Genomic DNA, 576011 nt, shown 5'->3' on the forward strand with positions numbered 1-576011 from the left:
TCAGTGTGTGGTCCAGGACTGTGAATCAGCTGTACACATTTTAACAGATTATTTTAGGTCTAGTTCATTTTTAGGTTGTTAGATAGTTGTGGTTATATTTTACAAGTTTCCTAAAGTAAAACTGTAAACTTGTCATTGTACAGCATTTTATCAGGGAGAATCAGAACTGCATTTTTGGCTATGCGCTTACAGTATCAACTATAATGTTAAACTGGAGGTTGCGTGATTAACAGCAGTGTCTTAGCTCTAGGGGAAGTCCCAGATTTTGCTGAAGCTGTTTATCATAACAGCTAATTTTCATTCAGGATAAATGAAAGCATAGTTAAATGGCCCTTTGGTTCAATGGTTTCCATTGTTTTGGCTGAGGCCCCCCTCCGGAGACGGATAAACACCACTGCCCAAAACTAGACTGAATGCAAATGTGGCAGCTGGGGATTAACTGGGTGGCGATATGTGTGTCTATATGTCAGTACCAGTCAGAGGCAGCTAGAAAGCAAGTGGCGAGGGCTAGAAAACAAACAAGACAGCAAGAGAAACATTAGTAGTTGCCGTAAGAGAAAGTCAAGAGTGCTTTTTGGGCAGCGTGCTGGCTAGATGGAAGCCTTGGAATTATAAGCAAGGAGACTACTTGTACAATCATCCAGTATTCAAGGAAACAGGACTTTGCATTCTTTGCAAATAAACAGGAGTAATTTCTCTTCCAAATGGAAACATTCCTCCAGGCCCCCTGGTCTATTGCCTAACTGCTCAGGCCAAAAAAGGGGTGACAATAAGTTACAGGAAAGTCATTACTTACTAGCTTTGCCAATATATTATTAAACACATAAATTGAGATATTGACTACAGGCCAGACAGGTCAGGAAGACATTGTGCCAAACACTGTACAAATGCATAAGTGACATCATCATCATCATTGACCCCATTAGTTGTATTGTAGTCACAATTGAGATCAGGGCCTCATTCTGCTAGGCACTGAGTCAGAGAGTCCTTCCAAAAGTGACAGAAAAAGAAGTACCAGGAAGAAGCTAGTATTACCTCTGTTTACAGATGACTTGCCCAAGGTCACTCAGGGAGTTTGTAGCAGATCAGTGAACGAAATCCAGATTTCCCGAGGCCAAATCAAGTGTCTTAACAAGACCATCTTGCCTCCCTTTGAAAATAAGCTTTATACATATCCATTACAGAAGATGCTGGATTTTTTGAGGGGGAAGAGGCATGAAACATTGTACAGGTAATGTGTGCTTTTGGGATTCATGAAATGCTCTTTTCCAGTCACTGAAGCTCTTTTTATACTCTCAGCATAATTATATTAAACGGAACCATGCAGGGACAGGCTCTTGTTTGCCAGTGTGCGGCTGGCGTTGCCACCTTGCTTATGAAGTTACTGGGCATGACAAATCTAGTCCAATTGTTCATTCTACACATTACACTTGTCTGTGAAGAGGTCATACACTTTTAAAACATCCCTCTTTAGCTGCCATGTCCCCGGGAGAAAAAATGGAGTGGGGATCACAGGGAGGGTAACAGCACACGGAGTGGAGCCTCCTGATTATTAACGTTGCTTGCCAATGCGGGGTTAAGGGGTCTCACAGCTGCTTGCGGGAGGCATTTAGCACGCAGGCTTGCACACCCCAACTCCGGCAACCAAAAGAGCACGGAGTTCGTTCAGCAGCCTTGACCATGGAGTGTCAGGAATGAGGAAAAAAAATTAAAAACAAAAACAAAAAAAGCCCAGCTCGCCAGTGATGTGCTGCTGTTTTAATGAGCGCATCCTTCTAAAAAACGTCCACTTCAGTGCTAATGTACGTGACGTCACCTGGATAAAAGTCTCTCCTCCTTCCTCCACAAGTCCCACCCAGCCCATCCACTACCCCATCAAAACCTATCAAGTCTTTATGTATGGCCCTGCCTTGGGGTCAATACCTCTCAAGCCACAAGGCTCTTTCTTTCCCAGCACCTCATGGAAGCTCCTTGAAATGGGTCTCTTAGTGGCAGCTGTTCCTCAGCAGCAGAGGTCAGATTGGAGAACTGGTCTGAACTCAACATGATGACATTGAACACAAACGAGACGTACGTCATTTACGAAGGAAAAAAAATCAAACACACAACTACAAAATGGGGACTAACTTGCTAGACAGTAGAACTGTTTGAAAAGGATCTGGGGGTTATAGGAGAGCACAAATTGAATAGGAGTCAACAATATGATGCAGGTGCAAAAAAGGCGAATATCATTCTGGAGTGTATTAACAGGAGTGTCGTATGTAAGACGTGGGAGCACAGCTGTCAACTTTCACGTGGTAAATAAGCACCCCCGACTTTCACAATAAGCCAAAAATAAAGCTAATCCTATTTCAAAACAAGGCCAAAACAAGCCAATCCCTAAGAACCCCAACAAGCTATGTGACTAGATCTCCCCCACCCCTGGCATGCAGTCTGGGATGGTGGTGGGCCCGCTGTGCACCCCTGACTCTCTCCCCTGCTTGCCAGGAGCTGATCAAAAAAAAGAAGCCACAAGCTACAACAAGCAAGAAGCTACAAGCCAGAAACTAGCCAACAGCAACTCACAAGCTAATTAAGCCAAAAACAAGCCAAATTTCTGTGGGTTTTTTTGTGGGGTTTATTTTTTGCAGGTTTGGCATGTCTGCATGGGGGGTAACTGCCCCTCTCTGCTCAGCACTGGTGAGGCCTCCGCTGGAGTACTGTCCCCAGACCTGGGCACCACACCTTAGAAAAGATGTGGCCAAATGGGAGAGACGGTCCAGAGGCGAGCAACAAAAATGATTTATTTCAGAGTAGCAGCCGTGTTAATCTGTATTCGCAAAAAGAAAAAGAGTACTTGTGGCACCTTAGAGACTAACCAATTTATTTGCGCATAAGCTTTCGTGAGCTACAGCTCACTTCATCGGATGCATTCAGTGGAAAACACAGTGAGGAGATTTATATACACAGAGAATCTGAAAAAATGGGTGTTATCATATACACTGTAAGGAGAGTGATCACTTAAGATGAGCTATTACCAGCAGGAGAGCTGGGGAGGGATAATCAAGGTGGGCCATTTACAGCAGTTAACAAGAACGTCTGAGGAACAGTGGGGCGGGGGGTCGGGGGGGGGGGAATAAACATGGGGAAATGATTTAGCAACCTTGACATGGGAGGCAAGATTTAAAAAGCTGGGCCTGTGATTTTTGAGAAAAGACAGAGGGGCAGACCTGATAATAGTCTTCAAATATGTTTAGGGCTGTTATAAAGAGGCTGGTAATCAATTGTTCTCCATGTCCACTGAAAGCAGGACAAGATGTAATGGGTTTAATCTGTAGCAAGGGAGATTTAGGTTAGATATTAGGAAAAAACCTGTCTAACTATAAGGGCAGTTAAGAGGTGGAATATACATCAAAAAGAGACTGTGGAATCCCATCACTGGAGGTATTTAAGAACAGGTTGGACAAACACCTGTCAGGGATGGTCTAGATATACCTGGTGCTGCCAGAGTGCAGGGGGCTGGACTCGATGATTCCAGCTGTACATTTCTATGATTCGGTCCTGCTGGGAGGGGGCTAGCCCTGCAGCCTCCAGACATGATCAACTGAGTGACTAGCATGCTCCAACAGTGGGCTGGGTGGCTGCTTGAAATATGGGGCAGGAGGGTTATTATGCTTCTAGAACCTGTAGAGCCTCTTCGGGAGCTGCTAAAAGCCTGTGGTTCCATGTCCTCTTCTGGACACTTGCTGCTCTTCACTGGCTTCCCAGAACCATGATAATGGAGCTTCAGCCCCTGAAACCCCTTTCAAACAGGGGCTCTACAGAAGAGGCTGAGGCTGTATAAGTTACCCTTAGGTTGTTGGGCTTGGTTTGCGGGGATTGAGGAAGACAAAAAGCAGATGACACCCATTCTCTCTCTCTCTCTCATACACACCCCTTGCAACATTTTGCGAGCGCTTCACAGACTGGGAGGTGGAATGGTGTCACATGGCAGCCATACTCCAGCATGTGCAATGAGCCATTTGCTGCTACATTTCAATGACCTGCCCCTTGAGCTTTGGACGCAGTTCATGTTTTATGGCAGCTGGAAGCTGCCACTCAAGCGCTTGCCAAGTCACTCTGCTCCCGCGCCAGGGACTGCCTCTACAGTGCGCCTATTGTCCTAGCTGAGGCAAATAGAAACCGGAACGCTATTCTCAGCCTCTCCCCACTAGCTGCATTGCTGCCCCAGATTGCTAGACAGCCATAGCGAGCGTGCCCTCACACTAAGCAGCATGTGTCATACACCATGATTCCAGGAGCTGCTTAGGCACCTGCAAACTGTAGGTTTCTCGCAGCTAATGCGGGGTGGAGGGGGGGAGACCAAAAACTGTAACACAAAGCGGGGGAGGGCTCAGCTCAAAGAGTTTGAAAACTGCCCAGGGTGCGGGGTAGCTAGGGGCTGTGGGCAGGGGACGCAGGGACCGTTCAGGGCCAGGCATGCCGTAGCCAGCGGCTGTGTACAGGGAGGGATGTAGCTCAGATACTGGCAGGTAGTAGCTGCGGGTTGTGTGCTGGGAGGGATGTAGCTCAGGGTGCAGAGAGGGGTGTAGAGAAAGGGGTAGCTAGGGGCTGTGTGCAGGCAGGGAGTAGCTAGGGGCTATGTGTTGACGGGGCGGCAGCTCAGGGTGTGCAGGCAGGCAGGGATAGCTAAGGGGGGTGTGCTGGGAGGTTGTGTTTCATACCACATTTGGGTGAAGGTTGCCCCAGGACAGGGATGGTGCCGCTCTGCCTCCCCACCCCCACCCCACTGCCACCATGCTGCCCCTCCCCACCAAGTTGATTGGGAGTGGGGCCCCCCCACCCCCTGCCCATCATGTAATCAGGCAGGCAGTATGCACCCCTTGCCCCAGCACCTGTCCAGTGAAGTTGCCTCCACTGTGCCAACTATGGACTGAGTGCCCGGCCGGCCCTGCAACAGCAGCACCCCTGGACCCTCGGCCACAGCTCCTTCATACACCCTAGCTCCACCCCTCCAAGCACACAGCCCCTACCTACACCGTGAGCGACACCCTGCCTGCACACAGCCCCTAGCTACCACCCTGCCTGCAACCTGCGCTACACCCCTGTCTGCACCCTGAGCTTCACCCCTCCTGGTGCACAGATCCTTGTTACCCCCTCACCTTCACCCTGAGATACACCACTCCCAGCACGCAGCCCCAGCTATCACCTGCCACCACCCTGTGCTGCCCCTCTCTCTGCACATAGCCCCTAGCTACGCCTGCCTGCCCCCTAAACTACATCCCTCTTTGTACCCAGAGCTACACCACTCCCCGCACACAGGCTCTAGCTACCCGCTACCTGCACCCTGAGCTGCAGCCCCTCGCTAGGGTTGGCAGGCAGCCAGTTTTCGAGCAGAACACGCAGCCAAAAAGGGACCCTGGCAGCTCCGGTCAGCACCGCTGACTGCCATTAGAAGTCCGGTTGGCGGCACAGTGGGACCAAGGCAGGCTCCCTGCCTGCCCTGCTCTGCACAGCTCACTGGAAACAGCCAGCATGTCCAGTCCCTAAGCACAGGGTGGTCAGGGAAGCTCAGCGTGCTGCCCCCTCATCCCCTGTGCCAGCTCCGCAGCTCCCATCGGCCGGGAACCACAGCCAATAGGAACTACCAGGGCGGCACCTGTGGGCACGGGCAGCATGCACCATGTAGAGTCGCCTGGCTGTGGCTCAGCCTACAGCCTGGACATGCCAGCTGCTTCTGGGAGCAGTGCGGAGCCAGGGTAGGCAGGGAGCACCCTGAAACCCCTCCCCCATGTCCTGCCTCTTGTGCCCTAACTCCCTCTCAGACCCCACACCCCAGCCCTGAACACCCTCTTGGAGCCTGAACCCCTCATTTCTGGCCCCACCTCGGAGTCTACACCCCCAGATGGAGCCCTCCCCTAGGTAGGTGTCAGTAACAGGCACACTAAAGCCCAAACACTTTGTTACTGTGTAAAGATATAGAGAAGGTACATGAAAGCGTTTTAGTTGGTAGCAGGGAGGTGGGCTAGCCCCACTCTCCTGACCAGTTGTTTTTAGGTAGCTGCATTCTGCCTCTCTCAAATACCCCTGCATTAAACAGGCCTAATGTAGTTTATTTTTTTAAAACTTTTTGGGGGTCACGTATATGGTAAATAGCTGTTGTGTTTTAGCCCAGTATTTTAAAAGCAGCTAACTTAATTCCGGTCAAACACATTATACGTATGTATTTAGCATTTGTTACACTACTGTATATAATAGCTGGCATGCTATCAACAGCTATACTTAAGACTACCTCAGAACTTCCATCATTAAACCCATTTCTCAGCGGCATAACTTTCGGACTCTTTCATTTTTGAGGCTGCAATTTTCTGGGCCCGCTCTCAGTCAAAGTGCGAATGTTTTCACTTTATTTTGTGTACAGGGTGGGTTCCCCCTCCCCACAATGCTGTGGATGTGAGAGTGAGGGCAAGGTGTGGAAATGATTTTTTGGTCTAACCTTGAAATGTCTGGGGACTAGAAAGTTGCACTTTAGTAGGGAGAGAATCCTTAAGGAGGTGCTTTCCAGGATCCTGGTGATTGGGCTGATTTAGGTTGTTTGAAATCATATCAGGGGTATAAATTTTAACAGCAGCTATTTCCATTTTAAAGCAAAGATGGCTTTAAAAAAAGATACTGGAATCCTGGATAGGTCCAGTGGCTGCTGCTCACTGATCTGTATACAGTCACTGTGTAGTGAGGGAGGGAGTCATCGATTGCTGCTCAGTATACCAGTCCAGCTCTTTTAGTTTTCTTTAATGTATACAAGGGTTGGGATGCAACAAAAACAAGCAAGACATTGAGCCATCATGCACACTCTTCTCAGGTCCATCCTTTCTGTTCAGCTTATTTGTCTGCGTCATCTTTTCTGTTAACAGTGTTCATTGAGAGGACTCAATTTCAGCCATCTTTTAAAAGAAATGTGTTCTAAAGAGGGATTTGAATAAGTAATACCACCTAACCCTGAAAATGCTTTTTATCCCACGATCTCAGTGCTTTGCAAAGGGTGGATAAGGATCCTTATTCCCATTTCACAGAGGACACAGACACAGAGTTGAATCCCTTGCAAACAGAGTCAGCTGTCAGAATGGAGAACAGAAACCACAGCTATGACTATTCAGCAGTTACCACTGGTACACACTACCCCTTGGAGGAAAAGTGGTCAATATCAGCAGGCTCTACCCAAAAAAGGGGCTGCAGGGAAGAAGCCAAGAAATTAGAGTGGGTGAAATACATGATGGGGAAGAACAGTTACTTACTCTAGTAACTGTGGTTCTTTGAGATATGTTGTCCATGTATGTTCCACTTCTGGTGGTGTGTATGCATCCCATACACGAGATCAAATTCTTTTGAAAAGCAGTATCCCTTGGGGCTGCACTTGTGCCCTGCCTGCCCTCTGTGTTCCACAGCCAAGTGCATAAAGGGCAGAGCAGCTGCCATTGCTGGACAGTGTTGGATGATATAGGGTGCCATAGCTGAGGGGAAGGAAGGTGGGTTGTGGAATACATGTGGACAACATATCTCAATGAACAACAGTTACGGCAGAGCAAGTAACTATTCTCTCTTTTTTGAGCAACTGTCCACTTGTATTCTACTCCTGGAGACCCACAAGCAGTGATTTCAGGTCCTGGAGGTGGTTACTCTAAGTCTTTTGAAACAATAACTGTAAAATAACTGCCAAAAGCGCACATTGGACCTGAAGTCCCCCCATCACGGAGTCACGTTGAGTGAAGGTGTGAACTGAAGTCCAGACAACTGCTCTACAAATCTCTGACACTGGAATGCCCCTTAGATAAGCTGCCGAGGCCGCTTGAGCTCTGGTGGGATAGGCCTTAATATGTGTATGTGGGTCCATCTATGCTCTTGTATGCAAGTTCTCCTGCAGTCTGAAACCCATTTCGACAGTCTTTGAGAGGATACAGACTGACTTTTCATTCTGGCAGCAGAGGCCAGAAATAGTCTAGGAGAATTTCTGAATGGTCTCATTCAAGACAAATAGTGGGTGAGAGTCCTGATAACATCCAAGGTTTGGAATTTGGCTTCCCCTTGGCTAGTATAAGGCTTGGGAAAAATAATTGGCAGGATGATCACTTGATTCAGGTGAAATCCAGAGACAGCTTTAGGTAAGAATTTTGAGTGAGGTCTTAATGTCACCTTGTCCTTATAAAATGCTGGATATAGGGGGCAGGGTCCTGCCATGAAGGCTTCAATCTCTCCTTTCTTAGGCACTAGGTCTATGTCTACACTACCACTTGCGTCAGCAAAACTTATGTCACTCAGGGGTGTGAATATTCCACCCTCACTGAGCAACAAATTATACCACCAGAAGCGCTAGTGTGCACAGCGTTATGTCGGTGTGAGACCTTCTGCAGGGGTGGGTTTTTTCATGCCAATGGGAGAATTCTTGATGTCTGATTTATGTCCATTTATTCTTTTAGGTAGAAACTGTCCAGTCTGACCAATGTACATGGCAGAGGGGCATTGCTGGCACATGATGGCATATATCACATTGGTAGACGTGCAGGTGAACGAGCCTCTGATAGTGTGGCTGATGTGATTAGGCCCTATGATGGTGTCCCCTGAATAGATATGTGGACACGGTTGGCAACGGGCTTTGTTGCAAGGATAGGTTCCTGGGTTAGTAGTTCTGTTGTGTGGTGTGTGGTTGCTGGTGTGTATTTGCTTCAGGTTGGGGTGCTGTCTGTAAGCAAGGACTGGCCTGTCTCCCAAGATCTGTGAGAGTGACGGGTCGTCCTTCAGGATAGGCTGTAGATCCTTGATGATGCGTTGGAGAAGTTTTAGTTGGGGGCTGAAGGTGATGGCTAGTGGCGTTCTGTTATTTTCTTTGTTGGGCCTGTCCTGTAGTAGGTGACTTCTGGGTACGCTTCTGGCTCTGTCAATCTGTTTCGTCACTTCAGCAGGTGGGTATTGCAGTTGTAAGAATGTTTGATAGAGATCTTGTAGGTGTTTGTCTCTGTCTGAGGGGTTGGAGCAAATGCGGTTGTATCGTAGAGCTTGACTGTAGACAATGGATCGTGGGGTATGGTCTGGATGAAAGCTGGAGGCATGTAGGTAGGAATAGCTCTCAGTATGTTTCCGGTATAGGGTGGTGTTTATGTGACCATCGCTTATTAGCACCATAGTGTCCGTTGCCAAATGTGTGCACATATCTATTCAGGGGACACCATCATAGGGCCTAATCACATCAGCCACACCATCAGAGGCTCGCTCATCTACCAATGTGATATATGCCATCATGTGCCAGCAATGCCCCTCTGCCATGTACATTGGTCAAACTGGACAATCTCTAGGTAAAAGAATAAATAGAGACAAATCAAACAAACATTCAAAAACCAGTTGGAGAACACTTCAATCTCTCTGGTCACTCGATTACACACCTAAAAGTTGCAATTCTTCAACAAAAAAACTTCAGAAACAGACTCCAACGAGAGACTGCTGAATTGGAATTAATTTGCAAACTGGATACAATTAACTTAAGCTTGAATAGAGACTGGGAGTGGATAGGTCATTACACAAAGTAAAACTATTTCCCCATGTTTATTCCCCACCCCCACCCCACTGTTCCTCAGACGTTCTTGTCAACTGCTGGAAATGGCCCACCTTGATTATCACTACAAAAGGTTCCCCCCCACCACCACCCCGCTCTCCTGCTAGTAATAGCTCACCTTAAGTGATCACTCTCTTTACAGTGTGTATGGTAACACCCATTGTTTCATGTTCTCTGTGTATATAAATCTCCCCCCTGTATTTTCCATTGCATGCATCCGATAAAGTGAGCTGTAGCTCACGAAAGCTTATGCTCAAATAAATTGGTTAGTCTCTAAGGTGCCACAAGTACTCTTTTTCTTTTTGCGAATACAGACTAACATGGCTGCTACTCTGAAACCTTCATTTTTTATCACTCTGAGCAGTGCTCTCCCCTCCCTCTCTCCTCAGAAGATTGCACTGAGAAAGGTTTGGGAGCTCTTGACAATTTCATAATCAACATGTAAAGTCTGGAGCTTGGGGTGGTCCTGGGGCTAACAGGAGCAGTAGCAGACACAATCTGGTCCAGTTTCCTCTTCATCTGGCACAGAAGATGCACTCACAGATCCTTCCACAAGGAAAAGTGGTTTTTTGGAAGGATTCCCTCACATTTTGTGTCCTTTTTAAAAAAAGGCAATAAACTGAGCACTTAAGTGGCTATATATACTTTACTGAGGCAGAAGCAGCATTTTGAGTCTCTATCATTAATATGAACAGCTGCCTTGCAGGAGGGACAGAGTCTAAATCCACAGGATTTAAATTGCCCTGTTTTGGGGATTGGGGGGTCCAATACCCATGCACTCCTGAAGCTGGAGATCTTGTCTTTTTATTTTTAATTTGCCAACACACAAAGAAACAAGGAATACCATACTAAGGAATGCTAAACTCAAAACTAGAGAACACTTGCAGAAAGACGTGGATGCTGAAAGGGTTCCGTCTCACTGCCACCGGGAGGCAAGAAGGAAATGATGGGCAGTTGTGGCCACTCTGCCCTTTATATCCTTGGCTACAAAACACCAGAGGGCATGTGGGGTGTAGGTGCAGTCCCCAATGGACAATATAATCCAATCTCACGTGCATGAGGTACATGTGCACTGCTAAAAGTGGAATACAAATGGACAATCACTTGAAGAAAAGTTAGTAATGTAGCTTGAATGGAAACAAGAGCAGAAAGGTAGGAGGAATTAAGTTATGCAGGACTTTGATGGCAAGAGCGAGGAGCTCGAGGTTGATTTAAACAAATCTATAGCTTGTAAACTACAAACATTTTAAGCACAGTAATTATGACAGAACTCAAAGGTGCCGATCAGGACACTGTACAAATTAAGGGATAGACATGGCTCCTATCACAAAGAGTTTACGGTATAAGGACTACTAAATGCAGTACTTAAAATAAAGAGACCACTGAATTCATTTTAAAAATCTTTATGTGAATATAAGAATATTTTCCAGAGAAAGAATAAAACCAGAGTTTAAAAATTAGTGCAATTTTTTCCCCAGTTCTATGTGATAACACAGTTTTTACATTTGTTTTAAAAACAGAAGATTTAGACATTGATACAGAAACCTCAAACCTGGTCGGACAAGTGGAAAGAAAAGTAAAAGATTTGGGAAAGTTACTTTATCATTCACCATTAACTAAGTAGCATTTGGGTTTTTTTTTTAAAAAAATTCCTAATCTATGACTGCTTAAAACATTAGTATTGCTTTTACTACTTGTCACAAAGTAAATGCTTATAATAGAAAACAGAATACTTTTGCATATTTCTTGTTAAGAAAAAATATTGGGTGAAATTTTCATTAATTTCACTGAATGTATCTTAATCTCTTAAAACACAGGTGTGTTAAAGCTGCCTGATACACCTAGGAATGACAGAAATCTACTAATCCAAAATTAGGATTATTAATGGAAACCACCCGAAAAACCATATTTCAACCAAAGGGGCAGAGTTAATCCCATACAAATATCTTACTACAAATTAAATTAAATTAAATGGTCTCACACCAGGTAGACTCTCTATCCCCAAAACCATCCATGAAACAATGCTCTAGTAATTTACAATGTAGGGTGCAAAGGGCATTTTCTCTTTCATCATTGGATCTATATTACCAGCTTTATTAGAAAGTTACTTCTTTCCAACTTTATTAGCTGTACTGGAGAAATACAGCAGGAGTCAATTATCTCACTTAATAATATGTGTGCATTTACAGCTGTGACATCTGGACACAATATAAATTAGATTTATCACAAGATGGCAAATAGCCCTAGTCTCTGGATCACCCCAATTGTCCACACTAAGTAAATCTGTGACACAATACCAATTGTACATAGCTCAGTAATTTGTAGCTAAATAATTCACCACTTTTCTAAAGAGCGTGCCATCAATAAAGATGCTCAAAACATGCTCAATATAAAGGTTAATCCTACTGCATCTTTTATTATACCACCTTAAAACAAGAGGAAATGAATAGTGCATTAATGGCTCGTGATCCAATACTGAGGTCTGTTGATCAATTCCTCACTCGCAGGTAGAGGTCCAAATTTAAGCAGACCTGTGAAAATAGTTCTTCTATAACTTCTGACTAGCCCTGAATAGATGCTAAAGAAGTGACATACTGCTTTACCAGTTCCAATAATTGTAAGTAAAATTTCAGCTGACAGCTAAATACATAGTGATGGCCATCCCATAAATCCCTCATACAGATAATCTTCCCTGAAAATCCAAGTTGTCCTTGAGTAACCACTAAAATGTTTACTGCTACTTAGCTGACATAGCCTCAGCGAAGTAAAAGGGATCATATTCCTTATTCAGGTTCTTTGGAATTGGTGTCTGCAGTTTTGAGAAGGGTTGGTGAAAGGGTTCTGTTCCTACTAGCATCTGATTTCTGATATTGACACTGCACCACTAATGTGATAAACATGACGGAATCCATTAGGACTATATTCTAGATGAGTGCTTTCAAAAGGAAGCTCAAGACTTACCATGTTTGTGAAATCGCATTTAGAGGGAAAAACACCTATTCAATGCTATTCGTGATTGTTCTGTTCCACATTTGACAAAGAACATACTAAAATACTAAACTTTTTAAACATAAGAGTCATGCTAAGACATCTGCAAAAGTTGCCTCCCCAGCCACCCACCCACCCACTTTTAATATTAGTAGGCAATCAAAGCTTAGAAACATACGAAAACACAATCCAGCAATATCAATGCATCAGTAAGAGACATCAACAAAAGCACAGAATTCTGCAGGACAGAACTTGAAAGACAAAATAATAATTCATTTAGAACATTTATTACAAATAAGTGTAGTATATGGTTAGATTTCAGCTTTCTCTATTGATAAACATTTTAGGAGGAAATCAAATTGAATGCCGATATTTATAATACTGTAAAGAGAGCAAAACACTTTTTAAAGAAACAAACTCAACAAGTGGACAGACTTTTCCTGTGGAATCATGCAGGAGGTCAAGTTCCAGAACTATCAGGACCTTCGGGCAGCAAGAGATCAAAAGATAAACCTTTTTTAGAGGGCTTGTGAAGTATCTAATGAAATGCAAAGCTACTCAAAATTCATATTTCATTACAAACTCAAAAAGACCTATTTTTGAATTTTGCAAGCAAAACTGAGTCCAGCTTTCAAATAAATATGGCTTTAATATTGAAAAGATACACGCATTCTTTTAATCCAAGCACGTGATTGTGTTTACTATACTGGGCTACAGATAGGTATGGTAGCCTCACATCTTTACCTTAGTTTGCTAGATTAGGTTTCTTTTAAATCTGTTGAGATTTTATTCACTGTGTTATTTTACTATTGATGTGACAAAACTGGTCTAGTCAGTTTATAAAGATCATGGAAAATTCAAGTCTTTTTTAAACGTGCTTTTTGATGTGAAAATAGCCATTTTTGTAAACAAATGTCAACTGAAGTGTTGTATAGTTAGGTGTGAAACAAATTTTTATTAAAGCTACTCTTAAAATGATCTAATAAACGGGTTTAAGGAAAGAGTGTCTAGACATCTGGATATAATCCTTAAATTATCCAAAAGTACAAAGTTTCGTTTAGAAGTCATAAAATACATATAGTACTTAATCTGCAACATCCCAAATTACAATTAATAAATTTCACACCAATCCATCTAGCTATGTTCATCTTCCGAGGTCTGGAATACCGGATGTCTTGTACCCTTATCTTTTCCATGCCAAACAATCGTTACTAACCATGCACAATGATATCTCCACTAGCCTGTCTGCTTGATGTGATTAGTTCACAGTAATTAAATAAAATATATAAAAACCTGAGGAATGAGAAAGAGTGATTTCTATGCGCAAAGCTGTCTAAGTGAACTGAATAAATATTAGGGATTTCCCCTCTCCCAAAGACTGTAATAAAAATTATATAATACAACTACATTTTAAAAGGGTTTTTTTTAAAAACATTATTGACTACTACATTAAATTCAAACCAACAGACTTTTTGGCTTTAGTGAATTCAGCACCTTAAAGACAGATTTTCCTTAAGAAGTATACACACAAATTTAAACAAACAAATTAAGTAGTTACCATTTTAAGTAGACTGAAACTTTCTGCCTCTTGATTGAGATAGTGATATATCTTCTGTCTTAAAAGTTAAGTCCTGAAGTCACTAAACAGTTTTGGAATGCCAAAATTCTCTTGATTCACAAATGCATCATTTTAAAACTATTGACTCTTCTAGCCAAAGGACTGATTTTTCTTTATGTTATAAAGAACCCAGTAAATATACCTAGTGTTATCAATTTTCTGATGTTTTCCATAAAATTGTTCTGTTAAAAAAAAAAGTCAATTCCAGACTAAAAATATTAAATATAATATATATTGTCAATTTTTTGTATTTATGTACAATATATTACGAAAACAAATATAAATCTTTAAAGCTGTGCTTGTAAACACATACTTCAGTTATTCAAATCTACTTCCATCTAAGTGCTGCTTTTTAGAAAAGGTCGCTGGGTGCAACAGTCTTTAGTAGACTACGTGTGCTGATGATTTTTAGAAACCATTCACCAAATTAATTTACCATTGTGTATTCAATCAGTGTTGATGTTAAAATAGCTGAAGCCTAGCATCACAACCTCTTCCTTGGCCAGGTAGTTACAATGGAAGCCACAAAATATTTTAAGGACACTTTAGTGTAAACATTTCCTTTGTGGTTTAATCCGATGTTGCATTAGGTACTGTAATAGAGAGATTCCGCCTGGCGTTGGTGACATATCGTTGCTGTGCTAGGAAAGAGCGTCCAGGAGGGCACGACTCAGGGTCTTTGCAGGCACTGCTAGCCACCAGTCTGGATTCCATACCAAGCTTCTGGAATGCCAGGCTCTGGGAAGAAATAAAATAAGTGAATGAGATATCTTTTTCACATCATCAAAAGCAGCAGAAGTTTTGAATTGCATGTCCCAGTCCCTTTTCCCAATCCTTCCCCCATCCCTGGCTTTCAGTCAAATTTCTTTCCCCTCACCACTCCCAGTCTTCTTGTCCCAATCTACTCCTTTCCTTTCCCTAGCCACATGGAAGAACTGTGAGGGTCTTGAGCATGCTCAATGAGGACAGAATCTTTAGAGTTCAGAGATTTTAGCTGCTGAAGTCTTCTCTATGAGTACGTGGGAACTGAAACATTTCAAAGGCTTATAACTTAACCAAATTTGAGTGCATTTTCACGGAAACAGCAAAAGGCATATTCCTTAACGCAAAGGCCAGCCCTGTGCCAAAGTTCAAGATCCTACTCCAAAGTATGGGCGTACTAGAGCTTCTGAGAGGAAAAAAGTCAGATTTTTTTTTTTTGGGGTAAACATTGCAAAACAGAATAATAGAAATGTAGGGCTGGAAAGGACCTTGAGAAGTTAATTATCAAGTTGAGCCCCCTGCGCTGAGGCAGGACCGACAATACCTAGACCATCCCTCACTGGTGTTTGTTCAACCTGTTCTTAAAAACCTCCAATGATGGGGATTCCACAACCTCCTTTGGAAGCCTACTCCAGTGTGTAACTACCCTTACAGTTAGATAGTTTTTTTTCCTAATATCTAACCTAAATCTCCCTTGCTGCAGATTAAGCCATTTAGGTTGGATATTAGGAAAAACTTTTTCACTAGGAGGGTGGTGAAACACTGGAACGTGTTACCTAGGGAGGTGGTAGAATCTCCTTCCTTAGAAATTTTTAAGGTCAGGCTTGACAAAGTCCTGGCTGGGATGATTTAATTGGGGATTGGTCCTGCTTTGAGCAGGGGGTTGGACTAGATGACCTCCTGAGGTCCCTTCCAACCCTGATATTCTATTCTATAAGCCCACTACTTCTTGTCCTGCCTTCAGTGGACATGGAAAACAATTGATCGCCATCCTCTTTACAACAGCCCTAAACATATCTGAAGACTTATCAGGTCCTCCTTCAGTCATCTTTTCTCAAGACTAACATGCCCAGCTTTTTTAACCTTTCTTCACAGATCAGGTTTTCTAAACTTTTTATCATCTTTTGTTGCTCTCCTGTGGACTCTCTCCAATTTGTCCACATCTTGCCTGAAGTGTGGTGCCCAGAACTGGACACAGTATTACTGCTGTGGCCTTACCAGTGCCAAATAGAAAGGGACAATTATCTCCAACATCTTACATATGACACTCTGGTTAATACACTTCAGAAAGTTATTAGCACTTCAGATTGATATTTTGCAACTGCATTGCACTGTTGACTCCTATTCAATTTGCGATCCACTGTAACACTCATATTTTTCAGTAGTTCTACTGCCTAGCAAGTTATTCTGCATTTTGTAGTTGTGCATTTGATTTTTCCTCCTGAAGTGTAGTTCTTTGCACTTGTCTTTACTGAATTTAATCTTGTAAATTTCAGACCAATTCTTGAATTTGTCAAGGTGGTTTTGAATTCTAATCCTGTCCTCCTAAGCGCTTGCAATCCCTCGCAGCTTGGTGTCATCTGCAGATTTTATAAGCATACTCTCCACTCAATTATCCAAGTCCTTAATGAAAATACTGACTAGTACCAGAGCCAGGACTGATCCCTGTGGAACCCCACTAGATGCACCCTCTCAGTTTGACAGCAAACCACTGATAACCACTTTGAGTACAGTCTCTCAACCACTTGTGCAACCTTACAGTAATTCATCTACACCATATTCCCTAGTTTGCTTATGAGAAGATCAAATGGGACTGTGACAAAAGCCTTGCTAAAAAATCAAGATATAGCACATCCTCTGCTTCTCCCCCCATCAACAAAGCCAGTAACCTTGCCAAAGAAGGAAATTCGGTAGGCGAGGCATGATTTGTTCTTGACAAAGTCATGTTGGCTATTCCTTATAATCCTATTTTCCTCTAAGTGCTTACAAAATGATTGCATAATAATTTGTTCCAAGATCTTTCCAGATATCAACTTACGGTGACTGGTCTATAATTTCCTGGGTCGCCTTTGTTCCCCTTTTTAAAAATAGCTACTATGTTTGCCCTTCTCCAGTCCTCTCTAAATCTCACTTGTTCTGCATGAATTTGCAAAGAGAATTGCTAACGCTTCAGAGATTGATTCAGCTAGTTCCTTAAGTACTCTAGGATTAATTTAATCAGGTCCAGCCGACTTGAATACTGATCTAAATATTCTTTAACCGGTTTCCCTATTTTGGCTTGCATTCCCTTTCCCCTTGTTAATATTGTTTGTGTTGAGTATTTGGATACCATTAACCCTTTTAGTGAAGACTGAAGCAAAATATTTTTCCCTAACTTTGTTCTTACAAATATCTGAATTGTTTTGGTTGAAAAAACTTTCCAAAAAAAATTCCGCGTGAGGCAGTCACTCGGCATGCAGAATTTGAGTCCCGAAGGATAAAGTTTGGCAGATAACAAAAAAAGCTTGTTAAGAAACTGAAAATACAAGTTTCTAATGGGAAGTGTCAGGCAACCTTAATACTAGGTGGTGTTAATAGCCCCGCCTATCATATAAGTTATTGTTTTAGGAAGAGGCTAAGCCTGTTTTAGCCTCCATCCTTGATGTCTGTACAAAGGTAACTGTACAGAATTGGGTTTTTCCTCCCATAGGTAATCAAATTTGTAACACACCTAAAAAGGTAATCCAGGTCTCAAAATCACCACAGTAGTAGTCAATGAAACAGGATGAAAGTATGGAACAGATCAAGACAGCAAGAAAATGATAGTTTCAAATTGTTTATAAGCTCATCCTGGGTACTTCTGACTTTTAAGTTACCATACTGACAGACAAGTGGATTGTTTTGACCCACCTTATTGTACCATGCAGATACAATTAGCTTTTCTTCATAATCACGCAACTTGGCAATCTTACATTCACTCTAGAGAGAAAGATTAAACAGATTTAGAAATAGACAAGGGAATCTTAACTACCCAAAAGTTCTGAAAAGTGTAGCTAATTATATAAAACTTTATCAGAGTCCACTCTCCTTAGAGGACTTGACTGAGATAAACACAAACAGTAGTGCAATATACAAATACCGCAACTAAAACAGCACAAACAATTATATGTATTTTCAAAAGTGACTATCAAAGTGATGAAATTGTTTATTATAATAGACTATTGCAAGAAAAGGAAATACCCTTACCAAGGCAGACCGATAAAATTTTTAAATGATGCATCACTGAAAACAGGAAACCTTTTTGTGGAAATATAATCAAGAGCATGTTCAGTGCAAATATTTCAGAAAGTCATAATTCCACTGCATTAGCAGCCATAAATGAGCAATTATCCCCACTGATTTAATAATCTAGGGTCCTAGTCTACTGTCAGTACACGGAAAAGTCAATGGGAATATTGAGTGCACAACAAATGCAGGATCAGAAACTTAAAGATTTAAAAACTGTGTTTAGAAATTTTATATTTACCCAAGTAGCTATCGCTCGGAACAGCATTTTTAGTATTACCCATGTAATATTTTAGTGTCTCTAATATTATTTTAATAACTATAGCAAAATACGTAACTCATGACATGTAACAGACTAAATTATACTTAAGAAGTCATACGTTTTGTTCGACAGTGCATGGTATTATACAGATTACCATTTACCATAGTGCACTGGTAGCACTATAATTAAACTACAGTTTAGTTTAAATCCCTCTGAGAAGTTTTAAATTCATACACATTACTTTTCATAAGGAATAAAAAACGTAACCTTAAAAATAAACACCTTTTATAATATGTATATATGTGAACAGTCTTGACAGATTCACATCAGGATAGAATGTCAGCAAATCAAGGTCAAATCTCTGTGCTTGATAGGTTGAGCAGTTTGAGTAACAGAAAAGCAACTGAATCAAAGAGACTCTTTGCAGTGTCTCACACACAAGTGAGATCTCCACTTAGGACACACAAAGGATTTTAAAAAGAAAAAACAAGAAGAGAAGTTTTACCTCCAGTGCTTCAATTTTTTTGTCTCTCTCTATTAGCTGCTTTCTCAGCAACATAATTTCTGCTGATGCTGGATTTAGCTTGGGGTCTAAGGTTTTTATCACCTGTATAAAGAAAATGAATATATTATGCTTGATGTTTCATCTGCAGCAACCTCACATCTCAGCTGGAAATAAAACATGCAACAGTGAAATCCAAATGAAGGACACAAATATGACAGAAGATGCCAATTAGTATGAAGTGTCAATAACAGCTCTTCATATTTGGAGTTATATTCTACACTATGCTGCATGCAAGTTACAGTAACCAAGGAATTTGGCCTAAAAATGTAAGATAAACCACTTTTAATACAGGATATTTGAGAAGCCTGTCAGCATCACTGATTCATAGATGTGGGGTGATGGGGAGGGGAGAGATGATAGACTTTATTTATATTGAAATATACCACTCACATTTCTTGCTTTCTCCAGGTACATTTTATATCTTTCTTCCATTGCTTTCATGTCTTCATCTTTTTTACGCAAAGCTGCCTCCAGCTCATCAATCTTTTGAGCTATTTAGAAAAATTTTTTTTAAAAAACACCAAAATGACAGAGACTAGGTATTTTTAAAGCTTCATCAATATTCTGCTTGTATGACTCCTGGGGGACTTCTGCACCACTGTGCAATGCAGAATTTTGCGGAAATTAATGTTTTTTGCGCAGAATTTTCTTTCTCCCACAGAAATGGGCTGCAGTGCTGCTGGTTGCCACTAGGGGCTGCTGAACCTGGCAGAGCCCAGCTCACACATTAAGGACACTGCTGGAGGGAGGGGGAGAGAGCTAGAGGGATCCCCCACAGCTGCAGTTCCCCACACGCCCTGAGGGAAGGAGAGGGTGGCACGCAGGAAACTCTGTGCAAGCCTGGGAAAGAGCATCAGGCTCTTTCTCCCTCTGGATCCCGGGGCTCTAAGGGGTAGGGCGATGGGTGTCTGGGCTCTGGGGGGGAGGTGGTGTGGGTATCTGGGCCGGGTGGGGGCCTGCAACTGGGCTCTGAGAGGAGAAGAGAGTGTCGGTGTTTAGGCTGCACTCTGGGAGTTAGGGGGTTTGGGTGTATTGACTCGGGGGTGGGGGGGCGCACAACTTGGCTCTGGGGGAAAAGGGTGTGTGAGTGGTGGGCTCTGGGGGAGATAGGGACAGAGAAGCAAGAACTGTATTGTCACAGAGGTTTCTTTAACTCTTCACTCCTGGGGGAAATTTTATGTGTGTCTGTATTGTTACAGACATATTTGCTGACAGGCACTTTGAAATAAATTACCAAAATAATTGAAACTGGCATGATTATGTAGTGTTATTTTAACAAATAAAATCTGCAGAATTTTAAAATAGTCTGCAGAGAATTTTTATTTTTTTGGCGCAGAATTCCCCCAGGAGCATTGTGTTTAGGATGTAATGCATTAGGCCCCTGAAGAGTTCTAGGCCGAATTAAATTTCAATTTCAGTATAATTTAGAGAGAGACAAATGATAGAGCAGGTGAGAAGTTATTTACAAGAAATTATTTATATTTCATTAGCACTAAAGGTCCCAATCAAGACTGAAGTCCCATTGTAATGGACAAATACACACACACACACACACACACACTTCTTTTTCTGTTTCAAGTTTACCTTAATTTTCCAAGTTAAACTGGTATAAAAATGGTACCTCGTGAATGGAGGCACTTATGACTACAGAGATACTTTCAGGAGCAAATATTATGTAACCTCATGAAGATACTTACAGTTCTGATTTGCATCTGGCTGGAGCTCTGCAAAAAGTGCCTCTTTTTTCTGTAACTCATCATGGACTTCATTCAATTTTTCCCTATGGATTCAGAGATTTGATCCAGAGGTTAGGCTAATGCTAGCATTTCACATTCTAGTAACTGAAAACTTGTGTGAACATTCTTCAGTTTGATGATAAATATATTGAAAAACGATACGGGTAAAAGATTTGTTGTTGTTGTTGAAACACCAACCTATTCTCTCAACTGAATTTTTTTTAAAAAAGTATTAAAAAAAAAAGTGAAAAAAGGCACCACCTCTAAGCTGAGAGACTTGGAAAAAGGCATATTTAACTCCAAACTTAAACAAGAGCACACTACCCTCCCCTGGACAGGGACTACATAGGTTGAAAGGAATTCTTTCAGGAAGCTGAGGGGGCTGTGGCAGTGACAAAAAAAAAAAAAGTAATGGTTATAAAAGAAAAATTGTCCTAGAAAAGTTTCAGAGTAGCAGCCGTGTTAGTCTGTATTCGCAAAAAGTAAAGGAGTACTTGTGGCACCTTAGAGACTAACAAAAACAAGACTAACTAAAAAAGACACACGAAAGCTTATGCTCAAATAAACGTGTTAGTCTCTAAGGTGCCACAAGTTCTCCTTTTCTTTTTGTCCTAGAAAAAAGGACACTTACCTGTACAGCACCTGTTGTACTTTGAAATGCATTGTGCACATATACATTCCACTGTAGGCGCTTGTGCCCAATGCACTCAAGTTAGAGACTTTTTGCTAGCAGTAACAGCAGGCAGCGCATGCAACCCTGTCATCCTCATGCCCGAAGCAGAGGATATAAAAGGGGCGTACTGCCATGGTGTGATGGGGTGTGCTCCCCACACCAGCGCAGCACGAGCTGAATTAGGCTAGGTGGGCCCAATCAGGTAATTGGTCTGTAAGCAGGGGAGCTTTAGGCTGGAGGCAGCTATTAAGGATAGGCTCACCTATGCAGGAATGGGGGAAGAGGCTATATAAAGCCAGGTATCTGCCCGCAGACGGGGGCAGCTGCTGCTGGGAAAGGCAGCAGGGAAGTAATCTGCAGTTGCTCACTGGAATGGAGGAAGTTGGAGACTGGCAAACCCAGAGACGGAGGAAGCTAGATATGTAGGAGGAAGCCCAGGGACAGGGACCAAGGCTGCTTGTTATAGGGTCCCTGGGCTGGAACCCAGTGTTGAGGGCAGACCTGAGTTCCCCTACCAGCCACCACTGGGAAGTGGCAAAGGCCTTGGAGATGCCAGCCAGACAGTAGGTCTGGAAAGACTGAGTTCCCCGGAAGGGGAGGACCTTAGTGGTCTGGCTGGAGGGCCAAGCCACAAAGAGGAGGCTGCAGATCTGGGAATAAGTGCAGCAGCAGAGTGAGACGAGACGGGAGAAGATGCCACCGGAGGGACAGTGCAAGCTGGCACAGCTAATTCCCAAGATGGCCAGCAGGAGGCGCTGCAAGCAGTGTGTGAATTCTGTGACATGTAATGAACATCAGAAGAAGCATGGAAAGCATGGGGGTCATGGACCGTATATGTTCATAACACGTGAAAGAACAAGAGTTACTAGATAGGTAAGTAACCATTTTTTTCTCTTTCAAGTTATTGTGCACATATATACATTCCACCTTGGGTGGAAATAGCAAATAGCAATAGTTTGCTTGAATGTGGTGGGACTTCAGCAAGTCAGTGCTGCAGTCTTTCCTCAAGCAGTTCAAAGTTTGCATCTGTTTGAGAAGCTTGCGTAATTGCACAGTGTCTGGAGAAGGTATATAAAGTTGTTTCTGCTTAACAAAATGTCCACTAATGGTACGTTGCTCAAAAAGGCTTAACGTACTGGGATATATGCTCAGCTGTAACAGGCTGACCTTTCATCCTTCTAACATAAGCCACAAAAAGTGTGGGAGATGATCTCAAAGTGTGACCCAGATAAAAGGATACAGCCCTTCAAATGTCAAGAACGTGAAGCTTTTCCTCAGTCTTGTAAAAGCGGGGCTTCAGAAATAATACTAGGAGATATATGATCTGGTTGAGGTAGAATGCCAAAACAACTTTAAGAATAAGATTAGGGTGTGTCCTGAGACCTTGTCTTTGTGGAATATCATATAAGAAGCTCCTGAAGCTCTGATACCCTCCTTGTGGGAGTAATTGCTACCAAAAATGCTGTTTTCATTAATAGCAATGGTAAAGAAGCTGTTGACAATGGTTCAAAGGGGGAACCCAATGAAGTGTGACCATCAATTTCTGGTCTCATGCTGGTATGGAGCAGACAGGAGGGCAAACACGAGTAAGTCCTTTTAAAAACCTGGTTACCAAAGTATACGAAGAGAGAAAATCCTTCCACCAGCGTATGTAATGCAGATATAGCTGCTAAACAGACTCTCACTGAACTGATGGAGAGACCAGAAGATTTCAGGTGAAATAGGCAAACCTTTGTATGTCTGATCTCTGTGTGACTCAGTGATAACTGATGAGATCTGGCCTAGGTTGAAAATCTCTTCACTTCACTGCAGTAGTGGCTCTAACAGAGTCCGTTCTGCTGCTTACCAAAATGGCCTGAACCTCCAGAGAACAGGCTTTTTCAACATTACTTAGCCAGAGATCATCCAGGTTATGAGGTGGAGAGACTGCAGATTGGAGTGCAGCTCTCTCCTACACAGTACAAATATATTAAGTCCATTATTCCTTTCAGGGAATAATATGTCATTTTATTACCTTAAATAGTTACCCAGACACTTCAACTTAAACACACTGGATTAGATAAAACCGTAAAACACATTTATTAATTACAAAGAGAGAGATTTTAAGTGGGTATAAGTAATGAGCCAGAAAAGCTTAGAAGAAAAATAAAGATATCTACTTAAGAATCTATCTTAGTTGCAAAGCAAACTGTCTTACCACACGCTCCAGCGGATTACAGAGCAAACTTTCAGCTCTGCTATGATCTAGCAAAGGTTTCTCCTCCTCCCCCAGAGTCCTATAGCTGCTTCCTTTTGTCTTCTAAAGTGTGGAGAATAAGGTGGGGGAGGGGCGGGTGCTTGGCGTCTTTGCCCCTGCTTTTTATAGTTCCAGTCCCTCTCTTGAAAAACATATCCAGCTGAGAACTGAGAGACAAAGTCCGTGTGGAAGGATGATCCCTGCTGTTGTTCTTCACCTATCTGAGCTTCCTTCGTTTCCCTTCCAGCTTGATGATTCTGTTTACTGCTTAGAAGCAAATTAAGGCAAATGTACACCCCTTTGTTTAAGACAGGTCTGTTTGACCAGTTTGGTGCTACATGAATCTGAACATGTATTTTTAACAACACAGAAGGGAACTGTGTTGCCACACATTTTATCAGGACAATACTGAGCAACAAATTATGAATTTTCAATTGATACTTTACAAGGCACACCTTGTACAAAGATTACTAGAAAAGTGTGTAAGGTGTGAGTGCAGGGGTGTATTCTATAACAATACTGTTCCAGACACATCCCTTTGAAGTTTCTTGGATTAACCAATGATCCAGGTAGAGAAATATTTCAACTCCGTTGAAATATTTGGTAAACCCTCTTGGGGTAGAGGGCTACCATTTGGTAAACCCTCTTGGGGTAGAGGGCAAGCCAGAGGGTAGTGTCCTGGCAGTGCCTGTTCCCAACTACAAATTGATGACACTCTCTGTGGTCCAGATGTGTTGCCACATCTGAGCAGCATACCAATCACTAGGGAAGGGATAACAGATGTGAGGGTGACCCTCCTGAATTTCATTTTCTTGATTAACTTGTTCTGTTTTCTCAAATCCAAAATGGGCCTTAGACCATCTCAATTTTTGGAAATCAGGATGTAACAGGAACACACACCTTTCCGTTTGTGTTGATAAGGAACTTCCCCCTATTGCTTCCAATTCCAAAAAGAAACTGTACTTCCTGAAGTAAAACCGCTTTGTGAGATGGGTTCCTGAGAAGGGATGGGGAAAGATAGTTGAGGGAAGGGAAGTAAAATGGATAACATATCCCTCATTCACAGTGCTGAGCTCTCACTTGTTTTATGTGATCTCAGACCATGCCTTGCAAAAGAGAGATGGACGCACTTTCCAAAAGGAGGTTTTGGCTCTAGGAGTGGAGATGTGGTTGGTGTGCTGTCCTTGATCAAAATATCAAAATGACTGTTCCAATGTGGAAGTCTGGTAAGAAGAGCCTGCTGGTGACGAAGCTGATGTCCAACATCTAGGTCGTTTAGATCTCCTCTCTGAAGCATCCTGAAGTCTGAGCAGGTAGAATGAAGATTGATAGTGTGTTGGAGGTTTGATCTGTTTTCTTTTTGTTGCTGGAATATAAACTCCTAGAGAAGAGAGAGTCGCTTGGGAGTCTGTAAGGTATACATGGCATTACCAGTCATTCGAGAAAACAATTTCAAATAATCAAATGGAAGGTCTTTGATTGTGTTATACAGCTCTCCAGGGCCTGTAACCAAGACTGCCTCATTGAACTGGCTGCAGCCATTGAGTACAAAGTGGTGTTTGATGCATTAATGGTCACTTGGAGATAGAGGCTTCTGAGATTACTGCCAGAAACTGGACCTCGTATTCTTCAGGCAATTTGCAAATTTTGCAAATACTAACCAAATAACACACATATCTGAACAACGTTTGAGAATTTGGCACACTTATTTGAAGGTTTGTGGTGGTATAAGTCGCTTACATTCTTTGTCCTTTGGGGTAGGTCTTCTTTGATTACTACCGTGAGTCTGGCACAGAATGGGTGGGAGGGGGGGGAATCAAATTCCTGCTGGGGAACTTGACAACCCCTGTCCATGTGTTTGGCAGTGGGTGGAACAGTAGCTGGGGTTTGCCAAAGGGTTTCAGCAGGATCGAATAGGGCTTCATTAATGGGAAGGACAACCCTTCCCAGGGCTGGAGCTTGTAAAATACCTAAAAACTTGTGTGGATTCTCATGCACAACTTTGACTACTCCTAACAACTGTACACCTTGTGAGGTCTTGAAAGACTTTGAAGTGTCCAGACAATGGTGAAGATGACTCAAGAGTTATGCACTCATCAGGGAAAGAAGAATGAGAAAAGAAAGATGTGTGGGTTCATCCCTAGATTTCTCTTCCTCTGCCAATTCCAAAATTGGATATGGCTGACGAACTGGAAGATGTTCCCTGATAGACAAGGCACTGGAAAAGGTCACTTGCTCCTAGACTGCATAGCAGATGGTGATCTGGAAGCTCTGGGAGCAGTTCAAGGGAGCCACTAGGGCCAGGACAGGTGGCCATGGAATGCAGAATGATGTACAGTGAAAATAAATTGTGCTGTTCATGCGAATGTAGTTGAAGCTACTGTAATCAGTACCAGATGGTGAGGAAAATGAGAGTCAAGAACAGGGAGGCACATGAGGTCTTTTGCTGCAGGGACACAGACAGTACACATATTGGAGATAAGTACTCCTCAGATAACACAAGTGGCACTGAAACCAATAGTACCAGTGCTGTAGATATCGCTGACAGAGAAGGTGAAACCACCAGTCTCGATGGCCCGGCTGGAGCTGGACTTGATGGTGCTGCCTCAGACAGTACTGGTGAATGTTGGTGTTTACGGCCAGACCTTGACTCCCATACTGGAGGAATTTTTAGCAGATCTGTCCCACTTTTGGGATGAAGAATGCAACCTGGACTGTGTCCACCTCAGAAAATGAAGACTGTTTTGAAGGCTTTGAGAAGGCCACAGGAGCAGAACATAATTTTTCTCCTGATTTTGGCTTTGAGACTGAAGCAGCCAGAAAGGCACTAAAGAACTCTCCGTCTTCTCATGGCTGCGGTCAGGCGCTGAAGGAGGACACTTTTCAAATATATGTCCCTTAAGGCAGAAGTCCCTTTGCTTCTTTGTCCTCACAGGAAAGGAGGTATAAACGGAACATCTGTCCTTAACATGTCCCTGGCCTAAACAAATTAGGCAACTTGTGTGGCTATCATTTACAGGGATCATGGCCCTGCAAGTAACACAGTTTAAACCCTGGGGATCTCTGCATGATGAAAGACACCCAGCACCAATGAATAAGTTACTAAACTACTCTCATAACTAATACTATGCTCTAATAGTAACTAATGCTAAAATCTCTAAAAACTATGTACACGAAGTTTTTTTTTTTTTAGTAAAGTTAGTTGAACAAACTGAAGCTTAAGAGCAATGGGAAGCTATAACTCTTGCCATGAGTGGTAAGAAAGAACTGAGGCAGAGGTAGTGGTCATGCCCCTTTTGCCCTCAGCTCTGTGTGCAAGGATGGCAGGGGTGCACGTACTACCTAGCACTGCCAGCAAGAGTCTCAGACTCAAATGCATTGGGCACAAATGGACCTACAATGGACCTTATACATGCACAATCATTCAAAGGACAACAATCACAATAGTTAAAGAGCCTGTGGTGCTGGGAAGGCAAGGAAGTTCGGTGCAAGCTTAAACAAAGGGGTAGAGCACTAAGCCTTCAGATCTGTTAGTGAGGATATGTCCAGCCCCTGATGCTGCTTTTTGGAAAGTTGAAACTTACATATGCGTGTTGCAAAAGTGGGGGATCAATATGGACAACACTTGGAGGAGGAGAATATGTATATTCACCCTGTTTGTCTAATACACTGTTTTCAAGGGATCTCAGAAGAGTGACTTGCAAAAACAAGGCTCATATCACTATGAAGCACAGCTGCCAAGTTTTGTGCAGATACTGTTTGCAAAGTTAGTGAGCTAATTTGCATATAATCATAAACTTGAGCTTGTGGTCAACACACGCTGCGCCAAGCAATGGTAGAGATAGGACATCGAGCTACGCAAAACCTGGCAGCTTTGGCTGGCATAGGTGAGTGCTGGGGTTTCTAAGGAGTAAGGGGCTCGCAGGGTATTGGGGCACAGAAGGCTGCTGTTCAGGAAGTGGGGCAAACTCGGTGCAGTTGGCTGCAGGAACACAAGAGGGAGAAGGAAGTTAGAGGGAGCCTTGTGGCCTCTCTTTGCGGGGATGAGAACCACCGCCCATCCTGGGAACTCCTTCCTGACTGAAATCCAGCAAGGTGAGGAAGGAGAGAAAAGATGCCTGCCTGGCTGACTACTCAACATTGCAGCAATGGCCCTGGGGAACAAAAGGCAGAGTTTCTGCAGCTCAACCAGACTGAGCTGTGACTACCACGCGATGTGTGTGACACCTGGGAGCCCTGATGAGGTGACTGAAGGACAGAGCAGCAGTTTTAACTGAATTTCCCATCTTTGGAAATAAGGCTGACCTTTAATAGTGCTTATACGTATTTACTGCTTATATCAAAAACTTAAATTAGAGGTCTGTTTCTTTTTTGGCTGTATATAAATATCAGTTAGCTTTACTTACATATGTGCTTCTAACTTCTGCTTCAGCTTGCTGGACTATAAAGGTAAGAGAATTAAAAACGAATTTAGACATTGTCCAGAAAATTAAAAATATAACTCTCGGTGCATAAACAAATGGGAGCTCCAACTTTTACAAATAGTTTTTTTAAAAAGTTTCATTTTTCAGATACACTTCTGAATTGTTCAGTAAAATACACATGGTAAAAGTAATAGTCTCTGTGCATTTAGATAATTTTATTCATATTCTTTGTATCACTCTGACATTCTGGATTTTATAGTATACTTCTTGCTATAGAATCATTTGGCAGCAAAAGTGGAAAGGCTGAGACAATTCAAAGAAGGAAGCAGAAAGAAGGAAACAAAGAAACATGATTACAAAAGCAGACTCCAAATATTTTTCATTCATTAACTTTATGTCTCAATTTAGACCATTAGAACATTTAGAAATTTAAAATAGGTTTATTTTAAAATACACAGTACGTATTGTAATATTTTCCTACATTTGAAATAATTCCCTCTGAAATTGTTAGAACAAAAACAAAAAAATTGAAAAAAAATTAACCTGCTCCCCCTACCAAAAAAACAGTGCAAATGAAGCCAATTCATAAGATTTCCATCTAAATTTTGAGTGCCTCTCTTTTTATGAGAACACTAATAACTTTGGCCTTCACTGTTTACTAGGAAGAATTGTAGCCTCAACTGGCATGACTTTCAGCTTCAAAATAGCAAGGCTAATGTGATTAACTTAAGAAAAAAAACACAGTAGTCAATTATATAATTTGCCAGGGTGATTTATAGGAAGTATCTGTCTTCCCAGATTCTGCAACTAATAGGATCTGGGGACAGAACTACTTGCCACTTCCACAGAAAGAAAATCTTCCCAATCCCAAAGGGAATTAAAATCCAGAGGTAATTCCGTGAGTACAAATTCAGAATCTGAAATCACATTATGAGGCTTATTCTGGTATAGTGAATTCCTTAGAATGATTAAAGCCTGTCACTCAAACACAAAATAAAAAATGTAAAAACTACACACCCCACAATTGCTGTGCTTTTTGTCATAATTTTCACTAGTTTTTCAAGACTTATCGATCCTAACCTGAATTTACCACTCCTGAAAGCAAGGATTCAAGTAAATAAAACGTAAACGTTTAAAAAATTGTAATCTTAAATAATTACAATTATATCACACAAACACGTTGTTGAAGGGGATTGGCAGACAGAAGACATTATAAAACACGTCTTACAGTGAAAAACTCTAAGGAGGTCAATCTGTTTTGTGATCAAATCTTCCCGCAACCTTCTCTTTGTTCAGACAGTCTACCAAAACCAACATGGCAAACATAAGTTTTATAATAAAAAGATCTTCAGCCTAGCAGACAAAAGGTATAACAAGATCCAATGGCTTGAAGCTGATGCTAGACAAACTCAGACTAGAAATAAGGCACAATTTTTAACTGTGAGGGTAATTAACCATTGGAACAACTTACCAAGGGTCATGGTAGGCTGAGAGTGTCACGGATTCCGGCTCGGGCAGCCCTTGGGCCAGCAGCAGCAGTTTGGGTGTGTGAGAGGGGGTTCAAGCTAGGGGGAGGGGGGGCGCTTACCTCGGGGTGGGGGGCTTCCACTGGCATGGCCCTGCAGCTCCCAAGCGGTGGAGGGGCTGTGGAGGGCTCTGCGCAGCATGCTGCCTGCCGGCCCCACCCCCGCAGTTCCCATTGGCTGCGGTTCCCGGCCAATGGGAGCTGCGGCAGCTGATGCTTGTCCCCCTCCGCTGCCTAGAAGCTGCAGGGACACTGAGCCAGTTAGGGAGCCCCTGCCAGTTCCTCCCCCACAGCACCATCCCCCCACACCAGTGGGGGTCCTGGGTCACCTGCCCCAGCATCCGGGGTGCCCCTGGACCACTTCTGCCCCCAGACTGCCCACGGTCCCCGCCCAAGTTTAAGTCACAGGTATTTTTAGTAAAAGTCATGGACCCCAGGTCACGGGCCGTGAATTTTTGTTTACTGCCTGTGACCTGTCCATGACTTTTACTAAAAATATCCGTGACTAAAACATAGCCTTAGTCATGGTGGATTCTCCTTCACCGGAAATTTTTAAATCAAGATTGGATTTTTTTCTAAAAAAGACACGCTCTATTTCAAGCAGGAATTAATTCATACAAAGTTCTATGGCCTGTGTTAAACAGGAAGTCAGACTACAATGGTCCTTTCTTTCCTTATGAATGAGCCCTCAGGGCACATCCCTCTCATAAGAGGGAGACCCCTAAGGATCCATCATGGCAGGAGCAGAATGGCAGGCAGTGCAGCTACTATCCCTGTGGTCACACTGTGAGAGTTAACTTGCAACACTTTGCTATCTGAGCGAGAAAAAGTTATTCAGAAGAGTAAGACTGGCTCCCACAGCTCTTCTGCTTTTCAACCTATGGAGCAAGAATTCCAAAGAAGGGTCTTCAGCAGAGTTGGGGAAATGTAGGGAGCACACTACAGACAACGCTTCCTCCTTCTGCATCCTGATACTTGGATTCTGGCTCTATTCTCTTCTCACAGAGTGGAGGGAAGCGTTTAAGTGTTAGGGTTAGAGAAGTTGCATTTCATTTTTAAGTTGCTTAAAAGTTTTTGAGCTGGGACTCTGCTGCTCTGAGGGGACTCATGGCTCCCCAGTTTGGAGAGACTGAGAATTTCCCTGTGTCTGGATGCTGCTGAACTATTCCTGTTAAGTTTGGCTTGCTCTAGACCTTCGACAGACTGATCAGACAGGAGAGTTTTATTCTCCCTGCTGCAAATTACTATCTCTTAGGCTAATAACCCCACCAAGCCACATCCTTGTTGTTGTTATAATAATTATCAGCACCAGCAAGACTGAAAAGGAGACGGGGCACCATTTTGATTACGTTTAAAGAAAGTCTGACACTAACTCACAAGAATTTTGAGACAATTGGTGAGAGGTCTCCACCTTCAAGAAGTTTGAGAACCTCTAGCTTTTACTTACTCCTTCTGTCTTGGATCCTTGCTCCTGCAAAGTCTTCTGGAGATCCTCAATCTGTTGCTGCAGCTCTCCAATACGCTCATTGCTTAGCCTGTTACAAAGTAAAAGAACTCAGTCACTCATCTGTCTTCTAGTAATCAGGATATGTAGAGTGAAGTTATTCCCCTATACATTTGGGTTATAATTCTTCAGTAGGGTTACACAAAATGCAAGTGTCCGAAGTCAACATATATTTTGTTTGTGTATAAGACCTAATTATAGTTGCTGTAGGCAGGTGCTTGGAACATTTACTGGACACTTAGTAGCCCGTGGGCTAAAACTTACTTTTTTTTTTTTGGGGGGGGGGGGGGGGGGAGGGCTGTGTAGGTGGTGGAGGAGAGTGCCTACCTGGAGAGAAGGGAAGTGTCTGCGGTACCTGAGAAAGTGCTGGGATTCCTGCCAGAGTGCTGCCCTTAGACTCTATTTCAGGGCTTCATCTTCAGTATCTGCTTTTGGTTAAAGGAGTCTGACAAATCTGAAGTCCCTCCTCCCAACCCTAACCCCTTCTGGCTGTAGGACAAGGGAAGTTACTTGCTCTTTTGCTACTACCTTGAGCACCCTGCCCCATACCACAAAGCCTCCTGGCTTCAAACAACGGGGAGGGTCTCTACTACTCTCTCTCTCCCATCTCCTTCTGGCTGTTACATAGGGTGTCTACTAATCTAGCCCCTCACAACCGCCACTGCCTCCAATGCTGGTCTGTATTTGGAGCTTAATCAAAGCAGCAGCAGTGAACTGGACATGCTTCTTGTCCAGGTAACTGGTGCCCTCCGCGTTCTGAACAACAAGAATGAAAACTAATGAGATTGATGATCTTTAAAAACATAAGGGCTAGTATTTTTTTTTATGAAGACTTAGGGCATGGCTACACTTGCAGATGTAGAGCGCTGTGAGTTAAACCCGCCTTCGTAGAGCGCAGTAGGGAAAGCACTGCAGTCTGTCCACACTGACAGCTGACAGCGCATTGGCGTGGCCACATTTGTGGCACTTGCAGCGGCATTGGGAGTGATGCATTATGGGCAGCTATCCCAGCATGCAAGTGACTGCAACGTGCTTTTCAAATGGGGGTGGGGTGGGGTGGGGTGGAGTGTGATAGGGAGTGTGTTGTGTGTATGGGGGGGAAGAGAGTGGGTTTTTCGGGTGCTGACAGTGCGGCAGCATGCTGTCTTGTAAGGTCAGACCCCCCCCCCAACTCACTCAAAGCAAACAGTAAATGTTTGCTTTTTCTTGGAGCTGATAAGCAGTTGGCTTCTCTGAAATGGAGCTTTCAACAGGCATTTCCGCATTTCTGCAGCCCATTTCACAATGACAAGAGTGGCCACTTGACTTAAGGGGATTACGGGACATTTCCGGAGGTCAATCAGATCGCAGTAATGCAACACCTCGTCCAGACTGGCGCCGCAGCGCTCCAGCGGGGGCGCAGCAACCGTTATTCCACTCGCCGAGGTGGAGTACCAGCAGCGCTGTAGCCGTGGAGTCAGATCGCTCTACGTGCCTTGGCAGTGTGGACGGGGAGCAAGCTAGGGTGCTCGGGGCTGCATTATTGCGCTGTAACTTGCAAGTGTAGCCAACCCTTAGACTTCAGATGTTGATGGCACTGGTCTCCCAGCTGAGCAGGGAAAGCTTCCTACTTGGAAGTGGTGGGTAGAAGATTGCATTTTTTTCCTTCCTGCTGCAGATGATTTATCTGATACTAAAATATTAAGTATTTGGATACTTTATTGGGGAATCTGGTAAGATTGTATGAGCTGATGTATTTTGTTTTGAAGAAACCTTAGCTTTTGGGCGGAGATAATGCAAATAAAGTTTTAATCCTATTTTAAAAAAACACCTTTGCACATGTACTGGAATGAAGAAAGGGGATAAGACTGGAACATTTTTAAGTGGCCTATATGTAGTCTCCTGTTTGGGGATCTCACAAGCATATTCTTAGGTTTTCCGCAAAAGTCTTTGCAGTACACTTAAAATTTTTAGCAATTTAAACTATTCCTAAATTGTTATAGCCTAAGATGAACTGCATTCAGCATTCCTTAACCAGTGGAGAAATTCACCCAGTGTCACAACTCTGGCTCCCCAGCCCAAAGGTCTACAGTTTGAGCAATGTAAAACTATAGTGACCGACTTTCTTCACCCACTCTAGGACTATCAAGAATCACCCAGAGATGAGTCCTAAAGAATATCCTCATCAAAGCATGGAGCAGCCACATCTGGCCTGCTGACGTCTTTTCTGCAGGTTTACACTTTCTATGTTCTTTGTAGCTTCCTTACCCCTTCCTCTTTGTCATGACTGCATCAATGCTTCCATTAGCCAAAGGACAGGACAAGTGGTTACCTTCAACTAGTGTTGGATCAGCAAGGCAAGTCACACTGCCTCCCTTCTAAGGTTGCAGCCCTGAGATTATTCTCTGCAGTGCGATTAGCTGCTGTTTTCTCTGACTGGTGCCTACTCCAAACTGTTCTCAGATTTTTAAAAGAAGATTAAAAAAAAAGAAAGCAAATCACCTTTTTTCTGTTTCCAGTTCATTCATCATCCGATGCTTTTGCTCTAGTTGTTCCTGGAGTTCTACAATACGTTCATTTTCTGAACCCTCTTGTTGCAAGAGAAGCATCTTGTTTTCATGCTGCAGTCGAATAAACATTTCTCTATGGGTCAAAAACAAAAAGTCTCCATTCTGTGAAGAGTTTATATAAATAGTTCTTGACTATCTAAAAAGACAGTAATTTTGCAGAAGAGGTGGCATTCCAGTTCACTAAAATGCCAGTGTACTGAATGTTCTTCAGTAAAAACAAGTGGCATAGTTTTCTGTTAGTTTCAGTAGAATACAAAAAGCAGTAGATTTCCTCAAAGAGAATACACACCAAACCAAATATGCTTATTTTAATTGGAGATAATTGACATAAAACTAACAAAAATCAATTTATTTGGATGTGATTAACATACTTTTGTTAAAAGAACATTATTAATATTGCAAAATCAAGCATTCAAAAGTTAGGAAATGCCAGAATTAAGATTGCCTGTGAAACCTTAACTCAGCCCCCTAACGTATATCCATTATAATGCAGTCTACTTAGACAATCACATACTATTTATACCCTGTATCATTCTGTTTGTAAAAACAGCAGCAGAAATTTCATCAGGTGGTGTCATACTGACACCTTCATAGGTCATCAGCAAAGTTGGAACTTCTGCAACACTCACACCTCTTCCACTTGAGCTAACAGAGTAACTGATAAGAATAGTCATCCTTTACGTGGGCTGGAGGGGGATGCGACATTCTTTGTCAGAGTTTCTCAGCTATTTGCTGATAGCAAAGGCATGATAATTCTCAGGAATCTTGAGTTTCATTCCAGGCTTGGAAGGGAGTGTTCTCTAGTGGGAAGACTTCTGCCAGTTTCCCCAAAACTTGACCCCTTCTGCTACACCCCCTCTAAACTGTCCCAGTCCTGTCTCTTCCCCACCCTTGCCTTCTTATCCCAGTCTTATCCCAGAAGAAAACACATTTACTGTAGATTTAGTAAGACATATAACACCACATTATTCAGGGCTGAACCTGCACTTTGCAAGTCTTCCGTGATTGCCTATCCTTGATTCTGCCAGACTTTCCATATAACCACAGCAAGTTCTTAACCACTCTGCTTCAGTTTCCTCATCTACAAAATGAGGGTACCTTCCTACCTTATACAGCGTGTTGCAAGGTTTAATTTAATGTCTGTAAAGCATTTTACTAGTGGCTTCCCTATAAGAACATCAAACTTCTAGTTTTTTTTATTGAAAAGTAGTAAATTGCCCAACAAGCTGTTTGAGACACTGAACTTTAGCAAGGGAAGGGTATTGCTCAAAGTGAGCTCTTTCCTTACCTGTATTCCACTGGTAGAATTTCAGCAGCAAGATTCTCATGACTTTTTACAGCAGATGCATCTGAAAAGGCATGAAAATTTGACAAATTCACTTCCAGATAACATACCAATCTATTTTAAAAAAACATCAAGAAAGTACCTGCTTGATTCAGATGATCCTGTTGCATCTGAGAACACCGGAGCTCTTCATTAGTTTCTTTCAGAGCATCCCGCTGCACTATAAGTCTCTAAGAAAAGGTCAAAGCATATTTAAGGTAGAAATAAGACAAAATTGTTTCATGTTGGCACATTCCATCAGGAATGAAAGATCCATCATTTATAACACTATTTTCAGGACATGAGTTAAATGCTGAAGGCTTTTGATAATGTTTATACCAAATGCTGACCTATCAATTTCCAAGTTACAAAGACCAGTATACTAAAGTGACTATATACATAACTTCTAATGCTAAATCTCATCCCTATGGCAGTACTACTGATGCCTAAGAGCACCTGAGATATTATTCTCAAGATGACCACAGTGAAAAATTCTGGCCAGGCCAGCACACAAAAAATCTGAGAGACTTTCTAGTGAATTTGAGTAAATACTCATGCATAAGACTTACCTCTTTTTCTTTGAATAAAGATTCATGCTTTTCTTCAAGTCGCTTCAATTCAAATGCTAACGTGTCAGCTCTTTTGGACTCCTCAGAAAGTCTGTTATGAAGCTCCTGGACCTTGAATGATAATGACATAGGTGTTATATTTAGTGTATGTTCTAAGATGTTATTAATATAATTTTTTTTAAACTCTGGCACTCTTATGGGTGGGGAAAAAGAGCTGGATTAAGAAGAGGAAGATCATGTTCAAGCAGTTCATTATTCACAGGGTCTCAGAAACCTAATAAAGTAGGTTTCTGTGGTTGTTGTAATCTAATCAGAACTAAAATGTCTATGTCTCTTTGCTGAATACAACCAACACATATGGTTCATCTTGGCCAGCAGCCTTTTTCCCCCTAAATAAAAGGCATATAGGAATTCTGATGACTAGCTTGGAACTTTCAGAAGCAAATTGTTGTGCACTTCCGAAAATGAAAACAAGATATTTTTAAAAAGGGTTTTTAAAATCAGTAAGACAGTATGTCATACCTAGAAGATGTCAGCTACACATTAAACAAAACAGGACACCTGATCACCACTGCACTCATTGAACTGATGAGTTGCACACTGTGCCGTGAACTGCAGGTCAAGAAATGACCTCAGGTAAGCCAGCTGGTGAGAGTTTGGAAGGGAAAAGGGGAGACAGAGTATATTGCAGAGCTGAAAGTTTCCCTATGAACAGTCTTGACACCAGCCCCAACAATCGTTACATCAAGCAGCTCAATTTTTTTCAGTCAACTGTGATTATTTTTAATAAAAATACACCTGAGAATAGTTAAGATGTTGAGTACAGTTGTTGCCTTACCTGCCTTTTGTATGTTTCCAGCTGAGCACGTGCTGCATTTGCCTTCTTTAGCTCTTCCTCTAGGCTGACTGTATTATGCATATACATCATGTTGGTGTCTTGCAGAGACTTTACCTGTCGGCGGAAGTCATTCAAGTCCTCCAGTTTTTTACGATACACTTCAACTGTTGACTCCAGTTTACTTGCCTTATCTGCAAAAGTTCTACAAGAATAAATATGAATTATGGAAACAGTAAGATGTATTTTTCACACAAACAAACTGCAACCAAGCAAATCAGTAAGTTCTGCTCTCATCTGCAAGCATGGCTCCAATTAGCTTAGACAGGTAGCTGCATGCATATATCCAAGGTTAGAGTTACGTCCTCTGTGTAAAACTAATGCATTATTTTAATTCTTTTTAGCTGTAGGGTTGATATAGACTCAAACACAAAGTTTAGTTTTAAAAGTAGTCATTGTGGAGATGCAGGCCCACAAAACCGTGTGTTGACATATGCCTTGTAGACGGAGACGGTATATTAAATGGCCCCACAGATTCATGATGGTGTTGGAGTTAATACAAGTGAACTATGCCCTAGGCTACAGATTGATCTTGCAGCTGAATAAGCCTGCAAAATACTGGTGCCTCTATCTAGCAGGAATAGGTACAAAGCTACAGTACATTACTACTACAGATATGTTTTGGAGATCATTATCCTATGGGTATCTTTGCCAGGAGGCGTGAACAAGGAAGACAAATTGATCAGTTCCTTTTAAAAAGGTATATAAGACAGAAAGTGTTCTGTCCAAATAATATCAAGGTATTTTGATACAGAAATGGATCTTCGTTTTACTGGCACAAAAGAATTAACAAACCTTTAAACTAAATACTGAGTCACTTTACTGTCTGGCATCTTACAAAATTAAAAATTAGCATAGGAGTAATTCCAAAATCCAACCTCTTATACTTAACCTGATGCTCTTCTATGAACCTTGATATAGTGTAAAATTGGAATATATTTTATTCTATATTAAATTATCTGCTATAACAATAAAAGAGTGACTTTACATGGTTATATTTCTAGAAATATGATAGCACCATATTTACTTTCTGTACTTTTTAGTAATCAGTTTAGTTTACATATGTTGAACTCAATGCAACACGATGAGTTCTGTGTTTTGCCCCTACTGAGTCTTGTAATTCTGAAAATACAATCTAACTAAAATACAGATGCAGATAGTTAAGTTTCATTTTCACTTGGTTTGAGACTTATATTTGGGCAATTAAATTTTTTCTGTATCAGAAAAGGTGGGCCTTTGCCAATAAAAATATCCTGTTGGTAATAAAATCCATTATGATTAGAACATTCTCATTTCCTAGGGTATTTTATGTTTTCTACATCAGGAGGAGAAAGGCTGTATCTTTTAGTCCTGCTTCATGTGGGAGTCTTTTGCAAAATAATGTCGACATGCAGAGTACTTATTGTGTTCATAAACTAACATTTCACCTTCCAATTTTATTTTTCACTCTGGTCCTTTTTTCCATTTAGTTTTAAGTTTGCTTGTGGTAAGACAAACTGTGTAATTTTATACAGAAATGTCTATCTTTAAATATGGAGCCTTGGCATTATCTTTCAGAACCTTCAGTCTGAATGGTAGCTATGTCCACTACATACCTAAGAACGTCAATTTCATCTTTTAGGGCCCTCGATTCTTCTGCCAAACAGGTCAACTCATCATTTCTATGTTGCAGCTCAATCAGTTGTTTCTCCAGATCTTCACAGTGAACACGATAATCATCCTTTGCAGCTTCAAGCCTTTTGTAAACAAGAAGCTGTTAAGAAAATATATTTTCCTATCTTTTGTTCATGTAACTAATATGATCCACTTTCTATTGAAACAGTAAAAAAATATTCAAAAATACATAAGCTTAGCAGACACAGAATAAAAAAAGGTAGTTAAAGCCTGGAAAAAACAACTAACGAAAGTATTGTCACAAGGGCTATTTACTACAAACACACCATATCATATGAACAGATCTGTTAGTTTACTGTGTTAATATTTTACTCAAAGGAGTTTCTGGTTCATTTATAACTGCCGTAAAAGAAAGTGTGAATCACTTAGACCCAGACAATGTTGGGGTTTTATTAGTACAAATCACCACATGAAACATTTGGTTTCATGTTCTTATCCTTGGTCCTGCCTTTCTCCCTCCCATTAGAGCCCACAATATTTTAGAAAATCGTGGAAGGAAAAGCATTAATGATCTCAATGATCATCCAAAATGGAAGAAGTTTAGGGGAAAACACTAAACTGTACCTTTAAAAATATAATTTATATTAATTCAATGAAAGAGATAAGCTTTTAGAATAGTGAATAAAAAAGTGAACTGAGAAGGAAAATCCTGCGTATTTAGAAGAAACTCCCATCACATACGACAACAACATTTTGAGAGAGGATTAAATAAAGCTGCAAGTTATTTTGTACCTGAAGTTTTCTTCCTGCAGTTGTTCTAGCTGCAACTGTGCATGGAAATACTTTTTTGCAACAACAGTATTTGGATCATCAAGAGAGCCATCTAACTGGTCTAATCGGTCATTCATGACCTCGTTTTCAGACATCAAACTGTTTTTTTCATCTTGAAGGGCAGCCACCTAGTGCACATAACACAACATCAAGTTTATAGGTCCCATCCAATTGCCAAGAAGAACCCAAAATAATAGATTATAAGATGCCACCAAATAATTTGTTACATAGAAGTTAAACATTTGAAAAATTTAGAAAGTGATTTATAAATACCCTTAAGCACCTAGCTGCTTTAGAGTATGAAAGTTGTCAAGCAAGGAAGTGTGTCTTTTTTGTTTTGTTTTATAAATGAAAACTGTAAATACGGGGGGCTACTGATATGTTCAGATTTTATGAAAACAAAAGGAAACAAATATGATTAGTTCAAAAAAACAATGCCCATAGAAACTGAATAGAAACAATAATAGTAGGATGAAGAGTATTTCCAATTTGGCTTGTGTACTAACAATAAAAAGCAGAATGGGACTGGCTAGCACACTAACACTGCACTGCCGTGCATTCAGTCATGGATGGTTGTGCAAAAAGCAGGTCCAAGAGCCATAAGCTAATAAGCAGACACACAAAAAATCCTAGACAGCATCATAGAGGGCATGCATTTTTGCAGTGATGGAACTGGTTTGATTTTGAAAGTGTTCACAGCTAAGCAAACGGGAACACAACATTACACTAAGTTTGTAAGTATATTAAAACAGCCATAAAATGGGCAAGGATTAAAAGACGGAACCCTTAAGCTCTTTCTAGTGAAAGATGGTGTGTTAATTTTAATACTTCATCAAACATCAGAGCATATAGCATGTGTTAGTTAACTGGCACTTAAACAGTAGAATGTGCTCTTTGGGTTATGTTTTCCTGAATCATAAAGGAAACCTACCTTTCTTATATTCTTGGAAAATATCAAGGAAGACTGAGACCTTACAAGTGAATTTATTAAGAATTAGTTTAAATGAGAAAGGTCAGCCATTATCATGACTTTCAATACATATGCAGCATACCATGGTGGCAATATTTAATAAGACATAAAGTTAGCATAATAATCTGATGCAATATTAAAATATTTTTTATTTATCCATGATTATATCACAATTTAAGTGTTTATAATTAATAGATGTAAAAGAAATCCAAAGCACTCTCCCACCTCTTCACTGAGTACTTACTGGCTTTAAGGTCCTATTCTCTGAATATCTGGTAAGCCAATTTACTGTATATTTGCAGACCTAGAGCAAATCTGTGCCTTAAGAGTCTTTTATTATTCCCTGTACAAGGCCTAATCAGTCTTCAGCCATGGAGACAGTACACACTTTTAGAAAGCAGGATGTTTATTAACTGAATGTCTCACTCATTTCCTTCACTCTCATTTCAGGTCCCTCAGAGTCACATTGGCTGTCTCCTACTTCATTTCAACACCATATACATTATGCTGAAACCATGGCGCACCACTGGATGATGAAATGAACAAATACGTATTGTGTAATTTCAAAAATATGGACACCTATTTTACAAAATATACTTTCCATTAGTACACACTAATATACTTTAGTTACCATTTGTACATTCATGCTCAACTATACATACTTTTAAGAACTACTCCCGGTCATGACATGCAAAGAGGACAGACCAACCAGATTTGTGTGAACTACCATCAAGTTAACTACTCCAAACAGAAGTCTGTAACAGCTCTGTGGTAGTTCTGACTTCTCAAAATGATGCATGATAGGTATCACAGCACAACCAGAAATGGCAATTTGGGACTGAAGCAGAAATGGCTGGCATAAAGTTACATGCTAAAAATCTTTCCTTAGCTTTGCTATTTGGTAAATTCAGCACAATCATACATTTACAGTGGGTGTAATTACCAGAAATCATTTACCATACCACCTCTGCAAAAGTAAGTTGATCAAGTTTTGAACACTGAGCAAAACACATTTTCAGGGTGAGGCCTCTTATATCAAGTTTCAGAATTACAGACCCCTGAAAGTTTGGTTTTAGAAAGAAAGCTGCATGTGGAACCTTAAATAACAGAAAGAGAATGGGAACACTATCATGCAGGGGAGAAGGATTACCTCACCTCAGCTCGACTTTACTGATTTGTGAGTTGAAGTTAATACCACCATATAGAAAACTGTTAAAATATGCCCCATATTGAAACAAGTGAGATGAAAAGTTACTTGATTACAGACTTTCTTCATCTGCTTCCTACTGAAAATGGCTTTATTTCACCTTCAGTGAATGCAATCAGTCCATTATAATGAATTGGTTCTTAATATATTTTTAAAAGGGCTAAAGCTATTGTTAGCTGAAAATAAACTATGGAACATTTTTATAATAATTTTTACTATTCATAGCTACATGATTGCAACGACTGCTTATTAACTGCAAGATATCAAGTTATTACGCCAAGAAATCTTTCCTACTATGGGTTAGCAATATATTTTCCAATAGTCACAGGGGAGCTGAGCATGGATTTATATTAAAGGATAATATTTCCAACAATAGCATATATGAAGCATTTCAGAGTGTGGAAGTTTTGTTTCAATACAAACTGAAAGAACAAAAAATTTATAGGTGAAATTTAACCTCTGAAGACATTGCATTTTGCAACTGTTTAACAGAGCTTCTATTTCTTGATGTCACATATTTGAAAAAGTAAGTGTGTGTCTCCTCACCTGCAGGTCTAGTTCTTGACATCTTTGCTTCAGTTCTTCTTTTTCTGCTAGTGCTTCTTGAAGGTGTTCCAGGGCTCTTTTCATCTTAAAAAAAAAAAAAAAAAAGATTTAATACAAGTTAGATGTATTGAAATTAAGATTATTTTATATGCTCCCTATCTGTACAAGGAGAGACATGTAAGACAGAGAGAGAGTAAGGCACATCTATACTGCGAAAACAGGCAGAAAAAACTGTAGAACCAGGTTCTGAGATTTGCTGCCACAGAGGTGTTTGTTTTCATTTGCTTGCTTTTTTTTTTTCCTTCCAGTGTAGACGTACTCGAAGTGACTTGCTTGCCTAAGGTCAGAGAGAATCTGCAGCAGGGCAGAGAACTGAACCCGAGACTCCAGCATACAAGACAAGCAACCAGGCTACTGACCATCCTTCCTCGGATAGCAATAGGAAGGTCAATGTCATCATAGGGGAAACATCTGAGCTCTTTCTTGGGGAGTGCTTTTAAATTAGTGATAATTATAACTTCAAGAACAGAACTCTGGGTTTGGGATCACATAGAACTCAAATATTTTCCAGGATCTCTCTGCAGTATCTGTACTCATCTGCACTTTCTAACCTAAATGGAGGTTGATAGCAGCCTTACTCCTTGCTCTTCCTGTCATATCCTCCCGCAGTCTCTACTCAGGCAACAGAGATGATAAGATCAGCCATTTCACGTCTTTTAAAAAAAAGCTAAGTTTATGTGCACTGCTTTACTCAGCCATTCACCTACCTCTTGCACTATGGGTGACAATGAAAGATAAGAGTTAAATTTACTCTAACTTCCTAGGGTAGCAACAGCATGTTGCTCTGCCTTTTGTGAAATACAAGTCTGGGCATTGATTTTGGTAAGCTGGTCTGAAGGAAAAAACCACTGGCTGTATAAAGCAAGAAGCAAGTTAATTTGTATAGATGAAGGACTGAAACGTCTTTCTTTGGAGATGATGGGAGAGGCACTTTTGGGTCTACTCTCTGAATTTTCAAGCATGATGTGAATAAATTATTTTTGAAACTCTTAACATTGCTTTGACTATTATAACAAACATAAAGCAATTACCTGTTGCTCCATTTCACCAGATGTATCATTTGTGACAGAACTCAGTATTTCCTTGCTCATGAGCTAAAAAAAACCAAAAATGCCACATACATTATATCTGTTTGCACTATTTTACTATAGAGCTAGTGACTTCTGTATCTGTCCACTAACAACTACTGAAGTTAAATGGGGGAGAGGTGGTAAATCCAAGTTTTTATTCAATAACAGAAGTTTCCTGCATATCCTTGGGAAACATTATTGAATTAAGGTTAAGTATCTTTGGGGGTGTCATAAATATAAAGGGAAGGGTAAACACCTTTAAAAGCCCTCCTGGCCAGAGGAAAAACCCTTTCACCTGTAAAGGGTTAAGAAGCTAGGATAACCTCGCTGGCACCTGACCAAAATGACCAATGAGGAGAGAAGATACTTTCAAAGCTGGAGGGGGGGGGAGAAACAAAGGTTTGCTCTGTCTGTGTGTTGTTTTTGCCAGGAACAGAAAAGGAATGGAGTCTTAGAACTTAGTAAGAAATCTAGCTAGATATGCATTAGATTCTGTTTTGTTTAAATGGCTGATAAAATAAGCTGTGTTGAATGGAATGGATATTCCTGTTTTTGTGTCTTTTTGCAACTTAAGGTTTTGCCTAGAGGGATTCTCTATGTTTTGAATCTGATTACCCTGTAAGGTATTTACCATCCTGATTTTACAGAGGTGATTCTTTTACTTTTTTCTTCAATTAAAATTCTTCTTTTAAGAACCTGATTGCTTTTTCATTGTTCTTAAGATCCGAGGGTTTGGGTCTGTGTTCACCAATGCAAATTGGTGAGGATTTTTATCAAACCTTCCCCAGGAAAGGGGATGTAGGGTTTGGGAAAGATGTTTCCAAGTGGGCTCTTTCCTGGTTATATATTTGTTAGATGCTTGGTGGCAGCATTCCAAGGGCAAACGGTAAAATAGTTTGTACCTTGGGGAAGTTTTAACCTAAGCTGGTAAAAATAAGCTTAGGGGGTTTTTCATGCAGGTCCCCACATCTGTACCCTAGAGTTCAGAGTGGGGAAGGAACCTTGACAGGGGTCCATTGTATTAAATGAATGGTTTACGTATTATTGTGAGCCAGGACTGCACGTAACTTTTCTAAGGGGGAAATGTGACGTGAGGCCTGGGAGTACAAAGGATTATATTGAAAATGTGCCAGACAAGAATGGACTTTTGGGACACCAAGTTTGAAGTGGATTTCCTGGGGAATACCTAGGAAGAGGTTAATGAAAATTCCCACCTCCACTTATGCAAAAACTCAGCCTTCTGAAACTATGCCCTAAGGAGTGTACCATGTCTGCTGATTATCTGTTCCCAGAGATAGGAGATGAAAGGACCGAAGTATACTAAGAAACGGTGAACTTCCCAACCAGGGTTCTGAATCTGAGAAAGCTATGAACTCTTAACCACAGAGAAAACCCAGTTGTGGGTTTTGAAGGACTGAAACCTATCAGAGCTTGAGTCTGGAGTTGGGGGTAACCACTGGTAAACTTTTTCATGCATGAAGGTTCTTTTATTGTTTAATATGTTTTCCCTGTAATGCTTTCACATTAAGACTAAAGAAAGAGCTGTGTGGTAACTTATGATTGCAAGCCATGCACTAGTCATAGCTTCTGGGAAAAAACGCGAAGTGCAGACCCTGTCTTTCTGGGGATAACAGTATAGGTAGGGAACCATGAAGCCTGAAAGAACCGCCAGTCAGGAGAGAGGGAGATGCAGGTCTTCATGCAAGAGAGGTGATGGCTGGGAGCCTGGAATGGATGCCCTTGGTGGACCACGGAGGGGGAATACAGATGCAGATGCCCTGAAACTGTGACAATTAGTATTTGAGTATTACACTGTTACACTTAACTGTTAATTCAAGATCTACAGTAGCCAGAGAAAGTACTCTGTTCTTTTAACAAAACAGATGTAGTAACTTTATGGGTTAAATTTTGGCTCCACTGAAATCAATGGCAAAACTCTCATCAATTTCAATGTGGACAGATGTCCACCCAATGAGTTTAATCAGCATTAGCAGCTGTCACACTCCAATATTTCTTCGATAAATTGTCATGCAGGGAACAACTGGAAGACTAGTATAGAGTACTGGATACTGTGTTTGCCAACTACCACAGCTAATAAGCTTTGCCTCTTACTCAAAAAAAAAAAAAAAAAAAAAAAAAGTCATAGCACTAGACCCAGACTTTAGCCAGAAGTTCAATAGGTCAAAATATGTAGCAAACAAAATTCTGATTAGCAGAATTATTACCTACACACAAAACCTTAGTACCCTTAAACACAACTGGTTTCTTAACTATCGAAACTAAAGTTGTATTAGGTTTTATTACTGGATATATTTTCAGTGCAGGATAGGTGTTAGTAGAATCATAGAAGATTAGGGTTGGAAGAGACCTCAGGAGGTCATCTCGTCCAACCCCCTGCTCAAAGCAGGACCAGGACCAACCCCAACTAAATCAGGACCAACCCCAATTAAATCAAAGAGCTCCAAGTAAAACAGACTTCAAAGAAGCAGACTTTACCAAACTCAGAGAACTGGTAGGTAAGGTCCCATGGGAAAAAGAAGTTCAGGAGAGCTGGTCCCGTGCAGAAGTCAGAGCAGTTTAAGGGCAGACCTAACTTCCATCTGCTTTTAACAGCCCTCTAAGGACCAACACTCAAGTGAGGATCCCCAGAACACAAAGTGTGCTCTGGCACAAGAGCTGAATTGAGAACAGATAGCATAGAGCTGTTTACAAGACACAAGGGGAATGTCCAACTGCCTTTAAGGAAGCTTTCTGGTTCCTTTTTGCTGGTGATCAATGCAAAACAGCTGGAAAGGGAAGAGGGGCAGGGTGTAAAGATCTGGCTCTATACATTTACATTCAAGATTTCCTGTTTATACATGAATTATTACTTACCTCTTGAATAGCAGCCATAACAACATGTTGAACAGATTCTTCTAGGGTCATTATATTTTGTATATGTTCTGTAATGGCGAAAAAGTATTTGCAATAATTTACTTATGACAACATTTACCGTAAAATGGCTTGAAGTGGCATATGTTCTGCCCTTTCCACAAAGCAGATATCAATGTAACAAAGAACATGATAATTCTATGACAAATCATTTCCAAAAAAGTTATTGCTCTTATTAAGAATAGTTTCAGTGATGCTGACATATTAGTAAATATGGAGTGAGGCCCTATATACATAGGCCCAATTCTCCCATACGTTTACTCACATAATTTCAATGGGTTGTATCATATGGAAGTTTGCAAGATTAGATTAAGGACAAATTTTTCCTTCCGAGGTAGGCATATAGCCAAGAGAGAATTTGGCCCTTTGAACATACTAGGACTAGAATATTACTGCAAAATGTTTTTGACTGCTAACTAAGAAAAAAGAAGACTGACCGACCAGATCTAAAGCTTTACAATGCAACTTTTTCCACAAAGGCACCTGTTGTTTTATAGCACAGATAACTTATGTTATGCATTGCAAAAGCTGTAGTTTCTATTTACACCATTTCACAACACAAAATTAAACTACTATTTAAGACAGAAGGGATTCATTTAAACTCACAGGAGACCAAAATTCAAACTAAGGCTTTTCATTCCAGTATGAAAGTTGTAAATTTTACAACACATGACATATTAGAACAATTTAACATCTTATTTACCATGAGTACTTCTAAAATTTACAGTATGTACAAAGGAGTGAAAAGCCTTTAAATATCTACATTTCCAAAGTTTTGCCAGTTTACATTTGACCCTACTGTGTCAGTTTTATTTGGTTTGTTTGAGTTTTCAAATTTTTTGGTGGAGAAACACTTGTCACTGAGATAGCACACGAACCGTGGTAGATGAAATGTCATCACTAAATGTTTTAATTCTCAATGCAGGATGATACCACTTTGCTAAATAATCACTGATGCAAAAGAGACTTTCAATAAAAAAAAGTCATTTAATTAATGATCAAAGCGTTTTCCTGCACAGTAATGGGTGCTTATGTGGGCATTAACAAACAAAAAGCAATCATCTTAGACCTTTACAGATAAATAAGAGATACATTTTTAAAACCAATAGTTTAAGTTATTCATTTGTAAATTTTATGCCTGGGCACATATTTTGTTATCAATCCAGGATTTTATAAAGTATAAGTAATAAATGTAAAAGTCACTTTCCAGTTCACTTTTAACAAAAAATATTTGACGCCAAGCTGACAACCTGTATGCAGACACTTTCTAAAGTTATTATTAGTTTTCACAAACTCCAATTTCAAAGAGTTTATGATAATAATACTGTACAACACATTAGCAGAGAGAGGCCAACACCTACTGTTTGATTCAGGAACAGAAAGTATTTTTTAAATGTGACATCAATTCCATCTTATTCTGTATGTGTGCTACTATTTGCTATTTCCTACAGTAAGGGTTGCCTCAGGAGGTTGTTCCTAGGTATAGCTTCAACAGGTGAAAACAGCATGTACCTTGTTTCTTTTCACAGTTGACTGCACAACCTAAAATAAGCTGCAGTAACCTGCCCAGCTCTGTAGGATCTGAATGTTCAGATATCTGATTTAAGTCAGGAACAAGTTCTTCTGAAATCTGCTGACCTAAAAACTGCAAAATATAAAAGATAAGTTTGGCATTTCAATTATATGCATGATGAAGATTTAGCATCCATATACATATTAATCTATCATGCAAAAAAAGATCTGGCCTAGGAAACACAGTCTGGACAAAAAAACTGGAGATATTACTGGAGGTAAATATGATCTTTGGAGACAGATGAGGAAAGACCCTAGACACCACTTTGGGTTACTATACACAGAAGAACTACTTAGTCTGTCACCCAGCCTTTTGCTAATGGTAACATACTCAGGTAGCAATACTGAATTAAGGAAATAAGACTATGAAGAAAAATAGTAAGAAATTTGAAAAGGCCTAGAAAAACAAAATAGCTGGAGGGATGTATAGCTTTAAAGCAGTATCTCCAGGAAAACCCCCTTAAAAAAAAAAAAATGCACCCAAAACACACATACACCACCCATGAAAATGTGCCATACTATATGTTAATACAAAAAGGCCACATTACACCTAGATTCTACGGTGATGAGTTCTTTAAAATGGATATGCAATAGCAATGCACTAACTGCACAAAATTCAGGGGTTTTATACCTGCTCAGCCCCTTGCACATAAGTATTATATGATCACTAGTTACATGCTCCTGGAACAGGTGAGCAGTAATACAAAATACTGTTTCTACATTTTACATCAATGGTCTCCAACCTTTTTACACCCAAGATCACTTTTTGAATTTAAGGACAACCCACGATCTACCCCGCCCCTTCCCTGAGGCCCTGTCCCTTCCCCAAAGTCCCACCCCACTCACTCCTTTCCCCCCACCCTCCCCCGTCACTCGCTCTCCCCCACTTTCACTCGCTTTCACCAGGCTGGGGTAGGGGGTTGGGGTTCGGGAGGGGATGCGGGCTCTGGGCTGGGGCCGAGAGTTTCACAATGTGGGAGGGGGCTCTAGGCTGAGCCTGGGGCAGAGGGTTGGGATGCAGGAGGGGGTAAGGAGTGCAAGCTCTGGGAGGGAGTTTGGGTGCAGGAGGGGGCTCCAGACTGGGACAGAGTGTTGGGGTGTAGGAGGGGATACAGAGTGCTGGCTATGGGAGGGGGGTCAGGGCTAGGATGCAGGAAGAGGTGGAGGTGCTCGTCCTGGGAGGAGGGTCAGGGCTGGGGCTTAGGGTGCAGGAGGGGGTTCAGGGTGCAAGAAGGGGCTCGGGGTGCTGGCTCCAGGAGGGGGCTCAGAGCTGGGGTGCAGCCTCCCGCCGGGCAGCACTTACCTCCAAAGGCTCCCGGTCAGTGGCGCAGCGTGGCTGCCACTAAGGCAGGCTCTCTGCCTACCTTGGCCCCATGCCACTCCTGGAAAGGGCCAATGCGCCCCTGCAGCCCCTGGGGGCGGGGAGCACGTGGCTGTGTGTGATGCCCCTCTCTGCAAGCACCGCCCCCACAGCTCCCCATTCCCAGCCAATGGGAGCTGTGGGGACAGTGCTTACAGACAGGAGCAGCGTGTGGCGGGAGACCCCTGACCCCCCGCCCCCAGGCTGCGCTGGCCGCTTCCAGGAGCGGCGTGGGGCCGGGGCAGCAGGGAGCCTATCTTGGCGGCAGCCCAGCTGCACACTGGAGATTGTGATCGACTGGGAGATCCTCCAGGATCGACCAGTCGATCACAATTGACCAGTTGGTGAAAGCTGTTTTAGATAAACACAACTGGCAATCTTAGTGGGAGAGAAGGACATAAAAAAGTTGTTTGTTTTCATTATTATACTGTGTATGTCAAATGGAAGCTGGTTATCTTGCACATAATCACAGAATGAAATATCTTTTTGTTTAAAAAAAAAAGAAGTGTTCAAGTAGGCAGAATTAGGGTTACTGTGGGAATCTTAACTTTAAACTGCCTCACTTTATAGCAATTCAAGGCTCAAGGTTGGGTGGTATATTAACAGTTGTCATTTAGTATCCTTTTCTTAACAATCTAACAGAAAAAGTACTGTGATCAAATTATTATTTTGTCAAAACCTGAATGTGCATTTATTTAAGTGTCTGATCAATTTATTCAAGTTTTTTTTTTTTGCCCCCTCCCTGCAAGTTTTCCAGAACAATTTGCGTTGAGTCTTAGAACAGAGATTTGAAATTTTAGCCCAAGAGATTGCTTTGGAAAGTGACAATAAGGAGCTTTGAATAGAAGTGACCATCTCTCAGTCATGAGTAAAGCAAAATTATCCAATGAGTAAGTAGATTCTGGCAAAAATAAATACTGATTTTGCAAGCGTACTGTGGAGAAAAGTAACTAAGTGAATAAATATCAAATAAGATTATCCTTGCTTATTTCAAAAAAAAAAAAAACATGCAAAAAATATATTCAGACTGCTGCATTAAAAGCTTTCAGGCTACCCATGAAGCTAAGAGAATCAGTTTTTTCTATTTGCAGAATCTAAGAGCAGCAGCACAAATTGTTTCACAGGATGTTCTCTCCTCCTCCCCCCCCCCCGGGGATTTCTCATCCAAATAGTTATAAGGCCTAGCTCTAGTTAGCTTTTAAAGCCAAATAAGGTCGCATACTTTTCCACAAAAGGATGCTTTTATAAATATGCAATATCAAAAGCCTCACTTTCTTCTTATATGGCAGCAAGCATGTTTCTGCAGGATGTGCAATTATTAATGTCGTAGTAAAGAGGCAGAACCAGGTTGTGGAGAATTTCATTTGCAGCTGGCTGAACACGTCTGCCGCTAAAAACATAATGGACTAGACAGTGTAAATTCACAGTGTTGAGTTCAACAGAGTTTCTATTACTTGGTCAAGTCATAGCATGCTTGAGAAATACCCATCACTCCACCCAAACAAGTTTTACACGCGGCCTCAGTATTTCTATATTGAGAGAATTTTCATTTATACCACGTGATAAACATACATTTCACAAAAAGAGTATCATTATAGGAACAATTTAGTATTATTCTAGAGTTAGGATTAACTTTAGCAAAAAAGACCAATCCTTATGTGTTATATGAACAAAAACAACAAAACTGCTGCTTTTTCCATACCTCATGATAGTAGTCCATAATTCCTTGCAGAACCTTTTTCAGATTACTGGCCTAACAGTGTATAAAAGATAACATTGGTTATATGCTACTATTAAGAATAGATACTTTTCTCAGATAAAAAACAAAAGTATAATCTGACTGCATTTTATTTTTCATTTAAGAAAATCTACACTGTAGTTTTATGACAAAAATATTTAATGAGGCTGGAACAAAATTAAGATGAGAAAGGAACTGCATCTGAAGCATAGATCATGGTAAAATATGTTCAAGTTGGTTACGTATAATTTGAATATATGTGTTAATTACTGCTCTTTTTGACACACAACCCCCCCCCAACACTACAACATAGTAATATTAGATAAACTCAGGAAACATCATCCTAAGCAACTGCAAATAGCTTTTGCCAACTTTCATTTTTGGTACCTTTATTCTCCAGTTGTCACCAACATCTTCTTTAATACGGCTTAGCCATGATTCATCAAACCAGGCAACATCTCTAGAATAAAAATAAAATGTATTTACTAAACATTAAAATGGCATAATTCAAATAAGACATCAGACCTCCAGCGTTAGTTTTATATTAGAAAATTCACTACAGTATCCGAAGAGGTACATTCTTGGAAATTTTCTGTCCTGGAGCGTGAATTCTACTGAACAAGACATCGAAGCTAGGTATCAGAGAATCATAGAATATCAGGGTTGGAAGGGACCTCAGGAGGTCATCTAGTCCAACCCCCTGCTCAAAGCAGGACCAATCCCCAACTAAATCATCCCAGCCAGGGCTTTGTCAAGCCTGACCTTAAAAACTTCGAAGGAATGAGATTCCTTAGAAGACACTCCACTCTGCAGGGCAGAAGAAATTTTGAGGCTTCAAGAATATAGTGAATTAAAACACAAATATCTAAAATATTTCTTTACTGCGCCTAGTTTTTGTGCTTTGTAACATCAGACAAAAAAAATCATGTTTATGTTTAGAATAAACAATTTAAAAAAAATCTGAACTGACAAAAACCAGCTAGAGCAATTACAGTTAAAGTAAACATATTTAAACACTTATCCTATAGCAATTTAATTAGTCAACGGAATTAGGAAAGAAAAAAAGTTATTTGTTCTAGATTATCATTTTACATAACTTTTTCTATTTCTTTTCAGAGCCACTAATATAAAGTTGTCCCACTGAATGGATCTTGCTCTCATTAAGAGACTTTGAGAGACTTTAAAGGCCAGTCCATATGCATGCTATTACTTTACCAATGGAACCATTTAACAATATTGAAATAAGTTATTAAACAATCAATTTGTAAGCACTTAGAGAATAACAGTGTTATAAGGAATAGCCAGCATGCCAAACCAACCTAATTTCTTTCTTTGACAGGGTCACTGGCCTACCGTGCTGGGGGAAACAGTATACATGATACATCTTGATTTTAGTAAGGCTCTTGTCCCAGTCCCACAAGATGTTCTCATAAACAAACTAGGGAAATGTGGTTGAGATGAAACTACTATAAAGTGGTTGAAGAACTGGCTGAGACACCGTACTCAAAGAGCAGTTATCAATGGTTCGTTGTCAAACTGAGGATGTAGTTACAGCAGGAAGACGCTAACTAATCTCTGCTGATTGTGGTAGGTGCAGTTTGTTAACCCAGCCAAGATACAGAAGTGGGTGCTGCCCCTTTGGTCAGAGGATCTAGGCTAACCAGTCCTCGGGGAGCAACCCTAAGAGCAGTCAAACCGAAGGAGTAATTTTGGGCTTAAAGTTGTGTAACTTCACTTCAAATCATTTTGTTAAAGCCAAACCCTAAGAAGGTGGTTATCTTTGCCCTTATATAACATGTGTGTACTATGTTTTGGAGCAGGTTGGGAAAGACACCTGCTTACACTTATCAAATTGCTAATCACCAAAACTGTGTTTTTAAACAGTATATGGCTCCGCATTAAACTGTTCTCTTCTTATCTGAGCCAGCAGTAAAGTCACAATGCTGCGTTGAGGCATAACATTATTTCAGCGACAGTATGATGTTATGATCTTGTGTCTGAGCTGACTGCAGTTTCAAACAGTGCGCATGCCACCAAAGTGACATGTCCACTAGTGTTTGACTCCACTCCGCCATTCTAATCCCAATTCACTGTTGTAATCTTAGCAGAAGGACAGAAAAATATTTTCAATATCCCTCCCATTTTTAAATAGGGGTTTTCCCATGACCGCTTCAGTACTTGAACTATAAAAGCTCCCAATTACCCTTAAAACATAAGGGTCAAGGAGTTGGGCAAACCCAATAGCAGTACTACACAAAGACATGTAGGCTGAATTTCCAGTTCCTCTCTCTAAAAGGAAAGTAGAGCAAGGACTCAAGCACTGATATCCATGAAAATGGTGTCAAGAGAAATTAATTATGATCTTGTACTCCTTGCACATTCTGACCTGCATCTAGTTCCATGAGTACTGCTATTGGGAATTTAGGGATAGTTTGTCCCAATTAATTAACTGAGAAAACAAAAACAATTTATGAAGACACAGACAGAAAAGAGAACAGTGATGATCCTAATGTTTGTATTCCATATCATTTTTTCCCACCATGAACAAGACACAAAGATTCAATGTATGCTCCCAAAACCTTTTCCCATTAGCCTATTCTGTAATAAGAGAGACAAGATGGGTGAGTTAATATCTTTTATTGGACCAACTTCTGTTGGTGAAAGAGACAAGCTTTCAAACTCCTGAAGAAGAGCTCTTTGGAGCTCAAAAGCTTCTCTATTTCACTAACAGAAATTGGGCCAATAAAAGATATTAACTCACCCATCTTGTCTCTCTCATATCCTGAGACCAACACAACTACAACAATACTGCAAACATATTCTGTAATAAATCCATTTTCCATCGCAAACTAGTTCTGAACAATCTATGGGACAGAAGGGAAAATCTGTGCTTCAGCTATGCTTATACTAAAAAAACCAAACTAAAAGCTCAGAGGAGAAGAGGGTGGAGAAATTACTCCAAACCATCCACTCTATCATGTTGTTGATATTCAGTCAGTATCAACCCCACTGTGACACCATAAAGGCATCTTTTTCGCTCAGTTACAACATCCATATCATACAAATTGAGATATGTAACATTTTCTAGGAAGATATACTTTGTTATTCTGAATATCTCGTACTATGGTAAAAGAGTAAATAAGAACATAGAGTAATTTGATATATACTTTTTGAACTTAACTGTCAACTTACATTTGATGAAGTACCTGTGCCATTGCAACACCATTTGTCAAGTCTTGAACATCTTTGCAGGGTCCAGAGGTATTAAACGTCTGCAACTAAAGAAAGGCAAATAATATGTTTCCAGTTCAACATAGAAAGAAACAGGAAATTAGATACACTTCTCTATTTTTCCTTAGTATGAACCTTTAGTAAGATGCCTCTTTATTTTAAGTTGTCTGGAACATGAAAATCCCTTCCACAAACTAAATAATGTGTAAACTAAGCCAATAAACTATTTCTGCTCAATACTTTGACAGAAAAGCAATTACCAATATTGGTTTAAAATAATCAAATATGCTGACCTAGTGTTTTTTCATAGTAGTGGTATTCCTATCTCTCATTGTAAACTAAACTTGTGAATTAACATCAGTTTGAGAGACTGGTGCAACATTTACTTGTTTCTTAAATTAGGTGACAAAGCTTTCATTCTGGATGTTTAAAAACCCTCATCAAAAATTTGCTTAAAAATAATAAAAAGGGAGGCATCGAGAGAAATATTCTAATTTCAAACAATCCCAATTCAATCCATCATAATGTATATGTTAAATATAAATGCTCACCTCCCTTAAGACCTCTAAGATTATTGCAAAAAAAGTTATATAAAAACAGATGAAGATGTGTGTTTTTGGGTGGGGAAAAAACGTATGGATACAGAACAGTTATCGCATTCTTCAATCATTCTTAGTTGTTTTTATATTCTTAGAGTGTGCAAGTGTTGCATACTGGAAACACACTTGCTTGGAACATAGGAGATTCCAAAATCATCCTTACATTTTGGACTCCATATCAAACATATAACTAAAATTCATGAAACCCTTCTTTAACATGTAACAGTATTTTGAAGCTCTTACAAAAGAGCTGGAATACAAGACCAGGAGAAAGGTACATAACAGACAATGAACATTTGAATTTCCTAATGGTTATATATAAAGAAGCTTTTCCCATTTAGTCTCTCGTACCTGGATAGGGGGAGATGGAAGTGTCAGGCAACCTAACACCTTCCATTATAAAAAATGTCTTGAAACCTTTGTTTAAGAAGCTCTAACACCTCCATTTTCAGTTTGCAACCTAATTATACATCTTTTAATGCATTTTTGTAGGAAATTACTATTTATATTACTGTAGTGCACTGTTTCTCAAACTATTGTACTGGTGACCCCTTTCACATAGCAAAACTCTGAGTGCGACCCCCCCCCACCCCTTATAAATGAAAACACTAGTTTACATATTCAACACCATTATAAATGCTGGAGGCAAAGCGGGGTTTGGGGTGGAGGCTGACAGTTTGCGAGCCCCCATGTAATAACCTCGCAACCCCCTGAGGGGTCCCAACCCCCATTTTGAGAACCTCTGCTGAAGTGCCAGAGGCTCCAATTAGAATAAAGGTCCCATTGTGCTAAATGCTACACACACACAGTGACAATCCCTGCCCCTAAGAGTTTATATCTAAGGGCTCAATCGTTGCTAAATTATGAGCCCAGTGAAGGGACAGTGTTCTGTTATGCTCCACCAGGAGCAGCACAAAACAGAAGAACATAAAAACGGCCATACTAGGTCAGACCAAAAGTCCATCTAGCCCCGTACCCTGTCTTCCGACAGTGGCCAATGCCAGGGGCTTTCAGAGGGAATGAACAGAACAAGTAATCACCAAGTGATCCATCCCGTTGCCCATTCCTAGCTTCTGGCAAGCAGAGGCTAGGGACACCATCCCTGCCCAGTCTGGCTAATAGCCACTGATGGACCTATCCTCCAAGAACTTATCTAGTTCTTTTTTGAACCTTGTTATAGTCTTCGCCTTCACAACATCCTCTGGCAAAGAATTCCACAAGTTACCTGCACTGTGTGAAGAAAAACTTCCTTTTGTTTGTTTGAAACCTGCTGCCTATTAATTTCATTTGGTGACCCCTAGTTCTTATTCCTGATTTACTTTCTCCACAACAGTCATGATTTTATAGACCTCTATCATTTCCCCCCTTACTCATCTTTTTTCCAAGCTGAAAAGTCCCAGTTTTATTAATCTCTTCTCATATGGAAACTGCTCCATGCCCCTAATAATTTGTTGCCCTTTTCTGTAACTTTTCTAATTCCAACATATGTTTTTTCTGGGACAGGGCAACCAGATCTGTACACAGTATTCAAGATGTGGGCATACCACGGATTTATATAGAGGCAATATGATATTTTCTGTCTTATTATCTATCCCTTTCTTCATGATTCCCAACATTCTGTTCGCTTTTTTAACTGCCGCTGCATATTGAGTGGATGATTTCAGAGAACTATCCACAATGACTCCAAGATCTCTTTCTTGAGTGGTAATAGCTAATTTAGATCCCATCATTTTATATGTATAGTTGGGATTATATTTTCCAATATAATATATGTTTTGCCTATATTAACACTGAATTTCATCTGCCATTTTGTTGCCCAGTCACCCAGTTTTGTGAGGTCCCTTTGTAACTCTTCGCAGTCTGCTTCGGAATTAACTTTCTTGAGCAGTTTTGTATCATCTGCAAATTTTGCCACCTCACTGTTTACCCCTTTTTCCAGATAATTTATGAATATGTTGAATAGGACTGGTCCCCGTACAAATCCCTGGGGGATACCACTATTTACCCCTCTCAAATCTGAAAACTGTCCATTTATTCCTACCCTTTGTTTCCTATCTTTTAACCAGTTGCTGATCCATGAAACTACCTTCCCTCTTATCCCATGACAACTTACTTTGCTTAAGAGCCTTTAGTGAGGGACCTTGTCAAAGGCTTTCTGAAAATCTAAGTACACTTTATACACTGCATTACTGTTGTCCACACGCTTGTTGGCCCTTTCAAAGAATTCTAGTCAATTAATGGGGCATGATTTCCCTTTACAAAAACCATGTTGACTCTTTCCCAACAAATCGTGTTCATCTATGTGTCTGACAATTCTGTTCTTTACTACAGTTTCAACCAATTTGCCTGGTACTGAAGTTAGGCTTACTGGCCTGTAATTGCCGGGATCGCCTCTGGGGCCTTTTAAAAAAAAATCCTAGAAGTCACATGCATACCTCCAACACTGACAGTGCTTCAATAGACATTTTTACATGCACAGTCTGGGATACACTGTGTCAAGTGTCTGATCATCTGCTTTGTGGATTCCTGTTATTGCTACAGATTTGCAGACAACACTTCTGCTCCATGCTCTGACTGGCCTCTAGTTAATTTCTGAGTACAGTTTTAACGTGTTGACTTCAATTTATAAAGCCGTAAAATATGCAGAGTCCTGGTTACCTTGGAGACCTCTCTACAAATGATAAAGCCGTTTCAGGAAAGGATTATCAATGGTGGAATTCTGCTTCTCCCATCCATTCGCCAAAGCTTGGATTTGCCGGCCTTTGGATAATATTGATTCATTCGTCTATTCTCCCATGATTTGGGTATGATTATTTAGGCAGGGGTGGTGGGAGACCCTGTTTCAAGCTGTGGAAGCTTGAGACGACTGTTATGCATTGTGTTTTATAAAGATTGTCCATGGGCCCAGAACATAAGATGTTGCGTTTAAGTTGAAATAAGCAGGCAGAAAATGGCTCAAGCAAAAAGAGAACATAATTGGAGTGTTTTATATTAAGATGTGGTTCTTATCCTACATTACACTAGGTAGGTAAGCACACAGTCAGTAGTCCCTGGTAGCATAAAAAGTAAGTTAGAGAAAACAGCCCTAGAACAGCTGTGGACGAGTCTCAACTTGTAACAGAGCAGCCCTCAACACACAGCAGCCCAATGTAAGGATGGGCTTAGAAGCCTAAGAGTCACGCTCGAGCAAATCTGAATTCAGACTTCCAGTGACATTATACTGGGAGAACATAATTTTCAGTTTATGGGCATTCATACCTAAAGATTGCGATGCACATCAATGTGCCATACCACTTTACTTCTATAAACATTTTCAACCCTTGTTTAAGTAAGTAAACAAGGTCTTAATGAACCTTCTGACATGTAGTGCTACTTTATACATGCTGGTATCTCCTGGAATAGAAGCTGCTAATTAGGATTAAAAGGAAAGAAGCACTCGCCAAAAAGAACTTGCTCTCTGTTCTCCTTTGTTGTACAGGGTCACTTTTTGATAGCTGTGAGCAACATAGGCAACCAAGATAATCGGTTTATGTTCTTATGAGGCTATGCTCACTTTTGCCTGAGAGTTTTTTTTTGTGTGCTTGCTAAGTATATCTTTGCCATTTAATTTGCTTCTAGGTATGCTAATATACATTTAGTTTGGTTTAAGAGCAGCCTAGTGAGGAGCCTACTTCTGTTAGTCTTTAAGGTGCCACCAGACTCCTCCTCGTTTTTGTGGATACAGACTAAGACGGCTACCCCTCTGATACTTGGTACTCCTGCAGTGTATTTTTAAACTCATCATTGCTGGTAATGGCAATATGAAAGTAAATAGCAAGGTTTTTTGTTTTTTTAATATTATATAGGTCTCAGTAATTTTCCACGATTTACAGGCTGATTTTGGACCTCTGAAGACAATGGAGGTTTGCAACTGACTTCAGTGGAAGCAGGATCCATTACTTGCAGTAGAATCATTTATAGAAAAATGACAGGAACTTTGCTAAACTGACACTGTGAAGAGAAATATATCCTAGGAAAATTCTATCCCCCACCCCATAGCCTACAGAAGTCAAAGGCACTGCAAAGGACCAGGGGGATGATTCTCCTAGTGCAGTGTAGGGCTCCCACAAGCACTGCAGTCCATAGGCAATCTCTGATAGGCTGCTGCAAGTTAGAGCATGCAGGAACAGCTCTCACTTGTGCTGGGGCCCATTTTTGCACCCAGTACAGCCCAGAATCCAACTTAAATCACCTTTGCTCCCCACTCCATTGGGTGGGGCAAAAACTTTATGGCGTAGAAGCACAACTATTAGGCTGATGATTGCATATGCTTTGAAGGATGTATTACACATCTTACGACATAATTCTTAATGTGATTTCTCCTAAGAAGTTGCATGTTCCATCATCAAATAGCTATACATTTTTATGTAGGACCATACTTATATCTAGTTATCAGATAGGTTTCTAGTTTTCTGTGCTTGGATGAAGGGGGGGAAAAACCGAATTTCCACCTGAGGATCTAATCTGGAGGCTCTCCAGCAGCTACCACAGCTAAATTAGTTATGAGGACAGGTTCTACAGGTTTAGCCTCCAAAGAGATTTTGAATAGAAATGTTTACAGATTTTTTACAAGTGGGAAGAAAGAAAAGATTAGGACTAAGAAAATGCCCCAAACTAACATTATGCAGCCACTCACGGAGAGGAAGTCAACACTAAGAATGTTTACCAGTGCCAATGGCTGATATAAGTACAGAATATCTTAAATAAGGATTTCTTCCCCAGAGGCAGCGATTCAACATTCTATAATGCAGAATCTCTCTGCATCTTCCCCTGGGTTTGTGGGTGATCAAATAAGATTTTAACACTGCAACTTCCATATATTCCAAATAAATCTCGACAATAACTTAAAAACCCCCCAGGTAGATGGCTTGAATATGGTGATCAATCTCATCTGCCGGAGTTATTCCTGACCTGCAATACCATCTGCTAGAACTTGAGAGGATGAAATAGCTCCTCTAGATATCCAAGACTTTTTTCCTCCTTTGCTTATAAAAAGGTAGTAGAAGCACTCAAAGGCTTGGCTAAGAGCTATTTCCTTAGGTACTTACTGTCTCAAGCACATAAACTTTGGAATCACAGGAGTTAAGTTTTATATGTTTTGCATGAGAACGCTGTCTAAAAGACATTATAAGAAGTGTACATACTGAACAGAGGGAGAAAAAAAGTTTCCTGTCAGCATAACTAAGAAAGTAGGTTACTGGCATGATCCTGAACACTTGACTTCAGTGTGAGGTAAACCACACTCATGCTTAACTTTAGGCACATGAGCAGGCTCACTGAGACAATGGAACCACACATGTGCCTGAAGTTAAGCATGTGTCTTTGCAGGACTGAGGCATAAGTAATGCTTGGACATCATAAAGGCAAGTCAGTGCACTGCATGTATGTATTTGTCATGTTACTAAAAAAAAAAAAAAGAAATTCTGTTCTGTTATTCTGGTGTAAATCTAAAGTAACTCTATGTAAAAGCATAATTTGGCCACATGCCTCCTCTGATATAAAGCACAATGCTAAAGGAAATTCAAGAGAAGCAATTACTTTTGCATGTTAAGAAACTGTCTAGACACTATTGTTCCAGGCACTTAAATATCTAAGACACTGTGACACAGGTGTCTATGACACAAGCCTTCTCTAAAGATAGCTTCCCCTGACTGTTGCTGCAGGTATTATTTCCATTCTTAACTCAGTGGAAAGCACTGTGGTTTCCCTAATAAGAAGGGAATAAAGGCTCTCTTTCCGGGGACACAATTCAGAAAATCTAAGTTTGAGGACTAGTGTGGAAGTAATAGTGTTAGACCAACAGAAGTTCAGTTTCTCCTGGGCACTTATAAAAATATTTTTCTTAATCTAAGCTAACTTTTTTATATTTGAAAATACAGTATTCCATGAGACAGCAGACTGAAGAACATACTAATTCTGTGATGCCTTTGAAATATTAAACAGGTATCCAATATGTACAAATATCAGTTAACACCTGTAATTCACATTTTCCCCTCCCCCAATGGAGGATATGTATTTATGCTACAGGGATTGCATCAGTAAAAATGCATAACCAAAAGGATGATGATGAATAAGGTGAACATCCCTCTGCAATACTAATGATAATACAAACCACTTGAGCTTCTCTTTCATGATTACCTAGAATAATTGAAACCACTTAATATTATAGATAATTATAGCTTACAGGTCTCTATTAACTATTCTTTCAAATACAAAGCATCTTCCCCCCACCCCACTGCTATTTTGGAAGTGAATTCTATATTAGATATAGTTATAGAAAATTAAAGTTGCATAGACTGTAGCAGCATATGGTTATTAATACCGTTAAGCATTCACTAACTTACGTGTTACATCAGTGAAATAAGATGTGAGATCAGAAAAACAGAACAAACATAAACACCACCCCACATATGGCAATACATACACCCTGTAATAGCAACACACAAACAATCTGAACATACAGGGCCTGATTCTCGTTTTCACTAAGGCCCCTTTACATTGCTCTATCAGTTTAAAGGGAACTTTATGTGGAAATAAATTATAATTACACTCACTTTATGGTCCCTTTCCATGATTAGAGCTGTATAAACAGCTGAGGTATAAATGAGAGTTAGGCCCATAATGTCTAAAGCTGTCCTAATAAAAATAAGTTAGACACACCCATTTCAGCACTAAGAAAAAATTCTGGAATCTGGATATATGCTCAAGTTGTTCTTATCTATGCTACAGCGAGCCTTAAGATTGGCTATTTTTATTTGTATATTAATGGAAAAAACTAAAAAAAACCCTGAAACAATGCTAAGATGAAGGAAAGGCAGACTGAAAAGAGATACAGAATTTAATTTTTGTACATGTTAAACATGTAACACTATGCATGTGTTAGCAGAAAAAAATGAAGTTATTTTTAAACTACTATTGAGAATCTGAATTCCATGACCCTGTAATAAAACATACCCATATATTTACAAATACTTTACTCCATATATGCTTGCACATAGTTTGAATTTGTTGGAGGAGTAAGAAATGGAGTTCCACTTCCTATAAGTCCTGCTAAACCATCTCTATCTTGGTTATTTTTTTATCCCTGCATTTCTAAATTACTTCTAAAGAGTGATTAATTCCCCTCCCCCATTCCCATGTGGCACCCACCAACTGGCTAGTATTTCCAAAGAAACATTCTGGACCAGATAGCCCTGGTATAACTTAACACTGGCTTTATATAATTCCTACTGCAAGTCTCTCAATATTTGGTACAATATAGTTCCACCAAAAATCTTTTGACAAAGCCACTTTGAACCTGCCAAGTCCTGAACTAGGGAGACAAGAAATCAGCCAAAATATGAGCAAAACTGAAGGGGAATGTTCAATTTTGATTAATCAAATTATTTGTTTCACATGAAGCCTTGCAAATTTTGAAGAGCTTGAGAACCACTGTACTAAATGTTTTAAGATCTTACATTTTTGCTTTTGTCAATTTAAGTCTGCACTTTAAGTGTTAATTGGGTGTAAGTTTCCTTTTATTGTTTTTGTAAATAATCTAACAGGCTTCCAAACCAAAGCTAATGCTGAATGCTAATGCTGAAAAGACAATGATCAGACTCACAGGATATTGGTATCTGAGAATGGTCAAACCTGCCCACTGCTCCAAAACCATTGTTATTGCAACAATAGCTTGTTGGTTACAAGAAATGTCACTTGATTCTTATGCAAATTATAACATAATAGCAATTTTTCTACATATAAAAAATTTCACTTCCAGTTAATTTGCTTCCTGATCTAGGAACAAACGGAACAAGCGGGGGGGGGGGGGGGGTTTAGACGTAGTATATCTTGACTTTTGTAAGGCTTCTTATACCGTCTCCTGTGACTTTCTCATAAACAAATTAAGGAAATACAACCCAGATGGAGCAACTATAAGGTGAGCACACAACAGGTTGGAAAACTGGTATTTCTCAGTCAAGCTGGAAGGGCATATCACATGGGGTTCTGCAGGGACCCGTTCTGGGTCTGGTTCTGTTCAACAACTTCATCAATGATTTAGATAATGGTATAGAGAGTACATATATAAAGTTTGCAGACGATACCAAGCTGGGAGGGGTTGCAAGTACTTTAGAGGGTAGGATTAAAATTTAAAATAACCTGGACAAACTGGAGAAGTGGTATGAAGTAAACAGGATGATATTCAACAAAGACAAATGCAAAGTACTCCACTTAGGAAGGAACAGTCAGTTGTACACATACAAAATGGGAAAAGACTGCCTAGGAAGGAGTACTGCAGAAAGTGATCTTGGGGCCCACAGTGGATCACAAGCTAAATATGAGTCAACAGTGTAACACTGTTGCAAAAAAAGCAAACATAATTTTGGGATGTATTAGCAGGAGTGTTGTAAGCAAGACACGAGATGTAATTCTTCCGCTCTACTCCGTGGTGATTAGGCCTCAACCACAGTATTCTGTCCAGTTCTGGGTGCCACATTTCAGGAAAGATGTGGACAAATCGGAGAAAGTCCAGAGAAGAGCAACAAAAATGATTAAAGGTCTAGAAAACATAACCTATGAGGGAAGACTGAAAAAACTGGGTTTGTTTAGTCTGGAGAAGAGAAGACTGAGAGGGGACATGATAACAGTTTTCAAGTACATAAAAGGTTGTTACAAGGAGAGGGAGGAAAAAATGTTCTCCTTAACCTCTGAGGATAGGACAAGAAGCAATGGCTTAAATTGCAGCAAGGGCAGTTTAGACTGGACATGAGGAAAAACTTCCTGTCATGGTAGTTAAGCACTGGAATAAATTGCCTTGGGAGGTTGTGGAATCTCCATCATTGAAGATTTTTAAGAGCAGGTTAGACGAACACCTGTCAGGGATGGTCTAGATAATACTTAGTTCTTCCATGAGTGCACAGGATTGGAGTAGATGACCTCTCAAGGTCCCTACCAGTCCTACAAGTCTATGATTCTAAGATTTCCCTTCCCAATCTCTTACAGCCTTGGTTATTAGGTCAGAGATGTAAGCATTAGCAGTATTTTCCCTTTGCATATTAAAAGGGCACAAAACCACTCCTGTTAACTATGACAGGTTTCAGAGTAGCAGCCGTGTTAGTCTGTATTCACAAAAAGAAAAGGAGTACTTGTGGCACCTTAGAGACTAACGAATTTATTTGAGCATAAGCTTTCGTAAGCTGATGCATAATTCAGTGGTCTGCAGCCTTCTACCATAATCGAGAAGCTGGTAAAAGAACATATCAAGTCTGATTCCTATTTCTTTTCACTTAATAGTTAGAAAAAATTAAAATTCTCTCTCTCTCACACACACATTATAAAATATAAATTACTATTTTTTAAAAATTAACATTACTCTGCACAGATATTATTTCAAGACAGTAGCCAAAGAGGTTTTTTGTGTTGTTTGTTTTTTAATGTCACACACAAAACCACTAGCATTTTAGACAAGATTGTTGCAGATGTCTGGTAACTTAAATGATGGGGCAGACTTTACATAGTCACACTCAGCTGTGGAGAGAAACTTTAAAAGAGAGGATTCAGAGTAGCAGCCGTGATAGTCTGTATTCGCAAAAAAAAAAAAAAAGAGTACTTGTGGCACCTTAGAGACTAACCAATTTATTTGAGCATAAGCTTTCATTAGCTACAGCTCGATGAAGTGAGCTGTAGCTCACGAAAGCTTATGCTCAAATAAATTGGTTAGTCTCTAAGGTGCCACAAGTACTTTTTTTTTTTTTTTTTTTTTTTATATAAAGACAGCAGTAGACTAAAAGGAGAGAAGGATAATTAATTTTAAACAGTCTCTCTCCTCAGCTGGGGTGCAAATTGTTTATGTGTTTAAGAGACATTTACAATCTCCATTTTTTAAACATAAAACTTCCTCCTGTGGGACTTTATTTTAGAAGCAGCTATAGCTATAAATGTTTAATCAAAGCACAGAACTGCACAGCCTATCATCAGAGGGCGAGGGATTGCATTAAAGGGAACCTGAGAATGAAGGTGTCATTCTTCTTGTGACAGAGACACACGGAGCAGGTCAGCCTCTTCAAACACACTCTCATAAGCCAGACTGTGATCTGCTGTTGTAAGAGGTGGAAAGGAAACCCCAAAAGAAAAAGCAAATACAAGATTCTGGATACCACAGATCAAGAGAGTCTGGAGTTAAAACCAAACCTCAAAGCAGGTTAAAGCATGAGAGAAAAGAGTTTAATGCTTCCAGAATGCTGGTAAAGGACAATCCTACTCTTTGTGGATTTAAAATTGCAGTGTGAAACTAACCCAATATTGAGTGATGATGGCAACACTAAGCAGGTAGGGGGGTTTTGCTTCAGATCTAAAGACTGGCCACTTAGTCAAAGCACCTAAACCTCTTTGGTCTACAAGAGAGCCTGGAAACTGCCTAAGAACTAGCTCTGTCCTGGTATTCCCAGCTTCTGCCACATTACAAAACGCACACCATCATAAGCAAGAACTCAACCAGTTGTTTGTGTGGGCGGCGTGGATGCACTGTATAGGGTGTGTAAGCTATGTAAGCTGAGAGGACATTACACAGGGCGTGAGGGGAAGGGGGGCACTGCATAGGAGGGAGAGATCTAATAAAGGGGGCATTTTAAAAAGACACCCTCCTGCAAACCCCCTGAGGAGAGGAAAGGGGACAAGACCCACCCGTGACAGATACAAGCCACGCTGCTAAGGCAGCGAACGCCACAGCGACGGGCAGGGAATTATAGCGGGCGGGGGGCATTATACAAGATATGAGCCCACGGGCGAGGGGCAATGATACAGCGCGGGGATCGCGGACCAGGGCCACTAAATGGGAGGCGGTGTTAACCGGGCGTGGGGATGAATACACGGGGCAGGTGCACAGGCTGGTGACGGTACCAAGGGGCACGTTATGCGGGGCGGAGGATACGGGCATCGCTTATGCAGGGCAGCTTGCTGACAGGCCAGAGCCCCCCGCCCGCCCCAAAAGGGGTCAGGCCGCCCGGCCCCAGGCTTACTCACCCACAGCATGAGGCTGTCGCAGAGCAGCTGCTCGCTGGGCTTCGCCTCCATGGCGGCGGCGGCGGCGGCCTCCTCCTCCTCCGTGCGCTGGCCGGCTCCTCTCTCAGGAGCGCTACGTAACCACCTCAATGCACTAACCTCACTTACGCCTAACACAATGCGCAGCTTACGTGACAACCCCTCCTCCCCCCGCGCTACAGCGCCACGGTCACCCAGCCACACCCGCCCACTGCCCTGGCCTTGACTGACATAGGAGCTCTCCAATCACTGGAAGGGAAGGCGGGGCTAGTGCCAAGAGCCTCGCCCACCACGCATTTGCACCAATCAGGGAATCCAGAGGCGGGGAGGGTTCGGCCGGGGAGCGAGCGCTGATCGGGGCCGCGCAAGGGAAGCCGGGAGAGCTGCTGGCTGGGGCTCTCAGAGCTGGCCAACGGCCAGTCCAAGCGGGAGATTCTCCTTCACCTGAAACAACCACCCCGTCGGACAGCCCCAGCGCGCGCACCACCCCGCCCCCCTCCTGCGGCCCAGCCCTGCGCCCGTCAGCCTGGCTCAGCCCTCCTCAGTCGCTGCCGCCACCACCGTCGCCACCAAAGCCCCGCAGCCCATTCCCCTGCCTCTCCGTCTCCGTCTCCCCAGCCGCCGTCCAGCCCCTCGGCCACTGTCACAGCCACCAGTCACCCACCACCATCAGCCTATGGCGACGGTCCCATCAGCCCCTGCTACTGGCCCCCATCACCACCACAGCCCCACCGTCCTGGCCCCCAACCCACCAGACGCCACTGCACCTCCAGCTTGGGTGGCCCGCTGTCCCGATTTTTGGGTCTTTTTCTTATATAGGCTCCTATTACTCCCCCCCACCACCACCACCCTGTCCTGATTTTTCACACTTGCTGTCTGGTCACCCTGCCTCCAACCCGTCGTCGCCACCACCCTGTGCACACAGGCCCCTCCACCTCCTCACCCACACCACGCCCACTGCCCCCTCATCCACATGTAAGCAGAGTCAGGATGGGCTCCACCCTGACATCTGGTGGTGAGGTGTGGCAAGTTGTGGAAAAGAACTTCAGGGGCTGATCTCAATTTGCATAGGCACACCCACCCCGCCTAGAATGAGGCCATAACTGCCCAAATGGTCACTTTGGCTGTTGTGGGATCCCCAGTGTCTTTGTTATTGGGGCGGGAAGAGTAAATTGTTATTACCCTGATTATGGGAACTGTGCTTGGAACTGTACTTGGCCTTTTGTTATGATGGAGGGACTCACCATCAACTGAGTAGCACTCGCTAGGCAAGGGACATGGGTTCCAAAACTCTGTGAATTGAGAGAGACTTGAGACAGGTATTAGTACCTGGTGGTCTGGGCCCCTTTGTGAGGGCCTGAAGCACCAATTGCACCTCTGTCCTTCTCCACTGTGGAATGTCAGAGCTAATTTTGGGTCTATTAAGAGTCTTGCTGCAGGTACTGTGCTGCATTCACTTTGGCCTTATGGTGCACCAGCACTAAGGCCCCCACTACTATGAGCTGAAATCGCTAAGAGCACTGTGTCAAGTAGTGGGGAGCCAGAAGATCTAGAGTGCAGTGGTGCTGTTCGTGAGACGGCGAGCTGTGCAGAGCGGAGCCGGTCGTGAGACGGCGAGCTGTGCAGAGTGGAGCCGGTCGTGGTGGAGTGGAGCCGTTCGTGAGAGAGCGGCGTGTTCGTGAGACGGCGAGCTGAGCAGAGCGGAGCCGTTCGTGAGACGGCGAGCTGTGCAGAGCGGAGCCGGTCGTGAGACGGCGAGCTGTGCAGAGCGGAGCCGGTCGTGAGACGGCGAGCTGTGCAGAGCGGAGCCGGTCGTGAGACGGCGAGCTGTGCAGAGCGGAGCCGGTCGTGAGACGGCGAGCTGTGCAGAGTGGAGCCGGTCGTGAGACGGCGAGCTGTGCAGAGTGGAGCCGGTCGTGGTGGAGTGGAGCCGTTCGTGAGACAGCGGCGTGTTCGTGAGACGGCGAGCTGTGCAGAATGGAGCCGGTCGTGGTGGAGTGGAGCCGTTCGTGAGAGAGCGGCGTGTTCGTGAGACGGCGAGCTGAGCAGAGCGGAGCTGTTCGTGAGACGGCGAGCTGAGCAGAGCGGAGCTGTTCGTGAGACGGCGAGCTGAGCAGAGCGGAGCTGTTCGTGAGACGGCGAGCTGTGCAGAGCGGAGCTGTTCGTGAGACGGCGAGCTGAGCAGAGCGGAGCCAGTCATGTGTGGAGCGGAGCCGTTCGTGAGACAGCGGTGTGTTCGTGAGACGGCGAGCTGAGCAGAGCTGTTCGTGAGACGGCGAGCTGTGCAGAGCGGAGCCGGTCGTGGTGGAGCAGAGCCGTTCGTGAGACAGCGTAGCAGAGCAGAGCCCTGTGGGGCAGTCAGCTTCAGGACACGTAAGGTACCACTTACCTCTTTCCCCCACACACAGGCACATTTTAGCCAGACTGGGGAGTAACACTCTGCAGATGAACTTTTGAACTCTGGGGCTGGACTTTTTTGGATTTTGGGTGATTTGAGGATTGCTGGACTCAAGAGACGTTTGGGTTCTGGGACTCAAGAACCCGAGGGAAAGGATGTGGCCCAATTTTCTGGGGTGGGTCTTTGCTCATGGTTTGGTTAATGAACATTAGTTGTGGTGTTTCCCCAATTTAACGCTGATGTCGTTTACCTCATGTTATTAAAGATTCTCTACTTCACCGAGACTCTGTGCTTGCGAGAGGGGAAGTATTGCCTCTTTGAGGCGCCCAGGGGGTGTGTAAGATTTTCCCAGGTCACTGGGTGGGGGCTCGAGCCAGTTTTGTATTTACTTTGATGAGAGGGAACCCCTGTGTACTGAACCTGGCCCTTGCTGCTATCAACTTGGCCTGGCAGAAGGGTTACACACATGCCCTCAGCCGACGCGACTTCGCCCTCCCATCTCCACCCACGCGGCCACTGCCCCCGCACAACCTCCCAGCACCTCAGGCACCGTTTTACGCTGAAAAGTGTTTCCCAGCATTAACGATAGTAATAATTGTGACAGCCTGGCCCAGTACCACTCTGTATGGTCTGTTGCGGGTGGAACCAGGTGTTTGGTCCCCCATGCTTCCAAGTCAACTTGATCTGTATATAGGCCCGTCACTATTTCTAGTTCTAGACTTCAGACATCTTCTTTGATGCTCTTTTGCTGAGATGTGTGGCGCTGCCACCCAGCCACTCTAGATCCCACAATCAGGGTCTAAGATCTGCACAGGCCCTCTTCCCCTGCAGTTTCTTATACATGCTTCCCCAGAGCTCCATCTAGGCTGTGGGCACTCTGGGATTCTAGTTGAACCCCTCTGATGGCAATATGGTAGGAAAGAAAGGAGCACAAGCTTAGCAAAGAAATATCTTAATCAGCAAAACTTTATTCTGAAAGCACTTAAAAGATCCAGGTCTTTGAAAACAAAAGTCCTAATGTGCACTGTTCCTAAGTCCCCAGTGTAGAAAAACCACTGTTTCTTGGGGGCCAGAAGTTAAGAAACATAATTGATGGCCCCAGATCGCAGTCTTGGTGGCTTCTCAGTGATAGTCTTTCAATAAGGTTTCAAGCACCTTTCCTGGGCAGGGCAGCTGTCTGGAATACATAATAGGCTGCTGTCAGGCAAGTTTGGATATGTGTTTAGCCCAAAATACAAAGTGGAGTTCATAATTTGATACAGAGATATCTCACTTTGTCTCAACCATAAATAATAATAATTAGCATTTATCTGGAGCTTTTCCTCTGTAGATCTTGATGAACTTTACAAAGACATTAAAAATCATTGTCTTAATAAAGATAGTGGATTTATGACTTATTACAACAATTTGTATCCACTAACCCCCTTTTTGTCCTATGACTACTGGGGTGTTAACAGGCTACTTTGTCTTGAATGATCCCTTACAATATGTGGAAACTAGTTATGATAATTTATTTTTTGACCTTAACTGTGACACTCTGAATACTTTTTCCAGACCTGAGGAAGAGCTCTGTGTAGCTCAAAAGCTTGTCTCTCTCACCAACACAAGTTGCTCCAATAAAAGATATTACTTTAGCGATCTCATCCCTCTAAAGGTTCATCAAACATTATTCCCAATTTACAGGTTGGGATAGGAAGTCACAGAGAAGCCAAGGCCCACATTCTCTAAAAGTAGCCACTGATTTTGGGTGCCAAATTGGAGACTGTTGGACATGATTTTCAGAAGCGCTAAGGTTCCTACAATTCCAGTTGATGTCAGTGGGAGCTGTGTATAGTTAGCATCTCTGAAAATGAGGTCGTAAGTGTCTCAAGTCGGGCAACCAAAAATCAGAGGCCAAACTTTATAACTGTCCAAAATGACTTGTCTAAGGTCATGCAGCAAGTGGCAGAACAGGGAAATAGAAACCACTTCTGTATCTTATCCACTGGACGACACTGCCTTCCACTATACTGTGAACAGAAAATTGGGATATACTTAATTAAAAGCAGAGTCAGGCTGAGATGGTTGGAATTTTTAAGAATGAGTGGTGTTACTGTCAGGACACATTTCAGAGTAGCGGCCGTGTTAGTCTGTATTCGCAAAAGAAAAGGAGTACTTGTGGCACCTTAGAGACGAACAAATTTATTTGATAAGCTTTCATGAGCTACAGCTCACTTCATCGGATGCATTTGATGAAGTGAGCCGTAGCTCATGAAAGCTTATGCTCAAATAAATTTGTTGGTCTCTAAGGTGCCACAAGTACTCCTTTTCTTCTGTCAGGACACAGCACCTTTAGGGTGTGGTACAGGCTGGGTGGTACAGTGCAAAAGCCTTGCCCATTGTAACTTGGTTGCAGCAAGGAATAGAATAGTAGTAGCCTGCAATAAGGTAATCTCATGTTGTGGCAACTTGATTAATTTTTTATGTTGCTGTTTCTTGTTCTAATGAAAGTATTTTTAGTTAATTGAAGTCATGATTGGCTTCTTTGGATCCGGACATAACAGACTAAAGACTGGATGTTATGTCTTAGTGGTACAACAATAGTTAAGGTTTTGTTCTGTTGGTATAATTGTTTTAGCAGCAAATAGAATGCTCAAAATGTAATACAAAATTTGCTTGTTAAGTATTGTTGGAAAAATTCCATACTTGAAGGAGTAAAATATAGATGAATTACTCTAGTTAAGTCTAATATTGCTTCTTATTTCCCCGAAACAGTGCAGGGAGGTCTGAGGATAGTTACAGAGCTCTCATCTCTTTTTCATTCTGGATTGTCATTTTTTCCTCTTACTTTTAAAACCTCTCCAAACGCATCATCAAGGATCTACAACCTATCCTGAAGGACGACCCATCTCTCTCACAGATCTTGGGAGATAGGCCAGTCCTTGCTTACAGACAGCCCCCCAACCTGAAGCAAATACTCACCAGCAACCACACACCACACAACAGAACCACTAACTCAGGAACCTATCCTTGCAACAAAGCCCGTTGCCAACTGTGTCCACATATCTATTCAGGGGACACCATCATAGGGCCTAATCACATCAGCCACACTATCAGAGGCTCATTCACCTGCACATCTACCAATGTGATCTATGCCATCATGTGCCAGCAATGCCCCTCTGCCATGTACATTGGTCAAACTGGACAGTCTCTACGTAAAAGAATAAATGGACAGAAATCAGACGTCAAGAATTATAACATTCAAAAACCAGTTGGAGAACACTTCAATCTCTCTGGTCACTCGATTACAGACCTAAAAGTTGCAATTCTTCAACAAAAAAACTTCAAAAACAGACTCCAACGAGAGACTGCTGAATTCGAATTAATTTGCAAACTGTATACAATTAACTTAGGCTTAAATAGAGACTGGGAGTGGATGGGTCATTACACAAAGTAAAACCCCCACCCCCCACTGTTCCTCAGACGTTCTTGTCAACTGCTGGAAATGCACCCCCCAACCCCCCCGCCTCTCCTGCTGGTAATAGCTCATCTTAAGTGATCACTCTCATTACAGTGTGTATGGTAACACCCATTGTTTCATGTTCTCTATGTATATAAATCTCCCCACTGTATTTTCCACTGAATGCATCCGAAGAAGTGAGCTGTAGCTCACGAAAACTTATGCTCAACTAAATTTGTTAGTCTCTAAGGTGCACAAGTACTCCTTTTCTTTTTATAATCAAGTACTCAGCATCACTGTATAGCCCAGAGGACAGATACCGTATCTTCTTCAGCGGCTGCTGTTAATGCTACTCCAAAGACTGTCAGTTTGTAAGGTCTCAAGGGTGACACAATCTGTTCACTCTCTCTTTGCCCACAGCAAGTGAGAATGTTCTCTGACAGAGTTTGGAGAGGAGAAGAATTGAATTTCTAGTCTTGAACTCAAGACTCCTCTCCACATGGTAATAGCTGGTGCAGCCAGCTATGTCACCACAGGTAGCTGTATAATAACTGCCCAAACAGATTTCAAAACAACCTGGGACAGATAGACAACACACTTTTTGTGCACACTTAGATATATAAAATTTAGGAGCTATTGATTTTTTGTTTCAATGAACAGGTATAAGGAGGATGTATTCACTCCCCATGACCTTAGCTATGATTTTTTTTCCATAGGAATATAGGCATTGCCATCTCTAACAGTCTCTTATACTGTTTGATTTTTACCATTTAATTATGTCAGTTGGTTCTAGTGTATTACACATAGGTTCTTATAGTGCCCTCATCATCATAGTATCTGAGTGCCTTCCAATAGCGCATTAAGGGTAAAACTACACTCCAACCTCCCACCCCATGGTAGCAAGTCTCAGAGCCCGGGTTAACTGACTCAGGCTCATGCTATGTGTTAGCAGCGTAGCCATTCCCGCGCAGGCTGGAGCCCGGGTTCTAAAACCCAGCAATGGAGGAGAATCTCAGAGTCTGGGCTTCAACCCGAGTGGGAATGTCCACACTGTTATTTTTAGCCCAGTAGAGTGAGCCCTGTGAGCCTGAGGCAATTGGCCTAGGCTCTGAGTCTCGCTTTTTTTTATGCAGTTTAGACATACCCTAAGTCAGGGTCTCAAACGCGCCGCCTGCGGGTCACATGCGGCCCGCGGGGTTATTTCCTGCCGCCCGCCAAGCTCCCCTCCCCCCTGCTCTCCATCCCCACAGCGCGCCGCGTCCCCGCTCCTCTGCCTAACTCCAGGTGCTTAGCGCTTTCCAGGAGGGAGAGGGGAGGAGCGGGGAGCCACGTGTTCAGGGGAGGAGGTGGAGAAGAAGGGGATGGGGATTTGGGGAAGAGGTTGGAATAGGGACAGGGAGGGGGCGGAGTTGGGGTGGGGACTTTGGGGAAGGGGTTGGAATGGGGGCGGGGAAGGGGTGGGAATAGGTGGGCAGGGGTGGGGCCTCATGGAAGCGGTATAGTGGGGTAGGGCCGGGGGCAGAGGGTGTCGGTGATGTGGCCCTCAGGCCAATGTACTAGTCCTCATGTGGCCCTCCTGGTGATTCAGGTTTGAGATCCCTGCCCTAAATGATGTGACTAAGAGCTGTCACATGTGGTTTGTTCTTTCTTTCATCAGCAGTCAGGGGAGAAGTGTGTGTAGTCCAGTGTTTTGGTTTTGTAATTTTTTAAGATGTATAAGCATCTATGTGTTTATATTAGAGAAGGCAAAGTTGAAGAAGAGTGCCTTGCACTTGTCGGTGATGTTTGTGATGGAAGTTTGTTGGGCAGTCTCTGCATGATCCCTGAGATAGCTTTATCTCCTGCCCAGACAAGCTTTACACTTATGATAGAACGTTCCATTGTACCTATAGAGCGGAGGTGTCAACGACAGTCCTAACCTTAGAGCTTTAGGCTACCAATTAGATATGCTAGACCTGGTCCATTGAGCACCTGGAAGATAAGGACTGAGACCTTAAACTTTACTCAGTATTCTGTAGGAAGCCAATCTAAGGAGGGGAGGACAGATCTCTTGTGCTCACTGTAGCGTGTGTTGCTGAGGAGATGTGCCGCAGCATTCTGTACTCGTTGAAGTTTCCTAAGGGTTGATGGCTTCATGCCGAGCTATATTGCATTGCTGTAGTCCAGATGGGAGGGTGATGAAAGCGTCTATAATCAAGGACAGGTCATTGTCTGCCAGGCTAAAACAGAAGGTATGCCTGTACTAGAACTGAAGGTGTAATTTCTAGTTCAGATAGACAAATCCACAGTAGGGCGGATCAAGCTAGTGTGCTAAAAATAGACATGTAGTAGAAGCATTAGGACAGGCTAGCTGCCCCACGTATGAGTCTTCATGAAACATTAAATATGTACATGGGAGGCTAGCCTGTCCCACTGCTCGCACCACCATGGCGACATGTCTATTTTTGGCATGCTAACTTTAACGGAGCTAGTGCAGGTATGTCTACCTGAGGTGGAAATTATTAGAGCCCTGCACGGCTACACTATTTATATCTGTGGATGTGGATATCCAGAGATATAAAGCGGATATCTGCGGATTTTCAGGGCTCTCGCAACAATGAGCAAGACCAGCTGGGCCATGGTCAGCGACCAGCACAGGAACCGCAGTGGCGAAAGCAGCAGCTTGTCAGGCTGCTGCTCGCAGGAGCCAGCATCCAACCTGAGCAGCTCCTCCAGCGTGGCTGTACTGCCCCAGCCCTGCACACTGGGGCAGACACCAGGCTCACCAGCAGCTATCCCTGGTCATCTGTATATTGCTCATTCTGCCTAGTTCACCTATTGGTTGTATGTGAATATTGAATAGGACTGGACAGAGAATAGATTCTTGTGGGACTCCCCACATAAGAGGTTTTGTGGTGGAGGTGCAGTTTCCCATCACTACTCTTTTGGCGTTTCCCTCCAGGAAGGACTCAAACACTTCAGCGCATTCCCTGGGATGCCTGTCATCTCTCACTGCCAGGACAGCAGTAGCTCATGGTCAACAGTGGTGACTGCTGCAGAGAGGTCCCGGAGGATGAGCATGGATGTCTGCCTTCCTTGCACTGACAGCAGGAAATCACCCATCAGAACCACTAAAACTGTTTCTGTCCAATATCTTGGCCTGACTCCAGATTGTGTTGGGTTTAGGATATTAATTTTTAATTAGATGACATGGTTCATAGTTGTGGAGTTCCCAGTAGTGTTTGGTACCTGGTAATTTCCCTTCTTGGCAAAAGAGGGGCATCAATGGTTGATATTATTAATTATTACTTTATAGAACACAAAGGAATGTCAGGCACTTTATAAAAGAAGACATAGTCCTTGCCCCAAATAACTTACATTTTAAACTATCCTTGATGCAATAACTGAGGAGGCCAGACTGTAGGCAGAGAATGGGATAGGGAAGGAAGACGGTTACCGCAATATAATTACAAGATTACTCAGTTTAAGGCACTTTGATAATTTAAAAAAGTATACAAATAAAAGTTAAAATAATTAACTCACTTAAGGGAAGCATTGCAAAAGAAGGGAGTTTTCAAGAGCTACTTTTCAATGAAGAAAAGGCAGTAGCTTGTCATACCAGAATAGGGAGGGCTTTCCATGCACAGTAAAGCAGCATGAAGAAAGACACAGAAGGGCTTGCGGTAGAAGGAGATGAATGGGGCCTTGCTGGTGGAACAGAGGAAAAGGGGGAATAATGTGATGAGACAAGATCAGTTATGTAGAAAGGAACCTAGTTATGTAGGGCTTTGAAGGTGAGGACAAGTTTAAATTTGATCTGATCAATCCTGGAAAGGGGGAAGAAGTACTAGAACGCAGTTCTCAATCTGTGGGTCAGGACCCCAAAGTGGGCCGCAACCCCATTTTAATGGGGTCGCCAGGGCTGGCTAAGACTTGCTGGGGTTCAGGGGCTGAAGCTGAAGCCCAAGCTCCACTGTCCAGGGCCAAAGCCAAAACCCAAGGGCTTCAGCCTTGGGTGGTGGGGCTCAGGTTATAGGCCCACTGCCTGGGGCTGAATCCCTAGGGCTTTGGTGCCCCCACCCAAGGTGGTGGGACTTGGGCAGGTTCAGGGTTTGGTCCCCCCTCCAGGGGTCGTGTAGTCATATTTGTTGTCAGAAGGGGGTCGCAGTGCAATGAAGTTTGAGAACCCCTGTACTAGAGCATAGAGGGAAAGCTGGAAATTACACCTCTTAACATTGTACCCAACCAGAGTGTCCTAGTGTGTATATCAGGAGAGGGGGAGCAAATATGGGAGGGGGGGGTGGCTGTTAGGAGGCGGGAGAAGCGGAAATGTGCAAATCATGAGACACAGCACTTTAACTTTTAAATGTACATAAAATGATTTTGCCTTTCATGAACTATATTGAAAATGATTAACAGTAAAAGTAATATTTAAATATGTTGGAACAGCTTAATCTCTCTCTGATTTTGTTGTCTTTTTTTCCTCCTCTTCCATTTTATACATACATTTTTCTTCAGTATTTTTTCTAAAATGCTTAGCTTTTCAATGTCTTTGTTTATTTTTCTTTAGTTCCCATCTTCTCTTCTCTTACTGATTATAGATTTGTTCTGTCTGTGATTCTGTTTTTCCCTTGTATTTATTCTGTTCCTCATCCTCCTCTGTCACAGTCCTTAAGTATTTTTCCTTTAGCTCTTTTAAGATTTGTTCTCCTTTATAATTCTGTTCAATCTTTTAGCTAATTTCTCCTCGTCCCCCTTTCAATATGCTCACCATTCTTTTCTTCTCTGTCATTCTATCTCCATTCATTTTCCCTTGCAATAAGTGTAACTTGCTGGTATCTGTGTTTTCTTAACCACTTTTACTCTTACTCAAACTTTCCTTCTACCCATCTCTCTCGCCAGCTTCCAGATTTTACCTTCCACTTTGCCCAGGTTCAGCCCCTAGTACACCTGCTTTCTCCAGCCAGCCAGGCCTGATGCCTCTACTGCTTCCTTGTGTTGTCTTCTCCTTCCTTGGGACTGTGCTGCATATGGGTCTTTCTGCAGGTCAGCTGTTCCCATGAATACAAAAGGCAGCCCTGCAGAGAGCTGTGTGGCATAGCAGAGCGTGTGAAGAAGGTTGGGGTTAATCAGAAACAGCTAAGCACCAATTCCCCTGCTAAAGTTGAGGCTGAGGAAATGTCTGAAAGTCAGGCAATTAGTTGATTGGCTGTGACAGGTGAGGGCTATGCTGGAAAGCTGTACTTTCCATGGGGAGACTGCGGGAGGCGCGTGGGACTGGAACTGAGTCAAAACGCTGTATAGGAGACAGGGCTGTATAGGACTGTCAGTCCTGTACTCCTAAGCCCCCATTAGCTCAGTCTCTCCTTCAGGATTATTAGGCACTCTGCACATATGATGCGTGAACTCGGTGGGTAGAAACAAGAGACAAAATTACAAATTCAAATGTTTTCCCTCTGCCTGGCAAACTATGCAGCTATGTTTTATCTCCCCAGTGGCTGTTACCCATGTATGTATGTATTTGGGAGACAGCAGTACTAGCAGGCTGTAGCTCATGAAGGAATAGGGCAGTGGGACAAAAGTGATGATGGTAAAGAAAGTACTCTAATCTCTAAGAGAAAAGATACCACCCATTTTTCCTTGGCCATAGACATTGCTAGTAACCTCAGGTGCAGCTCATGTGATAGTATATCAGCAGATTACGTTTTTTGTGCCAATCACGATTATAGGCACCTTGACCTACTTTAACATTCCAGATAGGGGGAAGAGTAGTTTGGCACTGTCAGCAGTTGCTGTGATTTAACCTTGTAATGTCTCACTTCTCGTGATACCACTTTTGAAGTCAGCTTTAAAACAAACTAGATATTTTTAGCTATACGCACTTACTTATTTTTAAAAATATTCTTTGCTAATAGATATTTGACTCCCTCAATCTGTATTTTTTCTTTCATTGTAGGGTTCAAGTCTGTTTTAACACCAGCAAACATCACTGACTTCAATGGGATTCTTGTCTGTGTAAGGATGCAAGATCAAGCTCTTCATGGATGTTTCACTTTTATCTAGTAAAACAGCCTGCATTGTTGCTCTTGATATTAGATTTGACTACAACTGTGCATTTTTTAGTTCATATTTTACCTGTTGGTTGATTGCACACTGACAAAAAACCTACATATTCCGACAGTGACAACTTGCCCCGAATCAGGGTGGTATACAAATACGTTTTGTTTTTTTAAATTTGAAGAATGTGTTTATTCTGTTTAGGATAGCTAATGTAGCTATACACAGGACTGGAGATATAATGAATTCGTCTATGTAGAAACAGAAAATGTAAAAGCCAAACAGTGACACTTGGTGGACAGTTATGTAATTTACAGCCTCCTCTTCCCCCACCCCCACCAGAATATATTTGAAAAGGTTTAAAGACTAGATGAAAAATTATCTATTTCCCAGCCTTGCTATCACATTTGGTAACTTGGTTGATGTTAATTACAATGCTATGCACTTCTCTGGCATTTTTCCAAAGACTGAAAGCCACACTACATATATAATTAAGCCTCACAACATCATGTGAGGTAGATGTCATGGATGCACATGCTAGAGATTAACGAGTTGATTTACCTAAATTCAAGTAGTGAATCATTGGTAGAGTTGTGAATAGGTTAAGAATCCTGATTCCCAATACCTGCTTTAACCACTAGACAACATTGTCCCTCCTGGTCTTCCATATGTTCTCTAAAGTTGCCCTGGCAGATAAAATCCAACTTCCCTCTGAACCAAATTCTGCCTAAATTGGAAGCTTTGATATTGTCACCATTAAAAAGGCAATGTCTTGTTTTGGCCCCAAATTTGACCTATTTTGAAGTTCTTATAATCAGATGAAGACTGTTCTGCATAGCTGAATTCTTTCTGTCTTTATTTCTACAAACTTATTCCACCACTGAAGACAAATATGTAATTATTCTGGTGTGAAGGCATGTCATTTGACTGGGGCCAGGAACTAATTTCCAGTCTTTTACCAGACATCCTACAGGGATCTCTTTCTTAGCTGTTTGGTGTGGCAGCAAGGGATCCCAGAATCTGCAGTCCATTTGTACTCAGCATTGCCTTGTGTGTGTGTTGGGTAGCATGAGGAGTGGTCTTGTGATTAGGACTCTGCTCACTTGACTAAGACCAGACTCAGTGAGAGAAGCACCAAACACATCCACAGCAGCTGCAGGAGTTGCATATGTTGTCTGCCACTTGTTGAGTATCACTGTTCTAAACAGGAGCTGGAGAGTGGTTCATTTTATTTTTGCTTTCAAGCCATAGCTTGGCACTTTTTTGCTATAATATAGCAGTTCCCAAACTCTGGGTTGCTGGAGGTTCATGAAACATTTGGTGGTGATCTGAAGATAGCAGTTGGTCATGTGGTGCTGGGTCTCCTACTTGCTTCCAGCTGAGAAAACAGATGGGAAAGATGAAATACAAATCAAGAGAAGATGGTCTAGATATCTTCACTTATGTGAACCCCACCTCCCCTCAACATAGTATAATACCATCTTTAATGTATGTAGCTTCACAACACCCCTGTGAGGTAGGGAAGTACAGTTGATACCATTTTACAGATGGGGGAATGAGATAAGACTGCGTGACTTGCCCGAGACAACAAAGGAAGTCTATGGCAGAGCAGGGAATTGAACACAAGCCTCTCAAGTCCTGGGCTAGTAGGCAAACCCGGAGACCATCCTTTCCCTCCCATTAACAACATCACAAACTTCTTTTTTTCAAAAAGAACACAACACATATTGCATTAAAGACAAGAATAAATGCATCAAATTCTTTCCCAATATTTCTCTCCCATGGGTAAGCACCCAAGGGTGTATGTGATTTTGAATGGGAGTAGAGGTGATTTGTGAAATTAGAATAGGAGGGACGGTAGATAGAGTTACCATTTCCTTACATGGGCATTCGTTGCAGATTGGGAAGGATAAATGTAGCAGACGAAACAGTTATCCCCTGCCCTCCTCCCTGTCTAATTCCCACAGGCCACTCATGAAGGGGCTTCTACAATGTTGGGGAAAGGAAGAGATAATGCCACAGAGCCAAAATTCCCCCCATCCCTCTAGACCCCTAAGACAGATGTGCCAAATTTGTGTTCCCTCCATGGAGAGAGGTAAAGGGGAACAATCTGTCTCAAACATAGGAACCTTACTAAATAAAAGGCTGCTTCCACCCAGAATGTTCCGACTACATCTTTGTGCTTGTACCTTTTTGGCCTGTGGGAGGTACAGCAGCAAAATAAATTATTAACTTTCTCAGGAAATGATCAACATGGATCAGCTGAATGAAGCATGGCCTGATCCAACCAAGTGTTAAGAGATCCATCTGGGAGCACTGCAGTAACTTTACAATTATAAAATATTTACACCTGTACCATATTTCAACATGCTATTTCCCCTTCCCCCCTTCCCCCCCACCTCAACCCCCAGCCTTCTGACTGTAGCCTTCCCTTCTGTTCCTTCCCCTCTTTTGGTCTGCTTGTTCCCCCCAAATGGCTTGTCAATGCTCATATCTACGCTTTTCTATTTCTGGCTTTTTATTTACTTTCTTGTTGATATCTCTGCTTCTATTTTGGTGCTCATTCCTTCCGTATCTTTTTTTCTGTGTCTGAGGTCACGAATGAAAAAGAGTTTGATAGTTTCAACATTGTCCCTAGCTGATGTTAGTTGACTTCACAGAACTGCTTACATAATGTAGGACTACAGTCCCTATTTTTAATCTTTCCTATGCACTAAAATTTGATCATTTGCGTCAGTGACAAAAACCCCATCCTCTGGGCACCAGCCTGGTCTGTGCAAGTGCTGGTAAATTATTCTGCATGACACACAATGGTCTTTTAGTGAGATTCAAAGGGGGCATAGAGACAAACAAACAAATCTAAGTTCCCAATTTCAAATCGAGACATGTTTATGTACCGGCAACAACATTCAGCACTTTGTCCCTGATCCTGCAAAAGTTTATGCACATTGTTAACTTTATGCACTGTGTAGAACCATTTTCCATTTAAATCAATGGGACTACTCAGTGCATAAAGTTAAGTCCAAGAGGGTTGATTCCAGTCTTTGGTGGAACAGAATAGATTCCAGAGCAACACACATTTCTTAAAAATGGTTTTTACTTTGGCTCTAGAAAGTTTGGAGATATTCCTATTGTTGTATACCACCTTCCTACTTACTGGAAAAGAATAACTCTAAAAGGACACTTCCTTTCAGGAAATGAAGTTTTGCAATGTTACCTTTTAACAAACTCATAGCTCATACTAGATTGGGACATAGAAGACGGCATCATTTACATAATGAATACATAAAATTGGCATATTTCTGCCAATTTGGGTTCAAGATTTCATCACTCTTGCACACCAATGTCTTCATCTTTTATTCTTTTTAAATATTGTGTCATGAATTTGCTCAAGCATTTTGACCATATTTTTATCAATGCTTGAAGGTTCCCTTGATATATCCTATTCCAGCGAGTGAAATAGCCAACTTACCAGCTGCAAGAGAGGTCGCTGTGGGGATCTATTCTAGTTATTTATTCTAAAATATTGTATCAATATTTCTAACAAAAAATGTTTGTGGACATGTATTATTTTCATGGCAAAGGCTCCAGTTGCTTAGATTTTACCAGCAGGCTGGTATGTTGCAAATTAAATGGATACTTTTCTTGCTTGCAACATCCACTTCCACTGACAGCTGGTACGTCATGTTTTGCTCTTGCGGAAACCAGGTTAATAGCTGCCCTAATAGCTAAGATTTTGCTTTCAAGCAAAATACTGTAAGGCCTGCCTGTGTACATAGCAGTCAGCACTCTCCACTCTCATTTCCCAGAATGGAACTAGGTCACATCTTAGACACATGAGAGGCTCTTTAATACAAAACTCCATCTCCAGCATAAAACCTGTTGGTTGCCATTGCGCTGACCTCGACCCAAAGAATTACCAGGACAAGTTATTCTACATTATTACACTTTTTGACCCTAGTTTTGTTACCTAGGATCTTATTTAAAAACCCTGATGTAGAAAAGTAGGAACTAAGGTCTTGATATTGCCTGTGAGTGACTTTACTCATGTGAGCAGTCCTGTTGGTTTCAAGTGCCTTGGTTTACTCAAGTGAGTAAAATAACTCAGGCACATAGGTTTCTGTAGGCTCAAACCATAAGGTAAAAAACAAGAAGTCCATCACTGTTATCACTAGTTTCTTTTGTTTGTATCTTGGTGGTGCTTAGAGGCCCTAATCAAGCATCATCAGGACCTTTTTGGGCTGGCTGCTGTACAAACCTGTAATGAAAAAGGTAGACTGTGCCCTAAAGAGCTCACCATCTAGATTTGTGCCAAGACACACCAGGTTAACAAAATAAATAGGAGGGCTGGGAAACTGGAGGATGAAGCAATAATAAAACAAGCATGTTTTTGCATAATGTCCCCGCTTGCCACCCACCTAGTGGTTATCAGCTGGCAGTCATGTTTTAACTGTTGATTTGTTTTTAATATACATACCACTTTACAGGGTTTTCCTGTCCCTAATCTATGTATTCAGAGTACATTCTGTAGTAATGAGAATGAAGGTTTGCTTGCCTCTAACTATACCCTAGTGGAAGGATGGTATTTTATTCTAAACCGGCAGCTAAGCAATGAAGTGAAAATGTAAGAGGGAAAATTGAAACCAGGAATTCCATTCTAATATTATCAATTCCAAGTGTCTGCTGGGATCAAAAAAGGGGGAAAAGCAAACCTTTGTGCCCAAAGAAACAATGAGGAATTTATCATTCCTGTTCCTAAGACTGTGAGGTGTTAGTTATGGCATTAGCAGTTACAAACCACTCACTCAGCCCTCGCAACTTTCAAGTTAATGTCGCTCGCAGAAAAGTCTGTTTTTTCTCACATACTCTCTTTTAAGATTTTTATTTTATTTTATTTTACGTTTTGTTTGTTTAACGAGAGGCAGCCTTTCTCCTTTACATTAAAACTAGTTCAGATCCAGCTCAGGTTACTGGCAATCAAATGTGACCACAGTTCGTGACCTAACTAAAATGGCTTTGATCGTTTTTGTCCAATTCCCATGTGGATAGGCATCCACATCTCAGAAACACGATCACAACCAGTAACAACTGACAGCCTTGCTGCCAATCTTAGCACAGAGCCCACTGCTTGAGCAGACATTTGGGGGGCTGGGAGCATGAACTACCTTCAGATTCCAACGGGTGATGGTATCTTTATGTCAGAGTTGAGGCATATTGGGAGAGGAGCAGGGGGGAAGCTTGCATAGCCATTGTCTGTGCAGTGTCTGTTCCATAGATAAACCGACTTCAGCCTCCACAGCTGTCAGTCTGGCACCTTTCAAAAATAATTAACTCACATTATATATCTTATACACACAGCTACGAATAACAAACTATAGATATATACATTATACACAGACTGACACAGGTATGTGTAGATGTGCACAGCCACACACAGGTATGTAATTTGTCATCATTATATTTATAATGTTCGAAGTGGAGGGCATTCCTAGAGATTAATAACTAACAAGGAGTGCTGCATATTGCACTAATCCCATCTGGTCATAGGGAAGTGCTTTGTTTGCCACATCAAAACTGTTCTAAGGAATGTCACTTACAAGAACAATTCAAAATACCATTTTTTCCTGTGAGTGCCATTATACTGTTACATTGCTGACATTTTTCCCTGTAAGTGTCAGGGGGGCTACTCAAGGGCTGAAAAATCAAGCATGTGTTTAAATGCTTTGCTGGATTAAGGCCAGAGGGCTCAGCACTATGCTGGATTGAGCCCTTAATAGAGCTTCTTATTAATTTTTCTGCTTTGCTCATTAAATTGTAAAAGAACCTTACAGGAATTAAAATGTACTCTTAGACTAGCTAGACCTTTTCCTGAGGGGCATATACGAGAAAAAGGGACAAATCCCCTATGAAGATTACAGGTCTATCAGTTAAAATTCTTCGGAGTAATTATTTCTTCTGCTGTAGACCAAAAAAACCCAAATCACATGATTAATTGGATTCTGTGCTGCACAATCCATTTAAATAGTTATGCAATATTAAGCTATCACAAGTGTCTGGCAAGTATTAAGTCTGTTTCACCACAGTACTCTAGCTAATCTCATATCTACACACTAGATAGGCTACTACTGTATCATATGATCACAATACTAGTGCATGACCTTGATCAAGTTAATATTTGAAGATAGTAATGCAATATTGCAGTTACATTCGTGTATCTTTTTAATCATGTTAAAAAAAAACGTTAAAATTCTAGGGGACCCTTGGGGGATTGAAAAAAAGAGCTAAGTTGCTTTATTTGAAAAGAGGTTTCTTTCCTTAGTGGAATTTAGACAACCTAACAAAACCTTGACATTAGGCAACCCAGTTAATAATTTACTAAGCTGAAGCCTGCCTTAATGAATTGTGTGTGATGACCCCACATCATAACACTTCTCTGTCAGCTGGCAGAAGAGAGAAGACGACTGACTAGCTATTAAAGCCCTTCACACAACTATAAAAGTAGGAATGCTAAGCCATACTTTATGCAGACCTTCAGAACCAAGGTAAGAAGAGTGCATAAGAATGATTATTGTGGTCTTTTATAGTAGAGTAAATGTTCCAGGTAAAAAAGATCCGTAGCATTTTAACTATCGGAAACCCAAACTTAAATCTGTTTTTGAAAAGGGGGAACTTTGGAACCAACCACTTCCTCCTTCCTTGCAGGATGTCGAATATTTTTAATTTGCTTGTGGCCAGGTGTAATATATACTGTGAAATAGTGATTGTGTCCAATTGCTGAAACTTATGGTCCTGTTTGCAGCACAGTACAATCAGCTTTTGCAGTGTATTATTTATGTGCATCCCTAGCAGCTGGTTTAAAAGCACTGTACTTTAAACACAGCCACAGCTCATGTATCACAGGGGTTTAACCCTGAGATAATGTGGTACCATAAATTTGAGCAAGTTTAAACTTCAGAGGTCTATGTTAATTCTGAATAATGTCAGATGCTCCTAACAAAAAGCACTAATAATAGTTAACACTTTTCATCTACACAGTGCTTGTCAAACTTTAATTAATGCCTTTAAAACACCCCGGTGAGTTGAACAAGTATTGCATGCTTCAAATTAAATAAAAATTGCATATGTGAAACTCAGAGGTTAAGTGACCTTCCCAAGAGCACTGAGGCAGAGAAAGGATTAGCTTTTTGGGCTCCCCATTCCATGCTCTAACAACTAGTTCACACAATTCCTGTGTGCACTCTTCTTAACCATATGCAAGGTGCAATAACAGCTAAACACTATGGGTCAGATTTTCAGAAATAGTTCAGCACACATAGTTAAGGCTAGTTTTTTTCCCCAAAGAGCTCTGCTTGCATTTAGACCCCAAAATATGTGGCCAGATTGTAAAATAGCTCAGCTCTCTCGAAAATCTGACCCTAAGTGTCCTATTGGGAGCTGCTGGGGACTGAACACCTTTGAAAATCTGGCCCTTATTTAGGTGCTTAAATGGGAGCAGAATTCGTTTGAAAATCTGGCCTTTAAGGACATGACTTTGCTCTCTGAGAAAAGTATATAAACATAAGGATCCGATTTCAGAAAGGGAGACCTTCCAAACAATTTTTGAAAAGGAACAACTAATATACACCTGTAGCAAATGTCAGATTTGACATGAAGCACTATATATCAACATCCAGTACAATTCTTGTATTTTTAATATAATAGTCTTCAAAGGCTGTCACAAGCACATGTAGCATAAAGAAGGAGTTCTAGCTCTTCTCCAGTTGGGAAAAGTTTTACTTAGATAGTCTCACTATCATCTCCTTTTCCCATTAAAAGGGACATGGTCTGGTTAAGAATCATGGCCCAAATTTTCTCACTTAGGTTTGTAAAGTTCAGCACTTAAGTCTGTAGGTAGGTACCTAAACAGCTGTGGTCTGATTTGCAGTAACACTGAGCACTCGCAATTCCCAGTGAAGTCAAGGTGAATTGCAGAACAACATGGAAAAATCAGACCATGCTTTTTAGGACCTAAATGCACATTCTCATGCCAAACTTTAGGCACATAGATTTGAAATTTTTGGCTGATATTTTTAAAGAATCAGATTTCATGTCCAGGCTGTAAATAACACTTGAAGTTAGTAAAACTAACATTTTAAACCTTCTAATTTATTGTCACACTGGTTATCTTGTTTCTGGTCAGATTATAGTCAATTTCGCTTTTAAATTCTACCATAAACTTGAAATACTTGGGCTGCAAACACTGCAGTGTAGGACAATATTTTAATTTAGTTAAAGCTGAATCTCTGATATAAAACTATGCTACCACCAAGAGGTGCTAAGAGTAGCACATCTTATTCTCTCTTCAGCAATAAGGATAAATTCTGCTCTCGGATCTTGACTCTAATAATCTCCTCTTTTACCATCCCCCTCTACCCCGCCCCACTAACGCAATGGAACTTCTGGAGTTATAAAGTGGGCAGAATATTTGAGTTACCACCTTTGAGTTACTATGTAGTCTTGAGAATAGAATGCTTTCAGTCCTAACCAGGTGGGGTAACATGAATCCTGAGAGCACTTTAGAACTTGGTTTCCATGTGTGACAGTTTGATACATTTAACCAGTGACAAGTCTAAGCCTTGAATATCTACAACCAAGGCAAATCCACAACTTCCTTTGCAAGCTTGTTCTCTTGCCAGACTATTCTTATAAAATGATTCCTAACCAACCTAAATTTTCCCATCTGCAGCTGGAAAATATAGATAGGAACCACGATAGTGTGAAAACTCACTTTACATAGCATCTGGACTAAGTAGGCTATCATTATGTGGTCTAAAATATCGGTTTTAAAATGCAGATACCTGTAATAAAGAGAACATTTTAAACAGGACACAAATAACTGAGAACACTTCAAGCCATTTAAAAATAATGGTGCTGACTATGGGATGTGATTAACTCTGTCAGAAATATTTTTCATCATGTAATGAGTCTAATTCTGATCTCATACCAGCATTATATCTGTTGACATCAATGGGGTTATTCCTGATTTATGACCGCATAAACGAGATCAGAATCAGGCCCAATGTATTAAATAAATGCACATATCGGATACATTTTCCCCACAGAATAATAAACTATAAGAAAATAGTTTACTGTAAGACAGATCCTCAGCGGGTACAAGCTGTCAAAGCTCTATTGATGCCCACATGGAGCTCTCCTATTCACACCAACTGAGGCTCTGTCACTGTATATCTGCCACTAATGGTCACTAAACAATTTACTGCTCTGCATCTTGTTCTACTGTGGTAGTTCTTCGCAGAAGGCCATACAAAATATCATGGGCCTGATTCTGATCTCAGATACACCAGTATAAATTAGGGAGTAATCCCTGCGAAGTTAATGAAGTTACACCAGAGTCAGAGGAGGATCAGGCCCTGTGTTTTGGCAATTTCTGGGAGAAGACTTAGCATTCATCTGCAACCCATATCAGAGGCCTTGGATTGTCTTGTTCTGCCTCTAATGTATACCCCCAAATGGGTGGCTGACTCTGGTTTCCTGATAATTTTCAGCAATGAAAAGACAATCATTACCAGTTTTTCACGTGTTAAAAATAAATTAATCTTAGATTAAGAATATAATTATCATTTCCCCTTGATTTTGTTTTTTTTCAATTAAACTTTCTAGTGGGATAGAAATAATTAAATAGAATAACCATTTCAAGACCAAATGTGTCAGCAGCAATATGGGGTTAGCAAATAGAAGAATTAACCTGCAAGGTTTGGGCATTAACTGTTAATAGGTATATTATGATTCAGTTTGTAGATTAGTTTGATAAACCTGGGGGACTGCAGTAACAAGGACATGCGCATCTCAGTGACAGACTATTTCCCTTGCGGCATTCCAACTCTTTTCCCTTTGCTGAGACCTATTTTAGATGTTGGATTTAGTTCAAGTTAAACAGATGGCAGCTGTGTTTCTTTTTTTAAACCAATGGTTTAAATTACAAATGGGAGACTCAGGTCAGAGATAAGGATGCCTCTTATCTCCACTCACTTTTTATGGGAGTAGTCTGGCCCCATTATCCATAGCCCTTTGCACTGCTGAAACCTACCCAATTCTGGGATCACATTTCCATTTTGAAGAGAGATCACTACAGCAATCCAACCAGCTTCTAGAAGATGCTTCTCTTTAACCTGCAAAAACACTTAGACTAGAATTAAACCTCCAAGCGCAGAGCTCTAGTTACAGTACAATAATGTATTACCTTTATGGTGCCCCAGGCACTTCTACCAGCACAGCAGCTTGCAGACTCCACCTTAGCCCATGGCTGGCATAATCGACCCCTTAGTGAGTGGTTTCAAATATCACCCTGCATAAAGCCAGCCCAGATCCTGCAAACACATATGAGGTGCTTTTCTCACGTGAGCAGAGCCACTTCAATGGGACAACTCACCTGAGTAAGGCTCTCCATGCCAGTCAGTGTTTCCAGGAACAGAGTCCAAACATCTCACAGGACCACTGAGGTGAGCAATAATAATCAACGTAAATTGACCTTTTTAAAATGACTTTTCACCTGGTTGCAGTTAATACCTCTACGATAAGGAAGCTATTTGATATTCTTGTATTGAACACTAATATTGAACCTTGCCTCTGCATCAAACATATTTTGCATCATTCACGGGGGCATAGTGGATTGTTGTGACATTAACGAAAAAGAGCACATCTTGAATATTAAATACTGACTAAAGTCATCTTTCCATGCACTGCACACAAGTGACTTATCAAGACTGTCACTGGTTTCCTTTGGGCTACAAAAGCAGCAGAAAATTATCTATTGATTAAAAAGGGTTCATTCTTAACTATGACAATGAAAGGTAACAAAAGAGGAAGAGCCGTGTTAGTCTGTATTCGTAAAAAGAAAAGGAGTACTTGTGGCACCTTAGAGACTAACCAGTTTATTTGAGCATGAGCTTTCGTGAGCTACAGCTCACTTCATCGGATGCATAGCATATCGTGGAAACTGCAGAAGACATTATATACACACAGAGACCATGAAACAAAACTTCCTCCCACCTCACTCCCCCATGGCTCTACTTGAGGATCACTTTAGATAAGCTGTTGCCAGCGGGGGAGTGAGGTGGGAGGAAGTTTTGTTTCATGGTCTCTGTGTGTATATAATGTCTTCTGCAGTTTCCACGATATGCTATGCATCCGATGAAGTGAGCTGTAGCTCACGAAAGCTCATGCTCAAATAAACTGGTTAGTCTCTAAGGTGCCACAAGTACTCCTTTTCTTTTTAAAAAGAGGAAGAGGAGCCACCGGAAGGCTGAGATGTGTTAAGTTACTGATTTCCTTTCCCAGTGATGATAGTTTATTTCTATATTAATGGGTAGTGCACTGGGCACAGATTCCTCCGTTTGGAAAGGGTGTGCTTTTAGTTGCCCTTGCATAAAGGCGGCGTACCTGAATGCTGCTCACATACTACACCATACCTGGGATATGTTCCTCCTTCCACTGAAGTCAACTGGAGTTTTGCTGACAGTTGACTTCAATGGGAGCAAGAACAGGCCCGTCCATTTTTCAAAAAGGCAATTTTGTTTCCCATTGGGGCAGATCAGTGAGCAGCCCATTGCTCAATGACAACAAAAATAGTTCTTCCTCCTTTCTCACAGTGATAGATATCCCCTTTGGTTTCTAAGATCCATTCTAGAAACCCCAGTCCATTTTTATATAAATAGAACTAGACTGAACATTGGAAGTTTGTAGAAATATCACCGCGAAAGGAACTGTGAAACGGCAGAAATCAGCCTCTTTGCTTACCTAGAATGTATTGTCTGAGGATGATCACAAGATCACAACGCTTAGAGGTAGATAAGTCTTATTAGATCACAGACTCCACTATTTTGAAAGGGAAGTATATAGTCTTACAATATCTCATGTAGACATATATGAGAAAATTCATATAGGAAAAAGTTCTTTTATACCCACGTATTAAATAGATTTTTTTTTAAAAAAAAACCCCACCTTTTGAATATAAGTGGTATTTTTCAGTCTGTCCCTGTCAGTATCTAGTCATCTTGTGTAAATAATTACGCCATGTCCAACTCTGGCAGTACAGAACCCCAGTGTGACAAGACAAAATTCATTACCTGCTTGGCAATCAGGCTGAGACCTTTTTTTCCCACCTGCCTTAGGGAGATGGGATGTCCAGCTCTCATTAATTGTAACGGGAACGAAGTGTCTAAATCTCTTACCTGGCTTTGGAACTCACCACTTTATCACTCAAAAATTACAAAATCTATCCCTCCTGGAGCACTTGTGGTACCTTAGAGAAAGCTTATGCTCAAATCAATTTGTTAGTCTCTGAGGTGCCACAAGTCCTCCTTTTCTTTTTGCGGATACAGATGAACACAGCTACTACTCTGAAACCTATCCCTCCTGGCTGACCCAAACACTTCTCTTTGTAGGCACTGAATAGGAGATTTCTCTTGTTTCACTCTCTAGAAAGCCCCCAGCCTTCTTTCCCAGGATGTAGGTGCAAACATTGCTGTGGAGGATCAGAAATGCACCCTGTGGGGATGGATTCTGACATCTTTACACCACTATAAACCTGGAGAAGTTCCACCGGCAGCTTCAGAACCTGGCCCTCAGTCTTTGACTCTGCCAGGGAAAAGTCAAAGCCGCTGTAGCTGTGGTCAGAGTGGTCCTCCTCTGGATAATTTTGTACAATCTGAAGAATTCCAAAAGGCAGGGCAGGGCAGGGAAGCAATGAAAGCTCTTTAGATGTACTTTTAGTTTATTTAAAATGTACTAATTTCTATGGACCTAGTCCCCAAGTCAAAAGACAAAGACAATCTAGGGGGTTGAATAAGCCACTCTAATAAGGATTACTAAAAACCTACACATACCCACTTTCACCCACCTCCCCAAAGGGCATGGCTGGCCTTTTCTAACATGCATATCCATGGAAAGATATTAGATTTTGTTTCTACTGCAGGAAAGCTGTTTTTATAGCTAATGGAGATTATTACAATATACGGCCAAATCTTGCAAGCCCTCCGCATTCTGAGTAACCAGAAATTTCAATTAGGACTTTTATCTCAGTAAAGCTACTGCCATTCTAGTCTGGCCTTTTCTTTTGATGTGAAATTTGTCATACTGGATGAAATACACAATGAAACAAAATAAGATCTTAATCTTGCAATTGTCCCAGTGTGGGTAGGTGCCTGAACCATATGGAGCCCCTTTGAAATCAAGAGGCCTGTATAGGTGCAGGGATGTGCCCGTGAAGAACAACTTGCAGGCTCAGGACCAAGAAAGTTAACACATTAATCTTATTGTGGTGAGATCAGATTGCAGGAGTTAGAGAATTTTCCATCTCACTTCATTCAATAGGTAAATATCACAAGAAGATAAAAAATTGTTTGCTTGGTCGCACTATATTTAAATTCCTTTGCTTTATTTACATATTCTTGGGGTGTCATAATGATGGAATCATTGTCAGATTGTCATCTGACTTTCTGATTTTTAAAAAATGTGATTCCCATGATGCCTTGAGTATAATGGCTAGTATTTTCAGTGTCTAAACATGATATTACACTTAATGGCAGCTCCTACTAGAAAAAAGCTTATCACTTGATGAGTTTATGCACCCATTTGTGCAATGACTCAACTCAGGAATCAGGACTAATATTGCATGACAACACAGTAATATCAATGTCGACCATTTTCTCAATGGCATAAACTCTGTTTTTCACAGGTTTGCTAATTTAAGTCAGCAGAAGATGAGTCATCTGGGAAAAGACTATAAACATTTGTCCCAGAGGAATCCTATCGTAAGTTCATTATTTTAAAACATATTTCAATATAAAATACCAAAGCAGTTTATACTTGTTGAGGTTCCAGAGGTCAGGTGAGCTTTTCAGAATTTCCATCAGTTACGGTCTGGGAATGCTGGGTTTCCCTTGACTCCATAGCTCAGTTACATAATTAGAAACACATTTACTCCCTGTTTTTGTATGAGACAAAGCTTAAAAAAGTGAGTGCCCTATTACTTTTCAAACTGAAGGCTGATACATAATCCAATTAGGTAAAATATGCAACACGTGTAAACAAAGGCTATGGTCTCTGGGGCAGATCCTCAGCTGTCATCGTTCCATCAATGGAGCTGTGACAATTTACGTCAGCTGAGGATCTGCCCCTTTATGTCAAACTTTGATGAAATAAGAGCTTACAAGTATCCCCCATGAACCACGTTGGGAGCTGGGATATGTTAATGTGCTGTGCCACGTGTTTTTTAAGTCACATTGTGTTAAAATCTGTTTACCATGAGGTCATTTTTCAGGGCTGCTGCAGTTGTTTGTAGTTCCATTTCCCCTACCTTGGGCTTCTGTGTTGTCAGTATCTCAGCAGCTAAGCAGGGTGCAACCTGGTCAGTGCTTCAATAGGAGATCTTTAAGGGAAACCCAGATTGCTCCATGAAGTGGGGATGGATTTTCATCAGGTGATAGTCTTCCTTCTAGATACTGCTGAACTAGCATCATTCCAGAACGTTAAGGTGGTCTATGCTTCTGGAGAGGTCTGCTCTGATGAGAGGTGAAACTGAGAGCCTCACCACTTAAAACACCCATAGTAATTTTTTTCAAGAGGACAGTTGTTCCCAGTGACTTGGACAAATTTCAGTGGGGTAATCAACATTCTATCTTAAATTATTTTGTCACTTAAACGGCTGTGGTACATGAGACTTCGTTATGTTGCTGTGTGCGGTTATCCCTCTCCAGAGGTGGCTGCATTTCAGTGGTGGGTGCAGCAATTCATATCTCACACACAGCATGTACAAGAAAGATGCTGTGCACATTTACAACAGCATGACTACAGAAGGAAGAAAATTTTGTCAATAGTTTTGTTATTTTATTTTTTTTTAAAATGTATTCTTCTTAGTTACAGATCTTTGTCATGCAAAGAAAAGAGTTAATTTAGAGGGTGCTGATTTCAAACATATTAACTCAATGAACTGATAATTTTAGACTGTGCCGTGGCATGAATACCTGGATTCATGCTCAGTTGTTTTGCAGAAATACATGTTGGGCCTGGCTCTTTTTTTCTTGGAAGAGATAAATTAATAAAAATTAACCCTATGCCTGATTTTTAAATGTAATTGAATCTTCATTAGTGCCTCTGGCTCTGCTGAGGTCTGACATTCTAAGGTCTATTTCTCTCTTTTCCCAAATCTTCCATAAACAGATCAAATATGTGTGAAAGTGGGTTCATTGATTAGTCAGGAAAGAGTATGCCAGCCTGGTTTTTGAAATATGAATCAGAGCAAATAAGAGAATGGGCACTGATGATCTTGTTGAGCGATCAGGAATGACAAGCGTATGAAGAGCTCATGAGATAATCAGATGTTTGCCTGATTTTCCCCCGTAGAAAAAAAAAATCCCATAGAATGTTGTCCGTCATCACAAGCCACAAACGCTTTACACCACTTTCTGATCAAAGTGCAAAATGAAATTGTGGAATTGACTCTACTCCTCCATCTGTACCCTTTGAAAGTACATAAGACATGAATGGCAAATGGCACTACCCACTTTCAGTACGTGCCTTAAAACAGACAAACTTCTGTGGAAGTTCAAATTCAGAAGACCCCAATACTTAATGGGAGTGACATGAAAAGTCGAATAACTGTATCTCCAAGATGCACTGTTATTAGACTAATTTCACTGGCTGATCTAAGAGTGGCTATGACAAGTGACGATTACCTAAGTGCAAGTTTTTCACTGATCTGTATAAATAATACAAGACGAGCACATTCTATCTCATGATCCATTACAGACCAGTTCATAAATCTGAATAAGTGAAGCTGGCAAAAACAGTCAGTGATAGCAAGGATTTGATATGCAGTAAGAAAAAGTGCACCTGAGTGGTTTCCTTGCCACTCCCTAAATCGGACATGGCAGAGATGAACATAATGCCAGGTAGACTGGCTTTTTAGCAATGGGAATGTGGGTAATCTAGAAACAAACATCTGGAAACCAAGGTAAGCCTTATGGCTTTCACGGATTAGAATTGTAGGAGAGGATACTCGAAAGATATTGTAATAAATGCATGGCCACTACAACCTCACAGTGCTCCTCTAGAGCGTCACAAGGGTAGAACTCGGATCATGCTGCTCTAAAACCATGCCCTCTGTTTGAGGTATTAGCTATAGAGGGCCTACGACACAAAGTTGACAGGTAATGATGCCATCCCACAGCAGGCAGTAGTATGCATACGCCCTAATCAGTTCATTCCAATATATTTAGGGCATTGCTGAGGAAGATGGAGGAGAATAATAGCGGCAGTGGAGGGCCAAAGAAATATTTGGACTACTGAGGCAGAATTTAGGGCTTTGAGTTCGTGGTAATGATGAGCTGGGCAATGTAATGGACTAAACCATTTACAGCCTCCAGGAAAGAGGCATGAGCTGCTGGTCTGATCACATGACTGGAGGCCAGGAACCCCCGAGTTCTAATTCTACTTCTGACACTGATCCCATCTGTGGCAGTGGACCAGTCACTTAACTTCTGCGTGCCTCATTTTCCCCATCTGTTGCGTGGAGATGATTCCTCACACGGCTTCTTGTGTAGTGAATGTTTATGAAGCTGTTTGAAGATGAAATGTGCTATTAATAATTATTAATAAACTGAATATGTCAATCAAAATATGCATCTACTAGAAATGTTTGATTTTTTTTCTCCTTTAGGAAGCTCTCACACATTGGCAACCTCCTTATCACAGTGATTTAAGCTGCCCAATCTGCCTCCAAACAGCTACTTTCCCAGTAGAAACCAATTGTGGACATATGTTTTGTGGTAAGTTTTCCAGATTAGCATGCACAGTGCTTGTGTAAATGAGTATGTACACCACACACATTACTGAAGTCTCAGGATGTGTGTACTTGTGGGCCCAAGCGTGAGCCCACTGAATCCATGGCAGTTCTGCCACTGGGAGTAGGATCATGCCCATCTTTGTTAATTTGAAATCACTAGAAAAATCAGCAATAACATTTGCCCACTGCCTTTACATGTATGAGGCGGTGAAAAGGTTTGAAATACCCAGAAAGTCTTGAGGCAATAAACAGGCAACAGATACCTCTGTAGTCAGTCTTATATTGATCAGTTCCAGTGGAGTCCATGGGATGCACAAAAGGGTAGTAAATACAGATTGTCATATTTATGCAAAAACAAAGAGTACAAATCCTGCATTCCTATAATGTTAAGGTTATGACTTTAAACATGAAGAAGCTAAGAAATGTAAAGTTCAATTGATAATGTTAATTTATAATGTCACATACATTGCACATATGGGGCCCAATTTTGATCTCAGATCCATCTATACAGCTCCCATGGAAGTCAGCTTGAATTACACCCATATAGCTAAGAGAACAATTGGTCTCTCTATAGGTATACTTTTAAAATCCACAAATCTCAATGGGATTGTTCTGGTCACATTTACACTGGTATAAAATTGGAGTAAGAGAGATCAGAATCCGGCCTAATATGTGCCGTGAGGTGAGTTAAGATTACTAGGAGAGCCTTAACTTCTGGATGTCTTGACTTAGGAGTGTGTAAAATGGTAACCTTAATGTTACATAACTACAAGCTTTTATATTTTCCTATTTTTTTTAAAGTAGAGGGGGAAAAAAGTTTAAATACCAGGGTAATTCCTCAGTGCTTAACTGAAGTTTTATGCTGATGTAATAATTGACTTCAAAGGAGTTATGCTGGTATAAACTGGAACCATCTATGAACTGATTTCATGATGTACTTCCACTTTTGCACAGGCAAAAAACATTGTGCAACTATTCTGCTCTGGCTGTGTAAAGGGGTCTTAAAGCAGATGCAAAGTACATTTAAATTACAAGATTTAAGCTCCTTTGACAGTACCAGAACAGTATAGAGAGACTTTAGTGTAAATGAGAATAAAAGCATCAGACACTAATGCTTTGGCAGGGGTTTGCAGGGAGGGAGGACACACCATAAGCATATGCTGAAGAGAGTTGTGGGACCATCTTCTCCTAGGACATCATCACATCCACTACTATGTGCTTAGGAAAGAAAACAGATCTCAGCAGTAGATGTGGGTAGGTGCATGGAAATGTGCTGGAAGATTTATTTTCTATTACAGAAATACATTTTTGGTTATAGAAGGTATCATTGTTCTATAGATCACCCTGCACAGCTTGTTCAAGAACACGACCTCCCTATTCACAATAAAAAGCACAGTGCAAAAAAATAATTTATAAAAATCAGGGAGCACTTCCTAGGAACCAGTCACTCTACATGGGAATACTTCAGGAGTCTCCTTTTGTGGGTTGGGCTGGTGTACATGCATTGCTTTATAAAACGCACATGCACACAGAAAAAGATCTTGAATTTAATCCAAGCCAGAATAAATGTGAAGAAAATATATGGCCCCAAACCATGTTTCAAATAATATCAGACAAGCTGCATTACATAGATTTTTCAAATGAGGAGAAAGACATAGCAATGAAGAATAATATTATCATCTTTTCCTCTTCCCCAGACTTATTTCCCTTTCTTTCCTTAGACTGTGTTTTCCTCCAACCGTATAATCGTTTATTCTTCAAAACCGTGATCCTACCCCAGTGTCATGCACATATGGTAAAATACCTGTATTTCTATAGAATCGGTCCCTGCACAATGTCTGCTTTTCATGTCTTAAATGAATACAACTTTAGGGTGGGACTATCAAAAAAGTGCAGCGTAGGCCTAAATCTGCCCTGACTGAAGTCAATGGTGAAATGCCTCGTGGTTTCCATCAGAACAGGATTACGTCAATGCTGGGCACCTTTGATGAATCCCACTCTTACACAAAGTTTTATTTTTTTTTAAATATGGCCATCCCCTGGCTTTTCAAGCAGATTAACTGGAGATTTACAGAAAAGTCTGAATTTATTAGTATTGGTAATTCATACAGTTCGTCCCCGAGTTTTCATTTTGAACCATATGTTCAGGAAGTCAGGAGGAAACCTGATCTTGAACCAATATTTTTTTTTCTAATTACCAATAACCACAGAGCATTTCAGTGAAGCCCCGTGAACTCCCTCAAAAAGCAGTGTAGCAAACTTGATTAAAACAGGATTTGCTCTAATTTATGAAAACACACGGACACACAAATACCTGAACTTCAGAGGGGTCTTTCCCTTCCTGCGATCCTTCACAAACGGTTCAACAGGTAACATTTTTAATGGCCATGGGTTGCTTTTTTAAAAGCCATTGGAAAGCTAAGGTTTGATCATGCACTGAGATCCGATTGTCTTCAGGGGGGCTTGGCGTGGGTAAAGCCATCTGCCCACCTGGATCCTAGTGCAGGGTAAGGGCTTAAATGGCCAAAGCAGCTTCTGCATCCAACATGAAGTTTTTTCTATCTGAGCTTTGCACACGCGAAAGCTTGGAGCTGGGTGCCGGGCTGCCTATATACGTACAACATGGGGATTTAGCTACAGATGCTGTCCGTTTTCAAAACTGAGCGTTTGCACAGGCCAACAAGAAATAAGGGCTGTAAGAAAACAAACTGCACTCAAACAAAAACAAATGTTAAACATTGCAGCCATTGTTTCAGAAATTGGGGTGAGGCTCCCTTACAAAAAACAAACAAACAAACCAACCCCAAAACTTTTGGGCCAAATTTAATATCCCTAATAGCATTTCTGTTATATAACATCCCTAATAGCTGTAGACTTGATTTCATATGCACCACTTAAAACATTATTTCTCAGATAGCCACCCTTCTGAAGCATGATCTAAAAAAGAAAGTATAATTATTGATTTTTCCTAAATTATGGGGTCCCAAAGACTTGATATTATAGGGTTGCTCATGAGTGCCCACCGGCTGGTACAGGTTATTTTTAAGAATAAAGAGAATTAAAGTGCAGTTCAGCTCTATAAAATGAGCATCAAAAATGGCATTTTGGGGTTCCACAGTTATTTTCACTGCTGTTCATATCAAATCTGATCAGTTTACAAGTTAAAAGATTTTTTTTCTTACGGTCAGGCTGGCAAGCAGAGCCTGGGATCTGAAAGTCAAGCTGGGCTCTTTCTGGGTTTCGGGCTGTTATATCAAATACTGCCCTCGGCAGCGCTTGTGCAATTGCTCTATCATCAAACTGTGGCCTGAGTTATACCTGTGCAACCCTTTGTCTTCAGTGAAGTTGTGCAGGTGAAACTGAGGATATAGTGTAAGGACAGAAGAGTTGCCTCGATGGGCATGCAATTGGAACTTACCCATTCTGTTGACGAAGAGGACAGAGACGAATCTGGCAGCTGTGGCAGTTCCACAGAGATGACAGCAATAAAGAGTAGTAAAAAAATTTTTAGTCACTAAGAGCCAGTTTCTCATCCCCTTATTCACGGTGGTGAGCACCTTATTCCAAAAGTGGCCCTGTGGAGGTCAATGGGGCTCCTTTTGGAGTCAGGTCCTATTCTACTTCAGAGTCTCACCTGAAAGAAGCAGATATGTCTCTGAATACACAGAAGGAGCAGTGCCATTTTTACACCATCACTTTTCAGAGTGGCGTCTAGGCAGATATAATGGGAGGAAAAGGGGCTATTAACTTAGATGGCCTCCCTGTAAATCTGCTTTACCTAAATATTCTCCAGATCATGCGCCTTAATATAACAATTTTGCTTTTTGTAGGTTCCTGTCTAATTACATACTGGAAACATGGCTCCTGGTTAGGAGCAATAAACTGTCCTCTCTGCAGACAAAAAGTAAGAGTAATTTCTATTCGATACATCTGCTTTTTGACAGTTAGTGAATTAAGAGCAGAGATATCAAGGATAATATTTGTACAGCCTCTTATTTTCTAGCATCTCAAAACCCATTTAGGCTGGAATGGCACTACAGTCATTTGCCTCTGTCATCTGAAGCCTGTCCTATCAGAGAACACTGTAAAATATTAAATGTGCCTCTCTCCTCCCCCCCCCCCCCGCATAGTTGTTGAATCTCTGGCATAAATATTTCATAAACCCAAGACAGAACTTCTTATCCTCATCTGACCCTTGCCAGAGGCTGCACATTATATTGAGAGAACATACCCTCCTTTCAGAAGGAGAGGGTTTGCATGTAGGAAATGGAGCCACTGACATGAAACTTGGAGCCAGGCAAAGGTCATTAGAGACTAACCAATTTATTTGAGCATGAGCTTTCGAGTGAGCTGTAGCTCACGAAAGCTCATGCTCAAATAAATTGGTTAGTCTCCAAGGTGCCACAAGTACTCCTTTTCTTTTTGCGAATACAGACTAACACGGCTGTTACTCTGAAACCTGGCAAAGGTCATTGTGACAGAAATATTGACAGGCATAATAAATTGCAGAAGAGTATTTTTCTTACTGCTCCAAGACCCGCATTGCTTTGCATTCAGCTGTATAGTTCTAACGCTCATTTTTGTTTTCCCTGGGAAGGTGATTCTTCTGTATAATGCCTCTGGTGAAAACCAACAAGATAACCCAAGCAAGCGCATTGTACGTGACATCAGAGATTACAACAAGCGTTTCTCTGGACAACCTCGACCTGTAAGTGCGGATATTTCTACATATGCTTAATTAGCCCCGTACCAAGCTGCAGTGGGTTGAAAGAGACTGAGCAATATAAACTAATTTGTCAGTATAGGAGTTCCATCTTTGGGTTTTCATGCTGTTTGTAGCTTTGTAAGGAAGTCGTGCCAGTTACAGCAAGGCTCAACAGTCCCATTAGCCAGGTGCCCTGCGGCAGGTGCTTTTGACCAGCGTGCTTAGGTCCCTGCTCAGTCATTCTGGAAGGGAGGGGAAAACAAGTGGGGAGATTAGGCAAGGGAGAGGAAACTGAACTAGAGATGGGCCAAACTGGAATATGTGGCTCAACTTTGAACCCCAAGATCTTAGCTTGCCTATAGGGGTTCATTTCTAAGTCAGATCCAAAACCAGAAAGGAGTTATCGTCTTTCTGTTTGGATGTGGCCAAACTCTCAGGGGTGAAGCCAGCATGGCTGTTCACATCGCCTAGGGTGTAAACTATCCACTGAGGCCAAAATCCCAGCAGGTCTGGAGGCTCAATGCGCAATGGGACGGCTGTATAAGATGAAGGCTAGACGTACATGTATTCCATAAGTCATGCTCATTTCTTGCTAGACAACATATGTTGCCTGCCCTAGGCAGCTCTTCCTTGCCTCCTGGTGGAGGGCCTGCTAAGGGCTACAGATCCTACTTTAGCCTCTGGGCTGGAGGTTATTTCTTCAGGTTAATAGTTTTCCTTACTTTGTTAAACCATTACAATGACCAAGGGAAAATCCAGATATTATATTTCCTCATGTATATTTACTCCAGGCATGGATCAGTACACAGTTTATCAATTTAATATATTAAAAGGGCAACAGAGTGGAGCAGGAGCTAGCGGTTGCCTGTACCGTATGGAAAAACTGGTTATCTTAAAGGGTCGCTGGGTATCTTGGTATCATAGTACCTGCTATTGCCAGTAGGGTCTCAGTCCTATGGTCCCTCTTTATATTTACCTCCCCATGCCTGGAGTTTTGCCGGAGAAAAGACTGCTGGATTGGGCTGCCAGGGCCAGATTTTCAAAACAGCATACAGTCACATGTTGAAGCACTTAGCACCCACATTTTCAAAAGAGATCAGCAGTCAATACAGCAGTTATGGTGGGATTTTCAAAGGGCACAATACCACACATAATGCATTGTTTTGAAAGTCTAGTCTTTTATTTTGGTATCTGAGTGGGAGCTGAGCTCTTCTGAAAAGATCTGTCTCTGAATCCTGGAAAATAAGTGAATAATGTAGCTGGACTTGGACATTAGAGGTAAATCTTGCAATTAAGAAATTTTAGACTAAAACCATTGATTAGAAGCTTATCTGGTAACCAAAAAAGCTCCATGTATTAGAGTTAGAGAAAATAATATCACTTCATAACCTAATGCAACTGAATATTTAGTTTGCAGATTACCTTTATGACATGCCGCTACTCCTAAATCTTGCCTTAAGAGGAATCTTCACCCTGGGCGGTCTCGTTTGGATCTTCTTCCTAAGAATTGTTGTTTGCTCCTTTGGGACCATCATGTGCTTAACTTCCCGATTTGACGTGATGCATGAACCTCTTTGTGGAATCCTTGCAGCAGCCGATGACCTAGTTGTCATTTTCCTCCTTTTAATTTGCATGTTTAACATTTGCCAGCAAATGGAATCAGAAGGTATAAATATGGCAAGTTCTACAACTCAGAGCATGCTGTCGGAATCCTGATAAACTCAAACTTCTATTTCTTCGTTAGCCTTCATCAGATTGCGTCAGGCTTCTCCATGACTCTGGGGGCAGCATGGGATGCATTGATTTTTGAAGAACATTCTAATGTTGACCTATAGTGGAGTAAGACTCAGTACACTTGCCATGGTCAAGTGATAAATTTGTGCAAATGCTCACAAGGCTACGTTTTTAATACAGCTATGTATTTACTAGGTTCCTGCAAGGTGAAGCAGCCTTTTATGTGACTTCCCTTAACATACAAGACCTGAAATGACAGAGTCTGGGAGCTATGTGTAACCCACACACCTCCTGGGTGTGGTGTTCTGTCCCATATAGTGACACCAAGACCACTTAGAGAGAGAATAATGAGTTTGCTCTACAGCCTTAGCTAAGAGGCATATGGCTTTTAGCTCATACACTAGTGGCTCATGCATTAAGCTCCAGAGGTCTCAGGTTCGAGCGAGCCCACTGACGACCAGGGTCTGTTGGCATTACATATGCACAAAGCCTAAAATTGCACAGCCGGTCACTTTATACCTGAACATTTTTTAGGAAACCACTTTACATCTAAGTAGTTACATCTCAGTTCTGGTTTACCAGATTTTATCTTGAGAACCAAGATAGTCTTATTACTATAGAACTTGCTAAGATACCATGAGTGTAGCATGGGGAATAAAATGTCAACTACGTGGTTACTCTAAGAGGTTGTCTGTAGGTGTTTTGTGCCACCAGAGTTTATTACAATGAGCTCATCCATCAGATTACAAACTTTCCCAGGTATCTGTTTAATTGTAATCTTGAAGTTAAAACAGACAATGTGAATAAGTTCATAATATTAGCTTGAGTCAAAATACAAAATGAAATAAAAGTACTCTGGGGAGAGTGAAATAAAAAGGGTTTGGAAGGCTTATGCAAGGAATCTGAATAAATCTTTATCCAACTCTCAAATATATGAACACAAGGTACAATTTTTAGCCGCTTCCTTAAGCTCTGTGCACCTGAGTTTTAACAAAGTCAGCATTGTTACTCGTTTCCTGTGAACTTTGTATGCTCCCTGGAGTTTCCTTGTAAATCCCTGTACTAGTTCAGCAAAAACTATCAAGGCCAAATTGATGATGATATAAATAGTAGGAAGCCCATGACAGACTTGTTGGGGGTTTTTTTTGTGCAAGTAGTTAAAATGATTGGGATACTGCAAGAAAACACTGCATTCTGTCCATAGATAATCTCTGATATGTATTGAAAGTAACAGAACTACACTTCACATGTTACTTGTAGATAAGTGTATATATAAAAATAAATATATGAATATTTATTGTTTACAATATACTGGTCTCGAACAGTCATGTTTGTGGGATTTTTTTGGGTGACATATTTTCAATTGACATAACTTTTAACATCCTCTTGAAGTTCATGCTATGATATACCAATATTGAACCCCACTTTTCCCCGTTATTTACTGTGTTATGTTCCCCCACTTTATACCCTTCAACTCTCATTGTTTTTAATTATGAACTCAGAAAGCATATATAGAGAAATCTTTCCTCAGACTAGGTACTACGGCGAGGGCAGCAATTGCTTTTCCATGAGCGCCACGGCAGGAAATATATTGTGTCTTTTCTTTAAAAAAAAAGTGGCCAGATGTTTTTGAGTACGGATTACGAACATTAATTTTTGTAAAGAAACTGGCTTTTATTTTTAAAGTACCCTGAGTTTAATTTTGTCATCAGGTAGCTCCTGTTTGCACTTAGCTTGGAGTTATGGTGTATGCTATCACTAAAGAATGGAATTTCTGCTAAGCCAAGGGCATAAAGTTGTACTCTCGTTATTGTGGTTGTATAGTAAGGGCTCAGTGTGAGAGTGGCCAAACAATAAGCTGGGAGTTTAGGCGTTGAAAATGTTGTCACTGGTGATCTAGAATAGAGTCACAATTAGTCTGCATGGTCTGTTGTGTGCTTTTTAAGGCTGCTAAGATACCTCTCTCTATAACTCCACCTTTGTTCCCCTTTCATGGTGAATGCTGTCACCTTTGCTTTTTAAACAGGGTTAAAGCCCTAACTTGCCGGGCACTGGTGTTCAAATAATAACAAATACACTAATCACGGATAAGTAACAGGAGGTTTCTCCTTTGAGACTCTTAGTAAAGCCATTGGGGGTGCTCAGATTCTTGCAGGATTGGGCCCTCATATCTCACAAGGGAGCCCTGTTTATCTTTGGTTTGCAATACACAGCATGGGAAGTCTTTTGTGCAGGCATAAATGCAGGACTGGGGGAAGCCGACCTGCACTTACGCTATATTGGAGCTCCACGCTCAACACTCTCAGTTTCATGCCTCCTGCGTCATCTGACACAGGCCCTGTCTGTGATGTGGGGATGGGCACAGATTCACCTGGACAGCTTCACTGGTGGCTATATGAGAAGCAGCCAGCAGGACGTTTTATTAGCATCCATGAGTCACAGAAAGGCACCTGCATTATATCTCACAGCCAAGTGTCTGACATGGCAAGGAGGGGGAAATCACCCAAATAAAAACGAAGGCCCATCATACTTTTTCCCCTGAAATTACTTTTGAAATTTGTGTTGTGTCAGAGAAAAAAAACACAAATTCCGGGTCACAAGCATGTTTCCAAAATATCAGCACCCAGGCAGAAATGCTATCATCAAATTTTACACCCCAGACAGTAGGAGTTGACCATGAAAATTCAATGTCAATCTTAACTGTACCAGGTGAGTGGTGCTAAAATGAAACGGAGCAGTAGGCCTGCATTGCTAGTCATCTTATGTAACAGTACAGCAGAATCCATGTTAAAAATGCATGCATTTCTATCCTAGCCACTAGCGGTTTGCCTTAGTGAGTTAATTAACTGATGCCTTCTGCTTTTCCAGCTCACGATCACTACCTGATTGTTGGCACTGGTGGCATGTCTGTTTTTTTAACTGGAGTCCATGATCAACTAGAGCAGTGGTTCTCAACCAGGGGCCCAGGGGTCCCTGGGGGGCCATGGGCAGGTTTCAGGGGGTCCGCCAAGCATAGCTGCTATTAGACTCGCTAGGGCCCAGGGCAGAAAGTCAAAGCCTCACCATGCAGGATTGCAGCCCAGGGCCCCAGGCCCCATCACCCGGGGCTGAAGCCAAAGATTGAACAACTTAGCTTCGCAGTACCCCTTTGTAGTGTGGGGCCCTGGACAATTGCCCTGCTTGTACCCTTTAATGCTGGCTCTGGCTTTTATATGCAGAAAAACAGTTGTGGCCCAGCTGGGCCATGGAGTTTTTATAGCATGTTAGGGGGGCCTCAGAACGAAAAAAGTTGAGAACCCCAATCTATAGTTCAATGGCGAGCAGTGGCTTGAAAGATTACTCAGTGCAGCAGCATGCAGTGAAAGTACTAGATTTTTAAATTAAAATTAGAAAGAACATTTTTGTTTTAAATTGAATGACACACTGAGACAAAATTCCTATGAATTTTTAATTGTAAACCTCTGGGAAATCTGCGATCCCTGTAGATCCCAGACTATATGACTGTTGGTTATACGCTTCGCATGATGGCTTTATACTCTCTCTGATGTTCAACAAGTTTCAAAAACACTTCATACTTCTTGTCATAAAATCTGTGTAAAAAAAATTAAACAAATTTAAAGTTCTGAGGCGGTTTAAATACCCCACAATAGGCATGTTTACTCTAGCCAGGGAAGCACCAGAAGTGGTTTTGACTCAGTTATAAATGACAATTTTATTGGCAGTAGAGTGCTGTGTTTTGCCAGAGCTGACTTTTTACCCAGACAAGTGATTTCAAGTTATAATTATACCTTTTGGTTACCCTAAACCTAGCTTTGATTTTCAGCCACCCTCTCCTATGCAGAATTCTCTGCTGGTGTAAAAGAAGACAAGTCCATTGACTTTAATGGCATATTGTCCATTTACACCCACCAACAGAGAGAACTTAGCCCCAAGGGCCTAATCCTTTTCAAATATGACTAATGCCTCCCCTACATTTAGTCAAATCCTCCCTGCTCTTTGTGCTGTCTCATGCTAAGAGATACTGGTAACTCCTTGTTCCCCAGCTGCCAATGAAGGTGAGAGAAAGTAAGATTTTCACCCTACAAGCCTGGAGAAAATGAAAGCAGTGGCTGCATAACATACAATAATTTATAATTTCCCTCTAGCTGAAAAATGTTTTGCTTTCTCTGACTGTTCTTAAAATCTTGATTTGTGCTGCATTTTACCACAAACCTTTTCAGTTTCCCCTCAGCAACAGAGGGACATACACTTATTTCACTTGCTAAGCTGTATGAAAAATCAAACTTTGGATAGTACATGGACCTGAGTAGCTCCGAAGTGGGACAGTCTCTTAATTTATTTGTAGATGTTCTCATAGGCCAGCAGGTGGTGCTCACACACTTCTACTGCACATTCATCACCTGCTCTACAGAAACTGCTGTCCAGTTTAAGGCTACTGCTACCACAGTTCAGATTTAACCAGAACACAGTTTTAAGGGTTAGGCATTTTTACTCAATGGAATAGGTCAGAGCCTTCATGCTATGGTGAGGGATGCCTTAGAAATACATAGCTGGAAAGGAGCTATTCCAGTATAACATATACAGCACCATAATGCAGGTCCTTAACTAATTCAGCATCTCCAAAATGTGAGTGTCCTTGTCTTTCACCTCAAGACGGTTGTAGTATATGGAGATTATAATGCTAGTTTGTTAATCATTGGTAAAATTTTCAAGGAGCCTACATCAGTTCTGAAAATGGGGCCTAGACTCCTGAATCATTTAGGCACTTTTGAAAATTTTACCCCACGCCTTTTTATGCTTCGTTTGTGACATTTCCCTGCTAACATACAATGTAAATAGGGACACAGATGTTATTGCACTCAAACAGGGCTAGAAGCAGACAGGCATTTACTTTGGTTGAAGTGATTGCTTCACTCTCATAAGTGGATACTTAAAAATCAAGATTACCTTTTATCCCTGTGGTTTGGAAGCACGATTTTCCCGATTTTTCCCATTCTCTCCATGGCCTCCTGTTAAAAGATAAATACAAGCTGGAAATGCCTCCTTTAATTTAAAATACTTTTTGACAAGAACAAAGTTTTTCAAAAAACCAATTAGAACATTATTAATGTATTTTGTTTCAGGTTAACAGACCAGATGTCTTAAAATATGTTCAATCCCATTATAAAGCAGTCATGCGAACAAAGTACAGTACTATAGACTCTTCAATGAGGCAAAAATCAGTTCTTTTTTCTTACTAAGAGTCTGGGGAAGAGTGGACTATCTTCTATTATTTATGGTAACTGGAGGAAATGATACACACATCTCTGGGAAGCTGATTTCTCTAATAAAGTGGTATTTTAGAAGAGATCTCTTAATCCCTTTTCCGAAGTATCAATTCTCTGAAGCAAGGCAGGCCAAAGTGTGCTCCAGAAGCCAAATGTAACTCATGAAGTTCTGCAATGTAGCTCGCGGCTGCCCTCATCTTCTCATACTGAGCGGCAGCAGGCAGAGCTCCATCCTGATCTGGGTGAGGTCAAAGCAAAGCCAGGTTTGGAGACTCCTGAGTTCCTGAAAAGGGATCCTTGTGGGCAGTCATGCTGCAGTCAATAGGACTCCCTGCAGGTGTCAGGGTATGCGTGGAAGGATCGCTTTGCAGGATTGAGGACTAATTTTGCGGGACTCAACAAGTAGTCCCATTGGAGTTGGATGGATTCATCACCTCATGACTGAGGGAAACAAAAATGGCAGGGGCTGTACTATTTCATAGCACAGCATTAGAGCTACAGCCTACAGACAGTTCAATGTCAAAGAGCCAAAGAATCATATAGATCTAATCAGAAATCTGCAGGCTTTTTAATTTCCCTAGCAGGAGCCTAAATCTGCCCTCTTATTAGTGCCAGTAGTACAGTGCTCAGAGGGCCAGGTGGCCTACTGGTTAGTGCACCCAGTTTCCAGTCTCTTGTTTCCCGGGCAGAAGGGGGGCAGAGATGTCTGGCCCGTACCCCTAGGCCAAAGGCATCACAGTCTTTGTCCACCCTGGGACCTTGCTCTCAACCAGGTGTGGAAGGGGGACCTGGGCTGGGCCCTTCCTCTCCACCTGGTCCTGGCTCAGGGCCCTTTTGGGGAGCTGTACCAGCAGAATATATTTAGATCAAAACTATTTAGGCTCATCTCTGAGCCTACATATGCACACACACAAAGCAAGGTCAGCTTAGGTAGATACTAAACTAACTGAATCCGTAGAGAACACCTCAGAGGTGCCATTTCTGAGGAGATAATGCATTCTCTTCACATAGACACATGAGGGCTCAGAAACCACCACACACCAGCCAGGCTATGATCCTATAGGGAAGGTTTGATGTCCTTATTTGGTTAAAAAAAAAATTAACTCCAGATTTTATGTAAAAAAGGGCTACTTTCTCCCCTTATTTTCTGTTCTATAATAGGGGATATTAACTCAACCATTGCTTGGGATTACATAGCCTATATCTTACAAACTCTTTCATCAGTTTATTACAGAGGTTGTGTGGAATTTATAGTCTGTATTTGACATGAATAAACAGTAAGAAGACACTAAATAAAGAACCTTCTCTCTCTTATAATTTAGAACACTTTCCCTCTTAAATTAGCCCCCTCTGCTGCACAGTACAAATACACCACCATGGCAAAATGTAAGAGATTATACATTTTGTATCAACCTTGTTTGGATTACTATACAGTTTTGCATGTCTATCTGATTTGCATCCACAGGTCAACTGCAGGTGAATACTGAACCTGGAAAAGGAGGCTGCACTTTTGAAAACTCAGCCCCCAAAAGAAAAGCACAAGCAATTAACTCAGTGGAGTGACACTAGTCAAGAATTTGCCCCATGACTGCTCTTCCAGCTATACTATGACAAATGAGCACTAGGGAAATAGAAGCACAAGAGAGAAGGAATGAGCTGTACCAGTCATTATAGTTTTCTAGTCTTGTCTGTTTTCGGTCACAAATATTACACACACACACGTTCTCTGAGCTGCTATAGCCCTTGATCCCAGTCAGTATTTAAAAAAAATATGGGTTGCTCCTCTGGAAATGATCCAAGCTTTACCGATAAATATTTATGTAGACGGGTTTTAGTTTTAAGCTGTTATTCACTTAGTTATGGAGCTTTTCTGGTTTATTGGAGAGAACACCCACCCACCCACAGAAACCATAGTGAATTAACAGGGTTTTTTAAACTTTGTACTGAGCTGCATCACCGCCTGCCACCTTCCTTTACTGTGTGGTGTTTGTTTGGGCCTAGACCCTACATGAGCATCCTTTCGTGTGACCCTCTTTTAAATGGGACTCGGCACTGGCGCCAGGATCATGCTTGCAGATCCCAACACAGGACAGAGCTTTAGACTGTAAGCACTTTGCAGCAGGCATGGGTTTTCCCACGTCTGTAAAGAGCCCACGCATACTCTGAGGCAACATGGGCTCATTCCAGCTCTCACTGAAGTCAGGGGGAGTCTTTCCATCGAGTTCACTATGAGCTGGATTGGGCCCTGTGTGAGAAAGTAACTCATACTAATGTGCAAATCTCAGACCGATTGGGATAAACACCCTAAAGTTACAATCCTTCTCCAAAGTTTGAGGTCTCCCTTTTTCCTCAGAGTTGAGTTTCCCTCTTCCCTTCCCATGACTTCCCCTATTTTTAAATAGGCCAGTTTCAGCCTGAGGAGCGCTGGAAGCTTCTCCAAGGGGGCTGGAACAATTTGTATAGTGGGGGTGCTGAGAGCCATTGAATTAAACTGTAAACCCGGCATATAATGGAAACCACTTCAAGCCAGGGGGTGCGGCAGCACCACCAGTTCCAGCACCCATGGGCATCTCTGCTGCTTTCTGAGCACAAGCAGCTTTAAATTGAACGTGTGGCTGTATGATCCCTTTGGGCTTGGGTGGGGAGTCAGAGAGCAGGATGGAGTCCTTATTGAAGAAACCTGAAAACAGGTTCTGGCTGCAGTTTAGTTTTCTGAACTGATTCACCCACCCTGACAATACATTTCTTATGTTTTGAAAAACACAAAGGAAGCTGGCACCCAAGCTATCTTTTGAGTCTATCAGGCAAATACTTTTGTATTTTTAAATACATCAGAGTCACATTAATCAATATTTAGGTTTGTTAGAGATTTATATATAGTGTGAACTGATCACGGTCATCGTGACAACAGAGCAAAGAGAGTTAAAAATGGGTCAGCAATTTTCAAATAACAATTCACCCATTTTAGGGTGCTCAAAATATCCCAAGTGATTACTTACTATAATTTCTTTTTCTCTCTCTCTTTTTGTATTTCAATGATTTTTTTGTTTAAAGTCAGCTTGGCCATTGTTAATTTGACCAAAAACCTTACTCCCAGAAGAGATGTTATTCAGCAATTTTGAAAAAAAAGAAAAAAAAAGAAAAAAAACACTGAAAATATGAATTTATAATGAAAACAGAAACAAAGGAAGATTAGAATTGCCCTACTGAATTAATTAAATGGTCAATCTAGTCCAGTATCCTGTCTCCAACACAGCCTTAAATATAGTAAATTCATAGTACTGCTGTTCAGAAATAGTTTATTTGAGGTTTACATCCAAATCCATAATGCCAGTCACCAAGAATTGTGCGTTCTTAATTTGAATGATGATATAACTTCTTTGTTTGCCAGTCTAGACTGTACAATGAATACAGTGATTTAAACACAATGAATTCTCTCTTAAAACAAAATATTTTGTAAAATTGCTTTTTAATCATTTCTTTCTTTCCATAAAAGCTACACTATAAATAAACCATGAAAGTTCACATTTGATCATTATTTCTAAAGGCTGGGCAAGAGGCAAGTGAAGGGTTTTTGCAGAAAAAAATAGAGGCACTGTGGTGCATAAATAAAAGAATGCATTCATGATTACTAACCTTTTGTTATAGTGTCAAAGCTGAGACAGATACAAGCCAGTAAACAACCTGCTTACCAATGAGAAATGTAGCAGAATGGGAATACCCACTTCTGTATGTGGATAGGAGATAAACAGGGCTAGTGAACACAATTCTCTAAACTCCAGTAATGTTTCACAGGAGGACACGGAACTACAGTTCTAACAGAGAACTGTTATTCCGAACACAGGCAGATTTAGGCACTGACTAGACAGCTGCCACCTAGGGCCCAACATTTCAGAGGGGGCCCCATGACCCTGGGAGAAGTTCTACTTCAAGAAGAAGTCATCTAGCTCAAAGATCCCAAACTCTGGGAGCTCATCCTCAGAGTACAAGATGCATAAGGAGGTTGTTGGGTAGGAAGACAAGTTTCCCTGTTCTGATGAGGGGAAGGGGAAAACAAGTTCCCCTTGGGGGAGGGATAGCTCAGTGGTTTGAGCATTGGCCTGCTAAATGCAGTGTTGTGAGTTCAATCCTTGAGGGGGCCATTTAGGGATCTGGGCAAAAATTGGGGATTGGTCCTGCTTTGAGCAGGGGGTGGACTAGATGATCTCCTGAAGTCCCTTCCAACCCTGATATTCTATGATCTACAGTGTTGTGCTGAATAATACCAGTAATGCCCATTTGTATTCAGAGGTCTAAAGTGTATCTAGCAATACTATTTCTAGAGCAAACTCATTCTGTAGTGACCAATGATTGAGCTGAATTTCTTCTCTAAGCATGGTCCATGGGCAGAGTTATACACTTAGGACTACATACTGCCCTCAATACACAGCAGATCACCCCATAATGTCAATGTGAGGTTTGCTGGGTGCATGAAACCAGTCTTCTTCCAAATTATTCATCAATGAAGTATCTAAATGATAAACCATTTGTAGAAGTGATTTACACAAACAAGGGCATATATTATTCAAACTGCTTATTTCGAACCTGGCCAAGGACTTGAAAACCTACAGGTGGAGCAGAATTGTCCATTGGTCCCATAACACCAATTTCCAGAGAAAACACTATTTTAATATAATAGATAAAACATGAAGCAAATTCCAAATTCTGCCCATTTAAAAATGGAAGGAAAGCGAAAAAAAAAAATCTTTTCAAATCTAAGATGTAATAGGATGTAACTCAGCAAGGCTCTATACACGTTGGGTAACATTTTGAAAAACACCTAAGTGAGTGAGGAGCCTAAGTCTAAATTTTCAAAGCTGACTTAGGTTACATCTAGACTGCGATAAAAGACATACTGGTTTGGACCAGCTGACTCAGGTCAGCCACGGGACTTTTGCTGGAGTGTAGACATACCCTTAGGCACTATGGGCTAGATCCACAGGGGGATTTAACTGCCACTTTAAATGCCTAAGTCCAAAATTTAAAATGCTTGCTCAGCTACTGCCTCACCTGTAGGCACCTAAATTCCCCTGGCATCTAACTTTTCACTAGTAAAGTCCCCTACATTTCTGCTACTGGGCATGCACAAGGCCACCTAAATCCTGATGCTGCCAACTTTCTCAAAGTCTAAGCACCAGCAGGATCCACAAAGGTGGATTTCCCCTGCCTCTCTTGCCCGCTGGACCAGATCTGTTAGGTGTTCTCAGGGTTGACCTAAGAGTATACCTATCAGATCAGACTCCACATAAAGCAAGAGTGGTGGGTCGGCCCCCTTACACCCTATAGTCCAGTGTTTAGAGTACTCAGCCAGGATGTGGGGATACATCAGAGCAGGGACTGGAACATGGGTCTCCCAGGGGAGTGCCCTAATTGTTGAGCCGGAGAGTCATAAGAACACAGCCATAATGGGTCTCCAACAGTGGCCTGTACCAGAGCTTCAGGGAGAGTGTACAGAACAGAGCAGTTTGAGGTACCCACCCCTGTCTTCTGGCAATTGGAGGTTTAGGGTCACCTCGAGAATGGGGTTGCATCTGTGACTATGTCGGCATCCGTGACTATGTTGGCTAACAGCCATTGGTGGACCTATCCTCCATGAACTTATCTAGCTCTTTTTTTAACTCAGTTATAATTTTGGCCTTCACAGCATGCCACAGCAATGAGTTCCACAGGTTGCCTGTGCATTGTGTGAATAAATACTTCCTGTTGTTTGTAATAAACCTGCACCATAGTCTCTGCACACACTCCCTGCAGAAACATTTATTGAGGGGAAAGAGTAATTTTGTAATGCTGATGGTTAGGAACTACTTTAAAATTGTCCTTGTAAGAATTCTAAGCAACCTGCTTTTGTTTAGGGATCAGTTTGTTTGACAGATTAGTGATCCAGACTGTGTATTATCTGTGCTTATAGGACTCAAATAAACATATTTATGTAACACTTCCTTATCTGAGCATTGCTTCCTGGTGGCATACATGAAGAAAGTATGTGATGGACTGTCCACTATATCAGCGCTAGTCTCCTTTTTTCTCAAAGTTGTTTGGGTTATAGGGCCAGATCTTGCAGAGTATATAAAGCCTAAAGTCCAGAACTCAATTCCCTGTGGCATTTGGATTGTAGCAAGCCAAGTTTCAAATCATGTTATGTATAAATATTAGAGCTACACCAAAATTTCAAACTTAAGACCAAAGTGTGAAATTTGGCTTTTTATTGGTTTAGTGGAAAGCTGGAAAGTTTCACACAGTCCCCTTGTTCTGTTGTGTGTTTGTAACCCTAAGACCTCAGGAATCTTTGGTTGTGAATGTGTGTGCTTGCAAGTAAGAGTCAGAGGAGGCAATGGGTAGGTAGGGGAATAGATCTAAAGGATGGGTAGTTAAGTGGTTAAGGAACTAGCCTTCAGAGACTTTTCATGTCTCTGCTCTGCCACAGATTTCCTGTGTGAACTTGGGCAAGTCACTTAGCCTCTTTGTGCCTTGGTTCCCCAACCTCCAATGTGGACAACAGCACTTCCTTACCTCAGAGGGATATTGGGAGGAGAAATGCATTGAAAACTGTGAGACAAGGTGGGTGAGGTAATATCTCTTATTGGACCAACTTCTGTTGGTGAGAAAGACAAGCTTTCGAGCTGCGCACAGCTCTTCTTCAGGTCTGGGAAAGGTATTCAGGGTGTCATAGCTAAATACGAGGTCGAACAGATACTTTGGTACAAGTAGTTAGCACATATTCTAAGGGACCATTCAAAGTGAAGTCCGGGACCGACACAGCTACAACAACGCTGCATACATCAATTAAAGATTGTGAGGCACTGTGGTGATGGGGGCCATATAATAGGTTAGATAGAGGAGGAAAAGGTTTTCTCAGCTGTTAGGAAAGAAGGAAACATGAGCCAAAAAGTATTATACCATTAAAAAAACCAACCAAGTTTGCTTGGGAAAGGTGATATTAGGAGTTAAGTGGGGCCTGGTTCATAGACCTCATATGGGCCTTCCATACCAAGGAAGGATGGTTTTGTGCTTAAGACACTGGACTGGGATACATGAGAACTGCCATGGACTCCTTGTGTGACCTTCGGTACGTAATTTAATCTTTCTGTGCCTTAGTTGCCCATCTGTAAAATAGACAGCCGGGGCACAGAACCTTTTCTTTCCCCCTAACCCTCGTTTGTCTTGTCTAGGGCAGTGGCTCTCAACCTTTCCAGACGAGTGTACCCCTTTCAGGAGTCTGATTTGTCTTGCGTACCCCCAAGTTTTACCTCACTTAAAAACTACTTGCTTACAAATCAGACATCAAAGTACAAAAGTGTTACAACACGCTCTTACTGAAAAATTGCTGACTTTCTCATTTTTACCTTATAATTATAAAATAAATCAACTGGAATATAAACAGTGTACTTACATTTCCTTGTGTAGTATACAGAGCAGTATAAGCAAGCCATTATCTGTATAAAATTTTAGTTTGTACTGACTTCACTGGTGCTTTTTATGTAGCCTGTTGTAAAACTAGCCAAATATCTAGATCAGTTGATGTACCCCTTGGAAGCCTTCTGCATACCCCCAGGCGTATGTGTACCCCTGATTGAGAATCACTAGTCTAATGTATGTCTACACTGCAATTAAAAACCTGCGGTTGGCCCTTGCCAGCTGACTCGGGCTAAGGGGCTTTAGTTGTGGTGCAGATATTTGGGCTTGGGCTGGAGCCCAAGCTCTAGTAACCTGCAGGGTGGGAGGGTCCCAGAGCTCAGGCTGCAACCCAAGATAGAATGTCTACACTGCAACTAAATGGCCCCATATCCATAGATGCCAACTCCATGGGTGCTCCAGGGCACCCACCGGTAGCCCCCTTATCAGCTTCCTCTCACCCCCCGGTAGCTCCCGCCCACCAGCAGGCCCGCGGATCAGCACCTCCTGCCCGCCGCAATCAGCTGTTTTGCGGCGTGCAGGAGGCTGGGAGGGAGGAGTGAGGATATGGCGCGCTCGGGGGAGGGGGCAGAACTGGGTAGGAAGAGGTGGAGTGGGGGTGGAGCAGGGGCGGGAAGAGGTGGGGGGTGGGGCCTTGGGGGAAGGAGTGGAATGGGAGTGGGGCCTGGGGCAGAGCTGGGGGTTGAGCACCCCTCCGCATATTGGAAAGTCGGCACCTGGGCCCATATCCTGAGCAACCACAAGCCCGAATCAGCTGGCATGGGCCAGCCGTGGATTTTTAATTGCGGTGTAGACGTACGCTTAGCCTGTAAACTCTTCAGGGCAGGGACTGTCTCTCCCTATGTGTCTGTACTAGGCCTGGCCCAATGAGGCCTCGATCTTAGCTGGAGCCTCAAAGCATTACAATAATACAAATAAATATTACACTATACGTGGGTGAATTTCACCCTAAACAAGAAGAGGCAAGAACAGATGCACAAATGGTACCGGGCAGCAGCAAAGGCAAATGCAGAAATGGCCATAGTACTAATCAACTCCTCTTCCTAAGCACTTCGCTACCCCCTGATTCAATGACTAGCACCAATGCGACCCACCCACCATTGCGCAGTCTCCCAAGGAACCTGCTCTTTCCCCAGACGGGGCGAGTAGATGGACAAAGCCAGAAGAGGAGCAGCCGTGGCAGTGCAGCTGCTGCCGAGGGTGACTGTCTGATTTCGTGCAGGCTCTGATGTTAATCAGTTATTCAGGAGGTCAAATTTAGAATGGGACTGAGGGTCGACGCTCATTGTCACATCATCTATCAGCTGGGAAATATGTTAGGGTCTAAGTACTGGCCACACTGTTACTAATTTTAGGTTGTTTTGTTGTTGATTCGACTCCGTGCATTTCTGTGACCCCCTAAGTTGCCTGTGACTAACAAATCATTAAGCAGCTGGCTTTGTGGGAGCTTTATAGCTGGCACCTCACCATGCCCACAGCAGGTCAGATGCCAGTTTGACCGTTTAGGGGTGGTTTCAGTTTACATAGGCAGTGGGAGCAGCCCAACAGTTAAACTCTTGTTTCAGTTTCAAGGATTGTTGGCATTGGGTGCAGTGACTCAGTTGTCTGTGAGCAGTGCATCAGCAGTCCTTACCCCTACGCTGGGGTTCAGCAGTCCTTGCCCTGGCATGAGTGTGTATAGCTATCCATATACACATGCGTATGGAGTAATTGTGTCACCCACTGCTGAAATGTAGCTGCTTCTGGGGTGGAACAAAGCAGCTATGTAACAGCACACAGCAGCACTACCGGAATATTTTAGGAGAGAAAGTGAAGAATACTGTATTTAACTGAAACTGCAGAGGAATATATGCGAACATGTCCCAGACTTGAATGTCTTGTGTTGTTTGGCAATATGGTCGAATGGCAAGGACACCAGCCTCAAAGTCAAGCAACCAAGTGCTAGTCCAGGCTCTGTCACTAACCAGTTGTGTGACCTTGGTCAATTCACTTAATCTCTGGGTTTCTCTCACCCAAAAAATGTAGGCCCTGTGGAGCAGGTGTGTTGGATTGGGACCTCTGGATTCTAGACTAACATTTTGTATATATATGAGGACCGAAGCTAAGGAAAGAGCAGCAGGCATCTTCTGGGGAAGACAGAATATGGGGTGGGAGAAAGAGATTAAGAAATTGGCACCTCCTCACTTGGCTATGGATTTGACACAGTATTTTGCCACTGCAGGGAAGGTGCAGGATGCAGGTTTATTCAACTGATTTCTTGTCACGTTCATGCTGCGCATACAGCTTTCCTCACCTTTAGTTCAAACTTTTATTTGCCATCTGGCAACTGTAGTTTTTAATTTTATTTTTGCATCTGTATGTGCTTTATGAGCAGGACAGGGTTTGGTCAATTCATTCCATATGTTCGTTTACTCTTATAACATTTTTTGGCTCTAACCAATCTACAGACATGCCTCCCTTAACCCAGTCCCCACACAGTGTCTTCCAACCACGGTCCTGGGGTATCCAGCTGGGATTTAGTCACGAGAACAATTTCTGAAGCCATTTTGCTTCACCATTATTGCATTAAGAAAACTGTCACATTTTCAATAGTTCCTAGTTCTCTGTGTAAATGCAGCCAATTATTCATTTACATCTTTCCAACACCAGCTCAGTGGACTTGACTTTACCTCCTCCCATTTCAAGTACATTCTTCACTATACTCCAGCGGCTACATGGAGGTTAATGTGTGAAATCCCAGTTGTAAGTTTTGATTTGTGATTTTTTCTTTTCTAGTTACAGTTGCTTGAGAAATGCCAGAAAGCACGTGAGAGTATCCAAGGAACAAGATCACCATCTATACAGACTGGGTTGTATTAAGGGAATTAAGCTGGATAGTTGCTCATATAAAAAATAGAGGCTTTTAAAATGTCTTCTGTTATTATAAATAAGGATAAGAGTGAGAGGTCAAAACTGAGAGAGTAGGCCTGCATGAAATTATCAACAGATCTCTGTGTGGCAATCCTACCGACATCTTTGTAAATGAAAAAAGTCAAAGCTCACTTAATATCAACTTTAGCTAGCATAGCGTCATCAGGTGAAGTATGCTGCTTTTTGAGGGTGCTAGAGGTAGAACCCCGAAGAGTTATAGTCTGGAAAATCAGTTAGTTTGGAATTTAGACCTGGGATGCAGGACTATCTTATCCTTGTGAAGCGCAGCAGAAGGAAGTCAACCATCCAGGTCTGTAGCTCACTCAATTTCCTTGCTGATGTTATAATCACGATAAAGACAATTCTTTGGGGATAGAAGGAGTACTCCCCCAGTTCTGTAAACACTGAATTCTGGTTCCCAGATGGAGCCTATTCTCAAAATGAGGAACATACATAAGTAAGATATTTTAGAAACATTTTGACTGCTGAATGACTGCTGAAGCTTCACCTGGCAGATGGAAGGGTGATACTGCTGCCAAATGCACTCTGATGGAGGCAACAGAGAATCCTGTCCTTTTAAAGGTAAGTACAGAGACCAGAACATTGTGATTCATGTTGACCAAGGTGACAAATAAGTAGCCAGAGAGCACACTGACCTCTTCCACACAGAGTAACACTGCCTCTTTGACACCATGCAAAACTGCTACAGCATGTCCTTTGGAGAAAGGCTGCCCTATGCCTCGTGACCAAATGAGCCAGTGAATGGAGCCCTTGTGCCTGTTCACAAACTAGGGTCAAATAGATTTTGATTTTTGACAAGTTTATTCATTATTTGTAATTATCCAAATATCTAATACAACTATATTCAGCATACGCCTGTTTCACAGACTATCTTGCTTTGACTGTTAGTGTTATTAGTTAGATTGCATTGTGCCCAAAATGTGCTAGGTTCTTTCCAAACACAGAAAAAAAAAAAAGAGCATACCATCTAACCTTACATTTAAGCTCATGTGTAGCCCCATTGACATAAGCACAAACTTAAATGCTTTGCTAACTTGGGGACTCATCCCGCAAGTGCAAGGGAGAGACTGTCTTCTCCAGCCCATCTCATTTGAGTGTCCTTACACCCCTCCCTGCTGGCATGCCACTCCCTCCCTTGACATAAATAGGTAGCTCACTCAGTAATTAAAGGTTTCAGAGTAACAGCCGTGTTAGTCTGTATTCGTAAAAAGAAAAGGAGTACTTGTGGCACCTTAGAGACTAACCAGTTTATTTGAGCATGAGCTTTCGTGAGCTACAGCTCACTTCATCGGATGCATAGCATATCGTGGAAACTGCAGAAGACATTATATACACACAGAGACCATGAAACAAAACTTCCTCCCACCCCACTCTCCTGCTGGTAACAGCTTATCTAAAGTGATCATCAAGTAGAGCCATTTCCAGCACAAATCCAGGTTTTCTCACCCTTCCCCCCCCCCCCCCCCACACACACACATACAAACTCACTCTCCTGCTGGTAATAGCCCATCCCTCTTTGAAACCTCTAATCAGTAATTAAACAAATAACTGAAGGCTAGATTGGGACTTAATGATCCGCCTGCAGTAGGGGGCAGAATACTGATGTGCTGCCTCTGAAGCAGTCCGGGAGGGAGACTGTGACTTGCAGTTGCAGTCTCCCTTCTGGTCTCCCTGCTGCTATAGGGAAGGAGTATACACTACACTAGGTCTGTACCTGGCACTGTGTGTGCTCTGTGATGCACTAGCACAGCTGTGTTGCTGGAGGGTTAGGCTGAAGCAAAGGCTGGGTGTGTGCACCACCCACTTGCCCAGGAAGGGACCATAGTGGCTTTGTGGAGCCTGTTCTCCCTCCTGTGTTGCTATGTAAAGTGGGCAGATGGAGCAGAGGTGTCGGGGGCATCCCCTTACGTCCCTGCACCAGCTAAGTCACAATTCGTTAGTTTCTTGTAGACTTACTGGAAGATATGGGTCTTCAGGAGGGAGGACATTGTCATAGCCAAGTGGACCACCTCAGGAAGGAGATTCCACTGCAGTGGGGGAGTCTGGGAAAAAAGCACATAATGCTTAAGGGAGATGCAGCCACAAAGCACCTCAAAGCTGGTGGTGCAAAGGGTAGCAAGTATGACACAGTCAGAGAGTTATGTAGAGCCTCTTCTGACCTCCTTCTCAGGCTTTTCTACTAAGGAAGCAGGTGTTCCTCAGTGGGATACACCCTTATTCCTACTGTTAGTTCTCTTGCCAGCTCCTTCCTCTTACTGACAAGGGCTCCTCGGAATCTGGAAGGCTGCAGGTTTGTGATGTGCCTTTGGGCTGTGACAAGGCTGTTGTGTCTCTGTTTCTGCATGTCACTGATCTGCTTCCCTTTCATCTTTGCTCACCCTGATTGTCTATTGGACAAGTTCCCCCTTGCTCACAGGGCAGCCCGCCGTGCTGACCCGTTTATGTTATTTACATGGGGAAAGGCTCGGCTTGTATTCAGAAATGCAGCACGAGGAGCTTTGCAGGTGCTGCTGGGGTAAGGAGAATACATCATGCACATTCCAAAGATTGTCGAACTGAATCCAGCCATTCTGAAACGAGAATAAAATTTAAGGAAACTCCTTATGGTCTACTGCTCTTTCAAGATGTGAACGTGTCCAGTTCTGCTCCCCTGACTATTATAAATGCTGGCTTGTATCTCTTAGAGAGAGCCTGCCAAAGGGAAATATAGCTCTCTCTGTTATTAAAACCTCTGTGTAGCTTACAGTGTCTTTTTGTATTTCAATAGTCTTTCATGCTGCAGAAAAAGAATGTGGCAAGTCAACTTTTTGGATCATATTTGGAAGAAGCTAGCCATCCTTCTCAAAAAATGTCAAAACCTCCCATGCCCTTTACCTTAGCTGTCAATCAGGCTTGACATTTTTTTATATATGAAACAAAACTGATGACTATTAATCTCCACCTGTCCTAGAGCCACAAAAGAATCTTTGATTTCGGTAATATTACATAACTTGTCTTACTAGCAAACTTAAACGTGCCGCATGGTTTTGCCCGTCGGAATTTTAAAAGGTATGAGGTATCTCTTTCCTAATGAGACCTTTAAGGGTATGTCTATATTGCAATAAAACAGCTGACCGCAGTGTGGGCCTGGGTCAGCTGACTAAGACTCACGGGGCTCGGGTTGCAGGGCTATAAAACTGCAGAGTAGATATTTGGGCTCAGGCTGAAGTGTGGCTGTGGGACCCTCCCCCTGCTTGTAGGGTCTCAGACCCAGGCTCCAGCCTAAGCCCAAATGTTTACACTGAAATTTTATAACCCCCCCAGCCTGAGCACCATGAGTCTGAGTCAGTCTAGCCTGGCCAGCCGTGGGTGTAGATATGCCCTGAGAGCGCATTAGTTTTAATTTGGTAAAGAGAGAAAGAGCAGATTTTGTAACGGACTGTGTCCAAAACAATACACAGTTCTGTCTGAAAACATACACGTCAGAATTAAAAGTGCAGTTAGCGTGTAAGTGAGTCATCAAGTGGTTGCAGGATTTGGCTGGCTTGCGGCTGAGATCTAATATAGCACCATCCTGGCTCAGGGGTTATCTTTAAAGTTTAAACCCTGCAGAAGGAAGATCAGTAGGCAGGACCCTTCGATTCGGGCTGGGTTTGTATTTTTTGAAGTTGTTCCCTTAACGCTGGGCAGAGGTGAACCATTTCCTATCTCTCCCCAACCCCCAGATCTGTCCATAGAGGTAATTTCCTTCACTGAAAACCCAGGCTACTCTCCTTTCCTCTTTTTATAAGGTCCTTTACTGTCCCAGCCACTTCCTGTTTTGCTAAGAGCACATAATTAGCCTGGTCTCCATGCTGGCAGCTAGAGTATTACTTATGGGCTGAAGCCTATTCCATTCTTTCAATCTAGTAAGGCATTTTAACCCTGTTCTGTCAAATCTCATGTCAGGTATATAAAGCTCTTCATAGAGCAGTTCTAGTGAACTAAGGATGGGAGCAGGTGACATCAACTCCTGAGTTCTAATCCTTCCTGTGCCAGTTACACCCTTTGTGGCCCTGGATAAATCATTTCAGCTGTCTGTGCCTCGGTTTCCCCTTGTGTAAAAGGGGAATTAAAACACTCACCTCACTTTGCTATTAAGGGGATTAATTCCTTGTAGGGAGATTTGATGCTCAGTGAGAGTCAGCACAAATACAGCATCAGGCATAAAGCACAAAGCTAGAGCGACTGAAGAAAAAACAGATCCTGCCTTAAACTTCAACTGATTCTAAGAGGGGAATTACACTGCAGCTGAGTATGTTGTTCCTGGTCTGTGGATAAACAGTGTAATTCAGGCCCCAATCCTGCAAAGACTTGCACACGTACTTAACCTTATATCTTAATGGACCATTGAAACCAAAAGAACTGCTCTTGGGAGTAAAGATAAACGTACGTGTAGATGATAGCAGGATCATAGTTCTCCTCTGTATGGAATTCACCTTTAGAAATGATTGAAAATGAACATCATCATCTTGCTGAGATATAAGCAGAGATTGGTGTAAAAATCCATATTGCTTACAGCAGTCCAAAGCGAGTGTTACTCAAAATGAGTCTAACAGGTGCCGAAGGTATGTCAATGCTTAGCACTTCAAGTACGAACATATTTACAGTTTTCAATCTCCTCCTTAATGCTTATTTGTCATTTCAGGATTAATACTTCTTTTATAAGACTAGTCAATTGAACAAATACTGCACTGGCTCTAAATCCCAGATTTGTTTCGATTTCCCATTAGCAGCTATTTTGTACTGTGGAAATTGTTTAATGCAGTGAATCTAAAAAATAGCTAGTTTTAATTTAAAGATATTTCTGAGGCTCTGCCAAGATTGGAATGGGGAAGGGAAATTTACACAGCCCTCTTTGAGGGAAGCTTTCCTGCTTGATAATTTTTCCAAAAATATGTTCCTCTTATTCTAACTTTGTTCTTTTTTCTTGGTCTTTGGGTTATTTTGAGTAGATTTATATAAAAATTTGGTTAGATTAATAATTATTGCAACTAAGCTGTTCCATCTTTTCCCTTGTATGTCAAAAACATGGTAGAACCGCCCCTTCTTCCCCCTCCAGACACACACACACCCCACAACTGGAACTACTAGGGACATGTAAACGTGAAAATTGTCAGTCGTTTCATTTTACAGGAGTAGAAGGAATGCAGGCCCTTCTACAGTCTAGTAATTTAATTTAAACACAAATACAACCCAGCCATGCAAGGGGAAGGATACAGTGAGAACAAGGCATTCTGGTCATCCAGCTGTATGTTTTATGGTTCTTTCATCTAGTTGCTGGGATGTCATAAAACAGCTTCAGATACGAACCCAAAAGGCTCAGTGCTTCTAGGTATAACTGCTGCGGCAGCACTGGTTGTTCTGACTGTGCCAAATACTGGACCCATTGTAGTCAGTGGGAGGTTCTGGTCTGATTTTCAGAGGTCACTTCTCAATGATGTCCAATGGAGTTCTGAGTGCTCAGCACTTTGGAAAAATGAGGCCTCTTATTTTAGTGCCTAAATGTGGCTTTAGGTGCCTAATCTTAGGTACCCAAGTTTGAAAATCTTGGCTTAGGCATGGCCTTTGGAGTTCTGGGGAATGGCCAGTGCAGCCATCAGCTGGACACTCTGCTTTAAAGCTAAGGTTTGATGTCTCTATACTCTCCCCTAATCAACAGGGACACTGCATATTGTGCAAATATTTCACTGTTACACTGTAGTCCACTTCACTGTAAATACATTCTGAAGTGTTTAAAAATGTTGTAAATATAAACATTAAAACATGCACAAACATCTGAGCCATGCTTGCACTGTTGACGTATGTGAGCCATCTTTCAGAGCTGCTTATAATGGAATCAAAATCAGCATGCACAGTAGATTATATACAGTTTTAAAATTTGCTTGTTTTCACATGTTGGAAAACTGAGACTGTTGATTTTCCAAATATGCATAACCAGACTGCCTGTGAGTTCAGCTTATTGCCCCTGACTTCACCAGACAAATGTAATAAATAATACCGTGCAATTACATAGCCCCTTTCATTTAATTGCCTTTAATTATTAGATCTGTTTTACAAATGAGTTGGGTGAGGAATAGAGCAGTTGAATGACTACTCAAAGCCACAAAGAGAGTCAGTAGTAGAGCCGGGAACAGATCCCGAGAGCTCTAATGCCCCAAGTCCCCCAGGTAGCATATATCTTCTCAATGGCAAAATCCTGCCCTGTTTTTCTGGAGTAAATTCAGAATAACCTCATGGCTTGCAGTGGATTTATGCTGGATGTATAGAAGTGCCTTGCCTACACTTATGAGAGTGAGTAGTGTACAAGCACTACACATGTAGCTACACGCCACAGTGAAAGGCAAGATGTGTTCACGCTTGTCACTGCAGTGTGTGGCTTTATGTGGCAGTGAAAGGCTCCAGTAGCGGAGAAAGCAGGGAGCTGCAGAAGCCTTTCCCGCTGCCTCCCTGTTGCAGAGCTTTTCCCTGGTGCTAGGTATATAGAGAGCCAAATAGGGTATATACTTTAGGGGTTCAGGCAGGTAGGGCACTCTACTCTGCTTGCCTAAGGCGTGCCTGCCTGTCTACACTGATATTTATATGTCTGTACTCAGCATGCTGCCATAAGTGTACACATACTTTACAACAATTGGGAGTAGAACCTGGTCCAGTATGTATGCACTATCTCCTATTACTATTCTGCTAGTCAGAGGAACACAGGCAAATATACCCCTATGTATCCTATCCCAGTGAAAGCTACCAATCCTTTGAACCACTACATTACAGTAGAGATTTTGTTTTTTTGTTCCTTAAAGCCAAAGTGCAAATCTGATCTCAGGGACATCCATGCAGCCTGACTGAGCAGAGGGCCCTTTCCATTCCGGGTGTTCATTTTTGTTCATATTTGATGAGAAGTTACAGTGAGAATGGAGACATTTATAAGCAAAATAAAACTTTGCTTTCTTACTGCTAAGGCCTCAGTAGAAATCAACTACACAGTTACAAAATATATGCAACTGTCTCTCCCATACCTGAAGTCCTGTTGCATTGTACTTATGTAATCTCATTACAAAAAAAAGTATATTCCTTAACAACTTTTTCTGCTTGTTGAAACTATAATCAAAACGATGGCAAATATCACAGGTTTAGAAGAAACTGAAAAAATACTGTTATGAGTTTGGATAGGGAAAAACTAGGCAGAAATGTTCAAATGCAGCCACATAAAATGTGCAGGTGAAATATGCACCTTGGAATTAACCACAAGGGGAGGACTAGAGTCATGCTGCATAATTAAGGGGAGATTGCTTTTAGCAGTGAGCTCTAAGACCCAATCACTCTCTAACAGCAGCATGGCTTAGTGGAGAGGGCACCAGCTTATGATTCATGAGTTTAGGGTTCTAGTCTCACTCCTAGCCTGCTGGGTGGCCTTTGACAAATAACTGCACCACTCTGTACCTCAGTTTCCCCATCTGAAAAATGGGGATCATGAGGTTGACCTCCATTGTAAAGCACACCAAAATCTACCAAAGAAAAGTGCTACTTAATAATAATATTATTATTATTAATGGAGCTGAATGCTAGACCTTTTGCTCTGTATGCTTTCAAATGGGATAATTTTTCTGACCCGTAGGCAGTTGCACTTTTGCTTCTCCAATTTTTATAGCCCGTGGCCACAAGTAGTTAATTGGATTTGCAAATTATGCCTTTGGGTTTCTCCATGTAGATTTTCCACATGCACGTACCCAGTTAGACCTTTAGGTGCCTGGTGAAAATCTGACAACTTTGAGGTGGGTGGACAGTAAGGAAAGGAAAATATAAATAGGCAGAAATTGTCTTACCTGTCAACAGCCATACAGGTCTGGATTGTGTCAGCCCCTACCTACGGCACAGTGGAGTAAGGCCCTTCACTCTTACTCGGACCTGCTGCAATTACAACTCCAGCTGCATGGGGGATATAGAGGCTGCTAGCCTGATATTCCCCTCTGCAAGTAGGGTGGGTAGGGAGGGGATGGAGAGGACCAGGGAGTGGAAGAAGCCCTAGCCACACCCACACTTACTGACCAAAGCAGCTGGCCGAGTGCTGCTCCCTGGAACAGGGTGAAGTAACTTCCTCCTCCCTTAGAGTAAGTGGGTAGGAATTGTGACTCCTTCTCTGCTCTGGAAAAATGCAGCTCTGTGCTGCCCCATATACAGAGCACTGCGTAAAGTTACAATTTAGCCCATGAGGAGCAGTTCTATCAACAAACATGAAACTTCCCTCCTTCTCCTGCTTCCTCACTCCATTCGGTTTTATGTTCTCCTTTTTCAAGGTGGCTGATGCTGCCTCAGCTGCTCAGAGGAATAATGGGTGCATAAAGTAGAGGTCTCTCACAGACCGGTCTCTCTGCTACTCATGGAGCTACTTGATGGCACGGCTGCGACTGAGTCACACACAAGCAGAATCCTTTCCATCATCATAAAAACAACAAATAAATAACAGCTACAGCCTGTAAACACAACTCTCAAATTAAAGGGAGGTTGTGAGTGGTACATTGTATAATCCACTCAAATTAACATCAACCAAGCTAAAGAGTATCAGATGTTCTTCTGGCCTTAGAAGTTCTGAGACATAAACTGTGCATGCAGGAGAAAGAAGTCAAATGACTCATGACAGAGTTTGTTTTAACATAAATTACTTTTCCTGGCTCCTTGCTTTAGCAGACTGGCCCTTTTTGGAGCTCTCACAGCCACCCCAGGCAGTTGGTCTTGCTAGCCAATGTCCTACATTTTGCTTACAAAATGTTGGCCTCTACAAGCTTGCATTCATTAGATTAAGGACAGCCAATTTATTTCAGCATTGTGATCAACGCAAACATAAATCGCTCCTCTTCCCTGTAATGAATCCAGCGTCCAGGCGCCCTGACAGTACCCAGGCAGCAGCACTGCGGTGTGAATGCTTCATAATAACAATGTCACATCTAAAAAGAAGTCTATATGAGCATTGACCAAAGTGCTACAGCCCAGGGACTAGACCTGGCCTGTTAACATGGGGCCTGTACAATGAAGGGGCCACAAACGGAACCTTCATCTCCCTCTGTGTTGAGCTAGAGTACCTGGGGAAGGACAAGAGATAGGGAAAGAACAGATACTGTTTTGGGTTGTGGTTCGAGATCTTCCAGGACCCAGACAGCAAGAAACACCAATGATCCTGATTCAACCATGAAGACTCATGGATTCCAACAAAGTCCAAAGCCTGCTAAAGAACAGCAGCACTGCACCCACAGAACAAGGAGTCGAGGACCTGGTGAATCATTATAATTGTACGTCAGCCCCTTCCTTCCCATCATGCACACAGATCTCCATAGTTTTCTGACACCCTGTGATGCATGAATAGAGAGGAGTGGAAACACAAGGGTGAATTGTGGAAAAAAGAGGCTGATACAGACAGGATGAAACGTAATGAATTCCCCCAAGCCTATGCAGAGAGTGTATTACAGGCCAAGAGGCCGTTCCTGTCAGCCCCCATTGAGGCTGTCAAATTCTCCCTATTTGCTAACCAGGGTAGTAAACAGCTTCATCAAGCCTGAAAGCCTAAACCGGCACCAGAGCAGAGCACCAAACACTGAGAAGAACTATCATCCTATTTTGCATATTCAGGATGCCTTCTCGAACAGCATGGATCTACTCTACCTGCAGCCACCAACCACCAACCCACCTGCATTCCCAGAGTTCAGTACATTCACTCACCAAGAAGCTCTGTACACCCTAAAGGAGTTCTGACCCAAGACATGTGACTCCAACCCTTGCCCTATCTGGCTGGTGAAAGAGAGTCATAAGCAACTGGTGCCACTCCTGAATGAAACAGCCAAAGCCTCATTCAGAGAGGGAATCTTCTTTTACTACTTCAACACATAGGGGTCTCACCAGCCATGAAGAAACTCATGCTAGATACTTTGTGGTAGTTTGGCTAAAACTGGTGTATCAAACCTCTTAATCCTGAGCAAGCTCACAGAATAGATAGCCAAAGGTCAACTATAAACTCATCTAACTGAAATGAACATTCAAGACCTGGCACAATTTGGATTCAGGCCAGGACACAGAACTGAAACAGCTTTAATGGCACTGATCTGTGATTTCATCCTGTTAATGCAAGGAGGGCAGACATCCATTTATATTCTTCTGGACCTCTCTGCAGCATTCAACACTGCTGATCATAAGATACTGTTGTCTCACCTAAGAGAGATGGCAAGGCTCCATGGTAATGTGCTCGGATGTTTTGACTCTTTTCTGAATAGCTGCACCTAATAAGTAATGATGGGAAACTGCACCTGCACCACAAAATCTCTCACTTAGGGAGTCCCACAGGGATCAATTCTCTCTCCAGTCCTTTTCAACATCGACATGCAGGCGCGAGGTGAACTGATCAGAAGACATGGACTCAAGTGCCAGCACTATGCAGATGATATGCAGCTCTACCTAACCTCCACCACATATTACCACACCTCTGTCACCAACACGGTCCAATGCTTAGACAAGGTCAGCTCAAGAACAACTGGCTGAAGCTGAAGTTGAACTTGAGCAAGACGGAGGAGACGCTGATGGGCAAAGAAAAGCATTTTGAAGCTTTGCAGCTGCATGGCAGCCTCCTTTGGCTGGAGGCGCACACCCACACGTGGCCAAGTCGCCACACAGTTTAGGAGTATTCTTGGGTTCCCCACTGACACTAAGTGCTCATGTAGCTGCATCTACAAGAAATGCTTTCTGTCATCTTCAGTTGTTTAGGAGACTTTATCCCACCCTGATGGTTGATGACCTGGACTCAGTTAATCTCACCTCTGTCACTTCTCAGTTCTCGGCAATGTGATATACATGGGCATAAAGCCTTCAGTACTTAGGAAACGCCAGCTAACACAAATGCTGCAGCGGGTCACCTCAGTAGCATAGGCTACCATGAGCACATCAGACCTGCCCTCCATTCTGTATACTGGTTTCCAACAGAATATCAAATCAAGTTCAGTGTCTCAGTCCTTATTTTCAAGGTGCTCCATGGCCCGGATACCTAGAGGACAGCCTAAAGTTCCAGGATGAAGACCTTGGTGGACAACTCTGTTCCTCTGGCACAATGAAACTTTCTGCAATAAGGGTAAAGCTTGTGCGGGAGACAGAACTTTGTCAGGAGCTGGTCTCAAACTGTGGAATGAACTCCTCCAGGAACGAAGAACCATCACAAACCTCACCTCTTTGAACTTGCCTTATCTAACAATAGGGTTGCCAACCATCCAGGATTGTCCTGGAGTCTCCAGGAATTAAAGGTTGACCTTTAATTAAAGATTATGTCATGCGATGAAACCTCCAGGAATACATCCAACCAAAATTGGCAACCCTAACAAATACATAGCGTCATAAAAACACCACCACCAACAAAAAGCAAAGCAAGACACTTCCCAGCACACAATTCTCCCTCTGCTGAGAAGATGACAGAACAGATGTTAGTCACAGTGGTTAATGCACTACTGGGAAGCACTCAGGTATTGATGATGATGAGTGCAGTATGAGAACCTATATAGATCAGCCCAGGAAAAGAAGAAAAGAGGAAGAGAAGGATCAAAGGGAGGGAGACAGAAAGGATAAATGAGACAGAAGAAAGGTGAGAGGAGGGTGATAGACTTAATGACAGAAGAAAATTAAAAAGGAAAAGTATATTAGAGAAATAGCCAGATGACACAGGGAAGGTATTAGTGTCTGGAGTGGCGTTTCATGAAAAAGAAAAAAGGGACATTCTGGACAGCCTCTGTCATCCCTTTCTTCTTTTGTCTCATGCCTCTTGTATGCTCTTTCCACCTCTTCTCTCTGTCTCTCTTCAGAGGGAAATAGGATATGACACCCGCCCCCCCCCCCAGGAAGCAAATCCAAAAAGCCAAAATTCTGACAATGTTTTGCCTCTTGTGGGAAAAGTCTTGGCTGTTCCAAAACCTCTGCCTCCAAGGACACACAGACAATAAAAGGAAGCAGAGAACATGAAAGCTAACTGAGAAGAGCTAGCTTAGCCTCCTCTTGTTCAGTGCAGTACAAGAAATACCCCCTAGGTGGGACTATTGCAAAATTAAACAGACTATGTTACTGCCATTACCAGCATATAATGAGTAATGGGCTGCTTCTACATACAAAGCTTTTATACAAAATATTAAAAAAGTGAGAACAGCTCATCCCCCAAAGACCCCATTTATTACAAGAGCTTCAAACAACTTAGCATCTTTAAGGCAATTATTCATCTCTTTCACCTAAGCTATGAACCAGCTCCCAAACCAGAGGCAAACACACAACTAATTTATCAGCTGTAAGATGTTCAAACACAGCTTCCCTCCAGTCCAAAGATACAGGGTTCAATGTCTAATCTATGCAAAATTAATAGAGATAACAAGGTATTTCATGCCAACATAAAGGAAGTAACTTGTCAGGGAAAACAAGTCCTGAAAGGTTAAATAAGAGCAAAGTGAGTGAAATGAGTTGGCTGGACACAGCAGCCACATGTTATAAATATCCTAGGTGCTTAGCTATGCACTGGGGAGGGGGTAGAAAGGTGGCCTGGGCAGGACAGAGGAAATGGGCATCATCCCCCAACCCCACACACATCCCAGTCTGACAGAAATCCCGCAGAGGAGACAATATGGCTCGGAACCGTTTCATCTTTTCTGACCCGTGGGGGTCAATTGGCGACAGTCTCTGGTAGTGAAGCTCCAATGGACCCCCGCTGCCTATTTGGTGGCGGGGAGGAGTGGATACCCTCCCCATAGCCTAGATGGGATGATGTGGAATGGAGGCCACACATCACCTCACAGGATTGCTCAGCATCTCGCAGATGGGTCAGTATGTATTATATATTGAAGGCTAATAACTGCAATAAATGCAGCCCATAAGAGGATTACACGTTAATTTCATACCATTCTCAACTGAAAACAGTGCTGGTGAAAGGTGCCAGGACAACTTGCATTCTCTATCTATCCACAAATCAGGAACTGCACAAGTTAAGAGCAGTCCAAGCTTCTCTACCAATATTCTCCCAGTGTGTCTCAATCCTGATCTAGAGGAACAACCCCAGGAATAAGGTAGTAGCTAACTCTCGATGCCCACTGAGTCACTGGCCTTTCTGCTGAGTCTCCCCACAACAGTACCAGTTACTGTAGTGCCAATCATCATAAGGTTACCTGTCCATGTGAAAATGAATTGAAACCATCAGCCAGTTTCACACAGGCTCTCTTTATCCACCACCGCCCTGCTTCTGAAGTCAAACCAGGCATCACAACGCCAGCTCATTACATAGGTAACAACTCACGCAAGAGCAGTAAGGGAGCCAAGGACTTGGAATTTTGCGCTCCTGGAATTTTGGGTGATGATGACATAGCTGTGTCTGACAATTAGATACCAAGGAAGTGAAATACATGAGGTAGATCAACAGGTAGGAGAGAGAGAGAAATGCATTTGAAGTCTGAGGATGAAGAAAATCAATATGCAAAATAAAATCAACTTCTTTAAAATGGTGATAAAAGTGTTAACGATTTTGGACTCTCCGTCCGTTATTTATAAAAGGTAACAAAGAAGTCTCCATTCATATTTAGCCAAGCAAGGGAAATCTAAAAAATGCCCAGGCACCATGGTGAATGGAGTTGTGTTAATTAGCCAGATATGGCAGAATTATCTTTGTTCCCATAAAATTAAATTCTATAGTTACCTTCGGGACAAAAGCCAAAAGGCGTACATGCGAGGTAGCAATACTTCTTAAGATCTAGGGTGATGAAAGTATGTCCTGGTGTTTCAAACCACTGGTGTCAAATCCCCAGACTAAGTAATCAGAATGTCCTTTGAGAAATGCATTTTAAAACCCCCAGGCATTTCAGACAGCTAGCACTGTGACTCTACATGCCTGTGCTTCCTTACAGAACAGTCTGATCCGCCGTACTGACACAGCAAGAGTTCAAATCCCAGATGGAAAATTAATCTCACAATGTGGTCTGATTGAGTTTCAGTTCTCTAGTGCATAGCTTGAAGGTTGTTCTGCTTGGCTATGGAAGAGGCGAGGGCAGGGAGACTTAATTTGTCCGACATCCTGTACATCATTAAGCAAGGCATACTCTGAAAAGGACACCACTGGCTATTACAGCTATAAAGAATCTATAGTACTCCCACATATTCATCTTTCCCTAAAAATATTATCATTACACTTTTTTCCTACATAGCCCAAAGAGTGGGTCCAAGGACCACATGACTTCAGTGGGAGTTGCACCTGTGTATCTGTGTGTAGAATTAGGTCCCAAAGTAGGAAGGATATAGATAGTTCTTAAAATGTATAGCTATCTCAAAGCTATAAAGGCACATTTACAGTTTCCTTACAAATATATCACGAGAAAACACTGCCATGGGTTATAATAAGCATAAGGTAGCCCTATTATTGCACAATTTATTGTAAAAGCTGGTATTGAATCTTAACCTGCTTACAAAAATCGATTTACTGCAGCATGGGATCTTCCTGACTGATTTAATATACTTTTCCGCATGTATCCATTTTTTTTTTACCAGTTGGCTGTATATGTCCCATTTGAACTCTACACTGGACAGTCAGACCTTTGGTTTGTCATGAAAAGACCCAGCAGTGGAGACTAAACTCTTCTAACCAGTGTATTTCCTCCTGCTTCCCACCTCTCAGACTTGCTGACAGATGACATAAATAGTCTCACTTGGTTGATCCAACACAAATTGTATTCTATGCCAAGGTGTCAGCTGATAGGAGGTTTCTAAAAGTTATTAGGTGGAAAATCACAGTCTCTTACTATAGATCACCAGGATCACAAACGTAGATATCAAACCTACTGACAACAGAGTTGTTACATGTTTACCGAAGGTTCCTTCTGAGAGTATCTATCTATGAAAGGGTCTGCTCAAAAGGCCACTAAAGGTAATGGGAATCTTTCCATTGCCTGCAATGAGCTTTGGATAAGGTCCATGAAGAGAATATTAAAGTTCTCAAAATACTGTGGGCCAAATCTTGAGTGAGTGTAAAATGGCAGAGCTCAATTGAAGTCAATTGATTTATACCAGCTAAGGATTTGGCCCTCTCTAACTGGCCACATCTTCTACATGAAGAAACAATAAAAGGGTAGGTTTCTTGGATCATTTTAGTGTTCCTGAAGGAATTGACTGCCTTTTCAATTCGCTCTCATAAATGTAAGTGATAAGTAATAAAATCTTTATCACTGCTCTCAGACAGATAATAAACAGATAAGTCAAGCTGATTTCCCAACAAACGGTAACACGTATCCTTTCACTGACATCTAAATAGAACATAATGTTTCATTTCATTTTATGAGTGTGGTATTTTATTAATCATTTACTTTGAAGAAAATAGTATGGCCATATTTTTAAGTATGGCTAAGACGGTGGCCTCCAGCTGTGAGAATTCTGGGCCAGACACCGAGGCATTGTATATCGGCATGACTCCCTGGCAGTCAATGGTGTTACACCAATTTATACCATCTGAGGATCTGGCTTTCTTTGTCTATTACATAGCTACAGAGAAATTACAAATTTGAATCCCAATCTCATGCTGGATGACATTTAAAACAGAGTGCACTTAATTTCTGGATAGCAACAATAATAAAGAAATGCTATACCTTTGTATCCTATCACATCCCACCACAGCTTGTTGAATGGGTATTATTGTGAGCCAACAGCAGAAGCCATAATAATTCTCATCACTTCAAGATGTATCATCTACAAGTGAATTAGGGGCCAGATCTTCAGCTGAGCCCTGATCCAGCAAAGCACTAATTTAGCATGTGGGTAGTCCCACTGTCTTTAATGGGACTTTTGTGCACTTAAAGTTAAGCATGTGCTTAAGTGTTTGGATAGATCAGGGCTCTGATGTAAACTGGTGTCACTCTAATGAAATCAATAGAGCTATGGTGATTTACACTCGTTGGAAATCTAGCCCTGTATTGCAGTCCAGGATCATCTGTCACTTTAATAGTTAGGAACAATCTCTGACATTCTCTGAAACAAGTTTTTACCTGTAACAATTTCTAGTGATATGAAATGACTACAAATCTTCTAACGTGACAATGAACGAAACATGACTGTACAACATGTACTGATCTGATAATACATCAAACAGATGACAGCATATAACATGAGACACAGCAAGGCTGGAAATATTTAAGAGTGGTGGGGTTCTTAGATAGTTTTCTTTCAATATTCAGCTCTAATGTAAAGATGTGTAGGCCAGATGATGATGCCAAGCCTAGCAAACGATGAGCGCTCTGCTTGTTATATAATGATTGTGGGGACTCTGAGGGGATTTTTGTGAATTTCCGCAGCATGGCAATGTGAAAATATTAAAGTGAGCAAAGCAAGCGCTCATCAAGCAAGAAGGTGTCAACCGGTATCACATATCAGTAAACAGTAATAGCGTAGGAGGCTACTGATCTTAGGGCTTTCATGAAAACATGCCGGTTATTGTTGACTGCCACATCCCAAGTGTTTGGATCTTTAAATGGTGGGGGTGGTGGTTCCCCTGGATTAAACTACCACCAGGGGATGCGATTCAACCATATGTAAACATTCATGTCACTTAAAATAAAAAGATAACGCTTCTGCAGACCTAGTGCGGTTTTAAAAAAGTGAATTCAATGCTCATGAAAAGTACCGGGCTGACGGAAAACTCAATCCCTCCATTAAGTGGTACAGCAAGCTCCCCACACCTGTGTGCCTCAGTCTTAATCTAGAGTGATCATCTTTAGGGGGGAGAGAGTAGTTGTGTCTCCATTCAGTCCTCGTCCTCTCTGCTGAGAGTGCTGATGGGGTGCCAATATATGCAATGTGAACCAACACCAGTCCACAAGGAACTGGACGGAGGCCACCAAATCTTTGCCTTTTAATTTTTCTCCCTCATCTTTATTTCTCTAAAGAAATTTGGTATGTACAAAGGCTGGAGCCATTGCCAGTCTTTTGGTGGTTTCATACATGCCAAAGGGAACACATACTGCAGCTAACTTCTTTATGAGCAATGGATTTTCACATAGGCAGAGATTCATTTTCATTTCAGAAATGGGGACTAAGAAACTGGTAACAGGATACAAACCCTTTCATCACTAAGTCATTGCTTTGGATCCGGTCCTGGCGAACGGTTACTACCATTTGTTACCATCTGATACTTTATTAGCCTAGGCTAAGAACCGATTCCTGCAGGACTCCACTGGAAACACACACCTCGATGACAAATTCCCCACGTGGAGTTACTTTTTGAGATCTAGCAGTTAGCCAGTTTTTAATCTATTTAATGTGTGCCATGTTAATTTTATACAATTCTAGCTTTTGAATCAAAATCTTGTGTGGTACCAAGTGGGTGGAAGAGTCCTCATCATAAACTATCCATGACTCTACATACTATCTTTGTTGGCAGTCAAAGCAGAGAGGTTAAGAATTGAATGCGTTATGGAAATTCAAGTGTTTTCTCCTCTAACATGGTGCACCCAGTGAAGGGTACACAATTTGCATACTGAAACTTGAACTAAATTTTTCCTATACCATATCGGTCCTGTGGATAAATGGATGACTTCCACTTGTGGGGAGGCATCTTTCACAAGAACTAAATTTACGTAAGTAATACAAATCAGAAGCAGACCCTTTAAGAAAAAGCAATCACCTGCCCCTGTCCAGGAACCACATCAGATGATCTTCACTGAACTGTGAACTCAAATTTCAAGCATAAGAATTTATCGCAAATCCTTTGGAGTTGTTGAAGAACAAAACCACAAGATCAGACCACCCAAGCCCATTTCCTCCTGTACTTCTTAGTGTCTCAGAATAGCCACCTGAGCCTTCTTTTGCCTATCAAAAATGCTTTGATTAAAGGAGTAGAGAATAAAAAACATCCCGACACCACAGGAAGCCCCTTAGTAAAAGGTACATTAATAGGGTAAAAGCAAGCCAAAAAATGATTAATTTGCTTCTCTGTTTCCATACTCTGTTTACACAAGTTGATTAGAGCACTTAATTACTAATTTACCCTGCTTAAAAACAAGAGTGCTTTTCATTTTTAATGAGATGAGGGAAGGAGACTTGCCTGACAACAGGGAGAAGTAATTTTATTTCCTCTGATGATTTTGTCTACCCAGTTATTAATGTTTCTAAAGGAAAGAATGATTGCTCCCCAATTTTCCCCTGTTTTTTCTCATTAAAGACATAGTCGCAGATACAGATTTCTTCTCACATCAGTCCTTCACCTAACTGGCAATGGTTGGAAGAGAAATATAGGATCAGATCTTCAGCTGGTGTAAATCAGTGTAGCTATACTGAAAAAAACAGAGCTATGCCAAATTATACCAGCTGAAGATCTGGTCCAAAAACTCAAACAACATGATCTGTAGCTATGGTCCTTTCTGGGTGAACTAGTATGAACCTCCCAAGTCCAGGTAATAATCATTGGTACTCTTACAATACATGTTACATGATTCCACTATATTTAGAAGATCCAAGCAGTGCATAAATAAAACAATTTAAAGTTCTTGTAACTGGGAGTTGTAAACTAATCATTTCAAACATGTCATCATTATTATCATCATTTCAAACCCTGGCATGCAGCACATCCCTTTAATACTTATGGACTTTACTCACATGTCCATCATTTTTAAAGGAATGTCAGGATGCCCTATGTCCATATGGCTAATGGTGCTGCTTCAGGGGATGTTCAATTGACGTCAACAGGTAGTTCAGCTGCTCGATTACACTGGCTGTTTAAATGAGGCAACCAATCCATCTTAGTTAATTATACAGTGCCAGTCACTGCAGTGTCTAGTTGTCTTTCTCCTTAGCTCTCATAGGCAATAGAGGGGGGAAAAATCCCAATGATTTCAGACATTATTTTCATACTTGGAAAATCTCACATTCATCCTAGTTAAAAATGAAATCTATTCACTTTTCATGTGTTGTTAATGGGTTGGGGTTTTTTCGGTTCCTTTCATACAAGTCAAAGATTTCTGCCCATATCTGTCTCATAATTGAACTGCAGACATCACAGTCATTTCCATGGCAACACACTGATGTCAAATACTAAACTATGATCTCACTACTGGATCAAACAGAATGTGAGGTTGAGAAGTGGGGGGCAAATGATCTCTGTCAGGCACACACAAAAAATGGATTGCAGATGTAAGCATAACTATGAGGGGAATGAGCAGGGGACTTTCTACCTCAAATTGAGTGTGTGGTGGAGGAGAGGTGAAGGGGGGAGGGAAGTGGAGGCCATTGCCAGACCCGAAAGTGCTGCTGTGGGGCAGCAGGCTCAATGCTTCCTCATCTGTAGGGACGCCCAATAGCTGATAAGTAGAGATGAGAGCTCGGCGCACCATCTACTGGACAGAGGCAACATCAGATTCAGTCTGCAGGAGGAGCTAGAAGCAAGAGTCCAGATTCACTCTAGTAGCCCAACTCAGAGGAAGCGGGAAGCACATTCCCCTCCCCACAGACTTGGAGCAGGTTCAGGACACTCCATGTCCTCTTTCAAGGTGGGAAGCAATGTACTACTGGGAGAGGGGACACTTAACTTATTGGGGGAGTCTGGCTCCAAGGGGTTGAGGACACAGAGGAAGTGGGGCACACAGAATACTGGGTGGAGGAGAGATGGAGATACAAAGCAAGGGAGAAATACAGGGAGAGAGAGAGAGAGAGAGAGACACACACACACACACACACACACACGGTCATGCACCCACATGTGTAGATGCACATGTAACCCACTGGTCAAACTTGCTGTGATATTTATATCTTATTATTTCTTTGCAGTCACTCTCACTATGTGCTAGATGCTTTCCAAGCACTCCTGAGAGTTACAATGGTATAAATGTTCAACATGGGTCTGTGGAGAGCCAAGCCCAAACCAAACTTTTATCGCCCCCTCAATATTTATGTCAAAACGACTCCACTGGTTACAGAAAATTACTGGTCAAACACATTGCATTGCTCTGTATAAAGTTTCTTTTCTTTAATCTTTTCCTCATGGAGAAGATCCCACTTTAATTTGCCAGGTCCAAACGAAAACTGGTAATTAAGTTTCCTAAAGGTAATTTTATTAATTGCTTTAATGTGCAATTAAGGAATGATCAGTGGGATTCCTGGTTTTTACAGGTCAATAATCCTGTTCCTGACTGTATGTGCTATGTCTGAATGAGTAGGCTATCCTGAAGAAAGAACTGGACAATTGCCCAATCAACAGCTCCCACACCCACTTCCAATTTTTACTTACATACAACTGAAGCCGAGTAACAATATATTTGAAACTTTGACATATATTTATTGAACACTTTTACCTAGGAGGAGTTGCTGATGTAAACTGGAAACGATCATAGAAACGATCACAAAGAAATGTGCATAGACAGTGAACCAGGATCCTGGTGCTCAATAGATACAGACTCTAAATCGACCCATCTTGGTCAGCAATGCTAAGGCTACTTCATTCACTGGCATATACATTTCAAAAATCCTTCACATCATGCAATTTTATATGGCAATGAACCACCACAGATAGTCTCCCGTATGTCAGTGCTGAGCCAGGTGGGCTGTTTTATAGCTTATAGCTACAGAAACATTAAAGAGACACAACTAACCAGCTAAAAGAAAACAGTGTATGGCTGGGGCAAATTAAAAGACAAAACTAAATAGCAAAAAGGAAAACAGAAGGTTTTTTCCCTCAGGAGATTCTAGAGACTAAATAATCAAGGATGAAATGGGAGATTATTCTGATCACCCTGAGCATTCTTTTATTGGGTAGACCAATTGTTTTAATTCCTCTTTACCACGGAGGAGAAAAAACGCAGAGGGGACACATGAAGAGGAAAATAAGGAACTCAACTTTCTTTGAAGGAACAACATATGGTGACCAGGCATCAGAGATGGATGTTATAAATCTTTTCTTGGTAGAATTATCTAAAGATGAAATTGTAGTTTTGAATAAAGGCTTGGGCTTTTAAACCCGCACTGGAATCTGGCAAATTAGATTGTAACATAGACTGTTACAAATTTTGCAGTAACCTTCATTTCAAACATTTCTTTGCAAGATGTGCAGGATACTGAGAACTCAGTTGTTAGCACAGATGTGGTCAATAAAGATAATGAATAAAAGGGGAATATGATATTTTAAAAGAAATCCCCTTTAATCCATGAGTCACTAATGCATGCCTTTTGACTTTCTCTTGACTGAAAGATAAGGATTTGGATACTTTATTTGGAATATTCTATCAAGAGCAAAAATCTGTAAGATTTAAAAGTTGGAATCTGACTGCTTTGGGAAAAAACTATGTATTATACTCCTTAAAGAGCAATTAGAGTATTGTTATATAAGAGAGAAGAAAGTAAGGCGATAAATTGATGCTTAGTGCCTTGTGAGAAGAAACATGCTTAGGGCTACAGTATGACTTCTTCAGGTAAGAAACCATTATTGTTGCAGTAAATATAAACAATGGGTCTGATCAAAACCCCAGGAAGGTCAACTGAGAGATTCCCATTCATTTAAACGGGCTTGTGGGTAAAATATATTGATATACAGATAATTCATCACCCCATACTAGGAGTGGTGTTCATTAGAGACTTTCTAAATCAGTGGTCACCAACCCGTCGATTGCAATTGACGGGTCAATTCCGGAGCCTCGGCCGGTCAATCGCGATCTCCGGAGCTAAAAGCTGCCTGCCTGCCATGGCCCCATGCTGTTCCCGGAAATGGCTGGCTGCTCGCACATCTCTGCAGCCCCTGGGGGAATGAAGAGGGGGGTGAGGTGGCTTCGCATGCTGCCCTCGCCCCCAGTACTGTCCCCATAGCTCACATTGGCTGGGAACAGGCCAATGGGTGCTGTGGGGTCGGCGCTTGCAGGCATGGGCAGCGCATGTAGAACTGCTGCCCCCCTCAGGGGCCGCACACAGAGATGTGCCAGCAGCCAGCCGCTTCCAAGAGCGGCATGGGGCTACGGCAGGCAGGGAGCCTGCCTGAGCCCGCTGTGCTGCCGACCAGGAGCCACCTGTGGTAAGTACCTCCCAGCCAGAGCCTGCACCTTGCACCCCCCACTGCACCCAAACCCCCAGCCCAAAGCTGAAGATTTTTACAATCATGTTGTTCATTCTATTTATCACATTCCTATGCGTGTATCTTATTTTCATGCTCGGACATGTCCAGTATTTTTAATTAGAATTTAACATTGAGTATAAACATTATATTTTGTAAGAAAAAAGGCAGAGAAATAGGCAAAAAAAAAAACCCAACCAAACAAAAAAAACCAGTAAATACACAGCTTTCATCTAATCCTGAAAACTGCACCCACCCTGCCAGTTTAACCCACAAAGCTTGCAGCTCATATGGAATTGCAACTTTTGTCATCTTCTCAAAAGCTGAAGTCCTCCAAATTAGCTTAAATATGCAGTAAATACATAACTTTTTAGACAATAATTTTAAATTGTGTTCCTTAGATTGCATTGTAGTCCGAGGTATGAGACACCTGTCCAATGCGGGGCTCTTTTGATCAGTCAAGAATAGTATTAGGAATACTAAGAATAGTAATAGTAGTAACTTCAGCCTCGTGCATGGAGGCAATGAGTTGTTTGTGTAACGCTGCTAAAACCTCCAGTAAGCTCCTGCCACTGACAAAACCCACCTTGAATCTGCTGATTCAGTGTTTAACTTTGTTCTCTGATCTCTGCTAGTCATCAGTGTACTACAACCTTACCCCTGTGGCTATTTAAGGCTCACCATGTGTCTGGAGATGGCAACTTTCAGCGGAATCCCAGCCCTCCCCTTTAAACGCATCTGAAGGACCTGCGCCAGAGCTCCCTCCCAGACCCTGCACCCCCTCCTGCACCCCAAATCCCCTGCACCAGACTTTTTCCCCAGAGCCCACACCCCTCACCCTCTCCTGCACCCCAACACTCTGCACCAGCCTGGAGCCACCTCCTGCACCCAAACTCCCTCCCAGGGCTTGCATCCCTCACTCCTGCACCCCAACCCCCTGCCCCAGGCTCAGCCAATGCACACCCCACAGTTGAGAATGTTACACCGATTTGTGACAATCCCTGAAGGATTTTGGAACTATAAACCACAAATGACACTAATAAAAAGTAAAACTGATGAAATGTCCAGTGGATTCTATAGATTAGGTGCAGTGTGACCATATGATGCCTGCACCCAAACTCCCTCCCAGAGCTTGCACCTCTCACTCCTGCACCCCAACCCCCTGCCTCAGGCTCAGCCCAGAGCCCCCTCCAACACTCCGAACCCCTCGGCCCCAGCCCAGAGCTTGCACCCCGTCCCGCACCCCGATCCCCTGCCCTAGCCCGGTGAAAATGAGTGAGGGTGGGGAGAGTGAGTGATGGAGGGAGGGGGGAATGGAGTGAGCAGGGCAGGGTCTTGGGAAAGGGGCAGGGTACTGGGTTGATCTTAAATTCAAGAAGTGATCTTGTGAATAAAAAGGCTGGAGACCACAGTTCTAAATGATATCACTACTGTACTTCTTTGTTCCCCCTCCCCTGGATCAAGGATCTCCCCAAGGCTGCGAGGTCTGTCTCTGCAGCACCATCCTCATGGAACGTGAAGAAGGTATGCCACATGACTGGGGATCTACACAGAGCAAGTTGTGGGCAAGAGAGGACGGCAAAGAGAGTCAAGTTCCAATGCCTCTCCCAGTCATGAATACAAATAGGCAAAGTTCAACTGTAATTACTATTGCTTATTACTATTATTTTATTTTAACTTTCTGCATTGCAATTTGCATCTTGGTTGGCAGAGCACTACAGATCGAGGCCAAGATTTTCAAAAGTGACTAGTGATTTTGGACGGCCCAGTTTGAGAGTGACTAACTTGAGACACTTGAGAGGCCTAATCTTCAGAGGATTGTGAGCAGCCAACCTCAGAAAGTCAGACCACTTTAAGGTACCTAACGGTGGGCATTCAGAAACCAAGACACCCAAAAATCACTTTTAAAAATGTTGCCAAACTTACTGGGACAAATCCAATCAAAACTCCCACTTAAATGAATGGGCGTTCTGACTAGGTAAGGGTTGAGTAAATATCAAGCAAAGGCCTTATAACATGTTCCCTTATTGTTATACTGGACAAACAAAGAGCTCTGAACGATGCTACGCTATATCACTAATAGAGTACAGTCAATAACAACATCTCCTATTGGCAAACATTATAATGAAGCTAACCATAATTTATGGGAGCAGCACTTAGAATGGTATTGGTTGGGAAGAGGCCCGCAAGACGGTGTGCTAGAGAAAGGAGATCAATATAATGAAAATGAGATTACAACACTGGATATAAGCTTTGCATGACGGCTTTAACAAAGAGTATGGGCTTTACATAGCTTCTTGTTTCTAATTCTACTACAGTCAGTAGATGGATTCCTTTTTAAAAATTATTTTTAATTATTTCAGTTGTCTATGGTGCTGTGCAACTGGTACCGCTGTATGTTGCGGGTAGCCTATTTTAACCAGCGGTGTGTTCTGAAAATGTATTCAGTGGAAACACTTATTGTGTGATTTTTCCAAAGCTGCAGGAATATAACTGTGTGCTGTGACAAGATTCAAGCGCATGACCTGCTCCCCAGTGAACAGGAAGCTCAGATACCATGGTAATGAGCATGATATAAATACCTAGAGAGACAGATCAGTTTCCCCCTCTCCCATGAAAAGAGGCAATAAAGAATGGCTATGGTGTTGATCCAAAGCTCACTAACGTCAATGGAAACAGTGCCATTGACTTGAACAGGCTCTGAATCAGACCCTATATGAGTGGCTGCTTGGAGGGAGGCTGCCTTTGGGAAGGTCAGGCCCCACAGCCAGGGGTCATAAGTCTGGGCTGAACTTCAGACCAGGAAGGTTTCCCTTCATTCTTTCTTCTGCTATGGTTACTTATTTTGATTTCTTATACTAAACTTTTTTTTATTTAAAGAGGGGTAAAAAGCATTGCCGAATGTGGTTGTCTTTGTTTTTTTCTGCTAAATCCTGCCACCCATTTATATGGGCCAAATCTGTGCACAGTTACTGTGATTATTCATTCAAATCACTTGTTTTTACACTCAAAATGCCAGATATGCGTCTAATTGGCCACTGGTGTGTGAAATTGCCAAGTTGCACATGCAAATGCATTAACAGCACATGTAAATTAGCAACATAATTGTGCCTAAGTGGTTTTGAACATCATATCTTTAAAGTTTAAATGAGAGCCATGCATCTTTGACTTTAAAAGCTAATTCTTTTTTGCATGTGTATTTTGATCATGACGAGGTCTCCCAGCCAAAAAGCATAGTTTCCAACTGATTGCTGGCCATGTGCCATCATGCAATGTCTTTATCAAAGGATCAAATGTATTATTTTGAATGTTATGCGGCAGTGAGCCACTGACTGATTCAGGAATGCAACAGCTGACTCAGATAGGCTGTCAAAATATATTGCATCAAATATTACAATACGGCACCTTCAGAAACATTTCTGAACACTTGAGGTTAATGGGAAATGTAGGTGTTCAGCACAACAGAAAAATCAGATCATTTTTATTTAGGTGCCTAAGAATGGATTAAGGTACCAAATATTTAGGTAGTCAACAATTTTAATCTCATATTCTACAGACACTGATGGGGACAGCCAAAAAGTGCTGGTGCCTTGCGTCAAAATGTACTGTTTGAATAGTACTACCTAGGTATTAGCTTGTATACAGTGCTTTTCATCAGTAGATCTCAAAGTGCTTTACAAAGAAGGCCAGTATCAGCATGTTATATTAAATGGGGAAACAGAGGCACAGAGAGGTTAAGTGACTTGTCCAAGGTCATCCATCAGGGATTAGTGGTTTCCTAATTTAAAAGTATGTACTTAAACTTCTAGAATGAAGTCCCACTGAATGACATCATCACAATCTTTTCCTTCAAGGAAGCACATATAATAGTTCTGTGATGTAATTGGCTGAAAGGGTCCGGTTGCAGTTTACATGAGAAAACTTTTTGAAGGAATTCGCTGCATTGTAGCATGAGACAGGGTATTTAGTCTGACTTTCTTGGATGGATTATACTTTTGAAACATTTTGGGTATGCCAGAGTGAGGAGACATATTTAAAATAAAAAACACATAAGAGAAAAGGCAGCTGAGTCTGAGCAACTTCACAGCGTACGATTTTACTAACATTCACAAAACCAAACATAGTACTGTGAGTTTTGAAATATTAATTTACCAAGTATCAGTGTGGACAACAATTTAAACTTTAAACTAAGCATCCATGTATTTGAGGCCAGGCGGTAATCTTCAAAAGATTAACGGAATAGCAAGAATTAAATATGAAGCCCTGTCACAAGAAGCTTTTACTGAAATCAACTGCATTTTTCAGAATGATCGAGTTCTAGCTGTAAGCACCACAATGATACAATACAGATACACTACATAACAAGATACTTAATTTGCTGCAATGGGATTCTCTATACTGAGAGAAGTCTCATGAAAGGAAACTGCTATTCCCAGGTAATGCATATAATTCAGCAGAACCTTCACTCTTCCATTTCACATTTGGAAAAATTTGAAACACCGCGCCAAAGGCTCAACTAGTGTAAATCTGCATATTGACTTCAATAGAACGATGGCAATTTATACCAGCTGAGGATCTGCCCCACTATTCCAAGGGACTGCTAGCTCAGTTTCAGTTCAAAATTTCATGTAACAATTTCTGTGCTTGCTTTAAAAAATGCAGGCCGAGGCTGTCCTGGTAAGAGAGTATGTGCACATGCATTCTAATACACAGTCCAGTGCCTATGTGTGCAACTGCAACATGAAACCAGGCAACCCCTATTTAAATGTTTGTGACTATGTCACTCTCTAACAGCCGATCTACAAAAGATACAAGTTCTAATACTACTTCTACTACAGTGAATGAAGTTAAGGAGCTAGAGTGTGCATTTTTTGGAGCAGACATTCCTAAATTCCATCCTTAATGGTGACCCTAGAGTCACTGTGGTGGATGACGGCAATACTTACGTGGGCACGGAAGTTTTACAGTGTGGCCCATGTTTAAGATTCCCCAGTGCCAGGAAGCGGAAGCAGGGCTAACCATGAACGTGATAACTTGGGATGAAAGAGTGGATGTACTAGCAGTGGTCACAGTCTTAGGGTCTGAGCCTGCATTGAACTCCATGTGGAGCTATATGCACCTGGAGCTCATTGCAGGATCAGGGCCTTACTGAACACCTTCCTTGTTCATCTGCCAAACTGCCTGGGTGAACTCTACAAGCAGTGTCTTGTGCTTGCCTCACCTCCTCACAGCGAAAAGACAAATTTCTCCAATACACAAGAGAAACACAGGTATAGCAATGGTAGGGCATGCTTCAATGAGGGGCGGGAGGAAGAACCAGTAAATACATTTGAGATTGGAATCTTCCTTGCTGAGCAGAACCTACATTTTAATTCCACCTTAATTATTACCTGTGTGTGATGCCAGATATAAAAGTGCATGAAAAGTGGAAACAGCAGGACTTGGGTTTTTCCATTAGTACATACCTGTACTGAAGCAAAATCTCCAGAAGCACAAGCTCCAAGAATAGCAGCACCAACTAAAACAGACTCCACCTCTTTGGACAGGACAATGGGCTTGCCTACACAAGAAAGTGACACACCCGTTAGGGAGAATGAAATGGTGCAGCGCTAAAGACAGAACAAATAATTAAAGTGGGGGTGGGGGGAAGAGGTTTATTCTATTAGCCAACTACACAAACCCCATACATGGCTAAGCCATGGCACTTCTACAGTACCTATCCCAGGCTCCAGGCAAAATACAGAATTTATATAAAAATTTCAGTAAAATAGTAACACACACAGTATAGAGGACATCAGAACAAAAACCCAGACCTCTTCCCAATTGCAAGCATCTTTAAAACCAGCCATCCACACCCTCTATATCAGTCCCCTGCTTAAAAGGTGACCTGTAGGGGGAAAATGAGATAGTAAAGAAGCAAAAATATGACACAATGTGTTTAATAAAACAATGCTTGAGTTCTTTCCCTCCTCCCCCACAAATATGTCAGATCTCCTCTTCCCTCTTTTGTTTTCCTGGAAGACCCTAAGTGATAAACTGGGAGTTTTCCCATTCTTCAGAGAAGAGACTAAGTCCTAACAGAGAGTTTTTCTTCCAACAGGTTTCAGAGTAACAGCCGTGTTAGTCTGTATTCGCAAAAAGAAAAGGAGTACTTGTGGCACCTTAGAGACTAACCAATTTATTTGAGCATAAGCTTTCGTGAGCTACAGCTCACTTCATCGGATGCAACATCGGATGCATCCGATGAAGTGAGCTGTAGCTCATGAAAGCTTATGCTCAAATAAATTGGTTAGTCTCTAAGGTGCCACAATACTCCTTTTCTTTCTTCCAACAGTTTGTAAGACATGTGAGTTGAACAGGAGATTTAAAACCCCCACATAATAAAATATAAAAACAAACAGCACCTTCCATCTACCTTCCTGGCACCTGTGATATCAGATACCTACTAGTTCTCTACCCTCTGCAGTCTTTTCCAGGGAAAACTGGGTAGAAAAGAGCTGAGTTTTTAGTGTTAAAAACAAGTAGAAAAAAAGTGAAAGAACAAACAAAATAAGAACCTTTCAGCCTTCCTCACACCTCATAAAAAAGCCAATCACCAGGTACAAATCCATGTCTTTTCCTAGCTGGAGGCTCTCTTAGTAACAGTCATTACCATTAGGCTAAACAATTATTTATTAGTCCTGCAGTACTTGGCATTGTTGTGAATTCCCTGATTATTATCATTGAGTTAGTTGCATTCTGTGGCTGGATTTACATATTAAAGGCCCATACCGCAAACAATACTGGGGGAAGTGCTTCCTGCTGTGAACAGTTGCATTTAAGTCAATACAATTACTCCGGATAAGCACTACTCCTGATACTAAAATGCAGAGTTGGGTTCTAATCGCAAGGTGTTAAAGTAATCTAGGCTCTTGAACCATTAGGTAACCTGTTACTCCTATGCAGGCCTTCCCTTGTAAGGGGCTAGGAAACTCTTTGTTAACATCAACTCGTGGAGTTTCCTTCATCGTCCAAAGTGGGAAGCACAAGGACAACTCATGATAACATTCTGGGAGCCAGATACTTAGTGGCCTTATGAGAGCTTTGCACCACTCCACCTGCTCAAAGCTACCTTACCCCAGCTCTCCAGGATAGTGGGATACTTGGGTGGCACAAAACTACTCTATTTGCTCCTATGTCTTCTCCAATCTCTCCAGATAGCCTCTCTGTACCCCAGCAATCCTTCACTGCTGGAATGGCCTCTTTGGGCCACAGGCAGCCAGTGTGACTCAGAACATCCCTCAAGCTTCTATAAATTGTACCTAGAGGGGATCAGCCCAGCATAGGTGGACGTAGGATTGGTAAGGTGATCCTATTTCCCAAAGGGAAAACGGGACACCACGTAGGGCTAGCCCTGGTCCCCCCCTTCACCACCACCCCCTGCGCAGGGCTGGTCTGAGCCACGTACCTGAGCCCTGCCCCCACTCACCATGTATGGCTGGGGGTCGCTGCTTGCCCACACTCTACCTGTCCCGCCGCGCGAGTCTGGGGCTGATGTTGCTCCTCACCCGAGCCCTGCCTGCCTCCCCATGGGAGGCTGGGTCTGGCATCGCTCCAGCCCTGCCTGAGCCCTGCCTTCCCCCACTACGCAGGGCTAGCATCACTGCCCTCCCACCCGCCACACATTCCTCCACACCTGACTTTTTTTGACAAAAGTTGATAACTGATCAAGTTGGCAAGAGCAAACAGGACAAATGCCCACTTTTGTCAAAAAGTCAGGGCAGCCAGAATAAGGCTTAAAAAAGGGACTGTTCTAGCCAAAACGGGACGTACGATCACTCGAAGAATTGGTCACTTTATATTCCCCCTCCTGAGCTGCACCCACAGCTCAGAATCTGGGCCTGGACCTTTGAATATTTCCAGATACGCTAGAAAGAAATGTTACTCCTAGTATCGGGGCTTGTAGAGCTTTGAAGCACTGGGCAACTTTCAGTGCGCTTTAAAACTTTACCGCATACTTTCTTAAAGTGCCCTCAGAATGAACATATTCATCTTACCAGCTGAACAACAAGAGTTTGACACTTTTTAAGCCGTCTATGAAATTATCAATTGGCAGTCTACAGGGCTGAGTAATGGCACTTGTCTCTAACAGTAACATATTCAGAATTTTTTCTTTTCCTGAAAGAAAGGGGGATTGATCCAGGAATGTTAGTTATTTTATCTGATAGGCTCTAATGAGTTCAACAGAAGCAAGAGCATTTCAGTCAGATGAACTTTGACATCCCTTGTTAGTCACACATTTTACAAATGGGGGTATTCCAAGAGTGGAAAAAGGCCTTTTTGTCCTTAATTGTACTTAGCCATTAGTTATGGTCAAAGGACTCCAGTTTAAATTTTAACAAGAATACCTATTAATAGATCTTTTATTTCAGATATCAGAAAGCAGCTTTCTAGTCAAAGTCTAGTTGCAACAAAATTGACCATATGTTTCTTTTGAACTAGATAAGGGAAGGTGTGGACTTGATAAAATCTTGTTTGACAAATAGAAAGCCAATGTGGCAATACCGCATATATCTAGACTAGGTCAACGACCATTGTGTCATCTGGTTCTCTGTTTCTGCTTTCATTTAATATAATTACATGATGCAGATTTTCATCTCTCTTCCTGCATCAAGGTAGGATGTCTGGTTTGATGTCAGAGTGATGCAAATCTATACACCAAATACCCCAAATCCGAGCTTTAAACTGGATCCAAAACATCTTGACCGTTCTTAATTTGAAATATGCCCTAAAACACACACAGTTCACAGATTTTCTGAAGTCTTAACTAAATGACGTTATTTTCCACATTTTTAAAGAAAACATATTGAACTAACTTACAGATGTTCAAAGACACCCAAACTATAAAGACGGAATGGGGATTACAAATAGACTGCAAGCGTGGACTCTGCTCCTGCAAATATATCTAAATATACAGGCCCTTACATCAATGTGAAACCTTACCAATGTCAATGACACTCTGTGCAGGAGTCAAGCTCTGCAGGATTGGGTCCTAAATTATTTTAATAACTTGAGATACTGAAGGATTTCTGATTATGCGGGCTTTGTATAATCAAGAAAATGTTCAACGTAAGCAACAGAGGCCAGGGGAAAATCGTGTAGAATTCAAATGGGATGAAACCAACAGGGGTTTTTATAGAAACTGAAAAGGTTTTATCTAAAACTTATTCTAAAAACTTACAGGGGTAGATTCTTAGCTGAGGATCTGGTCCATTTAATTTAACAGAAGAATAATTTCTATAGAACATGTAAACCAATTTATAGAATTTTATAATAAACAAAATCCCTGCTATACAATTCTATAGGCTGGTTTAAAAAAAAAATCTACAGAAAGGTTATACTTCTCCATATTCTATAACATTGTCCTACAAGGATTTCAGAGAACAAGGTCTATGAATGGGAAATCACATAGACAGTTTCTCTATGTTCTCTGTTTGCTAATAACATGGATAAGGGACCTTTGTTTACACCATGTCTTTGTGTTATTCCAGTGTCTTTAAATTTCAGGAAATCCAGTCTTTCAGGAAGTAACATTTCATTACACAGGTTTTGGCCAACCAGCAAAATAGAGTTCCATATAAAGGGCATATTTATTTTTCTAAACACCACGTTTTTAGCTACCTAAAATAATAAAATTAGTTTACTGTCTTCTTTTTCCCTGCTTCCTCTGTCTAACTTACCAGTAATGTCAGCATGCATCTCCACAAAGAGGGGGTTCTTGCTCAACCCTCCACACAGAAACAGAGTGCTGATGTGATGCCCGGCAGACTGCATAGTTTCCAAAATATGTCTTGTTCCCAACTTGAAAGACAGAAAAGGTCTGATGAACATGGAAAACTTATTCAGAAAGAAACCAGCACTAAGTGAAGGCAAGGGTTAGGCCTACTAGAGAAGGGACTTGGTTTATCATCAGGTCAGTAAGGTGCATTGTATGATCCATAGTGACCAGAAACATGAAAATTCATACTGCAAGCATTAGGGATGAGGAACTAGAAATGAAAGGAACATATGAGGCCAGCAGGCTGGAAACAGCACCTTGGGAGTTGGCTGTAGGAGGAGCAGGGCCTGATAGCTGTCTGTATGCACAGCTGGAGAGAGTAGGGGCTGGGAACCTAAAGGGCAAGGAAAGTGGTCCGAAGCTGGCACAGAACCAGGCTGCAAAGGATCAGGAGAAAGCAAGGGGAGACACTGAGGAGCGGCTGTTTGTGACCAACAGAGCAAGTGACAGGAGAAAGCAACTAAGTAGCAGCAAGGGCGCACAGGAGACACAAACAATGTCAGATGCAGCCCACCAGAGTTAAGACATCCCCACCATCCCCTCCCATTTGCTTAGCCCTCCTGCCTCTGACAAAGCCTCGCAGCACAGATGAGCCTTGCAGCATGACCCGAAGGTCAATAAAGTTGGGATCTGCCAAACTAAGGGGAAAGCAAGTCAAAGAACCATCACTTAAAATGTCTGGCTTTCAGCACCTTCCCTTTTAAACCAGGGGGCTGTTATCTCAAGTGCCAGCTTGAGTTTTGGGCTGCTTCTGAAAACCGAGACCAGTTGAGTAACACCAGATTTGGGATGTTTACTGTGAAACGTTGGCACAACTTTGGATAAGGCTTGAAATGTAGTTTAGTTAAAGGCAAAGTCGTTATGATGAACTAAAACGGCCACAAGGCCAGCTGATTAAATCGGTCACTTCCTATTGACACAGAGGGCTAACTTTCCAAATCATACAGTTAAGATTTTAAATGACAGAAAAATAAAACTACTCTAAAAAGAATCTCTCCCCTAAGAACTGGCTTTGATGACGACAGTTATATTTCTGATTATGTTCACAATAGTCTCACTGTTGGACTGAATTTTGCCACATGAGCAGCCAGAGGACAGATACTCTCTTTCACAGCTGCTGATATTCAAATTTATTAGCAAATTTCCCCAACACACACACACACACACACCAAATACTTTAAAAAAAGAACATGCTGTGAAAATTATTTTGTGTTGACCTGCCTGGAAAATTTTATTCAGGGACATTTACATTAAAACTAGACATTCCACTGATGGAGGTAAGGGTGGGGAGGGGTGGGAAGGACTAATGTAATCTTAAATTAGAGAATATGCAAATTGAGGGGCTTGAAATGCAAATTTTATTTTTTTAAAAAAAATCTCCCATTGTAAAGAAAACTAGAGATTAACATTCCGTGGGTATGACTTGGATTTTGACAAGGTTTGCACATTTGCTAACGTTGGGTTTAATGTCTGATGTTGCTCCGATTGAAGTCAATGAGTGGAACAGGACTCTGGCTCTAGGAAACAGGACATTTTTCCTTGTAAGGTTACATAATAAACACAAAGCTAAAATTGGGGGAAGGGGAATTTTGAAAACTAATTTTGTATTTAATAAAGATAATCAGGAAGGGCAGGCATAAATTTCCCTCAATCCATTTATTATGATTGCCTACTGTTTCAATGGAATTTTAAAAGCAAGTGTGCAGTAATTTACCATGAAAAGAAATTTAGTGCATACCTTATCTTGGTAGTCTGTATCACGGACAAAAAAAATCATTATAAAAAGATGCCTATTATAAAAAGATGCTGAACTTAATGTTAAAATGCAGTATATGAAACAAAGCAACCAGATAATAGGTGGCTTTCCCAGGATGTCCAACAGAGAATGCATTCACCTCATTAGCGTGAAACAACAACGGGGCACGTGTTTTTGAAATGTTTTTGTTTTCAGCCTCTTTCACGGAGCAATATCAGGAAAACACACACATTCTTATATTTAAATCATAGGATTGTATTAAAGCACCAAGTATACCACTATTATGTTCGGCTGAAAGGGGTCAAAAATCAGCACTAATGAATTCCAGGCTCAGATTAAATGATCAGGATTTGCTGAAGGAGTGTTAACACATCAGATATGTCATTCACAGTAAATTTCCCACATCTGCCCATGCTGCTATCCCAGACAGTGTGGTGTGACACTGGGATATTGGTCCATGTTATCCATAAACCCTTGTCCCCATTAGAAAACAATGACCAGTGTTAACCCCCAGGATGGCAATGGCAGAAAAACATGGCCATATTATCTCACAACAGCTGGAAAGAATTAATTTAATCACTGTACCAGTCCCAGTCTTATGCACAGTGTACCTGCAGGGATGTATGTTTACACTTACGCAGTATAGTTTTGTAATGAAATAGGCAGGAATCAGTAAAGAGTTTAGGTGTGAAGATACTACAGTAATAGGCACCAGTACAAAAGACAGACACACATATAGATAGGTGAACCACAGGGAGTATATATCTATAAATACAGGTTGACTGACCCACTCTTGCAAAGATTTTTTTGTTACTGTTTAATCAAACAAGTTACTTGGGAAAAGTGGGGCTAAACTCTAAATTTAGTCCAGTAAAATCACACCCACATACCCACACCTGCACCATATACATACATTAATGGACATCTGGGGCTTTTTGTTTAATGTAGAGGTATGACGGTCTCTCCATCTACTTTAACATAAACTGGGGTGAGGGTTGAGAGGGGAAATAAATCATCCACATGGGTCAACATCATGCCTTGCAACAGAAAAAAGGCAGGAGGAGTGAAATGCCAGGAGTTTCAGCGTGCAGAATAACTGTCTTCACACTACAGGGGTGAGGAAGGAGAGGTTTGTAGCCGCACAGGGCCCTGTCCCTACACAAGCTTCCTTTCCCACCCTAGCAGCACCACACCGTACAATCAACACCATCAGCACGGCCCCATGTTGCACAGTCTCTGACATGCACCTGGGGAAAGAATTTCCTCCACGACCCTGCAGGTTTGGTGGGGATAATATGGCATATGGCAACTATTCACACCCAGGCATATCTTCCGAACTGCACAGAGCTCCCCTTGCAGGTTTATGAAGAGTGTATCTCTAGGTTTGGGAGAGATTAAGGGCAAGTCTGCACTTAAAACGCTGCAGCTGCGCCACTGCAGCACTGCACTGAAGACGCTGCTATACTGACAAGAGAGCTTCTACCACGAGAGGAGCTAGCTATGCCGATGGGGGAAGCCCTCCTGTTTACATAGCACCGTCTACATCAGAGATTAGGTTGGTATAACTGCATCGCTCAGGGGCAGGATTCCTCTCTCCCGCCCCTTCAACCACGTAGTTATACTGATATAAATTTACAGTGTAGACCTTGCCTATGTCTCTCTCCTCCTTATAGACTTGCCATCTCCTTTTGGACTGTATTTACGCATCTTTCACCTCAGACAGAAGAAGAGGAGGCTCGATATTGGGCATACCCAGCATTCCTGCCTTGTCAGAACAATTTCAGGAAAACTCTTCTAGGGCATTTTCCTCCCTGCAAAGAGCATCCCTCAGGGTTTTTTTTCCATGGGAGGGGGCAATCCTCTCCATACATGTGATGTTTATCTTGCTCCTTTAAGAACTCATTTGGTGAGTTCATTTGTAATTAGAAATCTATTTTACAGGAGGGCATGATCAATCTGCAATGTGACACAGAGTGCAATTCCTTTAAGTAAGTCTTTCATGCTTTTATAAAAAGCAGACTCTTTAAAATGGCTTACAGCAATGGCTTGAATTGTGGCCAAGTAGATAAGAGCGAGTTCATCAAGGCCCTGATACAATGTCAATCCAACAACCTGCATGGAACACACAAAAAAAAAAAATGTTCAAATCTAGCAGAGGTGGAATTTCAGCATTTTCTGTGAAACACAAGGCATGTTTTCTTGTTGCTACATGTTTAAATGCAAATTCTAATCCTGTGAGCTGTACACGTACTGTTATGTTAAACATATTTCTCCCAGTCTGGGTAAGAACCACAGAAACTTTGATTTTGCCCTTGGAAAGAAACAGTGAACAAAATGAAAAGGAGTACTTGTGGCACCTTAGAGACTAACCAATTTATTTGAGCATGAGCTTTCGTGAGCTACAGCTCACTGCATCCGATGAAGTGAGCTGTAGCTCACGAAAGCTCATGCTCAAATAAATTGGTTAGTCTCTAAGGTGCCACAAGTACTCCTTTTCTTTTTGCGAATACAGACTAACACGGCTGTTACTCTGAAACCAGTGAACAAAATATCATTTTGTATGGGATTTACGTGTTATGTTTTCACCAATACAGTTTTCCTAGGAGACTTGCATATTCCTTGGGAGTATTTAGTCTAGTACTATGAAACGAAACACAGTAAAAAAAAAAAAAAAAAAAAATTCCCACATGCCCTTGCACTGAAAGACAATTAATAATTAGGGTTAGATTATGATTTCATTTACTCTGGCATAAATCCAAATTTCTTCTATTGAAGTCAGTGTAGTTACTCTGGACTTATATCAGAACAAGTGAGATCCTAATTTTGTCCCTAAATGTGGCAGAAAAGATGCACTATCATTGCTAGCATTTGCATAGGAGACTCAAACCAGGGGAATAAAGACCCTCCCGTAGAACATATTTCTTGTGGAAGGATCAAAATATTCATGGGTCACTCCCACAGCAAAAGATAATCAGGTGCACCTAAGAGCAGAATTTAGCCTTAATAGTTTTACTCAATTTGTGGTATAATTACAGCTCATAGCGATGCCCTTTAGAGGTATGACTTCTGAAAAACAATGTGAGTATTAGTGCCAGTTGAAATGAAGTGCATATCAATGTTCCTGGTACCAGTACTGAGGTGGGAACTTATTCTGTATATAACTTCACTTGCAATAAAGAAGTGTCTTAAAGTTTTTCACAGCTTTTGAAATAGGTAAATCCTTTTACGATAACAATATATTTCAGCATGTTGCTGCCTTCTCAGAACAGATGATTCAAGGTGGAATTCCTGTGTCATTAATCAGGATCAACAAATGCCATCCTTTTCAATTCAATAGTTGAAAAAGAAAAAAGTTTTGAAACCACTAGAAAAGAACACTCAAATATTTAACCATCGCCACATTTCTCTGGTTATAAGACTTTTCACTGATATGACTGATATGACATTTAGGGGTGCGTAATTATTAGAGATGGGCCTTACTCAACTTCCCCAGATCTTCATATCCCTGAATTTCAGGCAAGTTCGAACAGACATCCAAATTTCTGTGTCCTATTTCTAATTATTAGCTCCATCTTGCTGCGCAAGAATTTACACATCTATCCATTTGTCAGCCGAATGCTCCCCAATCTCTCCCCCCAGTATACTGCATGAACCCTCCCATTTTAGTAGCAGGTTTCAGAGTAACAGCCATGTTAGTCTGTATTCGCAAAAAGAAAAGGAGTACTTGTGGCACCTTAGAGACTAACCAATTTATTTGAGCATGAGCTTTCGTGAGCTACAGCTCACTTCAATGGATGCATACTGTGGAAACTGCAGAAGACATTATATACACAGAGACCATGAAACAATACCTCCTCCCACCCCACTCTCCAGTAATTATGGGTGAAGTCCCTCCCCAAATGTTTGAAGTTTCAGTTGCAGGGATACTGATGACTGAGATATCTGTTGGGGTTATTTGCCTTCTTTCAGGGACCATTTCAAGGTGTGTTATTACACAAACTACCTAGGACACAAATCAAAACTATACATCATTATGATTCACGAGATAACAGACCTTAAAGTTACAGGTAAATTATACCTTTATTCACCTGTTCAGTCATGGTTTTGTACAATAACATCCTGACATGGATCCAGCTAGCGCGCCTCCATCAGGTTCAGCTAGCAGAAGCATCCGAATGTGTGGATGTTTATGTAAGCCTCGTGAGTCCACATGTGCTGAAAATCTCATCAGGAGAGGTTCTCTCATGAGCTTCCTAATTCTGCTGCTTCAGACTCTAGATTGAAATAGTGTGAAAACTGCACTTCTCACAGTATTTCAGCCCTTCCAGAAGAAACATTTCACAACCTCAAATCAGGATCAGATTCAGCTCAGTTTTGGAAAATGAATAAAGATTCAGGAGCTATCTTGTTTATGTATTTATTTTTAAATCAGCGCTTGCATGCCCATGGCTAATAATTACACAGGAGCTTTCCAGCTTCTGTTGAAAGTGGCTAATAAGCAACTGAAATAGTGTAACGCGCTATTCAGCAAAATGATTGAAAATTGGAAAATCATTCCTTGAAATATTTTATATTATTCTTAGTTTCTGAATACACCCTACCAGTTTTCGATTGAGACTCACCAATTCCACAAGGGGAATGCAAGATTAAGCAGACTGGTGAGTGCACAAAAACAATGAGTGGCGCTATTCAGTTCTCCAAAATAAGACTGCCAGTAAAGATACCGGATGGAAGACATACCTCTTAGTATTTTCAGCAAGTAAATGAGGCACTAGTGATATTAGAAGTATCCTGATTGGTGGTGTGCTGCAAAAACACTTACTAATTTCAACAACAACAACAAATATCAGCAAGAAACCCAAATCCTGTGGGATCGTCTGAACGACTAGGGAGGAGTATGTTTAAAATAAAAATGCTCCTTCCAATTTTTTTTTTATTAATTTTACCCCTTTGCTCTGTATTGACCTTTTTGCAAAGACAGGCTGTTTCTTACCATGCCCTTCAGTGTCAGATCTGCTAAGGGAGATCGGTTACCATGGAAATCTGGCCAAACGTGTAAATCAACAGTGAGGAAACCCACAGGCAAAGATTTCTTAATCAGATCCAGGTGACTGTTCAAGTATGTATATATATTTTGAGCACTAGAAGAAAAACAAGTTGGGAAAGAACAGGGGAGGGAGGTTATTCGGTGAACGTAAAACATTTGCACTTCTAATGTCAAATACAAGAAAACCATCAAAAGGGGTCCAAACTTAAACTAAAGGGGAGAGAATCATTTCCTTGCCAGGCACATGGCAATGGAGAGTGGGGGTGGGGGTAATTAAAGCCCACAATCAGCCAGAAGAAGGTCTGAGTTCCTACACTGGGCAGGGAGGTGGGCAGACAGTGAAAGCTGAATGACCTTCAGAAGCATTAACAGCTGCACTCCTTGTGCAATGCCTCCAGCTGGTCTGTCCTGAAACTGCAGCTGACTGGCATTATGGCGGCTTGTCCGCAACACTGAGAGGCGGGAAAGCAATGGTGCAATGACGACCGAGAGAAATAAAAGCAGAAAGGGAGTGAAGAAATAAAAAAGACTCCCAAAGAGGAATGAAAATAAAATCCCTTTACAAATGTTAGTAATTTCTGTTGTTAATCAAGAGTTCCTCGTATTAAAGTTTTCAATTTTTGAGACCAATATTCAAATATACAGTATAATTAAAACAAAGCAGTAAGGGGAGAATGGGGACAGCGAGATGATGATATGCAGGGGAGGAGCTGACTAAGGTCCCTCAATTTAGTTTTCTCTAAGTTCTTATAATGCACCCATCTCCACATTTTCCAAGTGCCTTTTTCCTGGGCCAGCCATGGTTGTGGGATTAATGATAAACTCTTCAGTGTTCTGGCTTGCAATGGCCTTCGTGACATTCCAGTTAAAATATGTTGCAATTATGGTGAGAATCCTTCTTTAAAAAACTCTTGTATCATCATAAACAGATTTATAATTTTATTTTTGGTCTCAACTCCTAAGAAATCAGAGTAAGGCATTTAATTTCAGGCATCTTGATCAATAATACCATCTAGCCTTAATTACAATTGATTAGCCATTGTCTCACTTACTGTAGGTCCAAAACAGCGATATTCATTTAGCCTCTACATGTATATTCAATCGTGCACTAATGAGATCCCTAAGGGAATTTGGCACATGCTTTACCACGCTGACTTCTGACCTCCTAGCAGCTGTATATTTATACTTTACATTCAACTATTCAGCAGCATGTTTTTTCAATTATACCTTTCCATGTGTGTGCTATCAGAGAATATCATTCAAAACGAAGTACACTTGGAAGACATTAAAATAACTAATTCACATCATTATTCACATTCTTTTAAATGTGCTTTCTATGCCTTCCTGGAACTGAATTATGATAATTTTGAAAGTTACGATTCTTTTTTTCATATAGTGGCCTTATTTTCTGCCTCCCTAAAGATCATATTATAAACAGTACCTGCTTATAACCAGTCACTGCATTTCCAGTAGAAGCCCGGCTTTTATGGGGTGAGAAGGAAAAAGGAAGAGGGCAACTTCATTAAACATGAGGCCTATCCTACTACCCAGCTTCCATCTGGCCCTCTTGTTACTTGGATTCCCAGGGGGAGAAGCTAGTTCAGAGCACAAACCCTGTGTAGCAGAGGTTGACATTTAACCATGCCTTCTCAGGCAAGCAGATATCCCTAGCACTACATGTCTACATCCTCCTTTTCTTATAGAGCTAGGCCCTACAACTCTAGGTCTGGTTAGAATGAATGGCAGAGCTCCCTCAAACGCCTCCCAGTGCTACTTGTCAACCAAGCCCATTGGACAGTGTTGGGCTACCAATTTTCTGAGCCAATCCAATTTCTATTTAAGACAAGGGAAAGACATCCATTAACTTCAGCAGCAGTTGGATCGGGCATCATGTCCTGGGACCTAGGGCTTTACAAAGCCAAAGGTTATGGCTGTCATCTAGCCAGCTGTTCTTTGACCATTTCAAAATTATACAGGAGTTACGCAAATAATAATAATAATAGTTTATATTTGTAATGTGGGCCAGATTTCAGAAATCAATGGGAATTAGGTGCCTAGTGGGATTTTCAGAAGCGTCTATCTGCATTTTTAGGCCCCTAAATACCTCTGAAAATCTGGCCCTAAGATCCACAGATGGAAAGAACTGCCAAGTATTATTATTATACATTGCTTGAAAGATCCCAAAGCACTTTACAGATATACATCACTACTGAAAAGCAGTCATCTCTATGGTGGGGGAAGAGGAGACAAAACAGCGCACTGCTCACTAATGGAAGACAGGGAAATTCTGTCCAAAGACAACAGGGCAAAACCCTGCTCTTACAAAATCTGCCATAGGATCTTTGATGTCAAGCAGAGAGGGTCTTGTTTTTCAAGGTCTCATCACAGAGGGACCCAAACAATGTAAACTACATGGAACTTAGTACGTCCTCCATGGAAAAATGACGGGGTGACCCAACCCCAGTCAGGGTTAGAACCTGTGATTCTAGGAAGATAGGGTATTTCAGCTCTGATGCTTAGACCACAAAGTCATCTTGAGTCCACACTCTAGCCAGCATAGGTGGAGTTTTACTATCTCAATAATGTCTATATGATATTATCATACAAAACAGACCTGATTCTTCATGGCCTTGCACCCTGTATAGTCATTTACACCTATGTGAAGTGGGTTTAAAATGCCACTAGACATGTGAGTAGAGAATTCTGATGTGTTGGCATTTTATACCAATTTTATTTGCTCTGGACCAGTGTAATGACAACGCAAGGTGAAGAATGAGGCCCAGTATATCAGAATAGTCCCCCTAAAATACTTAAAGGAGATCTGTAGGCAAATAACTCCCCATCCCCTCCTCATCAACAACCCCCAAAACCAAAACAAAACCTTACGTTAATATTAAGAATCTGACTTAATTTGAGAAAAGACAGGAAATTCAGACCAAAACTCTGCACTAAATAATCCCCTTCCATTTGGCTGGTTCAGCTGATATAGTGCTCTGTGACGACGCCTCAGAACAGTGGGTGAAGTTTTAGGCCACATGTGCTGTAATAGCTAGGTACAAGGTGATGTCTGAAGGGTGGAATTTCAAACTGAACTGCAAAGTTCCTGGCTTCTGTCAGTTTAAGTTAGTCCCTTAATGCTACCTTTTTTCGGGGAAATGGGGAGGAAGGTGAATTTATAAGTGGCTTGTTTACTAAATTTATAGCTATGAAAACATATCATTAGAATGGCAGTGTCTGGAAAGCATTATAAAAATACCATTGGTATATTAACCATATAAAATATTATGACCCTCTTTATCAACACTCTCCTGCACAGTTTTACTAACTGCATGAGCCTCAAATAAGAATTAAAGATACAACACGGTATCACACAGGACAGTTATATCACCTTACATTCAGTATTCAAGGATTTTGCACTGTGTAAACTGTGTTTTCTCATTCAAGAAACTCTAGAATCTCAGACGCCTCCTGCAGACACGCTGCACGCATGCAAAACATGGCTGGTACTGGGGTGATCCATCTCTTAGTTTTAACTATCCCTTTATTCTGGGTTTGCATTCCTCTCTACACCACTGACCCAGTCTTTTTTTCATATACTAGCTATTCTTTCATAAAGCAGATTTCTCCTAATAGTGCAACGTAAGCTAAACCTCACCATCTCTGAGGTTTGAGACATGGCAAGCCCTAGGCACCCAGGTCTGCAGCATGGACAATATACTGTGCTACCAAGAGACATATTGGGATGGATACAAAGAAGACTTTGATGTGCAAAGCAGGCCAGCCATACCATTTGGGTAAGTATTTGAACCTAAGGGTGAATATTTTAGGTTTTTAAAGCTTTGAACCCTGAATTATCATTACAGACGCCTTTGCAAATACTTCCAATCAGTTCAGACTCAGGGGACTGAGTTCACAGCCAGCTTGGCTGATCCCCACATCCTGAAATGGGAAGGTTGCAGCATAGGGATGAAGGTACAATGTCATGTCAAAATGATCTTTGCAAGGTCGATGTTTTGATAAAGAAATAAGAGTGGTGACCTGGCTGCCGCTTTTGCTTGTAACTCTGGAAAGGCAACGTGGCCTCGGACTACATGATCTATCTGAAAAAGATTAAAAAGAAAAACAACCAGATTAAAATAAATTAAATTTTAAAATTAATTCCTGGTAAAATACATTGAAACTTTGTCATTCTACATTGACAAAAGAGCTTCCAGCTTACTCATGAAGTACTAAAACCTGGTCCTACTGAAACCAATAGCAAAACTCTCATTGATTTCAGTGGGATCAGGATTTGGCTTAAAAAGTTTAACAATGATATACCAAAAATGAGCAGAATGATAAGCTTATATCTTCTCAAATAATTGATTGCCCGTTAGCCTGAAGTAGCCAACACATTTGTAATGGCGAGTGTGGAGACTCCACAAGTGTTTATTCAAGGACAAGAACATTTGTTCTTCACCATGAAAATCAATTAACTCAAGGTTAAAAAAGACTTACCCTACACAGAATTGACATGTGAATTGGACCCTCTAGGGAAAGGTGTCTAGCGTTATACACAAACCAATGCCTTGTTTAGGACTGTGTGGAATTTCAAGATGGTAATTTAGCAGCTTTTGTGGCCAGTCCATAATACCTGTCAAAGGCATCCGTAAAGGTAATGAGGCAAAACTATGGCTACCCAGAGTAATGAATATATAGGTGAGTGATTTGGCAAGACCTGCTGGCAGCAAGTCAGGACAGGTGTTTAATTTTGATTAGTATTCATTAGTTTGGGTGCCAGGTGTTAACAGTATAATAACATTTATTTTAACTATGCACACACATCTGTATACAGGAAAAGAACTTAATACATCTTGATTCCCTCTGGAGTTTGCGTAGGAGATGAAAGAAAGCCGTTTATAAAAATATAAATGGTGTTAGAAACAAAGCTGTGGGCTGGACTGAGATTGAAATCTTAACATCAGAACAAGTCAACTCAGGGCTGACACTGGTCATTATGAACTGTGCAAGTCTGCCCAGAAAATGTTTGATGGGATCTAAATAAATAAAATGTGATTATGTGCTTTGTGTGTTGTGTGTAGGTGTATGAACACATTTTACTTACAAAAAATCTCTATTAATGCAATGATAAGGTTTGCACATTTAAAAGCTCAGAAATCAAGAAATGCCAAAGTTAAGGCTGGTTGTGTAAACTTACCTGTGCTCCCTTGTGGATATGCAAAATTATGTGATTGCATCTTATTTCTCGGTTAATGCAACAGAACATAATACAATATTTTCCCCTGTTTTTTCCCTATTTATTCTGAAAACGCAGTTCAAAGGCTTAGAAATTCCTTTCTAAAAACACATTTTTTCACCAGGACAAGCAGAGTCTCCAGGCCTATTTACAAATTTCAAACTTTGGCAGGTTTTATGGTAGCCTCATATAGAAAAGTGTTATTAGAACTTTTTAAAGGGAATGGGATCTTTATTTCACTTTGGCTTAACTCTCAGTGGGTTCAAGTGACTCTGTTCAAAGTTTGCAAAAAAAAAAAATTCTTCTTCATTCAGAGATCAACTAATAAAAACATAATCCCAAAATATGATTTTTTCCTCAGAAAGTGAGAAGTGTGTGAAAGCAGGATGTTATGATGGCTACTGCTTTGCATAATTATAATGGACACAACCAAGTATCCACCATTGTGTTTATTTTACATATACACTTCCTCTCCCTATATATACACAAAACACATGGACATATAATCTGAAAAAGACCACATGGAATATTTGATAAATATCTTGATAAAGATACGTGTTCCCCAATATACCAAAGGTTACTGCTAATGTTTGCTATAGGCCCTACCTAAAATATCTGTTTCCAAAGTCCTCCAAGGACCCAATCCTCTGAAGTAGCAAGTGCCTACTAGGAGCTGAGAAAACTTGGAACTTTGCAAGATCAAGCCTTTTATCTATTAACAAATTAAACTGATACCTATTGTGACAGACCCAGACCAGTGGAGTATAGGAGTCTGGTAGAAGGCACATATATTGGCCACTGGATAAATAGTTTTCTGTTCCCTGAGTGACCAAAGCAGGGGCTGTGCTAGAGCAATCAGGAACCTGCTAGAACCAATTAAGACAGGCAGGCTAATTAAGACACCTGGAGCCAATTAAGAACATACTAGAATCAATAATGGCAGGCAGACTAATCAGGACACCTCGTTTAAAAAGGACCTCCCATCAGTTAGTGGGGGTGTATGCAAGGAATGAGAAGGCATGCTGTAGGAGGACTGAAGAGTACAAGCTTGATCAGGCTTCAGGAGGAAGATCCTGTGGTGAGGATAAAGAAGGTACTGGGGGGAGGTCATGGGGGAGAAGCCCCGGAAGTTGTAGCTCTAGCTGTCATGCAGCTGTTACAGGAGATGTAGATAGCTGTTATCTGCTGGGCTGGAACCCAGTGTAGAGGATGGGTCTGGGTTCCCCCAAGTCCTGATCCAACACAGGAGGAGTTGACCTGGTCTGTGAGCAACACCAGAAGGGAAGGTCTAATTTGGAACGGGATCTGGCTTGTCCGCAACCCATATGGGACAGCAGAGACTAGAGCTTGTTCTCCATTTCTCCTATGTTAGCCAGCAATGAGGTTAGCTGAGTGTACGGCAGGTTTGAGTCTCTAGCACAAGAGTCTCAAACATGTGGCCCGTGGGGTTATTTTCTATGGCCTGCCAGCTCCCTGTGGCCCTCCTGCCCCCCCCCCGCATTTATCTAGAGTGTTTCTGGCCCGCTGCACACTGGGGCAGGGCAGGCTCCCCGCCTGCCCCTGCGCCGCTCTGGGAAGCAGCCAGGACCTGGGGAAGGAGGGGCATAGGGGGTCTGTGTGTTGCCCTGGCCATGCCTCCAGGTACCTCCCCCGAAGCTCCCATTGGCTGCTGTTCCCTGTTCACAGCCAATGAGAGCTGCGGGGGTGGTGTCTGGAGGCATGGCCAGGGAAACACACAGACCTCTGTGGCCCCCCCCCCACAAGGTTCCGGCCGCTTCCTGGAGCGGTGCGGGGGGGCAGGGCAGGCAGGTGGGGAGCCTGCCCTGTCCCTGGTGTGCGCTGGACCGGAGCCAGCCCCCCTGCACCCCAACCCCCTCCCACACCCTCCTGCGCCTGGATCCCCTGCCCTGAGCCCCCTCCTGCACCCTGACCCCCTGCTGCACCTCACACCCCTCCTGCACCCTGACCCCCTGCCCTGAGCCCCCTGCTGCACCCTGAACCCCTCCTGCAGCCCCTGGGGGCAGAGTTGGGGTGGAGATTTTGGGGAAGGGGTTGGAATGGGGGAAGGGGTGGAGTGGGGATGGGGCCAGGGCACCGGGGGAGGGGTCAGTGATGCGGCCCTCGGGCCAATGTACTAGTCCTCATGTGGCCCTCGTGGTCATTTGAGTTTAAGACCCCTGTTCTAGCAGAAGCGGCCAAACTGAGGGCTGCCATGAACCTCTGAGGTGAGCAAATCCGCCATAAAGTGCAGGACCCAACAAGGTAGAGGAGGAACTTTATCACACTATGTATCTGTATATCTAGCCATACTCCTTGCACTCAAGGGAGAGATTTATATGACAATATAGCAGGGACGGGCAAACTGTGGCTCGTGAGCAGCATGTGGCTCTTTTACAGTTAAAGCACATCTCTTTAAGTCCTCCATGCCCTCCCCATTCTCTTCCTATCAGACTGTTTGGGGGAGCTTGGGGCTTCTGCCCTGCAGTGGGGTGGTGGGGCTAGGAGCTTCTTAACGGACTTTAGTTACCATTCCCAAGCAGCCAAGCGTGTAGTGCTGTTTGCAGCACATTTGCTTCTATGATATTACAGTGTTTGGGACCCGCCTCTCAGGTGGTGTAAATTGGAAGAGGTCTGCTGATTTCAGTGGTGCTATGCTGATTGACACCAGCTGAGGAACTGTCACTATATTTTAGTAAGAAGCTATTTGTGCCTTTGCAGACTCACCAGTTTTCCTGTAGCACTTTGGCCTCCCTCGTTCAACCAGAATCCAGGCACCATGGCTGAGTAATAGGGACCCCAAACACCAGGCACAAAAATGGGAGCATCACTTATCTGAAAAGACAACAGTAAATCTAGTTAGTCTAGTTGCCTTCTGTTTGACACAGTATTTCAAGGGCTAACATTTAACAGCAATTAGGAGCTGATTCTAGAAACGCTCATGGAAGTCCTCTGAAATAGTGGTTAAAGCACGAAGGGACATAAGAATCTTTAGTGCATCTGGCACATAAATATCTTGCGACACCGGCTACAACAGTGCCATGCGAACACCTGTTACCACTTTCAGGCGATACTGTTAACAAGAAGCAGGCAGCATTATCTCCTGCAAATGTAAACACACTTGTTTGTCTGAGTGATTGGCTGAAATAGAACTGAGTGGACTTTGTTTTATTTTTGAATGCAGTTTTTTTACATAATTCTACATTTGTAAGTTCAACTTTCATGATAAAGAGATTGCACTACAAAACTTTTTTAGGCTTTTGAAAAATACCATTACTTTTGTTTTTTTACAGTGCAAATATTTATAATATAAAGTGAGCACTGTGCACTTTGTATTCTGTGTTGCAACTGAAATCAATATATTTGAAAATGTAGAAAATATCTATTTAAATGAATGGTATTCCATTATTTAACAGTGCAATTAATTTTTTTAATCATGCAATTAATCACGATTAATTTTTATTCGCTTGACAGCGCCCTAGTTTCAATGAACTTTTTAATTGGATGATGTTCCCTGTGCCAGATGGCAATCAAACACTAATCACTGATTAAGCCCACTCTAAATTTTAGTCCCCTATCTCACTGGCCCGTCCTAGCATGCGCATCCTGTAAATTTTCACAGTTGAGATTCAGCGTGGAACTTCATGGTCCATAGGGAATGACCCTCCACTACTTACATAGTTCATACACACAATAAATAAAAGTCCCAGTCCTGCTCCCAGTAAATGCAATGCAGAATTCCCATTGAATTCAATGGGAGCAGGCTCAAAACTTTAGTAGAAGATGATTTTGGTAAAGTTTAGGCAGCGCCCACTAGAGAAAGCTTATTGGCATATGCACATCACACATTTAGTAAATATACCAGCAGAAAGGTTTCTGCACAAACAATAGTCTGCTCAAGCTGTCATCTTAAATTACAGATGATTCTCAAGAGTAACATGAAATTAAGTAAGAAAAACAAAGAAGAGAAATTGGCTTCCCAAATATTTCTCAGCAATCCGCAACCCTGATTTCTCTGGGGAATAACACAACTGTTCGTGAGAGAATCTTACTCAAGTGTACCCCCACTATCCGCCTCGATGTTTTGAAATACTTTTGTTAAAGATCTTTTGTGCTGAATGACATTTTTGCACAACTAACTGCAGCCACATCTCATTAAAAAAAGCATGAAGAATGACTGCCCTGCCCCTGAATTCAACAAGCCATGCAGGACATCAAGCAGATGTGTCCACCAAAAAGATTGCGAAGGGTTGCTTTTTGTTTTTTTTTTAAATACTGCAACAGGCTTAAATTGCAGAAAGGGTGGTTTAGGCTGGACATTAGGAAAAACTTCCTATCAGTGTAGTTAAGCACTGGAGTCCTGACCCACAGTTCTCTACTCTAACTCAAGACATCACAGCATCTCTAAAGAGGAGAAGGACCATGCAGAGCAGACAGGACTTGGATTTTTAAAGTCTCATCCAAAATAGTCTCAACACACCGAACTTTGTGGTAGTCAATTTACCTATCTTGAAAGGATGAAGAAACTGCAGTTCTAGAAAGGATAGCTAATCTAAGTCAGAGGTTCAGACCACTGAGCTATACTCTCCTACACATTATGGATAAGAGATTGACTGCACAGACTAGGTACACTAAATTACAAGGCCCTCTGAAAATGAGACGTTTACAGACTTACAGGAAGGTTGGAACATGTTTTTGCTCCATTGTTCTTTTCCATATTTCCTAAAGTACTACCCCAGTATTCCGAAAACTGTCCCATATTCTGTCAGCAGTGACTAGAAGAAGCAGATTGATTAAAAGACTGAACTGCCCTTGGAGCTGGTACTGCTGGGAAGCAGGGGATTCTGAGTGGCAGCAGCCAGTCTCTGTATTTTGGAAAATACCCACAGGAATTTGCCAGGACAGGATGTTTCTGTGCTGGCTCATATCTAGTTGCACTGAGACTTTCCTATCATCTTCCTACCAAAATACCATCTGTATACATTCCAGCAAACTTTCAACACATGTATGGCACAAAATGAGAGAGTAACATATCTATGCATTAGTGAATAAAGCCAATGGGGCTTGACTCTTATTTCTTCTGCAGGGTAGGATGATCAGACAGCAAGTGTGAAAAATCGGGATGTGGGCAGGGTGGTAATAGGAGCCTATATAAGAAAGACCCCAAAATCGGGACCGTCCCTATAAAATCAGGACATCTGGTCGCCCTACTGCAGGGAGAAGCTTTCTCCTTCCTCTCCCTTTTAATTACTCTGGGACAAGGAATGTTGTGTTATCATACAGAGGATTATCTGCCCTGTTCCCGGCATCGTTAGATTTCTCTCTCCCTCCAGCTGCTTCCCCCACCTCAAACAACTTCATACACTTTCAGCTTTGGCAGGGTAGGCAGCTAAGGAGCATAACTGAAAATAGTGGTCTCTGTGGAAAAGGAGAGCTGAGAGGATTCCTCTCACCAGAACAGATACAGAAAGTCTTTGAAGAGCAGTGGCATGAATCATCTTCCACACCTGTATGTAGAATATAAATAAAATAGCTTGGCATTTCCCTTCCCTGAATTAGATTTGGAGGATGTGTGACGCCTGCAGCTGCCATCTGTATTTTCATAATAAAAAACCTAAACTCTGTCTCAATTTACGTCATATGCAATCCCACTGGAGTAAATGGGCCTACACAGTGGAAAGGGTGCAAAATTTGCTGCAGCTCCACCATATTTACAGTTTTTTATTTTCAAATAGAGAATTCCCCCCTCCCCCTGCACTAATGCCATATCCTTTCCAGATTAACCTGTGTATTGACTTTCAACACATCCATGTGCTGGCATGGATAGATCATTACTAGTGCCATTACTTGTCTTGCTGAAGCTTGGGAAAAACCATAGCCTTCACAGGGCAGAAACAGCCATTTTGGATTTATGAATAGGTGATTTTTATTTCTAATGTGAATAGGAGAGGTCACCATTCTGGTCTTAAAAGCTGAAATGGGTATGAGGAGGGAGACCCAGATTTTCTGCCTCATATCTAACCAAAATTGTTACTCAGTATAATGAGACTTAGCATTCAGATAGCGTTTTTTTTGTCTTTAAGGCACTTTACAAACATTATTTGATTTATTACTTATAACACTGTCACCACCTCCTTTGGCCAGTTTTACCTCCCTGATGAGATAGGTTAATATAATTAATTAACCTCATTTTAGTAACCAAATCGTGAGACTGACACACATGGAAGTTAAATGACTTGCCCACAGTTACAGAGAGAATCCCTGTCAGAGCCACGATTAACACCCATGTGGTTCCTGGCTCCCAGGCCACTGCATGATATTTACTGCCACAAGTACGTAGGGGGGGGTGTGAGACACATTTGGACCTATTCACATGGTGAATTCTAATATGAGGCAGCACAGCCCAAATCTATACTCATTTAAGTGGATTAAACATATTCAGAGAAAATATTGCCCTCTCTCTCTGATGGTTACTGACAGACGTTCTCTGCTGCTTTTAGAGAACAATTTCTGCCACATGGTATTTTAGTTGGGATAGCAGAATTTTTTTATGGAGGAAGCTGCTGCCTTTTCCATGTCTTCCCAAAAAGCACATACCCACCCATTTATCAAAAATGTTTTGGAAGATTTAAAATATCTCCTAGGTTTTGATCTGGACAAACTGAAGAAATTGTCTGAAATAAATAGGATGATATTCAATAAGGACAAATGCAAAATACCCCACTTAGGAAGGAACACTCAGTTGCATACCTACAAAATGGGAAATGTTTCAGAGTAACAGCCATGTTAGTCTGTATTCGCAAAAAGAAAAGGAGTACTTGTGGCACCTTAGAGACTAACCAATTTATTTGAGCATAAGCTTTCGTGAGCTACAGCTCACTTCATCGGATGCATACTGTGGAAAGTACAGAAGATCTTTTTATACACACAAACCATCAAAAAATGGGTGTTTACCACTACAAAAAGTTTTCTCTCCCCCCACCCCACTCTCCTGCTGGTAACAGCTTATCTAAAGTGATCACTCTCCTTACAATGTGTATGATAATCAAGTTGGGCCATTTCCAGCACAAATCCAGGGTTTAACAAGACCGTCGGGGTGGGGGGGTAGGAAAAAACAAGGGGAAATAGGTTACCTTGCATAATGACTTAGCCACTCCCAGTCTCTATTCAAGCCTAAGTTAATTGTATCCAATTTGCAAATGAATTCCAATTCAACAGTCTCTCGCTGGAGTCTGGTTTTGAAGTTTTTCTGTTGGAATATCGCAACTTTCATGTCTGTAATCGCGTGACCAGAGAGATTGAAGTGTTCTCCGACTGGTTTATAAATGTTATAATTCTTGACATCTGATTTGTGTCCATTTATTCTTTTACGTAGAGACTGTCCAGTTTGACCAATGTACATGGCAGAGGGGCATTGCTGGCACATGATGGCATAGATCACATTGGTGGATGTGCAGGTGAACGAGCCTCTGATAGTGTGGCTGATGTGATTAGGCCCTGTGATGGTGTCCCCTGAATATGGGAAATGACTGCCTAGGAAGGAGTACTGTAGAAAGGGATCGGTGGGGTTGGGGGGGGAGGTTGGTCATAGTGGATCACAAGCTAAATGAGCCAACAATATAACACTGTTACAAAAAACACCACCACCATTCTGGGAGTGTTGTAAGCAAGACACAAGAAGTAATTCTTCTGTTCTACTCCGCTCTGATTAGGCCTCAACTGAAGTATTGTGTCCAGTTCTAGGTGCCACATTTCAGGAAAGATTTGGAGAAAGTCCAGAGAAGAGCAACATAAATGATTAAAGGTCTAGAAAACATGATCTATGTGGGAAGACTTAAAAAATTGCATTTGTTTAGTCTGGACAAGAGAAGACTGAGAGGAAACATGATAACAATTTTCAAGTACATAAAAGGTTGTTACGAGGAGGGAGAAAAATTGTTTCTCTTAACCTCTGAGGATAGGACATGAAGCAATGGGCTTAAATTACAGCAAGGACAGTTTAGGTTGGACATGAGGAAAAACTTCCTGTCGGCATGGTTACGTACTGGAATAAATTGCCTAGGGATGTTGAGGAATCTCCGTCATTGAATATTTTTAAGAGCAGGTTAGACAAACACCTGTCGGGGACTGTCTAGTTAATACTTAGTCCTTCCATGAGTGCACAGGACTGGACTAGATGACCTCTAGTCCTACGCTTCTATGATTCTATATTTCTACTCTTCAGGTGAAAGAGAAGTTCTGCATTTTCTAGCAGAGAAGATAAAGAAAAAGAGTTCTGTCTGGGAAGGTTTAACCTCAGTGTGTACTCTATACAAGATTATACTAATATGTAAGATATGTAAACATTATAGAGAAATCAGAAACAACTGAAATGATGAATTCAGTTTAACAGTATTCAGCTGTGGTACAACTGCCAGAAGGCACTTTTTGTTATGAATAGATCATTTGGATGAGATACAGACCTGATTTCAACCCTGACGTGCACTAGGAAAATCAATGTCAAACTATCTGGGATCAGAAGGCGTGAGGAGCGTATCTGGCAATGCACAAAAATATAAAAAGGCTATAAAATATATGATGCTATGTAGAATTATGCTATGGTACCAAAGGACCAGTTTAAACAGCACTGGCATGAGATTTATAAAAAATATGGCTTAAAAAAATTCCAAAACTCAATTGCAAAAGTATATGTGGAAGAAACAAATTACTCACAATTATCGTTAAAAGCTAACTTGAAATAAATGTAAGTGAATCAGTGGAGTCATTGTCTTTAATCCAAATTAAGATCATGTAAGTTTTCAACACTGACATTTGGTACAGACAATGAATGGAGCAAAACACAGACCTCTAGAGCATAGAATCATTTTAGCCTATACCCCATCCATAAAATGAAGTCACAAGGTAAGCAATATAGATTGAGTTTAACTGGTATTGTTTTGCCAGAACAGCCATAATTGACCAGGCATGCACAGATGTTTCCTCCTCAGTTTTATGTAAATGTTACTGTAATTAGAGACATGATAAAATAAAACAGGTGAGAGCCGTTTTATAGAAGCATGAATTCCCGCAGAACTTTCCTTTTTAGTTGACTCCATGTGTTGATGGTGTAACCTTACATGAATTCCTTCCATGACTCTATCTGAGAAGTTGGCTATCAGCTGAGAAGTAAATCTTTGTATTAATAAGGTACACCGCAGTATGTGTATCCTTTTCCATTTTCACCACTCCATCCGAACGGGGCCTCTGTGACAAGCTGGCAGAGTTACAGTACCAGGATCGGATTCTCCTCTCGTTCACAATAGTTTTACAATGGTGTAATGTCATTGATTTCAGTGGAACTACTCTTGATTTACATCAGTGTACATGACAGCAGAACTGAGCCCGCAATATACTGTCAGAGCATTTGGCGACATGAACACTTGTTAATGAGGAGCTAGGTCATAAAGCCTGTTTGAAATTTTTTCATCTATCAGCTTTTACAGATGGTGGTACAGAATAATAGCTGCCTTGTTAGGGTAAGGTACATAAGGAACAAGATCCAAGATATTAAGTGAGAGTGGACAGAAAAAACAGTGCTGTATCAATCACCAAGTAATATATGCTGTCTATACTTCTGGTCTTTGATCTTTGACAAGTCAGCTACACGCATTAACTAGTGTGTCTTCTAACTTTCAAGTCTATGCCTTACTATAGGTTGAAAATATTAATATTCATTCAACCCAAGGCTTTAATACTGATGGGTATGATCTTATTTTAGTAATCATTCTATTGTTTTGCTGCTGCTAGCCAAGTGAACACACCTCCATAACAGAGAATGAATGAAGATCAGTTTAAAAAAAAAAAAAGTGTGAGAGAGAGAATTCAGAGGGAACACAGAGCCTTTCATCTCTAGGTCTCTGGTTTGAATCCCACTCATGTTATTAGCTATTGAATATTATGATTTGGTGACTTTTCAATGGCCTATATTAATTTTGGTGGACTCAGTGTAGTTCCCAGATGTCCACTCTGCAATTGCCAAAGACAGGCCAACAGCTAAATGGGCACAAAAACTGAACTACCCTTCAATCCTAGAGGCAATTCCCCGAGGCCAAGTTAAAGAAAACTAAACTAACCTTGTAAAAATTTTTTACATCACATCAATAATTTCTACAATAAAATGTAATGGAGTTCAAGTTGCAGCCTGATGCAAAAGATTAAAAAAAAATCAATTAACGTATGGCAGCTCAGACGTGTACTCGAAAGAAAGGGAAAACGTTCACTGCAATCTTTGTTACAGGTGTGTATATTTTCAATATGGCAAATCCTGTGATGTGTACAGCACTTATATTTTTGTTTGATTATATTCTCCATAAAGCATAGGCTCTGTGGCAATCGTTGGTTTGTTACATAGCTGTACAGTTTTTGTGATGTGAAATCACACACCATTCTATGGCTATCCACAGCAACTGAGCTGCATTGCAATGATACTGGAACCAAGCCTGCAAACATTTGTGCTTGTGAGTAACTATAAACGAGTAGCCCCACTCAGGTCAAGGAAGTCAATGGGAATTGCTTGGATTAGGAAAGAGTAAAAATAGAGTAAGGACCTCAGGATTTGGCCTAAAGACATTTGTATGAAAACAGGAACTTTGACTGTTCCTCTGATTCTGTTATTATTCCCCAAATCCTCTGAGACAACAAAACTTGTTGCTATGGCAATTATAAGAATTGGGGATAGACCGGCCTTGTGACACTTGGATCAGGAGTAAGATTGGAATCTAAAGATTCCCCACATCTGAGGCTTGGATCTAGTGTTCCAATTCAGACTCTCCTCTAATTATAATCTCACAGAGAGAGAACTGTCAAGCACAAGTAGATGAGCTCTTAAAGGTTCCTGTTTGTAAATATCCTGAATGCCAGCACTTACAGGAACAGAAACAAAAAATAAATGACATGTATGCAGAACTATTTCTAATTTTCTAAGTTTGCCATGAAGCATTAACTGCTCTTCCAGCAATAATCTTAAACAGGGTGTATGATTAATGCCTAAGAAAGTAACAACATTCTTGATTGTCTCAGCTCTGCATGTGTTTCAGGTGAGTTATTATGAAATGGCATAATGTGCTGTACAGTTTGGCCTTATATCTAACAAGAGTTAATGCAAAGAAAAGTTTATCAAAATTATTAAACATTTCCACTATGTTCATTAAAAACAAAATAAGGAAAGGTATTTTAACACTAATTTTATGATCATGATTAAAATATTAACAAAGCATAAGATTTACCTAATGGAAGATATGTCTATCTTTACTTAGACTGTATTTTTAAGTGGGGGAAGGGATGCAGAGGAAAATCAGTCTAGGCCAATATTTTCAAACTTGGGGGCCAGAGTTTCAGCTGGCGTGCACATAAACTGATTGAAACCTGCCATGGATCTGGGCAGACTGCAGATCTACACACTTAAGTGATTGGTCTGATTTTCAGAGATGCCAAGAACCCCTAGTTACCATTAACATCCAGGGTCAGCATTTCAGAACCCCAACCCAGCTACTCTGGAGCCCAAATATAGATTAAGGTGCCTAACTTTAGGAACCTGAGTCTGAAAATGTTGTCCCTACTGTTTGAGACTCTATAATTAGAAGTGCCACTGATTGTCTGTACAGCTGAAAAAGGCACCTTTTCAAGTCAGGAACAGACAGTGCCTGGACATGGAAAAAGGGTGGAATTTGTCTGCCTTGAATGCTTCTGTTCTTTACTTCCTGAATGCAGAGGAGCAAGAGAATACTGGAGGACATGACTCCTGCAGTAGGAGTTTTGCCTAAATGAAGAGTGCAGCACCAGCCATTTAATCTAGGCTTTCAAAAATTAGGAAATTGTTGTGAATCTACCAAAAGGATCCCTGAGTACACAGCTCCATGGTGCACAACCACAGCCACCCTGGGAACATTTCATTTAGCTGCAACCACAGTAAATATTTACTACATTAAATATGTAATCAAGGACTTAATAAGCCAGGTTTTGGGGTTTTTTTTTAAAGGGAACCTAGCTGTTGACATTTTAAAAACAGCTCAACTACATCTTCATGCTGAACATTTTGAATACAGAAAAATAAAAGGATAAAAAAGTTGAGCGGTAAAGCGCCCCCTTTATTTAATGTAAATTTAACTATATGATTCAATGCAAGATCTATCAGGCCTGGTATTCCCCTGTACCAATGGAGGGCAATGTGGGAGGTGACAGGCAGTGTTTGTGCAGCCATCCAGCCAGGAGTTCTGCCAGGGAAGGACAGCTTTCAGTTGCAGTCAGGGGAGCCCATGTGGCAGAGGCTGCTTTGGGGATATAGTACATCATTGTATGCCTTGGTGACATGGCCATGCCTCTCCTAGGCCAGCTCTGCCGACTTTTCAGACTACATTGGCCAACTCCAGTTTCTCCAGCAGAGTGTGAGGCGTGGGTGCCTGGTGCCGCACAATATCACTCCTGGAGAGAGATTTTCTGTCACCTGAGATGGACAGCCCTGCATTATACTGGTGACCAGCGTGTCTCAAGGGTGAATTACTTGCTAATAATCTACCCATTATTTAAAAACTACACACAGTAATTTAAACAAGTCAGTGTTATTTAATAGAGTAATATATATAAATACTTTAATTGTATTTGCTTATTTTTCATTGTTACTCTGTAATAATAGCTTCCTGACTATTGCATTTTCCAGCACTGACAGAGCCTACATGTGAGAGACTTGTCAGATATTTAAAATATTACAACCAACTAACTTTTGCCTGGTTCCATTATGCCTGTTTCCTACACTTCTACTCTGGCCTCTTTTCAACGTTGCCTGAATGTTAAATCCATCTTGAGCATGGGTGTGGGTAGGCATACACCAGGTACACCATGGCATATAATTTATTTTCTTTTTATTCCCAAAGGCCAAGGCTTCTTATGGCAATTGGCCAAAAAAAGAAAAAAGTTTTAATCTGTTAAATTGTTTTTTGAGTAAAAAAAACAGTAAATTCCTAATGGATTCAGAAGCTTTTTGCTAAGCACTTAAGCACCCGCAGTAGGGCATTGATTTATTTTATCGTTTTATTTAATGAAATGTCTGGATACAAATTAACCTTTTTTTTTTTTATCATATTTACTGTGTCGCCTGCCTTGAAATGGGAACTACGAGTGCTTTGATAAATGGACTGAAAGGTTGTCTGGTTACATGATAGCTTCTAAGAGCCTAGTGGTGTCCTCAGCTGAAATGCTATTTCGTACCATTCTAAAGCAATACTGCTTAGTGACTCACAAGAGATAACTCCCACCCCTGCCACTCATTGCAATAGCTCATTGGGGATATTGGGCCTCAACAGAACTACACACCAATTTGTATCACCCCATTATTTTTACTCCTTTTCCACTGTCACAAAAACACTGTTCTTTATGAAGATTGTAACCCTTTAACTTCAGGACACATTAGTGTCTGTCTAAGTATAATCTTAAAAACGGCACATTTCATGACTATGACCAGTTAAATTCCCGGGAGATCGTCATAAACATGGACGAATTCCTCTTAACATTTCCAACCAACTAAAGGCAAAAAATTCAAACCTGAAAATCAGGTAGGGAATCTGAGTATCAAAAAAAGAATGAAACTTACTATAATACTGACTTAAATTCAAATGCAGAACAACGGCAGTGTCTCAAAAGAACATTGGGGTATGTACTTTTAACTCTAAACTTTTTACCTCAGATTGTAACCCCTAGAACCACACACAGGTTATGTCTACATTGAAAAAAAATATGTATGTTCTTCATTCAGGTTAAAATAGCCATAACAACACGGTATCATGGCTTTTAAGTTGTTTGCAGCTCAAGTTAAAAGCTATACGGCATCCTGAGGTTGTATTTGAGCTGCTAACCCAAATTAAAAGCCATGATACTGTATCTTCACTGCTATTTTAAACAGAATTAACTAATGTAGTTTAGCTCAAGTGAGTTAAGATCACACTTTTTGTGTGTGCAATGTAGACACAACCAAAGAGCAGACTATCAGCAGCACCATACCCCTTCTAGACCTCATGGAAGCCTTTCTGTTGGTCTAGGGATAAGGGAGGAGTAGAGGCTGAATGGCTGGGCTTCAGTGTGTGCGTCTTGTACACATTCGGAAATCTGTGTGGCTGGAGTGAGGAACAAAGAAGTAAGCAGAACCCTAAGTTATCTCATTGTTTCCACAGACCCCTCTCTATCTAGGGTTCTGGTGCAGCCCCAAATGGGAACAGTCCTGGTCAGCATGGCTGCAATGGAGATGTGTTGCCTAAAAGCTGGGGTGCGATGCCAGGGGCCAGAGCCAACACAGAGCCTCCGTAGGTTCGTCTACCCAGCAAGTGGCAGCCTGCAGCTGCAAGAGTCAGAGCCCAGGTTGGCAGACTTGGGCTCACACAACAGCTGCGTAGACATTGCAGCTCAGGCTGGAGCTTGGCCTCTGAAGCCTAGGGGGCAGGATGGGCTTCAGAGCCCAAGCTCCAGCCTGAGCTGTAATGTCTATATCATTATTTCTAGTGCCACAGAGCAAGCCCTGTAAGCCCAAGTCTGTCAACGCAGGCTCTGAGCCTCGTTGGGCTATCCTGTTCCATATCCCTTCCTGAAGGTTATGCCATAGAAGCTGGCCTTCTGCTACCAAATGTCTTTATAGTTCCTCCAGTTAGGGCCAAAGCCTGAGGTCCTTACTCAGACAAATCGTCAGATCAGACAGACGCTCACAGAGTGGTGAAACTCCTGCATGAACTGGAGTTTAGCTGCTGAATAAAGTGCCCTGAGCATTTAGCTCCCAGAAGGAAAAAGAAATGCAAAAAGTTACAACAGTAAAATAAACACTTCCCCTGTGTCAACACTGTGACTCATGTGATTCTTTATAATGGCCTTATCCTGTGAGGGGCTGAGCACCCATAACTCTAACTGAAATCAATGGGAAACATATGAAGAAAATCTCTCAAAATTGGGGCTGGTTTATTTTCTTCAGCCTGCATGAACATCCCAGTACAGTGGAATACAGTTCAAAAGATTTATTTTCCCTTTTTACCAGTAGGAAAGGCGTCAGTGGTTTGAGCTGGAACTCCCTCTATCTGTAATGGGGAATGTCACTAGTACCAGCAATATCTCACCTACTGGTAACAGGAAACTTCAACTGCACTCCCTAGGTGTTACTGGAAGTGTATTTACAGTACATAGGATGTGCCATCTCACACTGTTTTAAACATGCTGTTATTTGAAAAATTAAATGGGCAAAATACCGAGTGCTTTATTCAGTGTTTACTTGCTCCTTACTTACTGATACAAACTCCTAGTGACTGCATAAACACAGAGAGGACCTCAGGCTTATAACCCACAGTTATAAACAATGAGCTCAGAGTAAACTCTGATTCTCAGGCACACGGAGAGAAGGGCAGCAGCTAATGCGTCACTGTACTTTGCTCACACAACTATTGTACATTCTCCCTAATTAATTCTGTCCCAACTGGTGCTTCCCTCCCCCCCACCCCCGACTCGTAGTTGTAGAGGGAAGAAGAAACTCAGATAAACAACTGTTGCTTCATCAAGGGCTGCGTGAGACAGGATGGAGAACGAAAGTTCTTTGTGGTAAACCTGCTGCCCATGTGTCAATGGAGTTTTCCTGAATTTAGTGGTTTGCTGCTGTTTATAGAAATTAAAAATGTATCATTTGTATAGTACTGTGGCCCAGACAGTCCTTAATATTTTGCACTTACTGCATATATAGTACCTTGCATTCCAGGATCTCAAACCACTTTGCAGACAATTAATTCAACTTCCCAGCATTCCTGAGACATCAGTATTGCCAGGGGGCTGGAACAATTTGTGTAGTGGGGGTGCTGAGAGCCATTGAACCAAACTGTAAACCCTGGATATGATGGAAACCACTTCAAGCCAGGGGGTGCGGTGGCAGCACCCCCAGCATCTCTAGTTCCAGCACCTCTAGTTCCAGCAGCTATGAGTATCGCTATACCTATTAGTGCTCAAATTGGAAATTATTTATTTGTATTACTGTCGCAAAGGCTGTCTTAAAATCCTCTTCAAATGCCTTCTCTTCACAACTCCAGAACCCTAATGGACTCCTCCCAAGCCTCTTATCTCCCCCTTTTCTGTTAGGAAAACAGGATTAGAGGGGCATTGATGCATTAAAGAAGATGCACTAATCTTACTGCTATGTATTCTCCTGCTTTTTGCTTTTTTCCATTTCTTTATTGTCATCACTCTTTCACCCCATATCTTACACTTCGATTCTTTATTTATCTCCATACCATTTTCAGTTATTCATCTACTCTTGTTCTCTTTCTGTCTTATTCCATTTCCCCCCCCACACACTCTTTGCCGTATCTCTTTCCATTCTCCTCTCCCCCTACCAATGTGCCTCCCCTCAGTGTTGTGGCTGTCCTCTTCTTAGTCTCCTTGGTCCTCGTCTTCACCAGGATGCTATGATTGCATACCCTGAGGGTGCAATCTGAGCAGTTGTTTCCATTTTCCAGGTGGGCAAACGGAGGTGCAGAAGAAGGATAAGTGATTTGACAAGATCATAGAGCAAGTTGGTGACATGGTCATAAACAAAACCCAGGAGTTCTGTCTGAAAGTTCTATATTGTAGCCACTATATCGTGCCACTTAGTTGAAAACATTGCAATTTTAAAGAGTTTAAATCCCACCAAACATTTTTATTTAATTGAAAATTAAAAAAAAAAATTTAAAAAGAATCCATTAGACTGTCTTGAGTCAAGAAGCCACCTTAGCAAAGCATGTTTCAGCTGCACACTAGCCACTCCATTACAGTTTAATTCAGGGTCAAAGGAGTTAATATTAGGGTCAGCATAACCTCTTCTCTTCTCTCCACCAGGAAGCCTAGCACATAGAAAAAAGTGAACTGTTTAATAATCTCCTGCCCAGTCACATGAACAGAGAAGGCCAGCAACGTGAAAGGACAGTCAAACACACACAAATCTGCTTGTGATCTGAAGGAAATCCTATACCTAGTTTTATTAGGGGCAGATCATTCTGTTAAGAAGCTGGGATTTTATCTACACCCTGGGTCTCAGGCTAATAGATTTTTCTAAAATCAGGAGAAGGGTAACAAAATTGGATACTTTGAGTTTAGATGAAATTTTGTACCTGTCAAATCTGATAGTTCAAAAATATATTAAAAAGGAAACAAAGGAAAATCACCTTAAAACATTGAAAAGGAAGCTAAAATTCTGGCTTGTATCTACTAAAGAAAGGAATTTCATAGTGAATGGTTAGATCTTCAGTATATCGAGTTACAATGGGATACACTCATTAATTATGTGCTTTGGTGAACCTAGACAGGAGAAGTTTGATGTTTAAAGTGTGAATGTTCATTCTTTCGCTTTGGATTTAGGCCAGACCTAATGTTATTTTTATGTAATTTCTATATGGGATAATACAGTGATGCTGCAAGAAAATGCCAACAGAAACAGATTCTCAAACCTCAAACACCCTTACAACACAGCCCAGCACATAGCAGCAATCTGATTTACATTCTCCTCTCATCTCCTCCCTTCTCAAACACCTCCCCTCCACCGTTTGCTCCAAACCTAAGGAAATCATAGTTACAAAATGATGTCTCAAGGTGCTATCCTCTAGACTCTCAGTGGTCTCACCTTGGGAGGATAAGAAGTGGAGTCTCTTTGTAAAGCAAGAGATGGGATATAGAGTGAGGGAGGAGTCTTGCAGGGGAAAACCCTAAGAACAGCTAGCTGGGTAGGAAGCTCAGCCTAAAGCATATGTTTGTAGCCCTGAAGTTAAAAAAGAAAGGAAACGCCCAGGAAAGAAATGAGTTTTGGACACAGAGTCAGAACTTGTCTGTATTTCATTGTGTGAGAAATGTAACACATGTGGTGTTCAATACAATTTGTCCTTAATGTGGACAAGGATTGTCATGTTTAAACACATGCTTGCTGGTCATGGTTAACGGTGGGGCATGGGGCGGAAGGCACATTTGTCATTTACATTTTATATAACCCTGGAGGGAAGGGTAGGTAGAATTTGTAAATCTAAAGAGACAAACATTTAAAAAGTCATTAAATTCTTCTGTGCCTCAGTTTCCCACCTATAAAATTGGAATAAATCTCACCTCTCTTACATAGAAGAGCTATGAGGCTTAATTCATTCATCACTATAAAGTTCCTTGAGATACCTCAGATAGATGGTATTGCAAAAGTACATAGTATTATATATCAAACATCCCAATATACAGCTTTATGTCACACAAGCGTAGCTTGCAGTCAATCAGAGAATGAAAACTACTGCATTGATGGAATCTTCAAAGCAAAGCATTTTCACTGATATAAATGACACAGCTGCAGATTATTAGTCTTAGTCCAGTTTTAGAGAGGATTATTTTCCAAAGCATTTTCTCTGTCCATAGCTGTACCATGACACTCGCTTTGAATTCTAATGGCCCGCTCACAAAAGGGAAGCAGAGTTGACAGCAGAGTTTTCTGGAAATGTTATTAGGCATTATCTACTTATATACAATACAGTTATTATACTGCTTTCAATTGTATTCTCATGCATAGGTGGAGTTCTGGCCAAGCGTTGAGGAGTAAAACCTGGATTTCAGTGACAAATGAGCTAAATAGGACCTTTCCATTCTCTCAGTCCAAGATGTACCTGAGTTGAATTATGCCTGGCCATGAGCAAAGGAACCTTACTCCTAACAAAAACTTTAACAACTAATTTACCCAGAGAGCCTTCCTTTCATCTCTGCCAGGCTGTAGGAAAGGCTGGGAGGCAAGCTGAAGTAAACATTACACAGGCTCGGCACTGCTGGCTCTAAAGTAAACTCTTCGACTTCCTATTTACATTTCAGGATCTTAAGCTTTGCGGTTTTCTAGCTCTGCAAGTAAGTGCTTGGGGTTTGGGAGGCAGCCTGCATATGATCTCCAAACATCACCCATATCTTACTAGCCTTTATTAATAAAATAAAGTGGGGTAAAAAAACACAACCATCTTTTTATACAACGTTCTAGTGAAAATATTTCACTTCTCACAAAAAATATCAGACAAATTAATGCCAACAATGGGGAAGTGGAGAGGGATCTTCTTGCCAAGAGAGAGGGGGAAAAAAGTTTCATGAAAGAAAATAAATAAAAGAAATATTTGAGGAGTTGTGCTCTCTCTCTCTCTCTCTCTCTTTTTAAAGTATGTAGAAATGTAACCCCTGTAAGACCATGTGCTGAACAGGAATAGTACCATGGCATCCAAATACGCTCTGTGACCTTTTCCAGCTGCAGCGCCTGAGTCATGGGTACAGAAAGGATGGGCAACCTCTAACAGGGTGGTAAAATAAATATGGTTTTCATTTCACACAGCCCTCCCTGAATGTAAAATGTCTTCATTAGCTGGGAAGTCAGCATTGTGACGGCTGCCAAATGCAATATATAAAGCAGCAGAACTGAACTGAACGAGGACAGATTAAGGGAGAAGTTCCTGTCCTACTGATTTATTTCCCTCACTCAAAAGACACTAGCTTTATGATTCATATTCAGAGGAGAGGCCTTTTAGCAGAGAAGAATATTAAAAAGCAGGGAGGGCGGAGGTTTATTGGGTGGATGCTCTCAGTTTCACGGCTCCCTTCAAAACTTTTCCAAGCTGCTTCAGTTTCAATAGTTTTGCTTTTGTTTTTAATTTTTACTGCATTCTCCCGTCCCCTCCTCTCTCCATCTCAGCACCTCTCCTCTGGTTAGAAGGACAAATTGTTGCCTTCGCTAAATGCTACCCCAGCCAGCTGGCACCCAGATTCACTGCCCAAAGCTTCAGGCCCTGTCCCGTCAGAGACTGCACATTTCATCGCAGTGATATGCATGCAGCAGAGACTGAAGAGTGAAAGGTTGAAATCTGAAATCTGTGGTCCACAGATCCACTTGCCAGAAAGGAATTGCCTAGTGCCACCCGGCTAGATTAATTAGAGCTGGCAAGTTGAGCGCAATGCTTTTTGATTCCTGCAAGTTTTCCTCTTGGAGACAGTTTCAAGCAGCTGAGGAGTCCCTCTGTAGTAACTATTCAAATGTCTGCTGCTTTAACAACGTGGCATGTTCTGAAGAGGAGGCTCTCGTATGAGAGCCAAAATATACTGAATCCACTTGCTGGTCTGGCTCCCACCGAGATTACAGAGATCAGGCTACAAGAACACTTTGAGCCAGCGTGTCTCTGCAGTCTCCACCCCAGGATGTACTGCAAAGGACACGTACTGTGCATGCTCTGGGGCTGGAAATGTGCTTTAGACTCTATTTGTGTGAACAAAGCTGGCAGCTTGAGTGGATATTGTGGAGCAAAGAAGCTCTATTGTGTTTCACAGTCGTCATGAGTATCAGATGAACAAATTTAGAATAAGCTAATCGGACTGAAGTTCCTTTAACAGAAGAAGACAAAGAATAGCCCTGCTTGGTAAAAATAAGCATAGGAAATTACTTTAAAATAGTCCATAGTAAATGATGGGACAGCTTTGGATATCTCCCACTTTATTATGTACATAGCTGCTCAGTGACATCTCAAGAGAAATTGACTCTCATATCCCTGATGGAAGATGGTCTCATAAGATAGAAAAGAGAATCCCCTAAGGGATAAATTATTGCAGATTATTCAGGACTAAAGTTGCCATATTATTGAAGTCAGGTGTACACTGCACACACATACTACCCCTGCAAAATTGGTTCTTTCGGGTGTGCACAAGTCAGGTGACTCAGTACCTAACTACCCCCATGTGTGCGCTCCATTTACTCACATTTACTTGTCCAAGCCGGTGGAGTCAAAACTGACATAGGAGTAACAGAGGGGCAAAAAGAGAGAAAAATCAATCTGATCCAGAAAGGAAACTTCTTGACTGCCACAAATCAGAAGCATTGTCTCCAGAGAAGCCAAAACAAGTTGGACAGGAAGTGACAAAAACATCATGGGGGTCAAGTCACCTAAGCTAGGAAAATTAAAGAAAACCTGAATAGGAAGGGACACCATACCTTGTGTATTTGGGATTCAACCTGCCAGAAAATTCAGATCCCCCCCAGCCCACATTAAGATGAATTAGAGGCCAGAAAATGCCTCCCACTAAAAATGTCTCTGGAAACTCTCTTTGGCTGTGAATCCACAAAGATATGCATAGTGGAATGGCTGTTTTGGGAAGTAGGGAAGGCAGAACACTGCTCTCTGGTCAAACTTAGCAGGAAACAAAAGGCACAAATCGCCTATACATATTTTATGAGCAGGGCTGTTTTATGTAAATATCTCAAGACCTTCATTTAGTATGAATACATGGCGTATATTCTGTATTCATGGGACTTCTGGCCACATGCGAACACTGTTAAAAATGACAGTGAATAGTTTTGAAGATTTCAAGTTTGTAGCATCTTTTCTCTGAACAGCTTTTGAATACATTTGTCTGACTGTACATAGCACAACCAGTTCTATGTCAGTAATGAGATACTTTCCCCTGTAAATTATATTGAAAATAGCTGCCATTATTATTTATATAGCAGTGGTGACAGATGCCCCAGCCAGGACTGGGGTCCCATTGTGTTGGCACTGGAGAAACAGACATGAAGGTGTGTGCCTCTCTATCCCAAACAACTTACCATCTAAGAAACATTTTACTTCAAGGAGAAGGTTGTTTACTTATTTATGTTTTATTTAAATGAATTTGGGGCTCATGAAAAATGATAGCTGGACAGCTCTGGAGACTGCATGACTCTCATCCACTGGACAGAGGCAGCAGCTGTTCAAGCCTCCTCTCACAGCCCTGCTGTGAAAAACATGGGAAATATATTTATTTATTTTTATGACTATGTGTACGTCTGTTTATTTGTCTACCATTGCACTGATGGCCACCAAGGATCAAAGAGTTAATTTGGTCCTGGTTTTACATGTCTACAGGAAGGCAGGCAATGGCTTTAGATAACCCCAGTAACCAGTACTTAGGGGGACAATACAGGTGTCAATCCCTACCAAGATTACCCCTGACAATATTGGGGCTTCAGGGGGAATGACTGCAACAAAGGACTTTTGGAACTGTTCAAAAGCTGAGCCCCAGATGACAAAGGGGAAGAGGCAGTGTCTGGAGGGAAGCCAACAATACTCCATTCCCACGTATGTGTAGCCTTTTGTTGTTTTAAACCTTTTCTTTCTGATTGCTATGTTCCTACATATAAATAAATAGTACTTTGATTTGAAGAAGCTGTCCTGAGATGCTGCAGTTGCTGAAGGGAAGTCTCTTGTGGGTGTCAAAACCTGTCAGGCCTGCTAAGAAAACATGATTGGAGAACAGGGGAGCTGTAGCCTGGGGACCTGGTCTGAAAGTGGGTGAATTGTGGGAATCCACCCTGAGAGAAGTGCAGGCACTCTGTCACTTGAAAGGGGTGGGGAGCCAATCAGGAGCCATGAGGCTGCTGCCTATCAGACCTTTTGGGGCAGGACTTTCTGTGGTCTATGTCCACAACGAGTCATGGATAGTGAGGTGCACGGTGGTTATAGCTGCCGCTGGGTGGCAACATGGAAGTGTCTCTACCTAGCAATTCTGAGTTGAACACCTTACTGGTAGCCACAGAGACAGATGAAAAGTACAGCTAATCCTGTAACCATGACACCTGGCAATGAGTGGCAACGCTGACACGAAGAAACCACCTCTGAAGATAAAAGGATAACTCATTTGCCATACCAACTGAGAATGGGCTTCTGCTTAGATTTACTTTCAGAGTAGGCAGCTGAGGGTTGTGTGATGTGAATAATTGTCCAGACTGGCCAAACACTTCTTTTACAAAGGCCATGGACCAGACTTTAAATGATAGTGACTTTTGGTGACTACTAACCTAGAACTGGATTTGAACCAATCCACTAATTAGTTATGAAACTCTCTTTGGCCCATTGCTTGACCCATCCAAGTCTCTCAGTGGAAACAGTCTTACACAGTGGCCTGGAAGTCTGAATGCCCAAGAAAGGCAGTAGTTAATTCCAAAAATATAACCTCATTTGAAGAAAAAAAAAAGGGGGGGGGTATTTTACCACAAATGAAACTATTATATCCATCAGAAAAATTATGTTCAACATTTGTAACTTTTAAAATATCAAAGGGATGATTAGCAAAGTCTTTTGTTCAAATTCTTTTGATTCCTTGAGGTAATGAAAACAGGGTCATGGAGCTTCTCGGTAAGTTTAAAGTAAATGCCCTTCGCAAGCAATATCTAATTCTCTGATTCATGGAACATTCAGCCTAGATAATGGCAATACTATATCCGTACACATATACCACCAAAAGCACTCATACCAGTGCCAAAAGAAAAAATAATAATCCAGCAGATGATTTTGAACAGTTTCCTGTAAGAGCCCTGAAAGGAATCCACTGCCCAACTGCCACACTTTAACCCTGCTTTCTGTTTTCTGAATTCTTCCTGACCGTTGGCTCTTTCGTTCGCCAGAACCACAACAAAGGACGGTGTTGAGTTTCCACACAGACCATTTTCTCTCTCTCTCTTCTCTGATCATCTCACAAAGGTATTATTGTTGCTGGCTCACTTGGGCTCCATGCACCTGAGGCAGATCAAAGCCACTCTATAATGCCAGCCTGACCACACAGGTCTCTCTCCCACTGCATTAAATTAAACCTGATGATTAATCTCTATTGCCCTGCGGGTCCCTCGGTACAAAGAGAGAGAGAGAAAAAAAAACATATTTCTAACAAAACATGAGTATAATAAACTTCCATATCATAGCCCTAATTAAAAAAAGGTACAGCTAATTTCAACCAACTGCAGCTGAATATACGTTTCATTAAAAATACACACAATTGCCCCATGTGCTCTATATTCACTTGGTACCGTATAAGCAGATAGAGATAAAGGACACTTAAACCAAAGGCCTTCCATAGATTTGATCCAGAACAGCTTAGAATTTGCTTGTTGTCTGTTGATTGGAAATTGTGGTGCCTTTAACGTTGAAAAAAAAAAATCAAACAAACAAAAAAAACCCACATCAAAACCCTAAAACCAAAACAAACACCTGGGAGAAGGGGGGAAATAAATACTCAGTAAATGCTGAGTTCTTACATTTAAATGAAAACCACCTTAAGTTTCTCCAAGAACCACAGAAAATGCCTATCCCCACGTTGGGTCTCAAGCCACTATCAATATCAATTGGGGCTTGTCTATACTAGAAAATTCTGCCCTTTAACTATACTGCTATGGTTAAAATGGCAAACTCGCTCCCCTGATTCCACCCCCGGTGTGGATGCAGTTATACCAGTAAACAAGTTTGCGAAGCAAAATAAGCTTTATTTTGGCACCTGCATATCAGTATAACTGCATCTCCCAAGGCTTATACCTATATAACTATATCAGTTAAAAAAAAACCCCACACCCTTAACCAACACAGTCATCCCAGTATAGCTTTCTAGGTGTAGACCAGGGTTAAGGATGGTGGGATTTTAGCCCTAAAATCCTGATTTAACATGGAATTTAAACGTGCTTAAGTACATAATTAAATCCCATTGACTTCAAGTATTTGCTAAATGCCTTGGCTTAATAGGGACAAGATTACTGGCATGCTTAAAATTAAGCACATACTTAAGTCCTTTGCTGAACTGGGGCATAACTAACAAGGTCACTGCCTTATTAACATGCTGCTATCGTGGCCTATTCCATGAATACACAGTATAAGGACAAGATATAGGCACCTCTATTAAGTGTATTAAAGACATTATTTAACAGTAGCTCCCTCTTTTCACAATATGAAATGCCTTTCCTTGACAGCAAAACCTCTACCCACCCCCACCCCAAGTTATAATCAGTCTAAATTTAAGAACATAATGAGTTTTAAATAAAAAATATGGCAGAAAAAGGTACTTATCTAAATGGAATAGCTTTCAGACTCATACATTTTAATTAGGTATAAATTTCCAAAGCAGACACTAAATTTTAATTGCAACCTAAGGAAAAGCTTTTTCGTTAATTCGCTGGGAAAAATTAACAAAGCAAAAATTGCTTATCGGGGTTTTTTGGAAGTCATCATACATATCATAATTCTATATAGATCACTGCAGCTCTCAGAAGGAGATGGATTTATATTGATTGAGTGAGGAGGTGGGGGAGAAGGGCTGCTGGAGAACACACACTACTTCTCTGAAGACACTACTTCGGAACACATTAGTGACATGCTTGTCATGGATAACTCAAATTCAGAGTCTTCAGCTCCGATTTCACGCTGCTCTCTTTAAGCTTCTGCAGCATTGTGTTAGACTTTGCTTTTGCACTTCATGTCAGGGTTTTTTCCTCCAGTATTGATTTCCACTACTATGAAAGCTCCTGGTTGCTAGCAAATGCATAATATGTAAGTAAAATCTGAAAGTAAAGATAAAAACCACACCAGCATAACAAAAAAGGGGTATGTGTGTGTGACGGGAAAATAAAGTGTAATTTCTTTTCAGAGACATCAGCTACTATACAAAACTATAACGGTGACTGTGTAGACAACCTACCCCCATGTGACAGGAAGATGTTCCACAGATCACAGCAAGCCGGGATGTAACTGGCTGATTTTCACAGGGCAGGTTATGTCCTTTCACATCTGCTCCAATCACTCCTATTAAAAAAAATCTTATCTTAAAAAACAACCCAACCTTCCATAAAATAGAATTTTTTAGTATTTGAATGTTTGCATAGGATCCCACACTGCATATAGGTCAGACCAGTTTCACAATTAGAAAGGGCTATTCCAGTCTGGTGACTGTGGATACTGTTTTATTGACAAGATAAGGATGTTCCAAATGCATGGGGCATTACACAGATCAATTACTCTCCTCTATACCCATTATTATTTTATTTATATTCCAGCAGAGCCAGGAGGCCTCAACAGTAATCATGGCCCCATTGTACCAGGCATCATATAAATGTGTAGAAAAAGACAGCCCCTGTACTGAAGAGTTTACTGTTTCAATAGCCTAAATAGAGAAAAGATGAAAAAACAAAAGAAAAATATCAGCAGTTTTACAGATGAAGAACTGAAATGCAAAGAGACTAAGGTCATACAGGAAGTTTGTGGAAAAGCTGGGAATTTAACCCTAATCTCCTGAATCACAGGCAAGTACCTTAATGTTTTCTTGCTTTGTCCCACAACTATGGCATCTACTGTCCGACCGCCATGCAGGGTGTTTGGGTGTGTACCTCCCAATAGCACTGATCAGAGCCTAAGCACATTTGAAAATCCTACTAGGTACCAATCTGCATCTTCAGGCACCTAAATACCTTTAAAAACCTGACCTTAAATCCCTGTGTACATATAGTGTAAATGCAGAAACCCATTTGAACCAAGAAATATACACGTGGCAGATGAGGCCGAGATTATGTCTGTGGTATTCTGTACACATATGGGATTCTTTTATTCGTACGGATAAACAGAATCCTTAAAGTGTTGGTGCTACCTATCATGCTTTATTATTTACTGGCCCAGACAGTGACATGACACACTACACGTTAAGGATTTTGTGTAGTTTAGTCTAACAGGTAGTTTCCTGAAGTAAGAAGTACTATAGTTAGAACTATTAGAGGGCATTCAAAAGACTATCCATCCACTACAGCATACAAATCTAGTCAGGTGTGACTTGTCAGTGCAACAGGTAGAAATTTATTTGTATGTCTCCCATCATGTTACTAAGTCTCACGGTTCAATAACTGTTAAACATTAAGAAAACGTGTATCACTTCAGCAGAAATCTTGGCCCTATTGACGTCAGAAGGAATTTTCCCATCGATTTCAGTGGGGCCAGAACGTTACTGTTAGTGTTTATGCCAAATTTACTGTCAGTGAGGTCTTGAAAAGTCCTACTTGTGATTGACTGAAGTGAGATAACATTAATTATAGCATATTATAATTATAATGAATAAAAAACATTAACTATATTAACATTAACTGGAGCCTCCAGGAATTAAAGATTAATCTTTAATTAAGTATTACGTCATGTAATGAAATCTCCAGGAATACATCCAACCAAAATTGGCAACCCTAATTATAACACAGAATTATAATGAAGATCAAGCCATTTAATTCAGTTCTTAGGACAATTTAAGTGCTGTTACGAATAGTTTTTATGTTTATTTTAGTCAGAATCTGTAGTATACTAGGACAGCCTCATGGGAGACATAATTTCTTTTGTGAAGGTCCCCAAAGGACAGACTTAAAACTGCAAACTTTAGTACCATACAAAACAATACGACACTCAGTATCAAATGGCAGAAAACACTTAGCAGTCATAATTTCAGTTCTTTTTCCACAGTAACAAAGTATTTAAGATATTGTACAATGAGAGATCTGCAATGCTGGAGCCTGTTTTAATGGAGCAGGTAGTTTATTCCAGCTTTTTGAGGTCACAGCATCAAGAGCCAGACCTCCCATACTCAGTTTTAACTCTAGGCACTTTAAAATTAATAGACTAGGTCGAATGAAGGGCATATATCTATTCAGCTTCCAGTTTTCAGCTCTTTAGTAACAGATTTCAGATGCACTAGCTTGGAAGCTACTCAAGACCTCTGTAGCAGTAAATATCAAATAACTCTTCATCTCCTTCCTACCCCACTCTCAGACTTCAAAGCTGTCATAGATTCCAGGGCTCCAAACATCCAAAAATATTTTATACCTAGCCAAATGCAGAAATGGATGGTGTGTCAAAATTTACTAGCTACGAAAACTAAATGTCCACCATGTCACCAGGGTTCAGTCTGCATGCTGAGAAAGGGCTGTTTTTACCATTCTATCTATGTGGACTATTTTTGATACACTCGGTAAGAATGTATTTCAGTGGAACAATTATGACATCCAATGGAAATTAATGTACAACTGGTTAATCTAAAGCAGTGGTTCTCAAACTTTTGTACTGGTGACCCCTTTCACACAGCAAGCCTCTGAGTATGACCCCCCCCCCCTTATGAATTAAAAACTCTTTAAAATATATTTAACACCATCATAAATGCTGGAGGCAAAGCAAGGTTTGGGATAGAGGCTGGCAGCTCGCGACCCCCTGAGGGGTCCCCATTCCCAATTTGAGAACCGCTGATCTAGAGCATGCAGATGTTCTAGGGCATAGCCTCTATACACTCTGTACCTCTCAACAAGTCAGTGAATGACAAAAACAGGGGGGAAATGCCTCAAACATGTGACATCACATTTTTAATACATGGCAACTTTTCATTAACTAGAGCAGTTAACTATTCTCAGTATTTCTTGGTTTAAATTTACCATGTCGCAGATGTTTTCTCTCTTTTCCCTGCATTTTCTTTCCTCTGTATATTTTTCTTCAGTATTTTTCTACTTTTAAAATAACGGCTGCGTATTTTAATCTGACACCATCCTTTTTTCCCTCATTTTCATTAGAATTTATTTTCAGTGGAAACCTTCAATTTCCCCCTTGTTTTCTTATTTCCTCTCCTCTCCTTCCACCACCATTTTTCCTTAGGCTTTTATTTCCTGAACTTTATAATTAAAGAAGATGGAAAGAAGGGGTGGAAGGGAGGCAGGAGTTCTCACCCCACCATGGAAAAAGGAGAGATCACCCTCTACTCTGGTTACCCTCTTCTCAAGTGCACTCTTATGCTCTCCCTCTCTTCCCTGTTCTCCCCTCTGCACTCTCTCTCTCTTCAATCCAAATCTTTCTTATTTCATCTTCTTCTCTACCAGCCCCATTTTTGGCAACCCATCCCAGATCAGATTTACATCTCACACGATTCTCTCCTCCTACAACCTCCTTTCAGCTCTCCTAGATTTGCACTCAATTTGCCCTAGTGTTGCAGTGACTCTCCTTGCTACTGCCATGCATCAGCCTCCCTCTACCATAGAGACACACCCCTTTTCCAAGATATCGCCTTTGTAACAGTGCTGCCTGTACAGCACCAACCAGGGAAAACATACAGAGAGATCCATGTGACTGGTTCTCCAGCATAAGCAGTCAAATGTCACCCACTAGATTTCCCTGTTCCTGCTGAATGTGCAAAGCCATAGCAGGGAATCTGTGACAGGTAGAGTTCCTTTATGGGAATATGGAGGCATTGTGGAAAATGGTGTCTGAACCGAAAATTTTAAGATATGAAAAGTTATTTCCCATCCACATCTATTCACTGATATGCCATGTGGCTGGCAGTGTCTATAACAAGAGCTGTTCATTCCTCTTTATATGAATTAGCACCATGTCATCAGGCCAGCTTTCAGTATAATTTTCCCCCACACATAATCAATATCTTGTTGATTTCAAAGGACCACTTAATACTGGAAAGGCTGGGCCTTTAGTGCCATTTTGTTAAGATTCAAACTTCAAACTATAAAGAGGTTGTGTGCAGCAAATTATTCTCTATGTTTAAATAAATGCATTAGTTTAACATATACAATATGAAGTATGAAGAGATGATGAAGAGAAGGAGAAAGTCACTGGCTAAATGTTCATGATTTAAGCCTTACAAAGGCCTTCGGTGATACATGTTTACAGCATAAGATCAAAGTGTATATTTTATGTCCTAAAAGAAAGGATATTTTGTTACACAAATCTATATTTTATTTAGTGAATGGTATACATTTTAATAAACCTAAGCAAATGGAATGTAAAAAAAAAATGAGATTACAGGCCTGACTTTGAAAAGTGGTCTCTAATTTTGCTGGCACAATTTTGCTTATATTTAGGGTGAAATTTTTGATCCACCCTAACCTGGGCCTCGATTTTCAAAAGCACAAAATTGCAAGGGCAAGTAACCATTCTGCACACAGTTTTGTGCACCCTTAATACATCTCACTTAGCCACTAAGACACTGATTTCCACAACCTTTGGACATTTAAGTGGCTTAAACTGTAGGTGCTAACGATTGTGGGGACAGAAAAATCACCTACATTTATTGCACTGACAACTTGAGCTTGCAAAAATGCCATCCACTTTCTGAAAATCTGACTCTTATTTGTTTTGTAGCATTGTATATGAAAACTGCAAGGGTAGAAGCATGTGTGTTTCCATGAAAATTAGGTCTGTTGGTGTGTTTTGAAGTGTTGAAATTTGTGTACCAAATATTTATCTACCTCTACAAAAATAAGTTGTGGAAATATTTCTCACAGTTCAATATGCATTTGTTTATAAGATAGTTCTTAGCAATGTGATTCAATGTGAGATTATACATTATCATGTATATTCTACAACATGAGTACATTAAGTCCTTCTACTGAAAAATATGTTGATTTTCCCTGACTTGTTTTAAAACACCCACCCACCCACACAGTAAGACCAATTGGTTTCCTAGCCAGAGTACAAATGCTCTGATTAAATGATTAAATATGTTCAATACAAACTATAATAATATGTACAGTATATGGATAATCTAGGAGAAACAACAAATTGAAAATCATAAGAAATGCTAAAATAGTACCTTCTGTTTACAAAATATTAATTTGGTACTTTTTAGTTTTGACCAGTGTGTTTAATAAACTATCAGGAAATGAGAGAAGTCCACAAACTAGAGAGGCAGTGTGGTTCAGTGCATGGGGCACCAGACTAGGATTAGGTTTAGGACACCTAGATTCTGTTCCTAGCTCTGCCACTGATTTGCTGTGTGATCTTGGACAAGATGCTTCACCTCTCTGTGCCTCTGTTTCCCCAACCAACACTTTGTGTGTTTGTGTGTAGTTAGAATGCAAGTTCTTTGGAAGACTTTCTCTCTATGGGTCTTCACAGGGCCTGGCATGATGGAGCCCCAATCTCCGTTAGATCTCTAGATGCTATGCTAGTACAAATAAATAACAACAAATTCTCTTCTATGGTTCAATCTACTGTAGTTCACTGATTTACAAGAATTCTCAGCATTTCTGACACCAGTGGGACAGCTAGGATCGAATCTACCGTCAGAATTTGTTTACTGAATGACACAAAAGAATAACCAAGGGTTAACAGCATGCCAAGTTTAACAAGGAAAGAAGAAAACAGCTGAAAAGATTTCTAGTGCTCCCAGCATTTGGTCTGCCATCTCCGCATCTCTGCAATAAACCCCCACACAGGGATATCTCCATGCTTTAATACAGAAACAGGCTGACTTTGAAAACAGAATCTTGCTGGATTAATAATAAAACACATTAAAACAAACACATTGTACATGTGTGAGAGAGACTTTCAAACCTTGAAGTTAGCTGTGGTTGGAATCCTGAAACCGGGGTGCCTAATTAAAAAAAACGAACAATCTAAATTCATACCAAGATCTTAAGGGCCAGATTTACAAAGGTGTTTCACACACTAAAGATGCAGACAGACACCTACAGGAATATACAAAATTGCCTGTACAGATTAGGCACCTCTCTCTCATTGAAAGACAATGGGAGCTAGGCACTCTCTTAGGTACTCATCCTATTATGTGCCTATCTGCATCTTTAGGTGTCTAAATACTTTTGTAAATAACAATATCTGGCTCTTACATAGCACTTCTCAGTAGTTCCCAAAGGGTTTCACAATCTTTAATGTGTTTATCCTTGCAATACCCCTGTGAGTTATTAATATCCCCATTTTACAGATGGGGAACAGAGGCAGAGAGAGGTTAAATGATATGCCCATGATTGCACAGGAAGTTTATGGTGGAGCAGGGAGCTGAACCTGCATTTCCCAACTCCTAAGCTAGTGCCTAACCATCCTTCTGGCCCTACGTCAAAGAGGCTTAAATTTTCAGAGGTGATAATGAACACCTCTGAGAACAGGTCTCCATGAACATCTCAGACATATCCTGTGTGACCTGCAGATGCAATGCTTGGTGCCTTCAAACTGATATGATGATGATGCCTTCAAACTGATATTAATTTACAGCATGATGGTTAACAGGAAATTTAGTATTGTAGAGCTTTGGAAGCTATCATTCTGGGACAGTGTCAGTCCTGTGTCCCAGCCAGGACAAGAGATCAGTTTTGACTCCCCATCACCCGAGACCGGGGAAACATACCATTATGCTTTTGAAGGGCTCAAAAAAGGAAATTCAGGTAACAGGAAATTTCCGCACCTGACTATCCAGCTCCAAGCTGATCATAACTGATTAAAATTAAAAGGATTAACCACTGGCTACCTGATTGGTCTCAAAATGTAACTCAAAACAGAGAATCATCATTGAGTGGGTGTGTTTCTAGAGGGGTCCCAAATGGATTGGTTCTTGGCCCTATGCTACTTTAACATTTTTATCGATGATGTGGAAGAAAACGTAGTCATCACTGATACATTTTGCAGATGACAAAAACATTGGGGGAGTGGTAAATAATGAAAAGGACAAGTCACTGATTCAGAGTGATCTTGATCGCTTGGTCAGCTGGGCACAAGCAAACAAGATTTGTTTTAATACAGCTAAAAAAGCTAAAAGTAAATGTCCACATCTAGGAACAAAGAATACAGGCCATACTTACAAGATGGGGGACTCTATCCTGGGAACCAGTGACTCTGAAAGGGATTCAGGGGTCATGGCGGATAATCAGTTGAACATGAGCTCCCAGTGTAATGCTGTGGCCAAAAGGACTAATGAGAGCCTTGGATACATAAACAGGGGAACCTGAAGTAGGAATAGACAGGTTACTTTACCTCTCTATTTGGCACTGATGTAAGAGCTGCTGGAATACTGTGTCCAGTTCTGGTATTCGCAGTTCATGAAGGATGTTGTTAAATTGGAGAGGGTTCAGAGAACAGCCACAAGAATAATTAAGATTGGAAAACATGCTTAATAGAGATAGACTCAAGGAATTCAATCTTTTTAAAAAGCTTAACAAAGAGAAAGTTAAGGGATCACTTGATCACAGCCTATAAGGGCTTGTCTACGCAGACCAGCAATGCAGGGCTGTGATTTCTAAAGGGCACCGACATGTTGCATACTAACTGGCCTGTGTGAGAACTAAAAGTTCTCTAGTACAAATTAATGTAAAACAGTTTGAAAGAACATTTTTCCTGGATTACAAGGATCCAAGATTAAGTACCCAGTTCGCAGGCGTGGAGCTAATCATGGGGGAGCTTACAATAGCTCCTCTCCCACACCCATCATCCCTATTTTCATGCTGGTCCCTACATCTACCTCCCACTGGGGCTGCACAGACTGCAGGAATTAGTCCATCCCTAGGGCTGCAGTAGCTCAAGCAGGGAAATAGAGAAAAGGATCAGGACCAGGTGGCTTTGTTTTAGTAAAAACAAGAAAGGAAAACCAGTTTCTCTAGGGTAGTGTCAGGAATGAGGGCCTCCAGCTGCACCTACCCAGCCACCAGGCAGCCAATGAGAGTAGCTGGGCCACAGCAGAACCACCTGATTGGATAAGGCAGAGAGGAAGCTTGCTCTTAAGCCAGGCAGCTGCACAGGGCTTGGTGGCTACTCAATGCACACAGCTGTGGACGCTCTGCCTCCCTGTGCTTGCCTCACTCCAAGCCCTGCTCCAGCCTTGACCCTGCCCTGTACCCAGCCTCATTCCAGTTTAGATCGTGCCCCATACCCTGCATTATTCTAGTCCTGTTCCAATCCTGCCCCTACTTGTAACCAGCCCTGCTCCTGCCTTTCCATTTTCCAGGTAATCTGGTTCTGACTCTTGGCTCCAATTTCTGGATCTGACTCTGTTTTGAATCTTGGCTCTGACCTCCTGCTTTGACCACTAGACCTGATGCCTACTCCAACTACTAGGCATGACTGCCTATGACCAGTCTCCTGACAGGCAGGAGTCACTGAGAGGCTCTTTCTCCAAGCTCCACCACTCACCCACTTCACAAAACGGATAGCAGTATCTCCAGACAGATGGGCCTCCATTCAACTCTATGAAAAAGCACCAAATTGTAGCTGTTGGCCAAGAACAATGCTCTTTGGGCTGCACAGTTCAGTTTTTCCTCAGCAGTTAACCCACTGGGACATCAAGGAAGCATTGGGCATGCTCATGCCTCCCTTGACATAGTCCACCAGACTCAATTGCTTTACTGGCAGTTGGACATAGGAAGTATGAAAACTCTGCATCACAGAGGCATTTTTGTAAACGCTGGTAAATTCAAAGTTTGAAGAGCAAAACTGTCCTTTCAGAATGACAAGGTGGAGCAAGACACAGAGATCCTTTGTTTTCCCTACATGCTTGAAGCTCCCACTATAAACTCTATGCACATAGGGAAGCACAGAAACTTGAAATCTTGTGCCATACGGTTCTCAGAGAACAATTTTTGCCCTAACGTCAGACGTTGCTGTCTTCCTTTTTCCTAATTCCAAAGGTCACAAATCTTTTTCAACAACCAGATGATGCTGGAGCTCTAAGTCTAAAAACTATTAGTGATAAAAAGCAGCTGGAAGGAAAATGATAAATAAAGCATAGTGGGCAAATTCATCCCTTGAGTAGTTCTGCTGAAGTCCGTCTGAGGAATGACTCTGACCTATTGTTGGACAGGTAGGTAGTACACAGTAAATGGCATATGGATGACATTCATTAAAGGTGAAATGGAAACTTTCAAAAGCAAAATAAAATACGCCTTCCCCCAAATTAGTACAAAAAAGTATGTGGGCTTCAAAATTTCAAATGCATTTCATTTTTAAAGATGTCTAAAAATAATTTCTACCAATACTTTCACTAAACTGCAAGCCCAGAATTAAGCATCCTGAACTTTCCTTGCAAGAGCTGAGTGGAGCTTTGTGAAGCTCGGTGGTTTCATTTCGCAAGGGAGTATGCCAACCTATTCCCTTTTCTTTCTGATGGGTTTCACATCAAAACTATGCAAAACTGAAGAGATTTAGACACCTCTGATGTGTAAACAGCAATCATTCCAGATTTGCTCTAAAGGTTTATAAGCCTTCTGGCAAATCTGGGCTAGGTTTTTAAGTTTGTTTTCAAACTCAAAGCTAAAGACCAGTGAAAACCAAAAGCCTTCAGACTGAATCTAGATTTCATGTACTCTCAAAGATCAGGAGTGCTCAACTGAAAGTCGATTATATGGGTAACGAATGACTGACACCACATTAGATTTTTAATAGCTAGATTCCATTTTTGTGGGTACAAACCGTGGATGCTATTGCACCAACTTTTATTTGGCAATGTAGGTAACACACACCTTACTTGTCGATAAAGTCTGTAGCATATCCACCGTAGGAGGAGATCCTTTGTCCTCATTTACTATCTTAATGGCCTGGGTTGATTTTAATTTCCCTTATCTATCTATGCTATTTATAAGGCACTTGCCATCACCCAACCTTACTGGTTTTATTTTATTTGGTTCATTTGCTTCCTCCCATCTCCATCTTATTCTCTGCTCTTTTGTAATTCATGGAGTTATATTTTTTGTTTGTTGGTGTCTCTTGACACCTCCTCTGTTGCACACATTCCCTCTGGCACCTTGTGTGGAACATCAAAACAAAATAGGAGATCTATTTAGATTTACTTTAAGAGGGGGGGAAAAGACAGAAAAGTACCTGATCCCATCAAAAGCAGATCCCATCAGAGACAGATAAAAATCAAACGTTAAAAATGTAGCCCATCAAACGTTCAAAAGTTGTTACCCACAATCAGTGGAAAAATAAGCAATTGTAGAAAGTACCACAATGCAGCAATAGTGAAAACTGGTGCTTTTTTGGCTAACTTTATTCCAACTAGAACTGGTCAAAATTTTTCTGACAGAATACTTGTCTGTTGGAAAATGCTGATTCAACTAAATTTAATTTTTTTGAGAGAACATCTTGATTTCATCAAAATTTTCAACAGGAAAATATAGATTTGTTTTGATAAGGTCAAATGGTTTTGTTTCAACATATTATAAACTAAAAATACAGTAAAAATTAGCATTGAAACAATATTTCAACCTGATCAAAACATTAATTTTGATGACATTAAAACAAAATACTTTTTGTTTTTCAAAAAAAGTCAAGATTTTAAACTCTTCGTCCTGACTTCTGAAAAAACCCAACATTGAAATCTTGGAATTTCCCACAGGATGGAAATTCCAGTTTTCAAACCATTATAATTTTAACCTTTTGTCTGCTATTTTAAATCAATTACACCCATAATCCTAATATAGCAAGCAGTTTTAGTGCTATGTCCCACACTTGGCTAGTATAAAGGAAATGTACAAAGGTCTCTATTACATTATTTAAACAGAGGGAGATTACCCCTACCAATGGGGAGATATGGGGCTGAACCATTTTTAAGTCAACCTAAACTCAGCCAATGAAGTATGATAATGCACATCCAACAGCTCTATGGAGTCTCAAAGTAAAAGCTTTTTTAAAATGTACCCGTGAAACCTTGAACCTTTTAACTATTTTAGCACCAAAACAGTTTGTTCCTCATTTATGCTTTATACAGGATATCTATTAACAGACCCAGCTTCCTTTGTTTTTTAGGCTACTGTTTTTATCCTAAACTCTGTTAGTTTCATTGATACCTAATCCTCACAAGTTCCCTCTGCCCCTGCCTCCTTTCATCTGTCCCTTGTGTCCTATTGACACCTAAACAGTCAACTGGCTGGGGCAGACTCTGTCTGCTTTGTTATTTGACTGTACAGGGAGTAGCACAAGGGGGCCTCTTCCCTGCATGGTAGTCAGAGGTGGTACGGTATGAACCATACTCACAATAATTCTAGTCTCAATTTCTCACCATTTACAGATGAAGGAGATAGCCGTTTGTTTGCCAGAAGCTGGGAATGGGCTACAGGGGATGGATCACTTGATGACAAGGTGACCAGATGTCCCGGTTTTATAGGGACAGTCCTGATTTTGGGGTCTTTTTTTTATATAGGCTCCTATTACTCCCCACCCCCGTCCCAATTTTTCACACTTGCTGTCTGGTCACCCTACTTGATGACTACCTGTTCTGTTCATTCCCTCTGGGGCACCTGGCATTGGCCACCCTCAGAAGACAGGATATTGGGCTAGACGGACCTTTGGTCTGACCCAGTATGGCCTCTTCCCCATTCCTTCCCATTCACCCACAGTGGAATGTGGTGGATATAACAGCTCTGTAAAGCCTGCTACCCCTCACTATTTGTGAGCAATGGTACAGGTAGCTGAAGCAAGCTAGTCAGTGGGACCATTTTGCTGCAGGGAACAACCTGGATCCAAATGACATTGAACAAATTATTTAAGTCTCTTTTCCTCAGGATACTGGTCTATGAAATGGACATTATAATACTACATAGAGCTGAGTGAATACTGTATAGTAATACTATCACAGAGCTGAGTGAACTATTTGTAGTTAAATGTTTTTCCTCAGAAATTTTACAACTTTTGAGTTTAAATATTTTTTGTTAAATTAGGGAAATATTAGCGAAATTTTTTGAAAAATTTCTATTTTCATAGATTTTAAGGCCAAAAGGAAACCCTTATGGTCATCTAGTCTGAACTCCTGCATAGCACAGGCCTGAGAGATTCCTACATCAGGCCCATGATTTTTGGCTGAGCACTTTACTTTGTACTTGGGGTGTTTTTTTCCTAATGTGTTGAGAAATGGGAAGCTCAGTGGGAGTGCCAGACTCTCAGCCCCTGAGAATTAGGTCCTTTGTGTCTCAAATTGAGAATCTGAAAATGGAGGCAACAAAAATTAGTGGACACTTTTGAAAATTTCAAATTGATTTTAGTGATGTTTACACACACTCGTTTTTGTAAGTAATTTATAAAGTTTTTTTTTAAGTGTGCTACTTGATACGAATAGGTCTTTCAGCATAAGGCAACATGCTGCTTGGTTACCTGTGTTTGTAGAAAATGGGGCTCTGGGAGAAGGGTATTTCACATAAATATTTAATTTCAATAATATCCCTGTTTCTGAGAACAGTAAATATGTAAGAATACCTAGTCCTCCAGCATGTGCATCAATGAGAGATGCTGCTACTGCAGTTCCTTCAGCAAGACCGAGGTCTTTTGCAGCCTCTGGCGTTAGGCCATTTCCAACAGAAGCTCCAGGAGACAGGACTTGGTTTCCTGAGCAGACACAAGTAAAACCAAACACCCATCAGTTTGATAAACAGAAAAGCAAACATGCATTTTCCTGAAAAAGCGCCTTTTCCCACTGCTGTTTAATGTAGTATCCATCAAAAAAGTGCATTAAAAACTCCATTTACTTACCAAATACCAATTGCACTGTATGTATATTAAACACACAACTGTGCTGTATCATGCTGCTCATAAGAGTTTAAAAACTGATAACTAGTCAATGCCCAGTATAGCAATGTAAAACAGCTTTTATTATAACCCATAAAAATTCCATTTAACATGGTGTGATCTTTTTACTAGGTACGCAAACAAACACCCAGGCTCACACTTTACTTTGTAGCCACTGACTATATAGCTGCAGAAATAAAGGTATTTTAGAAATTAGATATCTTGGGGCAGATTCACTTGCTCTGTTGCAAACAAGTGAAAACTGCACCTCCTGCACCAGCTTGGCCCAGAGGTGTTTTCATCTCCACTCTCCTTCAGGGGTTCCATCAGACAAGTGGTGCCTTTAATGTGCATTAGCACCTCTGTAGGAGCCAGTAGAGGCTGTTCAGGCGAACCATTAAATCAGTGAAACCCTGCCATTCTACCTACATTTCCTCCCCGGCTAGGACCAGCCACTTCTGCAGTGGAGGGTACATTGAACCACCACAAACTACCCTCCCCGACCCGTCGGGCATTCTGCAACAGGGCCTTTCTGCCATGTTCTGTGCCACCCCACTGGAGGGAATCTGAGTTTTTAACTGTTTTTTCCCAAATGGAAAGATTATTTTAACAACTAATCAACTATGATAAAGGTAGGGATAGGCCCAAGCTATGAAGATGGGATCCAGGTCCAGACACTTTGGAGTTCAGGTGGTTTGGTTCAGGCCCATCTCCATATAAAAAGTTTTTCCCTGGAGTGGCGCTAGAGTATAGCTAGATACAAAGCAGTAAGACAGGACTGACAGCTCCTGGAATCCACACCTCTTTATTCATCCACAGGTTAGATGGATGAGGCACACGAAGTCACAGTGGGAGCTTCCACACACTTCCTTGCCAATGCCTTGGCTCTAACTCAGAAACTCCAAATTCATTCAATAGGGCTTATCTTTAAAACTTGCTTAGTTCAACAAATCTTTGGGGCAGAGTTGGCACAATTTCTGTTTAAAGTAAAAGATAGTTCTATTTTCACAGTGGGTTTTCATGAGAATGCATTATATTTCCACTTGATTCTGATGTGGTAAATTCCACTTGCTGCACAGTACATATTAGTGAACATGAATAGCCTATGATAAGAATGGTCAAGAACACAATATTGTTAATGAGGATAACCTTAATGACAGAAGCTGTAGTCATTTGCTGTTGGATGAAAAGAAAGTGATGAAATTCACAAGCGGAGAATCATAGAAATGTCAGGCTAGACCATTCCTAACAGGTGAATGTCTAAACTGTTCTTAAAGACCTCCAATGATGGGGATTCCACAATCTCTATTCCAAAGCTTAACTATGCATAGAGTTGGAAAGTTTTTCCTAATACCCAACCTAAATCTCCCTTGCTGCAGATTAAAACCATTACTTCTTGTCCTACAAATTCCAAAGACGTGGAGAACAATTGACCTCAATCCTCTTTATAACAACCCTTAACGTATTTGAAGACTGTTATAAGGTCCCCCCTTAGTCTTCTTTCCTCAAGACTAAAACTGTTTTTTTTATTTTTCCTCATAGGTCAGGTTTTCTAACCCTTTTATCATCCCTGTTGCACTTCTCTGGACTCTCTCAAATTTGTCCATATGTTTCCTAAAATGTGGCGTCCAGAACTGGGAACCGGTGCCAGGTAGAGTGGGACAATTGTCTCGTATGTCATACATACAAGAGCCTGTTAATACACCCCAGTGTGATTAGTGTTTTTCAAAATTGCATCGCATTATTGACTCATGTTCTCTTTGTGGTGGGCCTTCAAATCTTAGTATATTGCAGTCATGAAAGACATCTGGCTTTGCTGCTGCTCCCTTTTTTTTTTTAAACACGGTATCCAATTGCCTTATCAGAAACCACCTACAAATCAAATGTGTAATGTATTTTGAGATTAAACAGGCTTCCCCTGCCCCCAAACACATAGCTTCTGGGTGTTAAATCATCAGCCAGGCTGTGAAACACTCAGTGACATAGGTGCCCATGCTCTCCCCTTCAAAGTTTCATGCTTGAGTTAGTCTTGAGTTAGTCATATTGTGAATTTAAAATCCAAGTATATGGATCGCCTAAAGGTTTCCAACTAGCTCATTCAACTCATGATACTAGTAACCAAAAGTGACCATTTCCACTCTTGGTGGCTTATATTAAATGAATTGCTGGTCTTCTCCAATTCCTAGAGGACAAGTGCCAATGTTTTATTGCTTATAAGCTCAAAAAAATCATGCTCAACTTTCCAAGTATATCACGTGTTCACCTCGTTTAATAAGGTTAGACAGCAAGATGTTTCTATTTCAGAACAGTGTCATTAAAAAAATAAAGACATCGGAGAGCAAGACCAGAGCGACCTTGCAGCTAGGAGGAGGTTCAAGGAAGTTCATGCAGCTACAATCACAGCTTTTGCTTCAGAATCAGCTACACCTCCTTAATGTGCACAGCTAGCTCATTTTGTACATCCAGCCTTGGATGAAATTATTTTGATGGAAAATCTTTCACCACTCACTCCCACAGCAGATTTATTTTTTTCAGTCTGAATGGTCAAGTATTGTAACATGTAATTATTAAGTGGTTAGAGTCCATTCAAAAGACCAGGGCTACCATTAGACAATATCTTTTCTTACCAGTTATTCAATTACTGTATCTATGACTAATGAGCTTTTAGGGAACAATTTTAGAGATACAGATAATCCTCTTTCCTGATGAAGCAGTAGAAAATGATCATGTGGATTTCTTTGAAACAGAAAGCTCATTAGAAGGGTCTACATTATGGTTTTCCCCTTTGGAGTGGAGTGTGTGGAGGTGGGTTTGTTGTGAATTTCAGATACAGTCATTTTGTGTTTTAGAAAAAAGGCACTAAACACACAGCATGCCCAGGTGGTTTTAGAAGTCAGAGTAAGCAAGAATAATTCTTCCCTAACTGAAGCCACTTCCTGACAGCATCAGAGATCTGCTCATATCACTCCCACATTGCCAGTTCTGCTGGAGCCTGATTTTAGGCATAGCCCGTGGCATGACCTAGGAAGAACAAGTGAAAGACCAACTTGAGAAGCAATCCCACTCTAAAATGCTGAGCAAGTGGATCCAGCAGTGCAGCTCCCACTGTCTCCCACTCTTGGGGGAAAGGGCAATAAGAAGCCATTCAGAAAAACACGCCAAACACACGTTGGGGAATGAAGAGAACAGAGTGCTCTGGGGCTACAGGAATAAGATGAATGGAGACCCCTTTCCTCCTGCCAGCTACGAGAGAGGTAAGGGAGGCAACAATTTCCTTCCTCTCCATCAGCCATGAGAGGAGAGTCTCCTTCTCCTCATCAAGCAGTTAGGAGAAGAGAAAAATTCCTCTCTTCCACCCAGCAGCAAGAAGGCAGAGGCAAGGATGAGATGAAAGAGGCTGGAGAGAAAATGTTCCTCCAGAACAGCAAGAAGGATGATGGGCCAAGAAAGAAAGCATCCCCCTGGTCATCCAGCAGCTGGGTGAGAGACACTGAGTGTGGTAATGAGGGAATGTTGCATTTTCCCCTCCACCTCAACCCCTAGGCCTTAGAGATCAGTGAAGCATCGTGAGCTACACCCACAGAGCCCTGTCTACATAGCGCGTCCGGGTGCAAGCAAAACAGGCTCCCTGTGGCCATGACTTTATCCCTCAAAGTGGAATTTACTCTCCCACCCATGCACCTGCAAGTGGGTGTGGAATGGGCAGAGCCTTGACTCTACCCCCAATGTGCAGGGAGGTGGGAAGGAATGGTGACCCATGTGCTCACAATAACTGAGAAGTTAGAAAGTCAGCTCAGCATCTATGTACATAGAATTTGGAATGGCAAGGATCCATAACTGTGAAGTAAAACACACAAAGAATACGAGCACAATGGTCACAGTTAAGTAAACATTTACCAACAGATACCACCCAGTCACCATGCTTATCTCCCATTCTAAGCACAAGGTGTAAGGAGGTATCTCAAACACAACCAGTGTGGGGTAACCCCTGAAAATACTGATTTTTTAAAGGTGGTAACTGTGTAAGGCACACACAATAGGTGTGGGCTTGCCATTGAAATAAAGACACTAGCCACAAGGAGGAATGATGTTGACTCCTACAAGAGCAATACAGCAAGGTACACACTGGCTTAGGAAGCGAAGAAGTATCACCGCAAGAGTAAAAGTGCTAAACAACCACATATTTCTAATCCAACAACAGGTAAAACCTTTCAGCGAGGCAAAGGAAACAAATTGTCAGAGTGGAAGAGAGGGAGATGAGAACTCTGCAAACAGAGGTAGGCAGTGAGAGTACTGTGTCCTCTTTGAGTCTTTCCAAAGAGATTGCATACAGTCTTTGGTTTAAAGTAATCACTTGTGCAAATCATCTGCCTCTTGTAAAATTAAGCCTAACACAACAGACCCATAATTATTTGAAGGCAAAGAATTTTCTCTTTAACATTCATACAACTGTTCCACAAAGACACACAGAGCCCTTCTCAGTGCACTGCCTTGATTCACATTTTTATTTTGAACAAGATAGCTCATTTTTAGCAGGGTTTTTTTCCTCCTGTAGAGCAGCAAGTTTACAAAAGGAAAAAGCCGTTTGAAGCCTTTCCTCCTCTTTTATCCTTCCTTGAAGACCAACTCTGGAATTTGCTACGATCTAGTTTTGTTTAAAGAATTTATGTGGTACCAATGACCCACCACCTTTTTAGGCAGTTGCCACAGCAACTACTTATTTACCAGACGCAATACATGAAGCAGACAATACGTCTTCAGTCCACTTTAGTAAGCAAAATGTACAGTGCGGAATCTTACTAATATTTAACAGAAACAGACTTTTTAGTGCTTACCAGTCTTTTGAAAAATAACAAAAGGAAAGCACAGCAGGGGACCTCAGCTAACTCAGCTCTTACGCATTCACTCATTTAAGAGCAGCTTTTAACCTGCAGAACTCAGTTGTATTTTGTGTTTAATTGTATTTGGCTGCATAACTGTGAAAAAAATACAAGCATAAAAAACCAAAAGGAGAAGTTTCCTTTCTCTATTAACTTTACACCTGAAGACTTAGAGAGCTAAATTTCATCTGGTGTTAACTCCACTGACTTCGGAGCTGAATCTGGCCAAAGGACCGTTCTGCCTCAACTTTGGACCCCGGTAGACTGGAATTTCCAAATGATGTTCATTGAAAAACCATCAGTAAAATGTAGTGATCTTTCCTTGAAATAATAATACATATCTCTTACCTAGCACTTTTCATCAGTAGATCTCAAAGCGCTTCACACTCTTTAATGTATTTATCCTTACAACAACACTGTGAGGTAGGGAAGTGTTCTTATCCCCATTTTTATTTATTTTTACAGTGGGGAACTCAGGCAAAGAGACACTAAATGACTTGGGCAAGGTCACACAGGAAGACGGTGATGGAGCTGAGAATTGAACCCAGGTCTCCTAAGTGCTAGGCTAGAGCCCAAATGACTGAACAATCAGGAAAGTTACATGTTAAATGAAAGGAGCACAAGCACAGTGTCAAAGGACGTATGACCTTCATAAAGAACGCTATCTTCTATTCACATAGATCCTACTGCACTTAAACTCTGGGCTTACTCCTGGCCCATGTTTGGTAGAGTATTACTCAGATTGCAGGCTCTTTGGGGCAAGGATTATCTTTTTTGTTCTGTGTTTGTACCAAAGGGGCACTCAGACAGCTAGGTAAACATCTGAATAAATAGTCTCAACTTTTTTGCAATACCCACCCACATTTACCTAATGCACAGTACTTACACCAGACTTCACCCTATTAATCCAGATGTAGAAAAGATATATATATTAAGGTGACTGTTTAAGAATTGTTAAATGCAGTGGATGAGGACAAAAGGGAATAGGATGCGGTGGACTGGAGAAATGGAAAATGCCAGAAAATACCACCTAATTTTCATGCTCATTTAGAAGCGAAGGGTCCATTAGTTAGCCTATGCCAACATTTAAAATTAATGTCTTTTACCATAATGTTCTTAATGAGTGGACATCTATCTAGAGCTGGTTAGGAATTTTCCCTTCCAATTTTTTAAAATGGAAAATGCAGTTTCTACAAAATCGAAGTTTTCTTTGGGAAGGTTCTAAGTTTCAACTGTCCAGCAGGAAAACTGTCAGTTCAGCATGAATCTGTGTCTGCCTGAGCTGCCCCGATACCTTATGGAAGTTGTAGTTTGGGATGTCTCATGCCTCCATTCTCCCCTATGGGCCAGGTCTCTGGCTGGAATACATCTCAGCTCAGCTACTACAGTAATGGGAGCCATATAACTGCCAAAGGCCGACAAACATAGGGGTGGTGAGGTAGTCACGGGCATTGGCAAAGTCAGATGACCTACAGGGACACCAGACATTGATCCATTAAACTGAAAAATAAAGTAGGTCTACAGTTGGTGAGACTGAAAGACAGCTAATTTACATGTATGCCGCCTACATTCCTGGCAAAAGAAGAAGAGAAAAATCTAAAGTACTGCCTGTCATTTATTTATTAGGCATGCACAGGATCTATCCAAACCCTGAGGGAAACAACGGAGCTTTGGTTAACTGGATTTGGGTTAAATAGTGCAGCATAACCATCTTTTTATGGATGGAGCATTACTTAGACATATGTGAGTTAGCCATGTGTAGATGGTTTAATAAGTAAGTGTAGCCCATTCAGACATGAATTCAGCTTCCTGTCCCCATCCTTTCACCTGCAAATAACGAAGATACATTTTCACAGCATTTTAACACAGTTTCCTGGCATCTTATAGTACATCATCATCATCATCATCAATGTTCTCTCTAAATATTATGGGTCAACAAATAGCATCAATACATTTGACTGGTGTTATCTTTGTTGAAATCATATGTTATGTGACTTGGTTGGATATTGGGTAGTGCAAGTCTCTATTTGGGGTGCATGTATAATTTATCACATATTAATTATGGATTATTACTAAACCGATTGCTTTCTGTTACTGCTTTTTTATTAATAATGCAGGTGAGAGCAGCTCTCCTTTGAAGTATTATTTAATTACACTTTTTTCAAATCCAAAAGAAATTAAACTTAATCAGCTATTGAAAGAACCTTTTGAATCCTTCACCTAAGCTTCTGATGTCTGCACAACCTCATTTCCCACAAAAAGACTTCCAATTATTTTATGTATTTATGTGGCTCACAAAACAGACATCCCAATGTTGAAAGTGTAGGCTCAAGCAAAGCAAGAAGGTGAAGATGATGAGGAAGCATTACCAGAAAGGAGAAGCATCAGACAAGAGGAGGAAGAGGACAGATGGTCAGTAGAATGACTCTGATCTGGAACTTTTGGAAGCCAGTCTTTTTATTATCACTGTATGAAAAAACAAAAACAAAACAAAAAATAGGACGATATTTTAGAGACAGATATTTAAACACTGTCAATGTGCCAAAATGAACAAAGGAAAGATGAGAGCGAGAAGTGGGGAGAAAACGCGCTTTAGCTTGTTACTCCTGTCTTCTATTACAATAGTGTGCAGACTTGTAAAAGAATGGAAGTACTGCATCTATTACATCACAACCCTAATTAACTGAAATACATGGTTAACCAAGGGTCAGTTTTATCCCCTGATATTTTCAAAGGCAGCTGTTCAGAATATAGGATCTTCACCATGCCCCAAGCTAGGCTTAGGTACCTAAGTACCTTTGATTTCAAGAAGTGAAGGGGGGAGGGATAGCTCAGTGGTTTGAGCATTGGCCTGCTAAACCCAGGGTTGTGAGTTCAACCCTTGAGGGGGCCATTTAGGGAACTGGGGCAAAAACTGGGGATTGGTCCTGCTTTGAGCAGGGGGTTGGACTAGATGACCTCCTGAGGTCCCTTCCAACCCTGATATTCTATGATTCTATACTTCCCCACTCAGGTGAAGGTCTCAGATAGCAGACAATAACTTGAAATGGATATTTGTGTAATGTAGTCCTCTTGTGAGCATGGTCTTTGAATTCTATGTGTCGCTTTTACATACGATGGTGATAGCTGCTTTAGAAATGCCCAGAAAGATAATTTTGCCAGAAGCTGGGAATGGGAGACAGGGGATGTATCACTTGATGATTACCTGTTCTGTTAATTCCCTCTGGGGCACCTGGCATTGGCCACTGTCGGAAGACAGGATACTGGGCTAGATGGACCTTTGGTCTGACCCAGTATGGTCATTCTTATGTTCTAATTTATTTATTTCACAGCACCCAGAAAAGTTGTAGATACCTCACATTACAACAACCATTCCTGTCTCAAAGGGTTTACAATAAATTAAGGTCCCAAGTGACCAAAGTGGTCCCAAGTGACCAAAGCAGACTGTGAAGAACTTCAAAAAAACCTCACAAAACTAAGTGATTGAGCAACAAAATGGCAAATGAAATTTAATGTGGATAAATGTAAAGTAATGAACATTGGAAAAAATAACTCCAACTATACATGCAATTTGATGGGGGCTAATTTAGCTACAACTAATCAGGAGAAAGATCTTGGAGTCATCGTGGATAGTTCTCTGAAGATGTTCACGCAGCATGCAGCAGCAGTCAAAAAAGCAAACAGGATGTTAAGAATCATTAATAAAGGGATAGAGTCTAAGATGGAGAATATCTTATTGCCCTCATATAAATCCATGGTACGCCCACATCTTGAATACTGCATACAGACGTGGTCCCCTCATCGCAAAAAAGATATACTGGCATTAGAAAAGGTTCAGAAAAGGGCAACTAAAATGATTAGGGGTTTGGAACGGGTCCCAGATGAGGAGAGCTTAAAGAGGTTAGGACTTTTCAGCTTGGAAAAGAGGAGACTTAGGGGGGATATGATAGAGGTATATAAAATCATGAGTGGTGTGGAGAAAGTGAATAAGGAAAAGTTATTTACTTGTTCCCATAATATAAGAACTAGGGGCCACCAAATGAAATTAATGGGTAGCAGGTTTAAAACAAATAAAAGGAAGTTCTTCTTCACTCAGCGCACAGTCAACCTGTGGAACTCCTTGCCTGAGGAGGTGTGAAGGCTAGGTCTATAATTAAGCTTTAAAAGAGAACTGGATAAATTCATGGAGGTTAAGTCCATTAATGGCTATTAGCCAGAATGGGTAACGAATGGTTACCCTATCCTATCCCTAGCCTCTGTTTGTCAGAGGGTGGGGATGGATGGCAAGAGAGAGATCACTTGATCATTACCTATTAGGTTCACTCCCTCTGGGGCATCTGGCATTGGCCACTGCTGGTAGACAGGATACTGGGCTGGATGGACCTTTGGTCTGACCCAGTATGGCCATTCTTATGTTCTTATGTGAACAACTGATAACAGATAAGCTGACTGTTGCATCCACATGGAGTCCCATTGAATTCATAAGGGCTCTGCCAGGGAGCAGCAATTGCAGGACTGGGTCTGATTTCTGACATGACAATGAAAGGAGAACAAAACCACGGAAAGGGGTTGAGGCAGGAAGGTAAGGTGCTGTCCTGATTGTATAGGGACAGTCCAGATATTTGGGACTTTGGCTTATTTAGGGTCCTATTACCCCCCCATCCCGACTTTTCACACCTGCTGTCTGGTCAGCCTACAGGAAGGAGTAAGGTTGCAGCAAGTGATAAATGCCTCCACTCAGTTATCTTTTTTCCTCAAAGAGGCATATTTCTCCAGAAACACTTTCCCTACTATTCTCTCACACTCTATTCCTTCCTTATATTGTTTAAAGTTAAAATGCTACTGTGGTAATTGCCGTAGGCAAGGTTTTGCTAAGAGTGTTGATTTAAACTTTCACTGTCTACTAAATATGAAAATGAGAAGTATAAGAAGCTCCTGGATTTCATTTTTAACAGGAAGAGAAAGTTTAAGTTGGCATAATATGAACTAAAACACCACTTACGGTTACAGCATGAAGAAAGAAAGAAAGAATGTAACCATGCCTGTCAGATACAGAAGGAACAAATACCCCCCCAAAAATAAAAAATGAAGACTACATGTATAGACAAACATTAGTTCCAAGAGAGTAGTTTAAATCCAGCCTGCTTTCTTATGAATTAAGTTGTTTGCTTGGTCTACAGGGGAAAGTCTATTCAGCCTAGTTCCTGTTCATAACACCAAACAATTAAGCAGAGCCTCCCTACTTTCAGCTGATGCAGGTTCATGAGAGCATGACAATAAGTTAAATCTTCCCTCTCCACTTCCAGTGTCTTTACCAGCATGACAGAGCCTACCAGGAGACAATCTCCTCTGAAGAATTCTCTCTCAAACTTGTTCCTGCTGACTCACAGATTATAAAGCAGTGCCTGAGGTTTTCAGGGATGAGTCACCATAGAGTACCTCTTTGTATGGTGCCAACTTCATCCCCTTTCTAGTTGTTACAGCTCTGGGATGGACTGAAATTGCAGGAAGCCAAAGAAACGTTGGCATTTTTGGAGCACTACTCACTTGTAAATTCTGTGGATTTTGACAGTATAGAACTCTTGAGTATCCTGTGATTCAGGCCTTCAAAATGTTTTTGAAATTGCAGCTTATTGTAACTTTTTGTGGGGAGGAGGAGAGGGAGGGAACATGTAAATAGGATCACCTATTTTGAGAAAACTTTGTTTTTTACTCACTATTCTTTATCATGTGCAAAGCTCAGAATTTAAGGTTCTTGTGATTTTTTGGTTCTGTGAGCAGATAGCAGAATCCAGTGGATTGGGATCAGAGATGCCTGGAATGAAGGAATGTGCTTCTCTTCCATTCACCTTCAAGGAAGCCCCTCAATGTGTTCTGTGGTGTTGGGCCTCCATAGCCTTAGAAAAGGTGGGAAAGGGGCAGGGCCGGTGGAATGGCAACCCTCTGGAGCACCAGTTATTACTGGTTCAATTCACCCAACCTAGAATGGAAACTCCATCTCCAGAGGAAAAGAAGGTCAGGTTACCTGACAGCAGAGGAGCCTGGGAAAACTCAACTCCTGAACAATAGCTCCTATGGAATGGGAGGCTCAGGGTGGTGATGTGGTCAGGAAGCAGTATGAAGACAAGTATCAGAGGGGTAGCCGTGTTTGTTATCCACAAAAATAACGAAGTCCGTTAAAGACTAACAGATTTATTTGGGCATAACCTTTCGTGGGTAAAAAACCAATTCTTTAGATGCATGGCGTGAAAATTACAGATGCAGGCATTATTATACTGACACATGAAGAGAAGGGAGTTACCTTACAAGTGGAGAACCGGTGTTGACAGGGCCAATTCAGTCAGGCTGGATGTGGTCCACTTTCAATAATTGATGAGGAGATGTCAATACCAAGAGAGGGAAAATTGCTTTTGTAGTGAGCCAGCCACTCCCAGTCCCTATTCAAGCCCAAATTAATGGTGTTAAATTTGCAAATGAATTGTAGCTCTGCAGTTTCTCTGCAGGGTCTGAGGAGAGAGTCCATATAGCCAGATAATCCTGCTCTAAGAGTGCCAATGCCTGAGATGACGGAGCATCCAGGGTTTGCAGGTTTATGGATCTTGGGTAGCAGATAGAATACCCCTGGTCTGGGTTCTAGGGGTGTGTCTGTGTAGCTTTGTTCCTGTGCTATAGCAGGGAGTTTCTTGAGCAGATGATGTAGTTCCTTGAGCAGATGGTGTAGACCCTACGCTACCAGCACTCCTAGCTATCTTTGAGACACCACCGACCTCCTGAGGAAACTACAGTGCTTTGGTGATCTTCTTGAAAACACCATCCTGGCCACCATGGATGTAGAAGCTCTTTACACCAATATTCCACACAAGGATGGACTACAAGCTGTCAGGAACAGTATCTCTGATGAGGCCATGGCACACCTGGTGGCTGAGCTTTGTGGCTTTGTCCTCACCCACAACCATTTCAGTTTTGGGGATAATTTATACCTTCAAGTCAGCGGCACTGCTATGGGTACCCGCATGGCCCCACAGTATGCCAACATTTTTATGGCTGACTTAGAACAACGCTTCCTCAGCTTTCGTCCACTAGAGCCCCTCCTCTACTTGCACTACATTGATAACATCTTCATCATATGGACCCATGGGAAGGAGGCCCTTGAAGAATTTCACCTGAATTTCAACAATTTCCACCCCACCATCAACCTCAGCCTGGACCAGTCCACACAAGAGATCCACTTCTTGGACACTACAGTGCAAATAAGTGATGGTCACATAAACATCACCCTACACCGGAAACCTACTGACCACTATACTTACCTCCATGCCTGCAGCTTCCATCCAGGACACATCACACGATCCATTGTCTACAGCCAAGCCCTAAGATACAACCGAATTTGCTCCAATCCTTCAGACAGAGACAAACACCTACAAGATCTTTATCAAGCATTCTTAAAACTACAATACCCACCTGGGGAAGTGAGGAAACAGATTGACAGAGTGAGACGGGTACCCAGAAGTCACTTACTACAGGAGAGGCCCAACAAAGAAAATAAAAGAACACCACTGACCATCAGTTCAGCCCCCAGCTAAAACCTCTCCAGCACATCATCAATGGTCTAAAACCTATCTTGGAAAACGATCCCTCATTCTCACAGATTTTGGGAGGCAGGCCAGTCCTCGCTTACAGAGAGCCCCCCACCCTGAAGCAAATACTCAGCAGCAACTACACACCACACCACAGAAACACTAACCCAGGAACCAATCCCTGTAACAAACCCCGTTGTCTACTTTGACCCATATCTACTCTAGCAACACCATCAGAGGACCCAACCCCATCAGCCACAACATCAGGGGCTCATTCACCTCCACATCTACTAATGTAATATATGCCAGCAATGCCCCTCTGCCATGTAAATTGGCCAGACCGGACAGTTTCTACATAAAAGAATAAATGGACACAAATCAGACATCAGGAATGGTAACATACAAAAGCCAGTAGGAGAACACTTCAATCTCCCTGGACATTCTATAATAGATTTAAAAGTAGCCATACTTCAACAAAAAAACTTCAAAAACAGACTTCAAAGAGAAACTGCAGAGCTACAATTCATTTGCAAATTTAACACCATTAATTTGGGCTTGAATAGGGACTGGGAGTGGCTGGCTCACTACAAAAGCAATTTTCCCTCGCTTGGTATTGACACCTCCTCCTCAATTATTGGGGGTGGACCACATCCAGCCTGACTCAACTGGCCCTGTCAACACCAGTTCTCCACTTGTAAGGTAACTCCCTTCTCTTCATGTGTCAGTATAATAATGCCTGCATCTGTAATTTTTACTCCATGCATCTGAAGAAGTCAGTTTTTTACCCACGAACACTTATGCCCAAATAAATCTGTTAGTCTTTAAGGTGCCACCGGACTCCTTGTTGTTTTTATGAAGACAAAGCGGCTCTGTATAGGGCCCTGTCCTCGACTGAATCTGGGGTGGGGGGAATTTTCTTCCCTTTTTGAGAATGGGAGGCTTAAGAACAGAACTTCTCCTCCACCAGGTATAAGAATGAAGAGGAAACTCCATGAATGCGAACTGATAGTGTCCTTGCCCTTGTGTAAAAAAAACAATGCACGGAAGAATGTGGCTCTCCATCTTTATTCAGCAGTACGGGTCTCTTCCCTATTTATGGTTCTTTTGTTAAGGTACCATTGCTGGTAGTGTGTCAGCTGTGTATTCCTTCCTATGTGTCCACAAGCAAACTGAAAATCCAAAGGGTCCCCTTTTCAAACAAAGGCGTGTAAGCTGCACCCAACAAAATATAGGTGATAGCGAACAAACAATTATATGTCTGGTCATGCAATTACCCATTTGGCACACATAAATGTATATTGCTTCCCCTTTTTCTGACACCAGTGTCCCATTCTAATGTAAGTGTCATCCCTCTGTCAAGTGGCAGCTGATGGCTGGGTTGGCTTCCCAGTGGAGGAAAAATCAGTGATGCAGAGTCTGGCTATCCTCAGTGTAACTTGCTTTGTTTACACATCTACAACAGTCCTGAAATGAGGTGCTCAAACAACAAGCAGGGCAAAACCATCTTTCAGGAATCTCAGCCCAACACCAATGCCCAGTTTCCAGGAGCAACTCTGCCTCAAGAATTAACTCTAATCAGAGACTATGGAAGAGAACAAGTTCTCCTGACACTCCCTCTGCATAACCCAAACAAAAACAGCAGCATTTCTTTCCAAGAGACAAACTTGGTTGCAAGAATTTAGAACAAGAATTTAGAAGAATACGTGTAACAGCACCACCTGGAGATGCGTGCCTTCTGCATATGGAAGTAGGTGCTTGAAAAGCAATGACACATTTATCCACCTACCATTTTCATGCTCAAATAACCAGTAGAAATTCTCTGTTACTTACTTGAATGCGTGAAGGTGCACAACTTAGGATTTGTCTACGTGGCGCCGGCATAGCACAGTCAAGGGGTGTAAAATACTCTAATGCACTGCACTGTAACTGCCCCACGTAGACCCTGCTTGTGTGCGCTAAGAAGGTACATTAATGCAAACTGGGTACCTTTTAGAGCGCACCAGGATGGGACAGTTAGCATGTAAGCAAGCTTTACAAATCAAACCCCTCTGGTGCCCTTTGCCACATGGTGTAGATAAGCCCTTAGGCACCTGTGTTTGAAAATTTAGCTCCAAGCTTTTTTAACTTGTACATAGTGAGAAAACAGCTTCAGTCACTGATGGTGCGAGCTCTCTTGCATATGCCCAAAGCTGTATTTATTCTCAGTCTAAGAGCAAGTGCTGCAAATGAAATAACTTTGGATGGCGTGACTTTTAGAAAAACAACGACCCTGCTTTGCTCTTCTGTGGATCCTTCTATTCAAGGATCCCAAAGGCGGTGTGCCAAAGCAGTGAGCCAAAGTGTCCAAGGCTATGCATCAAAGCACTGAGGTTAAAAAACTCCAAAGCTCTGAAGTTGAGTGCCAAAATGCCAAGGAAGGGCTGCAGTGTGCCAGGCTTTGCACTGAAACAGAGGCATAGTTTCACACTGATGAGCCCAAGCACCGCAGCACTTAAAAAATAGGCAGGGAGCACCGGGGGGAAAAAAAAAAAAAAGCTTTTGCATCAACTCAAAAACCATCTGAGAATCAGCTGGACACGGTTAAAAATGACAGAAGGTGACTGTGGAGACAGGCTGATGCAGTGCTGAAATCGTGGAGGACTGGGCATTCCTCTGCTGACCACAGTCACGAAGGAATTGGGTGGAGCATTTGGAGGATGGGATTTATCTACAGGAAAGCATAATGGCCAGTAGGGATCCTGGCTCACGCTATACCCTGCAGGGTCAAAAATCTAAGAGATGAATGAATTCTCCCAGTCTCAGTCTAGGCTGGTGAAACCCAGGATGATCCCTTCGAAGAAGTATTACTATCCTATTTACAGATGAGGAAACAGAGGCCGAGATAAGTTAAGTAACCTGCCCAAAGGAAGCTTGGAGTAATGTCAAGAATAAAACTAAAATCTCCAGGTTTCCCAGCCCTATGCTTTAACCACAAGACCCCATTCCTTTCCTAATATCCTACGTAGATGATGACATTGGTGTTATGCAACACTCATCTTTATAAACATGTTAATTTCAGGACTTAAAGCCTATGGATACTATCTGTAATAAATATGTTACACACAAAAGATGCTGGTCTTTATTTCATGGACCCAGTTACCTGACATGGGTCCAGATTACAAAGGATTAATATCTCTCTTACGTGTCATGGTTCAGTATCCCTTGATTCCAGGAGCTACTGTTAAAGCATCCCTCTCTAAGCATTCTTTTCCCACAGTGGTCTAGTTTATCTAGGAAAAGTCAGCTCTCTTGGAAAATCTGGTTTTCAGTGAAGTCCTGCTCTTCATGCTATTCTACAGATGGGCTGAAAAGCGGTCGAGTGACTTGCACAAGGTCCAGATTTTCAGAGGTATTTAAGCACCTAGTAGGATTTTCAAAAGCACCTGAGCAGGTTAGGCACCTCACACTGAAATCAGTAAGGTGCTTATATGCATATTTAGGTACCTAAACACCTTTGAATATCTGACCACAGGTTTCCATTTACAGCTGGTTCTTAAAATATTGGGAAATAGGATTGTATAATCTTTCAGCAGACAGAAGGACTATGTTTCAGAGTGTTAAGTTTGGTTTGAACATAAATATAGTAAAATCAGCGTGTAGCTCTATCACAGATGAAGAGACAATAAACATCTATTTATAAAGTATCACTGCAATATGTCAACATCAAAACACAAGTTACTACACCAACAGACATAACTATTCTACAATATCGACAATATTTTCTTCTCTGAGACAAATGCACCATCCTCTGGGGGGTAAGAGGTGGATGGGAAAGGTTAGGCATAAATTATTACGATACAATACAAAATTATTTGGTCCCTTAAGTAGCCCCTGAAGTAGGAGATGGTGGTGAAAATTTATCAGGCTTCCCTGCTCCCCCTACCCCCCCGCCAATAGATTGTACAATTCAATACCTAAATTTTCATGTACTACAGTCCTTTTAATAGAATTGCTAATGTCTTTCTAGGGTTTTATAATGTCACAAAAAGATGCTCATCATGCGATCTCACCACAGCAGATAAGCGCTAGTGCCTTTGGGGGTTTTCGATGCAAGCTGTCTTCTACTGTTTGTTTGCAGTGGGCACATTAATGGGGTCAATAAAGTTTGCAGCAATTCTACGTACGAATCTACACCTTCAACAATGTGATCAGTAAATTCTAGACATGCAGAAGTGACCACAGGAGCCTATTGTGTGGATTCCCTGCAAAGTCAAACTGCTCTAGGTAACGTAAAAGGTCAGAAGGCTGGTACTTTCACAGCAGAAACCACCACTTGATGTGGGAAAGATTCATGGGAGATCCTAAAGCCCAGCAGTGAAGGTCTTTTCAACAAGGTTGCATGTCAAGCTAGAAGGAAACTAAAAGGAGCGTATTACATGAAACCACCAGCAACACTGTGGATACATTAAATATCTTGCCCTTTAAAAATACATTTTATAATATGCACTAGTTCAGAACATACAGTAATTTCCACAAATTCTTTTCAATGTCCTGAAAGTTAAGGGCACTTGAAAAAAACTTTTATATTCCAGTCATAACTATCCAGCTATAGTTTCCTCTCATTGGATGTAATATTGTTCTCATCAGAGATTAGAAAAACATGTTGTGTTTGCCTATTCTACATTCAGTAGCAACAATTTGCTTCTGTAAACAATAAAAGAAGGCTCCGCTAATTTTCCTCTGTTTTTTGTTTTGTTTGACAACAAAATGACTATTACCGTTTAGTGCTGATAAGATTTTAAGCAAACCGCATTAAAGGTGTTTAAGTAAAATGCCAGTCTCTCTCTTTCCGTGGGATTGGGGTGGCATTAAGCTACAGTAAGTTCACATAAGAATTTAGGATAAACAAACCTTGAATAGAGGTCTGGAGTTCTGGCTACATTGTGCGCTAGAGCAAATGGGAAATTCTATTAGGGGAATTTGATTTATTTAAGAAGAACTTGACAGTGTCCCATTTCTCGTCTCCTCCTTATTGCTTTCTAGATTGGTTTTACGATCTCCAGAGCTCCTGGGTTTGCACGGATACTTTGACCTACTGCCTGTTCCCCTACTTGGGTCAAGCATAACTTTTACTGTATGCATATAAGTAAGGCCCTACTTAACTTGCGATACCGTGGAAATGGCAGATTCCGCCATATTAGGCTTCCGCCGCAATTTTGACTGCAGGAACCCCTGCTCTCAGCCCCAGGTTGCCATCACACAAAAGTAACAATGGACTTTACTACCGCAAATAATAAGGTCCATTATTAGTTCCCCACAATTTTCCATGCCTTGTCCGCAACTCAGCTGCAAGTTTTCGACCATCACCCTGCAATTCAAGGAGGGCCTTACATACGGGAGAGAGAAGGTGGGTGAGGTAATATCTTTTATTGGGCCAAGGCCTACGGGTTGACGAGACTCTTCTACCAACAGAACTTGGTCCAATAAAAGATATTACCTCACCCACCTGTATCTCATACCCTAGGACCAACACGACTACAACAACACTGCAAACTATATGCATGCAGGATCTTTGGGAAACACCTGATCAGGAATTTATTCCGTTTGTTGAAGTCGATGGGAGCTGAGGACGTTCAGCACCTTGCAGCAGGATTGTGTCCTGCAGAAGTAGCATAAATGCAGACAGAATTAAAGGGCACATGGGGCCTGATCGTCTTCACATTGCACTCAATGGCAGAACTTCCATTTACGTCTATGGGACCAAGTCTATATGCAGTAGATTCTATTTCCCTACTTAAAATCAATACGGGCACCAACAAAGTAACCAAGAGTCTTGCACACTACAAGACAGTGCTATTATTGGGGGGTTCGCAGTCCTACAGTCCAGCTGATGTTTGCGGCAGGGAGGCAAATTGTCAACTGAGGGATAGCTAGATCCAGGCAGTGCTGAAGGCCTTAAATAACTGAAATAAAGAAAGGGACAGCTGAGGTCATCCCAACTGCTTTATCCAACCTTCTCCCCAGCCAAACAATGCAATCAGCCTGGGTGCTCAGCCTGCACACCCTCTGAGAAAAAATAGCTCATGAACTGTGATGCCATTCCAGAGAATTGAAGTTTCTGGCTCTGTAACCCAATTCCTAGAAGTACGCTGTCCAGGAGCAGCACTTCTGGGAATGACAGCAATAAAAATGGGAAGGCCAGGAAAGAATTTCTCCCCAGAGCATATCGCATGGACCTTAGAATGGCTGTTTCTGAAGCACTGAGCTGAAACCATCCATTAAGATCTAATGGGCATAGCCCACAAGATCAATTTCCTTCAGTTGCAGAGGAGCAGTCATTGGTGGACTTCATCTCCTTCCTCCATGTTTCTGTTAACACAGAGGGCTCCTTACTCCCTCTTCCTTCTTTCATGAATCCACACAGGGACAGCCAGTATATAACCCTTAGACCTTAACACAGGGCTAAATTCAATAAGCTCAACAGTTTTGGGGTTCTTTTTGTTTAAAAGCTCATTTAGATAAAACTTGTAGGAGTGGAGGATCTGATACCATTATTCACACTGAATAACATTTTATTCCTCGGATAGCCCCACTAAAATCAAGGTAACTGCATAAGGAGCAAAATACTATGCATTGTGAGCAAAGGTGTCAGAATTTGGCTCTAAGTAACTCTTACATTAGCACCCGATATGTGGAGTGTATGAGCATTTTATCCTTAATGTGCTGCTTTTATGGGAAGCATTGAGTTCCATCACACAGTTTCTTTTAAATACTCTGGGCCAGATTCTGTCTCTCTGCCTCCTACGGAGTAGCACACTACTCCAACAGTAGTCCTACTGAAGTCAATGGAATCACTTACAGAGCAATGTGTTTCTCTGTTTGAATGAGAAAAACAGATTCCAATTTCCTATGTAGTTCATCTGTGAACGCCCGGTTTCAAAGAAAAGAGAAATGTAAACATTATTACATTTGAAATTTAAGATTTTAGCCCTTCTAAGTTCTGATACTTGTGTTGCTCATTTTTATGTGGTTTCCATCATTACAACCATGCCCTTTTTATTGAAGGTTACTTTATCATTTGAAACATGCATGTTTAGTTACTTAAAATGGTAAATTGCTTTGCACTGTCCTTGAAATGCACCATATAAATATTGTATTCGATCCTTAGCTTACACTTCATAAATAATTTATTTAAAAAATATTCTTCCATGAGACCGTCAGCTGCTGAGGTGTTCAGTTTTTCTGGTCAAACATTTATTTACAGCATGTATTCTTTTAGCTTAGTAACGATCTGCTAAAAGCTACATCTGGTCGGAGTTATAGGAATTGTATTTATGCTAAAAATCTCAAAATACTAAATGCTCAAATCTGTTAACAGGGTTTATACCATAGTATAAATGTTTTAATGAGCAGTGGAGATGTTGAAAGCTATACAGGGGAGGCTTTCATAGAGGCCTGAATGTTACTTAAAGCATCCATTTGTGACTATTGGAAAGATTTACAGATTGCATTGCTGCTATCAAGTCATTCCTAAATTATTTCTATTTCATGTTACTACACTGCAACTGTTGTAGAAACTTGTTCAAAGTGCCAGACATTTAAAAAAAATCTAGAGGAAATTTCAGATGATTAACTTTGATGAATGGACATATTTTAATTCGTGTACCATAATATTCTTGTTAATGACATGTCTGCTTAGGACATCCATTAAAAGTCCATTAACTTAACAGAGAAAGTCTAATAAAGTTACCCTGTAAATTTTCTGGTAAATTAACATTATGGATTTTTAATGAATATTTGCTGTAGATATTGTTACAAGGCTAACATTCTAATTAAACTTAGGCCCTGAGCAAGTAAAACAGCCCCATGAAGACACTACAAAGCAGAGAAAGGTCTTTCTCAAAAGCTTTCATAAGCATGGTTGGTGCTGGTCACAAAATATGGTAACAATAGCTTAAGCCATTATCATTATCTTCACTGGCACAGTGGCTGGTGCCCCAGTGTCAGAAGCTTACTGAACAAATTCAAGTGCTAAGGTTCCCATATTCTTCTGTGCCTGCTATAGAAATAGCTCAATTTTAGGATGGACATTTTGAAACCATTTGGGCCTGATTTTCAGGAGTGCGGCCAACCCACAACTCCAGGTGAAGTTGATGGGAGATGTCAGTAGGTATCACCTTTGAAAAAATCAAGACCTGCCACTATGTCTCTCAAGATCGGAAATAGTTTAGTGGAAATTAGTGAACGTTTGAACATTTTGACCTACATGATTTTGTTAAAGCCACAAGGAAAGTTGGTATCAGTCCTGGAATTTTCAGGAGTGACCAATTCCTGTGCTCATGCTTCTCCTCAGCTCAAGTACATCAAGTACATCAGTAAATGATATCAAACCATCAGACAATGCTGACTGACCAATGTGATGATGTCATGCTTTTCAGAATAGCTTTCCCAAAGTGATTCTTCCAGCAACATTAATAATTCTGTATCACAAGGCTTCCACCACTACATTTCATGACATCCACAGGTAGAGAGTGTACTTGGGAGATATACCAGCGGGCACCCAATCTTATAGTTTTTTGCCCATTCATCTCTAGTTTCAGTAAGGCCTGATACTTTTCTGCTGACAAAACTAATAAACAATAATACAGGATATGGATTTAATTTTTAAAATAACTTCATTTACCAATTTTTTCATACTTATCTGCCACCAAATCTTCTAAACCAATCACCTTCCAGAAGCTATCATCCCAGCCCTTGTCTGGGGAATATGTCCACTTGCACACCAATGGACAGAGAGACCTAATGAGAAAAGACATAAATCCAGAGTCAGGACACTTATTACACTGGTTCATTAGCTCATGAAACTTAGGATGTTTGCAGGGGACGACACGGTAGCAGATTAGCTACAGGGAACGTTGGGCCAAAACTTTCAAAAGTGACTATTGATTTTGGGGGCCTAATTTAAGACACTTTAAAAAGGACCTATTTTTAAAGGTGTTTCCCCACCAATAGGAACTCTACACACGACTACCCCTCCCCTCCGCATACACCAGCCAAGTGAACAGGCCATGCACACCAGGCACATTCCAAAAGGTCAGTGCAGCCTGAACACCACATATGCATAGCAGGGAGTTTAGAGAAGTTCCCAGTGAACGGAATGGGACTTGTACCAGGACTGAATTTGGCCCATAAAGTTTTGTGGCCTGGTGTGTAAAAGCAAAACAGAGTCAAACTGGTAGTGCTTCTGTAGAGTGTATTCAAGTTTCAGTGCCACTTGCTCTGTATTTCATCAGAACTCGATGACAGTTCAGTGACATACTTAAATAACATAAGCTGTGATGCAACCCAGTGCAATGTGAAGTTACTGTTTCAATTAACATTGATGACAAAACTGTTTGAGCCCCACTGTGTTGGTAGTGTCATAAGGACACAGAATAAAGGCACAGGGCAGAATTAACTATCTACTATAAAATGGATTTTTCCCCTCCCCAAACTTTCCTTAGAGCAAAGAAAAAACAAATAACTAAGATTGACGAGATACCATGCAACAGACCGTTGTCTTACCGAAGATTAAGGCATCCTCAGACATAATTTTCAATTGTGCTCTGTAAAGTCAGTTAACCAAAAGGCGTTAATAATTTTAATCGCTACTGAAAAAGTCAACTACCTGTAGACTTGGAGGAGCCATTGTGATCTACATGCAAGCTGGCTGTGTCTCGGTGAACTGTTACATGCTTGCTGTGATTGGTTTCAAGAGATGCATACTTGTGTATTACATTTCTTTTAGATCTTATTTTATGAATTATGTATTACTTGTGTTTTAGCTTAGATTTACTTCTGTTGAAAGATTACTTTTATTCAGATGTTATGATTTAAAGAAATGTTAAAAATACAAGTGCTTCTTTGCTACTCTATACAACTTTTTTACGGCATCTTGTGCTATATCTCCTTGCGAATAACAAAAATGTTATAAATGTTATATATGTCTTCTCTCCCCGACCCCTTCCTCCCAAAAACTTCCTATAGGCCTAACAAGGGGAATTAAACTAAAAGTTCATTACACACACACCCCAAACAGAAGGTCCCTAGCCCCAAAAGCTTAAAATCTAAGTCTAAACCAAGAAACAGCTATATAATAGCATCAATATATTTTACATTCATTCATCCTGAAGTATCCCAATGTTGCAAACCTCAATAGATACAAATAGCACCAATAAAATGCACTTGAGTCTGGGTTGGAGGACAGCAAACAATTGCTTACACATCATACCTTGCACTACAGTGCATGAGTGGTTGGTGGGAGGATTTTAGCTTAGGGCACCAAGTCAAACATTTACTCTTATGAAAACTGCCATGGGATCTTTACTGTCCATGCAGAGTATAGAGAATCTCTTACTTCACAGTTTTGTCCACAAAAAGACCCCCCTCCCTCCACAGTAAGCTATATGGGATTTAGTCTATGTGACCTGATCCTACCACGCTTAGTTCCTAAAATAAGTGTCGCCATTTCAAACCTCAGAGTTGGACTTAACCATAATCTCTGGCTATTTAATAGGACGCTGCATTGTACTAGGCCCAAATGCAATGGAACGGAGAGTTCTTCTCTCCTCAAAAACATTCATGGAAACAAATACTGAGGCTACTCAGTATTCAGTCCCAAATACAAATCAAATTCCAGTTTTCCAGATGATGCTATAATATAAATGATTAAGACAAAAAAGAACTGGAAAAGTTCCTTTCCGCTTCTGCTGCAAAACTACATGGTGCTCCGTCCTGGTACGGTTTCTGATGCAGAGGGCCAAAGTACATTTGAAGAGGACCATGTTACATTTTATTCCATTTCTTTAGCATTCCCATATGTTTTTATAAGTGGGTGACTCTTGATGCTTATTTACAAAACTGATCTTTAAAAAAAAGATACATCATCCTAATTATAGTGACATTTCCCATATGTGGTTTCTATTCTATTTTTATACAATAGTTTGCAACAAACAAATGACATGATGCGTATTAGCCATTTGGAGAAACTGAAATGGGAATGACTAGTTACATGCTCATAAACATGGAGAGACACAGATCACTTTGGGATTAAAGTTCTCAAGCTTCCTACAAACTACCTGGAGCACAAGCTAGTTCAAACAGGGTTCTGCCTGTACACCTGAGTTTCGAATCTGCCCTGTTCTACAGTTAAAGAATGGATTGATCATTTATCATTCTCTCTGACTTGAAAACAAACATACCCCAAAATAGGAAGTATGTGACATGTAACTACAGCTATGACACTGCTGGTATAAGAAACTCCAGTTTCCAGGAGTTTAAAAGACGGACATTAAAGTTCAATTAGGATCCTTGACAGAAATTGTATAAATAAATAAATTCTCAGCAGAGGAGCATAGTGAAAAAAGTCAAACATTTTCCCCAAATTAACCTGCTCCTTTCAATTATAAACAAATAAGCAAAAGACTTTCATCATTTTAGGAAGATTTTACATAAAAAGTAAACAAATAATTATATTACAGGGCTTTCCAAAATATGGTAATTACCAAATCATAGCAAACTATAATCATAAATGACTATTTATTTAACTAGTTCTCTGTGCTATGAATTATTATGACACTTCTTTATTTAGGTGCTAGCTTGACAAATGCTTTGAGATTTATATGCTGCTGCTAATGTACTGGGGCCACTGCCTATCATGCTGACCAATATTGTCTCATTGTTGACTTGTATTCCTTCATCTATGTCTGTCTGTATCCATTTATTGTTTGTTAGTATTGTATTTAGATTGTAAGCTCTTTCGGGCAGGGACTGTCATTTTGTTCTAAGTTTGTACAGCGCCTAGCACAATGTGGTCCTGGTCCATAACGGGCTCGTAGGCAGAACAATAATACAAATGCATAAATAATAATATGGGTGAGAGGGCTATATAGGAGCTAAGTAATAAGGCTGAGAACTCTCTAGGAGCCCAATGCAGCTCCCACTGAGTCTCTGTATTTAATGGGAGTTTGTAAGGTGCTAGCTTTTCCCAAGCTGGTGAAGCACCCACTGCCACACGCAGTCTCTCTTTTCAGGCAGTTTTATTTTCCAAACATAAGCAGAAGCCACAGAAGAGTTCCTCAGCCCACCCTGTGCTATAGCGTCCATGAGATTTTTCCCCTTTGCCTTTCATTCACCCATATTTCAGGGTCTATGGCAGGATTCTTTTGTGCTCTTTTAACAGAGCACTGCCTCCCAGAGGCCCTTTCCCCAGTAGGTTCCCACTGCCTCCTCTCTCAGGGGACTCTGGCAGCCACTTCAGAGTCCAGCTGCTCCAGTTCCCTGAGCATCCCCCTTCCTAAGGCCATGTCTACAGTACCACTTATGTCAGCAAAACTTAAGTCGCTCAGGGGTGTGAAAAAACACACCCCAATCCCCTCCCGAGTGACATAAGTTTAGCCGGCATAAGTTGTGGTGTGCACAGTGCTATGTCAGCGGGAGAGCTTCTCCTGCCGACATAGCTACCACCACTCATGGAGGTGGTGTCTAAAAGGTCAAGTCTGGCCCACTATGGACAATGATTGAGGGCTTATCCCACAAGTCATCCACGTGTGGCGTTCTTGAGCTTGAGGACTTGCAGGGTCAGGCCTCTACTGTACTCCACATTCATCCCCAGCTCTAGATGAAATGTTAACATTTTGGATTGGAGAGAAAACTAGCATGCACGGAAGATTATCTGTCAGCTTTAAATCCTGGCCCCCATGAAGTCAATGCAAGTTTTGCCACTGATTTTATTTGGATAAGGATCTCATTCAATGGTCCTAACGGGTCAGAAATAAACTTAAAACGTATCCAAAAACGTATTCTGTAGGCACCAATTTCAGAGTAAGTATGTCACAACTGACAAGGCTGATGTATGTTCAATATGCTCCCAAGGTCACAGTGGACATTTTAATAAAAAAATACTGATAATTCTTTGTCAGCTCTAACAATTTATATAAGGATGGTCCTTTGGATTCGCTGAAGCCTGGGTTCTATGCTGACATACAGAGCCAGACCCTAAGCTGATATAAATGGGCATACCTCCACTGAAGTAACTGTAGCTACACTCATTTACACCTGCTGAGGATTTCATCCACAGTTCAATTGCTAGACTAGTTAGGGCAGGCTGCAGTTAGGTACCAAACAGGTAGCGTGCAATTGCACAGAGTAGCTTTCTGTGGTTTGTAGGCCAGAGTTTTTTAAAGCCACAAATCATCAAGAACAAAGAAAGCTGTGTGAGTTTCTGAAAGCAAAGAGAAAACCGGTGACAGTGAAGCATGACTGACAACATCAAAAAATGTTTTCCCATAAATTTTGCAAACTTGAAAATTAAATAGATTCATTCAAATTAAAATCCAGAGCTTAGGCTCTGCTCAGCTGAACTTCTCCATGGTCCAACACCTGTAAAAGTTATGAGTATCCCCCCAAATTATGCGACCCATAGTCTTAGTGCTTTCTACAGAAATAAGAACATTACTGCTCTGAAGCAGTCTTAAAACTGATCGTGGTTTTTACAGAAATGTCCCAGACAGAACACTGAGATGCAGCAAACGTATTCCCTCCAGCAATAGTTTGTATTCAAAAGTAGTGGGCGTTGGTGTGGTGGAAGCCTGAAGAGCAGCACAGGTTATCACAGGGCAATAAGAGAACACACAATTACATGCTACCCTTTATGGCTATGGCTGTACATGTTAATTCATGACCTTTTTGAAATAGAACCATATTATCAGTGCTATGCACACTGACTTTGTTTATACTTGACACAGCAATGTCTTTGCCTACACTACATATTATCCTCTTTGTGGGGAGTGGGTAAAGGCGGTAAGTTTATCCTGAGGTGACATTTCTCAGTCAGAAGGAGAGAAAATCTGGCACCTCGTCATTTAGCCTTGAAACAGTATCATACTGCTATAAAATTTATGAGATGCTGCCCATGCGGGATGTTTGGTGAAGAGAATCAAAGAAAGGAGTGGTGGGTTAAGTTCACAGCAGTGTAAGAAGAGCTGCACCTGTTGTCACTCTGTTGTTACTCTAGATCTCCCAGGCAGATTAGTTTTAAACCACAGGACCACACAAGCCTGGGTCCAATACATTTCACATGAGGCTATCTGCATTTTACTCATTTCACCTATTCAACAGCTCTTTAATTGCATTTATACAAACTGTAAATACCATCAGCTCCATCCACTAAACTGTAAAAAAAATTTCTAATATTTAAAACATGTTATCATGGGGTTTGTTTTTTTTAAATTACCTTTGACCAAAAAAAAAATAAAAAAAATAAAATAAAAAAAGAAACCCCTGCTTGTCTGAACTCATTGTTTTAGCACAAATGTGACTTTAACCTGAAATGTGTTTTTTTCCCTTTTGATATACACTAAATATATCAAACAAAAAAGACAGGTAGGGAAGACTGTTTGGGACAAATAGCAGACACATTCCAATTGCACTCTGGGGCCCCTGTTCAAATCTTTGTAGCTCTAAGGATTTAAACCTAGCCAATGAAAGGCAACACAGAAATTATTGTAATCAGTATTGGCAAGCAACTAGTTTCATGAATTCTCCTCATCATCAGTTTTTATTTGCCAGCCCTGTGTAACCTTTATATTTGCAGGAATAAAAAAACCACCCTAAGGTTTAGATTTTTTTAAAAGTTAACTGTGTAATAGCAAAGCAACGTCAAAGTTTGCTCCCCAATTATAAGAATCCTTAGAAACTCTGGATGGCAAAAATGTAAGTATACTGTGGATTTCCTTCCATTTGCGTATGGTGATTAACAGCTCTATTCCTGTTTACACTGAGGTCAATGTGAGTTTTGTGACAGACATCAGCTGCAGTAGGATTCGGCCACAAGTCTCAAACTATTTCAAATGAACAGCTCTGGATTAAAGATGTGAGAATCTGGCGAAAGCTGCCAGTCCAGCTAGCTCGCTAATATGCACAGTTTGTGAGCTACAGTTCAGATAAATAAAATGTAATGAAGATTAATTAAATTTAATCAGACAATACAAGGCAACAATCTCTTACCCTTTCAGACAAATATGTCTTTTTCTTTCTCCATGTTCTGTTTTTCTCTGTGATATGTTGGCAAATCAAAAACATGATGAAGTGCTGCATTTGACAGAGATTTCGCAACCCTTCAGGCAACTATATTTTAAATATAGCTATAGCTATTCCTACCTCCGTGCCTCCAGCTTCCATCCAGGACACACCACACGATCCATTGTCTACAGCCAAGCTCTACGATACAACCGCATTTGCTCCAACCCCTCAGACAGAGACAAACACCGACAGGATCTCTATCAAGCATTCTTAAAACTACAATACCCACCTGCTGAAGTGAAAAAACAGATTGACAGAGCCAGAAGAGTACCCAGAAGTCACCTACTACAGGACAGGCCCAACAAAGAAAATAACAGAAAGCCACTAGCCGTCACCTTCAGCCCCCAACTAAAACCTCTCCAGCGCATCATCAAGGATCTACAACCCATCCTGAAAAATGATCCCTCACTCTCACAGATCTTGGGAGATAGACCAGTCCTCGCTTACAGACAGCCCCCAAACCTGAAGCAAATACTCACCAGCAACCACACACCACACAACCAAAACACTAACCCAGGAACTTATCCTTTCAACAAAGCCCGATGCCAACTCTGTCCAAATATTTATTCAAGTGACACCATCATAGGACCTATTCACTTTAGCCACGCCATCAGAGGCTCGTTCACATGCACATCTACCAGTGTGATATATGCCATCATGTGTCAGCAATGCCCCTCTGCCATGTACATTGGTCAAACTGGACAGTCTCTACGCAAAAGAATAAATGGACACAAATCTGACATCAGGAATCATAACATTCAAAAACCGGTAGGAGAACACTTCAACCCCTGTGGCCACTCAGTAAAAGATTTAAGGGTGGCAATTTTGCAACAGAAAAGCTTCAAAAACAGACTCCAATGAGAAACTGTTGAGCTTGAATTAATATGCAAACTAGATACCATTAACTTGGGTTTGAATAGAGACTGGGAGTGGCTGGGTCATTACCCATACTGAATATATTTCCTTAAGTTAAGTATCCTCACACCTTCTCGTCAACTGTCTAAACGAGCCAGCTTGATCATCACTACAAAAGTTTTTTTCTCCTGCTGCTAATAGCTCATCTTAGCTAATTAAAAAGAAAAGAAGGACTTGTGGCACCTTTGAGACTAACAAATTTATTTGAGCATAAGCTTTCGTGAGCTACAGCTCACTTCATACTCTCACAGTTTGTATGGTAACTTCCAACTTATCTGTATATATATATATATATATATATACACACACACACACACACACACACACACACACACACAGAGATATCTTACTATATGTTCCATTCTATGCATCCGATGAAGTGGGCTGTAGCCCACGAAAGCTTATGCTCTAATAAATTGGTTAGTCTCTAAGGTGCCACAAGTACTCCTGTTCTTTTTGCGGATACAGACTAACACGGCTTCTACTCTGAAACCTATATGTTAAATGTTGGTTTGAGTTTCTACCATGCTTCTTTTTTCTCTACTTCTCTCTAATCTTGCTGATTCAGTAGGCTTGGCAGGCCCTGAGAGATCACTTCACACTCAACAAAACTAAATCTTGATGGGAATTGTGAACTTTTGTTTCACCAGCTGTGTTCGCCCCACATCTGGAAAAGTCTGAAATCCCCCATTGAATTGGTGGCATGGCTTTTATTTAAAAATGTAAAACAGCTTTTCCCCTTCGTCCCCATTAGAGTGCATTCAAGTTCATAAAGGGTTAAAGCCTATTGGAGGCATAGCAACTACAGAATAATTCTTGAGGGGTTTACTTCACCACAACTCTGGTTTTGACTAACAGAGGCACTCCATTAGTGTTTCCAAATGTCAGTTATCAAAGAAGTCAATGCCTGGGCCCATATTCATTAAGGGCCGAGTCCAATTTCCACTGGAATAAATGGGGACTTTTTCTGTTGACTTCAATGGACACTGAATCAAGCCCTGTGGCTGTTCAGGAAGGTACACATTTCAACTCTCTGCACCACACAGCCCTGACATGTAACAGGAATCAGAAAATGAAACTTGTTTTAATGACCTAGAAATAGAACCTTTTAGTTACAAGATTCAAACAGTACGTTAGTTCTGTGAAGAGGGAAAAAAATAACTAACTCTAAACTGGGTGGCATTATTTACTTTTGATACTGCAGCTCTTGGGGAGTTTGTTTCTCTTTTATTTATTTATTTTTTAAACTGACAATTTTCTAAGCAAATGTGCTGTTTACTTAAAAGGAAAGGATTTTATTGTCTGAATAAGTTCCATCTGCAATTTTCTACACCCACACATATAATTAATCTTCTCTGATTGCAGCCACTCCCTGGCAAAGATCCATGTTATATTTAACACTGGACACCACTTCAAAAACGGAAAGAGAACAACAGGATTGTTTTCAAAGACTACATAACAAGATAAGGTTTAGAAAGCAACACAATCCTTTGATCTTTGGTACCTTTCTAGTAGCCATCACCCCAAAGTTGGAAGTGACCTTTAATTACCATCACACCTGCCATACAACTCTATTAAAAATATAATTTAGAAGCAACATACAATTTCCAGAAATCCATTTACTAAATATCTCAATAGCATATTTATTATACCTTGTGCTTCAGGGTATAAGATGATCTCTAACTATTAGAGATCAGGATGATACTTCAGCACGGCGGGGCAGATTATCTCACATTTGCATACTGTGGGGGGTTCTTATACCTCCCTCTGAAGCATCTGGTGCTGGCCACTTTCAGGGACAGGATGCTAGACTAGATGGACCATGGGTATGGCAATTCCTATGTTTCTACCTTAGAAATTAGATAAGATTTTATGTTAAAGCAAGGAGGGCCCTGAGCCCACTATTGGATTTGCACGGATGTACCCTGACTTCTGTAAGACTTCATGCAAGAGAACTTCAATGAGACTCCAAGGGCTGTAATGGTCCCACCCACATCAATCCAATTGCAGGCTTGGGATTGGGGTGGGGGGTGTCTCGATATTTGTAATCTTCTATACACCTCACAGTATACATCTAACTTACAGCATTGTGGGAGAAGGGGTGCATCTTTGATAGATGATATGTAAGGAGGAATGGCGCTGTTGCTGGTTAAAAGCTGTCAAAATCTGTCTTTTTAAAAAATAAAAAGTTGAACAGGGCAAATGTCAAACTACTCATACAACAAGAAAATAAGCCACACTTTCATTGAGCCAAGAAGCTGTTTCCTTTGTCAGTTATAGCGATGTCTAATAAAAAGTGTTTCTCTATAGGGATAAGCCTTCAAAAAACCAAAAACAAAACAGACAATTCTTCAGAGTTTTCCTAGAAAAAATTATGTCAACAGTCCTGAAGGGAAACACCCATCTCAAGTGCCAGATAACAAGTCAAATTAACCCCTTGTGGATCTTCACTGATTTCAGTGCCATTATACCCATGATGAATTTGGCTAAACACATTTAGTCAGACCAGAAAATACAAAATAAAATAATAATAATAATAATAATAATAATAATAATAATACTTAATAATAATCTTTATACACCTCCATAGCATGTCATGAAGAAATGGGAAGCAGACATTAGTCTGACTGCTTGTTACTTACTATCGATGTTGCAGTACTGTATTATAGACAACCAGACAAGATTGCAGCCCCATTGTTCTAGGAACTGTCCAAACACATAATAAAAGTAGTCCCTGCCATGAAGAATTTACAGTCTAGACAGAAAAAGCAGACAAAGCATGGAAGACAGGAAATACTATTGTCATTGAAAAGATGGGGAACCGAGACACAGAGAACTTAAGAAACTCGCCCGAAATCAAAGAGGAGGCCATCAGCAGGGTCCTGAACCGAACCTGGAGCTCCTGAGTCCCAGTCCACTGCCTTAACCACAAGATCATTCTCATGAGTTTATAAATCCAATGATAGCACCATGATGCTGAACATATTAAAAATGTCTATATAGGCAGATCAGGTTTCAACTTTGAAAGTTTTAAAAAAGTTAGTGAAACCTTTGAAAGGTCAAATATAATACTAAGCATTTATACATAAAATTACAGCACTTTTCCAGTGTAGATTTTAAAAATGCCTTCCTAGGGTAGTTAAGTACTATCATTGTACAAAAGGGGAACCGGAAGCATAGAGAGGTTAAGGATCTTGCCTAACATTACCCAGCAAACCAATGAAACAGCTGGGAACAAAGTCCAGGTAGCAAGATTTCCATTCCAGTATCCTGTACACTGGACACTATCTTTCAGACTGCAGCTTCAGCAGCACTTCAGCTCAATTAATTCAGAAAAATGCACTCTTTCAAGCTCAATATTTCATCTGTACCAGACTGGACTAAAAAGCCAAATATGCATTTTAATGAAAGGGTTCATTTAAAAAATATATTCCTCTTGTCACCATCTTTAGCCAGCTAAAACTATTAAACAATTAAAGCTGAAAATGTAGCCTCAGTCTACTATAAAACTTCAATAAAGCTTAATTACTGGGCCAAATTCATTCCTCCTGTAACTACATTCATTTAAACGGAGGTCCCCCAAGGATGCATTTGGCTCTTCATTAGGGGTCATTGCTTAACTTGATTTTGTCATTTATAACTCAGTGAAGATAGTCTATTGTGTAAAGCTGTACACCAGAGCAACAGCAGCAATGTTCCCTCCTCATAGCAAATGCTGAGAGGGGTCACTATAAGAAGCCGGGCAAATCTTTGGTTAGAAGACCACAGACCTGAGCAAAATTACCAGGGTTTACATTTCATTACACACTTAGTCCATGTTTGTTAAAAGAGTCGCAGAGGATTGAAAGCCTGTTGAGAGAAACTAAGGCAAGTTTTGAGCAAAATCCTCCTCTCCTCATGAATTTATGTTGGTCAATCAGCTACTGTCATATGACAGCATGCAGTTTATCCAATACATCGATGCCAGCACGTCACTTCAAACATCGACCCAAGTACAGCATAGAATGACCTGTGGATGTTTGACTGCTGGTCCACGCATGGTCAGATGTATCCTTCCAACAGTTAGATATGCTGTAATGAAGCTTTCACGGCTCCAAGAAGATCTGACACAGCCTACTGGGAGGTGGGGGAAGGTGAGAGGGAACCACAATGGCTTGAGCACACCCAGTAGAGTGGCCGCAGCCAGTAGCTCCTTAAAACCTTTCACCCTCCACATAGAAGGGGACCGGAGTAAGTACCATCACCTTTGCACAGGCACCATTTCTTAACAGAGCCTTGGAGTCATTTTTAGACCCCCCCTCACATTCTTGGCAGGGGTGACTTTCTAATGGACCACTGTGGGTGTGCTCTTGGTGCTGGTGGTGTCTCCCCACTGGTGGCAGTGCTTGCTCTGACAGACACACTGCATGCTGAGGAGCAAGATTCCCCTCCACGTGAGCCATGCTACTTCTCACCATGTGGTTCTCGCTTGAAGAGAAAAACAATTAAACCTTTATCTGATTGGGCTTGACATGGTTCTTCCATGGCCAACGTACCACTGGAGAACAAGTCTGTGCTGCCTCATCTGCCAGCTTTACAGCCATACAGAACTGCAGGTATTTTCTTACTCCCCAGAGCCATGACCTGAAGGCTACTATGTGGTGGCCAATATTTTAGATGTTGATCCTTTTAGAGCACTCTTAATAAAAAAAAAAAGTGATTGGTTCATTTGCATTGTTGAATTTGATAAACAAATATATAACCTTATTTTGAAAGAGAGTTTTGCTTAATATACATTAAAACCAAAAAAAGGGAGCAGCCCTCAGCACTTAATAAACAAGAAAACTGACATTCTTCAGGATGTTGCAACACGCACAAGCTTGGCCGAAACACTGAAATAAACAGACATAGGCGGTAGGTTCCCTCATCTGATTGCCTTGAGGTAATTCATACTAAGAGCTCATAAGTTAAATGTTGACTGTAGCATTAGGTAAAGACATCGCAACCCCAACTCCATTACCACCATTCTAGAAGAAAGAAAAATTACTTATCTATTAATTAGAGTTCTCTGAATCCATTCTCCACGTAAGTACACTTTTTATGCTACCAAGACTGAGGGAACCTAAGGTCACAATATTCAAAGAACAGTGCATATGTTCCAGAACAGTGAATTTATTCAGGCCCTGACTCAGCAAGGTAGTTGAGTACATACCTAACTTTAAGCACATGGAGAAATCCCATTCAAGTCAATGGGACTACTCACGTGCTTAGCCTTAGGCATATGCTCAGTTGCCTTGCTGAATCAAAGCCTAGCTATCATGTAGTGGTAGCCAAACAAAGCCTGAATTTATCCCGAATAGAAGCAGAGAAATTGCCATCAGCAGTGCATACATTTTAGAGAAAACAAGAGAACAGAAGGTTTTAATAGCTCTATATATTTTGTTGCAGATTGGCCCAATCCTGCATTCTTTATGCATGCTAAAACACCAGAAAAGAAGGCTCAGTCCTTACTCAGGCAAAACATATGTCTCTTGTGAAGTCAGTGGAATTTTATTTGAGTTAGGATGACAGGGTTTGGCCGACGAGAGCTGTCAAAGGTGTGTATCAAAGGTTCCTGGAACATGAAGTGAGGGAGGTATTTTGTCTCTTCCTTTTGGAAACAACTAATTCAGTTGATGAATGTTCTTAAAAATCATAAGTGCTCCTAAAACCCTCAAGATGCACTTGATAAGAACATCAAATGTTATACTCATCATTAGCAATTTTAAACAGCACTTTGGAATCTGAATGTAAGACGGGAGGGAAAAAACAGTTTAAAAGTTCCAAGAAAAAAAATCTGTGCATAACTTTTTTCATTTTCAAGAAGTTGCATTGAATTGCTTTAGCTTCTCCTCCCTTTTGTTATCTCAAAGAATGCCTAGTCTAAGAATCTGAAAATGCAGGCCTTTGTCAGATTTCAGCCCTGGGAATCTGTTGCCTGTTTTAAAATTCTGATGTAAACATCTGAGGCTGTATAAACCAGTTTCCAGAACTACAGACTTGAAAAAACTTGCTTATATCAGAAAAAAATTCTTCCAAGGACCACTTGCATTAATGTGCTGAAGGCTTGTGTGAAAATCTCCTTTTGTACACTAAGCATGGCTCACTATCTCCATTACCTCCCAATAGCAATGATCCTGTGGGCCACTGAGAAGTACTGAATTTGGGGTAAAATCTGCCTCTGTTCAGAGGGCCAGCATAAGCCTATGTACCCTTTAAGTCCCTCTTAAGCCCTCTTTTGAGGAATTAAAATGAGCTTGATGCACCTGGTTCTGGACTGAATTTTACACTTTATGAAATATGAGTACATGAAAAAACAATAAATTAAAAGAAATATCAAGGCCCCAGTCTCATAGAAATCACATAATGTATTGTGTTCAACATGTGTAGGTTAGTTTAATGTATAAATAATCCATAACAGATAGGTCAATGCTGCATAGTGTATTTTGTAATACTAGTGTAGTCTAGTTTATAGCCCCTTGGTATTAAATTTATGCTAAGAAGAGAGGAGAGACCACACCTTTTGGGTGAATTATAAAGTGTGTGGATTAGTAAGATCCTACTATACTATTTATAAAGTCATTATGTAAAACAATAGTATGCCCCTACTTGGGTTGCTGGTTTCATTTCTCACCACTCAATCAAAATATAAATGAAACAAAACACAGCAGCAAAAGAAGGGGTACAGAAATGAGTGACAAAAGCCATTAGAGGCACAGAGAGACTTCCATATGATTCCATCACAGGAGAGATAATAAGAGCTGTACAAAACAATGAAAGGTATCAAGAAGGCAAAATCAGGTGCTCAAGTTTACCTTCTCTCATAATACAGGAGCAGGGGTACATTCAATGGAGCTCAAAGGCAATACATTTAGAATTGAGAAAAGGAAATAATCAATTTGTGGACCTCTCTGCCACAAGGTATCATTGAGGCGATGACCTTAGCTGAAACCAAAGAAGGATTAGAACATGTGAACATCCCCACTCTAATGAGGCTATGTCTACATTACCACTTTTGTCAGAATAACTTATGTCGCTCAGGAGTGTGAAAAAGCCCCACCGCTCTGAGCGACCTAAGTTACACCGACAGAAACGCCGGAGTGGACAGTGCTATGTCGGCAGCAGACGCTCTCCCGCCAACATAGCTATTGCCGCTTGTTGGCGATGGTTTAATTATATTGACGGGAGAGCTCTCTCCCTTTGTCACAGAGAGGCTACCCGAGCGATCTCACAGCCACACAGCTGCATCGGTACAGCTGGTCCTCTGTAAGCTCGCTAGTGTAGACATGGCCTAAAGAGGCTATAGAATTCAAACAGCTACAAACCAACCCTTAGCTGACTGGGGTTAGAAAGAAACATCTGCTACCAGAAGGTTAATTCACCATTGTACATAATAGGGTTTTTATGCCTTCCTCTGGAGCAACCAGTACTGCTGCTGTCAGGGAAAAGATACTGGATTGGTGGGCCACTGGCTGCTCTGCTATAATAATCCCATGCATCTACCCATGGGTTCTCTGAAGAGTGGACATGTGGAAGACACATTGTGGAATTAATTGTGTGTTTGGAGCTTGGTTAATGAGCAACATAATTACCAGGGTTTTTAATTTTAATGTTGAAAACAATTTAGGGGCCATGGGGAGTGAGCATACACTGTGCTCTCTGGCCTAAGCCTCCCAGGTGAGTTAAGTAATGCCTGGACTTGTCTCACACTAAATGTTATCAGAGGCATGGTTGAACCGGAAGCGTGGAGTTCACCATTATTCTAACCTCTGGTGAACTCTTTAATGCAGCTCTAATAACATCACTTAAGGCTTTTTCTTTCCACTTCTTGAAACCTTAATTAAAATCAAGTCGTGAAAGAGCAAAGGAATGTGGCACTACCACTGATTTTAAATACCCTTTTCTCCTGTTTAGCAAAGGAAAAGAAAAGCCTTTATATAAAAAATGTACAACATGAGAATTTCCACATATGCATTTCCAGTGAAGTGAGGGCATTTAAAAATACCACAAATACTGTGTATTTTTAAAATCAGAGAAATTCAGAACTTGGTTCAAGTTTGCCTTTAATTGTGCAAGGTACTATGTAAGGGCTCCGTCTTACAAACACGTACGCACATGAGTAACTTCAAGTGAGTTGTAGTCCCTTGACGTCAATAGACTCATTTATGTAAGGAATAGTGTGAGTAAGCAATTGCAGGGTTGGGCCTAGTCTTGCTAACCTAGGTCTTGCTCACCCCAATAATCGAAGTCGAAGCTGATACTTCAATGTTTTACATACTTAAGCCATTTTCTTGAGTCTAATGTGGAAAGGGAGACTAGCATATAAAGAAAGTTAGCAAAATGATGTTCTAATATGGCTGTGGAGATTAATGGCCCATGCCCACTGCTGCAAGATGGAGACAGAAATCCTACGATCCTACTTTTATTGAATGAGTTTTCATTTCCTGACTTACCATGGGTAGTGGGAGGGCAAGGAGGAGGGGCAGGCAGATGGTTCATAACACTACAGTGATCAGAAGTAGGCAACTCTGGGTTACAATAACTAAAAATAAATAAATAAATGAAAAGCCAAACCTAAAGCCAAAAATCAGAACTATGCAGTACAAACATTCAAATTAACATCAAGCTGACTGAGCCTCTGTTAAAAAGAAATCCAACTGTGTAGTTGGATTATTTTTATTTACCTTCTTATCTTTAAGGCTTTAGGGTTCACACGGGCAGGGATGACACACCCACCCCTACCCCGCCCACACACACACAGGCAGGGGTGAGACACACAGACTCCCGTACACCTCTCTCATATGGTGGAGACAGGGTTTGACCAACCGACCTGACCCGACCCTCCCTGCCTGGTACTCTCCACCCTCCATGCCTAGCTGGCCCCCGCATCTTCCCGAGGCAACAAGTGTGTGTGGGGGGCAACACAGGGTCACATGCCCCCCCGCCCCGCCCCAGATTTCTGCAAGGGTTCACAACAGAATGTGGCCGGCAGCAGCCTTGAGGGAGGGAAGGGATGGGAGCTGCTTCCAGCCACAGGGGACGAGGGGGGCGGGGAAGGAAGGCCTGGCTGTGTCTTTGCAGAGCTCATCTCTTCTCCCCCTCCTGCCCCCCACCCCGTATGTGGCTGGAAGCAGCTTCTCCCTTCCTGCCCGCACAGAATCAAAAGCCAGCTAACACCTCCAGGCTGCTGCTGGCCACCGACATAACCCAGCTGCTTCCAGATAGAGCGTGGGCAGGAAGGGGTTAAGCCTTAAGGATGCATTGTGCAACAGGGCTCAGGGAACCTGACTGCAGGGGTTTCAGGGAACCGTCCAGAGATACAAACTTAGATACAAAATAAAGGCTGTAAACCAGCAAAGCACTTATGCGCATGCTTTAATTTTAACAGTGAGGCGGCTCAGCAGGAGAGGATACCTGGGGGCAGGAGCGGGAACAGGCTGGAAATCGCTTCCCCCACACCTCTAGAGCTTACCTGAAGGGTGGAGAGCCTTCTCTGTGCCAGCGCTGTGTGGGGCTTTGGCACATGCAGGGCTCGGCTCCTCCTGAACAGTGCCCCGGGCAGGAGGGTCTTGGGCTTTCCAGGGGCGCCAGCCCAGCCAGAGGCAGTGGGGAAAATAAGGAAGGAGCCTGCCGGCCAGGCAGTTGATAATCTGAATGCTCCGCTCAGGGGCTTGTTCTCCGCACGGTGCCAGGAGTGGGATTTGCCCTGCCAGGGGGATATGGAGAAGCAGCGGGACTGGGGAGTGTGAAGGGGCAAAGCAGTGAGAGACCAGCGAGAGGGGGAGCACGTAAAAGGCCGATGGGTGGGCAGCAGAGGTGACACATAATCGTCCGCCGCCTGGTGCCTGCCCACACTCACCAGCTACTGCAGCTCACAGCCAGCGCCGGCAGGAAACAGGGTAGGGGAAAGGGGCCCTGCTAGCCGAGAGCCGGCACACAGCAGGGTCTGCACTGACGGACCAGCCTGGGGAGTGACCGGCCCCGTGCACTGCATCTTCGCCCTATCACCAGCCTTGCACACCCACCCCCATCATTGGCCACCAGGCCTCCACCCCACTCTCCGCTGGTGGCTCAGCAGGACCTGCCAGTACTGATGTGGGGAAGACACAAAATATGGGATAATTTGCCTGTTTGTAAGAAAAAGTCAGGACACCTGCAGGAGGGATTAAATATGGAACTGTCCCTTTAAAAATGGGACATCTGGTCACCCTAAATTTGGTTGAACAATTTGCAGCCTATAGGTTGTTTGCAAACTTTTCCACTTTAACTACTCACTATTTATTATTTGTATCGTGTAAGTGGCTACCTAAGTCACCTGGTACCATTTCTGCTGTGACTGGATGACAAACTTAAAGAAGAAAAAATGAATAATGTACATAGCAAAGCACAGTGAATACTTTTGTTTCCATGCAGGTAAACATAAAATGAGCAACAGATCCCCACACATTCAAACAACCAAAAGGCTGTTTTCACCAGTGATCTTAGATACAAAATAAAGGCTGCAAACCAGCAACGCACTTGTGCACATGCTTTAACTTTAAGCATGTGCTTAAATGCTTTGTTGGATAAGGTTTGAAAGAGAGGCATGAACATACTCAAACTGAACAGCAAGTCTAAACTAGGTTGACTGCCTTGTTTTTACATCAATTCTGGATGCTAGTGAGCACACTTTTATCTCAGTTTGTTGCCCATAAGACTGTTACCCACATCACAAACATACCAAGTAATTTGGTATAACTGTGTTCTTTGCTCAGGAAAGTCCCAAGAATGAAAGAGTCAGGGTGCTGCTGGCCAGGTTTGAGGTAGATGGGGCAGAATAACAAACTGATGTTGTTACCCCGCACGTTGGACTGGATCCCCCCGCCCCCATGAGAAAACCCACAGAAGGGGACTAAACCCTTTACAGATCCCTTTGCTGAGTTCCTCCCACATAAGTCTGCCTAGTTCTTGCTTCCTCCTCCTCTTGGAGCACAGCCCCATTGATCATAGTTTGCATGGTCTCAGGAAGGGGCCAGGGTACAATGCCACAGAGTTGCCTGACCCTCCCATTTTTCCATACGAGAGACCCAAGTACGGTGGAGATCCTCGGCATGTGGATCTTAGGAGTGCAATCTGGCCCTGTGAATGGCTCTAACCTGGTCCACGACTACCTTATTTCATGAGCACATAATTTACCCTAAAAACTAAAAAGGAAGAACTTCATCAAGGAATGGGGTCACATTATCTGACACCAAAATGCTGAACTTGTAAAAAGACTGGGGAAAAGGCACCAAAATGGAAATAATAAGACTGGGGGAGGTGGGTGGAGTTAAAAATAATAAAATCCCCCAAGAGCACATCATATATTCATAGTTCTTGAATCATTAAAGTTCTGCATGACAGCTGCCACCAGCACTGGAATGGCAAACTACCTCATTTTTAAGCAGGAGTCAAAGTGGTTAAGCCCTAGGACAAATAACTTGAAAATCTAGGCATAAGTCTGATCTCAGAAAGTTTAAAGGAATGCAGACTGCCCAAAAACACAGCAGCTGTTTGTTTTTTCTGTTACCTTTCCAAGGTTCATGTCTGGAGTGAGGATAAACAGTTCTGAAAAAAAAGTTATGTGGAGTTCAGACTTTAAGAAAATAAAACATCAGACTAGCATTTCTTACAGAGATATTTAAAAAAAAAAACCCTAAATTATTCAACTGTGTAAAATTTTTAGGTATGGCACTGAGGAACTGAGAGATGGATGGCTTAAGGCTTCGACATATTAAATACTTTCTGAATTAGTTTGCATTTTCAAAAGGTTGGCCCACTGAGGTTTCCTTGAGCAATATTCCTCCAAGAAGGATTTCAGATGTATTTAATAATGCGAAATTACACTACTGACAAGATAAAGAGCTGAAGATGATGCCTTACAGACCTGCCTACAGTAGTTTCTATCAATTTTGTGAATATCATATTCATAGGTTAATTTGTGTTGTGTCTACCTATGCTTTCACTTCTCCCTCTCTCTCTCGCCTCACCCCTCAACAATTCAGTATGAGTTAAAACAAATAAGCAAACTACTTCAGGTAGGAGAACAACAGGAAATTAACATCACTTGATATGTTCTTCAAAGTTTGCTTTTTCATATGAAGAGCTTTACTTTGATCCACATTTACGGGGGAAAAAACCTTGAATAAAGAAAACATTTTAAAGAGGTATGAAGAGATCAGTTTTGCAAACCCTTACTTACTGTTGTCAGTGAGACTCTTGCATTGATTAAAGGTGGGCAGTATTGGGGCCTATATTATTACAGATGGCTCGGAAATAACACTGCACTGAATAGAGACTGGGAGTGGCTAAGTCATTATGCAAGGTAGCCTGTCTCCCCTTGTTTTTTTTTTTCCTGCAAAACCCCCCCCAAGACGTTCTGGTTAAACTTGGATTATTGCTGTGCACATTGTAAGATGAGCTGTTGCCAGCAGGAGAATGAGTTTGTGTGTGTGGTTTTTGGAAAAAAGGGGGGGGTGTGGGGGGGGGTGAGAAAACCTGGATTAGTGCTGGAGGTGACCCACCTTGATTATCATGCGCATTATAAAGAGGGGTTTCAAAGGGGGATGGGCTGTTGCCAGCAGGAGAGTGAATTTGTATGTGTGTGTGGGGGGGGGGGGGGGGGGGGGGGGGAAGGGTGAGAAAACCTGGATTTGTGCTGGAAATGGCTCTACTTGAGGATCACTTTAGATAAGCTGTTGCCAGCGGGGGAGTGAGGTGGGAGGAAGTTTTGTTTCATGGTCTCTGTGTGTATATAATGTCTTCTGCAGTTTCCACGATATGCTATGCATCCGATGAAGTGAGCTGTAGCTCACGAAAGCTCATGCTCAAATAAACTGGTTAGTCTCTAAGGTGCCACAAGTACTCCTTTTCTTTTTACGAATACAGACTAACACGGCTGTTACTCTGAAAACTGCACTTCAAGACTCTCTGTGAATTTCTAGGCCTGGATAGATCAACTGTCCCAGCATTCAAAAGAAAGAGTTCCCTGTCGAACTTAGTGTGGAAAGCACCACAAGAACAGTGGCCTGAACTAAGTGGATTCTTATCTAGAGAGGTCTACAGTTGTACCCAAATCTGCTGTTATCAGTTCAGTATGTAAAGCGGAGAATGATAAAGAGCACCACTGTGCCTTTAAGGCCCAGTCCTGTGCTGAGGATATGGTGTATAAACACACCCCAGTAAGACCCCAGAAAGGCATCATATTTTAAAGAGGGCATAGCAGCTACTCCATTCTGCACCCTACCAGTGCTGCTCTGTCCTGTGTGTGTGCTGACAGGGATGTCAGGCGGAAAGGTGGTCACTAGCATGCCCATGCCCCCATCACACCCTTCCTTGCCCACTGTGGAGAGGCTAGTACTGGCAGAAAGAGGCCAGTGCTGACAGAATCCCTACCCTGGTGCAATCCTTGTGTTGAGGACAGTGCAAAGACCACATTATGCCCAATCTCTCCGGGGGGACTCCTGCCACCTTACAAAGACAGGAAATGCTCACACCAAGTTTTTCGTTAAAGTAAGATCACATTTCAGTGTTGCTTTCCCCAAGAATCACTCACTAAATTAATTAAATACTAGCAACCAGAGACAAATCAACTTCAAAAAGCCAGAGTTCAAGTTCAGGTTTATATAACGGAACACAAAGTTTGGAATCTCAACCAATTACTTGTTCCTGCAAGAGTGGGGTGGAAGTCACATGAGAACAGGCTCCCTCTCATGAGATTTCTGCTACTTCCTCACCCTTCTCATCACTTTTCATGTGGCATTACAGTAGTGCTTCTTACAGACCCAGCCTCAACCTGTAAAAGCAGAAAGTACACTGTGAAAGTGAAAATATGATGAGAAAAAAAAGTTCTCAATTTTTTCAAACCTCTAAAGAAGTTCAGATCAGCTCTGGTTAAAGTTTTGAGAGAAGGCTGGAGTTAGTTCTTGCTTCATCTGAATATGTTCATCCATTCCTTCTATAAAACCTATTTCCTGATGATAACTATGTGTGACTTTGTAGAGTGACTGGGATATGGTCAAAGCTGAAGTCAGAGCTGGAGTCACAGACCAGATGCCAGAGCCCAGGGTCAGAGCTGAAGTTAGAGATCAGGAATTGGAGCCAAGAGTCAGAACAGGCTGGGGCCAAGACAGGTGCAGGGCTGGGAACAAGCAGGCATAGGAGTTATCACAGCCACTGAACTGCTGCTGGCCTTAAGAGTGGATCAGCTGACTCTTTCCACCAATCAAGCAGCCTTCCACAGGCCAGCTGTGCTTGCTAGGTTGCCCAGAGACTAGCTCTGCTGCAGGCCCTCCTCTCTGACACCTTTACACCATGCAGAAGCGCCCCAAAAGCCCCATCTTGGGGAGGGCTCCTCAGCCACAGGCAACGCGTACACAGCTGTAAGGCTGCCTCCCCTGGACGCCATCACAGACAGGGACATCGCGGGCATGGCAGAGATAAGAGGGGTATGTCAGGGGCAGAACCCCAGCATGCAGCACCACAGAGATTCCAAGCAACTCTGCAGCCTGTAGGCAGCCTGGGGTCTCGTGCCCTCCCCTTCGGGGGCAAAGGGTGGCTTTAAAGCCTCAGAGACACAGCACGGAAACTCACCCCTTATCTTTAACAGGAAACTAAAACCCACGGTGATAAGCTGAGCCTTTGAACATCTCGCACCCAGCAGAATGTAGTTCCTTGGGTAGACAGTGCATGTGACACTAATGAACACAACTTTTATTCTTTCCTGCCTTGCCCTCCTGCCTTCACCATTCCTTCGGGGCTGACTTAAGAGAAGCAGATGGACCTTACGGTTAAAACGTAATTGCATGCAGCAGATAATAAAAAATAAACACTCTCGGAACTTCTTTGATTCCACAAGCGCAAATAAACTTCACCTGCTAGAAAATGAATTACAGCCTTTCATCTAACGAGCAGCTTAATGGGATGGCATAGGAATAAAGGAGGAAAAAAGCCAATCCTCAATGACTTCACAGAACACATTATATACTTATATAATGCTGGTCTCACTATCTGGGAGCATCAATTTGCAACATACAGTAAAAGCGTACAGAATCATAATGTAAGTAGAGGCTATAGTCAGGCACTTACATCAAATCAATAACCATATTTTACTTAGACTTCAGGTGGCAGATGGTCTATCACAATCAAGAAATGACAGAACATATAAGTTGAAATGTCTATGTTCGTTAGATGCATTCTTGAAAGCATTGTGCCCTTGATCTATGATGACTTTTACAGGCAGGTGACAGGTCAACCATAAAAGTATGTTATTTTAAAGGTCACAGCACTGGCGAAACTGCTATCACGATTGTGGGCAAGGAGGAATCTGCCTTTGAAGTTTGAGCTGTTAAGATACTTACTCGTTAAAAGGCTCCTGTATGGACAACATGAATGCAAAAATAAATAAGCAAAAAAGTAATGCAACTTTAAAGGAATAGCATAAGTTAACCCCTACGTTCTCAATGTAGTCAAAGGTATGATCAGAATTGCCAGTGAAAGTTACTAAAATTAACAGATTTGGACAGCTAGCCACTGAAAATAACACAAAGCATTTTTTCTCCTGCATCCTATGTGACAGGGTCGGGCCAGATGGCTATAGGAGAGTAATAGAAGGCAGATATATTAGCCCCAGGCTAAGTAGGTCCCTTTTCCCTGGGTAAGGTAACAGGGAAGGTTCCAGAACAATCAGGAACCTTCTCGAGACAATTAAGACAGGCTGATTAGAACACCTGCAGCCAATCAAGAAGCTGCTAGAATCAAGTAAGGAAGGCTAATCAGGGCACCTGGGTTTTAAAAAGGAGCTCACTTCAGTTTGTGGTGTGCATGTGAGGAGCTAGGAGCAAGAGGTACTAGGAGCCGAGAGTGAGAACGCAGACTGTTGGAGGACTGAGGTGTACAAGCATTATCAGACACCAGGAGGAAGGTCCTGTGGTGAGGATAAAGAAGGTGTTGGGAGGAGGCCATGGGAGCCCAAGGGGCCCAGGGAGTTGTAGCTGTCACACAGCTGTTCCAGGAGGCACTCTAGACAGCTGCATTCCACAGGGCCCTGGGCTGGAACCCGGAGTAGAGAGTGGGCCCGGGTTCCCCCCAGATCCTCCCAACTCCTGGTCAGACACAGGAGGAGTCGACTGTGAATTCAGAAAAACGGCCAAGCTGAGGGCTGCCGTGAAACTCCAAGGTGAGCAAATCCACCAATAAGCACAAGACCCACCAAGGTAGAGCAGGAACTTTGTCACACGTAGGACAAGACTATTGTTACAACCACGCCATGTTACAATAAAAAAACCAGGATGGAAAATTGGTAGCGAAAGCATCGGTTTGGGAGTCAGGAGGACTAGGCCAGAATCCAGGCTCTGACACAGCTTTGCTTCATGAAGTAGGACAAGCCACATAGGCTGGGATTTTCAAAAATACCTACCCGAGCTAGGTATCCAATTCCCACTGGAAGTCAATGAGACTTAGATGCCCAACTCCTTTAGGCACTTTTGAAAATCTTACCCTTAAAACACTGTGCCTTGGTTTCCCCAACTGTAAAATCAGGGTAATTCCTCTGTACTCAGACAGATATTTTAAGGCCTCATTCACTGAGGCTTCCCCATATGCAAGGTACTATAGAAGGACACAATTTAAAAACAACAACAACAACAACAAAAGGAATCTCCCACTTTTCGATTTATTTGGAACTTGTGGCCATGTGGTAATTAATGTAAGCATGCTGTAATCCTTTAAGCATTGTGTCCAAGCACACACACATGAATATTTTTATTTAGATCGATCGATCAATCGATAGATATTCACACACACACACAAATTGCATACTTTATAGTATCTTTTTGTTTTATTGATGGGAACTCTTTTGGCATGTGGATTATCATACTCAGAAGCCTGTGTTTAGGAGTTTACTGAGTATTTGCATTATATACATATACATACAATAAACGTACTATTATTGCTGAAAAGGCCCTAAGAGAAATATAAACAAAGTTGCTTTCTATTCTATTTTAAATCAAGACAAGAACAGCTGCCATAACACCAGTTACTTCTGCTCTTGTTGAATGGAGAGGAGACCTCACAAATGGAGATGGGCTTGTACAGATTACCCACCCACAGTATTTTACACATACAGGAGTTCGGAGAAGATGCCATGGAAATGTGATGACCAAGGGCTTTGTACAGTGCCTAGGACAGCAAGCATGTGAGCCCCGATGGAGTTCAGGTGATACTGCAATAGAAATCAGTAACAGAAATAATAGCTATGCGATCTCCACACCCTGCCCCATGTCCTAAAGGAGCCATGGTGCCGGGGAGAGCGCTGCGAAAACACAATCCCTTGACTGAGTTGGGTTGCCATTCCCTGCCAGTTCCCAGGATCTGTGGAGTTTGGCAACCACCCACCCCTTCAAGTTCCTTAATAGAACCCCAATCCCAATCCCACTGGTTAGAAACTCAGTAAAGTGAATATTAGAGTTTCCTGATCACCCTTCTACAGATACTAAGAGAAAGGGGTTATTATCTGAACCTTAATAGAGAAGCTAGTAATTAAGATTTTCATATATATGAATATATATTGCTCCAGCACATGATAAACAAGGAAAGGGTTGTTTAAATACAGGCTCCTTTTCCTTGATGGAAAACTTTATCTTCTACTCACCCAAAATAAATGCAAATGACAATTATGGGAAAATGAAAGGTATAGAATAATTTTCTGTGGTGCAGTAATTTGTTTCTTCAGATCTTTCCTATGATGTAGGAGGTTGCATTTCGAAGATGAAGGAATACAATGATTAACAAGAAGTGAATACATGAATTCTGATAGAAAGTGCTTAGGAACTTCTTACCCATCATTATAAAGAAAGAACGAACCACTATCACACTGGGCGAGATCAGAGCTTAACAGGCAACAGAACACACATTCAATCCCTGAGATCATTTTCCTGAAATAGAAAACTACATATGTTTCTCAAATTTCACATCAAGCCACTGCACAGCCCAAACTGCAGTGAACAGCCGAGCCAAGCCTGCCTTCGGGCTTGTGGGAGTAAGCACCAGAAAACAAGATGATTCTTTCACATCACCACATTCCTCATTTGCTATCTAAACTTACAAACACCCCTGTTGAACAGAATTTGTAGCAGGGTTGCTTATCAAGCAGTCTTTACTTTGTCAAATTAAGACACATTGCCTCGGATTAGTGAGACTCCTTGAGTTCAAAATGACTTCATGCTTGGCTCAGAGTTCAATGTCTCTGTGGCAAGCTGCCAGTAATACATCTACTACAGCTCCTGCCCCCACTCCTTTTCTATACTGACCTAGCTGACTTTTTCCTAAAGGCAAACAAGCACAATACAAAATTAAGGACCTGGCTCTGTCCCTGTTAATTAAGAGCCCAAACACCTTTTTAAAAAAATCTTTATAGAAGTAGCCATTTACATAAGGTGTGAATGTAAACCCTTGAAACATATTGAAGGAGCGTATTTAAAGGTGTTAAAAACTTGGAATGCAATTTCATTCCACTGTACAGCTATAGCTAGACATTACTAAGGCCCTACTAAGAGGAAAGATCTGAAGATCATTTGGAAAACACATCAGTTTATCTTGTTAATGTTTTGTAAAGGACATTTGTACAATAACAATAGCTAGCATTTTCTATTTGCCTGTATGCTTCCTGGCAAACATTCACAATACATGTTAACAATTTTTATAACCAAGACACAAAACAAAACTCCGGCAAACTACTTAGTAACTGAAGACCCATAGGACACAATCTTTTAAAGAGACATGTCAACGTGAAATCTAGTCAATTTCTAAAAATGAGTTAAGTCACGTCCTGTACTGCACCTGTCCTTGAGGACCCTGCCTATTTTTGTGTGTATACAATATTTTCCTATTTTAAAGCATGTTTCTCTCCCCTCTTGCTGTGCATACAAAAAGAAGTGGAAAGTAACTGCCTATAAAAGCAGAAAACAGTGAAACTGGTTATATACGAATTGGTATCAAATGCACAAAGTAAACAAGCTGAATAACTAGTAATAACTATTCCTCTTTCATTTCTTTCAGTTATAGACATCTTAGATGCTAGTTGTAATAGTAATAGGTGCAAACTTTCAGACACAGTATGATTTTTAAGTTGACAGTTTCCCTTTAAAGTTTTGGTTCTTTCTTCAAACAGCCATAATACTGGCATAGAAAGAAACAGGAATAAAATGAACTTAAAATAAACTTTTTAAAAGATGGCGGGAAAATGTGGAACATGGAGAGAGAAACAAAACCTCTTTGCAGGGAGGTCTCAATTCTGCTCCCCCTGAAACCAATGACAAAAATCTCAAATGATGTTGAAGGTAACTGGATTGTGACCATAAAACAGACATTCACTGCTAGGGTAGTAAGTGCCTTGAAATACAAAAGGTCGATACCTTTAGAACTAACACTACTCAAGTAACTGGAGTCTTGTTACTTTATGTCTAATTTTCTTATTTTAAAATAGAATTTTCTGGTCCAGTTTGCGAGTTAAACAGATTTTGGTTAATACTAATGAGACACTGTGGTGATTATTTTGACCAATCAGGAGAGGGGACTACATTATTTCAGAAATACAAAAGAAGCAAAGAATTACAGGGATGCATCCGATTCACTAACTCATCCAAAGCTACTGCGAAAGACTTCTTGAATATGGACAGGCCAAGGACAGAATGGACATGAAGACTGAGCTCCCCTCCCAACACTAATAATAATAAAAAATAATAATAGCTAGGTATTATACATGCTTTTCATCAACAGATCACAATGCTCTTTAAAAAGGAGGTCAATGTCATTATCCTGGTTATACATATGGGAAAACTGAGGCACAGAGAAGGGAAGTATCTTGCCCGAACTCACCCAGCAGGCTAGTAGCAGAGCTGGGAGTAAAAACAGAGATCTCCCGAGTCCCAGTCTATCCACCAGTCCACACTGCTTCCACTAGGCCACACTACAGATGCACAATTCCAGTAGGTCACACTACAAGCACAGTTATATAAAGGACACAATTATCTCACACACTGCCACAAAAAAAACAAATTAAAAAATGGAGGGCTCATGAAAAGAAAAAGAAGTGCCAGCTTCCCCACAAAACAGGAGTCATCAAAACCCCTCTCCTCAATAATGAGGGCACTCCCACTCTTTCAGGCATGATACTTTTCTATCTTAGGTCCTTACCATATGAAACATGTCACTATTTCCACACTGGTGAACGGAGCAACTGAGCTAGTCTCAGAGGACCACGTTCTGAATTCACTAAAGGCATGGAGAACTGGGACAATCACGAAAGGGAGTGCGTCTCTTTTGGTTTAGAAAAGGTTCAGTCAGAGGGCAGTACACTGTCAGCTCTGGCACAGGAAGTTCATGGACACTTTGTCTGTCCTGCTTAAGAAATTAAAATATCATCCCTTGTTCCCTAAGATAAATTACCCTTTTCCCCAAATGAGTCTGTGTTTGAAGTCTTAGGTTTTATTTTATAACCAGAACCCCAAACCCCAGCACAATTCAGGATATTGCCTCTGCCACATGGGCCACAATGCTAATTAGTGCAGCCTTGTAAAAGATGCTCAGGCCCTTTTCTTTTAAGAGAGAAGCCTGATTTTTAGACCAGGCATCTTTTAAAGTTGGCACAGAATGTAAACAAGGAGAAGCCAAACACCAGAATCCCAGCCAAGGAGCATTCATTAGTCATCATGGCAGTGCTGGGAAGGAGGGGGAGAGCAGTTGACCACAAGTCTCTGAACTGATCCAGTTACTGCATCTTATTAAACCCCTTAAAAAGGCACACACTCCTCTCAGAGAATCATTTCACTTTCACCTGTTCCTTCTAATAAATTCTCTAACAAGCACCAGTTTCCCTCCACAAACACGCTCTCAAGTTTTCAGCACTGAACTATCTACCTACCTACATGTGGTACTCAGTATTGCCCCCCACTAACTTGCCTTGAACGGATTTATATCCTCACAACATCTCTGTGAGGCAGGGAAGTGCAATTATTCCCATTTTATAGGGGAGGAACTGAGGCACAGAGACTAAGTGACTTGCCCAAGGTCACATGACAAGACTGTGGCAGAGCAGGGGCTTGAACCCAGCTCTTAAAAGTCACTGACTAGTACCATAACCACTGAATCATCCACTCTCCTTTTCACTAATAGCTTCCATTGTTCCAAATAAATGAGGGGACAGATGCTGCATTCTGTTACACTGATGCACATCTGAATTAACTCCAGTGATGCCAAAGGAGTTATTTTGGAGTTAATGCTGTGTAACAGAGCAGAATCTGACCCTAATGTTGTGCAAATGTTATAAAAAGGCCAGATCCTCAGCTGGTGTAAACTGGCAACTATTCCAATTTACACCAGATGAGGAACTGAACTCAGGTGTTCACCAGCATGATCATAAGAGAAAGAAAATCTCTCTCCTTTCAGTCTGGTCTGTTTACAGGAATTTCTGTTTTTTTAATATATTATATACATAGTAAATCTAATATTAGTTAACCATGTCTCACCAATATTTCTTAAAGACCATAAACATCTGCCTTTGGGTCTGTGCAATGTAGAAAATGCCCATAAATGTATGAATCAGCTTCTTATAGAAATTATTTTATTTGGGCCAGGTTTGGACACGGAGATCCCTGTAAGGAAGCCATCTGCAGATAATCTCTCATACCCCACACAGAAGGAGAAGTATCAACTGCCTGCATGGCAACATCTTCTCTTCCAGAGACTCCAAGGGGCCAGAAGATAGAGAGTAATTAAGCAGGGTATCTCTACAGGACTTTTTTTTTTCCTTTTTTTTAAAGGCTGATCAAATTTCATGTCAATCATTTTCTTTGAGTGAACCATGCAGACTTTCAAATGGGATCTGAACCTTAGGTCTGTTCATCCCATTCTAGACTTCTCAAGTTCTTACTTTTATTTTCCCAGCATTTCTACCTTCCTATGTACAGTAGGTAACAGTATTCTTCCTTTTATAAGCACACCCAGTGCCATGTTCGACATACTCCACCTCTGTTATGGATAAATTGATATTCTTAACTATGATTCCAAATCCTGTTCCACAGTTTTAATTTTTTTTAATGGTTCATCTTAATCCAAATAAACCCACTGGAGCCTCTACCTTTCCAATGAGTGAACTGCTTGTAATTAGAGATGGCCCCGAAGCAAAATCCTAGATCAGAACACTCCTGATGTGAAAATTTGGATGTGGATCCAGATCTGACTTTGCAGCCCAGCCCCATTCTTGTTTGTGTTGCAGTCCTTAATGAGATTTCAGAAGCATGCAGAAGAGGGGTGTATTTCTGACAAGAGTTCTCCATCCATAATACAGTTACCTGTAGCTGGACCAATTGTGCATGGAAGATTATTTTTAAGCTACCTTTACTCAAAACACCATATAAAGAAAAAAGTTAGAGGTAATAGGTGGAGGAGGGTGGTGGTGAGTCACACTCACCATGAGTAAAAGTGCTGAGCCTTTGAAGAGCATTACTAACAGATCTGAGAAAAACAACTCTCTCCTCCTCTCCTCTTCTCCCTCCCCCTCCCCCCCCCCCCCCATAGCTTTGTTGAAACAAGCCAGGTGAAAATCTAAATGTCAAGACTGGTGCCCATCCTTTCTATATTAAAAAAGTATCCATACAATTTTTTAAGGTAGAACCCAGCTGGGGAAACACATCAATCCTAAGAAAAGCAGTACTGCATATCATTTAGAACAAAGGCCTTATTTTTCATTGTTCCTAAGTAGGAATCTTAGAAAATGAATACATTTTTGTATAAGGAAGATCTCAGACAATAATCCTCTGTGAACAGCTGGAGTTTACTAGAAACCTCTAAAATACAGCAATTTTGAACTAGTTCTATGCAGCTACTGGATGCATGGTGTCTATCATCAAGACAACTAGTGACAAAAGGTAGTTGTTCGAATCTCAGAATATGTTTGAGCTGCCTTCAGGTATGAAGCATATAAGGACATTTCTGTGGATTTTATGTAGATCCATAGTACAACTCGTAGCTATGCAGTGAGGGGGTTCAAGCCATTAAGGATTACTCAAAGGCCAAAGATATACAAATTTACGCTTACAAACACAATAAGAACTGCTTAAGTACACAGTTCCCTGATCCTGCAAAGATTTATACATGTGACTAACTCTAACCGAGTAGTCCCACGGAAGCCAAAGGGGCTACTCACAGTATGTAACGTACTTGTGAAAGTCTTTGAAGAATCAGGGCCTCAGACCTGTACAAATGCTCCTGCTTCCTTACCAATGGGGTGCATAGAAACGGAAACATTTCGCAACAAAAATCCCTTCAGGATCACAGTTACTCTACCAAGGTATCCATCAGCAAAAACTTACAAGATTCCTTCTTTATTGCGACCGAGTTCTGCCACTTTTACTCACGCTGACTAGTACTGTGCCTCACTCTTAGTAGTCCCACTGAGAAAGGGTGCAAGAATCTGGCCCTTGATTTGTTCACACTTGCATAGCACTTTGAACATATGAAGTACACAGTCTATTTGGAGTATACACCAGTATTCTACAGTATCATTCATAACAATTGATGAGATTCTGTGCTGGGCCTTTAAGAGGCCCAGCCCAGAATTCACAACCCAGCAGAAGATGGGGCCAAGATGGCATTAAGCCACCACTGTGCCCTCCCAAGTCTGTAGCAGAACCGAGTATAACTCAGACAACCCTGGAGCTCCAGCTAACTTATGGCAGCCTGTCGCCAGCTGATTAGGGACAGCATCATTGCTGAGACACTCCCTAGCATTACCCCTGACAGAACATTCCCACTCAAGCCCTGTCCCTAGCATGCCTTTTATGACCAGGTTTATAAATGGAACCTTGATGACAACCTGATGTTGTCCTCCTTAGTTCTTGCACCTGGAGAATTCTCTTATCTGGAGCTGGGGGGGTTAGACTCCTTTTCTGCCTCATCCAGCCTCTTTACCTGGTGCACAAGGGCTGGAGAGGAGGCTGCAAATTTCACGCAATAAGCTTTCAATAGCATTACTATAGTGCTTGGACCATTGTACTAGAACATTGAGGTTTATTTATAAGATCTCTCTACCCTTGCATTATTGTTATTTGTATTGCAGTCATGTCTAGGGGGCCCAGTAAGCAATTGGAAGCCCATTGTGCTAGACTGATCACAGAAAGACTGTCCCAGCTACAAAGAACTCTCAATTTCTTATCCAACAAAAGACAACAGCCAGATGTAACAAAGAGATGGGAGAGCACCAGGTAACAGTAAGAGGACTATGGTTAGCGTAGTAAGCAGTGATCACAGCAAACCACCAGCCTACCTACAGTCTAGCGTTTTGTGGAAAATCACAGCAGAGGTGAGTTTTAAGGAGTGATTTGAAGGAAGACACAATAAGAGGCTTTCACACATAAGGGCAGCTTTGTCATCTCGTTATCCTTGTTTCCATCAGTCCTCCTCACTACTGCAGCAGCAGTTATTACCAAACACTTGGATCCATCAGGTATTACAAGCGGGATGGCTGCAGACACAGTGTAACCTTTGCAATTTAATCGGATCATTTGTTTCCCCAAGAGACTTAAGGATTAGTCAGCATGACAGTGAAGTTTTCCTTTTAAGTCTGGTGGAAGACTGTGCTGTTCTTTCCCATCTGCTCTCCCAAGCTGCAGAAGGCTGGAGGTTAAGCGATCGCATTACAAAAAAGAAAGAAAAAAAACGGGGGGGAGGGGGGTGTGATAGAAATATTTTCTTTAAAAATTTTCTGCCAACACTATCCGAGAAGAGGGTGAGTGGCCCAACTCTTGTACCCCCGAACTAGCGACATGACTGTCATTAAGAGATATGACCGCTGGCTCACCATACTAAACGCCGGTGACTTGATCCTCCTACTTTCAAAGCTGTGAGTCTGTACCCTAGTGGGGTCAGGTTAAGATTGAATTACAGCACAAGCAGCTAGTTTCTGGGTCTGAATGTGCCAGACGGGGAGGACTGTTGCTCCTCAGAGGAAGAGAACATTTAAAAAAAAAAAAAAAAAAAAGGATCTCTTTTAGACAGAGTGTGGCTGCCAACACTGAAAGCGGGAGGGAGTAACTTGATGCATGACTGCTATGGATTTCTCTCCTCTAACAAGGTAAAAAATAGCTTTTTTAACACACTCCCATTTGAAACCATCCCCCTCCTTTAACAAAGATCTGGAAATGCTGTGTTTCAAGAATTTCCCTGTGTTAGAGTTATACACAATGTTCAGATAATACACGGAGTGCACTCTATTTAGCTTCCCAAGTCTTTACCACACTAAGAACATTTCACGTTTTATTCATGTATTATTTTAAAGTATTAATCATCTGGCCCCGTGGCCGAGTTGTAGAGCCCAGTGTGTCTGGAGAAAAGGGGGGTTGATTCCTACTCTGCTGCCTTACTCACCAGGTTCTCAGGGGGTAAAGTACTACAGAGGGCACTCATACCCCAATGAAAAATAGCTCAAAACTATCCTCTCCAGCTTGCTAGATAGAATCACTGGAAGACTGCAAGGACTTCTAGCCAGATAAGGGGGTGGCAACAGGCACATATCCTCTGTGCACCCAGGAGCTCTAGGAGGAAGCCCGTCTCACAATGCTGTCTATGGGGTGGTGGGTCCTGCCCTATGCCACACTCACTGACAGGGACGACCTTAGGGAAGGGCAGGAATGGTCACATGCCCCTCCCCAGATGCCTGGGGGGAGGAACATTCCAGAGGGGGGTGGGGAGTTACAGCTGTGCTCAGGTACGTGCCTCAGGTCAGGAGGAGAGTGCCTTGCCTGAGCTCTGCGGCTGCTTGCCCTGCCCTGGTGAGCTTCTTTCTTGCATCGAGGGGGCAAAATGGGAGGGCTCAGGGGAGGGAGGAAGGGAGGGAGCAGATAGGAAGGTGGGGCTGCTGGCGACACTGAGAATGATCATGGGGGATCATGGGAGGATGGGGGGGCAGCATAGGCCAGGAGTCTGCGGGGAGTGGCAGCAGCAAGGAAACAGCCATGCGGCCTGGATGGATGGGCAACTGGCATTTTTTAAAGATTGAAACAAAGGGAAGCACTGAGTACCTCTCTGGCTTGTAGGAAAAGAGTGGGGTATTGTCTGTGTATGTAGTGGTGGTAGCCCAGGGGTGAATGCTCGCTCACTCGCTCCATTGCCCTCCCAGAATCCCAGGTTAGAATTAAAATGCCCTGGATTTCCTCCCTCACATGATGAATCCCTTAGGATTAATTATGGTAGGGACCACAATTCCCAGTGAATTTTCTGTTCATGACATCCTGCCTGCAGACAAGTGAATTTCACCTTGCTAAAGCCCCTACTATTGGGGTTGACAAGAGCAGTTCAAGGCCATAGGCCAGCTGAGTTCTCTAGGCTGGGGTGTAACTGCTTGAGCTCTCTGGTTGGATGCTCACGTGGTTTGAACTGGGACTTTCTAACATGCCCAGTGCCCGTTCCTTGTTTCCTTGCCCCTCTTCTGAATGGGCAGGTCTAAACTGGGAAAATAGGCGGTGTTTAAAAACGTGTTTGCTAACATGCTTGAACTATCACATTTTTCAACACAACCTATTTCCGAGTCTAGACAGAGTGGGCCGATGCCATATCCCCACATTCCATTCTTCCCTCAGGTATAGGCTTTGAAGAGGGAAATTGCTCTATTGCAGGGGTTTTCAAACTGGGGGTCGGGACCCCTGAGGGGGTCGCGAGGTTATTACATGGGGGGCAGCGAGATGTCAGCCTCCACCCCAAACCCTGCTTTGCCTCCAGCATTTATAATGGTGTTAAATATATTTAAAAGTGTTTTTAATTTATAAAGGGGGGTCGCACTCAGGGGCTTGGTATGTGAAAGGGGTCACCAGGACAAAAGTTTGAGAACCACTGCTCTATTGTATAGTAAGCAGGGCTGTGGGTGTGTTTTCCAGCAATGCGTCTTTTGGTTTTCATTATTCCCCCTCTCTTGTAGCCTTGAGACAGAAGCAGTTACTGACTGTCGGGTCCTCTGAGAGCCACAAACCCCTCTCCTGGTTTCGCTGGGCCTGTGATTTGTAGCTAATGCTGGACAAGCTGTACAGCATGCTTAGCTGACGGCCTCTTTTCACGCGATGCCCTTAGCAGCACATTCCGAGGTGGCACCTCTCTTCATACGTAAAGTCTTTTGACTGAGGAAGTTTGGACAGGTCAGGTGGTGTGTCTGCATTAGCACCCAGGTTTCTGTAAGTCTACAGCGTACGTGCCCTATTCCCAGAGTAGCACTGCGGTCGTCTTGCTACGTAACAAGAGAGCCACTTCCAGCTCACGTTGGAAATACAGAAAGTAGCGCTGATGGCAATGGTTTCACTGCAAAGAGTTTCCAGAGAAAGGATAAGGACAAAGTGTCATTAGCTACTCTCTCCCACAGATGCAAAGTACACAACAGGTATGCGGCGATCCTGAGTGTCACCTCACTGTACCCATCCCTGCATGGCTAAATGTTACATGGATACATACTTCAATATTATTTCTATTACAATACGTGGATACCTAATAGGGGTTTATAAAGTTACAAGCAGTGAAAATACTGTATACACAGAGTGGAGTATTAGAAGGTATGCTGTATTGTATACATTGGTGGGTTGGAAGGTATGGCATATCGTGTAGAGTGGGGTATTGGAAAGTATGCTATACTGTATTGCAGAGGTGGGCAAACTACGGCCACATGCGGCCCGCGGGACCCGGGGGCGGGGGAAGGGGGCATTCAGGGGACAAGGAGCAGGGGGGTTGGATGGGTCAGGGGTTCTGAGGAGGGGCAGTTTGGACCTTTAGGATTCATGCTCTTGACACTAGTACAGGTCTGACATGCTGTGGGGCGGCTGAGAGGGATACTTCAGACTACCAGCTCTTTGGGGCAGGGACAGTCTTTTTGTTGTGTGTTTGTATAGCAAAATGGGGTCCTAGTCGATGACTGGAGCTCATGGGAGCTACCACATTACAAGTAACAACAATACTAAGTACGTTCTTACAAGAAATAATACTCTTTGCCAGGGGTTGGTTGGTTCGTTTGGTTTGTTTTAAAACAAACCCAGTACTAGTCCACTCATGGAAGCGAGATTCTTGACAACTGGCGGCTGTTCTTAAGTAAATGGATAGACAGAAAGTCTAACCTGAATGCAAAAAGGTTGGGGGCAAGGGAGACCTGTCCTATACTCCTTGGGAGGCTCAGGGTACATCGATGCTGCAAAAAAAAAAAAGACCGGGGGCAGTAAGTCTCAGAGCCTGGATCAACTGACTCGGGTTCACACTATGGAGATAAAAATGTTCTGGCTTGGGCTGGAGCCTGGGCTCAGACTCTTCCCCCAAACCGGGTTTCAGAGCCCAGAGTACAGCCTGAGTCAGAACATTTACACTGGTATTTTTGGCCCTATAGCACGAGCCCGAATCAGTTAACCCAGGCTCCGAGACTCACTGTTGTGGGTCTTCTTTTGCAGTCTAGACATACCCTTAAACTATGCCGGGCCTGATTCTCCTCTTACACTAGTTTTACACAGTTATAACTCCACTGGAGATATTCTTGACTTATACCACCCTGAAAGTAGAATCACGCCTTATGTATTTTTTAAATAGCTGGTATTGGTATCTTACTAAACTTTTAAAAGTATTTGTACATCTGCAGTGTAATTCTCTCATATTCCAGTTTCTTTAATCAGGATTTTAAATAATTTTCTCAAGGCAACACTATTAATCGCTCCCTAGGATATACCTAACACACACTGATATTTGAGGTTAAAGTAATAAAATATGTGCTTTGCTGGGATGTTTTGAGGGAGTGATTTTATACCCATTGTTCATTTTTAACAAGATATATTAGATCTCACACAGACTGAAAAAAAAATGTTTTGTTTGGGGGTTTTTGGGTCAAAAACTGCAGCATTTTCATTTGTCAGTGAAAACAAATTTCTGCAGACTACAACTAGAAATAGGTAACGCAATCCTACTTATGTTCCAAAAATGGAGCACGAGATCAATTAACTAATGGTTGTAGCGACATACTGTATCTGAGAATTACAGCGCTCACAGGAACGATTGTGTTCAGGAATGTACACTGGAAGTAGGAGAGTAGGTTCAAGATGTTTTTGAATAGGCTAAATCACATACAGATGTACATACAGCATATCCAGTCAATATGATTTAAGGCAGAAACATGCACAGGAAAAATAGAAGAAAAACAAATCACGCAGTTGTAATTAACATACCTGGCAGTGACACCTGTTGCTTTCCATGATAAGAAATCTGGAAGATCAAAGAAGTAGCCTGCCTTTTCCCAGCAAGACTCTCTCAAGTTCTGAAAAAATTTAAAAAGAGATTGAAGTGAGTTGCAATCATGGTCTGCCTTTATTTTTAAAAACAAATTCTAAGTCAGCTGCCAGTTACCTAAAAAAAACAACAACAATATTTTTTCCTTCAACCTGTGACTACTCCACTCACTTTAAAATGATTTCCTGGCTACAGTATTGGGTCTTTCCACTTGCTGGAGGGTGCTAATGAAAATGCAGTTTTCCCAAATTTGGGTTTACAGAGGCATCCTTTTCAAAATGACAGTGTTAAGCCTTCACCTGCTAAAATTAACAGCAATTTCCACTTTGGAGCTCCACTATATCAGTCTCCTTTTAAGTTCAAAATGCAAGAAGAAAAATAAAACAAATCAAGTGCAATAACCAAGGCAAGTTCTAGCAGGAGTGTGGTCCCTGCTCGCCCAGGACTGTAGCATGGCATTGCCAAATTACTAAAGACCTCTCCACCAGGATCGATAGTCTACAGAGAGCCCCAAACCGTAGTCTGTGGAGCACTAGTGGACCACAGATCACTTGCTGGTGATCTGCAGAGAGGCTGCTGTTCTCTGTGTTACCAGCTTCTAAATTTAAGAAGATGACTTCTAAAATTAACAAAATATTTTCTCAATATTACTTTTCCATGTAAGCAATCATTGTACTTGCCATCAAGATGTCAAATGATAAAGAATGGGAGAGGATGTGGTCTGGACAATTGCAAGTGGGAAGGGATTTTCCCAAGAGTTGTTCTCTATTAAGATGTGGTATATTACTATGAAAAAAGTGCAAGAATCACTGGCCTACAATACATAATGGCCCTGACAAGCGGCCACTTATCAATCTATCAAATTCTAAGTAACACAGTAACAAAACCATTACCAGGTTTCAGAGTAGCAGCCATGTTAGTCTGTATCTGCAAAAAGAAAAGGAGTACTTGTGGCACCTTAGAGACCAACAAATTTAATTTGAGCATAAGCTTTCATGAGCTACATCCGATGAAGTGAGCTGTAGCTCACGAACGCTTATGCTCAAATAAAATTTGTTAGTCTCTAAGGTGCCACAAGTCCTCCTTTTCTTTTTGCAAAACCATTACCATAACTTACTGCTGCCAAACCTAAGTGTTCAAAAATCATGAGTCAGGCCTTCAAAAATCATGAGTTGGCTTTAAACAACAAAATCCTACAAGTTTTTTTTTTTTTAATTAAATTGTGGGTCTTTTTGTTTGCTTCTTTCTTTTTGAGCCTTTTTGTCTAAAAACAGGAGGACTTGAAAATTACTTTTTTTTTTTAATGACAGCTGAGATTCTCATGTAATTACATGACTCCAGGAACTGGGACTGTATGTAAAACATTAATTATTAGGAGACTCACAATAAAATCATGAGAGCTGTAGAAAGTGATAATGCTGAAGAAATAGTCATATGCAGGTAGACTTAGAGGCTTAGGGTGCTGCAGGTTGGCCAGAGGTGTTTTGACAGAGCTGCATGGAGATGTTTCAATAACCCTACCTTCACTATGCTTAACTTTTAGGAGTCACATGCACCTTCAAAAATGTAGTAAAGCATAAGTACCAACAGTAATAAATATAATTACCATTTTATTATTTGTATTACAGTAGCTTCCAACTTCCCCAAACAGGATCAGGACCAAACTGTACTAGGCATGTACAAATATAGTAAAAGACAGTCCCTGTTCCAGAGAGCTTATACTCTAAATAAATATAAAAAGTACTTCCAATTTAACTAACTGTGTGTTCAGCACAGCACAGTACTATAAACTTTTGACTCTGTTTGTTATGTGATTGCAAATTTTAAGTCCCAAAAAGTTATTGAGGTGGAGTCTGTAAGGCCAATAGTATAGGAAAATGTCATTTCAGAAACTAAGATGTAGCCAGGTAAACAATGAAAACAAGAGCATCATTTTGGTTCTGGATCATCCAAAGAATCTATCTCCATGTTCTCGGAGGTTTCAACTCTTTAGAGGTCACAGAAAGTACTGTACTCCTATTGAGGCCTGAAAACAAAAGCTTCAATCACTGCCTTTATTTATAAAAAGCACTAGTGTTGGATGCCTATTTCAGACCACTTTCCACCCAGAAAGTGGAAATGTATGGCTGCTAGTCATTAACTGTGCATTTGCCTCCACGGGTAGAATTTGGCCCTTTATATTTTAATTCAAAAGGCTAGTCGGCCTGGCTGTTTTGACAATATAAACCCTGAGCTACTGGTAAAAGTAGGATTTCTGTCTGGTAATCTTGGGTTTATGAAAATAGACACCAGGCTAGGATTAATCATGTAACTCAAACAAACCCAGCTATTCAGCAAAGATAGTCAGTGAACCATGATTTCATTATTTCATGAATCTCCAAAAAGTTACAGGTTAGCAACCCTATGGTATGGTGTTTCATGAGTGTCCAAATGATTCATCCTTTGTCATGTTGATGCTATATCATTACTAGCTAGCACAGACAAAAATCAAATCATGCCCTGATGCATTTTTCAAATGAGTATAAACATCTCCATATTCTCTACACTTGTTGAAATTCACTATTTGATTTTCACTCCCAGTCAAGGAATCCACCACCACATTAAAAGCAGCATGGAAAAGTCCCAAGCACATTCTCAATGCCATATTCATATCCTGCGACTCATCCTCCAAACTCACGTTTAAAGAAAATAAATTCAGTCTCTGTGTTTTCCTGGGGCCTCTCTAAACTCTCCTCCACTCATTTTTCCTTTCTTCATGCCCAAACCATAAACTACAGTTAATCCTCTTTCTGAGACTGTCACCAAGGAGCCTATAGACACCATTCCTGAAACAGCTTGCAGTGACACATTTGAACAATATGAAGTTATCTCCTCCCTCGAGTGTTTACCTTGCTGCCTCTGAAGCATTCTTAATACTCTATGGGAAGCAGAGTGAGAGAGAGATTGGGAAAACAGATCAAACCTAGCTCTTTGGTACAGCAATACTGCACTGCCACTGTGTCTACACACCAGCTTCCATCTTTGAAACAAGAGTCCCATGTCTCTTTCTTTAAAAAAGAGTTTTTCAAATGGAAAATGATGGACTGATATCCATGGCAATAAAGTCTAGAGTCTACTATTTATCCACAGAACAAATGCAGTAGTCAAAGCTTCCTCACACTGCCTTGCCAGCGTGCTTCAGCCTTGACTTGGAGGGTTTGCTTGTCAGGGTGTGTGGATAGTTCTGAATTGAGTTAATTTGTCCCTGGTGAATGTTTGCTTTTTAATGCTGATGAGTATGTTATGTTTAAGTATTAAGTGAGCATCAGGGGACCTAGAGCTCTTGCACAGGGGCATCGTTTTTACTATTACTTAAGCCTAAAATCAATAAAATAGGCTACCAAATACTGGATGGCACTAACTCTGAGCCATTACCAATATGGCTAGCATTTGAAACAGTGATCTAGTGGTGAAAGGCTTTGTATCTCATATCCCATTACCACCCACTTGTGTCATTAGAACCCCAGTGGCCCCGGGATTGATTAGAGGTGGGCCAGAAGCAAAAATCCCAGGTTCAAACCAGAATATCGATCTAAATTCCTTGGTAGCCCACCATCTCTCAAAGTGGGCTGTATCAAAAGGCCCAACAACGCTTCCTCAGCTCTCATCCCCTAATGCCCCTACTCTACTTGCGCTATATTGATGACACCTTCATCATATGGACCCATGGAAAAGAAGCCCTTGAGGAATTCCACTATGATTTCAACAATTTCCATCCCACCATCAACCTCAGCCTGGACCAGTCCACACAAGAGATCCACTTCCTGGACACTACACTACGCCAATAAGCAATGGTCACATAAACACCACCCTATACCAGAAACCTACTGACCACTATTCCTACCTACATGCCTCCAGCTTTCATCCAGACCACACCACACGATCCATCGTCTACAGCCAAGCTCTATGATACAACTGCATTTGCTCCAACCCCTCAGACAGAGACAAACACCTACAAGATCTCTATCAAGCATTCTTACAACTGCAATACCCACCTACGGAAGTGAAGAAACAGATTGACAGAGCCAGAAGAGTATCCAGAAGTCACCTACTACAGGACAGGCAAAACAAAGAAAATAACAGAACGCCACTAGCCGTCACCTTCAGCCCCCAACTAAAACCTCTCCAATGCATCATCAAGGATCTACAACCTATCCTGAAGAAGGACGACCCATCACTCTCACAGATCTTGAGAGACAGGCCAGTCCTTGCTTACAGACAGCCCCCAGACCTGAAGCAAATACTCACCAGCAACCATACACCACACAACAGAACCACTAACCCAGGAACCTATCCTTGCAACAAAGCCCAATGCCAACTGTGTCCACATATCTATTCAGGGGACACCATCATAGGGCCTAATAACATCAGCCACACTATCAGAGGTTCGTTCACCCGCACATTTACCAATGTGATATATGCCATCATGTGCCAGCATTGCCCCTCTGCCATGTACATTGGTCAAACTGGACAGTCTCTACGTAAAAGAATAAATGGACACAAATCAGACGTCAAGAATTATAACATTCAAAAACCAGTCGGAGAACACTTCAATCTCTCTGGTCACTCGATTACAGACCTAAACGTTGCAATTCTTCAACAAAAAAACTTCAAAAACAGACTCCAACGAGAGACTGCTGAATTGGAATTAATTTGCAAACTGGATACTATTAACTTAGGCTTGAATAAAGACTGAGAGTGGATGGGTCATTACACAAAGTAAAACTATTTCCCCATGTTTATTCCCCCCTCCACCGTTCCTCAGACGTTCTTGTCAACTGCTGGAAATGGCCCACCTTGATTATCACTACAAAAGGTTCTCCCCACCCCCTGCTCTCCTGCTGGTAATAGTTCACCTTAAGTGATCACTCTCTTTACAGTGTGTATGGTAACACCCATTGTTTCCTGTTCTCTATGTATATAGATCTCCCCACTGTATTTTCCACTGAATGCATCCTATGAAGTGAGCTGTAGCTCACAAAAGCTTATGCTCAAATAAATTTGTTAGTCTAAGGTGCCACAAGTACTCCTTTTCTTTTTGCGAAAACAGACTAACACAGCTGCTACTCTGAAACCTAAACTTGAAGTGTGTGAAATCGAGCTTTTAAATCAGAACTCAGTAACTTGGGCACGCCCTTACTGTACATGAAATTGGCTAACTTTTCAGCCACCTAAAACAGAGAGAACAAAAAAAGCCATCTGTAAAAACAGCAACTCAGAGAACATGGATTAAGAAGCCTTTGCCCTGCGACCACCAGCATATCAGCCATTTGCCTTCCCTCCATGACCAACAAGGTTTTACTGAAACCTTCCCTCCATGAGAATGCCTTCCCTCCATGAAAAACAAGGTTTTAATGGCTAACAAATTTATTTGAGCATAAGCTTTTGTGAGCTACAGCTCACTTCATCGGATGTAGCTCATGAAAGCTTATGCTCCAATAAATCTGTTAGTCTCTAAGGTGCCACAAGTACTCCTTTTCTTTTTGCGGATACGGACTAACAAGGCTGCTACTCTGAAAGGTTTTAATGGTTCACTCCTGTGCGTTCCCTTCTCCATTTAGCTAGTTATTGCAAGCCAAGGGTGGACAGAGGGAATAATAGGTCAAAAAGGAAGAACTGAACAGTAACATATAGTGAGCTCCTTGGGCAATCAGCCAGAAAAAGTAAAAGAAGAATGATTCAACCATCAGCCTTTGGTCATTAATTGCAAAGGAATTTACCCTGGCAGTTTGCTCTATGAGGTGATTCTTGTTAAAGGGAAGATCTTCTTTGCCTGTATTCCCCAGACAATAAATGAGGTGTGAAAGAAACAACTTAGACTAGATGCGTTTCGTTTGGACATAATTACAAAAGAAACACCTACTCCCAATCCACCCTTACTCTGAATCAGAATGTGTTACAGCACCACTGATTAAACGGGGTGAATATTTTTTAGAAATAATTGAAATGAAATGTTATTAATCTAAAGAAAAACATAACAACCGTCCTTTTGGTTTTTGGCACAATCCACAGCAAAATATTCCATCCAGAAATTAATAAATATGGAATTTTCTTCTGCTACCTCTGAAAAGAATAAATGCATAACACAAAAATTCTGGAGCCGGGCAAACACAGCAAACAAATTTCACTCCAACTTTTACATTAATTTGTTTTGTTCATGCTCACGTTTCTGTTTTGTTCGCTTCCACAAACATTTATTCTGTTGAGTTTTGCTGACATAAATATTTGCAGCAAGCGAAATTCAAAGTTGCAAACATAAGTATTCATAGAAACCAAATTTTAAATTCGCATGCACGCATATCCATCCCAGAAGCACTTGTGCACTCATCCGATCAGGGAACAGAAACATTACCATGCAATTTAGCTGACCAAGCACAACTAACTGACACAGCTTGAATAGTGAAACCTCACAGAGTACTAAAAAAGAAAAGGAGTACTTGTGGCACCTTAGAGACTAACCAATTTATTTGAGCATAAGCTTTCATGAGCTACAGCTCACTTCATCGGCTGCATACTGTGGAAAGTACAGAAGATCTTTTTATACACACAAAGCATGAAAAAATGGGTGTTTACCACTACAAAAGGTTTTCTCTCCCCCCACCCCACTCTCCTGCTGGTAATAGCTTATCTAAAGTGATCACTCTCCTTACAATGTGTATGATAATCAAGTTGGGCCATTTCCAGCACAAATCCAGGGTTTAACAAGAACGTTTGGGGGGGCGGGGGGGAGGGAGAGGTAGGAAAAAACAAGGGGAAATAGGTTACCTTGCGTAATGACTTAGCCACTCCACTCCCAGTCTCTATTCAAGCCTAAGCTAATTGTATCCAATTTGCAAATGAATTCCAATTCAACAGTCTCTTGCTGGAGTCTGGATCTGAAGTTTTTCTGTTGTAATATCGCAACTTTCATGTCTGTAATCGCGTGACCAGAGAGATTGAAGTGTTCTCCGACTGGTTTATGAATGTTATAATTCTTGACGTCAGATTTGTGTCCATTTATTCTTTTACGTAGAGACTGTCCAGTTTGACCAATGTACACGGCAGAGGGGCATTGCTGGCACATGATGGCATATATCACATTGGTGGATGTGCAGGTGAACGAGCCTCTGATAGTGTGGCTGATGTTATTAGGCCCTGTGAGGGTGTCCCCTGAATAGATATGTGGGCACACTTGGCAACAGGCTTTGTTGCAAGGATAGGTTCCTGGGTTAGTGGTTCTGTTGCGTGGTATGTGGTTGCTGGTGAGTATTTGCTTCAGGTTGGGGGGCTGTCTGTAGGCAAGGATTGGCCTGTCTCCCAAGATTTGTGAGAGTGTTTGGTCATCCTTCAGGATAGGTTGTAGATCCTTAATAATGCGTTGGAGGGGTTTTAGTTGGGGGCTGAAGGTGACGGCTAGTGGCGTTCTGTTATTTTCTTTGTTAGGCCTGTCCTGTAGTAGGTGACTTCTGGATACTCTTCTGGCTCTGTCAATCTGTTTCTTCACTTCCGTAGGCGGGTATTGTAGTTGTAAGAATGCTTGATAGAGATCTTGTAGGTGTTTGTCTCTGTCTGAGGGGTTGGAGCAAATGCGGTTGTATCGCAGAGCTTGGCTGTAGACGATGGATCATGTGGTGTGGTCAGGGTGAAAGCTGGAGGCATGTAGGTAGGAATAGCGGTCAGTAGGTTTCCGGTATAGGGTGGTGTTTATGTGACCATCGTTTATTAGCACTGTAGTGTCCAGGAAGTGGATCTCTTGTGTGGACTGGTCCAGGCTGAGGTTGATGGTGGGATGGAAATTGTTGAAATCATGGTGGAATTCCTCAAAGGCTTCTTTTCCATGGGTCCAGATGATGAAGATGTCATCAATATAGCGCAAGTAGAGTAGGGGCGTTAGGGGACGAGAGCTGAGGAAGCGTTCTTCTAAGTCAGCCATAAAAATGTTGGCATACTGTGGGGCCATGCGGGTACCCATAGCAGTGCCGCTATTTGAAGGTGTACATTGTCCCCAAATGTAAAATAGTTATGGGTAAGGACAAAGTCACAAAGTTCAGCCACCAGGTTAGCCGTGACATTATCGGGGATAGTGTTCTTGACGGCTTGTAGTCCATCTTTGTGTGGAATGTTGGTGTAGAGGGCTTCTACATCCATAGTGGCTAGGATGGTATTTTCAGGAAGATCACCGATGGAGTGTACTTTCCTCAGGAAGTCAGTGGTGTCTCGAAGGTAGCTGGGAGTGCTGGTAGCGTAGGGCCTGAGGAGGGAGTCTACATAGCCAGACAATCCTGCTGTCAGGGTGCCAATGCCTGAGATGATGGGGTGCCCAGGATTTCCAGGTTTATGGATCTTGGGTAGTAGATAGAATATCCCAGGTCGGAGTTCCAGGGGTGTGTCTGTGCGGATTTGATCTTGTGCTTTTTCAGGGAGTTTCTTGAGCAAATGCTGTAGTTTCTTTTGGTAACTCTCAGTGGGATCAGAGGGTAATGGCTTGTAGAAGGTGGCGTTGGAGAGCTGCCGAGCAGCCTCTTGTTCATATTCCGACCTATTCATGATGACAACAGCACCTCCTTTGTCAGCCTTTTTGATTATGATGTCAGAGTTGTTTCTGAGGCTGTGGATGGCATTGTGTTCTGCACGGCTGAGGTTGTGGGGCAAGTGATGCTGCTTTTCCACAATTTCAGCCCGTGCACGTCGGCGGAAGCACTCTATTTAGAAGTCCAGTCTGCTGTCTCGACCTTCAAGAGGAGTCCACCTAGAATCCTTCTTTTTGTAGTGTTGGTAAGGAGGTCTCTGTGGATTAGTATGTTGTTCAGAGGTGTGTTGGAAATATTCCTTGAGTCGGAGACGTCGAAAATAGGATTCTAGGTCACCACAGAACTGTATCATGTTCGTGGGGGTGGAGGGGCAGAAGCAGAGGTTGTCTGTGACCACTGCAGAGTTAAATAATGCAAGAACATTTGTCAAATACTTTTGAATAACGAGTAAATCTGAGGAAAGAGTCTGTTTTCAGACTGTCTGCAAGAAGAAGAAGAGGCTGATTTTAACCTTTAATGTGAATTAGGAATATAATCCAGGAATATTTATAGTACTTCCAATGAGATTTACATTTAGCATTATCTCACTGACCTAATCAGAAGTTGTTTTGTCTTGTTTATCCATCATCTAAAAAAGCATTCTTGTATATTTCTGAGAAGAAAATTACTCCTCTTTCTTCCCATTTCTGTTTCATCCCTAATGCTCACAGCAAGCAAATTTCAAAGTCAAATGTGCAATTATTTATGGAAAACACATTTTAAAAATCACATGACAACCCTAGAGAGTGAACTCTTGTTTACAACAGAACAGGTGCTGCATAGGCAAGAGACAAGTGAAGTGCCCCAGAATCCCCTACAAATTTGTTTACACCATGTTCTACCAAGGCCACTCTATGGGTTTGGAGTAGTTCAGTCTGATTGCCCATTCATTCCGTGGCCAGGCAGCTGAGACTCAAACAAAGGTTTCATTTCATCCCTTATGTGGTCTCGGTTTTGTGACATGGACACCTGCTTGCTGGGAACTTGGTCAAGACCCCCCACAAATAATTCCACACAGACTACCAGCCATCAGATGGTGAAGTCATTCAGTTGCTACTAAAATAGACTGCATTTGAACCTGCGATCTAGAAGTGAGAGGTCCTATACTGCATTACCAGACTCACCCAGAGCCTCAGTGATTCAACTTTTTGTTAATTCTTTTTCTTGTTTTCCCCTTTTTCTTTGTTCCAAGTGAAAGCATGGACTACAGTAGGAGGGAGAGCATGGGCCATGAAGACTCTGAATATGAGAATGGAAGTTTGAGAGGAAAACAAAACCCACAAAATAAAAGAAAGCAAAAGAAGAGAGAGTAAAAAGGAGACGAACCAATTACGATTTGGAAGGAAGAATACAAGATAACCCTAGAAACAGCAACCCTAAACGTAATAGGAAACCAGCAAGAAGTAAGGATCATCAACTACTTCCCAAACTATGAAGTCATCTCATTCCTCTGGGTGAATGAGGTCATCTTCCACTTCTCCTCTTCTGAGTCAGAGACTGGATGTAGAAAAGTTCCATTAGATAATCTTATCCCACCCCCCACCACCAACCAATGCAGGATAAATTTGCTAAGGTATATTCTTGAGTGGTGCTTTTTCTTGTTTAGTTTTAAATTACTCAAGGGATGGGACTTCCGCCCCTTCCTTTGGGAGATATCATAACCACCTGAAAGCTAGTGATATGACTCAAAATTACTTGCTTTGAACTCTTCCTATCCAGGGACGTTATTTTTTTTTTAATTCTACAATTAGGAGGGTGCAGGCCAAGCAACAATAAAGAAGTTCGCCACAGATTCCTCTGGAATCTGCAGACAGGATCTGCTCATATGGTTTTCCAAGGTAGCAGATGGTCAGATTAACATAACAGAAAGGAAAAGGTGAATAATTTGGATTCTTTTATAATATACACAAGGAATCTGCAGTTCATATGCAGTAAGAAGATGATGGCCCACAACATCAAGCTTTTAATCCAACTCTACTCAAACAGTATCTCATGTAAACCAATCTCCTAATTTATCATCTAAACAAAATAACTTTGCTGACAATTGTGTCCAACTAATTATTCTTTCTGGTACTGGCAAAGTTGCTAATATTTCTCGCCCAGTGGTAGAGCAAAAGCTTTGGAATGTAGAAGGTCATGTGTTATATCAGAGCTGAATTAGCATCTCCACATGGAACTAGGGAAAAGTCAATCTTGAATGTCAATCAATTCAGCGAATCTTTTGTAGTTCTTCCAATACTTCATATTTTTGAGCAGCGGATATACAGTACCTTTCTCTATATCTTCTTAGAGCTTCCTTTTATACTGCCATAATATACAAGATGTACTTTGCCATTGAGTTTATGCTCCACTGATTCATTCTTGAGCCAAAGGAGGTCTGACAGAATTGTAAATGGCATAAGAGGTTTGATAAAATGGAAAATAGTATAGGAGGACAGAATACTATACTGGCTTTAGAGCCCTAATCCTAAACAGACAACTCTTTGGGAAATACATACTATTATAAAGACATCACCTCTTGCGCTGCTAAGTACCAGTGCTTTTGCAGCCTCAGAAAATGTTCCAATTAAAGCCAAGATTGGTATGTTGCCCAGAGGATGGTGGTATAGCATTCCAGTACACTACCAAACATCACAGACTTGTACAGGCATGGAAGATGTACATGCTAGGACCAGTGAGTTAGTGTTTTGCTACAGGAATCAGTATTTAGGGCACAGACATTAACAAATGTAACAAAAGAAATGTTGATCTGAACCCGTGATATAACAAAGCAGCCTTCCAAGGTATTCATTGTCTTAGTGCTCTTGAGAGAAAACTTTTGATATACTAACCTTCTTTTTGGAGTTAAAGGATGAAGACAAAATAATTTCACTGATTCACCGCCCTTTTAAATACTCTTGCTGTCCTGGATACGAATGGGACAGCCTGCATCTCAACCACAGAAAAGTTTGCTTTCCTTTGATGTGTTCGGTATTCCCATTCCCAAGCATTCAAAAATCACGAGTCAGGCTCACACAATCATGAGAATGGTTATAAAAATCATGAGGTTTGGTTTTTGTTGTTGTTTTTTTTATTATTATTTTTTGTTTTTAAAGAAAAATAACTTTTGGCTTCTTTTTATTCGTCTTCAGGAGCTGGAGTGTTTAGGTGTCAGGATTTCAAGATTTTATTCCACAACCATAACGGCTAGAAACTTTCATTTTTAAAAATAAAGTAAGATGAGATTCTCATGAATCACAAATTCAGGATTTGGCACTTTATGAAAAGCAATAACTATTGGGAGAGTTGGCAAGGCTGTTAATGTTCCTAAATACTATCTTAATAGCATGTGAGGGGTGGGGTGGGGCCCATGGGACAACATTAATAGAAAAAACAGAATATATGCCATTGCAGTATTTTTCAAAGACAACTATTTATACGTAGGCCAGCCAGAATAGATCATTTCCCTTAATCTCACTTAAACCACAAAATAGAATATGTTTTACTTTTTGATTCTGGAGAGTTGTCCAAGTCTGACCCTATTCCAGGACAAAAAGAAATTAGGGGTGACATGGGAATGCGCTGGCATCAGTAACAGAAAACACAACCAAAATGCAACCTGCAATGGAGCATGAGCTACAGAAATTAGAAGTCGTAAAGAAAATGTTTCCTTATGCTGAAAGTGCAGCCAATGGAAACTTTTCACCAATGACTAACCTTATGGGTCGCCAGTATGCGTTCTATGCAATGCTATGCCAATATTGCAAGAAAAATTTCTGCAGTGAAACAAGAGATTTGGTGCAAAGAGTAGCAAATCCTTGTCCCACTCACGTGGATGTGAACTTTGCCATTCACACAATGGGAATAGAGATTTGGTCCCTGTATTAGGCTCATATTATACCTGACCTGTTCCAGGATATAAGGTGTCCCTCGACTGCAACACCCAAGTAAACGCCAGGCAGATTTGCGGACCCTCTGCTCTGAGGAGCACAGGGACTGCTCCTTCCCATCCTTCTGGGGATGCACAACATGCACCACAAAGGGCAGCGATGGACAAGGAGAAGGAGGCAGGCACATCTCTGCCTCCTTATGCACTTCCCAGTGGCCACCACGTGGGGGAATAATTAGCAGCATCTCATAAAGAGATGTAGCAACATGTGAGCAGCATTTGAATGTCCTGCCATTCAAGTAGGCATTCATTCTGCAGAATCCCCAGGGCTGCATGGCTTCACATGGCCCTTATTATTAGGTGGACTGGATGGAACTTCCCAGCCCTTTGTGAATAATGAACAGAGTTCCACCTTACAAAGATATCCATCTTCTAATACATCAGCTGAAGGAGCCCTGCAGTTGTAAAGAACTTCAGAGACTTGTTCATCTTGCCACCACATGAAGAGAAAGTCCTGTGTTACCGCACTCCAGTGAAGATCATCCACAAGATTTTAGCATCTAATTTTTTCAATAGGGGTCTGACAAAGTCATGTGCTAATTATATTCTGTTCCTTCATTGTTAGTGACTGGGTTGTGCCCCACATGATGTTACACAGAGACAGCATCATCTGCACTGATGTACAGCACCTTGTTTATCCAGCAAATATTCTGAAGACATACACTTGCTGAAAGAAGGCACTGAGGGAGGACAAAGAATGAGCAGCTAAGCACAGGCCATAAACAGCAGACGTTAGCACTGTCACAAAGAAACCCAAAGTGGAGAATAAGCCCAGAGAAGGAACAGCAGAGGCCTGAAGTAGAGATGTTTTTTGGTGCTTGAATCAAGAGGACAGTTGATATATTTTATCATTTTAAAGTAAAAAAAATCCCTATAAATCCCATTTTAGAGAACTAGCCCAAGAACATAGGCTGGATTGCAGGAAAGACTTAGAGAAAAGTAAGTACAGTACTGTGCTTTCATGTTACTCTTGTCTTTATTTATTTATTTCCCTCTTCCCACTCCTATTTTCTCTCTCTCTCTAACAACAACTTAATTCCATTATTTCGAAAGCATCTGAGATAACCAGAGCTGGAGATGGGACACTGAATGGGGTGGGCTGGTCTTCCTTTTCTCTCAGTGCTTGGCTGACTGGTCCTCACTCACATGGTCAGGGTCTGATTGTCATATGTGGGGTTGGGAAGGAATATTCCTCTAGGTCAGATTGGCCGTGACCTTGCAGTTTTTTTGCCTTCCTCTACAGAGCGGGACACAGGTTTCTTGCCAGGATCATCTGGGTATAGCTCACTTAATGAATTCCCTGCCATTGCACGGCCCTCGGGCACTGGTGTGCCTTGGTCCCTCTTTTTCTCCACTAGTGGCACACAATAATTTTGTCTCCTACGGGCTGTAATACTTTGGTCTACTTCTGGCTGTTGGGTTTAGTGTGCAGGGAGCTGGGTGGTGCTGGTGGCCTGTGATATACAGAAGGTCAGACTAGATAATCTGGTAGTCTCTTCCGGCCTTAAACTCTATGACTGTGACTCACTTCTTTATTCATTCTCCCTAACAACAACTTCATTCTCACCTCTCTGTTATTGATCCTTTCTATGACGTCTCCCCCCGCCGCCGCCGCCACATTGCTCCTGTCCACAGTAGCTCCTGCCTGGTCCCATTTCACCTGTAGGGCTGCTCCTCCTTGCTGCCCTTCGTAATGGTGCTCCAGGAGGATTCAGCGTTTTCGGAGTGGGGAGGGGGAATTTCTCTACTTTTTGGAAGTGACTGTTCCTCTTCCTCAGGGATCTTGGAGGACTCCTCCATGGCAGGGCAGTGCTGAGTGGCTCCTTTCTTCCTGCGGCAATCTTCTCCTAACAGCTCCTTTGTTCACCAGCTGCTGGGCCAGGTTGCCCAGCTCTTCCTCCACCACTCTTCCTGAAGGCTCAGATGCCAGCTGCTTCTCTGAGATTCTCACTGCTCCTCCCTCTGGCCATCTCCTCTGAGGGTCCAGCAGGGTGTGCTGCTTCTCCTTGCAGCTTCCTCTGCCAGCAACTGTTAAATTCAAGGACCCTCCTCTCTGCTCTTTCAGTGAGCTCTGCCAGTCTGCTACTCCCCTGAGCACTTTCTAGCAACAGCCTATTGTGCAGCTGCTGGGGGTACTGTCTGTCTTTTTTAATTGCATGGCGGCTCCATTTGGGTTACATACACCAAGTGTCAGGGTGTATGTAGCAGGGCAGCTGCCCCACTCTAGTAGGCAGGGGTTAAAAGCAGCCCTGGAGAGGGCTGTGGCTGGGAAAAGGAGTGAGAGCAGTTGAGTGAGTAGCTGACCACAGCTGTGGCCAGCTCAATCAGAGCACAGTTGGCCCTGATAAGAGGGCTGTGGGCCAGGAGCTGAAGGAGTCTCACTCTAGTCCTGGAGTAGGACGGGCTAGCTGCCTGAGAGCAAGGTAACTGAAGTAGAACAGTACTGGGGAAGGGCAAGAGGAGCTGGGGAGCTCCAGCCTGGTAAAACCCCAGGCTGCAGGCCTCGTGGAAGGCCTACAAAGCTACTGGGGTTACAGAGGTGCAGCCTGGGAATAGGCAGAGGCAGCTGGAATCTAACCCCTTGCCAATGATGAGTGGTCATTACAGACTGCAGTTTGCCCCAGTGAGCGGGGGCTAGATGATGACTGGCAGTAGCCACTGAGGCAAGATGGGCTTAGAGGGTTGGGGGTTCCCCTGGGGAGGGGAGACCCAGAGTGTGAGGCTACTTCTGGGGCAGAACCCTGAGGTAAAGGGGCACTGGGGTCCAGGAGGGACATGGGGCCTGAGGCAGGCAAGACACAGGCCAGCAGAGGGCACTCTGGAGCTGGAGTTGAGCTAGTTCCCAAGACGACCAGCAGGAGGCACCGCACCAGTGAGTCGTCACTTCGCTACAGTGTAGCACACACAGCTAAACACCTAGTATGTGCCTGGAGGGGAGGAATATCCAGAGTCCGACAGAGACAGATCATGGGTCCCTGCCAGGATTGGTAGGAATCTTAAAGTGCTGAGAAATGGCTACACAATAGAGGAACAGACAGTCAAGATAATTTTAAGGCAATCAACGCAGCTACTTAACAGGCCTATGCCTGAAGCTGCTCTTGAGGCAGAACCATTTACCGGAGCAAGTGGTAACTTGTAAGGAAAGATTATTTCAGACTTCATGGAAGAAAAATAAGCAGCAATGGGGATTTAAAGAAGAAAAATAAACTACTTACAGCTGCAAGATACTTTAAAGAAATCTTGTTAGTAGTGTATTTGGTGCCAGTTAGTACTCATGAAAGTTGGAGACTAAAGGTACTGATCACAGCCATGCACACACAGGGGGGCAGACACTGTATAAACTTCCTCACAAAGTTCTGCCAATACATCTGACTCCTACAGTGCCACACCCAGAACAATCCCTTCTGGTCCTCTTCTTAGCAAGGCTTAGGGCCATCTTTTTAAAAAGAGACTCTAATTTCATGCTCATAAAGGTCCCGGCTAGGCTACTGACCTTCTGTGTGTCCTGTGTGAATTACTTACAGCACAGCTGTACTCTGAAAAGTGTTGCTAAAAAAATGCACGCTGGGGATTCCAAGGCAGGCTGGCCCTCATACGATATTTTCTGAGTTAGGAAGAAAACAAATGCTTTTTCCTAACTGCTAGTCTTGCAGACTCACCCTAGGATCTGAAAGCCAAGCTTTGTTCTTTTTGGCTTGTGCATCAGTCCCAGTAAAAAACAAAAACAAAACAAACAAACAAAAACCCTGCAATCAGAACTTAATTCTGTTCATGATGCATAAGCTCCATTAGAATCTAACTCTGCCATACCTGTGTCCGTTCTGCAGTGCTAACTGAAGTAAAAAATAGAAACCCTTATCTTTAATCAGAAAAGTGGATATGACTTTGAAACATGCAGAGAGAAGGTTAAGTCAAGTCCAATAGAGTCAGAAAACTACCTGTAAAATCTGCATTTTACTTTCTTTGTGCCACACTTTATTCATCTATAAAATATTAATTCTTACCTCACTCTGAAGAATATTGTGAGGCTCAATTAATGTTTGTAAAGCACTTGAAGATATTTCAATCAATGGCACCATATACTATTATGTGCAAATTATTATTATTCTAGTTTAGTGGACACTGATTTTTCAAAGTTAGGATATAATTCACTCCAATGCAACAGACCTGCACAAAGGCTGTACCGCACTCTTATAAGGACTACAGTGGGTCTTCAGTGGTGCAGAGGATTGCTACTGGCCCATTGAACAGGGGTGAATTTCACCTTTACTGAGGGCTAGAATGAGCCTTTGCTTTTAGCCCCAAACATGCAGCAGTATGTAGCTGTACCACCGCAAACAGCCCTGTGACAGAATTGTGATTCAGTTACAATTTCTTCCATGCTCCCACATTGTGTGTATGCGTGCACACATATGTGTATGTGTTAATTTGCATCACCCTTTTACTACATGCAAAATAGTCCTCAGCGGCTGGTGTGCTGGGCTGCTTCTTTAAGACTTTCCTAAAGAATAATGCAAATATCAAACTATAAAATGACCAGCTATATGCTACTCATGGCTCAGAAATGGGAAGTATTTAATAGGTGGATATTCATGTTTCACCTCAGCATCCACAAACATTAATTATCTTCTATTAACATTAATCTGTCAGTATCTGCTTCTGCCAGTTAGCTCCCTTGACCTTCCCCAGTCTGCACCTTGTTACTATATGATGTTTCATGTTTTTAAAGAGAAGAAACATCAGCTGTTCGAAGCTGACAGAACATAATTTACATTTGGCCTTCATTAAGACTACAGTAAGCATCATTGAGACCAAATGTAAAAAGCCAGATTGGTGAAGGTTATGAAAAATTCAGGTGGCAAGCATTTTTCCTTTTATCTGACAGTTATTATTAAGAAGCCATATGTCAACCTACAACACATAAAATTTAAGCATAAGAGACAGCATTAGAATTCTGCATTATGAATAGAGTGTCTTCCTCCTACAGATGGGCTACTTACTACAGATGGGACTGAACTGGTTAGGTGCTTTTTTGGAGGCCTGCAAGTGTGTTAAGGATTTTGACTGAGTTCTGTACTCGTGACCAAAGCCGTCTTGAATCATTTCACTCCTGAAATGATTTCATTTCACATCCTTCTGGCTAGGCAGTTCCATTTTGAAACAATGCTGATTGCAGATCCCTCTCAGAAATATCACAGACACCACTTCAGAGTAAGTATAACCATGGCATCTGGAGTAGGCAGGGTAGCCAGGTAATTAAAGCCTCATCTATTTCCAATCCCTATTAATCCGTAAGCCAACTACATACGCCTGTCTTCCTTTTACAAAATGGATAGCCAAAACATCTTACCCCAAAACAGCATAACAGAGCCATATGACAGGTTCTAAACTGAAAATATCGAATTACCTCACACAAAAAAAATTTAGAAGCAGTCCATGAAAAAAGGGAAGCTCTTAGGGTGGGATTTTCAAAAGCACTCGAAGTTTACCTCCCTCAGTTTCCACCACACTCAATGATGAAAAGCCCATTGCCTTCAGCAGGAGCAGTGTTCGGCCAACGCTGAGTGTTGTTGTTTTTTTTAAATCTCATTCTTAAAATGTTAACAGTGTCAAAGACTTCAACCATCAGCCAGAAATCTGTCACAATCTAAAACATACTCACTTCTTTCATCCACAGCAATTTAGGTGGTTGCATTTCTACAGACATCACTCCCCCAACATAGCTCAAAACACTGTGTTGAGTTCCATTGATTCTGTCCACTTGACTGGCTGCACGATGGTCCATCCACAGAATGATGTTTCTTTTACATTCTCCTTACCAAAAATAAAAACAAAGACAGACAAATATTTTAGTCTTGGTTAAATCCTTCCTTAATATTATACGTTCCCAGGTGCCAAGCCACTTGGCAATGTCACTTAAGAGCATAGAATTTGAGTACCGCTCTCTGAAATAACACCAGGTGATATTCATTTAGGATGAATTCTTGGCTCCACTGAAGCCAATTTTCAGACATGCTGAGAAACCACAACCCAAATTGAAGTAAATGGGAGCAACAGGTGCTCAGGACCTCTGGAAAATCAGCCTGTAATAATAGGACCTTTCACCCCAAGAACCAAAATCACATGACAAAGTGTATTATTTTATTTATTTACATATAAAAATATACAAAGATGCCTACATTCCCTAACATTATTAAAATCCCAGCAACACTAAAGTAGTCATTTTACAAGAACTCATGTTTAGAATTCAAAATGACCCTGACAAATTAGAGAATTGGTCTGAAAGCAACAAGATGAAATTCAATAAAGACACAAGTGCAAAGTACTTCACTTAGGAAGGGAAACTCAAATGCATAACTACAAAATGGTGAATAGCAGGCAGGTATTCGTATTGCTGAAAAGGATCTGGGAGGTATAGTGGATCACAAATGAAATATGAGTCAACAACATGATGCAGCCGTGAAAAAGGCTAATCGCATTCTGGGTTTTATTAGTAGGAGTGTCATATGTGAGCCACGGGGGATAACTGTCCCATTGTACTCAGCACAGGTCAGTCTCAGATGGAGTACTCGGTCTCATTCTGGATGCCACAGGTTAGGAAAGTTGTGGACAAATCAGAGAGAGTCCAGAAAAGACCAAAGGCATGATAAAAGGTTTAGAAAACCTGACCTATCTGGAAAGGTTACAAAAACTGAGCATGTTAGTCTTGAGAAAAGAAAAGCTGATAGTAGTCTTCAAATCTGTTGAGAGACGTTATAAAGAGGACTGTGGTAATTGTTCTCCATATCCATTGAAGGTAGGACAAGTAGTACTGAGCTTAATCTGCAGCATGGGAGATTTAGGTTAGATGTTAAGAAAATCTTTCTAACTATAAGGATAGTTAAGGACTGCAATAGGCTTCCAACTGAGATTGCAGAATCCCAGTCGTTAGAGATTTATAAGAACAGGTTAGACAAACACTTGTCAGGGATGGTTCAAGTATACTCTTTCCTGCCTCAGTGCTGGGGGCTGGGCTAGATGACCTCTCAAGATCCCTTCCAGCCCTACATTTCTATGATTCTATAACTCAGCTAGACACCGACAGAGACTCTTTCCAAATGCTTCATTATTGGGAGAAGGCTGCTCAAAAAAAATATGAGAGATAATTTGCTGAAATGCATTCACTTTGGAGATGGATAGTAACAAGACTACAAACACTTTAGAACAAGAAGTGAAGAATACCTTATCTAAATCAACCTACTGAGGGCACATTAGATAAGCAAAAGGTAATAATCCAACACTCCCAGCTTCTATCAGTTGCTGATACCATTATATGTTCAGGTGCGTGGCCACTGATCTGTACTTGATTCCCAAAGTACAATCTAAGGAGAGCCACAAATGTGATGCACATTAATATTCCTGACATAAATTCAAATGAACGTTAAAACTGTCAGACTGGCTGAAAAATGCCCTGGAGCCCCACAGGCAGGTATGAACATTAGAGAATTCCATGAATTATATACTTTTTATTTGAGGACAAAATTGTGTGCAGTCACAAAACCTATTTTGGTTTTGCACCCGCTCCTGGAAACTCAAAGTGAATAACAAGTGGGAATCAAACTTGAGTTAGGGATGGCCAAAAAAGAGCTGAGATACAGGCTGGAACAGCCACAAATGATCTGGGACACACAACCAGGCTAAAATTTAGCAGCAGAGATTTTAGGGCAAAGGAGCTATTTTGACAAAGGTAAAAGGGGTGGCTAATAGGTCTTAGAGTAGAAAGGGACTATTGTGGCTGTGACTATACTTATTGATTGATGTACATATCAAATCTTAATTAAGAATTCACAAACTTACCTTCATTACCCAGATCAGCTTGTGCTGATTCTTCTGAAACAATTTATTCAGAAATGAGTGGAAAATTAAAATTCTAAAAAGGATGGTGCTGACTGTTAGCTGAGGTGGCACAGGGGCTCAACATACTACTTCGCTAATCTAAGAGGCACTTTACTCCTAAAACGTTTGACATTGAATTAGCCAGAAACAGTATCTCCATCTCACAAGTGCAGAAGATGCCCAGGCAAAGCCTTCTGCTTCCTACACCACCGTGGCGGGCCCCGACAGTGACTTCTAACCTAAACAGCTAAAATGTGCTAGTACCACATTACTCAGTTCTCCTTGAAAGTCATCATTTACGTGTATTTAAAAATCAGTGGTTAGTTCAGTTGCGGGGAGGAGGGGAGGGGAACTTGTTTAGAACAAAGAAGTTGTTTAGAACCTAGCTTTCTCTTAGGAATAAATCGTATATCAGAGGAGAGCTGTGTGAATGCTATATCAGGATGCCTGATATTGATCCAAACCCTAAGGGTATGTTTAAACACCAACTTGGGCTCGGGCTTCGGGGCTGTTTCATTGCTCTGTAGGCTTCTGGGCTGGCTCCTGAGCTCTAGGGGACGCTGCAGCGAGGGAAGGAACCAGAGCCCTGGCACTAGCCAGAGCCAAGAAGTCTACACTGCAATGAAAGAGCCCCGGAGGCCGAACCCTGTGAGCCCAAGTCAGCTGGCACAGGCCAGCTGTGAGTTTTTCTTTGCTGTCTAGGCATACCCAAAGTGGTTCTGATCTCAGTTTGTATCAGGCATTACAACTGAAATGATTACAATCTAGAGAGAACTAATGTTCTTAAGAGATCTGTGTAACTCAAGGGGGCTTCTCATGTAGACCCATGTCTACAGGATTCGGCCCTTACACAGGACATTATGGCAAAATCCTGGCTCCACTGAAGGCAGTAGCAAAATACCTATGCCAAACTTGGTTTCTGTGATGGGGGTCTTACCTTCATAATTAACTGCCAAGGGCTGAAACTGCTTATCCACAACAACAAGTGAACACGTAGCATCAAAACCGAGCCCTCGAATCCAGGCAACATCTACTCCTTGGATGACTTTCTGTGAACATACACAAGAAGTTCTTAGATACAAATATGCCCAGATGCACGCACATGCTAATGCTTTACAGACAAGAGGTTATAAACTGGAATTATAAACAGTGATGAGTCAAGCTCAAAAGCTTCTGAGATTCAGTTTGCTTAAGCACCTAAAAATCTAACCCAAAATGTATACAAACTATGCAAGCCTCTTTGGTCTGAAAAACTGGGACTCAGTCTCATGAAAATCTCTCTTGCAGTCCAGGTTCTTACAGTCCTGGTTGGAAGCAGGACGCACAGGGATGCACAAAAAGGGAAAACAGTGGGAAACACGTTATGTTAATTTTATCTTCTTTCTGAAAGGTTTGGGTTGCACTGGGTGTGTGGCTCAGGCACAGGGTTGGGGGGTTAGTATTTCATCTAAACCAGGGCCTCTGAAGCTCTGATTCTCTGCACCACTTCTGGGTCAAAACATGTCAGGGAGTTTTTGTTTTTAACCTCACTTAGCATCTTATCGCAATTAAATATCCTAGCAGAAGGCTGCCTGTAAAATTGGTCTTAAGTGTATACTAGGACTAATATCACTGCTCTGCACATCGCCTTCGAAAGGCTACCCAGCAGAGGTAGCCCTCAGTTAAAACCCTGGAACTCACTGATCCCAGACCTTATGGAAGCTCTGAACTTTGTGGCTTGCTTGTGGTATTGCAAAGAGAGGGAGGAAAAAAAGGCACCCACACTGACTAACTTGCAAGTGAGGTTGCTAAGCTTCCTAGGAGGTAATTATGAGTATGTCTACATAGAAATTAAACACCTTTGGCTGGCCCAGCTCAGCTGACTTGGGCTCACAAGGCTCGGGCTGTGAAGCTGTAAGACTGCTGTGTGGACGTTGGGGCTCAGGCTCTGGGATGACGCAAGCAGGGAGGATCTCAGACCCCAGGCTCTAACACTAGCCTGAACATCCACACAGCAATTTTACAAGCCCATAGCCCTAGCCCGGGTCAGCTGACCTGGATCAGCTGTGGGTGTTGAAATGCTGTGTAGACATACCCAAAGTGATACATGGCTACTGCTTGGTGACAATAACCCCCACCCCCCGCCACTGTTTAGTTAGCACTGTATTGAGAAATATTTTCTTCAGAGCTGTTTGGTAGTAAGGAATCACACCCACTCCCCTTTAAACGGGACCTGCAAGGTCTTTAGTACTACGAGAAGATATTTTAGGGGTAAAAGGATGCCCCAGGGCAACAGCAAAGCAATTTATAAAGACAGAGAAAATTAAACAGGCAGAGTAAAAGGGCTGCTTTGCTTATCCAGCTAGTCACTCTTCCCTCTCCCCCTCCATCTTATTCATATCAGGGCACTTGCTGCAGAGCCAGGCTCATTAATGTTTGAAAAGACTGATCAATAACAAGAGAATGGTGAACTGTCCATCTGCAAATTACCAGGCATCTTATGAATATTTAAAGAGCCAACCTCGGAACACAGAGCAGCCTAAGATTGTGGCATTTTTAAGAAGGACAAAAGTGCCTTTTTACATTCACTGCCAATCAAGGTCACCGTACACTTTTACTAAGGGGATGTATAAATTAAGATTCCTGCCCAATAGATACAAGAGAAGAGGGGGAGAGGTGATCCATTATATATTCAGCATAGTAAGGTTTATTTCATTTTCACAATATGTAAACCGATGACCCGTATGCCAGTATTTTTGTCCCTGTATTTCCTCACATTTGTATTATAGTCGTGCCCAGAGCCCTCAGTCAGGATCAGGAGCTCACTGTACTAAGCACCTTCCCTGCCCAAAAGAGCTTACAGTGTCTCAGCTCTCCCTCAACAGCTGAATAATGAGCCCCCTTTTTGGCCCCAGTGCAGTCCAGTTGCTCACCATCAAGTCAGTTGTACATGCCAGTAGGTTTTGAGCATCCTTGACTCCCAAAAGGGAGGATGGTCTCGTGTATAAGGGAGAGACAAGGGGGGGTGAGGTAATATCTTTTATTGGACCAGCTTCTGTTGGTGAAAGACACAAGCTTTCAAGCTCCACAGGACCTGAAGAAGGGCTCTGTGAAGCCTGGAAGTTTGTCTTTCACCAAAAGAGTCCAATAAAAGATCTTAGCACGTCGACCTTGTCTCTCTCATATCCTGGGACCAACACGGTTGCAACAACACTGCAAACAATTGTGGATAAGGCTCAGACCAATGAATCAGGAAATCTGGGACCGGATCCTATGCTCACTGAAGTCAGTGATGAAGCTCCCACTGATCTTAGTACCCCGGCTTCTATTTCCAGTTGTTTCACAGATTCATTTGTGACCTTGGACAAGTCACGCAACCTCTCTGATCCTCCAGTTCCCCACCTCTAAAATGAGGATAGTGTCTGAGAGGCTACATCATCTGTATCTAGAAAGTACTTTGGTCCCAAAAAAAAATTTTTATGATCAATCAACCGTACTGTATAGGAGAGCATGCACAACCGAATGGGAGGTGGAAGGCACTGACTGCTAGCCTGCGTCCCATTATAGGAGTTAAGTACTACCTGAAGCATACATTCCTTCCATTTTTTCAGTCCCCTACATATACCTTTGTGACTGTGCAACAAGCAGCCCAGATGTCATCCGAGGATTGCTCATAGTGGTCTGGTTTGGGTTCCCAAATTTGGATTGACTGATCCGCATGTGCCACTATTGTCCCAAATTGGTCTACCAAAGCCGCACGAACACTTGCTGTTCCAACATCAATCCCAACATAGTAATTTACTGGATCCTGCTTCTCACTCTGCATTTTAAATAAGCCTGTAAAAGCACAACAAGTAAAAAAAATCTGGTTTGAAACACATTAGCATTTTACCTATAAATAATTATGGTGATGATGTTGATAGTGATGACGAAAAGTTGTACCACATAAAACAAAGTGCAGATCCTATGTAGCCATTTTGACTGTTTGGTAGTAGAGCAGAACAATTTTTGCAAGTCTTCACTATAATTTTTAAATGAATTGCTTCTTCAGTCCTCCTACAGCTTGTGTTCTTTTTCTGCAAACATTCCTGTACTTGAGCTTTAGTGACATAAATGTTTCTGGAAAGCAAACATCAAATTTGCAAACAAGATTATGCATGATAGAAACGTGACCATTCATCCAATCAGGTGAGCATTTATATCTCAGTCAAGCTGAGAGAATTGCAAATAATAGTTGAAACTAATGGTTTGAAGGTTCAGATAAGCACCTAAAAGTCCAGCTGCCTTTATGAATAATAAATCACACCAGTCAAACCTGCACAATTAGACTGAAACTTTCATTTTGCAGAAATCAAAAACTACTAGTCAATCATAGTCTCTGGGCACATGTGAAGTCACTATAAAATACCAAAGAATTACACACACATCCCAAAAAGAAAATCAGCTCAAAAAACTCTCTCAGATGTCAAACAAAACAGTTCACACAAGTTACCACCCATATTTTAACAATCATGATTTTGTTTTGTTCATTTTTTTACATTTTCCCCACAACGACATGTCTTGCCTGCAATTCCAGCTCATATTCATCCAGCTCCACCCCCTTTTACAAATGCCTCACCATTATTTATTCATTTTGATTATTAGACTGATAAAAAACGCTCCTACTCAACAGCTCCAGTTACCCTGCTGTCACTTAAGTGGGGGGAGGGATAGCTCAGTGGTTTAAGCATTGGCCTGCTAAACCCAGGGTTGTGAGTTCAATCCTTGAGGAGGCCATTTAGGGATCTGGGGCAAAAATTGGGGATTGGTCCTGCTTTGAACAGGGGATTGGATTAGATGACCTCCTGAGGTCCCTTCCAACCCTGATATTCTATGATTCTAAGTACACCGCCAGTTTTATAAACATAGACAGACAGACCCCTTAAGAACAATCCAGCCAAAAAGCACCAGCCCAGTCCACCTGAGATCCTTCACCATTATATCCCTACTCTCCCCAAATGCCCACAGAAACAGATCAATCTTGCAATGTGCCCAGAAAGTCAACAGATCAAGTGATCTTGCAATGTGGGGAAAGCAACCTTAAAAAGTCATGGTTCCCTCCTGGAGGTCACTCTACCAGAAGATTCATCTCTTGTCACATCAAGGGGATTCCAGTTTGACCACCTCTGCTAACTCAGATGGGGCAGTATGGCACAAAGAGAGAGGCAATCTGCAGGTCCCAGGCATTTAGGGCTATATCAGTTAAAATCAACATCTTAAAATCTATCCAGAAGCAAAGTGGAACACAGCATAGATGACTGGTTTTATTTGCTCTCAATAAAATTCTCTGCTTACCAAGGGCCTGGAGTCAATGGAAGTAGAATCAGACGCTAAGCCCCGATTCTGCAAAGACCTGCACACGTGCTCAACTTTAAGCACGTGAGTAGCCCCCATGGACTCAACAGGACTACTCAGAAGTTTAAAATTAAGTGTATGTGTAACTCTTTGGAGGAATAGGACTTCAGTGGCCAGGTGCCTTCTGAACCAGTTCCAAAAAAACAGTGATATACTGAAAACAGTGAGAGCCCTCTCCTTTAAGACCACAACAGCCTACTGGATGTTTATGACATTCCAGGATGCAATCCAGACCACTGAGAGGTTGTATCACCCCTGTCCTCCAAGCTCGGGTGTTCCCAACACTTTGCTGCTGTAGCTCCCACCTGGGCTGCTCACAAACAGCCTGCCTGCATCCAGGTAGCACCCTGAATGTCTGTTATAGCAGCAGCCACATATCTGTCAAACTCTGGCTTCCATCAGCCTTGGTTACCATTTGCAGGGTGACCCCAACACACTCCCAGTCTCAAATTTTCCCCCAAAACGTGTGTTCTGCCCTCTCCTGGACAGTCCAGATACATTAGGTCCATTGCCCCTTTAACGGGCTCAATGTACAACCGTCTACTACATTTAAATTGAGTTATTCAAACAATTCACAACACCGGACTAGTTTTAATTAAAGAATAAAACAAGTTTATTTAACTACAAAGAGATAGATTTTAAGTGAGTACAAGTATAACACATTAAAGTCAGAAATGGTTACAAGAGAAATAAAGATAAAGTGCTTTCTAAACTTAACAAACTAGACTTGGTTCAAGGTGAAGTTCTTACCACAAAAACTTGGGGTGTTTTTGCCTCTTACTTTTATAGTTCAGTCACCCTTTGAAATGCAATTTCCTGAGTGTTACCCTTGGATAAAATTCCTTCCTGCAAAGGATGGAGACATGGGGTCTCATCATGGAGGAGGCTTCATACTGTTGTTTGCTAAAATGCAGATTTGCCTAGTCTCCCTCTTGCTGTTTCAAAGGCCTTGTTTATTACATATATGTAAATTGAGTTTAAACACAGATTCCCTTCTTTAACACCTGCTTGACCAGTCCTGCCTAATCAGGGCTATGTGGCTTTGAACATGTGCTTCCAACATTATTCCAGGGGATTTCATAACTTTACACATAATGTTGCTACATACTATTTCACCATGATATTATTGACCAGCAAATTACTAGTTTTCAAATGATACCTCACAAGACATAGTTTGCACAAAGATTATTACAATGGTGTACAGGGTGTGGATACAGAGGTGTATTTGGTCACAAAATTCAGATAAAGAATACTACATTTTAGAATTTTTTACAAGTTCTTCTACGCTTTTTTTTCCTGAAATCACAACTTTTCTTCTAAAATTAAATATCTTTAAAGCTATGATTATCTGTCCAGGATGGTCTATCACCAAGAATGAGTTTCAACACAGTACTGTTGTGCTTGAAAAAGCACCTGTTTATGTTGTGTGGCTGGTGAGGTCAGCATCATACTGAATTAGCAGCAAGATATGATGTAGTCACCATTATTATTGATCACTTCAGTTGTGGGAGCCCCCTACCAAGATCATAAGGGACATATGAAATTTTTAAAAAAATTACCCATGCCCCAAAGAGCTCACAATCTCAGCATTTGGCAAGGCAACAGCCAAACGAGGAGGAAAGGGTCACAAAGAAGTGACTGAATTAGGAACAACAAGTAGAAGTAGATAAGTTTTGAGTCTTTTCTAGGTATCAGAGCAGAGGCAACTTTGAAGGAGATGTTAAAAGAAGAGCAATGTTGCGGCTGTACATATCTGTCCCATTTTATTCAACACTCCAGAAACTGGTTAGGCAGGGATTGACAACAGGTTGTAGTGTTGGTGCCAAGTTGCAAGTTTCCTCTCAATTTCAGATAGTTTATATTTAGGTAAGAGTTTACCAGCAAATCTCACCATCGCTTCTTCTCTGACCTTCTTTTGTGACCTTCTAAGTAGGAGTTACATCATGGGATACCTCTACAATAACCCAAGAGTTTTGGATCTGCCATTACTAGCAACTTAAGAACATTCAACATTGCCCAGTCAGGAATTTCTTGATTAGAAACTCCCGGGGTGAGGGAGTGCGGGGGGAAGGTCACAGGATCATGAGTCCAGTGAGAGGGTACTAGTGAGATGTTCAAAAGCCCAGATGTGGGTGGGATGGACAGCCAATAAGTAGGGCCCTACCAAATTCACGGCCATGAAAAACACATCATGGACTGTGAAATCTGGTCTCCCGATGTGAAAACTGGTCTTTTGTGTGCTTTTACCTTATACGATACAGATTTCATGGAGGAGACCAGTGTTTCTCAAATTTGGGGTCCTGACCCCAAAGGGAGTTGCAGGGGGGTCGTAAGGTTATTTTAAGGAGGTTGCCGTATTTCTACCCTTACTTCTGCGCTGCCTTCGGAGCTGGGCGGCCGGAGAGTGGTGGTTGCTGGCCGGGCACCCAGCTCTGAAGACAGTGCCCCGACAGCAGCAGTGCAGAAGTAAGGGTGGCAATACCATACCGTGCCATCCTTACTTCTGCGCTGCTGCTGGCGGCGGCTCTGCCTTCAGAGCTGGGAGCCCGGCCAGCAGCCGCCGCTCTCCAAATGCCCAGCTCTGAAGGCAGCGCCCCACCAGCAACAGCACAGAAGTAAGGGTAGCAGCACCACAAACCTCCCTACAATAACTTTGCAACCCCCCACAACTCCTTTTTGGGTCAGGACCCTCAATTTGGGTCAGGATCCCCTACAATTACAACACTGTGAAATTTCAGATTTAAATAGCTGAAATCATGAAATTTATTTTTCAAATCCTATGACTGTGAAATTGACCAAAATGGACCATGAATTTGGTAGGGTCCTACTAATAAGTGTGCTTGTTTTCTAAGAAAACTCACTAAGACATGAAATAAGTGACTGGGGACTATCTGCCCGACTATCTGCTACCTGCGGCTGGTTTTCGAGTTCCACTGGGCAGGAGGAGCACAGGCTCTACTGAACAGTGGTCTTATTATGCAAGATCAGTTGTTCAGGTAAAGGTTGGTAAAATGTAATAATGGTAGCTATATGCCTTTAGTCTGCTCTAACAACAGTCTGATACTTAAGAGTACTGGTAAGAAACTTGACATTATTTCCTGGCCCTAGTCACATGACCTGGTCAGGGTGACACAGATTAATATCTCTATCAGATTACAGAGGTCACATTCACTGACTCCAGTAATTATTACTACATCTATCCCAGTTTGGGGATGCCCATTACAACAATCTGCATCCTGCTCTGCAACTTATTTCTTGACTGTTGATTGGATTGCTAGGCATCATCTGCAAAAGATAATGTTCCCATTGTAATTTCACACTGGCTTTCCTAAAACAAAGTTTAGAAAGTTGGCTGCAAATGTTGATAACTACTTGTTAGAAATATCACTAACTATAGTGTTCTTGATATTATCTCATGCATTTCCCTCTGTTTCTCTTTATTTTGGCACTGCCTCTGACTGCTGACTCATTTTAAAAAAAGAAAGAACCATGAGAAAAGTAACTAACTGGATTTCATTTTTAAAATAGAAAAATGGTGTTTTAAGGTCTTTCACAGAATACGGAAATCAAAAAGAATACTTTACACAGAGAGAGAGAGAGAGAGAGAGAGAGAGAGAGAGTAAGTACTACTTCTACTTTTTTATTCCTCTTCCATATATGGCAGCCTTGATTTTAGATCCTTAATGTTTTTTTGCTACACAGAGGGCAACTTTAACAGATGTTAGAGAATTAAGCTATATAGTACATCGCTACTCAGCACTTAAAATTATGGCTTTGCAATGGATTCTCACCACAAGCATTTGAAAACTGGAACCCAGTCAACCCATATAATGTTTACTTTCCTTTTTCCCTTACTAAGCAATAAGGGCAATGTGCGTGCGTGTGGCCATGTGAACAACAGATTATTTATGTACCTATACTGTATATATTACAGTCTATGAACAAACACTATTTGACTTCTGCAATTTGATTGACAGTCACCAAGAGTAAGTCAATTAGCAAACTCCTGAAAGACAAATTCCTCATCTCTTTTTACTAGTCTCTCTCTGAGTAATGACTCTTGATTAAACTTTTAGAAGCAGTAACTTAATATTTTACAATAAAAATAAACTAACATAAACATTAACCTTTTTTCAAACCTATCACTTGCAACAAGGTCATTCTGAGCCACTGAGCTTGTTCAAAGGACGTCTCTGCAACATGATCTAGTGCACCTACAGGTCATCTGGATCCACAAGAAAGCACTGTTATCTCTTCATCACAAATGTCACTGACTGGGCTCTCTGGTGAACAGCCCAAATCCCTGCAAAACTAAAACCTGAACGGAGAGGTTGGTAGAAAGGACTTGGCCCACGTGTTTGATCATAAATTTAAAGAGAGAGCATGTGTTCAATTTTGTTTACAAAATAATCCCTTGGTCACAGAAAGGATTCTGAACTAGGACTCATAACACTAGATCCAAGTAAATTTAGAGGTGGATCCCAATCCAAACTTCATGGCTTGGAACCTGAAACGGAAGTTCTCTATGTAATTTATGCAACAAATACTTTCTTCCCTCTTTTCTATTAATCAGGTTGCTATTGTAGAATTGTTGCAGTTAATATGATTCTGACCAGGGTGGACTGATTTAAACCAAAGCAATTTATTTCACCGATTTTGATCATGATTTAAATTGGCAAGCAGAAAACCTTGCCTCGATTTTACTCATGTTTTGCATTTGTATTTTTTAGTTGTTTGGCTAAAGAAAGGTTGATTGTCATTGTTTGGTAACCATTAACACATGCTGATTTGCAACAAAATATAGCCTTTACACTAAATTTGATAAAAGGAGGACTTGTGGCACTTTAGAGACTAACAAATTTATTTGAGCATAAGCTTTCATGAGCTACAGCTCACTTCATCGGGTGCATCCGATGAAGTGAGCTGTAGCTCACGAAAGTTTATGCTCAAATAAATTTGTTAGTCTCTAAGGTGCCACAAGTCCTACTTTTCTTTTTGCGAATACAGGCTAACACGGCTGCTATTCAGAAACCTGTCACTAAATTTGATGTTTCTTTTTGCTACCCAGGAATATATAATGTATCTATATATGTTTATTTATTCAATTATATAGCTTAATTTACTTTATTCAGATTTTTTATTTTTACATTTTGTATTACATTAGAAAATGGTAAATGATGCATTTCTTATTTATTAGATTATTAATTTTTTACTTGTGATTTGTATCAAGTTCTATTTGGATGGAAATTCAAATCAATTAAAATGCACAAAAACAGAATTTTACATTTGTTTTTAATCAGTTAAATAAAAATACCTTAAATGTGCTCGATACATAGGGGAAAAAAGTTTATCAAAATATTTTGTATTTAAAACTAACTGATTTATTAAACAAGGGAAATATTAGTTATAGCTAGTTAATTGAACTGATTGTTTCTGGACATCATGTCCTTCAAGATTTTCGAACTCGTCCTCTCATAGCTAGTTTTTATTCATTGATTGGAAGAGGAACACAAGCTTTCCTGCTTTTTCAACTGCCAAGTGGTTTCTTATTTTTGAATAAACTAGTTATTGAACTGAACTATTTGAACAAACCAAAATGAAGAAAATATTCTCTCTCCATCTGCAGAAGAGGCTACTGCTGTCCAAAGCTGGTTTAGCTCTTCAGCAAGCTCTGGTTCAAGGCCTTTAGCCAGTGACTTCCACCAGTTCAGCGATTTGACTTTCTTTAAAAGGTGGCAGCAAACATGTGCGGCTTATTACTGTTTTGTATTTAATTTAAATGACAACTCTATTATAAGTAGTTTAGATCGGAACATGGTTGTCAATTTAAAGTTTAATTTGAAGGTTTATTTTTAACAAATAAATCTGTATTTAATTTAATTTTTTTTAAAAAACCTCATGTAAAATAAAAGTCCAATTTTTGTATTAAAAAAAATCAATTTTTATCCACCCTGATTCTGAGGAAAACAGGGTAAGTGGGAGCAGGATACAGCAGAAAAAACACTGATACAGTCAACAAGGTCTTTGCCTCAGGAATAATGCTAATAAGAAGAAGCAAAATAAAATAAAGGAAGCTGAAAAGGAAACAAAACTCCTCATCTTGGTATTCAACCCACTGCTATGAATCCTGGCGGTGGAGCCTAGCTTTCCCCCACAGGCCATTCGACTCACTGTTTCTCACACACCCAATTTGCAGTTCTTTGCCTGAGCACATGTGCAAGGAGGGAGAAGCTGAGCTGAGATTAACCCCTGGTTCACTCTGAGCAGAGGATGCCTCTGCCCCTTGTGGCACAAGAACATAGAGATATTTAGCCCCCATCCTGCAATGGGCTCCAAATAAGTAGCTTTCTGCTGCTGTGTGGAACAGCCTCAACTTCAATGGAGCTCTGCCCACGCAGAATTCAAGCCTTTGATTTTTTAATGTTATTATTTGGACTTTGCAAGCAGAAAAATAGGAACACCAGATATGAGGGGAAAAGGAGCTACCAAACTCAAAACAGGCCATTGAGCCAACATCCTTTCACAGTAATAAGGCACCAATCGCCTCCTCCTTCATGAGTCGCAGGAGGGACAGGACAGCTTTTGAAACAAGTACTTATGATCAAAGGGCTGCAGCATATGATAAATATTTATAAGCTCTATTAAATAATAGTCTGTATAAATATTATACAAAATGTGCATGCTGAAAACCACAGACTTCCCAGTTTATCCTTAAACAAATGTGCTCGTTTTCCCACATAGGCAGTAAAAAAAAAAATAAACTAACTGCCCTCTGCAAAAACATTTCATTCAAGAAAAAGAAAATCCTGAACATGGTTTGTTTAAATTTAAAAGGAATGACTGAGAAACCAGACAAATATTTCATTACAATTAAGTATTGAGCTCTGTTTGTCTTACCTTACTTTATGGTTATCAAACTGCCTTGAGTTAAAGCTATAGTACCAGGAGACACTACACCCACACACGCAGTGGACCGGTGCTCAGCAAAAATATTTATCAGCTGTAAGTACAGATTTTGTGGTATCGTATACTTAAACTCAGAGAATTATAAAGGATTGACACTTTTTTTTTTAAGCTTTGATCTTTGGAACTTTGCAGGCTGCCCGGGCCAACAGATCATGTGTAAATAGCATGGTTTTGGTAGTGCAGCTGTTCTTTTTCTAGGGATTATAGGGGGAAAGATTAGCAAATTAGGCTTCATAATCTTAATATGAACGTTTCTAAACAGTATGTTAAACAAAAGTTGCATGCCAATGTCACAGTCTTTATGAAAGGGAGATAAAATGGAAGGGGTATCTTTGACAACACTGTGCCTGGTAGAAAGTTCAACACTATCTTGGCCTTTTAATGATACAAAAAGCAAACAACAAAACAATTTATGGTGGCAGTGTAATCAAGATCTCTTCTTAAAGGCAAAGTACTCCAGTCCTCTTTCCAGGACAGCATAAATGTCACCTATGGGGTAGGGAAAGGGTAAACCACAGGACACTAGTGTTGTTTTCTCACAATGTGACCCTCCAATGCTCTGAATGCCCATGGGGCAGCGCTATCACCCTATCAACAATGGCTTACTTCCCACTTAGGCAGTGCCAAAAGAAAGATTACATGCACAATAGCTCTGTGGTTCTGGAGTTTGTATACATGCTAACAATAAAAACAACTGGAACAGATAACATACTTACTCTAAGGTTGCTCTTTATCACTGTATTGTTAATTTTTACAAATCATATCTTCCTCCTTGACCCAACTTTTTTCTTTCATTAATAAATACTTATCCATGTGAAAAGCTCCATTGGCATGCCATGAACTTTACAAGGACAGGGAAACTGAGGCACAAAGGAGAGTGATTTGCTCAAGACCAGTGACACAGTTGCATATAACATAACATAAGAATGGCCCTACTGGGTCAGACCAAAACTCCATCTATCCCAGTATCCTGTCTTCCAACAGTGGCCAGTTCCAGATGCCCCAGAGGGAATGAACAGAACAGGTAATCATCAAGTGATCCATCCCCTGTTGCTCATTCCCAGCTCCTGGTAAACAGAGGCGAGGGACACCATTCCTGCCCATCCTGGCTAATAACCATTGATGGACACATCCTCCATGAATTTATCTAGTTCTTTTTTTGAACGCTGTTATGGTCTTGGCCTTCACAACATTCTCTGGCAAGGAGTTCCACAGGTTGACTGTGCGCTGTGTAAAGAAATACTTCCTTTTATTTGTTTTAAACCTGCTGCCCATTAATTTCATTTGGTGACCCCCCTAGTTCTTGTGTTATGAGAAATAGTAAACAATACTTCCTTATCTACTTCCTCTACACTGGTCATGATTTTATAGACCTCAATCATATCTCCCCTTAGTCGTCTCTTTTCTAAGCTGAAAAGTCCCAGTCTTACTAATCTCTCCTCACAAGGAGCCGTTCCATACCCCTAATCATTTTTGTTGCCCTTTTCTGAACCTTTTCCAATTCCAATACATCTTTTTTGAGATGGTGCAACCACATCTACACACAGTATTCAAGATGTGGGCGTACCGTGGATTTATATAGACGCAACATGATATTTTCTGTCCTATTATCTATTCCTTTCTTAATTATTTCCAGCATTCTGTTCGCTTTTTTGACTGCCACTGTACATTGACTGGATGTTTTCAGAGAACTATCCACAATGACTCCAAGATCTCTTTCTTGAGTGGTAACAGCTAATTTAGACCCCATCATTTTATATGTATAGTTGGGATTATGCTTTCCAATGTGCATTACTTTGTATTTATCAACATTAAATTTCATCTGCCATTTTGTTGCCCAGTTTTGAGAGATCCTTTTCGCAGCTCTTCGCAGTCTGCCTGGGTCTTAACTGGGTATAGGACCCAGGCCTCCGAACTCTCAGTCTCATAGTCTATCCACTAGACTGTGCTGCGTCAACATTTCTAATCTGACCATCAGGCATTAAAATATTTTCCTTCAATAAACTACACTGCAGGTCTGAAACCTAGTATGATCAGCCTCAACTTCTTATCCCATCCTTTCCTCCACACAAATAACCCTCCAAACTCCTCCTAACTGCTGATCTCCCAGGGCCTGCCCACCATGTTTTCCTTCTTTAACTCCCCAAGATGTCGCTGAGGATAGAACTGCAACACATTTTTTTTATTCTTTCATGTCTATATTTTTTAATTTTTAAGTACCTATAGACCAAACCTCTGGTCTCACCTACGCTGGTGTAAGTCTGGGGCACTCCTGATTTATACCAGAGTAAGTAAATGCAAAATTTGGCCCACAGAGCCATTCTGAAATAGACATCATCCATGTAAATCACTGAAACAACAGAAAAGCAACATAGCTGCAAATAATGAAAATGCACAAGAATTCCCAATACTGATCAAAGCTGACATTAAAAAAAAAAACAACAACAACACAATTAAGAAAATTATCAGAACAAGAGGGATCCTGTAATTGACTTTTTTCAAACTCCATTGGCTACAGAGAAATCTCACTCAAGCAGCTGAGAGATGTCGGCATGACAGATGTCAACAAAAATCAGACTCTGCCAAATGAACAATAAAGCTGCTAATATCTGAATAATTAAACCAATCTGTAGTGAAACAGAACGCTGATGCTCTCCTCCTTGGAGCTCTCCTCTTGAGTTTGTGTGCAAAGAAAAGGCCCTTGATCAAATTATTAGAACAAGAGAGTCCTGGCCCATGACTAAGGCGCTAGGCATTTCCACAGTACAAATAATAATGATGACAGGTGCAAATTTTGCCCTTCTTTTCTGTGCAGGGCTCAATCAGGAGCACACTCTGATCTCTACTAATCGATTAGCTACTTGCAACAATTCAATGATCAGTTCAGATGAACAAATCTCAGCCTATAAGGTGTCTCCAAACAGTTCACCTCAAAGATCTGCAATTCGTTGGTCATGAGCTGTGACTGGGCAGGTGGTAGTATTTCTGCTGCCTGACTGAAGACTTTTTATAAACAAGGGAACAATAAATAATGACTATTAGACAGCTGGCAGGCAGGAGAACAGCAACAGTGCCACCCACCAACCTCAACAGGTGGAAAACTTGATGGGGCCATTGGTGATGGGGCCACTGGTAAGGGTAGGAGAACACACTCTGGGGCATGCAGAGGGAGCCCCACCCTCCCCCCCTCGAGTCTCCAGCCACTCATTGACCATTCTGATGATGAAGGGAACTGAATGGTCCCTCACTCTCCCCTTTCATTAATTTAAACCCTAGCCTGGGTCAAGTGGAGTCTTCTTTTGTTCCATTTAAACAGCCCCCTTTCCCGTACTGGTAGCTTCGGGGCTGTGTTTGCAGATGCTGAAGGTCTAACCGATCGCCCGTTTTGGAGTCAGGAAGGAATTTTTTCATCCTTCAGGGGGCAAATTGGCATAGGCTGGTAGGTTTGTTCACCTTCCTCACAGCATTCTGGAAGCAAAGTTGAGTTAACTAGGAATAGGATTTAGTAATTAATGGTAGTACTTGGTAAGGATATTAGTTCAGCACAACTTGTGCCGGTTTCTAGCACAGTTTAGTTCCCAGAACTAAAAGACCGGGAATTTTGTTGATGTGCGATGGGGGAGACATTGTGGCCAAGTCCCCCACTTTTGTACCTTCTGTCCCTTCTGTGGTAGGGGTGGGGTAGCACTCAAAAAAGTGAGCTGAGCCCTGGGGGTACTTAAGGAGGGTCCACCCCAAGTTATAGGTTGTATGGTAGGAGCCCTGTAACACCCCAGTTGGAACTACTTAGAATGCCTGATATGTGAGAGTCTGGGTGACAGGGTAGGTAACGCCCCTCCTCGTGTTCCATTTAATAAAGTTGTGGCCTGCTGCTTAAAATCCACCCCCTGTGTTTGTTCTCCTTGGCCACTGTGTCCAGATCAATGAGAGGAGTCAGGTGGGCAAGATGACTCTTTGTAGTGGCTGCCTGGCTAACCAGCCAGCTATCATGTACAGCAGCCACAGCTCTGGTGGCTGGCCCAAGAAAGGAGCTACTGCTCTGTCCCATATGCTCCCAGTGGAGAAGTGGTGTGCCCGTAAGAAATTGCAAGAAAGAAGAGCTTGTGGGTGGAGTAGGAACTACAGAGCTGGCTAAGGATAGCTCTGGGAAAAGACAGGGATTTGCAACCTTTGATCCCTGGGCAGCACCAGTGCCTTGAGACTAAAAGATGAAGACCAGAGAGAGGACACTTAAATTTTAGGGCTATGAATGTGTATTGTATTGATCTGGCCTTGTTTGCTTCATGTTTCCTGGTCCCTTCTCCATCACACTCTGCCTGCTCCCCATCTCCATCTCCATCCCCATCCCCCTCTCCCATGCAAGAAATAACACACTGGGCCTTGCCCTACCCCACTGGCCGCTGTGTAAAGTGCACCTCTTTACCTGTTCTTTAACTTTAAAAACAGCAGGAAGCTGCTATCTAAGGAGCTGCGGACAGGGGCCAGCAGGAAGAGAAGGCAAAGATCACTCCATGCCAGGACCCAGCCTTTGCTTAGGGAAGCTGTTGCAGCGTGACTGGCAATCAAACCAGTGCGCTTGGAACCAAGATCGGAGATGCTGGTTTGACTGTTATTGTGTCAAAGAAGAAATATTACAATCTGAATGTTCCATGAGACTTGTGTGACTAGCCAACAGGAGACAAGAAACCCTAAGTAACGCATCGATCCACATGGGGCAGCCTACTGCTAATAAGTACCAGTACTGAGAGGGGCCTTTCTTTGCGATCACTGTAACCTACTCTACGCAGGAGGAGGGATACAATGTCAATGAGGCAGTTACAAGATAGCCAGATTGCTGAATTTTAATACGTGTTCATTGTTTTTATTCCCTTCTCTGTTATAATAGGAGTGAAAAAGAAGAAGAATCATAGGCTAAATTCATTCATAGCATAACTCTGGTGGAAATAACTTAGTTACATCAGGGATGAATTTGCCCTATAAGTTTAATTACATCAGCAAATCATTATAAAATGATTTGCTCTGAGTTCACAATTCTATAAAATGCTAAAATATCAAAATTAGCATATTGGCTGAAATCCATTGTATTTCCCAGCAAGCTTCCACCACTTAAACAACATCTGAATGAATTGTCTATAATAACCCATGGCAGATACTGGAAAGCCTGGGCCAGTAATAGATGTAACACTTAAATCAATTTTTAAAGACATGCTGTAAACCGTTTCTGTTAAGACACTTTCAGGCCAGGAGCAAGTATATTTCTGTAGTCAAATCCAAAGTTTACTATACAGTACTCATTCAGTCTTGCATAGTAATTGGAAAGAGTGACAGCCTTAAGTAATTTGTCATATTAAGATTAAACATTTATTTGGGTTGCCAGACAATCTGCAATTCTAAACACTCTGGCCCTGAAGTTCCTGTCACAACTACTTAGGAAGAAGCAAGGTTGCACATTAGGCTAATTTAAGAGAAACACGTACTCAGAACATAAATCAAATAACAGGACACACTGTACATATGTAATGTGTCAGCATACCTCTCTCTGTATGCTAGAATCCCTAACAGTGATGGACGAACCGCAAATGCTTATCTGAACTGAATAAGGTTTTTTCCTTGTCTTCCCCCACTACTCTATAAAGCCTGAGATTTCCCTCCTTAGTAATCCTCCAGCCTTCTGTGTGAAAAATCCCACGAACACAAGTACAGCACCCAAAAGATATCAGCCACTTTCCCCTTTACAAGTTGCGTGCTCTGTGGCTTCCCACAGAGTAAAGAACACCTCAGACAGTAAAGCCCAAAGCTTGTAAGTTTGTGCACCTCAGAGATTTTCAGGGACCTGCATGCAGCCTTCTCTTTCTCGGTGAGGAGCTGCGGGAGATGTGGGTCAGACCACTAGAGGTCTGCTTCCTCTTTTGAAGTCCTCAGGGAGGGAGACAGAACTGTTTGTGATCACCCTAGGCGCTCTCCCCACTTCAGCAGATGAAACCTGAGAGAAAACTTCTGGTACCACAAAGCCCAGAACAATCGTCAAGGGAGCTGGAGACAAAAGAATGAAAACACTGACTCCCCCCTCGTAACGCTTAACCCTACAGAAAAAGACCCCTAAAGATCAAAGACATAAACCTTACCCCAAGCAGAGTTTGGATTCTGAAAAAGGAGAAGTGCCAGAAACTCCAAGAGGGACTGCACTATTGCTATTAATTTCACACAGAAGGGCCTGCTTCTCTCTGCATTTCACACCTGGCTAACTTATGCGGCTCCCAGCTGAGCTAGCTGGCTTCTGAGAATCCTTTAAATTATTTGGCACCTATCTCTCCCAAACAATGCATTGGAGCCTAGGTGCCTAACTTGGGGCTGAGAATTCCACTAGGCAACTGTGCATTGCAATGCTTAAATACCCAGTAGTATACCACCCTAAGATAGATAGAGGGCTCAAGTTGTAAAATGAAGATCCATAGTATAATCATTCTCTTCTTGTTCCATAAAATTTCAGGGTGCTCAGAAATAGGTCAGAATCAGAACTCCAGCTCTAACACAGAGAAAACATGGGTCCAACAGTAGCAGGTTTGCGAGGAAGGAGCTGTTAAGAAGGATGAGGAAGCAAAGAGATTATGGAGAAGTCACAAGAAGAGGAATGGATGAAGACCTGTCACTCATTTGGGGAAAGGATAGTTATTTGTCCAAAATGATCATAATTTTCTAAAAGATCATCTCTTCAAAAACATTCTGGCATTTCTCCTCTCACCTGGTTGTAGCATAGGACAGAACACAGACAAGGACAGCAGAAGCAACTGAGGCTCCATATCCAAAGTCATGGTATAGCTCTAGTTCCCTCTCCTTTGACCCTGTCAACAAATTTCTGCTCCAATTCTTAGATCCCCAAATAGTGGCAGCTGTCCAATAGAGGGGTACCCCCCAGGCTGTGGAAAAAGAGAAGGGCCATGTCCCAACACCCCAGAGTGTCTTCATGTAGGAGAGGAAACTAGTAAGTGCTAGAAAAACCCTTTTTAAAAATTATGTTTTAATACTATATTTTCCTAAATTAGAAGGATTGGTCTTACAGGACAGGGTGTGCAGGAGGATGGAAAACTGAAGTATGATGGAACAACTAACCTCCTTTAGGAGTCTGGGAGAAATTTTGAGTCCTAGCCCTTTCTAAGTTCTTCAGCAGGGTGTCTCTCTCATCCCACTCCCTTATATTTTCTTTCTCCTAAACTGTTTCTGGCCACTGACTTCTCAGGTTAATTTTATTAAATAGCCTTCAGCTCCTACGCCTATAACCAGGTGTCTCAGACTGTTTCCACTTTTCAGAAGAAAGAGAAAATCCCACTACAGCCAATATGCAAGCAGCATATTGTTGGGAGCTTCCCCAAAGATCAGGATGATCCACTAAGCAAAACTTCAAAGTGCATATCTCTTGTGCATATCTGCTGAAAACTGGCTGCCGCCATTTACACACCAGGAACAAGTTGAGGGTAACTCAGTATGAAGCACGACTCTGATATTGGATTTGGTTAATAAAAATAATTCTGGGGGTTAAAGACATGATGAGCCAAATCCTGGAAGGTGTGAAGCACCTCCTGAGGGGTTCCAAGCACTCTTGATTGTGACTAAAATCAATCAATGGGAGTTGAGGGCAGTCAATAAATCTCAGAATCAGGCCCACTGTCAATTAGCTTACGCCCAATAAGGAGGCTGTGTTTTAAGAAAATGTCAAGAAAAACAATTTTTGGGGAACTGACAACCTGAATCATCTTGTACCATCTCACTAGGTGCCTGGACATCAGGATGCTGAAGCTGGCTAAGAACAAACCAGTTTAATTTTACTCTCCAACCTGAGTAACATACATGCAAGAAATAAACAGATCACACACACGATTCCAAAAATCTTTTCACTTTGAATAATTTCCAGTGGTTATTCACACAGACAAGCAACCTTCCCACTACCCTTGCTAGTATTTGAACTTTATATCTTTATACCTTTTAAAACTGAGACATCTTATATGAGGAACAGACAGTTTTCTAAATAAAACCTGCTTACAGTCCATGGAATCATTCACTAAAACAGAGACTGTCACACTGGGGTCCGAGGACTCTACGTGGTGCCCGATACGACCATGAAGAGTTTGCTAAAAGAGTGCAGAGTAGATACACAGACCAGGTAGAAAACATTATCAGAGTTTGCAGAGTAATTGGATTTTCTATCTAATCATCACAACATTAACATTTTGACTTCCTTGAAAACGAAAAATTATCACCACATTTTTAGAGGGAAGCCTCCAAAAGTACCAAAGGGGCCCTCAGCTTGGGAGAGCTGAAGAATCACTGCTCTGAACTAAGAGCGGAGCAACAGTAAAAGGCCTACCGTACATTGTTGCCTAAAGAAAACCCTGAGTTGAATGCATTAGTGATCTATGAGTTTGCTACACAGCTAATTATTGTTTGGATTGGAGAACAGTGGTCACTTACGTGTCCAAACTGAAATATTATATTAGCTAGCAGTGGGTATGCAGACAGCAGTTTAAAGAAACCACAATTTTCCTCACAGGGCAATTTCCTGACTGCTAGCAGTTGCCGGAAAGCCTCATGTTCCTCTCTTGGCTGGAGCACATTTGTAATGCATTTTCTGATTGGTTAATTGAACGTAAGCTACAACTGGTTGAAATTCTCCCCTCTGCTTTCTTTGAATCTGCTTGAGCACTCAGCAAGATCTGTACTGACTGGTGCAGCTGTATGTTTTTCATTCTGGACCTGGTTATAGTACTTCATTTTGAACTCTTTTACAAAGATCTGCTGACTGTTGGTTATAGCTGTCAAGCTGCACTGCTCTGTAAAACAGAAGTGTGTGTTATACCTTGTCAAGAATTCAAATGATATAAGTATTTTTGCCTCCGTAGGAGACTTATTTCTCTTTTATTCAAAAAAAATGAAAGAGGAGAAATAGGTTTTAAAGTACTACTGATAAAATTATAATGCAACCCAAATTCTGCCAGCCGCTATAATCCTGTAACCTTGTGAGACTGCTGAAATCCAGGGGGATTTATGGGCGTAGCTTGGACAGCATTTCCCACCTGTAGTGAACACAGAAGCCACACAGCAACCCAAAGAAAGAGCAACACAAGGAAACAATATACAAGCCTAGTTCTGAACCAAGGAACAGGCATTGAAATGGGCATTGTCAGCATTGGGCCAAAAATATATAACAGTAGCCAAAATCAACAAACCATGACTGTGAGCTGTGGTTTGGTGCTCGTATTTAGGGCTACCACCTTTGAGACTTTTGCCCTGAGGGTCAAAAGTTGCAGTCCAATGTCATGAGAGGTCAATCCCAAGTACATGTAAGGGTTGTTTAAATGACCCTCAGAGATGGGGATAGGATAGTACTATCCAAATGGGGAGAGTTTCCTGAAAAAAGGAACAAAGGGCAGCTGTAACCATAGTACATGCATTCTAAACTGCGAGTAGGGTTAATACTGTGCCAGGTCTCGCACAAGTAATGGGCACAAGAGTGTTTGAAAAGTTTATGGAGGAGATGATATGATGAGACTAACTACAATGGTGATCTGTGACTGCTGCTAATAGCAAATATCTCCAACAGCCAGTGATGAGACACTAGATGGGGAGGGCTCTGAGTTACTACAGAGAATTCTTTCCGAAGTGTCTGGTCGGTCGGTCTTGCCCACATGCTCAGGGTCTAACTGATCGCTATATTTGGAGTCAGGAGGGAATTTTCCCCTGGGGTCAGATTGTCAGAGACTCTGGGCCAGGGGGTGGCGGGGGTGTTCGCTTTCCTCTGCAGCATGGCATACATGCAGGTAGCGTAAATAGTGGATTCTCTATCATTTGAAGTCTTTAGATCAAGATTTGAGGACTTCAGTTACTCAGCCAGAGATTATGGGTCTGTTACAGGAGTGGGTGGGTGAAGTTCTGTGACCTGCAACATGCCGGAGGTTAGACTAGATGATCATGATGGTTCCTTCTGGCCTTAAAGTCTATGAGTCTAAGGCGATGTGTACACTACAGCCAGGATCGACGCTCTGAGATCGATCCACCGGCGGTCAATTTAGCCGGTCTAGTGAAGACCCGCCAAATCAACAGCAGATCGCTCTCCAGTCGACCCCTGTACTCTATCCCCGACGAGAAGAGTAAGGTAAGTCGATGGGAGAGTTTCTCCTGTCGATCGCCCATGGCGTAGACCCCACGGTAACTCAACCTAAGGTACGTCAATTCCAGTTATGTTATTCACATAGCTGGAGTTGCGCAGCGTAGGTCGACTTGTCATGTAGACATAGCCTAAGTCTGGTGCTTGGGAGTGCCTGGAGAGTAAGGGTATGTCTACACTGCAATTAAAAACCCATAGCTGGCCCATGCCTGCTGATTCAGGCTAAGGGGCTGTTTAATTGTGGTATAGATATTTGGGCTCAGGCTGGAGCCTCGGTTTGAGGCCCCTGCGAGGGTCCCAGAACTCAGGCTGCATGTTCACACTGCAATTAAACAGCACCTTAGCCCGAGCCCTGTGAGCCCAAGTCAGCTGGCATGGGCTAGCCGCAGGTGTCTAACTGAGGTGTAGAAATACCCCTAAGAGGCTCCTGGGAGCCCTGGTTTACTTGTCCCTGTTACTATCTGAATATTCTTTGGAAAGAAGTCTTGTAATAGGAAGCATTCTTACAAAATTCCTAGAATTTTCTCATTTTCGCAGAGACACAAATACTGCAAGAAGAATCCTGCTCATGGAAAGATGAGTGTTATCATGTGGTTAGAGCCCATAGTGGTCAGGAGCTGTGGGTTCTATTCCCAACCTTGCCACTGAATCACTTTGTGACCTTTGCTAATCATTTAATGTTCGAACTGGGCAGGAATTTTCCATTAGAATGATTTTCTGTCAGAAAATCAGTTTCCACAAAATCATAATTTTCAGTGGGAAAGTTTGCCCAAAAAATTCAGTTTTTTATTGGAAAAATCTAAATGAATTATTGCATTTTGGATCATTTTGACTCAAACTGAAATATTTAGTTCTGTTGAACTGGCCCAAAACATTTTGTTTTGATTAAGTTAAATAAAACGTCAAACTGCATTTCCTTATCAGCACATTGCCTTATGGGAATTGTAGTTTTTATCCCCATTGTTACCTACAGGCTGTGCTCTCTAGAGGACATTATCTCAGATAATGCAATGCAGATTTCCCTCTGATCAAGTTCTGTATGGTGCTCATGGGAGATGTAGTCCAGTCAGGGCATCTACCCCATAAGGGACAGGCTTCTAAAATGAGGCAATGTGCCACAGTGGGAAAATTCAGTTTAATACTAAATTGATTCGAAACAAATCAGGTCAGTCTGACAAACAAAAACTAAACATTTTGATTTTGGTAATGTCAAAATATTGTGTTTCAATCAAAAATCTTGAAAAAAAACATTTCAACATTTCTATATCTCAATTTTTTGGAATTTCCATTCCATGAATGAGAACAAATGTGGGAACTGTCCACAGGAAGGGAATTTTTAATTTCATTCAGCCCTATTTAATGTTGTAAAGTAAGTGAGACTGGAGAGAGATGGTTTCAGGAGGGATTGAGTTTAGGGTTGCCAACTTTCTAATCCCACAAAACTGAACACCCTAGCCCTGCCCCTTCCCCGAGGCCCCACCCCCATGCTCACTACATTCCCCCTCCCTTCATGGCTCGCTCTCCCCCATCCTCACTCACTTTCACTGGGCTGGGGCAGGGGTGCAGGAGTGGGTGAGGGCTCTAACTGGGGGTGCAGGCTCCAGGGTGGGGCCAGAAACGACAGATTCAGGATGAGGGAGTGGGCTCCGGGTTGGGGCAGGGAGTTGGGGTGTAGGAGGGGGTGAGGGCTCTGGCTGGGAATGCGGGCTCTGGAGTGGGGCTGGGGATAAGGGGTTTGGGGTGCAGGAGGGGGCTCCAGGCTGGGGGGGGTGGGACCGAGGGATTCAGAGTGTGGGAGGGGTCTGTGGGTTGAGGCAAGGGCTTGGGGTGCAGGAGAGGGTATGGGCTCTGGGCAGGGGCTAGGGATGAGGGGTTCAGGGTGTGGGAGGGGGCTCTGGGTTAGGGCAGGGGCTTGGGGTGCAGGGGCGGTGACGGCTCTGGCTGGGGGGTGCACGCTCTGGGGTGCGGCCAGGGATGAGGGGTTTGGCATGCAAGAGGGGGCTCTGGGTTTGGGATGGGGGGGGCTCAGGGCTGGGGCAGGGAGTTGGGTCTCGGGCTTGGGGCACGGGCTAACCTCAGGTGGCTCCTGGTCAATGGCACAGTGGGGCTAAGGCAGGCTCCCTACCTGTCCTGGCTTTGCGATGCGCCCCGGAAGCAGTCAGTAAAGTCCATCTCCTAGGTGAGGGGGCCAGGAGGCTCTGCGCGCTGCTCTCATCCGCGGACATTGCCCCCCCGGCCAATGGAAATGTAGAGCCGGTGGGGTGTAGGGTGGGGGCAGCATGAGGAGACCCGTGGCCCCCCGCGTAGCTCCCCGGACCTGCTGGCCACTTTCAGGGCACAGTGCAGTGCCAGGACAGATAGGTCCTAGCCTGCCTTAGCCCCACAGCACTGACAACCGGACTTTTAACGGCTGTGCTGACCAGAGCCGCCAGGGTCCCTTTTTGACCGGGCGTTCCTGTCGAAAACTGGACTCCTGGCAACCCTAACTGAGTTTGATGTGCTACCAGGGTCCCAAGAGTAAAGCTGAGGTCATGCCGCTAACATACACGCACACACAAGGTCAGGCTGCTCACACACACACACCATTAGCATGGAATACTGTCTTAGTGTCGTTAATAAAGATCTCTTTCTTCCAACTCTGACTACTGAATCACTCATTGCTAATGAAACAAAGACTTAGACTAATATTTTCAAGAGCCGCCACTGATTCTCGGTCTCTCCATTTGTTGGGTGCCCAATTTCAGACATCCAGTTATCTCTAGTTGGGCACCCAAAAAAATGGAGGCACCCAGAATTGTGACCACTTTTGAAAGTTTGGCTGCTAGCCAGTATATAAAATAGAGATAACAATATCTTCACCTCTGGAGTGCAATATTGCCAACATCAAGCATTCAAGCATCATGAGTCGAGCCTAAAAATGTCATGAGATTGGCTAATAAATCATGTGATTTTTATAAAACAAATTCTGGGTTTATTTGTCTTCTTATTTCCATGCCTTTAGGGTGTATTTGAGTCACATTTTCAAGCTTTTCTCCAAAATCAGGAGGGCTAAAAACATACTATTTTAAAATGAAAGCTGAGGTTCTCCATAGTTATATAACTCCAGTTTCTGCAGCTTTAAGTAAAACACCAAATATTGTGAGGCTCACAATAAAATCACAAGAGGTGAAAACACTGAGGGTATTATGAGTCTTAAGGAATTACTGTTTTAAACATACCTGGAGATCCGAGGTTGGGAGGTGTTATATCAGTGCAGAATATTATTATATTTTTGTTTCATGTCAAATCCAGCAAGCGCAGTTGCGTGTGCACTGAACCTTCTAGAATCTCAAAACGTAAATATAAAGTCATAAAATATACTGTAGATATTTGCCTCTTTGTTATGTAAGGTACCATCTAGTATATTGCAAGGAATGCAAGACAACTGAATTTTCCTTTGTTTTATTTCAAATGTTACCACCTGGTTTAACTCAGGAAAACTTCAGTAACAAGAAGATCTGTTTTACCTTTTGCTTTTCAAAATCTTCCCAACCTCCATGGATTATGGATAGGCACTTCCAAGCATATGTGCAATGTACCTTAGGTGGCACATGACCAGGATTCATCACCAAGTTTGGTCTGCTGGTTAGATCATTAGCTTTCCCAGCCTGGGCCGGGTACTGACGAGGAGTGCGACATGAACGCTGATCCATGCCCCTACGGATAGGCACTCTTAAAATACATCACTTTTCTTTTTAATTACATGGTAACTAGTGGAAGCTCTTCTTTCTAATGTAGAAGAAAAGTTCTGTTTTCTTTGTTTCCTTATTAAAAAAATACTATTGTAAGCAGTAGGGTCAGATCCTTAGATGGTGTAAATCAGCCTTGCTGTGATCTGGTCCACAGTCTTTTTAACCAGTGCTGTAGAACAATTTAGTGTTTTTCAGTGGCAGTTGACATCTTTGAAATATTCTCTTTTACAGAACTAGACTAGATGTGACATTTGCTGGAGAAGAAACTCTTTGCATAAATCTGTCTAAAAAGACTCACTTAATCATATTACTTCACTAGCAGTGGTAACCTTTGGAGGCCAAAGTCCAGACAGGTTGAGAAATGGAACATGAGTACATAAAGGTGACAGTTCCATTAACTGCAATCAAAGAGGGAGGTCAGAGGCAGGATAGAGATAAATGACTTATTCTAGAAGGAAAAGCGGGAATGAAAACTCTGCAGTGTGCTTGAGAAAAAGTTGGGGATTAAGGGTGCAATCCTGGTCTTACTGAAATCAGTACTAAAACTCCCATTGACTATATGCAAGATCATGCCCATAGTTGTGCTGTTCCTTGTCAGTGGACTGTCATTGCAGGAGTACATATGTGCATACATGTATGTGTTTTTATGTATCAGTAATAAAATCATATGCAGAATGGCTGAGCAAATTTCCCACAGAAGCTCTGATGGAAAGACTGACTTTGGACCTTTACTTAGGAGTCAATGGGAGTTCCATAAGAGGGAGTACTTTCAGGATCTGAGCCTTTATCAGAAACGAATAACTGGAAAAGAATGTCAACATTTAGGCACAGATGAAGGAAGTACACCTTCTAGCTATCTAGCCATTCAAGTCCACAATTCTCAAATACACACACTAGGCAAGATCATCCAGTCTGACCAGACTGTGCTCAGTACAAGACAGAGGATAGGCGGGGATGTGCAAGGAGGCTTTAAGACACTTTTATGGCCCTGTAGCGGGCTTCACTCTGGGGCCAGAGTCCCCCAGGATCTCTCAGGTGGCTAGGGGGACTAGGGAAGGGTAGGAGGACGTGGGCCCTCCTTCCTCACTGGGTCCCGGCCCAGGACCAAGGGGAGAGAGGCAAGGAGTGGCTCAGACCCCTCTGGCTGATACTCCAGATCAGCCTCTCCGGGCCTCTTCCTACCTTCCCTGTTTCCCTTCATCTTGGAGATGTAGCCCCAGCCTTCTTCTACAGTCTCAGTAATTTGGAGCCCCAGCAGGTTGGGCGGGAGGGGGAAGGTAGCTTCCAAGCTCACTCCGAGAGTCCAGTTTTTCCCCCTAGTAAAAGAAGAGGGAAAAGGGACAAGATCAGTTCCCCACTCTCCTAGATGAGTCTTACTCAGTCCTGGTCTTCCCCCTCTAGACTGCTCTGCTTCAGCAACTACCACCTGCCTGCCTTCTTTCAGCCAGTCTCTCCCTTACTCTTTCCCCCACCTGACTGCCAGAGCTCCCCTTTTAAGCAGATCCTCCATAAGGAACATGCCTGGCAGCTGCAGAGCCTTCTTGGCCCAATACCATTCCACCACTCCTTTTATCTTAGTGAGGGGTCTGTAAACCGCACCATAGGCCCCCAGGTCCTAGAACTAATCTCCATTTGTCAGGACCCCAACACAAATTAAAGCAGTTTGAGAGCTGTTCTGGCAATCGGACTCCCAAGGCACACAGACTACCACCCAACCATGCTCATTTCCCTCAGCCACACCCCTGCACCGGGGCTAAGGATGGTGAAGGCAGTTCCACTAACACAACTCTACACTAACCACATATTCGTCAATAGAGGTGGAATCTTCAAGGGGCTGGTGAAACTGGCTATAGAATTGCTTTGCACCACTGGAAGTAGGTAGAGTGGTGCTAAGGATCTGGCCCATTGTCTCAAGAGTCTTTTCAGATCTAGCAGGGAAGTGAATAATCCAAGGTCAGTATATATTGAAAATAAATGTCTTGTATGCTCTATGTAATTTTTGCTGATTGGTTTTGTGTACATAATTATCTACAACCTTGCTTTGTCTTCTTATGTACATGTACAACTGACATAAAACCTATGCAATTACAAAAAGAAGGAAAGCAGATAAGAAAATTCTTTTACTGATAAGTTATGCCTGTAAAAAGACTAGGCCCTTGATCATGAAGAATTTCAATTACTTAGCTATTGATTGGGATAACAATCAGGCAAAAATTAAAGAGAAGAAAGGATTTATAAAGGGTCATGGAGAATTGCTTACTTAGGCAGTTTGTGAAACAACCTGCAGAGTCTGGGGTTATTATGGACCTAATCTTAGGAAGCGGGCTAGTCCTAGCATCAGACACCTCCTGTATCATTAGGCTTGAACTATTCATACAAACAGGCAAAAAAGGTGGAAGTAATAACTGATGGCTTTAATAAAGACAACTAAGAGAATTTTGAGTGGAATTGTAAACTATGAGGAATGCACCACCAGGGAAAAAAGGCATTTCCTATAGGGATTTTTCAGAGATGTATTAAACTTGCTCTCAGATACTAAAGGTACAAAGAAGGGAAACCCCAAAGCTTTATGCAGCTTTAACTGTATCTGGGGAAATAATGATTAAGTACCTACACTTGTGATACACCTGCTCAGTTTTCTCAGGATACAAGTTTGAATACAAAGACCACAAGCTGATCTAAACAGGGGACTGATCCAACAAATTTCTAGATCCTCCAAAATATTGAGATCTTGCACATGATCTGCCCCTGCCTATCTCCTTGGATGGACACTTGATTTCATCTTATTCCACATCCTCAAATAGGGTTGCCAATTCTGGTTGGACCTATTCCTGGAAATTTCATCACATGACAGAATATTTAACTGAATAATAATCTTTGATTCCTGGAGACTCCAGGACAATCCTGAAGGGTTGGCAACCCTACCTCATGAGAGGCTGCTTAATAAGTGGCCAGCTGGCACATTAATTAGTGATGCATGGGCCTGATGACACCCTCTGTATTCAGGCCTCCTCTGACCATGGAGCCCAGAACCTAAGGATTCTAGGGGACATATTTTTTATTGTGCTGAAGTCACAGTACAAAGGCTATAAGAATCAGTGGTCCTGATAGCAAACAGGATGGCTTATTTTCTGCCACACTATAAAAACCAATGAAAAACAACCACCACTGTTGCTTCATCCTCAAGCTCACAGCCTTTACTCTGAGTGCTCGAAACTGCTAGAAATTTTTCCTCCACTGGCTCCCCTCTTGGAAACCTGCCACATCTTCATGCACTGTGGAAAGGGAAGAAGAGGTCACAGTGCAGGACCAGAGAAGGAGCCCACTGACAGCAATGTACTAGAAGTAATGCCTTGTTTGACTGTCACCCCATGCATGGTCACCTAACCAACTGTATTCACCTTTTGCTGCACAGAGGTGAAATGGCCCATCATCTCTTGCTGAGTAAACAGGGCCTCCTGAAGGTCCTCCAGTGCCCAGTAAGAGCATACCCAAAAGAAAACTGAGCTCAAGTGGGTCCCCACCTGCTCCTGCTCAACGGAAAGATCTAGCATCTTCTGTCCACCTAGTGCCGTCAGCACCTTGGTGTCTCAGCTTGTCTCTCAGTGCGAGATGAATCATGGGTTGGTGGATCTACAGATTCCCATGCAACTTCTGGATGTCAAACCAGTGTGCATAAGTCTCTTGCCATTTCATTCCCAAGTCCCCTGGTTTGTGTCTCTTTATACATTATATTATAAATTTACACTTGACGCTGATTTCACAATTTTGCAAGCTGTTGAGCTGGAAATTGATTTCACAAACCAAGCTGTGAAAATCTATTGAGCTCTTTACATTTCACAATACGCTAAAAACCACAAAAGATGGTAAATACTTTCATCCAACATTTTGCCAGGACTATACCACAAATTGTGTACAGCTCATGCCAGTACTTTTCCTGGGGGACATGGATCAGCGTTCCCCTCAGTACCTGGCCTGGGCCGGGGAAGCTAATGATCCAAACAGTGGACCAAATTCGGTGATGAATCCTGGTCATGTGCCACCTGAGGCACATTGTGCATATGCAAAGAAGGAGGAGTATATTCTTTTTGTTTTGGTCTACCATGCAATATACTAACAACCTGTCAGTAATGAAAAAGTATCCAAAGATCTTGTCATCTCCCTCAAACATATCCTCTACGAATGATATATATGGACCAGATTTCTCCATTTCCTAATTTTTTGGAGGAAGTTTCCTACCTCACAGCTATGTTACACATTTTTCCCAAAACTGGCCCACTGTTTGATTTCAAAATCTGATCAACATGAAAAGAGGTTGAAGATGGCTTTAACCCATTTCAAGCAGTGTTTTAACTCGTTCAATGACTGTGGGACCTTTTTCCCCCTTAAAGCAGATCATGCCTTTCCTGCGATGCCTTTTTGTATTCAGGCACTTGTGAACAGAGTCTCAAGTCAGAGTTTCAGCAACATCTGTTAGCTTGCAAAACAGAAAAAATTCTTCCAGTGATTAGGTGGTTAACTGAAATATACAGCATCCTTGCAAACAATAAACTGCTATTCTGCTAAATTGATTGCAAGATGTATAACAAAAGGCTTCAGGCAGCACTATAATTTTGTGTAATCTTAAATACAACTGGGGCTCATTCAGACACTGAAGAAAAAAAAAAAGCTTGTAAGGTCATTTAGCCACCTGCAAAACCTGGACAACTAAACTAAAGAGCACTGGAGACACAGGGATAATATCACCATATATGTAGTTAGTGCCCATAGCAGTTACATTTTCATGCTCTGTATTCAATCCAAAACAAATTGTCTGTTTATAATTAAAATACAGTCCTGCTTCCAAGAGTCCTGCCTCAAGGGGACTAGTTGTAAACCACAGGCCAGATACATTTGTGGTGTAACATCACTGAAGCTGATGGAGTTACATCAATGCAGAATTTGGCCTTGTGTCTTATCTACACTGACGCAATTCAAATTTTAAGGGACAATTATGGGGTTTCCTCCTAAGTTTAGGCCAAGTTTTCTCCAAAACATGTTAAGGAAAAGGCTATAAGAGAAAGAATCAGAGGCTCTGTTTTTTATTTTGCTTTATTGTTGCATTTAAGAATATTCAGATATTACAAAATTTCATTGGATCTGTTTCATATGTATTAAATTTTACAACCTGTTGCTATTTCTCTCTTATTTAGAAATACATTATAGGTAAGAGGTCATAGCAAAATACTACAATCCCAAGGACATTAAATACTACAATTACAGAAAGCCTAGGAGGAAGCAATTCGTGGATCCAGCAAATTCCGCTTAATCTGAGATGAATTTAACAAAACCTATTTTCCAGCTTGACTGTATAGCTTAGGAGCCTGGAGGCAAATATAGGATGTTAATGCTAGGGCATTTTAAAAGGAGTTTTAAATGCTATAAGCTCAATTCTGATCTCACTTATGTTGATAAAATTTCATTGGATTTACACTGTTGCATAAGAGATAGGAATCAGAATTTATATATGGGAAAGGGACTAAGAACACAGGGCTAGATCCTCTGGTCTTCATGCAAGACCAGGGGAAAGGAGGAGACACTTGCAGTTGTAAGTTATCATAACACTCACCTAATTCTAGGGCTAGGCTGGTCTCTGGTGTAAATAAGAGCAACCTTATGGTTATTCTAACATTCAGACGCCTTCTTGGCCCAATACCATTCCACCACTCCTTTGCAGCCTATGGCTGCAAGGGCCTGATCCAGAACCCAGGGATTGTAATGGCATAGGAAGGAACCCCCTGGCTACGCCTGCTTTCACCAGAGAATGTTCCCTGTCCTCGGCACTGGGAAGAGGTGGCTGCACACCAGGGTACTTGTACACCAGCAGAGGATTCAGTGAGCTGATTCTGCTAGCTTTACAGTTGCCAGCGCAGTACAAAGCAGCTGAAGTGGGGTCCAGGATGTGGCGTCCTGGAAAGGGTGGTGGGGAGAATAATAAGGAGAAGAAGTTAAATGGTGAATGTTACATCTGGTCAAGCTCATTGCTGAGCTTCATTATAAGAACTGTAATGCTTCTTGACTTTGTGTTAACATCGGGAACATTTATTGATCAGGACAATTATGGTAATCGAGCACAAACTGACCAACCTATATACAATTTATTCTTTCCCACTCGCATTCTTGCTTTGAGTTGACAAGCAAACAGCCTTTTTACAAATCAATGCAGAGCAAATGCTATCGACTATTTAAAATATTTTTAGTTATGAAAAATAAACTACATCATCTGTGCAAAAGTTAAAGGCATTTTGACATACAAGGCAGCCACAGATTCAGAGCTTCCTCCAGCATCAGGCACAAGCAGCAGAAGAAAAATGCTTTAAGCATTCTTCAGAATCACATTTCAGAAGCTAATCTTTGGATCACACAGCTTTTCTTTCTGAAGCAATGATAAAACCATACTGGCTTTACTCAGCCTCTTAATGCAATGATCAGTCTGAAAAAATGAAAGTGAAATAAATCGTGCAGATCAAAATTTCATAAATACAGCAAACATTTTTCTTGGTGTTTTTGTTTTAAGCAAAGCCAGGAAGTGTGGTAATGAAGGAGGGGAAAATGTTGAGGAAGGAAATAAATTGCAGCTATTCTTATTTTAGGATATTTTAAATCTGATTGATTTCAAAAGTAGGGAGAATGGCAAGGCTGGTTAGGCAACTCCATCATTGCTGTTTATACGAATAAGTGTTTAAGCATTTTCATTGCTTACAGTGCTTGTCGGGCATCAAAATAACATGGGAATTATTCGACCTACAAATATCCTTCCCCATCAATAGATAAATAATATGGAGTACAATATATATTAGTGTATGTAAGAGTTCAGGATCAGAAATAGAAAATAATGGCCCTATAATTTGCAAAAATGTCCAACAGTGGAACATAATGCACAAAGTCACAGGCTCAGAGCATTCTTTATTTTCCACTAGAGCTTCCTTTTGTAAGCCAAGGGAAAATGGACTTCTTTAAAAACTCCAGTTAACATAGGATATAAATGATTATTTATCACTTGTTTTGCAGTAGTAAGTGGCATCCCCAATCATTGACCAGGACCCCATTGTGGTAGGTGCCGTACAAATGCAGAACAAAGATGATCGCTGACCCTAAAGAGCTATCAGTCTATGTTGCTTAATAAATGAAAGGAAAGAACTAACTTCTACTCTCACAACTGCCACTGATCAGCACTTCGTTCACTGTTCTCATCTCTAGTTTTAAAGGGGATGATGTTCCCTTCCACACATCACCTCGTCTGTTGCTTTTCCCCTGTTTACCATCTCTCAGCAGCAGCAAGGGGGTTGGGGTTTTTCCTAAGCAGCCACAGCCAGCAACTTTGGGACTCAAATGAACTCCACTGTGCTTTCTATCGGCTTCAGCAGCTCTTCAAAGGATGCAGCAAAGAATTATGTGGAATATCGGCGATCCAAATGCAGACTACAGACATCAGTAAATTTGATATATTAAGGAAGGGAGAAAACATCACCTTAGAAACCTGAAGTAGTAAAGGAAGGATTGAAAACACCACCACAACTGTCAGATTCAGCAATAGTTTAAAAAGCCCAAAACAACAATAATGGTGCGTTGCTTAGCAATGCAATGGAGTGCTAATCTATTTTAGGTCATGTAATCTTGTTGGACTGTATCTGGAAATCCAGAACATGATCTATTACATACCTGGATTGTGTTGAAGTGATTTATTGACCCAAGAAAGAAAGAGTGAGGTAAAGCAATAGAGGAGAGAGTTTCTCTCCCCCCCCCCCCCCGCCAAACCAAGATGTCTGTTTCCCTCTTAGTACGATGTATAACCTGGTACTATAATATGCCTGTTCCCATAAATCCTTCAAGAAACCCCCACTGATGTATTTAATATGTATTTGGGGGGTTCTGAAAAGACATTTTCATTGAACTACATGAGTTTCATAAAATACAACCTCAACCTCTTCCAGCAGGTATTAGAGTCTATCTAACTGGATGAAGCCATGGCTGGGGATTGCTCAGTTTCTCCTCTCCTGTGTAGCTTATCATTTGGCTCTTAAATCAACTGTGGGCTAACAATTTTGACTAACGCTATTTCCCCCAAACAATGAACATCCAAGAAGCATTTGGTCAACACTAAGCTTCACAGAAAGACCACCTTACACCTCACTGAGAAGGAGCTGTTACCCTAGTTTTGGTAATATATGTGGATGAAGGGAAAGAGCTCCATCCAAAATCCTCCTTTACAGACCCGCTGGTGTTATTGTGTATGTATTACTTCTTGTAAAAAACATTTACCAAATCACCAGGCAGAACTTGCGCCGGTAAGTTTCTAGCAAGCATAACAACCAGATCTGATTGGAATATTTTACATTTTGAAATTTGAACAAAATTTCAAATTTCAGAATTTTGAAATCCAGAAAAATGTTCCCCCCTTAAAGGGCTTAACCCAGGGCATCCGGAGCTAAAGTTTTAGCCTCTGCACCTTGGGCTAAACAACTAAGTCTCGTAAGTGGCAGCTGTAGCAGATTTATAATCACTTTGGATTAGGCAGAGTGGGGGAAGCATAACACACGCTGAACAGCAGGTTATATATAGATATTTGTCTAGAACAAGTACCACAGACTACAAGAAAAAAACAACACCACAAAAATAAAAAATGTCAAGTATTTTCCTTCACACAACAAGGTTACTTTATCTTAGAGGAATTTCTCTTGGATATTGCCCGATGGATGTGTTATTGCTATAGAAACTCATCCTCAACCCTGGGAAAAATAGAAGTCTTCCTAATGGCTGGAGGTCGCCATTATGAGATTGCTTTCTCTGTCATCATGCTCTTGCTTATTGAGAGAACCCATTCAGAGGCAGCAAGTGAAGGATCTTGGTGGTACTTTTAATCTTTTAATGACAGCCTTTCCAGGGAAATCCATGTATCAGTTGTGGCACAAAGTGTTATTTTCAGTTGGAGGTTGTTGTCATATTTATTCTGTAATGACCTTGCAACAACAACAAAGAGCCTTGTGACCATGAGGCCTCCATTACTGTAATTCCCACCAGCAGGACTTCCAGTACACCATCTCAATCACTTGCTGCTTATGTAGAATGCAGAAAAGCGCATTTGCTCCTTGGCTTGAGGAACCACTTTCACATTATGCCCACCCTGTGTTCTTCAGCCTGGGTGAGAGGAAAGTGGCAGATTGGCCATTCTGACCAGATGGCTCTTGGTTTTTAAGGTCCTTAACTGTGTAGACCCTGGCCTTGTACCAGGGATGAAAGTAAGTCAAGTGACTTACCGGTACGCTGGGGCCAGCTCTGGCCCCTGGAAGGGGTGAGGCCTAGGGTGGAAGGGGCGGTGCTGAGGGGGTCAGAGCCAGCCCCAGCCCACCCTGTAAGGTAAGTGCTCCCCTCTCCTTCTCCTCCCCCACCGGGGTAGCAGCAGCAGCCCGGGGCTCCAGAGGCTATTTAAAGAGTGCGGGGCTCCCCTGCTTCTACCGCCCCGTCCTTTAAATAGACATTGGAGCCCCGTAGCCGCTGCCCCAGGGCTCCAGCAGCAGGGCTCTGGAGGCAATTTAAAAGGCCTGGGGCTCCAGCCACTGCAAAAGGCCCCCTAGGTCTGCCCCAGCATGGTGCACCAGCTCTTGCCGGTATGCCGTACCGGGGCGTACCGGCTTCCTTTCACCTCTGCCTTGTATATATGGGCATCTCCTCTTTGACGCCTCCTGCCGAATGAGGATCCCACCTACTCTAACTCAGACAGGAAGATGGTTATGTATAGCAAGTCTTTCACTGAACCAGAGCCAAGTTTTGGAGCAAAGCTGTGCCAGTTTATGGCCTTCGGTGAAAACCATGTTTGTTCTGGGGCAAAAAAAATTGGGGATTGGTCCTGCTTTGAGCAGGGGGTTGGACTAGATGGCCTCCTGAGGTCCCTTCCAACCCTGATATTCTATGGTTCTATGATTCATGAATCTGACATGAAAAGCAAGAAGATCTTGGCTGACTTTTGCTTTGAGTCCCCGAACCAGGCATGAAACCTAGGGAGGCAAAGCCCAGGAGGGCTTGAACTCCAGGTGAGACAAGACTAAGAAGAAAAAAGTTCATACAATCCCCCCAAAACCAAAACTACCACATTTCCCTCAGCACTGAATTATTTATGAACTAGTTCGTTAATGTTTGTAGAATGCATTGCATATGTAAATTTCTACATAGATGGTAAATTGCTGTAAAAATGCTAAGAATTATTAGTTTCCCCGCAGTCCCAAATGGAATGAACATTCATTCAGAAACCATTTAAATCCATAACAGCTCATTACAACAGTTCTATAGCCAGGCTGTCCCACACTGCTTGGTGTTTCGCAGAAATTTGATCATATCACTATTAAACTGCTGGTTAGCTGATGGACCCCAGTCAGACCCAGACTGCATCATTGTATTTCTCCACAGAAACCTTTGCTCTGGATCATGCTTGTTTTAATTCCTTCACAGATCACATTCTGTTTAATGGTAATTTGATTTTGCATCGCAAGACCCAGCTGTACATTAGGAGGTCGCAACCTTCCCATTTATCACTTAAAGTAACTATTTTTTCCCCAAGTTCCATCAGGTTAAAAGAGTTAGCAATTTTTCTCCTTGAAGTGTCCCTTCAGCATGACCGAGATGTATAACAGATCAGTGTAGCTATGAATGCATTACAACATTAGTCATCAATTAGTTTTAAACCACCACTACAATATATCATTTATCTAGCCTGCTGTAGCACTATTGTGAACATTTAATTTTTTAAGGCATCTTGATTTTTAACCTGGCTGCTGCATCCCTCTTTTGTCTCCTATACAGACATCTCCTTAAGGAACAATAAAAATTAGATTTGTTTGACCTGCACTCAGGGTTCGTTTAAGCAAGATGGATTTTAATTGCACAGCTTGGTCTACCAGACAGCTTTTATGTAATATTCCAGACATTTACGCACTGTCTTTTGCCTTTCTGTAAGCAGATGTGTGCGCCCACCTTTGCCTGTAAAGCAGCTCTTACCATTCATTTCACATCTCTCCGATAATCCGCTGGGAAATTGCTTACTCTGAGATACCATTGACATCTAATTAAGGGCTCAAGTCATTGCCATATTTCCTAATAACATCTTCTTTCCTCTTCAGTGTTCAACTTTTACTGTAAGGGTAACTCTCAAAGGACGTTGCTACACACTGAACCCCCCATGTTATCATGATACAATATTTAATGCTCATCTCTGTTTTGTTTGCTGTTGGGAATGCATATGATACGGAGACTTATTTCTTTAGCGGTTTGCCCACTCTGCCACCCCACCACTGCACGTTATACACGCAATGTCTTTGTAACATTCTCAGGACACGTTACTGCATTTATGATTTCAAGGGACCTAGGGTGCAAGAGGTAGTGGGGAAAACTGGCATGTGAGCTGCCTCTCCATTTGGTCCAGCTGTTGGGGTGGAGGACTCTAATGGAGAGTCTTCTCTCCATTCTGATTCTATTCTTGATGGGGGTTGGGGGAGGATGATCTGGGGATGACATCCTCCCCTTCCCTTTTCTTCCAGCTTCTGAAGGGTAAGATTTCTCTGGCCTGTAAATTGCCAAATCAGCACAGAGCTGCAAGACTCCTAAGTAGTTTCTTGTGCCTATGTTTGGTTCTGATCTACTCTCCGCTTGATTCCCATTCACATAATTCCCATTAGCATTGGATGCCTAATGAAAGAACAAGTCTGTGAGTGAGAAGAATCTCTCCTATTCATGTCAACGGATGTTAAATGCATAAATTCTTGGCATGCTGGTGGGAGAATGTACCCTTAAAATCCTCAGGAGAGCAGAAATATAAAAGTAAGAGATTTGTTATGCTGCAGTGTCACTGATCCAACATGTCAGATGTGTGGGTGCTCTAGGGTGCACATTACTCTAAACAACATGTAAATAGGGACAAATCCGGCTCTTTTGTCCCCAGCCTTGGAAGACTCACAACAGCAGAACCAGTGTGGTTCCACGACAGAAGACAAGGACTGGATTGGTGACACCATTTCCACAAAGGATCCTTGTGCAGTGGGTGGGGATGGGGATACTAGAAAGTGAGGAGAGGGGCAGGGGACAGTGCTGAGGGAGCCACCGGTCTTTCCTACGTGCAGGGGACATGCTAGAAGCTGGAAAACCTGCCATGGAATAGCCGCTTTTCTACTTCCCCTCACACAGCATATCTCCCTAGTACCCACTCCAGTCAGTCAGGCTGGGCACTGGGGAATGAGGTTGGCCCATAGTGATAGGTAACCACAAAACATTTACATTGAAATAATATTAAAGGACTGGTTTTGGAATATAGATATTGACGAATTAAAGCAGACTAATGATCCATCTCTGTCTCAAGACTGTTTCTCTGACAATAGCTTATGCAAGCTATTTCGACAAAAGCATGGAACTCCTTTATTACATTTAATTGTTCAATATTTTATGATGGTGCAAAACTTCTTTCTGATCTCAGCTGGTTTTTGGTTTATGCACTTAAATCCTAAATGGGGGAGACTGATAGATCCTGTAACTTTCTTTACATTAAACTGTAACCTTAACTTGCTATCCTTGTTAATTTAAATATTAGATAGTGGACCAAGCTGCAGAGTTTGGATGCCAATCTGAACTCTTCCAAAGTTTGAGAGCTGTATGATCTAGGGTTTTGATTCAGGCCCATGTCTAACAGATATCTCTTTTTACATCATAAGGTGTTTGACATAATAATATCCTGTCTATTCTACCACCCAGAGATGGAAATTTCTTCAAGGTGCTCAATGGCCTGAGCCCAGGATATCTAAAAGATCATTGAACACTGCAAGATGAAGACTGTGGTCAACAATTCCACTTCTGAGACATACCACAGGCTAAAGCTCATCTATGCAAGAGATTTCTCAAGGGGTTGTCAGAGACTGTGAAACAATCTCCCACAGGAATGAAGGTCCGTTGCAAACCTCCCCAGGAACGTCCCCATTGGTGCTGCTAGTCCATCAATAACTATACTGCAAGGTCATGTAACAATACTGTTCTCTTATCTCCTCTGACAAAAGCCATGACATTCAGAGACCATTCATTTAGAACATTAAGCAAAAGCAAATTAAAGATGGGCCTAAGCTGCAAAATTTGGATCCAGAATTCTAACCCCCTAATGCCAGATGAGTTCAGATCTAGGGTTCTGGATTGGCTCATTATAGAGAAACAGGCTGTAATGCTTAACACTGAGGAGTCAGGTTTGCTGGAAAGAAGGCACAATGCTCATATTAAATGTACAAACATCCAGCTCACACTGAGTTTGCTCAGGCTTCTGGCAACATCTAACACACACTGCACAAGCTCAGAGGCTTAACACATTTGTTAGTATAAGTTACTCCTAAATCATAGAATCATAGAATGTCAGGGTTGGAAGGGACCTCAAGAGGTCATCTAGTCCAACCCCCTGCTCAAAGCAGGACCAATCCCCAACTAACTAACCAATCCCCAACTAACTAAACTAGCATTATGTCCTTTCATTTGCACAGTTACTCCCACACTTGCAACATGAGACCACTTCTTACAAGGGCCAGCTGAGGAATTTGGATTTAGATCTGAGTTGGGATTCCAAAAGCCCCTAGTTCGGGGGTGTTTGGATCCAGGGGGGTTGGCTCAGGAACATCTACGAAGCCAAGGGAAAATTAAATGCACATCAGCCCTGCTGTGCATTTGTTCCTTTAATAACATTTTCTGCATGTTTGCAGAGCAGCAGCATGAACTGATGCAGTTGCTCCCAATGAGATTTACAGAATGTATACACTGAGCAATGTTGAGGTAAACCACTGAGGAAAGGCCAAATACATCAATTAATCCTGTCCCCTTCATAGGCTGTATTTACAAAAACTGAAGGTTTGGAATATTGGTGAACTTTTCCCTTTGTGAACAGGATTAGGAAGCATCCGTGTGCAAGGGAGTGAATACAACAGGAGTTGTTACAGTGTGTGTCACACACATGCGGCTGCGTGTCACATGTTCCCTGATATAGGACTTTGTTGCAGTGGATTTGTTGTACCTCACCTTTTTCCCCATCCTCACCAGATACTACATTAAACAGACAGGAAAATGTAGCATTGACACTTTTGGTGCATATTGGACTTTTTCAGTAGAAATTGTATCAGTTGTGTATTGGTTTGTTTAAATCATTCAGGTCAAGTTCATGCAAATAAAAAGTGCTGCTCTGGCATCCCTAGAGACGAAGCCCTCTCTTTATTCCCAGAACAAGCCCAGCTCAGGCAGTGACAATTAGCGCTTCCCACACACTGCCTGTTCCTCATCCCGGACCTACTTGGAGGGACCACTGCAAGGAATGAGAAGATACTTCAATCCCCAGGCTGACTCATTCTTTGTGGCCTCTGTGGATGCTTCCATACAGGGAACAGTTAGTGCCAGTTGGGATGGTGGTAGGAAGGGGGCTTGTTGAAATGCTGCTGAACGTTTTACAGGCTGCATATCTGAAGCAATCCACAAAGCTGAGAAATATTTAAATCACTGTCTTCCAGGTGAGTCAAAGTGGAACTATTTCCTCCTCATTCCCTCCTCCTCCCACAGATGCACCAAACTTTGGGTAAAATGCAAGGCCTGTCTGGCTGGTTTCTTGTGATGTCTAAAACACAGAACATGGTGAGCACCAGCAGAGGGCCCACAAACTATTTAAAGAGATACTGCCTGCCTTCTAAGATCTAAGCCAGTGGTTCTCAAACTTATTTGATCGGGTCCCTCTTCGTCTGTAGTCATTTAACACGCCTCGCCCCAAGTACTCATACCACCCTCCAGCTCTGAAGGCAGCACGTGCCAGCTGCAGCACAGAAGTAAGGGTGGCAATATGAAAAGTGGTATTTATCAATATCACTTTTCACAGCAGACTTAGGCTTTGTCTTCATGAACACTGGTGTTGGTAAAACTTTTGTTGGTCAGGGTGTGAAAAAACAAACCCCTGACTAACACAAGCTTCACTGACAAAAGTGCTGGTATGGACAGCGCTCTGTCGGCGAGAGGCTCTCCTGCCGACATAGGTAATGCTGCCCGTTGGGGGTGGTTTAATTATGCCGTCAGGAGAACTCTTTCCTGCTGGCAAAGTGATGGCACAGGAGACCTTACAGTGGCAGAGCTGTAACAGTACAGCTGTGCCGGTGTAAGGTCCATAGTGTAGACATAGCCCTAGAAGTAAGGGTGCGGCAGCGCAGAAGTAAGGGAGGCAAAGTGAAAAGTGACATTTGTCGACATAAGCCGACTTAGCACCCCATTGCCACTCTTACTTCTGCACTGCTGCTGCCACCCCGGGCTGACAGCCAGAGCCCCGCCGCCTCAAGGTGAGGGATTGCAGGGAGCGGGGCAAGTACAGCCCAAGCCCAGGCTGCCTCCCAGTGAGGGATTGAGGGAGGAAGGGAAGGGACAGCCCGAGCCTGGATGGCAGGGCTCCAGCTAGGCCATTTATTCCCGCCTGCTGGGTGTGCATGGTCCTTCTGCATGAGCCCCAGCTACCCGTGGCTGACAACCAGAACTTTTCAATTAAAAAAAAAAAGCACAAAAAAAAAAGCACACACCTCCCTTGACACATTCCCGTGCCCGCCTTGGGAGGCCCGCCCCATAGTTTGAGAATGCGGATCTAAAAAATTCAGATGGACATAGGTCACTATTTTCAAGCTTTTCTCTGCAACCATGAGACTAGAAACTTATTTTTTTAAAAAATGAGGGCTAAGATTCTCATGTAATCACAAGACTCCAGGAGCCGAGGCTTTAGGAAGAACACCAAAGACTCAGGGACAAAATCATGAGTGTTAACAGCATTGTGTTCACTCCTCCTTCCAAATTTCCAGGTACTCCTCCCTGTCCCACCAAACCCCTCTCCCTCAAAACATCCATCTCCTTTCCTCCCTGAAACCTGTCTCTCTCCCCAGTTTCCAGCCACAAGGGCACTCCCTGGGTCTGCATCCCTCCTTAGCGCCCCTCTCCACCCTGCCTCAAGCCTGTGCCCCCTTGGGTCCCTTCCCATCTCATGTCCCCTATAATGCCCTCCTCTGCCATGTTTCCACCCTGCCCCGCCCACACACCTGACTCTTTTATGGTGGGGGAAGGAGGCGGCGGCGTTGGTGCCACAGAGGGCACTGGGCAGGGAGCCAAAGTTCAGTCTCTCCTCTGGCCCATTAGGTCTGCTCAGCCCCCATGCTCTGTACTCAGGCAGGCAGCCTGTAGTTGCTCCAGAACGGGGGCCAGAGCGGCCCCTAGAGGCAGGGGACTGCCACTGTAGCTGCCCCTTCCCTGGCCCTGGTCAGTGGGTGAGGCGGGGATAGAGTGTGAGCGGAGCCTGAGCCCTCCTCCTCCATCCCCTGCTGCCTTTCTTCTGCCCCTCCAAGAGTGGGGCAGGGGATGAAAGTGGAGGGAGGAAAAACACAGTGTTGTCCTCCTCAAGCTGAAAGTTGGGAGGCAGGGGGGAAAGATGGCTCCCTCCCATTCTTCCTAAAATTACACCAGTGGGGTCAAAAGGAGCTTTTTTTGGCCATTTTTGTGAGGCATAGACCAATAAAAGGCCAGGGCTGGTGCTGCTGGGTTGTGGCAGGTAACGAAGGAGGTGTTTGTGATCTCTCCTGTGTCTCCCCGCAAGGCTGCCTCTGTGCTCTCCCCCTCACAAGAGTATGTTTACACCTCTGGATTAGAAGGGGCTGATGGGTACACTCTCTTCCTGCCCACTTGGTCCATGCATGTTCTGGGAGCCAGCACTTTCAGGTGGCAAACTGGCCTTTTGCCTTTGTCTTCCCCTGAGGGCTGAGTCTGACGCTGTCTCTGTACTGCTGAGCAGAGCCCCATAGAGGAGGTGGGGAGAGGAAGGGGGTCAGAACTTGAGAGTGCTGCAGGGACATATCACAACTCTCCTGAGCCTGGCTTGCTTCTCCTGCACCCTGGCCACGGGAGAAGTCTGTCCATGACCCTACTGAAGCCGTCCCGGTAGCCCATAGCCACCTTGGGGGTCAGAACCCTTGAAAGTCCTCTTGAAACAGGTTTGAGTGGAATCACCATGGGGTAGGGGTATTGGACATTTTTCATAGCACGGACCATAGCATGGATTCTCTCCTGGCCCACCTCCCCTTCTAATTCTAATAGCAAAACAGCCCTATGGCAACTACAGCAAATGTGCTGACAGGAAAAGTAACATTAGAAAAATATTTAATGTATATTTAGCTTTCTTTTAATGCAATTTAGCAGGGGGAGAACCAGCACCAGCTCCCAGTAAATAAACACTGGTCCACAGACCACAGTAGGGAAACCTCTGCCATAGGTATAAAAACCCAAGAAGTGCAACTGCCCTAAAAAGAGCTTTGTGGGAAAGCCCTCACAGAGGGCAGCCATATGCTCTGTTTGGAACATGGCACTAGGAAACCTGGGTTCTAATTCCAGGTGTGCTGCCATCTTGCTGTTTAAGATTGGGCAGATTCTTAAACTTCTCTCTGCTTCAGCTTCTCCATTTGTAAAGTGGCATAATAGACGCTCCAATAATAAACCACTTTGAGTTCTTCTGATGAAAGATGCTTTTATTATTATTTAATATTTGTTTGTCTTAGGGGCCAGGATAAGCTGGGAGCTTTCCAAATATTCAGGAAAGGACAATTCCTGAGCTCACAGTCTAAAGACAGGTAGAAAAATAGACAAAGGGTAGGGAACAATAGACAATTTACCTAAGAATGAACCAGGCATAGGGGCTAGGTGGGAGAAGGCCTGGAGGAGATTGTAGGGGAAGCTGATAAATGAGGGAATCTGGCTGGGAAAAATGGAGGAGCAGAGAGGGTAGGGAGGCAATATGAAGTATTATTAGGATTAATAAATTCTCAGTTTGGGAGGTGATGAAGCCTGAGTTCTGTTGCCAAAGAATGAAACAGCAACAGACAATTATTGGATCCTGTTACTTACAGAACTCTAAGAGAAACACAGATGGGGCGCATGAGAGGAATTTACCATTGCAGCTAAATCAAGGCATCTCCCTAGAAATAATGCAGGCTCAGTGCATTATCTATGGATCTCAACTGCTTCTAAAAGCAGTGTTCAGAGCCAAGTACCGGCTTCAGGCAAAAGAATAAGTGAGAGAGTTATCGTTGTTCTGTGAACGCATTTAATGGTAGCATATTAGCCAAGATGCTCTACCAGTCCTTCCTTTAAAAATAAAATCAAGTAAATAAGACAAATTCTATCCCAGTATAACTGTGCTTCGCTCCTTTATCTTCAGTGGAGTGGCACTCATTTACCTCTTTTGTGAATTTAGCTCATTAAGTCCATTCTAGTTCTACTGGCTTCCAGTCAGGGTTTGCACAGATCAAGTTCTCCTGCTGAAATATAAAGCCCTAGATAATCTGTGTCTAACTGATCGCTTTGATCTATGGACCCCCTTTATCTGCAGAGGGCAGTTGAGGGTTCATGAAACACTCAGACCTCCATGGAGACAGCAATATTGACAAGAGTCAATATAGAGATAGGTCACCTTGGGAAGTCTCAGTCCACTGTCCCCATCTCCCCTGACTACATGTTCTGGCAGCTATTATCTAAAGCTGAGTGTACCATTTGTTATGCTATAAGAAGAACATGCTGATTTGAGCACACAAAGAATGGAACCCAAGAGGTCTGTGAGTATGGGTCTTTCACACTCATTAAAGTAATATAATAATCACCTTTCATGACGGAGACATATGATATATGCCTCGAGCTATAAAATTCTTAAGAGCATCACGAGCTGCAGATTATTAGAAGAACAAATGGACCCAACCATGCAAGAAAGAAAAGAAAACCAGCTGTTTTAAATATTCAGATTGACAAAAATCTGGCCAACTGCCAAATATATCCTTCCCACCCAGAAACCATTTGGATTTGATGGGAGCATAAACAGTCCTTAAACTTCTCTATCATTAACTGATTATCCTATTTGGTGTCTAGATCCTAGAATGTCAGCATCTGAATTTGAACTTGATACGCCTCTGATCATTAACAAGAAACTACACCCTTTGTTTTTCAGCACACTCCAAAAAGTTCACACGGGGAGAAGCATTTCTTGCCATATGGAAACTATCAGTTGTATGTTTTTATTTTACAGTAAGAGTCACTTGGAATCTTCTATTGGTGACGGCCATACTACAGAAAAGGGGGATCATTTTGCTTTGTCCAATCTCAGAGGCTGCAAATCAGTTTCCATCTAGTTTCAAGGTAGTTTAACAATCCCAACAAATAATTTTGCTGTTATGGCAGATTGGTAGCAATTTGATACATGCGAACATGCATTGCCACAGAGTAGTATTTCTTAACTCAGCATGCATCTCCAGCAGACAAAGGATTTCAGGGCTGATTTTACAGAAAGGGGGCTGTGATATCAAAGAAGGACACATGAGCAGAAGGTGCTCTATTACCAATATTCTATTAAAGGTCAGTGAGAGTCCTTACATTAGTGCTATAATGTGATCAGAAACTTAATTGAAAATATTCAAAGAGGTTAGTAATAAAGAGGTGAAGGCAACATGAATTTATTACAGATCACTGAAGGACTTTGGCTAGAAAGAGAAGAAAATAAATATATATCTATTAGAGAGAGAGAGAGAGAGAGAGAGAGAGAGAGAGAGAGAGAGAGAGAGAGATTGTTCATTAAAACGTATTGCTGGGTTAAGTGTGAATTTTCCAAGCAAGATTGGGGACAGAGAATTGTAATTGCTTCCAATTCATATTATAACAAATCAAGCATATTCATTTTACTTCCTTTGACATCCATACTCAATACTTATTCAAAGTTCCATTGACTTAGCTGGAAGGAGGGTTCTTTGAGTAATGGCATCAGGAATTAGAACTAAATCATAGAAAAAAGAAAGGGAGGGTGAACCTGCACAAAAAGCAGATTGCGGGGAACTATCAAGATTCTCACACACAGTAACATCTCAGACGACTCATGCTTGCTTTTTTTCAGGGCCGGATAGTAATGAAAGCTGGTAAAAAAAAAAATCAAAAATTTAAATGAAAAAAAAATCATGAAGATTCTTGCAAACAGATTGGATACCGCAACACTATTTATTTTTTATTACTATTATCATTCTGCCACATCTCAAAGTTAGAGTAGCCTGAATACCCATAAAACCCTGAATATTTCTGTTAACCGGATGATTTGCAACCATGGCGAGAAACAATGGCCAAATATTGCAAAAAAAATGAACATCTGAATAGAAATTGCAGTTGCTTCAAACATATACACAGCCTCTTCTATTAGTTTACAGTGAATATTTATAAGAATTAATATTTGTTCACAAGAATGTTTGCAGAAAGAAAAGAATGTTGCAAATACTCATCCAACTCTAGTTGTATAAGTATATATTTCAGCAATGCTTATATGGCCATTCTGATTGTTCATTGTAGGTTTGGGAATTATCCAAACGGTAATCAGGAAACAATACCCTGTGACTTAAGGCAAACTGTGATCTATGAAGAACAAATAACAGTCATGGAGAATAATTTGCAAGCAACCCTTATGCTGAAATGTTTGCTAAACCATTCACTGATTAGTTTTGAATAGCAAACAAATCTAAGTCTGTCTGTAGATAATTTGCATTAAGAAACAGGAACTAAATTCACTGAATAAATTGTTTATTGTAAATAGTTCTCCAGTTCTCCTAGCAAGTTAAATAACTGCCTGCCAAAAAAAAGGTCTACCCAAAGAAAGGTTTTTAAAAGCATAGGAACTATAATCCTCTAGTGATAGTCAACCAATGTCCATTGGATTTCAAGTCTCTGATTGTATAGATCAGATTAAGTGTATCATAAATACTTTTGTAGCATCTATGGTAGGTTCTACTAGGGTCAACTGCATAAATCATAAAAAGAAAAGGAGTTCTTGTGGCATCTTAGAGACTAACAAATTTATTAGAGCATAAGCTTTTGTGAGCTACAGCTCACTTCATCGGATGCATACAGTGGAAAATATGTTAAGCACAAGTCTTGTATAATTCCGTTTAACAAACCACTTGAAATGGAATGGTCACAGCAAGAGGACAGTCAAAATGAGGGAAATTGAGGTACAGAGATTAGTAGTGCAGAGTTAAATTCATCCCTGGCAGAACTCCCCAATGAAGTTACTCCAGGAATGATTTTGGCTATTGTTTTTGGTTTCTGAAGGGATGCGAGGAACGGTAGGGTTACATCACGGGAGATAAATAAAAAGGTCAAAAGTAGTCTAATCCTAAAATAACCTGAGTTCAGAAATAATAAAATAAAACAACAATATGTGAATTTATATAACATTTTACATCTTCAAAGTGCTAAATAAACATTAACTAATTAAGCAACAAGTCAAAGTAATTAGAAGTGCAGGCTTAAGGCTGCTGCTGTGAATAGGGGTTAACTGGTTGAGTGGATGATCTTTAGCAATGTAAGCGTAAAAACAAACAAACAAACAAACATCTACAAACATGAAAGAAGAGATGCAGAGTACATTATGTAGAGTACATTAAAGCTGCTAACAATAAATTTGTATCTGTCAGGGGAAGGCAAAGATAAAACCCCAGAAATCTCCAAGAGGATTAGGGAAAACAGTAAACAATGGACAGTGAAACGCAGACAAAGCTGGGAATGTAACTATAAAGTGTTCAAGGAAATCCCTGTGTGTTAAAGCTTTAACAATGACATTTAAAAGTTGGGCCCCATCCTGCTCCCATAGGAATTCTGTCATTGATGTAAACGAGAGCAGGATCAGGATCTAACATTTAAATGTAACAGCAAGACCACTGCCTCAATGGGGCTTGAAGCTTCTCAGCAAGACAGACCAATTGTGATCTCATTAGAAATATACAGACAACTAGGTAATACCAACTCTTGTGAGAGCAAGCGAATCAGTTTGACGCTAGAAAGTGTGTTCTGATAAATATCCTCGCTAAGAAGCAAGCCTTGGTATAGGGAATGGAGCAAGCACTGGCAAGTATTATACAGAGCTAAATGGCACAGAAAGAGGGGTGACATTCCCATTGATTTCAGTAGCAGCAGGACCTGGCCAAGATGTTAGGAAAAGGGAAAGGTGACTGAACTATTTTGTGGGAAGCAAATCCAAGGTACTTGCACAAGAGAACAGGTCAAGCTAGTTTTACTGGCAGATCTCCAGCAGCCCATTTCACATTCTGTACCAGCTCCTACTCTACTGACTGCTCCTGTCAACACTACAGTACTGGGGTTCTCATGTTACAGCTTTACAGTATGAGGGCCTTAAAAGGATATAGCATATGTCCAAAAATGCTGCTGCTAAGATCATCTTCCTTACTCCTTGTTCTGGACGTGACAGCCCTCCTGCTTTGTCCTTTTGCTGGTTCTCACATTCTGAATCAAATTCAAGCTCCCCATCCTGACTTCCAACAAGGCTCTGTGAAACCTGCCCCCAGCCTACACATCCAATTACCAACCCTCAATAATCCTTCCGGACTCTGCTTACCACCACCTCACAGCTTCACCAGGGCTCTTTCCTTTGTGCCCTTTTCCCACTCGCAGGCCTGTACCTTTTCCCACCAGAAATGCCCTCATCGGTGGCACTTTTCCTCCTCCAAATCCCTCTTCAGAACATGCTTCTCCCACAAGGCAGAAGTTGTGGCGAATCCCCTGATCCTGAATTTCTTTTTAGAGTAACTTGGACACTTTTTTTTGTAAATAACCTGAGCAGCACTTCAGCCTTTGTCACTGACTGTCTTCATTGAAAACGTTGTTGCTTTGAAACAGCTGAGTGTTTCCAAGGTAATTCGTTTTATGCATTCTTTCTTCACCTAGTAACCATAACTAGATAAAAAGGCAAATGTACCAAATCAAATGAGTAAGTCAACCTATTACTTAAGAGATGGCGTATCCTACTATGAGCCTGATTCTCCCTCTAAACCAGACTTCCAGATATCTTTTTACTGGATTACCCAATGGTTTGCGTTGGTTGGTCAATAAGAATTTTTTCCAAGAGGAAATGACAGTGTAATATATGTGCAGTGTATCAATCCCAGCATACCAAAGACTTTCAAGTGTCTTCTTGTCCTAACGTAGCACAAAAAATAATAGTTTCTAAAGCCAAGTATTACTCAACAATAAACCAATAATGTGAGACATATTTGTAATACAATACTAAACAGAGCATAAAAATCTGTTCACTGGGGCCTGATCCAAAGCCCTTTGAAGTCAGCAAAAAGATTCCCAATGGCTTCAATCAGCTTTGGATCAGGCCCTTGGTGAACACAGCTATTAGCTCACACTGAAGCTGTGACTGAAATAACTTCGGGGTTTATTTAGTCTCCTCTTTGTGCAAACTTGTGTAATTAACAGCAATGGAAATTATGCATGTGCATGGAAGAATAGACTGAGCCATAAAGCAGAGAATTCACTTTTATTCAAGTGCAGAAGAATAAAATAGTGTGGCTGACTAAAACAAAGTACCATCAGTTAGGAAGGGTAAAAGCCTGTAGAGTTGTACACTGTTCACCAATGGACTCATAGGGTATGTCTACACTGTAATTAAATACCTGTGGCTGGCCAGTATCAGCTGACTCAGGCTTATGGGGCTTGAGCTATGAGATCATTTAATTGTGATGTAGACATTGAGGCTCAGGCTGGAGCCAGGGCTCTGGGACCTCACGCCATAAGGCCCATTCCACCAACGGGGAGTTATCCAGAGTGCAGTAGTGCTCCAGCCACACCCGCTTTTCCTAGCCACACCCCCACAGTGTGAACTGTTAGGGGGATGGTGGAGAGCCAACACAGTTATAGAAATACGCAAGGGGTCTGATGCACCAAGTTTTCAGGTTGTTTTTGCCACCAGAGGGCTGCAGAGGATCTACCTCCCACCCACCTCCTGGGGGTGTCAAAACTCATTTATACATAGTCATTAAATTCTGAAGTCCCCCAACCACTACATATGTTGAAATTGCTCAGACACTGTGTCAAGGTTCCTTCCCCACTCTAGGGTACAGATGTGGGGACCTGCATGAAAACCTCCTAAGCTTACTTTTACCAGCTTAGGTTAAAACTTCCCCAAGGGACAAACTATTTTACCTTTTGCCCTTGGACTTTCGCTGCCACCACCAAACGTCTAACCGGTATTATTATTATTAGGAAAGAGTCCATTTGGAAACGTCTTTCCCCCCCAAATCCTCCCAAATCTTACACCCCCTTTCCTGGGGAAGGTTTGATAAAAATCCTCATCAATTTGCATAGGTGACCACAGACCCAAACCCTTGGATCTTAAGAACAATGAAAAAGCATTCAGTTTCTTAAAAGAAGAATTTTCATAGAAGAAAAAGTAAAAAGAATCACCTCTGTAAAATCAGGATGGTAAATACCTTACAGGGTAATTAGATTCAAAACATAGAGAATCCCTCTAGGCAAAACCTTAAGTTACAAAAAGACACAAAAACAGGAATATCCATTCCATTCTGCACAGCTTATTTTTTCAGCCATTCAAAGAAACCAGAATCTAACGCATCTCTAGCTAGATTACTTACTAAGTTCTAAGACTCCATTCCTGTTCTGTCCCCGGCAAAAGCATCACACAGACAGACAAAAACCCTTTGTTTCTGCCCCTCTCCAGCTTTGAAAGTATCTTGTCTCCTCATTATGACACACTGGTCTATAGCTAGAGGCTGAACAGGGCCGGCTCCAGGCACCAGCTTTCCAAGCAGGTGCTTGGGGCGGCATTCAGAATGGGGCTGCAGTCTGTGTGCTGCGGCGGCAATTCAGCGGCGGCTCCACCGCTCTTCCCACTGTGGTGGCTTTTGGGCTCTTCCGGGTGCAGCGGCAATTCGGTGCTGGCGGCAATTCAGCAACGACTGCTTTGGGTGGCAAAATTGGTAGAGCCGCCCCTGGGGCAGAAGGAAATCATTTAAAACTCTGTCACCTCAACCATCAGACAGACACATCAAGGCTATAGTGCTATCAAGTAGTTCTGGAGACTCAGTACACCAAGAAACTAGAAGGGTTGAGTGTCACCAGAACACCAAGAGACACACTAAGTGAGTGGTGGTGTGCTCTGATGGACAGACCACAAGGCTGGAATCCAGAAACTCCTGAGCTTTACTGTTTACTCTTCCACTGACTCACATTTTAGCCTTGGAGAAGTCATTTAGGGCTTGATCCTGCATCCACTGAAGTCAGTGACAAAGCTCCTCTTGACTTCAGTGAGGCAGGATCACTCTGTGGCCATCTTATTTTTCAGGGATGATGCACAGATTAATATTTGAACAGTGTTTTGAAGATTTAAAGCACTATGGTTATCATCCTACAGCCCTTACTCATGCTAGGTAATTTTTCTCATGGGACTCGTGCCACTGGCTCTATCGTCATTATTATTCATAACACAACCAGTATTATTCATAATATATCCAGTTTTCTGACACATATTCTTATGACTTCAAAATTGGGACAATGTTGTCAACACATTTTACATACTGAATACACAGGCAATAGGTTTAACCAAAGAGGTGCCGTAACAAATGTATGGGAAATATTTTTCTCACAGATGCACACTTACGTCAAATGCTTTGCAGGTATTAGTCATATTTAGCATTTGACTCCCCACCGTTACGCTCAGCTCAAATCATCCGCTGTTCTAAGTGCATTATCACAGGTAAGAAAATAATTGAGGTTCTGTCAGACACAGTTGCTTTTTTAAAATAATATTTCACTGCTTCATCGGGTTGTTTCCAACTGAGGAAGCATAATCATACCTTTCTGTCTGGGGGTGACAGACTGAGAATGACACGTTAAGACCAATGATTGCCCCTATTTCCCACGTCATACGTCAGTTCTGTTCTGTCCTAAACAAGCACCCAGCACTTTCAATTAGAAAATGTGTGGCAAAGACTTCTGTGAAAACAACGTTTTATGAGCAATGGCAAATAAAAACTTTCAGCTGCTCTGTAGTTGTTCGAATGTTTATATGTGGCTGCAGCACCTCGGTCATCCTCAATCCCTTTCTGTAAATGCAGCGGAACCCCTTGCAGCAAGCCTTGTACTCCACAAGACAGCTTCACAATAGGCTAAATCCTGGCCATAGCAGCATCTGCAGCACTCTTTAGTTTGTGCTGGACTTTGCAGCCAGAAACACCTCCCTGAATCCTGAAAGGGAAGCGCCCCTGAAGCAGACACAGAGTACCTATGTTGCTGCCCAGTGCCACCACATCCTCAAGGGAGGAGTCTATGACTCTGACCAGCCTGACTTCCTACATATTGCAGCGCCTCTCCTCCAACTTCCCGATGGTTGGGTGGGAAGGGTTTGTCCCTTGCTGATTGATAAGTGGGGAAAGACTGAATGGGCCAAACAGCCCAATAAAGGTGTCCTTGGTTTATGTTTCCAAAACTCAAATTCAATGTCACAACTTGGATGCAACCCCCATCACCCTTCTCCCCCTGCTTCCATTCTCAAAGGAGTTGTGCTGGGGCAAAGGCTGAAATTAGCACCAACAATAAAGGGAGAGAAGGTTGAGCACCATCTAGAGTGGTTTGGGATGATGTCAGTTGTAAATTTCCAGCCGTTGGCCATTTCCACATGCCCCACTCACACAGCAGGTGCAGATGCCTTCCAACCCACCAGACGTGATTATCCCCAGGATTAGACACCTTGTTTATTCAGCTCTATGGGGCTTACCTCACCTGCATGACTGTTTAAATGTGGGTCAGGACTGGCCTTATAAGTAGGGGGTCATTCAAACACTAAGGCTATGTCTGCACTACCGCGGTAAGTCGACCTATGCTATGCAACTCCAACTATGTGAATAACGTAGCTGGAGTCGACGTACCTTAGGTCGAGTTACCACGGGGTCTACATCGCGGGGGGCTGACAGGAGAAAATCTCCCTTCGACTTACCTTACTCTTCTCGTCGGGGGTAGAGTACAGGGTTGACTGGAGAGCGATCTGCAGTCGATTTGGCGGGTCTTTACTAGACCCGCTAAATCGACCGCTGGTGGATGGATCTCAGAGCGTCGATCCCCGTGGTAGTATAGACCTGCCGTAAGGGTATTTCTACACTGCCAACTGGTGAGTGCGATTGCAGGTCACATAGACATACCAGAGCTAGCTTTAAACTAGCTAGCTCAGGTACTGAAGTAGTGAAGCCACTTCAGCCCAAGTAATTACCCAGGGTTCCAGGTGGGTTTGTACATCCTGTGCTGCCACTAAGAGAATTATACGTTATGTCTCTATCAGAAAGTTCTCCTGTGTATCACAGTCTGAGTGCAGTCCTGAGCTGCTTACTGCCTTGCTCACAACCTTTCAAATACGTTTTTACTTGTTGATCTTTGCACTCACATTTTCTGTCCTACAGACAGGAAGAAAAACATTGCCTCCCTTTGTAAGTCTGCTGCTGCGAGCCAAGTGCTTTCTGCACTCTCGCGAGGTGTGGGGGTGGTGAACTCCCTGTTGGTAACAGATGTCAATGGAGTTGAAGCCAGCAAGGAGGAGACAATTTTCAAAGGCTGCCTGTGAGCAGTTGGTTGACCTGCTGTTGGGAGAATTCAGAAACTGGCCAGCTCTGGGTCAGCTGAGAGAACAGCACACTAGAAAGCTTGGGTTAGGATTTTCCAAAGAACATAGGAGAATTAGGTGCCCAGATGCCATGGACATTCAATGGAAGTTGGGTGACTAATTCCTTTAAGATCCTCTGAAAATCCCAGCCTTGGATGTTACATATCTAATTAAACTATTTGGAGTGCACACGTCAAGTCTGTAACAGAAATCAAAATAGCTTTCGAGTCTTCTGTGCTTCCAATACTGTACAGCCAAATCTTGACATCCTTATGCAGCTGCTACACTGGCTTTCTCAATCCTTACTCAAACAAACTTGTAATGGGAATTTACCCAATTAATAAATGAATCAGGATCTCAATATTTGGCCCATCAAAACTTTCATGTGAAAATTTCAAAGGTCACCACAAACATTCAGTGAACCGAGAAGGAGGATAGTGCAGTGGTTAGATTGCTGGCCTGGGATTCAGGAGACCTGGAGTCAATTCTCTGCTCTACCACAGGCTTTCTGTGTGACCCTTGAGCAAGTCACTTAGTCTCTTTGTGACTCAGTTCTCCCTTAGTACATTGGGAAGAATAGCACTTCCCCTACCTCATAGGGGAGTTGTGAGGTTAAATGCATTAAAGATTGTGAGGTGCTCAGATAATCCATGCTGGAGCATCCTTGACATTGATTTTAAAATACTATCAAAAGGACATTTCACTGTCTCCTAAATTCTAAAGGACTTTCCCATGAGGCACATCTATCCTACTCCATTTCCCAGTATAAATAAATAGAGTTTTTATTTGCAATACTTACACCTGACTCCTCTTCCTGAGCACTTTGGCAGTTCCTGAAGGAAGGTAGGTGGGTTAGGCTAATTCAGTCTCTGTCCAGTTCTAATTAGAGACCCCCAAATCCACATTTTATAATTTTGCCATAATCCTCTTGTCTGCTTCAATTATCTTTGGATTAGGCCCTATCACCAGAATTTTTGACAGCCTATTATTTAACAAAGCATGTTATTGCACAATAAGATGCTGGGCATCAAATTCATGTGATAATTCACTGTATGTCCTGTGCCCTGTTTTGGTGAGGAAGACAACTTGTTATTACTGTTCCGCGATACAGAGGGACACCATGTCCTCTTGATCAATAATAGCATGCAAATAGAGTGTAGGAGATTTGGTTTTCGCATAAAGTAGTATGCCAGCCTTGTCCATGCTGGAAAGCATACCAGATATTATTATTGTTTTACGGTAGCACCTAGGAGCCCCAGTCGTGGGCCAAGACTCTATAATGCTAGATACTGAACACACACAACAAACCTCTTCAAAACCGCCCAGCATATGTGCCTTACCGTACTGTTGCACTCATTTGAATGGAGCTTCCATAGTAATCTGGTTGTTGGAGCACTGGAATAGGAAACAGTAATAGGATTATATCACAGAGACTATAAGCAGTTATATTGACTTCCTGGTATCAGTCTAGTTCCTGGTCAGCTGGTGTCCATATCACACAAGCCAACAACACAACTGGCATTAATTACATCTTTGTCTGCAGCCTCTGCAGAGAGGCCAAGGATTGAATGGCCACTGACTGAGCCACCTCCTCACCCCTAAAGCTGGCCACTCTGGAATAGCCTGAAGGCATTTTGGTGAGATCGTGCACATTTGGCTTTTAGGCCATGGTTCCCCTGTCCTGTAGCTAAGCAGAGGGCCTCTGTTTCCTGGGCTGCCAATCTGGCTTCATTCACCAGCACTGAATTCACTAAAAATGTGGAAAGAAAGAAACAGGAAAAAACGGTATGTGGTTTCCATGGCCACTTGACTGTTTATTCTGTTTCTGACCAATATGACAAATTTAAACCCTCGCCAATTTGCCATCCAAACAAGCAGCAGATGTCAGTTCTGAAATAATAACTGTTGTTAGTGAGTGTTCATTTTGGATACATCACCATGAAAGATGTTGCCTTTAAACCCAGTCAAGTGGCACGGTTTCATTAGCCGGCAGAACACAAAATTTAAACACCCAAGTTTGAAAATGTTGGCAATAGTTCAGACCTGGGTTGCTTTTACTTCTATTCAATATTTCCCAATTACATTGAACTTTTGTCATTTGTGTTTCTGTATTGTCACCAGCTTTTTAAGACTGATGGCCATTAACACCAGTTTGATTAACAACTGAGTTGTTTCTCCTGAGGGACAAATAGATAGTAAAAATATGATATAGAAGAACCCCTATTTTACAAACTCACTGGGAATTGAGAAGTTCATAAAATCCAGAAGTTATTAAAACTAAACATCTCAACATGGCTGTAGGTACAGTGAATAAGTTGCATTATCTGCAGGACAGATTAATGCAGGGGCTTTAGGAGCTGTAGCCTGGGGCCTTGGATTTTGAGGGCCCTCAAAAAATATATATCATTTATTGGATTCTTCTTCTGGCCAGATCTGTCCACTGAGGACCTTCCCTGTGTTGCCCCCAGCTGTTCCTTCACCTTTCCTGGGAAGCGGCAGCCAATCAGAGATGCTAGCCTATTCTCATAGGAGGGGAGGGAGGAGGAGAAAGTAGCTCAGAGTGGTTCCACTCCCTCTTCCCTCCTCCCCTCCTGTAAGCAGGGATGGCGCCTCCACTCACCCCTCCCTTCCCTTGCCTGGAAAGGGGGTGAAGACCCCTGGGAGCTGCCCCCTCTCCCTGCCTGGAAGGGGGAGGGAGGAACCTGCCCCTATTGCAGCCCCTCCCCTGGACCTGGGAGAGGGGTTGAAGAACCCTAATAGGAGCAGAGGTGAGGCTGGGGGTGGCATAGCTGATGAGGGGCTGGAAACTGGATGAGCTGGGCAGATGGGGGGGGCTCTAGAGGGCAGAAGTGTTGGGACCTGGGGGGCTGAATTGATGGGGGCTAGTAAGATGCACTTCAGTTCATTTTCCTTCTGTTTACCATCATGCCCTGTATTTAATTTAGAAACTTTTCATTTACCTTAACACACTGGAGCTAGGCTGCGTTGATGTATTTTGATTTACAATAGTACACTTTTAATCACGTGCTTAATCCGATACTTGTGCAGCATAAATGAATCAGTAATTGATGTGCTTTCGATAGTTATCTTGATTGCACACTAAGCAAGGCTTTTCCAGGGAAAAAGAAAAAAGATGGTGCGAGCACATGTGAAAATTTCAGGCAATAAGAAAAGGGTAATTAGACGTCTGTTCATTTCTCATGTGTTTAACTTCTAATTTTAATTTCATAGTTTCAATTGAATTAATATTAACAACATGCTGTTTTAATAGCATTACTGTGTATAATTATAATTAATTGTTTGCTGGAATGTTGTCTACCAGAACACTTAATCTTTTATTTTGAGATTAATAAATAAAATCCAGCATACCACTCCTGAAAGGGTCTGATCCATGGCTGGTGGCAGGCTCACTAGAGAGCAAACACCTGAAGAACCCTTTGACCTTAGAGAGAGAGTGTGTGCCCCTTGGCCCACTGAGATTTGGACATTGCCTTAACTGGCCCACCAATAATGTAACTGAATACTATGGTTAGGGGTAATTAGCGCGGCTTAAATTCAGCCAGAGCTATCTGGAGCGGAGCTCCAGTAAATATTTTCAAACCCATGGGAGCCCCAGCACCTCACACGGGGCTGAAAACCCGAGCCCCAGCACACCCTATGGGGCAGAAGCCCCAAGCCCCGATGCCCCTCCCCCAATGGGGCTGAAGCCCTGAGACCCCCCCTGCCCTGCAGCTGAAGCTTGGATCCCTGAATCTGGGGGTTGAGGTGAATGGGGGGCTCTGGGAAATCATCTCTGAGACTTTAAGCCCTGGTAAGTAGGTAATCAAAGTCATAGCATCTGTGGTTCCATGTAAGACAGGCAGCATCAAGGTTACTTGCAGCAAGTATTTGGGGGAGAGATTGCATTAGTCATATCTATTAATGCTCTGAGTCATAGGGCCAGGGTAGAAATAGAGACCATGTGAATGACTCTTCCATCAGTTGTTTTTGGATCATATTCCTGCTCAATTCCTGCATTAACTTACAATATATTCAAGAGTAACAGGTAGAAGTACTAGCATCCTTGCCATCCTGTTCTCCTGTGTGTCTCAGTGGCCATCTGATCTATATTCTCCAGCCAAAAACCCTGCCACTAACCTTCCGCTTTGTTTTCCTAGCCTCTTATGTACTCTCCCTGTGTAGCCTATATTTCAGCTATTAGAGCCCACTTTCAATTACCCTAGGAGATGCAGTACCTATATTGAGCCTGTAGCGGGGCAGTCACCCCGCTCCGGTTTGGAAAGGGTTAAAAACAGCCCTGGGAAAGGGCTGCCCAAGAGAGCCAATCATGAGCGGGCTTGAGGCAGCCAATCAGGGCCTGGCTAGGCCAGTATAAGAAGGGCTGGGGGGTAGGGGGAAGGAAGTCAATCTTGCTCCAGCAGTGGAGCAAGAAGGCCCTAGCTGCCTAGTAGAGGAAGGGGTACCTTGGACAGAGCAGTACTAAGAAAGAGCAGGCTGAGCTGGGGAGTTCTGGCCTGGTGACCTCCCAGGCTGAGGCCTTGCTAAAGGCCAGGGGAGGTACTAGGGCTGCAGAGAGGCAGCCAGGGCAAGAAAAGGCAGCAGGTCCAAACCCCTTGCCAGTGATGAGTGGCCATTTCAGACTACAGTTTGCCCCTGAGAGAGAAGGGGCTAGATGATGACTGGCAGTAGCCACTGAGGTAAGGTGGTATAGGTGATTGGGGTTCCCCTGGGAGGGGAGACCCAGAGTGTGGGGGCACTGCTGTGGGGCAGCACCCTGAGAGGAGGGGCACCAGGGTCCTGGAAGGATATGGGGCCAGAGGTGGTGGAGACAACAGGCAAGGTAATAGTGGGCAAGAGACTGGCCAGAGGAAGGCGCTCCTGAGCTGGATCTGCTAATTCCTGGACTGACCAGCAGGAGGCGCCATGCTGGTGAGCCCCACCTTGCTACAGAGTGTCTTATATTATTTCCCTTTTCTGAGCAAATCCATCTCTTCTGACATACATGCAGCCTTTATGAGTCTCTGGATTAAAAACTTGCATTTAGGATCAAATCCCTCTACTTCACTCTCATGCATACTAGGAAGTCTGGGCTGCTTTACTACAGTTTTCCTTACTGCTATTTTATTTCTATAGCACCCAAAGTATAACGGATGCTTTAGAAAAATTGCAAGCAGTCTTATTTGCTATCCTTTGTGTCTAACCACCCTCTGTGAACCACCAGTTCTTCCAGGGTTAACTGAATAATGACAAGATTCTTAACATTTGGTTTGAAAGCTCCACAATCTCTGAGTCATTGTAGTAGATTTGAGCTTAACCCTAAAGCCTTGTCATGCCGTGGCTTATTCTTAAAGCTCCTTGGAGGCAGGAAAAAATCAACAATAAACCCATAAGGTTTAAGACTGTAACAACAGGTAAGCTGGTTTATCACAATTTAAAATATCAGTTGTGTCCTTTCCACTAAATCATAAAGCTGTAAGGTACTGCTGGAGGTAAAGCACATGCCTGCTGGTATATGCCTGAAGAGGTTCTAGGAATTAATTCTGCTCTAAAGAACAATTCCAGTTATTCATGTGACTCAGCGCTAAAACTGGGATCTTCCTGCAGTCACATGATGACATGCTGATTCAGAGTGCTTAAGCAGTAGGGGACACGAGACACCTTGTCAAAAGAAAAGCCCCTATTCAGGGACACACTCTACTAGCTGCTCAAAGGGAAAGTTACACTGTGTTATTTGTACTTGTCCAGCTAGGTGAAAGGATCGAGTCGCTAACAGATCTCACTTATTTTTTTTTCATTCCTCCTTGTTTGGGGTAAAAGGAGGACAAATATTTTCAACCATTAATTTTTCTTTTTAGAATAATTAAATATTTCTTTAGCTTCTCAGTATTAGCCCCCCAGTGACACAGACAGGAGCTCAGGACTGAATGCTTTGCAAAGGTTGGAGAACATTATCTAGGTCACTTTATAGTCAAGTTTTATTTATAAATTATTTTCAAAGGGCTAATAAATGGTTAATATTTGTTATAAGCATGTTACAGACATGAGCAGTACGTGTTATAGATCTTTATAAGAAACCTTATTGACCTGTTGGATTTTATAACAAATCTACAAGAACTGACTAACCCTATCTTAAAGCACTTATTTATTAATCCTTTACCAAATATTACAAATGGCACCTTAATACAACGTGTGACCACCATCTGTAATATACAGATGGAGATACTGAGGCATGGAGAGTTTAAGAAACTTGCCTAAGTTCACACAACTAGTCAGTGGCAGAGCAAAGAATGAGAATCCAGCACTCCTGACTCCTATCCCAATTCTCAGTCCATTAGCACACAGTTGCCCTATATACACACAGTGATATATTCTTGTCTTCCTTCAGATAACTATTTAATAGATGCCATTTAAGGTTCTTAACTTTTCCTATTCCACCAGCCTTTAGGAAAAAACAAACCACTTTTAGCGTTCTACACAGAAACATTTTCAGAACACTGAGCCAGCATCATCCACCTAGTCTATTGAGGCATCTCTCCAGGCATATTCACTGTAGTATTTGTGTGTATAAAAAGATCTTCTGTACTTTCCACAGTATGCATCCGATGAAGTGAGCTGTAGCTCACGAAAGCTTATGCTCAGATAAATTGGTTAGTCTCTAAGGTGCCACAAGAACTCCTTTTCTTTTTGCGAATACAGACTAACACGGCTGTTACTCTGAAACCTGTAGTATTCGAGTTTCAGAGTGAGTGACCAGTCTCATGTTGAGCATTATTACTTCAGTTCAGGCTGATGTTAGAAATAACAATGCCTTATTAAAATACCAAAGTATTGTTTCCTGTACTTAAAATTTCCCCTCCTATTCCCTCACCCCCAATGGATTTTCTCTTCCAGGCCAGATTATTTTCCATCTGCTTGGTGGTTCATTTCCCCCAAAACAAATGGTAGGTTCGAACAAGAGAGGAAACAACATTTTTAACCCCTTCGCTGTCTGCCAGCATAATCAGAGGGGCATTTACCCAGGGACAAAATAAAATAAAATAAATACAATAAATAATGCTGTCAATTTGCCCAGCCTTTGCAAAGTACCAATGCATGGCAGTGAATAGGGCTCCTACTTAGATGTTTTGCATTTGTGTGTCTTTAAACTATGAGAACAAGACTGTTCAGAAGAAGAGCGAAAGAAAAATGCATCGAAGAAGGCATCTCTGAGCATTCTCACCACCAGCCCTGAAACTCTGGAACACTGCTTAATTACTTTTCAGAGTCAAGCAGCTCCATGTACAGCCCCTCACTATTCCCTCCAGCCCTTATTGGTCCAGGTATATTATTCATATGAAAACCAGCACTCAATTTTCATTATTATTTTTATTCTTTACATGGAGAAATAATGTGAAACATCAGGCACTCTAAAACATAAAAGCAACAAGGTATCTGAGGGTTAAAAAACAGAGGAAAACTCTAGCCTGGGAAAACTAGGGGCTTTCCATTCCCGCTGCAATGTAATGACAGATTTAAACTTCAGAGTGAAAAAGTCCTTGAAAGGAATTAGATTTCGAGCTTCCTGAGTCATATGAGCTTTATTTTTCAAGGCTATTGATAAATCTATCCCTCCAAAAAACTATGGAAATGGATTCTGTTGTCTTAATTGAAAGGAAAGAGGTTTAAAGAATATCCACTCTAAGGTCTCTCTTAAGAAGGAAAGTCCCTGGAGGCAAAACAATAATTGGTTTTGACCTTCCGCAGTTAAGGAGGCGTTGGTAAAGACTAGACTTAAACACAGCCTGACAACTGTGAGTTCCAATCAAATTCAGAAAGAGACGGAAATTGGATAAGCAAATTCCTTTTTGTTCATGACCCCAGTCCTACTTTCTTTTCCCCCTGCAGCATGACACATCAGAACCTTTCCTGTGTACCGTAAATCACTCGCAAGACAGCCCTAGCCTTTGAATAGCTGTCTTATATTACATTCATATCTTCCAGACAAGCAGCATTAGCAGTGCCTCTGTCTGCTTTGGAACAGCTAAAACATTAAAAAGAGCACAAACAGGCCAGCGACGGTAGTGAAGGAAGAAGCGTGATTTCAGTGTGGCATAAGTTCTCCTTTCTTGGAATTTGGAAGAACCCTTCACATTAGCAGGAGTAACTGCTTGTCCACAGAATGAAATTCAGTTTGATTTTTGAATGCAGAAACTAGCAAGTGTCCCTGTGTGTCAGATGCTGCAAAAAGATCAAATGTTTATCTTCTTTAAATATGCTCTTGTTAATGACATTCTACCCCTTCCATTCTTGTGGGTAACATAACATTTCCTACGTTGTGTTCCTTATGACATGAATGTCCTGAACCAGTGTCCATGGAAACTCCTGATGGCAGCTGGAGGGTACCTACCTGCTTCCCACAGCTTGTGTCTGTCAGGACTCACCCATCATCATTGCTCAGCAGTACCATGCTGGCCCACGGCCACTCTGTTTGCCAGCCCGCGCTCAAAGACCTCTCATTACTTGTACAAATGAAATCCCCACCTTTCCTTTTAACTGGTTTAGGTCTATCAAAAATCCTGAAACTAAGTTGTTGCCAGAACATTTTTACAGTTAATAATCGTACAAGCAAAATCCAGGAGAGCAAAGGTTTTGCTCACATTACTAGGGCCACCATAGTGAATATGGGGATGTCCTGAAACTATCAAAAGGGGGGAGAGGGAAAGAATCACGCACACAGCGTGTACCAAGTGAAAAAAGCACTAGCTAATGGTAAATTTTTCCACCTTAAATGAAAAATCAATTTCAAATGGTCACCACTGAAATCCAACTCATATAATTTGCACTTATGACTCACAAGGTTGGAGATCCAAAAGCAATACAGCACAGTCTGGAGACATTTCTCGTTTCAAACCTTTGGAAACACAAATTGGTTATTTTAGGGTCTCATGAGAAACAGAGATTAAAAAGTGGGAAAACGGAAGGTAAGTGTGGTATCCATGTAGTATGTCAAGATTTATGTGGTTTCTCTTTCTCCTGGTGGTGGACTGAAAGCTGGAAAGTAGCTAATAGAGGTAAAGCTGCACCTTTACTTGAGATGAAACTGACTCAGAACATCAGCTCCAAACTCCCTTCCCCTCCCACAGAATTTGGGGAAGTTGGGCTCTGGGTCTGAACATCACAAATCAAGCTACTCATGAGCTACAGGGATACCAAACCTGAGCACCTGTTCAGATGAGGCCTCAGAAATAAATGTTTTTAAATCAGAACTCTTGTGGATAAATTCAAATGGCTGGCAAGTACTGTATATCACTAAACTGACCCTTTTACAACCTGTGGAATGATGCCAAACTTCACCTCATTGTTCCTGGGGTGATAACATGATTGCAGACAGTGCCAGAGCAGGAGGGCACATGTCTTCTTTGTTTTCTTTATCCTCCTGCCCCCTCAGGTGCATAGGGCGTCCACCAGTTTCCACCATTTATTTCATATGCTGGTCTGTTCATCAACGTGACACTCAGAAGCCTGAATCTAGCTTCTTTATTGTTCTGTGTAATGATTCTCTAGTTTGCCCTCTTTTTCTCTTTCCAAGTGGTGTCCATATTATTACTTGCTGTAGAAGTCATGTAGGGGCCAGCCTTAAAGCACATTCTAAATATGTGCATTCCCATCGTACCATTTTTGATGCTATAGATTGATTTCCTCTACTTAGAATTTCTGGTGTGGCAAGAAGCATTTTCCAATAGGCTCTGAAGATTTTCCACAGGCATTGACTTTGGAATGAATTGTTCTTCTCAGTTCAGTTATAGATTTCCATGACTGCTCTATAAAGGAGGATGGACTTGATGCCAGTGTTAAAAATTCATATTTTTGTCAGTGACAATTTTGTGTCACCCAAATGTAACCGCTTGAAAAAAAAACCACACAGACACACATTCTGTCCCGCTTTCTGAGACACCTCTGCTAAGTTTCCCACATCCCCCCCGCCCCGCCACCCCAAAAGAGCTGAATAACCTCTCTTCCCCGCCCAGACAGCCATGCTGTGAGAATGACACACCACTCATCGCACTGGCAATGTTCATGTTCACACCAACTGTGGAAGTAAACTTTGTTTCAACTTTGACATTCAGTTCCTGTACAGTGAATCATGACAGTCTATTATGCTCCTGCTAGGGATGCAAGAAACAACAGCCAGTGCAGAAGAAATGAGTGAGGCACAGGCATAGTTGAGAGGCATCTGGTGGAAAGGGGGTGCCTTATTTTGGGGCATAGCAGCAGAAGATAATTAGGGCTGAGTTCCAGCTTCTGTGTACTTGTGCAGAGAGAGGCTTGTAATTTATTTTACCGTTTTAATACCACGGGCAGTTTTTAAAATAAATATGACAACTGTTGGTGTGACCACAAGTATTTGGCAAGAGTGGAAGTGACAAGTTTTTGCCAATTCCAGTGTTTTAATGACTCCAACAAGGGGGGTTGTACACTGTTTTGGAAGCAGGGGCACCTGAACAGGGAGGACAGGGGGCCATGCCCCTCTCCACTTTTTACCAGCCATAAGGATGAGCAACAGGGGGAAGGGTCTTTGTGGGGGAAGAGGTAGTGCGGGAGTGGGGCCTCGGGGGAAGGGGCGGGGCGAGGGTGTGGGTCCAGGCTTCAGGTGCCGGGGGGGGAGGGGGAGGTGGCCCTGTTAGAAAGCTTCCGCTGCCCCTGGTTGGAAGGTGATGAATAAAACTATCAGGGATATCACAGACATAGAACAAAGTGTTTCTCACTGTGGTGTTTCCTAAACTCCCTCCCGCCCATCCTATTGTAGGAAAGATTCTTCATTCATTTAGCTATGGCTCCCAGGAAAAACAATGCCTGTCAATGGAAACTTGCACTCCTCCCATCTGACTCTGTGCTTTCTCCACAGATCATAGAATTGTAGAATATCAGGGTTGGAAGGGACCTCAGGAGGTCATCTAGTCCAACCCCCTGATATGGGAAGATATAGCAATGAAGAAGTTCCATGCCTGACAAAACAATGAAATAACCAAAATACATTCCTATCAACTGTATGGACCCCTCCCGATCAACTTTCTGAGCAGGAAACCTCTCTGATGGACAAGCCAGCACAGTGGAACAATTCCTTCCACATGTGGCCCAGCTCCAACAGATTTACCCCATGCTCCAAATCTCAATTTACTAGCAGCTCTCTGAGGCTGACTTTTATAACTGTTGCTGGTGGGAAAATTAATCATAAAGTTATAATTGTTTCTATTTAATTAATTACCAGTCACCTCGGGTTTTGTTTTGCAAATAGCCAGGCTGCCCAAGGAGCCAGTAGCCTGTGTGAGTGGGGCCAAACATGCTTATAACCAAAGATCTTCACAGTTTAACACTAGTTTTCAGAGTGTAGATGCAATCAAAGTGAAACCTCTCTGAGCAAAAAGCAGCAAATGCATTTCAGCAATTATCATTTAAATACAGTCCACATTGTATAGGAAGGGAACTTACAAGGATGAGCGCTTCCACCCCATGGGGTTGAAAGATGCTCCTATAAAAGTTTTACCTAATCACAATAGAATATAAAAGTCACACCTTGAAAGGCACATCCGATAATAATGGATCTCACATTATGGGCCAAACTGAGCCCTGTGGTGTAAGAGCTGCAGCTCCACAGAAGTCACAAGGACAAATCCTCAGCTGGTGTGAATTGCCATAGCTCTTGACTGCAAGGGACCTGTGCCATATTGCACCATAGATCTGGCCCAAAGTGCCCAATTTAGCCGTAAGGTTCCATTGACAAGCACTGAATGAATTTCATGTGTACAAAACATTCGTAAGTGAAAATTTGTGAACATGTTACTGAATGTGTATGTGTATTTGCTGCTTGGAAAATATCCAGGTTAACCTATTTAATGTAGTTAAGAAACATGTCCCCTTTCTCCCATTTTGCATAACAGAATGATTTATTTAGGGCTTCCTGAGGTTATCTGAGGCAAATAGTAATTCAGAGTTTGGTTTTAGAATAATTGTTGATGGTGTTATAAGAAAGAACATTATTTCATTGATCTGCTCTTTCCATTTCTTTATTCCTTGCAGCGTGGCATGGTTCCAGAACCCCACTTCCTTGATGGATGTCAGCTCCATGTTAGAGCGGTCTGCTGGACCATGGGAGGAGGAGATTATACCTATTTGTCACTCACCCTTGAAAAAACCCTCCCCACATGCAATCTTTCCCATCAGTCCCTCAAGTTCCACCAACCCATTGCAATATGCAGAAGTGTGTTTGTTTTATGGTGACTAGGAAGCCACAGAAAAGCACCCGGTGAGTGACTGCTAGGCAGGCCTCTCTCCTCTGGACTGGAACAGCATTCCACAGGTGAAGCGCCTGACCAGCTAGCTTGGTGATGACCAGGGCTCAGTACCCACAGAGCAGTAGAGGCAGAATCTGAGCCCTTAAGAACATTAGAACAGCCATACTGGATCAAACCAAAAGTCCATCTAGCCCAGTATCCTGTCTTCTGACAGTGGCCAATGCCAGGTGCCCCAGAGGGAACGAACAGAACAGGTAATCATCAAGTGATCCATCCCCTGTAGCCAATTCCCAGCTTCTGGCAGAGGGTAGGGACACCATTCTTGCCCATCTTGGCTAATACTCATTGATGGACCTGTCCTCCATGAAATTATCTAGTTCTTTTTTGAACCCTGTTATACTCTTGGCCTTCACAACATCCCCTGGTAAGGAGTTCCACATGTTGACCATGCAGTGTGTGAAGTAGTATTTCCTTTTGTTTGTTTTAAACATGCTGCCTATTAATTTCATTTGGTGACCCCAAGTTCCTGTGTTATGAAAAGGAGTAAATAACACTTCCCTATTTACAGGTTTCAAAGTAGCAGCCATGTTAGTCTGTATCTGCAAAAAGAACAGGAGTACTTGTGGCACCTTAGAGACTAACAGATGTATTTCAGCATAAGCTTTCTCCACACCAGTCATGATTGTATAGACCTCTATCATATCCACCCTTAGTCATCTCTTTTCCAAGCTGAAAAGTCCCAGTCTTATTAATCTCACCTCATATGGAAGCCATTCCATACTGTAATAATTTTTGTTGCCCTTTTCTGAACCTTTTCCAATTCCAATACTTCTTTTTTGAGATGGGGCGACCACATCTGCATGCAGTATTCAAGATATGGGTGTACCATGGAGTTATATAGAGGCAGTAGGATATTTTCTGTCTTGTTATCTATCCCTTTCTTAATGATTCCCAAGATTTTGTTTGCTTTTTTGACTGCCGCTGCACATTAAGTGGACATTTTCAGAGAACTATCCACAATGACTCCCAAGATCACTTTCTTGAGTGGGAACAGCTAATTTAGACCTTATCATTTTATATGTATAGTTGGGATTATGTTTTCCAACGTGCATTACTTTGCATTTATCAACATTGAATTTCATCTGCCATTTTGTTGCCCAGTCACCCAGCCCTTGTTGTTTTCAGCATGGATTTTTTTTTTGCAAGCAGACAGTGTATGAAGTAGCCTCGCAATTTTGTTATCTTCTAAACCCTACAGAGGGTCCTGAACTTACAACAGTGCAGCTACATGTTAATTAATAAATAAATAAATGCATACATACATTTCAGAAGGAGTCATTCTACAGAGAACAGTTGTCTTAATTAAGTCATCATCTGGTAGGACATGGGCAATGGTGATACCCATGGTAGAACAAGAAACAGCTGTGACAAGTATAAGGAAACTACTGTGATGTCTCTGGTATCATTGCGTGGTAACCACTGGCAGATGGTGACTTTCTACTGGTGACCAGTGAACAGAGTCACAAAAGGCTTATTAATCAGATAGACAATACAATACCCATTGCACATATTACGATACAGGTGCTACACAATACCCACTTATTTGCTACCTAATGCTGGTTATTACAGTGTGGCCTAATTACATATTACATGATAGCTTGGCATTCTCCCAGGCACATTGAAATGGTACAGGATGTAAAGAAACAAGTTAATTACATATTTACCTCAGAGACCAGAATGACTCTCTGGTACATAACACAGTCCCAGACATGTTTCTTGGAAGGAACATGTGGGGGTTGGGGAAAGCGAAGAGTTTGACCAACGCCTGTATTGTAAAGGAATGGGCGGTGGAGAGTTTAAAATACAATAGGAAAGGCAGTAAACAAATGGAAGAGGCAAATGAAACAGGTGAGACCAGAAGTAGGTTACGAACAGACCCCCTCTATGGGACACAGGGCTAGTCTACACCAGACGGGCTGCTTTGCTGTGCTTCCGTATCATGTCTGGTGAAGACACTGCATGCCAACAGGAGAGCTCTCCCGTCAGCATAATGAATGTCGCTACCCCAACTACATGGCATTCTTCACACGGGCACTTCGTTCGGTGTAACTTATGTTGCTCAGGGTGGGAGGTGGCTTATTCGCACCCCTGAGTGTCGTAAGTTATACCAAAGTAAGTGGTAGTGTAGACCTGGCCCCACTTCCAATTGTCCCTTCCTTATAGTTACACTCACAGCTAGCCTTGGGGAATACAGTGGGAGATGCAAAAGGTAACTTCTAGCGACTGAAGTGCTAGTGCAGACATTGCCTAACTCAGAGTGTCACTGCTAAATACAAAGTGGTACAGATTGTTTAGCAGAAGTAGCTAACACATTTCGAGGGCCCATTCATACCCCTCCAGTCACAGGGAGAAAAGGAAGGGAGAGGAAAGCAGCTGGGGGCGTTGTTAGTGGGTTACAGATTGTTGTAATAAGCCATAAATCCAGGGTCTCTATTCAGTCCATGATTGTTAGTATCTAGCAAAGTTATGAATTTAAGCTCCCAGGCTCGTCTTTTGAAAGCGTTGGACGGGTTTCCTTTGAGGATGAGGACGGAGAGGTCAGATATAGAGTGATCGCTTTGTGAGAAGTGTTCACCCACACGTAGTGTGGTACTTTTGTCTTTTATAATTTTCCTGTGAGAGTTCATTCAAGAGCTTTGGCTGGTTTCACCCACATAGTTGCTATTGGGGTAATTTAGTGCTCTGGATGAGGTACACCACACATTGTGATAGGCATGCATAGGAACCGTGGATCTTGAAAGGTTTCTCTCTCTCTCTGTCTCTCTGTGCGTGTGTATGAGTGAGAGAGAGAGAGAAGTGTTGAACATTATAGCAGTAGAGATATGGCTGCAGGTTTTGCACCTGTTGTGCTGGCAGGGTCTGGTGCCGCTTTGAGTTGGTGTGTCATGGTCATGGGCTGTGGGTGAAGCACGGGCTCAGGGAGACTAGCCCCAGTCTGGCCCACCCCTTCCACCTGAGGCCATGCCCCTCCCGCCCCCTTCCTCTGCTGAATTCCAGAGGCTTCCCACCCCTACGGCCACCTGAGCACCTCCAGCCCTGGTGCGCATCCCCCCCCAGCCCCAGAGCACTGGCCGGGCGGGCAACATGAGCCCCCCCCAGCCCCAAAGCACCAGGCAGGCAACCTCCCCAGCAGGGCAGCCCTGGAGCTCTGGGTGGCCCCAGCCACCCCAAGTCCCAGCCACCCTCTAGCCCCACCCGCACCCCCAGCAGGCTTCCCAGAAAAGGAGCAGCCTGCCTGGGCTGGGGCCAAGTAGCAGCAAGCAGGAGGGGGGTCTCAGGGTAGAGCAAGGGCGGGGTCACACAGGGCTGTTTGAGGAGGCACAGCCTTCCCCAGCCTATTATATGTGCCGCCCATGTTCTGTGGGGAGCTTGCTTCTGATGATGAGATTGAAGAGGGTGGGGAGTTATCTGAAGACCAGACAAGGGGATTTAGGAAAGCTTTCTTTCAGGATAGAATCCCCATTGAGTATGGGTTGTAGTAGTTTGATGACACGTGGCATGGGTTCTAGGGTGGGGTGGTAGGTGATAACTAGAGGTGTGTGGTCAGAGCGGGTTTTATTTTTGTATGGAAGCAGGTTCTCTTGGGGTATCTAGTGGGCCTGTTCCGTGATGCAATCTACTTCTCTGGTGGAGTGTTCTTGTTTGGTGAAGGCGGTTTTGAGTGTGTTAAGGTATATATCCTGGGGTAACATCTAATGCCAAATCCTGCAAAGATATAGACACCTGCTTAACTTTACATAGGTGAGTACTTTCATGGGAGTTTAAGATAAGCAGGTGAATAAGTCTTTGCAAGATCAGAATCTGGAATGCCACACTTGATCCAGAGACAGAGTGAAATCCTGACTCCTTTAAAGAAATGGCAGAACTTCCATTGACTTCAAACAGGGCAAGGATTTCACCCTCAATACTATAAAACTCCTTATTCTGCCATTACCAGTCCCTTGAGTTGTCCAATTTGCAATTCATTCCCTTTAAAACTCTTTGAGATACCTCACAAGAGTACCAAAAGCTACATTTCTCTTCTCCCTTGAATTGGATCATAAAATGTTATGGATGGGAGGTTCAGAGCCTTGTCAGGGTGTATTTAAGAAAGTTTTTCTGAACATGTATGAACAATGCACATAATATCTATGAAGAGATAATCAACTCTAAAGGGAAGAAAAAAAATAACTGATGTCAGATTGTCTTGACTGACTGTCAAGCTGGTTAGTGTGACACAAGAACTTGAAACATGAACATAAAATGAAAACACTTTGGAACTGGCAAAAGTTCTGGATGGCAGATTAACAACATATGACTTCAGTAAAGGATTTTAAAGACTAACCTGTTGGAAATTAACGGTATATAAAGCACTGCAAGCTAAGTCTTTAAAGTGTTTGAACGGGGTCTTCAGATCTCTCAGGTTATATGCAGTTCGGTGAGTTTCCTCATCTAACATCCCTTGCATCATTTAAAAAGAATTAGCCCTTGAGCAGTGTGTAACTCACAGGGTTGGTTGGTTTTTTAAAAGGAATTTCACACAAACATTGTAACAGTTTCACATCCCCCAAATTTTGCTTTACTTACATTTTCAACCAAACAGCTATTTTTGTAGAGAAAGTTTCCATTTTGAACTAGAAATGGGCCATTGCTTAAAAATGGTTAATATTTTACCAAAAACTAGGCCCATTATTGCTTTTTTAAATTGAAGAACTAAGCAGTTTCACACTGAAACAAACCTGCCCTGCTCCACTTACTCATGTTCACACAGACTCTCTCCTGTTACCTACATTTTCCCTGGATATTGCTCTGCAGCCCTAGGAAAGCATTAGACCTGCATCAAGAGGGATAACACTGCTCTAATGCAGTGTCTCTACAGCTTAGTTGTTCTTTGGACCATTGCATTAGATTCATATCTTGTTATTCCGTGGACTCCGATCCCATCCCATCCAAACATCTCAATGCTCTAACACTAGGTTCTCAAAAGTCTTCAGTCTTGGACCACCATGAAAGGCTGGTGGACCAGGAACCACTGCTTGTCTATAGAAGCTTCAGGTCCTTGTCTAAGTATGGTATTGTGCCTTTAAAGCAGGCGCAGCATCATATACTGCTCTCGATATGTCACCACTTCCCATCCCTGTGTCATGGAGACAGTGGACAATAAAGGAGACAGAGATGAATCTGGAGTGCAGTGAGAATCTAGTACCTGCCATCCGGTTGCTTTATTCAGTCCTGGGCTACCGCTGCATTTGGCTCTAGGGGCACTGTACTCTTACTGTTCTACTGATCTTAAATGAGTCCTTTCTTCTTGTTTTGCATTTTGGCTTCCTTTTGACTTTGATTCTTCTAAACATCCCACCCACTAAGCTTCAGCTAAAATTAAAAGATTAGATAGTCGCAAAGTATTCAATAAAAGAGAACAACAAATTTTACCGGGGGAGGGGGGGGGTCTCATTTAAACTGGACAAATTAAAGATGAGTTACTATTGGCAAAGGCCTCTCTTGACCTGTTAATGTCAAAGAAGACAAAATTATCCATGTTCTTTGTGAAACAGCAGTTGTTTCAGTGGGGAAGAAAGCCAAGCCAGCTGTTAGTATTTTACATTGAGCTAGCTAACACACTAACAACAATACTAGGAGTTAGGGATTTGGCTGAGCTGCCAAGTCACCAAATATTATTAATACTGTTTTAAAGAGTTTGACAAAACAGCAATAATCTCATTGCTTCATAGGAGTAAAATATTTCATTTCAACTCATCTTCGTCTACTGTGTTTTAACAGATGTAGTGCCCCAGGCAACATAACTCTTCAGTTGGAAAGGAGACCTTCTCTGAGGCAATTAACTTTTAACATGGATCTGATGATCCTGGTCAGCATTTAAGATTTAGTGGAGGAGAATCTGGCCATGTTTAGTTTGGATGCAATATCTCCCTCACTGATGAAGGAAAAGCCAGAAGATTTCAACAACTTTTTAAGGGGCCTCAATTTAAGCTACTCAAACGAATGTTTTTGCTCACAAGACCTGTAGCATCCCCAGACCCATGAACAGAGATGATGATACCGTTTCTTGCTCTTCTTTCAGACAGGATGAAAGGCAGCTTAGTAGTTAGATCAGGGGAACATATCAGATTCCTGACTTGGACACTGATCTGACCATGTGCTCTTGGTCAAGACGCTTGACGTCACTTGTATCTCATTTTTCCCATCTGTGCTTGCTTTCCTCACATAAAGATTAATTGATGGACAGCCTTTTGAAATTTGCAGATGAAAGCAACATATAAGTACAAAGGATTGAATTCTGCTCTCATTTGTACCTGTGCAAGAGAACCCACTGAAGTAAAAGGGGCTGTGTTTGTGCAGTTACCACCAAGCTTCTCAAAAAACAAAAGCTCCCATACGTGTTGAACTCTGGTTCTGTGATGTGGACATGTGTCAGAGACAGACTTGGACCACAGAGGCTCTTGATGAATTAGCCAAGATCACTGAACTCCCTTCACTAGTGAACTAAAAGACTTTAAAAAAAAAAAAATCCTGGCCTTCAGAAGCATTTATTTCCCCTGTTGTTTCAAGATATTTAACCTACTATATCAATCAGATTCAGACTCCCAGTTAACTTTAATGCTCTTATATTTTGAAGGATAAAGTTCTGTGTTGAATTATTCTGTATTTTAAGTGTTGTCTTTTCTTGTTGCACATCTGATACAATGAAGTGACTTTATTCCTGTGGCATAGAGAAACAGAAACTAATAATTTTTGTATGCCAAATTGTGCTTTTGGCAGAGTGCTTTAAAAAAAAAACTTGCTCAAAACTGCTGATGGAGCAATGGATTTTAGGCACTTAAAAATCTCACAGTTTGGAAAAGCAAGAAATTTTTTGTAAGTAGCAGATTCTCTACACCTTCCCTCAACCTTAACTCCAGGAAAAGGATGAGATTTTATCTAATACATTACTTTGGAGGGTGGGGGGAAGGGTCAGAACCTCAGCAGATGTAAATGAGGACAATTCAAGTGACTTCAATGGGTAATAGCAGTCAGTACACCTGGAGATTCATAACCTCTTACTAAAAACACAGACATAAATTGGCCATACAAAGCCTGCTTCTAATGAGTTGGGCAAAGCTTCCAGTGGGAACAGCATCGAGCCCTGATAGCTGACCCATAGTAGTTACAAGTCTCTTCTTGCCTGAGCCACACAGGATTTGACATAGCTGCAATTACAGAAAAGATTGCTAGAAGAATCAACCCAGAGAACATTTGCATGGTGATGTCTCCCTTTAGGCCAAGTTGCTTCTGGAACATTTAGAGGTTGGATTAATGTAAATATATTCCCTGCCCTCCCCTACTAGCTGGGAGAGGTGTTTATGAAATGTCCTGCAGTTCCCACATTGGAACTGTGCTCACCCTGTTCATGAAGAACTCCACTTTCCAAGAGAGGATTGTTAGGGGAAGGTGAATCCAAGACAGAAATGAATCAACATTTGCAGGGCTGGCTAGGGAATTCAAATGAGAATGTAAGGTAAATGCAATAGGTAAAACCTGTTCCAGAGATATGGTAATAACCTTTCTTCTTCTGTGGAAGGCAAAGTGTTTGGGGCTGAGAATCACACAGTTATCACCACAATATGAAATTAATGGTTTTTACTCCACCAGCATTGGTGGTGAAATAATCATTCCACCAATAGTTGTCAAAGGGGAATCATAACTGAGTAGGTGTGTTTCCAGGGGGTTGTGCAGGGGTCAGCTCTAGCCCCATTCCTACTTAATACTTTTTATCAATGATCTGGACGTAAATATAAAAATCACTGCTGATACAATTCGCAGATTGCACAAAGATTGGCAGAGTGGTGAATAATGATAAGGAAAAGAATCAGGCAGAAGGATCTGGATGTCTTGGTAAGAGGGGTCCACTCAAACAAAAGGTTTGTTTAATACCTCTATCTTTGGCACTGGTGTGACCACTGCTGGAATACTGTGTTCAGTTCTGGTGCCCACAATTCAAGAAGGATGTTGATAAATTGGAGAAGGTTCAGAGAAGAGCCACAAGAGAATGATTAAAGGATTAGAAAAAACGTCTTATAGAGATTGAGCTCTTTTGAATCTCTCTATCTGTTTAGAGTAGCAGCCATGTTAGTCTGTATTTGCAAAAAGAAAAGGAGTACTTGTGGCACCTTAGAGACTAACACATTTATTTGAGCATAAGCTTTCGTCATCGAAGTGAGTTGTAGCTCACGAAAGCTTATGCTCAAATAAATGTGTTAGTCTCTAAGGTGCCACAAGTACTCCTTTTCTATCTGTTTAGCTTAACAAAGAGAAAATTAAGAGGGTGACCTGATTACAATCTATAAGTACCTACATGGGGAACAAATATTTAATAGCAGGCTCTTCAGGCTAACAGAGAAATGTATAACACAACTGAATGGCTGAAAGTTGAAGCTAGATAAATTCAGGCTGGAAATAATTACTCTCATTATGCCTTAACCATTGGAATGACTTACCAAGCATTGCAGTGTATTCGCCATCATGGACAATTTTTAAATCAGGACTGGATGCTTTTCTAAAAGATCTGCTCTAGAAATTATTTTGGGGAAGTTCTATGGCCTGTGTTATAAAGAAGCTCAGACTGGATGATCACTATGGTCCCTCTGGCCTTGGAATCTATTAATACCATACTTCAAATGCAAACTTATGTATCTAACAACAAGCAATGCAGGCCATACCTACTAAATGGCCTACCTATATCCTGGAAAGCAGTGACTCTGAATAGGGGTCATAGTGGACAAGCAACTCAACATGAACTCCCAGTGTGATGCTGTGGCAAAAAGGGCTAATGCGATCCTTGGATATATACATAGACTCCAAGGCCAGAATGGACCATTGTGATAGTCTAGCGTGTCCTCCTGTATAACACAAATATTAAAGTGCTCTTTAATCTAGCCGGGAAAGGTATAATAAAAGCCAATGGCTGGAAGCTAAATCCAGACAGAATCAAATGAGAAATAAGGCACCATTTTTTTTTTAAACAGTGATGGTGATTAACCACTGGAGCAAACTTCCAAGGGAAGTGATGGATTCTCCAGTGCTTAGTGTCTTCACATCAAAGGCTGTGCTTTGACCAAATCATTCTCGTCTTAATCCCTCCGCCATTTCCCCTGCTTCACCTCATTAAGTTCATAGCTTCTCATCCTCACTTTTTATGTCTTTTGCCACTTTAGTCCTTCCTATTGGAGTTTTTTCTGATTGGGTCAAGCTCCACCTCTTCTGTTCTGCCTACAATACCAGTCTTGTCCACCAGTTTCTCCCACAGTTCCATCCCTATCTTCTTCCATGTTGCCCCTTATTGTGGGGCTCCTCCCCTCCCTCAAAGGGCTACTACTAAGAAGAGAATCTTCGAGCCTCAGAAAGAGATGGAGGGCCAGTAAGCTGCAGCCCCAGTCAGAGAAGAAAGGTTCTGGGAGCATAGAAATACCTTAGTGTCAATGAGACAGAGAAAATTGAAGGTAGTGTCTGCTAAACAGCCAATAAATCTGTATACAGTAGAACTTCAGAGTTACGAATACCTCGGGAATTGAGGTTGTTCATAACTCTGAATTTTTCGTAACTCTGAACAGAACATTATGGTTGTTCTTTCAAAAATTTACAACTGAACACTGACTTAATACAGTGTTTAAACTTTACTATGCAGAAGAAAAATGCGGCTTAGCATCCTAATTTAAATGAAACAAGCACAAAAACAGTTTCCTTACCTTGTCAAATCTTTTTTTACACTTTCCCTTTTTTTAGTAGTTTACGTTTAAACACAGTACTGTACTGTATTTGCTCTTTTTTGTCTCTGCTACCTGATTGCGTACTTGCAGTTCCAAAAGAGGTGTATGGTTCATCAGTCAGTTCATAACGCTGGTGTTCGTAACTTTGAGGTTCTACTGTATCAATCTCCCTCAGCATGAAAGAGCCCAGACATTTTTATATCTAGTGTCCCCCTACACTGGCAAGTATAATACTTTATCTTGTTTGAAAAGAGGGACAGAATAGGATATAAAAGATCCCAGAATTCACTCGACCAGTTGGCTCCCTGTAAAGTTCTCCTTCCCTAAAAGATTCAGCATTCCAATGATTTTTTCAAGTAGGTCTCCTCTTTGGAAAACTTAGATAACCGAGTCAATGAAGAGAAACAATACCATGTGATTTAGGCAACCATTCAGAAGTGAGTGAGATTATTCAGTGGGCTGTTATGGATAGCAGAAACCTGCGGCTAGTTCAGAAACAAAGAAAAAATGGACTACGTTTGCCAAATGAATTGTTCATTGCAAATGGTTTGCCCATTCCAACATTGCGAGAAGGCTGCTGGATGTGACTGCTTCAGAATTACTCCTGTGCAGTCCTCCCCTTCCTGCCACAGGTATTGGCCCTGGACTGCTGCAGGATTCCACAGCTGCCCGTTGTGATTTACAAACAGATCTAAGAAACACTAATGACCGTGTCTCTCACCGCTAATTACCACTTAATTGGATGCTAATGGACCTCATCTGCAGTTGCAAGGCTTACTGTAAAAGCCTTGGCAATTTAAAAGGAACCATTTTATTTATGAAACCGTCACTTAACGTTAAACCATTGTGGATCAGAGGCACCAATAATGGAGAAAACACTCATTTTTCCAATTACAAGGAAGAGTTCACAGCAACATCACCTGCAGCATCAGGCATCTTAGGTCTGGTCTACAATTAAAATTTACTGATATAAACTATGTGGGTATGGAATGTATGGGGATAGCTATACTGGGATATGGCATCTTTATACCTGTAGGATTGTATCTACTCTAGAGGGGCTGTACCACTTGAACTATAGTGGGCTAGTTAAAGTGGTACGATTTTTATGTGTAGACAAGCCCTTAAAGAGATATGGCTGGATGTCAGCTTGCACCCATATTGGTAATAGGAAATATCCTGATAGGGAGAGCTAAATCTACCCTTCAGTCTACAGTTATTCAAGTATAAAAAGAACCAAATCCTTCTGTGGGTCCATTAATGAAGTCAAAACCATCTTTGCAATAGCTGTCTCTCCCTCATTTGCTGCATGCCACCCAACACACCAGTTTTTGCTAGTTACAAGGAACATGAAGCCACATGATTCCACTGATGGCTACTTACTGTGATACAGAGGCACTGGAGATTGATCAGCTTCCCCAGCAGCTAATAATTTTCTTCAAGATCTGAACCTGCATTCTACCAGTATCAAACTTGAAGTTCTATTTCTTCCCACATTAAAGCAACTGCTCAAAGGGAAGGAAAGGGCTGGGGACATGAGCCAAAAAACCCATTTCCAAATAGTGACATATTTAACAGAAATCACAAATGTAGGGCTGGAAAGGACCTCAAGAGATCACTTAGTCCATCTCCCATGCTGAGGCATGTTCAAGAACACCAAGTTGCAGAGTGCAATAATCATGGCCCTACCAAATTCATGGCCCATTTTTGTAAATTTCATGGTCATTGCATTTATAACATCTTGAATTTCACAGTTTCAGATATTTAAATCTTAAATTTCACAGTGTTGTAACAAAGCATGAATATGTGTTTAAAAACAGCAAAATATAAACCTGTAAAGCCCAGGACTACACTCCGCCCCCCACCCGTACCATGCCACCCTTACTTCTGTGCTGCAGCTGGTGGCGTTGCTGCCTTCAGAGCTGGGCGCCTGGATGGCAGCTGCCGCTCTCAGGCCGCCCACTTCTGAAGGGAGCAGAAGTAAGAGTGGCAATACCGCGACTCTCCTACAATAGCCATGCGACCCCCTTTTGGGTTGGGACCCCCAGTTTGAGATATGCTGCTATACGTTAAAAGTACACACACACAAAAACTAGATTTCACGGGGCAGACCAGATTTCACGGTCTGTGACGCATTTTTCATGGGCGTGAATTTGGCAGGGCCCTAGCAATAATACTCTACCCAAACCCTCTACAAACAATGCTAAACACAGTATTTTTTTTTTTTAATCTAGGGCCCTGACTCTGCAAGTCCTCTGCATGTGGACCTCCCGTGGAAGGAATCTGGAATTCCATGCAAAGCAGATTTAAGGATCAGGCATTATGCAGGCAGTAGAAGGAGACACAGACAGCACTACAATCACCTATAACCTTCCTCAGGCCACAAATGGTTGAAATATTGTCTGTGTGCCCTTATTCCAACATTGCATTTCCCTCTTGCTCACCATTGGGAATACGATTGTTGCCACAGACATCTGGTTTACTGGAATTTAACAGGAACCTGGCAGCCCTAGAGGACAAACCCAGCCAGTTCTAACTCAGCCTTTCGTATACCACCTCAGGAGACAAAATTTGAAAGTTAGGGTGAAAATCTGGGCTCTGAGAGCAGATCTGTGAAGCAAGGGAGATCCCACAGGTTGTCCAGATATAACTAGACCAAGTCTGCAAATCATACCAGATTTGGCCACACTGGGACCAGTTATTATTGCCTTCATCTTATTTTTCTCTGTGTGAGTGTGTGTGTGTGTGTGGGGGGGGGGGGGGGTTGTTTGTTTTTTAAAGAAGGGTCTGTTAAAAGTGTAGAGATGGTTCTAGTGGAAGATGCAAGATAAACCCAGTCTTCAGTGGATGGAAAAGATGTCAGTAAAGGCTACAGCTTTCCCCTCCTAACTGGTTGGCTTAAGGGAGTGATAAAGCAATACAGAGCCATTCATTCGAAAGTTCAAATTCAACCACGTTGGTATCCATCTAGGCCATTATTAGAACGGGTCAGAAAATGGAATTTCTGTCCTGTGGGAAATTTCAACACTGAATTTTTTTTGCCCCCAACGGGGATGAAAAGTCAAAAATCTCTCAGTATGAAGCTGGATATGAATCAACAGTGTGCCCTGGTTGCCAAGAAGGCCAATGGTATTTTGGGATGTATAAGTAGGGGCATAGCCAGCAGATCGAGGGACGTGATCGTTCTCCTCTATTCGACATTGGTGAGGCCTCATCTGGAGTACTGTGTCCAGTTTTGGGCCCCACACTACAAGAAGGATGTGGAGAAATTGGAGAGAGTCCAGCGAAGGGCAACAAAAATGATTAGGGGTCTGGAACACATGACTTATGAGGAGAGGCTGAGGGAACTGGGATTGTTTAGTCTGCAGAAGAGAAGAATGAGGGGGGATTTGATAGCTGCTTTCAACTACCTGAGAGGTGGTTCCAAAGAGGATGGTTCTAGACTATTCTCAGTGGTAGAAGAGGACAGGACAAGGAGTAATGGTCTCAAGTTGCAGTGGGGGAGGTTTAGGATGGATATTAGGAAAAACTTTTTCACTAGGAGGGTGGTGAAACACTGGGATGCGTTACCTAGGTAGAATCTCCTTCCTTAGAAGTTTTTAAGGTCAGGCTTGACAAAGCCCTGGCTGGGATGATTTAATTGGGGATTGGTCCTGCTTTGAGCAGGGGGTTGGACTAGATGACCTCCTGAGGTCCCTTCCAACCCTGATATTCTATGATTCTATGATTCTATGAATGGAAATTCTGAAATATTTTGATTCAGAAACATTAAAGTGACCCCATTGAAATATTACTCTACACAAAACAGATGAGCCTGGATAGCTAACTTCTATGCTATATTCATGCTTGTATTTTTCAGGACTTGTACAGCACATAAATCAAACTATGGTGAATCTGGCCCATGATAGACTGGATGGAGCTCAGATGATACAGCAGACGTTGATCCAAATACGCTCATGGGGAAAAAAAAATCACTAATCAGGTTATTTTGCTTATAAATAACTGCAATATTTGGCACTTGTACATCCCTTTCTTTCTTCAAAAGTACTTTACACACTAATTCTTATAACACTTCTCCAAGTACATGAGCAAAACTATACTTATGAACCTGAGAAAGAAACGAATACAGAGATGTTAACAACATTTTCACAAGTAGCCACTTTAAGTGTCTTAGGCTAGGAATCTAAAAACCGAGGTATCTAAAATTCAGCGGCAGCTTTGTAAAATGTTGGTCTTGAAGTTACAGGATGAATCTGTGACAGAGTTGGGATTAGATCTCAGGGGGGGAGATTCCCAGTCCTGGGCTCATACCGCTAAACCACACCTCTTTGCTAGCAGGATATTTAACTGAAAATCCCTATCACCAGTGTTGCCAGCTCTCACAAGTTGATTGCAAGTATCATGTGTGCTATTTCTCTTAAAGTCCCGTGTCCTTGAGTCACTTTGATTATGTGCAAATGTCATGGCTTGTCTACACTTAAAAGGGTTTGCCAGCATAGAGATATTGGTAGAGCTGTACTGGTAAACCTCACTAGCGAAGAAACATATAATACTTGCCAATGAGTTCTTTGGGTGGTGTATCTTAAGTCAGTTGCTCAAATGGAACCAAAGGATTCATTTGCTGGTAGGATTCATTTGCTGGTATAACTCTATTGACACTAAAGCTTTTGGCAGCATTGCTATGTCAGTTAGGGATGTGTTGGGTCCCCCCACCCCCAACACACTCTTAAGTAAGTAAAACTGTCTAATGTACACCAGGCTTCAAGTTGTATTTATTTAGATAAATTTCCAGCCCTAATCATGGAGAAAAACTGGAAAACTTGAATCATAATGACTGATACACCAAAAGGCAAAAAGAGAGAACCCTAAAATTATTTTTTCAAATCTTGTGGCTTCTTTTTAAGCTTATCATGATTATTTTGGGGTTTGACACAATGTTTTAATTCTCAGGTCTGACAATATTAAAAGAGAAAAGGAGGACTTGTGGCACCTTAGAGACTAACAAATTTATTTGAGCATAGTCTCTAAGGTGCCACAAGTACTCCTTTTCTTTTTGCGAATACAGACTAACACGGCTGCTACTCTGAAACCTATTAAAAGAGAGATTCTGTATCTGCTCACGTGAAAAAGGAGAATGCTATATGCTAACAAGTTTAAAGTTAGCTTTGGAACCATTTAATAATATGTATTTCACTCTTCAACTTCGTATTTTCCTCAAATTTTTTTTATACACTCCATTTTGCAGGAATTTTAGAAACCCAGGGCCTGATTCTCCACTTCCTTACGCTTCGTCTAGTTATTTACACCAGTGCAAAATGTTGACTTGGTCGCATTTCACACCCATTTTGCCTTTACTTCTCACTTTCAATGACTCTGCAAGGGGTCGACCAATGGAGATTCAAGGACATGGCTAAGATAGAACGTAGGCACACGGAGGAAGTGGGGAGAGTACATTGTTATTATCCAACTCCTATACTTCTGCATGAGCATTAGAAACCACATCAAGAACATAGCAGATGGTCTGATCAAATCAGAAGAAACGGGTAACGATAGGGTTGACAAGGGAGGAGTTTCCTGGTCATCTAAAACTCCCAAATTGATCAGAGCTATTCCCCAACCTTCTTTTCCACTGCAGAGAGTAAAACCTGCCCTAGTGATGCCAGCCAGGCTGTTTGGTTTTGTTGTGTACGTTGCTAAGTAACAAGGCTGTTTTTGCTTACTTGCCTCCCTCGGGCTGTTTCCCAACACTTTGCAATACACATTGCTCTTTTTGGTTGCACATCTGGTTTGGATTTTAGATTTCAGAACCCCACTCTGCAAACTGAGATATTAGTTTTCATATCTATTATCTAGGCAATCTGCATCAAATATGACCCACCTCAGCATCAGCCATCCAAAGGAGTTGCACCAGTGAAACATTTAACCCCCTCAGCATTTATTACATTAATCAGGAAAGCTCTTCTTCTATTGCTGCTGAATTTTGGAAGTAGAGAATGTGTAAACCCCTATATCTAGTTTAGGGTAGGAAATTAGCAGCCCATATCACTAACTTCAAGAAATGGGTAATCTTTGTTCCAGACTTAAAGATGTTAAAACTTGATGGGAACCTCTTATGCTAGCAAAGAAAGAGCAGTCTGATGTGTTAACTGACCATCTTCCCAGCAGATGTTCGGCAATTTCTTTCAAGACTGCTGGGCTTTGTTTCCATGATAAGCAACTCCTCAAAGGAAAGCAAACGAGCATCACAGTCCTGTCTCACTGAAAATTGGTGCTGCAGGACACCAGGTTTCAGAGCAGCAGCCGTGTTAGTCTGTATCCGCAAAAAGAAAAGGAGGACTTGTGGCACCTCAGAGGCTAACAAATTTATTTGAGCATAAGCTTTCATGAGAGGAGGACACCAGGACTCCTTTTCTTTTTGCAGGACACCAGGATTCCCCAAAGCATATTTTGGAGCAGGTGTGGGGCCTGAGATAAACCCTAAGATCCCCGTGCAGCAGCTAGTCAATGCTCCAGCTCAGAACACTCCTGAACTTTGTGCTAGGTCAGATCCAGAACTGAATTTTGCTGCTCGGGCCTTGTGTCTGTTGCAATGGCATTGTGTTGCAAAAGTAGATCACGAAGAGTTTGTCCGAAAGCACAAACCTTTCCCATAAGCATGAGATAGCAGGTAACACACTACCATCCATCCAACAATTATCACCACTCCGCTGATACTTGTTCATCAAATGATAATTACCAGATCCTCACAGGAGACGCTTTTTAATTTCCCACTTTTGGGGGCAGACACACACACACACACTTTGGAGGGTGCAAGGAGCAAATTGTGGCAAACAACTGGCCCCAGCATAAGCTGCCAGGGAGCAACTCAAACTTACATCACTGGTGGAAGGCCTCACGTGGACCTTCTACTAGTGCAGACCTGGAGGGAAAAGAGCTTCAACCTGTCCCTGGAATGCCTTCACACACCTCTAGCTCCCCTTACGCCATTGTAAGGGTGGCTAGTGCAGCACGCAGTGAAGTTGCCACTGCCAGCTTTTTTACTGGTGGACAGTTCCTCAGCCCATGAAGAATTCTTCACTTCCCTTCTCCAGCTGCCTTAAGCCACTTGGTGGCTCTAGAGAGTCTGCAGCTGTAGATGAAGGCCATGAGCTGCTGTAAGATCGCTCGTGTAGCTGCGTTATGCTGACGGGAGAGAGCTCTCCCATTGATATAATAAAACCACCTAAAAGAGCGGCAGTAGCTATGTCGGCGGGAGAGTGTCTCCTGCCCACATAGCACCATGCCCATGAGCGCTTATGCCGGTCAAACCTAAGTCACGCAGGGGGGTGTTTTCTTCACACTCCTGGTCGACATAAGTTTTGTTGGCATGAGTGGAAGTGTAGACATGGCCTTAGTAACTTCTTAAGTCTCATTATCTTAGAGCTAGGGAAAGCCCATTCTAAACAAGTATCAAGTCAAGCTGAGCCTCAGCCTACCTTCCTTACCAACCCATTAAGGTTCAGAAAAGAAGACTGGGGCAGGTCCTTGGGGCAGGAATGAGGTCTTCTCCATGCTTTATATTAGCATTGACTACATGCTCAACATTTAAACAACAATATTTTAAAGCCCAGCCCCCTACTTCCCTGCATATCCAGCTCCAGCCCCCTCTCCCAGCAACCCCTTAACCAATTCCCAACCCTCTCTCTGTGACTGCCTCACAGGGCCGTCACCTACTTCTGGCTGCAAATATTTTGGAGGATTCCATTGCGGGGTCCAACAATGTTGAGCAGCTGCTCTACAAGGACTGGACAGTTCACTCTTCCAGTCTTACAAAAGTGTTACAAAACGCCCTGTCCCCGTCACTACACAGCGGGGCATTGCAGCAGCGTGGCCTCAGTTTCCCCTGGTTTTCCAAACTTCACTCAGCTGTCAATGCCTTCCGGGCAGCTTCAGTTACCTAGTGCTCTAGCTAAGTCACAGTTAGTCCCACCCATTCCAGGGTACCAATGTCCACAGGCCTTACAGTTTGGCCTATAAATAGTATTTCCTCTCTCATAACAGAACATACTGTGCTTTTCTTCCCCTGGACTCCAGGGATCCTCTGCAGCTCTCTCACTAGGGTCTTTGAAAAGCCCTCTGCACTCCCCACCTTAGTAGTTCCAAAGGTTCACAGTAATTCCAGGCATACACTGGCCCTCTCACTGGCCTCTGGCCCTAGGCTCACTTGGGCTTCTTTCCTGGTCCTTGCCAAAAGAGACCTAATACCTGTTTTCTGTACCTGTTTTTGGACAGGTCTTCCAGTGGAGAGACTCCCTGCTGTCCCTTGGGTCTCTTCCTCAAACAGGCCTTCTCTTCCTCAAACAGGCCTAGTCTTTAGGAAAGAGCGGTCAATCCAGTTAGCCTCCTCCCCAGTTCCCTTCCTCCCCATCTGCTGGATTTTCTTCCTTTTAAGTTCCACACCTTGCCCAGGTGTGGTGGGGCAGGTGCTAACTGAAAGGGCTGGCCAGGCCCAGGCCTTAAAGGCAGGGTGCCCGGTCACACAATTCTAACATGCAATTCTATGGTAACTCTGACCAGAAAGACTGGAAGTGCAGGAAATGTGAAGAGAGCTAGGTCCGTGATCGGCAAAGAGCCAGCCAGATGGAAAAGGCAGATTCAGGATCTGCCTGGTGATAGGGAGCTTAGAGACATGTGTGGTTCAGAAAGATAGATGTAGGCCTGCTGTGGGGGAGCTGTGCCCTCTCTGAAGTTGTGCTAAAGTAGCTCCAACAGGCATTTCATTTAAGCACGTGAGTTCTAAATTCTCAACCAGTCCTTCAAACACTTTTGAGTTTCGCCCATCACTAGTTCTGTATAGACCTAAAGCAGTAGGCTAGGAATTAGCCAGCTCACAACTTCAGCTTGATCAGGTCATTTTCAAATGAAACTTTTAGTGTGTCACTGATCCAATACCCAATCCAAGCTGGTTGCGATGCCCAGAAACCTGGCAGCTGGGACAGGTTTACAGTCATTATTCCGTGGGCCACAATGCACAGATCAGATTACCCTTAAACATTTCATAGCAAAACTAGGAACTTGTGTGTAATTTCATCAGTTGGACCAGAGAAAATATAGATGTGAAATTTCTCTTACCAACACAAACCCTGACAGCATTAGAAAGAATTCTACAGCCATGTGGCCAGCTGTGGTGACGTTAAGTGGCACAGAACAGAATATTTCTTCACAGTGTTGAGTACTAAAGTGGGAGATCAGAAGACTGAGATTGAGGCTCTTGAGTGTTCCCCTGTACAACAGAGAAGGAAGAGGAAGTAAAACACTGGTGTCAAGAGGGGAGTCAAAAGAATAGGTAGAGGTGTTCAGTGATTGAAGCACCAGAATCAGTAAATGACTCCGTACCCATCTGTAAAATGGGTATAATCATGCTTAGCTACCTCAGAGAGGAAATGAGTGGCTTAAAGCATTTTGATGTGCCCAAATGTAAAGGCACTATTTAAAAAGTCTTACAGGCAGGGAAGGTGAACTAGGAGACCAGCAGCCTCTTGCTATCATTGAAGGTACACACCAGAGAAGCCAGCCACTGATTTTAAACAAAAACCGTAAGGGGATGAAGAACCTTAAGGAGGAGCACATGGAGTAAAAGAACCAGAGTTTAAAAGGAATCAGAAGTAGTCTAATATAGCAAACATTTAACTGTGAGGAGGGTCAATCATTGGAACAAGCTACCAAAGGAAGTGGTGGATTCTCTTTCTTGAAGACTTCAAAAACAAAACTGGATGCCTTTCTAGAAGACATGCTTTAGTCAAACACAAGCTATTGGGCTCAACAGAGGAGTAACTGGGTGAAATGTTATGACCTGCATTATACAGGAGATCAGACTGACTGATCTGATAGATCCCCCTCCTGGCTTTAAAAATCTATGAATCTATGAACTGGCTTCTGGCAGTTTGTGGCATAGAACGTCCAGATCCCAGCTGTGGTGCCCTCTCAAATTATATTTGTAGGATTTTTCTATTTTATTAGTACCTGAAAAACAAATTAAACCGTTACCTAACTTCAATTACTATGATTACCACCACTGGGATCATATCAAGCCCTTTGAAATGACTGTAACAACTTTGAAGTCAAACACAACAACAGTAATCTAAGATGCCCAGTAAATGCTTTCTCCCTGTCTTGAGTTGCTCACCAAAATAAATAGGGGCCATGTAACCATCACCACAGAGTCAACTCAGAACCTGCCAGAAACTGAACCAAAAACCAAGAAGTTGGGTAAACTAGGGGAAAATTCTAATCTGGATCCAGACTTTCCAACTCAGAATCATCTCTGGTTAGAAGCACGCTGCACAATACATTGCAGGAAATAATCCTGCACTGAGAGGGAGATGCACTCGATGGACTGATCTTCAGTCTCTCTCTGGCTTCTTTGATTGTCATCTGTTTGGTGACACTAGCAGATAGAAATATGTCTCCAGTTTTGCTTTGCAGGCAGAAGGGATTTCACAGTTCTACTGCCTTGGGTAGTATAAAGTCTAACAATGCTTCAAACCCAGGAAAAAGAGAATGGAGAACACATTTCGTTAAAGTATGAAACGTATGCCCTTGCCCCAGCTGTGCATGAAAAGATCCGAACTCTACTTCATCTATTTGTGGGTTTATTTACAAGTTAAGAAGGGCAATACTATTCAGGAGTTGGTATGTGCATCTTTGCAGGGATAGTTGCTCAATGTCAGCAGACAGCTAAATACCAGTCTTTAGCTTCCTATCCAGGCATATTTGTCTTAATATTTATGTCTCTGCCAGAACTTCCATTGTCTTCACTGAGAACAGGATCAGAGCTATAGCTGGCTCTGTTCAAGTCACGTTCATGAGTCTGGAGTTGGCCTGATCCTGCTAACTGTAATTGAACATATAATTTTAATTCTTTCCAGTTGCTTTCCCTTGGATCCTGTATTCAGAAATGATGAGCATCCACATGAAGTGTAATGGGAGTGGTAGGTGGCCATTAAAAAGGAAATCATTAAACAATTTCTGGAGCTCAACCCTATTCTCTGTCATAGCCAGATTGCCCTCTCCTATTAGGGGGAAAAATGGAAGGGGGCTAAGGTGGAGGGGCTTCAGAGGCTGCAGATTTTATATATCCACAGGGATGGGAACCTTGTTCTGCAGCGAGCCAGGAGCTGTATGCCACGGAGGGCTCCCCAGTCTGCTGGCCCACTTTTCTGGTAGGTCTGCTAATGCAGCTCAGTAGCAGACCTACAGGGAGACTATCCAGATCCCAGCATAATCATCTCCATGTGGAAATCCAGGTGAAGAGAAGAGAGTGATGCCTCTCTCCAAAACACATCTTGCTCCACCTTCTCCCACCCACAGCCAGTTACCCCAGAAATCTGCAGTGCTCTGTTGGAGGACCATCCACGGGGAGCTGAGTGGGTCAACGATGCAGAAACAGCAACGCGCCTCCCCTTTTTGTGCAAGGTGCTGCAGGAGAAAATCTAGGTCATTTGTATTCCAGGGGCACCCACAGGACCCAACAGAGATCAGAGCTGCTATACAAAACAGATAGTAAGAGAGAATCCCTACTCCAAAGAGCCTCATATACTGTCTAATGAAAGACTCAAAGTAAAACACAGTCCTGGGTTTCCTCTCCCTCTCTTCTCATGGTCTCTTGGGTGCTTTGGGGAGGGAAAGAACAAAACAAAGTCTTCAGAATATTGAGCCAAATCTTTCTTTCACTGCCAGCATGGTAAATCCAGAATAACCCAGTGGTTAGCACCGCCAGTTCCAGGTTCTCCCCCCTTCTTTCCTACTGGTGTGGTCAGGCCTTTCCGTCTATGCCCCTGCCCACAGTCTATCACCCGTTCCTTCTTGGAACGTTCTCAGCAACCTCCCTCCACCCAAAGAGAGGCCCTGCCCAGAATGCTATCCTCCTGACGGAGTGATCTCACTGTGACCTTTCAGTTAAGCACAGCACTTCTTTGCATCTCCTGTTTACAAAGGCCCTTGGTGCAATGGATTATTTTAAACTTCTTATTCAGGCCATGCTTAACCAGTTATTACATATTTTTGTCAGTTGCCAGTGCGCTCAGCACAAGACACAGGCGATTCAGTGAAGGGAGCAGTTTGGTTTCATGGATGAAAGACAGGTGAGGATAGATTTGGACAGACTGGAGGGGAGATGCGTGGGTACCAGGGAGACTGGATTGGAAGAGGTTGCAGTAATCTAGGGAGAGGATGATGTTGCGTCCCAAGACACGTAGATACAGAAAACAAAAACACATGGAACACAGGCTTTAATCTGGAGTTATAGATAACTAATTCTAGATGGATGTAACAGAAGTCTTAAATACTCTCCCCAGAGGCACAGCTGAGGTTCATGCAACAAGATGTGCTATTTAGAACACACTGTACCCAACCGCTTTGGCTAAAGTAGGGATCAGAGCCAACACGACGTGCCAGAGCTGCAGAGTGCTGAATGTTCATTTAAGACACATGTTTATGGAATGCGTACATGTTAGGGTGAAGTGCTTCTCAGAGCTACTACGACCTTGGACACCAATATGCTCTTAGATCCGAGGATTTTTCTATTATGAAACATAACTATTGCGAAAGTACTAGAATTAGGGCAAGAGTGTAGCTGGTCCACATGCTATTGTTCCCAGTGCAAAATTCTGCACTGTGCCATTCCAGCCAAAACTCAAAGTCTGAAGACTTAGATATTTTTTTTTAAATCCATGAGTGCTCGTGTGTCCCCTTCCATCCTGCTGTTCACCAAGTCTGAGCTGGCATTTGAAAGTCCCTCAAGACTCCCTTATGAATAGTGCTTGTGGCAACAACTTGCAGTGCCCCTCTGGCCACTGGTTTCCCCGGAGAAGACAAGCTGACTGCAGCTGTGAAAAAAGCCACCAGGAAAGATGCCAAAGCCCTCTTTCTTCTAATGAAGATATTTTCCCCATCAGCCTAGACCTACAAGGTCCCAGTAGGTCAGCATGGAACTTCAGTAAGGGCCTGGCAATGGGTTAGTCATTTTTTTAAACTTCATTTTCAATCCCTGGTTTACTGGACCTTGCCTTAATAAGTGTGGGTCTCACGTAGCTTTTCCAGGTAGGAGGAAAGGCAGTTTGGGGAGATAAACGATTTGCATTGCTGACCTTCATGTCTGGCTCCTGTACAGGTTTTGATTTGTATTCATAGCTGTGCGTGTATGTTCAGGGGAAAAAAAACCATAGTTCAGGCCAGTTGTATGGGACCTGAGTACAAAGAGAAGCCCGACGTAGTGTTTTAGGTTCTGACATCCAGCAAGCCCAGGGGTTTGAAAATAGAGCCAAGTCAATTGCCTCGTTTGGCTGCATGAACCAAAACACAAGTCCAGCCACTGGAAGCGATTATATGCACATGAAAAGAAAATATATAAAATGATCCATACGGTTCTTGTAACCTCCAAGAATTGACGCCAGAATATTCTCACTGGCTTGGGCCTTCCTTGGCTCAGCCTCCTTAACGAGCACAAGCATGAGCCCCGGCTCTGCTCTAAGTTTTCATTAGATTAACCCCTCTGCAGAGGTCACAGTGCCCACTTTCATATGACTTTATGTTCCCCTGCTAGCCCCCAGGGATACTATGTTCTAGCAGATTGTTATTTGAATACATGGATTTAAAGCCCTTAAAGCTGGTATAGAAGATGCTAGGGCTGTTCATGGAAGAAAGTAGTGAATTGAATTTAAGATGAGGAATCTCAGAGAAGTGTATACAAGAGACTCTTGTACACAGCGATGCCAATTCAGATATTTCTTGCAGGAGGGAGGCAAATTCTGGTTCCCAGTCTCCTCATGCTGGCAGGGACCCCGTGTCTCCCTTGGCCAGGGAGTCTCCCCTTTCTCTAGCCCACACGGTACTTGAGCTGGTGCTGCCAGGAGTCTAGTACTTGGCCGACTACACCTTCCCAGTATGCCAATTCACACCACCATTTGGCCCAGCCACCCCTCCCTCTGGACGGAGGGTCAATTTTTAGGAGTGCTGCAACCACACAGCAAGCTCTGAACTGCTCCAGCGACAGGGATACTAATTTAGCATTGGACCATTGCTTAAAAGGGGTTTTGCCATGGGCCTGGCACCCCAGCTCTGTGGCCTACGGAACTTTGAGCAAGTGGAAGAACTTTGGGGAGGGGGCATTCCCCCCCCCCCCCCCCAGCTCCCCTTGCCCGTCGCCACTGCTTCTAAAATTGCACATGCTACACAGACAAGCAAAAAAGGCCAGGGTTTGTGTGCGATCCCCAGACAAAGTGTTTGCCCTAAAATGTGGGCCTCCAGCTCTTTAAAGACACATTGGGATCCTCTGCTCTGCATCTATTTACTTAATTACGCTTAGTTAGGAAGTGACCATAGCTGACCGTTATATCACCTTAAAAATCAACAAGAGAAATAAATATTAGCCATGTCTTGGAGGAATAGTGGATGCTAATAAAGTACTTTTTGGTGCAAATATTTGATCCTTTTTGTAGAGTCTAGCTATTCCCCAGAGATCAGGAAGATCTATTTTACCCAGTTCATTGCATTTTAGAGGATTCAAATGCAGAGCCACATAAAATCCCTTTAGGAAGTGTGGCAATATTGGTATTATTTTACTAAATTTTAGGACAGTAGTGGAGATTTTTTTTTTAAATCATAGCTGACAACGTGCTCACCTTTTTTACCCAGGTATTTTGCGGGATTTTTTTTTTTTTAAACCACCTGTGTAAAACACCCAAATGGCATATCCATTTTAGGATGACCAGATGTCCTGATTTTATAGGGACAGTTCTGATTTTTGGGTCTTTTTCTTATATAGGCTCCTATTACCCCCCACTCCCGTCCCGATTTTTCACATTTGCTGTCTGGTCACCCAAGTCCACTTACAAAACAAATGGATTTGATTCAATAATCCAGATACAGTTGACAGAAAACTAAGTCATCACCAATGTTCCCTCTAATTTTTGACAGGCCGTGTGCAAAAAAATTTCTTCTGTGCAAATTTTTGTGCTTCTGTGCAAATTTTCATATCTGATTTACTTTTTTTTTTTAAAGCCATATGTACTTTTTAAGTTTTGTATTTCACTCAGCATGGACAGCTGGTGAAACGAGACTAGTCATTTTGGCTTTCTGTCCAGAGTCCTTTTAATCTGTATCCTAATGTGGCAACAAAATGCAAAAGTGAACGCAGGACTAAATATGCAATTTTCTTTTTTAAAACTTCATGATTACATTGTTACAGTATTTATATGTAAATTTTTATTTTGGGGAAAACCTGAACGTTGGCTATTAAATTACTGACGATGACCCCTTGAGCATTTTGAGAATTCCGTTTTTCGGATGTAAGCCCGCCTAGAGTGCCAAAGGTGTTCTGAAAGGATGGTGAATGACTCAGGCCAGATGAGCAGCTGTTGTAAATCAGCATAGTTCCATAGATTTATGCCAGTGGATGTAACCCAGAATTTTTCCTTGTTTTGCTAGGTGTTTCCTGTATTAATACAGCAGTGTGTGCCTACAAATCCCAACTGAGATTGGGCCCCATTGTGCCAGGTGTCGTACATGCAAATAGCAAGAAACAGCCACTGTCCTGAAGAGAACTCATTCTAAGCAGACAAGACAGACAAAGGAGGGGGAGAAACAAAGTATGACCATTCCCCCATCCCCATTTCACAGGGAATCTAAGGGAGAGAGAGATTAAGGACCTTGCTTTTGAAGAGCCTCAGCACTTGAAGACATAGGTGGCTGGTGGAAATACCCTTGCAGTGAGAAAATATCCTGAGCCTGCCCCACACTTACCCCACGACAGTAGCTCCTGTCCCCAGGGGCTGGGTCTGTCTCCCCACTCTCACCACTTGCAGAACTGGAGGAGCCTGCCACGCCGTCACTTGATACACAGGTAGGGCCCACCCCCCACAGCACCCTGCCCCCTTCCTGACCTGGGTGCCAGTAAACACAGGGTCTCAGGATCTTTCCCCCTTCCTAGGGCTGTCTTTTCCCACCTGCCATCACTTCAGGAACCACCCCCACAATCTATATCCCCTCCCACATGATCTCCACCTTTCCCCCAAGACTCCGGCCCTGTAACAATGAACCTCATCCTCTACTCTGTGCTCTGCGCCAGCTCCATCACATCCTCCTCTCAGGAAGCCCCTTGACAGGTCCTTCCTGATCACCTGCTGGAGTTCCTGGACACCATAGCTCATCTTCTCCTGTGGCCAGCTCCAGACATGGTTCTCCAACCTCCCTGCCCAGCGGAGCCTCCTGCAACTGCACTTTTCAAACTTCAGCCTTCCCAGGAAGCACCATTGAGTGCCTCCTGCTGGAACTGAGGAATCTAGCTCCACCTGACCTATCCCCTTCCTGGTCTTGGTAACTTGGACACAGGGCTTCACCTGCCAAACTGGGCATGTATGCAGGAAGTGCGGGGCCTCAGAAAATGGCAAGCAGAGATAGATTTGGGGGTCCTGAGCCCCCTCTAGCCCTAGCCACCTAGGTCTTCAGATCCCACTGATGTCAACTGGAATTATGGGTAGTCAATACATCTGAAAATCAGGCCCCAAGTGACTTTCCCAGGGTCACACATGAAATTTATTGCAGAGACAAGAATTGAACCCAGATCTCCTAAATCTCAGTTGAGTGTAGTTTTGCTCTTTAGTCCTAGATATGCTAATTTTGCTGTGTACGTTGCTCACATCCACCCAAACACTAGCTGTTGCACTGCCTCGCAGAGAACTGTATAATCCCTTGGCTACTAAGTCGTTCATGCCCAAAGGCCGACTTCACTGTTCAAATGTGGACACACTTTCTTACTTCCCATTATAGCTGTGCAGGAACTGGAATTTCCATTTTGGGAGAAAGGCTGCAGTGTCTAAATGTTTTTGTCCTGAACTGAAACCAAAAATCAAAATCTTTGAAGTTTTCCATGAAAGGAAATTCCCCTTGCCCCCAAAAATATTTTCGGGGGGGATGAATTGAAATGCGTTGTTTCATTTTAAACTTTTACATTTTTTATACTAAATTTTCTTTTGAAAATGTCTGTTTGTTCAAAACAAAAACAAAAAAATCAGAATGTTCCTTTCTGAACATGTCAAAACTGCAGGTTTTGGCCTAAAACACTTTTAAACAATTGTAAAAGAAATATTGACATAATCTGCAGGTGCCCCAGAGAGTTTCGGCTTTGAAGAAATGGCATTTTCTGAGGGAAAATCATTCCCTTGGAAAATTTTAAAACAGTTCTAGTTCCCCTGTGCCAGTGCAGCTCTGCCTCGAAGGCCTTGTCTACACCATGCTGCTTTTAGCGACAAGGCTGTGTCAACACAGCCTTGTCGCTAAAAGTCAGCGTGCGTAAACGCTCTTTTTCGGTCCTTTTGCCGACAAAGTACTTCCAGCCCCGTGAGCGGCATTACCTTTGTCGGCAGGAGAGCGCTCCTGCCAACAAAGCCGCGTTCACACTGCCACTTGCGTCGGCAAAACTTTTTGTCTTTCGAGGGGGGGCTTTTTTAAGTATCCATGACAGACAAAAGTTTTGTCGACAACTTGGCAGTGTAGAGAAGCCCTAAGAGCCATACCTGAACCATGCACACATTCTGGTATGCCAAGATTAGAGGAGGTGCACTTTGTTTCACCTTTCACTCTGAATTTCCTTATTTTACTGGTCTGTGTCAGAATCCTAATGGTCTGGTTTAAAAAAAACTAAACTCTCTCTTTTAATGAGTCATTTGATCTGTGAGAATATTTGCCTACAGTTTGTAAACAGTGGAGCCTGGTTTGTACTTAAGAGCTAGTAAACACTTTATCAGAAGATATAGGTGAGCATGTGAGTGAGAGAGAAAGTGTAAAACCAATAGCTGGAGGTGTAGGAATAGGAACAGAATAGACTTGGAAACCACAGCACTTTCAAGTGCCCCACCTCACTTTCAAACCAGAGTGATTTCTAAACTATAGCCCATAGTGAGCTACTCTCTCTTCTAGGTCTGAGTGAGCAGCAAACCATTATGGTGTCAAATATACTTCTCACTTACACACACCGCATTTAATGATGGAAAATGCTTGTTGGGGCTGAATCTGCCATCCTAACTCATTCACTTCTGCAAGAAGCCCCAATGAAATCATCGAGACTGCTGGCTTTCAGCTTCCCAGCTGTTGTCTTTCTTGGGCGAGACACATCGCTCCCCCTTCTGATCAGGGTATGCTCAAATTGGACCGTTCCCTTGCCTTCATTGGGTCATTCCCCAGCAAAGAGTTCACCCAGGGCACCTGCTTGCTTTCTCTTCAGACAGATAACAGTGCAATTGCTACAGTTATAAGTTACCACACTGTTCTTTATACCAAGTCTACTTTATTCTTAAGGTTTAAGGCATTATAAAGAAAACATGAAAACCAATTAAAGAACATACACACGGGCTAATTAGCTTACCCGAGTTCATCCCAACTCTCATATGGGCTCTGGCAGGTGCAGGTTTTTAATATCCCCCTGCCCCCATAGGAGCATTCTTGTGGTTCATCATAGCTTCAACGCTGAATAAGCACACTCATGAGATGCTCAGATCCCTTTTGTATACAGTTCAGAGAACTTTGAACTGGAGTTTCCAGAAGCAGGTAGAAAAGGAGTACTTGTGGCACCTTAGAGACTAACCAATTTTATTTGAGCATGAGCTTTCGTGAGCGACAGCTCACTTCATCGGATGCATACTGTGGAAGCTGCAGAAGACATTATATACACACAGAGACCATGAAACAATACCTCCTCCCACCCCACTCTCCTGCTGGTAATAGCTTATCTAAAGTGATCATCAAGTTGGGCCATTTCCAGCACAAATCCAGAAGCAGGTAGTTAGTATATAAAGGGTCTCTCTCCCCAGGGCATATCTTCAAAAGGTTGGCCTTGTAGGGGGAGAATTTGCATTCCCCTCACCTCAAGGTATTTCCTAAGGAAATCCACTTCACACCTATTGTTCTAAAAAGACCTTTGAACTTCCTCATACCTTCCAGAGACTGTATTAATCTTAAGGAGGACTTGTGGCACCTTAGAGACTAACCAATTTATTTGAGCATGAGCTTTCGTGAGCTACAGCTCACTTCATCGGATGCATCCTGTGGAAACTGCAGAAGACATCTAAAAACCATAAGGTTTGTTCAAGATATTATTGTCAATCCCTCACAAATACATGCAATCTAATTTACATCAATGGGGACACTAGGCTGTAGCAAACAAGAATTCGGAACACCATTTGCAAAACTCACAGCACAAATCTCTGGTCAAATACATTACTAATACTACTCCTGTCTCAGTACTATTGCTGCTCACTCTATTCTTCATCCTATTAAAAATGCTGTCAGTGACATCGGACACTTGAGCAATGCTCCTCCTCCTCACTCTGCCAACTTGTGTAGACCAGCTGATCCACTAACATTTGGCTGATTGGGAATGGGCAGGATAACATTATTATGCAGGGCCTGGGTCTTATCTTACACCTGTTTTACACTTCGATAGCCCCACTCACTCCAGGGGAGTTACTCCTGAATTATTCTGGTGTACATGGGACTAACTCACCATTACCTTGCACCCTGTGGAGCCATTTATATCTGTTTACAATCTCAAACAAGCTTTTCAGGGCAAGGGCTATTATTCGTATTTTAATGTACATTGCCTTGCACAATCGGCCTGGGATCTTCTGGCATAACCGCAATACAGATAAAAAATCATAAGGATTGTTATTTGGTAGCATTTTATGCCCAATCTGCAGAGGTGCACATGACCATGCAAGGTGGACAGCAGTGGAGAATTAAATACGCTGAGAGATTCTCCAAAAACGTGTTTCTAGCATCCATAAAATTTTTCACTTCAGCAAAGAGCTACCGGAGTTCTACAAGCTTTATACTTTGGATATGGCATCTCATTTGTGATTACTTGAAGACTTCATACAAAATCTAATTTAGATGAAAAGTGTTTTAGTGAGTGTGCTTTGCTTGCCTAAACAGAAATATTATAGCAGCCACTTAAAAGGTAATTGATAAATGCATAAAATTACTACCATTCAAACTGCAAATCAGTTAGCAAAATCCAATGAAAGTTTAAACATTTTATTGCATTAAAGATATAAATGCATAAATTTACAGGGAATAGCAACCAGACATTTGGCAGTCTTCCATTGTATTTACTTAAAGGTGATAATGTCTTTAAAAAGCACTTGAAGCAGAATCTGCATTGAGCTCCACTAAACCTGCATACATTTATTAGCACAAGCTTTTAGAGACTGTCTCTACCCTGGAGCAAAGCCTTTTTAATTTCTGGAAGTTAAAAAAAAAAAAAAGACCGTAATAATACATCATTTTCAGACATCAGAGAGAGGTTGATGGGACAGCTATATTAAATTATGGTATTTCTGCACTACAAGGGTGGTTATACAGCTACTACTCCAGAAATTTTAGGCCTTTAGCTTTTTAAGTGATTAAAACTGGCTGAAAACTTTTGGAATTACAGTATTTTCATCAAAATGTCAATGAAAAACTAAAGGTTGACGATCAGGTGGCAAGAGCAAACGGGACAAACGCCCAGTTTTACCAAAAAATTTGGGACATCCAGGACAGGGCTCAAAAGGGGGGCTGTCCCACCCAAAACAGTATGTATGGCCACCTTCAGACTAATGAATTAGGGGACCTGACCTCACACACACACACACACACACCTTAAAAGGGTCTATTTTTTCAGAAAGTGGGGAGAACCTGCTCTCTGAAAAAGTGACAGATGACCAATCACACCACAAGCAGTGGTATAGCCAGCATGTTAGTATAAACCTTCATCCCATCACTTTCAATCACAAAATAATCAAAAACATCATTTGAGACTAGAAAGAGCTAAAAATCAGTTCAAACATGTTTGTATGAACAGTTCACCCACTTCCACTGACACGCAAGTTGACTCCCTGAATTAAGAATACCTAGCTTTGACACACAAAGGGTAGGATCATCATTCCCATTTCTCAGATATAGAAACTGAGGCACAGAGGGAGCAAGTGACTTCACCCAGCAGGCCACTGGCAGAGCTAGTAACAGAACCCAGATCTCCTGAGTCCCAGTCCAGTGTTACACATACATTACATGCTGCCGCCATGGTGCGTATTGTAGATGTAGGAACAGAGTCCCAGTGAAAAAAGGAAACTGGCAGTTTGCTTGCAGTGGTTTGTTTCTAATAGAACTGCCCACAAAAACTTCAGTGGAAGAACTCTGCAGATCTTCCACCTGCTCCTCTCTTTGGGTCCAATTCCCCAGTGCATTGCACCTTGTATAGTCATTAGCACTCATGCAAGGTGGGCATCTAACATGACCATTCTGGTCTGGCTGCATTTTGAACCCACTTTACCTGGAGCGACATAGCTGCACCAGGTGCAAGGCAGAGAATTTAGCCATTTGTGCTTTTCAGAGTTACTTACTAAATAGATGCTTTTGCCTTGGCTGATACAGATTTTGAATGGGTGAATTGAAGTGAGCTGCTAAAGGAAAATTCATTTTATTGTTTATCTGGCCAAATTTTTCTCTGGGTTATATCAGTGCAAGCCCAAGTGCAAGTGAGGGCAAACTTTGGTCTCTTGTGTAATTCTACAAATAGATTTTCTTATTCCACTACCTCTCACAGCATTCTGTAACTCTTACTAAATCTGGAATGTTTTTGCATTGTTCTAGTAGAAGAATGAGTTTATAACAACTAACTATATTAATAAGTAACGAGTAATAAAGAAATCATCATTTGTTTTCTGTGGTTTTAGCCCACCTGTTCAGATCAACCCAGTGTGTGTGTGCGCATGTGTTTTGGATAAGCAAGAGGACAAGCAGAGAAGCTGATTGTTAGTTTAGTACAGTAATCAGTTAACAAGATGGTTAGAGAAGTTAGTTGTAGAAGAGAGGGTCTGTGATGTCCTCAGGTTACTGAAGTCATTGTCTGGGGAACACCGCAGCAGGGGTTAGTAGCAATCTGATGGCATTGAACAAAACCCTTGAGGCTTCTGTCTGTCAGCTAGCTGAGAGGAGGGAGCAGATATCAGGCCTGAGCTGGTGAAATGAAAATGAGGGAACAAGAGTTCCCACCTATAGCCCTTTCTAACAGGAGAAGTGCATTGGGTCCCCTTGCAGCATTTCACCAGCATTCACTTTGGTGAGATGAGGCTTTGCCCAATGTTCACTTTTGGTGGGGGGAAAAACAAAACACCATGACCCCCCGCAACTAAACTGAAGTAGCTAAGCTTGGGGGTGGGTAGTTATGGTCAGAACTGGCTTCCTCCCAGCTCTCTTAAGGCTACTATAGCCTCTTCTGGGCTTGCATTAACCCTTTAGGCCACAGTGCAGGGCTGAGGAGTCTGTGTAGTCACAGACCTCTCTTCCTTCTCAGCTCCCAAGCCCCCACCCTGGCATGTGGATAGAGCACCCCATAAAGCTAAGCTCACTGATGAGTAGGAAACCCCATTTCCTTAAAACCTCCCTGATCCTCTTCATTGTCCTTGGGCCAGGGCCCTTTGCAGACATGGGTGAAGAGGCAGGATATGTCCCTGTGAACACACCAACAATTTTCATTTCCTAGCAGAAGGGAACAGCTACTTCATCCATTCCTCTCACTACAACTCCAAGTAGTCTGAATCCAGACCAGTGTGGTAACAAGCCATTAAACATCTGACCGTGGCTAGACGGCCTTTGGTGCACCCTATCCATTTCCTAGCAGAGAGGGCCACACCACAAAAACCACTCTCGTAATTGTTATGCTCAGCAGAGAGGCAAGGACAGAAGGGGCACGAAGCTTAAATAACCTCCTAATCACCAGAGAGGTAAACCATGATGTGGGAAGGCAAGATAAGACATTGCCAGCGGGAGCTTACACTGCTGTCTTGTGCCTGTTCAATAGCCAGTAGCTAGGCTTCCATTTTCCACTGTTGTTAAGCTGGCATCTATGAGGAGACATAATAAACGCTGTCCAGTGGCCAGCAGAGAGAAGCCTGACAATCTCCCTGAAGAGAAGAGAAACCACAGCTGCATGCCCTCGGTCCAGGGCTTGCCAGAGAACTTGTTCATAAGGGAAGTGTGGTTGGCTCTGAATTATAGACCAGTAATTCCCCAGGGCACTGTAAAAGATGCATGTTGAGGTGTTTTGGGGTAGCCTGCACTAGGAGCTAAATCCTCCTTAGGGAACGGAAGATGATACAGAAACTGAAGAGTGGGAGAAAGGCTCTTGGCTGATTTTGATTAGAAAAGGCCAGGTTCTCTCAATCATGGGGCATTCTAGACCCCGGGAGATAAGCCCTGCACCCAACCACAACTCCTCTGACCTGACAGCATAGATTCATTCTGAAATTTTAAAAAATCCTCAAATGTAGGAGCCAAGCCTACGAACACATGCCTGTGTAACTTCACATATGTAGGAAACCCCATCTGAGTTATCCATGTGCATGAATATTTGCGAAGTGTCAAGTTGCACTTACTGGAGGGAGATCAGTCCAGAAATTCACCCCTGGTCAGCTCAAATCTGTCTACCATAGCTCCCTTCACCACAGCATCTGAGCATTAATCAGCTTCATTGAATAGAGTCCTCGCAACACTCTTGTCTGAGAAGGAAGTATGGTCATCCCCATTTTTATAGAAAGGGAACTAAGAAAGGGAGGGGTTTAATGACTAGCCCAAGGTGACAGGAAATCTGTGGTGAAGCCAGGAAGTGAATTCAGATATTCTGAATCCCAGTCCAGGATGGCCTTCACGACAAGCTAATCAATTCTCTAGGGAAATTCAGGAAGCCCTTCTATGAACTCAGAATGAGTTTCAAGTTGATAAAAATGGAGCATGCCACTGTTCAGGGACTCACTGCAGATGTTCCTCGTGGCTCTAGTGGCATAAGGACATTTTGCAGAACTGGGGATCTGACTGTGAAGGGTCCCATTTAACAACAAGCTCCCCACTTAGAAAGAATTTCAGTGGAAAAGAATGCTTAGCTACATCTGTATCCAATAAAGTATTTACAAACCCTTATTACCTTTATGCTGGGAGCAGTAAGGTCAGAAGCACAATGGGATTTTTGATTGAGTGAGGACAAGACAGAGGGACTGAGCCCCCAGTGTTTGATCTCAGAGTTGGAATTCATCTATGGAATTCCACTCTCATTTATTCTTATTCTTTCATTAATCGTTCCAGTCTCCTACCCTATGTCAGTCTTCTCCGTTTAGACTGTAAGTTCTTTGGGGTAGGACCTGTCTCTTCCTATGTTATGCATATTGGGCTGCATTAGTAGGAGCATTGCCAGCAGATCGAGGGAAGTGATTATTCCCCTCTATTCGGCATGTGAGGCTACATCTGGAGTATTGTGTCCAGTCTGATCTCCCCCCACACACACTATGGAAAGGATATGGACAAACTGGAGAGAGTCCAGCGGAGGGCAACAAAAATAATCAGGGGGCTGGGGCACATGACTTATGAGGAGAGGCTGAGGAAACTGGGGTTATTTAGTCTGCAGAAGAGAAGAGTGAGGGAGGATTTGATAGCAGCCTTCAACTACCTGATGGGGGCGGGGATCCAAAGAGGATGGAGGTAGGCTGTTCTTAGTGGTGGCAGATGACAGAACAAGGAGCAATGGTCTCAAGTTGCAGTGGGGGAGGTCTAGGTTGGATATTAGGAAACACTATTTCACTAGGAGGGTGGTGAAGCACAGGAATGGGTTAACTAGGGAGATGGTGGAATCTCCATCCTTAGAGGATTTTAAGGCCCAGCTTGACAAAGCTCTGGAGAGGATGATTTAGTTGGGGTTGGTCCTGCTTTGAGCAGGGGGTTGGACTAGGTGACCTCCTGAGGTCTCTTCCAACCCTGATATTCTATGATTCTATGTGTCTGGACAGTGCCTAGCACAATGGGGCCCAGCTCCAGTAGCTAGTGTAACTGGGGCCCTATCAGAGTCACGGTCCATTTTGGTCAATTTCGTGGTCATGGGATTTTAAAAATCGTAAATTTCAAGATTTCAGCTATTTAAATCTGAAATTTCAGGGTGTTGTAATTGTAGAAGTCCTGACTCAAAAAGGGAGTTTGGGGAGAGGTGGAGTTTGCAAGGTTATTGGGGGGCGGGGTTGAGGTATTACTACCCTTACTTCTGCGCTGCTGCTGCTGGTGGCAGTGCTGCCTTCAGAGCTGGGCGGCTGGAGAGTGGCAGCTGCTGGCTGGGAGCCCAGCTCTGAAGGCAGCGCAGAGGGAAGCATGGCATGGTGCGGTCTTGCCACCCTTACTTCAGTGCTACCGCCTGCAGAGTTGGGCTCTCAGTCAGCAGCCACCACTCTCCGGCCACCCAGCTCTGAAGGCAGCACAGAAGTAAGGGTGGCAATACTGCAATCCCCCTAAAATAAACTTGTGAGGCCCCCTGCAACTCCCGTTTTGGTCAGGACCCGCAATTTGAGAAAAGCTGGTCTCCCTATGAAATCTGTGTAGTATAGGGTAAAAGCACACAGAAGACCGGATTTCATAGTCCGTGACATGTTTTTCATGGCCGTTAATTTGGTAGGGCCCCAGCTATAACCCCAAAATCATTAATAATAATTCTGACTTGCTATCAAGAAGGGTATCAGCAGAGCTCTTTCCTAAACTGCCTGGCACATCTCTAGCACTTCCTAATCTAGAGAACTCTTATTGTATGTTCCTTTTAGATACAGATGCCAACATCTTTTGAACCTCTATATGGAACAATTCTAATGACACCTTAGAAGAGAACTTCACTCTTAAAGAAAAGAGCTGTATTCCTGCCTCCAAATTCAATCGCCACCCCTGCCCTGTAGATTTGATAAACAGCAGTCAGACTATTGTAATCAAGCTAAAATGTTTGACTAAACAGAAGATGGAATTTAGGAAGCCCTTTTTTTTGTACAACATAAACTAGTTTAGTCCCAAAAGCAAATTTGTAGCCATTTTCAGGAGCCTGAGTATTATAAATCCATCATAAATGTTTTCTTACAGCTACAGTAGCTGACACCTCTAAATCACTGAGACCTAAAAGCATGCCAGAAGAAATGAGTGCCATCAAAATACATCAGAGAGAGACATATTGCAGTTGTTTCTCTAATGTACCTGACGGCTGATGGAACGATATTAGCTCGCTTTCCCTGAGGGAAGCGGTGAGTAAAAATGAGTTCATAACGAACAAATGTCTGTCCATAAAGCAGTTGATTTAAGTGTATCAATTAAAAATTAGCCTGATATCAGTGGAGGGAGGTTTTGAAATACAGTTAACCCCAAAGGGTTGATCTTCTGAAGGTTCAAGCAAGTATCTCTGACAGTGCTCCCCACTTCCAGGGGAGGGTAAATTATACCCTCTTGTAGCAGTATGTTTATGTAGAAGTAAATCCCTGCTTAGGTCCATTTGGGAATGGGTTAGTTCATAATAGAACTGGCCAGAAAAAAATCCTCCCCACCCCTTTCCCCGTAGTAAATTTTGATTTTTGTCAAAATAAAAAAAGTTGGTGATAGAGAAGTGAAAAATGTTTGGCTGAAAACCAAAATTTTTTTGTTTTTCAGACTGTTTTGCTGTTTTAAGAAAATCATTTTTTTTTCTTCAGAAAGTGACACTTGCCTCAAAACTCAATTTTCTGTCCAAAAAATTTTGATGAAAAATTTTTGACCGGTCCTAGCTGAGTGCAAGTTACCCCAGAACCAAAGTGAAGGAACATCAGCTGCTGTCCTTATGTGGTGAGGGAGCAAGTCCCAGAGAGTGTTACCTAAGTGTTTACTCACCCTTACTTTAAAAAAAAAATGCACAGTAGGCCTGAGAGTTTCAAGTGACTAGTAATTTGAGACACCCCACAATTGAGGAACCTAAAATCAACAGTCACTCTTAAAACTCTTTGCCTACCCTTTCCCTTCCACCTCCTTATAGGAGCAAAATTTATTCTTTAATTCTTTTCAGGAGTTTGTGACACAATCATGCACTCACAGACATCAACAGGAGCTTTGTCAATGACTCTAATAGTAGAAGCGGCAATGAAAAGAGCTAACAGACCATTAGGAAACATTAGGAAAGGGATAGATAATATGACAGTAAAGATCATAATGCCACTATATAAATCCATGGTACACCCACATCTTGAATACTGCTTGCAGTTCTGGTTGCCCCATCTCAATAAAGATATTAGAGTTGGACAAGCTTCAGAAAAGGGCAACAAAAATTATTAGGGGAATGGAACAGCTTCCATACGAGGAGAGACTGAAAACACTAAGGCTACATCTACATTACAGCCGGGATCTACGCTCTGAGATAGACCCACTGGCAGTTGATTTAGCGGGTCTAGTGAAGACCTACCAAATCGACAGCAGATCACTCTCCAGTCGACCCCTGTACTCTACTCCCGTCGAGAAGAGTAACGTAATTCGATAGGAGAGTTTCTCCCATTGACCCTCCGCAGTGTAGACCCTCTGGTAACTCGACCTAAGGTACGTCGACTCCAGCTACATTATCCATGGAGCTGGAGTTGCGTAGCGTAGGTCGACTTACCGCGGTAGTGCAGACATAGCCTAAGACTGTTCAGCTTGGAAAAGAGATGTCTAAGGGGGGGTGGAGGAGATATGACAGAGATCTATAAAATCATGAACATTGTGGAGAAAGTAAATCAGGAAGTGTTATTTACCCCTTCACCAGGGGTTACCCAATGAAATTAACAGGCAGCAGATTTCAAACAAACAAAAGGAAATACTACTTCACACACTGCATGGTCAACACGTGAAACTCATTGCCAGGGGATGTTGTGAAGGCCAAAAGTATAAGGATTTAAAAAAAAAAAAAAGATTTAGATAAGTTCCTGGAGGATAGGTCCATCAATGGCTATTAGGAAGATCATAAGGGATACAATCACTTGCTCCAGGTATTCTTAAATCTCTGACTGCCAGATGCTGGGACTGGACAACAGGGGATGGATCACTCAGTAATTGCCCTGTTCTGTTCATTGCATCTGAAGCAGCTGGCACTGTCCACTGTCGGAAGACAGGATACTGGGCTAGATGGACCACTGGTCTGACCCAGTATGGCTTTTTTTAAGTTCTTAAGAATAAAACCCATCATGACCTCTGGTGCTTTGAACAGTAACAGATACCTGGAGTACTGTGGAATTCAATGCTTTGAGATCTGGATGTGACATATATTTAAATTCCAAAACATATTATAATGCCAGAAAACACTCTCATTCTGAATGCACTCAGCACTTCAGGTATCTGATGTCAAAGTACAAAATGCCAACATAAAAAATGTAAGATTTTCTGTGTCTTGGTGCAAAATTATAGAAAATTAAAGAAAACTGCAACTGCATTAAACAACTAGTGTATTTAAATACAAATGTGCTGAAAGAAGAATTAGCTGCTTCTTAATTAGAACAAATACTGGTCAGGTTAGTCTGGCTTTAAAAAAAAAGGTTTTTACTTGATATAATGAAACGCTGCACAAATGTATCATTAGTGTTGTCATAAATATAAAGGGAAGGGTAACCACCTTTCTGTATACAGAACTATAAAATCCCTCCTGGCCAGAGGCAAAACCCTTTCACCTGTAAAGGGTTAAGAAGCTAAAATAACCTTGCTGGCACCTGACCAAAATGACCAATGAGGAGACAAGTTACTTTCAAAGTGGAGGGGGGGTCTGTCTGTGTGATGCTTTTGCCGGGAACAGATCAGGAATGCTCTTCAGAACTCCTGTAAAAAGTTAGTAAGCAATCTAGCTAGAAATACGTTAGATTTCCTTTTGTTTAAATGGCTGGTAAATAAGCTGTGTTGAATGGAATGTATATTCCTGCTTCTGAGTCTTTTTGTAACTTAAGGTTTTGCCTAGAGGGATTCTCTATGTTTTGAATCTGATTACCCTGTAAGGTATTTACCATCCTGATTTTACAGAGGTGATTCTTTTACTTTTTCTTTAATTAAAATTCTTCTTTTAAGATCCTGATTGCTTTCTCATTGTTCTTAAGATCCAAGGATTTGGGTCTGTGTTCACCTATGCAAATTGATGAGGATTTTTCTCAAGCCTTCCCCAGGAAAGGGGGTGTAGGGCTTGGGGGGATAGTTTTTTTTGGGGGGAAGGGACGTCTCCAAGTGGTCTCTTTCCCTGTTCTTTGTTTAACATACTTGGTCGTGGCAGCACAGGGTTCAAGGACAAGGCAAAGTTTGTACCTTGAGGAAGTTTTTAACCTAAGCTGGTAAGAATAAGCTTAGGGGGTCTTTCATGCAGGTCCCCACATCTGTACCCTAGAGTTCAGAGTGGGGAAGGAACCTTGACAAGTGTATAAATCTAAAACAGATCCTTTTAAGAAATGAGATGCTAGAAACTTTTAAAATATCAATGCTGCCATAGGCTGGAGTAGTGCAGTAACACACGTTCCTGATTTCTCAAACACCCTGTGAGGTGGGTAAATAAGTATTTTACCTGTTTTAACAGGTGGGTAAAGTGAGGCACAGTGAGACTGAATTAAAGGTGATTTATCAGAGTGGTTTATCTGCAAGGCAAGAGGACAAGGCTTAGAGCTCACTTCTCTGCTCCCCCATGCCCACACTTGTGGCAGGAATGGAAAGAGGAGGGCACAGGCCATCTTCATGCTCCCTATATTCTGGTTGGCCCCTGGCATCAGTTAGAGCAACTCTAACTATGTGCTGCTTCTTGGAAGCAATGTGGAGCCGTGACCTGCTGGAGCACACTGTGCCCCAGCCACGCCTCCTCCCTCAACTCTCACTGCCATTATTCCAAATTTGAGTTATATGACGTTTCTAGAAGTCAGTGGATACCAGAGCTGAATCAAGGCCCTTGTTTGAAGTAAACACGAAGTTACTTCAATTATTTCCTTTAAATGTTTCATTTAATTAAATTGTCCCTAACTGTGAATGCAACAGTAGTTGATATTTGTAATCAATACAGTAGTTACAATGGGATCCCCAGAATACTTTTATATTATGCTGTTCCTAGGCACAGTATTAGAAAAAACTTTGTGAACAGTTACAAGCAAGCTACAAGAGCTATAGCTACTTAGCTATTCAAGGTACAGCAATGTCAAACCATCAGAGTAGACCAGGCGGGGCTCCATGGCAGCACGTTGTCTGTCACCAGCACAACAGATGCTGCCCAAAGCCGTGTGGCACCTAAGGGTGTGGTGCTCAACTGGTTAATACCATACAGCCTGCAAATTCAGATCTCCTACATTGCATCTATCATTAACAAGCAGCATATGTCTCTGTACATTAAGTGCTTAGAAAGCAATGTTCTCACAAAGCCCTTGGTTAATACTGACAACTGTCAAAACACTGTACGGCAGGCTAATGCATTTATGTTTTATAAGTAGCAGGATAGCATTTTTAGCATGGTTGTGAGAAAAAACTGGCATCCTACTCTGCTCCAAAATGTAGCTTGCATACACTGTATAGGATGAAAATGTACCCACTTCCTCAGGTTTGGCTTTTTTAACAAAGTAATTCAAAAAGTAACTATTCAAATCTCAGCCTAAGCCTTCTTAGATTTGGCTGGTCTCCTGGCTGACCCTTCCCTTCCTTCATATTTCTGAGTCTCAGACTTTAGATCCTTGTACTTAAAGTGCCTCTCTGACCTCCCATGTATCCAGAGTGGAATATCAAGCTACATCTGCTACAATGAGTCAGCAGGACTCACTTGGGATCTCTCTGCAGGCCTCCAACATGCACGGAGAGGGTGTCTCAGCTGAAGAACCCAGACCCCAGCCATACTGTTACAACTGGTTATCAAACTTGTATTACTTTAATAGATGCCTGATGCATTGGATGAGAGTATGATTCGGTATTGCAATACGAACGCAAAAGTATACCTATTGCACGCTGAAAGCCTGTAGCCATAGCACTAAAAAGTTTATAATGCAGACAGATGTTCTGTATGACAATATGACCATTTATTTCCACTTTGTTTCAGCTGCCCATGCATGGCCCTGAACAAAAAGCACGGGTCGTGTTTCGGTGGGGCTGAGTTGAAATTACAGTGGTTTTCTCTGCAGAACCTTGCATAGAAAACGTGCTGTTTTGTGTGAATTTATACCCCCGGAATTTCACCTAATTGTGATTTTCAGAGAAATAGCCCAACAATAACAGTGAATCGAATTCAAGCTATTTATTAATAAAGGCATGATCTTGCACCGTTGAAATAATGTGATTTAGATGCCTAGGTTAGGTTAGTTCTTATGCTGTCCGTTGGAAACAGGGCCGGCTCTAGGCACCAGCAAAGCAAGCACGTGCTTGGAGCAGCACAGTTCCAGGGGCAGTTGCACTCTCGGAGCTTAGGGCGGCTTGGGGTGGCAAAAAACCTAGAGCCGGCCCTGGTCGGAAAGCATAGAAGCCACAGAACATGTTCTGAGCCTCCATGATGTTCAGTCCTGAGCCAGATCTGGCATATTATGGGGTCAAATGCCTGTGAGGGAGAGGTATCGGACTCCAGCCAGCCATTGTACTTCAGGTCTTCCAGGGCACTTTTCCATCTTGCCTTCTGCAATGGGCTTTGCTTGGAGGGAGTTGTCCCAGGCCCCACACGCCCCTAGGGATGGCCCTGCCCCGTGCAGCCCATGGGGGGGGCTGGCTGGGGAATAGGGCTGGCCGCCTGAGCTGGTGCTGCCACATATGCAGCACGCAGCTGCCTAGGGCACCATGAAATTTGGGGCAATATCGTACCCTACGCAGCTGCGTATTCTGTGTATGCCTAGGGACGGCCCTGCAGGCAGCCCTTTCCTCAGGAGCTGAGGGTTGGAGGTCTGTTCTTTTCCCTGGTCAGCCCACCAGTGAGCTGTTCGCTTTTCCTTTTAAACTCCTTCTCCAGCCTGCGCATGCCTTGTGGGTGTAGCAGGGTGGGGCTGGCTGAGCCCAGAGCAGCTCCTTAACCCTTCGTTGTTCAGTGGGGGTTTGTATACTCCAACACACCCTTCCATTTGGGGCATGGCCCCAGCCTTCTGCTTACAGTATCCATCGTTCAGGGCTTCAGCTGATGTGGTGGGTGCTTCCAGGCTCACCCTCAGAATCCAATTGTCCCCCACTTAGTCAGGGGGAGAGGGGATCCCAGTTGAGTCTCACTCACCCTCCCAGTCTTTCTCCTGTAGATTACTTTGTCTCAGCTCCTGCATCCTGTCTGCTTTCTTGTAGCCAGTCCTCCACACTCCCCCCACTGGATTTCCAGAGCTCCCCCTTTAAACGGGTCCTCCATAGGGAGCATGTGTGGCAGCTGCTGAAGGCAGGGGTCTTCTTGGCCCAATACTGTTCCACCATTCCTTTTACCTTAGTGCAGGGTCTGTAAACCTCATCACATCTTCACTGGGTCAAAAATGGAGATGATTCTCACAGGAAAGTTGGTCGGCATTCGGAGCAATCTGTAAGCACCTACATGGGGAACAAATATTTATAAATGGGCTCTTCAATCTATCAGAGACAGATATAATATGATCCAATGGCTGGAAGTTGAAGCTAGACAAATTCAGAGTGGAAATAAAATGTACATTTTTAACAGTGAGGGTAATTAATCATTGGAGCAATTTACTAAGGGTCATGGTGGATTCTCCACCACTATTTTAAAATCAAGATTGGATGTTTTACTAAAAGATGTGCTCTATGAATTATTTTGGGGAGTTCAATGGCACGTGGTACTCAGGAGCTCAGACTAGATGATCACAATATTCCCTTGTGGCCTTAGAATCTCTGCCAGAATACTGAGTGCCAAACCTTTATCCACCCTTTGCTTTGTCTCTGTACTTATCAGGGTGTTCAGTTTGCTAAAGCCATTCTTAATCAGGCACCCCATTGCTGTCAACGCTTTTGTAATGTGGGCTTCAAGTTCTTTCTTATTGCCACCCAGGGTATTGGCAACATTGACCTCACTGACGAGAAAGGTCATTCACTTAGTGCAATCTACTCTGGTTCTGGTCAGGTAATCAATGCAAAAATGGGGTGCACGGCATGCTGGAGTGAACATTTCCACCAGCTGCTAAAGGCACCCCCCCAGATATTAAGTCTGCTGCTGAGATGACCCATTCTGCGCACAACAATCCTGGAGATTTCATTGACAATGAAATCCACAGAGCTGTAAAGAAACTTAAGGGAAATAAGTGACAAGAATCTGTGGAGTTCTGTGGCAGTGATAAAAGGCACTGAACCAGCTATGTTTTTGTGGCTGCAGGAACTGTTCATTATCTGGAAAAGAGAGTCAGTCCCATCTGATTACCACTTTGGAAACATAAAGGCAACAAATGAAACTGTTGTAATGATCACACCATTATTCGTCTATTCATCCCAGGGAACATTTTTGATTCTGTCTTGTTGGCCCAAGCAGCTGATATCTTAAGGAGTCAGAGAAGCCACAACAAGCTGGCTTCACTCATGGCCATTCCACAATGGAGCAAGCCTTCACAGTGTACCAGCTTACTGAGAAGCCGTGAGTATTCAAGTGCCTCATTCCCATTGCATGTCTAGGCTGCATTTGATTCTGTTGACCGGGAACGGCATTGGCTGATCTAGAAACTCACAGGCCTCCTTGACAAGCTCTATAGAATGTTACGTCTTCTATAGGATGACTCTTCAAGCTGGGGTCCAGAAAATGGGAAGAGAACTGCGTTCTTCCTAACTAGGTCCAGCATGACATGGATGCCTTGCCACCACAGAACTCCTCAATGCCATCGCACTAAGTAAATTAAGTTTAGACAGATGTCTTGATGAAAAGAACCGCAGCCACATCGATTTGTGCCAGTGACATAGCGCCAGTCATTGAATCAAGGGACAAGCTAGCTGTGGCACTTAAAGACCTGAAAAGCTCAGTGGCCAAATAAATAAATTAAATAAATAAAGTCTGACAATTAATCGGGGGTAAAACCAAAATTCTTCCAGTCAGCAATTCTGAACATGCAGCAGGCTCCAGCATCTTCATGGGTGACAACCCAGTCAAGATTGTCAGGGATTTCTCCTGCCTCTGCACTGTTGTTGTTAATAAGGCACCTAGACATTTTTGAAAATCCCAGTAGGCAGCTATCTGCATCTTAAGGCACCTAAGCACCTTTGAAAATCTGACCCTAAGTCATGTTTGAAAATGGAGCATTTAAATAGTATCCCGAATCTGTTAATCTCCCCAGATGGTCATAAACATTCATGGATTGTTGAAATTGTAACACTCACTACAGGATGACTCCTCCTCTCTCCATCATCTGCTTCCCTTCCTCTCTTCTCGCTTTGCTGCCATCCAATGAACAGCTCATTGATGGTGGGTTGTTGACATCAGAGGTAAATTGATTGTGACAGACGGAGACACCATAGGCAGGGGAAGAGGGCAGTATGCAGACAGAAACAAGATTGTCAGATTCCAGACATTGCTCCTGAACTGTGACTGCACATTGTACCTCGTGGGTTTGAGATGATTACTGTGAAAAACTGCATTATTCTGGTCTTATCTCAACTAAATGTACACTCTTCTGTTGTAAAAGGTTACCAATGCTCAGCATGCATGTTTTAAATTATAGCTAATTCATTTAGATTTGCCTGGTCTTGGATCCACAGACAAGATGACTGCAGTAGGTCTTTGGAAATCAAAAGCATGCCTCTTTGGGAGATGCACATTGAAAAATGCTCGTGCCTCTGAAGTGTCGAAGTACAGTGCATAGCAACCAGTAAGAACTGAGTTCCTTTTTAGTGGAAAGGAACACAAAACAGTTCCTTGCATCTTAAGAAACAAGGTTCGGGTAGATCGACTACTAGGACTTCCTCTGCAGAAGACTGACCGCTGCCAGAACCACAATTCCAACATAGTCAAGGTTCTGTCCATAACCTAAAAGAAAAAATATTCTTATATTTGTATTAGACATTAATGCTTGAAGCTACTGTACCAATAATTTGCATGTTCGAAAAGAGGTAATGAGGTTACCATCCTGTACTGTACAAATGCAACATGAGATTTTTGGGAGGGGAGGGGGGAGGATGTTATCTGTCAACCTGTCTGGCAAATGTCTGTCTAGTAATAACATCCCCGTCTGCTGAAACAAGCCTAAATAATGCAGCAGCCTATCAATAATTAATAGGCCTGCGGGTCAACAAGTTCAAGGATTGTTACAGACAAACCTGATCTAAAGGCAACGCTCCATTCTGCGCGGACAGCAACAATGGTGACTTTGTATGAAAATCTACACAAAAGCATGTTTAATGAGATAAATGTTAAGGGCACAACTTACTTAGGGCTGCTCTGTCCAAAAAACTTACAGCAAGCAGCACCAGCGGATCTTCCCACAAAGTAACATATTACTCAGCATGAGTAAGAGAGGCACAACCTGGCCTTTAATGAATGTCTTAATAGGGTTTCAGGATGCACATTGCGTAATCAAAAAAGACAAAAAACGTGTCTCTTAACAAGACATGCAGGGCTAGGTTTTAAGTTTAAGCACCTAGTTGCACCAGCTCTCTGTAAAAAAATCTGACCCAAAACATTTTTAAAAACCCCACAAGACCCAAACAAAGAGCCCCATCCTGCAGCCCTTTCTCAGGGGAGTGGTTCCACGGACTTCAGTAGGACTGTGAGCTTCATTAATGGCAGGAATCAAATGAAGGGTCACGTTCTGCCCCTGCCACCCACCCAGTTATGCACACACATACCTAAGAGCAGAATTGAGCACACAGGAGCCTAAGGGAGTTAGGCATCCAATTCTCATTGATTTTTCCAATGGGAGCTTGGACACTTAGGCACATTTGAAAATCCCAGCCTAAATGCCTACAAAATATCAATTGCTGGGTTTGGTACAAGCTGATGATAAAAGTACCTTCTGCCTTGGCCTTGACAGAACTTGAGCCTCTGACGTAAACTATAGTCCTTTATAAAAGAATGGGGGAAAAAATGAAGCTTATTGTGCAAACCACTAAACAGAGAGGAGGCACACAAAAAACCCAACCTTTTGGATATGTGATAAAACAGATCACAATCATGTTTTCTCCTTTCTAAGATAGATCCCCAAAATCATAACATTTCAGTACTACTACATTTAGAGCCCTCTCCTGAAGCCAGATCTGCAGGGGCCCTGGTTTGTAAAATCCAAACCCATCAGATGGGATTATGTGGACTTCACCATCTGCAGCCATGATTATATCCATGTAGCATGCTTAGGTGTTGATCTGTGCATACAAACAGTCTCCGATAGGAATGTGTGTCAGTAATAATGTTACAGATTGTTTTCTGTATAAAATAAATATGATTTGGCATCTGCCCAGACCTTGGTGCCAAGGCAGATTATCTTCCCGAAGCAAATATACTGTAGCTGTTAAACTTGTCTCAATAGTAGTAACCCAAATACACAATGGAAAGAAACATTTGCTTTCAGTTAGCTCTTTTTAAAATCACATCTTGTACGCTTGATGGTAAACACTGTGGTTACTTCTTCAGAAAACCCCAGCCTACTTGCAGCCAGCGCAGGCATGAAGAGAAACAGAAAGTAGGAAAGGGAGTCATGCGTTGAGCAGGGAATTCTAGCAAACCAGTCCCTTTAAAAGGGGACCACACCAAAAAAAACCCCACGTTAGTGTTTACAGTAAATGTGCTTGAAAAAGTTGTATTAAGCTAATTACTGGAGCCTCTGTCAAAGGGATTGTTCTTAGAGTAAAGCCTTATTGCTCGTGAGGCTGTCTTTGCTCCTCAGTGTATTTTTTAACTAAAAGCACTGATTCTGCCCTTATTTAAGATGGCATAAAGCAGGACTCGCTCTGCAGAACTCAGCGAGGGACACCAATATAAAATGAGATCACAAGCAAGCCAAATGAATTTGTCTGATCAGTTGCTGAACCAATCTGCATTCACAGGTATAAGGCTGGACTCTTGTCACTGTTGTCAAATATGTCATACAATTGACTGTCAACATCTTTTATATATATATATATATATATATATATATATATATATATATTTTACTATGGGTCTTTGAGTAAAGTTTTCAGGTACACCTAAGCAACCAGGGGAGATTAAGTCCTCGTTTCTAAAGTACATTGGGCACTTAGGAGCCTAAATCAGAGGGATTTAGATTCCTAAATGCTTAAGACACGTTTGAAAGTGGGATTTAAGCTCTTTTTACAATTTTACCCTCTCTCCTGGGCCCAATCCTGCAGTCACCAAGATTCAAGCATGCCCTGTCTTCCACAGGTGTTTTTGTTTTCTAGAGGGATTCAACATGGTGATGGGATAGGTAGATGGAAGGGTAGGCTGTTGAACAGACTTCAGTGTGGGTATGTCTACACTAGGGACCTATGCACTGATGCAGCTAAACCGCTGTAAACCCCTAACGTAGCTACCAGCACAATTTCTTCCAGTACCTTACCCAGCTACAAAAGGTGCACATTTCTGTAACCTAGGTGCCTGACAGAAGAATAGGAGTTTAGTATCCAGTCCTGCTCCCACTGAAGTCAGTGGTAGAACCCCCATTGACTTCAGTGGGGCAGGAGTAGCCATTTAGTGACCATGCTGAGAGTTATACAAATGAACAGATGCTTAGTGAAAGCTGGAGGCCTGGATTTTCAAAACAGCCTAAGGGAATTAATCACCCAACTCCCATTGAAACAGAGTGCTTAACTCCCTTGGGCCCTTTGGAAAATCCCAGTCCTGATCACCTGAGGTGTTGATAGGTTTCCTGCATCTTTCCCAACAGTAAAACAACAAAAGCTATTTTTAAAAAAATCTTTGCAAACCCAACCCAGTTCTGCAGATCGCTTCCCAGAATAGCAGCAGCAACCCGTATGCTCAGAAGTAATGGCTCATCACACCACAGGTTGTGTTCTAGTTAGTGGCACGGAAAATGAGAACGTAAATTTTATACTGGATCTATGTTCAGGCCCTTAACTTTTAAAATTTTGTTTCCCTGACTTTTTGCCTCCTCCTCTTTTGAAACCATCCCCACTCTTGCTGGATTGTCTTCCCCCAAGGCAAAATGCCTTGCTGATAAATCGAGACTAAAGTGCTGAACTGTAAGAGGTATTGTACTTCCACAGCAGAAGTTGGGGGGAAATTAATTCACTATAGTACATTTTATATGGGCAGTCACTTGATTCCCAATTCCTTTGTTACACACCCATATGTTAGGAGGGATTATTCCTCCCTATTCATGCCTCACAGTCTTTTAATGGATTTAGCGCACAGCTCTTAAAAATGCATAAGGGGGATAGGCATCACATGATTTGACTATGGATATTTTATGAGCAAGTCTGGGTGCATGCTGTGTGCTTGAACCAAAAGACTGGACAATTCATTACTGCGCTAGGATGCATATTAGCATGTACCGTATGCAAAGTTTATGAGAGATCCTAGCTGTGCATGGAAATAAAAGGGCATGAGAAAGACTCCATGTTCCAGCAAGTGGGTCAAGAGAGAGCACACATATTCATTGCTATTAAAGAATTGGAATGCACTCACTCACAGAAAGAGAGCTGGAAAGAAAAACAGTTTTAGGAAGTCATGTCTTCCCTCTTCCCCCAGTTGCTCTTTTTCCTTTTGGGTTTGTTTGGCAAAGTATTGACCTAAACCATTATCTTGCTGTCATTATGCTGTTGCAGCTAAAGCTCTTGCATGATTTGATACTGCCTGGAACATGAGATTTTTTTGCTATTAAGGAGAAAGGCTGGTTACAGATTTGTCAAATACCATTGATATGTGGAGTGAGTCCTTCCTTAGGGAGTGCCCCACACCAGGGAAAACCTCAGCAGGGGAATTTTTGGTCTCTGACTGGGGCAGGACTGAAAAATCTAGTCCAGTATTTTCCATCCCAAAGGGAGGAAGCTGCACTATCACCATGCCACTGTAATCTCACACAGGCAACAGTGATAAATGGTGGGTTAAGGGTTGACCCAGACCCTGGATTCCAGGAGAATCTCAGAACAGCGCTTCCATTGTGCACCACAATATCAGTCTGAATTCCCTGTAAGCTATGGGCCAGGTCCTGCAAACACCTACTACTAGCTACAGTGCTTTCCGCTGAGCGTAATCTCATTTACTACAATGGGAGCAAGAACGACATCTGTTTGTAATACTGGGCCCTTCATCTGTTCCTTGAAAATGATGGCACAGTGAATATGAATGAAGCCATGAATCGATCTCAATCTCAAAATCTCCCACTCTACATTTGGCTTTCCCTCCCAGTTCTGAAATCACAATGAAACCCATTTTTGTTTATTACTACTACTAAATATTAATGCTATTTTATCCTTCCTAGTGCCTTCCATCTGGGGAGCTTAAAGAAATTCACAAAGGATAAGTCTGAATAACAGAAATCTAAATGCTAGCTGTCAGACTCACACCAGGCATCAGGAAGTGTGCTTTTCAGGCAGGATTTGTCAAAGACAGCATGGAACCTTACTTATTCTACACTAAGAAATCACATAGCCAGCCCCTGGAAAGTCAACGTCTTCGATCCAGTCTCACGGTTTATGGCCAACACTGATCACCATAGTGGTCAGAAAGGAATTATTTCCTCTACACATTTTATAATATATGGGGAATGTTTGGTCTCTTCTGTGCCATCAGGTATCATATACTGCCAGAGGCAAGATACCACATTCAATGGATCAGTGGTCATATGTGGCAATATAATAATATTTTGCACGTATATAGTACTTTCTCTTCAAAGCACTGCACAAGTATTACAGTATCATGCTACCTGGGGTGGCAAATACTAGAGTGCTATTTATGGGAAAAGTTCTTACTGAAGATGTTTCATAGTACAGCACAGTAAATATCTACATGATGTGGTGGTTGCTATAGGAACTTCATTTTCCACTCAACTGTAGAATAAACAGGCTAATTAATTCTCTTCATCACCTTACCTCCCACACAACCCTGGACCCACCTTTCAAAAGTTGCTGGAAATAATAATATCATCTTGCAACTACATCGCATTTTAATCTTTGCGGCATGCTACAAATATAAACTAAATAAAACTGATAACTCTGTGAGGTAGATAAGTTAATAGCATTACCCCCATTCTGCAGGTGAAATGAAACACTGAGTAGTTAAGTGACCTCTCTAAGCCTTTAGAGGCATTGTCTAAAAACTACAGCATTCTGAGCTCATAACTTTTTCCCTAATCTCACTCTTGGTGGCAATTTTCCTCAGTAGCCCAACTCCATGAATTGTGAGAAGCTCAGCTTTCATTTGGTGAAAGCCAGCTTCTCGGTCTCAGGGGGGTGGGGTAAAGTTCAAAAATATGACATGAGGGTAGCCGAAAGGTTCAAAGACTAGAGGCCAAGGAAAACAAGACCCATTTATTACTGACTAAAAGAATCATGTGATTGTCAACAATCTCGTGTTTTTGGAATGCTTGGACTTGACAATACAGACACTAGTAAAACCAGAACACACGTCCAGTGGCAGCAATGGGGGTAGCTGTTGTGTGGACAGGACTCAACTCATCTAACCCTGCTTGTGACTAGGTGTACATTCGGAGCCCTGATTTTTGACTTCGGGTAGATGCAGCGTCCAGAAGCTAGCAGCAATGCTGGAATTAGGGCTCAGGAGTTCCTGGCTCCCCGCCTGTCCTCAGTCCACTAGAGACTACGGCTCCCATGAGGTGATCTGAGCACAGATCTTCAACCTGAAGTCCCCTCACTTATGGTAGGCAATTGTTTATAACTAAGGCTATATACATCCTCAACCACTTGAGGTCAGATGCAAAGAGGCCAAATGGCTGGCGCAAGCCCCTCTCTCTCCATCTCACCTGAATAATATGGGTACAGGGGACAACTAATGTCTAGCCAGAGCTAGCCATACCAGCCTTACAGAGGCTCTGGCCATTCCAAGGAGGCTGGAGGAGAGAGAGAGAGAACAGATATGGAGCAGGAAATGATGTGGCCACTGTGGGTCTGCACCCAGGAAATTCTCAGCTGACACAATCCCTAGGGCCACCCCAGCCTGTGCTGGGGGGGCAAACTGGCCCCCAGTCCCAGAATTAAGAACATTTTTAGCCCCCCAGCCTGACACGAGCTCTGAGACTCGGTGCTGCGGGTTTTTTTATTGCAGTGTAGACATTAGAGCCTTAAGAAAAGCTGCCTATCAGAAGTATTTTTCTAAGGGCCTCTCCCAATAGTATGCAAGTACCATCTCTCCGTTTTGCTAGTTTTTTTTCCCCACATCATCATCATTGCTGTTCCCAAACCCGCACAGATGCTGTACGTTAGTCCTGAGATCAGAAATGTAGGAGTCTGCACTCCTCCACAGACCATATGGCTTGCTCATTTGTTTTTGTTTTTAGTGCTTAGCGATTCGATCACTGGTGTTGCTCTTTGAAAAACTGATAGCTCTGTGAATGCACCAAGACTTCCCTAAGAATTAGTGGAAAAGACGGTCAAAGAGTGTTCATTCTCAGGTGATATTTGGAAACATAGCAGATATTCAAACAATTTTTCAGGAAGGACAATTTAAACCAGGACTTCAACAGTTAAAATGTGAAGTTTCTTGGGGTCTGAACTCTTTAGATGCTGCTATATAACTCTCTGTCAGTGCCTGCAATGTATCATAGGCAGGGAAGCAGACAGACTCCAGTTCAGAGGCCTCCTATAACTTCTATTGCATTTTGGAGAGTTTCCAGCTTTGTTGCATGACAAAAAGCAGGTTTACTCTCTTCCTCCCAAAAAAGTGTCTTTTAGAACACTGTGAATGTGCTCGGGATTACCTCAAGCCTCGCGTCTATCAAACCAGGGCTCATTTAGCTCACTCACCCTTACTTAGGAATAACCATACCCTGATTTTACCTCTACAAAACAGCTTGTAAAAAGTGCATTTGTTCTGGAAAATAAAGTAACAAAAAGGGCAACTAGCCCAACTGAGGCATTTTATAAGCATAACCGCATAAGTTTTGTCCTCTTATTCGACTTCTGAGATGGACATTTTCCGTGTTGCCAACCCTGTAACATTTGTTGTTTTTCTGAAAAGTACAGCTCCTGGAGGCTAGTGATTATGTGAGAACCTCAGCTTTTGTTAAAAGCCACCACGAAATTAAGTTTCTAGACTTTGTGGTAGTGACAAAGGGTGTAAAAATATGACCCAACTGCACCCTAAAGGATTAGCAACCAGAGGGCACAAACTCTCAACATTTATTTTTAAATCTCATTTATGATTTTTGGGGCTCGACTCAGGACTTTTGAACACTTGGGATTGGCAATAGTGGTGGCACTTAGATGTTAACATTAAATGAAAAATGGGCAATTTTCTCTCCACACTGCATACTGGAAGTGCATCCTGCACATCCAGACAACATAGTCCATTGATTTTTCCCCACAAGAGAAGGAGCCTTATGGCCAGGAAAGATGTTTAGCTTTTCTCTGAAACTTGACCTCCCACTGGTTGACCTCTCCTTTGCCTCCAGACTGTTAGCATCTAATTTCTCCCAGAAGAGCAGGAGGGAGACTAGATGAACACAGGGAAGACTCTGGCTTCAGCCCTCTCAGAAGGAGCAGGAACTTTTGTGTCTCTTACTTCAGATCCAACATTGTTCTCCGAGGTAGAACAGTAAAGAGCCAGGAACCAAGTAACTGCACTTCTGGCTCAAAACACTGGGGAATTGAAGACACAACTGGAAGGACCATGGGGACAGTTTGTGAGTTGCCTCTAATCTGACTGGCGGTTTGGCCCATCTAGCCCACCCTGAGTGGAAACTAATTGACCCATGATTCTGGAGGAGTAGGGTTTGAAATAAAGGTAATTATATGGCTTTTTCACCATAGGACCTGATTTACCAGATTTTCTGATTTCCTGTTGTGCTTGGGGAGCATGAAGAGATCTTATGTAGGCTAGGGATTCCCCTGGAGGGCTTCCCTGGTGTACAGCTGTCTCTGCTGGTGGAGTTGACAGTGCAGCTTGCTGTGCAAACTCCACCACCTGCTGTCTCTTCCTACACCAGGGCTGTGATGCTTGACATAGGAGAGGAGGATATAGATGTAGATATGCCGGAGAGTGGCTGTGTCTAGGAAGAGAAGAGGATGAACAAAGCAAGGCTACACTAGGCCCAATTCTATGCTGCCAGATGGTCTTCCACTAGTGGTATAAGTCAAAGCAATACCCCCTGGAGCTTAAGTTACACTGGGACTGCCCAGAGAAGAATCAAGGATCTGGGATCAGCTCCCCCTCTCCACTGCAACCAGTTTAGCACACTAAGTTTAATGGGACTATGGGATCACAAGGGCTACAGGACTTGGACCACTGATACAAAAATCATTTGAATAGAACCCATAGCAAATCTAGCCTTGATGTGCGAACTGCTGCCTACCTTGTCTTCCACCAGTCTGGTTTGCCACACTACTCCTGCATACATTGTTGTTTCTGAGAAGCTGACACAATGGGAATTACTTCTGCCCTGCCTCACACCTTGTTAGCTTTACATGACTTTCCCCTCAGTACCCATCTGGCGATGGACCTAGTGAGGGACTGGCAGGGAGAGGGGGGTTGGTTTGTTTCCTTTGTGGGTTTTGCTTACTGTTCCCTGGAGAAGGTTTTTTTGTTTTGTTTTGTTTTTTAAACCAAAAAGTGATGCAACATTCCTTTTTGATGAAGGACTGATTCTACAGATGCTTTGTACCGGGCATAGTGTTTCCATTTGTGACCGACTCCAGTGACACCATTCACTGGACTAAGCACCATGTGCAGTAGTAAGTGTTGACAGGCTCTAACCCAGTGCCAAAGGGGAGAACTTTCAAGAAAGCTGGTAACTAAACTATGTCGAAGGCTAACAACAGAAGATAACAGTTTCTTTCCCCCAGTCACTCCTAAAAGAAAACAGGCAATGTAACAGTTTATATATATATTTCTGTTTCAAAAACACCTTCAACAAACCACACACAGTTACTTTTCCCTGCTCTTTCACCTCTTGAAAGGTTCAGCTCTTCAACCTCTTGCTATCAGCTCCTTGACTGTAGAAAAGACACAGTGTAAAGATGCCATATGTGTCTTTGGCAGACCTATGTGTATTTAGTCCTACCTACTGGAGGGGAGCAAGTTAGAAACCAGAATTTCTGTTCTGCAGGAAATTCCAATATTTTGATATGCATTTTCGTTACAAGTCAGAATGAAGAGCCTAAACTGCCTGCAGATGAAAACTCCATTTATGTTTTTTTTTAAATTTGGAACTTGCAAAATGTTTTGGTGCTGAAACATAATATACTAGAGGGACACTGTCACAGAGCTGGTCCTTCAAGTCAGATGTCCAGGCTACCCGTGACTGGCTCCGTGAAGGGAATGAGCCAACGCAGGTCCATTGGGGATAGTTAACTGCCTATGTAGCAGACAGGCAGGCAGGCAGTTAAGTAAGGACCACCTGGGCCTAATAAAAGGCTTAGGAGAACTCAGTTGAAAGAAGTCTCCTGAGGAGAACAGAAGCTCCAGAGGAGAGAAACTCCTAGGATTCCTGAACTGGGCAAAAGTTCTGCAGGCAGGGAAGTTGGAGGAACCCTGAGCAAACAGGGGGAAGACTGCAGAGCTCTCCAGGCACCAGAGACGCCTGATGCTGTAGCAGAAGGAGCTGCTGCTGGAACCTAGAGACTTTTGTTCAGGCACTTTTAAGTTTTATTTGGGCTCTGAGGTAAGAGCCTTTAAACCCCTGTAGGAGCACTCCTTTATGAAAGGGAGATATGCTGCTGTAGGGTGTTTGGCTTCTTCTTGACCAGGCTGCATAATGAAGAAAGAAAGAAGTCATTTAAGGGAGGGAAACTGAGGCAGGCCACAGCAGACACACACTTTGACATAAGGGGGTGCTCAGGAGGCAACTACTCCTTCCACACTGACGCACTTCATTACTGGTGTAGGCAGAGATCATTGCATGCAGCAAGGGTTCCTTGCATTCCAAGTGGCCTGCCCGTCACCCCCACTCTCCCATACCAGGGGCTGTGTGCTGCCCCTCCCCCTACATTCCCCTGTTCTCCCTCCCTCATTCTGCCTTCCCTATGCCAGGGGCTCTATACCCTCTCATTCCCTCCCTTTCCCCATGCCAGGTTCTTCTGCTCTCCCCCAGCTCATGCCAGGGGTTCTGTGTGCCCTCCCATATTCCCTCTCCCCCATCACTTTCTCTTCTCTCTCTCTCTAGGAGACAAGTGATTTAGGGTTCAACATTTTAAACTTTAAGAAGATGGGCAGAGCTGCGATAGTGAGGTAGTATTGTGTTAATAGCTCCCATCACTCAGCTCTTTGATCTGTAAACAAATATCATCAAGGTGTAGGACTGGGTTTAGCTTGGCCAAAAATATTAATATCAATATTAAAGTTGAAATGAAATCAAACTAAGAAAGCTGAAACAGTGTATTTAGACTCTTTCCATGAAACATTTAATTGCAATTGACACATTTCCCATGGAACATTTCTATTTAGACAAAAACCACATTTTCTTTGAGCAACTCTAATATCTTCTGACATCCCTGCTCTACACTACAGAGTTAGGTCGATGCAAGGCATCTTAGGTCAACATAACTCTAAGGCTATCTCCACACTACTGCGGTAAGTCGACCTACGCTACGCAACTCCTTAGGTCGTACCTTAAGTTGAGTTACAGTGGGGTCTACACCGCGAGGGGTCGACAGGAGAATATCTCCCATCGACTTCCCTTACTCTTCTCTTTGGGGGTAGAGTACAGGGGTCGACACGCTCAGGGGAGGAGGCGGAGAAGAGGCAGGGCTGGGGTGTGGATTTGGGGAAGGGGTGATATTGTTAGCTGGATCAGCAAAACATAACCCACCTCTGGCCCTGCTGCTGCCAGCTCCCACACACATGCTCTGGGGAGGAGGGCAGTCAGGCGGGTTCTCTGAGCTGCTGTTTAAGGCAGTGTTCACAGTCACACTCACTTTGGGGGTGGGGATGTCTACTGCGTGCATTTCAATGAGCCGTTTCCACAGTTCTCTGAAGTTTACCTGAGTCAAACTGCCCAAGCTTGACAAACAGCCTTCCAGCTCCTCACTCCCGACCAAGCCATTGAGCCTGCTCTTCCTGCATCCCCAATCCTCCCCTCCAGCTATACCCCCAACTCACACCAACCCTCGGTCAGCCCCTTCGCCACACTTCAAGTCTCCCTTCCCTGAAGGGAGGGCCAAAACACACCCACTATTGAAATCCGTCCCCATTGATCCCATGCGCAGTGTGAAATGCTGGGGGAGAAGGGAGCCAGGAAAGCAACAGATGACAGTCACTGGGAAAAGCCCTTTTTCTTTAACACTGGGAGGGAGGGAAAGCGAAGGCGAAATCAGAGAACAATATCATGGGGGAAGAGGGAAGAGAATAGGGATCTTGGATTTTCCAGTTTACAAAATCCAAGCCTCTTCCCCACACCTCTCACCCTCAACAATGCCTGGGTGGGAAAGAAATCCCCGACCCTCCTAGGGGGACACAGACACTTTAACACAAGTGCTGACTGCTGAGTAAATTCGCTCAATAAAGGCCTATAACGCCCAGCATGCTGTACTCCACCTTGCACCAAGCTGCTGCCTTAGAGATGGAGCAGGGCATGCTGTGAGTAGTCGGGACAAATGTTTGTTAAAAGTGGCAATGTATTTTGTATGAATAGTTACTTTAAAAAGTTCCTGCCACTACAGCTAGGTTGATAGACTGTTAGTGTAGATCATCATCAGTGTTACTGACCACCTAAGGAATAGTTACAGGTGTTTATATTTTATTAAAACCCTTCTTCGCATTACCGTTTTAAAAAAGTTAATACATTGACTTTTAATAGCATCCTATATTACTCCTCATTTTTGACTATACGTTCATATTTTTGTATGAAAAGGTTTCAGTGATACGGCCTGCAGGCCAATGTACTCGTCCTCATGTGGCCCTCGTGGTGATTTGAGTTTGAGATCCCTGCCTTAAAGGATCTGACAAAAGGAGAATTTAATACTTTTTAGTCCCGTTATCCTTGTAGATGCTGTCCTGGCTCATGCCTCATCAACCAAAAAATTCTAATCACAGGGCCATATTTTGCCCTCAGTCACATCTCTGCAATTGATTGGAGCACTTGTCATTGATTCTTACTTGGACATTGTCATTTATTCTCACTACATCCAATGTCTCAGTGACATTTATTTTCACACTGAGTCACAGTTTGATTTTGGGTGAGAAATAGAATGTTTTCTGCTGGAAATCTGCACTTCTGCACCAATGGAATGGCAAAGCCACAGTATGATGTTTTCCAGAACTCAATGTGCATAACAAATACCATGTTTAATGACTTTATTCATAACACCTACGTGTTTGTTCTTGTTACTTTTACAATTCTCAGGCTCTGTCATACTTCACTTTTTTAAAGGAGGAGGCATGAGGGCGAGAGAGTGAGATACTTATTGGCTTTAAAGCATGGTTTGACTCTGAAAGGCAACTATGAAAACAGCACCATGGGGTCCCATGTCTTGAGTGTCTCGAGGACTCTGTTCTAAACTTGTTCAGTCCACAAGTCAAGGATATTTTTTCTGATTGTCAACCCTGCAAACCCTGAAAGCCAAGTTGTGTTTTCTGGCTTATCCATCATCAGCAGGAAGGGATTCTGCAAACTTAGTTTTCCTCTGAGGACAACAGTATCATCTTTAAATTATGCCCTAGGGCTACACCTTTGCAATCCCCAGTGGCCTGCAAACTCCTTCACTAGTGATGGTGCTTATGTAACGCACTGATCAGTGTGTATTAAGTGTACTTCTCTGTTCCCAATGCACAGATCATATCGGTCTGTTACAGTCCCAGCTACTTGGCTCTTTAGCTTAAGCTGTAAAGGCTTGCGTTTGCAGCTCTGGAGGTCCCCAGTTCAATCTCCAGTGTCAGCCTTGATGCATGCCATCACATAAGTGAGGGTTCATCTGGGATTTGAACTGCTGTGGGCTGCAGGTGCTCGGGCTGAGCATGTGTTACACATCCCCTTCTGAGCCCAGTGCACAGGGAAATGTGTTACAGCCCCCACTGATATGATAATGAACACTGGGGATTGAGCTAAGGATCTCCACAACTAAAAGTGGGAGTCTCTAAAAAGCTATAGCAGACCTATGTCCTCTAAAGACTTGTGCACAGAAAAGAATGCATAAAAACACACACTAACCAGTGTGTTACACATATGCCAGAAAGAACTAAGTTTGACTTTCAGATCCTAGGGTAAATTTTCTGGGCAAGTAGTTAGAAAACAGTGACATGGAATCTCATGTGGCTGTTTCTAAAGCATCACCTTGTAGGCTAGAGCCTCTCTTTAAAACCACAAAACTATTAATTTGCCCTTATCCCTCCTCCTTGTGTGCAGGATCCACTAAGATTTCCACAAGAGTGGGATCAGGCCCTTAAATAATATGTACAAGAAAGAGACCAGGAGTGATTAAGATTAAAAAACATGTAGGTGTTCCACACAAAGGCATTAAAGACATGCTACGCACATCTGTGTACAAACAAACTGACATTTGGGTCTTACCATTTAGAGATTACCAGCAGCAAACATTTTATTTTATTTCATGCCCAGAATCTGATAGGGACTCACTACTACAGGGGAAAAGTGTTAAAACTTCGAAGCATTTCTTCTCAAACAGGCTGAGGAGCCCAGCAACCCAAAGCCTAGCTTGGAGGCTGAGGTCAGAGCTTGATTCTGAGGAATGTCTTCCCAACCTTTCTGAACTCTCTTTTGACTGGGGCCTGTTATCAGGCTGTCTCACCTCAGGGCCACAAGTCCCAAGGCACTGCCTTAGTCTAAAACCAAAACAGTTCCCTTCAAACGGTTTAAAAAAAAATTGCCCCCCAGAGCCCTCCCCACACTAGAGGTATAAAGGTTGTTCAAAATAAAGTCCCCCAGTTAAATGGGAACAGTCTCATTCTATGCTTCTTGCCCATAGGCATCTTTTCCTGGTGCCAAGGTTGAGTCCACCACCCTTTCTGACCCTGCCAGTATTTCTCTTCTCTCTCTGTCTGGTTCATAAAGCAGCTGGCCCTGATGGGTTTGAATCCCAGACTCTTTACTCTTCTGCCTGGTCCTGGATTCTTTAGACAAGGGTGGAATTTTATATTTTTCTTCCTGGGTGACTCTGATCCTTAGGTCCACAGCCCCCTGACAGTCAAACCAAGCCGTATATCCCTTTGCAGGGGGTCACGAATTTTTATATGAGGTCAAGTCTGCATGTGCTTTACACACCCTGAAGTACAAAATGTTTGGAGTCCAAACTAAATTTAGTTTTTGCCCTTGGGCAGTTCTCATTGTGAAAATATAGCAGAAGGTTCTGGTTTGGTAGGTTTCTGCTCACTTGTCAGGTTCACACCAGTTCACAGCTTCACCGGTGCTGGGGGTAGGACAGAGGCCTGAGCGGTGATTCAGCAATGGAATTCAGGGTGAAGGGGAGTGAATTCCTCCATCTAAAACTGGGGTATAATAATGGGAGGTCCCAAAAACTACAGCGAGGCACAGTAACTGCAGAGCCCGGTAGAGCCTTGACTCCATGAGAAGCTTTAGTACAGCTTTAAGAATGATCGTCCCCCTTTGCTACTGCAATGCACCCCTTAATAAAACCTCTCTTCTTGGGCTCTGAGCTCAGAGTAGCAATTGGACAAGAAGAGGGTCAGATAAGGAGCAGTAATGTAACTACTTTTCCACTCCTGACAATTCAGCAGGTCACACCTTTCTTATGGCCCACACATGTTTTACCAATGGCATTTTTCTCACAGGGGTGCTAAATATTTCATATCCATTCACCAATTTCTTTATATTTAACTGAGAAAAAGAAATTAAATCTATTTATCTATAAAGTGTACTTAAAAATACAAGAGGAGGAAAAAAGGAGACGAACAAATTTAACATAAAAGTGATCCATAAAAAAAAAAAAATCCAAGTTGTATAGCTTAATGTTAAAACTAAGATGTTAAATCCACTGAACCCTCCAGCTGCGCGCCAGGCACCAGAGCGGTGCTGAAGCCAAAAATGAAGGTGGAGACAGACAAAAATAAACCCTTCTGGTTTGAGCAAGCATTTCATGTCTGCATCAGAGAACTAACTTTCCAAATCCTTCCTGGAGTTACAAATAAAGGGCCAGATCCAGCAACCTTTACTCATGCAAGTAAACTTTACTCCTATGAGTAGTCTCTTTGACGCCAATGGGCCTACACATTAAAAGGAAGGATTAGATATGTGAGTAATAGTGGATACAAGATCTGGCTTCAAAACAGTTCTGCAGTGGGGAGAAGGGGAGAAATCCCCTCAAACAGTGTGACTGCGGCAGCATTTGTTACAGTGGGAGAGTCAGTTTGGGAATGTGTGGCAGAAAATGTGTCACATTTCTTTCCATTTGAAAAGAAATGCTTTAAATTTCTAATAAACCTTGATTTTTCTGTAGATGACAGGCATGTCTGATCATTAGGCACTAATGAGTCTAAATCCCACCAATGGCATGTAGTGCAGTAGTTCTCAACCTTTCCAGGCTACTGTACTCCTTTCAGGAGTCTGATTTGTCTTGTGTACCCCAAGTTTCTCCTCACTTAAAAACTCAAGCTTCGGCTTCTACCCCATGTGGAAGGGCTCGGGCTTCGGCTTTCTGCCCTTGGCCCCACAGAGTCTAATGCTGACCCTGGCGACCCCATTGAAATGAACTCTCCCACCGTTTGAGAATCACCGATTATAGTATATAGAGCAGTATAAACAAGTCATTGTCTGTATGAAATTTTAGTTTGTACCGACTATGCTAGTGCTTTTCGTGCAGCCTGTTGTAACACTAGGCAAATATCTAGATGAGTTAATGTATCCCCTGAAAAACTTCTGCAAAGCCTCAGGGGTTCACGTATCCTAGTTGAGAACCACTGGTGTAATGTACAGCAGGGTGCGGTATCTCCTGATGCAACTGAAGGGGTCTTGGAGACTGCCACAGTTGGCTGCGACAATGGGTGGGTGGACTTTTGTTTCCACCACACAGGCTGAAGGCAGCAGAGGAAGGAGGCACAGACAGCAAGGATTACAGGCTGTGTCAGTTCACTTCCAAGGCACCACATAAGGATCCCTATTCCTCTGCACCTGCTTGCTACCTGCAGACCAAGCACTTGCGTTGGGCACCAGCTGCCTTGGGAAGTTGTGTTCTCACAGAAGGGAGCTGCCCATCAATGGTACTGTACTTCTGTTTCCTAAATGAGAATCCATCCTGTTAGACAAATGGCTCACATGACTGTTCAAATATTGTCCCAAGCAAAATAATGTGATTTAAAAAAAAAACTGCAAATGGATATACTTCAGACCAGACATGTACCAAACATGCTAAACAGGTTTCCATTAAAAGGGGTGAGACCTGGTTCCTTCCAATAGTATCAGTGATCATATCAAAGCTTAGAAGGGTACACTTGACAATTCAGACTTGGAATATTCTATGCAATAAAAACACGTAAGTGCTTTTAGTTTGGCTCTGACTTTCAACTTGTACAATTACAATGTTTTGAAAGGTTTATCAGATGGGGGGGGAAGTAATGTATTGCACTAGGCACAAATAAACCTCTAAAATAGCATGAAAGGAACACGGTACTCAGGTTTTTAGGATCTCTTTCAGGAAATAATAATCTGTAAGGAAATACAGTAATCAGATTGGTTTATATCCTTTAAAATAAGAGATTACCAGTATTTGCTAAACAAAAATTACAATGCAAGGTATATATTGTATTTTCAGAGTCACATATATAAACCCACACCACTACTACAGGCATTTCTGAATGGGTCCATCTATGGGGTTTGAACCTTCTATCTCAGATCTAAAAATCTACAAGCCTCTATTGTTTGAGTTGAAAAATCAGATCCATTCACTTCAAGGTGGGAGCAGACTCAAGCCTTTTATGTAGTCCAGTCACTATAGGGGGACAAAGACATATTTGGCCAACATGTTACACATATATGAAAAAATAGACCCAATTCTCCCCAGAGTTCCCAATTTGAAACTCAATTAAGTGAGAGGAGAATTGGACCCAATTGTTTTAGCTTATCTTAAGTGCTGTCTTAGGACCTGCTCTTACTCCCATTGACATGAAACATTTCAACTTCTGATTCCAGATGTGAAGGATCAGGCCCTAATGCTTTCCATTCAAAAGAAAATTACTAGAGCAGTGTCGATTTCAGGTTACCATACTCCATCACTTAATTCACAAACAGGGTTTGTTACTCAAAAACTAGGCTTTAGGAATCTGATGTATTATTATGGGTTAGTCGCTAAGGTGCCACAAGTACTCCTTTTCTTTTTGAGTAGCATTTGTTTTCAGGCCTGTAACTCAAGAAGAATTCAGCCAACAGAAGATAAGGAGTCCATTTTGATGCTATTGTCACATTCATTATCTACATGAGACTATCCTAATTAAAGTAGCAGGGGGGAAATTTTGAGTATTTGTAGTTGAATGTTAAGAAGGGGATTTTCCTCAACCAGAGAGGAGGGGAGAGAAGGGATGATTCCCCTGCATGAAAGAGGATTTCTCAGCATCATCATGTGCTGTTCTCTGGAATGTAAAGAAGGAGATTTTTGTGCACACTGACAATGTCTCTATTATGACTCTTGTGAAGCATGAAGAAAGTGGCGTTACGGAAAGGAAATCTTGCCGGTTAAGTCTGCTCTTGTATCACAACAAAAGAAGATATGGGAGGCTCAGTTGCAGCTTGAATGAGCCTCATCTCACCCTCTCTGGCACAGCTCTTCATCTGCAGCAGAGAGAAGATATTTAAGGCCATCAGATACCTGAAGCAGGAGCTGCCTTTTCTCTGATGCTACTGACAGAGCCGAAACAGAGGAGCTGAGCAGAAGGTGGTGAATGCAGGGTTACCAAAAAAAATTCTTGTTGCATATTAGCAGTGCCTTGCCGCTAACACTAATTGAAGAACTGACATACGCTATTCAGATGGATGGATCCAAGGAACCAAAGTAAATAATTGCCTTTGTCAACAGAGATGGTCTCTGCTTCCCTAGAAATGCATGAAGAGCTCTGTTGCTTCTGCTTTTTTCCTCTCTAACTATTTTTAAGGAGCTCCTGCATCCTACTGCCGCATCTTGCACTGTATGCAAATACGGTGACGTGCAGAAAAAAAAAACCTCACTTTTCCCTGAATACGTTTTCCATATTAATTCAGGCAGAGAGCGTACAATTGTTTTAAATACATTCTCAGCCTTTAGAATCGGATCTAGTATCAGATATCCCCTCACTCTTCAAAGTAGATGCAAATTGGAGGGGATCTCCACAAAAGACTAGCCACAAGTTAGATAAAGAAAGAAAAAACAGATTAGAAATTGGATTATGGTTCCTGTACAGATGAGTGGCTATTGCATTTCACCTAATAAGTCATCCTTGATCCACCAACCAACCACGCATCTCTGGTAGTAGCGTCCCAAGTAACTAGCTGAGTTGAAGTATATGGAAAATGAATGCATCATGTGTAGATCCTGCATACTCGGATTGGTGACGTAGTTGACAGAGCAGAGGGCTAGTATATTCATTTTGTGGCCATGTTTCCTGCTTATAGAAACAGCCTCTATTTGAGAAAGGGCTACTAGGGGCACCTGTGCAGTTTATAGCCACTAGTGTGCCAATATAAATCAGGCACAAATGCCATCTTGGTGACATAATGTAAGGCTTATATTTCAGTGAGTTCACATCAGAAGGAGAGCTGCAAAGCAATTAATGTGAGAAGAGTCCACTTACACTGGAACATAGCAATCAAGGAGGCTGCTTAGCTTTTCCCTTAGCTTGTTAGCATTACACTCCCCCCACCCCCCGCGCAACTTTCACTGCTCTACCTTTCAGGGTCAAAACTCAATATAGCCAGGGGAAGTGAAAGAAAAAACAAGCTGAAAAAAAAACAGATTAAAGCTAAGCTCGACATTCAAAGGCACAGGCTCTCTCAGTCATAGACTTCCAGGGCTAGGGACTTTTATGCTATAAGGACAAGCGATAAAGTAAGGTGACATTTGCTAAACATCTTCCACACACTGTCATTAAACTTTTAAAACAAAATTTAATTGGTTGTAGTATGTTCAATTCACTTGAATTCTAAACTTCTTTTACCCCATAGAAACAGGGAAGAGAAATGGGCAGTAATTACGTTGTAACGTGGTTCAGTTCTTGGTACCATAAAAGAAAAGTTTATGAAGAGAAGGTATATGCAGAGAAGGTATAACCAAAAAACTTTTGTTCTCTACTCCCTTTTTTCAGGCAAAGTGAGATGTGTAATTCTTCTATCGGCTAAACGTCTTCCTTACTAGCAGTGTCAGGAGAACTGCCACCATCCTATCTCTTTTATAGAAGTACCCTCTCTATTCTAGAAGGGAAGAATTGCATTGTGATATTAGACAATGTTTTAGTGCTGAGTCACTCCAATCTGAAAAACCAACGGACTAGAATTAGGGCTGGATCCAGCACCTGTGGAAATCAAGAAGCCATATCCTGTTGACTTCAAAAGAGTTAGATGAGCCTTTAATTAAACCATCATCCAATAAATCATGGGTCAAAGGTCTCAGCCTGGTGCAGGTACAAGAAGGGAAATACTTTGAGGGGTGTTTGTTAGTTTGGATATTTTGCTTATCTGGCTTATTTATTCTGCGCTTGAGTCCGTTGGCACAATGTCATCTTAACCTTGATAGGACCAATCCTTAAATCATAATTCTGGGCATCCTTGTCTATTATTTATATGGGCTGATTCCATACTCATGTGAGTAGTATTAGTCAGCTTTTTGATTCTTTTAAACAGCAGGTCTCAGTGTTCCATTGCACATTTTAGCCGGGGAAAATGGGAATAATATAGGTATTGCAAAGCATGGTAACCACTATTCATTTCGGCTGGGATTTTTGGAGTAGTCCAAATCCTATTGAAATTGAACAGTAGTTGGGTTCTCAACTCTTTGGTTCCTTTAAATTCCCAGCCTCTCCCTTTTACTCTCTGGATAGCACAATGAGCCTGCAATAAGAGATGAAGCAGCCGGTATACTTATTGATTGTGTTTATTTAAAAACATTTCTGTAGAGCTTGTCACTATGATACGCCCACTACATAATGAGGGAACTTGAGAATCCAGTAATAGGAGTCAGACTCCAGGGACCTGGTGAGAAGGTCACACATGAGAGCGTGACCGCCAAGAATGGAGGAGGAGAGTGAAGAGATGACGAACCTCTCCTGGCTAATGGGCTTTGAGATAGGATGTTTACATGATTAATCTCAGACTGTTAGCCAAGCAAGAACGTCTGCAGCAAACACGAGAGCCCATTCCTAAGTGAGTAAATGATTTTTTTTACAAGCCTCAAAATGAGAGAGGTAAAAGAAATACAAGGTTGAAAACTTGATGCCACAGCTTTAAAAATGAGAGGGAGAGAGGGAGGGAGAGAACATGTGACCTATCTAGTTCATCACCAGTAACCTTTTCTACAATTCACTCAGTAGCAACACTGCTGGCCAGCTTTGGAAGAATTTGAGGGAGCAGTGCGCAGTGTCTTCTTTTTCTGCAATTAGACTGGTGTTCATTTCTGTGCTCTGCACATGTCTGAGGGGGGTGACTGCAAGTCAAGAAAGAAAATGTTTTGATGAAGGAAAGGATCATACGGTCAAACTATTTCGGTCTTCACATCTCCCTCCCTGCCACCACCACCAGTGTTGACTTCATTACAAGCAGGGTCTCTAATTTACAGGAGGAAAGCCCTGAAATTCAGTCATATAGTATAGATGCATATATAGCTAGAACAATCAACGCATCCTTCCAAAACCACCCAAACATACCTCATCTGAAATCAGGCAGTCGTGCTCTTGTTCATATTTCAAGACAAACCAGTCTTATGGTTTACTTCAGTCTTACTTCTCTTACCTCTGATTTGAAGTAACTTGTGAAGTTCAAATATTCTACATTTAGGAAGAGGCTTTTCTCCTGTTGAAAGACAAATGGAAATAATCCTGCCAACTAAGAGAGAGAAGAGACAGGTTCTGAAAGAAAATGCTTCCTAGAATAAACAGCCATATTTAACCAGGAAACAACCCAGGAGTTACATGAATGTGTGAGGGGCAGAGAAACAGGAACAGAGTGGAGTGGAGGTTAGACTAAAATTGTTATGAACTTTGGAAAAGGAAATGCAGGAGTGTTATGTTCTGCCTCTTGCCCTCAAGATCTTTTTGCAGCTTTCAGGCCTTATTCAGCTGTAAGGAGGACAATCGTCTATTTTGCAGGAGAACATAGGAATTGCCACACTCCAGCAGACCATGGGCCCATCTAGTTCAGTATCATGTCTCTAATAGTGGCCAGCACCCTATGAAGGTGGAAAAAATTCTCCAGCAGGCAATTATGGACCAACCTGCCCACAAGGAAAGCTTCCTTCATACCCCAGTAATCAGAGACTGGTGTATGCCCGGAAGCACGAGGGTTTATATCCTTTCAAAAACCCTTGGTGATTTTTTTAATCCTTACTGTTGCGACTGGGGGTGTTCTTGTTTACTCTATATATGTCCACTCTTTATGAATCCTGCTAAATTCTTGGCCTCAGTGGTCTCTTGTGGCTATGAACCCTTTTGAAAATCTGTCCCCAACTGCAGGTTCTGTGACCTTCTGAATATTTTGGCTTTAGTGCCTATTCCCTACAAGATGTATCAAGTCACTACAGATCCACATTTGAGGAGTAAAGGAAAGGATCATACACCGGGACACAGATGATTTCATGCTGGGTATGATTTTGTGCCACAAGTCGAATATTCTGAGGAGGAGTCATTTAAAAATAAGTTTTAGTCAGGATTTTTCATACAGCTGTCCTTTATTTCCTTATTTCCCTAGGCAGTTACCCCAGTTAAAGGGTGGAAGGGGATGATTCACAAGAGCAGGGCTAATGACTTACAGCTAGGTTAAGCAACAACTAAAAGGGAGACATAACAGTTTACAATTACTTGAAGAGGGTAAATGCCAATGAGGGAGAAGAACTATTTTGCTCAGTAGAAAGAAACTCTAAGTGAGATGAAATTGTTAAACAGAAAATAGAGGCTGAATATAAAGAAAAACTTCCTGAAAACAAGATCAAGAGCTAGTGGCCTACAATATATCTCCCAACTGATGAAAGCACCATAACCGGCACATTTAAAACTACACTAGACAAAACACCAGCAAATATACAATTGGGAACAATCCTGCACTGCTAGGAAGAAGAGCTAGACAGCCAAAGAGTCCGCATCTGATATTCTAAAAGTAGAAGCTCCATTTCTGTCAAGAACAGAGGCTAGTTGAGAAACTAAAGTGCATTACTCAATGATGTACAGGAGTTAGGAATAACATTTTGAAGCTGTATTGCAGCTGCCTTCCTCCTAGTTTTTGTGGTAACAGTAATTACCATCTTTATTTCACCAACAGGAGTTTCACTTTGATTGTTCAAAAGTAAAAAGATAACTGAACCAATATTGTGGTGGTAACAGTGGCACGACAACCACTCATAGCTAGAAGAGAGGACTTTCCACCAAATCAAAATTTGTTAACTACAATTGACAGTAAACCATGTGCATTCAGAAGGTGAAATTCACTCCTATGAAGAGGGGGAGCATGAAAACTATGCCAGTACTTCCTTAAGCACTGCTTTGAAAGCCTAACTCTAAGTTGGACTTAGGTATTCCAGAGGCTTGTGCAGGTCCTCTGACATTAGGTTCAAATTCCCCCCAAAGAGTGCAGACAGATTTTGTCTTGATCTTCATATTTATCCTCTCTCATTTATATAGCACCAGGTACATGCATGGCATTTTACAAAGCAAATTTAGACAGAAGGCTCCTCCCACACCTTTCACAGAGCCTCAGCGTGCTGCACCACCAGCGCCAGCGCTCTGGACCGCTCCTGGGCAGCTCTGCAGCTCCTGTCACTTTGAGTGGTATGGTAAGGGGGTGGGGCTGCGAGCTCCAGTGGGCCGCGCAGAATCCATACATGCTGCCCTGAGCAGCATGGTAAGGGGGGTAGGCAGGGGCTGGGAGGAGGGGTTGGATAAGGGGCAGGGAGTGACTGGAGGGGGCGGAAGGCATGGGAGTTCTGGGGGTCTGTCGGGGTGGTGGTGGATGGGGTCGGGTCAGTCAGGGGACAGGGAGCGGGGCAAGTTGGGTAGGGGGTGGTCAGGGGACAAGGAGCAGGGTAGGTTGACGGGTTGCGGGTTCTGAGGGGGGCAAGCGGAGCAGGAAGTGGGTGGGGGTCAGATAGGGGGCGGGGACAGGCTGTTTTGGGAGGCACAGCCTTCCCTACCTGACCCCCGATACAGTTTTGCAACCCCGATGTGGCCCTCGGGCCAAAAAGTTTGCCCACCCCCGGTCTAGTTTATTATTTTAATTATTAACAGGAGTCACACTTGCCTCGGTCGTTATGTTGATATGCATTTAATAAAGCAATACTTTGTTTCTATTGTAATAAACATGTAAAAAATGTTTATTTTTATTGTTAAGTATGACTCCCAATGACTCAATGCACTGCCACTTCTTATGGAGAAAGGTACAAAAAAATACATACTGTGGCACATCCCTTAAATCAGAACTTTTTATAGGGAACCTGTTGTTAAGATTTTGGCAGCTCATCAGTGGGTAGGATGGCTCCTTACACCCTTCCATAAAGCTGCACAAGGAATAGATACAATTACAGATTTCCTCCTCCCTCTGCCAACAGAATGAGAATGAAGAACCGGAGAGGACCGCCTAGGCTAAGGGAAGGACTGAAGGTAAGACAGGATGCTTAAGTCACCATTTCTCCTTGCCCCCACAGTCTCATTTCCACAGCATGCAAAGAGAAGGATGGAACCTGGCTTAAGCGTGAATAGTGAGATTGTTTGTTTGTTCCAGACAAACAATGTATTTAGCTGAAACATCTGAGAGGGGAAGCTATTTTGGGAGAATCTAAAGAGATATGGCAGCACTGTACATCACCTCTTGGAGGCTAGAAAGGAGCTGGGCTGTCCTCAAACAAATTTAAATTAACTACCACAGACATTCCAGCAATGCAATGTCTATGGTAGTTAATTTAAATTTAAAGTTAAAATTTAAATTTAAGTTAATTTAAGTTAAAAGTAGTGCAGATTTAAGGGGCTGGGGACAAAAGAAGCCAATGAACCCATCTTCATCTCCCACATGGTTTAATTTGGACACTTTTGTCTCATGTTCAGCAGGGGGGCAGGAGAGACAGACAAAGGATGACATTGGGGGAGACGCCCTGGCCTGGGACTCTTGAGAGCTAGGGTTCAGTTCTGGCTCAGCCACAGACTCCTTGTGTGACCTCCAGAAAGTCATTTGGGGACATTTTCAAAGGCATAAAGAGAAGCTAGGTGCCAGGCTTACTCTCTGTGCCTCAGTTCTAGAATGGGGATAATGCTTCATTTCTCCCACCCTTTCTCAAATCTTGTCTATGCAAATATCCAGCAATTTTATATTCAGTACCTAGCACAATGAGCCCCCCAATCTTGTGCCATCCTAACACGAGTAATAGTGCATTACACATTGTGACAAAGCTCCGTCCTTGTCTCTGTGGGTCCCGTGTTTCCCAGCAGATTTCGCTAGCCTCAGAGGCTCACTGTGAGCCTCCACATAGCCCTTCTCTCTCTAGAGCCAAGGGTCACAGCCTACTGAGCCATTTTCATCATAAGCCGGTGAGGAAAAGCTATCCTCCCTTGCACAGCCTCTGTTGTCTCCCAGTCTCAGTGATTAATCAGAGGGGCAAAGGGAGGAGCCCGGGCCCGCCCTCTACTCCAGGCTCCAGCCTAGGAACCCTAATAGGATCAGCTATGGTAGATGACTTTTTAGAAACAGGCTGTGTACAGTTCCCTGGGCTACTTCCCCATAGCAGGCCCCACTTCCTCAAGATCCACTTCAGGGCCTCCTTCCTTGTGCCTGATATGGTGTGTACTGCTCAGTCTCTCCAACAGCGCAGCTTCCTCCTACAGCTCCTGACATGCACACCCACCTGACTAACTGGGAGGCTTTTAACTAGTTTCAGCCAGCCCGATTGGCTTCAGGTGTCCCAATCAACCTATCATCCTCCCTGCCTTCTGGAAAGATCTTAATTGGCCCCAGGTGTCTTAATTGACCTGGAGCAGCTGCCATTTGCTTATTCTGGTAACAGGGATTTGTTTAGCCCATGGCTAATATATCTATCTCCCATGACTTTACTATAGCCATCTGGCCTTGCCCCGTCACAACACAGAGTACAAGGGTTTGCAGTACAGGCCAGGATTTGCATTGGAACTAGAGGTTACAGTGGTAGGTAGTGCTTACTAAACCTGTAGCAGCATAACGTTTCCTGCAAATTTATTCCTAAGAATATGCAGGCTGTTTCATGTTATGCACACTTTGTTGGATTTTGGGTCTAATCTCTCTCTTCTGTGTTTAAGGAAGGAATGCTTTTCCAATTGCCTGCCAACTTAGTTGTGGCTTTTGCTCCCTAAGGTATCTCTCTTGGGCAAGGGGCTAAAAAAGGTTGCCTGGATGGGGGGACCTAGAGATTGCAGGTCTTGATTACCCCCAAAAAGCACTTTTCATTTGACAGTAGGTTCTTATGGCAGTGACATCAGATGCAGGATGTCTTTTTATATTTATATATCTCATTAGCTTCATGGTGCACTGTGGCACATCACATTAAAAAGCAAGCTTAACAAACAAAAGGAAAAGCAGCATCTGGGAATCTTTACTTTTGCTCCGAGTCCTTTTCTAGATGTTTCTGACATCCTGTAAAGCTGCTGAAACATGCCTGCCATGCTTTTAATTGTCATTTTAAATACCAAAACTCAGAAGTCTCGCTTATGTTGTATGAGACCACAGTGTCTACTTATGTTCAAGCCCTTGGGCACCTTAAATAACTTAACTGTACACAGAGAGTGCTGTTCATTTTGTTTTTACAGTTTTTGCCTGTGCGGAAGGAGCTATAACGTCTCAAGAACATAAATAAATGTTCATAACCAAATAACGAGATCACAGCTGGAATCTACCTGAGCCTTGGATCATATTTCAGCAGTGGTGAAAGGCAAAGGAGCAGCTTATTGCTTCATTTAACTCAAAAGGGCTACAATCGGAGTGCCACATACTCACTAGACAGATTGATATAACGCCCTGGTGAAAGCATGATACAGAGTCATTGCTGTACCCAAGCCACCACGAAAACTACTCAGTTTCAGGACCATGCGGAGAGCTTCAGCTCAAGATACGGTAGCTTATGCTTTTTGTTCGGGATCTCCCTGGTTCAATCCCTGGTGTGTCAGCCAAGATGGCGGCCATCAAAGACTTTTTTGGAGGCTAGACACCCAGGGCCCAGAGCCAAATCGAAGTCTTTCCATTGATTTCAGTGAGCTTTGAATCAAGCTCCCATTTATTTGGATTTATATATTCCCACCCACCCAAGAAAAGGGCTGTGCAAAGAATATTGAAGGAAGATTATTGGAGGAATTTAGCCTTTTCATTTTGCAGAATATTCATGAGTAGATCATAACTTCTTCTAAGTTAATTTATTATTCAAAAGGGTTTGATGTATTTTTTGTGATTAAAAATATTCTCTCTTGGTTGACCCCAAGCTGTTCACCGAGGGTTCAAAAACTCAAACATTGGTGTTTAGTTGTAACTGGTTATGTAAGTCACATGGCAATGTTTCTGTTCTCTAATTGGAGAAGTGCACAAGCATTTATGACTTTTGTGTATGTTTCTTAAAATTCAGTTTCTGCAAATACTCCTGCATGCAACTTTGTAACTTCCTTTCTGCAGAAATCTATGCCAGTAAAATGGGACCATAGCATGGTTTGCAGCTTGCCAACACAAAAGGGATGCAGGCATGGTGGGGAAAAAAGTTTATTTAAACATTCAAGCAAGTAGTAAAGGAAGCTTTACAGTTTTCACCCAGGTACAATAAATGACAGAGGATCTGATCCTCTAGTCCTTAGGCAGAGGGCCCACTGACTGGGAGTTTGCCTGATATCAAGACCACAGGATCAGGTTTAAAGAAGCAGGATTTAGATGTATTACCCTGACGTGTCTCTGTGAGCTGCGATTACATATTATGCACAAGTCAGGGATGGATGAAATGGTTCGGATAAATTAAGATCCCTCTTCTAGACATTGGCCATGTTTAATAGCAAATATGAGGGGTCTTTTGAAGATCCTGTGTTTTTTTCTTCCTTCCTTTGATGTTTGGGTTTCTGGAGTGGGACATGAACTGTAAGTGCTGAACTACCAAGAGAACAGCTGGTCTCAAAGCCTTTCTGACCCAGTTTGGTAAACTCTCCTCATTCACAGTGGGTTAGGAACCAAACCTGAACCCCCTGAAGTTCATAGAATATCAGGGTTGGAAGGGACCTCAGGAGGTCATCTAGTCCAACCCCCTGCTCAAAGCAGGACCAATCCCCAACTAAATCATCCCAGCCAGGGCTCTGTCAAGCCTGACCTTAAAAACCTCTAAGGAAGGAGATTCTACCACTTCCCTAGGTAACGCATTCCAGTGTTTCACCACCCTCCTAGTGAAAAAGTTTTTCCTAATATCCAACCTAAACCTCCCCCACTGCAACTTGAGACCATTACTCCTTGTCCTGTCCTCTTCTACCACTGAGAATAGTCTAGAACCATCCTCTTTGGAACCACCTCTCAGGTAGTTGAAAGCAGCTATCAAATCCCCCCTCATTCTTCTCTTCCGCAGACTAAACAATCCCAGTTCCCTCAGCTTCTCCTCATAAGTCATGTGTTCCAGACCCCTAATCATTTTTGTTGCCCTTCGCTGGACTCTCTCCAATTTATCCACATCCTTCTTGTAGTGCGGGGCCCAAAACTGGACACAGTACTCCAGATGAGGCCTCACCAATGTCAAATAGAGGGGAACAATCACGTCCCTCGATCTGCTGGCTATGCCCCTACTTATACATCTCAAAATGCCATTGGCCTTCTTGGCAACAAGGGCACACTGTTGACTCATATCCAGCTTCTCGTCCACTGTCACCCCTAGGTCCTTTTCCACAGAACTGCTGCCTAGCCATTCGGTCCCTAGTCTGTAGTGGTGCATTGGGTTCTTCCGTCCTAAGTGCAGGACCCTGCACTTATCCTTATTGAACCTCATCAGATTTCTTTTGGCCCAATCCTCCAATTTGTCTAGGTCCCTCTGTATCCTATCCCTGCCCTCCAGTGTATCTACCACTCCTCCTCATTTAGTATCATCTGCAAATTTGCTGAGAGTGCAATCCACACCATCCTCCAGATCATTTATGAAGATATTGAACAAAACCGGCCCCAGGACCGACCCTTGGGGCACTCCACTTGATACCGGCTGCCAACTAGACATGGACCATTGATCACTACCTGTTGAGCCCGACAATCTAGCCAACTTTCTACCCACCTTATAGTGCATTCATCCAGTCCATACTTCTTTAACTTGCTGACAAGAATACTGTGGGAGACTGTGTCAAAAGCTTTGCTAAAGTCAAGAAACAATATATCCACTGCTTTCCCTTCATCCACAGAACCAGTAATCTCATCATAGAAGGCGATTAGATTAGTCAGGCATGACCTTCCCTTGGTGAATCCATGTTGACTGTTCCTGATCACTTTCCTCTTGTGTAAGTGCTTCAGGATTGATTCCTTGAGGACCTGCTCCATGATTTTTCCGGGGACTGAGGTGAGACTGACTGGCCTGTAGTTCCCAGGATCCTCCTTCTTCCCTTTTTTAAAGATCGGCACTACATTAGCCTTTTTCCAGTCATCCGGGACTTCCCCCGTTCGCCATGAGTTTTCAAACATAATGGCCAATGGCTCTGCAATCACGGCCGCCAATTCCTTTAGCACTCTCGGATGCAAAGCGTCCGGCCCCATGGACCTGTGCACGTCCAGCTTTTCTAAATAGTCCCTAACCACTTCTTTCTCCACAGAGGGCTGGCCACCTACTCCCCATGCTGTGATGCCCAGCGCAGCAGTCTGGGAGCTGACCTTGTTCGTGAAGACAGAGGCAAAAAAAGCATTGAGTACATTAGCTTTTTCCACATCCTCTGTCACTAGGTTGCCTCCCTCATTCAGTAAGGGGCCCACACTTTCCTTGGCTTTCTTCTTGTTGCCAACATACCTGAAGAAACCCTTCTTGTTACTCGTAACATCTCTTGCTAGCTGCAGCTCCAGGTGTGATTTGGCCCTCCTGATTTCATTCCTACATGCCCGAGCAATATTTTTATACTCTTCCCTGGTCATTTGTCCAATCTTCCACTTCTTGTAAGCTTCTTTTTTATGTTTAAGATCCGCAAGGATTTCACCGTTAAGCCAAGCTGGTCGCCTGCCATATTTACTATTCTTTCGACACATCGGGATGGTTTGTCCATGTAACCTCAATAGGGATTCCTTGAAATACAGCCAGCTCTCCTGGACTCCTTTCCCCTTCATGTTATTCTCCCAGGGGATCCTACCCATCAGTTCCCTGAGGGAGTCGAAGTCTGCTTTCCTGAAGTCCAGGGTCCGTATTCTGCTGCTTCCCTTTCTTCCCTGTGTCAGGATCCTGAACTCAACCAACTCATGGTCACTGCCTCCCAGATTCCCATCCACTTTTGCTTCCCCCACTAATTCTTCCCAGTTTGTGAGCAGCAGGTCAAGAAAAGCTCCCCCCCAGTTGGCTCCTCTAGCACTTGCACCAGGAAATTGTCCCCTACGTTTTCCAAAAGCTTCCTGGATTGTCTATGCACCACTGTAGTGCTCTCCCAGCAGATATCAGGAAGATTAAAGTCGCCCATGAGAACCAGGGCGTGTGATCTAGTAGCTTCTGCAAGCTGCCGGAAGAAAGCCTCATCCACCTCATCCCCCTGGTCCGGTGGTCTATAGCAGACTCCCACCACTACATCACCCTTGTTGCTCACGCTTCTAAACTTAATCCAGAGACACTCAGGTTTTTCTGCAGTTTCATACCGGAGCTCTGAGCAGTCATACTGCTCCCTTACATACAATGCTACTCCCCCACCTTTTCTGCCCCGCCTGTCCTTCCTGAACAGTTTATAACCATCCATGACAGTACTCCAGTCATGTGAGTTATCCCACCAAGTCTCTGTTATTCCAGTCACATCATAATTCCTTGACATCACCAGGACCTCCAGTTCTCCCTGCTTGTTTCCAAGGCTTTGTGCATTTGTATATAGGCACTTGAGATAACCTGCTGATCGCCCCTCATTCTCAGTATGAGGTAGGAGCCCTCCCCCCACAGACGATCCTGCCTGTGCTTCCTCCCGGTATCCTGCTTTCCCACTTACCTCAGGGATTTGGTCTCCTTCCCCCGGTGAACCTAGTTTAAAGCCCTCCTCACTAGGTTAGCCAGCCTGCTCGTAAAGATGCTCTTCCCTCTCTTAGGGGAAGCCAGTCTCTGCCCAGCACTCCTCCTTCATGAAACACCATCCCATGGTCAAAGAATCCAAAGCCTTCTCTCCGACACCACCTGCGTAGCCATTCGTTGACTTCCACGATTCGACGGTCCCTACCCCGGCCTTTTCCTTCCACAGGGAGGATGGACAAGAACACCACTTGCGCCTCAAACTCCTTTATCCTTCTTCCCAGAGCCACGTAGTCCACAGTGATCCGCTCAAGGTCCTTCTTGGCAGTATCATTGGTGCCCACGTGGAGAAGCAGGAAGGGGTAGCGATCCGAGGGCTTGATGAGTCTCGGCAGTCTCTCCGTCACATCACGAATCTTAGCCCCTGGCAAGCAGCAGACTTCTCTGTTTTCCCGGTCAGGGCGGCAGATAGATGACTCAGTCCCCCTGAGGAGAGAGTCCCCGACCACCACCACCACCCGCCTCCTTCTCTTGGGAGTGGTGGTCGTGGAACCCCCAACCTCAGGACAGCGCATCTCATGCCTTCCAACCAGCAGAGTCTCCTTCTGCTTTCTCCCCCCAGATGTATCATCTGGTCCACTCTCCGCAATGGTACCTGTGGAGAGAACATGAAAATGGTTACTTACCTGTGTCCGCATTGCTGGTACCCGGACATTCTCCCTTCTTCTTCTAGAGGTCACATGTTGCCAAGCTTCCTCACTGGCCTCTTGGCTCCACGGTGCAACCTGCTCTAAATCTTTAGAGCTTTGTGCCCGTAGAAGCATATCCTGACTTTTATCCAGAAAATCCTCAGATTCTCGTATGCAACACAGGGTCGATATCTGTAGCTCTTCCATCACAAACAATATACACAGTAATTAAACAGCACACGTCATCGGGGCACGCATAGGAAGATACTTATTGTGCTGTTTGTTTAGGGGCTTTCACCCCAGCCATGCCACAATCTCATTGCCACACCAGTGTGGCTGTAGCTCTGTCCCCTTTAAGGCCAGTTTCTCTTGCACCATATGCAGCTTTGATTTGGCTTCCCCCAGCACAACTTTGGTGGGGCACGAAGACTGCCTCTTTCAGGTGTCTCTACTGTACCATAAGGCATAGCTAATCCCAGCACGGCTTTTGATGGGGATAGGGGAGTTCTGCCCCTTTAAAGGCCGCGTCATTGCAGCAGCATGGCTCCGGGCACCCCATGCCAAAAATTTAGGGGTGGTGTGGGGGGGAACAACAGGGAAATAAATGGATTTCCCCTTAGACTGCTGCGCACAATGACTAATGGATTCTTCCAGCACCCTACAGAAAGGGCAGCTGGAGAGTACTAGATATTGACACAGGGCCCCCTGCTAAGATAAGCCAGTCTGTCTGAGCCCTAGAAAAGTCAGCTGCCCGGTGCCAGAGAGAGATTTCAAACTGTACCACATGCAGGGACTGTCAGAGCAGAATCAGAAGGGGATGTTCAGGACCAGATTGCTAGGCCACTGTGTATTGGCCATATAGGAGATATTTCCTCCTCACCCACCCCAACCCCTCCAATAAAGAGGGAATCAACTCACTAGACAAGATCACAAGCTTGCCCAGCTCTTTTTATAGATCATGTTGAAGCCTCTGAAAGAGTTAAATGAGGCCCTAGAAATGATAAATATATTATGCAGCTGTGTAGGTGCCAGGATAATTAACACAGGCTGTTGATGGCAGATTTTACAAACTTAACCTATACAGGGTGAATCATAATCTGCACCTTGCGTCATTCAATAAATGGGCCTTTTGAAAGTCTACCCACTGTGAACGGGCTGCTAGCTCTCAAAACGCAAGAAAATTGCTGTCCTGCCTACAGACTGCTTAGTAGTAGGCATCAAGAAAAGTTCCCCCTCTAGGATATAACGCAATTGCAATAATTGGATTCAAACAAACAATCCGATGTTTGTGGGTTTGTTGTCTCTCTCAAAGGGTCAAAAGGTTCTGACTGAAACAAATCCTTATACATTATGAAAGATTTGCTTTTAATCGTAAATGGGCATCACTGTCAGATGCGGATGCTGCCTATAGCATTGTCTATCCTGATTCAGTTCTGTCTTGTATCCACTTTTTAATTATACCTTCACATGGAAAGCCTTGAAGATTTAGCTTAATAAAATTTGCTTTTGTGCATTGCCTGTTTGAAGGAAAACTCTCTATTTTGTAGTTACAGCTGGGAAAAGAAGGCAGAGAGGTAGTCTGTGTATTAGCAGAGGATCTCTACACTGAAGGGAGAGAATAATCATCTTTTGTTGAATGCAGAAATAATGAAAAACAAACACAAACAATATGCTTTTGTTTTGCACAAGAAAGGCACGATTTTAATAGTCTCTAAAACTAGAAAGAAAATTTCCATTCAAATGGAACCATGGAGTAGGTAGACACATTACAATATTTCAGAGTTCTGTGATTAAATTTAATACTGTGCCAAGCAGCAATTACTTGATGAAGAGCATTCAAAAACAGAAATAAATCTGGCAACAAGCGAGGGACAGCTTCATTATAATACTGGGCCTCCAGCGGGTCTCCTGGATACTTTAATAGTTGTGGCAAATGAAAAGGAAAAAAAAAAAGAAAGAAAGAAAGAAAAAGGTGAAATTTGATTTGTGTTTCCAAGGAAACTCAGAGGGGTCTTGAATACTGGAGAGATGGTGCACAATAGCACTTCAACACTTAGTGCGTCAATGCCCTCTGTTAGGATCAATAAGGCAGACTGGGCACAACTGGTTTGCCCAGGGCCAAAGAGGTCAGTGCCAAATGCAGGTTTAGAATATAGAAGTTCCTGATTCCCTGTCCGATGTGAAGCAGATTAGACCATGCGTCCAAGACCCCAGGAGAGTATAAGGATACGTCTACACAGGGATAAAGCTGTGTAGACGTATGGGCTCAGGCTGGAATCTGAGCTCTAGGACCCTCCGCCCTCGCAGGGTCCCAGAGCCCAGGCTCCAGCCAGAGCATCTACAAAGCAATTTTTCAGCCCGGAATGAGATTCCCCCTCAGCCCAAGTCAGCTGATCCAGGCCAGCTGTGGGTTATCATCATCCCTGTGTAGATATACCCTAAAAAGGCATAATCGTCTGGGGCTTGAACCTACAACTGCTCAACTTGAAATCAATGGGAATCCAATGCACAGAGACTACAGAATTTGTCCCTAAAGGACCTCTACTCTATCTAAATACTTTAAAGATCATGAAGCACTTTGAGATCCACTGATGAAGAGCTATAGAGCCAGAGCCAAAAGCAATTGCCCCATAGGGCAGCTTCTGCAAACTGACGCACATATCTCAGAAGCATGCAGCATTCATTGTCCTTACATGAAGGAGGCTGTAATAAAGTGGCCATCAAGGGGTTAATCAAGTTATTCAGAGTATTATTGGTTGGAGCTAATGTCCACCCCTTCCCTTACTTCCTGCTTAGGAAGTGCAACTTTTCCCATCCACTCTGTTGTGATGCAGTTCCATAAAGCAGCAAGTTCTCAGCCTGCAGTCTTGTGAGTAGACTTATTGTTGTTGCACTGAAGTCCATTTAGAAAAGAGACACTCTTCACCACTGCCCATAGACAGAAGATGTAGAAGAGCGAGAGGGCAAATGCTTCTTAAAGTTATTTATGGCCCGTTATGGATTCTTCCCATCCCACCCAAACTCATACAGCACACACGCAATGCGCAGAAGAGACATGCAGCTATACATCAACACTTTGTGCGTAGCTGAATCAGATCTATTTCAGCAAGTAGCTGCTGGCTTTGTTTAGGAGCGCAAGAAAGTTCCACTCGGTTATTTTACAGAAATAAAAGCTACCCTATCCCCTGTTACAGGTGACCTTCAAAGGAAATAAAGCCTTGAGTCAATATCTACTAGGTGGTTTCTCCCAGCACGTAACGATTGAATGTAGATCTTTGCTGCTCCGAATGTCTAAGTGCGGCGACCTGGACTTCTTATCAATGTATAAAGTGTCATGCACAACAAAAAATAAATTGTAAGTGTCTGCACAGCATAAGTTGTGGTGCTTGTGTACAGAAAGATGTTTTAAGCAACTTCTTCTGCGTTGTCTTGTTCCCGTCTTCATTCTACTCTCAGAATGCACTGCTGTCAAGGGACATTCCACTATTTTTATTTCAAGGCATGGACCCCTGATTTCAAAACAAATCAAGGCTACCTTGGCCCAGAGTCTGTTCTCAGATATACCAGTGAAAAGGTGGAGTTGCACCATGGATATACTGTGGCGTAAACGGGAGCAGAATCTGGCCTTTGTTTTTAGCTCTGAATATCCAGAGCCATATTCTCTGCTGGTGCAAATTGATGCAGGTTGATTCTGATCCAGTTCCATCTATTTACACCAGCAGATAATTTGGAGCAGAATTAATAGCAATCATAATGCTGCTGGCAATGACAGTTGACAGAGTTAACCTGTTTGCTAATGCCTGGGACTGCTCACTAGAAATTGTACACTTGTCTGCTAATTAACAGGGGATGAGGACTTGATTGCCTGATCTCATTAAGAGGTATTATGTGTTAGTGGATCCTTTTGTATGGTGTTGCTTTGCTCAGGCAGTTGCAGTTGCCAGGATCAACCAAACATAAGAAAAATGTCTCTGTTTCTCCTGCTTAAAGTTTCACATAAATTAGACGGTACCTGTTCAGACATATCAGCATCTCCAAATCACGGAGGATTCCTGGTTCCCTTTGACATCATTAGGAGTCTGCAGGGACTCCGCTTCTCAGAAAAATTCAGTATATGTGCTTTTAGGAGATGGATTCCATTGCCAAGAGGTGGCAACTGGCAAATCCAAGATGCTTTCTCCATGTTAATTTGAATGCCAAGAAGAGGAACGGCTTAGAGGAACAACAGCAGCTTATGATGATTTTGCAATAGCAGCAGCAGCAGCACTGAAGAGGTGGAATATTTTATGTTCAGTGATGCTGGGCTGGACCAGTTTGGCAAACAGTCTGTCTGCTTAACCAAGGGCGGTATTTACTATCAAACGTCTCCCTACTGCAAATGGGTCAGGTGATTCAAACAACTCATTCAAACCACCCTTGGAGGAGTCCGGTAGAAGTCTAGCCTGTAAGGAAATATGTCTCTTTGCTACAGAGCACACATCCTCTGTCATGTGATGTCTCAGCTATTTCCTGGTACTGCCACTCCAACAAATACCTCACTTTATCTCCGTCTGATTATAACAGGCAACTTCACCACTGAGGCTGCTGTTGCTGTGATGGCCAGTGTCAGCAGGTTACTGGGAACTGGAAAAATACCTACTGAGAAAACCAGTCAAGCTCTCAAATGATGACACCAAGGACTCTTTCTTTCCCCTCCTTTGTTACTGCACACTGGGCAAATCATCCAGTCTGTCAGTTCCGCTCATTCATCTCCAGAGCAAATGTTTCAAAATCCAGCCTGCACATATGATCAGCATTAAGACAAAAATTCAGCAACATGGAGCAGCCTGCTGCTTGGGCTGCACCGCCAGTTTGGATTGTGGCTTTCCTTAATCTAAGCCCTGGATTCATTATCTTAGAGGATTGAGACACATAGATCATGTTGGCACCCCATAATTCAAAGCACCTGGTCTCTAAGTAAAGGGTCAATGGGAGTTTTGTCTGAACAAGCAGCGAGCATAAGTTGTCCTCAGGATTTGACCCCCAACGTAATACTCAATAGCGAAGAGAATGTCAATTTGTGATGGCAGAATACAGGATAAACTGAAAAAATATATAGTGGGTCTGAGAAGTACTGAGACTGCATAGCCTGAAGTCCATGGGTGGCCAACACCTCTCAGGAACAGAAGCCTTACCCAAAAATGAATGAAGTCAACAGAAGGACTCATCGACTGTGGAGCTGGTGCTTGGCCTGATGTCTATTGCACAAGAGTTGCGATGAATATTCTTAGTCAGGGAATCATTTTTTTTAAACGGCCTTTCTAAAATAATAATGATTACCCGGCTTCACTGATCTCCTCACACAGAAACATTTGCTACTGTTATTTCCCCAGAATTAAAAATTCCATTAAAAAAGAAGGAAACAAAATAACACCAGTCTTTTTTGCTAAATGTAGTTGAATATTAATATTGTGATCATGTGTCACTTAAACTACTCTATTTCATATATTTGAATTATTCCCATACTCTCTGACCTATAAGACAGGCCAGGTCTGGAGAATGAACATGGGTACACAGCTGGTTGAAGGCAGGGCCCAGGGAGAGTTCAATTGTGCAGAGACATCCAGGGAAGTTACTGTTGCACAAGTGTGTGAAAGGAATGGAATGGAAGAGATGGGGGAATGAACTTGATTTGTATGTTTATGTGGCGGAGGGGGTCTAGATAGTCTTTCTATGGCTACTCCCACCTCAACCTTCCCCTACCCGCATACAAGATGCCACTGCCAAGAACTGCTGTGGATGCTAGAGCCCCAGTTGTGAGGTTGCAGATCAGTATATGAAGTGGAGGGGAGGTGCTCCATGAGATAGGGGACACTGGAATGGTTATCTGACAATTCTCATGTTACCAACAGGCTTGTACAAAAAGTCAATTCAAATCGCTCAGTAAAAATAGGCTTGAAAAGAAGAAAAATCAGCACAATAGAGTGTTAGGGATTCTGTTTAGCACTGCTCCCTCTGTTTAGCTCAGGGTTTGTTTTCCCCACATGTATAGACTTAGCGTACTACACAATGCCTTGCTAAAGTCACCCAAATGGCAGTTACAACCATACCCAAGATCAACAAGTTATTTTTCTGCAAGCAGCCCTCTGTGTTTAGTAAGCATTTTCCCTGGATGTTCCCATTTACCAATCCACTAACAGGTGTTCTGCTGCTGAACACGAGCTATTTAAGGGTAACCTACTTAATAAATTCTCAAGCTGGCAAGCAACGTTAAAGAAGTAGCTAGTTACCAGCTGTGGGTAAACTTTGTTCAGACAAAACAAACACTGTCAAGAAGACCAAAGAAACAAGATTCTTTTTTCTGTTTCGTTTGTGAGTTTCCTATCTTTATGCTTTGGTATAACAAGTCCTAAGGAAGAGAATGGGGCCAGCAAAACTATACGTTTTAGTTATGGGACATTATAGAGCGGCTGTTCTTAAAAACTTTCCACTTTTACTTTGGATAACTAAATAGTGTGCAATACTCCCTCTACTTTTATAGGGAATAGCCAGTGATATACTGCCAATACTGAGGGCACATTCTTTAAGGCAGTTGGATTCTCCCCCCTCCCCTCCCCCCCCAGCAAGAGAAAGCATTACGGGGAGAAAGAGAAAAAAAAACCTTGCTTATTTAAATGCCCGGTGTGCCATTTTTCACTTTCAAGCCACACCAGGATTTTGTAAGCCATATAGTCCCCATTTTTGCACCCTTCCCATGTCATATTTTTAAAGTCTCTTTCCAGGTACAGTGCAGCATGTTGTACAAACTGAAGTTTTGGATGAGAAAAAGACCCCCATTATGCTATGGTGTTCCTTATGGATGGAGCATTACACACCCACTTGCTCAAATGAATTAAAAAACGTGCCCAGGTCTGACTGGTCCATATCACCCTGAGAAGGCTTCCTTTGACTAAGGACTTTTTTTAAACAGGAGTCCTAGAGTCCAAAAACTGAAGAGACTGTTTCTGGGCTTTCCTATTACTGATGTTCTTACATACAACTATTTCTGAGAGGGCTGGAGGAAGTGGGACAGGTGTCAGGGCCCGAATGACCAATTCATCCCAGGAAGTTGAGTAGAGAAGTGGAAGTTTCCTTTGGCCTCTCTCTTCAGTGATCTGTTTTTTGGGGGGGAGCAGAAGCGGATGGGGCCTTCATGAGAAGAACTGGTTTCAAGAACATCAGCTTGGTACAGATAAACAAGCAGTTCTGTCTGTGTAGCTATGAATGCAAGTGTTTATGGCCAAGTTGCAGCTTTCCAGAGATTCCTATGGGGGGGGGGGAGAAAGAGGCCAGTAAATGGTGCAGGGGACCCCCCATTCCTACTCCCCACAAAAGATAAGGGTGTACTGCGGGGAAAAAACTTGTTAAAAAAAAAAAAAAAAAGCTGTCACTAAACTTCAGGGTCTTTCCTGCTCCTGCTTGCAGGCTCTGGAACTCTGTAGGGAAGTGTGAGATCTGGGTCTGGGCCCAGTGAGTCAGTCAGTGAGTCTGCAGGGATACAGCACAGAGTAAGGTGGGGTGAGTTGTGCCTCTGTTTTGGAGAGCAAACAGCTTGGTGTCTGTAGTTTGAGGTTCTTGTGCATTAGCACTCTGAATTCTAAGAAGTTACGCCGTGTTACGTTCCAACCTTCTAGCAAGAGCATTTGTGTGTTTAAAACAGTGTCTGTGAGTATGCTGTGAAACAGAACGTGTTCCTCCCCTGATCCCTCCCTGCTGCCACTGGCTAGCCGCCCCACAATTCTGCTAAACAGGCCTCTTCAAAAGCAGTGCAAGCCCAGAATCTAAACTGGTATTGTTTCAAGCAGTAGGTGCTGAGGGGAGGGTGTCCACTACATAGGGAAGGGAACAATGCTACAGCATATGGCTTGTCCCTCTACCATCTTATTCACAAACTCCCATGGAGTAACGGTGGAGGGTTTGGCGCGGGCTCCACAAGAAAAGCAGCTGCAATCAAAACTACCCACTCTCCCAATCCCAGAGTGCTCTCTCTACGCACGGAAGCAGAGGGGATGATCTGCCCCTGAATTTAGAAAGTCAGCCTAGCTCAAAGATGGCACCTAAGATCAGGATGGGCTGCCAGGTCAGCACTTCGGGCAAGAAATCTTGTGGTCAACAAATATGTATGAATGTCCATGGTCATTTAGTTACAGTCATGCCCATTTGCAGAGATGCCATAATATCTCCTCACAACTGAAACAGATTCCTGCTTATTTGCAAACTTTCCAGGCACTGATGGATTTATATTCTTATGCAGACTGCAAAATTGTAGTAAATGCCATTTCTTCTGTAATTTTGGCATCTGCGTAAGAATGTAAGTGCCATCTCTTCTATGTTTGTCCTTAATCTCACCAATGATGAAACATTAAATATAAAAAAGGGATTTAATGCTAATCACACCTATTGATATTTAAGGGGCATATGAAGACCTGAACAATGGAAACAAGAACAAGATGTTCTGGCTGTGAAATAAGAAGCTGTATCACAAGGGACATGTGAAACCTGTTAATAGCACTTAGGGTTTTAAAATAAAGGTAACAGAGAAGTCCTGTCACTATGGAGTCTCTGCACATGCAATGCCAGCCCTCACAATAGCAATAGCTACAAGAAGAAACGGAGTCATACCAAGGGGATCCAGCAGGTTGTTAATGAAGAAACAAGTTGTTAATCAAGTTTATGAAGTGGCAGCTAGTTAAAGTGGCAGGACACCATGGAGTCAAGAAAAAGACATACTGTACCCTCCTGCGTGAGGCAGTTTTAAAAATGGGATATGAAACTCTGCCCATGAAACACTTCTGTTGTGCCAACTATAGCTGATAAGGAGGGATGTACATGCACAATGGGATAATAGAGTTGGATGAGCACAGGAGACTGCAACTCACATAATCCAGAGCCTGGATATACCGGCTAGGCAGATGCATAAGGTCAACAGGTGCAGAGACTTGCTCTTTAAAGACCTCGAGTAAGGATCAGTTGTGCAATGTATTATCAGTGTGGGTCACTTCAGTATAGGGTCATGACTGATGAGGGAGTTTTTGTCAAAGTGGAGGGGTGTGTCTATGCCCTACCAAACAAGATTTGTTCATCAAATCCTTGAAGTTACTGTTGTTGTTCTGGACTGAGATCAGGATCTGACCTGCTCCCTTTAAACTTTTACCTTTTTTAACCTACAAAAATACAACATGCTGTTGTATTCATTCAGTGGTCACAACAGCAACACGGAATTGGTTTTCTGGTTTCCCCAAGCCCTTGAAACAGAGGAACCTGGTAATTTCTCCAACCACAGGAAACTTAAAACACTTTTCAGTGTAGTTCCACAAAACACAGTTCCTTCATCAATGGGAATTAAAAGATATTATTTACAGTAGACTTTAAAGAGAGAGAGGAGCTTAAGGCAGAAGCAGAGTTGCCATTTCCCCTTTTTTTAAAAAAAGGGATCACTCGAGCTGACATTAATAGTCCAAAATAGAGCACTTTCATTACTATAAGCTATAGCTATTTATGTATGTTGTGGCAGCACCTACAAGCCCTATCAGACCAGGAACCCATTGTGCTAGTCACCGTACACAGAACAAAAAGAAAGTTCCTTCCCTAAAGAGTTTCCCGTCAAAGTAAACTAGACTGTAACGACAGCGTTTTGCATGACTACTCTTGTAAACCATTATATAGTAAGGGCTTTAAAAGAAAAAAAAAAGGGGGGGGGGGGAAAGACTCAGGAGAGTGGAGACCCAAGAACAGATCTTCAGCTGGCGAAAGTCAGCATAGCTCTGTTGAAGACAATGTTGCTATGCTCATTTATCCTGCCTCCACCTTCTAAACAGGTTAATGTTAAGCCCGAAAAAGACAGGGGACATTTCTACATTTCAGCAGCTACAGATGCACTGCTGTAGCACTTCTGGTGAAGATGCTCTAAGCCAGGGGTTCTCAAACTTCATTGCACCGTGACTCCCTTCTGACAACAAAAATTACTACAGGACTCCAGGATTGGGGACTGAAGCCAGAGCCCACCCGAGCCCCACCACCCTCAGGCTTTGGCTTCAGACCTGGGGCCCAGCAAGTCTAAGCCTGGCCTCGCGACCCCATTAAAATGGGGTCACGACCCACAGTTTGAGAACCGCTGCTCTAAGCTAATGGGAGAAAGCTCTCCTGTTGACTTAATTCCTGCCTCTGCAAGAGGCAGCAGCTATGCCGGTGGGAGAAGCTCTCCTGCCGACATAGTGCTGTCCACACTGGTTCTTTGGTCAGTATAATCTACATTGCTCAGGGGTGTGAATAATCCACAGTCTTGTGTGACATAAGTTATACTGAAATAACGTGTAGTGTAGACATAGCCTCACGGATCCTGATCCAAAGTCCTATGATTAAGACCAAAGTCAGCACTGCAAATAGGGGGAAGGAGCAATGCTGTTCCCCACCACATATGCCTGCCAAGGGGCCCCCACTAGCACACACAGCTACTGCTGTATCTTTCTATATTGCCTGCGCAAGTTCAATTTGCTTTTAGAGCTCCTCTTCACCAGGATACCTGGAAGGAAAGACATGTCCCAACTATAAGAATTTAGTATAATCCAATACATCAAACAGAGAAGCAAGGAGCTGTGAACTTAATCCCTAAATTAGGTACCTGTCTTTTATATTATATATAGACATTTGTGCATGCACACACACAAAATGTACTAGTTAATGCATTGTTCTATTTTAATTAGCCTCCGATTATTATTGTTTGGCTTCTTCTGCTGCTCTCCCTTTAAGTTCTGGTAATAATATTTAAGCATTTAAAAGGAAGAACCTTTCATTGCCAGGGATATTTAACCAATTTGGTTCAATCAACAACTGATTGCCAAAGAGGTTACAATATAAGTACTAAGCACTTACTCATAACGCCTTTTAAGTACAGACAATTTCAGAGAGGCCTTTAAACATCTGGGCAGAATCTGCAAAGGGTGGAGTGGTTGAGATTTGTAAGTGATGCCTCTTTTCCACAGTAGGTGGATCCGTGTGTGCTAGTGCGTTAATCTGCTGTCTTTTGGGAATGTTTCCAGTCAGTCATTCTACCCTCTTTTGCTCTGCTTGGTGGTGTTTCAGAAACTGAAACTAACTGGGCCCCATCATTAAGCAACTGAACAGGAAGGAATCTGGGGCTTACCATATATGGGCTGTGAAGGGGTGGAGCAACATGTTAAACTAACAGTACATTAATAGGGATCTATGTTGGACCAATCTGAACACTATTTCTTCATTTGATTATGAGGAGACATGAAATATAAGGCCCCAGTGCTGATGATTAGCAAGAAAGTGGTCTTCCTTAAAAATAGATACAAATGTTCAAACACTGTGCGCTGAATAGCACAGGAATGGAATATAAAGAAGTTTGAATGAAGCTCTGCTTCAAAATTTGCCCTTCCCTCCACTGGCCAAAGGTCTGTATTTTAATGTCGAGAATGCTGCAACCCCTGTTTTTTCCTCATGGGGCTATCTGCATTTCTTAATTATACACCCACAAAGTTTTAATATTATTAATCTGATGGGACGTTTAATCAGATGAGTAGATGGTGACTTGTTTACTAATTAAAAATCTAATGCTTCCAAACCTAATCATAACTATCAATTTCACTGTACACACAAATTGACTAAAGAAAATAAAAATATTCCCTTGGACCATAGAAATTTACTGACAGGCAACGTATGAAAAATGCTGCCTGAGAACATATTAGAGTTGAATTCAAGGCTAAAATTTTGACATAGGATGTTGACAATTTGCATTTTAACAGTTATAACGCTTTAACTTTTGGAATCTCAAAGTCTACCATCATTGAATAACTATTGTCTGATCCCCGACAATTTCCCACAACTAAGAAAAATTTTAATTGGTAAAAATAAAAATAATTTAAAAAAAAAAAAAGCTTAAAAACAAAACCACCAATATTGCCATGAACATTTTTTAAATGAATTCTGCCAGCTCTAGTTATCACTACTTTTCATAGTAATCAAATTAAAAAACTATAACCCCAGATGAAAGCATATAAATAAAATACTAAGTTGCAAACAAAGGGCAAAACTCAAGGGGTATGTTATGCATGGAGTAGCTGCAGAATCAGACCCAAAGAAATGGGATAGAATTCAATAGCAAATTTAATATCTGTGGGTCAAAACTTCAAGTCCTTACTCATTCATGACTGACGTCAGACTGATGAAAACTGAGTGCAAGGCTTAGGAAATGCTGTTGGGTTTCTCAATGTTTGACCTACATTCAATATACACCACAGTAACTCCTTGGGGGGGGGGGGGAAATCAGTGAACCAGTGTAAGACAAGCATAAGTGAAATCTGCTTCAAACCCCCAGGTAAGGTCCTCAGGATTTGGCCTCGTTACTCTTCTAATAATAATGTTTTAATGTTCACTAATCACATTAATAGGAACTGAAACGGGATTTCCAACTGCCTGGCAAAAAACAAAAACTAGAAACGGTTCATTTATTGACATTATGAAATATCCAAACAAGACATTTTATTACCACCAAACAAAATACAACAGCTGGAAAAATAAACCTCAAGTTGTCCTTGAGAGTCAGGTTACAGCCCTGTTAAATGAAATGGTGGAAAACAAACTGAAACAGCAAGGTTTAGAATCCCCTGAAAACTGGACATGCAGGCCCTAATGATTCAGATCAATACGTGCTGTTTGGTTTGGTGGATGAACAGATAAGGAGTCAGAAGGTGGGAAAGGGGCCTCACAAAAAGCAGAGCTGTGTTGTAAAACTTGTCAGTCCAACAAACTGTGGGGAAAAAAATATTGTTAGCAGAGCTTCAGGCTTCTTGTGCTTTGCCAAGCTGTGTTTGCTGAACTTCAGAGGAAAACAGGAGTACAGATGTTAATATTAACATAAGGGCTCCCCAGCTGGGGCGGGGGGGAGAATATAGCGGATGTCCAAAAAAAAGTTACTCCTATCATTATAAGCCTTTCCAGTTCTATTTAAAGATGGCAACAGAGCCAACAGGAGAAGCCGTGCTTTGCAGCTCTGCATAACCACCACAAGATAAGGGTAGTACCAGGTGTCAGCTAGCCCTGCAAAGTCACTGAAATGTCAAGGATTGTTTTTCCTCTACTCCCTCTCTCTTGCCTCTGACTGGGAACTGCCAGTGTTTATTTAAAAGATATCCCTCGTATTTGGCAAGAATGCCAACAGGGCAGACATTAATGGATTATTATTTGAAGCTGGAAGTCTGCCAAGGTGATAAGGATAGCCTGCCTACCCAAAGGCCCAAAGCCTTACCATTAACAGTGGGAGTCAGAGATGGAATTGTCATGCCAGACTGTTGCTATAGTTAGTTGGACGGGGACTTTAAAAAGAGCGCCCTCCAATCTATATTTGATCTGACCTATTTAAAAACAAACACATGCACACTTCAGGGGGTTAGAAAACAAAACACAGATTTAGGGATTCAAAGGAAGGCATCCCAGCTTTGCTTTTCAATTGGCCATAATGAAAGGCTAATCCATTTGCAAGACCAAAGCCTGATTCTCCTCTCTTACAGCTGAGAAAGGGAACAATCCAAAACCTAATGAAATCAGTGTGAGTGTTTCCAGTGGCTTTGGATTGAGCCCAAGTTGGGAATACCTTAATTGAAGTCAATAGAATTACACTAGGATAAAACCAGTGCAGGCTAGAGGCAAATGAGGCTCGCTGTGTATTATTAACTTGTGTTCCTTCAAATGCAACAGTGAAACAACAGCGATAAAAATAATATATCCATTTTCCATCACTGTCATCTGGGAAGGGCATTTCTTATCCTTTGTTTAGCTACACTCACAACTGAAATGGTTAACATTTGAATAACTTGAGGAGAGTGGGTAGAGGAATGTGATGTCTTCTGTCAGAGATCTAGTTAGATTAACATTGTTTACTATTAATCTTCTCTGCAAAGCCCGTCTTTCCCGAACAAAAAAAATACCCAACCAACCTTACCAGCCTCTCCCTGCCCTGGTTATCATGTGTTCTGGGAGTCAACCTTTTCTGTGCTCATCAGACTGCATCCCCTGTAATTAAAGGCGCTTATAATACAATTTAGCAAAAGCAAGAGCTCTGCTGTGACTGAAAGCCTTAAAGGTTCGGTGGAATTTTCTAAGTAGTAATTTCATCTGTTTAGAGCTGGGGGGAAAAGAAATGTTGTGATCATTTGAGAGGTTGGTTTGCCATTAATGAAACTGAAATAAATAGACCTGCTTCTCCTAGCTCTCATGAACAGATGTAAAGAAATATTACCCAGCCAGGCTGCCTGCAATACCTTCTTAAGGAACAAAAGGTAATTAAAAACTTGTCAGTCCAACAAACTGTGGGAAAAGAATATTGTTGGCAAAGCACAAGAGGCATGAAGCTCTGCTAAGCTGAATTAGCGAATACCTTTTCCTCTTCCAATTTTTTCCCCTCTTACCCGAGCTACGCCTGAAAACAAAGCTACCGGTTCACATATGCTTAAGTTTGGGGGAGTTCAGATCCAGTTCCAAACAGGGTAGGTGGCCTCGACCCCTCTTGTGGGCTGAATCAAAAACCTGGATCAGAACACTCTGAACTGGGGGTGGGAGTTCAGAGCCAAATTCAAAAACTTTGTGACTCAAAGGCTCATGGCTACATTTTTCCTAAAGAAGTTCACCATCTAGCAAATGGTCCAATTTTCCTACCCATTCATGTTTCATGGTGCTTTTGCTCAACTGCTTCTCAAGTCTTTAAGCCTGGCTATTCTCTGAGAAGTAACAATGAAAACAAACATCTGGCGTTCTATAGGCATTCCCAGTATCTAGACATCTGTATGAAAAGTGTTGAGTTTACAAGTCAAGAGAGGTTTTTCTAACTGAAAACATGGGATCTGGAAATCAGCCTGGATTGTCTCTCTGCCTTTGATATTCACCAGTATTACAAAGCCATAATACTGATTCCATAGCTAGGGTTGCAAGAGTTTCCATGGTGAAGTGGATTTGAACCATTCAGCCCCCAGCTTTCTGAAAAATAAGCATTTCAGAAAAGAAGGAGCTAATGTGTAGTCTCTTGCAAAGGAAGATTTATTTTTAGACATTTGAGGTTAAGCACACAAGGTATTTGAGTTATGGATCAGGAATAAATAGTGGATATGCTGCTTTTTACAAACTTTCTCCTAGCTTTAGGCCAATGCCTAACAGACTGCTTGCTTTACAAACTTCAGATTTGTTTGAGACACTGGCCCTCAATGAGAGCCTTTGCCTAAGACATTTGGGATTACTGAGACCGAATGGGGCATTGTTGGGCTGTTAAGGGTCAAATTGCTAAATTCTTGGGTGTATTTTAACTTGAGTGTGAAGTCTCATGGCAATTAAGAGGAACACGGAGATCATTCAGCGCCTCCAAGTCCTAGGAGACCATAGCTATGGATTACATTTACTAGGATTTATGTATATAGCCTGAGAAAGTAATAGCTATAAGGCATGGGGTTTATAATCTCTGGTGGAATAAGCAGAAGAGTTTTTAAGTCCCAAGAGAAAAAACAGCTATAGCTCAGCGCAGTGAAAAACTGCAAGGAGGACAAATTAAGTCTTGTAACACCAATTTAGTATTGTTTCTTCATCCCTCACCTATCTAGTCGCTATTCTGTAGTCAGGCTGTGTTTTGAGGCAGCAGTTTTGTCACTCTAAGTAGCCAGTTCAATTAAGTGACATCTTGCTTGTCACAGCTGACTCTTAGCACTCGAGTGGGTGCACGAAGAAGGACTAATGCAGGGTGTGCCGCAATCAACATGCAGTAAGGTGCCTGTCCCTCACCCACTCCTGTACTCTCTCCTTTCTTTTACTGCATGATGACGTGTCTGATCCACTCTGCAAGATATTTCTCCCAGGATCTTTCCTCGGTTGTTTTTCCAAGAGGTGTCTTTCTGCCCACATGTGTATCCTCCTCCTCCTCCTCTCTGCTACATTTTCTTCCCAAGCAACAGATTGCTGTGCTGTTGTCCTTTTGATCTAATGAGAGAAAAACTCCCACAACAATGATGTGCATGTGTTTCGTTCCTTGCTGTCTGGCAACAGAGCCCGGGGGCAGGTCCCTCTCCCTGGATCGGACTTCTCCTTTATTGCAGCTGGGCTTCTTGGTTTTTAAGCTTGGCTTTGCTCCAAGGCTGCACCATTTCCCTTTGTGCTCATTTCGGCAACCTTTGTGGTCCCCATTGAGTATATTCTTCCCCTCCTTTCTGTTGGTTGCTCCTCGTCTCCAAGGGTAAGTTCTTAGGGCAGAATGGATCACCGGCTTCATGTATAGAGCCCTAAACATGGTGCCCAGGATGTGGCAGTGACTGAGGAAGGGACACATTGCTGTGTTCCAGCAACAAGCCAAAGGGTTCTTTGAAGTCAGCAGCAAAACTCCAGTTGACTTCAGCAGAAGAATCAGGTCCATAGGCCTTGCCAAAGCAGAACAGGCTCATATCCATCAATTCTGGTACTCTGTCTCTGACAGCAGCTGATGCTTAAGAGGAACACCCCTAATCTAATTCTGCACGTGTAGGAGATTTCTTCCTTACCCTAGCTAGTAATCATGAAGCATGAGTAGCTCTGAAGCATGAGGACTTAAGGAATAGACCTTAAAATTGAGGTCCTAATCAATGTAAGTGCAGATGATAATTTGATTGCAAGGCAATTGAAGATGAATTATACTTCTACTGCACCTTCTCTCTGAGGATCTCAAAGTACTGCAAATCCCAACCTTCCTAGGAGATATAGGAGCATTTTAATCACCATATTACAGATGGGGGACAAGAGGCACAGAGAAGGTTGGTGACTTGTCCAAAGAGATACGCAGAATATTGGAGGGAGAGCTGGGGATAGAATCCAGATCTTGCAGCTCCCACTCCTGGGCCGCCTTCCCTTCCTAAATTCACTTGGGGCACCAGTTATTCCTCTGAGCCTTTATGCTTTGGCTCAGTGCAGGTAAGTAGCACTATCCAGCACCACAACATCCTGTCACTGACTCACAGGAGGCAAAACGTGCCTCTCCTCACCAATGAGAGCTGTGCATATTGGGGAAGAGGCTATTGTAAATGCCAGGTCCACCCCTTGCTACTTTTTCCTTTAAGGAAAGCCTTTTTGGAAACTTTGGTATGTATTTTCTACTTTTCTTCCCTCCAGCCCTTCCACACCGCATGGTCTTTCCCCCCTCCCCCTTCCTTATTGTTGCTTTTGCATCAATCCCACTTCTCTCTCCTACGGTCTAAATGCATCCTGCCACAAAAGGCCTTCTGGGTTCTGTGTCCAGCCCTGCCTGTGACTCACTGTGTAACCTTGCACAAGTCACTACTGCTCCCCGTACCTCAGTTTAAATATCAGCTGCCCAGCTCACAGGAGTCTTGAAAGGTTTGCTATTATTAGGGCTAGATTGGGCCTCGCTCCCCGAATACAAGGGCTGGCCAAGGCTAATGTCAGCAATGCTGCCTGTCCAGAAGGAGGGGAGAGGGTGAGGCTGTAACAGCTCCTCTGCTCCAGCCAGAAGAGTTGGCCCGGCACAGTGGGGTGTGTGTACTGTATTGTGTGTAACATGGGCCATTCTTACTCATGCTTCCTCTTCCCCTTAGATAGGCATAATGAGTCTTGCAGCTCCCAGCATGTGGGCTGCGGTGGTTGGGGAAGTGCCTCTGCTGGCAGGAGCTGGAGAATCATTCCTAAGACCTTCATTCTTGTAACACTCAGGGTTTATCTACACTGCAGCTGGGAAGTGTGATTCCCAGCACAAATAGACTCACATGAGCTCTGCTTGAGCTAGCATGCTAAAAAGAGCAGTGTGGACAAGGCAGGGTGGCTCAGGCTAGCCACCCAAGCTCAGACCCCAGGGGTCAGCTGGGCTTGCACTTGGGTGGCTAGGCTGTGTCGCTCCCCATGCAGCAATGTCCATACTGCTATGAGCTTGTGCCCATCCGTCTACCGGCGCTGGGAATCATACCTCCCAACCAGTGTAAACAAGTCCTTCTGTAGCACTTGTGAGGGTAAGGTATCACAAAGAGTAGATCCTCTTTTCCATCCTCAGAGGTTTCTGAATCTCCGGGCCCATTTCTTGTTCAGTTACATTCATAGCAAGCTGGACTACAAACTTCTATTGAAAAAAAAAAAATACACCATCACACAGAGACCCAACACATACTAAAGTTGCTCTCATGTACCTCATTAAATGGAAAGAACATGAAATAAAGTTCCTACAGCTCAGTTAGGTCAAATAAGGGATTTCATTCGTTCATCTATATAGTTTGCTTTCTCATGAAAGAAAATCTATTCCTGCCAATACAAAAAACAAAAACAAAAACAAAAAAACACACATGGGGAGCAAGAGAGAAGGGCTTAATAAATCTCTCAATTTATTACCAGAAGGCTGGATTGGCAGGCCTTGCTGATGTAGCTACCTCAAGCGTCATCCAACCTGGTTATCCCCCAGCTGCAGGAATAACACAGTACTTGAAAGGTAATATTTTTGCTATTAGTGAAGAAAGGAAAAAATGTGATCTTTGCTGCAGCTTTGGGAATAATTTTTCCAGAGCTACATAGAATGAGCCCGAGTGAATACTGCTATTTTTGGCAACTGCCCTCCTGCTTAGCTCACATCAATAATTTTAATGCTTTATTTGTGGTTTGGGTTATAAGCAATGGTGAAAGCTTAGAGAAGGGGAGGAAAAAAGCACACAAATTGGCTAAATAATCCAGAATACATGACATTCATAAAAATACACGAAAGTTTTCAGAAATCTTAGAGGCCATACATGCTCATAAAGCTGAGCTATGAAGCATTTTTTTTTTTTTACATATTGAAACATCACTGAACAATTTTTCATGAGGTTTTAATTGGACCTTTAAGGGTTCAATGGTTAAGACAGACACTCATATGCATTCTCTGAAGCCCAAATGTTGCACCAGAGCGCAATGTCTTGTAATTTCATAAGTATAGAGGAGCTCAATTTTTGCTTCTGCAGTGTGTTCGTAGTGTTCTTCTACAGTTTATTATGTGTATTACGGTAGCACCTAGGAGCCCCAGTCATAGATCACGACCCCACTGTTGTAGGTGCTGCACAAGCACAGAGCAAGAGATACCCTTGCCCCAAAGAGCTTACCAGTTAATAAGGGCTATTCAGCTACAGTTAACACAGCTAAAGTTCTCCCTCACTCCTCTGTACTTTTTAGGGTCATATTCTGTTCTTGTGACATGAAGGAAGACCTAGGGCTGGTCTGAAAATTAGGTCTCCTGCCCCATTACAAGTACTTCATCCTCCTAGGACACTTTTTGCAAAAATTTTCCATTTGGTCAGAAACCCAGTTTTCTATTGAAAAAAAAGTTTTAAGGGGAAGTTTGTGACCATCCCCAAGAAAAACCCTTTAAATGTATAACCAAGAAGAGAATCTGGCTCCTAATGGCCCCAGTCCAGCAAAACACTTAATATTAAGCACACACTTACGCATGAGTAGTCAATTGAAGTCAATGAGACTATTCGTATGCTTACAGTTAAGCACATGCTTAAGTGTTTGGGCGGATGGGGGCCAATATTAGTAGGAATGGCAGTTGGGACCAGTCCCACCCTCACTGAAGTCAAATGACAGAGCGTCCATCCGTTTGCAGCGACAGAGAATCAGGCCTATGCCCATGCGGCAACAGGTAAATATCAGCAATGAAAACTGCATCGGTATCGCTCCAGGACCAGTGGAGACAAATTAGGAAAAGTGCTAAATGAGCAGGTTCAGCCCCAAGGGAAAACTGCATTTTTCGCTGCTCTGCAGCAAACCCCTCTGGCTTTTTCTGGAAGCTAAATGGGCAGGTTCTGGTGGGAGGGGGGAATTCTGTAGCCCTCTTCAGACAAAAGTAAAGGGGAAGTATCCTAGTATTCTGCCCACTCAACACACACGCACACATGAGTTGCGTCAGACTGAGGTTTAAACATCTTGGTTAAGTGACTTTAGTGAATTTTTTTTTTTAAAAAAAGCTTCTTTAGAAAGCGAGGGGGTCACAAAGCAATCTGCATGGTGTTTACAACCCAGTGTACTGGCTGCAGTTAGAAGATGGGGATTTGATCCCTGGGGCACAGGTTTAAATGCAAATGCATTGGCTGGAATACAGTCATGCTGATTTCAGAGTCAGAGTCCATAATTTTAGTTAATGGTGGAGCTATGAGACTGGGGAGCGCTTGGCAGCCACACTTCCTTGTTTTAAAAAAGGCAAAAGTTGCGGCAAGTTGGCCAGTCAGGAGAGAGTCTAGCGAGGGCTTGGAGAAGCCAATGGAGAATGAAACCGGCAGGCAGCGAGAAAAGCAGGCTATGCAGCAGTAGTAATAATGAATTGTTTTAATTTGTGCAGTAAACAGTCATGCATGCCAAGTTATGAGCCCATATCTTAAAGTGGAGAGGGATTGGAGTTTTTAAAGGTGCCTGGCTCACAACGAGACGGGGATCTTGAAGTGTACTGCTGTATTTTTAAACCGTCAGGGATGCCTAGGCTGTTCAAAGAGGTTTAGACAGGCACCCTGTAGAAGGGTGGAATCACTACTGGCACACCCCCTCGTTGCTGGGGCTGGTGCATCTCTTATGTCTGGAGCCCTCTGCTGAGCTCTCTCTTTTCAGGACTCAGCCCTTTGGCCGGGTCGCAGCTTAGTGCTACCCCTTCCAAAGTAAGAGGAAGTCCAACGAATAATTCCAAGACTCTGTGTGAGGTCTCTGACCCCCAACTCTGGACCCAGCAGTCCTTATACCCTTCTGTCTGGGTCCTAATTCCTCCTTCTCCCCTTACATTGGAGGGCTTCGTGCTACTTTCCCAGTGGCAGGTACAGGAAGCCAGGCCCTCCATCTACACCGGCTGTACACAGTGACCATAGGATGAGCTTCCATGGTCTGCTCCATCAGACACCTTGCCCTTGCCCTCCTAGAGTCTTTCCTACTGTTAGCCTTTCTTCAGGCCTTTTCCTCAGCCCCTTGTTGCAATCTTTGTAACAGTCAGCATCTCCTAGGGCTTCATCCCAGAGGTCCAGGTCCTGCTCGTGTCACAGTCAGCCACAGGAGCTTCCTCCAATCTTCCAGGCATCTCCATTTTCTAGTGCAAAGAGAGCAACTGCAGAGTTCTTCCCTCTCTCCCTGCAGCCTCCCTGTCCAAACACTGCTTAGACTTTACTGTCACTGCCTCCAGCTTCCTCCTGGCTCAGGACTACCCACCTCTGGCCTCAGGCGTCTCTCTGCCCTTAGCCAAAGAGAGGAAACTGCCAACTACTATTTTCAGGGGTCTCCTGCCTGGCCTTTTCCCACTATGCATTGCTCCCTCCTTTGTGAAGGCCCAGCTCCTTGCCACCTGGGTTTGATCACCAATTATTCCTAACTCCCCTTCAGGTGCCACCCAGTGGCCTAATTAGGCTCAAGCTCCTGTTAAACCCTGGCTTCTGAATCCCACCACGCTCCCTTCTTTTTAAGCATCTCTATAAAACAAACAGATAAAAAGGTAGCATATTTTAATTAATAAATCTAAACTAACCAAACCAGTGCCTAATCAGGTTTGCTGTATCATTACACTGAAAAATAATACCCTGTGTGGAATAGCAGATGTACTTTAGAGAGAATGTCATTTAACATTCAGACCTGATTTACCACAGAGTTACTCCAGTGTAACTCCACAAGTGGCTTTACAACAGCATGTGGAGTAACAAAGTACTTAATCCAGCCACAGGTGGAGAGGAATCTGCCTCAAGCTGATTAGGGACTGTGAAGTAAAATGCAGCCTCCATCATGGAAGGGCTGTGTTTTGAGAGAACAAAAGAAGTGTCTTCTATAAAAGGGGGCAGTATCTTGATTATATGCTCCTTTGGGACAGGACACATGCTAGGATTTGACCCACAGACAACCTTTAGTTGGGAGAGAGATTTAATTCTGCCATGTCCTATTTTCAGTTACCTAAAACAGAACTTTACAGCTAAGCCAAGGATCGGGATAGCAAAGCTTTTAGGACTATTACACCACTCAGGGATATCCCAACTTTTCTGGAATTTGAAAATGACTTTTAGAGCTGGTTGAAATTAAAAAGCTTAAGATTTGAACAATTCTTGACTATATGAAAGTTGGTTTAAAACAATACTGGTGGGTGAGGAGATGTTCATTGTGGAGAAATGAAGTTCAACTGGAATTTTAAATAATATAAAATACTCAGACAACCCTATGGGTTTTACCCCACCTCCTAGGTGCTTCATTAACTAACATTTCATTGCTTCAGGATCCTTATATGAAAGATGCTACCTAGAGTAATGCATTATTATAAACTCCACCTCAGAAGAGCAACAGGATTTGATGCACAGTGGGTCTGATTCACCATGGCGTTCAACTAAGTACAAAATGGGGTAAGTCAGGGCAGTTACTCCTAGTTCTACTTAGTGTAACACTATGGTAGGACTCAGAAGATTTCTGAGGACCAGAATCACTGTTCTATTTGCGGTCTTCTCATCCGTTAGATCTTTCGGTGAACTATTCCAGTAGCTTTCTGGCATTTAAACAGTTCAACTGTTGTGACTTTGGTCTGCAGGTGAAAACAAGGGTGCAGACCAAGACAGACAATAGCACCATTTGAAATTTTAGAAAGCAGCTCCTGTTGTGTTTAGTTGCTTTTCCCCTCACCTACAACTGTATAGACAGATGGGACACCTCAGGTAAAAATTACCCGGCAGAGTTCAAAATTCCCTCCACACCGGTAATAAATAGATGGCTCATGTTATTGTAGTAAGATAAAAATAACTTTTGGCCAAGTTTTCAGTGTTTCCTTTTCATCTCTGGATTGACTGTGTTGGGTTCAAGGTGAAATCATTCGGCAAGTTGCCCGTTTAAAAAAATAAAGAAATAAATAAATCCCTATTTCCCCATAGATTTTTTTTTTTTTTAAAGTAAAAGACACTTTATGCTTTAAATCTGGGACATTCCTGAAATCTCATACTTGTCATTTAGACTGGGGAACAAAGTGCTGAAGTAATTAATTTCTTTTTCTTTCGGTAAATGTAAACCCAAGCATTGTTTAGAAAGCTGAGAGGAGTGTCCCACCCTTTCAAGTCGGAGTGGGAGTACACTAGAGCTACACAAAGCATTCATTCAAGCAATCAGGAGTGGCCTGATTGACAGAAGCACTTTTCAAAATATTCTTGTCTGGAATTTTGGTGGAAGGTGTTACGTAGCTCCAAATATTTGTTGCTTTGTTTCCATGGTAACAGCTGCACAGTGGTTTAATAATGAAACAACATCGATACTCAATGTTTGAGAGAGCTCTGTGAATTCAAGTTCAAGTTAAAGATTTATTTTTCCATTGGGGGTGGGGGTAGAAACCCAACTACTAAGGCTTTTAAGTCCTAAAGAGAAAATATTAAAGCCAGACTTCGATAGCCTCGGAAAACCCCATTGAAAAGTAGTATGAAGCAACTAACCAGTGAATTAAATACATGTTAAAAGGTATTTGAAAGACCTGAAAGCATTCCAGAGCACATTCTTAATATCTGTAATTGCTCAACAGCCCTTCCCTTTTATTAGGGAGAGATTATTGTAATCAAGTAAGACAGGCATCATGAAACACAGGACTAGAGTCAGGAGGCCCAAGTACTAATTTTAGTTGCAGCAATGACTCAGCGTGTACCTTATGCAAGTTACTTTGACTCTTTGTGCCTTAGGGCTTGGCTATACTTACCGGAGGATCGATGCTGTGCCAATCGATGCATTGGTGGTCGATTTAGCAGGTCTAGTGAAGACCTGCTAAACCAGCCGCTGATCTCGCTGTCATGTCAACTCCTGTACTGCACCTGATCAAGAAGAATAAAGGGGAGTTGACGGGAGAGCATCTCCCGTTGACATCGCGTAATGTGGACCCTGCAGTAAGTAGATCGAAGCTACATCGATATGAGTTATGCTATTCAACTTTTCCCTTTAGTGTAGACAAAGCCTTAGATTACCAATATAGAAAAATGGGGGAAATGATACTCACCTCATTGGAGAGTCTGGAGATTAAGATGCTTTTGAAAATTTGACCCTTAATCTATTCAAGTTGGGAAATATTTTTGAGACCCTTGAACTGAAAGTGCCTAAAGAGATTTTCAAAGGCAAAAAGAACACCAAATATCTACTGACTTTCAATGGGATTTGAAGGTCTAATTTCCCTTTCTCCTTCTGAAAGTCTATGCTACATGTGACTATTATTACTACTACAATCAAAACTTGTCAGTCATGGCCAGAATAGCCACTGTGCCAGGACTAAACCCAATAGGGTCTAAGACGACTCTCAGCTCCAGTCAGTACTAATCCAGACCATTGGAAAAAGCAATAGCAACGGATAAGATTTTGCTTATGTAACCACTGTGACAGGGTCTAAACCAGGAGTGTCAAACATGTGACCCATGGGCCAGATCTGGCTCCCAGGACCCTTTCACCAGCCTGCAGCTCCTTTTGCCATATTCAAAGCCATCCATCCTGAAAGATCCTATTTGCAGCTAGTGCAAAGAGACTACAGGAGGCTTCCATGGGCAGAACTGAGAGGGAGGCTCATACCAGATAGGTCTTTATTATTCAAGGGTTGGAGAAAAAAAAAAAAGGACAAATTTCAGAAAGGTTGGCGGAATACCCATGAAGAGAAACAAACAGAGCAGTAAATCAATGGATGGAGGGGACAGGAGGTTTCCTAAATGCATTTATTTATTTAGGAAGGAAAATAAATAAATGAATAGAAAATAAAAATCTTTGCCTCTAAATGAAATCCTTCACTTTCTGAAAGAGAGACTCATTCTGCAATCAGGGAGGATGGCAAAATTTTGCCTCTTGCTCAGGAACATCTTACTCTCCAGCACAGATCAATCAACATGGTAATTTGGCCCTCACCACAGAACCTCCCTACTGGCAGCTGTGTAAGTCACAAATTCTCTGGCAAGAGTGCAGTGATCTCTGCCTCAAGCCTACGTGACCAGACATGAAACATGAGTATCTTTAACTAAACCTGGACCTTGTACATCCTTTACATTGAATCTTGACTAACGGACTCTTGCATACTTTGTATTATCCGGGTGTGATCCTTTCCCTTGTTATGTGTGCAGCACCTTATCACCAAACACAGAAAACCCAGGAAGAAATCCATGTTTCTTGAACTTAAATACTTAACTGTGTGCGTAGTGATGCAGGGCCTGATCCAGCTCCCACTGCAGTCAGTGGAGAGACTCCCATGGACTTCAATGGGAGTTGGGTCAGGCCCACAGAGCTCAATACAGTGCATGTGCAGGAATCTAGGATTAAATTCTCCTGGGTAGTCCAGTGCTTTATAAATACCCAGCACATCATCTATAGCTTTCGCTAGTCTCCAGGGGCTGCTCTTTAGCTCTCAGCCATTAGAAAGAGAGGTTTGGGCAATCTGGGTCAGGATGGGGGCAGCTTTTTCTGGTAGCATGGCCCAAACTTTGACATCATGTGATTTGGAGGCAGCCAAATAAAGGTAGGCATAGGTGACAGCTCATCAGAAAATCTCCATGCAAAGAACAGTGGGGTACTATGGGCATAAGGGGTGTAAAGTGAAGTGTGTCAGATATTTGGCTCTCAGGTTTGCCAGTGCAGACAGGAAGCCGATCATGGTGACTGGGTGTTTTTAACATGATATGGTCAGGCCAGGGTATCTGGGCAATGACCGATATGTTGTTTTCATTGCTGTAGGGGTACCGAGAGCAGGGACATGATGGCTGTATTTGGAGTGGGAGGCTGGGTCTGGGCACAGCATGGAGGTTGCCAAGCAAAGCATCTGGGTACTACAGGTGTCTTCCTCCTCCCACTATCTACCTGCGACTAGGGAATAGAGCACGAAAACAGGCGTGCTGGGTGTACTTGTGCAGTGGCACATACAGACACCAACAAGGGATGGTGAGACACAGCAGCTCCCAGCACAACCCTTTGTACTCCAGGTCATTAGTTGGAGTCGCTTCTCTGGCTCAGCTGCACACTCTGCTACCACGGCATTCAATGTAGGACAGGCAGCCGGGTGAGCAGACACTGCCTACTTTCCGGCCAGGACCGTTAGTGACATTGCATTCCATTTGCAGGTGTATTGTAATCTCGACTTGTCTGCTAGCAAACTACTGCGCTTTGTTTGTTTGTTCTTTTTTAAATTGTTTGTATTTTCTCTTGTGTTACCAATGATTAGACCAAAGAGGAAAATAAGGTACAGAGACATATGGGGGGAAAAACCACTCCCAAAGTGCATTTCTCAAGCCACACATTTAGTTTAATTAAGGTCTGCTTACTGAAAGACAGATTAAAGATCTGCTTCCAAAAGACATTGTGAGGCCCCCTCCCCACCATTTACTGCTTATGAAATCCAAGATATTTACATATGTGGGGTTAATTGCCCTCTTCACTAAGTGTGTAACTCTCATGACACTGAATATACGCAGCCCATGAGTAAAGAACGCTGCAGAGCGGCATGACACAAAGGAGGAAGTGCCTCCGACTGTCAGGGTAAGAATGGCTTTTGCAATTTTTCAGGGATTTCACATTCATGGGGAAGTTTTACCCACAGGGCCACAAGGTACTATTGCACTATCCCCACCTTCATAAATGCAATTAGAGTAGAACATCAAGAGTCAAGATCCATTGTTTATTTTTAAAACAGTCACAGCAAACATGTAATGGTATTCTAGACCAGGACGAGTCTTACTCCAAAGTTTCTGGGACCAACAGAGCCGTATTATTCATATTCAAGTTATACCCCTGAAAATATGGGATTTTAGCATACCATTTAGAGGTTTCTAGAAGTAGAACATCTATAGCTGTGGAGACAAAAACACACCAAATAGAGTGGTTCCCAATGACAAAAGAGTTTTATTTAGAAAGGAAGAGACCTGTAGAAGAGGCTTCTTCATATATAGGCTTAGTGGTCAGAGCAGATGGTTAGGAGTCATGCTCCATCACTGACTTTGACTAAGTCCCATAGCAAGTCATTAATCTTTCTGCCCTTCGGGGGAGACGAGAATACTGCAGAGGAGTACGATGTGCATACCGTGGTGCCCACAGCCGTGTGCACAGTGCGTACCACTGCCGGCATTGAGAAGAAGCAGCACTGTCTGCCCCACTTCCCACTCAGGTTTGGCCCCGCTGACCATCTGTCATGACAGAGGGGCCACAGAGCCAAAACTGAGTGAGGGATGTTGCAACTTCCATTAACGGGGAAGGGTGTGGTTGTCACAGCGCTACTCACTTAATGTTGGCTTCATGGCCCCTCCATCATGATGGAGGAGCTGCAGGGCCAAGCCTGAGTGGGGACTGGCATGGCCAGCACTGCTCCTCCTAGCCAATGCTGAGGGCCAGCTCCTGCACCAAGGCCTCACCCTACTTTCAGCAGCCTGTGTCCTCTCTCAGGGACAGGGAGTGAGCAGGACAGACTGGAAGGCGGGAGCTCAGCAAGGCACAAACTCAGCAGGTGAGGAGCTGGAGCCAGCAGCAGGGATGGCTCCATAGGCATTGATGGTATGTACCATCAGAAAAAAATTCTGGGGGTGCCCCTGCATACATGGGAGGACAACACACCAACAGATTGCCAGAGTAAGAAGTGCATTTGAAGTTTTTTGTACGTCTCATTTGCATGGAAGTTCTGCCCTCAGATCCACACAGCAAGATCTTTGCTCCAGTCCCCTCTTTTGCCAGACAGTTATAGTAATAAAGAAATGCTAAATAATTAATAATCTTCTCCCCCCCGCATAGCATACTGTGAGGCTCCAATAATGTGTTGCTTTGAGATCCTCAGTTGAAAGGTGCTATTCAAGTGCAAAGCATGACAGATTTCTAGTGGTTTCTGATATCCTGAAAACATGTTATTCTTACTCTGTGGCTGGCAGAGAAAGGAAGTGTTAAATCTTGGACCGATATCAATTTGGCTGAAAATATCAGCTAGAGACATCTTCTGATTATTTATTCCACTTCCCCATGTCTAGGTAGCCCCAGAGGAGCTGTAACGATGACAATCACTGTGAAAAAACCTGAAGATAGTCACAGTAGAACAAATCCTGCGCGGTAACCTACTAAAAGCATCCAGGAGTTTGTCCCCCACTTTCTGATTAACAAATTCCAGGCACAAGCAAGTCTCTGTTCATTAGAAAAGAGCCTCTTGTGTTAAATCACCACTTCTGCATGGAAACATTTGAAGGAGGAGGAGGAGCAGAAGGAGGAAGAAAATAGGTGATTCCTTTATTATTTCCTCAGAGGTTCTCAACCTCTCTGGTGACTGTTGGAGTCAAGTTAATAGTGTGTACAAACAATGCAGAAGAGGCCTTTTACCAATTGTAGGCTCGTCGCTCTTGAAGACTTGAAGCCCGCTCCTTAAATTAAAAGGGCCTTTCTGATTTGAGAAATGCACTCTCCTAGCATGCTGGCTGGAGTCCGAGTTAGACAGTGTAACTTGGGGTCGCTCCGTTCAAGTCAATGACATCACTTCTGGGACCAATGTAAGCAAGATCAGAATCGGACCCCGTGTATCTTCAAACATCGACATATTCCCCAAAGGTGCACAACTTCCCTGGAGGCATTTCTAGATAAATTGGTTTGTGTATCTCAGATCAGAACAGAGACCTTTGGAGTCTATTGTTCACAGATGTACTTGGAGATTTACATATAAAGTATGGTTATAAACATAAAGGAATAGTATACGAGTTTAAATGCTGATGGACTTTGGAATGAGCAACACTTTGTATTATTGTCATACCTATAAGCCCTTGTCACAAACCATTGTGCTAGGCGCTGTGTAAACGCAGACCAAAAAGGATAGTCCCTAAGAAAGCAGTAAAGAAAGTGAGACACTGACTAGTATACTCGTTACTGTAACCATCCTTTTAAAGAGATGAGCTAACATAGAAAAGTTGTATATTAATAGGTATAGAAGTGTGACATGAGTAAGCATCAGTCTCACAAACAAAGCAGGACTGCGGCTTAAATGTGCAATACCTTACCTCCCATTTCTCCAAGATAATGGCATCACGTTGTGTGCCGAGTGCATGGCTACCTGCTTCTGAGAGAGTCACCACCTATTCTTTGTCACGAACACGGGTGTAACCCCAGTGAAGTCAATGAGGCTGCACACCAGTATAAGTGAAGGGAGAATTTGAGCCATATTCTTTTGCCTTTAAGTGGGAAATTTCACTAAGTGTGCCACAAGCCCATATCAGAGTCTGTTCGCAACACATTATTGGCATACAGTCAATAGGATTGTTTGCTGACGAGTGTGTAAAAATAACACTCGGCTGTTATTATCCTAATTAGCTTAGATTAAACGGATAGCTTCCAGATAATGAGTTTTAAAAGTACTAATAGAAACAAGACACTGTGTGTAAATAATCAGATATTTTACTCTTAGATAAAGTGGAAGTAAATGAGATTTTGAGGCACAGTCCCAGCTTGATAGTTATTTATGACACAGGACACATAGCCAAAGGTTTTTGCCTGCTCAAACCTAGTTATGATTCTCTTATTTTTAAAATTATGATACAGCTTAATTATGACAGTGGCTAGTTACAGGGAGACAGCATCATTTTTAAGTGCCCATCCTACACTACTGTCAAGCCATATGGGAATGGATCAAGAAATCTTGGTTCTACTGAAGTCAGTGGTTAGACTCCCATTGACTTCAATGCAACCCGCATTTCACCCTGCAAATCTTATTGTTATAAGGACTACAACTTTATTCTGGCTAGCCTCACTGCCTCTCACCTTCCTCTACTTTTGTTTGAAGCCAAACACATCACCTCCCCCCATTGATTCCATCCATTGGCTTCCTATCCCCTATTGCCCCACAGTCAAGCTTCTTATCAAAGACCGAATATCATCCTGCCCTTTGTGCATCTCATACTCCAGCTCACACTGTCTGCATTGCCAATGCTTTATGCTGTGCCTTTTTCCTTCAAGCCTATAATTTAATTACTTATATGGCCCCCATTACCATAATATCTGAGCACCTCAGCCTTTCATGTATTTATCTTTGTAACACCCCCATGAGGTGGTTAAGTGCTATTACCCCCATTTTTACAGATGGGGACCTGAGACACAAGGAGACTTAAGTGGCTTGTAAAAGATTACACAGGAAGTCTGTAAGGCAGCAAGGAACTGAAGTTGTCCCCCACAAATCCCAGGCTAGTGACCTAGACACTGGACTCCTCACTAAGCCTGCCACACCAAGTATTCCTACAAAGTTTCCCACTCAGTAGTGAATAGGCCTGGCCTGACCCTGCTTAGCTTCACAGATCAGATATGATTAAGACTGTTCAGGGTGGTACAGTCATATGACTCACTATCTGAAGCAAACGCCTCTTCTTTCTTCTCATTGCTTAGTGAGTCCCCACATCCTCATGGGTGTCTGTGACAAAGTGGGACTGTTCTTAATGTTCTCTCTGAATACTGGGTGGGTGCCTCAGTTTCCCCTATGCATTTCTTAAGTATCTAGGTGGTGGGATAAGGGTGTGTGATTGTTGCAGAGCCCTAGAGGGCCAGTGTGACGGTGTCTGCACAGAGAATGGCCGACACCCTGCCTCCTGGCAACTGATGGCCTGGGCCCCTCCTCTGCAAGGTGCCAACTGCAGGTGTTGGAGAACAAAGATCAGGTGGCCTCCTGGCCTGGGAAAGAGACAAAGGCCAGAGGAGGGGCAGGAGAGTTTCAGTTTGGAGCTGGCTGGGAAAATGGAGGGAGGTCCAGATGGGACTCTGGCCTCCCTGCCCCACAAGATGGACCTGACTGAGGGGTCCTGTTCCCTGTACCTACAAGCTCTGTTTTAGACAGTGTTCCTCTCATCTAATAAACCTTTTGTTTTACTGGCTGGCTGAGAGTCATGTCTGACTGTGGAATTGGGGTGCAAGACCCACTGGTTTCCGCAGGAGCCCTGCCTGTGCGGACTCGCTGTGGGAAGCGCGCGGTGTGGAAGGGGATGCTGAATGCTCCAAGGTCAGACTCAGGAAGGTGGAAGCTGTGTAAGCTTCTTGCCCTGAAGACAGTCTGCTCACAGAGAGGAGGCTCCCCCAGAGTCTTGACTGGCTTTGTATTGAGTAGTTCCAGAGCACCGCCTGGTGACTCTATGACAGTGTCTCAGCAGACTTGCTCCTCATCGGCATCCCTGTAAGCTACGTTAGGGCCTGATTCAAAACTGATTGAAGTCAGTGAGATTCTTCTGATGAAGTTCATTCAGCTTTGGAACAGGGCCTCAGACTGTAAACTCTTGGGAACGGGTGAAGCTGCAAGGAAATATATGGCACTATATAAGAGTTTTGTAATAATACATATTTTCTGAAACCTTCTGGTGTTTACGTTTCCATTACCAAAGTTTACTGAAACTAGCGGTTTGATCAGAACACACCTGAGTGCCAAGTGGAAGGATGCAGTAATGTGGAAGGCAAACCTTCTGTTCTAAATGCATTCTAAAGGAAATCCTGTGATCTTGCAAATAAGTTTTCAATCTAGACGCACTTTTCGCTTATGCCAGGTATGCCCAGAATTACAATGCTTTTTGTTTTATGGTGACTGATGCTCCCTACTTACTAAGTGCTGTAAACTCCCTGTATTTCATTATATATTTGCATATTAATATATTTCTACTATGTTTACTACTTAAATGCATTATTTCAAAACAGTATCTATGTTTATATTTACTGTATGTGATACAAACTTTAGATACACACACTAGAACCACTTCACCAGCAACCAAAGTGCAGCCACCTCTGAGGTAGAACTTAGTAGCTGATGAATAGCCTACAGTAACATTATGCAAAAGTGTAGGGAGGGAAGGGTAGAGTATCATATCCAGTTAATACTACAAATATGCAAGATGACTTTAATACCCACATTGTAATCTAGCAGTGCTCTGGGGCCAATATCCTCATTCTTGCCAAAAGTGCCAGGAGCTCTTTAACGATCTAATGAACAGATGATCTTAAGGATTCCTTCCGGCTTAAAAAATCAAATCTATGAATCTGTGACCATTCATGGCAAGGCCCTGTTTTAGATAGAACTAAGAGAGAGCCCCTGTAGCCGGGCAGCACCAGCATCCAGTACAATCCAGTACAGACTTCGAGAGAAGAGTTCTGCCTAATGAATCCCTAGCACCACCTTCTGCTGCACCCTGGGTTGTGTTTAGCAGCCTCCCTTTGACTAGTGGCCAGGCCGAGCCCTGCTTTCCTTCTGAGATCTGCAGAGATCACACCCTGAGCTGGCATGGCTACCAACAATAAGTGCAAGCATCATTCAGACACCAGCAGATTCTTAAAACGTGGCTTGCTTGCTTCTTTTGTTTTGGAGTCATGAAGCCAACATATATAACACCCTTCCTAAGCTGCTCCTCCTAACTATTTATATCAGTGCCAAACTGTAAAGGATCCACTTCCACTGCAAACTATGGAACTGGCCTGCTATCTCCCCTCAACAGTCCAGTCCGTAGCACCCTGCTACCACCATTAGGAGCTACTGATGCCATTTTTTTTCTCCCTCCAAGGAGGTTAGATTCTGCTCTTGGGTTACCTGATGTAATAGAGATCAGGATTTGGCTGCTAGACTCATCTCTGCATAATTCACAACCTCCAGTGAAGCAGGGAACAGCACCGAGCAATTGTTCCTCATCTAGGGTGACCAGATGTCCCGATTTTATAGGGACAGTCCCAATATTTGAGGCTTTGTCTTATATAGGTGCCTATTATCCCCCACCCCCGTCCTGATTTTTCACACTTGCTGTCTGGTCACCATATCCTCATCACCTAGCTCCTAGCCTGAACCCTACAAATGCTACCAGCCGGGTCCCTGAGTTGGCATATATTATGGGATACTGTTTTCTTCACTAAGTGAAGGCACACAAGATCATCTCAGTGCTTTTTACAGTGTAGAAACATCTTTAAAATGTAAATGCAAGTCTGCAATGTGCTAATTAATAAAGTTCATAAAAATGACATCAACTCCATTAGGTCAGGATGAAGGGCAACCAAGCCATGCCACAGAAGGCTGCACAGAGAAATCACAGACGGACAGGCAATCTCAATTAAGTTGTCCTCCCTTCCCATTCTCCTCTGAATTACTTCTCTAAAGCCCCTTAATTATCCAAACTCAATTAGTCTTACAGTATTTGAAGCTTCCTGTTCAGACTAATTTCTCTCTCTTTCCTCATTTGGAGTATTTGACTTATATTAAAGATCATTTAGTGTCCATGGTGGAGAGAACGTTACAAAGACTGTGATAAAGCTTTTCTTTATCCTACTGCTGTCTGACCAGATCAGGCATTAAGTCTACGCATTTCTTCCCAGACAGAATATCAGTATGTTTAGTGCAAGTTGCTTTTATATCTACACCAAATATTTGTATTGCCAGTAGTGACTATCACGCTACTGTCCTTTAGAGCTATTTTTCAGCCCTGAAGATTTCCATATGTCCTTTCCAAACCGTATTCTTTTTTATTGTTCCTGGGAATCAAAACAAGAACATAGTGTTAGAGAATTCCTACCAACGAGAACATTCGTGGCAAAGCAGATAGTAAGCGAAGACAATAGCAGGAAGCAGTTAAAAGCTTCCCTTTCATCTCAGTGATGCGGCTCCACCGGGCAGAGTGAACTCGCACATTTTTCAGTCAAAGGGAATGTAACTCAAGGATTGCAATGAAGCTCATAAATTATTCAAGCCCCTATTGGTTTTAGTCCCCACTGTTAAAGAGGCCAGCCTCAAGGTATTTCTCACCGCATTTTGTTCCCGGTTTCTCTACTGCAGCCCAACGAAAGCTTGGAAGGGACATCTGTGTCAGTCTGAAGTGCATTTTCTTCCAGGAAGTACATGTGCAAACAGGGCCTCTTCAGACTGTGCTGCCAAACTTGCAACCCAGGGGATTGAGAGCATGAGGGCCCCACCTGTTATGGTTATTATCTGCAGCAGCACTCCTGTGCTGCGTAGAGACCCTGCTGAGATCATCGTGCTAGGTGCTGTACACGCACATAGTAAGAGACATGGCTGAGAGAAACGCTCTCTCACCTTCATGGGAAAGTTGCACTGGTTTAATTTAAATTGTTTTTTTTAGTTAAACCAGTGCAGATCCTTGTGCAGACACTTGCTTTGATTGAAAAGTAGAGGGTTTTTTCAATTGAATGTAAACCGATTCCTAATTGACTTAAGTGAAACTGAAATAAGCATGGTTTGAACACATAGGGATTTGCACTGGTTAATATCACACTTTACGTTAAAATGGTGCAACTTTCTCATGCAGATAAACCCTCATGGATAGGGAACTGAGACACAGAGAGATTAAGTGACTTGCCCAAGATTAAATAGAAAGTCCATGGCATAGCCAAGAACCAAACTCAAAGCTCTGAATCCCAGTCCAGTGCATTAACCACAAAGCTCTCCTCCTTCTCCATTAGTTTTCTTGCTTTTCACGCTCCAATTGCCTTGTGGCACGAATAAAAGCTGCTTCACGATCAAGAACTCTACAGGGAATCTAGAGGTCTCCTCCTTTGCCTGGGGTAGGATGGCAAGTTCACATGCTTCCTGTTTAAGAGGAAACTTCCACCTCTAACTCCCCCATTTTGGTCATTAGTTATTCCACCCAGTGCCCACAGCCACACACATCCCTTACAACATTAGAAGCAAGAGGAACGAATAGTTCGCATAGCAGAGCTACAGGAAAATGACCCATACCATGTCTGCAAGGCCAAAGATTCAGCAAGCTTTTGCTTGAACAGGCCTTGCAGGTTTGTTATGGTGAGGTGGCTTATGCATCCTTATCTCCCTTCTTTTCTTTCATGCTTTGATCAACAGTGAAGTAATTCATGTTGATGTGTGCTTTGTGTGTGGGTTCACAGTTCATTGATACGAATGGGGCACGTCACACCCCAGACCCAGGCAGATATCACTTCATCAGCTAGGCTTCCTTCACAGTTTGAAGGTTATTTTTGTAATTAAGAGAACGAGACTCTTTTTAAGGGAAGCTTTACCTTTGGAAGCACAAGGTGATACCCTCAAACCACACAAAAACACAGTTTGCCAAGACACGGGAAGCCAGTCTAATTGGTCTCCTACCATTAATTCTGAAGTTACCACTGTGACACGGGCAGACAAGGTGGCAGCTCATGCTAAGGCCCCTCAGCCTCACTGAACACTAGTTTCCAGCTATGCGTTAGTCAGTCTGGCTCACCGGTGTGTTAGTATTTAGGTATTAGAGTTATAGACAGGTGTTTAGCATTTGGACCTTAAAGCATGCAGCAACTCAAAAGCATTTCATAATCTCACTTATATCATCTGTATCTTCCCCCTCCCACCCAACACCCATGAAGAGTGGATGTGCTTAAAACGCTCATCCCATCACAGTTTGATCTCTGGGGAAGAGAATGAAAATCCCTGACTAGACAAATCCGTATGACTATGCTGCTTGGAATTTGGAGAGGGCAATATTTCTAAGCGTAAGCAAGGGATCTCCAAACTGCTTAGCTTGGGTCAGCCCTAAAGGTTATAGAGAGCTTGTACATTACAGTAGCTTCTATTACTTTTTGAAATCTAAGACTGTAACTCATTTCTGCATGTATGTTTACCTGCTTTAACCTTGTAAATAACTCATTTCTTCTTCCTAAGTAATAAACATTTAGTTAGCTTAAGACAGGATTAGCTACAGGTGTTGTCCTTGGTGAGCCATCTAAGGTACAATTGACTGGTAAGTGACTGGTCCTGTGGTACTAGGAGTAACCTGAATATTGTTGTGATTTTTGGTGTAAGGGACCATCTATCACAGAGGCAGGCTAGCCTGCAGGGCAAGATAGACCGGAGTACATAAAAGGACTGACTGACTCCCAGGCTGTCATAGGGTTTGAAGCATTCACACTTGATACTTAGCTGGTGAAATTTATTTCTAGACCACACAGACAGTTTGGGGTTTGTGCCCTGGTTTGAAACAATCTGCCCTGAGGTTGGCACCCATATTCATGGATCATTCCAGACAGCTTGACAACCAGGTGAGTGTTTTATCAGGCAGTTTCTACAGTGTCAGGTTCATGGAACTTAAGATCAGCTCTTGTAAGCATCACACAAATGTACTTCTACTAAAATACTCACTTTTATAGACCATGCATGAACAACAGTAAGTACTGGCATGGAATGATTATTCACCATACACCATTTTAACACTACCTCTGGGGCAGAAGGCAGCAGCCAAGGGGGGTGCGGGGGGGCGAGAACACTTTTGCCAAGACTCCAATGCAAACCCCTTACATTTACCAAAGAAAGGCCCTTTACTAAGTATTTATATGGCTTTAATTCATAGATCACCAAGGGCTTTACAAAGGCAGCTGAGAATCATTGTCCCTTTTATGCCCATAGGGAAACAGAAGCTACGTGACTTACCCAAGATCAAGTAGTGTCAGAGCTGTGCATAGAACCTCTTCCATCCAACTCCCAATCAGGAAATTCTAGCCAGCAGACTATGATACTGCCATCCTGTAACATTGATTCAGAACACAACGTCCTCAGTTTTTAAAGTCTCTGTTGAAAGACCTATATGCAGTAAACTGAAGGGAAGAAGTTTTTCTTTTTTCTCTCTCTCTCTTGTCTCTTTGAATCAGTGGCTCTAAGAAATTTAGAGAGTTTACAGACTTGATACTTGATTTTCCAATCACCCCTCAAGCTAGAAGCTGATTTGTGACCCAGGAAATCATTTATGTTGGTCATAGGTGAAAGACATTTGGTAATGAAGGCTAAGCTACTCATCCAGCTATGTCCTTGAACTAATAATTAGCAACACTTTTCACCTGCCAAAGTCACTGGTCAATCTAAGGCAGAAATTCTTTCCTTGTTGCTATTTTCCTCAGAAGTTAAAGGGATGTGCAGCCAATCCCATGCTTACTAGGATGGAGAAAGCAAAGTGGGGAAATTGGGCAATGTCACAGGCTTGCCTCATACTTGTGTCCACACTTTCAGAGGAACCTAATGCCTGTGTTAATTGTGCTTGGTCACCCAACTGAGAAGCTGGGGTTTTGTTTCATCTGAAGACCTGATTTTAGAGGACCAATAGCAACAGAATGAAGAAGGGAAGGTTCAGTTTAGAGCTTATCAACCTTCAGAGTGCCCTTAAGTGGACCACATCCTCCTATAAATTTTTGCACAAAACTCCTGCTGACTTAGAGGGGTTTCTCAGTGCAGAATGATGGCAGGATGTGGTCTAAGAGCTCTCTCTTATAATAGGGTTTTCCACTGAGATCAATGGACATTGGTCCTAATTTAATTGCCAAAACTTGACTATGAAAAGACACATTGTTTTCCTGCAGACTGCAGTAGGAAATATGTATTTGCCTTTGCCAGAATGAAATTTGGCAAAGGAGGACACCAAAAATGTCTGAAATTAATCAAGAGAGTATCTTCAGCTTGTATGTCTCAAAAAACCCTTCATTAATATTGATCTTTGGGGGAAAAAATGTGGAAAGCACTAATGCACCCAAATTTAATGTTTAGTAAAAAAAGGGTTTCCTCATCTGAACTCCATTATAAAGCGCTCACATTTTAGGCATGAGTGCTGAGCACCCCCTGGAGTCTCTGGGAACTGCAGGTACTCAGCACCTTTGAAAATAAAGCTACTTATTTTGGTGCTAAAGACCCAAATCCTGTTAAAAGAAAAGGAGTACTTGTGGCACCTTAGAGACTAACCAATTTATTTGTACTCCTTTTCTTTTTGCGAATACAGACTAACACGGCTGTTACTCTGAAACCAAATCCTGTTGTCCTTCCTTCTGGAGATCACTGGAGCCTAGAGGTAGTATTCAAGAGCTTCTTTGTAGGCACTGAGGGTTGAAAACGATGCTCTGAGTGTTTTGTTCTTTATGCTGATTCAGCATTGACTGTGATTTTTAAATTTGTGATCCTGCAGTTACTTTAAAGTGATCTACGATAACAATGACCTACCAGTGGAATCAGCATTTCAGAGGTTAAAAACAGCACTTTCTAAAGAGGAAGTAGGTTTGTTTTCTGACTTATTTTTCTGGAAAATGTTAAAACAATAAAAATAAGCGGGTGAGTGCAAGTTTGTAAAGGAGCAAATTTCCTGCCTGCAGTGACACTGATAAATTTCAATCAGAGAGACAGGGGGACCCTCTTCCTGGAAAGCCAGACAGGATAGAATTGATTTGAGACATCTTCATCACCAGAACAGCTGGTATTGGCTAATCACCAGAAAACAGAGCCATAAGCCTACAGGAAATGGAGAAAAGGGAGAAAGTCTGAATCAAACTTTCAGGCTCCACATGTGTAAAAGGAAAAAAAAGAAAACACACACACACAGAGTCACACACCCCTTCCTGCAGACAAACAAATGCCAGAGGAAGTACCAGTGCCCTGAGTAATCAAAGAGACTGAAAACACTGCAGCCTCTTGTGCCAGCAGCAGCCAGAAGCCAGCACCCATTTATCAGTGAGTGGCTGCCTGACACAGCCACTGCCGGATGGACTGTACAGCTCAGTATGAATCACAGGGGAAAGGATTCCTTCAGTCCCGGAGGAATTGGTACAACACCCGGGGCTGCCTACATTTTTTTTTTTTTTAAATATCCTCGACTTTTAGAAAGCAGCAATTTCCTTCCTGGTGTGTTCTGTGGGCGGGCGACAGGCAGATGACTATCCACTGATTGCATGGTGCATATGTGAGGGAGGGCACGAATACAATGTTAGTGAGAGAGGGGTCAGACTGAAAGCCCCTGAAAAGCGACTAGTGGCAGAGCAAATTTCCCCCTGTTGCCCTGCCTATGGGACTGATTCATCACCGCCCTCCAGTGCCTTTGTGCCGGCTAGACTCATGCAAATGAGCCACGGAACAGGCTCAAATCCCCCTCGGGTATATCCCCAGGGCATGGAGGCTCTATGTCTAGGCACAGTAGCCAGCTGTGTACTACCCCTGCAGCAAGCCCAGATGCACCACAGCCCGGGGCTGAATCTGGCCCCATGTGTTTAAATGCAGACTAACAGAGACCACCTGAATAGGGGGCAAGAGGAGGATTTAGTTTCATTCCCTATTCAGACCTTGGCCCTTCTTCAGAGAGTGACTAGTGCTCCGGACCAGCCCTTTTTAATAGGAAAGGCTCAACTGACCGCACATTACCAACCTCAGTAATTACTTTGGATTTACAGTTGGCTTACAGTTGCCCATGTAGAGCAGAACCAGCGTGGGGATGGGTGGAGACAAAATGGCCACTCACACTTGAGTTGAGCTAAAGAGTCCTGAACCTGCTCTTGTCCCCGAGAGTCTCAGCACGTCCCCTAAGATAGCACACCAGGGAAGGAACACATTTTGTGCAGTGTTGTTCACAACAGCTCCCTCCCAAACTGCTTTGGCGTGCTACAGTAGTAAAGAGAAAGAGATTAAAAGTGAAGCCGGGGAAAATAAAGTTATAATGAGATTGGATCTGATCCAATACCATGCTATCAATAGGAGCCTTTCCATTGACTGTCTCAGTTTGGACCACATACATATGGTACAATCTACCCTGCAGCTGGGAGTGCGCTCCCCAGAGTGGGGAGCCAGAAACCCACTAGCTTGAGCCAGTGCACTAAAAAGAGCTGTATAGCCAGGGGTAGCACAGGCATCAGTACAAACCTGCCCAGACCCCGAGCTGTGCTACCCCCCAGCTACACCGCTATTTATAGCTTGCTGGCTCAAGCAGAGCTAGTGCTAATCTGTCTACCCACGCTCCGGCTGCGGTGTAGACGTACCCATCGTCCATCAGGCAAGGCTGCTCCAAACAATAGGAGCTGCAGAAGAGAAACTTCTCACATGAAGGCTGGCAGAAGTATGTGTCAGGGTAGTAGAGATGAGGCTGGCCCTAGAGCAGCAGAAGGGACACTGTCCGTGAAGTCTGCATCAGCAAGTCCCTGGAGTGTTTTAAAAACAGGAATCATAGAAACGTAGGGCTGGAAGGAACCTTGAGCTGTCACCTGTTCCAGCCCCATGCTCTGAGGCAGGACCACATATACCTAAACTATCCCTGACAGACATTTGTCTAACCCAGGGGGGCTGGAACAATTTGTATAGTGGGGGTGCTGAGAGCCACTGAACCAAACTGTAAACCCTGGATATGATGGAAACCACTTCAAGCCAGGGAGTGCGGCACCCCCCCCCGCCCCGCACCACTAGTTCCAGCACCTATGGTCTAACCTCTTCTTTAAAGCCTCTAATGAGGATTCCACATCTTCCCTGCAAAGCCTAGTCCAGAGCAAAACTATCCTTAGCGTTAGAAAGCCTTTCCTAATATCTGGCCAAAATCTCCACTGCTGCAGATTAAACTGACCACTTCTTGTCCTACCTTCAGTGGACATGGAGAACAATTGATCACTGTTTATAATAGCCCTTAACATAAAGGAGACTGTTACCAGGTTCCCTCTCACTCTTCTTTTCTCAAGATTAAACATGGCAAAAAAATTTAACCTTTCCTCCCAGGTCAGGTTTTCTAAACCTTTTATCATTTTTGTAATGCTCCCTTGGACTCTCTTTGATTTGTCCACCTCTTTTCAAAGGACACTGCTGAAGCCTCACCAGTGCCAAGCAGAGCAGGGCAATTACCTCCCATGTCTTACATATGACATATCTGTTAATAATCCCCAGAATATTAGCCTTTTTTGCAACTGCATCACATTGTTGGCTCATATTCAGTTTGTGATCCACTATAGAATCATAGAATCATAGACTTTAAGGTCAGACTTTAAGGTCAGAAGGGACCATTATGATCATCTATTCTGATCTCCTGCACAATGCAGGCCACGGAATCTCACCCACCAACTCCTGTAACAAACCCCTAACTTATGTCTGAGCTACTGAAGTCCTCAAATCGTGGTTTAAAGACTGCAAGGTGCAGAGAATCCTCCGGCAAGTGACCCGTGCCCCATGCTGCAGAGGAAGTCGAACCCTCCCCCCCACCCCGGACCTCTGCCAATCTTTCCTGGAGGAAAATTCCTTCCCGACCCCAAATATAACCCCCTGATCCTTTTCAGCAGTGCTACTGCCCAGCCAGCTATTCCCCATTCTGTAGTTGTCCATTTGATTTTTTTTTCCATCCAAAGTGTAAGTACTATGCACTTGTCTCTATTGAATTTCATCTTGTTGGTTTCAGACCAATTCTCTAATTCGTCAAAGTTGTTTTGAATTCTAATCCTGTCCTTCAAAGGATCGCTACCTTGGTGTCATCCTTTATAAGCATACCCTCCACTCCATTATAACATTTGCGGATGACACCGAGCTGGGAGGGGTTGCAAGCACTTTGAAGGACAGGATTAGAATTCAGAATGACCTTGACAAAGGAAAATCAGTTTTTGAATCAGATCCTGGGGTTGATGATCATGCTGATGCAGGCCCGCATCTCTGAATGGCTAGAATGAAGGCAGTGGTGTTTGGAAATTGGCACGCGTCGCTAGGAGGCTATGGAGAAGGGAATCACAATAACGAACATGAGAGGAGATGAAAGTAAGGGTGGCAGGTTTAGTAGAGGCAATGCTGAAGCAGTGACAAGCAAGCGGTGTTGGCTCCCTTGAAATCAATGGCATTCACCCAGGCAGTGTTGTTGGGAATGCAACAGGCAGATCTGCAGATGTGGGAGGGTGAAGAAGGAATTCAGGGTTAAAGGTGGTACTAACTTTAAAAGCAGTGGAGACAAACCAGAAAGCTGAGTTGGTAAGTGCAGGGTGAGAAAACTGGGTAGGGCTTGAAGATGTTCCATTTGCACAAGAGAAGAATGATTAGGGGTTATTGATTGCACTATATGTCCACAGGTGAATTACTGTTTTGTGGGGCACTGGGCCAGACCAAGTGGGGGCCCCTCCCCACCCATTCTGCCTCCAGACCCACCCCGCCATCCACCTCCCTCCCCTCCCTAGTCCTGCCAGGGAAATGGGGTCGCAGCGCGGGGGCTTACTCCACTCTGCCCACCTGTTGCTCCTGCTGGGGAGTGGGGTCATGGCATGGGGTCTTCCCCTGTTCCCCGGCAGTAGCACCAGGCAGGCAGGCAGAGTGGGTCGGGGCACAGGACGCCCATTTTTCCGGGGCCCCCCAATTGGCCGTGGCCCCTGGGCGCGGCCCTGTTGGCCCAGTGGGTAATCCACCACAGTATATCGCACCCAGCCAGTGTTTAAGGGCAGTGCACAACATAAACCCCACATACAATATCTAATTAGAAACAATTAGAAAAAGAAATAATTTCATTCTCTCTTTAAAAATACCAAAGGGCAAATTCTGCTCTCAAATACATGCAAGCAGCGCCAAGGGGGCAAAATTTGGCCCCGGAGGAGTGAGGAGTACAAAGTTCAAAGAAGAGGGCATTCCACCAGCTTGGCTGCAGCTGTGAAAAGGCCTTATGTAGGGAAACTGTACAGTGCGCACTCTGGGCCAGATCCTCACCTGCTATAATTTACACCCACTGAGGTTCTGGCCCTGTGCATTTACAGTAGAAATACTGACATACTCTAATGATAGCGGTGCACCTGGGCACTGTAGAAATCATACATTGGGCGAGAATGCTCTCGTCCTACAGTGCTGCTGGCATTGCTCAGCCTTTGGTAACATCACCTAATATTCTAAGACTGCCAGGAGAGGAAGTCAGTTTGTTTTTCTCACCGCTCACCCAATGACACTGTTTCCAACTCAGTCTGCTGTTTGTACTTGCCTTTATCACAGCAAACAAGCCCAGCCACAGCAGTGGGTTAATATACTCTGTTTGGGATGTCTGAAACAACAAGCGCTAGTTACGAAGTCCCACATTTGGTCGTGATCTTCCCCTGGTGTTTGCCTATTGAGTTGTGAATACTGATAAACTTTCTGGTCTGGCCCATTCATCCCTGATAAACTATGGCTCCTGCTTCAAGTGACTGTGTGTCAGTTGTGGGCAAGGGAGCGTACTTGGGGAATTGCTCATTGCTAACAGAAAGATAGTTTGCAAATGACTGGTACATTCCCAGAGGAATGTGTCTCCAGTGGCTACAAGGTTTGCATTGCTTCATTGTACTGTTACAACAGGTGTTTCATTTCCACTGGCTGGTTTTGATTCTGGTGGCATGAGATTGTACCACATCCTTTTGGGGAGGTTACGTTTCATTCTTCCTGCCCAGATTCTCTTACAATATTGGTTGATCAGGTATCCATCAGTCACTCATCAATAAGAAGAAACTGAAAGGGACAATTCAAATTTAAAGAACTAAATAAATCAAAGTAAAACATTTCCTTTGCCTTTATATTTCTGCTGCCTCTGAAAAATCATGACTGAGACCTATCTCAGTAGATATGTAACTGTACAATAATATTGTGTAAACAATTCTTATCCTGTGTCTGTGGTTTGCATAGTATAATACTCATATCCTCAAAAGTATCATTTAACTTTAGCTCCACATCCTAAAATGATTCAGCCTTTGAAAAGAAGAAGTTTTGGTCCAAGTTCATCAGACGTTTCAAAACTTCACACAAGAGTCCTGGCAACTGCAACAAAACCACAACATAGTCACTTTACGTGCTACTTCTCAGGCTTGTAAGACCCAGCGCTTTCCATGGACCACCATTTCAAACCTTGACATTGCTGACTGGCTTAATTTGTCTCCCTTATCACATGGCAAGTTCTGAAGCTTCAGCTGTGTACTGGCATTTGCTCCTGGTAGGGTAAAGAAAAAAAGAAAGAAAAAAAAAACCAAAACAGAGCAAGAAAGCAGAAAGGAGCATGAGGTTCTAATTGTCTGAAAACCAGAAACATCTGTTGGAGTCATGAACAGTTGATTAGTGGAGTTCATTTCTAGGGTACAGCTTTCAGTGGATCAGCTCTTCTATCTGAGCACTTCACTCGTCTTGGCAGTTACTGGGGATATTAAAACGGGTTAAACTGACCAGGCAGGAGAAGCATGCCACTCCTCTTTTTCCTATGAATTTGCTAGCTAGATAATTTGTAGTTGATAGTTAATATAAAAATTAAAAATAGGTTTTGTAGGGATTTTTGTGTTTAGGCAGGTAGTTTAGTCCACCCTATTGTGCAATTCTAACCTGATTTTATCATGGCAGATCTGATTTAAATATATAGGGATTAAAGGTGTGTGTGCCTTATGGCAATTAGATGTTCATGAAGGACAAACATGCAAGATGTCCTAGATCCCTAAGAGAAGGGCACCTCCTGAGGGGTTCTCATTATGCCCTGGCTTTATCCCTTTGATTCACCTTGAGCAGAAGCCTCAGCTTCCTCTCCTTTATATAAGGACAGGCTTACCAGCCCAGGCAAGTGATACTGGATCAATCTCATCTGCTCTGAAGGAACCAGTTCCACCTTGGCCCAGGACCTGGAAGCTCCATCAGCCCCTAGCATTCCCTCCCACCCTCCCCAATGCCACGTGTGACTCCCTTCTTAAAGTACCCCTGCCCCTTACCTATCTTTTACAAGTTGGAGTGGACAGGTGAGGGAATCATCTGAAGCAACATTGACCTCCTGTTATTCCATGGAGATGGTGAAAGCTGTGAGCTCTGTCTCTCGGCTCTTGCCATCTGGAAGAAGAGGAGTAATGGCAAATACTTAGATTGTACTGCCAATCTCCTAATCCATGACCAAGGGGCTGGGTTACTAGCTGGGGAATAGGGTCTTACAAGAAATATATTCTTGGTGAGCCACAATGACATCAGAAATCTTGGGGATTCGGACACCAGGATTCCCCCTGTCATGGTTTAGTCAGGAGACCTCAAAATAATCTAATCACCTGCCAGCGAGCCATAGTAGAGATCTCTGTCTCCCCTTGACCAGAGAAAGACACCACTGCACAGTGGGGAAGAAATGTTGAAGTGGGGACAAGTCTCCATCATTCACCCCAACTCCAGCTGCACCCATGTCCCTTGGCCTCCCCTCAAGTGGTGTTTACAATGATTAAGATACTAGTGTAGATGGGACAAGGCCATTTCTAATGTTGTTACAAGAAGCACTGTAGAGGCCTGGCTGAATTGCATTTTTTATATCACATGATGTGTGTTGAGATGAAACCAGTGGTGACAACTGTGGTCAGCAACAGATCATTTGCCTAGTGTAGATGGGGCATTAGAAAAAAACAGGTAGACTGTCAATGTAACCAGCATGTTCTTATGAGCAAGCAGTGCCTTTTTGGCCAACTCCATAATCTCTTCCTGGTTTCTGCCTAAGGGGTACATCAGCCATTGGGGGTACAAGAAACAGGATTATTCTCAACAATGTAAACACTGAATCCCCTTATTGTGATGCACAAACGCTTTGTGAGTAAATTCTACAAGTATCTCCCACCTACAGCATACAATCTTGCTCTTTAAAAGAGAGCCCTTGCCTCGTGTAGCATGTTGTGTCAGGATTGGGGTTTCTGACACTTTAATAAAAGAATCTCCGAACTGCTTTACCACTTTGTTTTTCTTCTTACTACTACTGGGTCAGATTACGGCCCAACTTATGTGGTAGCACAAGGAAGTAAGGGTGGCTCTTTCTCCCTTGCTCCAGCTACCCAGATCACAGACAGGGGAAAGAGTGGTATTTGTGTGGCTGCTAAACTCCTATCCCCAGGCAAGTGGGCAGGACAAGGAGTCAACACAGCCCCCCGCCCCTGCAATCTGCTGGTTAGCAAAATTACACTAGCAAGCCACAGGAATTATACTGCACCCTGTACAGGCCTGCCAAGCAGAGGGAAACGAGGAGGCAGATCTCTCAGAGTCACCATCTCCCATTAGGTGTGCTCCAAAAGCAACTCAACAGTGTGCTGCCCCTTGCTCAGCGCAAAGCCAGGACACAGCCCGCTTTTCATTATGGTAACTACAAGGGACAGTGAGCCTTGCTGGGAACATTTTGTAGGGTGCTCCAGGCTCTGATACTTGTAGGAAGCTGATCGTGTTTATAAAATATTTTTTCCTCTCATGAAATATACCATTGCCCTGAAGCCTAGTCATGTTGTTTTAGTACTTGACCATACTTCCTAACTTTTTACAGCACAAACATGGAACCAAATATGGGAAAACACAAGAAAATAGGCAACGGGTCTTGTACTCATGAGCTGACATGTGGAAATGAAGGCTTTTCACTGTAAGTAAACTTCTAGGCCAAGACTTTCAAAAGTAATTGGTGATTTTAGTTCCTCAGTTTTTGGGTGGTCAACCTGAAGAGCCTCAGTTTGGCATGGTCTTTTAAAAAGTGGGCATTCAGCACTTGGCTGCAAGGTTCTGCATGCTGTATCCCTGACCTAGTAAAACACATGCACTTAACATTTGAGTTCAATGGAACTGCTCATGGGATTAAAGTTAAGCACGTGTCTAAGTGCTTTGCTAGATCGGGGTAGAGGCCCAGATCCTCAGAGGTATTTAGGCTCCTAACTTCCATAGATCTGGTCCAGAGTGTTCAGCACCTTGCTGGATCAACCGCTTACTAACAGGGGTCAGCACCACTGTGTTGCGCGACGGACACTTGACAACATTACCGGACTTAGTGATGGACATTGGTGGGGGGCTGAGGCAGGGGGTTGGGGTGTGTGTATGGGGGTATGCACTCCAGGCTGGAAAACGGGGGTGGGGAGGTGAGGGCTCCAGCTGGGGGTGCAAGCTCTGGGGTGGGGCTGGAGATGAGGGGTTTGGGGTGCAGGAGGGAGCTCCAGGCTGGGACTGAGGGGTTTGGAGGGCAGCAGGGGGGATCAGGGCTGGGGCAGGGAAGCAGGGGGGTGGCTCAGGGGTGCAGGCTCTGGGCAGCGCTTACCTCAAGCAGCTCCCAGAAGCAGCGGCATGTCCCTCCTCCAGCGCCTAGGCAGAAGCACGGCCAGGTGGTTCTGTGTGCTGCCTTGTCTACAGGCACTGACCCCACAGCTCCCATTGGCTGCAATTCCTGGCCAATGGGCTGGGAGCCGTGGAGTCAGCGCTTGGGGAGGGGGGGACGGAGGCAGCGTGCCTGCAGAGCCACCTGGCCGCACTTCTGCCAGCAACAGCAGGGACAGGGAGCCACTTGCAGGGAGCCACCCAAGGTGACCATAAGCACTCCTCATGGTCCTCAAAATTTTTACCATGGACACTTGTGTCCATGTACAGACACATTGCTGACCCCTGCTTACTAAAGATCAGACCTTTTTAAGGTGACTAAATTTGGACACCCAAAAATTGAGGCACTAATAATCATTAGTCGCTTAAGTAAATCTTAGCCTTAATGTTTATTATCCATTTCTGCTAATATTCCTTATAGGATGACTCTCTTCAGGGCTAGATGGGATGTTTTATGTATTCAAAAGGAGGGACTTTCACCTAATGAAACAACTCCTGTGGAAATATCAGTGAATATTCTCTATAGGTTACCAGAACTCAACCAATAATAAATGTTTTCCCATTATTAATTCTATCAGTTCTAATTCCCCACCTCCCATGTAAAAAACTCTTCAAAAAAAAAATACCACTGTGACTGTTTGTTGATCTCAGGTTCTAGAAATACAAATTTTGTAATAGTCTTGCATTTAATTAATGGCCTGGGCACCTGGAGCCCAGGATAAGTGCTCTTTTGTGTTACTTATTTACATCCATATAAATAAACTATTTTTTTTACTTTCAAAAAAATGTAGTTTTATATAACTCAAGACCAGATATGCACCAGAGCCAGTCCCAAGAGCAGGCAAGCAATTCGGTAAAAGCTTTCTAGCCTTTTATAGTAACACTTTCCATAAAAGTCCCATTTACAAATAAATACTTCAAAGACTATGTGCATGTGCATTGTTTTCACAATACTTGCCTGTTAAACTGATCTGTTGTTGAGCCTGCCTTATCATGTGTTATCACAAAAAAGGTAGTTGAATCTGTTTGCCCCTTAAACAATAAGGGCCAGATTTCAATACCTTTATTTACGTTATTCCACAACTGATTCCATTGAAATCAAATGGAAGTGATAGGAAAACACAGAGAATTAATATGCGGGAAGGGAGCTAGCAAGGATTTGTGTTAGGTGGTAGAATTTTCAAAAGCTCCTAAGTGACTTAAGGACGACAACTTCTCCTGTGGGACTTGTGCTCCTAAATCATATTAGCCTTGTTTACATGCAAAAGTTGTATTGCTTTAACTAGACTGGCATTAAAGCAGTAAAATCCCTTAGTGTGGATGCAGTTATACCAGTAAAAATATGATTATACCAGTACAGCTTATTCTGGTAAGGGAAGGGGAATAAGCTATACCAGTATAAACAATTTTATACTGGTATAACTGTCTACACTAGGGGTTGTACCACACCCCTAACCGACACAGTTACACTGATATAAAAGCTGTGTGTAGGCTAAACCAGTTGTGCTTTTGAAAATCCTTCCCAGAATTGTCAAGTTTAGGCTTAGGGAAACGAGTGGAAAGATACTGCTGATCTTGAGTAAGGGTGTCAGAATCTGGCCCTAAAAAAGAATTTGGGTGGGTGGGAAAGAGGCAAGTCAATATTCAGAAACGGGGATTTCTTCAAAAATGTTGAAAAACCATTAATATCTAAAATATTCCTTACATTTATACGAGATCCTTTGAGCTGGGAAGCACCAAGGTGCTTTTCAAATTAAGGCCTCTGTGTCTGGCAGCTGCTCCACCTGGGTGCACCTCTGTGGCTGTTCAGGGTCCTATGGGGATCTGTGCTGGTGGAGGAAATAGCAGCATGAAACAGCTTGCAGGATCGGGCCCACACCTTCACTTTATTCACTGATTGTCTAATCACTTACAGTAAAGGATCGCCAAAACTGTACGTGTAAACTGACTGGCTTCCTTGGAAAGTGACAAGTAAGATCCTGAATTATTGCTTTCCTTGTAAGTAAATGACTGACCTTAGAGGGTTGTATGCTCTGTGGAATTCTGCTCCTGGAGATTAGGGATCTCAGGAACTGCCTTTTTAGGCAGGAGGCTAAACAGAGCTGTGTAACTGCTACTAGCAATAAAACTGACAGTGAGCCTGGGAAGTGGCTCCCTACCCTTATAAGGAGAAAGACAGGTATTTCCTCATGACCATATTTGGTACTGCAGGAAAACATACTATCAAGGTAAAGGAACACCTCCAGAAACAAGGTCAGGATCACACGCATTCCACAGTTTCAAAAGGGAGGCTGTTGCATAATACCAATGCTAATGCACTTTGCATCTCTCTGACACCTTCCATCTGAGAATCTCAAAGCACTTTACAATATTATTGAATTAGGCCCTCACCACCTTTAGGAAGCAGGGAAGTTTAATTAATTAAACGATCATTTTCAAATCTGGAAAAGCAGATGGCTGGTGGGAGAACAGCATGTCATTTTAATGCTACATTTTAAGGCAGTCAAGCCAAAATTTTCAAGAGTGGGTGCTGAATGTCAGGCATCTTAATCTATATTTAGCCCAGATTTCCAGAGGCACTGAGCAACTGTAGTTTCCATTGATTTTAACAGGAGCTGCAAGATCCTCATCCAAACAGAAACGCAGGCCATTTATTTCAGCATCTAGCTTTAGCAAATATGAAAATCTTGTCCTAACTGCCGTAAAATTAGAGCTGGTTAAGAATAATTATAGTTTGTGGGGGGGGAAATGTTTCCCCTTTGTTCACATTTTTCATGAAATTGTTGATGAAATATTTCAAAATTAAATATTTTCACACATTTTCAAAACACTTCAGCTCCGATCCACCAAGGTACCTAGGTATCTAAACCCTAGACTCAGGCAACCTAATCTTGGCTTTAGGCCCCTAGAGTCCCAGTTTTCAGCTCCACAGTGAGTCACAAGACTTCTGTTGAGGCCTGTAGATTTCTGCCTCTGGAAGTTTCTCCCTGTAAGTTTCTGCCTCTGGGCAGAGGCACTGCTGCCTTCCTCTAGGCATCCAGATGTCCAGCTCCTGCCCAAGTCCCACAGCAAGTCACAGACAGAGAAGACAGGCATTCGGCTGTCTAGGTAGGGCCCAATTTGACAGGCGTGCTCAGAGACCACCTACCAGATCGGGTGCTGTTCAAAATCGGGGGGGAGGGGGTGCAAAAGGGGGGCACTGCTGACCTTATAGCTTTCATCCCAGTGGTTAGAGCACTTGCCTGAGATGTGGCAAACCCTAGTTCAATTCCCTTCTCTAGAAGGGGAGAAAAGATTTGAACACAGGGTCTCCCACCCATCAGGAGGATGCTCTCACTGCTGAGTTATGGGATATGCTGAAGTGGGGCAGTCTCTCCTGATGACGCTGTTCCACTGTGAATAAATAACAAAAGAGTGACTGGAAGAGGGGAACTGGACCGTGGATGTCCCCTGTGGATGCGCTAAGCACCAGGCTTCAGAGGGATTCTCTTTTTTTCCCTTCTGTCTCTCTCTCTCTCTGGCCCAATGACTATTTCTCCCAAAGTATTTCTCCATAGTGGAGCAGTCTTTGGGCCGGAGAGACAGACAGCATGTAAATAACTCTGGTTGTTAGGGCACCCCTATAGGAGACCCATGTTCCAGTCCCCCTCCTCTGTACATTGCCCAAAGTAGCATAGCTGGGGCCGGTGGGGAGCTGCAAAGTAAAAGCCATGCTGCCTTCATGCTGTTTTTCTTTCATTTTCAATCAGATCCATTAGCTGCAAGGTGTGTGTTTCATTTTTGTTGTTGTGTACACAAGCACTATCAGAACTTGGAAAAGAAGAGAAAGAAGGAACCCAATGGGGCAGTGTAAAGGTTTTTTAGCTTGCATTTTCTTAGGATGAGTGCATTACTCATAAGGGTCAAAGCCACAAGAGAGTTATGTAGCCCATACCAAACAAGTATCTAGAACATCCTTATACTACACCATGATGGAGTCACCACCGTGTAAGAAATCTTTTTACAGGAAAACAATTTTAGATACAATGGGCCAGATCCTCAAAGGTATTTAGGCTCTTCACTTCCACTGAAATCACTAGAAGTTAGGTGGAGACTAAATACCTTTGAGGATCTGTTCCCATCTGCTACCAAAACTCTAAAAATCTACTGGTAGTATACCTTATATCCCTCCACCACCACGGTACTACTCCCTTACTCACACTTCTTTAAAATCTTGAGATCAGCTGTGCAGGCCTTCCAGAGAGGAAAGTACTGTAGCTGCTAAACTAAGATCATATCTGAAAAATTAAAAGGCCTCTTGCAAGAGCAAGATTCCTAGCTAATGCTCCATGGCACTGCACATGCCTAGTAGAGTGCAGGGATGGGTTCCACTTCCTTGAAACTCTCTACAGTATCGGGAAAATGTATTATATTAGCAAACATATTGTTTAAAACATTAGTTAACCTGTTAAACATGATTTAGCAGCTTGTGTAGATGCAAATCAGTGATGTTAAACAATGATGTAGCTGGTGGTGGCAAAGGTGGATTAGCCATAATCGGCTAACACATTTTTAAATAATCAAGTTTAACATCCTTTTATAACATGCTGCATTTTCCCAATATAGCCAAGGCCTAAAACACAGTAAAAGCTTTTAAAAATGACCTAGAATTACTCTTATCTAAAACAATATTACAAATTAAAGGACCAATGAATTGTGAGCTATCAGAATTCTAAATACATGTGTCCTCTCATTGGAAAGGAAAGGGATTCTCAGATTCCCAGTGGGATAAATCCCCCATACTTAGCCCTGAAGGGTCACAAGATATTGGGCCTCAAACTTGTCACTAATTCAGGAATGAAAGTTACCCATCTTGTGCCTCAGACCAGAATGATTTGGGGGGAGAATTCCACGTTTGGAGAAAGAAAAACATTTTTGTGATTGTTTTTTTAAAGCTTCTCAAGGGTTTGGAATGCTAGGAGTAGTCTTGGTGGAAATAGATTAGCAGACAGAGTGTAGGCAAGGTGGTCAAAGGTGCATGGTTAGTGCAATTTATCAGATGGATAGCACCGCCATGTATGTGGTACAATTATGTGTCTTATCTTCACGGCCCTACAACCAAAATAAACCACAGGGAAATCTTGGAGTCTGTGATTGTGTTGTCTTAAGTGCACACCCCTTGAGGTGGTGACCTAGAACACACCCCCACATCTTTAACTTTATGTAAGACAACATCAAAACAAATGTAAGCTGTATTTTTCCTCTTGGGACTCACACTGAGACCCTTTGATGTCTTGTTCCTAATTGTTTCTTATTACTGTACTCTGGGTTTTCCCTGAGATGGTATGAGTGTCTAAGTTGTCTACAATCTCTTCCATCCAGATGATTCCCAAGGTCTTTAACACAGTGATTGTTTTAATAGAACACAGCAACACTACACCAAAGGATACCTGATACAAACTAAACCAAAAGCGGAATTTAGATGATACATTCTTTCTAGGTTGGAATTTTGGCCAGGATTCAAGAGTTAATACCCCGAGTCTTGTGAAAAGAAATTCTAATGCAGATATTGAAAATGAAAGGGTTTCTTGTAGCTGAGCTCTTTTGAAAATCTGACCACTTATTTAGGTATCTTGGATGCTTTTGAAAATTTGATTGTATCTATATGCTTTCAATTGGATGAAATCCTGGACCCACTGAAGTGAATAGCAGTTTTGCCCTTGACTTCAATGGAGCCAATATTTCACCACTAGTAGGTAGGCACCATATATATAGGTTCTGTATATAATTAATTAAAACCTTCTGTCTGGCTAATTTATTCCCAATTTTTCATTTTAACATTTTAGGAACAATTATTCCATCTTTACATTTCAAAGGTATATATATCCATTCTCTAGGTGTCCCTGTTACTCAAATACTTGTTTACACAGAGGCAGGTTACTTTTTGTAAATGTGTGTTTTTTGTAAAAGTTATATAAGAACTTAATTAGTAGGCTAGAGTTCAGGTCTTTTTCAGGTCAATAAAGGCCCAGATCCACAAAAGTATTTAGGCTCCAGACTTCCACTGGGTGCACTGAAAGTTGGAGCTTAAGTACTATGATGGATCTGGGCCAAAATGCCTAAATTTTAAGTACACACTATGTCTAAACCTGTGTAACTGGAACACCAAGAAAACAAACCGCTGTCCTATATTTGGGCAGCTATTGGTGTCATGCAGTTCTAGACTTAATGTACATCTATCAATTAAGCTTTACCAAGGCTGTTGATGTTCCTTTCTATTGTTCTCAGCAGTGCACTGCCCAGCTGCTGTGCATGGAGGAAAGGGGAACTCCCATAAGAATTGGAAACACCCTCATTTGGCTTGGAAGACACCGGGCTAAGAAAGTGCTCAATGTGTATAAAAACAATACCAGAGGAAGAGCAAATCTATACACCCAATAAGAGGGAGGGCACAGCAGAGAAAATAAAAAATCTTACAAAACAAACAAGTTAAATACATTGTTTTTCATCTGAATGCTAAAATAAGTCTGAGAACAGCTCAGCCTGAGGGAAAAAAGTTAAACTTTGACGATAACTTTTCTGCTGTCTTTATACCACCTGTTGCGGGGACAACACTCAACAGAAAGCCACAGGGGATTTTGGTACTCACCGAAATACACTTTACTTTCACTTGCATCATAAAGACTTTTAAAGGTGTCTTGCCCCTGGCTAGATCCCCCACCTAACGCTACAAAAAACACTATGCACAGGTCACCAAAAGGCTCCTTTTCTGATGGGACACTGTTCACTTCAAAGATTATTATATGTTTACCCACGTCTGTTCGCTCATGTCACTACAGCCCCCTGCTTAGGGGACAGGAATGCAAAACCAGAGCTGCCTGAAGACAGAGATGGATGGTGGGGAAGGTATTGATGGATGCTACATCGACATAGAGTTCCACGGGCTTTTCCTTTCTAGTCTCCCCCCTAGAACTTTAACCCTTTGTTGACTGCTGAGACACATATCTCCTCTGGCGTTGGGCTGTTTGGTGGGCGCCCGGAAAGTGGCACCGTTCTAAGGGGACCTGGGCTTGTTTTTCAGACTCTCTGGACGTTCAGTAACCCAGCCGGTCACCCTTTCCCCGAGACGGGCATTGTTCTGCCCGCGCAGAGCCGTGTTTACACTACGTGCCGCGGTGCAGCGAGGCTGGGCTGTCGCAATCCGGCGCAGCAGGACAGAACGTGAAGGCGGGCAGGCTGCTCCCACGCCCTGCGCTTTGCAGGCTTGCCGTGACCGCCTCGTGCGAAGTGAAGGGCTGCCGCGTTATTTACACCGCACAACGTCTTGAGAAGGGCCTTTGTTCGGCTGAAACGCGGAGCGATTTGCTGCTGCCTCTGGTCAAGGTGTGTTAGGAGCAACTTCAGCACGCCGATGAAGGAGAAAAGTATTGAAATTCACTCCATGGGCTGTCCCAATGGCCGAATAATTCAACGGGGGCCAGATCCTCTGTTGGGGGAAACCGGAGTAGCGCCATGGATTTCAATGACTGCCACTGAGAGCTGCTGATTTACACCAGCTGCGGATCTGCCCCATGGCTTGTTAAAACGTTATTATTATATGTATTTGGGGAGCATCCAGAGGCTGACATGAGGAACAATCTTAGATGCTATCAGTATGCTAAAGCTCCGCTGTACAGATATATGGGAAACATGGCCTCTGCCCTGAGGTGCTTACACCTGACTTGCTGTGTTTCTCATGGTATCTTGCGGTTAAGGAATGGGAGTAGGCATTATGATTATTGAATTCTTTTAACAGTTGCCAAGAAACTGTCTGTGTGTGACTTTGGTCAGGATTCAGCTTCTCTATGCATCAGTTTCCCCATCTGTGAACTTGAGATAATACTTACCGACCTCTTTTGCCAGGAGAAATTCATTAACCTCTGCAAAGCATCTTGCGATTCTCTCATGGAAGATGCTACATGAGTGCAAAGGATTATTATTCGGCAACACACATTAATCCAAATAGAAAATGCTCAAACTAATAAAGGTTTCAGAATAACAGCCGTGTTAGTCTGTATTCGCAAAAAGAAAAGGAGTATTTGTGGCACCTTAGAGACTAACCAATTTATTTGAGCATAAGCTTTCGTGAGCTACAGCTCACTTCAACGGATACATCGAATCGTGAGCTCACGAAAGCTTATGCTCAAATAAATTGGTTAGTCTCTAAGGTGCCACAAGTACTCCTTTTCTTTTTGCAAACTAATAAAGCTGCCCAAGGTAGTAGGCAAATTTCTGGGAATTACATTGCAGGAAGTGACAGCACAGCCCACCGCTCCTGTCTTCTCCTGTAAATGACTCTGAAACCTCCACTCTGTGATCACTCCTATGTACTTTATTTGTTTCTCATCATCCTCCACTCTGTCATAGTCCCATGCAGTAATTCTTATTTACAGCATCATACAATCATAAGAAAGAAAAGAGATTGAGATTTGCCTTTCCTTCCCGTTCTCTGCTTCTACTCTTGCAGTTAACAAGCTAATTCATTCCTTAGCTCTCCCCAGTCCAGGCTCATCTAGTAACTAGTCATTCCTTTCCTCAATCAGGCCCTGCGGGGGAAATGGGGGGGGGGGTTAATTAGATGTACAGTGACCAGAGTGCTGGTCCACCTTATGGGTCTCAGAGCTCTGTCACAAGGAACCGTCATAGAAATGTAGGACTGGAAGGGACGGGGCCTCAAGCCCCCTGTGCTGAGGCAGGGCCACATATTCCTAGACCATCCCTGACAGGTCTTTGGCTAACCTGTTCTTAAAAACCTCCAATGATAAGGATTCCACTGAAGGACTGGAAATTGTAAATGACACTGGTTTGAGATCCAAGCACTTGCTGTATTCAGTCTTGAATAAGTGCCAAAAAAAAAAAAAGGAATGCAAGACTGAAGGATAAACAAACACATTATGATATCCTGCAATCCCATGGGCTAGAAGCAAAGGTTTTATACCACTGAGAAGCCAGGTATGCCATTTCCATAGTGGTATAGAGCAGTGGTTCTCAAGCTTATTAATAATGTGAACCCCCTTCCTCCAGTCTGAATTCCACACCTTCCCTGTGGCAACTGGAGTCAATCTTTAGGCATTTCTATACTACTAATAATACCTAGCTGCTATATAGCACTTTTCATCCATAGATCTCAAAGTACTTCACAAATGATGTCAGTAACACTAGCCCCATTTCACAGCTAGGGAAACTGAGGCATGGAGTTAGGAAGTGACTTGACCAAGGTCACCCAGCAAGTCATTGACAGAACTGAGAATAGAACCCAGAGCTTCTAAGTCCTGTCCCATACTCTAGCTTCAATCCTACTCACCCACTTTAGTGGGGTGAGTACTTATTTTTAGACAGATGAGTAAAATAAAATTACTTTATTCATTACCATCACTTTTGAATAGGTAGGTGAGCAGATTTTTGCCTAGCCTTCTGAATTTTCATGGCTGTTTTGAAAGGTTAGATATAGATATACATCTTCACATCCCTCTAACTGATACAGTGATAGATGGTCTATAAATCAATACAATAAATCAAAGATAAGATTTATTATTAATGATTATTATTATTTTTTATTATTGGCTGTGGCTGAATTTGGTGCTTTCACTGAAATGACCCTGGATCTTTGACCTAGATGGCTACTTGAAGCACCTGGCAACAAGTTGTAAACATCCATACCCTGAACATTTATGCCTGAGCTTGCTAACTTGCCAACTACGCACCTTTTCCTATACTGCAATGGTTCTGGAGAAGGGAAAAACATTAGCCCAACACGTGCCAAAGGGAACAAAGCTAGGTCACATCATTAGCTGTTACCACATTCATGTTTACGCTCTCTCATATGGCTTAGCTGGATCTATGGCCAACTTCTGGCTGAATCAAAGTCTCACCAAATATGTGCACATTGCAGATGGTACCCATATCTCTGCATTCTGTGCAGCCTTTTTCAGAATGTTTCTTTCCAGTTATACTCCCTAAAATATAGAACAGCTGAATCTCAAATAGCATCTATCGCAGCCTTCAGCTTGTGCACTGTTAGCTTTGTCCTTTCATCCTAAAGTACACTTGATCTCATACTGTTGTTCCTGATCTACTAAAAATGTATTTTTAATATATTTTGTGCATTCCCAAAGGACTGGGTAAACAAAGTGTCCTCTCAGTCTGACCAGGGCATTGGCCAAAGGCACTGCTAGTTGTTTGTGCTGCACTTCCTCTAGCATCTAAGTACACTGCCCACCATTTTGTACCTGCTATACAATCCATAAGATCCCAGGGTGATGCCAATACCAATGCTCAGTCTACAGTATTGTCTGTCCCTGCATCTTCTCTGAAATATCATCCTATCCACTCCATGCCCTCCTCTTTCTTAGCCATTCAGCAACTTCTATATCTCCTTCAAACTGACCTCAGAAAAAAATTACTGTGCTACGAAGACTGAAATTTCCCATATGTACTATATGGGCAGCCACCATGTAAGGTTCCCTACAGAGCTCTGCCAATTTGCCCCATCTCCAGGGCGATTCTAGAAGGCTTACTATCTCTACCAGGTGGCTCCTTTGCTGATGGCCAACAACACAGTGCCAGCTGTGAGTAAGGGTTCTGTGGTGTGGACACCAATTCTTTAAAAGCTAGATTGATACCACCAAACCATTTCATACAGGACACTTTACAACTGTCAGATGGTAATGAATAATGATTTTCAGTAACAACCTGGGTCCCGATTCGAACCCATAACCTACTGATGAAAGGCTCCAAAACTCATTACAAATTCCCTGCACAGTCCTTTACACTTTTGCCTTTCTGGTCTCACACAGAGTCACTTCCTTTCCTGTGCCATCTTTCCTCTTTGCCAGGAGCCCTGCTGCTCCAACAGCTGCTGATACAGTGTGAGGCTCCAGCTTTGATAGGAAGCCAGGTTGTTTATTAATTAAAAATACAAGCATTCCAGAGCCTTTCTGGGGTCATAATCAAATGGCTTTGAAAAGGAAGGCTATGTTATCAAGGGCTCTGAATTGTTAACCCTTGTTAATCAGAAGTTTTCAGTCATATCAGATAAACAAAATCAATAGTGTTTGTGGTCATTACTTATGGAGAAAACATGCCATTGAAACACACTTTTTGGAAATGTTAACAAGCCAGACCTTGAAACACAACGACACTTATGAACCTTGGTGCTCCACAATGGAAATGGAATTCAGTCAAGCCTGAATAACGTTTCGAGTTGCTCTTTTTCCTCAAGCCTGTTAAATATCTTTCAAGGTTGTGTATTCATCTGCCCCCCACCCCAACTGTATTTGTATATTTTTATTTGTATGTTATGAATAATAGATTTTTTTTCATGCTGCCTGCCCGCTAGGCTGGAAACAGCCTTCTGTTTCCCATATGTCACATATCCTCCCACTCTTCCTTTATGTCTCACCTTTAAACCCGCTTCTTTCTCTGGACTCCCATTGCTGATCAACTGCTATTCTGCCAGCCTTACTTTCTGTAGTGCCTCTATCCCCAATTATAAGCTTTACAGTCCAGCGACTTTGTCCAGCTGTGTGTTTCATAAACTACCACGCACACCTCTGGTGCTACAGAAATAATAAACAAGAGACAGACTAAAGCCGCGATATTCAGATCTGGAATACCCTAAATGTTTGGGGGAGTTAAGATCCAGGATTTTGGCTCACACCCATCTCTAATAATTCACAATAGCAGTTAACTTTCACCAAGCCAGTATATCAATGAAGGGATATTGTGCAATAACTACAGCTAGTTGAATAATAATAATAATTAATAATAAATTGATTGACAACAATATTTCCCAACATATCTTTGGTGATTATTCAATCATCTATAGAGCTAGATTGGAAGGGGGAAAATATTAGTGAATAAAGTTATGTAATAGCTGATGGGGAAAATCATCAACTGTTTGTGAATACTATTATATGATCAGCTCTAGAGATGACCATGGCAATCCTCTCCTTCTAATTGTTAAATATAAATACTACAGGTTCCAATTACTTGTACAAAATATTTGAAAAAAACCCTGAAATGCAAATGAGCAAATAAACATTGTTTCCAATGGTTTTTCCTGTTCTTCTACACCTCCCCTGAGTACAGTCTATGTCACTTGCCTTACCATGATTAGTGCCCAGTGTTGCTGTCCTGGCCCAGGGGTAACCCAATGGGTCTTGCAAAGTCTCCCAACTTTTCCCCTCCTCCATCATTCACAGCCTTGTCTCTCTCACCCATCATTTCCCTCCATTCCATCAATACATAATTTGGAGGAAATTCAGTGATTCGTTCAAATGATGTGGGGCGGGGGAGGAGGGGGACAGACTAAAGGGATTGATAAGAAGCAAGATTAAAAGGGATAAATATGTATAGCTTGGCTACGTGATGGCTAAGAGGGGATGGAGGAGAAAGACATGATAACCATTTACAAGTGTTTGCAGTGTTGTAAATGTGTTGGTCCCAGGATATTAGAGAGACAAGGTGGGTGAAGTAACATCTTTTATTGGACCAATTGCTGTTGGTGAGAGAGACAGCTTTCGAGCTCACACTGAGCTCTTCTGTCTCACCAAGAGAGATGGTCTCTCTCACCAACAGAAGTCGGTCAAAAAAAAGATATTACCTCACTCTTGTCGCTCTAATCTACAAGTGTTTGTAATTCTGATAAACCACAGTTTTATAGGCCCTTTTCAAATGCAAAGACCAGGAATAGCATTCTGTTCCTACTTTATAGGCAACCTGACTTCAGCCATCAGCCCCAGTCTCTCACTCCTCAAGCTGAGGTACAGTTTAAGAAGATCCAGTGTTTCCCAATCTTACTCTTCCTGAAGGATGGTTGTGGTGAACAAAGCCTCAAGGTTAAAGATATGAGGCAAGGAAAAAAAAAATTCTCAAAGCTCCTGTAGTAACGTGGCAAGAAGTGGGTGAAAAATAAGAGAGACACTTGAATGTAGGTTTTTTATTTTAGGCATGTTACAAGGAGGTATTTTATTTCCACAAGTATTGTTTCCCTTGCACCTGCAGTTCAGACTACTATTTATTCCTTTTCAAATGGTCATCAAAATAAACCCAAAACTCAGGAGGTGGCTGGCAATTAAGAGGAAATCACACAGTATTTCAACTGAATTCTAAATGTTTCAATCTATGCTTTATATTTAAGTTTTCAAAGCACCTGACTCCTTCTGCGAGTGTTGCCAAAAAAAAGGTGCTCACTGTAAATGTGAAAACACAGTCACTGACCCATTAATTCCTCGAGACCAAATACAATTCATATGGATATTGTGTGTCTGAAAAATGTTAATTTGTCCCTGAAAAGGCCATTTAATTATTCAGATCATCTGATCGCTTCATGCAACCCTGTATTGATTGATTAGAGAACGCTATAAATCAAAATCTGCAGAAAAGGACCTAGGGGTTACAGTGGACGAGAAGCTGGATATGAGTCAACAGTGTGCCCTTGTTGCCAAGAAGGCCAACGGCATTTTGGGATGTATAAGTAGGGGCATTGCCAGCAGATCGAGGGACGTGATCGTTCCCCTCTATTTGACATTGGTGAGGCCTCATCTGGAGTACTGTGTCCAGTTTTGGGACCCACACTACAAGAAGGATGTGGAAAAATTGGAAAACATCCAGCGGAGGGCAACAAAAATGATTAGGGAACTGGAACACATGACTTATGAGGAGAGGCTGAGGGAACTGGGATTGTTTAGTCTGCAGAAGAGAAGAATGAGGGGGGATTTGATACTGCTTTCAACTACCTGAAAGGGGGTTCCAAAGAGGATGGATCTAGACTGTTCTCAGTGGTAGCTGATGACAGAACAAGGAGTAATGGTCTCAAGTTGCAGTGGAGAGGTTTAGGTTGGATATTAGGAAAAACTTTTTCACTAGGAGAGTGGTGAAACACTGGAATGCGTTACCTAGGGAGGTGGTTGAATCTCCTTCCTTAGATATTTTTAAGGTCAGGCTTGACAAAGCCCTGGCTGGGATGATTTAGTTGGGGATTGGTCCTGCTTTGAGCAGGGGGTTGGACTAGACGACCTCCTGAGATCCCTTCCAACCCTGATATTCTATGATTCTATGAAAATCTGTATTACCATTGGTCAAAGCATCTGCCTGTCACATCAATGGAAATATATAGTTAATTTCCAATTCCTACCCACAAGTAAGTTTACTCAGGCATGTAAATGGATCTCATCTACAAATGGCACAGTGTTTTTTCATCTCACAACACTATTTACTTTAGGAGATCAGGAAAGGGGGGAGCGGGGGCTAAAGTAATAGCTGATTCAGGGATCTATTCACCCAAAATCCCCAGCTCTGTGGATGCTGGCCATGAAGACTCAAAATCTCTGCACCAATGGGGCCTAATTCTGATTCAGATTTTCTGAGGGGATGTCTACCCTGCAGCAGGGCGTGTGCCTCCCAGCCCAGGTAAACAGACATGTGCATGTTTTTCCCTTCTCCAGAACCATTGCAGTATAGGAAAAGGTGCGTAGTTGGCAAGTTAGCAAGCTCAGGCATAAATGTTCAGGGTATGGATGTTTACAACTTGTTGCCAGGTGCTTCAAGTGTTGATGTTGTGGCACAGGCAGAGGGTTGGGCTAGCCACTGAAGTATGGACCCACAAGGATGAATGGATTTCTATTTGGGTGGCTAATCTGTGCTACCATCTGTGCCACACCATTCACACTGCTATTTTTAGTACACTAGCTTGAGCAGAGCTAGTATGTGTCTGTCTACCAGGGCAGGGAGGTAGGGTCCCAGCTAAAGTGCAGACAGACTCTGAGTTCTATGGTACTGAATGAATCTCAGTTGGTCAGCTGGGTGCTAAGCCAAGATTCCCAATCTTCCACTGAGCAGAGAGCCACCACTCATTTCAGATGAATGATATACAGGCAACAAGCAGGAAGAAACAAACAGAACAAGGAAATAAAGTCAATTTTTTTTTGGTTTCAAAGCTGTGCAGGTATACTTGGCATTTTATGACCAGCTTAACTGCGTGTTGCTCAACTGACCAAATAGCCTCTAAATGAGTATCAGTTAACATAATTAGTGTTTGATGGGTGTCCGCCCTCACAGTAGGCCATGGTAGCAACTTGTTCCCAGCAAAACTGGAATGACCACTTGGACCTATGGTTCTGAAACTCCACCGTTGTGACTGGAAGGAAGTCAAAGCCTGCCTGGCAGCGAAGTAGGTGAAAAAAAAAAAGAAAAGAAAAAACCCTACACAACAGTAAACTAGCAACCCACTCTAACACTCACTAAGTCAATGGAAAACTCATATTGATAACAGGCGGCTGGATCAGACCCCAATGGAGCAGTAACCTGTTTTTCAGTTCATACAAATAAAATTGGCTAAATAGAGTCCTGAATAGTACACTGACCATATTCTTGAATTACATCTTAACTTGGCTTTGTAATGTTAGCAGCAAAAATAGAGTCAGGTAGATAAAAATAGTGCTCCCGGACAAATTAAAGATTGTTGCGATCTTATTTAACACTCTTAAGATTTAGAGCTTAGCTACCTGAGGAAATTGACCGGAATAGCTGTTGTACTATAGCTCCCCATGTAGACACTCTTATTCCAGAGTAGAAGTGCCTTTAGCCCAAATCCTTAGAGGTATTTAGGTGCCTAACTCCCATTAATTTCAATGGGAATTAGGCACCTAAAAACCTTTGAGGATATGGGCCTCTCTCTGGTTTAGTTTAATAATGGATTAAACTAACCCAGAAAAGGTGTTCTTATTCTGGAATAAGAGTGTCCACAGAGGGAATTATTTCAGAATAGCTACAGCGCTTTAAATTCACACTCTACCCTTTTTCCAGAATAATTTCCCACAGTAGACAAACCTTTAAAGAACTTGATAATTTTGCACATTGACACATCAGAATATAAAAATGGCACAAGAGATGGTAGTAAGCAAAATTAAAGATTTCCCATTGTTGAATAGACAAATGAAAAACTGAAATGTATCTTTATGGAATACAATTTTATTTGTCTTGAGTGTAGTTTTTGATGAGGCAGGGAAAGGCTAAAAAATAAGTTAAAAAATGAATGTGTCTAGCATCGAACAGGCTGATCTTGAATTTAGAGACTAATTTATATGTAATGAAATAGTTTAAAAAATCAGTAATATAACAGTTGGAGTTCTAGTTGTGTGCTACACAGCATTTAAGTAAAAACAATGAGGAGTCCTTGTGATACAGACTAACACGGCTACCACTCTGAAACCTGTCACCACAGAATTTAAGTTTTCTGGAACATAGGCATATCTTGGTTACATGTACTGTGGCAATACGTACAGAATCTTCACATAGTAGACTATATGTTCAGGAGTGAATTTAGAATTTCACACCATAAACTATTACTCCAGATGCTACAAAGACTGCCCATGTTATTTGTACACCAGTTACTTTCCAAAAACAGCAGCATAGGCTCTTTTGCAAGTTAATATACTGCTCAAATTCAAGCAGAGGGCGCGAGAAAAAAAAATTTCAAACTGAAAAAAGAAACTGGGAGATCATTTAGAAAAATAGTGGGATATGACATTTACCTCTGCTTAGGATTTGTATTTCTTTTTAAAAAATCCCATTTGGAAATGGAAGGAGTTTTTATGTTTAGAACAAAAAGATATTACTGGAATGCTTCACTTTTTAAAGTACTTGTTCAAATCCATGAATAATTTGCAGTTTTACATATAATAAGAGGCGATTCAACATAGTGGCCCAAATTCTCTTCTGGAGTAAATTGGCAAAGTTCCATAGAGCTGTGACAATTTACATCAACAGATAATTTGGCTATGTAACTTTTGTAACTGCTTTACTTGCTAGGAGCCTAAGAAACGTGGATCTGTTATGCACAATATAATCCAGCAGCCTCCTTCCCTTCCTGTCCTGGACTTGTGCGCTGTGTGTTGTTAAGCAGCTGTTCCGTTCCACCTCGGCGGTGGTGGCATGTCAGTGGTGCCCCACGCATACTGAGCACTTTTATTTCCGAAGAGCGTTACACAGAGTAACAAATGAATCCTCCCCCCCGCACTGGTGAGATTGGCAGAGCGGACAGAGCCATGTTTTCATGGCCATATCAGCACCTGCATAGAGCGGCAGACCTTGGGGGCTGGGAAAGCTCCGTGTGAACGCGACACTCTCTCCGGTTTCTCGGAGCGCTGGTGCAGAAGGGAGGCCAGAGCAGGGAGCACCTGGCAGAGCCCGGCGGGCAGGAAGGCGGGGAGAGGCACTGGCACGTCCGCCCCCCACCCCCGGGGCTCACGCCTGCCAGCGAGGCACGTCTCTCGCTTGCACAAGGAGAGGGAATCACGTGGAGTCAGCCCCGGCCCCGCTCCGCAGCTCCCAGGCGGGAGCAGCCAGGATTTGAACGCGGGAGCGAGTCAGAGGCGTGAGCGCATGGCCCCGAGCCGGGCCCGCAGGGACACCCGCACGCCGGCGGGAGCTTCGGAGGCTGCCTTCCCGCTCAGCCCCCCAGCCGGGGGTCGCCTCCCCTCCCCGGGAGCGGCCGGGACAGCGGCTGCTGCTCCTCCCCCGCGGCGCCCCAGCGCCTGAGCGCGCAGGGGTCACGCAGCGCGTGTGCAGGCGCCGCGCGCTCTCCGGCTCCCCGCGCATAGCTCCGCAGCCCCCCCGCCAGCAGCAGCGGGGGCGGGGCGGGGGATCAGGAATCACGTGCGGCTCAGGTTCCTCCCCCCCGCCGCTGTTTTCTGCCGACCGGCGGCTGCGCCCACTGAGGCGATCGGGCCACCTTAAGGACCGTACCACCCCAGAAGGGGGGAGCTCAGAAAGCAGCCTAAAGAGAGGCCGAGCAGGCAGCCCAGGATTAACCAAATCCCCTGCCAACAGATTTAACCGTGAAAGCTCAAGCAGCAGGATTGACTAAAACCCCATTAGTCACCCAGTGTCCAAAGGAGCGTCTCCCTCTGTGGGCCTGCCCCCACCCTCCCCTTCCGTCCACCACTTGGTGCCTGCCTATTAAGGAGGCTCCCCCTTCCAGCCCAGCTCCTCCAACCCCACCAGAGCGCTTCAGCGGGTAACCAGAGATTCAAAAACAATACGTCAGCCCACAATGCCCCGCGCTGAGAACAAGCATTACCTCATCCCACAGTGCCCTGCGAGGCGCTGAGAAGCTTCTAGGGGTGGGGTGACCATGGCGACCGGCTCCTTTGCAACAGGCCGGGCCCGCGGCCCGCCGCCCCCTGGGGAGGCTGCCGCAGCCAATGGGAAGGCCGCGGGGTGACATCATGGGCTATTTTTGGTGGGTTACTGCTCGCTGATAAGTGTTGGGCTGCACGCCGGGAAAGGGCTCAGAGTGTGCAGCGGGCTCCGGGGCAGCGGCAGCGGCGGGCCTGCTCTGCAGCGCAGAGAGCAGCTCCCGAGCGCGGCTGGGCGACTACCCGGGACAAGGCGTCTCGCGTTGCGGCGTCTCCCGGCGGGGACCAGGCCCGCTCGGACCCCGAGCCGCGGCGGACGAGGGCTGAGAGCCGGGAACGTCTCCGCAGCTGGCGGAGTCCAGGCAGCGCCTGCGGAGGGGAAAGTACTTGGGACAACTTCTGCGCCGGGGGGTCCGGCGCCGCGAGCCCCGGGGCTGCCAGCCGGAGGAGGCGGCGGGGAAGCGCCCAGGCAAGCGGCCGGGCTCTGCAGCGCGCTCCCCCAGACAGCCCCGCCGTAGCAGAAGGGGACAGAAAAGTGACCGGATTTCTGACCCTCCCACCGAGCGATAAGGAGGCGAAGCTGCCCCAGTCGGACACTTACTCCGGAGTGAAACCGTAAAGCAAGAGACTGGATTTCTCCCCTGTTCCCCAGTCTCACCCGAGAGAGAGAGATCCCAGAACCTGGCACCAGGACTGCCGCGACTCCATTCTCAGGCTGACTCTCTTTGGGGTTTGAAAAAGTTCAGCCCTGATGCGCTGAAGAAACAGGGGAAAGACACTCAAGACACTTGCACGGTGGCCAAAAAAGTAAGGCTTTCGTTCATCCTGATTGTTTTAAAAGGCTTTTTCATTGGTGAAAGAGTTACACTAGCAGTAGTTTAAAGTGAAAGTGAACTTTCTTTGAACGGGACTTAGAAAACAAACGCGTTTGTCACTGTTTAATTCTTATTGCTTTAGAGACAGTTTTGTGGACTGTGTTCTATGACTGCAAAGATGGAACCTACATTCTATGATGATGCCCTAAATGCTACCTTTGTACAGCCAGAAAGTGGTGGTTATGGATATAATAATCCTAAAGTCCTGAAGCAGAATATGACTCTAAATCTGGCTGATCCTTCAAGCAACCTCAAGCCCCACCTGAGGAACAAGAATGCTGATATTCTTACCTCCCCAGATGTTGGTCTCCTCAAGCTGGCATCTCCTGAACTGGAAAGGCTCATCATCCAGTCCAGCAATGGCTTGATCACCACCACTCCTACCCCAACGCAGTTTCTCTGTCCCAAAAATGTTACTGATGAGCAAGAAGGGTTTGCTGAAGGCTTTGTGAGGGCACTGGCAGAGCTACACAACCAGAATACGATGCCCAGTGTTACATCTGCTGCCCAACCTGTTAATGGTGGTATGACACCTGTTTCTTCTATGGCTGGCAACAATGGTTTCAACACCACTTTGCACAGCGAGCCTCCAGTGTATGCCAATCTCAGCAACTTTAACCCCAGTGCACTCAGCACAGCACCTAACTACAATGCAAACAACATGGGCTATCCACCTCAGCATCACATTAATCCTCAGATGCCAGTGCAGCATCCCAGACTGCAAGCTTTGAAAGAGGAGCCCCAGACTGTACCTGAAATGCCAGGAGAGACTCCTCCACTGTCCCCCATTGATATGGAGTCACAGGAGAGGATCAAGGCTGAGAGGAAGCGCATGAGAAACAGAATTGCAGCCTCCAAATGCCGGAAAAGGAAGTTGGAAAGGATTGCCAGATTGGAAGAAAAAGTGAAAACTTTGAAAGCCCAGAACTCAGAACTGGCATCCACTGCCAACATGCTCAGAGAACAGGTTGCACAGCTTAAGCAGAAGGTCATGAACCATGTCAACAGTGGATGCCAGCTAATGCTAACACAACAGTTGCAAACATTTTGAAGAGACTGACTTGGAAAAAAAGAACTATGATGTTGTGGTAGAGCAACAGAAAAAACAAACACATAACAAGTGGCAGATACATAAAGCTAATGGTAAAGGCTGAGAGGCATTGAGTCCTGCTTGCACCCCACAAAGCACATGTGTGGAAAGACTGGCGAGCCTTCAATTGAGCTAGTGGCAAAGCAGCACCACTCTGAGAAGTGCTGTTCCTGCTCAGATGATACATCAGATCTTTGTTTAATATTGACCAAGACCTGCATGGACCTAACATTCGATGATCATTCAGTATTAAAGGTTAAACTGCAATAGAGACTGTAGGTTGCTTTCTGTAATACTCTTAAAGAAAACACAAATGGGAGGGAGGTTTGTGGGAGGCTGATAAAAATGGAACTATACTGCCTGCCTTCAAGTAAATCGTGTATGTACATTTTTTTTTTATTTTATGAAAGCTGATTAATGTCAATAAACTACTTCATGACTTTGTAAATTATTTTTATGTTTGTGTTCTGTCCAGTAATGTTTGTAAATGAGGGTTTTTTGAGCACTCTGAATTTACCATTTGTAATAAAGTATATAATTTTTTTATGTTTGTTTCTGAAAAAGTCCAGAAAGGTTCTATTATATATAAGAAAATTATAAAAGTATTAAATGCATTTCTTCCCTCTCCCCTCTCTTTTTGCCAGTACCTACAACAGCACTCTACCACATACACCAAACTCTAAATGGTAGAGTGTATGTTAAACTTACACTGTAACAAGAAGACATGTCCTGGAGAATGTGTCAGAAGGGGAAAGATAAAACACACCTTGTAACATAAACAGAAGTAGTTTATGCATTTGAAATGTTTTATGGATTTAATTCAGATTGGATTGCCTACCATAATCCAATAGCACAATGTAGACAGTAGCTTTAAAAATTTGAGGAGTTTGCCATTGTACCAAATTGCCCTGTGCTAGAATAGTCTGAACTGTAACGATACTTATTAAAATAATATCCCCAACAACATCTTTAAGGTAGGTCACTTCACAAATAATGTATCCTTCATATGGGTGCCTTCATTACTGTCTAATTATTTCTAGATAAGAGGTGGTCTCTGTTCATGAATATTTGTTGTCACAATAAAATCATTCTATAACCCCTTTTCATATCTTGAATTCCTTTCCCTTTTAGACATTTTTGCTGACTAAAATTTAGTGACCAATATGAAAATTGGAGAAATTTAACATAATGGGGGAACTTAAGTAGCTATAAATTGAAAATTAGGATGTAAATAAAAAGACATTCAGTAAGGACAAAAAGGCAAATTGACAATTTACTTGTCATTTTTGGCTTACATTTAAAAAATGGAAGTATGAGAATACTTTTGATAATAGAATGAGAACATAAGCAGTAGCTGAGAAAAGTCACTTAACTCATCTGAAATAAACCCATGTTTATGGTAAATAATATAATTTATGATTTCAGGATTTTCAGCTTACTGGCTCTGTATCCAATTAAACGGTCTGGTTTATATAAATGTATTCAGAGTGATTTTAAAACCGTATATCTCAGAGATAACAGATGCTATGAAAAGATAGGCAGAAAGTTTAATTCACTAATTACGGACATTATAGGTCTGGTAACAAATTATTAATATTTTTATAGTAGCTTGAAAGTTTTGTCTTTAGTTAAAATACAAATAAGTGAGTACAAGATGAAATAAGGTGAGTTGTGCTTAACATCTCAGAATAAAACTACATAATACATACTGGTATTAAGTGGTAGTGAAACTTTGATGCACACACAAACTTTTTGCTACTACTTGAGCTCAAGATATGTTTCCCTGTATAGCATACATACATATTTCCTTTGAAAGGGGATCCTTTGCCCATGTTATAGATCCTTGGGTATCAAGTCATATGCATGATGGATTGTTTCAAGTTATAATACTATAGTAAATTTTTTTCCTCATTATACACGTGTTCGTAGCTGGAGTTATTAGTAGCAAATAGAAACTAAAGCTATCAGATACATAAAATTGTAACAAACACTTACCAAACAAAGGGTTACCGGGAGAATGCTGTAGTTTGCCAAGAGTACATTTTGCTGATGTCAGCAACCCGGAAGGTAAGTTGATTTTGACCATATGTAGGAATAGAAAGCAGAAGGATAATACACAGCATTGCTGGGTGTGACTTTGCAGGGACTTAACAAGTGCCAACTAGCAAAATAAGCAGGGTAAGAAGATTAATTACCTGCAAAGGTACAGGTTTAACTCTTGACAGTGTTGTGCTATGGAAGAGATCCTACTAATGACGCTTTTAGTTAACCATGCAAGGTTTTTCTCCCTCGCCCGAACAAATATTTCCAAAATTCTATTTTAATTAGACACAGCTGCATGACATACTGCCCCACCCATTCATCATAATCCACACACTTAACGTTACAGTTATAGTGTGTTCCATCTCATAAATGACATTTGATAACACAAGAAAAAGCTTGATTAGTAGTAACAAAACCAGGAATATGTCCAGCGTTGGATAGTTGTTCACTAGCTCCTGTGAAATGAGTTGCTTGTCTCAGTCCAGTTTGCGACACACAAGTGTGTACATCACAAAATCCTTTATCGCAATTGGCACAAGAGGCCAAGATCCTCAAAGGCATTTAGACTCCTAGTTTCCATTGATTTCTACAAATCCTTTGAGGACCTGGGCCTAACAGCCATCCTAGCAGGCAGTTTCATGGGGGACCAAGGGAAGAATAGGGGATGAACAGTGTATTAAACTCTCCCCTTGGTGTCTGGAGGTCAGTGTTGAGACACCAGGCCACTACAGGTAGGGCAAGCTTACAGGGTACGCAGAGGGAGTGTCTGTTTTGAGAAGAGTCTCTAGTAGTGCCAGTCTGTCACTCCATTGATTCACTTCTGCTGAATTTCAGTCTAATCATGCTTTCTAGGTCACTCAGTGATCCCGAGGCACAAGAATAAGGGGAGACTTGAAGGAAAAATGCAGCAATTCAATATTTGCTTAAATGTTGAGATTACATATTGTCTAATGCATACTATTTCTTGCTCTTATAAGATAGTCCGTTCTCTGAGGTTTAGAGAGAAACTTTTTATTGCCCCAGCTGTACTCGCAAGGGAATATTTTGCAAACAACAGCATTGTGGACATGTATTTTACTTGGCAGTGAGCGTTGTCAGCAGATTCAGGAAGTGAAGTCAGAAAAAAGGCAGGGTTTCAAAGAGAGCAGGCTACGTAGAAGTGCCCAAGCAGTGAGCATTCTAATCAGAACAGTGTGTTTGTGTTACAGAAATATTGATTAGCATTTGAGTCTATAGTATATTAAAAAAAAAAACCCCACACACCACTATTTCCCATATGGGTAGAAAAAGTGAGCCACAACAGGTCTTTGATCATGATTATTCACTGAATAATTTTCAGCCCAAAGGATAACTGCTTGCCACTGTAAAAAGGAAAACCAGTCAATATCTATTTTATTCTGCTTTGTAAAGGAAATTCTGCCTGTCATTTTTATTCTCAGACAGCAGTAATAGTAACTAACAGATTCCTCCATCCTTGAATCTCTGCTCTTTATGTGTGATTAGGTTTGGAAAATGCTGATCTCAAATCACAGCACCATTAAGCCACCATAACTCACTAGGTAGCATACACCTACCCACTACTGAGGTACAATGGCCAGTAGGTGCCTCAAGTCACCTTCTCCATTCTCCATGAAAATAGAAACAAGCCATCTCCAACTCTGTGATCTATTATGCCCTATGGGCAAGGGTAGGATCTATCCTACCCTCTAGGCAAAGGGAGAATCTATTATAATTACCTTTGAGAAAAACCAATAGGATTTTCTATGATGCTCATCACTGTAGTATCTGAGCACTGCACCTGCATTAATGTATTTATCCTCCCAACAACCCTGCAAGGTAGGGAATTCTTATTATCTCTTTTACTGCTGGGCAGAGAAGGCACAGAAGGATTAGGGGACTTGTCCTAGCTTACACAGGAAGTTTGTGGCAAAGCTTGGAGGACAACCCAAATCTGTAAGTTTAGTTCAGTGCCTCGGCTACAATATTTTCCAAAAGCTAGATAATATGATAGATTTCCCCACACCTGAAAAAACTAGAACAGTTGCAGCAGTGTGTCCAAAGTTGTTAAATCACAAATAAAATGGTTACAAACATAAGGAGTAAACAAAAATCCAATGTAACAAGGAGATTTTTTTAAACATACACACCAATATATTACAATGTAGAGTCTACCTCAAAGTCTAACACAGAAACATTACGGGGGGGGAGGGGGGGGGAGAAGAGAAGAGGGACACTAATCACACTGCATTGGAAAAGCCTTTCAAAATGCAGGCATTTTTCTAAGGGACCAGGGCATAGGCAGTCTGGTTTAGCAGTCACAGCTGGGCTGGGTTCCAAAAGTCAAGGACAGCCACAAGGCTATAATCAGCAAGCAGGGATCAGAGCAATCACTAGAGCCAGGATTGATAGGCAAGAATCAGGCTGGGGTCAGAAACTGGAGATCAGCAGGCAAGGCAAGACCAATGCTAATGTCACTGCAGGCCAGATGTCTGTGTTATTGCCCAAACTTCCTGGTCCACTGTGACGGTGTGGACAGACCCTGCACTGAATGGGCACAGCTGCAATGGACACAGGAAGCCATGTACCCTCACCTATGCTGGGCATACTCCCAGTGAAGGTAGCATTCAAAAGAGAGCAGCTCAGCTGAATCTCAGTGGATGGAGCAGGAGAGCAGCTGGGTGCACAAGCCTCTTGCAGAGAAGCTACCAGGGCTCCAAGCAGCCAGGACTCCAAGCAGCCAGGATCTGGCCTTACAGCCAAGCTGCTACAGACCCTTCAACTGCAGGGAGCCCGGGGGATGAGTCGCTGCCAGAAGGGGAAGGTGCTCCAGAGATGGACCTGAGAGGATGTCAAGCAGGATCCCAAGGTAGACCCATGGTGCTGATGGAGGAACAAAAGCTGGGGGATAGGAAGTGACCCAGGGAACTGGAGTCAGGGTGCCAGTCCCTAAGTCACGTGTATGGACTATTGCTTTTAAGAGTCCTGGGTTGGAACCCCTGTAGAGCAGGGTTGGCCTGGGTTCCTGTTCCCATGCCCCCCTCAGCCTGTAACTGCTAGGAAAGGGAATCCTGGACTCTCACCACTGGGTGACATAGTCCAGAGTATTGCCACTAGGTAGTACTGCTGACCTTGGACACACAACACCTCCTGACGTCCACCCTCCAGGGTTAAATATTGACCAGGGTCCAATTACAAGGCTGCTGGCACTCTGGATCTTTTGGGTGGTACTTCCTACGGCGCCAAATCTCCCAGTGATCCTTGGATTCAGCTCTGCCTGACTTCCTAGTGGCGACGTGGAACCATCAGCTGTCCCAGATACTGCAAGCCCATGTTCTAGTCCCACAGATCCCTACAATATGCGGTAGCAAGAGATATTTGACCCCAGATTCCATCTCCTGTACTTGGATGGACACTTAATGGTTAAGTTGAACACCATGATGATGGTAGCAGGATCACAGAGCAACCCTTTGCAACCCATGACGTTGTGCTCAGCAACCCACCCAAGACGTGGTGATATCCCAGCTCTGCTCATGTCTGTTGCTGAAACGAACACTATACAATACTCCTATGTACAAAACTTGTGCTTATGACAAAGAAAATTAGTAGCGAGTAATCATGTAATTATGGTTAAGCACCTACAAAGACATAAGCAGTTTTAAAGTGGTTTTGCACAGCAGATCCTCTCTTGTGATTTTGCATATCATTGTTTATTGTTTCTTCACTGAAATACACTACAGTCTCAATTCAGAAGGTCACATTAGATGTTCATATTTTTTCTGCCTCAACTGTGACACACCAACAGTGGCTAGTTAGGAAAGAAGGGAAAAACCTAATTCAGAAAGGGGGATGTTTCTAACTTCTCTGGGGTCTTGAGGCAAAGCCTAGAAGGTTGGGATCTGGCAGGTTCCTGTACTGATGTAGTCCATACATCTGTGAAGAACCTGGAAATTAATTTCATGGACAAAATTGAAGTGGAAGGAGAAAATGTCTTAAACTTCCTATAAAAATTGTATTTTGAGCCTTGTATTCATCAGACAATACTTAGCATAGCTAAGTGACACAACACACAGTATCAGCTCCTACCAGAAATTTCTCCAAACTGGGGACACCCACCATGCTACTCCTTTTCATCTGGTATGCTGTTAGACCTGGGTTTTGAAATGCTCAGACAGCAGGGAAGATATGAGTACCTAGTGAGATTGGAGACAATTCCAGCAGATGGCACTAAAAAGCAGCTACTGTCATTGAAGGATGCAGGTTTTAAAAGAAAATAAATGCCTTTGAAAACAGATTTTGCTCAGGTCATCTGTTAGTCAGGAAAGAACAGGGTCAATCTACAGGAGGGACCACATATCAGGAGCCTGGGAGCATTTTTTCCAGGAAATGCATGTGGCTGGTACAAATATACAGATTTTTTTAAAAAAGCAAAAGCTGCCTTGTGATTCTGAAACCAACCACAGCAGCGGACAGGAAGTTCCTGCAGAGATTTCAAAGGGCATCACATTTCCATGCTTTCAAAAGAGCTGGGTGAATAATTCAAAGAACAAACACAAATTTAGTCCATATTAAGAGATGAATAATATTCTGAAAAGTAGCAGGAGTCCTGTATGGGACAAGTTCAACAAGCTATTCACCAAGCCCTGTTTGAAACCTTGGGAAACTGGAGATGATTTTATGTACCTGAAATTTGTTTCAATTGTGTCTGAACTTGACACTTTAAAATTACTGTGTTTAAAAGAAGTGATCTGGCTGCCCTTGTGGAGCAAATTCACAAGTGGGGCCTGTCAGTTTTGACAGGAATTCAGTATTTTGTCCTGACTCTTCTTAATTCTGATTCCTAATATTTCTAGATTCCAACTATTATACATCTTCCTGAGCCTCCTACTTTCTTCATCTTCTATAACAAAGACAGCAATATAGCTATTGAGTATTTTAGCCTTCTCCATGTCCTACTCTGTTATTTACGTTATCTCCCCTTTACCAGAAGCCCTGTACCACCTTTGACATTCCTTTTGTTCCTGATGTATTTGTAAAACTCTCAGCCAGTTCTTCATTCTGCCCATTAAAGTCCCTAATTTTACATATGTAGGACCCACTTCTCTAATCAGATCTGTGTGGTTGAATCTTTATGCCCACAGAGTATCACTGGAATAGGTCTTCACACAGGCACCAGGGTTCACCTAGACAGACCCAGTTGCAGGATCGGGGCCATAGTTCCCAATTATCCTCATATACTCATGCCTTAAACTAGAGGTCCGAAATAGATGTAAAATTTTGACTGGAATTTCAAGCTTCCTCCCCCAGGACAGGCCCCACAGTGTAGATGCACAAACAACAACAACAACAAAATGAAGTGGGGAAAGGGAGATTTAAAAATTCAAACCTGAATTTGTTGTGAATTTATTCCACCCTCCATGATACGTATTTTTATTTCTGTAGTTCTCTGCAGTGTTGAAAGTCCAGTTGCCACAATATCCTGCTAAGCTGTGAGAACCAGAAGGTGGAAGTAACCGGTCCGCTTTCATTGGACAAACTAAAACTCAAAAAAGTAAACAAGCTACATAAATACTGCGAAGTAAGTAGAGCTGCTCAAAATTGTTTGGCTGAAAATTTTTCGAGAAAAATAAGTTGTGGGTTTTTTTTAAATGTTTGACTATATTTTCTGATTTTTTAACAGGAAAATTCAAAATAAAATATTGTTTTGTTTGAAAATGGCAAAGTTTTCATGTCAAAAGGTTATGAACTGAATATTTTCAGAATTTTGTTCAGGAAAAATCTTCAATATTTTGACTTTTTGTCCTATTTTGGGATGAGACCAAATGTTGAAATAGCAGAATTTCATATGGGACAGAAATTCCATTTTTCAGGACAGCTCAAAAAAGAATGAATAGAATGCCTGAAGAAGAAAGACTGGTTACTTACCTATCGAGGTTCTGTGAGATGTAATTCATGTGGCTCCCACCACCTGTCCTCCAATCCCGCTTTTTCTGAGTCTCCCTTATCTAGGATTCTGAATGTCCAAGGGAATTGGGTACAGTTGTGGCCACTCTGCACTTTATGGCCTCAGGAAGGGGGACATGAGAACACAGATGTGCTCCAACGGACACTGTCATTCAAAAGACTTCAATCTCATGTGCATGAAGCACATGCACACCTAAAGTAGGATCCACACAGACACATACTCAAAGAAGAAACGGGAGATTCAAAAAAGTTTCAACTACCTCAGAAGTTACTGAGATTTTTCTTTAAATATGTCCCACTACTGTCAACACTGGTGCCTAATGTTATTCATCCAACTCAAAGTGGCCTGATTTTAAGAGATGCTGAGCTCTCACAAATCCCAGCAGCTCAAGGCCTGTGAAAATCAGGCCACTTCAATTTAGGTGTCTAACTTTGGCTTTAGGAGCCTAACTTTAGACACCCAATTTGAAAATCTGGCCATGATATTTAGTTTGAGAAAGTAAAAGCTACTAATAGCTCTTATGTAAATGAAGCCTTAATACTTTCAAGAGGTTGACCTAGTGACTAGCTAACTGGACAAAAGAGATGCTTTCTTCTGTTAATACAGATATATTCTGCAAAAGTCTGCCCTGTTGTAAATTTTACTTATGGGCCAATTTGTTCATGCAACATTTTACTCTGATGAATCATGAACAGAAATCATGGCTTCTTCCACTGGTGTATAAAAATATGAAGTAAAAACCAGAAGCTGCCTGCTTAAATCTTCTTATAAAAAAGCATTAAAAACTAATTTTATTAATTATTATTAATACTCCGATAGTGCCTACAGGAGCCAATCAAGATTCGGTCCCTATCACTTCAGGTTAACCAACAAGTGCCTGAATTAACTGAAATTGCCAATGAGGAGAGGGGAGGAGGGAAACTAAGACAAAATATCTTGTTTTTCCTAGTTTGCGTCCTTCACCCTGTCCTGCATATTGTCTGTCCTCTCTGCTTCCTGACACAAGCAGATGAAAGTAGAAAGAAAACATATTTAGCAATAATATTTATCAAAGTGTATTCTTCATATAAGATTGCATAAAAGCTGTGCAAAGGTATCACTGTAAGAGGGTAAATTATTAAGAATGACTGCGATACAAGAGTTCACAGCTAGTCTGTAATAGCAAAGTCAGTAACAATTGATAGCCATTAAACTGAGCATTAGATTTCCAATCAATACATATTTCCCAGAGGAAAGAAAATAGCTGAGTTTGGTGGACTTTGACAGTTCCCTCCAGAGATTGGAGAAGGCTTCTGTCCATTATATTTCCCTCCATACTACACTTTCCTGCCCTAAATCAGAGAAGAAGGAGGTAGCAAATCTATGTCCAGCTTCTCACTACATCCACTTTTTAGGGCTGTGACCTGTTAAAAACTGAGCTCTTCCTCGATATGGAGATCTCTGGGAGTCGATGAGACAGCTTCTAACTGTTTGATTCTCTCTGCTACACTAGAGACTTTGGGGTTTCTCTAACAACATGATCCCCGACCAGCAGAATGCATACCTGAAGTTAACTACGTTTAGGAAAGCACATTGATTTCAAGCCATAACCACTCTTCTGCATCCTCCCAACTTGGCATGCAATGAATCCTTTTACTTTTATGTTAATTATTTTTTAAAATGTCAACACACTTAAATGAGGTCCAAATTTGCAAGCCTAGGTGCCTAAAATTAGGCTCCTAAATAAAGGTAACATGAAGTGCTGAGCAACTCCAGTTCCTATCAAAATGAATGGGCACGTTGGAAATCAGGCTATTGATAGGTATTAGAAAGAAAAAAAATACTTTCATCTGCTTGTGTCAAGAAGCAGAGAGCACAACATTTTAAGAGCAGGGAGAAGGATGCAAACAAGAACAAAATATTTTGACAAGTGTATTTTTGTCTCTTATGAGGAATTTGGATGGCCTCAGATGAAGGTCTTTTTTTCCCCAAGAAAGCTACACCAGTTTAACCGTTTAAAATTATTTTTAAACTGATTTATTTAAACTGATTAAAGCTGCTGTGTGGACACTATTATTTTGCTTTTAGAATGGCTTATGTCATTGTAACTTAAACCCGATCCCAATTGACTTCAGGTAAACCAAAAAAAATTACTCTGAAAATGAAGTGAGTGTCCACACATTTGTGTGTCGATTTAAATAAATCTGTTTAAATTCAGGCTGTAGGTTAAACCTCTGAAACTTTCCCAAGTAGAGGCCTACAAAACTGTGGTCTGATTGTTCAAATACTGAGCACCCTCAACTCCCATTAACTTCAGTGGAATTGTGGCGCTCAGTCAATGTGAAAAAGGCTGTTTTATCTGGGTGACAACTTTAGGCACCTAACTTTAAAAGTATTTCTTGCAAGAGCAGGGGTGCCGGAACCATTTTTATAGTGGGGTGCTGATAACGGATGTGACGCTGTATGGAATTGTGAAACACTTTATATGATTATTAATACCAATATTATAAAATTACAATGGATCGTGCAGATATGCTGTGTAAGGTGTCAGTAAACATGTTAGAATTTGCCAAGTATGATAATCTTGTTTATATGTTTGTATCATCTTTGTATTATGAGTTATAGATATGTAGGGTATATTTGTATTTCCAAACTTGTGCTGTGTTTCTGGGTGATACCCCCCAGACAGATTGGCATCAGCCCTGCCTAGCCTGTTTGATGGCCCATCAAGGTCATCAGTGGTACAATGAAGCCACGGAAAGGAGCCAGGGGATACACCTTATGAGTCAGCAAGACTTGGGGGGGCATGCCTACGGACAAAACTCAGAGGCTTTTTCATGCCAGGTGCTGTGAAGCTTGTATCTGGGACAAAGGAAGTACAAGCCACATGGCAAAAGAATATAAAAGGGACTGCATCTTCTCCATTGTGTCTTCATTTCTGCTTCTTACCTCTGGAGCAACTTTTCTACAAACTGAAGCTCTGAACAAAGGACTGAATGACCCATCCAAGCTGTGGATGTGTTCCAGAAGGACTTTCAAGCCAGCAAGCTCACCAATACTGCTAAGAACCTGATATGTGGACTTTGAAGTCTCTGTATGTATCTGATTGCTTTGCCATTTAACAACTCTCTTCTTGTTCTTTTTTCTTTATCATACACCTTTAGTTTTAGACACTAAAGGATTGGATAGCACTTTGGGTAAGATCCAAACCAATATTGACTTGATAACATGGCTGACCTTATAGCATCAGAACATTTTGTATAGTGAGCAGAGTTATTAAATAACTTCTTACTGTAGTGGACCTATGCGCTGACTGGGAGCCAGAGAACTGGAATACAATAAAGGGGGACGTGTGATTTCTTTTTTTAGCTTCTTAATAACCAGCGTGTGGGATCAGAAGCACAGTTTGTGATTGATTGGTGAGTTTAACTTCAGTGTTGACCACCAGTTTTGGGAGTATCTGCTCTCCCTTTTGCAGCCTGCTCTGACGGTGGCATTTTCAGTGAGGACTGCCCCAGGTACAGCGGGTCAATGGAAACCATGTATTTGGTGTTTGTTATTACTACTTCAAGACAGGGGTTGCAGCAGTACCCCCAGTTCCAGCACCAGTGTGCAAGAGAGGGTTTTATTATTCATAATCTGCCACATGGAAATCCCTGTGCATACTCCTGATGTTGCCATTTATGTCTGTTTTGAATTTACTCCCAAAATTTACCAGCAATCAGAAAATTAGCTTCAAGAACTTCCCTTGGTGTTCTCTGTTTAGTGTGCTTTCATTCCTACGTGCAGAACTGCAGAGATGTGTTTCATCCAACCATTCCACTCCCTGGTTCTGAAACACTTCCTTTGTGTGTGCCTGTCTGATAAAGTATGTGCAAAAGATCAGAAGGCCACTGCACACCACAGGCATCTATGTCTGGGATGTGTGTTTAAAAAGGTGCAATAGAAACAGCCTCTTTGGCACATGAAGCACAAAATACAATTTAGAAATGATTTCTTACCAAAATACAAAAGAGGTGACTAATTTGACTAGATTTTGTAAATCAAGCGTATGTTAGAATGTTGAACTCACAGGAACTCATATCACCATGTTAACCCTAAAAATACAATCGTGAGTTGAGGTCTGATCCAAAGCTTATTGATTTCATTGGACTTTGAATCAGGCTGTAGATGGCTTAGAATCCAAATCCGCAAACAGGATCAGGCCCTTAATGCATACAAATGGTAGATAATACTCCAGCTAACTTGAGTAGAATTTCTCAACCAAAGGATGTTGATTCAGAGCTCTCTCTCGAACGAAACTGAAACAGGCACTGACATCCTATAAAGGAGGAAAGCCTAGTAACAACAAAATCCTGTTTCTCCTTGTGTTTTATTTCCCAGCACCAACACTGAAATGATAATCAATCAGGAACCAAAGCAACCAGCCTAGCTCAACCAGATATTTTTGTCAGTATGTTGTGCTGTAATTCTCATTAAATAGGTGAATGAACAGCTAGGGTCCAATAGAGTAATTGTATTAGAAATCTAGTTTAAAAGCTGTTTTTACAGCGCTACTTGCTTGGATTCGTTTTGATCCTCTTTAGCCATCAACCTCCTCCTTGCTAAGTTCTTGAAACAAAACAGTGTAATTTCTTTTTGAGATACCAAAGTGACAGTGTCATAAGGGACTGTTTTAATGTTTCTGTTACTTTTTATTTCTGCTATGGCTATTAGCTATTATTTTGGTTGGATGCAGTGTTCACACAAATAGCAATTATTTACTATTAACAGGACTGGTTATTTTTTAGATCAAATTGAGGTGTATTATAAGGGGACTTTATAGCTCAAGGAAAGTAAGATCATTTGAAGCTACCCTTTCTGTGTTATACACAGTTGCACTTACAATCCCATCACACACTAGGAACACCAACACTTAAGCTGGAGAAAGGCATTACCTGATTTTCTATCTACTATAGTATTCCTGTCTCCTGAGACCGGGGACTGTGTGTTTTGGCAGGTTCACCATATACTATATCTCAAGGACTAAACTGTCAAGAGTTCTTAGGTCACAGTCTGGCCTGGGGAGTAGGGGAAGTAAAATACCAGAGGAGGAGCTGCAGAAGCTAATGCCTTCAGGAACAGGGGGAGCAGAGCCACTGTATTACCATTTCAGAGTGTGCAGTGTGCCCTCCCATCAAGTGGGGCCACCCCTGTGGTCTGTGTGGAAAGCATTGTACTAACAATCTCATCTTCTCTCCATCTTTCTTGTCACACACGGGCATGAGGAAGAAGAGGGCTCCTTGCATAGGGTTGCCAACTTTCTAATTGCACAAAACCAAACACCTGTGCCCTGCCCTTCCCTGAGGCCCCACCCCCACTCACTCTATTCCCCCTCCCACCATCACTTGCTCTCCCCCACCCTCACTCACTTTCATTGGGCTGAGGTTGGGATGCAGAAGGGGGTGAGGGCTCCATCTGGGGGTGCAGGGTCAGGGGTGGGGCCAGAAATCAGGGGCTCAGGGTGCAGGAGGGGGCTCCAGGCTGAGGCAGGGATTTGGGGTGCAGGAGGTGGTGTGGGGTGCAGGCTCCAGGAGGGGGCTCAGGGCTGGGGTGCAGGCTCTGGGAGGGAGTTAGGGTGCAGAAGAGGGTGCAGGGCTGGGGCAGAGGGTTGGGGTGCAGGAGAGGGTGCAGGGCTGGGGCAGCAGTGTAGGCTCCAGCCAGGTGGCACTTACCTCAGGCAGCTCCCAGTCAGCAGTGCAGCTCCCTGCCTGCCCTGGCTCTGGGCAGCTCCCGGAAGCAGCTGGCATGTCCCTGCAGCCTCTAGGCGGAGGGGCTAGGGGGTTCTGCACGATGCCCATAAGCGCCGCCCCTGCAGCTCCCATTGGCTACAGTTCCCGGCCAATGGGAACTGCAGAGCCAGTTCTGGGGGTGGAGGTGGCGCGAGGAGCTTCCCTGATTGCCCCTCCACCTTGAGGTCACAGGGACATGACGGCCACTTCCAGGAGCTGTACAGAGCCAGGGAGCTGCCTTAGACCCGCTGCACCACCGACTGGACTTTTAACGGCCCGGTCAGCAGTGCTGGCAGGAGCTGACAGGATCCCTTTTAGATCAGACATTCTGGTCAAAAACCAGATGCCTGGCAATCCTATCCTTGAAACCTCTCCTTGCCTTGCACACCTGTGCAGAACCAGGCACAATTGAGCCCAAAGTTTTAATGTCCTAATTCAATTTCAACATATTTCAATTCCTAAAAGTAGAATTGTAGGGTCCAGCTAGCATTACTCTTGCCTCCAGCCAGAAAGTAACAGGTTCATGTTTCAGCTCTATGCCAGGACTTCAGATCCTAACAGTTGCTGATAGAGCAGGGCAAGATTGAGGGAACAGCCCATGGATGGCATTCAGATGAGAGACTTAATTCCCTTCTGCTCATCACTGATTCCTGTCCAGGTGGTGCTTCAAAATTGCATAGCACTGTTCAGGGAATAATATTCTGGACAAAATCCTCTCCCTTGTTAAGGCAGGTTTGAATTTCCAAAGCTGTGTCTGGCCTCACTTCCATCTACAGGCTAACCTAAATTATTCTATCAGCTACACTCCATCCAGTGATTAATAGTTCAAAATAAGTTTCAAACTAAACAAAAAAAAAATCGGTGTTTTCACTGGAAAAAAAAATACACTCTAACATGTACAACTGATGAGGAGTATTTATTATCTGTATTACGTTAATTCCCTAAATGTGCTACGTGTTGTATAAACATATGAGATGAGTTAGGCTATAACCACAGTTCTTAAGTGACGGAAGTATTTAACCTCATCTCACAATCCTATTCATTGTCATGCGTCAATCTTTACATACCCTGAGATACCTTTCATATGGAAGGTGCTAATATTAAACCACATTTTAATCTAAGGCTGGATCAATGTGAAAGAATTCACAGCATTAATTAAAAGTAGAATTCTGAAAGATTATTCATATAATGTGTCTGTTATATGTCTACTGCCCAGTGCCAAAGATTTAATACTAATCTTGAACGTAAATACTAATTGGCACTTCATGCTCTGGGTTTCCTTCACTTCTTCTCAGACCTTAATTTGAGCCATCTGTAACATACTAATTCAACCTGTGTGGGTCAGCCCCCTCCCCTCCACCCCAATGAAAATGAAAACTAGAAATTGATTTCAGCTGTTGGATGCTTCTTTTCAACTAGTGAAACCGACACTCCCAGAGCGGTTTTACCCACATAATGTGATAATGTCTCTGAGCAACAAAGCCAGTACATCTTTCTTTCAAATCATTCCCTTGCAATAGCTGTAGCTACATTCTAGATAAAGTTATTATTTTGCCTTTTTTTTTTTAAGCTTTCCACTTTGAAAATAGTACTGTCTCACTGAATTATATATGATAAATAACTCAAACCTATTAAGAGCTTAGCCCTCAACTTCTTAGAAAGGATGTATTTGAGTAACAACACAGCATCAGCAATGAGGCCCTGATTTAGCAAATCAATTAAGCACAAATTTAACTTTAGGCACATGAGACATCCCAAAGAAGTCCATGGGACAACTCACATGAAGTTAACGATGTGCTTAATTGCTTTGATGAGTCCTCCCTGAGCTGGTGAGCCATCGAAGATAATTACCTGAAAGTCCTATGTTAGGTCCATGCCAATCAACCAGGGCCCAGCCAATCAACAAGCAAGGGCTTAACCAGGTGATGCTAAGGCAGATATATAGGCTCCTCATGGCAGCAGCTACTCCAGGTTGCTCACTGGTGGTAGCTTGTTGGGAGAATTCCCAGCTGCCTGGTAGTTCTGACCCAGGGACCCTATAAGTAGCAGCCATATACCATTTTCTTTACTAGTTGCTATTGCTGCATTCCCTGGGCTTCTTCCCACTCTGTCCCACCACCTTCTTGTGTTCTCGGTCTGTTCCCTCTTTAAGCAGGGTCTCTCTCAGGCTCTCTTGCCTGGAGAGTCTCTCAGTCTGTGGCCTGATTTCTCAGGCTCTTCTCATAAACTCTCCAGGCAAAGAGGCCTGAAACAGTCTCTACCCCTTTTTAGTCAGGGTTATCTCTCTGAGGCGTCTGCATCTGGAAAGCTTCACAGTTCTATCCTTACAGATACAGACCAACGCGACTGCTATTCTGAAACCTGCTTGAGAAGGGTCTCGCTCCCAATCTCATTACCCATGGCCTCTCACAGCCTTCTACACCTCCTTCACTCTTCTGGTCCCACCCAGTAACTGCCCTCATCAAACCCTGCAGTGCCTTTTATCTGAGCCTGCTCAGCTCTGATTGGCTGCTGCCCTAGAGCCTTTCTAGGCAGGCCTTCACTGCTCCTTTTCCTGAGGCTTTGGTGGGGTAGGACTGGAGGGCCTTCAGCAGGGGGCACTTCCTCATTGAATTTGATTTTCTTCTAGCTGTGGTAGAGTTAATAGTATGCAGCATCTATGTGCATTCTTATGTTATGGAAATACAGAGAGCCTTAAAAATCAGTATACATACATTTTCCATTTAATTTTGACCACAAGAAAATGGGGAGTGCTGTGCAGAAAAAAAAATTGTACTTGAATACAAATGCATCTGAGGGGTTAACAAGTAAGTAGAGTATTTAATTGTGATTAAAAATTTTCCTGAAAATGCCTTGTATGGCCTGGCATGATCATGGGGAAGGTCTAAACTCAAGCACGGGCCATTCATGCAGGATTTCCTATGACTAATGGTAGTAATATTCAAAACTTTTAATTTAAACTGTGGGTGTTATTGATAGATAGGAACTTTACCATTTAAGATTTCTTATTTGAAAGTGAGTACAAACCATTCTGATTTACAAATTCATTTGCTATCCATGGTATGACAGCTTAAAACAAGTAATAGATTAACTAAGTGGCGTATGTGGGTAATACCTGCCAGATTTTTTACACAACTCTTCCATATTTGGATGGGATTCACAGGAAGCTTGTACAGGAAAGCCTTTTCCTTTCTTAATTATGAAGGTTTTGTTGGATGGAAATTATGCCAGCATGGGGCGGGGGAAGAGAGGAGGAAGGGACAACACTACTGCTGGCACTGGGAATATGTGCAGAACTGAGCATCATATGCCTATAATGTTGACTGAGTCTATTGTGAAAAAACATATCTGGACTTCTGTATTAAAAGGGCAAACTCCAATTTAGTAGTTAGCAAAACAGAATGTAACAGGCTGCAAATCTAAAATGATGCATGTGATAAAGAACACTTTATAATTTAGTATTAGGAAGACTTAAAACACAAAAACAGGTAAAAGCTCACTGATAAAGCAGTAGGTCTGATAAGTGCAAGTCTCTGAGAGCTAATCTGCCAAGATTCAGACAATATTTCTGTTGCCCATCTCTGGCACTGGTAAAGCTGCATGTACCCTGTAGTGAATTTAATCTAACTTCTACTGCAAGATCTGGGCATTCTTTGGCAGCTTCAAATTAACATATTGAGGTCTTATTGAGGTAATCATGAAAATGAAGAATACAGTCACTATGATATCACCGCCCATGATTTAATGTTATATTAAACCTAGGAGGGTGAAAGTAACACTGATTTTTAACTGAAGAAACACAGAGATGGGGCCTATGAAGGCTAAAGCCCTAGTAGTTCAAGAAGGAACTCACTTTCTTGCTCCCCTAATCCCTATAGTTCTGGCAGCTGAATCCCGCTCTCAGGGCCGTCCTTAGGCATACACGGCTGCGTAGGGCACCCAAAAACTGGGGGCACCATTCCCCTCGCTGGCCGCGGCTGGAATCCTCTCTTCTCCGGCCCTTCCCCCGCGCTGGGCTTCTCCCCAACCCAGCCCCCTCCCTCCAGCCTCCGGCTCTGCCGCCCCAGCCCCGGGGAGCCCGCCCGCCCACTGGTGGTGCGGCGGCCCGGCCCACTGCCCTGGGCGCTGCCTGCGTGCGCCCCTCGGTCTCCGGTGCGGGCCGGGGCCAGGACAGGGGGAGCGAAACTTCCATGGGGGGGGGACTTAAAGTGACAGTGCGCTCACTGCCTCTCACACTTCCCTAACACACACACACACACACACACACACTGTCTCTCTCTCTCACACAGACTGGCTCTCACCCACATACCCTCTGCCTCTCATGAGTCACAGCCCCCCAACACAAATTGTGTCACACACACAGTCACACTCCCCACCACACTCTGTCACAGAGTCCCCCAGCACGCGCACACACACACACACACACACACACACTCACTTATATTATTGTTGTTATTACTGCTTGGTACTGCCTTTCAAAATGCTCATGGTGAGCCAGGAGGGGCGAGGGGCTGCAGGAGGGCCGTGGGCTCTGGCAAGGTGCAGCCCCCATGCGACAGCACAAAGCCTGCCTTGAGCCACTGCCACAGCGTCTGCTGTGTCAGAAGCACCCTGTGTGTCAGAAATGGGGGGGGAGGTCTGGGGGTCCGCAGGCAGGGATGGTGGCTGTGCCCCCTCAACAGACTGGGGTCAGTGGTGCCGGCTGGAGATCGCCTTCAGTGGAGCATAGGGGCACCAGTTTAATAATACTGCATAGGGCCTCATAAATCCTAAGGACTGCCCTGCCCACTATAAGAAAAGCATATTACAATTTAACTCCTTTTTACTTAATTTGAACTCCTAAAAGTCCCTGATAGAGATATTAGCATAGGGTATACTGATATGCTATATGCTATAGACTTGGAGACAAAGGGCATTATTCATCCAAGGGCACAGGAACCCCAGCAGCAAGAAATCCACCTAGATGGAGGCTGTGATGGCAAAAGGTGCCTACCAATCTGCTCGAACCCCCCAAAATAACAAAGAACAGAATTTGAACCTGTGTGCGTCTTGTCTGTGGAATGGCTACATGAGGAAGAGAAACAAAACTTCCTGAAGTAGGGCAATGGGATATCAGAACTGTTAAGCACACCTAGGTTGGGAGCAGCTGGGTTTTGGGAGGAAAAGTCAGAAAACCTCGGAGAGGTTGAAGAGAAGACTCAAAATGATGTGAGACTGTAATGTTCAAGGGGAACAGAGGGAACTGGTACAAGGGAGGATTGAAGATATTGGGAGCATTAGAAAGGAAGACTGAAGAATGCTGGGGAAAGTATGCAGCCCTTGCAAAGCCTGTCACTGCCAGGGACGGGTACTTGTGGCTACTGGACCCCCAGGAATTGCAGAAAAATTGAGTTTGTGAATTCCAGGTTTTAAAGTGTCTTCAGAATCCAGTGACAGAGTGAAAAGTTCATGGGTACACGAACAAACAAAGGGCTGAATCCTCAGCTGGGGCAGATGAGCATAGCTCTGTGGAAGTTCATGGAACAATGACAATTTAGGCTAGCTGGGGATCAGGGCCAAAGGATTCAAGGCAAGAAAACTCTTAATTTTTTTAAATGTAAAGAGAATTTATTGCTAGTGAAATGTGCCAGATGAACAGCCTGGAGACTGAAGTCCCTCCTTTGTCCACAGAGCAGGTATAGCACAGGCACAGCAGTAGTGCAGAGGTTTGCTCTGGGAAGAGACACATCTACAGGGTAGGAAATTAGTTCAGACTTCATGGCCCATTTAGGTTCCAAATCCAACAAAGCACTTAAGCACATATGGAACTGTTAGCATACATGTAGTCCCAGTCCCATTGACTTCCACAGGACTACTTGCATGCTGAGTTATACACATGTTTAAGTACTTTGCAGAATTAGGGTCATAGTCCTCAGATGAGACTGATAACAAAGGGGTTAGTTTTGATGGTAGGTTTTATGATGTGGCCCTCCAACTCATTTCACATAATTATTTATTGGTAGGGAAATGAATTTATGAAAACCACAGAAGTAGATAACTTGAAAGTAAAATGTCTAAGTTTCACTTATGACTAAAATGGTCACCCAGTTTTGCTCATAAGAGATCTTTTGTTTTGAAATATGATGCTCATAAGATTTAAAGTGTGGCATAATATACACAAATAGCTGAGGGTTTGTCAATATATGTCTCAAATGTGTAGTGAAACTTGTGAGGGATTTTAATCTCTATTTTTACATAGGTCTGGTTTTCAGAACAATGATCTGCACCACATACTAACATATAGCGAGATGAAATGGGAATTCTCAATCTACATGGGCACAAGGCAGGGGTAAAAGTAATTTAAAGGATTTACCGGTATGCTGGAGTCCTGAGCAGGGGGCGGGACCTCAACCGGAAGAGGCGTGGCCTCAACTGGAAGCGGCGGAGCCTTTAAATACCCAGGCCCTTTAAATCAAGATTTAAAGGCCCCAGGGCTCTGGCTGCGGTAGCGGCGGCTTTGGGCCACGGGCCCTATAAATCACCCCCGGAGCTACCAGCTGCAGGGGCAGCTGGGAGCCCCGGGGCTCAGGGGCAATTTAAAGGGCCCGGGGCTCAGGCCGCTGCTACCGCAGCAGAGCCCCTCGCCCTTTAAATTGCGGACAGAGCCCCAGGGGCTCCTGGCTGCCGCCGGAGCGGCAGGGCTCTGGCGGCGATTTAAAGGGCCCGGGGCTCCCGCCGCCGCAGGGAGTCCCGGGCCCTTTAAATTGCTGGCCTGGGGAAGCTGGTCTGGTCCGGCACAGCATACTGGCTCTTGCTGGTATGCTGTACCGGACCGGACCTGCTTACTTTCACCTCTGGCACAGGACGAAGTCCTGCAAATATCCAACTCCTCAAACATGTTATGAAATGACAGAGACTGTGTTCTTTTTATTGCATCATTCTCAGGAGTACCACTGCCGACAGCCAGTACTTTGTGCAATATATATCATAGAATCGTCTGGCACGGTGATTTAATTCCCACAAATACCACTGTCATGAGTGATGCTTCCAGAAGTGAGAGCATTCAAGATGATAGCAACCACGGATAATGGCCAGAGGGTTTTCAAACATTTTTATGTTCCCAGCTATGCAATATACCCCTCTCTCCTTAATACAGAGTTACAGACACATTTCTCCCCAATCAGATTACTACCATTTGTCATCAGTCCCACCCGCTCCCAAAACCGCACAACTGTCTTTTTTTACAATATTGCAAGTGCCCTTTGAGCTTCAGCCAACTCCACTGAAAAGTTGGTTAAATGCCTGTAAGAGTGGGCTCTGAGAAGGGTGGTGGTGGAACGGAGGAGTCTGAAATGAAAGTTATCTCGTTAGATGAGTGCACATGTGGATTACAAAGAGATGGAAATAGAGTGGGCAGCTGGGTCTTGCCTTTCCCTTGCTGTATGAATCACGGTTTGAATGGAAACTGGAATAGGAAGCCAGAGTGGCCTGGGAACAAACAGAGCTGCTGCCGTGTCACAGGTGCAGATGAACAGAGAAGAATGTTTTGGGACGTGCCAATGAAAGTAAACACCATGATTTTGGAGGAAGTGTCAGGATTTAGTACTTCAGGGAGGTCATCCAATCCACCAAAATATTTTTCACTGAGTCAAACTGACAGCTAGGGGAATGGCCGAGACCCTGATTCAGTAAAGTTCTCAAGCACTTGATTAACTTTAAGCACATGCGTAAGTCCATCAGCAAAAAAGTGTAAGCACATGCTTAAAGTTAAGCATATGCTGAAGTCCCACGGAAGTCACTGGGAATAAAATGTGTATTGACTTCCATGGAATTAAAGGATCGTCTTAAAGTTAAGCATATACGTAGGGGTTTTGCTGAATTAGTGCCTTTCTGTGGTTCAAGGAGCCAGACAGTCTCATCAGGGGAGATGCATGCACATCCGGGGGGATCAACATAGAAATAATAAAGTTAGTCAAAGTCAGAGGATTTAACCAGAAAGATAGAGGAAGCAACCTAAAGAGAGCCTGGAGTAAGAGAGAGGGACCAACGTGTGGAAAAAACAATTCTCTGTGGCATGGACAAGTGCTCTCATGTTAAAGCAATTTTTGGAAACGGAATGAAATCTACTCACTGTATATTCAGGTTATACACTGTGTTAATGGACTAACTAAAAATCAGACAAACCATTTTGCAGAGCTGAGTTTTCTAACATTGCTACAGTCGAAACATATTCAATTTTGTTGTATAACAATCATAAGCTGAATGCAGTTTAAAGGTAAAAAGTGATAACCATTAGACCAAAAATGGACATAGGCTGGGATGAGGGTTGGGGAGAAAACCAGCCTAAATGGATGAGAGAACAGGGAAATGAAACATTTTACAATTGTTTTTCTTCAGAAAAAGGAAGGAAAAATATTATGCTTTTAAAAGACCCAGCATTATAGAAACAAATTATTAAACTAGCTCCCAGGGGAATCTGAATTATGTATGCAACCAGGATGTGTTACAGATCAGGAGACTTACAGATCAGGAGACTAGAATGGTTTTGGAGATTTTCTGTTGATGGATATTTTAATATAAAGAAAATATTAATTGAAGATAAGTGGGACACCTTTAAATATTATGATATCCATTTAACTTGAAAGGATGGTGCATATATACAGACTTTTCTAAGAATGGGAGTCTAGACAAAAATATAAGTCAAGCTACAACTACAGTTGCCACTGTTGAGCAGTCTCTCATTATTGAATTTCCTTGTTTCTCTATATTAAAGTAAAATTGAGTACCCAATGATATTATATTGCCCAATGATATTATAAGTTGAGTTAAAAAACTAATGCCTGAGTTATCCTGATCAGAGGACTACAAATATTCTTGCAGAGAGTTCTTTTTTATAATAACTACTCTCCAAAAAGCACCTGTCAAATTAAGGTAATGAGTAACAAATTAAGAATCAACAATATGTATTAGCAATCAGTCAGGGCTCAGAGGGAGGGAAAGAACTTTGGACTTTATAAAGGTAAACAAATAGAGGCATGACATGAAGCTGAAATATTAGAAACTATTCATAAAACTTGTAGAGGCCTGAACAGGGGAGGGATTGACAGAAAATGGCAAGAAAAAATTAATTGTCTTTTTACGAGGCCTAAGGGCGTATAGTCACCATTTTGAGAGCTAGGGAAAAACAATTAAAGTCAGTCAGTTCCAGTTGCTCTTTCCACCCCACTAATATGATTAGCTAGTAAGAAACAGTTGATTCTGTCTTTAATGTCTATTCACCCAGTTATGTAACTGAAGCATCTTTCTGCCTTGGTGGTGTTACTGGAACCTAATGCTACCATTATAATTGAAGAGTCAGTGACTTTTTTTTAGACTAATTATGAAACCATATTTCTGACCAGAATGAATAATGATGTTGTGGTTGTCTACATTTAGTTCAGAAAGTCTTGCAACTGTATTTCTTCAGCTTCTGAAAAGAAAACCCAGCTGTGGAACTATAAAAATGCTTTCAAATTCTTCTGACAGAATAAATAAAACTCTCATACAATTTACTGTAAATGGATTTCCTCCAGAGAGAGGCAAAATCATCAGGGAGGCGGGGGAACTTGAGGTAGTTCTACTGTACTGGCAGGGCTTTGTTTAGGTGAATGCCTGCATTGCATCCAGTGTTTGACATCTAACTGTAATAACTTAATAAATAATAGTAATTACAACTGGTTTACAGTGTGACAAAACATTATTTCCTTTTAAAGTTACATTAGATTGGGTTAGATCTGTAAAATAGCTATGGGCATTTTATAAGACCAAAGGATCAAATTCTGCTTGCAAACTGGGGTAAACCCAGAACAACTCCATTCATTTTGATGGAATTGCTCTAGTTTAGAGAGCAGAATGTGACCAAAAACCTTTTATGCAAGTTGTCTTGCTTCATTTGGCTCCTCTTCTGGAATGAATACTTATAGAAATGTCAGTCTTAAGAACTCAAGAAATCGCAGAAGGAACCTGGTCTTACAGGGTTAAAACAGGGAACTCTTATAAAATATTTCCTTCTGTAAAATTTCATTAACAAAGTGTATATTTCTTACACAAAATCACAAGAGTTTATTCGGTTTTAAAGGGGAAAAAAAATCTGCCCCTTTTGAAAAAACTGGTGCTCTCTCCATTTGGTTCTGCTGATCCTTGAAGCTTCCTCGGCATTTAGTAAACTAATACTTTTGCATCATTTAAATTGTATGTTAATAGCTCAATGAAAACATTTTGCTCTAACTGCTTTATATTAAGATTTGCCTAAAAGGACACATTTAGACTGAAGAAGGCAATTGTTATTTACAGGCTTAGGCCTGATCTAATCACAGAGTTGCATTGGTTTAATTAAAGGTATGATTTTATAACAAGCTTAAACTCTACGAGTAGGTACTCTTCAATTTAATCCTGATTTGTATCTGTTTAGCTTTGATACATAAATTTACAGGTGCAAGCTGAACCAATTGATCCAGTTTTAAATCAATATTAGTGTCCACATATAGGTTTGTAGTAGTTTAACTAAATTATTTTTTAAACCAATTTAAGTTAAACCAGCGCAGCTTCTGGGTGTATAGAAGTCCTTAGTTCGTAAATAACTATGAAAAACAAATTGTAAGCAACATATATGCATAAAGTAATTGAAAATCATAATAAATTACCAGTTTTTGGTGATTATTTTTTCAGAATTTTTTGTATTATGCAAATTATTAATCAATTTCATTGTTGACAGTTACGAATAATGCTTTTTAAAAGCATTTTAGTACAAGTTTTCATTCCAGTTAAAATTTTTCCAATATACAGAATGCTGCCTTCTTAACTCAGGGCTGCAAAACTCAACTAGATAGCTCTTTTTTTTTAAACCATTTATTATTTAGCTTCTCAGCAAAACATTTGGCGACACAATGTCACAGAAAACTTGAAAAGAGAATTTCAAAAATAGCAAAATCTTTTATGCATAGTCCTCACTTTTTAAGAAACAGAACTGTGAAGAATAGTTTCATAGTAGTTTGATAATTTCTCTTAATCAGTTCAACTGGAAATTCAAATGATAATATATTGTTTTTCAAATACACATTTATTTAGTGTTCTGTTGATATTTAACTTTGGTCCTGCATTGTCGTTTGTGCAGACAGACTGTTGTATCTGCACAGAGCCCCATAACAGTCTTCAGTGGGACTCTGCATGGAAACGGCAGTCTGTCTGTGAGGAACACTGTGCAGGATCAGAACCTTAAAGAGTTAATTTGGGATAAGAACCATTTTTTCACTATATGTAAGTGCAGTGCCTAGTACAATGGGGCCCTGATCCCCATTTATTTATAATTAAATAAACTGAATAGTAAAGTAAAAGCTTTGTTATCCAGCATGTTGGCAGAATGGGGGGTGCCGGTTAGTCAAAAATTCCAGTTAACTAAGAGTTATACTTACCAATTTTCAAAGAATTAGAATAAAGTAAAATGAATAAACGTTCCTATCCTTTCCCTTTTCAAGATGTGTACAAATATCTATTTTCTGTTTTAATGTCAACATAACTCTCTTACGCTTCTCTCCTTTGCTTTTCGCTGGTATTTTGGATGCCATAATGGTAGGGTGGCATTGATATTTTATGATAAACCCCAAGTAATAAACCAACTGATCACAACGGCGGATACAAACAGAAAGAACAGCATTCAGCTCTTCTCAGCTAACTCATGCGTAGTCCGACTGCTCTTGGAAATACTCGGGTCCCGAATAGCTTCAGCATCGGTCCTGGTTACTAGACTGAAGATTTGTATTGGGAGATATCAGAAATGCTGGTTTCTAGAGCTTTCCAGTTGGTAAACTGCCGGATAACACAGCTTTTATTGTATTCGGATATTATCATCAGCTATTCAAACAAGAACCGATAGAATAAAAGTATAGCAGTTGTAACATTATTTTTTATCATTAATACTCAAGAGTGTATATGCATTTTATAGAATAAACAGAAACTATCCCTGCTGCAATGAGCTTGCAATATACAGCCCCACTCCTGCGCCAGGATTTGCTAGTCCATACCCCTGCAACACAGCAATCTACATTGCAGGTCTGGGATATTGGATCCCGTTGCAGGAACAGGACCTAAAGTAAGACATGACATAGTAAGGGTGACCAATAGTAGAAAATGGGGCTGGGTGAAGAAAGAACAGAATTACAGCAATAACCATGCCAGTACAGACCTTCCAGTGCCTTCAGTGGGCTTTGGGTCAGGCCCCTGGTACTGTGTATGTTCATGATGCCACAACAGCACTTGGAACACCAACTGATGTGGCAGTGTATTAATGGACACTGCTTATTCAAATACCAACTGGCCCCCACCTCTGGAATTCTTTCTTTGTGGAGATATGACTAAGCACAACACTGGACACATCCGATGAAGTGAGCTGTAGCTCATGAAAGCTTATGCTCAAATAAATTTGTTAGTCTCTAAGGTGCCACAAGTACTACTTTTCTTTTTGCGAATACAGACTAACACGGCTGATACTCTGAAACACTGGACACTGGAAAACATCCCTCTTTGCCCTGACTTTCCCAGCTGATTAAATTCTGGTTTCCTACCTGAGTCATAAATCAGTATGCAAAAGCGGAGCATGGTCTCTCTTAGTGAGTAGTGAATAATACTCTTCAGATACTAGTGATGGAGCCAAATAAATTCTAATCCTAATTAACACTTCCAACACTGAGGCTATGCATTTTCTATATCTAGACCTATACCAACCTCAACTAGCCAAGCCTTGGTTAAACCCCTAGTTATTCAAAACAATGGTATATCCCTGATTTATGTCTATGAATTAATCCCCTTGATTATCTAACTGTATTCCATGTCCTTTGTGATGTTGAAATAATGGTGTGGGTGCTGTATCCATTATACACTGCTTATTCAACAAAAGATATGTTTTTAATAAACAGTTGGCATTTGTTTTGCTGAACTGAAATTAAAACGCACATTGGGAAACATTAATAACACAATTTCACTTACTGTTGATATTTTTATGTTTGGTGTTTCCAACAGTTTTATCAGGAAAATGCCCTAGAGAATATAAGAAGTTTTTGGAAGTCATTTGGTTACATTACATTTAGTTTTAACAGAAGACAGTAACCACAGCTGGAGGTTCTGGGCCTTGGATGATTAATTATAGAGCACCCTGCCAGGTTCTGCCCACCAAACATGATCAATAGAGACACAGTGTCCTCTGCTGGTCACTTCCAAGTGAAACAGCATTTGCCACAATGTTGATTTAACACATTGCACAGTGTAGATTTATTTGCTTTCATTAAAAACAAGAAGAATAAAATTAAATGTTTTATGATGACGTGGTATATTCTGCTGAGACAATGGGCCCTAGTGTTCTCTGAAGAAATAAAACTTCATCTTTGAAAAGTCAGAAAACAATAATACTTCAAAGCACAACTACCAAGTACCGTATAAATATTAAACAATTACTTATAACCATGCTTGTGAGGTAGATAAACATTTTTCTCTTATAACAGAAGAGGTAAATAAGGCACAGAGATTAATTAATTTACCCAAATTGTTACAAGTTAGTAGCAGAGCTGAGATTAGAATTCAGAAGTTACTTGCTCTAGGACCAGCTACACTTGGTTAAACAGACAAGATGGTTTAACATGGTGATCAGAAGCTCCGAAAAGATAAACTAATTTAGCTCAGGCTACCACTAAAGACCTTTGCTGTTCATGGAGTCACCTCACCTTTTTAGGGCCTGCTCAATAAGATCTACAAGGTTGACCCCCGCCAACTGCCCACAGAGTCAATAATGGATTGCCCAAATCCTACATTCAGATGTTACAGATACTTCATAGCCATGTCTCCACTAGGAAAATTTTGCAAAAATTTTACACTGTAGTTAACGCCAGTGGTGTTAGATCCACTGAGAGACTTAGTGTGTGTGGGCTGCTCACATTTTAAGTATTATGTTATCTAACCTTCAGCCTATATTTAATTGACATGTTGCTTAATATACCACCTGCAGCCCATCTTCACTAGGGCTCAGAAGACTGCTATCGATAATGAAGCTGAATTGGTATTAGCAATGGTAGGAAATTTCTGCTACATTTCCCGAATGTAAATAAACTATGCTGTTAAAGCCCCATGATGCCACACACAAAGGTCCTGACATGATATATAACAATGAGGGGTGGTAAGGGAGGAAGTCAGTCATTTACTTTTCTTTTTTAAAGTTATCTGAATGAGGAATTGTCCTCACAGGCATGGAACTACAGAAGCCTGTAGAGTTAAAGCTTCCCTTGAAAGGACTTTTTAAAAAATTGGGCTTATGTCTTTTATTTTATATTTATTTGTTATATAAGGAAGGGCAGAAAAGTTGTCTCCCCCTCCTACCGGCTTCTTTCTTAGATATATCAGGAATATCAAGCCTGGTTTTCCCTGGTTTTGTTGAAGAGCCTTGTGGATGTCTTTAAGCATGTGGTCTCATGTTTAATTGAAAGGACAAGGATGCTGAATTTTTAACATAGATCTCCATTCTCCAGATATCAGTAAGTTAAATAGATACAGCTATATACGTTAAAATTATTTTTGTTAATATCCATTTAAATAGTCTAGGAATGCCTGTCCCTCTCAGTTTCTCAGTAACTCAGTTTTTATGATCTTTTGTGATGTCGTCATTTCACTGAGGCTTTCAGGACAAAGAAAGACTTAATTTCCAGTAGAAAAAGCAAGCAGAAAAAAATAATTAGGGGAAATATTTCACGTCCTTTTCATACATCACGAAGAAAACACCAACAAAAAATGGCACAAGTTAACTTTTAAAGGGATTAACCTTCCTGACATCTGATGAATAGAAAACAATATATCCAGTCCCCATCAGAGACAATTGTGAAGACAACTTATTACAGTACAGGATTACTTTTTTAAAAAATGCAACCCTAAAATGTAATTCATAAAATAATATGGGTATTTCCAGTTATTTTCTTACTTTTCTTAGCAAACCTGTGGTTCTTGTCCTGATGGTGAATGCTAATATGATGGTAGCTAATATGGCCACAGATTCACATGCACAATACAGAAGTAATTGAAAGGTATTCGGTAATATGTAACAGATTATGATTTGCATTCAGTAGGTTGTATATTATTTTTTCCAAACTACATTTAATAGCCTTTCTCCCAACAGAAGCAGGGCATAAATTGTTCAAATGTTCCACCCAGAGGCCAGCTAGGTGTATTTCACCATAGATTCACTTAATATTCACAGTTGGAGGTTTAATTACTGTACTTACAGCAGATCTGAAGAGTATCACCACATTGATCAAACTACTAAAGATTTTTGTAATTTCCCTCTTTGGATTTTTTTCATGGGTTCCTTCCAAGTAATTTTGTAGAGTATTTTATAACTATGAAGAGTCCGGTGGCACCTTAAAGACTAACAGATTTATTTGGTCATAAGCTTTCATGGGTGTGGTGTGTAGTCTTTAAGGTGCCACTGGACTCCTTGTTGTTTTTGTGGATACAGACTAACACAGCTACCCCTCTGATATTTTATAACTATAATACTTGGCATTTGCACCACACTTTCCCCATCTCTGACTCTCACAGGGCTTAACAAATGTGTGGAAGTATTATTACCCTATTTTACAGATGGGATAACTAAGGCACAGAGGTCCCTATTCAGCAAGGTGGATATCAGTGGGACTATTCACATGCTTAAAAAGAGGCACCTTGCTAAATAGGGGCCAGAGGCCAAGTACTTTGCAGATTATAAAGGGAGTCATTGGTTGATTTAGGAGCAGAATTCAGGTCACCTGAATCCTAGGCCTGTGATTAGTTCACTAGACTGCAGCTATTCCTATTATGTGGTAATACAACGATTAACTACTGTAAATGGTACAGGTTTTACTATCTGTGGTGTGTCAGCATTTTTTGTAATTCAGGGGAATTACTGAGTTCTGAAACTGGCTGCTATACCTGCTGAATAGCTTGCTTGGCTTGTTGTCAAATTATATATTAAAAAACCTTTTACCTTTTAATGCATATTTCTTCCATAAACCATTTCCCTACTAAAATAACCTTTACAAACTTAATTATGAAAATTAAAAGTCATAGAGTTAAAAATTAGTAACAGGTCATGGTCACTTTCTGAATACATACTCAGAAAATATTTCTTTTACAGGCAGCATAATCCAGTGGTTAGGGCACTGGACTGAAAGACAGGAGACATGGAGTGAAATCCTGCTGTCACTGAAGTCAATAACAAAACTCCCATTGGCTTTAATAGAGTCAAGATTCTGTTTCCAACTCTGCTTTTGTGTGACCTGGTGTGTGACTTTGGGCATGTCATCTCTCAGCCTCAGTTTCCCAATCTTTAAAATTGGGATCATGGTACCCACCTTCCTCTGTAAAGTACTCTGAAATCTATGGATAAAAAGTATTAAATAAGAGCTAAATTCAATGGGACTACTCCTTAAATTAACCATTTTAAGTGTTTTCAGGTTTGGGGCCTTATTTACTTTTATTCTAGACCCAACACAATGAATCACACCTTGATCCACCGCTGTTGGTCAAACACATTACTAGAAAATTATCTGTTGAGTACTGCAGGGTCATTAATTGTGGCTTCAATTAAAAGAAGGTAGAGCTAAAAGGTCTATATCAGGACGGGAGGCAGAAGGTAATCTCCCTTCCTGAAAAATCTGACACACCAATTTAGTGTCCTTTCAGGATGCCAAGGTGCAGAAGTCTAGGGAACTGATGAAGTCAGCACTACATATAGACCCAAATTTACTGATGAATAAAGTCTATGAAATAAGTTGGGAAGACTTGAAGTTTAGTCATGAGTTAAACATAAGCTTATATTAAATATGCATCATTATGTGATAAATGTAAAATATTTTAAATGTTTTATGATCTTGAAATTATAAAACAAATTTGGATGGATGTATTTTTTTTAATCGCTCGCTTTTTTGTTTAGTGTTTTGTTATTATTTGAATTTTTGTATGTTGTGGGGTTTCCCCCTATGTAGCTATCAGTGTGTACAATTTTATCTAACTTTACACAAAGGCTAATGTAATTATAGCAACAGTAACTATGCTGCTGATTTTCTTTTGTCACATTTGACAAATTGGTTACATTGCCGCCTACAAGAAGCAAACAAAAAAGTTTATACCTTAAGAGGAACCTGGTAAACAAAGATATGCTGCTTACCTACCAACTTCAGAAAAGCAGTTTTTCCTCTTTAATTTTATTAGCCATCTTTTGCAAAATAGCCGTAATTGGACAGAATACATTTATTATTTGGATTTGTGTTTTGTTTTGCTATGTTACTCAACTCTACTTGTTGCTAAGGAATAGCAAAGAGGATCAGAGAACTTCTAACACAGATGGAAAACTAAAGGTGAGGCGTTTTGGATTTCTTTCCCAGTATTCTTCAGAGATTTCTAATTGAACTACAGTTGTTGGTATAGTTATTTATGAAAGAATTTGTGAAATAATGTGATCCTGCTCTGCTGTTTCACTGTCAAGCTCAACTTCAAATGATAGTTTAATCAATTTTTGAGAAGTTACTCATATCATCATGTATTTAAACAATTTGTTTACAAATCCATATGCCATAGAAGTGCTAAAGACAAAAAAGGAAGAACTGGTAGAAGGCATAAAGAACCCAGACCATATTCTTAACTGGATGATAGACAATGGTATTTTTACACCAGAGAAAAAAATAGTTATGTCCTACTACAGAACACGAATAGCAAAGAACTCCCGGGTTTTGGATATCCTGGTTTCTCAAGGTGAGCGAGCTTGCAGGCTGTTTTTTTATCCATGTCTAAAACAAGTGGAGCCAAATCTATATAACAGAGTAAAAAAATATGTCAGTGATGTGAATGAAAGTATTGGAGATGCTAGAAGACAACTGGTAGGGTATCTACTTGAAAAGGACAAGGAATGGATTGAAACGACCAGTGAACAACACCAAGAGAAGAAAGATATTCCTAGACAGATTTTATCAAAGCAAGAAAGAGCAACTAAAGAGAAAGTTACACAAACACAAAATGTACCTGCAGCAAAGCCTAAGAAAGATGATTCTAATGCTGTTAGTATCTTTGATGCAGCTGCTAAAGGTGATCTTTCTGATCTAGCAAAAGTATTGAAGGAGAATGATATTAATGCAGTAAACGCCTCAAATAAAACACTTCTGCATATTGCAGCTGCTAATGGACATGTTGCAATAATTGAATATTTAATTAACAAAGGTGCTAAACTAGATGTAAAGGATAAAAAAGGAAGAACACCACTGCACAGGGCTGCTGAAAAATGCCAGGATGATGCAGTGAAAGTGCTTCTCCAAGCTGATGCCTACATATACAGTTTGGATAAAGAAGCCAAGACCCCACTTCATTTGGCTGCTCAGAACCACCACACTCACATACTGAAGAGGATCCTGAAAGAAGAAGCAAGATGCTACAAGAACCGGCAAAACTTCTTACACATGGCAGCTCTCAAAGATGAGAGCAACCTGGCACAAATGCTTTTAAAGAATGGTGCACCAGCTGATGCAAAGGACGAGAAGGGACAGACTGCTTTGGGTTATGCCATTTCCCAGGGATTTGAGAAAACTGTAAAGGTGTTGCTTGAAGCTGGAGCCAGCATTGACTCTAACATCATTGATGTAGCCTTCAATAATCACAAACAATCCATAGTTAGAATACTGCTGGAATATTCTAAAGGATTGTCCCCTGAAATGATGGTGTCAGCTCTTTTTAAAGCTGTCCAGAAGAACCTGCATGGCATTGTAGCAGCTTTAGTTGACAGAGGAACAGATATCAATGCCCACAATGAAATGCAGTCCACACCTTTACTCATGGCATGTGAAATGGGTAAAACAGAGACTGCAGAAGTTCTCATTGCAAAGGGGGCTAGTTTGGAGGAGAAGATGCCCAACTCAAACACGGTTTTACACGTGGCAGTTCAAGCCGGGGCAGTCTCCATCACAAACCTGCTTCTCCGCAAAGGGATGGATGCTAACATCACAAGCCAGGGAGAGCAAACCCCACTCCATGTTGCTGCATTTCATAATAAGGGGTCAATAGTTGACATTTTAATCAATGCTGGGGCCAAAATTAATGCTGTCACTAAGGAATTAGTCACTCCCTTGCATGTCGCAAGCCAAAGAGGGAATGTTGATTGTGCTCAACAGCTGCTGCATCACAAAGCCAACGTTAATGTAAAGGATAAGCAGTCAAAGACACCCTTACATCTTGCTGCTGAAAAGGGAGATCATGCAATGGTGGAGCTGCTTCTTAGTTTTAATGCTGATCCCAATGCAATGGACAAGGAGAAAAAGACCCCACTTCACACTGCAGCTATGGGAGGTCATTTCAATACAGTTAAAGTTCTGTTAGCCCAGAAGGCCAGAATTGGAATTAAAGACATGGATGGCTGCACACCAATGCACTATGCAACCATCAAAGGCAATGCAGAGATTGTACAGATCCTTTTGACAGCAGCGAAGAATAAAAATATTGATGATAAAAATATCTGGAGAAAGACTCCACTGCATCTTGCAGCAGAATATGGACACAGTGACTTGATAAATTTGTTGTTGAGCAATGGGTCAACCATTAATGCTTTAGACAACAACAAGGATACCCCATTGCATTGTGCTTGCAAGGCTGGTCATTTTAACGTCGTAAACTCACTTGTCAGCTGGTCTCAGGGAGAGAAAGCAAATTTACAAGCCACTAATAGCCTCAAAAAGACTCCACTGCAAGTAGCAGAATTTAGCACAAGTGACAACCAAGCTCAGATTGTAACTCTTTTGAAAAAGAAAAAGTTAGTAAGATGAATTTGTGATGAGGAATACATTAAAAATGTTTATGAGCAAGATTATAATTTCATACAATCTGGATATATAGGATACCACTTCTTTACTTCAGACTTTAAAATCATATATACATGACCACGGTTGATTGATATAGGGATAACTAAGAATGAAGCTGGGGCTAGTAAAAATAAGCTAATGATCAGAGATGGTAAATATATACATATACATAAAGATATAAAGCTCATTGTTGATCTACTATGTGTTGCCAACTCTCTTGATTTTATTATGAATCTCATGATATTTGGTGTCTTTCTTAGAGACCCAGCTTTAAGAGTCAAGTGAGCATGAAAGAATCTCATTTTTTAGGTTAAAAAATAAGTAGGTTTCTAGCCCTTGCTGATGAGAAGTAAAGCTTGAAGATGTGAACATTACAAGCTCAAAAATCAGAATAAAATAAGAATCCCAGATTTATTATTTTTTAAAATCTCATGACTTTTAAGATGATCTATCAAGATTTTCTGGAGCCTGACTCAAGATTTTTGAATGGTTGGGGTTGGCCAATAATGGTTGGGGTTAGTCAAAAACTGCTAAATATTCAAATACAATATTAACCAGTATATTTAAGTTTAATTAAAGTGTTACTGTTTGGTTAAAATCATGTTTGTTACACAAATTTCCTTTCCTATGTTACAAGCAGCAACAAAGATTATAAAAATAAATTTTCGTTTTACATGTCACTATGCCATTTGTTTACTTTTTGCTTTTCTCAGCATGGACAGTGAAAACACACTAGTTAGTTTCACAGTTGTTTGTAATGAGTTTCTTTCAAGCTCACATGTTCTAGCACAAAGCTGAAATGTTTAGACTGCGTTCACTGAAGTGAAGTGTTCATTCATTTTAGTATTTCCTGTGGATTTTTCTTTAAATTGGACATATTTTTATTGGTCGGTAATTGTGTAAAAGCTTTTTAATAGAACCAAATCTGAAGTCATATTTTACATGATAATGATCCTTACCCTTGCTGTATTTTGCCATCCCCATCATTATCCCTGTTGATCTAATTAGCACAAAGGGTAAAAGGTCTCTTATGGAGCTGAAAAACAGATCTGGAAAGCCAAGATCATCTGAAAAAAACAATTCCTCCAGGGTTCAAAACTCAAATAACCAGAGGAAAGAGGCTTCATGCAGCCAGAGCTCCCTAAATTAAAACAAAAAGCTTCTCACAGCCTCACTTCCAATGAAAGTGAAAGGGCTCCTTGTGCCAGAGTTTTATTCCAAGACAACAGGGGCATTTCATAGCCAAGGTTCATAGTCTCAGCCCAGGGTGAGTGGAGTCTTTGATCATCCTACAGCATAAGACTTCTTAGAGATCACACTCCTTGGGATGTAGTAATTTACTCTAGCTGAGCCAACCCATGTTCCCCTTTTGGCTGGGCTCACTGGCAATCCCTACAGTGAGGGCAGACAGTTGGAATGGTTTTTCATTTTCAATTCAGAGAAGACAATGCTAAATGTCCATTCACCGGTCAGGAACTCCCATTGTATTACAAGCTAATGCCTTCACAAATCCAAAGATGAACCTAATGGAATGGAGCATGTTTTAACCAAGTATTCTCTATTTCATTTATTTATTTAGGTTAAATTTATAAAAAGGTTAGAAAGTGCACCTGTCCATATGCTTTTTTTTTTTTTTTTTTTTTTTTGCAGGATACATTGATATAGCTGCACAGATAGAAACCCTTACTGTAGATGTGCTGCACTGATGTAAAAAGTTACACGCACTGGTATGGCTTACTACACTAAGGTCATGCTTGGGAGTAGCTATGTTAGCACATCTAGCTTCGGACAGGAATTCCTGACCTCCAGTTCTGTTTCTAATGTCCTCTATGCCCCTGATCATTCACTTATGCTGTACATACACTACTGACTTGCATCATTCATTATTGAACCACTTAAAGCACAAACAATTCAGCAATCTACACTAGCCATGCTGAATCAGAACCTTTGCCTCATATCCACATTATCACCGTCCTAAACTGTCTCAGTTAGAGTACTCTCTGGGTACCTGTCCCTTAGTTTTGAGAAGCACATGACTGAAGCAGTGGATCTAGATTTCCATCCCCCTTTTGCGCATTGTTGGATAGTGATAGGAAGACCAGGGTCTTGCCTACATTGGGAAAATTTGCACCACTGCAACTACATTGATTTAGACCCTAACGTAGATAACTAGCGGAATAAACTGCATTGATATAAGCTCTGCTTTATATTGTTGCAGTAGTAGTCATATTGGAGTACAAGGAGGACAGAGATCAGGACCTCCTTGTGCTTGGCAATTTACAATGCCTACTTTAGAAGTTTGCGCTATTCTAACTACATCAATAGGAAATAACCAGACCAGACCAGTTCCTAAACCTGCCAGGAGCCTAATCTACTTCCAAGTCTTTGACCCTTTCATCTCCAGCCACAGTGACTCTGATTTAGGATTCAAACAGCTCCAAGTGGAGCAGAAAGGCGAACGGCACTGGACAGCCACTATTTCAATTGCACGGCGCTTCTACCCCGCAGTCAGCAAGACGTGGCAGAGGTAGGGGGAACACTGGGCCGGTGCATTGGGCGGAGACCTAGTCTGAAAGGAGGGTGCTGGATTTGAACATCTGGGGATGAACATCTGAGGGTGAGCTGGAGAAGACGGGGGCGGGGGAGAGGAGAGATCAGCAACAAACCTGAGCTCCTGCACCTTCCGCTGCCCCACGCTTCTCCCCTTCCCCTGGTATTTGCCCCCTCTTCTCCCCCTCCCCTGGGTATTTGCCTCTCTCCTCCCCTTCCCTTAGGGCGTCGCTCCCCTTTCCCCCGGTGTTTGCCCCTCCCCCCTCGCCCCGCTCCTCCGCCAGGCGAGGAGAGTCAGATACTGACTCAGGAAGCGAAGACGGTAGAAAGAGAATCATGGAAGGGCACCGTGAGCATCGGGCACGGCTTCAAGCGTTGTCCTGCGCATGCTCAAAGTGTTGCGCCTGCTCAGTTGCATCGGGTGGGGGGGGGCCGGACGTGCGGGACAGGGGGTGGTCCTGTGGCCCCGCCTCTCTCGCGCGATCAGACGGCGGCCGCGGCGGAACCATGGCTGCCGCGGAGGAGGCGGATGTGGACGTCGAAGGGGATGCGGCGGCAGCCGCGGCCGGCGGGGCGCTGCGGGGGTGAGCGGTGGGGGAGGGGAGGGGAGGGGAGGGGAGGGGAGGGGAGGGGAGACTCCGCCCCCGGGAGAGCTCGGCTCTCGTCCCCTCCCCGCCCCCCCGAGACACCGCTCACCCGCGCGGGGAGACTCCCTCCGCGCCCTGCCCCCTGTGGGGAGATCGGGGCTCCCTCCTCTTCAGCCCCCTCGCGGCTGCAGGCCCCGGGCGCCCCTCGCTCCGAGGCGGGCTGGCTGGACAGCGCACGGGCTAGGGGATGTCCTCGTGGGAACTGGCCTCTCCCCCGGGACGGCAGGGCCAGGGCATCCTCCCTTGGCACAGCCCGTCAGACGGGGGGCGCGGGAGGGGCCAGAGTGTCCCGTCCCCCCCCCGGGCCCTGCGCTTCTGTGTGTCAGTGGCCCCGGTGGAGAGCGCTTGGGGGCAGAAGGTGCCATAGAAACGTCATTGCCTGCCCCAGGCGTGTGAAAGGCCAGAGTCAGGCCTCAGACCCCATGCGATGGGTGTGAAAGTAACGATTTTGAAAAAGAACAATACATTCTGGGCCAGTTGTGTTTACTGGCTGGCTTCTGAGCCTTCAGGGGGCCACTCAGGTCACGTTTTCGAGCTTTGGGCGCAACCGTGAGGGTTAGAAAGGTCCCTTCTGATTTCAGAGGGGAGGAGAGGTTCTGAGCTAAGCACGTGAATCCAGAAGCTGGGGCTTTCTGAAAAAATATAGCAAGACGTGAGAGTTGGCAAAACTGAATATGACCTGCCCATTTGTAGCTCTGCTTCACTTGTCTCACCTTTCCTGTTTTAGACTTCTTAATTTTTCTCTTGCTCATATTAATAAGCTGCTTCTGCATCTATGCTGAACACTCCAGAGCAACTTTGGGATGAAGAGTATGTCTACACTACAGACACTACACCGGCATAGCTATTGAGGCATAGTCCTGTAGTATAGAGTTGGCCTTTGCCAAAACAAGTTTTTCTGTCTGCATAGAACATCACCTCCTGGAATAAAGTTAGCTATGTCAACAGAAGCCCTCCTCTGTCAACATGGCTGCATCGCCAGTGGGGTTTTGTTGGCATGGATACCTCAGTCAGGGGTGTGTTTTTTCACACCCCTGACTGAGACAGCTATGCCAATATAACTTTTCAGTGTAGACCAAGCCATAGTGTGTGTGACAGGTGCTTTATAAAATAAAACTGTTTTGTATAAGGAGCCCATGTGGGATGTTTGTAACCTGGGGTGTGTATTGCATGCATTGCCCATCTTCATGGTTCTCAAATTTTCTGATGCCTAAAATCACATTTTTTGTATATGTCCTGAAAAGATTGTCCTGGGTCAAATGTATTTTATGTAGGTGGATGAATTTTTTTTTAAAAGTATGTACCAAGGGGACCTACAATTAGAGCTTTCTCCACTCTAAGAAACTGATATATTGTCTGCATTTGGGTACCTGGAACTGGTGGGAGAAAAGAGTTTAGTCTTGTTTAGCAGTTAAACTGTTTTCAGCACCACCTCAGGGGGGCATGTGGCTAATAATTGTTTTCAGGGAAGGGTGAGTTTCCTAGTAATTAGATGAAGCTGAACTAAGTAACTCTTATGCTGAATATCAGGGAACGTTTTTCAGCAGTAAAATATTAGTTTGTATGGTAATTTCCCCAGGGCGACAGTAATTGCCTCACTTAGGCCTGGTCTAGACGACAAACTTATATCAGTATAACTACGTCAGTCAGAGTGTGAAAAATCCACACCTCTGAGTGATGCAGTTGTACTGACCTAACCCCTGGTGTAAACAGCACTATGTTGACAGGAGAGCTTCTCCTATCAACATAGCTACTGCCTCTCAAGGAGGAGGATTACACCAACAGGAGAAGCATAATAGCATTCTTAAAAATGTGCTACATCAGTGCAGCTACACTGCTGCTGCTTTTTATGTGTAGACCTGCCCTGAGAATGACAAGATTACACTGGACAAAGCAACGACAGATATAACAATCCTGGAGTGACAGGATGTTGGGGTAAATGAGCTAATAGTTTTTCACAGAATCATTGAAAGAGATGGAGAAGTTTAAAAAACTCTTTACTCGTTGTTACTTTTTATGATCATAAAGGAAGTCCAGGCACTTTAGCATTTTGCTTTCCCTTTATTGAAAGGATTTGCATGTGCATTGGGACCCCACAGTCCTCAGTCTCTTTCCCCTTTTGTAATCTCAGTGCAATTTTTTATGCTTAGCGGAAGGTGATGATACTTTACCCTCATCATCAACCTCAAGTGATGGCTTTTAAGTGAATCAAATGCTGATGTGTTTATTTTTCATACAGCAGCAGCATCTTAAACTCAGAATACTTTCAGAAGATTTGTCCCTTTCTGAAGGGGAATGTAAAAGCTTTTAAGAATACATAATATTTTCCAAAACAGTTCTCTTAGGAATTGTCCTTTTTCCTCTCAATTACAGTAATATTTCTTACTTAATGCAGCTAAACAAAAAAAAAAAAAAAAAGCTTATTAGTCGAAAGTGTTCCTTCCACTAGCTTACTTAGCACACATATGCAGCATACTAAAATGAGAGCTTCTATAACCATAGGACTTGTTTCTGGATTTCTTAAAGTATTAGTGCCATGAGGTATCACATTGTACAGCTGAGCCCTAAATACTAGTACATGTGAAGGTTATCAGTCTTCTTTAATAAAAAATAAACACTGATATTTGATTTTCCTTAAGAATTACATTTTTCTAAAATAACAACTTTCCTGCAGGGATCTTGCACCTTTACCAAGGGCGTTATTATTCCTATTTTACAGATGGGGAAATTGAGGGATAGAGAGGTTAAATGAGGATCACACAAGAAGGCAGTGACAGCTGAAAATAAAACTTCTGTCTTCTAACAACTACGAGACTCTGTTGCCTGTGTTGTGTTTTTATACTTCACAGCTTTGCTCCCACTTTCTTTTCAGTCTTTTTTGGAAGAAAATTTTTAACTTTTCAGTAAAACAGAAATTGATTTTGCTGATACTTTATGCATGATTCTACAGCATGAAGGGAGAGATAGTACTGTTAGTAAGAGCCCTAACAATTTGAAAAATATTGAAGAAAAGGTTAGGTCCCTTTCTGTGAGGGGCCATTTACACTTTGCCCAATGGAAATCTTATGAAAGGCTAGCCCTACATAATATTTCTACAAAATATAAGTGACGCCTTTTAATTTTAGAATCTCTCTGTCATTCTTATGTTAATGAATACAAGTAACACTATAAAAGTCCAAATTTTTATGTCAGTTCTGACAAGGTTACCTGTTTTCTTTTAAAGTGTTTGCATTACTGACTATATGAACTTTCAAATCTTTTTTTCCTTCTTTAAAATGATTGAAAATTTTATTACAGAGACTATGAAAACATAGCTTCTGGCTTATTGCAAGATCACTACCTTGATTCATCTTGGAGAACGGATAACAGCCTTGTAAGTAGTTTATAGGAAATAGTCTTTTTGGTTTGTTTGTCTGTTTTAAATGAATGGTATATCTTTCACAGAGATTTTCAAAACTTTGTATTTCTTCCTCAGCCACTTGAGAACATAAATTAATGTTTTTATCTTTTCTAAAAAAAAAAAAAAATCAGCCTGTGATTGGTTTTGCTTTAGAGGAAGTATTAGATATTTGTGTGTCAAAGAAGATAATTGAAAAATGTCTGTCATTTCCAGCCATGGACACTGGATAGCAACATTAGTGAAGAGAACAGGGCCGTGATTGAGAAAATGTTGTTGGAAGAAGAGTATCCTTTTATCAAATTGCTTATATGTCTGTTCCTTTCCTAGGGCAAAATAAAATCCTCTGTCCTAGTAGGAAGCAGATATATAGTGGATTCTTTTTAAAGAGATTAGTGTTTACTGAACTTGAAGCATTGTGCTCCAATAGTTAGAGCATGGAAGTATGAGATAGTACACCTGAATTCAGTACCCTGTTCAGCCACTCTGCAACCCTCAGCTTCCTCAGGCTTTGGCGAGTCTCATAGGGTACGTCTACACAGCAATAAAAGACCCGGAACACTGACTTTCAGAGCCTGGGTCAATTGACTCGGGCTCATGGAGCTCATGTTGCGGAGATAAAAATAGCAGTGTAGACGGTCCTACTTGGGCTGGAGCCCAGGCTCTGAGACCTCCCTCCTTACGGGTCGTGGGAAACTTCTACACTGCTATTTTTAGCCCCTCAGCCCTAGCTCCACAAGCCTGAGTCAATTAATCTGGGTTCTGAGACTTGGTGTCACAGGTTTTTCTTTTCAGCGTAGATGTACCCTTCGCCTTTTTGTGCCTATTTCCCATCTTTAAAATGGGTTTGGTAGTAATACCTCATATGGGTGTTGTGGGGATTATTAATGCATAAAAAGCACATTTCATTTCTCAGATGACAGAGTTTATATAACTGCAAAGTATTTTATTTCAAGGGAATTTTCATATACACATCCGTAAAATTCAGGTGCCCCAAACTTCATGAGTCCCCTGATTTTTTCACTTCACATTCACTCATATCTTGAGTGGCAAAAAATACCCATTCATTGCAAGAGATCTTTTAATGCCACTTCTGAGAAACACTTCACGCTTCTTGACAATATGAGAGCTCCTAATGTTGCTGAGATACTTAATCCCAAATAGTTGGTGACCCTATTAACAAATATGAGTTACCTCTGTTTTCCTGTCCTTTTTCCTTTGAAGTGAAGTACTTTGCAGAGGAACAACAAAATGTCAGTACAGAATGTTTTTACCATGGGAATAAATTATTCAGACTTGAATTGCAAAAAGGCTGTGGCGTTTAACATTGATGAGAAGAAAATGTCCTACTACTGTGTCAAAGTCATAAGGAAAAACAGGCTGTGGAGGAAGCAGAATGTCTAGTTTATTTGTAAACCACATACTCACATTATTTCTAAGTCAAACAGTCACTTCCTCCTTTGTTTAACTCAATAGTATTTTAAACCAGTGACAATTTTATCAGAATTTTTGTGTGTATATAGTTCTGTTCTGTGTATCCAAAAATTCCTTAGTAAAGATTACAGGTATTACTTATCTAATAAATCGCTTCCAGAAAAAATATGGCTTGATCAAAAGGAAGGTGACAAAAAATCTGTGAAAAGGTAAAATTGCTTTTGGGGCGGTGGAAGAAATGATGAAATAGTAGAAATAGCAGAAATAGCAGGAATGAGACTTTCTTTAAAATATATATATTTGCTTAGATGATCAGCAGTCACCGTTATTTTTTTTTGTTTTACAGTCCACATAAGAAAACAGGAAAAGTCATGTAGGTACTTTTTGAATAATTAAGTTGTATTTTTAAGCGCTCTTTTTCATTTATGTTAAGTTACAGAACACTAGCATAAAAAGTCAGTTTTACCTCCCCTTTAACATTTAGTCTTGTTTCTTTACTTGTGTAAGATAGTTAAAGGGACATTGTCAACCTGACAGACATTGCCATTTGACTGTTAAATGGCCTGTATTAAATTAATAGGATTTCTGAAGGACACATGTCCACATCACAAAAAAGAACAATTACAGTTGGCTTCCTAGTGCTTGCAGTTTCCTTGTTGCATGTGACCCCCACATTCTCCCCTCCACCCAACCTCTGCAAAATAAGTTGTGGATGGGTGTTGTGCTTCCTTGAATTAGCTTCTGTAATACAAAAACCTGGAAGAATTAGTTCTCTCATCAAGAGTATAAACGTTTAAAACAAATCCTATAAGTTTCCATTGAAGAAATATAATAATCCGCATGTCAGAAATTGTTGCAATCTTTTGGAGATGCTCATTCATTAAAAAGGCACTTCCGTTTTCTTATTCTTTTAGGGTTCGCTCACCGACAAAATCAGCTAGCTGCTCACTAAAGTGGACAATCGAAGAAAAAGAGCTATTTGAACAAGGACTGGTAAATATTGTATTTTTCAGTGTTCAGTTTTCTGTAAAAAACAAACCAAAAAAACTACCTTAATTTAAAAAAAACCACTATATTAACCCTTTTTCATAAAAAATGAACGGAGTTCTCATTGCAAAATAAAAATAATTGCAGTGCACTAAGTTGCTAATTTTTCATTTTTAACTTGTTAAAAATAATTTCCAATTGCTAACAATGGAATAGTAAATCAGGCACACTTAGGCCTTGGTCACACAGTCACATAGCTTGTGAATCTCCATCGAAATCAGCACAGCTTGGTTGTCCACAAGGGTCTGCCTGCCCAGATCCAGTTGCAGGATTTGGGCCTTAGACTGTCCCAGGGGCTACTGATTTGTCTATTGCAGTGTTACAATAGCGGTGCTGTAGTTTACAAAGGAAGTGTCAAACATGAAGAGGTGCCTTGAAATCTAGTAAACTGAAAAAACATTTTTTTCCTCAGACACTAATATACATACTTTGGAGCTTTTTTTTATATGTTGGTAAAGAGTACAACACAGTGGGACCCCAGCCTGGTTGTTGCCTCTAGACATTACTGTAACATATGTAATAAATACACCAATCCCTGAATCGTCCTGCTAATTTTTGTGACTTCCAGTCAGATTTTCTAAAACTATTTTTCTCTTACCTATTGCTCTGCGAAAAAACGACAATAAACAGACACAGGCCCCTGACAATACAAGGAGATCCAGGTGGGTGAATCCCTGGACCTTCACAGTCTCATTGATTTTAACAAGGCTTTGCTAGCTCATTGCTTGAAAACAGAGGGCTTTGCTGTTTTTTGGATGATATATCTAATCTGACATGTAAAACACGTCAGAATTAGTCTTAATTACTACTTGGATGGATGATTGCAAGTTGTGTCCTTGTAGTGTCATTGCAATGATTACGTCTAATGATTTTTGTAAGCATGCTTTTCTTTTGAAAGCTTGTATATATGTAATATAATAGAAGGTGCACTAACAGCAGCTAAAGTAAAGGCTGCTGTAGCATTTCTATTCTAATCCCATGTTGTTCATAACTTTAGCAAACATCAGCCTGGCAGGTGAAAGTTTTTCAGCCCTGGTTTCTTCAAAAGATTAATATTGTCTTGAAAGTTTGAGAAAAAATATTGAATCAATTTTTTATTATAAAGACAATGTAAAAAATAAATTTTCTCCATTAAAAAAATTCTAACTCTTGTAACTTTCTTTTAAACATCTCCAACTAAAATAGCGGGGTATAGAAAGTTGTATTTTGTCAAGCAAATAACCCTTTACAAGCAGTGCCTTTGAATGTTGTAGTGGACATGGCTTTTTAATGGGCCTACTTTGACTTTGAAAATCATATTGCTATAGAATATTGAAAGTAATACAACTTAAACAGTATTTAGAAGGATGCAAAGTATTGTGCCTCCTTACATGGGAACTTTAGACCCCAGACCTGCAAAGGTGCCTGGGTCCTCTGGTGGGGAGCTTCTTGAATAACTGGTGGCCTGTGTTCCCTGTAAGCTGTGTGGTTGGACATCTGCCCAGGAGAGATTCAAGTGCCACGCAGTTGATTAGCAGAGCCAGGCACTTCCAGCCAGCAGCTTGTGTTCAGGTGCCACTCCATCCCCACTGCTTTGCAGCCATGTTGCTCCTGCAGCTGCTCCTGGGACCCTCCTGCTGGCTGTGCAGAGTGGGGGGAAGGAAGGTGCTTATGTCAGGGTATCCCCCTCCCCCAGCCCCTGTACCCCATCTCCACAGAGCAGGGTAGAGGGGACAGGGCTAAGGACTTACAGCAGCTCTGAGGTCTGAACAAGCCTTCAGGTGAGTGAGTGCCTTAAAGAGACAGCACACGTCTCTCAGAGACTTCTCCAGCAGCCAGCACACACACACTCTCACTTATTCACTCACACTGTGGGATAGCTCAGTGGTTTGAGCACCGGCCTGTTAAACCCCACATTGTGAGTTCAATCCTTGAGGGGGCCGTTTAGGGATCTGGGGCAAAATTGGGGATTGGTCCTGCTTTGAGCAGGGGGTTGGATTAGATGACCTCCTGGTCCCTTCCAAACCTGAGATTCTATGATACTGTCTCTCCCCCTGCCCATGTACCCCACCTCTGCAGAGTGGGGGTGGGGGGACATGGTTCAGGAGGAGGAGAGCTTTTAGTGAGTGCCTTAAAGAGAAACCGTGTACGGGCGTCTCTCAGAAACTTCCCTAGCAGTCAGTACGCACAGTCTGTGTCACACACCTGTTGTTGTTACTTCTTGGTACTTCCTGCAATGCACATATATTCTCTGTAATTATAGTCTTTCAAAGTCTGTTATTTTAGTTTTTTGACTGGTCTATGCATTTCATAATTTTTATTTCTCTCTTACACTTAAATTGAATTCTTCTAGTAATGAATTGTAAAATGCCTGTCTTGTCCTGGCTGGAGTAGTTATCCCTATTGGTAACTTTTAAAAAATATATATTATATCTAGGTTTTTTGTTTCTACTGGTGGTGCACATCCGCACATTACCTTGGTGCACGTAACAAAATTTATTCCGTACATGGGTGGAAAAAATTAGAGGGAACGTTGTTGGGGACTTAGCTTCATAGTAAGCATTCACATTTAACGTGAACCAATGCAGCCTTCCTGATTAGATTCACTCATCTGATATTATAACGCCCTCAGTCTAGCACAGATACATATGTGTCAATTTGCATTTAGACTCAATGGAAGAATTTGGCATGGGTGGAATTAGGCCTGCTGTTATAGGTGGTAATGTATGTAAAGGAAAGAACCGAGTTTGACTTTTAGAACCTGGGGTAAGTGTGTAGGACTGGCAGTTAGGAAAAATAAATCTTTTCACTTTAAAATGAGCACATTTGGCATGGGGCCACAAAAAGTTTTGATTTCCCCCAATGCAGCTTTTAATCATTTTCAAGTAGAACCATATTTTAAAGTTTGAAAAATCTTAATCTTGAGGTTGCATTAGCATTGCCTTTTGTGCATAATTAAAGACCCCAATCCTGCAGAAACTCAACGTATATTCTTAATTCTGTGAGTAGTTCCATTGACTTTGGTGGGACACTCAGTGCATAAAATTAAGCATGTGCATAAATCTTTGCAAGATCAGAGTCTAAATCTGGTGTTTTATTCATTCAGAGGATTTGGAATGGATGTGCACATACATGAACTGTTGGGTTTTTACTTTTTATATACCGTGTAGTTAAGAAATGTAGTTTATATACAGTGTAGTTAAGTTTATATACAATATAGTTAACATACCATGAGGTGGGGATGTTCAACTATGGACCTGTTTGGAAAGAGCAGGACCAGAGTTCCAAAAGGCTTATTTAAATTTAGTAGTGCTTTAATTTAATGAGACTTCTATAATTCAGTATTTAACTCTTAAAAGGGAAAAAGGTCAGTTGATTTTGTAGCAAGCTACTGTATGCTGTGAGCGCCTCTCTGAGTAACTTTTAATTTAAGCAACTTAGATGCAGATTTAAGTTGTGGTTCAGACTTTGAGTAAGTTGAGCTCTTTTGTGTGCAAGAGTGGAATGCAGAATACTACAGTATTACACAAATGCATGACCCAGTCCTACAAATGCTTAATTAGCTTCAGTGGAACTCCTCAAGGTAGTAAGCAGTATGTTTTTTAGTGCTTTCAAGATCAGGCCATTGATGAGTCTCCACATAAAGGGGCAGTGAATTAATAACACTTACTGCTTAAACATAATTTCTGGCTGTCCAGTGTCTAGGTAATGGGACTTTTCGCAAGGATCGAGTAGTATTTTTTATTTCTAATAAATAATTACTTCTGTAAAACTTTCTTCTTGCATAAAGAATGATACCTAGATGTAGAAAAGATTGGTTGATTTTAATTCGTTTTGTCACACTAGGCTAAATTTGGCCGAAGATGGACAAAAATTGCCAAGTTGATTGGAAGTCGCACTGTTCTACAAGTAAAGAGCTATGCCAGGCAATACTTTAAGAACAAGGTAAACATGAAATGCCATTTTCTGTTTGTAAAAAAGGCAGTGGGGCAAGTATGCTCCTCTCAGATATTTTGAATGCAAACATGCATTTATGGGACATTATCGTTGAAATATTGCTTATCTGCTGATTTTTAAATCTGAAATTTGACTTGGTTTGGAATTATTCTAATCTTGTTGGGAATTTTAAATGCTCTAACAAGCAATAAACAATATGGTTTGTTTTATTGGACACCCACATACTTGGAATATATTACTAGACTGAAAACAGATTGGCCTCTGACTACTCAGAAGTTGCAACTGTCCAGTGTAATGTAATTTCCGACTGCCACCTGAACTCTTCTGGGACCTTTTTTTAAAAGACAATTGTGTGTACTTTAGCTACTAATAAATACATACATTAATATCCTTTGGACTAGCCTTATTTTGAATATAAAGTGTCATGCACATCTATAATGCTGCATAAGTTCCTTAAAGTCTGCATTTTTTCAATGTTTTACTTTTTAAAACAAAAATCAGTAAGAAAAACCTGAAGATGATTTTCTTAATGTATAGTTTCTTATAAGTAAAATGAGCTGAGAGAAGATGAATTAGCTGATGAATGCTAACTGTAATGCTAGATGTCCACAATTCTGGAAGCTTTGCCAGCCAGTCCTTTCTTAATCCCTTTTTTATATATATAAGTATAAAATAATGAAATATAGGACTGACCTTTGAAGGAGAACATCATGAAAACTGAGCGTTGGACCCAATTTGACAAAGGCAAGCTTTGTAAATTAATACATAAAACTTAATGATCCCTCTAGACTGAACCAAATTGATTATGCCATTGATTTTAATAGTGTTCTTTTACATTTAAACTTCATTATTGGGGTATGCTTAATTTTTCTTATCCATTTATACTTTAAGGCAAAAACTGATGACTCTGAAAAAGAGGAACAAAGTCAGTACAGCAGCAATAGTCTTCCTGTTGAGGATGAAGGAGAGAAGGTGGTGGCATGGGCACCGGTAAACCTGAGGGGCCGTGCAGACCCCAACCTGAACGTAGTGAAAATTGAAAAGTTATCGGATGATGAAGAAGTAGATATCACGGATGAAATGGATGAGCTGCTTTCTCATGCACCCCCACCGGAACCTGGCAAATCTAAATTAACTGATATTCTGAAGAGTCCAATTCAAGAAACCAGAGGAAGAGAACACGCTTTTTGGTCTGCTGGATACAATTTTGCAATTCCCCAGTTTGCAGAAGACAACTTTCAAAAGGCCGAGCAAGGCAAGGTAGAAGCACTGGAGTTTCCAGACATTGCAGCCACATGCTCTGAGAAACAGAGCGTGAATGGTGATGAATCTGTGAAATCAGTTTATCTGCAATTTAATGAATTTACAGAGAAAAGTGAGCAAGACAGGAAAGGGACCTTTGATGACACCAAGCAATTAGTTGATCAAGAACTTAATGAAGAGCAGAAGGACTTAGTTAATAATGAAATGCTTTTCCATCCTTCTTGCCAATTGGATGAAGAAAATCAAGAAGAAGCAGAGGAGCTTAAGCCACCTGATCAAGAAGTGGAAATTGATAGAAATATCATTCTGGGAGAAGAAAAGCAAGCTATTCCAGAATTTTTTGAGGGACGTCAGGCCAAAACACCAGAGCGCTATCTGAAAATTAGAAATTACATTTTGGATCAGTGGTAAGATAAATTGATTTCATTTTATAACATATGTGATTAAGGCTGCTGATGTGCTGTTTTGATGCAGTTAGAACAGACATGGAATTAATGGCCTAGCTCAGAATGCTGCCAAAATTCTGATATTTTAGCTGTTTTCACAAGATTGAGAAGTAACAGCATTGGCTATGGATGGGATATCCCTCCCCTCTTCCCTTTTTTCTTAAATATAAAGGAACATTCTACATTTCAACAATTAAAAAATTTTGGAGAATTATGAAAATGGGTGTCCATTTTCAAAACACATGGCTAGAATTTATTCTAGAATTCTTTCTCCAGTTTTGTCAATTTATTGTATTACACCAAAAGAGAGAAGAGAGAACAGAGTAATACTGGTTAGTGCACTACTTTGCAGTTATTATCACACAGTAATGGTATGTAGATGGGATGCATATCACAATATATTCAAGGGTCTGGTATATGTCTTCCATATTCTGGGTCTTGTCCTTCAGACCTTACATAAAATTCCCATGCAAGTTGTTCTCTAGTGATGTCGGTAATGTGTGTCCATTCTTCAGTCTGGGACAGGTAGGAGACTGAATTTATAGAATTTATAGAAATAGAAACTCTTAAGTGGCTATGTTAGAGCAAAAAGTGATAATCAAAACCATTTTTAAAATGGGTCCTTCTCAACAGGGAGCACTATTCAGAGTCTTGAATATTGTACAGTTTGTCTTCATGGAACCATTTTAAGGAACCCATGTTTTACTATGACAGGCTAATTTGCCGTGCAATTTGTTCTCCTGTAGCTTTGTTTTCTGGGTTTAACTGTACTCACTTCAAAAATATTACAATAGTCTCTCAGCTCTAGTTTAATTGCCTTATAAATTGATAACCTATTCACTAGTTCTGGAGTAGTTGTAAGCTCCCATATTTCTAGGGAAATTTTTGACAGACTTCAAAGCAGTAAATGTGCATGAAAGATAAAAAACAGGATTATCGCACATTAACCTACAAGTTGTTTATGCAGTTACTTAAAATAATTGTTTAATACAGTAGAACATGTGACACAGAATGGACACAAGTATTTTATTTTAACAAGATCATTTCATTTCAATAACTTACTGCTCCCTGGCACCATTCATTTCCAGGGCTTATATTTTATGCTGTGTGTGGATATCTTTTTCCCTGTGCATGTATTTGAATAAATCTGCACAGCCTCAAACACCATCATAAATTTGCATTTTTTTTATTAAACTTAGATATCTGTATGAATACTCTAACAATTCCATATTTTGTTTTTCAGAGAGTGTACTTTAGAAAACAACCACTCAAACAGTACAATCCTACTTCATGAGTAGCTTTTTGGGGGTGATTATAAGCCTGTTTACCACTAGCATTCTTTGTCAGAGTGCTACACATGTTAAATAGTCAGAATCTTCCAATAATTCCTGTAGAAAAAATACAAGGAAATTCAAATGGCTTCACAGGACAATTAAACTATTTTTTTTTCTTTTTACTGATCCATTTTCTTTTTGTTTTAAAATGTTCTATGGTTTATTTTAGGGAGCGATGTAAACCTAAATACCTGAATAAGACTTCAGTACGGCCAGGCCTAAAGAACTGTGGTGATGTTAACTGTATTGGACGGATACACACGTACCTGGAGTTAATAGGAGCAATTAACTTTGGTTGTGGTAAAAAAAAATTTTAATCTGCATCCATTCAAATTATAACCACGATGTTAACAATATCTGTTATTGGTCAGAAACCATTTTGATAAGCTATGTATGTTACATGAGATATAAAAATCAAGGGAGAGAAAAATCTATATTTTTCAAAAGAATTTTTTGAGTTAAATTCATTGCTGAGTACCTTCTGCATTCAGTCCAATCAAAACTACCCATGTGGGTAGTCTTCATTCCATCTCCCTTTTTTTCTGAAGTCTCCAGTCACCCTTGTTTCATGTAAGCTCTTTGGGGCAGGTACCTCGCATAATGGCGTTGTGACCTGTTTGACCTCCCACCCCTGTCATCATGTAAATCCTAATGGGCTACTTGTATGAGTAGGTATTAGTAGGTATAAAGGTTGCAGAATCTGGCTCTAAGATTATAGACCTTCTGAAAGAAAATAAATTGTGCTTTTGTTTTGCTTTTAAATTTTCAAAATACTTGGTGTCTTCAAGTACGGATTTTATTTATTGACTGCACTTTCTCATAAGATGGGAGAAGCATAACTTATTGAAAACTAGCGGTTTAACCTATTTCTTTAGCTAACCTGGTATATAGTTTGAAGGAACCACAGGTGTCTTGTGCGTGAACGTACATAATTCTCAGAGCCCCTGCTCATGTCCTACAGTCTGTACTATGCAATGTTCCTCCTCACTCTGTTGGTTGATGGCAGAGCAAAGATTGACAGCCAGCCTGGGGCCAGGACAGCCTCTTTGCGGATAACTTGAGTTCTCTGCCTCCACTCCTGGGCAAACATGGGGTCTCCTTGTTGTAGCAAAGCCTTCAGGGTTGGACTAGCAAAAACATCTTGAATTTGACTAACTGGAGACTCCTAGAACTATGGGTTTCTAAGCAAGGTTTGCCTCAGACCATGTCTGGGGCCCCACTTCCAAGAAGACCTCTTAACTTGGCAAGAGGCTTCAGAAATTTACCCAGATATGGGAGACATGTACGTTGGACAAATGGATGCTACAGGCAATTCTACACGGTTATGCCATCAAACTTAGCAGTTCCCCAGAGATACATTCATATTTCCCAGATCAAACAACTTAACCAAACACCAAAAAGTAAAAGCCTTCTTGGCATTAGGGCGGTACAGCTGGAACCAACAAGACAGATTTTATGGGGTGTACTTGGTACTCTTAGTGACCCTAAAGAATGGGGACATGAGCCATCTTAGATCTCAAATCCTTCAGCAAATCCACCAGGTCTCTGAAGTTCTGATTGAAAACACTAAAGTCTATCATTACAACTCTATCACTCCAGTATTTAATGACTTCAGTAAATCTCAAGGAGGCTTACCTTCATGTGATAATCAGGGCGAGTCACTGGAAATTTCTGCCCTTCTGTTACAATGGGAAGCATTTTCAGTACAGGGCTCCCGCATTCTTACTAGTGTCAGCCCCACGAGTCTTCACAAAGATCATGGTGGTCTTGCATTCTCAGAGAAAGGGGGTATATGTTTCTCCCTGCTTAGGACAAGTACCTGAAAAGAAGACTATCAGATCGCCCTTCAGCATCTACAGGAGATTGTAATCTGCATCTGCGATAATGGGTTTCTGATGAACATGCAGAAGACTCTTCTCTAGCTATTTCAGTGACTTTTGCTTTTAGGAGTGATCATAGACACCATTTCAGAGGAGAGACAACAGAAGACCTCTTTAATTCACCAAGTGTCATGTGGTCATCAGACATCCCTAGAAGTCCTTGATACAGCTCCTCCGTATGCTAGTTCCATGTGTAGATACTCTACAACAGACTAGATTTCATCTAAGGATGCTTAGATGATTTTTTCTTATCATAGGAAGAAATTGCAATCAATCAGAAACAGAGAATCACAGTTCCAAAGTGAATCACTTCCTCCCTCAAGTGGTGGACTGAATCATCCTTTAAGATTCCAACAGTGTGTCCAGTATCAGAACTGGTGAAATTCATGATCACCATCACAGCAAACTTTCATACATGGGGAGCATTCCTCAACAGGACAGTGGCTCACGGGACTTTGTCCAGTTTGGAGAAGAAGAGGCATATAAATGAGCTAGAGCTCAGGATCATCAGGCTAACCCTCCTCTACTTTCAAAAGCCAGTCCACCAGCATCATGTATCTCACAGCTGATGACACCACTACAGTTGCATACATCAGCCAACAAGGGAGAACTAAATCTTCCTCCGTCCACAAGGAAGTGATACATCTGTTGACTTTGTCAGAGAGTTATCTTCCCCCCTCTAAGCTATCCACATAAAGGCTCAGCAGGAAGGACCTGGAGCTTGAATCTTTCTCTATTTCAGGAGGTGTAGAAAAAGTTCAGGGCTCCAATCAGATCTTTGCCTCAAGGGAAGGAATCAATGTTCTGACTCAAAGGTGGCCCTAATGCTTACTTTATGGCTTTCTCCACGTACCTCTAGTGGCAAGGATGAGAAAAAAGATATTAAAGGAAAAGGCCATCATACTCTTGATTGACTCATATTGGCCCCACAGCTAGTAATTTTCAGCTTTGGAAGCCATCATTCTGGGATTCTCCACAGGTGGTGATCTTGGCCCCTAGCTGTGCGTGAATCTTTGTTCTGCCTCCAACCGTTGGAGGAGGGAGAATGCCGCACCATACAGACTGCTGGACACGGGGGTCTTAGAAAGAAAAATCACAGATAAGAACAAAGTTTTCCTTTCTTAAAGTTGGTATCCTGCTGAGTGAGGACCACATGACTATACTATTGCCTTATCATAGAGTAATACCTCCTCGTTGAGATTTTTATTAAATATGGAATTTTTATTTACCAGGATTAGTGGGAAATAACGTGTGCGCTCTGCATTCCTATAGAACAGGCTGTGTATAACAGACCACAACCCGCTGACAAAACACGATCCAAAGAAGGCAAAGACACCATAGAAGCATACCAGCTTGCTCAGCGTTTGCAGTCCATGGTAAGATGAAAATAAAAAGTTGCATGTGTCAGTGATAGGGCCTCTTCAACTTTCACTTTCGATACAGGACATCTCTCTGAATTTCTTCTTAACCCATTCAGCTTCGATCACTTTCCTGAGCGTTCTTTGAGTCAAGTGTCTGCTTTAGCACCAGTGTTACTCTTTGTCATACCTGTCCTAATTGCTATTCTATTGCACAGTTGGTTTCCACTCCAACTTGTCTGGAGCTAGAAAACCCAGCATAATTTGCCAATTTGCATCCATGAGAAAGCACTGGAGTGTTCTGTCAGCATGCTGTGAGGCTGCCTACGTTTTAATTTGTAAATTTACCAGGTTTTTGGAGTGACTTATTTAGAGCTCAGCATTTATAACCACGCATATATGGGACTTTATAAATAATTTATTGCTTTATTAAAAGAATAAGATTTGCAGGATAATTATGTAACAAGTGTATGTAATACCAAATTTTTATTTTGCTGTAAAGATTTTATGTGTTTAAATCCATTGGTGCAAGAAAACTAAATCAACCCCACAAAGGAAGTGACAGAAAAGAAAATCCATATATGAAATAAAAAATGTTATGCAGAAAGCATGAGCCATACCCAATATTGTTTGCATCACAATTTGCAATTATTTAGCAGTATACTTAGTCTTCGTAGTATTCGATTTAAATTGATGTCCATAAATGTTGATTTCAGCTGACACACTGAAATTGATGAAAAAAATATCCATAAGTAACAGCTGATGCAAGTGCAGCCTCCCGCTCCTGCACCTTGTGCTTGCAGGGATTGGGTAGTATTGGGTCTGTGGCACCATAGATTGAGCCTTCTGCAGCGGTGCTGTTATGGGAGTGAGTGGGCCTTGACAACGAAGCTGCAGAGAGCTTCTTGCATGGCTGCAGGGCTGATGATGCTTGATCCCTGCAGGTGCAGGGAAGGCTGAAGTCCTGCTTGGGGGCAGGGCCGTTTGGCAACAGTATGGTTTTCCTGTAGCTGGCAGCTCATCTTCCACCTCCCCTTGTGGTCCTGTCTGGGTGTCTCTGCTCTGCCCTGCCATGACCGCAGCCTTCCCCACACCATGCGCCTGCAGGGAATGGGTGTCACCTGTAATGTGGCAGCACAGGGAGCCACCTACAGCTCTGTTGTCACGGCCCTGCTCACTCATTCACTCAGCAACCAGGAGTGCGGGGGCTGTCCTGGCAGGAATTGTGGCCTTCCCTGCAGCCAGGGGCTCGTCATTGTCCTTGGAGCCTTAGCTAAGGGTCTTTGTTTCTCCAGGCCTCCCTGGTACCTAGCGCCTCAGTGTCTTGGGCCCCTCGGCCACACAAGGAGCCCCATGTAGACATAGTGTCAGTGCTGGCCTAACTCCAACTCTATCCTCCCACCGCCCAATTTCCCATAACTGTAAAAATAAAAACTCTTAAAAATTTAAAAATAAAAATCAATATTTCTTGAAATTGGAAAAAAAAGAGAGAAATCTTCCAAGCCCACATATAATAAACCATGCTGTTTGTACTAGCTGGATGGATCCATGGATCTTTACTCAAGTATTTACTGTACTGCTTAAGGAAAACCTTTCCGGATTTATTTCTAGAAAGGTTGCCAACTGTTGAGTATAAACCAAAGTAAAGAGTTCTATGTTATTCAGTGGGACTGTTCTGGGAGTCATAATGCTTATGAGCCACTGGCCATTTGGATGTCATTTTATAGCTGATTAAATTCAGCAAATGTCAATGCTTTGACGTGTATGGATTGATGATGTTTGACTAGTATTCTACCTTCTTCCTACAGCGTACAAGAAGACGGCGTGTGCGAGACCCCTGGGGAAACTGGTGTGATGCCAAGGATTTGGAAGGACAGACATTTGAGGTAACTCTTGTATTTTTAAACTGTTCTGGTAGATACGGTTCTTGCTAACCATTTATCAGATGGTATCTCATCAAAGGCAGTAGAAAAAATGATTGCATAATAAGCATTAAAATTACATTTGTTCTTTTTGAAACCATGATTTGAAAATAATATTGGAGCAACTGTTAGGCAACTGTGCTAATATCATGGTGAATGTACTTTTGAGTATGCATGTCCCAAACTTGTACAGCTATACCATAAAGCATACACTATGTCATGGCATGGCCATAATGTTTCTTATTTTAATTTGCAGATTTCATCAGTCTTACTCTCATTCAGTGAAAAGTTGCTCTTCATTTCACATCATATAAATCTTTTGTTTATAAAAAATGTAGCTTTAATTCAACATTAAGGTTGAAATATCAAGCATTCATAAATCTGGAAAAGCAGAGTTAAGGCTGGGAGCTGAATTTGTGCTCTTTTGTGCTTATACCTTACAATATGGTTGCTCTTTATTCCAAATTGTCAACAATAAGAGTATGAGTTTATCTTAAAAAAAAAAAAAAAAAAAAATTGCTTATTTTAAACATTTTTCGTAACAAATAAAACTTATTTGATGCTTGCCTTGCTTTGTAGATCTTTTATAGTGACTTCAAAAATAAACCAACCTGAAGACTATGTACTATGTTACACAGTTTTTTTACATCACATACTGAGTTTTATATGTTGCACAAGAAAGAGAGAGGTGATAGATGTGTGACTGACCAGTTCCCACCTTTAGCCTGGGTTTTTAGCTGTAAGACAGTGGGGGCTTAATAACAGTTTCAGTGAGTGGTTATCTTGGGGAAAAAATAGAGCGTTTGTGATGTACCTCAGAAGCACTGTTTTAGTAGACTAGACCTAGCAGTCACGGTTTCAGTCCTGATTCTTACACTGTTTACTGTGACCTTATTAAGGCTAGCTGAGGTGGAAAGAAAATTTAGGCCTTTTAGGTTTCCAGACCTGTATTTATTCCTCTAGGGATAGAGTTCAGGAAATGTGAACAACGCCATCCCCGCCATTCCCCTCCCCAAAATTGTATGATATCCCAAACTCTAAGATTTTCCAGAGTTTTTTGAAGTGTTTGCAAGTTTAGATGACACTGAAGTACTTCGCAGAGCCATCAACATTCAAAGTCAATTTAGACTAAACAGAAAATTGTCTACTGTGCATCCACACTCCTAGTGTTCTAAACCTTAGAATGAGCAGAGAAACTTAACAGATAATCCTACTCTTCCTGTGTGGAGAAAAATGTGTGACATTAATGACATCAAGATTACTGAACTACTTTCTTTCAAACTCAATTTGTTTATTAGATCTCATTGAAACCTAGAGAACACATGCAGTTTAAACAAAATCCACTTTTCTGCCATTGAGTTATGTATGTACAAAATGTCACTCACAAGACAGCCACGCTTCATGATTGAGGCAAGCATGGGCTCTAATAACTAAAATGTTTCAATGGCTTTGGCTGCCGCATCTACCATTTCCTGCAAAGAATGATCTTTAGGTTGAGACAATGTGGAAAATTTCAGCACCAAAGAGGAACTGCTTTGAGAAAGTTTTGACCAACTGATTATAATGGAGGTAGTACTTGCACATACATTTGACAGTGAAGGCTTGTGTGAGATGTGGATGCCATTACTTGAACTCTGACTAGATCAAGCCTTGGGGGATGATAGGAAGAGTCTCTTCCATCTTCCTGCAAAAACAGATCTATGTGCTAATGTCTCTGTCACTATTTTCACACTGCATGATATATTCTGGCTGTTTCAGTGCATGATGAGTGATCCAATGACAAAAGCTGCTAGCATGGCAGGGTGCAAATTAGTGCCCAGAATCTAGGTATTTTGAAGGAGCCTGGCAATCATTACTGATAAAATTTGTTTTTTAGCATCTCTCTGCTGAGGAACTAGCAAGAAGGAGAGAGGAGGAGAAACTTAAACCTGCAAAACCTTCTAAAGGATCAAGACAAATAAAAAGGTTTTCTTTTTGTGTGCTGTTTGCTCTACAATATCTCTTTTGGAAATAGAGATAATAATTGGCTTGCATAGATTCAAACCTAAATGTTGTGAATCATTACTATGTAGACATATGTGCTTTGCAATCTAGATTTTTTAAAAGTCTGACATCACAGTTGTAAATTACAAAACTTTACCGTTGAAATTCATGGGTGTAAATCACAAAATTCCAGTAATTGGGGAGCAGTCACTGGAGTGGGGGAATGAGCAATTCCAGCAAAGAAGGAGCTGCTGGGAGAAAATGTGATTTATTTAAAGACTTTTTTTCATTGATTGTCCTTATCTTTAGAGAAATTTTCTTTCATTTTGTAGTTCCTTTGATCCCTTTCAGCTGATACCTTGCTGTTTCTTCACTGAAGAAAAACGAGTAAGTACATATTCATGAATAATCAAGAACATTCATTTATTTACTTACAGGATGTCTCTGATACTCATTATTGTTTGTCATTTCAGGAACCATTTCAGGTGAAAGTGGCTTCAGAAGCACTTTTAATAATGGACTTGGTAAGGATTAAGCATTGTTTTATAATGGACTGAAGTATATATTTTGATATAGCCCCATTTTTCTCATTAGTTTCCTTCCCATTCAGAACTAAAAGCAAGAGTCTACTACAGGAGAAATCCCAAACTGCTGCATCTCTTTAGGGTTGTGTCTATATATTTTACTGTAATAATAACCATAGTTTATGCAAGTTGTCTACCAACATGAATGGCTGTTAATGCCTATTCTTGTTCCAGATGAAGTCACTGGAGAGTTGTCACTGACTTAAATAAGAGTAGTATCAGATCCATACGCAGTTCCATTTCTCCCAGGATATCCATCTTCTGTGATAGCTGTTGCTCCAAAAGAAACATCTCTTCAGTGTGCATGTTGCCACTTTAGAATCCATTGGGATCATTACTCTATTTGCCTAGCAATCCAGAAGATGATTCAGTATTTGCATATTCTCTTTATAATAACAAAGTGGGCCAGGCCAGGCCAAAGTCTTCTCAGTTTTGACACAGCGTTCCTGGTGTTAAATGGTGACAGTTTCTCCAACTAACAGCACCTCATACATACTTAATACTTAGATGGGTGGCAAAGATAATCTTTATTTATTCACTTTAAATTGAAACACACAGTATTTCAGAGTCTTTATTGTTCTCAGTTTTCCTTCTAAACCTTACTGTGAAAGAACCTATGAAGACAGTATTTTATAATGTAAATCCAAGATTAGCAACAGTTATGAAAATGGATATTTTAACAAATATTTTAAGTAATGTGTTCGTATTATATATCTTTAGCATGCTCATGTTTCTATGGCAGAAGTAATAGGCCTGTTAGGGGGAAGATACTCTGAAGCTGATAGAATTGTTGAAGTAAGTTGTTGGGTTTTTTGGGGTTTTTTTTTTTTTTTTTGGGTGGGCGGGGTCAGTGTTCATTCTGCATTTCACTAAAAGTATTGGTTAAATGCCTTATATTAAAAAACATGTATTCAAGAGTTAATGTCCTACAGATTATTGAATTAGTTGTTCTTTAATCTTAAAAAATTGAAATTTGAAAAGTTAATTATTGTAATGTTGACATTACAAAATTTAAGATCTCGTAAAAATATCTGGCTGTCATATCTCTTCTACGCTTGCATAAAATCTAGTATTTAACATTGATTTATGATTGGTTTAAATGTTTTCACTCAGTGTTTCCATTTCTACATATGTGGATGTTATTTACAGATTTGTGCAGCAGAACCATGCAATAGTCTCAGTACAGGACTACAGTGTGAGATGGATCCAGTGTCTCAAACTCAGGCCTCAGAAACCTTGGCTGTTAGAGGGTACAGTGTTATTGGGTGGTACCACTCTCACCCTGCTTTTGACCCCAACCCTTCGATACGAGATATTGACACGCAGGCTAAATACCAGGTACTCTTTGTGTGTATGTTAAAAAAAACTTTTCATTTCTAGTATTTATAATTTAATATACTTAATGCAGTAATGGTTCTGGGTTGCACAATTGAAAATCATTTTGGTTGTAAATTGATTTTTAGCTTTACAGTGTCTTACAGTGGTTAATTTAGAGATTGTTTAATTGAAATTGAGGAAAGAAAGGATAATAAATATAATATTCTATATTTACATTGGAGTGGGGTAACCTGTTTTTCAGATTTTTAAGGATTTATTAATGTGTCTCTCTACCTTCTATTTTTTTAATATAAAAGATAGTTGGAAGGGGAGTTTGTATTGCACTTAGAAAATATATTACCAATTTTATTTTTTCCTTCATTTAGAGTTATTTCTCCAGAGGCGGGGCAATGTTCATTGGAATGATCATAAGTCCTTATAACCGAAATAATCCTCTTCCATATTCCCAGATTACTTGTCTGGTTATTAGTGATGAGATTAGTTCTGATGGCTCATACCGTAAGTATCTGAACTAATTACTTTTACCCCACTCCTCTTGATCCTTCAGGATTTTAGATGGAACATTTATATTCTCAACATTTGAACAAGGGTTTGAAGGATTCTCTCATCTCTGAAGTTGGGCAGCTTTCCCTGGCAAATGGAGGGGCTTAAACCATCAGTTCCTGCATAATCTCACTTTCACTTTAAAAAACCATTAGTATTTTGTGACCTCATGAGTGTAAAGAAATACTTCCAAGTATACAGAGATCTAGTGTTGTCTTCATGGCTGCATACAGACATGTATTGTCTCTGTTGCTGCTCATGGGTTTCCCAAATCACAGCCAAGTGAAGTTATCAAGACTGGTCAGTTTCTCTGTTGGTTTTCAGAACTCTGTGGACACCAGTGAAACCCTTAAGAATTATGTCACTTTCACTCTGCTCATAGTTTGCTGAAGCAGCAGACACAGGGTGGTCCTCCTCCCTCCATGCCTATCACAGAGATCTAGAAAGAGGGGTGGAGAAGCAAAGAAAAGAGATTGATGAAGGGGTAGAATAACATGATGCTCCTTTTCAGCAGTTGGGAATTTGGTGTGCAGAGGGGGTTCACACTAATCATACCTATCAGCCAGAGGCTAATATGAAAAGATGTAGTCCTAAACAGATTCCGGGATTGATAACTTGGCAGGAATCCCAGCTCTCTTCCCCTTTCCAGCAGTACAGAATGGGCTACTTATAAGGATGTTGCCCATAGACCTTGCAGGTTTGCTCCATTCCACCCAGTCTCACATATCAACTCTGGCTAGTAAGTATCCCTTAAATTTATCAATTCTTGACTTGGATATTTTGATAACTAATAAATAGCATGTAGGGAGGCAGAATGTTGATGGAAAAACCCACTAACACCTCACAGAAGAATCTGAATCCCATTCCATGAAGACACCTTTCATTTATTCTCATCTCATGTCCCTTTTTTAAAAAATTACTAGAGACACTTTGTAAAAAAAAAAAATTACAAGGACTATAAGAATTGATCTGTTTCCTGTGTTTACTCCCTTGCTGATCTGAGGCAAAGTCACAGGATAACAGTCCATAAGTAGAGTTAATTTTTCCTGTTCCACAGTTCATAAATGCTGCCCCCTAACTCAGCCTTTGCCTCCAAACATCAGGGACTTGAATCTTGCAGTGTTGGGGAAGATAGATAGATCTGACACTTCCCTCATTATGTTTTATAATGGCCTGTAGTGAGGACAGACCAACCACCTGGAATGTGCTTCCCAATGCTGTGGGCAGAGTATAGATGACCTTTTTGTGGTACTCCTTGATTATCATACTGACAGCGTCACACAGAGTAACCCTGGTCCTGCCATCTTGACTTTCCTATGACTCAGAGCTAAAGTGCCTGTGACTGATACCTGGCCTTAGTCGTTGTCGTCTTTTTGTTACGTAAATTGTGGAGACGACTTGTTTTCAGGTGGCAAATAGATATAGTACAAGGAGTAAATACATTTTTCTTAAATGTAACCTTTTGGAAATCAAACACTGGCATCTTATCTGGAATATTAACCATGTGGCCACCTTCCCAGTTAGTACATATAGAAATATAATTCATACACAGGTCTTAAAAAACAAATCTGTTTCTTTCTATACAATTGTTCCTGTTAATTAAATAAATCACAATAGATACATAGTATATTTTTCTGTGTCTTTCATGATGCCTCAGTGATTCCGTAAGGGTTTGCGAAGCACTCTAATAATTGCATTATTCATTGGGGTTTTTTTTCATATTTAACTCTGGTGCAGCTATGTTCTGTTGTGGCAAAAATATGTGAGTTCATGGGAAATGGACAGAAATTGAAGTTTCACATCAGTGATAACTATTTGAGTGGATGAACGTTCTTGCTCTTGAAAGTCCATTTTGCACTGACTGAACATTTTTTCAAATCTAAGGTGTTTTCACATAGTAAATTGTAGCTCTTGCCTTCTTTTTCTTTGAGGTTTTGAATGAAGGTGTGCGAATCAGCTCATCATATTTTTGTGGTCCTGAAAAGGCTTATTTTTAATGTTTACTAAAATTTACTGTCTTCACTCAGGTTATCTGGTAACTGATTTGTGGGCTAGTAGTCATCCTCTTGCATTCTATGTATATTGCTTTTTAGGTTGGTTCATCTATGCCCATCCTCAGTAATGTAACTAGAAGTTTTAAAACTGAATTTCTTGCTTAGAAACTTAACTTTCCTTACTCTCTCTTACCCTCCCCCCAAACTCGGGTAACAGTCCGTCACCATAGTATCAGCCACCACACCTTACTTGTGAATAAAAAAGAATACATATTACCCATGTGGTTTAATCCACAGGGAACACTGGGACACTAGCCAAGAGATGAGAAATGTGACCTTAAAAATAAAAAAAAAAAGGGGGAGATAAATTATAAAATGTTTAGTTTTGCTGTTTTACTATTCTTTTGCAGAGATATTTTGTTTCGAAAGTTTAACCCCAAACAAAAATGTGGTATAATTTAATGAAAAAAACTGTTTTTCTACCAAACTTAAATTTGAAGCCTTAAACTAGCTGACAGTGTCACTTCAACCTGCTTAGTTTTGGTAAGTAATAGGTTTGCAAGTTATTGTTGCTGCAACAAGCATAAGTAAAGTATGAACAGTTGCAAGGAAGGAAGGAGATTGCTTCCAGATTTGAAGAGGAGTGGCAGGTATAAGGGAACCAGGGAGTAATCATGTTTTAATGATTTACAGGCCTGCCTTACAAGTTTGAAGTACATCAGATGTTGGAAGAACCTCAGTGGGAATTAGTGTTTGAAAAAACAAGATGGATAATCGAAAAATACAGGCTCTCTCATAGGTGTGTGTGTGTGTGTTTGCTTGCAATATACTTGTTTTTAAGATAAGCCAATTTACAATTTTTATGTATTTATTATTAGTATTTCAATAGAAAACAGTTTCGTCCATTTCATCCAACCAAGACTTTTTATATTTCTTCCAACAGCAGTGTCCCCATGGATAAAATCTTTCACAGGGATTCTGACCTGACCTGTTTGCAAAAAGTAAGCATTTAAATTTTTAAAATGTCACTTCTTTTGGAGTAATCTGAAACATCTGTAATCTCAGCTATGAAAATCACAATTTTAGGTCAGTTGCAATAAATATCTTTTATATTGCAGCTCATAATTTTATTTACCATAACTATGAAAATAAGGTTGGGTTATGTTTCCAAACTTGCTGTTGACTTCATTTTTGGAGTTGAGGCCAATGATTAAAGCAATATTTGACGTTTTAACCTTAATTAAAAGGGGGAAAAAAGCAAATTATTTCCTCTTCTCTGCTTGTTTGACTGCTATTAATGTCAACAAGAGTTGTTGCACATTGAGAGAATTAGTCTCCTAAGTCCTTTATCCTATTCTTAAAATGGTGTTGCACCATATTTGTCGTGCATACGTGAGAATTTGTTTTCCAATCAGTGTAATCATTTTTATGAAGTTCTAAATAATTGAATCTGTAACATTAATTGTATAAACAAGACAGAAAATTTGCTCAAAGCAAAAGTCATATAAACAGAAGACATGCAATAATTACTCTCATTTATTTTTTTCTCTCAACATGACTGTTCATAAACAATTTAAATCTAAAATTGAATTGGCAGAAAGATCTTTTGAATTTAACTATTGTATGATTTATGGTGAAGAATCCTGTGCATAATTGTCTATAGAATAATGCAAATCCTGTGTTGCAAAGATTATTATTTCATAGCCAATTATTGAGTACAAACTGATCACCAGCTAATGTCAGAAATAATTGTTCCCTTAAGCACAGTTGATCCAGTTGTGCTTGGCTTTCCTCTGAAGCAGTTGGTGTAGGGAACTCTCTGAGTCAGGGCCCCAGACTAAAAGGGATCACTGATCTGTTTCTTTATGGTAATCTCTGTATACACTTTTTATATTGAACGGTTTCTGCAAACTTGCCAAATGAATCAAGGTTTACTTTTACAGCATTTATCAGCTAGAAAGACAAAACAGTTTCTTCAGTTTTTTCTACTGAAACTTCTAAGTTGAGCAGTTATGTGTTTCTGAATTTAATAATAATTTTCTTTTATACTAGCTTTTGGAGTGTATGAGGAAGACTCTGGGCAAGGTAACGAACTGCTTCATTGCTGAAGAATTCTTGACTCAGATAGAAAACTTATTCCTTTCTAGCTACAAAAGTGAGAAGCAGAATAATACAACTGAAGAAAATAAGAACATGTCCCCAAATGAATTGCCAATGTGATGGCTTTTTCAGTGTTGAAATTTCAGTTGTATGGACTAATGTCCATTGTTCCTCTTTCAAAGTTATTGTCTCAGTTGACAACAATAGGGACATAATCCAGTATTTCAAATAGTGTAATGGTTCTAAAAGACATTTAGAAAACCTCTAACAAACGTTTTCTGATTACATATGAAATTTTTATTTTTTACATTCTGAAAAATTATCGAATAGTATCACAAACTTTGGGTTATCAGTTGGCCAGCAACCTATCATTGGGAAGGACAAGCTGAAATACAGAACACTGTTTTTGTGCCTAAAGGAGAGGGTCCCTCCTCTAAGTCTTTGAAAATGGAATTTTGGCCTTCATCATGTCCTCAGATACACATTGTATTGAGAGTTAGATGTGTACATCAGAGGGAAGAATTTGTCCCGTAGTGCTTTGTGTCGTCTGTATTTGCATAATTCTGCAGATGAGATTTATACCACTCTATCACTGCAAAGATTATAGTCTAGTTGATACTAATTTTCCTGGTATCTACCATAAACTTTTACTCTGCTCAGTTTAATCCATTCTGTTTCTTTCTGACCCACTACAGACAATTTTTTTTCTGGCATATCCTTCCCCACCTTCCATAATACATGGAAATAAGGCTAGCAGGTCATACTTATTTGTCACTTCTTGTTGTCACTGTTTTCAGTGGAAACAATAAGTTCTGGTTATTGCATGTTGCACTCTTTCCTTTCTATCTTCCATATTACAGAGACACAGTGCTGTCTTGTTCTATCAGATCATCATGATTTGTCATTTTCAGTTGCCATTGTTTCGAATGGAAACAATAGCTTCTGGTTCTCACAGGTTAATGCGATATGGCAAAATCTAGCGCTGTATTGTAGCAGCCAGAAAAATGTTTGTCGCAACTGCATAACAGAAAAGAAAATGAAGTGCACATGTGTCTCTTTACAATAGCAATTTAACAAGTAACTACAATGTTCATATTGGCTTCTAATACAATTATATATTCAGATAAATTAGTGCCAGGTAAGCAGATTGATTTGTAATTGAATCTCAAGAGAAATACTGTTATCAGAAATCGTAACTTCTAAACATTTTATTGGCTGTATCACAGTGTGTAAATTATTGTAGAAGGATATGCAGTGGTGGATTTCTTCCTGAATCATGGGCAAACTGTTGATGAGTGTACACTTACTACTGTATGTGAAGAATATCTTGGCCAAAATGTCTGAGATGTTTGAAAACAGAGAGTAACCAAGAACTTAGATTATCCCTGTGTTTATGGGATCTAGTTACCGTATAAAATGTACATTTTAATTTTCTATCTGGCCCTGTGTAACAAAAATGCGATTTAAAGTATTTCAGATTTACATCTTAACTTCATCTTGTTCTGTGCACTTAGGGGAAAAAAAACTATATTAACAATTAAAAGTGAGGATTGCAAAACTTTAATATTGTGGGATCACATCCCAAGTAGATACCTGTTTCCAAGAAGGTAAAATCAGCTGTTGTTGTGTTTTCTAAAATGGAGTTTAGTCCCTTTTCATTTCAAAATGGACAATGCGGAACCTAATTTTAGAAAAAACATGGACATACATAACTAGAAACTCTTTCCAGGCTGTATTCAAGACCTATTGTCTTAATAATATTAGAGAACCTTTTGCACTGTGTAAATCTGTAGATAAGAGGCTTTGGATTCTAGTGTGATATGTATAGTCCATCAATTTAAAAGCAGTGCAATCCTTATATATGTATACACGCACACATTGATCCAATCTGTGGACCTTTTATTTCCCCTAGATTGCATGTAATGTGAAATGCCATCTCTCTCCTCTTTCTTAAATGAAAGTATTGCATGGCTCTCAGTATTTCTAGCTGTAGACTACACATCTTGCTCACAAAAGAGATTTCCCATCTCCCTCAGTTTAAATTTTGGAGTATTCCTTTATCAAGTATTGTGTTGCAGTTTTCAGTGGTTTTATACGTTACTCCATAAAAAATTCATATTGTATATATCTGTACTAAAATACGTTGTAAATAGTTATTTGTAGAAACAAAATCATTTGTCAAAATACTTGAACCGCAAGTATAACTGCAGTACGTGGTAGACGTCATGTCTTTGTTCTGGGTGTTATGTTTCCCGTCATTTAAAAAAAAAAAAAAAAAAAAATACTGTGAGACAGTACTGCTAAAATAATGGAAACTAAGTTTGCTGGCTGCGCTGCCCCCTTTTGAATGATTAAAGTGAGCAAAAAACATTAAAAATGATGTACATTTGATTTAAAAGAGTCGTATATACAGTGTCAACTAAGACGTTTTGGGTACAGGATGTTTTAAATTGTAGAGTCTGAGTCACTCTGACTTGCACATCAACACTCCGATCCTGCAATCCCATTCTCATGAGTGGACTCTTGTGCGTGCCCAGAGACCTGTTCACTCAGTTTACAAGTAGAATTAGGGTCCAAATTTGCTTAGTATACTTGTAGAAAAAATGGTTTTAACTGCTATTGCTGCAAACTTAATCCTGGATCTAAAATCCAAGCTGTTTTTTTTCTGGTTCATGCATCGTAGCCAGTAATAAATGTATTTTGTTTCACTGGCAGTAATTGGTCCAGTAAAAGTTATTACTTTGCCCATCTTCTCCCTGTCATATCCTGGGACCACAAGGCTACAACACCACTGCAAACGAGTAATAAGTGCAGCATTTGTAGTAATAGTTAACAGTTCTGTTGACAGTATGTGAACCAGAAGAGAACGCAGTTCACTCTTCCTTAGTGTTGTCAGCTATGCAGTGCTAATATGACTTTAAAAACATATCTTTCTCACTATAGTAACAAATCTGACTTGAAACGCATAGAGAATAATTTCTTTTTACTAAGAAATCTCTATTTTTTTACCCAGACATTTTTCTGACCAGCACCATGTTTTCAGTATGACTGTGCTGGAGTGTGCTATTTAATCTTTTATAACCTGTCCTATTTTGCCATGATCACTTGCTCAGAAGAGAGAAGAAAATAGTAAGCAACATCTTAGAAGACCCAATTTAAACTGAAGTACTCAACAACTAAAACCAAGTTGACCGAAGTACTTTAAATTGAATCTGTCTTGATGCTGTGATCAGCTGAGCTCACTGCAATATTATGAAACACCTCTCCTTTGGGAAATGAAAATGACAAGCTCTCTTCATCCACTGTATATGTGGTAACTACCATGAATGCTGTGTGTGTGCACTGAGTACATATATACTTACATGTGTATTTGGCTGTTGTTCTAAGTTTTAAAGACCCAATTGTTTGCAGTATTTATTCACAGGGCTTTATACCATGTACTTTACTTGTACATCAATATCTTAAAAACCCCAAAATAAATAAGAAGTTAATTTCCTAGGAAAACTGTTTAAGTTGAAGGAATTCATGCACAGTACTGTCATTGCCCATGAGAAGTTATACACGTTTACATGTTGCTCAGACATGGTTAGTATTCCTGGTAGCTATTTTTAGAATGTTCTTTCACTGAAAGATTGTGTATCAAGTAACCCTAGAGCTGTATTATTTGTTTGTAATAGTTCCCTGTCTCTTGAAATAACTTAAGAATTGGCTATGAAGCACAAATTATCACTAAAAATGATGTGATTCACATAAGTTTGATAAGCACCAGTAGATGGAGCTCTGTTACACTGATTTATTTAACTAAAAATGTAATACTTTAATATAGCATTTCCCACCTGAAGATATTAGTGTTTTTGGAATGTTAGTTAGGCCTGATTGTTCCTTCTTTCCACCAATCCCTTCCCATAAAATCTTTAAAGTTTTTGTACTACATTAAAAACTGAGTGTGAGAGAAGGGGAGTCAGAAACACACTTGGTTCTAATATGCTATCACCCTGATTGCTTCGTTTCGATAGTGTATCAATTCTCCCCACCTTCTATTTACTTTTTGTCTTTTTAGAATATAAGGTAATTGGGGCATGGGCTCTCTTGTATAGCGCCTAGCACAGTGGGACCCTGATTCTGATCAGGGCTTATTATGGGTGCTACTGCAATGTAAATAATTCCGGTAATGATGGACTTGCTCAAGGTCACATAAGAAGTCTGTGGTAAAGCAAGTGATTGAACTGCAATCTCCCAAGTCCTAGGCTAATGCTCAAACCATCGGACCATCCTTCCTCAAGCATGTAATAGAGGCAGGAACCGAACCCTGTTCTCAAGACTCCCAGTCCTGGGTGGGAATTCATTAAATGAAATTGAGCTGATCTGAAATAAGAGTTTCGTCCCAAGCTGGGTGAGACAACATCAAGAAATCATTCTATCCAGTGCGTATAAGACAAATTATTAACTGGTTATTAGTTTTTATGGGCTGTAGATTGGGGTAGTTTTGCGTCTTTCATTTAATCTTTTCATTCTTTTGACTGTCTTCTTTGGAAAGTTATCTTGTAATCCGTTAGGGCAGGTCTGATTGGGGTGATAGATACATTTTCCATGATGGTCTTTTTTCACCAGGAAGTAATCCTGGCATAAATTCGGCTGATCTAACTGGGAACTGGATCAGGGAAGAAGGTATAGGAGTTATGGAGTGGAAAGAGACGAAGATAGAAGGAAAGCCGCACTGGGAGAGGGCAAAGCATACCACAAGAAGGAATGCTGAGGCAGTGATGCACCAATGGGTCTGAAAAGGGAAGCCTACTGTGCTGTTACCGCTGATTGCCGAATAAGCCAGGAAAGGAAATATGTTTGCAGGGTGTTTTCATATAGTTCCATAGATTCAGCGCTATGGCAGTAGGTGGTTGTGAACCCTGAAATTCTGTTTGATGCTGAACAAAGTATTTAGTGGCCTAGACTAAAATATTCTGGTAATTTTGTATTGGAAGTGTCTTGCTGTTTAATATGGTGCCCTATGTCTGAGATTTAGAAGCAGGCAGAGAAAGTGTTCCCATGGAAGCAGAAAACATTGCAGAAATAATTCTGTGTACATTTCCTACAAGATTAGTTAGTTAATTAGCGTTTGCTGAACTAAATGGTTGATTCTTTTAGTACCTGGGCTTATTCTAGCATGGGTCCAAAAGAGGAAACTTGAATGGTTTTATGACATAGAGAAGGCACATCAGATACTGATTTTGTTTTTGAGATAAAAATCTTACATGAAGCAGTTTTTCTGTCCCCTCTTCTATCCCCACTTACATGCAGCAAAATTTTGTGCAGTAGTCTGATTGTTTTGGTACGTTATGTAAATCTATCACGAAAGTTAAAAATAGAATTCTCCCCTTCCCCAGACTGTTTTGCATCTCAAGGAGTTTGGCTGATGTGTCCGTCACTGATTACCTCTTCTGTCCCATAATGTTACGGGGCAGAATATTTCTGCACCTGGCCACCTACTGATGGGGGAGGCAACAAATGTAATTTTCAATATAATAAATGACAAAGGCAATAAAGATCTTCCCACAGGTAGGGGGCTAGACTATCAGTAGTTCCACCACTGCGGTACTCCTCCAGTATCAGGCATCTTTTCCAGTTATCTGTAGCTCTCCTGTCTATGTGACCTTGGGCAAACCACTTAACTTCTTTGTGTTTCAGTTTCCTTACCTGTAAAATGGGGATAATACCTACCAATAAAATCTGGCGTAAGGATAAGTCCATTAAGGTTTCTAAAGCACTTTGGATATGTCTACACAGCAGCTAGACACCGATAGCTGGCCCGGGCTAGCTGACTCTGGCTTGGGCTGTGGAGCTGTTTTATTGCTGTGTAGACTTCCGGACGCAGGCTGGAGCCCTTGCTCTAGGACACTGCAAGGTGGGAGGGTTCCAGAACCTGAGCTCCAGCCCGAGCCCTGAAGTCTACACAGCAATGAAACAGCCCTGAGGCCCAAGCCCTCCAGACCTGAGTTGGTGGGTATGGGCCAGCCGTGAGTTCTTCTTTGCTGTGAAGACATACCCTTTGAGATCATTGGATGATATGTATGAGCAAAGTATTATTAAAAAGTGGCAGAACACTACATTTATACGGCACTTTACAAACTCATAAGAGCAGCCATACTGGGTCAGACCAAAAGATCATCTAGCCCAGTATCCTGTCTTCTGACAGTGGCCAATTCTAGGTGCCCCAGAGGGAATGAACAGAACCGGTAATCATCAAGTGATCCTTTCCCTGTTGCCCATTCCCAGCTTCTGGCAAACAGACACCATCCCTGCCCATCCTGGCTAATAGCCATTAATGGAGCTATCGTCCGTGAACTTATCTAGTTCTTTTTTGAACCTGTTTATAGTCTTGGCCTTCACAACATCCTCTGGCAAAGAGTTCCACAGACTGACTGTGTTTTGTGTGAAAGTATACTTCCTTTTGTTTGTTTTGTCAACTATCAAACTTGTCAACTATCTTGAGTAGTTTTGTATCATCTGCAAATTTTGCCACCTCGCTGTTTACCCCCTGTCAAGGTTCCTCCCCCACTCTGAATGCTAGGGTACAGATGTGGGGACCTGCATGAAACCTCCTAAGCTTATCTTTACCAGCTTAAGTCAAAACTTCCCCAAGGTACAAAATATTCCACCCTTTGTCCTTGGATTGGCCGCTACCGCCACCAAACAAATACTGGTTACTGGGGAAGAGCTGTTTGGAAATGTCTTTCCCCCCAAATACTTCCCAAAACCTTGCACCCCACTTCCTGGACAAGGTTTGGTAAAAAGCCTCACCAATTTGCTGAGGTGACTACAGACCCAGACCCTTGGATCTTAAGAACAATGAACAATCCTCACAACACTTGCACCCCCCTTTTTCTGGGAAATGTTGGATAAAAAGCCTCACCAATTTGCATAGGTGACCACAGACCCAAACCCTTGGATCTGAGAACGGTGAAAAAGCATTCAGTTTTCTTACAAGAAGACTTTTAATAGAAATAGAAGTAAATAGAAGTAAAGAAATCCCCTCTGTAAAATCAGGATGGTAGATACCTTACAGGGTAATTAGATTCAAAACATAGAGAATCCCTCTAGGCAAAACCCTAAGTTAAAAAAAGATACACAGACAGAAATAGTTATTCTATTCAGCACAATTCTTTTCTCAGCCATTTAAAGAAATCATAATCTAACACGTACCTAGCTAGATTACTTACTAAAAGTTCTAAGACTCCATTCCTGGCCTATCCCCGGCAAAGGCAGCGTAAAGACAGACACACAGACCCTTTGTTTCTCTCCCTCCTCTCAGCTTTTGAAAGTATCTTGTCTCCTCATTGGTCATTTTGGTCAGGTGCCAGCGAGGTTACCTTTAGCTTCTTAACCCTTTACAGGTGAGGAGTTTTCCTCTGGCCAGGAGGGATTTTAAAGGGGTTTACCCTTCCCTTTATATTTATGACACCCCCTTATCCAAATCATTTATGAATATGTTAAATAGGACTGGTCCCAGTACAGACCTGTGTGGGATACCACTATTTACCCCCCTCCATTCTGAAAACTCACCATTTATTCCTACCCTTTGTTTCCTATCTTTTAACCAGTTACTAGTCCATGGGAGGACCTTTCCTCTTATCCCATGACAGCTTACTTTGCTTAAGATCCTTTGATGAGGGACCTTGTCAAAGGCTTTCTGAAAATCTAAGTACACTATATCCACTGGATTACTCCTTGTCCACATGCTTTTTGATCCCCTCAGAGAATTCTAGTAGATTGTTGAGGTATGATTTCCCTTTACAAAAACCATGTTGACTACCCCCAACAAATTACATTCATCTATGTATCTGACATTTTTGTTCTTTATTATAGTTTCAACCAGTTTGCCTGGTACTGAAGTCAGGCTTACTGGCCTGTAATTGCCAGGATCACCCCTGGAGCCCTTTTTAAAAGTTGGTGTCATATTAGTTATCCTCCAGTCATTTGGTACAGAAGCTGATTTAAATGATAGGTTGCAGGCTAGTTAGTATTTCTGCAGTTTCACATGAGAGTTCCTTCGGAACTCTTTGGTAAATACCATCTGGTCCTGGTGACTTATGACTGTTTAGTTTATCAATTTGTTCTAAAACCTCCTCTAATGACACCTCAATGTAGGACAGTTCCTCAGATTTGTCACCTAAAAAGAATGGCTCAGGTTTGGGAATCTCCTTCACATCCTCAGCTGTGAAGACTGATGCAAATAATTCATTTAGTTTCTCCGCAATGGCCTTATCGTCCTCGAGAGCTCCTTTAGCATCTCAATCGTCCAGTGTCTCCACTGGTTGTTTAGCAGGCTTCCTGCTTCTGATATAGTTAAAAAAAAAAAAAAATCTGTTACTTTTTGAATCTTTGGCTAGCTGTTCTTCAAATTCTTTTTTGACTTTCCTAATTATATTTTTACACTTGTGGGCAGATTCTCAACTCATGTACATTATAGCTCCATTGAAGTCAAGGGCTGACAGTTTACACCAGTTGAGGAGATCTCTGAGTTAAAAAACTCCAGAATGAAAACAAAAAAAACAGAGTTTATAACATAAAAGAGACAAGACAAGTGGAAGACAAGACATGGCTAAGAAAGGAAGGGTGAGGAGAGAGGGTCGGTGAGGCTAAAGAAGGAAATGCACCTAAAAGAACTGGTCTTGGAGGTGGTGCACTGACTTGACTGGGAGACTCTTCCAAGGTGACAGGGTAAAAGAGTCAAGGGTGAGTGGTTGGGGAGGAGTGTGGAGTGCAAGTAGAGGTGTTTGAGGAAATGAGAGCAGAGATGCAGGCAGGGAGAGTGAAGGTGCTGTAGTAAGAGACAGGAAGCTAGCTAAGGGATGGATTTGAGGAGATGGGTGATAAGTTTGGAGTGGCTGGAGAGGAGGATGATTTCATTTGCAGTATTTTCAATGGATTGAAGATGGAAGGCTGTGAAGGAGGTTACAGTAATCATGGACACATGACCAAACCATGGGCAACAGCTTTAGTAATGTGGGAGGGGAGTGAAAAGAAGGTAGATATCAGTGATATTAAAGAGGAAAAAGCAACATGGTTTAGCAAGAGACTGAATACCAGGAGAGAAGAACTGAAACAAACCACGCCACATATATTATAAAAAAAATATGAAATTAGAGTTGGAAATACTATTACTTAGCAATTTCACATGTAGGTCTCAGAGTTCTTTCCAAAGGCGTGTGATACTATTTTCATTTTACAGAGGGAAAAACAGACACAGAGCAGTGCAGTGACTTGCTCAAGGTCACAAAATGAGCCAGTACAGGAAACAGGAGTAAATCTAGGAATTTACCTACTTCATCTTCCTGGCAATGAAGGATTATTCCCTACACTGTATTTTATAACAATTGTTCTTATTCAATTCCAGATAGAGAGGGGGCTAAGCCACCAATTTCAGCTCCAGGTCTGAGCTTCCTTAAAGTTTAAGGGTATTTGGATCTGCTGGTTTGGTTTAGGCCCATATTTGGTTGTAAATACGAATTGGCAACCACTGTAGCTTCCTAATAATTCATCCACTATTTACAATGCCTTACATTAAATAAAGGGCAGGCTCTGGGAAAACCCCTGTGGAGGTAGAGTTTGAATATGGGTTTTTTCCAGGACCCATTCCTGTGAGTTACAGAGTGCCTGAGGGTGCTCAGCATCTTGCACAAGCTGCTCAGCATATCTCAGTTTCAGGCGTTTGTGCTTAACCAACTCTGCGGGCAATGAGCAAGTCGAACGTCTGACCTCTACTGGCAGCAGTAGGAAGATGTGAAAACAGTGACTTGTGTAGGGTGGACTGTTAAGTAATTTGGAACACTGCCCACAGAGCAATTACCCCACCATCAGAAATTTGAGTATCTCCAGAAACTGCCATGACAATATCAACCACTCTATAAGGTAACAGAACAAGTGTGAAAGTTTTTGTATTTTTTATTGGTTTGGGCTAAATAGTATATCAAAGGGAAGTAGGAGGGGCAGAAACCATCCTTGAAGGAAGGAATGCCTAGAAGGAAGGAATGCCCCAGCTGTTTTAGAAATGAAAGTATAATCTGCAACTGAAGAAACTGTCAACCCAGCATCGATTTGACATTGCAGCTGCTCTGGGATTTTATTGGAGCAGAGTAAAAGGAACTTTTGGTATAGCAAAACAAAACTGAAATCCCCAAGCAATAAGAAACCAGACAATACAACTGCACGGGAGCTGCAAGACAGAGGATTGGGAAACTATGGCCGCCTTACTGCTTTGTGCTCCCTTCAGAGGAGGAGCAGATTGTGTGATCATGGAGGAGACAGTGGAGTCCAGGGATCCAAGAGAAAAGGAAGCATTAGTCAGAGCTATCTCTCTGTGGTTCTGCCAGCCTAGCCCTGTCCTTGGCAGCACAGCTCCTTTTGGAGCCATACTGCTCCTCACTCCATTGTTCATGCCTGGGGCTAGTACCCCCTCACCAAAGACAGCGTAAGCATGGGAGCTCATGTTCCTAGGAGCAGTATTATCCAAATGGTATTTGCCATGCCAAGGAGACTGAGGGCTGGTCCACCCATCCGCTTCTCCTGCCTGCGGTATCATCGCCCCGACACAGATCCTAATGAGCGCCCCTTCCTAGCTGCCGATCAGGACTGCTCTGAGGGGAATCCAGGCCTCTGTGCTCTGAATGCCCTGGGGTGCATTAAGCTCCTGGAACCTCAATGGAGTCCTGCCGCTGCCCCAATCTTGTGGTCCCTAGTCACGCGCTCAGGCCGTAGACCTTCTAACCGGCACCCCCTCTGAGTGCTTTAACCTGCCATGCAACTGCCTAGCCCTCCTAGGTCCAGTGCTAACCCTTCAGTACTCCCCTCTCTCAGACCTCCACCAAAAGGGTGTGAAGCTTCTGGTTTACAGTTTAACTCCCTCAGGGGCACCCAGCAGTTGTAAACGGTCAACGCACACACTTTGTTCAGTTACTCGACTTTATGCTCTTTATTTAACAGATAAAGCACAGGAGAGTACCTCTCATACAAAACAATGACACCTTCCTACATGCTATGTCTCACTAGCTCACCCTTCCCGTGCGTGTTCTTGAGGGATCAGATGTGTTTTGTCAGGCAGGCAGCGTCCTCTGGCCCCTTGCCTACCTTGCAGCCGCAGCCTCCCTCATCTTAAACTAGTGCAAAATGGTTCTCTTTCTCTTCTCTCTTATACTAGCACTGGTGCTCCTGGTCTGCTATCTCTTGATCCCAGTCTTCTGGCGGCTGTGTTTCTTCTCCAGCTGCAGCTTCTGCTCTAGCTGTTGAGCGGTCCACGGTTCCTGTTGCCGTGGTGTACTCAGTCTGGACGGAATGTGGGGCTGCCTCTGTCAGGCTCTTCCTTGTTTGTCAGGGTGGGGAACCTCAACCCATAGTTGGGGCAGCAAATCCTTTGGGAGACATTATAAAAGGTAAGGGCAAAAATGCCATTTACAGACTCAGCCTGTCCAGGAATTAAGACAGTGCACTCCCCTAGGCTGCTGGCGGGCACCTTAGTTATACCCACTTCTTTAGGGGGAGATGTGACAGCTAAGGCAATTTCGTGCAATATCCTGGACAAACCATATTGAATTAAGTTTATGCATCGTTGTGGGCCAAGGATTGTATGTAAATCCACGGGGGAGGGAGATCACAGCCCTCCAAAAACTAAGAAGAGTGGGGGTGGGTAAGCAAATTCATTCAGGTTGTAACATGTCCAGAGAGCTACCACCACCTGGAGGGAGGCTTGCATACACTAGTTCACACTGGATTCTGCAGGGACCAACAAAGAAAGGAGTTTTGAGTAAATAGCTGAGTTAAAACTGACTCAAGGCTTTCATTCTGATCCAGCAAATGGGCAAGACCTTTGGTCTAAGGCATGCTGCCAATCCTTTCTGAGAAGGGCTGGAAAGACTTGTCTGTTCTGTGTTCTTGTTCTGAGCTGTAGGGGTTATGAACTTGTAACCACAAGAAAACTCCTTGGTGTGGTTTGAAGGACTGTTCACCTGCCAGAGTCCTTGGAGTCAGGGGGTGATCTCTGGTAAGCTTAGTATGCAGGTAGGTTCTTTTATTGTTTTTAATGTTTTCTCTATCATGCTTTTTCCTTAAGAGTAAATATGCTTGCGTAGGAAGAGCTGTCTGTTAACTTAACTGTGGCAATTACACTGTTTACTGTTTCTGAGGAGAAAAGTAAAGCAGGCCTGCTTAGGCTGTCTGACTTTGCTGGACTATAAGCAGGGAGCTGAATAGCCTGAAAATACCTCAGTCAGGAGTGGGAGAGATGCGTGTCTCAGCCCAAGAGAAGCAACAGCTGGGGATCCAGAAACCTATGAGTTGATGCCTTTGCTGGACCATAGAAGGGAAATACATGTGCTGTTGCCCTGAATTGTGACATCCCTCATCCCATCTCTAATTATGGCACTTCTCCCCCATAATATCAGGGCAGTGAGGCTTCCACAAACACCAGCGTGGGTTGCTGTCCTCCCTTTTGTGTGTTTCCTTGATCCAGTTCCCATCTGCACAGGGCCCTAACTGAGTTTATACATTCAGGAGATGGAAACAGAGATAGAAAGAAGGGGCTCGGGCACGCTCACATTATCTTAAAAAACTGTGTTTGTGTGTTCTGACCCACAGGGCAGGCCCAATGGCATTTCTGTGTTTGGAGAAGCCACGTTTTATATTGGGGTGTGTGTTGTTTGCCTGTCGTGTTTCCTTGTTCAGCAGGAGGGAGGGAGGCAGGGTGGAATGGTGGGGAGTTATTGCCACTCCCTGAAGGTATAATTGAAGAAGGTGCAGCTCGCTGACTTCTCTGTGGGTTTTCTGTATTGCCAGAGACCAGTTGTTTGTGAGCAGAACCTGTCCAGCAGGTCTGATTTGGGTTGAGTAATAGGGAGCGGCTCACCAATACACAAAAACGAGGAGACTGGCTGTCAGTGGGCTTAGTTTTCAGACAGCCCTTGCCATTTCTTCCCACAGGCTTCTTCCTCTCTTTCTCCCTTGAACATGGAATCTAGATTTGGAGTTGTGCTGGTTTTGATCTTGGCAGCTGCATCATCATCTACCCAGAAGAACTGTATCTGTGCAACCAACAGACGGGCTCTATGCACTGAAGACACATCTGGGAACTGCTTCTGCACGTTGGTGGGTTCAAGTCAAAGGGTGAATTGTTCAGTGTTGACTTCAAAATGCCTACTGATGAAGGCAGAAATGAGCTCCGCAAAGGGCAGGCGCTTCTCTAAACCTGAGCATGGCTTTTTAGACAATGATGGAGTTTACAATCCAGACTGTGAGAACAGTGGTATCTTCAAAGCCAGGCAGTGCAATCAGACTGACACCTGCTGGTGCGTGAACTCTGCTGGGGTGAGAAGAACTGATAAGGGTGACAAAAACCTAAAATGCAGTGAACTAGTCAGAACTAACTGGATCTTCATCAAACTGAAACACAAGGAGAGGTCTAAAGCTTTCCATGCTTCTGAAGTGGCAAATGGTCTGAGACAAATCATTCAGAACAGATACAAGCTGCATCCAAAGTACATCACTGCCATTGAGTATGAATACCCATTCATCCATATTGACCTGAAGCAAAATGCTTCCCAGAAATCCAACGGAGATGTCGATATAGCTGATGTGGCTTATTACTTTGAAAAAGATGTTAAACTTGACTCCATATTTCACCGTAGTAATGCGTTCAACCTCTCCGTTAACGGAGAGCCTTTGGATGTGGAAGGAATTTTAATTTACTATGTGGATGAAAAGCCACCAGAGTTTTCTATGAAACGTCTGACTGCTGGCGTTATTGCTGTGTTGGCAGTAGTGATATTGACTATTATTGCTGGGATTACTGTACTGGTTATTACCAGGAGGCGGACCGGGAAGTATGAGAAGGTCGAGATCAAGGAGATGGGTGAAATGAGACGAGGACAGAACTCATAGCTGCCTTAATCTGAAGACAGAAATTAAGACTTTGATGAGAAGGAAGCAGAAATGGGAAGATTATTCAATGTTTGTGTGGGGATGCTGGGGTATTTTTTATTTCTAGTTTTAAAACAATGGTTTTCTAAAATCCTAAATGAGCTTAGATTAGTAAAGTGGTATTAACTAGTATAAATTAATTTGAGAGTTGATTATCAAAATCACCTGAAAAGAAAAGATGAGCATCTTAGCCCAAAGTTTTCCAATTGTACAGTTGTATTTTTAAGGGGACAAGAAAGTTATTTGTACTTCCTAGCTATTTAGCGTAATTTATAATACCTACATTTGTATTACTAAAGAGCCTGTTAAACTTGTTTAAACATTTTATGAGGACTTTTTTTTGCACAATCAGGTGCTGAAGCTTGAATATGTGCTGTCTGACTCACTTGTATAATTAGGGTTGGCTTTCTGTTTTCAATGACATTTTTAAAGTTACTATCTTTGATGAAGTTGCTGGAACTTTTTTGTTTTCACCAACTTTAAACTTAATAAATTCCACCCAAAACAAAACAAAAAATTTGTGATCTCTTCCAGACGAACACAGCTGCTACTCTGAAACCTTCCAGACTTACGGTATCACAGCCTTCTGTGCTGACTCATTTGTCGAAGGAATATAAAACATAACTTTCCAGGTGCAAATATTCTGAAATTCAAAGTTGATCAGACAACCTTGTGCTCTAATCCTGCACATGCTTTCCAATGAGGGTCTGACCATTTGTAGTCATTACAGATTCATTGGCACTTTTTCTAAGAGTGGGAGAGCTAACCTTGCTTTCCTGGCCAAATTCCAACTCTGGTCATTGGTTTCTCTCTATCCAAACGTCCCTTGCAGTTCCAATAGAAAAAGGTATTCTTCACTGTTTAACAGCCCACAGCAATACCACACAATGTTTTAGGACAAGTTGTGAAGAGACCTTTACCTCATTCAAGCTGTAGGGGAAATTGAGGTAAGCAGAATATAATTACCCAACCCAGAACTTGGCCAAGACATCAGAATTGGACACTAGTCACCTACCACTATACAAAATCTTTTGCTATGTAGCATCATCACCTTAAAGGACAAAGGGAAAGACGGGAAAAAAATGGGGGTGGGGAGGGAATAATGGTAGTTCTTAAATGTTGGAATACTGGCAGAATTGGTGCATTCTCTGGGCTGCTGATGGACATCTAAAGTTCTATCAGCCTAATTAGATTTCTTTCAAAACGTGATCACTTCAAGCAGGCATTCCAACAGGGTCAGCCATCTGATTCACATAATCTGCCCTCAATTTCACTGTTTTGCAAACCAAATAACCATCCATTGTTGTGTGGCTCCTATGGATAATTGTTTACTAAAGACACATGAAAACTCCAATGCCCAGGAAAAAATGATGGGACTTAGTGTGGCCATGGGATTGGATACTCGAATGGGCATCAGGGACTGGGTTCTATTTCCAGCTTTGCCAGTGACCTGCTGTGTGACATAGGACAAGTTACTACACCTTTCTGTTCCTCAGTTTCCCCATCTGTGATGGAGATAATACTGACCCTTCCCTACTTTGAAACTGCTTTGAGATATATGGATAAAAATTGCTATATAGGAGCTAAATGCTGTTGTTATTCACTTATTTGTAAGAACCAATTGGGCTTTATTACAGGAAGACCAACTGACTGCAATTGTTGTAATACAGTAAAGCTTGAAAGCAGATGCATATTATTTATTTCACATTTTTCCACCAATATGACATTAGATTTTGTATCATCCTGCCAGAAACATCAACACACAATTCAAATATTAAGAATTTTGGGGCTGGGACTATCATTTATTAATATGCTTGTGCACTGCCTCGCACAGCAGAGTCCAACCTGTTTGTGGTCTTTAAATACCACTGCAGTATAAATGTTAAATAATAACGAGAGATGGGCCTGAACCAAATCCCCAGATCAGAATTCCCCCACACTATAGGTAAGTTCTGAGACTAGCCTCGCTCCATACCCAAACTTTGTGATTGGCCTTGCTCTGTATAATGAGCTGAACTAAAAAATCTGAACCTGAGCATCCCTTAACTTTGGAGATACTTGATATCTCTTGGAGTCCTCCTTTCTTACACAGAAAATGTGCAACATGGGCAGTGGCAAAGCAGTCCTGGCATTGCCTTACCAAGGGGTCGCAGCCAGGAGGACCGTCTTCCAGGATGATGAAGTTGTACAGTCTCCATGCCCGTTTGATCTTTGACTTCTTTTCTGACATTTCCCCCAAGGGTGCCAGTTGTAGCAGTGCTTTCTTTTTTATGACAAAGAGACCAGTTCACTAGGAACTGGATTGCCATCACCAAACCCATTTCTAGTACAGGCCAAAGCATAGCCACTAGATGCTAACACCACCAACCAATCAATACGAGAATGGATTTGACCTAGAAAATCAGAGATAAAAGACCTATATTCTAGTAGTAGTTGCCTGAACCACATCCGTTACTACTATAATGTTATATCTGGGCTGTTCGTATGATGCAGATTAAACTCTCTCTCTTATGCACACACAGCCTTAGTAATGCAGGAATTGGGAGTGCAATAACAGCCACTTCTTCAGCCCCTGAGCTGAAAAATAGGGGTTACAAACCCCAAGCATCCCTTGTATGAGAATTTGTGGCCACTGCAGGTGATTGTGAATCCAATGGCCACCCTGCCAACTCTCCATAGGCACATCCACACTGCTTTATGTGGATTCCATCTCTGCCACATGCAAGTGTTTCAGAGTTTCCTTGCAGGTTCACTCCATGTTGCCCACTCCAATGAAGCCACAGTGGTTCTGTTGCATTAGGGATCTTTGGTGGCCCCAAAGCAGCTAGGTAAATTTCACAGTGGGTGAATTTAGTGGCATTATTTACGTTACAATTCCAGTTTACTGGAGTTTGGCTATTATTTTTCTTGCGTCTATATACATACTCTATGCCTAAGAATGTCAGCCCGACTGGCAGGCCGGATGGCTTTAAAGGGGTGGAATTCCAACTAGTGCAACCCCTTTACACCCACTGAGCTGGGCTGGATGTTGAATTTTTAAAAAAATTTGGCCATCAGCATCAGGGCTATTTTTATGAAAAATCTGGCCCCCATTGTGAATGTTGAGCACTTGAAAATCTGTTCTTGGATTATTTCTTCCACAAGAATATAACAAAGGAAGATGCAACACTATTAAAATCCTGGGGAAATTATTGGATTCATATCAAATTGTTTAACTTACTGTGGGAATTTGGTACAGTTTTATCAACTGGATTCCAACAGTTTATACCAACCACCAGAATTTCACCAAAGTGAGCCAGTGGAAATCTGAGACTGTTAGGGCTTGATCCCGCTCTTTTTTAGTACCTGAATGGCTCCTCAATGCTTGGGGCTCTAGGGATGTTCCAGTTGGGAGTAGAAATTGGTGACAGTCAGGTATTTCTTTTGATACAGTTTTGTGTATTTACAAAGAATGTACAAAGTCCTTTGTCTCCAAACACAGAAGGAATCAAGTAGCAGGAAGAGGCTTCTTTTGCTTACAGCACCAAGAACACCGTATTCGGCCTGCACCCATGATCCAAAAACCTCTCTTTAGGTTTCTTCCAGGGTCAGACGCCATGTTTTCAGCTGCTCCTTCTGGCTGTTTGGCTGTCCCTCGATCTCCCAATTTTGTCTGTTCTGCCTTCTCTCACACACACCTGCTCAGACATTTACCAAGGGCAACCCTCCACCCGCTAGCTAGTGCTTGTTTCTGGGCAGACTCTATTAGACCTTGTTTTAGGTGTAGCCCTTTAACTGTCTCTACAACTACCTTAAGTGTAGTGTGTGTTCACACAAATTTTAACTCAATGCACAACAAGGTTTCACCCAGCTCCTAATAATATCAAAATTCTCAGGATTGGGCCTTACTTGAAGCTTTGTAGCACTCAGAACACATGTACTCCCTTACTACAAGAGGAGCTGCATTTCTTCAAAGGGATCAAATCCTGAAATGCACCTGTTCCAGGGTTTTTTGGACTCTGCTTCATGTTATGCCAGCGATGTTTTGCATTACTAGAGTTTGGCTTATTACAAAGGAATTGGGGGCAGTTTTCCGAATGAGGGAGAGGAATAAATCAGACCAATGATCAGTTAAATATTAGTGGCCAAATTCTGCTCTCAATTCTATCCATGCAGTTATACCCAGTTTTTTTCAATAGGGTTGCATGGGTATAGTTAGGAACAGAATTTCTAAAAAGCGAGGCCGTTTTCACTATTGTTTGGGGATGAGAATTAGGAGTTTGGGATTTTCTTCCTACCCCTGTAACTGGCTTGCTGAGTAATTTTTGATGAATCAGTTTTTAACCTTTGTGTTCTGAGTCCTCATATGTAGCATGGCGGTGACAGCACCAAACCATATTTCCTTAGTGATCTGATTTCCACTGATGAATGGTTAGTATCAGTAATAAAAACAGTATGAACAACAATTAGCCACGGCAATGGCTGAGTAGAAGCATACAGCTGACCAAGTTGTATCACATGGAAGATCCTAGCAGATAAAACAAAATATTTTGAGCAGCTGTAGTGGTATTTTGGGAGCTTTCGTCTTTTTTAGGGGATAGGGTAGAGACAAGACATTCATACAGTATCATCCATGCTATTATAAATTAGCAAAGAACCACTGACTAAAACATATGGGTTGTGGTCAGTTATTTCTTTATATGTCATTGTGAACCAGTGGTCTCTGTGTGGTGCTCCATGTCAGGAAAAGCACTAAGGTACTCAAGTGGGGGTGATGCCATATATGTCACCAATTATTCAAAAGAACAGAGAGATTAATTGTAGCACAGAGAACACCTCTGTGAATTATGTCATTCTAATTGGAGTAAAGCCATGTAAAGCTACCAGAGGAAGAGGACTTTAATAAACTCAACATACTTCCCAAATGCCCTTGCTAAGTTCTCATTCCTCTCCTGCTGCTCCAGTCCCATTGCCTCTCAGGCTGTATATCATCTTTTCCACATATGGCAGATTGAATATTTCACTGTAATGGTCCTTGATATTCAACTTGTTTGACCTTCTGCCTACTGCTGATGTTCCTGCCCGATACTCTTTCTAAGGATAATATAAACTCTTGATAAGTTTCAGATCTTGCAGAATAAAGACCCTGTGTGAATAAAAAGAATATGCATTCTTTTCAGTGGCAGAGAAGGTCCAAATATAATTGGATCAACATTTATCCTCTATTTTCCTCTCAGTAGTTGACTATGCCACCCCTACTCTAATTCACTACACTGGCTTCCTCTTTCCTTCTGCATCAAATTCAAGGTTGTGCCCAACCACACGACTATTTACGCCTCTGCTTTCACTTCAGCCTGCACAGCTTTCTTGACCTTTGCATCCTTTTCTTCTTAATGCACCCTTCCATCTTTGGTTTTCACCTTCTTTTAGGCTGCCTCCTACACTGGGCATAGTCTCTGTTTTCCTGTGCACCAGCCACATTCTCTGTCTTCCTTCAAACTCACTTTTCCATTACCTTGCTATATCACTCTCTCATTGACTATGTGTCCATGTCTTCTTGTTTTTAAACTGCTCTCCCTTATTGTACTTGCCTGGTTTGGCTGTAAGCTTTTCTGGGGAGGGGTCTCAGGTTCAGACTCTTGAGTGCAGCCAAAGTGCTCAGAGGGCAAAACTCGGGTCACTGCAAAGGTGACTTAAAACAGTGGGCTCTCAACATTTCCAGACTACAGTACCCCTTTCAGGAGTCTGATTTGTTTTGCATACCCCAAGTTTCACATCACTTAAAAACTTCTTGTTACAAAATCAGACATAAAAATACAAAAGTGTCACAGCACGCTATTCCTGAAAAATTGCTGACTTTCTCATTTTGACCATATAATTATAAAATAAATCAACTGGAATATAAATATTGTACTTACATTTCAATGTATAGTATACAGATCAGTATAAACAAGTCATTGTCTGTATGAAATTTTAGTTTGTACTGACTTCACTAGTGCTTTTTATGTAGTCTGTTGTAAAAGTAGGCAAATATCTAGATGAGTTTATGTACCCCCTGGAAGACCTCTGCATACTCCCAGGGGTACGTGTACTGCTGGTTGAGAACCACTAACTTAAAGTTCTCCTTAGCTCTACCCTGACCCTTGTGCTCCTCTGTACACTCTCTTCTATTCAGGCTCTTAGATCGCACTGTAGTATCTTAGCGCCTTCCAGTAGTGCATTAAGTGATGCGGCTAAAATCTGGCCCGTTTGTTCTCTCATCTTCTCCCCAAGGGGAGAAGTGCCCGCAGTGGGCTGTCTTGTTTTGGATTTTTATTTATTTTTTATAATGTATATGTACACATGTTGCTATATGTTTACGTCAGAGAAGGCAAAGCCTGTCAGAGACTGGGACGTGGGCAGTTGTGCCTAGTGGTAGGAACAGGAGTCATGCCTAGTGATTAGGAGTCAGGAAGGAGCACAGGGTCAGAACCCAGAGTCAGAGGTCAGGAATTGGAGCCAAGGGTCAGAACCCAGAGTCTGAGGCCAAATACAGGTACCAAGAGTCAGAGCCTAAGTCAGGAATCGGAGCCAAGGGTCAGAGTTGGATTACCGAGGCTGTGGCTATGCTACAGAGCTTACAGCCGCTGCTGTAACGTTGCTAGTGCAGACACTCTAAGCCAATAGGACAGAGCTCTCCCGTTAACTTAATTACTCCAGCCCCCCCGGTGAGTGGCGGTAGCTATGTCAGCAGGAGATGCTCTCTTGCTGACATAGCACTGTCCACACCGGTGCTTAGGTTGATGTAATTTACATTGCTCAGGGGGTGGCTTATTCACACCCCTGAGCAACATAACTTATACCGAGGTAAGCAGTAGTGCGTACCTAGTGCTAGAGTGAGACAGAGCTATCACCGCCATGAGCAACTGCTTTGAGCAGCCACCGGGCTTAGGAGCTGGTTTGTTGACTCTTCCAACCAAGCAGGTGGAGTCGCCAATCAGGCAGCATACTTCAGGCCAGCTGCGCTTGTTAGTCTGCCTGGAGACTGACTCTGCTGCAGCCCCAGCTTCCTGACAAGGTCAAAGAAAGATAACTTGCACTTGGAGCGGAAGACGCTGAGGTTTGTGATGGTCTTTAGTTTCCGTTGAATTTCATTCCCCAGTCCTGGATTGGCCCCTGAGAAAGCTCTGTCATGGCCCTTGAGCCTACACTGTGGTCAGGCAGGCTGCCCCAACGTACACCAGGCTGCTGTGCTACAGAGTGCTGCCATCCTCTGGGACAATGGCCCAGGAGAATCCTAGCCAGGCCTCCTTTTCTCCCACCGTGTTCCCTGGCGCTGAGGGCATGTCTACACTGCCCCACAGTTCAGACTCCAGCACACCAAAGTGCTGCACTGTAGTTCCCCTGTGTGGTTTCAGAGTAGCAGCTGTGTTAGTCTGTATTCGCAAAAAGAAAAGGAGGATTTATGGCACCTTAGAGACTAACCGATTTATTTGAGCATAAGCTTTCGTGAACTACAGCTCACTTCATCGGATGCATTCAGTGGAAAATACAGTGAGGAGATTTATATACACACAGAACATGAAAAATGGGTACTCCTCCCCTGTGTGGTCACTGTGGGCATGAATGTAAAGGCTCCTAGTTTGCGCTAATGTAGAAATCTTCCTTAGTGCTAACTAGGAACCTTTATGTTCAAGCCTTCAGGTTGTACACAGGGCCAGGGGTGGGGAGTTACAGCCCAGCACTTTGGTGTGAGCGGTTATTCACACCTCTAAACTGTGGGGCAATGTAGATTGGCCCTGTGGTGATCTCCTCTGAGCTATTTAAACTGGGTTTATGGCCAGATTAAGCCTACAATGTGATGCAAAGCAGTCACAACACCTTGGAGAATCTTCCCCCTCATCTCATTACATATGAGATAGAGCACTAATACACCTAGATGTATTTTATAATAGTAATAAATAATGAGGTATGGGCCCTCCACAAAGTATTTAATACTCAGGAATTTATACTGATAAAAACAAAATAATTTATATCACATAGGTATTTAAACCACTTCTTTACAAGATAAGTAAAGAACTAACAAATGGGCCCATACTCCCTTTCTCCTTAATTGGTCTGGTTAATGCTATTAAACTGATAATCCTCCTCTTGCAGGTATAAGTATCCTTTTCAAAGCATTCCCATTGATCTGCCTCAGGGTTTTTATAAATCTTTAACTATTGCAATTACCTCTTTTTTATGCAAAAATTAATCCTGAGTCATTACAAATGCCTGTCAGAGCAGGAAAACTCAGCTTCCCCAATTTTTACAATTATTATTTGCCAGCGCAAGCAGAATTCCTCAGCCCATGCTTTGTCTGGATAAAATGTTGCACACACTGAATAGCTTGACAAGATCCACATCTCATTTTCATGAAAGTCCTCTCTCTCCCTGCGGGGCTAGCACTCATGCAGTCTTACTCCAGCACACTTCAGTACCACAGAAACAATTGTGGAGAGAGATATCGCTATTATCTAAATGAAAGATTGAACAAGAATGAATTTGTAATCTCGCACAGACATTTTATATAGGGACCGTACAGAACTGGTGACATTTGCACCCATTATTTCTCAGACACATTTTATTTGAAATAAATGTCTGTCCCCACAAGACTTGAAATGAGAAATCTCTGCATTTTTGCTGAGCTAGTTGCCCCCAGAGGAGCAATGTAGAACAACTGGAAGGTAATTGGATCAGTTCTGACAGAACACTTATTTGAATGAAGACTCCAGTACACCTGGGATTTGAAATTACCCATCTCTCCTTCCTTTCAATACTTGAAAATATATTATGCATTTTATGGACCTTAGTGTATAAGGATGTTAAGATGGTTACTACTTCCACTGAGAAAGTCTTAATAACCAACTCCGTTATTTTGAAAATGATCTATACGCTACAAGCAAGAATCAGAAACTGGATAATAAAAACATTTAGGGCCATATCCTCAACTGGTATAAATTGGCATAACACCATTTTCATGTCATTAGAGATACACCGATTTACAACATCTGAGGATTTGGCTCTTAATATACAGTGATCATCAGATCTGGATATTCAGCTGTCTGATGATTTGTGCTAAATTGCCTGTAAGCAACATTCGATGCTGGACTTCTTCTTACTTACTTTTTCCCATCACCTCACTTCAAATATAAAGCTAAGATTTTGTCACGGATAGTTTTAGTCAAAGTCTCGGACAGGTCACGAGCAAAAAAGAAAAATTCACAGAAGCCGTGACCTGTCCATGACTTTGACTAAAACTGTCTGTGAAAAAATGAGGATCTGTGGGTCCCCACATCTGCAGCTCGGGGGTCCTCCACTGCCAATGGGGGCCAGGAGTTGTGGGGTGCCCCTGTCTCCTGTGTCAGCCAGAAGCTGTGGGGTACACCCAGCCCGCAGCTCCAGGGCCCATGGCAGCTGGGAGGTCAGGGATTCTCCTGTGGCCGTGGTGATTGGGAGTGCCCCTGCCACCCCTGGGGGACATGAGCTGCAGGGTACCCCTGCCACCCGCAGCTCTGGGGGCCCGTGGCTACCAAGAGCTCAGGGGTTCCCCCACGGTGGCTGGGAGCTGTGAGGTTCCCCCATCACTGGCAGCTCTGGGGGTTCCCTGCCACCCACAGTGGCTGGGAGCTCAGGTGTTCCCGCACCGCCTGCGGCGGCCAGGAGCTGCGGGGTACCCTGCCACCCGCAGCGGTTTGGAGCTCCAAGGGCCACCAGAGGCAGCGGAGGTAGCCCACAGTTCCCTACCCCTGCAGGTGGCAGGGGACCCTGCAGCTCCTGACCACTGCAGGCTGAAGTCATGGAGGTCACTGGAAGCCATGGATTCTGTGACTTCTGCAACCTCCATGACTAAATTGTAGCCTTACCCATAGGCCATGGATCTCTCAAAGTATCTCCCTACAGATATGATGGAAACAAAAGTACTGTATTAAATTGTATGACACCTTTTACAAGGAATACCTTTTGGAACCTAGTTATTTTGGGTGGATGGAGCTCTGTGACAAACTTCATCTTTATATTAACTCCAGGGATTTTGATTTTACTTTCTTCTTTCCAGTATAGAAGACTCAGATAATAATTAATTATTAATAACTCATATATAATAAATAATAAACCAACTAAATACCTAACAACCCCCCTGAAATATGGCCATCTCTTCGTTAGAGGGTAACAGCCAGGATGGCAGCTGGTGTACAATAAATTGCACAAGTGTGTCAGGAGAGGATATGCTGGGAAATCTTTACACCTACGAAAGGTGCCATGGGAGCTTTAAGGTCCACATGAAATACACAGGACTTCCATTTCTAAAAGGCTTGACCAAACGACAGGAAGCTTATGTCTTCACTGCACAGTAAAGCTGGGTTCTTACTCAAATTTTAGCCCAACCCCACCTACTAACCACACAGAAAAACCCTCTGACCTGGGTAGGGAAGTGCTTTAAGCTTGGGCTAGTTTACTTGGCATGTGGGCACAGGTTACAGACCAGGCTCCATTTTAACTCAGGCTGGAACCCATCCACTTTGCAGCAGTGAGGATGCAGACAAAATCACTTAAGCATTTATAATCCTCTGCTACCCTTCCCACCATCTACCCCTGGAGGAGGGAGGGCAGGGCCTGAAGTGTCTGCACATTCAGGTCCATGTCTTCCGCCTCCAGGCCCTGCAGAGGTTCCTTTATGGTGCAGGTAGTCTGGCGTGGAGCGTACTGGCGCACGCCTTCCTGTGCTGCTTTCGGGGGCTCCGATATGACCGGCAGCTCCTTTATCTCCATCCGAGAGGTCTTCCACAAGACCTCTCCGGGCTGCCGGTCTTCTACGAGGACCTCCTCCGGACCTGGAAACTGTTCACAGCGACCAGGTCCGTGGCAGCCTCCGTGGGGGAAGATCTTGCGGAGCCCCTGCTACACAACCCCAGCTCCGTGTGTAGGTGGCGGAGTCCCCCTTGGTGCGCCAGAGGTTGGTCCTGGCAGAAGTCACCAGAGTCGGAGACCTCCTGGACTACGACCGGGGAGACTGGCTGGATCCCCTGACGCTCGCTCAGCGCATGGGGCTCTCCAGGCCTCGTACTCCCTGGCGCGTACTTCAGGAGGTGAGGGCCTCTTTGCTGCCTGCTGCTCGGGTTTACCTCGACTGGGTCCTAAGGGAGGGCGTGCCCCGGCCACCCTCCACGCCAGGCCCTCCAGACCTTTTCATCAGGCCCCTGCCCCGTGGACCTGACCAACCCCCCCGCCCCTTCACCATGAGCCGGCTACACGAGCTGCAGCCAGTCCGTTTCCAGACGGCGCCAAGGAAACATCTATACACGCTCGTGCTCCACACCCTTCACGTCCTCACCCTCGCGTCCCGCCCCGTCACAAAGTGGCGGGACCTCCTGCCACCTCTAGAGGGTGAGGAGCCCCGGTGGGCCGGCCTATATTCCACCTTAGTCCTGAGGCCCGCTGGGGATATCAGTTGGCAGCTCCTTCACGGGGCCGTGAGCATGGTCATGTACTTGGCGCGGTTCATCCCAATCCTGGACATCTGCCCCTTTTGCGGTGTGAGGGAAACCCTGGTGCACATCTACCTAGAGTGTGCCAGGCTGCAGCCCCTATTCCGGCTCCTCATGAATATTTTGTTAAGATTTTGGTTGCACTTTTCCCCTCACCTCCTTATCTATGCCTACCTCCTATCTATCTATTCCTTATTTCACCTCCTGGTCAACCTCCTCCTGGCCCTGGCTAAAGTGGCCATCTATAAAACCAGGGTGAGGAGGTTGGCCGATGGAGTCTCCTGTGACTGTGGGGCCCATTTCTGATCCTCCGTCCGTTCACACCTCCGGGCAGAGTTCCTCTGGGCGGCGTACACTGACTCCCTTGACGCCTTTGAGGAACAGTGGGCGCTGTCCGGGGTTCTCTGCTTGGTGTCCCCATCCGGTTCCCTTCGTTTGACCCTTTGACCGCACTCCTGTCCCTGTTGTTCATTAGTTGTGCCCCGTAATTATTTGGTTTTCTAGGTCCTGTGGACCCCCCTCTTAGGCTTCGCCCACCCACTTCCTGGATCCCAATAAGACCCTTCCCACAAATTTCCTCCAAAGAAAAGGCAAGTTCTTCTGCAGTTGACGCAACTAACTGGGAAAGAATCTTAGAGTGTCTCAGCACAAATAACTATGAGATATGCCCCCAGACACACAGGAGTTAGTGCAGAAACAATGATGACAAAGTAACCCAGGTAGGGCTTTCCTATGGGGATGCTCTCACCTAGGCTAGGCTAATCTATGTGCTCAGACCTGGGCGCGAAACACCTGGGTTAGCTGTGCAGTGAAGACATACCCTAAGTGGTATGAAATTTACCTTCAGAAGGATGAAGGGCTTCACTGAACCTGCTAGAATTTGAACCCTGATACCAGGGAATGGGGAGTGGATCACTCCAATACTTGGATCACTAAACCATCCCTTCTGACTAATATTAGTTATTTATTTTTGTGATGTCCTGTGAGAAATGAAAATTTCTGTATAAATGCTAAGTATTTTACTGATTATGATAAAAACAGAAACAAATTCTACAGTTATTTATATGAACTAGATCATTGCACATTATAAATTACACCCCTTGACCTGTGAAGGTGAAAAATATGGGGAAGGGAAGAGTTTTGATAAAAACATTAGAGAATCCCTCCTGCTGGAAATGCAGAAAATTATCTGTTTTTTAAGGTCTGTTTATAGGTAGGTTGTTTACAATGATTTTTATTGCATTTGATGTTTTAGAGATGGGATAGAAAATAAAATAAATTGCACACAATGAAGGGATTGGTAAGAAAAATAAGTGCAAATGTTGTAATGCTGTTCCTCTTTCTCCCACCCAATTTTCCTTCCATTCAAAAAGACAAGACATGATGAAACAGAAACTCAGTGCATCAAAGGGGCCCCAATCTTCAAGCATGATATGAGTCATTTTATGCACGTGAGCAGTGCCATTGAATTCAATGTGACTACTCACATGAACAAAGTTACTCGTGTACATAAGGGCTTGTCTACATGGGAAAATGTAACCAGTTCTACCGGTATGACTATACTGGTATAATTAAACCAATAAACCTCTTCCAAAGCAGCATAAATTAAACTGAAAAAAAGTGCTCTTATTCTGGAATAAGAAAAGGAGTACTTGTGGCACCTTAGAGACTAACAAATTTATTTGAGCATAAGCTTTCGTGAGCTACAGCTCACTTGATCGGATGCATCTGGAATAAGAGTCCACACGTGGAGTGATATTGGTATAATTGGTTTAAATTCACACCTTAGGAAAGTTATTCCAGTATCTATATGGACAAGTCCTAAGTGTTTGCAGGTCTGGGACCCACAAATCTGTTTTCAGATTTTAATATTTATACCAAAAGGTGCTAATGGCTTGCCAAGCACCTGAATCCACATGAAGATGATTGTGTGGGTTAATTAAAGGATTCTCTTTTGTCTGGCTTTTAATGCTGTGAGATTCCTTTGTGTAAACCCCCAGGCTCACCTTTGAAAGCCTGTGGCCACAGAGGAGAAGCTTTGAGTTATGTTTCCCAGGTGTAAAACTCAGGGTTTAGGTCAGGAAGTGAGAACTTTTGTTTTGTGAGAGGCCAGAGAGACAGAGGTCCAACACAGCTTCTTTTTAGGGACAGGACAGTGGTGCCTTGCCTAAGGTTTCTGCAAAAGGAATTTTTGTGCAGTCTGTTACCACTTCTGTTCAAGAAAATAGAATGTGTATACATTTTGTAAATAAACAAATCATACTGGAAAAACACCTGACTCCACATTGCCAATTTCTG

At 42.2% G+C, this 576011-nt stretch overlaps 7 protein-coding genes and 2 long non-coding RNA genes across 33 annotated transcripts; 7 read left to right on the plus strand and 2 right to left on the minus strand.

The window, feature by feature from the left end:
- Window positions 1–10970: 10970 nt before the first annotated feature.
- On the minus strand, window positions 10971–76156 carry HOOK1 (hook microtubule tethering protein 1). Of its 3 annotated transcripts, XR_005226588.2 has the most exons (23): window positions 65247–65418; window positions 53569–53654; window positions 50764–50836; window positions 50341–50391; window positions 47219–47351; window positions 45650–45717; window positions 42737–42799; window positions 41646–41729; window positions 38884–39050; window positions 38073–38213; window positions 36421–36622; window positions 35583–35693; window positions 35117–35204; window positions 34978–35038; window positions 33622–33762; window positions 31084–31171; window positions 28094–28128; window positions 20740–20822; window positions 19433–19533; window positions 18983–19084; window positions 18177–18227; window positions 17841–17909; window positions 14881–14927 (listed from the first exon to the last, which is right to left on the minus strand). XR_005226588.2 is itself a non-coding variant. In XM_037907692.1 (22 exons), the coding sequence occupies exons 1-22, from the start codon at window positions 76139–76141 to the stop codon at window positions 14760–14762; spliced, it is 2226 nt and encodes a 741-aa protein (XP_037763620.1). In that variant the 5' UTR covers window positions 76142–76156; the 3' UTR covers window positions 10971–14759. The 3 variants fall into 3 exon arrangements, 2 of the variants coding, with proteins under 2 accessions (XP_037763620.1, XP_007059108.1); XM_037907692.1 differs by lacking the exons at window positions 18177–18227; window positions 65247–65418 and adding an exon at window positions 76031–76156 and having other exon boundaries at window positions 10971–14927; XM_007059046.4 differs by lacking the exon at window positions 18177–18227 and having other exon boundaries at window positions 10971–14927; window positions 65247–65464.
- LOC114019336 lies at window positions 27376–42698 on the plus strand. Of its 9 annotated transcripts, none has more exons than XR_005226592.2 (4): window positions 27376–27574; window positions 28910–29001; window positions 33260–36697; window positions 40343–42698. It is a non-coding gene; the product is annotated as an uncharacterized LOC114019336 (long non-coding RNA). The 9 variants fall into 9 exon arrangements; XR_003564432.2 differs by lacking the exon at window positions 28910–29001 and having other exon boundaries at window positions 27429–27574; window positions 36526–36697; window positions 40343–41069; window positions 41954–42698; XR_005226595.2 differs by having other exon boundaries at window positions 27540–27574; window positions 36526–36697.
- Window positions 48674–52298, plus strand: LOC119566973. The gene is made up of 2 exons (XR_005226597.2): window positions 48674–49528; window positions 51716–52298. It is a non-coding gene; the product is annotated as an uncharacterized LOC119566973 (long non-coding RNA).
- Window positions 76157–90685: 14529 nt separating the features above from the next.
- Window positions 90686–100747, plus strand: LOC102936809 (E3 ubiquitin-protein ligase RNF170). Its single transcript, XM_007059047.3, has 5 exons — window positions 90686–90948; window positions 93855–93963; window positions 97811–97884; window positions 98578–98688; window positions 100096–100747. Exons 1-5 carry the CDS (start codon window positions 90898–90900, stop codon window positions 100399–100401), a joined length of 651 nt encoding a protein of 216 aa, XP_007059109.2. The 5' UTR covers window positions 90686–90897; the 3' UTR covers window positions 100402–100747.
- A 3106-nt stretch (window positions 100748–103853) lies between these two features.
- Window positions 103854–454760, minus strand: FGGY (FGGY carbohydrate kinase domain containing). Of its 9 annotated transcripts, none has more exons than XM_043520798.1 (17): window positions 454363–454760; window positions 279912–280123; window positions 277245–277356; window positions 274095–274246; window positions 255856–255944; window positions 219234–219349; window positions 197806–197934; window positions 185513–185616; window positions 162731–162838; window positions 158809–158870; window positions 154717–154864; window positions 151761–151835; window positions 147870–147990; window positions 143616–143710; window positions 118026–118111; window positions 105367–105428; window positions 103854–104009 (listed from the first exon to the last, which is right to left on the minus strand). In XM_043520798.1, exons 2-17 carry the CDS (start codon window positions 280110–280112, stop codon window positions 103978–103980), a joined length of 1692 nt encoding a protein of 563 aa, XP_043376733.1. In that variant the 5' UTR covers window positions 280113–280123; window positions 454363–454760; the 3' UTR covers window positions 103854–103977. The 9 variants fall into 9 exon arrangements, with proteins under 9 accessions (XP_043376733.1, XP_043376735.1, XP_043376732.1 ...); XM_043520800.1 differs by lacking the exon at window positions 454363–454760 and adding an exon at window positions 297113–297247 and having other exon boundaries at window positions 274095–274243; XM_043520797.1 differs by lacking the exon at window positions 454363–454760 and adding an exon at window positions 297113–297247.
- A 28118-nt stretch (window positions 454761–482878) lies between these two features.
- JUN (Jun proto-oncogene, AP-1 transcription factor subunit) lies at window positions 482879–485432 on the plus strand. The gene has a single exon (XM_043520950.1). The coding sequence runs from the start codon at window positions 483903–483905 to the stop codon at window positions 484845–484847; it is 945 nt and encodes a 314-aa protein (XP_043376885.1). The 5' UTR covers window positions 482879–483902; the 3' UTR covers window positions 484848–485432.
- A 30776-nt stretch (window positions 485433–516208) lies between these two features.
- On the plus strand, window positions 516209–518476 carry LOC122461546 (CARD- and ANK-domain containing inflammasome adapter protein-like). The gene has a single exon (XM_043521513.1). The coding sequence runs from the start codon at window positions 516209–516211 to the stop codon at window positions 518474–518476; it is 2268 nt and encodes a 755-aa protein (XP_043377448.1).
- Window positions 518477–521491: 3015 nt separating this feature from the next.
- On the plus strand, window positions 521492–551772 carry MYSM1 (Myb like, SWIRM and MPN domains 1). Of its 5 annotated transcripts, none has more exons than XM_037907783.2 (20): window positions 521492–521646; window positions 525007–525082; window positions 525323–525393; window positions 526672–526749; window positions 526887–526913; window positions 527455–527533; window positions 531413–531511; window positions 532415–533193; window positions 534736–534866; window positions 537719–537822; window positions 539613–539690; window positions 541603–541691; window positions 542042–542096; window positions 542183–542233; window positions 543014–543088; window positions 543443–543631; window positions 543997–544129; window positions 546862–546967; window positions 547112–547169; window positions 548221–551772. In XM_037907783.2, exons 1-20 carry the CDS (start codon window positions 521570–521572, stop codon window positions 548386–548388), a joined length of 2523 nt encoding a protein of 840 aa, XP_037763711.2. In that variant the 5' UTR covers window positions 521492–521569; the 3' UTR covers window positions 548389–551772. The 5 variants fall into 5 exon arrangements, with proteins under 5 accessions (XP_037763711.2, XP_037763712.2, XP_037763713.2 ...); XM_037907784.2 differs by having other exon boundaries at window positions 547115–547169; XM_037907785.2 differs by lacking the exon at window positions 543014–543088 and having other exon boundaries at window positions 521505–521646.
- Window positions 551773–556574: 4802 nt separating this feature from the next.
- On the plus strand, window positions 556575–562740 carry TACSTD2 (tumor associated calcium signal transducer 2). 3 transcript variants are annotated; one of them, XM_037907788.2, is made up of 2 exons: window positions 556575–560943; window positions 561235–562740. In XM_037907788.2, the coding sequence occupies exon 2, from the start codon at window positions 561262–561264 to the stop codon at window positions 562189–562191; it is 930 nt and encodes a 309-aa protein (XP_037763716.1). In that variant the 5' UTR covers window positions 556575–560943; window positions 561235–561261; the 3' UTR covers window positions 562192–562740. The 3 variants fall into 3 exon arrangements, with proteins under 3 accessions (XP_037763716.1, XP_027677336.1, XP_007059113.1); XM_027821535.3 differs by having other exon boundaries at window positions 556575–560316; XM_007059051.4 differs by having other exon boundaries at window positions 556575–560299.
- The last annotated feature ends 13271 nt before the right edge of the window (window positions 562741–576011 follow it).

The sequence above is a fragment of the Chelonia mydas genome, chromosome 8, assembly GCF_015237465.2.
Source record: "Chelonia mydas isolate rCheMyd1 chromosome 8, rCheMyd1.pri.v2, whole genome shotgun sequence".
Lineage (NCBI taxonomy): Eukaryota > Metazoa > Chordata > Testudines > Cheloniidae > Chelonia > Chelonia mydas.

Excerpts from the sequence above, each read along its gene's own strand:
- HOOK1 (XM_037907692.1), bottom strand. The coding sequence starts at position 76,141 with ATGGGAACAGCTGACCTGCAGAAAGACCCATATGCAGCACAGTCCCAA. Across the intron at positions 50,392-50,763 it reads GTGACAACTGGAGAATAAAG|GCCAGTAATCTGAAAAAGGT; the intron begins GTACCAAAAATG and ends ATACACTGTTAG. Across the intron at positions 33,763-34,977 it reads ATTCTACCAGTGGAATACAG|AGAAATGTTTATTCGACTGC; the intron begins GTAAGGAAAGAG and ends TTTGACCCATAG.
- JUN (XM_043520950.1), top strand. The coding sequence starts at position 483,903 with ATGACTGCAAAGATGGAACCTACATTCTATGATGATGCCCTAAATGCT.
- FGGY (XM_043520798.1), bottom strand. The coding sequence starts at position 280,112 with ATGCAGAGTGAGAAGCAGGATCCAGTAAATTACTATGTTGGGATTGAT. Across the intron at positions 219,350-255,855 it reads GCAACAGGTGTCACTGCCAG|GTCTCTCTGTCCATTGGTGT; the intron begins GTATGTTAATTA and ends TTTTCTCATTAG. Across the intron at positions 105,429-118,025 it reads CTGAAGACCCATATCTTCCA|GAGGCCATGGAGAGAATGGG; the intron begins GTAAGTCTACAA and ends ATCTTTTAACAG.
- LOC102936809 (XM_007059047.3), top strand. The coding sequence starts at position 90,898 with ATGAGTCATCTGGGAAAAGACTATAAACATTTGTCCCAGAGGAATCCT. Across the intron at positions 93,964-97,810 it reads TTGTGGACATATGTTTTGTG|GTTCCTGTCTAATTACATAC; the intron begins GTAAGTTTTCCA and ends TGCTTTTTGTAG. Across the intron at positions 98,689-100,095 it reads TCTCTGGACAACCTCGACCT|TTTGCAGATTACCTTTATGA; the intron begins GTAAGTGCGGAT and ends CTGAATATTTAG.
- MYSM1 (XM_037907783.2), top strand. The coding sequence starts at position 521,570 with ATGGCTGCCGCGGAGGAGGCGGATGTGGACGTCGAAGGGGATGCGGCG. Across the intron at positions 531,512-532,414 it reads GGCAATACTTTAAGAACAAG|GCAAAAACTGATGACTCTGA; the intron begins GTAAACATGAAA and ends TTATACTTTAAG. Across the intron at positions 541,692-542,041 it reads GGATCAAGACAAATAAAAAG|TTCCTTTGATCCCTTTCAGC; the intron begins GTTTTCTTTTTG and ends TTCATTTTGTAG.
- LOC122461546 (XM_043521513.1), top strand. The coding sequence starts at position 516,209 with ATGTATTTAAACAATTTGTTTACAAATCCATATGCCATAGAAGTGCTA.